This window comes from Dromiciops gliroides, chromosome 5, assembly GCF_019393635.1.
Source record: "Dromiciops gliroides isolate mDroGli1 chromosome 5, mDroGli1.pri, whole genome shotgun sequence".
NCBI lineage: Eukaryota > Metazoa > Chordata > Mammalia > Microbiotheria > Microbiotheriidae > Dromiciops > Dromiciops gliroides.
The window spans coordinates 272,322,423-272,899,138 of NC_057865.1; the positions used below are offsets into that span (position 1 = coordinate 272,322,423).

The 576,716-nt window shown below is 41.6% G+C and overlaps 7 protein-coding genes, 3 non-coding genes and 1 pseudogene across 12 annotated transcripts; 5 read left to right on the top strand and 6 right to left on the bottom strand.

Moving 5' to 3' along the window:
* Window positions 1–43,815: 43,815 nt before the first annotated feature.
* NTN4 (netrin 4) lies at window positions 43,816–287,427 on the bottom strand. 3 transcript variants are annotated; one of them, XM_043968630.1, is made up of 11 exons: window positions 287,211–287,427; window positions 280,942–281,057; window positions 177,545–178,074; window positions 124,240–124,518; window positions 97,467–97,593; window positions 92,603–92,791; window positions 58,601–58,820; window positions 56,739–56,851; window positions 51,841–51,909; window positions 49,445–49,615; window positions 43,816–45,019 (listed from the first exon to the last, which is right to left on the bottom strand). In XM_043968630.1, exons 3-11 carry the CDS (start codon window positions 178,016–178,018, stop codon window positions 44,883–44,885), a joined length of 1,779 nt encoding a protein of 592 aa, XP_043824565.1. In that variant the 5' UTR covers window positions 178,019–178,074; window positions 280,942–281,057; window positions 287,211–287,427; the 3' UTR covers window positions 43,816–44,882. The 3 variants fall into 3 exon arrangements, with proteins under 3 accessions (XP_043824565.1, XP_043824564.1, XP_043824563.1); XM_043968629.1 differs by lacking the exons at window positions 280,942–281,057; window positions 287,211–287,427 and adding an exon at window positions 181,515–181,932; XM_043968628.1 differs by lacking the exons at window positions 280,942–281,057; window positions 287,211–287,427 and adding an exon at window positions 181,515–181,932 and having other exon boundaries at window positions 56,739–56,854.
* Window positions 160,830–160,933, top strand: LOC122730195. Its single transcript, XR_006353406.1, has one exon. It is a non-coding gene; the product is annotated as a U6 spliceosomal RNA (small nuclear RNA).
* On the top strand, window positions 205,606–206,454 carry LOC122729037 (E3 ubiquitin-protein ligase TRIM58-like). Its single transcript, XM_043967704.1, has one exon. It carries the CDS (start codon window positions 205,606–205,608, stop codon window positions 206,452–206,454), a length of 849 nt encoding a protein of 282 aa, XP_043823639.1.
* Window positions 287,349–291,547, top strand: SNRPF (small nuclear ribonucleoprotein polypeptide F). The gene is made up of 4 exons (XM_043968631.1): window positions 287,349–287,477; window positions 288,767–288,892; window positions 290,720–290,784; window positions 291,438–291,547. Exons 1-4 carry the CDS (start codon window positions 287,475–287,477, stop codon window positions 291,502–291,504), a joined length of 261 nt encoding a protein of 86 aa, XP_043824566.1. The 5' UTR covers window positions 287,349–287,474; the 3' UTR covers window positions 291,505–291,547.
* Window positions 291,548–292,403: 856 nt separating this feature from the next.
* CCDC38 (coiled-coil domain containing 38) lies at window positions 292,404–345,712 on the bottom strand. The gene is made up of 15 exons (XM_043967705.1): window positions 345,644–345,712; window positions 343,021–343,121; window positions 341,207–341,363; window positions 335,928–335,995; window positions 332,576–332,739; window positions 332,377–332,457; window positions 326,571–326,728; window positions 320,109–320,333; window positions 317,015–317,066; window positions 312,912–312,975; window positions 309,922–310,073; window positions 308,411–308,546; window positions 303,677–303,882; window positions 293,028–293,121; window positions 292,404–292,517 (listed from the first exon to the last, which is right to left on the bottom strand). The coding sequence occupies exons 1-15, from the start codon at window positions 345,708–345,710 to the stop codon at window positions 292,404–292,406; spliced, it is 1,839 nt and encodes a 612-aa protein (XP_043823640.1). The 5' UTR covers window positions 345,711–345,712.
* On the bottom strand, window positions 292,737–292,842 carry LOC122730243. The gene has a single exon (XR_006353436.1). It is a non-coding gene; the product is annotated as a U6 spliceosomal RNA (small nuclear RNA).
* A 6,263-nt stretch (window positions 345,713–351,975) lies between the features above and the next one.
* On the top strand, window positions 351,976–378,233 carry AMDHD1 (amidohydrolase domain containing 1). The gene is made up of 9 exons (XM_043969105.1): window positions 351,976–352,238; window positions 356,176–356,282; window positions 359,573–359,637; window positions 361,860–362,137; window positions 363,639–363,864; window positions 366,184–366,308; window positions 370,896–370,989; window positions 373,248–373,408; window positions 377,236–378,233. The coding sequence occupies exons 1-9, from the start codon at window positions 352,102–352,104 to the stop codon at window positions 377,357–377,359; spliced, it is 1,317 nt and encodes a 438-aa protein (XP_043825040.1). The 5' UTR covers window positions 351,976–352,101; the 3' UTR covers window positions 377,360–378,233.
* Window positions 378,234–385,967: 7,734 nt separating this feature from the next.
* HAL (histidine ammonia-lyase) lies at window positions 385,968–422,840 on the bottom strand. Its single transcript, XM_043968650.1, has 20 exons — window positions 422,435–422,840; window positions 418,928–418,988; window positions 418,818–418,845; window positions 415,902–415,976; window positions 415,737–415,809; window positions 415,574–415,640; window positions 415,065–415,102; window positions 414,833–414,958; window positions 412,431–412,570; window positions 409,596–409,643; window positions 408,518–408,665; window positions 406,528–406,623; window positions 406,360–406,418; window positions 403,574–403,654; window positions 397,068–397,133; window positions 396,822–396,987; window positions 392,941–393,075; window positions 390,501–390,609; window positions 390,203–390,272; window positions 385,968–387,057 (listed from the first exon to the last, which is right to left on the bottom strand). The coding sequence occupies exons 1-20, from the start codon at window positions 422,679–422,681 to the stop codon at window positions 386,896–386,898; spliced, it is 1,995 nt and encodes a 664-aa protein (XP_043824585.1). The 5' UTR covers window positions 422,682–422,840; the 3' UTR covers window positions 385,968–386,895.
* A 5,916-nt stretch (window positions 422,841–428,756) lies between these two features.
* Window positions 428,757–463,610, bottom strand: LTA4H (leukotriene A4 hydrolase). Its single transcript, XM_043968212.1, has 19 exons — window positions 463,378–463,610; window positions 455,175–455,305; window positions 452,489–452,609; window positions 451,984–452,052; window positions 450,216–450,320; window positions 445,996–446,048; window positions 444,414–444,486; window positions 443,958–444,098; window positions 443,344–443,367; window positions 442,271–442,341; window positions 441,288–441,399; window positions 440,407–440,551; window positions 439,586–439,689; window positions 438,338–438,408; window positions 436,478–436,532; window positions 433,533–433,628; window positions 432,633–432,715; window positions 431,593–431,697; window positions 428,757–429,030 (listed from the first exon to the last, which is right to left on the bottom strand). The coding sequence occupies exons 1-19, from the start codon at window positions 463,534–463,536 to the stop codon at window positions 428,913–428,915; spliced, it is 1,836 nt and encodes a 611-aa protein (XP_043824147.1). The 5' UTR covers window positions 463,537–463,610; the 3' UTR covers window positions 428,757–428,912.
* Window positions 463,611–464,120: 510 nt separating this feature from the next.
* On the top strand, window positions 464,121–464,192 carry TRNAD-GUC. The gene has a single exon. It is a non-coding gene; the product is annotated as a tRNA-Asp (tRNA).
* A 102,662-nt stretch (window positions 464,193–566,854) lies between these two features.
* On the bottom strand, window positions 566,855–566,951 carry LOC122730217 (annotated as a pseudogene).
* Window positions 566,952–576,716: the final 9,765 nt, after the last annotated feature.

Genomic DNA, 576,716 nt, shown 5'->3' on the forward strand with positions numbered 1-576,716 from the left:
CTTGAACTACGTTTGCTTTTTTTTTTCTTTTTTTATCTGGGAAATGCTTTTCAGTTAAGGACACCTTTCAGTATATCAATAACAATCAAGGTTCCTAGACCAGGGGGTTTAAAACTGCAATCAGATCTTCATGGAGTGGTTTTGCACACTTTTTACCTGGAGATGGCATGTTTGGGGAGCCCAGGGGAAAAAACCCCCAACAACAACCAACAGAGAAAGGAGAAAATAATCAAATTATTCTTAAAGGGTGCAAGGCAGTTCATTTGTACCAGTTAACTCACCATCAGAGGTGGTGCTGCCGCCATTGTGAGAAATGAAATACATTTGCAGTGTGTAAATAGTTGACTCAATGCACCAACTCTGTTCGCATGAATAGCTCTTTGAAGCTCCTCTGCCCTTTCTGCCCTGTGGTTGCACAGATAAATGAAGAAAAGCCCTGATTATTATATATTTTTTTTGTGGTGGCTTCATTTAAAGATGCTGGCTAAAGCAACCAGACAATGCTTTCACACTCACATCCTATCACTTTCTTCTCCTTAACTCATTTGGCACTAACTCTATAAATAAGTGGCCAAAGAAACACTATTTTGTGGGCGTGTTAAACTCAACTGGCTGATATGTCCTAACAACAGTGGGCTCTTTCCCAGACAGGAAGGATGGAGAATTAAAGCTGATGGACTATGTCGGTTGTTCCCTGCCCCACCCCCCCACTCAATTCACCTCCCCCCTCCTTCGCCAGTTGGGCAATAATTTAAGACGGATGGAGCTTTTCTTTTGTGATTTATTTGTGTATTCAATGGCATAAATCCTATGAAGAGATACACTGGACAGAATTCCCACAGCCAACATTTTGAAATTACTCTGAACACATTCTAGCTCTTCATGTTTTCTGAGAGATTAACACCCCTAACGCATTCCCTCCAGTGAGTGGAGGCCCTCCTCTGGACCACCAATCAGGACTAGTGATTACTGTACAGTCTGGAGTTAGACACAATGAGACTGTTGAAGATGAGGACTTATAATACGGGAGAGCAGAAATTGTGAGTTGTTTCAATGCACAGCAAAGTTCATTTACAATTCTGATGATGGGAAATCTACATTTTAATCTTCTCAGCAGGACAAAACAGAATATTACTATCTTCAGGTCCCTTTGACCCTTATTTTAATTTAATAGTGTGGGCAGCTAAGTGGCGCCGTGGATAGAGCACCGGCCCTGGAGTCAGGAGGACCTGAGTTCAAATCTGACTTCAGACACTTAACACTTACTAGCTGTGTGACCCTGGGCAAGTCACTTAACCCCAATTGCCTTACTAAAACAAAACAAAAAAACAAAACAAAACAAAATGTAATAGTGTAGTCCATGCTCTAGAACCAAAAGCTCAGAGTCTCTGGGCATAGCTTTACTGGGCTCAGCCTTGGAGGTTTCTCATTAAAATCTTTTTATGGATCATGTACTCACTCAGCATTTCTCCTGGAAACACCAAGCTTTGGCTTATGTTGCTCTTGTGTCTGTAGTCTCCCTTCTAAAAGGGGGGAAATGAAAGGTATTATGTACCCTAGGTATAAGCACTGGCAGTGAGGCAATCACAATCAATCTCAGTGTGATGCCAAAAGGGCAACCCAGGACCAGGCGAGGGAACCAAGACGGAGTGAGAAGGTAAACTGGACAAGGAAATTCACTGCCTCATTTAGGAGCAATTATCTAGGCCAGAACAATGCCTCATCTGTCTATAGAGAGCAAGGGGACTTTTTATACCCAGTAATAGAGAGACATAGGTTTGTGGATTTAGAACTGGATGGGACCAGAGAGGTCATCTGGGCTAATCCCCTCACTTTACAGATGGAGAAACTGAGGCCCCGAGAGGAAACCTCCTTTCCCAAGGCTACACCAGTTGTAAAACACGGAGGACATGAGATTACTTAGAGGCTCAGAAATATTAACTGATGAGCTGGAATAGGTTTACAGGGCGTCTAGTCTAAACTGTGTATTCTTCAATGTTAGTGAAATTAGTCACTGGGAGGTTAAATCATTGTCCTAAGGTCAGACGTGTAGTAAACAGCAGAGCCGGGCTCTGACACCAGGTTCTTTGATTCTTTTTAAAAAAGTTACTGAGGGGCAGCTAGGTGGCGCAGTGGATAGAGCACCAGTCCTGGATTCAGAAGGACCTGAGTTCAAATCCAACCTCAGACACTTGACACTTAACTAGCTGTGTGACCTTGAGCAAGTCACTTAACCCTCACTGCCTTGCCCCCCCAAAATGATTGAACAATGATCCAAGACAATTTCAAGACTCATGATGGAAAATGCTTTCCACATCCAGAGAAAGAACTATGGAGTCTGAAAGCAGATCAAAGCATACTATTTTCACTTCCTTTTTTTTTGGGTAATTTCCCTTTTTGTTCTGTTTCTTCTTCTTTCACAAGATGACCAATATGGAAACAGGGTTTAACATAATTGTCCATATAGAACCTATATCAAATTGCTTACTGTCTTAGGGAGGTGGGAGGGGAGGGAGGGAGAGAGAGTAATTTAGAACTCAAAATCTCATTTAAAAAAGAATGTTAAAAATTTTACATGTGATTGGAAAAAATAAAATACTATTTTAAAAATAGATATTGATACCTTTTGCCTTGGAGTCTCCTTTATTTCTTTCTTAAAAAAATATTTTGGGGGCAGCTAGGTGGCGCAGTGGATAAAACACTGGCCTTGGATTCAGGAGGACCTGAGTTTGAATCCAGCCTAAGATACTTTATATTTACTAGCTGTGTGACCTTGGGCAAGTCACTTCACCCTCATTGCCTGCCCCAAAAGAAAACACAGCTAATAAGTGTCAAGTGGTCTGAGGCCAACTTTGAACTCAGGTCCTCCAGAATCCAGGGCCAGTGTTTAAGTTTCCACGGTGCCACCTAGCTGCCCCCAAAATATTTGTTTTTTTTATAAACAACATATTATTGACTTCTCTTTTCCAATCTGTTCTGCTATTTTTTTTCTGTTTTATGGTTGACCTTTATCCCATTCATATTCATGGTTATGATTATTGTATATTTCCCTTTATCAAATCATCTTGTATCCCCCCCCCTCCTTTCTCCCTCCCCTTTACAAAAGAGAAGATGATGGTGAAGAGGAAGGAATGTGATAAACACTAGTGATCCATAATTGAGGGGTTCTATTTCAATTCCAGTTCTCTCTTCCCCTCAGTCAGATTGTGATAATTGGTTCTTGCCCTTCTTTCTTGCTTTTCATCTCCACTTTATAATTCACTTTCCAGAGCTAGTTTGTTTTGCCTGTTACTATTTCCTCCCCAATTCTACAACTCTCACTAAACCCCCCCTCCCTACCTCTGCCTTTCCCTGTCCTTCCCTATTTCCCTATTTGGTTTGATATGCCATATTTCTACACAAAATGAACATTGCATGTGTGTAACTTTTCTTTATTTGGTCCAGGTACGAGCAAAGTTCATGTCATACCTGCTCTGTCCCACCCCTTTTTCCATGTTTGCATATGGTCCACAGCCCTAATTATGAGTAAGTTGCATACTCATTCCCCATTTCTTCTCTAGTATATTCTTTTTCTCTTCATTTTCTTTGTTTGCTTTAGAACATAAAAAAAAACCATCCCTGGTCTTGGACTTATTTAACTGCCTCTATGACTCTTGAACATATTTGGATTCTGAAGGGACACTTGTCTCTTCTCCTATTAATGTGTAAATCATTGTTTAGCTGTTTCCAACTGATCCATTTTATTTACTTTTCTAGGTTTCTCTTAATACTAGTTTACATTTAAAAGTTTCTGCTCAGCTCTGCCTTGTTCATCAGGAATCCTTAAAAGTCTATTCCACTAAATGCCATTTCTCCCCTCCCCCGCCACTGTTTTCCAGTGCAAAAGTTATAAGCCTTTATTGTTTACCTTTTGGGAATGTTATATTCCAAGATTTTCTTGCCTTTGTAGCAGTTGCAGCATAATCTTGTCATCCCGACTGTAGTTGGATAGTTCTGTGGTACCTTGGCACTTAAATTCTTTCCTTCTGGATTCATGTAATATTTTTTTCTTTGAACTGGAAGCTCTGGATTTTAGTCATGTCATTCCTGGAAGTTTCACTTTGGGGGTTTGTTCAAAGGGTGACAGATGAATTCTTTTTATTTTCACTTTGCCTTCTGGTTCTAATGGATCTTTAAAGTTTTCTTTTATGGTTTACTGGAATATAGTATATAGGTTTTTTGTTTGGTCATGATTTCACACAGAGCCTGATAATTCTTAAATTATCTTTCTATAATTTGTTTCCCAGATAGGGCAGCTAGGTGTTGCAGTGGATAAAGCACCAGGCCTGGAGTCAGGGGTTAGTTCAAATCTGACCTCAGACACTTATCTGTGTGACTCTGGGCAAGTCACTTAAAAACCTGTATGCCTCAGTTTTCTCATTTGTAAAATAAACTGGAGAAGGAAATGCCAAACTAGTCCTGAATCTTTGCCAAGAAAACCTCAAATGAGGTTATTAAGAATCAGACATAATGGAAATGACTGAACAATAATTTGTTTCCCAGGTCACTTTTTTATAGTAAATATCTTATATTTGTTTCTACTTTTCAGTTTTGTTTTAATATTTCTTATTGTTTCATGGAGTTACTGAGTTCTATTTACTCCATTCTAATTTTCAGGAAGACAAGATTACCTGAGTAAGATTTTCTACCTTCCGGTCTCAGCTGTTTTTCCCCAATTTTAAAGCTTTCCTTTTGAGTTCTTATTTCATTTCTATTCCCCCCCCTTTTTTTTTGTAAGGCAATTGAGGTTAAGTGACTTGCCCAGGGTCACACAGCTAATAAGTGTTAAGTGTCTGAGGCCAGATTTGAACTCAGGTACTCCTGAATCCAGGGCCAGTGCTTTATCTACTGCACCACCTAGCTGCCCCTTCCCCCTTCTTTTTAAATTTTTTCCAGATATTCTTATAGTCCTTGTAGGCAAATAGTTTTTTCTCTCTGAAGTTCTGCTTGTAGTTGTGTGAAATTATTCTTTTCTTTTGGATTTATCTCTTAGATATCTATAGATCCATGAGCATTATTCATAGGGTTTAAGCATCTTCTCTTTACTCATATCTCCAACAACAGTTTCTGATTGGGTAGTTTACACTGGGGCTAGTTTCCAAATCCTTTGTACTAACATTTTTTTCAGAGCACTATGGTTTTCTAGGTCCTCTGTAGCATCTCAGATCATATTTCTGAGACTTTCTACCCCATTCCTACTTCTCTTTCCCCTCCAGGGAATCCTAGTCAAAGAACTGCTGGTTCTTGGCCCCCATGTCTGCAGTCAGAGTGGTTGGAGAACTGAAGGTATCTAAGCCATCCTGAAGCTTTCCTATTCTAGCAATGTGGGTTTAATGCCTCCTGGGAACAGAGTGTTCCAGGTTTCAGATATCCAAGGAGTATGTGCGTTCCCACTCTTCCTTATAGATACTGATTGTATTTGTGAAAGAGTGTGACCCAGATTTGTGTGTGGATCGTAATGTACTTATTATTATGACATATACTTAAAAAAAAAGAAAGACATATACTTTAATATGTGAGCACCTATGATATTACTGTTATTTCTTTTGCCTTATTGCTAAGTAAATGATTATATTAAAGATCTAAAAGTATCATCATTATGAGTGGATATTTTGTGTAAATGGAAATACATCAGTAGGAGCTTGCTCCAAAGCTAAAGCTTGAGTAGGGGGACTACATTTTCCCACAACTGGGTTACCCCTTAGAGAATTTGAGTATAACTGTATGGTGGTTATTTTTCTTTGGGAACTTAAACCTGCCATTTTGAAAAGAATTGGAGTGAGGGAGTGTGGAGAATGAGTCAGTATCCACATGCCCATATGAAGTATGAGGTATGAGACCATCCATATATGGGTTACCTGTACATATACCTAAGGTATGTATGTGTGTGTGTGATTATTTGTGTAAATGTCCATCAATCCATATATGCATATACACATATAGTCTTCCCTGATAAACATGAGCTCCTTTTGTCTTTGGTATCCCCCAGCACTTAGCATAATGGCACATAGTAGGTCCTTAATACAGGCTTATTGATTCCAAAAGATTGAAATGTATATAAAATGCCTGCAGAATTGGGGTTTTTGTTTGAAACTGCAATAGTTCAGACTCTGTGATTTAGTACTTATACACTTTTTTGGGGTGTTGATCTTTGTGCATAAATGTCAACATCTGTTATCAACTTTTTTTGATTCTACTGGTTGTTCCCATTCCCTAAGCCACCCTCTATACCAAGATAATAAAATGCAGTCAGAAGAGATTAGCACAATGAAAAGACTTAAAACAAAATAAATTAGAAAAAAATAAACTAAGGAAGTAATCAGCTAGTTCGACATGTGATTCTGGTTATTTTGCATTGTTTAAATGATTGGATGAGCTTTCTTTGCCAACTAAAACCAACATTCCTTCTCCACCATACACTTTTGGTATTTCCTTCACATTGCTAAGAAACCATGGAGATACAGAAAACAAACTAACAAGGTATTATAATAATTTCACACCCTAGGAAAGGTTTGGGGCATGAAGAACAACAGTTGCTTCATGAGACTCAAGTAATAACCATCACAAAAGGTCCCCTGTCACCAAGTGCTGCCCATTTCATGGGATGGGCTAGGAGCAAATATGACGTTTCCCTTTGAAAAATTCTTATCCTGAAGGGAGAGCCAGGAAATGGCTAACTGAATCAGGCCTTACTAGCAGCTAAATGAGCTGGTGACAGTGAAAACAGATGGCGACTGTTTAATAACAAGTTTACAGAATCTTACAGCTACAAGGAACTAGCTCCTTGGCTGTGGCTCAGATTAGGATATGAGAAGCTTTAACTCTCACAGAGAAAGCTTTGCGCTAAATAGTGTGCTAGGTTAATTCCCAAATGTTGCCAAGTATCTCAGTCCATTGCAGTAGTTTTGGGACACTGAGATTTCTCCAAAGAATCCAGGTAGCTATTGAATGTACAAAGCACTTGATCTTTATTATGATGTTTTTGGTTTTGTTTATTTTTGTGGTCGATGAGTGACTTGCCCAAGGTCACACAGCTAGTAATGTATTTTTAACTCATAGGAGAAAAAGCTTGGATTAGGAGACCCTCTTCCCCTAGAGGGAATATACAATCAGGGCAGCTGATGAACCCCCTCCCCATGTCTGGCCTCCCTGAACGTATCCCTTTGCTGTCTTGAAGTTGTCACTTATCCTCATTAAAAATGTTGTCCGTGTTCTTGATGTGGAGATCCTGGTAGCTGCCCCAGCTGGACCCTTCACTTGTTGCCATTGTTTATAAGGAGTGGGGTAGAGTGGGAGAAGGGTCCTGGATCAGATGCACCTGATTGCTTTCCCATTTCTGATGACAAAAGCAGGGAGATGTTGGGGATTGGCTGGCAAGGCCTTAGATGTACAGCCACAGGCCGTGGAAATTTCCAGGTGTGATAAGAGAACTTCTGGCTTAACTTTCTTAGTGCCATTTACTTAAGATGACGATGTTGTGTCACTAGAGCTTGCAAAACCAGGACTGAGATGTCTGCTACAGCTCTGCAGTTAACCAGCTAGTTTCCTTCCCTTTTCTGCCATCTGCTCTTTGATCTCTAAATCATCACCTTTCCTTATTTGCTCTTTGCTTATATAACCCAAACCTACATAATGTAGCTTTAAACCAATGCCTGGGTTTCACTGATTTTATATTCAGTGCAGCCTATGCCCTGAACCTAATGAACTGCAGCCTCTATCTCTGCCTCCTCGCTTGTATGATTGGAAGGAATACCTAATCAAAGGCTCCTCAGATAAGTTTGTTACCACACAGGTATAGAAGATTCCAGAAAAAGGGGAGGGGGGGGGGGGGCCCCGGGGTGGGGGAATTGGTCAATTAGACATTATTAAGTGTCTTACTATTTGCAACACGGTGCTTAAGCACTGGGGAGAGGAACACACAAATAAAAGAATAGTGCCCTGCCGAGAAGGAGCTTACAATCTAATAGGGAAAAGATGATGGGCAGAGGAGAGGCTGGACTGAAAATATCAGAGAGGATTTATGACCATCACATAAACTTAATGATTCCCAGCTTTGAGGGAACTACAACACAGCATTATAATCTACTGGATCTCATGAACCTCCTTCCTCTCAAAGAGTTGCATGAAACCTATAGTAAGAGTCAGACTTGCTGATTTAGTCCTGACTTGTAGAGGCAACAATCCATAGAGACCAAGTCTCAAGGCTGACTGTTGAAAAGAAGAATCCTGACTGCCCATGGACTGTTTCCTTGCCTTGCTCTTGCCGGTGAGCTGCTCCTGTTTTCTGTCTGGCGGTTGGTGGAAATTAGGGGTCATAAACATAGGATCATAGACTTAGAGCTGGAAGGGACCTTAGAGGTCTTCTATTTCAAACGCTCCTCATGGGACAGAGTGAGGAAACTGAGGTACAGAGAGATGAAGTGATATGCCCAAGGTCACGCACAGTCAGTGTCAGCACTGGGATTCAAACCTAGGTCTCTTGACCACGAATCATCAATCAGCTGACGTTTGTTAAATGCCTGTTGTGCCAGGCAGGTTCTGTGCTAAGTGCTAGGGCTACAAAGACAAACATTGAACTGGTCCTGTCCTCAGGGAGCTACGTTGTACTAAGGAAATGTAACATATTCTCATAATAAATACATACAAAGTGAACCCAAGATCGTTTCAGGGCCCGGACTCCAGCACTTGTAGGACTAGGAAACGGCTTCACACAGGTGGTGACATGTGAGTTGAGCCTCGAAGAGTATTAGGGGTTGTGAGAGGCAGAAGTGAGAAGGACGTGTATGAGCTATGGTAGAGGAGACTGAAGCAGGGACTCAGAGATGAGAAGGTCATAGCAAGAACTGCTTGACTGGACCAGATAGTTCATGCAGGGAGGTAAGGTATAATACCGGGAAAGGTCGCTTTGAGTCATTTAGTGGACAGGGGGTACAGCTTGGCTATGGGGAAGAGTGGGGGGGGGGGCATTCTGTGGCCCAACACTTAGAATATGGGGAGCTAGCAGGGGCACGGCCACCAGGGGGCAGCGTGGCTACTTGTAGCAACTACAAAAATAACAGCCTAGGGAGCTAGGAGCCTCGCAAGATTCCAGGAGACTGTCTAGGCAAATCAAGAGTTGGCAAGACTACTAGAACATGCATTATTATGAGACAGATTTTTAAAAATACGCTATAGCAGAAAAGTGTTTCTTTTAATGTAGAAGAATCCCATGGTGTCAATACATTTCCCTTCTTTTCTCTCATCTCCCTCGTGGCAGATCAATTGCATTTTATAGAAATTTGGGGTGGAGGAGTAAATGGGGAGGACCTTGGTGCTATTTTATCCTTCCCAAAGTGGTTGGCAGGTATTCTTTACTTCCGCAGGAGATCTGAGGATATCCTAGGGCTTTTGTGGAGGCCCCTTATCAGTCCTTTATCTCTGAAGCATATTTGTGTGTGTGTGTGTGTGTGTGTGTGTGGTGTGTGTGTGTGTGTTGTGTGTGTGTGTGTAGGCAATGAGGGTTAAGTGACTCGCCCAGGGTCACACAGCTAGTAAGTGTCAAGCATCTGAGGCCAGATTTGAACTCAGGTCCTCCTGAATCAGGGCTGGTGCTTTATCCACTGTGCCACCTAGCTGCCCCCATATCTCTGAAGCATGTTCATAGAAACATGGAATTAAAGTTGGAATCTTGTTCAACCTTATGGGAAACCTGAACCCCTTCTACAATACCTCCAAAGTGCTGCCCAACCTCTATTTGAACATCACCATCACCACTGTCATGTGATGTGCCAATGACCCTAAGAACCCTTGGGCCTTGACATGGGCCTCCTACTGCTCCCTAAGAAGCACCATGTCTTTCCGTCTGTCCTGTATATGTTGTCTCTCCCAATTAGGAGAATCCTAACAGGAGCTTTGAGAGCAGACAGTATAAATTCTCTGTTTCTATCCCTAGCAATTGCCATAGGTGTTTTATATATAGTAACCACTTAATAAAATCCTTCCTTCCTTCCTCTCTTCCTTGTGTCCTTCCCTTTTTCTCCATTCCATCTTTCTTTCCCTCCTTTCTCCTCTTCTCCTCTCTCCCCCTTTCCTCCCTTCTATCCTTCCTTTTCTCTTTCTCTCGCCTCCCTCCTTCTCTTCCTTCTTCCCTCCCTCCCTCCCTCCCTTCCTTCCTCCCCTCCATCTCCAGTGATGCAAGAACTTGATAATCCATGGAGCCCACTCCACTCTGGATGAGCTCTCATGTGAAGGAATTTCTTCCTGAAACTGAGCTGAACCATCATTCTTTCCTTTGCAGGTCACCTCCATATTCTCTGTATAGATCTTGGTATTTCCATAAACCCAGATATTCCCACACTGTGGGCTCCCCCAATGAACTGTACTTGGGAGCAGGGACTATGGTTTAGGGTTTGGGGGTTTGTTTTTGCCTTTCTGTGTATCCTTAGAACTTAGCACAGGGCCTGTGCAAACAGTAAGTGCTTAATAAAGAAAGACTTATTGATTGTCTACTTGGGATCTGTCTCCCTATAACTTCCATGCATGGCTCTCAGTTTGCCCTCTAAGGCCATGTAGGATACTTCTAATCCCTCTTCTTATGACAACACCTTTGGGATTGACAACATAGCCTGCTAGGCAGTGATGGGAGAACACAATTTTGTTATTGTGTCAGTCTGGAGAAAGGCAGCGTTGACCTTTTTGTCCTCCCCAGATTGCCTGCCTGGAGTTAAAATGGTCAGTCATTAATATGAGTGACCTAAAGGCTAATATAGGTCCAGGGGAATGCTTTTCTTGTTCTGTATGTTTATTTCCCTGTGTGAAATTCCTGTGGCCAGAAAACTGCATAGTTCCAGCAGTAAAGTACTAATTGCATGCTTTCAAAGACTGATTTGCGTGGGGCCCATTTGGCTAAACAAGGAGAGAAAACAGAGCAGGGGGTGAGAAAGCATCAAGGTTATACACTTGCATAGAGCTCTCAAACCAATGAGATTGTTTATTAATTCTTTAAAAATGCAATAAGTCCAGCAATGTCTCTACCTTCACACCCCCTGCAGCGTTCCAGGTAGGAAAGTATGACTCACAGAGAAAGACCTTCTCTGCCAGGAAGGCTTCGTTTGTGGGTCTGGCATGTGAGAGGGAAGAAAAAAAAAGAGAGAAAAGCTCACCCTGGGCAGACTCTGAACGTGAATTAAAAACTGCCCCAAAGCTGAGAAATCCGCCGAGGCCTCCCAGTGCAGGAGAGATTTTAGAACAGAAGCACTTCAGCAGGTAGCTTGGCAGCAACAGAGGTCTTAGGGGAAGTGTTAACTATTTGTTCCATTTCCTCTCAAAAGTATGTGATACAATAGAGAAAAAAAAATCTTTTCATTTAGCTGTGCACAGTCCGGGGCCAATTCCTGTCCTGGACTGTCCCTTATGAAACAGGGATCTGCCTGCCCCTCTCACAAAATTTACAGCTCAGAGTTTTATGTGGGGAAACATGGGGGAAAAGGTGGGAAGGAGGAAGGGATCTTTTTTAAAAATCATCTAATCGGCTGCGTTATTTGGGAGCAAAATAATCTCCCCTGTGACATTCGTGCTTCTCTCCACATTAGTGCTGGTTTGGAACATCAGTTGTGTAATTCTTTTTCACACACTGCAGGGGAATATTGCCCATAAGGGCGGTACGGGGGAAACTGTGGCTGCAGGGATCTGGTGTCAGAAGAGGTCTAGACTTGAATGCCTGGCCGTGGTTCTGAGCATGGTGCCGGCACACACTGTAGTGGGAGGGTCATCAATGGCATATTGACCCATGGATTATTAGCCCTGTCACTGAGGGGAGGTCTTTGAACCACTGTGAGCCTCAGTCTTCTCATCTGCAAAATGGGAATATTTGTGTTACTTGCTTCACAGGATTGCTTTGGTTTTTTTTTTCTTTTTTTTTGCGGGACAATGACGGTTAAGTGACTTGCCCAGGGGTCACACAGCTAATAAGTGTCAAGCATCTGAGGGGCCGGAGTTGAGCTCAGGTCCTCCTGAATCCAGGGCTGGTTGCTTTATCCACTGGCCACCTAGCTGGCCCCCCAGGGTTGCTTTGAATAAAGTAGGGAGCCCTGGGGAAACATGAGCCATGCCCATGGCTAATGCTCCCTCTAGTTGCTCCCTCCTTCCTTGTGGCTTCACAAGCTACTTGTATATGACTTGGTCTTCAGAATCCTAGGAGTTACTGGCCAGCTCGTGTAAGAGGACACGGGGGAGGTGGAGCTAGGTGTGCAGTGGATAGAGCACCGGCCCTTGGATTCAGAAGAACTTGAGCTCAACTCTGGCCTCAGACGCTTGACACTTACTAGCTGTGTGACTCTGGGCAAGTCACTTAACCCTCACTGCCGCCGACCCCAAAAAGTAAAAAAAAAGAGAGACAACGGCATCCCCATTGGGACTCTCCCCATTAGAGTGTAATGACCTACATAAGTCAACACCTTTAGCGCTGGATTTTCAAATAGCAGGTGATTATAAATGCCTGTTTCAGGGTTTAATTCATTAAATTGAAATGAATTGAATTTCTCATATTCCCATTGATACTGACTGATCCTGAGGAGGCCAGAACTCCCCCCAATTCCCCTTGGTACCAGCCCAACTTTGTGGAGGTTTTTTTTTTTTATTTTTTTAGTGAGGGCAATTGGGGTTAAGTGACTTGCCCAGGGTCACACAGCTAGTAAGTGTTAAATGTCTAAGGCCGCATGTGAACTCAGGTCTCTCCTGATCCAGGACTGGTGCTCTAGTCCACTGCGCCACCTAGCTGCCCCGAGGTTTTTTTTTTTTATTATTACTAAAGCCCTCGTTGATCAAAGTATCACAGTAATCCCTTTTCTATCACATTCCCTTCTCTTCTAATACCTTGGGTTCTTTTTTTAAAAAAATCTCTTTTTTCCTTTCTTTTCCTTCCTTCACTCCCTTCTTTCCTTCTCCTGCCTGCCAGTCAGCTCTGGCCCTCTTTACCCCACTGGCCTCGGTCTGTGACTTGTTTGCCAACAGTGTGGGCTTTTTCTGATGTTCACTTTTAATTAAGATGGATAAATCAGAGCTACACCAGGCTCTTGGTTTCATGTTTTCATGAAGAATTATTACACCCAGAGCAGAGTGGGCCTGGCGCAAGGTCACATTCTAATGAAGGCCAAAGGAAAGCCAACTGTTGAGTGAGGGGGAGGCACAAAACAGGCGAGATAGAGCAGCTAGTCCATACTTGGCTGCTTCCTGGGTTTCCCTGATTACTGGAGCCAGACTTTTCTAGGAATTGGGGGATGGGCTTTCTTGCCTTCCACTGACTCACCCAGGGCATTTCCAAAGGGTCCCTAGTGAAAAATGATTCACACCTAATAAAACAGTTTTCATTTCTTAGTTAAGAAGATGAATCTTTTCTTGAAAATCAGACTGCAACTATGCTGACATAATTTAAATGAATTATATTATATAAGTGTCTGAGGCTGGATTTGAACTCAGGTTCTTCCTGAATCCAGGGCTGGTGCTCTATCCACTGAGCCACCTAGCTGCCCCTATACATATATTTGCTTGTTGTCTCCCCATTAGACTGTGGGCTCCTTGAGGGCAGAGACCATTTTTTGCCTTCTTTGTCTCCCCAATGTGTGCCTGGCACATGACAAGCTCTTAATAAATGTTTACTGACTGAGGGATTGTTCCAGTCTTCCAAGGTAATAAATTCCCCTCTCAGGTTGGAGTCTGATTCCTCCTTCTTCAACCTCCTAGATGTAGCACTGTAGAGTGAAGAGAACCAACCCAGAAGTCATGTCTTATAATAGACTCGTTTCTCTTCCTTGAGTCCTGCTGCTTAGGGGGAGGATCGAGGCTGCCTGGCCGTCAGTAAGCACAGGGGCTGGATGGAGTTCCTTTCCTTCACTGAGGTCATTGTTACTTTCGCCAGATGACGAAGACAAGGATTGCTACTTCCAGGTCCTCAGCTCTCGCAGTACATCACTCAGGCTAGGCAGCGATAGACAAACTACCTGCTGCCAACTTGAACTGTCCTTGGTCTCACAGTGGCTGGCTCAGAAAGGTAGGGAAAAACCTCAAAGTCTTGTACGTGTCTGGGGCCAGGAGGAACTACAGAAGACAATTTTGGCTTCTCTCGTTTCCCCAATCCCCCCATCTCTCCCTTTCCTGTGTGTTGGTTACCCTCGCAAGCTCTGTGCCCAGCAGTGTAGTTAATGTCAATCCCCCACTGGGCCTCCATCCCTGAAGGAAAAAGGACGGAAAGAAATTCTATCAGAATGTCAGAGGACTGGCAAGGGGCTAAGATGCCTCATCTTCACAGGGAGGAGCTTCTGTATTGTTTTCTGTAACCTACTTCAGTCAAGGGGTTAAATCTAGATCTAATCAATATAGCTGCCCCTGAGTGTTACATTCAAGTTTGCAGACCTGTCTTTGGCCCCCAAATGTGTTGCCAGTGAACCCCCATTTTCCCTCTGAATCTTGCTGAACAGAGCTGATTTGCTCTGATGGTGCTTCTCAGCATCACACGGTGGTTTACACAAGAAAGAACAATTTTATTTAAAAGGGAAAATGTTAAATAACAGGAAAGGAGAAAAACCATTTGTTTTTGGTCTTTATGTTCCACAAAACTTAACACCTGGTAATGGTAGGGGCATAGCATGGTCACAGGGACCCATATCCAAGTTTGAGTACAACCCCTTTCTAATTCCCCTTGTAACTTCTGTACAATGGGCGAAGAGCCCCAGGTGGCTCGTGCTCTCTCCATGGTAGTCACTCATTAAAGGGGAGTAGTAGTAGCAGCGAACCTTGCCACCCACATCGGAGATGGTCATAGGTTTGGGCAGGTCCCTACAATGGGCTCTAATTGTCAATTGCAGTCTCACTCCCTCCTTCTTGCTGTCGTGTCTCTCTGTTGCTTTTACCAGAAGCAACCAGCCCTCGAGTGGGCTGGCAGCTGCTGCTAAATAAATAGCTCATTGTCTGTAAAACCTGTAGGAGGAAAAGCCCCTGGATCCATGAGTAGCCTTCCCTTTCTTTCTTGTAGATCCTTCTTGCCTTCTCTTCAGCTCTGTCTATTCTTTTGTATAGACATTGTTGGAGCTCATATGGGTTGTGTGTGCTCCCTCCTTGCTGGTCCTTGTGGATGACCCTTGTATAGGCTGTCCTTCATGCTTGGGACAGCCCAGGTAGGCTCTCCCTTTCACACATCCACCTTTTAAGACTCCCTAGCTTAGTTCAGAGCTAACCTCTGAATGAAGTCTTTTCTACCTATCCCTGCTCAATGAGGAAGAAGGGGGAGATGCTCTTTCCCCTGATGGCCTCCTGGCCACCCAGATGCCATGGGGCAACCAGGCATGAAGAGCAGCTAGCAGGGGTGCCAACAGGTTATTTGCCAGCACTTGAATAAGCTGGGAATCTACAAATGCAAGTCATCCAGTGAGACGGAGGACCCCCAGTCTTTTTTTTTTTCTTAGCAAGGCAATTGGGGTTAAGTGACTTGCCCAGGGTCACACAGCTAGTAAGTGTTAAGTGTCTGAGGCCGGATTTGAACTCAGGTCCTCCTGAATCCAGGGCCGGTGCTCTATCCATTGCACCACCTAGCTGCCCCAAGGACCCCCAGTCTTTACCAGGTGTCAATGCTTTGTCCTAAAGTCCTCTGGGCTTTGCCGGATGCCCTGTAGGCATTGTGATCTGACCTGCTGGGTCTTGCCATCTGCCCTTCAGTTCAGTTCTTTTATATACATGTATATGAACTGTTTGAGAACAGGGGCAATCTTGTTTTTTGTTCCCCCCCCCCCACCCCGCCCCTGGTTTTTTCATCCCACTTTGATTTGCTTGATATACAGTAAAGGCTTAACAAATGCTTTTCATTTATTCCCTTATTCTGTGTGTATGCTGCTGTTTTCCCCATAAAATGTAAGTTCCTTGAAGGTAGAGGCTATTTTGATTTTGTCTTTATAAGCCTACCACTGGATACAACGTCTGCTGCACAGGAGGGACCTTTATGTCGGCTGATTGGTTGTCTGGGCTTTCATGTGCACATCTGTCTTGTACAAAGAGGTAAGTAGCCTCAAGAGAGTCAACAACCAGTTGCTCTGATTTATTGACTCACCTTTACAGTTCTATTTGTGCTGACGGGCAATTGCTTCTCAACTGGACAAATCACCTTACAATGGAGATTTGATGAGACAAAGTGGCAGAGGTTTGCTGTGATCCCTCACATTCTTTTCCTTTAACCAAAAGCCTCTTGCCTTTGCCAAACTGAGCACAAAACCTTGTTGTTAGGATGGTTTTCCAGGGCTTAATAATAGGTACCATTGAGAGATAACCCAAGGAACAATAGCACTGAAAGATCTTGAGGTTTAAAAAATGCAATTTTTGGGGGTTGTTGTTGAAGAGAAAAAGGTTAAACTCATCAGTTCCCTCCCCAAAACACCCCCCTCAAACCCAAACCCAACAAGAACACTAAGGCTCATGTAGCATTTTTCTAAATCCAAGTGGAAAGTGGTCTAACCACAGGAATGTATATTAACAAAAGCAATAAGCTATTAAATGACACACAAATGTTGTATTGTCTGAGTATTAACGCTGGAAGGTCATGTCTCATTTTATGATTGCCAAGAGAGTTAAGGGAAGGATGAGCCTGACAGGAATCTCTTCTTGTAAATTGTGAGCAGCTCTAAATAATTGACTGATTCCTCACTTTGAGCAGGATTTTTAAAATAGAGAATTCTCTTCAATACGGCATCCTTTTTCTTCTCTTGTTGTAGTTTGGTTTATAGGTTCTTGCAAGGGAGACAGAGATTGGGTCACTGCTGTATTCATCACTAGAGTCCAGTAGATGTAGCTAAGAAGACTCAGGCTTGTCTGCAGTTTCTGGGGTGGGGGGTGGGAGAGACAGACAGACAGACACAGAGACACAGAGACAAAAGCAGAGAGAGAGAGAGAGACAGAGACAGAGAGACACCTAGAACAGAGTAGAGAGAGACAGAGAGGCAAACAGAGAAACAACAGCAACAACAAAAACCCAATGACTGAACAAGCACTGGCCCATGTGATACCTTCATTCTCACTGACACTGTTAAGCAGAAGCCTAATGAAGCACCGTAAAGGTGGGTCTGCTCTGAGGATCCTTGCCTCTGCTTGGAAACTTTGTAGCTCTTTCATGTTTCACAGTCAAAGTGGCAGCCAGGCCATAATGAAGGCGAGGGCGGAGAACAGGAGATAATGATCCAGGTATTGGTGCCATTTGGAGAGGGAGCCAGCTGACAGAGCACGTCTTTGATTGCTCTGGAGGGCTGGCTGGGCTTTCTCTGGATCTCGGTGCATGGGAGTTGTCTTTGAGTTATCCAGAATCACAGCCTCTTTAGTGGAGGGTAATGAGTTGTGGTGAATCGGACGGGCTGCAATAGCTCTTTGGGGGAAGCATGTCAGGGCAGTGGTGATGACCGGGTTCCAGAGACTATCATACTTCTTGGCAAGGAGGAAGTTCTCCAGGAGTTACTTGGTGAATTGTCCTAAATGTACTGGTTGACACATTTTGCTTTGAGACGCCACACAAATAAAAGACCATTAAGTACATCTCCACCCACCCCTGCCCCTCACAGCTGGGTGAAATGGCAGTAAAGAGGGATTGACAACTAACAGTGCCTGCAACCACCCCATTTAACTTACTACCTGCTAAAAGAAAGGAAGGGCATGTGCTTTGGTTGAGCAAGTCAGTACCATCAGAGTCCCTTGTATTTGTTGACATGAATGTCTTTGTTTATGAAGCTGAAGTGAGTGTTCGTTGTTTTCTTGGATCCGAGTTCTTGACTGTGAACCACGTTCCACAGACACTCACCTCCCACCTCTGCAAAGGAGCGGGGTGGGGGTGCGGCGATGCCTTCTCCTCTGGGGCGACGCTTATACTCTGTGATTCTGAACCGGTCACCTTTGTTTTGTAGTGTTGTCCTTTCCCTTCCATGGCAGTGAGCATTGTGCGGGATTGTTCTACTTGTCTGCCTTACTGCACTTTGCATCAGATGTTCATGGCAAGTCTTGCTATGTTTCTCTGTATTCATCGTTTATCTTTTCCTTACAGTGCAGGAATATCCCCATTACATTCATGCCCCACATTTGTTTAGTCATTCGCCAATCAACAGGTGTCTATTTTGTTTCCAGGTCTTTGCTACTACAAAAAGTGCTACCCTTGGTATTTTGGAGGACATGAGAGAGAACCTTCCTTCTTGGGGGTTTGAGAGGCATTAGAGTTAGGGTTATTCTCATGTTTCTCTCAATTCTGCATACTCAATTTTTTATGGCAATTGAAGTGAATCACAGTCACAACTGCATAGTTTTAGCTTCCTTTTTTTTTTACTCAGCTTATCATACATGCTATAATAAATTAGCAAATGCTGGTCAGTTTTGCAGTTTAGGGAAATAGGACCATGCTCTCTTTAGTCAAAGCTTCCAAAGCTGCAGATGTACACCCAGGCAACAACTTAAAACACTTGGTTAGGGCTAACTGGACGAACTTTACTGCCTCTTATCCAGATCAACATTTTTGCTCTTTGCAATTTTTTTGCAGGGTATGAAATGAAAGCACGTGGCAGAACCCCTTCAATGCAGCCGGGGGATAAGAGATGTGCTTGGAACCCAGGAATACCACTAGTCTGTGCAGGCTTGCCCTAAAACCTCAGAGAAAGATTGCCTAGTATGGTTTCAGTACAAATGAAAGTTCCATTCAGTTCAGGGAAACAACATTTCCTATGGGGTAACTTGGTGGCTTGGAAGAGCTACGGTCTGATTTCAACTGCTGTCTAACTTAATCTTTCCTTACCACTCTGAAACCAAAGTAAATACAGCATCTACCACCCTATTTTGCAATGTTTTCCCACATTGTTTTCTATCCTTTTAGCTATGAGATCATATATCCTGCTTTCTGGTTTTTTTGGGTGTGTTTTCTCACCTTCCTATGGAACAAGTCAGCGAAAGAATGTGTTGTGGGCAGACACCGGACGAGCCTCATGTCATGCATTAGCTAGGTATCTGTTTATGGGAAAGTGTCACGATGTGTACTTTATTAGAGGACATTTCCCCCTAAAATCAACACTGATGACATTAGTATGTCTTCAATAATGGGCTTGTTTTTACCCACTTGGGGCCATGGCTTCCTTCAGTTATCCCCATGTGGAGAGGGCATCTTCATGAGAATGTCAGGAAAAAGGGTTGAGGTTGGGTGACTCTGCTGGTAGGTAATACTAATGATAGTTGTCTCTTTATATAGTGCCTGAAGGTTTGCAAAGCGTTTTATAAATATTATCTTCTTTGAGCTTCACAAGTACCCTGCAGGGTAGGTGCTATTATTACCCTCATTTTATGGATGGGGAAACTGAGGCAGACAGTAGTTAAGAGACTTGCCCAGTGTCACATAGGAAGGATCTGAGGCCAGATTCGAACTCAGGTTTTTGTGACTACAGGTTTAGTACTCTTATACACTGAGCACCTAATCTGTTTAGTAATTGCAATAGGTAGTTGTAATAGTGATAATAGCTGACATGAGGTAGTGTGGTGTAAAGGAAAAGACGCCAGACCTGTATATAGTAGAGGATAACGGATTCAAATCCTGTTCTATGATTTTTGGCAAGACCTCAGTTTCCTGAAAAACAAAGGTAAGGCTGGACTAAATCAGTAGCTCTCAATACACACAAACACATATGTGTGTATGTATATATGCATATACACATACATGTGTATATATGTATGTATATATACACACATATACATATACACACATTTATGCTCATTCCATAGTATCCTTTGCCATAAAGAACCCCAGCACACTAAACATTTAAGTTGGCAATGCTAGAGTCAACAGCTCTCCTGAATACCTGCAGTCATCACTGAATTTGTGGAGTTACATGTCGACTGTTTGGAAGTTGGCTTGTATGTTCGAGAAGCAAGTCTGGCTAATTTATGAATCCCATGCTTACCATACGGTTGTCCATGCTGGGTAAGTAACATCTGCATTACCCAGAACCATGTGGAGTCAGTGTGCCACGTGTGGCGTACCCTTTGGGAACCAGTGGACTAGGGGACTGATGAGGTCCTTGCCAATTTAAATGATTTTATAGGATTTCTTTATGGTTATCAATTGCTTCATATGCATGCCCTCACTGGCTGCTCCAAATAGCGGAACCCGAGGCTCCAAGTGGTCCCATTGATCTAGAGCTATGAAGCGGCAGACTCCTGCTTAAGGGCTCTTCATTGTACAAAGGCATTTTTAAAAGCACAGACCATCCTTTTTGCCTGGAGTTTTTAGATAAAAGCAAAGGTCTGGCTGCCCACAGCCTGCAGGTAAGTGGCAGGTGGAGAGCTCTACCCAGGCCCTATTAATTTCCCCTTCCCCTCACTCAGATGTGACTCTGGAAAATCATTTTTAACTCATGTATTTTAAGAGGGCAGGGGCAGCTAGGTGGCGCAGTGGATAAAGCACCGGCCCTGGATTCAGGAGTACCTGAGTTCAAATCTAGGCCTCAGACACTTAACACTTACTAGCTGTGTGACCCTGGGCAAGTCACTTAACCCCAATTGCCTTACCAAAAAAAAAAGAGGGCAGATGCTTTCCAGCAAAGACCCGAAGCCAATGCCACAGAGAGCACACTGCTGCAAACACTTACGCAAGAATGTAAAGGTGATGGAGACATGCACGACCCCTGCAAATACTGCTGAGAGGTAGACTTTCACTTTTCACCCAGTGGTTATCAAATCAGGATGAGGAGTTTGTCCTGGATAAGAGGGGGCTGGCTGATATCCTACACTGGGTGGAGCAGGGGTCAAGTCCGGAGGATTTACAGAGACAGGGAGAAGCAGAAAGAAGAGAGACAGCTGATAATCCCCAAGACTCTGGTCTGTAAGATAACTCTGTCTCAAACAGCAATGCCAGCTGGAGTCAGGGTTGGGACGAGGGAGGAGAAATAGCCAATTCTCTGCAAAAAGATGGCCCCAGATTAGGGAATCAGGCCAGACGAAACGATCTGACCCAATGTCATCTCTGGCACCCTGCTGTATTTTAGCTTTCTGATCTCTGGCATAGACGTCTTATGGGCTCGTCTCAGCCATTGGCTCTCCAACTTTCACCTCCTACCACTGCCCTCCGCGAATCCTCTATTCCAGGATGTACCAGGCACCTTCCCTCCTTTGCTTGTTGGGGATGCCTTTTTATAGTTTTCTGAATCCTCCCCTCCCTCTAAGACCAGCTTGTCCCCTTCTTCCAACCCATCTGTGATTCTGCCTGCTCCGACCTTCTTTCACTCACGTCATCCAGAGCACGCAACATAGTTATGGATCCTTTCTTAGGTCTGGGTGCTGTTCCCCCTCAAGGGTGGAGACTATGTTTTTTCCTCTTCGTATCTCTGGCATCTAGTCCATTGCCTGGTAGTTGATGATACTGATGGGAAGCAGCAGGAATGTAGTCTAAAGAGTCTGAGCCCTGTGTCCGGTAGGGTAGGATGATGGGTACTATAAACCCAATCAGGCCAGGGATGAAGTGTTCTGCCATTCCTCCTGACCTGGGCTTAGACTTGGTCTCATCATACAGGCAAGGCTGAACTCATAGGCAGAGACATAGGGATATACTTGGCTGGAAGGGAGGAGGTTCCCAGCCTCGGTGATGCCTTTTTCTTTTTCTTTTTTTTTTTGGTGGGGCAATGAGGGTTAAGTGACTTACCCAGGGTCACACAGCTAGTGAGTGTCAACTGTCTGAGGCTGGATTTGAACTCATGTCCTCCTGAATCCAGGGTCAGTGCTTTATCCACTGTGCCACCTAGCTGCTCCCTCCCCTTTTCTTTTTGGCCTTTTGTCATCCCCTGGGGGGGGCACAGAATAGGATTTTGGGGAGGCCCCCAGTCTGCTTGTGCTCCAGAACTTCATTTAGAAGCTGGCTGCTTGGATCTCATGTCACATTTTCCCATAAAAACAATGGTGATGAGTCTACTAGGCTGGCCAAAAAAGCCTGTTTAGTTCACATAAGAGTCTATTTCACATGAAATCAATACGAATAGGCCATGATAGGCCTGAAGTCTAGGACCACATGATCTGGCCGCCAGATAAAATGTTTCTAGGACTTCAGTGTCCCAAGCAGGGATGTCCATCCTGAGAAGACCCAGCGGCGTCAGGGAGGATTGCTCGTTTCAGGCTGAGGATGGTGGCTCTTGTGGCCTGGAGGAGGTAGATGGAGGGCAGTACTAGGAGTGGGCTATGGGGTCCCCCCACATATAGGAAGTTCCCATGAAAACCGAATAGGACGGTAACATGAGAGGGAGGAAGAATTTATTCGACGTTGCTTAGGCTTCCGCATTTCATTTGGGTAACCATGGACAACAACAGACATATATTAGACACTGTCTGTAGGACATCAGACGATAAGCTAATTTAGAGTTGGGATCACTTCGTTCTTGTCCTTCTAATTCCAGCTCTTAGCAGTGCCTGGCACCTGGTAGATGCATAAGAATACTTGATTGATTGATTGATCAGATGTGACAACTTCTGGAACAAAGATTGTTCCAGGGTTCCCAAAGTCCTGTCTTCCCTCTACTGTTTGGGTGAGATTTGAATAGATGGCAACCCTTCCCTGATCCTTTTGTGGCTCCTGAGTTTTTATTAGGTCTGGTCTCATCCCTTTAAGGCCCCAGGGTTGGGCTAATCCATATGGCTATCATACAATATTGCTCTTATATAAGTGTAAGCTAACAAAGACAACCAGCATTTAATCCTTAGCGACATAACTTCATTGGAAATAGGACATATGTTTGTAGTTCCAAGTTCACTAAATGCACTGGATTCTAACTTAAACAATTTGTCTGGGGGCCCAAGCGACTACATGAACAGAAAATCACATTACATGAGACTAAGCACATAGATGCTCCACCGATGTCTTGCAGTCCCATCTCTCCTGTATCTCGGCTCTCTGACTCCTGTCCCAGCTGGGGTCTGAGCTCCCCTGGAGCCTTGGTTTCTTCATCTTGAACCCAATGCAATCACTTCCCTGTGCACATCTGTGCATACAGAACTTCCCACTCTTGGTTACTAGGTCCTGCCTCGACAGGAAGGATGAATAGCTTTTTGGTCAGTTTCTGCCTCAGGATGAAGCTCACTTTAAAACAATGATCATTCATGCTGTTATTTTGATCCAACTAACCTAACTTCTTGTTATCTGGAGCCCTGCCTGCTTTTACATGGTTGCGCTGCCTTATCTTGTTTGATTTCCTGGCTTGCTTCTCAAAACAGGTACCTACAAACTTCCTAATTGCTGTTCTGACATTATAGCATATATTGCATTTTAAGGTGTACAAGCATTTTACATAGTATTATCTCATTTGATCCTCACAACAACCCTGGGAAATAATTGCCATCATGATCCCCATTTACAGATGAGGGAAGTGAGGCAGGCAGTGGTTAAGTGACTGTCCAGAGTCACACAGCTAGTAAGTGCCCAAGGCTGGATTTGAAGCTGGGTCTTCGTGGCTCCAGGTCTAGCGTTCTATTCACTGTGCTATCCAGCTTCCTAGCTGGAAAGGCTTCATGTACGGAGTGATCTTTGGCTGAGGCTTGATGGAAACCAGCAATCCCAAGATATAGAAGTGACTAAGGTTTTCTGAATTCAGGTGCCTCATTCCTTCACTACACTCCTAGCTACCCTAATTTTCTTTTTTCTTTCTTTCTTTTTTTTTTTTTTTGCAGGGCATTGAGGGGGTTAAGTGACTTGCACAGGGTCACACAGCTAGTAAGTGTCATGTGTCTGAGGCCAGATTTGAACTCAAGTCCTACTGACTCCAGGTGCCACCTAGTTGCCCCCCCCCTCTAATTTTCATGGCCCTGGTTTACGACTTCAAACTTCCTGATCTTTGCCATGACCTGCTTGTTTCCAGATCCTGGCCCATTTCTGCTACATCATGGCTCCCAGGACTTGATGCCCTTGGTTTGGGGTCTGGGATCCAGATTCTCTGAGTGTTTCTCCCCAAGTCTTGGGTCTTGGCCCGACCGGCTCTCCCGGGCTGCGGCCCAGACCACATGCACATTACCTTGAAGTTGCCTCTAACCCCAGACGTGGTCAGAAGTCCCAGGACCCTGCTGGCTCAGGCACAAACTCACCCACTTACAGAGAGAGTCACCCGAAATCTATGATCTGGTTATGTGATGACCATCTCCTAGCCTGCGACTCTCCTGGAATCATTATCTGCCCTGGAAGGACTCTGGCCTGAGGAGCTTGCTAGGAAGCCAGAGATGTTTGTCTGTTTTTAAATCAGAAAGGGTTCTTTCATACACTGGCTTTGGAGTCTGGGGACCCAGGCTGCATGGAGTCTCAGCTGTGCTTCTCACTCCTTGTGGACACTGGGCAAGTCACCTCGAGTCTCCAGGACTTAGTTTCCTTCTCTGTAAAGTGAAGGTGTTGGTGACTCCTTTCTACTCTAACATCCACGATCCTAACTGAGCCTTTCTCCTTCTTGGAAACCAATGATTCATCCTGACAAGGGTGGATCTGGTCACTGACTCACTAACTCTGACATTTGGAAAGGGAGGAGATAGCATCCACAGTGGCCCTATGGGGCGTTCACTATTCAGGAATTCAATATTGCAACAGACTCTGGCCAAAAAAGACAAATCTTACCAGTTGTCCAAAATGCCATGGAATTACAGTGCTAGACCACAAACAGCTGAAGGAACAGGCCACGGGCTTCTTCTCTGCCACGGGCTTCAACCTGCTACCAAGGGTGAGACTGCTTGGTTTCTTCCTCTCCCCCTACACCCTGCCTACTCCCCCTCCCACCCCAGGTCAGAAGAGTTATCTTCTGTTGTTGATAAAGACTCAGTGGGGTCCATGAAAAATGGAGAGATTCCCCAGCACCTGCCCTTTGTGGTGATCAGCAGGTAGCATGACACAGTGGAAAGGAGAACAGCATCAACAATAAATACCATCTCATCTTATCCTCCCAAGAACCTGGGAAGTAGGTGCTGCTCTTATCTGCGTATTACAGATGAGGACAATGAGGCAGACAGAGATGCCCAGGCACCTAGCTACTAAGTATCTAGGGTGGGATTTGAATTTGTATTCCTGAGTCCAGGTCCAGTGTTATAGCTATTGCACCACCCAGCTGCCGCTATAATAGCAGCGACCATTTAAGGTTTGCAAAGCACTTTACAAATAGCACTTCATTTTATCCTGATGACACGTCTGGGAAGAAGGGGCTATTATCACTCCCAGTTGGCAGATGAGACAGTTGAGGCTCCAAGCCTGGTGCTCTATCCATGGTGCTACCTTGCTGCTTCTAATGGCTGAACACGAAACCAGAAGATCTGATCCAGTTTCTCCTTCTATCGTGACTTACTGGGAACGTTCCTTCATCTCCCTGGTCTTGCTTTTCTCATCTGTTGTAGCACCTGCAGAACCTCCTCAAAAGTTGTGCCTCAGAGAAACTCTTCCAGATTTGAGGGACTTTCTGGGTCAGGAACCAGTCAAAATTATAGTCCATGAGCCCTTTAATCAGGCAACCAATGATCATATTAGTCCTACATCGCAGCAAAAACGGCATGGCTAACATCATTGCAAAAAAAGTGACCACGCACACTTGGGGTATACTCTCTTCTCCACCACAAGTAGTGAAGGACACACATGTAGGAAAGCACGCACAACCAGGGAACATGTATGAAGCAGTACATGCCAAAGATCCATGTGGGCGAGCACATGGGTGGAAGGAACCAATACAGGGTTGGCCAGAGCAAACATGAGGAACCTATGGAGCCCAGACTCATAGGGACACACGTGGCACTGGGCATACCATATGCGATGGGCAGCTCGCCCTTTGGAGGCTGTAGAGCCTCGGCTGTCCTCTCATGGTGTTATTTTGCTTCTGGAAGGCTCATAGACTTAGATCTGGAAGAAGTCCAACCCCCTCATTCCACAGACGAGGAAACAGGTCCAGAGGGATGAAGGGGCTTGCCCAAACTCTTACAGACCGCGAGTCTCTCTGCTGGGCATCACGGCCTTTTCTTCACTGGGTGTTCCCTCTCTGCTCCCCATTGTCTTGTTCCTGCTCCTCAGGTGGGTGAGTTGCCCTCTGCTCCCATCTGCTGGCTTCTGCTCTTCAGGGCCATCTACTGCGCTCTGCTCCCATCTTCTTGTTGTGGTTGTTGATCCTTTGTTTGCCAAGAGAATCAGGGACATCATGGGGTGATGTCTTCACTTGTGTGTGAATTGGATTTCAGCAAGGCCGACTTACACAAAGTCATCAGCCTCACTCTCTCTTCCAGAGTCACAAAAGTCCAGTGGCAGGACAGAAATCAGGATGACTGGGGATGTCCTGGGATGCTGTGGATGACTTTGGTCTTTGACCAGGCTCTAAGCCCTCCACAGTGCCTGCTTCAGCTGCCTTCATGGCCATTGGAACAAATTGTTCTTGTCCATCCACTTGGCTGGGGGAAGTTTCCACATGCTCCCATCTACAATGGCCAAGCCTCTCTAACAAGGGCTGACGGATGCATATGGCCACAATTGTAGGCCACCACAGAGCCAACAAAAGGCCATTAGAATGCCTGAGGCTAAGATTGTGTATTCTCTGCCCCCTCCCTTTGGTGCTGATTTAGGGTCTGTGGTCCCGGACAACTATTTTTAGGGAGTTGGAAATTCCTTGCAATTCCCATTACTTCTGTAGTGAGGCTGTGTCCACACGTAACATTGGGGTGTCTTACTGTGGTTTGAAGGGAGACAGAATAGGCATTTTTAGCCTCTTCTCTCCCAATTCTTCTCCAAAGGAGACTTTAATTCCTGCCAGGAGGGGAAGCAGGAAGTGAAAGGCAGAGATTAACCCCTCAGACAGAGGAGTTACCAAACTCGAATTATATCTATCCACTCCCTTAAATGTTGTTAGTCTAAGAGATACAGTTTTCTAGTTCAAGCTAAACTTCTGATTGCTATTCATTAATGGGAAAAGGGGGGCCCAAGTTTTATATTCAAGGCTTGACTCCCTTCCTACAAAATACCAGTTCTACAATGAACACACAGAGAAAACAGCAAAGAAGCCTATTTGTCCAAGTCAAGAGAAAAAGAGAAATCAGAGAAAATAAATGTAGGAGAATTCATATACCAGACAATACAGAGTTTAGGACCTCTCCTATTGGAAGAGAGATAACACAGCTCAAGAAAGAAGAGAGAATCCCAGATCGCACCCAAGGGGAAGTTCCCCAAAGTCTCTAGTGCAGTGAGCTGGGAATAGTGACATGATGGAGACTGCAAGCTCCTCTCATGTGGGATTCTTCTCAAAGCCTTTTCCTTCAGCAACCTGAGGTGTGATTGGCCTTGTTCATCTTTGCACCTGAAGTTGGAAGCCAGAAACACTCAAAGAGACTGCTGAGCTTGTAACAAATGAAGAGACCCAAAGAGACAAACTTCTCTCTTCCACTGTTGCCCACTCTGTCCAGCCTCTCAAGAAGGCTCAGGACACTGATCTTCACCAGTAAGGAGAGATCCATACCAAGTTGCTTTGGAAATTGGGCTATACTTTTTTTTTTTTTAGTGAGGCAATTGGGGCTAAGTGACTTGCTCAGGGTCACACAGCTAGTAAGTGTTAAGTGTCTGAGGCCAGATTTGAACTCAGGTACCCCTGACTCCAGGGCCGGTGCTCGATCCACTGCACCATCTAGCTGCCCCTGGGTTCTACTTTCTTAACTGTGAGCCTGTCTTTTAAACCTATTTTGAAGTCTGTGTTCCAAAAGACCCCAAGGAAAAAAAAAAAAGACTAGCTTTGTGGCAGTTGGGTTGATGAAAGCCATCTCACTCCCAGGATCCTCTCTGATTTTCAGGCAAATGGAACCAGGGACCAGAACAAGAGCTGGACGAGGCAGGAAGATTCTACATCCCTACCTTTATCGTGCCTATCAGCTGCCTTCTAGCTAGCCCCAGACTTTGCTGATCTCCATAAATATAAGAGGTAAATAATAATATGGGCACCAGTTATTTCATAAGGTTGGAGAAGGAAACGCCAGTCTATAAAACTATATCGCATGCTATCGATGTGAGCTGTTGTTGCCACCTGACATTCCTGAGTCAGTGCATGACAACAGAATCCTTGAATGGTCTTCAGATTCTAAAAGGCACCATTGTCCTAGCCAGGACCTCCACCACTGTAGGCATTAGGGGTGCTACAGGTTTCTGTCCCAGGTAGCTGCCAATTTGCTGTGGACCCAGAAATTTGTCCTAGATCCTGCTGGGGAACAAGTGCATGCACATAGCCCAGGAGCTCCCCCTCTTCCTTAGACTTTGAGACTCTTGAACAGAGAGTTATCCTTGTGTACTAGCAGAGCACCAACATGTTAGGGGATCTGGGCATGTGCAGGGCACAGGGCTAGCCCCCTTACACTTCTATATACTGTGGTCAGCTTCATCTAGGGATTCTGAAATATCTTGGATAATAAGATAAAATTCAACCAAGCCCAGGGTCAAGCTGGGGTTTTTTGGGTGGGGGGCGTGGGGGAGGATGGGGGTTGGACCTGCTATTTCACCAGTATAGGGAGCTCCCATTGAGCAAACGCCCTCTACTAGTGCAGACTGGCAAATTCTTGTGAAATGTATATAGTCTTAGAGAATTGCCTGAGATCCTGAGAGTTTAAGTCATTTGCCCAGTCTCATGTAGCTAGTATGTCTGCAGATCGGTTCTTCCTGACTCCAAGGTCAGTCCTTTCTACACCATTCCAAGGTACCCCACAGCTCTAGTTATAAAAGGAGAAATGGATGTGGTGATGGGGTGCTCTACGCTTTGGGCCTGTCACCTAGGAAACGACTCACCTCTGGGTTATCATACCATCCATCAGAGCACGAAAACTATCTTCAGCTGGAGATGCTGCTCAACAACCCTTCCCTCTGCCCATCTTTGAGACGCCATCCCACCCCATAACTGGAGCCTCATCTGTTCCTTAATTATGCTGAATTTGGGATTTGGGAGTTGGAGGGGGAAGAGGGTACAACTATTATTCTTCTGGATCACACAGGTATACAGATAAACACATACATGATTATCTCCATCCATCTAAAACACTACTGGGGGAAGGGGGGGATGACTGCATTTGCCACGTTGTCTGGCCTCTCAGTTAGGAAGCTAGCTATCTTCTCCCTTCTCATTCTGCCCCATATGGGAAACAAACCTAGAGTCTGAGACAGGTCTAGGAACATTCGTGTATCCCCCCCATTAAATTCTCTCAATTCAGCTCTGGCCTACTTAACCTCTTTCCCCCTTCCCTTCACAGCTCTCAATCAAAGGCCTCTGTGCAGAGCCTTATGATCTTAGTAAAGTCTAATTGGATTAGGCAAAAAGGTAGTAACAACAAAGCCAGCAGACACAGGTATTTCAGAAATGGCAACCATCTCAGTTCTTTTCACTCCACCTCCCTGGAACTGGCTCCCACTTGAGAATTGGAATAAAAAGACTGTCCAGGTGTTTAGAGAAAAATCCCAACTTCTGCTGGTGCGAGAAGTGGGTGGGTTTGAAATACTCACACAGCTCATTGTTGAACAGCAGTGAGAACCTTGGTCCTACCTGAATGTGTCATCTGGATGACACCCCACTTGCTTCAGTGTTCATGTCTGTTGGCTTTTCCATTAATGAGATGGGAACTTTCTTCATTAGGTATGGGGAAAATCCATTCCTACAAGTCCCTATTTCTGACGCCCAGGCACATCCACACATTGCTTATGGTCTTCTGGGAAAAACCTCCAGAACTCTCCTTCCCCAAAACCTTCCTGAAGATGTAGTGTAAGGGAAAAGATGAAACACCCCAGATAATATAGATCTGTTACATAGAAATGCGCCTACAACCTACAGCCAATATCAGGAGGCTGGTGCAGGCAAGATTGCTCACTCTTAGGGCCAGAACTTGAGAGGCCAGGAGCACGTTTCTAAGAGGATGTCCAGGGAGCTGGAAATCATTTATTCTTCTGTTTCTGCAGAAAGAATAACTGAACTCTAATTCAAGATGCTCATTTTCTTTTTTTTCTTTTCTTTTTTTTTTGTGGGGCAATGAGGGTTAAGTGACTTGCCTAGGGTTACACAGCTAGTGTCAAGTGTCTGAGGCTGGATTTGAACTCAGGTCCTCCTGAATCCAGGCCGGTGCTTTGTCCGCTGCTCCACCTAGCTGCCCCCACTCATTTTCTTTTAATGCAATTATTTAACAGGGAGCATTGTTCAACTAGAGCAGAAGGAGAGAACTTGAAATGTAATTGTACACAGCAAAGAATCCTGAGCCCGGACACCTCCTTGGTGCAGCATGAAGTCTGTCTGAATTGGCTGAGAGATTTGGTCACACCCTCTATGGCTGGCAATCATGACGCTTCTTGGAGTGTGCAGGAGCTAGGAAAGCTTATTTCAGCTAGACCTCCTGAGGATAAATCAGTGGGGAAGAAAGAGAACACTTCAGGCTCTTCTCCCTGCTGCCCCTGCTCACCTTGGTCAGAGGTACCTTATAAACTTTGGAGGGTCAGAGGATTTGGACTTTTTACCCACATGATCACAGCACTCCCAAGACAGGGACATAGCAAAAACTGAAGGGAGTTTCTACATTAGCAGCCAAGGACAGACTAGATTCAATGGAGGAAAAACAGATTTAAGGCTTTACAAAGAGCATAGAAGAAAAGCTGCATTATACCCAACAGGAACATCTTGAGCACTCCCGCCCAAGGCCTTACAGGAACTGTGCATTACCGTTTGTTCCATATGCTTTCTAAATTGGAGTCCACTTTCCTCTGGACTCTATGAGAGAATGGGGTGAGAGGGTGTTGTAACAACTGTTTTACTGTAACCCCTTAGGAAAGAAATCTTTCTAAAAGCTATAATTGTGTCTGGCTAATTGATAGGAAATGATAATCATGGAGGAAGCTCACTGATGGGGGCTTGTGAGCTACAGAAAGATATACACCAACACCTTACAACAAAAGCCTGATAGGATATTGCAGCCATGCTCTGGGCACCTGATTCATGAATTGGGATAGTAGCTCCAGAGCATGTGCTACACTGGAATATCAAGACATAAAAATGACACAGCTCCTGTCCTTAAGCAGCTTAAAACAGAATAAGGATGAACTGTAGAAGGATGGTCACAGTGAGATGATAGCTTTCTTCCCCCCCCACCCCTTTTTTTGCAGGGCAATGAGGGTTAAGTGATTTGTCCAGGGTCACACAGCTAGTACATGTCAAGTGTCTGAGGCTGGATTTGAACTCAGGTTCTCCTGAATCTAGGACCAGTGCTTTATGCTCCCTATAGCTATTATTATTGATCAAACACATCAATTTCAGTATCAGAAGAAAGGGCCTGACTGCCATTTAATATTCACTTTGCACCCCTCCATGTAATCACTGAAGACCCTTTATTCAACTATATTTTGACCTTATTGAATACATTAATTAATTGTGCAACTCAACCATTTGGAAGCCCTGGGATCCCTTTTCTGGAAGTAGTGCTGCACAGTTGATATTTTGAGCATGAGAAGTGGTGGATATCTAAACAGAGCTCATATTCAGCTTTGACCCGGCCCACATACAGACCTGTTATGTTTTTGGGTAACAAGCCTTTAACTATACGATATTTCCTAAGCTGAGACACCCTCCCTAACCCTCAACTTCCTTATTTATAAATGGGAGTTTTAGACTCTAAGATTTCTATCAAATCCAAATCACACGAACCATAGCTATGCTCACCCTAAATTTAAATGTATGTACACATTATGGTTTATTGTATTTCTAAATATTTCCAAATAGTCTATTCTGTACAATTCTAAATACTTTATTTCTTCTATTTGAAACTACTTGTGATCTGATTGTACAAATGGTAGACTATAATTTTGATGGATATGTAGACAATAAAAAAGCCACAACAACTATTAAATGTCTGTTGGGTGGTGTAGTGGATAGAGCACTGGGGCTGGAGTTAGGGATACTTATTTTCCTGAAATTCAAATCCAGCCTCAGATACTTACTAGCTCTGTGACCCTGGGCAAGTAAATTTTTGGGGGGAGGGGCGGGGCAATGAGGGTTAAGTGACTTGCCCAGGGTCACTCAGCTAGTAAGTGTCAAGTGTCTGAGGCTGAATTTTGAACTTAGGTCCTCCTGAATCCAGGGCCGGTGCTTTATCCACTTTACCACCTAGCTGCCCCCACATGACCCTATTTTCAAGGAACTCGGTCTGAGGCACCAAGAAGTGTCCATGAAAAGATAACAGCATTTGGCAGGATAGAGAAGAGGAGGGAGTTCTAGCTAGTGGGGCATAAGCTTTAGATGTGGAGCTAAGAGAGTTTGTGACTATGGACAAGTCACAAATGACCCTTTGGACTTCAGTTTCTCTATTTGTGAAATGTTGGGTTTGGACTAGCATGATCTGTGAAGCTCCTTCTACCTCTGCATCTAAAAGTGGAGGTTTTTGAAGGTGAACAAGGTGAATAATTATTCATCAGTCCTGGAGAGAGAACAGATGTAATTTGACTCTCTATTCCCCCCCCCCCCCCCCCCCCCCCCCCCGCTTCCAATGATGATGGATGGGCAGTGTCTGAGGATTTCAGTTGCCAGCCTCTCTAAGAATGTGACTCCATCCACCAGGCTCCACAGGACTTCATGAGGATACAGAACGGTTTTGGTTCCAGTGAAAGTAATGGAACGGAGAACCAAAGGCAAGGCTGGACACACATATGCATTCTGGGCAGGAGGGGATCCTGGAATCGAAGACACCAAAGACCTATCCATCTCCCTCTCACGTAGCACTCAGAAGCTGGGTAGGAGTGGTTTTCTTCTCTTCCCCCTCCTCCCACCCCCACCCATGTTCAATCTAAAAGAATGCATGGGAACAAAGATGCATAAATTGCTGGAGATGAAAGAAATTTGTTCAGGGTCTAGGGCACGCTGAAGATATTATTTATCTTCATATAGTATAAAGCTCACCCCTGTGGGACTGCCAAGGTCAGTGAGTTTGTCTCCTGGTAACAGTTTGATGCATTTGAGCTGAATTAGTTGAGACTGCCCTGGGGCACCATTCACTGGGGTGCAGTTTTCTCTGCATCAAAAAGTAGGAGCCATTTTCTAGGGTCTTATTTTTATGTAATTGTACCACCTTCATTAAGATCTTCTAGCCAACTACTTTTCTGTAGAGAGGAAGGAGGGAGTAGGGCGTGAAAAAGGTCAACCTTCTGATAAAAGAAAAATAAGATCAGAACAAGAGCCAGGTATTTGCTGGAAAAGCTTTTCATCCACATGTGGTTTGATGTAGACAGCTGTCCCTGGTAGGGTAAGGTCTTTTCCCTGTAAGGTGTGATGACTTCTCTTTAGGATAATGCTGATCATTCCTCAGACTGGGACATTTTATAAGAAGATAAAAAATGAAAGCCACCACAGCAATCCCCAGCCTCCCTCCCAGTAAGCAGTCCATGTCTCTGCGCCCAGTCCTGCGGATCTTAGAGACTTGAATTGCGGATGCTGGGCCAGTCTGTCAGTGTTTGGGGACTGAAAATAATTTACAAAACAAAAGTTTGACCTTCCCATAGAAACAGGCCATGGCTCATGGTTAGGGAGGCTGGCAGGGAATTTATGGAGTTAACTCTGAAGCATGGGTTTATTACATGGATAAAGCCCACATGGTTCGAGCGGGGCATTGACACTGAGCTAGGGACTTGAATTCTTTTGTGGTTGGAATGCAGGGGGACTTCCCAAAGGCTTGAAAGAATGACTAGAATGTCTTCTATTATTGTGATTTCTCCTCATAGATCCGAGTGAATCTTCCCAAGGGGCTGTGACGCGATGAGCCCGCAGCAGGCACTGGGGGAGAGCAGCCAGGCACCGCTCTGGCCGTGGCTTATGCAGGCATGTAACAATACCTGTCTAACACATGCGTGTCAGACAAAGCTGTCGTAAATCTTGAAGCCCAACAGGAAAAATAATGAGCGTGGCACAGAGCAGGCCCCTGTCAGCTCCATAATAGGGCTGTGGGAGGAAGAATTCTGTTGCTTCCCTCTGGGCATTAAGGGCACCTCAGAAACTGATGCTTTGTGGTCATTATCCAATTATAACTGCTTTTTGCTCTGAAGAATTTAGTCATTTATTGCTTTCAATTCATCTAGGGGAAACAGTGGCTGCTAGTGCAGCCATGGTGAGGGAGGCCTGCACAGTGCCACTGCCGAGTCTCTTCTTTGGAGACAAATTCTTTGGTCGAGAATGCCACATCTTAACTTGGATTATTTTAGGACATTAAATAGAAAAACAAGACTGAGATAAAACCCAAACACCCAACACATAACAAAACCCAAACCGAAGAAACCACCTCAGCTCATGAAAAAGGATTATCTTTCCTTTATAATATAAAGAGAAACTGAGGTAGGAAACAGAAACCATTTGTTGAAGGCCACTTAACCCATGATGGGGGAAAGGGTCCTGGACTTCTGCCTTCTCCCCTCCCTACTGGGATGGGACCATATGGCTGAAGGACATTTACAGTCAAGTGAGTCTACATAATGGAGTCCCTAGTTACCAAACAGTCGTTGGACTGGAGAGCCATTGAGTTCCTTCTTTTGAGACTTAGTAAAAATGAGTGGATCTAAAAACTCAACGGTTTCTTTTTCTAGGTAACATTTTTAGCAAAAATTTGGTGTGACTGAAAAAAATCAAATGTATACTCTGTATTTTTGCTGCAAGCTATTTCATGTAGTATTTACCAAAGAAAAGAGAAAACACTGATAAAAATATCCACTTGTCTGTCTGTCCTCAAGCCTTCTCAAAGTTTTCCTGGTTGCTGAAGGTCACTAGGGAGGGGAGACATGAAGATAGGGGATGGAGTGTGTGTAAGTGTGAGTGTGTGCATGTGCGTGCAATGGGAGAAGAGGGTTTTTTTTAGGTCAGGAGAGACACCTGACCCTTTGGTCAACAACGCCAGTCAAATGCCCTGTAAATGAATTGCTGATAGCTTTCTGTGGTTTAATGCTGTTTCCTGGCTCCCTCCCCTTCCTTCCACAAGTTCAAAGCTTCTTCCCTTTCTTCTTCCATTCCCTTCTTTCTATGCCTGAGACTTTTGCCAGAGAATACATATGTGTGCGTGCTGTGGGGGTGGGGAAGGCAACTGTCTTTCAGGGTCATTTGTTTGTTAGGCGTTGAAAGGCCCGAATGACGTTAGCTATCTCCTCTCCTGGCTTGCCACCTGCAGGTAAAATCAGTCTTTTAAAAAGGTGGGGAGGTGTGACTTTAATTGGGTCAATAAAGCCCGTGACCTTGAAAGGCTAACACAGCAGAAGAATCTTATCTGATTAATCCATTAGTCCTTTATTAATAATTCACATTTATAAAGCACTTTAAGATTTATAAAGCCCTTTTCTCAGAACAACCCTGTGTGTGTGTGTGGGGGGCAAGTACCCCCTTTTCTGAGGCTAGTTTAGTAAATATAGGATTTCCACCAGGAGCATTCTCACCCCTACTCTCTGTCATACTGACAATGGCAGCCTTGATTTCAGAGGTGGTTAGTAACTGTGGTTCCAGGGTACTTTATGGGTCAGCTCTTTTAAAATTCATGAGTGTTTGCCAAAGAAAAGTGCAAACACTGACTTGTCTGTCCTCAAGCCTCATGAGTATGCTGTAGATACAAGATCAGTAGACACAGTTTGCTCAAAGCAAAGGCATTTACGAAGATGGCATAGTAACAACTGTAGCTAAAAACATTTCCTCAGTAAACCAGAGGCACACTCCCCGAGTACTGCTGGGATGAGTTGGCACAAAGAGTAAGAACAGTGGTAGTAAGGTGTACGCATAGGGAGCACATGTAGGCCAAGGCAATTCTAATGTCAGCTACTATAGGTCCCACGTCCTTTTTCTCCTCGTGGTGTCTTCATGCTCCTCCCCTCTGGACACAAAGTTTCTGCTAGGTGGGCCCACCCCTGGGTTCTCTAGACCTGCTCAACTCCTGATGGCCAGGGCTACTCATCTCTTGAATTCATGCTGGCTCTCTTCTCTGCTGCCAGGGGTCCCATTACTTAGAACTACTTCCACTGACTCATTCTCTCTCTGCTCCCTGTTGGTTGTCATATGTCTGGATAGACAAGTAACTTCACTGCAAGACAACAAAGCCTACGGACAGGAAGAGAAATCCCTAACCTTGTCCTCTGGTAGAGGTGCTGGGATTCACACACCTCAACTGTTTCTCCCCTGTCTCCAAGACTTACAGGTTTATCATTTAACAATGTTCTTCATCCAGTCAATGGCAAGCCGCCTTTCAATTTCACCAAAGAAATGTTTTCACACTTCATAAAGGAATAACAGGGCAAGACAATCTTTGTACTTTTCAACACATTAACACCTTACTACCTCAGTTAACTTGTCTTACTTTTTGTGATTACATCAAGTGGGTTGGGGCAAAGGGTATACTTCATAAGTATGAGACACCAAATTCGAACTCAGGTCTTTTGGTTTCAAGGTCATTGATCTTTCTACAATACCATGGTGCCTTATAGGAAGCACAAAATAAATTTATGATGATGTGGTGGCATATTTAAGGCAAGAGGTATTTCATTAATAGAACTAATGAAAAAATCCAGAGTTTTGTCAACAATAATTATTTTTAAAGTTTCAAGTGAGTTTTGCCCATATAGTAGTAATTAATACTCTTGGGGAGTTTTGATGTTCAATCCATGCAAAAACATTGAGTTTGCTGGTTTTGTATGTCTTTAGGACACATTTAACATTTGATTTCAGAATGTCACTAAACTGACACATTTTTTTTTCACTTGGAGATGTTTTATAGACAAGAAGCTTCTGAAGAGTTATCAAGGAGTCATTCCAGTGACATATCCAAACCCAGAGTCCTGATTCAACAGATTTCTGTACTGTCTTATCTTGAGCACTTTTAAAAACACAGCTATCCAAAGACAGCTAATACAGAATGAGTAAGACAACACTCTGTCCTTGAAATTTTGAAGCCTTTCTCATTTTTCCTCCTTTCCCACCCCCAAGTTTTATCAATGCCCTTAGCTTTTTTGGGGGTGGGGCGGGGCAATGAGGGTTAAGTGACTTGCCCAGGGTCACACAGCTAGTAAGTGTCAAGTGTCTGAGGCTGGATTTGAACTCAGGTCCTCCTGAATCCAGGGCTGGTGCTTTATCTACTGTGCCACCTAGCTGCCCCTAGCTTTTTTTTTTAAAACCTAGACATTTCCTGGTATGGCCACCCACCGAACCTAGCTCTGCAACAATGAACAGTGAAACCAAACTGAAATGAACGTAACTGTGCTGACAGTACATGTGACATTCTGCATCCCTTGTCTTCCAATTTTTTACTGAGGTACAGGAAGTGTGTTTCATCATCTGTTCTCTGGGACCAAGACGGGCTATTGCAATTAATCTGAGTTAGGTTGTCTCTGAGTATTGCTGACATTTCTGTAGCTGTGACTGAAAATATTGCTCTTTGATTTCTGCTCACCTTATTCAGCATTAGTCCACATCTTACCATGCTTTTCTGAATGCTTCCTATTTGTCATTACTTATACCACAACAGTATTCTATCATTTTTAAATGCCACAATTTCATAACTCATTCTCCCAACTGCTGGACATTCATTTATTTTCCAGGCCAAAAAAGTTACTGCTTTGGTTTATATGGGAACTTTTTTTGTGACCTCTCAGGAATATATGCCCAATAGTAGGATTATAGGTGAAAATTAGTCACATTTCTTGATAATTCTAAACTGTTTCCCAGGATTCCTCCAATAGCACTAACACAATTTTCTTTCCAGAGCCTCTTCAGCATTAACAATTTGCAAATTTTATCTTTTTTTTTTTGGGGGGGGTTCAATTTTCTGGGTATGAGATGCTATTTTCATTTTCATTTCTTTTAATCTTAGTGATTTGGGACATTTTTTTTCATGTGATTGAGAAACACATCACACAGACCTTGTCTCAATTTAGAAAGAAATAATCTGGGCAGCTAGGTGGCACGGTGGATAAAGCACCATCCCTGGATTCAGGATGACCTGAGTTCAAATCCGGCCTCAGACACTTGACACTTACTAGCTGTGTGACCCTGGACAAGTCACTTAACCCTCATTGCCCACAAAAAAGAAAAGAAAAGAAATAATCTGTCGATTAACTATTCATAACTTTCACTTTTTTTCTTATTAAGATGAGTTTATGCATACTTACTTGAAAAAAAAAACACCTGCTTTTCTTTTCTGTCTACTGCTCTCTTACATTCTTCTGTGGGTTCACTTCCTCTTCTCTGGTTTCTGTTCTCTCTCTTTTTTTTTTTTTTGGTGAGGCAATTGGGGTTAAGTGACTTACCCAAGGTCACACAGCTAGTAAGTGTTAAGTGTCTGATGCTGGATTTGAACTTAGGTCCTCCTGAATCCAGGGCTGGTGCTCTATCCACTGTTCCACTTAGCTGTCCCCCTGTTCTCTCTCAACTATAAATGCAGACTGCATTTTTGTTCTCTTTCCTTGCTTCTCTAGCTCATGTGTCACAGGGCTGAAAGAATTAAAAATGCCTTTGAAATCCACAGGTTATTGGCTCATGAATATTAGCAATATAGAATAGTAGGCTAATATGCCTGAGACATAACAGGACTCCAGAATCCAGGACAAAGGTAAAAAAAGAAAGAACCCATGCTGGTTCATCTTAAATAGAAATGATAATAAATTTTACCTCTGTGATGGGAATTACAACAGTAAGTAGAACAGTGAGGAGGACAGAAGAAACATCCTGTAATTAAGGATGCCGTGGGACAATGGAATGTATTGTAACTTGAAGTATGGAGGTCTGGGAAGATGGCAGTTAGCCAGTATAATTCATCAAATTATTAACTATATGGGACCATCAATGGAGGACATGGTGCTTCTGTGCTGAATCTCTGACGGAAGAGAGGTTGCATGATGGAGTGCAGACAGAACCAGTCTTGGGGGAAAGAAACCTGTGTTTAAATCCCATTCTTGATACATGTTGGCTGTGCAACACTGGGCAAGTTACATTACCTCTTAGTGACTGAGACAACTCTCTTAGACAGAGATTCTTCTTCTTCTTTTTTTTTTTTAAGGCAATTGGGGTTAAGTGACTTGCCTAGGGTCACACAGCTAGTAAGTGTCAAGTGTCTGAGGCCAGATTTGAACGCAGGTTCTCCTGAATCCAGGGCCGGTGCTTTAACCACTGCACCATCTAGCTGCCCCCTTAGACAGAGATTCTTAACCTTTTTGTGTGTCTTGGACCCCTTTGTCAGTCTGGTGAAGCCTTCGGACCCCTTTTCAGAATAATGTGCACAAAATAAAATACAAGAAAGACAAATCTATTGAAATACAATTATCAATTAAAAAAAAGAATTCATGGATTCTGAGAGCCACTTCTTAAAGATCATGTTATAAATCTGCATTGAGAGGGAATTTCCTCATTAAGAGTTCCCTTTACTAACGAAATCATAGGACAGTACCTCTCCCCTGAAAAATACCTATGGAACTATCCCACATAAGTGTTGTTCTGCCCTATCTATGTATCTATTCATTTATTTAATTTTGCTGGAACCAAATGACAAGATTGGGCAGGATAATAGCTTGTAGAGCTCCTCTCTGTCTTTCCAAACTTATAGCTTGTAATTACCAAATGTCTATCACATCTATTCATTCTAACATAGTTCCTTTTTAGTTATTCAAAAACTATGCCTAGAAATGTGTCACTTTAAATGACACTTAGGCAGTGTCAAATGTGGTCATGGTGTTGCTGTAGAAAAAATGATTTTACTCAACTCCTCTGGGCTCAGTGTGGGTGTGGGTTGGCAGGGACCTCACTTTTCTTTAAACATTTCCTTATTGGTATCCCAAAGGACACCCCTTTGCTTCTCTTTCATTCCCTTGTGCAAATCTCCCATGCAATATTATAGTGATTCAGAAATATTTTCCTTCTGAACTGTGGGAAAGAAGTTGTGAGTAGCTTTGACTCTTTGATAAGGTTAGGTTTGGGGACAGCCTGTCACTGAAACAATGAATACAAAAGCAAATGAACCCTGGGGACTGTGGACAGAGCTTGTCAGCTAAAGTGGTCACAGTTCTTGTTCTTCCTTGCCCTAAGGGAGCAAGGAAGGGATGGAGAATTTTTGAGATTCCTTTCTTCTAACTCTCCATTCTTGATAATCAATTTCTGATCATTGAGGGATGGATTTGCTTTGTAAAAAACTTGAATCTATTTTTCCCCTAAAGAGCTCTGTTTACTTAGCCTGTATCTTTCTGTTGAGTACAGCCAGATATGTACGTGAATTTTAGAATTTAATGGTCACTTCCCCATAGATTTGGCCTCATTGGTGTAACTCTGAAAAGGTTATCCTATTCCTGGGACTTTCCATTGCATCAGATATTAAATATTAGCAACATTCCTCTTCAGGGTGAATGATGTAACGTGAGGGCAAAAACTGTGCTGACCTCAGGCAAAGCATGCCTGATGTATGTGGAAATTACTCATGCAAACTGCTGACTAATAAAGCAGAGAAACAGATGGTGGAGAGTTCTGGAGACAGGGTGGTGGTGGAGTGGAGAAAGGCCATCAGGAAGGAAAAAGTCCTCCCATGCATGAGAAGCTGTGACTGAAAGCTTCATTGGGTTTTCTGTCTTGGTAAAAGATACATGCTCAACAAATGGCCATTCAGCCTCTTTCTGAAGACCTGGAATGATGTAGCACCCTTTAATCTTCAAAGGCTGCCAATTCCATTTCTGGACAACTCTCCCTCACATAGCACCAAAGTCTATTTCTGTAGCTTTTGCCCAATATTCCAATTTCTGTCTTTTGGGGCCAGGCAGAACAAATACGACAGCCCTTCAACTATTTGAAGACAGTTATGATGTTTCTCCTAGGTCTTTTCTTCTGGATAAAATATTCTTAGTTCCTTTAACCAATGGCCATATGACATAGTGGCCAGTTCACTCACCAATATGCCTCTTCTAGGCATGCTCTAGCTCATTAACCTGCTTCCTACAACGAGACGTGCATAACTGGACACAATATTCCAGGTGTGCTCTGACCAGGGCAGAGTACAGTGCAACTGTTACCTCTCCTTTTCAGAAAACATGGGCTCTATTCATGGAGCTGTTTTGGTTGCCATATCTCACTGCTGACTCATATTGAGTTTTCAGTTCCCTGAAAACGTTAGATCACTGGCCATCATTCTTCCATCTTGAACTTAAGTCATTGACTTTTTGAACCCCAATTTGGGACTTTACATTTGTCTCTATTAAACTGCATCTTTATTAAGTTCAGCTCAAAGCTGTAGCCTGGGAAGACCTAAAGTGGAACGGGAATTAGGCCATCAAGAGTGTAGCTCCACTGGGTGCTGTTTTTCTTTTTGTTGACTTGGGAACATTATTATCACTTGACATTTATTTACTTAGAGGATCTTATATAATATGTAATCATATAATTTGATCTGAGAGGAACTTTGGAAGCTGCCCAGTCCATCCCCATTTTATAGATATGGAGCCTGAGGTCCAGGGAGGGAGTTACTTACACAAGTTTACACAATGAGAAAGTGGAAATGTCAGTATTTAAACCTAGGTCCCTTTGACTCCAAAGCTTGCAGGCTTCCCACTCTATCATACTGCTTTCCTGCTACTTTTGGAATTACAAAACTTGTTTAAGAAAGTTAAGACTAGAATGGAAGAGTTTCAAAGGATTTGTGCAACAGCAATGAAGACAACATGAGGTAATTACAATCGAGAACTATTTAAAGACACTGCAAACATGGCTAATATGGAAATATGTTTTGCATGATTTCACATGTATAATTGATATCATATTGCTTGACTTTTTTTTTTTTTTTAGTGAGGCAATTGGGGTTAAGTGACTTGCCCAGGGTCACACAGCTAGTAAGTGTTAAGTGTCTGAGGCCGGATTTGAACCCAGGTACTCCTGACTCCAGAGCAGGTGCTCTATCCACTGCACCACCTAGCTGCCCGCTTGACTTCTTAATGGAAAGAGGCAGGGCAGTTGGGAAGGAAAAAATTTAGAATTCAAACTTTTAAAAAAGAATGTTAAAAATAAATGAACCTGGGGCAGCTAGGTGGCGCAACGGATAGAGCACCGGCCCTGGAGTCAGGAGTACTTGAGTTCAAATCCGGCCTCAGACACTTAACGCTTACTAGCTGTGTGACCCTGGGCAAATCACTTAACCCCCATTGCCTCACTAAAAAAAAAAAAAATGAACTTGGGCAGCTAGGTGGCACAGTAGATAAAGCACCAGTCCTGGATTCAGGAGGACCTGAGTTCAAATCTGGCCTCAGACACTTGACACTAGCTGTGTGACCCTCGTTAAGTCACTTAACCCCCTTTTCCCTGAAAAAAAAAAATAAATGAACTTAAAAAAATAAAGACACTGCAAAAAAGATACTTTGTAGGTGAAAATATTTAGAAATGGTAAGAAAATTAGGATCCAGTACATTTAAAAGTCTAGAGATAAAATTATTTTAATAAGAGCTATAGTTATTTTATAAATTTGAAAATAAATTTTAATTATGTGAAACATAAAAGGCTATAGTTGGGTCATCTAGAAGTTTAAGAATAAGACCTATATGCAATGCATTTAAAATAATTCCTTTAACTTTTTTCCATCCTTACATATATATGTATATGTGCATATATACATACACACACATATATGTGCGTGTATATATATATGTGTATATATATGTGTGTGTATATATATATATATATATATATATATATAGAGAGAGAGAGAGAGAGAGAGAGAGAGAGAGAGAGAGAGAGAGAGAAAAGTAAGTATTAATCAGCACTGTCAAGATGAATGAAATGAAGTCAGAAGAGGACTTTCCCATGCAAGGCTAAGTCAAAAGCTTGGGGGCTATTGAAAGAAAATGCTGTTTGTAGAAACACAACTAATTGAGACCAGCCTCCACTCTAAGCCAAAATTTCAGGAAAGGGGCAGCACAGAAATCTACTCTATGTCTGAGGGTGTGTCAGTCATTTAACCTCTGGGACTAACCTTGGTTTCCCTATCATTAAAACAAAGGGGTTGGGGGCGGCTAGGTGGCGCAGTGGATTAAGCACCGGCCCTGGATTCAGGAGTACCTGAGTTCAAATCCGGCCTCAGACACTTGACACTTACTAGCTGTGTGACCCTGGGCAAGTCACTTAACCCCCATTGCCCCGCAAAAAAAACAAAACAAAAAAAAAACCCCATAAAACAAAGGGGTTGAAGGGGCAGCTAGGTGGTGCAGTGGATAAAGCACCGGCCCTGGATTCAGGAGTACCTGAGTTCAAATCCGGCCTCAGACACTTAACACTTACTAGCTGTGTGACCCCGGGCAAGTCACTTAACCCCAATTGCCCTGCAAAAAAAAAAATACAACCAAAAAAACACAAAGGGGTTGGAACAGGTGGCTTCAAAGGTCCTGTTCAGTTCTAAATCTAAGTAGTGCATGTTTTTGTTTTCTCAATGCAGGAAACTGGGGTTGAGCTAATTTCTTATGAGACTAAAGCATTTTAAAATGATGATCAGCAAATCATATTCTTTTATTACATATATGAAATATAAAAACAAATTAACCACACAATATACATATATATAAATTGCAAAGTCCACAGGACCTCAGAAAAATATTTTCTGTATAGGAAGTGATATAATATGATTCTTACAGCACTGAAGTTCATTTTTGGATACTCAAGTACAGAAGAGGCTGTAGGTAGTGTTTAAAAGGATTACAGAAGATGAATAATGACAAAACTGGCAATTATTTGGTGAACTGTCACATATGTTGGTGAGAGAAATAATGACCATAAATGCTGCAAATAAAGACATGGAGGAAACCAATTTAATGTGGAGACAAACACTAACCACAGAAATAAAATAAATTCCGCATCCACAATTTTTTTTAATTGCTGGCTTGTGCAGTTGAATAAGTGGGTTTCTCTTTAAGGTCTGTTTCATTTTATCCAGGCGGAGTTCTCTATTGATGATCATATCATCTTGTTTTAAAGTCTTTTCTTGTTTAATTTATTTTTTTAAAATTTTCATCACAATGAATATCTGTAGAATCTGAACACTGGTCTGAAGCCGGTACTTCAGTGCAAACATTTATTTATTTAAGATTGCTTCTTCAAAAAGTTTCCCCAAGTGTTCAGTGGACACTTTTTTTTTCACTGTCACGTTTCATTCCACACTTAGATGGTGTGTGTGTGGGGTGCTTCAGTTCCTGTAGATTCCTCCCCCACCCTAACCCCACCCCCATTATCTTCTTTCCCTTCCCTCAGTAAAAACTCCAAACTTCCACATCACAAAGTGGTAGGCAGTAAAGTGCTTTATACAAGGAAAGATTATTTACATGTGGAGAGGATTCATTTAACACCTTACGGACCAAAGTTCATACACAGTGAACAAAATAAGGCTCTTTTAAGAAACACCTTTGCTGACACAAGGTCCTGGGGGTGCTTGGTTGAAGTCCTGCTAAAGACTTTAAATAGTATGAAATGCAAGCAACATCTTGGATGCTGGTAGGTCTTAATCAGACACACTGCTCTTAATGGATAACTGTAAAATAGTATGATGCTATTATAGCGCTTCCCATTATATATGAATTTCAGAATCAGTCCCATAGAGGCCAGTTATCAACCCCTGGTTCAACTTTCCATCCTTTTTTTTTTTTTTTTTGCAAATAATCATCAACTTTTCCCAAAGAAGTTATCGTATATAATTTAAGCATTTGCCAAAGAAAGGATCAGATGAAACCTATGTGTTGCAACACTTCTCTATGCATTTTGGCACTTTGTTACATTCCAGTTTCATTTTTAAGGTCTCCTTTCCATTAAGTTTGCATTTATACATAAAGAAATGCTGTTGGGGACCACACACCTTTGCTGTTACTTGCAATCTCTTTTTAGAATCTCCATGACTCTTCTTCCAAGTGCTGGTTTCCAGTGCTGGACAAAACTTTTCATATTCACAACTAGTCTGCCTGTTCTGACATCTTCGTGTCCTGCAATAAGGTACTCCAAACCTGAAGGTAGATAACAAGATGCAGAAGTATGCAACATGAAACCTTATTTGAAAGAGACAGACCAATGACTCAGTTCCCAGTAGGAGCAAGGCCCATCAACGGGTGCCAGGAAGACCATTTGAGCTGGGCCACATATTTAGCAGGTATAGAATTCACCATTCAATTAACAGACCAGAAAATCTGAATGGTACACAAAAGCTTGATTTTTCTAAATAATTACTGAATTTGCAGAGAAAATAACTTTAAAGTATTTGTTAATTTTTAAAGAAGTATATAATTCTTTTGGTTCCCTAGTTTGTTTTCAAGTATCATTCTATACATTTTTAAAGCAGTGAAGTGTTAAAACGATTATGGCTGGGGACCTAGATACCTCAAAAATAAATTGGCTAGAACATGTCTGGACCTTTGATGGCCTCTGAATGTGGGAATAGCAGATCACTAAAAAGCTCTTTTTCTTTTCTTGTCGCTGTTACATATCTAGTCATTCATTCACTGTTGATCCAGGCAACATTTATTGGGTGCTTAGCATAGCACTGAGTGCTGTGAGGGATACAAAAGGAGCTGAAATGGTTTCTACTGCAAGAAGTTTAAATACATACATGAATCTGCCAGAGAGGAAAAACAAAAACAAGACAAAGCACTTTTGAATAATTCTTTGAATAACTGCTATAATATTTCCAACTGTGATGAACTCAGTTGACTTTGACTTAGCTTGGCAGAAACCTGGTTAGGAAGTTGTCCACTTCCTGGAGGGAAGTCAAAACAAAAGTGAAACAATTTTTTGGGGTATTTACGTTTAAAAAAGACTGATGCTTTTTGTTTTTACATCTTATTCATTTTCAAATATATCCTCTCCTACCCCTCTGCCGCCCAGCAAGCCTTCTAGTTTAATAAAACCAAACAACACATCAAATGCCTCTGACAATATAGGCAACATTCCACACCCAAAATTTCCCTACCTCCATCATGAAAGGAGGGAAAACCTTTTGTTCTTAATGTCTTTTTAAAAGTCAGGGGAAGTCCCCCCCCCACCCCCCCGCAGTGCTCACAGCTTTTATCACCAGATAATAGCATCTTTTAGAGGTGGAAGGGCCCTTGCTACCATCTGCACACTCAAACCCACGTGTGAAAGGGAATCCCCATAAAACACAACCACTTTGTGATCACCCAGACTCCGATTAAAGACGTCAGGTGAGGGGGAGCCACACGAACGACCCAGCCCCGAGAGCTCATGTTAGGAATGACAAGCCAATGCCTGCCTCTTGACAACTTCTATCTGCCTGCTGGCCCTGTGTCTCCCTTCTACAGCTGCTTGATCCCCAAGCCCTTCAGATGTTCCAGGATCTTTTGGCTCTTGGTATTGGGACATTTAGCTTGGGCCATCATGGTTCTGGCAACTCCCTCCAGCCGCCATATTTCTTATCCCTGGAACTAATTACTGATGGAGGTGAAGGATCATAGCTACTTTTTTATATCCACCACTGAAGTCCTACTGAGAGGCCTTAAAACACGGCATGCAGATGACCTAGGGCTCTTTGGGTGATAGTTAGGTCCTTGTTGTTCGGTTGTTCAGCGACTCTCTGTGACCCTGTGGACCAAGCATGCCTATACTGTCCATGTGGTTTTCTTGGCAAAAGGCAGTGGAGTGATTTGCCCTTTCTTTCTCCAGTGGATTGAGGCAAACAGAAGTTAAGCGACTTGCCCAGGATCACACAGCTAGTAAGTGTCTGAGACTGGATTTGAACTCAGGTACTCCTGAATCCAGGCCCAGCACTCTGTTCACTAAGCCCTCTAACTGCCTCCTCTGAGGTCCTACTATGTCGGAAAGTTAGACGTTGGGTCTTCTACCTGAGGCCCAGACTAGCCAAGTCCAGGACAGCCTCTAAAAGCCAGTCAGTCAACATTTATTAGCACTTACTATATGGCAGGTACTGTGCTAAGTATTGGTATACTAAAAAAGAGAAAGAAGAAAGAAGGAAGGAAGGAAGAAAGAAAGAAAGAAAGAAGAAAAAATCACCTTTGCTCTTTAGGAGCTCACAGTCTAACATGCCAACAACTACGTACAAACACGCTGTATACAGGCCCAGCTGGAGATAGTCTCAGAGGGGAGACATTAAGATTAAGGAGAACTGGCAAAGGCCTCTTGCAGAAAACGGGACTGAGACTGAGAAGAAGTCAGGGAAGCCAGGAGGTGAAGGAGAGAGGAGGACAGCTCGGGGCAGGGGGACAAGGAGGTGCTGATTCTTTAAGGCATGAAGGTTCACAGCCCGAGTGGGCAGGATAAGGACCAGCCTGTGATGTCACAGACCTCTAGGTATTCATTAAAATGATGCATGTCATAGCTCCCTGTGCCCCATTAGAGGTGACCATGGAACACTGACTCTCATATGATTTATTAAGAGACATGAGAATGGAGCAGACCCGGGAAGAGCCAAAGCTCTGGACGACACAGAAGGGAAGCTCCAAACCGCTCTATTCTTCTATAAGCCAGGAGGACGCTGGACAGACTGATTTCTCCTGACAGGTAAGAAGGTAAATGACAGGTCCCAGTTCCATTTCCAGGCATCAGGTCGCCCCTCTCTAAGTTTTCTTGAAATCATCTGATGTCTATTTTCCTAGGGTTGCTTGTTTTTATTAGCCAGCAATCAGCACCCATTTCCATCTTTCTGTGTGATAGACACAGCAGACACACACGACGAAGGCTTACTGAAAGAATGTCTAAGTCTGTTCACTTAATGACATCACCTGCTGTTAATGGTGACCAAGGTGACTTCAGGAGAGGTGTAGGCATGGAAGGTTCCAGAATTTTCTTATCGCTCTTTTTTTTGGCCCTAGTTCTTTGAGTTGTGAAAATGGAAAACAGTAAAATAAAAGGCTGTCTGGCTTTGCTTTGGCCAGTTCCAGTCTTTTCTTCAAAGCAAGTAAACATGTTTTCCAGAATTCTTTGAATAACTGCTCTTAGATTTCCAATTGTGATGAATTGGGTTGATTCTTTTGAGTCAGTTTGGCAGAAAACTGATGAGGAAGTGCAGTTTACTTCCTGGAGGGTGGCTCAGATAGTTAGACCTTTTGTTTTTAATGTCTTCCTAAGAATCTGGGCATTTAAAAAAAAATCCTGGCATTGCAACAGAATTATTGCTGGCAGGAATCTCAAAAACCTAAATCATCCAGCAAATTCAATTTTCATTAATAATCTTTGGTTTCCAGAATTAAAAAATTAACATCCTATTTTCTGATCTATTTAAGTTTGTTCCCACTTAAATGCATATAATGTTGAAAAAAGTATAATTTATCCTTTCCATCAGTAGAAATGAATAGAATGCAATACTGAGACAGGGGTAACACCAACAAACTCAAAAGGAATGTTATAAGTTATTGTCCTTATTTTAAGTTCTGGGGGGAGAAAAATTCTTCTAAAATTATTATTATTATAATTTAGTTGTTGGTTAGTTCCTTTGAAATAGGAGTTCAAAGAACACAGAAGAACTCTTATTAAACATAACCTAAAGACCTGACCAGACTGGAACATAAATGAGGCAATTGGTCCCAGCAATGCTATCCAAACAGGTGACATTCACGTGAACGAGGGAATGAAGAGAATTTTCCCGGAATTATTCCATGCCCAGATCTCCCTCATCTTTTAGGTACAATTGATATTTTCTGAGTCATAAGGAAGTTGAAACATCCCCATATTTTCCTCTACCAATATCCTTTCTTTCTTAGTGTCTGCTGTTTTTTGTTTGAAATTGGCATGATTATTTAATTAAAGTCAAGATAAGGAATGAAGGTTGTTTCCCCCCCCAAAAGAAACAGATGTGTCTTACTCAAAAATAAATCAATTCAATATTATATTTTTAGATGGAATTTCACATTTGGATTTCCTTTGAGAAAAGACTTAACCATGGCACTGTCATAAATGATGACCTAGTTTTCAGATAAAGAGCTAAATGTGATGATAAAAATCAAAAGTACTTTCTATCTTCCTTCAAAACCAGCACTAATTTGCTAAATTTGAAAATATCATGTTAGTTTATGGGGCACAAAGATAGAAACAAGAATTTTTTAAAATGTTAATTGAAGGTGATCTGACTGAATTGCTCCCAGAATTTCAAGGGTAAGGTGGCTGCTTATTCAGAGCTGTGGTTTGGAGGATAATAGTCATTATGGCATCTCACCATTACACCAGGGCTTCACTGTTTACAAAAGGCTGTCCTCATCACAACCCTGCAAGTATTACTATTTCTATTTTATAGATGAGGAAACCACTGGTCCAAAGTCATAGCAATTAGCAAGTATCAGCCAGGTCCTGAATCCATTAACTTCAAACCCAGTGGTTTTTTCCACCTATATAACAAGGGGCACATCTGCAGAGACCAAGTATGTATTAAAAATTTTTTTTTTCACTTAATAAAACGAAACACTCACCAGGATTAAGGATCGGGCAAGTGCAGCCTCTGTTGGTCCAGGATTCTGGGTAGAGTGTTCTCTTTCCTCGTAGAATCTTTAATTTGGTGGATTTCAACACTTTTTTGATCTTCACATTGACTTCAGCATGAGAGCCTTTATCGTGAGCTGATAAAATCTTTATTTTTAGCACTGCATTGACATAATTACAAAAGGAGAAATGCAAAAAAATCATCATACACACAGTTCAAGTTTGAAGAGCAATGAAAATATTCATCACAGAGGACAAAGAATAAATGTCAATTTTGAGTGTAGCTTTGATCATCTCTTTAAATACCATTCATCACCCTCCATTTGCCAGGATGACATTACTCTTCTCTTGTGGAGTCCCAATCTTTCTATTACAACTTATACATCACCAGGCTATGGGAACACAAGCATCTAAAGTGTGAGTTCTACCCAACACCCATTGCCCAGAGAAGCCAACAAAAAGCCAATCACGAGGAGGCAGGCATTTCTTTTTAGGATCTGGTCATGTGTTTATTTTCATGACTGACAGTAAGCTCCCTGAGGACAGGGCCTCTCTTTTTGTATTGCCAGTACTTAGCACCGTGCCAGGCACATAGCAGGCACTTCGTCAATGTTTGCTGAATGAATATGCTTTAAATGCTGCATTCAGTCAGTTGACAGGTATGTATTAAGGAATTGTTCTATGTCAGGCGCTGTGCTAAGTTTTGGGCATACAAAGAGACGACCACCTCTGATAGCCCAGGGAAGAGGGCCCGGGACAGAGCTCGGGGAATCCCTCTGATTGTGGGCATAACCTGGAATCAGATGCAGCAAAGGAGACTGAGAAGAAATGTCAGTAGGAGAACCAGGAAAGAGCCATGTCAGGAAACCCTAGAAAGAAGAGAGAGTATCTAGAAGAAGAAGGTAATAACAATGTGACAGGTAGCAGAGATCTAGAGGAATGTGGACTGATAACACGCCATAGCTTTGGTAATCAAGAGATGGCTGGTAACTTGGGGTTGAGCAGTCTTAGCTGAATGCTGAAGTCAGCAGCCACACAGCAGAGGGTTTGCAATCAACCCGGTGAGAAGAAAAGTGGAGGCACCAAGTGTAGATAGAAGGCCTTCTTCAGGAGTCTAGCCACAAGCCGGAGGAAAGATCTGGGACAATAGCAGGAAGGGCTGAATGAGGGTGTTTTTTTTTTTTTAATTCCTTTGGTATCTTCCCCTCTTTCAGAAAGTCTGAGAATCAGTCCTTGGTGGCCTCAAAATTACATTTCTTCAGGGAGCCACCTTTGTCTACACATGGTCTGGTCTAGCTTGTTTTCTCTGCTTTTTCTTCAGTGGTATTTCCACTTCCTCACATGGACTATCTGGGACTGTGATATTAGGAATTCAAGTGTGGTGGCCCTGTTCTTAACGGTAAGAAGAGTATGTTATAAGTCTTTAAATGTCTCTTTCTGGTTTTCATCTGGGCATTATTCTCCTTCCAGTTAAATCCTTAAATGCCCTCAAGATGACTTTTCTTAGTTGGGCCTCTTGACAAGCTTTCTTTAAAATGGTGTTTTCCACTACTACTTCTCATTGTTTTAGGAGTCGTAGCTGCTTATAACCTTCCACCATCTTCCCCCATAAGATTTTACAAAGGAGTTTATGCTCTAAACCCATGTTGCCCTTGGCCACCATATATTTCTACTTAGCAAGGAGAGCAAGGGTTTACTGGCTGAGCTGGTTTCTAGGCTCTCTGGTCTCATAGCAATTGATTTGTATCTGTTAAATGTCTTTGGGGAACAGTTACAGGCAATGTCATATGGATAAAAGCATTGGATGCAGAAAAAAATCTGCTTGGTCACATTTATTGGATGCCCATGGGTTTTGTTTGTTTGTTTGTTTGTTTTTTGCAGGGCAATGAGGGTTAAGTGACTTGCCCAGGGTCACACAGCCAGTAAGTATCAAATGTCTGAGACCGGATTTGAATTCAGGTCCTCCTGAATCCAGGGCCGGTGCTTTATCCACTGCGCCACCTAGCTGCCCCCCAACATAATACGGTTTTAAGCAGCTCCCTACTACCTGTGTTTGAATAATAAAGGGTTTGAATGTCAGAAACATTTATTTTCATTTCACATTTTTCCTATTTATTAGTTTCACCTCATGATCTCATCCTAGTATAGTGCTGCCAGAGACTATCTTTGCCAGCATCATAATACATTTCTCTCCTTGGTGAATGTACCACTCTCTACATTGGTCCAATACTGTCTAGTCTGTGGCAAAGTGTTCCACTGTACTACAACAGACAAATAAATATTTATGAGGGCTTGAGGTAGGCCTAATACTGACTTCCAAAGCCTACCTAGAATTCATAGGCAATGGTTCTCAGGAGCAAAGAAATTAATTTTCTTCTTAACTCACCATATGAATACTTCATTCCACAGAAGATTTTGGGATTTCCTAATGACTGTTCTTTACATTCACATTTGCCTAAAAAATAGTAAAGAAAGATTCGTCTTCATTAGCTCTGTAAAGGTGAGAATAAGTGACAAGTATATTCACATAACATAACCACGTCCTCTTAAGTTATTCTCTCAGTGTGCTCAAGAAATCACTGGCCACAAGGACAAATGGAAATTATTTAGACCCATAGAATGACAATGGAGTTGCAGGACCTCCTGAATAAGCTAAATTTATTTGACCATGGAGAGGTGAGGAGAAAGTAGGTCTAGTTATAGAAGTTCAGAGTCCCCACCTACAGCAGGAATCCATTTTATAATGTTCCCCACATGGTCACCAAGTCTTACAGGCCTCCCTGTTAACTCCTACCCATGGAGAGCCAGCTTAACGCTTCTTTCTCACCCAAGTCCTACAGCTATTAGAAGATAGACAATGCATTCCTCTTTAGTCTTCTCCTCTACAGGCTAAATATGCCAAGTTTCTCTAAGTAGCCCTCCTCTGGAATGGTTTCTAACAGTTTCACTATCCTAGCCGTGCTCCTCAAAGGGTGGTGGGTAGGACCAGTGGACTGAGTCTTTCCCACTTTCCTCTTTCTCCTGCCACCAAAGTCTTTAGGATCCAGGGAAGTTTTGTCTTTAATTTTTAGGACTTGACAGATGTGACCACGTAGTAGGCAGCACAGAGGGCGAGGTAAGAGAATAGGGGTATAGCAAGATCCAGAAAAGTGGGAGCCATAGGATCAAGGAAGGATCCATTGGAGAAGTTCATCTTGGGAAAGAGGGGGATGCTCTCTCCAAGAGAGGAGGGGAGGGCAAGAAGTAGGACAGCAGAGAAAGATAAATGGTGAGATGGAGAAGAGAGAGCCTAAGGGAGCTGGCATCTCTAAGTCTGAGGTTAGGTCATCTACTGAGAATGAGAGGAGTTGGCATTAGGCTGTGGCCTTGAGAAGAGCGACAAAGATAGGGAACAATCACTGTAGAGAATGTGATATGGAGACCATTAAAGATGAGGAGAAGGATTTCCGGCGAGCGCCGGTGTCCTAGTTTGAGGTTAAATAGCATGAATTTGGAGTGCAGCCAATCTGCTTGGGCCCTTTGACTTTCTTTAGTTATTCCAGGAACAGAAGCAAAGGAAGTGGTGGGATTCATCTATTACTGGAGTTGGTAAGGCAGGGACACCACAAGTTCAAGGGGGTAAAGGGAATCTAGGGTCTTAGGTAGAAGATGGTTGGTTGGAATGCTTAACTGTAGGGTCCAGGCTGGAGGGGAGAGGGAGAAGTGAATCCAGAAATGGGCTGAAGGATTGGGAAGGCCTGGGGATTGTAATGGGAAACAAGAATCTTTTATTATGAATGGAATTGGATGGGTATTTACATCCCAATGGGTTATCAGCTTTCTCTGTGCCAAGCTGAAAATTATTTGAGAGCAATTAAGGGCTGAACTTCTTTGTTGTTATTTAACTTCTCACATATTTGCATATTTTGTCCAGCCCTAACCTCCTCCTGGTTCAGGCAGGAAGCCAACTGGATTGTAGAGGAATGAAGGGTATTGATGATAGGAAGAATAATTAAGTGAGAGTTAACTATATTAACAGAAAACTAATTTAGTTTTGGACAGATTTATAAAATCATAAAGGGGAATATAGTAAGCATGGGTTGAATGTGAGGAATTAGAAAATACTAGACATTGAGTCTTATGATTTAAACATTATTTAACTTATATGGTTCTCCTTGCTTTTCTGTGGCACATATGACAAGAGAAAACGTACTAATAATATTTAACCCATGAATGAAAAACCACTGGCCACATTGGCTGAGAAATCCTTTTAAACAATGGTTAATGGGCATGGGTTTTTTTTTTTTTTTTTGGTGAGGCAATTGGGGTTAAGTGACTTGCCCAGGGTCACACAGCTAGTAGGTGTTAAGTGTCTGAGGCCAGATTTGAACTCAGGTCCTCCTGAATCCAAGGCTTGTGCTCTATCCACTACACCACCTACCTGCCCCGGCATGTGGTTTTTTTAGAACAGCAAAGGTCTTACAGAGAGTTCAGAGAATTTGATATAAAGTATAAGCTTACACTAGTCTTCATGCTTAGGACAGGGAGAACTAAGTGTTTCTGTTCAGCTTAAGAGCAACAACTAATAGGCATGACTGTATGACTTTACAGAGAATTGTTCTAGGAAGGGCTGATAGAGCAGAAAAGCCGTGGAAACCCTGGGCAAGTCACAATCTCTCTGTGTCCCAGGCCACAATCTGAGACTATAAATTGCAGACCAGCTGCTAATCTGCCTTGGTTCTCTACACCAATGGAATAACAGGTTTGTTCCTTGTGCATTCCTCCCCCTTCCTCACCAAGAAAGAAAAGCCATGAGATAATAATGGGGTAAGGGGCAGGAGACCTGGCTGCCAGGCTCTGCCATGGACTAGTGTGGGATCTTGGGCAAGCTCCTTTGGGCTTGAGTTTCATTTTTCTATAATAGGAGGAGTTTGGACTCGAAATTCCAGGCCTCCTCAAATTCTACAATTCAAATAATTTTCTGCTTATTAGCCTGATCTGGAGAGGAGTAATAGCATCGTGGAAAGAGCAAGAGAGCCATTGGTTTAGATCCTACATCTGATGCTTCCCAATTGCGGGACCAGTGGCAAATGACTCAACCTCTGTTTGCCTCAGTTTCTTCATCTATAAAATGGGGATAATGGGAGCAACTGCTTCCCAGGGTGGTGAGAATCAAATGACATAATATACACAAAGCCCCCAGTAAACCTTAAATCATGTGGTAACGGTTGGCAATTATGATTAATGCAACTGTAGCTCAGTGTCATCAGGATCCGCGGCAACCCGACTGGGCCATGGCCTCAGGAAATCAACACTGACCACAGTAATAGGACTAAACAGGGAAAGAGAACAGAGGTGCTGACCCCAGGCTCCATTCAGGGGTGCTGCCAGCCATGGAAAGGTGGCTTTGAATGACTAAAGAATACGGCACAAGGTCTTTAGATGACTCACAAAGGCACAGTGTCCATGCCCTGCCAGAAAACCTAACAGCACTTCCCAAGGCCACACAACGCTCCCAGAAGTGATGCTCTTCTCTTCAGCCTCTGGTCTATAAAAATGCTGATACCTCTCTTTGGTTGCTTTCTTACACACTTTTTCCAGAAATACTGAATAACAGCACTTAATGGAATTATTAGAATTTTAGAGTTTGAGGAAGCAAAATAATCTCATTTGATCCTCAAACCAGCGCAGTGAGGTAGGTGCTATACCCTTTGTACAGATAAGAAAACTGAGGCAGACAGTGGTTAAGTGACTTGTTCAGTCACACAGTGATTATGACTGAGGCAGGTCTTCCTGCCCCCAAGCTCAGTGTTCTATCTACTGTACCAGCTAGCTGTCTAAGATCCATGATTTCATCCCTATAGGTAACTTCCCTTATAGATGAAGGTTACAAGCTCCTTTCCCTCGACTCGTTAGATAGCTTCAGAATTGTTCTGTCTAAATGCTTTTGACCCTGTGGTCTACCTGGTAATGACTCTTCTAGGCTGGTCCTCGGATGATAAGACATTTAGTCTGTCATCTAGCTCACAGGCAAGGCCTTTCCAGTTGGGAAGGACCTGCCACAGCTTTCACCCTCTTGGCACAGCCTTTGAGAACCCAGGATCACTTCCTGTGCCATGATGAGGCTTTGGAATAAGAATTTCAGAAATTGTAGTGGTCAAATATTAAAACTGACACTAGGATAAAGCTTTGCAGATTAGGTCTCAACTCAGCTGTGCTTTTTCAAGAACTAAATCTGGAAGGGGGAAAAACCTTTGCTTTGTTATACTGGCTTATTAGAAAGTTAAAGAAATAGGACTGTTTACACTACTGCAGTTTTAGTCAAAGCCAATTTTGTTGTTCAGGAAAGGAAATATTTCAGCTGGTGCTCTCTACCTCACAAGAAGTTGTGGGAATCCAGGCTATCGTGCTGGTATCGGCCCTAAGTTCCTGGTACAGTGACTCCATTAATATAGGTAGGCCTATATACACAGCTGTTTGAATACAGATCTCACTGTGTCCGCAACACTTGCATGCTTGGGACTCAGAGCATTGCTCCTTGCAGAAAGGGGGTGCCCATGGGAGCTATTCTACACCCAGAGGAAGACGGCTGTTTAGCAGGAAACTGAACAATAACTTCTCAATGCTGGAGCTCACCCAGACGAATTCCAGATAGTCTTTGGGGACACCACAGACAGCACAGCTGTTAATGTGGATAGGAGAGTCTGGAGTCGCTCTGGTGCCAGCACTTTGTCACATGCCTAATTGGTTGGATGCCAGCTCCCTAGTAACACGCGGCATAATTGGCTAACTGAATGTCACATCAGCTTAAAAGCCTGATGCTCAGAGGTTTTCCTTAGCATACGATAAAACTATAGCAGAGTCAGACAATTGCAAGTGATATTATGTTAAAATTATGGAAGACTGTTTCAAGCACTTGTTAAATGAATAGAAAATAATTTCAATTAAATGTACAGAAATCTAATTACACAGCATTAGGGGGAAAAGTTTTGGTAATGGCCACTGATATTTTTTCTTTTCTAAACTTTAATTTAAAATTTTTTTTTCGTTCCACTATTTTTCCTTTTGTGAGTTAAAATGAACCATGAGCCCTTGCTACATAGGCTTTTTTGTCCCAACTCATGTCCCCCGAGAGCTATACATTTGTATGATAAGTTCTGTCTCATCACCTCAAGACTAAAGAGTACCATTACGCTGCTTTTTTCATCCACTGCAACCAAAGACTTTACTCTTGGGTATTACAAATTACTATTACTTAGGGCTGGACCAGGAAAGAAGAGAGCTGACTCTTGCCTTCTTTCTCACCTGAATGTCGAAGAGCTGAGAATCCTTGTTCATCCTCCCATTCCCAGGCTGGTTCACTCTGGTTCAACACAGGGTGGAAGTCTGGAAGTTCATGGTACCAGTCAATGTCTGTGCTGCTATAATAAAGTCAAACTATGAATAAGGATATGTCACATTGGTCAAAGGACACGAACTGGCAGTTTTTAGCAGCTGCAGCAGCAGCACAAAGGATCAATGACCATCTGAAGAAGCATTCAGAGTCAGCCATCAGAGAAAACATAAATTAAATATTATACCCACATACACTTGTGAAGATGGGAAAGTTCAAAGTTGGGGGAACTGTGGGGAAGCGTGCTTACCAAGCCAGTCCCGTGGAGCTCGGAGCGATCCAAACATTTTGGAAGGCTGAGTATCAGCCTCTAGCAGGTTACACTCTATATCGCCCCTATCCCCTGAACCAGAAATCCTCTGAGGTTTGATAACCTGAGGAAGTTATGGTACCAGGTGAGTGGGGGCAGCTTCCTTCGGCTGACTGCCTGTGTCTTTAAAACTGCCCAGACCGAGCTTTCTTTTCCGCCATGTACTTTCTGCTAGTGTTTTTTGGGGCGACTTGTAATTGCCGTGTGCAGTTACACCCCAAGTGAGGAGGCCAATGAACTGAACTGGGAAGAGGCGAAGGACTTCCTTACTCCGCTCTCCTTTTACCGTGTCTGAGAAATGAGCCTGGCTTTTTTGTTTCTGTTCTCTGTTGTTTGTCCTCCTCGGTTTCAGGTGCCCGAGGTGACCCCCAGGGGAGCAGGAGTTCAAGCTGTGGAGACCTTGGAACCAGGACCACAGCCAGGCCTCCCTGTATTGATGTCCTGAGAAGCCAGGGTGCCTGGGGCTTGAGCCCCTGAGGGATTTTGGACTTGGACCTGGGATTGTGGTCTCTGGGAACTGAGCTGAGCCATGAAACCTCATCCTCTTCCCTTTCCCAGAGACTGAGGTGGTGCAAAGGGTGGGGGCAGTTATGCCTCCCATGTGGTGGGGGTGAGTACGTTTGTATATTTGTGAATAGACCTTTTGAAGTAAATATTTCTGGGTTAAAGCTAATCTTACTATTAATGGCTGGGTGGAAGTGGGGAGCAGACCGAAAATCTCCTGAAATTGAGGGAACAACATCCACGGGAGCTGAAGTCGTTTGCACAGAGCTGGGACACCCTAAATCTCCTTTAGGGTAATTAGAGAACCTTGGTGGAGGGGAAACAGAAAAATCTAACAAATCTGGCCTTTAGGCTCTGAAGGCCAGGCAGAATTCACACTGTAAGGAACTTTATAGTTTACAAAGCATTTTCTCATTTGGTCCTTCTAACAACTCTGTGATGTAGGCAGTGTGAATAGTGTCACCCCTGTTTTAGAGTTTAGAAAATAGAGGTTCACAGACATAAAAGTCAAAGTCATATGGGGGCAAAGTGTAGCCCAGGTCTCTGGATTCCACTTTTGGTCCTCTCTTCACTCCACCATAATGTCTAAGTGAAATATTTCTTAAAGTACTCCCTCAGCCCTTGGGAGAAAGTATCTCATGTTTCCAGAGACCAAAGCTTACACCATGCCTCCGACTTTTCAGAAACTTAACAGAAAACCTTTTTTTCCCTTGGATTTCAGGGTCTGTTGTTAAGAGGAATCATTCATCTTACAACAAAGCAGGGGAAAATGGGATGCCCAGAGTCTTGGCCTTTCCCGAAGACCCGGGAGAAATCTGTTAGAGGAGGCCCAATTGTGAGGTCTGCCTGCTAAACCCTTCTAAGCCAAGCACCCCTGATCATGGAGCATCTTCTAAATTATTAGGAGCTGTCCAGATAGCCAAAAGAAATAAGAGAAGAGACAGGAGGCTGTTTGCTCACCTGCTGATGCTGATGCAGTCCCCTGTGAGGGGGTCACAGCTTCCTGCACAGTCACACGGTCGGCAGCCATATTCTCCCAAACCCCAGTATCCTACCATGCACTTGTCACAGTGAGGGCCTGCCACACCAGGTTTGCAAGGGCAGTCCCCATTGCTGGGGTCACAGAAGGCTGCTGAGCTGAAGGGAAGGACAGCTGACCCAATGGGGTGACAGGAACACACTGCAAGATAATCAAGATACAAAATACTTTCAACTCTAGACCAGTTACTCGTGGATAATCCGTGGCCCAGGCTGACACCCCTGTTGTCAATCGGCGTACCATAAAAGTCTCATGTCAGTTGGCACATGCCCACTAACTTGCAGGTCTGCTGTTGTTGCTACAAAACCACCACCGCTAAAAACCCACCCTGACTCCGAACCAAAACAAATGTCCAACAACAAAACCACGTGACATTCCAGAATCGAGTAAGAGCAGCTTTGGCACCTTTTCTTTGGATTCTCTTCGTATTGACAGGAAAGAAAAAACTGAATATGGTCATATTTTTAAGTAGAAGAAAGAAAAGAGTCTTGGCAAAACCGCCAGCCTGAGCGTCATCTGCTGTCTATAGTGTGTTCTGTAACCAGGGCATACCAGCCACTGGAGGACTGGGTGCTCATCTGCTTTTGGTCGGTCTCACCATCCGGGCCTGATTTGGGGAAGAGGACTGAGGACGATCTTTAGGTTCGGGCCATTCTAGAGGTCAAAAGTCGTTGGGCTGTCAGTGCTGGGGATTTCTTGGGGCTTCTAGCTCCTAAACGAGTGTCCTGAAGGACAAAGACCTTACTGGTTCCCTCAGAACGTCCTTCCTTACCCAAATATTTTGAATCTTCAGATGAACCTCAGAGCTTACATTCCTGTCCAGGGGGTCACTGGCTTAGGACCTGCCTGAGACTCAAAGTAAGCTACTGAGGGTAGCTACAGGTTCCCTAAATTGGTATTGAGAATCTTAGGTTTCAGCCAGGGCTTCTCCTCACAGTCTTATGCCAAGAGCATTTAAAAAAAAAAATACTGGGTTGTCCCTAATAGTCTGAATCTTTGTATTATAGCAAAACCATAGTATAAAGCAACAAGATGCCTTGAGCCCTTTCTTGCTGAGTTCCTTGGACAGGCTCCCAGACTGAGCAGACTTGTGATCCCTCCATGTATGTCAAAGGGCCCCCTCTGTCTCGCACCCTTCCATGTGAGGGATGGATAATGTCTCTTGTGTTCTTCCTTAGAGAGAAGTTCACTCTGTGGAGAAGACACATGATGACACGGATCAGGAAGGGCTTCAGAACCACGGCTGCACTTCTCCACCCTCTCAGTTTCCATGGAGAGGAAGCAGAGGTGTTTGCCGTGGTGGATTTCTACTGGTAGAGTTAAGGGAACACAAGTCTTGAGACAGTCGAGGGAAGGGGTCATGCTGGGCCACTTTAACTGAGATGCCTAATTCTTCTGTTTGCTCAGATTCACCTCCCTCCTTTAGAATGTGCTCAGAGCTAACTTAAATGGAATCCAGTGACAAAGCCAGCAACGCTTGTAGGCACTAAGGCAAGAAAACACAACGGCTCAGCTGCCAAAGCGCTATTCCTAAAGTGCAGATTGTAACATGCCACTCCACCTAACCTCACTGCCAGACTCCTGTAGTTCCTCCCTATTACCTCCAGGATCAAATAGAAAACTCTATATTTGCCTTTATTTCCATTTTAAACTCAGTTTTTACTGATATAATTTTATACCAGTTTTTCCCAGTATTCTTCCCTTTCCCAGACAGTCATTCCACATAACAAATATTATTATTATTATTTTTTTTTTGGCAGGCAATGAGGATTAAGTGACTTGCCCAGGGTCACACAGCTAGTAAGTGCCAAGTGGCTGAAGCTGAATTTGAACTCAGGTCCTTTTGAATCCAGGGCCGGTGCTTTATCCACTGCACCACCTAGCTGCCCCACAAATATTATTTTTAAAGACAAAAAAAGAAAAAGAAGAGGATAAAAATCGGCATGACTAATCAATACGCTGAAATAGTCTGATATTGAAGCATGCAACACCAGTGGGCTAGATGGATTTACTGGTTGTTGAACTTTGTCTTTGGAATTCTTGGAGCCTCTCAATAGAAAAGTCTTGGAGAAACGCAGATATCTTTCATTTCTACATCACCTACCTTTCCCAAGCATACAATTTTGTTAATTGTCATTTGTGATTTTTAGAACAGATTCCTTACCTGATTTCCTAGAGTTGGGTTTTATTATATGCCACATAGGCACTATCAGTTTCTCCTAACTTTTTTACAATGAAATGAAGAAAGATTGGCCTCTAAAACAGGAATCTATCAATAAATTATCTCATTGTTAAGAAGATGACTTTAAATAAAATACTCTGGTACAAATCATGAAATGGCCATAATTTTGAACACATCAAACAAACAGGGTTCAGGTGATTCACTCATTGGAAACTCTGAAATCTGGGACTATTGTAGAAGAAGGTATAAGTTGAACATAGAACTCCCAAGCTGTCTAACTATTATAGTGAAGCATCTTTTCTATCTTGAGATCTGATTGAATGCTGGGAGCATTTATAGTATTTGACCTTATGTACTGTGTGCCTTTTTTTAAAGGTCTATTCTCATTTTAGGAATAACCACTTAATTCAGGGGGGAATGTGATTCCATCATCTTTGCCAACAGACCTCTCGGTCCTCCAAATCAATATGACTTTTTGCATAATTACAAGATAAAAATACCAGCCAGAAACTATGCAAAACTAGCTTGAGGCGGAAGGCTCCAATACCTTTCATGGCATGCTTTCCCAGCATAGCACACTGAGGCTTGCCTCGCATACCTATCTTCTGAAGTTTTTTGCAAAGCAGTTAACATCTGACACACATACAACCAAATTTCTTATTTTCTTCAAGCTCGTTGTTGGGGTATTATCTGACTCTCAATGACACTTTTATCCAGTCTTTATTTCCCATTGACTATTAACCCTGAGTTGTGGTCTGGGCACTTCGTTTTCTACAGCTAACTGGCCAAAACCACTAAAAAGACAAATACAACCCATGAACTTTACCAGAAAAAGTCCAATTCGAGTAATGTAAATCTCTGACCGTAGCTTTGACTTTCTTTTGTTTGACATTAAAAATCAACAGAGAAGCCAGAATTAGCTTTTAAACGTCATAGCTCCCAATTGTTCATTTCATTTTTTCATTTACACAGCTGTGGAGATGTAGCCTTAAAAGACAGCACGGTGTCTCAAGTGGCAGCCTGACATATTGACAAGAAAACTGTGTGGCCATGTCGACAATGGCAAATTGCTCGTAAAAGGAATGTGCACATTTTCCCTGGGTTGTTGAAACTGCAACCACATTTTAAAAAAAGAAAATGTTTCTGAAAATGTTTATGCCATCTTAACTGTCCAAACATACTTTGAAAGGTTTTTTTTAACTACAGGAAGTTTTCTGATTCTAAGAAAATCTAACACAAAATAGTTCAAACTTATACAATAGTTAAACTTCTTTAATAGTTAAAGACTCTTTTCAAAGGAATTTTTATATTACTAAAGAATTCACAAGAAGTTTCAAATGGTGAATTAAAAATTGCACCTGGGTCAAGTTCTGTGGCTCTGCCCATTCTTGTTTACTTCATCTTTCTTTTTTCTTTTCTTTTTTTTTTTGCAGGGCAATGAGGATTAATTGACTTGGCCAGGGTCACACAACTAGTAAGTGTGACGTGTCTGAGGCCAGATTTGAACTCAGGTCCTCCTGAATCCAGGGCCAGTGCTTTATCCACCTCACCACCTAGCTGAATTCTTGTTTACTTCAAAGTCACTTCTACTTCGTATGGAAGCTCATCCAAAACTAGAATATTGAGAGGCCAAGTATAGCAGTACTGATGGTAAAAGAAGCAATTAAAAAATCTTTCCAGGTTTCCAAATCTTTTCCATTTTTCTTTAGTGTGTTATCCTCCTTCCAATTCATTCTGAAATGCACCTGGGATGAATTGGCTTTTTTATATCTCTTGCCAAGTTCTCCTTAAAGTTTTTCCCCTCTTTGCTTTCTCACTATTTTATGAGATGACATTGTTCATAATTTTCTACCCTCTTCCTCCCTAAGATTTTGCAAATAAGGTTGTATTCTAAATAGGTGTCGTACTTTGCTATCATATGTCTCTACCTAGCAAGGAGATGATGTGTTTGTTGCCCAAAGTGGTTTCTAGGTTGTTGTTTTTTAATCTCTTTGTTGTAGTGATTAATTTATTTTGGTTAAACTTCCTCAGGAAATGATAGTTTGTTTTGACATGTTTTTAAAATTGATTTAGTATTTTTGGCATCAGTATCAACAGGTCAAGTTGTGATTGCCTCAATTAAAGACCACATTTTCTTTTCATTTTTGTCTTTCTTCTAGGATCATAAGATCATAGGTTTATAGCTGGAAGGGACTTTGGAGATTGTCTCATTAGGCCCCTAGATAAGGAAGTTAAATTCTAAAGAGATCAAATGACTAGCTGGCCCAAGGTCACACTGGTAGGAAGTAGTATAACTGGGCAAATCTAAGACTCTTTCTTCTGCATCATGTTGTCTCCTAATTTGGTATTAATTTTGATTTTTGTTCTAAAAACGTGATGGTCTGACTATACTCATAAAGCTGTTTGACTTTCACACTGGTAACCATTTATTGCCAATTTCATTTTTTTGTTATTTTATTTGTTGTTTACCCCATCTAGTACCTCCTTACTCTTTTCTTGGAGAAAGTGTACATCATATATAGCCACAATCTTCTGTATATGCTAACAAGTCTTTAGCCTCTCTCATTTGTTACCCCTGAAGCATGTTTTCCAACGCTATTTTTATATTCTCTCCTACGCATAATTTTTCTTTGAAATTAATGAATACCAAAACATGTTGCTTTAAAGACTCTAAATGAGTTTTTCATAGAATTTCTCTACCTCTTCAGTCTCTGCAACAGATATTGATATATAATCCACATTTAGCTTCACAATAGCCTTTTTACAAATGATTATATTATGAGCACTGAAATATCAGGTGACCGTCTCATGATAAGATCTGTTTTGTTGCCTTTGAACATATAATAAAACCAACTCTTTGATACGCCTCTCCAAAGTGGCTTTGGTTTTAGTGATAATGCCGATTGATATTTTAAATCCCTTCAGTAGGAGGCCCATTCACTGGTCACTGGACAAAGGGTATCACATTTAGATTACTAATACCTAAGCTAATATTTGTAGGTTGGTTAAAGACTGTATGATTCTTAGCACCCTTTGCCCCTCTTCTGCCACCAATCACTGAAGAAGGGCAAGGGAGCCACATAGGACCAAGAGTCTGTTTATATTTTTCTTTGTTTTATGGGTTGCTGCAGCAAAGGACTCATCCCCAAGTGGCCAGTCTACTGTTTAAGACTCTACATTAAGCCAGGCTGGTCCTCAGAAAGCACAGTCTGTGGCTAATACCATGCTCAATGTCTCAATGGTAGAAACTACTCAAGTGAGACTATGCCACCACCATACCCTTTGGGGACCCAGAGTCACTGCTATGCTATACTGAGACTTTAGAGTAAGATTCTGTGAAGATTCAAAGTTACAAGAGGTTCCAAAATGGCAACCCCCCCCACTTTCCCAGTAACACTCTCAAACCCACAATGGAAGAGTTATTGATAACATCATCTCAGTAGGGTTCTAAAGCCCCTTGCTGTAAAGGTCAATAAAGACAACTGTTCTCTCTTCTAGAGAATCTTCACTAAAACTCAGGAGTCTACTTGAGTGCTTTGAGTATAATCTATGACAGATGTAATCTAGGATGTAATTTCAGATAGATGGCCAGCCATATAATGACTTGATGGCCTTGGGATCTTATCCCCTCAAACTGCCCAGGCATCCAGCACTTTGTGGATGGCTTCTTTTTTTTTTTTTTAAATGAGGCAACTGGGGTTAAGTGACTTGCCCAGGGTCACACAGCTAGTAAGTGTTAAGCGTCTGAGGCCGGATTTGAACTCAGGTACTCCTGACTCCAAGGCTGGTGCTCTATCCACTGCGCCACCTAGCTGCCCCTGTGGATGGCTCTTAACATCTGATGTTTTTAGTAAAAGTTAGAAGTGAAAAGAAACCAACAAAACACCCAGCCCCCAAACAGTGAAGCGTGCCTGATTTAGCTTTTCTAAATATGGAACTAAAAGCCCAAGGTCTTCAGCTGGGAAAGAAGCTGCTTTTCAAGTCCTTTCACCACTGCCCAGAAGCTTCTCCTTTAGTGGAGCCACCTCCCAGACTCCCAACATTGTTTTCTTCCAAAAAGGCCAAGGCCGTACAGAATTCCTGTTGGAGCATTTCTAATAGAAAATGCTTTTTCAAAGATACTCAGCTGCCTGCTGAGGTCACCAGAGGGGAAGAGAAGATGAGGGAAAGGGTTTGGGAAATGAAGCTTCTAGCAAAAAGAGGAGAATATGAAATGTTTTGTAAGAGTAGGTGTGAAACTAAACACTTAGAAATGAAAATAAAATTCACTACCTTTTTTGGTTCTGTTGTGTTTTTTTTCTACTATCAACTATTTTCTATAGTGGAAGAACTACAAAGCAAAATAAAGGAAAATGAATTTCATTCCATCAAATAAAGACATTTACAAAGCTTTAACAACATATAAAACCATTTTATGAATACTTTAATAATATTATTTGCATATTATTATTATTATTTAAAAATTCATTCATTTATTTATTTTTTGTAAGGCAATGAGGGTTGTTAAGTGACTTGCCCAGGGTCACACAGCTAGTAAGTGACAAGTGTCTGAGGTCGGATTTGAACTCAGGTCCTTCTGAATCCAGGACCAGTGCTTTATCCACTGCACCACCTAGCTGCCCCCATTTGTATATTATTTTTAAAGATTGTGGATTTCAATAGTACTGGAAGTAAGTGATAAGGAATTATTAAAGTATATTAGATAAAATCTCACAGGCCAATATAATTTCAGTATGTTAGGTTTTTTTTTTTTGTTTTTGTTTTTTTTTTTAGTGAGGCAATTGGGGTTAAGTGACTTGCCCAGGGTCACACAGCTAGTAAGTGTTAAGTGACTGAGGTCAGATTTGAACTCAGGTCCTCCTGAATCCAGGGCCGGTGCTCTATCCACTGCGCCACCTAGCTGCCCAGTATGTTAGGTTTTAACACTTTCACTTGCTGAAAGCTTTGTTAACATCCTTAAAGAGTCAAGGTAATAGAGTCCTAGGTCACAGCTGCCAAACCTCTCCCAAAACCATTCCTATAAAATGACCACAGAAAATACCAAACAGACTCCTGAGCAGGAAAGCCAAGAAAAAGTCACAATGAATAATTTTTCTATCCAAGGGCAGCTTAGGAAGACAGAAAGAGAGGTCTGTGGACCCTGTGGTAGGAGCATAGATAGAGTGTGGGCGGTGGTGGTAGCAGCACTGGCTGTGGGCTGTGGGCTGTGGCTGGTAAGGGGACCACACCTGGTTAGAGGAAGATCCCTAGGAGCCCCTGTACTAGAACTGGGTACAGGAAGAGGTGCCCTTTGACAGTTCTGTTGTTCATTACCCAGGTTGGGTATCAGTGGCAGGGTGGAGAAGAGTGGTTTCTTTCACAAGGGAGCAGGGGTCTAGTTCTGTAAGGACCAGCGAGCAGACCAGGAGGGTGGAGACCAGATCTTTTCACAGATCACACCACACTGGAAACATCAAAAACCTATAGGCCCCTAGATTGAGCTGTGAAAGCAGGACACAAAAGACAGAGGCTTGAGTGAATTTCCCCCCCACCCCACACCTACAGAGGTCAGCAGAACCCAATTCTAATACAAAATCCAAAGTCAAGAAGTAGGCTAGAAAAATGAGCAAACAACAACAACAACAACAAAGAACCTGACCATAAAAAGCTATTATAGTGAAAGGAAAGCTTAAGACATAAACTCAGAAAAAGACAATGACTTGAAAACATCTAAAAGCAAAGCCTTAAAGAAAAAAAATGCATATTGGACACAAGCCCAATAAGACAGAAGAGCTAAAGAAAGAGCTTTTAAAAACCCAAAACAACTACAATAAACAAAAAAGATTTGAAAAAATCAAAAAAGATTAGTAGAGAAAAGTTAGGAAAAAAATGAAAATTGTGCAAGAAAATGATGAAAAGAGAATTAGCAGCTTGGTAAAAGAAGAAAAAAAATTCCACAGAAATTAAATCCTTAAAAATTAGAATTGGTCAAGCGGGAGCTAAACTCTATGAGACATCAGAAACAATAGAAGTCAAAAGACTGAAAAAAGTAGGGGAAAATGTGAAATATCTCATAGGAAAAAAGTCTGATCTGGAAAACAGACCAAACAGAAACAATCTGAGAATTATTAGACTACCTGAAAGCCATGAAAAAAAGAGCCTATATATCATATTTTAAGAAATTATAAAGGAAAACTGCCCAGATATCTTAGAACCACAGGGCAAAGTAGAAACTTTAAGAATCCACAGATAAGGGGGCAGCTAGATGGCGAAGTGGATAGAGCATCGGCCTTGGATTCAGGAGTACCTGAGTTCAAATCCGGCCTCAGACACTTAACACTTACTAGCTGTGTGACCCTGGGCAAGTCACTTAACTCCCATTGCCTTACTAAAAAAAAAAAAAGAATCCACAGATAACCTCCTAAAACAAATCCCCAAATGAAAACTCCCAGGAATATTATAGCCAAAATCCAGAACTCCATGGTCGGGAAGAAAATACTGCAGGTAGCCAGAAAGAAATGTTCAAACACCATGGAACCATGGTAAGGATCACATAAGATTTAGCAGCTACCACTATAAAGCAGCAAAGGGGAATGATTTTCCAGAAGGAAAAGAGGTAGGATTACAACCAAGAATAACCTATCCAGCAAAACTGAATATAATCCTATAGGGGAAAGTAGACACTTAATGAAATTGAGGATTTTCAAGCATTTCTGATGAAAAGATCAGAGCTAAATAGAAAACTTGACATTCAAATTCAAGACCCAAAAGAAACACAAAAAGATAAACGAGTGATAAAGCATAAGGGATCTACATATAAACTATTTACATCGCCATATGGGAGGATGATACATGCATGTAACCCCCAAGGACACTATTACCATCAGGACAGTTAGAAGGAATCCACTTAGATAAAAAAGGGTGTTGCAGTAACAAAAACAACAAAAATCATATGATCATGTCAATAACTGCGGAAAAACTTTTGATAAAATATGATATCCATTCTTATAAAACATTAGGATGCATAGGAATAAATGGAGCTTTTCTTAAAATAAGTAATATCTATTAAAAACCAAGAGCAAGCATTATCTATAATGGTGATAAAACTATAAGCCTTCCCAATAAGATTAAAGGTGAAACAAGGATGTTCATTATAACCAGTATTATTCAATATTGTACTAGAAATGCTAGCAATAGCCATAAGACAAGAAAAAAAGAAATTGAAGGAATAAGTATAGGCAACGAGGAAGCAGGACTGTCACTTTTTGCAGCTGATATTATGGTGTACTTAGAGAACCCTAGGGAATCAACTAAAAAACTAGTTGAAACAGTTAGCAACATTAGCAAAGCTGCAGGATATAAAACAAATCCATACAAATCATCAGCATTACCAATAAAACCCAGCAGGAAGAGCTATAAAGAGAAATTCCATTTAAAATAACTGCAGACAACATAAAATATTTTTAATTCTGCCTGCCAAGATACACAAGAATTAATATGAACACAATAACAAAACACTCTTCACATGCATGGAGCTAAACAATTGGAGAAATATTAATTGCTCATGGGTAGGCCAAGTCAATATAATAAAAATGACAATACTACCCAAATTAATCCATTTATTTGGTGCTACCTAATTACCAAAGAATTATTTAATAGAGCTAGAAAAAATAATAACAAAATTTATTTAAATAAACAAAAGGTTAAGAATATAAAGGGAATCAATGAGAAAAATGTGATGGAAAGGGGCCTAGCAGTAACAGATCCAAAAATAAGTACTACATGGTGTTAATCACCGAAACAATTTGGTACTGGATAAAAAATAGAGTGTTTGCTAAATGAAACAGATTAGATAAACAACATGCAGAAGCAAATAAGTACAGTAACCTAGTGTTTGATAAACCCAAAGATCAAAGCTATTGACAAAACTGCTAGGAAAAAGGGAAAGTAGTCTGGCAGAAACTAGGCACAGACCAATATCTCACACTGTATACTAAGATAATCTCAAAATAGGTACATAGTTTAGACATAAAGTGTGATATAAACAAATTAGGGGAGCATGGAAAAAATTACCTGTGAGATCTATAGAAATGGGAAGAATTCGTGATCAAATAAGAGATAAAGAAGACCATGGGAGGTAAAGTGGATTGATTACATGAAATTAAAAGGGTTTTACACAAATAAAACCAATGCAGATAAAATGAGAAGGAAAGCAGGAAACTGGGGAAAAAATTTACAGCAAGTTTTTCTGATAAAGGTCTTATTTCTCAAATATATTAAAGAATTGAACCAAATTTATAAAACAGCCATTCCCCATCTGATAAATGGTCAAAGCATATGAACAGGCAGTTTTTAGAAGAAATCAAAGTTATCAGAACTCATATTAACAAAATGCTCAAAATCACCAATGATTAGAGAAATGCAAATTAAAACAACTCTGATGTACCACCTCAAACCCAATGGATTGGTTAAGAAGACAGAAAAGAAAGATGACAAATGTGGGAGGGAAAAATTGGGACACTAATGCACGGAGCTGTGAACTAGTCCAACCATCGTGGAGAACAATTTGGACCGAAGCCCAAAGACTATAAAACTGTGCAAAGCTTTTGAAACAGCAATACTGTTAATAGGTTAATATCCTAAAGAGATCAAATAAAAAAGGAAAAGAACCTATATGAAAGAAAATATTTATAGCAGGTCTTTTTTTTGTGATGGCAAAAAACTGGAAATTGAAGGGATGCCTATCAATTGGGAATGGATGAACATGTTGTGGTATATGATTGTGATGGAATACTATTATGCTATAAGAAATGATGAGGGGGATGGTTTCAGAAAAACTTGGGAAGACATAGGAACTGATGCAAAGTGAAGTGAGGAGAATCAGAACAATGTACACAGTAGCAGCAATATTTTTTTTTAATTTATTTTTTTTGTGGGGCAATGGGGATTAAGTGACTTGCCCAGGGTCACACAGCTAGTAAGTGTCAAGTGTCTGAGGCCGGATTTGAACTCAGGAACTCCTGAATCCAGGGCCGGTGCTTTTATCCACTGCGCCACCTAGCTGCCCCAGTAGCAGCAATATTTTAAAGATAATCATCTATATTAACTCAGATCAATACAATGATCCACAACATTTCCAAAAGTCCCATGCTAAAAAATACTATCCACCTGTAGATAGAGAATTGATGGACTTTGAATGTAGACTGAAACACATTTTTTCTTTGTTTTTCTTGCTTTTTTGGACAACATGGCTAACATAGAAATATGTTCAGTATGATTTTTATCTGTATACAGTGGGTATCATATTTCTTTCAATGGGTGAGAGAGGGGTGAAGGGAGAGAATTTGCAACAGAAAACAAAAAAGGTTTTAAAAAGAATTACATACTGCACTTCCCAGAGTGACTAAATTCCACAGAGTTGTTAACTTATTCATCTGCAGGATGTGACTCCTTCTGCCTGAGTTTTAATGCTCTTTTTTACAGATACAAAAGATTTGAACAGGTATCTAGGTGTCTATTTCTGTTGACTTCTATGTAAACAAACACAAAAATTCACATCCTTTATTCGGAAATAAAAATGAAATGAAAACACCGGTTAGACACTCATGTTTCTCTTGCTTATTTATCAATTTGAAGCTGAGCCCTACAGCGCTTTTCTGATGTCATTTGATAGGTTCTCAGGCAGCTTTATGAACACAGTTTGCTACCATAAATGTCCATAAAAACAACTATAGGATGTTGTGTCCATCTTTGGGATAGAGCCCGACCCCTGATATTAGAAAGTTTCTTGACAAAACCTGGGTCCCCCCATTTCATTTTTATGAATGGCTCATTGCAGCTCATGGAAATAGTATGAGAATTTGGGTTTTATTTTATCAGGGCTGAGTCTATAAAAGCATTTCTAGGTCTTCAAACTCTCTTGTGGGATTCTGCTGTTCATGGTTTTGAGGAGGGTTTTAGTGGAGTGGAAAGAGCATTTTCCCTAGAGTCAGGGAAGCTCTGAGACCAAATTCTACCTCTTTCACTTAACCTGAGCAAGTCACTGGAGTTTCAGTTTACTTGTCTATAAGATGGGGTGGCGTGAGGTCCAAAGGAGGCAGCCTACCTAAAACACTTGGCGAACCCTAAAGCATCATATTACGTGTCAGCAGTTATGATGAAACACCAACCCTCATTCCCATATATCTTTGCCTCCAAAGAACTATGCTTCAGCTTTGGTGAGCAGCACCCACAAAGGGTTGTTAAAATAGGCGTTAATCAGCTCACCAGAATTATTCCCTAATAGAGACTCAGCTCCAAGATGTGTAGATGGTTCCCAGACGTCTATATGTGGTCTTGGTCTCTCTTCTGACCTGCAGTCCCACATTGCCAACTGCCTTTGGACATCTCAAAGGGAATGAACCATAGACATCTCAGATTCAAAATGTCCAAAACAGAAATCATTATCTTTCCTCTTTAACCCTCCCCTCTTCCAAACTTTCCTGACTGGTGGAGGGTACCACCATCCTTCCAACCACTCAGGCTCACAACCTCAGCATCAGCCTTTACTTCTCTCATGCCCACCCCCACATACCCATTCTTTTGCCAAACCTTGACATTCCTGCCTTCAAATCATCTCCTATATATGTCCCCATCTCTCTACTCACACAGCCTAATTCAGACCCTTATCATCCTCTGCCTGGACTATTGCAATCACCTTTAAACAAACAAAACTAAATTAAAACAAATTCTTGACTGACAAACACCAAGTAAAACGAGCATTTCCACATACACAGAATAGAAGAAAAGGATTATATGTGAAATTGCAAATCTCTCCTGCACACCGCTTGCATTTCATTGTAAATATATAACAAATTAAACAAGTAACTTTTGAAGGTGTGCTGCTTGTGCTTTTTCTTGCTTTCCTTCTCATCTCTTCTCTGTGTTTAAAAAACTGCTTCAACAACTCTTCTCCTTCTTCCTACCCAATCATCAGCTCCTCTCCTACTCCCCCCTTCCCAATTTGGAAAACATAAATATACATAGATAAGCAAAAATAAAATTCATACATAGGCCACATCAAAATGCATGACTTATTCTGTAATAACTTTCTAATGGCTCTCCCTGCCTCAACTCTCCCGATTTTCAGTTTTCTCAAGTATAGGTCTGACCATATGACTCAATAAACTGCAATGGTTCCCTATTGCCCCTGGATTAAAATGAAATATAAAACCCTCTGTCACTTAAGGCCCTTTACAACCCTGATCTCTTTCCCATCTTTTTTTTTTGGTGAGGCAATTGAGGTTAAGTGACTTGCCCAAGGTCACACAGCTAGTAAGTGTCAAGTGTCTGAGGTCAGATTTGAGCTCGGGTCCTCCTGACTCCAGGGCCAGTGCTCTATCCACTACGCCACCTAGCTGCCCCCTCTTTCCCATCTTTTTATACTTTCCTCTATATGCCTTATGATACAATTAAACTGGCTTATTTACAGTATCTTACTCACCACCTTGGGGCTCTGACTGATATGCTTTGCAATCGCTGGCCCCAAAGCCTGGGAGGTTGTCTCCTCATTGCTTTCTCTTAGTTTCTCTGGTTTCCTTCAAGACTCAGCTCAGATCACACCTTCTGAAGGAGACTTTTCCTAGAACCCTCTGCAGTTATCCTCTATCTATATCTCTCAATCAGCAGTTACTGACAGCTGACATCATTTCCTTGAGGTTAAGGACTGCTTTTGCCTTTCTCTGCATCCCTAGCTTTTAGCACAGTGCCTGGTGCAGAGTAGGGTGCTTGATAAGTGCTCACTGGATGGTTATTAGGTATAGAAAGTGATATGACTCCGAGTCTGAACGTGGCTTTCAGACTTGAGAGTAACGGTGAAATGATAACAACCAACAACAGCTGGCATTCACATAGAACCCATTGCCATATGCTAGGCACTGCCAGCTGACCGTTGCTACCCTCTCCTTGGTCTTCTTGACTCTTGGCTAAAGTTTCTTCAACCAAACCTCTTCTGGCTTGATCTTAAGGCCCTTTCTCCTGCGGCTGCCCTGCTCTGACTGTCCTCCAGGTTATTAGTGTCTGCACGAAAATGCGTCACTCCAAGGAGAAGAGATACAGTGAGACCTGGGAAGGCCTAAGAGACTTTCACCTCCCCCATCACGGACACTCTGCCTCTCTTGACTCCACTTTAGATGATGTTAACTTTCTCCTGTGCCACACAGCTTGTGTGCTGACTCACAGGGAATGTGTATTCTATCAAAATACCCAGAGAGTTTTCAGATAAATGTGTCTTCCCATGCCTTGCTCATTTTCTATTTGTGAAGCTGATTTTTTTAAAACTGAAGCAAAAGACTCTCCATTCACCTCTATTAAATTTCATCTCATTAGATGTGGTCTAATGATCTAGCCTGTCACTATCTTCTTGTGTCCTAGCTCTGTCATCCAATATATTCCACCGAGCTTTGTGCCATCTACAGATTAGATAAGCTTGCCACTCAAGTCTTTGTCCAAGTCACTGACAAAACAAAACAGGACTTTAAACAGGAAAAGGCCAAACACTGGGACACCTCCTTCTAAGATGACATTGAACCATTAATAATTACTCTTTGGGTCCAGTCATTCCTCAGCTGTGAGTCTAAATATATTATTTAGCCCATATCTTTCAAAATTTTTCATAAGAATAGCCTGGAAGACTTTACTGAATACTTTTCTTTAATCTAGACTTTATCTATAGCATTCCCCCAATCTACCAGTCTAGTAATATGTTAAAAAATAATCCCAGGGGCAGCTAGGTGGTGCAGTGGATAAAGCACCAGCCCTGGATTCAGGAGGACCTGAGTTCAAATCTGACCTCAGACACTTGACACTTACTAGCTGTGTGACCCTGGGCAAGTCACTTAACTCTCATTACCCTACAAAAAACCCCTCAAAAAACAAACAAAAAAAACCCCAAACCAAAAAATAATCCCTTAAGTATAGTCAGGTAAGACCCTCTAGTTTACTAAATTTCTAGTACTGTGATTCCTCAAGATAACTGCTTACTTCAGGTTCTAAAGCAGGAGTTCTTAACCTTTTTGTGTGGGTAATAGACTCCTCTCAGAATAATGCTTTTTATTTTTTTTATTTATTTTTTTTTTGAGATATTTTATTTTTTCCGTTACATGTAAAGATAGTTCTCAACTTTTGTTTATACATGCTTTACACTTTCAGATTTTTCTCCCTCCCTCCCTCCCCTCCCTCCCCCCTCCCCTAGACAGCAGGTAATCTGATATAGGTTATATCTATATATATCTAAACATATACATATAGATATATAGAATAATGCTTTTTAAATGCAGAAAATAAAATATGTACAATTACAAAAGAAACCAAATGTTAGAGAAAATGAAGATGGATTTTTTCCTTCCATCCAAGTTCATGGAACCCCTGACTTCAGGTTAAGAAGCTTGATATAAAGAAATGAGTTTTTGAATTTGCGGCCTGAAATATCAAGGGTTTTTAATTTTGTTTTCATTTTCTTGGAAATTAGGTTTCTGTATCTCACCCAGGCTTGAAGTGCAATGGGTCACCAATGGCCCGATCCTACTATTGATGGGCACATGTACTCCCATCTGTTCCATTTCTGACGCGGGTTTGTTTACTCCCGCTTAACTACCCTGAGAATCTGCTCCTGGGGGCTGCAGCTCAGAGCTCCTGGGCTCAAGCACCCACCGGCCGCAGCCTCTCTGAGCGTGGATTACAGGCGAGAAGCACCACATCCTGCCCACGGGCATTTTGAAAATCAGACTGCTTCATTCCACACTTATAATAGGGTTATTGTTCAACGGAGAATATGTGACGCTGCTAACAGGTTTCTTCTTCCCTGACTTCTTTGTGAAACTCCTTGTGCTCCTTAGGTATTCTGATTAGTTTTCATATTAGCTTAATTCTTATCAACTGTGGAACAATCAACAAACATTTATTAAAGGCCTGCCACATGCCAACATTTCTGTGAGGTTCTGAGGATACAAAGACAAAAACAGAGGGGCCGCTAGGGGGCGCAGTGGTTAGAGCACCGGCCCTGGATTCAGGAGGACCTGGGTTCAAATCCAGCCTCAGACACTTGACACTTACTAGCTGTGTGACCCTGGGCAAGTCACTTAACCCTCATTGCTCTGGGAAAAAAAAAGACAAAAATAGAACAGTCCCTGCCCTCAAGGAGCTACATGGATTCAACAAGGAGAGACAGGATGTATACATCTAAGTGTGCACACAACACATACAAAGTCTGTTTGTTTTTTTTTAAATCAGGGAGCACCAGAAGTTGGAGGAAAACTGTAAAGGCTCCCATAGGAGGTGGCACTTAGCTACCCTTTGAAGGAATCAGGGATGCTGAGAAGAGAAGGTGAGGAGGGAGGGCATTCTCCCACTAAAAGGATGAGGCCTGTTCAATGATGAAAAATATAATTTTATTTTGAAATAAGAATTTTCATCATATCTTTATTTTCTTTGCCTTCTGGGTTAATAAAAATGCACTGTGTTGGTCGAGGCGGCTCGGTCCTTCTGATTTCTACAGTCTTTCTGTCCCTTTATTTTTTTCTCTTCCAACCTTGTTTGATTTTCTAGGCTTCTTTTCCCCCAACTTAAGGTCAAACCTCCCTAAGTAAGGCCAAGTCCCTTGTTCTATTTAAAACCTGCCTTTTATAAACAGTTACTTCATGTTGATTCTGTATTGCAATCATTCACTGTTGCTACTAATACATAACAAAGGTTTCTCTGTGCTTTGTATGAAGTGAAACTAACCATTTTGGATTTCACAGAGCTATGATTTGAATTCAATTTGATAAACACTGAACAAATCCCTACTGTGTGCTGGGCACTGTCATAGGTGCTTGGGATGCAAAAAGAGCTCAGAGGCAGCCTCTGCTCATGAGGAACCTTAAAAGACAATGGGCGGGGCAGCTAGGTGGCACAGTGGATAGAGCACCGGCCCTAGAGTCAGGAGGACCTGAGTTCAGATCCGGCCTCAGACACTTAACACTTACTAGCTGTGTGACCCTAGTCAAGTCACTTAACCCCAATTGCCTCACCAAAAAAAAAAAAAAAGGCATGGGGGATGCTCTTCATTTTGTGCCCAAAGGCCTATTTTAATGGGTGAGTCAAGAAGGAGACAAAATGGTTTTTGTGTTTCCTTTAAGTGTTAATTCCTTGACAAAATCAGCTCTTTAATAAGGCATAACCTCAGGAGGCCCTGGGTCCAGTTCCCTTTGGGCCCTGAATGGCACCTAAAGGAGGACTGGCTTGTAGTCAGGTCATACATCTGGGCTATACCATTAGATTTGTATTTGAAGAAAGAGCACAGGGAGAAGGAAGGATGGAACAAGAACTGTCCCCTGGCACTTCTGGGTTATGGGCTACATTTGTGGGAAATGGTTTGTCTGGGATAGTTTTTGGTTGAAGGTATAGGACAGGCGCCCTAGCCTAGGCCCCTCAGAACTGTGCTGCATGAGCTGTTATTTAGGAAGGCTTACTGGGATCACTGATGCTGTAGTGGGCGTGGCTTTCTTCACTAGCAGCGGCCCTGTGGGCAAAGATCCTTGCAAGTGCCAAGGGAAGGGTGAGTCTAGAGGAGCACGGCACAATTGGGCGCTGGGGGTACATGTGGCCTGTGACAATGATGTTATACTGTCATTTGCACAGGGAGAAGGGATAGAAGATGGTGGAGGAAAGGCAGTGAGCTCCTGAACTCATGACATGATTGCTCCAAAAAACATCCAAATAACGCCATAGGACAATGCCCAGGGAGCAGCAAAACCCACAGAAGAATGTGCTGAAATCATCTTCTAACCAAGAATGGCTTGCAAGGTCAGAAGGAGGGAGCTGCTGTGCTGATACGGGAGTCGTGCCCAACCCCACAGTCACCCTGACACAGATCCAGTCCCAGGAAGGCCCCACCAGAGAAGGAGACCCCCAGAGCCTCTGAATCAGCTGAAGCACCAGTGTCCTCTGGAACTAAGCTCACAGTCTGGTGAGTGGGCTGAGCCCTGGGCAGGGGGGAGACTACAGGGGTCTATGCTGGTGCTGAGGCAGAATTTGGGTTTTTCACCCCTGCTGAGAACCAGGCTTGAGTAGAAGTGGCCCAGGTGAGGGAGGGGCACAGGCTCATAGGAGCTAACAACCACAACACACAAAGCTGGTTGATTGGCAAGTTGGTCTGGGGTCATCTAGGACCAGGGAACAGGCCGGGCCAGTGAAGAACCTGATTCTCCTTAAATCATACCACCTGGGACGTCTTAAGCTTGGGATACTGCAGGGTGGAAACAGTGCCCCACTTTAAGGAGCTAAAAGTCTAGTAAAAGAAAGGCAAGATGAGCTGACAGAGAAAGGTGAGAACCATAGAAAGTTTCTTCAGTAATAAGGAAGACCAAGGGGCACCCTCAGAGGAAGATGTCAGCATCAGGGCCCCTATATCTAAAGCTTCCAAGAAAAATATGAATTGGTCTCAGGCCATAGAGGTGCTCAAAAAGGACTTTGAAGATAAAGTTAGAGAGGTAGAGGAAAAAATGGAAAGAGAAATGAGGGTGATGCAGGAAATACATGAGGAAAAAGTCAACAGCTTGAAAAGTCAAATTGGCCAAATGGAAAAGGAGGTACAAAAGCTCTCTGATGAAAATAATTGCCTAAGAATGAGGACTGAACAAATGGAAGCCAGTGACTTTATGAGAAACCAAGACACAATAAAGCAAATCCAAATGAGAAGGTATAGGGTGAGTCTTGTGAGGTCAAACCGATCCCTCCTTCATCCTCTCAAGGATATAGGAGATCCCCTTGTCATGGTTCAAAAGTTTAATGTGGATGAAGCCTTTGCCCTGGCATTGACTATGTCTATTTGATAAAGTGTGAACTTATCTTAACCTGATTCAGGACTAACTGATACATCTGGGCTATATTCTTGGACTTTGCCATTAAAAGGATGAGTAGCAATAGCTGTAGAAAACCAGGTTAAGAGAAACACAGAGAAAGCAGGAATACATATAGAGACTCAGAATCAGTTCCTTGGCAGTGGAAGCCAGTACACCTGTGAGGGTTTTCTTTTTTCCTCTTTTTTTTTGGGGGGGCAATGAGGGTTAAGTGACTTGCCCAGGAACACACAGCCAGTAAGTGTCAAGTGTCTGAGGCTGGATTTGAACTCAGGTCCTCCTGAATCCAGGGTTGGTGCTCTATCTACTGGGCCATCTAGCTGCCCCATGAGGATTTTCTAGGGAACAAAATGGTTCCAGAGATAGTGGATAGAAGCAGTGGTATAGGGGCTAGGAGTTATCAGGCCAACCTCGAAGCTACAGAAATACAAATTGGCAGCAATGGATTGAAGTGAATAGAAAATTGGAGGAACTCCTTAATCAAATTTCCGAGATCCAGTGGGGGTTATTCTAAAACTATTGAGGAGTCTTTGATCTATCAGGTCCTGGGGCAGAGTTATCATGTAGAAGATCAGACCAAGATTTGTCCTTCATTTGGACAGTGAAAGTCTAGGAAATGGAGTTGACTCTAACAACCTCACATACTTTTCTCAATTGAATAAACCTCAACTCTAACATTGGGACCATACAGATCCTTGGAGATATGGGGCTCACCACAGAGGTTTGTTTGATTCTCATGAAACTCTGAGTGCTTTTCTTTGGCAGGAGGAACTCAATCCAAAGATAGTAAAAAAAATTAAGATCAGCAAAGGTTAATCTTGACAAGGTAATCTCACACTAGGCTCTTCCTGGGTATACCCACTACATTATGATATCAGGAAGAATGAAGAATACAAAACCAAAATACCTTGAGAAATTTGATGAAGGTGGGGGGGTGGTGATCACATGACAGCTAACAATTTTAAAGGAATATCACAGGAAAACAATAATTTATGGAAATTTTTTTGTTGATTTCCTCCTTTTTGCCTTTCACTCTTGCTGAATGGTTTATGCCATGTTTAGAATATGCTCCAAATCTCTGACTGTTGAAATCTCTATCTATTCTTCAAAATTCAGCTTGGATGCCACCTCCTTTGGGAAGTTCTTCCTGATCATCCTTAGCCGAAAGTGATCTCGACTTCTCTCTAACTCTCATAGCACCTTGATCACAAATATCTTCTGTTTGCTTAATTCTAGTGCCCTCCCTGTGTTAATTACTTTCTATTTATCCTGCTTATGGCTTGTTTGTACCCAGCTGTTTGCACGCCGTCTCCCTTACTGGACTGTGAGCTCTCTGAGACCAGGGACTGTCTTTATTCTTACTTACACTGTGCCTGGTACAAAACAGGTGCTTAATAAACGTCTATTGACTGACTGACAGTAGAATAACTAGATGGATTCTAGACAGGTTGAATAGCTATCCCCAAAAAGCAGCCAATGATAGTTTCATATCAGTTTGGAAGGAAGTCTCTGCTGCTTGGCTGTATGCAGCTGAACACGTTATCAGTGACTGAAAAGCATAAGCAGAATACTCACCAAATGGGCGTGTGATGTGAAGTAGGAGGGTAGCTAGCATAAAACCTCAAAAGCCTGGAACGTTAGGATAAAAAAAAATAAGATAAAATTGGATGGGAGGGATTTGATTCCAAAAAATCAATTTCACAAGAATAAGATGAAACTGGCAGAGCTAGGCATTAGTTTATCTTTAGAAGATCTAAAAATGTAAATATCACCTCGGGTTGCCTTAAGAGAATAGGGGGGCGGGGGCGGCTAGGTGGCGCAGTGGATAGAGCACTGGCCCTGGATTTAGGAGGACCTGAGTTCAAATCCGGCCTCAGACACTTGACACTTACTAACTGTGTGACCCTGGGCAAGTCACTTAACCCTCATTGCCCAGCAAAAAAAAAGAGAGAGAGAGAGAGAGAGAGAGAGAGAGAGAGAGAGAGAGAGAGAGAGAGAGAGAGAGAGAGAGAATAGGAATGTGGAGGTTCTGCTCTATTCTATCCAGGCTGTACTATATCTAGAATACCATGCTCTGCTTTGGGCTCTGTGTTTTAGGCAAGGAATTATCCAGAGCGGGGCAACCAGAATGATCAAGAGTTTTGAGATCCTGCCATCTGAGGATCTGCTTTCAGAACAAGGAATGCTTCAGCTTGAAGAAGACAAGTCTCGGGAGGACAAGACAACTGCCTTCAAATAACTGAAAGACTGTCACATTTAGGATTAGACTTGTTCTTGTTCCTAGAGAACAGAATGAAGAGCAATGCTTTGAAGATGAAAAAAAGGGAGATGTCAGCTTAATGTAAGGGAAGTATGGCTCAGCCAAGAAGTTAGATCTCTTTTCTGAAGAGCAGTCTGGCTCAGTGGGGAGAGGCTTACTGCCTCTGGCCGTCTGGTCATGAATTCTTTGGCTGGGAAGGAAGTGAAGAGCCTGAAAAATGGTCCTCAGTCCTGTGAGAAGGACTTCCATTTCTGTAGATGGGAGCAGCGTGGCAGAAAAGGGAGGCAGAGGATGCCACGAATCACATGGTTTTTAGATTTTCTCTAAACTATAACTTGGCTGTTGTATTTTAAATATGAGATAAAATGACCAACAATTGGTTGTATCGTCAGAGGAGCTAAATCACTGCAGTCGACGTTCTCACTGTAAACAAGACTAGAAGAAAGAAGTTGTAGCAAAATGACTCCCTGGAGACACAAGTGAAGGAGTTGGTCTGGTTGGTTTTGTGGTATGCCCAAAGGCAACGAGAAACACTATTCTATGGGACATTTAGTCATCTTTTAGTTCTCATGGAAAGTATTTTCAAAAAGACCATTATGACAATAATTGGAGGATATGCACCAAAAAAAGTGAAATACTCTAAATAAAATTAGCAAACACTTTTGATGCTCAGTGACTTCAACGCAAAGGTGGGAAATGGGAAGAATAAGAAATATATTGGAAAGCATGAGTTGGTCAGAAAGAAGTGACGAGAGAGGCTAAGGACTTAAAAACTACACAGAAGCCTCAGAACTTTACATCATGAATACTTTTTTCAAGAAAAGAATTGGTAGAATAATGCCAAAAAATGAAACTGATTATATTTTAAAAGACAGGCTAAAACTTGATATCCATATGGAGTCATCTCATATCAATAAAGGCATAGCAGACAGAACACTGAGCCTGGAATCATGAAGACTTGAGTTTAAATGTGCTTCAGACTCTCACTAGCTGTTTGACCTTGGGTAAGTCACTTAATCTCTATCTGCCTCAGTTTCCCCAACTGAAAAACGGGTATAATAATACTTACTTCTCAGGGTTGTTGTAGGGATCAAATGACATAACATTTATAAAGTGCTTAGTACAGTGATTGGCACATAGTAGGTGCTATATAAATACGAGCCATCATGATCACCCTCATCACCATACCAGATTCAGATCTGTGTACAGTTAGACCACTGACTTGTCGGAGCAAAAATCAGAATTAGCTAAAAGCTTGAACAATGAGAAAAAGCTACAGCATAGAAATGAAATGAATCAATCCTGGGTTAAACAAGTTATTTTATTTTATTTTTTTGGTGGGGCAATGAGGGTCACACAGCTAGTAAGTGTCAAGTGTCTGAGGTCGGATTTGAACTCAGGTCCTCCTGAATCCAGGGTCGGTGCTCTATCCGCTGCACCACCTAGCTGCCCCTTAAATTCTTACTGATAATGAAAAATGGGCAATGGATTGCAAAAATGACACCGATACTGATTATTATATAGATGGTTAACTGACATAAAACAACTCCCACAATCAAGAGGATGAAAGAACCTAAAAAGCACGTTAGTCAACAAATACTTGACCTACTTGCAAAACAGAAATGTGTAGAGCTTACCTATTACTGGGAAATTTAGATTAGATGACCCTGAAGGTCTTTCAAGTTTTAAGATTCTATGAAAAAAATGCTGTTTTCAAAACTGAACTCTGGGAAGCTGCACAGTAAATATTTTCTCATCTAGAGTAGCGCCTATTTATACTCACTTTTTTGTTCTTGATTTTTGTTTTAAACAGTTTCCTACTCATGACAAAATATTTCCCCTAATCTTTTAAACAAATAGCCTTATGGAGTACAACCTTCTTAAAGGTTTTTAAAAAAAAATCCAAATAAATAAAGTACGCTGGTCTGCCTTGTCTGAATGCTTATTTGTTCTCCTCAACAACATTAATAAAGTCGGTTAGAACTTGATGGTGTTGACACTTATCTCTACCATGATGACCCCAGGGCACCATGGGTTCCATCATGCTGTCATCATAGAAATAACATATATGCCTATGTTGGTCTCCCATCAGTGTAGGCTTCTTTATTATGAAAACATAAGGTTCAAATCTTTAAAAAAATGTGTTATTCTAAAACTTTACAGTTTGGAAAATTACGGACATGGTCAAATTCTCTTTAGAGGAATCATATGCTCTGTTATCAAAATCCAATAGCAATGCCAGTTTATAAATCCTTTAAGGCAATGATGCCTTTCCCATGAAGAAAAAAATATAGCTATTTAATATTTTCTCCTTGTTTAATATCAAATTGAGTTTTTTGTTTTTGCGGGGCAATGAGGGTTAAGTGACTTGCCCAGGGTCACACAGCTAGTAAGTGTCAAGTGTCTGAGGCCGGATTTGAGCTGGGGTCCTCCTGAATCCAGGGCCGGTGCTTTATCCACTGTGCCACCTAGCTGCCCAATTAAGTGTTAAATAAACTTCTTCAACCTATCTGAAATGACTATCAGTTAGTCAACAAGTATTTATTAAGTGTCTACGCTGTGCTAGGCACTGTAATAAGTGATGCACATACAAAGAGGCCAAAATCAGTCCATGTTCTTAAGGAGAAGACAACATATAATGATTATGTACAAATGAGACATGGGATCAATGGGAGATAATCGGCAGAAAGAAGGCACTAGGATTAAGGGGGATTAGGAAAGGCTCATTATAGAAGATGGGTTTTAGTGGGGCCTTGAAGGAAACCAGGGAAGGCTGGAGGTGGAGATGAGAAGGAAGAGAATTCCAGGCATGGGGGAAGCCAGTGGAAAGGTGTAGAACCAGGAGATGGGGCCCTTAGTCTGTGGTATAGCAAAGAAGCCAGTGTCACTAGATTGCTGCGCATGTGCAAGTGAGAAAGGGGGAAGCCTGGACAGGTCAAAGGAGGAAGACAACGAGAGGCTATTATCGCCTTGAGGTGACAGGGAGCCCCCGGGAGTTTAACAACCAGAGCAGTGACATGGTCAAACTGTCCTTTAAGAAGATGTGCCGAGGACGGACTGGGGGTTGGGGTGGACAGTACACTGTAAGCTCCTTGAGGCCTCTTTTTGTGACCCCAGGTCTTGGCCCAGGGCCTGGCACACAGGAGGCACTCAATACATCAATACTGATTGATGGAGCAGGGAAACCAAGCAGAGGGTATGTGAGCATTCACCAGACACTCCAGCTTCTTGTCTTCTATTTTTATATAAGACAACAAAAAGGCCGATGTCTTGGGCCAGTATGTCGTCAGGATTTAAAGCCTCTGATCTGCATGTTTTCTGTCTGACTTCCCCAGGGAACTTAAGCTTCTGGAGCGCTGGTAAACTATCAAGAAAAGGGAACCAGATTTCTATAGTGAAGCTTGGCCTTCACAAAGAAAGCTGGAAGGCTAAGGATAGGTAACCAAAATAACCAGTCTGCACACTGGCAGATATTTCATTTGGGTTTCAGTGCAGAAGGACCAAACTCATCTTTAACACCCTGCTGAAGGCTGCTGAATAGATTGATCCTCAACAACTACAGGAAGGTATAACAAGGATATGTTCATTTTCCAGGAGGTTCAATTGCTTTGATAAAGAATGAATACTGGAGATTGGTACCTCAGAGTCATGTGCTTTGTGCCTATCTCCCCATGAGAAGACCAAGGATTTCTTTCATGGTTTCCCTTCCCCCCCTTCCCTTCCCTTGCCCCTAAATAAACTACCATATTATTCTAAAAAAAAAATAGAATGAATACTGCTTTTCCATTTGCTGATCTTTGCTGTGGACAGAATAAAGCTGTGTAATAATAAAAAAAACCCTATTCTTATTTTGATTAAAGAATATGAGAAAGAGCATTGGATTTCAAATTAGAAGATGAGAAACTGAATCCTGACTGCTACTCATTCCTTGCACAGTGTGACCCAGGGCAAATGACCCCTCTGGGCCTCAGTTTCTTCAGCTGTAAATTGAGGGGCTTAGGTTAGAAGATCTCTAGGTTTCTAAAGCCCAAGATCCTACATATTACTAAAACGACATCTCTATCCAAGTCTGTCCAATTTAACAGGGGCTCAGTAAACACTTGTTATGTACAAAGGTTTGTGATGAAGTCACTAGGGCTAGAAGAAGGACTGGAGGCATTTTATTGATATAGGGAACTCTTGGATGGGGAAATTCCATCAACCAATGCAGGTCAGCACCTTTTTTGCAATTTATAATCTTAGAGTTTCCTAGAGCACTAAGGGGTTAAGTGACTTGCTCAGGGTCACATGACCAGTAAGTATTAGTCACAAATGGAACTCAAACCCGGGTGTTTCCTACCTTTCTGTCCACTACCTCATGCTTCCTCTGAGAGAAAAATTAAAGTTGCTCAATCGGCCAGTCAATAAACAACCATCAATCAATAAGAATTTATTAAACACTTGCTATGTGCCAGGTATTGTGGTTGGTATCTGGGATACAGGTAAAAATGAAACAATCTTTACCCACAATGAGCTTACACTCATTTAATAGGAATTTAATTGCAATAAGTGCAATTAAAAATATCTACAGCACAAACACAAAATATTAAATACAAAGAGATACAAAGTAGTTAAATACAAGGTAATCTGGGAGAGAGGGCAACAGTAATTGGAGATGACCAGGAAAGGCTTCCTCCATGCATAAGATGGTGACCCTGCTTGCTGTCTTACAGGAGGAGAGGAGGGGAGAGCTCATTCTGGGCATGGAGAACCCTCAGGTGATTTGGGAACTAAGTAAATGTTGTATAGGTATGTACTACACAGTCGGTTCTGTCCTATAAAACATTTCTTTCAAAATGTTCTGCTTTGCTTAAATGAGGGAACTTTTCTACATAAAAACCATCAAGCATCTTTGTATCAATAGTCTACACCTGGGGTAGGCTGACAGTATATGCGATATTCCACACCCAACTCCCCCACTTTTACATAGAGGGAAGGGAGTTGCTAAATGATTCTTAAGACAATGACACACTGACATCCATACATCAGTTTAATTTTATGTTATGCAAGTAAGTATATGTTGTAACTAGATGGTACTAAAATGACTAATATAGACATTTGTCAAGGCAAGTGGTATTTTATGCTTTATGTGGGTGAGGCAATTATTGTCTCATAACAATTTACATTGTAAGTTATTTCTATGTCACAAATCCACATTGTAAATGGGAGGGAGTTCCCCCACACTGAAGTATTTAGCTATATATTTTGAGACAGTTATATTAGAAACCCGCATTTCAGAATTTCTAGTAAGCACACAATTTTTTTCTTGGAGAAAAACAGGGATTAAGGGTCAGGAATTTTGAAGGAGGAGAAAAGAACTGATAGAACTGCTTAACAGTGTTTATAGCTACCAGAGCGTCAGGAAAAATATACATTAACCATACCAGCATAAATCTTCCTTTTGCCAAGACCATTCAGACGTCCAGCCTGATTTTTAGCAATCCTCTAGGATCTACTGTGACTCTACAGTGAATTCTGGGACAAGACTAAGCTATGGATGATCATTAAAATGTAATCTGTTAAAATGATGTCAATATTTTCTCTGAAAAAAATTCTACCAGCTGTTCAGTGGTTGTTAAGTGGTAACTAATCATCTAGTAGACTTATAAGAAATCAAGAGATGCTAGGGTGTGGACCTGGGAATGAGGTTGGCAAACTAAGCAAGATATAGTCATCATTCAGTCTTGGGCTGTCCATCTTTCGTTTCCTTCACAGCCCCGAATTGATGAATGCTAAGTGTAAGTCTCTGCTTCTTCGCTATGAAGTGAGGCCAGTGGTGGAGAGGTTTACATGTTCATTACATTTTATGACTTCATTTATGAAAGGAATAAGTCTAAAAGGTGACTATTTCCTGTTAGTTCCCAATAGGCTGGTATCCTTTACAGAGAACTCTGTAGGAGTCTAAAAGGGAAGTATCCAACACCCTAATGCTAGTCAGGGCATATGACCTGGGCTAATGGCGAAGATTAATGTTGTTGTTTGTCTCATTGTAGCCGTGTCCAATTTTCTGTGACCCCATTTGGGTTTTCTTGGCAAAGATACTGGAGTGGTCGGCCACTTCATTTTCTAGCTCATCTGATGAGGAAACTGAAGGCTTAAGTGGCTTAAGTGACGTGGCCACACAGGTAGTGAGTGACAGGCCAGATTTGAACTCAGGCCCAGCACTCTATCCACTGTGTCGCCTAGCTGTCCTGAAGATTAGTAGAGGTGTCTAACCCCCCCACCCCCCAAGGGCTAGGAACTTAAAGCTCTTCTCAGCGATGTCAAGGAACATATTAGGGTGATTAGAGAAGTCTGGTGAAGGTGGGGCCAAAACATTCTTGTTTAAAGGGAGCCATCCTACCTTGTTCTAAATATCCTAGCGCCATCTGACTTCTTAATCAACCTGAATTTCTTTAAAATGATTTTGTGGAGCTGTTTAGGCTTTTCAAAACCTTATTAACAGAAGTCCAGGGGTCCAAAAGCAAGTCGCTACTGTAATGCTCATCCTGCCCAGACAGTTTATCTCCCTTCCTCTATTGTTAGATACAGGATTCTTTGTACTACCTTGGTTAAAAGGATGGGTTTTTCTTCTATTTTCATGTATTAATGGGTAGTCTGAGTCCATTTCTCTTCTCAGCCTCACACTGACTTAATGAGGTAGCGTTTCCCCTCATCTCTAGGGCCTAGAAGCGCTGACATTTGTTTCTAAGCTAAAGAAGTAAATTCAGTTTCAATGCTCTTACTAGTCCTAAAAAAACAAACAGTTTCTCTGGAATCCGCAGGAGTGGCTTCTTGGCTATGGAAGCCAGTAGTTGATCGGCTGCTTCCCAACAGTCGACTCAGTGTAAGACTAAATAAAGAGGAAGTGAGAATAAACAGGGATGATTTAATTGCCCACAGGAATAAATCTATTGGTTAGATCCGGTTCAGAACTCTGTTTATTCTGGTCTGCTCTCATTATCAACACAATCTTTGACCAGTAACTGAAAGTACACATTTCTTGATCACAACATAAAGTACTTAGTGGGAGAATAAAATAGAAAAAAAGGGCCCTGGCAAAGTTGGGGGTTCCCTTCTCTATTTGGGAGTAGGTTAGTTAACTCTCCACAGGGTCCCAAACACAGGTTACTACTAATAAACAAGTCAGATTTTACTTCTTTTTCTAACTTAGTTCACTAATGGCTGCATGGTCAGGAAGGAAGACTAGATCTGAATCATTTTAAGTTAATGCTCTCTCTCACTACCTCTAAGGAAAAAAGAAAAAAAGGCACCCCAAACAGTTCTCTGATAGTCTTAATTCTTTGTATACTAACACCATAACTAAGCATGAAGGAGCATGGTTTGATGCCATGCCTCCTCCCCACTGCCCACTGCAACCACATAACTCTAACCAGGTTGCTTGGAAGAATTCCTCTTTCTGGGCCAAGATGTGCTGGCAAGAGAGAACCTTAGAGCTGGGGTAAGGGTGGAGCTCCTCATCTATTTATTTTTCTGGCATTGCAACAGATGGTGGACAGCCCACATCCACTACCTATTATGTATATGATTAATTCCTGTATGTAAACATAGGATTATGCTCATGATTTCTTAGACACAGACTTCTAGAAATTAAAGTGACCTCAGAGATCATCATTTTCGAATGGGTTTTGAGATGTCACGTCATCTACATCTTATTATATTTTTATTTGGTTTGTTAACCATTTCCTAACCATTTGATTCTGGTTCAGGCCCCACTCAGGAGTGTTGGAAGGACTCCCTTACGAGTATTCCCATGTAGATCTGGCCACACTGTCGGTGGGATCTCTCTATGCTCACGCCTATGCAGGGAATTTCAGCATTAACCAGAGAAGCCTGTGACGGGCCAGGAGGCGGGGGGACCTGGACTGTGGTTCTGGCTCTGGCGCTCATGAGCCATGGGAGCTTGGGAAAGTCATCCAAGCTTTTTCTGGGTCTCAGTTTCCTCATCTGACTGCCCCAACAACAGCAAACCAATCAATGAATCAATAAACAAATACAAGTGATCATTATCAGATGCTTCTTATAATAATGATGGGTGAGAGGGGATTAGAAAACCAAAGCAGAAGAAGGGGTGAACAGTGATGGAAGAAGACGAACTTTTCAGACCTAACAATTCTGCCTGAGCTTGGAGCCCTTTGTCTTTCACTGGGCAGAGACAAAGAAATGTTGTGAGGAAGCATTCTCGGCACATATGGCTTCGAAGGCTCATCAAACGAGATCACATGTACAGAATGTGGCGAAGCTTAAAGCATTATGTAAATGCTATTTTTTATAGCTTGGCTTGCATGATTTAGAGAGGTTGTTGTTCACGTGTTTAATCTAATTACAAAGAAACTTCACTCTGAGAGGACTTGTTAATGCTGTCTTTGGGGATTCTGGTTTTATTGCTGCTTTATGTGTACATACTTACACTAATGTGGATATGTGAATTCACACGCATATATAATAGCCAAAGAGGCATACACACTTGATGTAAATGTACACCTACGACACTCTCAGTTTTGCTGTTAGACTCACAGTCAGTCTACCTCCCATTGACGTCTCTTTGGCTGAGCGATGACTCTGTGCCGTGCACGCCCAGCCACCCCCTGGGTCCCGTGAGGATGACATCAGCCTCCTGTCCTTCATTGTTAAAAATGATAACAGCCAACCTTTCTATAGCATTTACTTACTATATGCAGGACACACAGCTGGGCCCCTTCACATGAGCTCCCTGCCAGGATAAGTGAATCTCAAATCCTTTTTTCATCTAGATGGACGTAGAAGTACTAGGGACTCTTCTGCTCCCCAGGGCATGGCTCTTACTTGGTCCACAATAGGGCTCACACACATCTACACATATCACTTTTATCAGGGCAGGGGTTGAGTGTTTACCTTCTTTATCGATTCTTAGAGAGGGCATGGCAACACTTTGCACACAGTGGAAGCTAGATAAATATTTGCTATTTATTTATGCATTATAACTACAGAGATGGCAGTTCTAAATGGAAAACCCGTATCTTCTCCATGTCTTTCATACAGCTCAGAGAGGTGAGTCCCATGTCAATTGATGGTGCTATGGAAATAATAATCTCTTCCAAAATATTACACTGACAGTATTATTATGTACTTCTTTTTTTCTTTTTTTGCAGGGCAATGAGGGTTAAGTGACTTGCCCAGGGTCACACAGCTAGTAAGTGTCAAGTGTCTTAGGCCGGATTTCCGATGCTTTATCCACTGTGCCATCTAGCTGCCCCCATTATTAGGTACTTCTAATAATAATTCACATTTCTTCACTGCTTTAATATTTTCAGGGCACTTTCCTTAAACTTAAAACAACTCCTTGAGGTAGGTTACATAAATATATTATTATCCCTATTTTATAGATTTGGGAACTGAGGGTCAGAGAAAAGGTGATGTGTTTAGGGTCACACAGAGTTAAATATGTACCACAGTGTAATGGAAAGAATGAGGAGTGTGAAGACAAGGGATCTGAGTTCAAATCCTACCTGTAAGACCTTGAGCAAGGCATTTTGCCTTTCTGGGCCTCACTTTCCTAGTTTCATTTATAAAATGAGAGGGTTGGACTAGATAAATGAATGAAAAAGCATTGGTTATACCCATATTATGTATTAAACACTGCTACATATTGTTTTGTTGACCAAAGCCTATAAAGTCTTTTAGGCATAAGTCTTTTTAAAAGAGCTGGCTAGGGGCCGCTAGGTGGTGCAGTGGATAAAGCACCGACCCTGGATTCAGGAGGACATGAGTTCAAATCTGGCCTCAGGCACTTGACATACACTTAACCCCAATTGCCTCACCAAAAAGAAAAAGAAAAAAGAAAAAAAAAGAGCTGGATAAATAAATGTTAATTGACTATGAATAAGACAAAGTAAGTATACTAAAATTAAGAGATCTTTTAATTTGTAGACTTAGAGTTGGCAAGCTTTTTATGTTAACTAGGATTGTGGGAGCATAACTTGGAAATAGAGCTCAAATTTAAAAACGAGAATTCCCCCAAAAGGAGGTATTTCTTTTGGCCCTGATTATTTGGGCAAAATTCCCACGTAAAACATTTTTTATTTTAAGGCTTGGGCATTTTTCCTTTTGTTTTTATAAATTTTGTCCCTGTTGGGTCCTCTGGTTAGTTCTTTATTTTTCCTTACTTTGTGTTTTTACAAATAAACTTTAGAAAAAGAATTATTACTTTCTATGTCTCTTATGAAATAAAACACTTATATCATTGTAGTTATCAATGGATACCATATTATCTTCTTGCTTTTTAGAATGAGGGATATGATAATACTTATTCACCCTCTCCTCCTTTAATAACAAGACCTGGTGGGGGCAGCTAGGTGGTGTAGTGGATAAGGCACCGGCCCTGGATTCAGGAGGACCTGAGTTCAAATTTGGCCTCAGACACTTGACACTTACTAGCTGTGTGACCCTGGGCAAGTCACTTAACCCTCATTGACCCACTCCAAAAAAAAAAAAAAAGACCTGGAAAAGGCACTAGGCAGGGTCCCATGAGAATGAAACCATCTGGTTGTTAATGAAAAGTTCTTTTCAATTTAAAATCAGTTTTTGCCTTAAAAATAAGGCACTCCCAATGGCCACTGGATCTGGCCTAATTTAGAGGAGTGATTTTTGCCCTCTCCCGTCAGAGGGCACTGGGGAGCAGGCCTCAGAGAGCCTAAAATGGGGGATAGTAATTTTCACTGCACCTTAATGTGATTCCAGTCAATTCACCAAACATTTATGAAGTTCCTATAATGTGCGAGGCAGGGCGACTACAGAGCCCAAAGCATCGGTCCTTGTTCTGCAGGAACGGTCTGACAAGACTGGGAGAAATGAGAAGAGCACAGGAGGACACCCTGGGCCGGGCAGCCGGCCATCGGCTGCTCCCTCTCCGGCTGGCTCCCTTTCAGACCTGGTCCTGCAGGTTCTTTGTCCCAACACATGCACACCCACATGGACTTAATTCATCTCTAAGCTTACCCGCCATGACTACCTGTTTTAAGTAATGTCACATAAATTACATGGATCTCTATGGATTCTTCTCTTTTCAAAACTATCTCTTTTTTGGATTTAAGCTAACAACTCGGCAGAAACTATAACTGCTCTTAAAAGACTTTAGCCTTTTTAGGAGAAAAAGTGATGACTGGTAGATCTTGCAGTAGTTACGATCCACAGTGCATTGTTTAGCCAAATCTTTTCTATTCTTTAAATGACACAATGGCAATTTGTAAGTAACCTTTCTTTTTCATTTCACTAACTAAATTCCGTTTATATTTTGGTTCAGTTTGTAGCCTTCTTATTAATTAAAAATTAATCTTCTAAGTCAGGGGCCAGGGCCACATCTGGGGCCTGTTTTTGTGTGGCTAGGTTGTTAAGAACAGTGTTTATGTTTTAAAATACAATTAAGCTTTATTTTGAAATGGGAAAACTACTCCTAGCTCTCTCTCCCTCACTTCGGCCTGGACTTGGCTTGCTCTTGTTCTAAGTGGTCATTTCCGGGATAGTTCTTCCTTCAATATCCTCTCTTAACTCTTTCTTTGTCCTCTTATTTGAGCCTCATTTTCTTGTTCTACTTTTCATACCTATGCTCTCATCTGATAACGTTTTTAAAGAGGCAGAATGGCACAGTGGGTAGAGGGTGAGGCTTGGAGCCAGGAAGACCTGGGTTCAAGCCCTGCCTCTGTGTGATCTGAGGTAAGTTACAGGTAACCTCTCAATGCCTTTGGCAACTCTCCAGGAGGTGAGGTCACCCCCAGAGACAGTACCGACTGTACCGGTAGAGGGAGTTTCCTACAGAAGCAAACTCAGAGGCTCTGATCTCATTCTTATCCTGTCACTCACATTACTCATCACCCAGTCTGCAGCCCAGCCAAGGAGCGCTAAAGGAGCAAGGCCCCGGCGGGGCAGCAGGAGGCAGAACCCCCCTCTCACCACCTTGACCACCACCTCCCTTCAGACCCTGGAGAAAACACATCAAGACTTTGAACCCCAAAGCCTTGAGAACAGCCCTGCTTTCAGCCTCACACCCTCAGCCATCACCTTGGGAAGGAACCCTGTGGAGAGGAAGCCTAGCAGCCACCACCAACTGTGGCTACAGCCACAGCCACTGAAGATCACCAGAGGAAAGTCCTCGGCACTGTCAGGTTAACATCAGAAATGAATAGGATCCTACCAGTGCACATCACATTAAAGAAGAGGCATCAGTCTCTGTTTAACCTCTGAGCCTTAAAGACTACAGGACACTTTCATTTGACATGTATGAAACCTTCCATGGGGACTGTCTGACTTTTATTTGTAGCCCCAGGTTTCCTCCCCTCCCCTCCCTCCCTCCCTCCCTCCCTTCCTTCCTTCCTTCCTTCCTTCCTTCCTTCCTTCCTTCCTTCCTTCCTTCCTTCCTTCCTTCCTTCCTTCCTTCCTTCCTTCCTTCCTTCCTTCCTCCCTCCCTCCCTCCCTCCCTTCCTTCCTTCCTTCCTCATTCTTCTCTCCCTCCCTTCCTTCCTTCCTATAATCTAAGACATTTTAGTTCCCCCTAGACTAAAATAGTGAGCAGTGAAAGGCATCTTCTCTCCCTTCCCCAGGAGTCACTCACATTTGCAGGCATCTGGAGCAGAGAAGGGTCTCCGCAGGTCCCGGTAGAAGCCTGGCTTGCACCTCTGGCAGTGCTGGCCTTCGGTGTTGTGCTGACAGTTGTCACACACTCCTCCGCTCCGATTTCCTGATGCTCGCCATACATCCTTGTCAAAGTGACATGTGTCAGCATGGCCATTGCACTTGCAGGCTGGCAAAGAGGAGAGAAGGAAAGAACCTGGTTACAATTGAGTCAGAAATGTCCCTTGCGATAGGGCTTTTTCGAGACTCGGAGCAGTAAGGGGGAGTCAGGGTAAACTGGGTGCCTGTTTTTAAAACATGGACATTTCAAGACCTTTTTCTGTTCTAGGGAAAATGAGAAAGATAAAGCTTGTTTTTTAAGCAAAGAACTGTGGGATGCCACAAATTCCCAGGGAGGAGAGTTTTATTAGAGAAGTTACTACAGACCCAAACGTCTCACTTTTCTGCAATGAGGGTGAAGCTGCAAAACACCCACAGTGATCCTGGCTTGTTTCTGGGCATCCCTGGCCCCATTCAGATGGTTCTGATTGCTTTAATGAATAACCAGTTTATTCAGCTGATAGCTTGAAAACTAGTGGAACAAGACCATTTATGAAAGAGACACTGACCTACTGATTTCTCCCTCCTCAAATGTTCATTTGGCCCTCTCTCAGGATCTCTCCTTTGTCTACATATTACATGCATGTGTAAGCATGTCCTCTCCCCCAGATTAGACCATAAATTCCATGAGGGCAGGAGCCCTGTTTCATCCAGGTATCCTAGCCCAATGCCCTGAATATAGGGGCTTAATAGGTGCTTGTTGATTTTGGATCAGTCTCACTCAGGAGTTACTCCCAAAACTTCTGGTCAAAGTGCTGATTGTTCTTGGAATTCCAAGAACAGACTGTTCTTGGAATACTGTCTCTGAGGTGTAGCTGAACTAGAGAGTATGAAGTTAGGGTAGAGAAATCAAATTCCTTCAGAAATCACAAGTGCCCATTTTAAGCCAGTTACCATATCTCTCCAGTACTAATCATCCTAGAAATATTTCATAGATTATCCTATAACAGATTCAAGAAGCATGCTCTCTTTTCTTTTTCTTAGTGAACTTAAATGAGCAACTGGTTTCTACAGAAAGGACCAGTATGGAACCCCAGGAAATTGGGAAAAATTCTGTGATTTAGAATAAAAATATAAACTTTCCCCCTAATTGCAATTCTACCTTAAAATATTCTTGTTACTGTTTTTTCAGTGCTTTCTTGAGATATATATGTATATGTGTGTGTGTGTATATATGTATATATGTATGTACACACACACACACACACACTCTTGGCCAGATTCTTAATTTTTAAAACCATTAAAACCATGATAAGGAACATATATAGAGACCATGATGATTTCAGATATATACTTGGGAACCATTAACATTTCTTATAAACAAAAATAAGAGTCATATCCCTAATGGATTCCTGGAAAGGAAGGGCTCACAATACCTAGCTTTAAATCTTATAGACACTAGGAAAATCTAAGTTTCTGTCAATACCAGGACTTGGTGGCCAGTGCCTGGGACTCTGAGAAAAGATGGATCTGCCAAAATAAGGTGAGTGCTCCTGGCAGTGAACACCAGGAGAGAGTCTAAGCAAACGGTAGGGGAATATGACAATAAGAGGCCGTGATGAAAGTAGACAGATGAATGGCATGGGGAGAGAGCAACTCCTGGTAAGAGGAGACTACCTTGCAAGCAGGTTGAATATGGCATTAGCACATCCAGATGGAAGGCAGTGAGTCGTAGGGAGCAGGGAGATCTAGCAGCAGGAAACAAGGAGCTAGCCCAAGGGACTGGGGGGCAGGGCTTTAGTACCTAGTGAGAATAAAGCCTCAGGGTTGTAGGACAAGGCAGAAAAAGAAATACAAGAATAGTGGAACAAGCCAGGACTCTGTTATTAGTACTGGGCTAACAAGGTGGGGGACTTGGTCACAATGAACCATTGTGAGAGCCAGGGTACAGAGTGAGCGAGAGTAGAAGCAGTAGGGACAGTTAGATTTTTGTCTTTGTCCCACATGCCTGCTACAGTGCTCGGCACAGAACAGGCATTTATTAAATGCTTGACGAACGAATCCTGGATTTCTCTCCTACAGGATAAACCCGTGAAGGTCAGGCCGCCTGCACAGGTATCTCTGATTCTGGATGTTAATTCCATTCCCTAGAGAGAAATTAGCAGCGCCTATAGAGGAAGCACTAAGGAATCATGATTGTGGCCATGCAGCTCATAGTCAGGGCCCAGAAGGAAAGCTTTATTAGAGACGTGCGCATCCGCCGCTGGCAAACTGCCTGGGCGCTCTGTAATCATCTTGTTTGGGCTCTGTGGGCTGCTCATCCACGACCTTGATCAGGAGTTCCCTTAACAAAATAACAAAATAAAAATAGAGAGATTTCCCCCGAGGGGAAATGTATAGGATAGTTTTAAAAGAACAGTCGTCTGTTTAGGTCAGAAAAACTGGAGGTGAAGCTGCAGAAGTGCAGCAAGCAAACGGTTGGAGCTATCACGTTCCACCCCCCCTCCCCTCAGCTGGCTTCCTCATCCACCTTCTCAGCTGTCCCTGGGGAGGTGTGCTCTCGCTCCTGGCTGCCTGGGAGACCATAGCACAGGTTATTATTTGGAATTGGGCTATCACCCAAAGTACCCTGGATGAGATCTTTTCTTCTTTTTCTGGGACACTGCAGTCGTTCAGCACTAGTTACTTCATGGATCTAGCCAGCCTGTTTTACAAAGGCAATCGATTAATTCCAGAAGTATTAAATAAGAGGCTTTTAAGTGTCTGCACTGTGCCAGGGCTGAGGATATAAATGCAATGAAACAATCCCTGTTCTTTAGAAGTTTGCTTTCTCATGGGGGGAAACAAGTACAAAAGAACTATAAACAATACATTCAAAAATAACACACACAAATAGAAATTCATGAAAGAGACAATGGACAGAGAACTCTCTTCAAAGCCAGGAATATTCAGGTTCAAGACCTGCCTCTAGAACACAGTTCCCTATACTAGAGAAACTATAGGTTTTATCTCTATATGTATTCTTTTTTGGGGGGGAGCAGCAATGAGGGTTAAGTGACTTGCCTAGGGTCATAAAGTTAGTAAGTGTCAAGTGTCTGAAGCTGGATTTGAACTCAGGTCCTCCTGACTCCAGAGCCAGTGCTCTAACCACTGCGCCACCTAGCTGCCCCTCGATCTGTATTCTTAAGGACAAACTAGGGAGGACAGCAGCAGTCAGGGAGGGGCGAGGAAAATCTTCATTAGTGAACTGGAGGAAACCAGGAGTTCTAGGGGGCAGAAGGGAAAGCACCCAAGTATGGGGGGAGCCAGCAGACAAGGACAGAGATGGGAAATGGAGCAGCTCTTGTGAGGAGCAGAGGGCCCGCTTGGCTGGACTGGGGAGGGATGTGCAGTGGGGCTGGAAACACGGTTTGGGGCCTGGTTCTGAAGGGCCTAAAAACCCAAATAAAGGGGTTTATTCTGTAGCCCTGATGTGATAGGGAACCACTGGGGTTTACTGAATAAGGGGAAAATCACTTTAGCATCAGTGAAGAATGGACTGGGAGGAGAGCAGGGATACCAACAGACACTCAGAGATGAATTAGGATAAATCAGCAGAAATCCATATGACAAGTGACGAGGACCTGTGTGAGCAGAGAGAAGGCTAAGGTGGCAGAGATGTGAAAATAGAAATGGATGAGAGCTGTGGAGTGAGGGGGACAGAGGAGACAGGGATGATGTGGAAGTTCTGAACCTGGGGTGCTGGAAGAATGCTGGGGTCCTTGAAAAAACCAGGGATGTTTGGAAGAGGATTATGTTGGGGCAAGAAAGAGCATCTTTTCTGTCCTGGGAGTCTTGAGTTTGAGATGTTTCCAAGACATCCAGTTTGATTGGTCCTACAGGTAACTGTCGAAGTGGGATTGAAGCTCGGGGAGAGACTGGGACGTAGAGATCTGGGAGTTACCGGCATAGAGAGAGAATTCAACCTAAGGGAACTGAGGAGGTCCCCAAGAGAGGAAGGGTGGAGAGAGAAGAGAGGACCCGGGCCACACCCTTGGGGCAACACCTTGGGCATACTTGGAGACAATGGGGAAGGGATGAGGCTGAAAATGAGAGAAAGAGCATGACTGAAGTTGCAGTTTGCTAGAGAAGAGAGGAGTGGATAAGATCATTGGGGCCTAATTGCTAGAGACGCTGGAGGAGGAGGAGAGAGTGCAGGATGATGTCAAGGGGCTGGAGAGCAGATGTCAATGGAGAGCTGACTTGGTGAATCAGAGGGTTCAGATTTGGAAGGGGGAATGTCAAGTGAAAATAGAGATAATTCCATAAGAAAGTACAGAGGGGTGAAAGGATTGACAACTTTGATGAGAGTGAAAAACAGGTTTAGAAGGGCTGAGGCACAGGGAGAGATGGCAGGATGGGAGGTTATGGTCACATAAAGGAATGTCAGAGTTTTTGACTGAGGGAGTGGAGCGCTTCTGGGCTAATGGAGGTAGAAGCATTCCTCTGGGGGGCTAAGGTAGGGTGGAGGAGCCGGTCATGGATAAGTAGTGGACTCCTGCAGAGGATTCCTGGCAGCTTTGCCAACAGTGCCAGTTTTCAATGGTTGATGCTGGGGCAGGGGTAGTGTGTGTGTGTGTGTGTGTGTGTGTGTGTGTGTGTGTGCGCGCGCGCGCGCACACTCAAGGACGCACGCCATGGACTATGTCCGAATCATCTGTTCTCTCCCACCCTGCTGCCTCTGAAGATTTGGGAGATAAGTGTCCCCAGAAGAGTCTGCAGCACAAAGGAGGCTTTTGCATGTCTGGGATTTGTCACTTACTTACTTCTGCATTCGTTCGGGGCCCCCGTCTTGCCGTTTGCAGCCTGCCAGGGCCGGTCGTTGTAGAGGGGGGCACAGCGCTGGCAGTGGGAGCCTGCGGTGTTGTGCTTACACGTACACTTTCCATGCACCTACAACAAAAATAAACCAGAGCCATGATTGCAGAGGGTGCCGAGGAAGAGAGGGCTGCCCATAATCTAGGCCACGGTGTCTGGCTCTCCCCTCTTGATGTTTATTTGCTTTGAAGGATTAATTGCAATCCCAGCAGATCCTGTGTTCAGTGTATCTGGGGATTTTTGAAGATTGAATAACACTTTTTTTCTTCTGATTGTTGGATGTGCGGTCCTAACTTGCACGTCGCAAACATAGCCATTGTTCAGGGCATACTGAAGGCATCCTGAGGCAAATTAGCCCACGGATCTGTAATCAAACCAACCAAAAATATTTACTGAGCATCGACTATGGGAAAGGTACTAGGCTTGAGTGATACAAAGAAATACTCGTTTTTGTTACTGCTAGAGAAGTACTAGGGGAAGTTTGACGAGGCTGGGATGGCCAAAGATGGTTGGCAGAAGTGGACGTGAAAAGCTAGAATTTCCAAAGGCAGAGAAGCGAGGCGGAGGCATCACAAGGGAGGGGATTGTAGGAACAAAGTAAGAGTATGAGGAAACAGAAATCATCTTTATGGAGAGCAGTCATTTTTTAAGTATGTCTGAAATGCTTTGAATAGACAGGAATAATCTCCTAAGATCAAGCACTGATGAGAGGCAAACAAACAAAACATTAGCATCTATATATTGCTTTAAGATTTGCAAAGCACTTTCCCCATGCTATTCCATATGATCCTCACAACAACCCTAGGAGGTAGGGGCTCTTATTATCCCCATTTTATAGACGAGGAAACTGAGGCTGCAAGAGGGGCAGTGACTTGCCCAGGGTCATCCAGCTAAGTGTCAGCTCTTCCTGACCCTAAGTCTAAGAGCACTCTATATACTGACCCACCTTGCTGTCCTCAAATTCAAAAACAGATGAAAGGGTCTCAAGATGAGAGAGGATCCTAGGGATTCAGTCTGGAAACTGATCTCCCAAAATAATGACATCTCGCTCTCACTGATTCATGATCCAAAAGGATTATTTCTTTTCTTAAGAGTTTCCTTTCTATTGGTTCCTCTTTCATGAAATAAGTGGTCCTTACACTTAAAATGCTAAGTTATATTTGTAATCACTATTAGCCCAAAGAACCATACAGTTATAATATGCTCTCTAGAGTTCGAAAAGATTATAATACAGAAATCTGGGGCCTTACAGATTGTATGTGGAAAAACCTGCTAGGCTCAAGAATGACCCTGATCTGAGGATCACTGACTGAAATGTGTACAGTATGTAGAGCAAAGTTTTTTCCTGGTATTTTTAGAATAAGAGGAAACAGAGTCATCACTCTGAGATGAGAGCATGGTGGGGTGGGATGGGCACTGGATACAGAGATGGAGAGCCTAGTGCTGTCAGTTACTGGCAGCCTGGCCTTGGGCAGCTCACTCTGCTCATCTGACAAATGTGAATGCTATTTGCAATACTTATACCTGCCCAGGTTGGAGTGAAGAAAGTGCTTTGTAAGTATTCATCATATGGCTGGTTAAAGCTAGTTTCTATTGAGCTAATGGTGTTGTGTGATGCAGGGCTGCTCTGGCTGCTTTTCGTTAGAAAAGTGCTCTGTCCGCAGCAAGCACTTAATTTTTTAAAATAAATTTGCGATGAACAGCCCCTTTACCTCTTAAGGGACAGAAAAATGTTTTTCTTTTCTTTTGTTTTGGTAGAATGGGAGAAATGTCGGCTGAGGTTGAACAATAATATAACTCCACACGATCATGATGCTGCAAAAGTCTCAAGTATATTTTGGAGATGCTCCACTACCATCACTGCCGTGTTTGGCCACCAACTGAGCAGCTGGGTAGCACACTGAAAAGAACTAATCAAAAATCTTAGCCTTTTGGACCCGTTCCCTAATGCTGAGCATCCCTCAAGGCTCTGTCCCGGCTCCTCTTCTTTTCTCTCTCTAGCCTATTTCCCTTGGTGACCTCTTGAGCTCCCATGGATTCAATCATTCTCAGATCTCCTTATTCAACCCCAACTTCTCTCCTAAGGCTGCTAGCTGGCATAGTGGGTAGAGCGCTGGGCCTGGAGTCAGGAAGACCTGAGTTCAAATCCAGCCTCAAACATTTACTAGTGGTATGACCTTGGGCAAGTCACTTAACCTCTGTTTCTTAATCCACTGGAAAGGAAATGACAAACCACTCCAGTATCTTTGCCAAGAAAACCTCACAGACAGCATGGTCTATGGGGTCATGAAGAGTCAGATGTGACTTACTGACAACAAATAACCTCTCTCCTAGCCTTCAGTTTTGCACCTCCAACTACCTAGTGCACATCTTGAACTAGATGCCCCATAAGCATCTTAAACCCAACATGTTCAAAACTGAACCTATTATCTTTCCCCTTGACTCTCTTTTTCCTAACATTTGTATTATTACAGAGGGCATCCACAACCTCCCAGTCACGCAGGCTCATGATCTCGGTGTCATCCTCCTGCTCACACCCACTCTGTTGCCAAGGCCTCTTTTTGCAACACCTTTTTCCTATAGTTCCTTTCCTCTGATACTGCAACCATTCTGGGGCAGGCCTCTATTACCTCCCCCTAGGCCCATGACAATAGCCCCAAGTCTCTCCCCACTCCCATCTATTCTCCCATTCGGCTGCCCAAGTGATCTTCCTAAAGCTCAGGTCTGACCACGTCCCGTCTCCTATTCAATAAATCCCTGTGGCTCCCTATCACTTCTGGGATCAGATAGAGAATCTTGTTTAGCTCTTATGACCAGGCCTGCTCCCACCCTTTCAGACTCCTACCATACTCCCCACAATGCACCCTGCCTGTCATTCAGTGACACTGGCCTCCTTGCTGTTGCTGGCAATAGACCCTCCGACTCCCAGCTCCAGACATTGACACTTCTGGATGCCACATGCCTGAAACGCTCTCCCTCCTCATCTCTGCCTTCTGGCTCCCTTGGCTTCTTTCAAGCCCCATCTAAACCCCCACCTTCCAAAAGAAGCCCTTCCTGATCCTCCTTCAGGCTTGTGTCATACTCCTGATCATCTCCTATTTGTCCTGTTTATATCCTGTTTGTACAGGCCTTGGTGCTTAATAAATGCTTGGATGACTTTAACACGAGGCTCTGAGCCTTCTTCTGCTAAGTACTAGCCAGGCCATGAAAGTTAAATGAGACGATCCATGCCAAAGTGCCTCGCTGTATACATGAAAAGCTAAAAGATGGAACAAAGAGAGAGTTGGTTTTGTTGGCAGAAAGACCTGAGTTCAAGTCTACCTCTGACACATGCCGGGGCTATGTGACTTGGAGCCAGTCATCTAAGTCCTCCGTTACTGCCCCAGCTAACCCTCTACAACTAAAACTTGCAGGGCACGTACTGCTTTGGATAGAGGGAATGTTTTCATTGGAAGTTTCCTTGACCAATGTAATCACAGCCTCCCCCCCAAAAAAAGTAAAGGGCTGCATAAATGTCGTTTATCATTAAGGTACAAATTTTCTTCTTTGGTCTCGGGTCCTCCACACCATGGTTACAGGTCTTCCAGTGAGAACCTAACCTCTTCTTAGGTGTGCCCATGGGTTTGGGAACATTATCTGTACAGGTCTGGCCAAGTCCAGTACCACTTGTTTCCATGTTTTTCAGTAACTAGACTGCCCTGCAGAACATGGAGGCAATTTCTAGTCATGCCTAGGTCTTTCCTTCTTCCATTTTTGCAAAGCGGTTTGACCTGTTATTGCTATTAGTTTTGTTTTTACTCAGCCTTTTCTTTTATGAGGAATGAGAAGTTAATTTATCTCACTACACTATTTCTGTACCAGGGATTTGTTCAATAAAGACCGTATGCTTTTACGTTAGGCTTGATTATTCAATTTTTTTTTGAATAGAAGGGAATCTTGGAGAAAGAGACTGAGAGGAAATTCTTCTCTAAGTCTGAAGAACTGGGTATACCGAAGATGTGATTATGTGGCTAGGGAAGAGTGACAGAAAGGGTAGAGGAAGGAGGGATGCTCTAAGAACATAGTTTTGACACCTTGATCTTGTAGACCTTGCACATAGTCAGAGCTCAATAAGTACTTTAAAAATTAGTCTCTGTTGTGTCAAATCTGTTGAAATGGCTGGGTAAAATTATAATAAACCACATCTATTCCATATTGATTAGGTAGGGGCATCAAAGAAGGCATTACCTAGGAAGGGCACTGGAGGACATCTTAGAAGTGGGGAAATCAGGTGAAGAATATATAATGGGGGTAATCCAGGGGAGGAAAACCCCCTCCCCCAAGTGCTCTGGTTTGACCATGCCCTGTGAAGTATGGGTGCAGCTGAGTACTGAGCTCCTCAGCCTTCTTCTGGGGAGCCAGGTATGCTCCATGGGGCGTGCCAGGGAGGAGAAAGGGTTGTGATTACCTAAGTTAAAAATAGAATAAATAAACATTATGTATCTCAAGTATCTTGATTAAGTCCCTCTATCACTAGAGAAATGAGTCAAATCTCAGTGCTTAAAATTCCATTACAACTGCAATATTTATAAAACAAAAAGATTTCCAAGTCACCTACACTATTTCATAGGGTTAGTTACACACAGCTGTTACGTTACTTGATGTAGTCACAGAAGTGTCTGGCAGACTGCATCTGCGAAGGGAATGATCCACAGTGCAGCCAGCTGCCTCTGACAAAAAAGGCTCTGAAGCTTTCCTGCCACCCCTTGCATAGGACCCATTACTGAGGAGCAGCCAAACTCTGGGAAAGGGCGAAAGCCCCATTGCACAGGGATAGTCACTGGTGGAAGTAAGGGGGACATGGATGGTAGGAGCAGCAGCAAAAGCAACACAAGCTGAAACAGGTCTAATTGAGTGGCGATTTCTTCCTCTGCCTATGTCTAAGAACCTAGAAAGGACTTGAGGCCGGCTGGCTGACTTAGAAACTTGTTTCCATGGGGCTCAGCAAGCTTCTTTTTTTAAGCTCAGCAGAGTCCTCAAATAAAAAGGAGAACCAAGGACTCCCATTCCCACGTGTTGGGATTGCTCCCCTTCTTGTGCACTTGAATGCATCCGTGTTATTCCATTTAGGGTCTGGGTCCCAGGAAGAGTGTGTCTCCTCTTTAAATTTCTGGGGAGAGAGACCCTTCTTAATTTAATGGATACTGGTCTTATTCTTGTAGAGTGGGAGGGGGAGTCACTGTCATGGTAAGTGGCCCCAGGCTAGGCTGGTTTGCCTTTCATCTCAAGTAGAGCTCTGAGGGAGCCCACCCCAATCAATATAGCACCTTGACACATTTCAAGAAATCCTTGATACAACAAAATTTTAGTACAAGAAAATAAACTGGGAAGTATCTTGTATTCTGTTGTTATAGAATCTGCCATGGAATCAGGTTGCTTTGGGATACATAACAATGGCTATTTTTTCTATTGAGAAGACTTATTTATGAAGGGAAAGTAATAAGAGTTGACATTTGTATGATTCTTTAAGCTTTAGAGAACTTTATAGATATTACTCATTCCATCTTCACTACAACCCCATGAGGTACTATGTATCTCCTAACTCCACTGTAGACACTGCTTCTACTTTGCACATAGTTAATAAATAGTAATTGAATTTTTGTTATGCTTTTGTATAAGTTTATAGAACTATGGAATAATGCCTCCAACAACTGCTAGTAGCATCTGACCCCCCATATGACCAAAACCAATCAATCAATACTTATTAACAACAAGGGGAATACAAAGAAGTATAAGACACAGACCCTGCCCAAAAAGAACTTATAATCAGTTTGGGGAAATAAGACACATATGCGAGTGAAGTTTATTAATAACACAAGGTAAGAAGTGGTTAAAGTCCAAATAAGTGAAGAAAACAATGGTAGAGCAGTTCGGAAAAGGAAGAACTTGGTAGAGAAGATAGAATTTGAGTTAGACCTTGAAGGATGGGGCAGGGAGAATGCATCCTGCCTGTTATGAAGAAAGCAAAGGCATGAAGGTGAAATTAAAAAGGTGTTTGGCTGGTGCTGAGAGTTCATGTTGAGTCACTGGGAAAGTTGGAAAGTTAGCTTAGAATTAGACAGTGGAGGGCCATGAATATTGAATGAAGGAACGAGACTTTGTTATGAAGAGCCATTGAAAGTTTTTGAACATGGGAGTGACATCCATCTTTCTTTGGTTCTTCCTTGGGTCCTCCTCTATATTTGCTCTTTCTTCTCTCTTTTTGTTTCTTTTCTCCAGTCTAGGCTCAGCAGCGTGAATGGGTTCCAAAGGCATAAAAATGGTAATCACGGTTTAAAAAGTAGCTTACTCTTTTTCCCACCTCCATTTTTTTTCTTTTTACCATTTCTGATCTTGGATTTGTCTAGTCTTTTTTCTACTCAGGGGTTTGTATTAGGCTATGAATTCCTTGGCTTAGGAGGCCAGAGACATCCCAGACATTGAGGGTCACCTCATCAAACATTCACATGTATCACGAGATGCTGAAGACGGGTCATTTCCCTCCCTCTTCCCCCACTCCCACCCCCCAGGGAGGACCTCAGAGCATTCCCTTGCTCCCACATGCTGAGGATTTGGAGAAACCTCCCAGGGTCTGAATAATGTCTGCCCAGCAAATTTTTTTGCATACAGAAAAATTCAGGGAGCTGTCATTTTGACAAGGTACCAAAAATAGCTGTAAATCATTACCTAGAGTATTTTAAACAAGAAACCCTTCCTCAGCGATACAAGTATTGCTGTTCAAGCTTGAGAGATCACCCACTATTTGGTGCTCGTGAAGAATGCGCAAGTAAAACTCGGTCTTCATTGAAAAAAAAGACACTTCAAAAAGAGGAGACCTTGAATATACTAAACTGGTCTGGTTTGGTCCACAAGACTAGGGAAGGACCAGGCAAATGGGGTTAGGTAAATAACGCTTGGGGCTGGCCTTATTAAGCATAACTACTGAAGATGAACTCCTTGCCTATCTGCAAAATTTCAGCCTTATTTGAATGGCCAGATTGCAATTCCCTTTTGTTTCCAACATTCTTTTATATTCTGTGAGTTATTTATTTATTTATTTAATTTTTTTAATTTTTGCAGGGCAATGGGGGTTAAGTGACTTGCCCAGGGTCACACAGCTAGTAAGTGTCTGAGGCCGGATTTGAACTCAGGTACTCCTGAATCCAGGGCCGGTGCTTTATCCACTGCGCCACCTGGCTGCCCCCTCTGTGAGTTATTTAAACCCTGTTAGACTAGGAATTCTTTCTTCTTCTCTGTTGATGTCGAAAGTCTCCCTGCCCAAAGCCAGGAGAGTCCATTCGTTACTGACTGGTGTCCCATGTAAGAGAGGTGAGAGTCCCACAGTAGTCTGCTCTGGCCAGACTACGACTGGGTTGCCAACTCAACAAGCAATGGGGAAGCAACTCTATGTAGGGGAGGGACTGTGATGGGTACTTTGGGGGTACACAAAGATAAGAGGGAGGCCTTGCCCTCAAGAAGTTTGACTTCTACTAGGAGGATGTAACCTGTTCCTGCATAAGTGTAAACGAAGTAATTTCTAGAGGGTGAGGAAGCTAGCCACTGGGGCAATGAGGAAAGGCCTCCTTTAAGAAATGGTAGTGAGGGGGCAGCTAGATGGCGCAGTGGATAGAGCACTGGTCCTGGAGTCAGGAGTACCTGAGTTTAAATCCGGCCTCAAACACTTAACACTTGCTAGCTGTGTGACCCTGGGCAAGTCACTTAACCCCAATTGCCTCACTAAAAACAAAAAACAAAAAACAAACAAAAACAAAAAGAAATGGTAGTGAGGCTATGTTCTGAAGGAAGTTAGGGATTCTCCTAAGGTAGAGGCGAAGAAGGAGGGTTTTCAGCCCCACAGGACTCCTGAGGCAAAGGCATGGAGGTGGGGATGTTATGAACAGCAATTAGCCTAGTCTGACTAGAATAGAAAGCAATGAGAACTCATTGCGAGAGCCAACTATTATAGCCGAATATTGTGTTCAGTTATGGGCTCTCGATTCTGGGAAGGGTATGGGTAAATTGGAATATTCCAAAGGACGGCAACCAGGGGACTAGAAAACATATATGAGGGTGGTTGAAAGAAATGGTTACATTTAGCCTGAAGGAAAAAGAAAGACTGGGGGGGGGGAGTGGGTTTGAGGTTGACAGAGTTGGGGGGGGGGTTGGGAGTTGATAGTTATCTCTAAATTTCTGAAGGGCTGTCAAGTGGAAGAAGGATTAGACTTAAGTCTTGGTGGCTCCAGAGGGCAGAGCTTGGACCAATGGGTAGAAATGCAAAGGAATCAGATTTCTCTACACATCAGCAAGTACCTTTTGAATAAAATAGCTCAAAAATGTAATGATTTGCCTTGTAAAAGAGGAAGCCCTTTGCTAGTGGGAGCGTTCAAGGGAGGCTAGATAATGACCTTTTCTATATATTGTAGGAAGCTACACTCTGAGGGCTCTTAAGGTCCCTTCTAACACGAGGTTCTAGGAATGAGACTCTTTCTTCTCAGACGTTTTTATAACTGTTATGACACAGAGATTCCTACAAGCTTGTGCCCTCTTGTTCAAACAATAGATTTAATAATGCTCAGCTACTGTGCTGAGAGGCCATGTGAAAGAGGCATGCACCTTTCTGATGGATTATTTGGCTTCTCTGGGCCTCACTTTCCTCATTTGGTCTCGATCACCTCAAAGATGCTCCTTCTAGCCTGAAGATTCTGAGCCTGAGTCTGCAGAAGGTCGGAGAACTTTTCTATGAGCGAGCACTGAAGAATGGAGCCACTCTAGAACCATTCCTGAGTAGAGAAGAAGAGCTGAGGCAGGGCAGTCCCATGCAGCTGTTCCTGAAATTAACCCCACACCCAACCAGTTGGGATTTTATTTTTCAGTATCCCATAAAAAGCAGACACGGGGGAATTTGGGTGCATGATTCTCCCTTCTAACCCACTGAGATTTGCCCTACATATGCCAGGAAAAATGGAACCCACCTCCCCAAATGGTATACCATCTTTCCCACACATAATGGATGTCTGAAGAATGTTTAGCTTTTTAAAAGGTTCTACTGTCCATAGTATATCTCCTAAGTAGCACATTTGTTGCGAGGATGCCCTTGTCCACACATCAGGGTAAGGAAGGCTTGAATAATTCTCATCTCGGTTTGTTATTTGAGGTCTATTAGAAGTTCAGGTCAGCCCCCATCCAAATTACTGGTCAGTCTTGTGAGCTTAAAGGTAGATTCCACAATCCACTTAAGGAGTGGGCTTTTTGGTTCTAGGTGACACATTTTAGTGTCTCTTAGGGGCACTTCTGGCCTTCTGAAAGCATTTATAAGCTCCAGTTCAACAGACATGAAATTTATTTAAAAATATTAACAAAAGAAGTGTGAATAGGATCCTAATAAATGAATTTACACTCTGTTCTTCCCTATTGTGGCCATTAACCCACCATATCTTTATAAGCTATTAATATCCTTAACAGATAAGATTGGCAACATTTTAGGAACTTCCTCTCACATAATGGATGATGATGACAAACAATAGTATCATGAATACTCCAATATTTGAAATGAGCCCTTGTCAGATTTAGGTTGCTGGCTTATTTCTATTTGTTCATGTACAAGCATCTGTGTGCCCCAAAGCTTTTATTTGTATGCCCAAATGTCAGTTCATCTGATATGTGAATACTATTGGCATAGGAAACCTGGATCTCTAAGGTTGCTTAGAAATAGTACAATCTTTTCCTCTCCACCAAAACAACAACAACAAAATCCCAAAACAAACAAACCAAAAAACCCCATGCTCTTTATCCACTCCAAATCAAGTGGTACAAATTTAGAGTGCTTGAAATTGTTGTTTGGTTTTACACACACACACACACACACACACACACACACACACACACACACGCGTATATATATTTATATCTAAACCTATATCTATCTATTTATCTCAGCCCACCCCAGGGAGTAATGTAGTTTAGTGCAGAGGTTTTTAAATGGGAGTCTATGAACTCTCTCTTTTTTTTTTTTTTGGTGAGGCAATTGGGGTTAAGTGACTTGCCCAGGGTCACACAGCTAGTAAGTGACAAGTGTTTGAGGCCGGATTTGGACTCAGGTCCTCCTGACTCCAGAGCTGGTGCTCTATCCACTGCGCCACCTAACTGCCCCTGAGTCTAGGAACTCTTAAAAAAATTTTTATTTCTATATTTTTAGCTTCCTTTGTTATCCTATGTATTAAAATTTTGCATTTAAAAACAAGATTCTGGGAGAGTACATAGGTTTTAACCAGACTTCTGAAAGGGTCCATGATACAAAAAAAGGTGAAGAACCCCTGGTTTAGTGAATAAAGGGCTGGATTTGAAGTGAGGAAGACCAGGGTTCAAATCCCATCTGTATTATTAGCACCATGACTGTGCAAAAGTCTCTTAACCTCTTTTACTTTTAGTTTCCTAACCTATAAAATGCCTCTCAGTTTCAGTTTCATCATCTATAAATGGGAAGAATAATTCTTAAAGTATCTACTTCACAGGGATGTTGTGAGACACAAATAATGTATATAAAGAAGTTTGCAATTTTTTTGGGGGGGAGGGCAATGAGGGTTAAGTGACTTGCCCAGGGTCACACAGCTAGGAAGTGTCTTATCCACTACGCCACCTAGCTGCCCCTGGAAGTTTGCAAATTTTAAAGTACTATTATCTGCAGAAAGCAAAAAGAATGAAGACAGTCAAAACTTGCCCAAGGACAGAGAAAACTTTGCTCAATATGTATGATTTAAAAAACAAGTCAATTTAAAGCCAGCACTTTTTTGGACTTAAAAATTAACAAATAGCACCACTTAAAAATAATAGATAAAGAAGGTTTAAAATATTGCATTGACTTTTTTTTTTTTTTTTTGGGTGAGGCAATTGGGGTTAAGTGACTTGCCCAGGGTCACACAGCTAGTAAGTGTCAAGGGTCTGAGGTCGGATTTGAACTCAGGTACTCCTGAATCCAGGGCCAGTGCTCTATCCACTGCGCCACCTAGCTGCCCCTGCATTGACTTTTAATTTACACATACCTCAATAAAACTATTTTTAGAGTAGGGTATAGTTTGAATTCTGTGTTCCTAGGAGAAGACTGTAGAAAGGTATTCTTAACCCTTTGTTCACTTAAAGAGAGCAAAGAAGGGGCCTACCTTTTCTGGGCTGAAGATCTTACTTGAATTTATGGCTAGAGACCCACAAGTAGAAATATTACCTTTTTTGGAAAACACAGTTGTCAGACTGTCTTTTCCACGCATATTTTGTTAATTAACAAATCATATTTCTGCCATGCCCCATCTTACCACATAAAGTGAGCTAATGAGGCTTTCTATCACGTTTACTTGAAGATTTACTTTGAAAAATGCCATTTCAAAGTCCATGATTACAGCTAAGCAGGTTTGAATACCCTGCATTTTCAAGAACTCAATTCTAGTGGCTTCCTCTTTTTCAGGATCATCAAGCACTTTATCTCCCCTCTGGGCACTGTAATAAATATTTCTGCCATAAAAATGCAAATAGCACTGGACTAAAAACTGTAATGCCCAGGAGGGTTATGAAGATTACATTTCGATAAGATCACACTATTGCTTACTTGGGAGATTTTTTTGCTATTACTTCACTGCATAGACCTGTTCCTTATTTGTTCTTTGTGTATTATGTTACTAGGTGAGCGTGTTGCATTTGTTACCTTTGTTGTGGATGAACTCAGGTAGCCAGAGCAGCTGAGCTGTGGGACATAGGGGCAGTAACAGCTGAGAAGAGCCCCAAGGACAGTCCCCCCTCCCCGGGGCTTCCTGCAGGCAGCACAGAGAAACAGACCCTGGGAGCTAGTGTGTTTGCAAGGCTGGCACAACCAACCACTGGGGCAGAGCCGATTATCTCAAGAGGAGGCTGGACAGTGAGCTCAATGAGATCTCTCTGTCATGAGGGAGTGTGGCTTCAGAAATTCACATTCAGTAGCTGCTCTGGATGTCTCTATGATGTCCCTGGGCTAAGACGTGTGCCAGGAATGAACTGTCTCAGGTCTTGGGCACAAAGAATATGGAAACATTTGATAATGACGCGTTTGTTACAATATGAATATCACATGTACCTTTTCTGTCCTACATGCATATATATGTATGATATATATACACACACATACATTATACATATATATACACAAACACCCCACACCTGTATACATACATTTATCATAGACACATAATGCGCATATGTATCTAATAATATGAGCCTAGAGAACAAGCATGCTTCTGTAATATATGTGTGTGATATGTTTGGTAAATTACCAGTGTTAAATCACTAGGCCTGTGACCCACCTGACTCTGAGTTTGACAGATTTCTGGCACCTCCACCCCACTCCCCCATTTTAAAAAAATGCCCTAATTAGCTAGTAGCACTCATGAATTAAGAAGCCAGTAAATGACAGTTGCCAGGCATCATGTATTGTAACTGAGGTACAATGACATTCATTCTGAATTTCAATCACATAGCACACCCATGTAGATTTCAGATGACATGGCATCTATTGAAAATTCTGACTGCCTCTGTGCATAGTACTAAAATCCCAAGATACTCATGATACTGGGTTTTTTCTGACCTAAGGTTAATATTAGTTGATTTTGTTTGTTTTTAAATCATTTTTCAGTTGTGTCTGACTCTTTGTGACCCTATTTGGGGTTTTCTTGGCAAAGGTACTCGAGTGGTTTGCCATTCCTTCTCCAGCTGATTTTAAAAATGAAGAACCTGAGGCATACTGGGTGAAGTGCCTTTCCCAGGGTCACACAGGTAGTAAGTGTCTGAGGCCATATTTGAACTCAGGAGATGAGTCTTCCTGACTCCAAGCCCCACCCTCTATCCACCGGGCCACCCAGCTGCTCCTAATGCCAGTTGACAGTATTGCCTCATTGTCTAATGCTTCTCTACTTTGCGGCTGAATCTCCTGCTCTATGCCTGGAATATTCTCTCACCTCATCTCTGTCTCTTAGGATCCTAGAATTATTTATATGCAAGACTGTATCACCTCAGTAGAATGTAAGCTCCTTGAGGGAAGGCACTATTTAAAAAATCCAGTGCCCAGCACTATTTCTTGCACATTTTAAAATTCAACTGACAAGTGACAATTATGTCCTTGACATCTTGTGGGGCTGCTCTCTTGGGTGTGCAACTGTGTTTTCTAGGACACTGGATCATGTAAGAGGGGGCTGTATTTATGGTCATATTTTGCCATGGAGTTGGGAAGGTCAATGTGCAAAACTTAGGGGGTGGTGAGGCTGAAGGGGTCCTCGACTTGGAATTAGAAGACTCGAGCTTAAATTCTATTTTGCACACTTGCTAGCTGTGTGACTCTGGGCAAATTATTTGATTTCCCTGTGTCTCAGTTTCCTTAACTACAAAATAAGGGGTTGGTCTTGGTTCCTTCTAAGATCCTTTACAGCTTTCAGTCTCTGAACCTATGAATCTGGATTGCTGCATTTGAAAATATGTTGGGAAGTTATATAGTCTCCATCCTCCTCCCCTTGTCTAAATATCAACATTGGTGCAAGGTGGTGAGGCTAAAGTTAGGGGATTAGTAGGTCTCACAATTTTTGTGGCAGCTTTGCTTACCAGCATTCATTGCAATTTTTACAGGCTCACCAGAGTGGCCTATAAACTTGGTTAAGGAGTTTGATTTTTTTCCCCCCTAACTCAAATGCCTCACTCCCTATGACAAGTTACTCAAATAGTTACTACAATGATCATTACAATCCATGTCTCTCTGCTCCTTTTATTTAATCTCAGCTAAGGGTTGTTTTCATGCTCCCCCTTCTGCTTGTCTTTTCATATTCCTTTGACTTTTTCAAGGTCACAAAGCCATTCAGTGGCAAGGCTGGGAATAGAACTCCCAAGAGACTCCCAAAATACCAGAAGCCTCCATCGCAGAGGAGTGATGTCAGCAGGAAGATTTTTGTCTCCCACTACCACCTACAAGACACATTAAGGACCTTTTAGGGTATGCATTCCTAAGTGGGCAAACATGAACCATGACAACTTCTATTTCAATGTAGCCCATTTATACTGAATAAGCTTGTGGAAATGATAAAAAATGACAGCAACAATATATAATCTATTTATAGTCATCAACCTGGAACTTATTAAGAAAGAATTTAGGAAACTGAGAGAAGGAAGAGTCTAGTACAAGTCATTCTGTAAGCAACCACTGAATCTGACAGGTAATATTTGACAAGAGATTGGGGGAAGATTTTGTGGTTTTATTCTCAATGTCTTGAGGAATAAAAGGCATTTTTTAATGATCTGGGAGTAAGGTAGAAGCCATTAAAGTTATTGTGGGGGCATTCCTAAGTATATTTTCTCCATTAACATGGAAACCTTCACTTTTTCACTGTGTTCACATACTTTGGGTTGTCTAAAAGAAAAATTTGTGGTCACACACTATTTTGTATTCCCTCACAATGTTTTTCTTTTCCTTTCTAGCTCACATTTTCCACTCTTTTCCTTTTTTTCTTGACAGCTCTGTTTGGCTGTCACTAAGTATTCTATACTGTGCAAAGGCTGTTACAAAAGTTGACTTGTTTAAGATAAATGAGCCACTGAGTATTATACAAGAAGCCAGTTGCTAGGGCATGTTTTCTTCTGCAGTCTTTGTCTCTGAATTCATTCATTCAAAAGCTTCTTTTCATATCACAAATTTGCTTATTTCTTGGTGAGTCTTGTAAAACACATTCTTGATAACTAAGTATGCTCATGTAGAGAGTAAGAAACAATGTTAGAAATGCTGACTTATAAAAAGGTAATTTTGATAATTGAGATTGGAATGATAGTTTTCATTTCTAGAATGTCTTACAGTTACAAAGTGCTTTCCACATTACATTACCATAAAGACATATGTCAAGATCTGGGAGTGCATGCGTTTCAGATTGTTTTTTTTTAAAAAGTCATTTTCTTATCTTTCATCATCTCCAAACTATTTATTTTTATAAAGTGAATTCAGTTACTGGACTTTGATAATAAGATGCTTATTCTGGAAAATTCTTAGCTGTTTGCCAGCTTTTAGGAAGGCTTTAGATTGACAGACAAATAAGATGCTAGATACTCATCTGTTGCCATATGAGCCACTGTTCTGTTTTACACCAGATTTTTAGGAATATGACTGACTAATCAGCTCAATTTTGTCCTTATTCTCAAGGTTCAGGAGGGCAATTAAGTTTTGGGTTATCTAACAAAGGTTTGTCACAATGAGCACCATGGCAATAACTTCTATGGCTTCTAAAAGTTTTGTGTCATGTAATCTTCTAGTATGGACTTCTAAAGGAATCAAAATTTTTCAGAATTTATGAGAAAAGACAGATTCTTTGAAAATTCCACAAGGTATACTACATATACACATAGATAAATAAAATGTGTGATATATACATATAATTATATGTGTATGTACATACATTCTATATATATACAAATATTTAAGTACTTTCTCATTAAGAAATTTGAAGGTATACTGATTCTTTCCTTCAAACATTCCCAAGTTTCCCTTATCCCTAAAAACATTCACTAGACCTTAATATTCCCTTGAGCTCCAGTCTATATCGCTACTTCCTTTCTCACACAAACTCCTAGAAAAAACTGTCTACATTTACTGCCTTCACTTATTCTGCTCTCATTTACTCTTCAACCTTTTTCAATGTTGTCCAGCTTCATGACTCAACTGAAACTGCTCTTTCCAATGATCTCTTAATTAATTGTGAAAGATAATGATCTTTTCTCCTTGGCATAGCTTCTGCATCTGACACTGTTGGTTATTTTCATTTTATTTTTTAACTTTAATACCAAAAAAGTACATAAAAGAGGCTTGTATATGAAACCATACATCTCCATTTCATTCTTTCCTTTTTTTTTTTAAAAGTATACAATAAATCCCACATTTTACTTTCAAAACTTTTCTACTTGTCTGTGCTTCCTTCTGAATTTCCTCCTGTTCTTTTTTGGTGCATTTAAAAAATGTCTCAGTGGTTTACTTTTTTGGTATTCCCATGGCTAAATTCCCTCCTTCTTCCCTGCCACCATCCTTGAATTAAAAACTGAAAGAAAACAAAAAATAAAATTTGTAACAAATAAGCATAGTCATGCAAAATAAATGCACATAATGACCATTTCCAAAATTGCATGTCTCTTTTTGCATCCTGAGTCCATCAGGTAACATGTTTTATCATAGGTCTTCTGGAGACATGGTTGGTCACTGCTTTGATGAGAGTTCTTAAGTCTTTAAAAGTTGTTTTTCTTTACAATACTGTTGCTCTTGCACAGATTGTTCTCTGGGTTCTGCCCACTTCACACTGCTTGAGTTCACACTACCTAAGAGTCTCTGAAATCGCCTCTTTCATAATTTCTTATGGTACAATAATTTCCCATTACATTGATCCATAACAATTTGTTTAGTCATTCTCCAAGTGAAGGACACTCTCTTAGATTCTATTTCTTTGCCTTTCTCCCCCTGCCTTCCCCGTTTAATTCCTTCTGTAGGATCAGGAGGTTTGCTTTGCTTGTGAACATTCTTTCTCCCATATTATTATACTCCCTCTCAAAACAACTTCACCATATCCCCACTTGTTTATCTGTGTTGAGTTTGATTGTGTGTGTGTGTTTCCCAAAGTCCTTTGTCTGGTTCAGATTAGAGTGAAGTTCATTTAATACTTGCTCCCCATATCTTCCTCCATGTTAGCACATTTTCCTCACACATCCCAGTTAACAACAAGCTCTACCCCTACCCCTTCTTCCTCCTTTTAACATTAGTATATTCTTTTTACTTTTCTTTCTATTCCCCCTATTAAAACCCTCAATCCACCTCTTGGTCCTCTGTTTTTCTTATTTAACTCAATATCCTTTGAAGACACTTGTTTCTTTTTCCCCATTAGAATGTTAGCACTACATCATCATTTAGTTCCTTCCAATTTACCTTTCTGGGTTTCTCTGGATTCTTGTGTTTGTATTTCAAAGTTCCTATTCAGCTCTGATCTTTTCTTGAAAGTCTTCTATTCCGTTAAAGAGCCACTCTTTTTTCCTTCTGGGGATTATATTCATCTTGGCAGGGCAAGTTATAGTTGACTTTTTGGAATACTGTTTTCTAAGATCTATCATTTTGTTTGTTTTTCAGGAGGGAATTGATGATTTCTTCCTATTTTCAATTTGATCTTTGGTTCTAATAGAACTAGGCAGTAGGTATGAGACTGATCCATCATCATCCCCTGAATTCAAGTTATATAGAAAAGCAATCAATAACAGGCTAACAAAGGAAATTCCATTTTCCCATCAGTAATAGGTTTATTTTTGCTTGAATTATCTGATTTGCCTCTACTTTCCATCTGTGATGTTTAAAATGGTTCGTGTTGTACCAACCATTAGTGGGGTACTCAAAGTATCTATAGTGATATGTAATCAATTTAAGCTAGTTTTACTCTTAAACATGAATAAAACATTGCTAACCTAGTTTTTTCTTAAGTTTATTTTCCATGTAAAAGAAAGCTACATTACCCATCACCTTGCTATGGACAATTTCGTTATTGCGTGATTACCTTTGTATTTTAATAGTCATTGGGTCATGTAGTTTTTTTTTTTCCCAGTAAGGCAATTGGGGTTAAGTGACTTGCCCAGGGTCACACAGCCAGTAAGTGTTAAGTGTCTGAGGCCGAATTTGAACTCAGGTACTCCTGACTCCAGGGCCGGTGCTTTATCCACTGCGCCACCTAGCTGCCCCGGTCATGTAGTTTTGATCATGTCATTCATGCAGGAATATCAGTTTGTAAAGTACGTCCATTATTTAAAATTGTTACAAGGCAAATCATAGGATCTTAAAGTTTTAAGAGTCCCTTAAGGTCGTCTAATTCAGCCTTCTACCAAGTGAGAGAATCCATCCCACAAAAAATGGACCATCCAGCTGCTGCCTGAATGCTTTCAGCAATGGGAGTACTCATTATCTAAACAAGGCAGTTTGTCCCATGTTAAAATAATTCTGAGGGTTAGAAAGTTCCTCCTTAAATTGAGTCAGAATTGAGCTCCCTGTAACTACCATCCATTGTTTCACAGTTCTGCCCTCTGGACCCCACGTAGAATATGTCTAATCTCTCTTCCACGCGACAGTCCTTCAAATACTTGAAGAGAGCTATTGTGTCTCATTTATGTCTTTTCTCCTCCAGGCTGATCATCACTACTTCATTCAATTGTTCCTTTCACGACATAGCACAGTTTTGAGTTCCCTTGTAATCCTGGTCACCCTGCTCTGGATGTACTTGAGTTTATTAGTGCCCCTCTTAACTGGTACCCAGAACTGAACACAATGTTACAGATATGGTCTAAACAAGGCAGAGGACAGAGGAACTATTCAATGGTCAGAATGTTACACTTCTACTAATGCAGACAAGTCCTGCACTGGTTCTTTGAGCAGCTACATCATACTAAATTTGCAGTCAGCTAAATCCTACTTCTTTTTTACAATGAACTGCTATTAAGCCACATGCCCCCACCCCCTTTCCTAGACCCCATCCTTTGTTTGTACATTAAGTTTTTAAACCCCTTATTTACAAAGTGCTGCCCTGTACTAGCAGATGTCTCTTTTGAACAAGGAGGTGCATATACCCTTTGCCACATTCCAGTAATGATTCCCAACACAATAAATCTCAGTGACACCCATGCAGCATTAAATTAAAGGAGTTAAATAACTCCTTTAATTAAAGTTTCAAGTTTGTTGTAGTGCCCATACGTGGCACTTTGGCTTATCCAAGGATGTGGGTATTTCTTACCCTCTTCAAAATTATTTCCTCCTGTGTTACTGGGCACTTTCTTCATTGTCAGTCTTCTTTCTTGGTCATACTGACATCCTCTATAATGTTTGGTTTTATAGTTTTATTGGGGTATTGCTTTCCTTTCCTCTTCACTTAACATTTAAAATCCTCTTAATGAGATGACTAAGACTCAGGCCAAACTTATTTTTTCTTCAAGGCTCATACAATATGCTTTGTCTCAGTTAAGAGCTATTTTGTGTCAGACATTTAGAATGTCAGTCCATCATTCTGATATCCTGAGCCATAATCCAGAAAACCAAATCCCGTTCTTTGGCACCTTCTGTATGGCCAACTGTTCATTCTGCTTAGTCTCCCTTCTCTCCAAAAGCCACTCTTTTCCCTTGGAAGTAGAGATGGGCACCTGGGACTAATTGTATGACCTTGAAGGAGTTAATTAACCTCTCTGAGCTTAGGTTTCCTGATCTGTAAATTATCCCCACATTATAAAATGAGAGGGTCAGACTATGTGACCCCTAAGTTCTTTTCCATATCTAGTCCTTTGATATTTTTGGACTGTTATGACTGACCCAATGTTAATTCTTCATCCATGGACTGTTGTTAGTTGGCTAGTCCTGGAACTAGGTACCTTGACCAGCGTCTGAGAAGACTCTCATCAGTTCTAAGTCTTGAGCCTTAACAAAGGCTGGGACCAAGTTAGACAGGACACTGATTCCATGAAAACATTGGGGATCAACCAGGACCTCTAATGCTGTCTGCTTACATTTAAAGCTTGCTCTACTGACTTATCTGAGAAACGACCTCTGTTTCAGTGATATGGAGAGCCCGTCCCCTTAGCTGTGTCAGAGACCTAATTGTTACTCTCTCACAGAACATATGAGATCCAATAAATGCTATTTGATCAATACAATACTATATGCTGCATAAGTAAGTATACATGCATAAGATTTACTTGATAGAAATTTAATAGGATGAGCTACCCTGAAATAATCAACACCACATTATTGTTGTGAAATACAGAGTTTTATCAAACATCTTTGAAATTAATCTTTATCAATGAAACAAACTTACCAATCAAATGGTCACTGATTTGTTCAATTCTAAACCCTATAAAATAAAATGGTTTAAGTGAAAAACATGATTTCCTTTTTTTTGTCCTTGAGACTATATTTTTATTTAGATAAGTACTTTCTTTCACTGAGGAAGCAGGAAAGATTCCCAGACTGCTTTATCTATTACTCTGCCTACATTTTAATAATGTTTCTGTTTATGATTTAACCCAAGACAATCAGTTTCTTCTTATTCTAGCAACAGATACCTTTTTATTTTACTGAAGTATTTACACTGATAAACATACCATTACTAAGAGCCTTAATACCAAAACAGACTTTGAGCTTTCTAATATTGCCAAGACAATTTCACAAAGTTATGAGTTCACTGTGCCAAATATAAGTGGTTGGAGATAGATTTTGTGAACTAATGGAGAAGGCACACATTTAACACTGATCAGCAAAATACAGTAATACTATTATTAAAAAGTGAATGTGGACTTGGAGTATATAAAGAAGAGTTTGGCATGAAGAAACATGAGGTAATGGCTCACTCTACTGTGCACTTGCTGGGAGGAATACGAGACCCAATCACAGCATTCTCTTCTCCTAAATGTTTACTGGCTGTCGTATAATTGGCATCAGAACAAACTGTAGTTGAGACCATAAGCCAGAAGAGCTTCTGTTTGAGCAAACCTGGCAAAAGACAAATGAACTACTCTACCAGGATGGCACCTGGGGTTGTGAATTGCAAATCAGATCTCCAATTCCATTCAAGTTGATTAGCACTAAGTGTCTACTACACACACAAGGCACTGTTCTTGGAACGGGGAATCAAACAGCCCCTGTGCTCAACGAGTTCATATTGTACCAGGGGAAACATATCCTGTGTACATCTAATCTAAGGCAGGGAGGGAAGGATAGGGTCAAAGAAGAGATCGAGACGAAGTGCTCTATTCATATTCGATGAGAGAACTCTTGTAGTGGGAGAGCTGGGGAAGGCTGTCTAAAGAGGTGGTACTTGAACTGAACCAAGAAAAGAGGTGGAACTGAGGAGGGCCTGTGCAAAACACAGAGATGGGAAATGAACTGTTGAAATCCAGAAACAGCTCGTCGTTCGGTTTGTCCAGACTGTAGAGTGCAGGGGGCAGGGGTGGGAGTGTTCCTTCCCAGTTTTTCAAGAATTAGGCATTTTGGGTCTTGGCTACAATAGGCCCAAAGGCCAACTTGGACTGTTGCTTATTAAAGGATTATTCTAGTACTGACTTCCATTAAACCTTGAAAGATACCTCACAATAATTGATCTTCAACTACTGGTACCATTAGCGGTTTGGCTTTCACGTCATTTATTTCTAAGCCTCTTGATTAAACAATGAAAGGCCTATAAACAAACACTTAAATGCACCAAGGTCACTCTTTGAAGAGAACTCTGCTGTGAGATACATGTGTGATGTGCAAAATCACAATTCAGTTTCTATAACCCTATTCTCCAGACCTTAAGTGAAGAGTTATTTTAGGAGATTTCTGTCATGACAAAAACACACTCTATGACTCTACAAAACATAGTAGATCCCTAAGGAAGTGTGGCCATAAAATACTAAATGGAAGGCTATTAATTTATTTTATTAGGCTTCCCTTGTACTGGATGGGCTGTAATGTAGAATCAATATTCTTTGCAATTCGCTGGGCATGGTTAACTCTTCAGTGGTCAAATGGTAGAAGAGCATTCGTAGAGTAAGATCACAATCCTGAACTAGATGGAGAATAAGGCTCGGAGGAGAGGTTGACTCTCCCTAAACAGAATTCTGGATGTTTTCTGTAAAGTCAGAGAACTTCAGAGGATGCTTAAGAATCATCTGCTTCAACCATCCCATTTATAGGTGAAGTGACTTGCTCGAGATCCCACAGGGCAGAAGTGGGACTAGAACACTCGTGTCCTCACTCCCTCTCTGTCCAGTGCTCTCTCCAAAGACACTTCTGCAGTGACACCATGTTGTGAGGCGCTGTCCCATATCATAGAGTAGCAACGGAACTACTGGGGATTATAGATATCTTTCATCCCAAATTAAAATCTTGTTGATGCTAGACCAAAGGATGGTGGCTCTGGAAATCCCATTGGTGCATTTACTATAAAGCACATCAGGGGCATCTATCATGGGTGATAGGCACAGAAAGAGATGTTCAACTTTCAATGATGTATTTTGTGAAGTATTTGAGCCTCTCAATTTTCTTTCTCATTTGTACTCTTTGTACAGTTTTATAAGAGGTTAAGCTGTTGTTGTCTGTCCTTCATTCTCTCTCTCTCTCTTTTTTTGCAGGGCAATGAGGGTTAAGTGACTTTCCCAGGGTCACACAGCTAGTAAGTGTCAAGTGTTTGAGGCCAGATTTGAACTCATGTCCTTCTGAACTAGGGTGAGTGCTTTATCCACTGCTCCACCTAGCCGCCCTCTGTCGTTCATTTTCAAAGAGGATCATTACATCGGGATCATATCATGACTTAGAGTGAATTGGATTGAAGTGAGGCAGGGTTGTGCAAGGTCACTAACCTCACTCTCTCCTCCAGAGCCATCTGGGTCCAGTGGCAGGACACACACACACACACACACACACACACACACACACACACACACACACACACACATAATGACCACCAGAGATGGCCCTGGATGTTTAAGGCAATTGTGGTTAAGTGACTTTCCCAGGGTTATGCAGCTTATAAGTGGCTGAAGTGAGATTTGAACTCAGGTCCTCCCAATTTCAGGGTCAGTGCTCTATCCACTGTGCCACCCAGCTGCCCCTAGAGGTTAAGCTAGGGAACAGAGAAGGGACGAAAAGCATATTCATCAACTTTTGAGTGTTAATTGATTCCAATGCTTGCATGCTTTCCTAGAATACTGGGAGCAAGAAGAATCACTTTTAAAAGATATTTATCTACTGTATAATAATTACAGTATGTGTTTTTTGTGGTGAAAAGAACTGGAAATGATTTGTACATGTTTGTTTCCACATTTACAAGTATATACAATTTAACTACCTTAAAAGGAAAAATTTTAATTCTGACAATATATATTCTGATTCATATACATTTGTAGGCTTTCAAAATTTCTGGCCCTTTCATCAAAGCTTTTCACCAATACTTTAAATATTCTACTACAATTTTTGTACCATATTTTGGTACAATATATAAAACTATCATTTTGATTTATTTACTAAATCATTGATTATTAATTAATGATAATTCATTAGGGAAATGAAAAATGGAACTGACAAATATAAAATTCAAACCTTTTTTCAGTTTATAGAAACATGACATTATTTAGGCAAAAATAGCAGAGAAATTCTGTTTTAGTCAGTGGGCTAGATGGGGCAGACTTTTGTTCTAAATTTGTATGAAAGGTTTTGATACCAATCATCGCACAGCTGGGCAGCTGCAGCATTTCCATTTAGTCCCATGATATAGCTCCCTTATTCTTAGTTTCCTCTTGCAAACCTGGAGCATCAGTCAAAATAGCATTATTCTTTTATTATTCACTTATGGTCACACTGAACTTACTCCATCCTTCTTTAGTGTCTCAGCTCAACACTTTTAAACACTTCTCTGCCACTAGCCAAATGGTGCTTTAATGAAACACTTCACGGTCCTTCTTATTAACCTCCATTATCCAACAGCTGGTATACTTTACAGTTGTTGGAAAAGAGAAAGAAACCAGAATCAATTCACCCAAACAGACTGAACTCGCAGCGTAAGATTTCCTTGCCACAAACCAATTTCTCTTATAAGCATGTCAGTCAACAAGCACTTATTTTTGCTCTGCTGCTTCTTTCACAACATGACTCATGCAGAAATACGTTTAATATGATTGTACATATATGACCTCTATGAGACTGCTGGCTGTCTTGGGGAGGGGGAGGGAAGGGAAGGAGGGAGAAAAATCTGCAACTAGAAATCTTATGAAAACAAACGTTGAAAACTATCTCTATATGTAACTAGAAAATAATAACATATTTTATGATAAAGAAAAACACAAAAAACAAGCACTTAGTAAGTGCTTACTCTGTGCCCCTTTGATTTGAGGGGGTTTAGGAGGGAGGGAATCAGGGAACAGATGAGGTATTAAAGGGCACGGCATAGAGGAAGTATTGGAGCAGACCTGGGGAAATGGCAGGGAGCCAGGGGGAAAATGTGGCTCAGCAGAGATACCCCGGCAATCTCCAAGTGGCTTCTACTGGTCTTCAGGTTCCTCTTAATTATAATTTCTTTTCTGATACCTCTCATCTATTATATGGAGGTTTTCATCACTCATCTAACATATCTGCACAGAGATGAGAAAAGTACTGAGAAATGTCAGCTAGTTTGGGGACCAAACTACGTATAATTTCCTTCCAAAGAAATGATTACATTTAACACCCTCCCATTTCCATAATCAATTACTACAGCCTCTAGTTTAGAAAAAAGTTGTGACAAATCAAGTCAAGGGTTCATTCTAAAACACAATTTCTATTATAGGCAAACTTGCATTTAAAAAAATAAAAATGACCACTTTCCCTTCTAATCTCAAGCTGGACTTTAGAATGATAATGTTTCTTTTTTTTTTTTTTTTTTTTTTTTTAGTGAGGCAATGGGGGTTAAGTGACTTGCCCAGGGTCACACAGCTAGTAAGTGTCAAGTGTCGGAGGCCAGATTTGAACTCAGGTACTCCTGAATCCAGGGCCGGGGCTTTATCCACTGCGCCACCTAGCCGCCCCCGATAATGTTTCTTAAAAGGCCACTTTTCTATTCTCTAGGCACAATTTATAAACCCACTTAATTTGTTGTAGCAAATTACCCATGTACTTGTAATAGGGTTCACAGCTGCAAAAGAATGGGATTTTGGTAATTTATACTTTAAAAATAAGTGGCTTAACTATGCCTTTTCATTACTGGTTGCACCCATATTAAAGCAATTTGACATAATTTTTTTTTCCAGTATGCAGTTTTGCCTATTTAGGCTACCACAGGAAGAAAAACATCTCACACAAAACAAGATGTAACCCTTCCCAAGCTTAATCCTAAACCTTCACAATTCAGAAAAAACAAATGCTATGAGCTCTTGAGATAGGAATCAAAAGTAACCAGAGCAGTTCTCCAACCCCAAACCCAGCCAGTAGGGATCTTTCAAGAGAGACAAAGGCAGCTGCTATCTACAGAGGCCAAACTTTGGCCTCTCGTCCATCTTCTCCCTGCTCTGACTCAGGTGTCCAGCCGGCTTCCCTGAAATTTCCTTTTGTAGCTTTTAGTTCTGTCTTCTGAGTCTAAGCAGAATAAGTCTCCTCCCCTTTTCTCAATCAGGCCCTCAAATCCTTGTAACCATATCTTCTCAAAGTGAACTATCCCAGTTCCTTCCATCAATCCTTCCTCAGACATGATCCCCAAGCTTGAGCCTAACATTCCAAATGTGGTCAGATCCAGGCAGGAAACAGCATAAGTATCTCCTCCCTTGTTTAACAATTTGGGATTTACTGGAGATAGGGAATCAAAGCCATTGGTCTGTACTTGGCAGAACCCATCTTTCACTCCTTTTGGAAAATTTTCAAAATATCTACTCCTGTTGAGTTCTGTGGTACCTCTTCCTTTCTCCCTGTTCCTCAAAGACCAAGGAACCATTTTAGTTTTTGGTATAGAATTCCTCTATCTGCACCTGAAAAATTAAACGGATTTAAACCATCTCAGCATTTTCCTCAAAACATTCTTAATGTCTGCAGATTGTTGCCTTAATAGGAAAAACAGAAAGGATGAAGTAACTAAGTAGATAAATTTCTCTCATTATACCACCAGTACCAAGCAAGGAAAATACCAGGTGGACACTTGATGCACATAATAGGCACTTAATGTTTAATTGAGTTGACCTGTCTAGCCTCCTTGTTCTTAATCTCAACATAACTCAAAAGGACTAATATGGTGTGCTGAAAAGTACAATAGATCGGGATGTGAATCTGGGATATGCCACTTACTAGCTATGTGGCTTTGGGCAAATTATCTTTCAAAGCTACAGTTTTTCTTCGTCAAAATGAGACACTATTTGCTTTATCTATCTCACAAGTTGTTGAGAGGGCCAAATATATTTTAGAAGCTATTGTCATAGATTCTGAGATGGAAGGAACCTCAGGGCTCATTTAAAACAATCCCTTAGTTTTAGAGATGAGGGACTGAGGCCCAGAAAGGTTGGTGACTTCCCCAATGTCACACAAACATTAAGAAGCTAAACTGGAATTTGAACTCAGGTCCCTTGACTCCAAATCCAATATGCTTCTCATTATATCAAGCTGCTTCCTGAAATTAAAGATGATTTCAAAAGGAATAGTATTATTAATAAGCTTATTAGTTCTATTAATCTGCACTGGCAGAGTGCAATGGGTTGAAAATTTAGTTGAAGTTTCATGTCTCATTAATGACTTGTAAGATCTACCTAACAAAGGTACTCCCTCCTTTTCAACAGATAGTGATTTTTAACTGCTAATTAGCTTGTGTTGTTCTTCAAAAGCATGTTATTAGTCATCTTTTTCTTTTTTTATCTGTAGATCATTTCTAAATTTGACATTTCGAGACTCTACTTTTATAGGCATTCTAAAAAGAAAAGAAGAGTCTGGCTGTGAGGTTTAACTGTCCTAAATGTTGAACTGAAGGCATTTTTCTTTTATTTGTTTAATAGCCCTTATTAGTGAAATAGTGGCAGAGGGGTAGGGGGATAGGAATGGGAAATCAACTGATGAGTCAGAAAACAAACAAGAACCACCAGGAGTGCAACATGTCAGAAAAGCACGTGGCCGCTGAGCACGGTAACCTTTTTGATCTTTCTTCAGCAAGGCCCCAGCATACCTACCACTTGGAATGCTCCAGCCACCTTGACAGGTCGGAAGCCATCTACAGGCCCACAGCGGTCAGCGTGGCCATTACAGAAGCAGCTGCCCTTGACGATGAAATCATAAATGGCGTAGTGTGTGAAATGTTGGGGCTTTGTGTTTAGGTCATTGCCTTGGCAGGGACAAGGCTGGCGCTTCAGCAGCTGTACGCGAAGATTGGTGATCTTTAACTGTTCTTGGGCTTTGGCACTGTACGGATCCTCAGCAAAATGTGGTGGGGACAGAGCTCTGTAGATGACCTGTCAAGACAAAGGCACAGCAACTGAGCAAAGAAAGGGAATGAAAAAAGCAGGAGGACAGAAGCCTTTTGAATGGGTAGACCTTGTGTACACACAAAACCTTATTAAAAACATTGCGCTGTTTGGATAGCCTAGTTCTGGTTTGATTTATAGGGTTACCTGGAACATCTGTAAATGGGACATATAGGGGCTGAGAATGCCATCTGGGGAGAGAACCACTACACAGATCTTTGAAGTAGCACATTTATAATAAGATTATAATATTTAGAGCTTGTAGGGACTTGGGGGCTCATCCATCTAGTCCAACACACTCATTGTACAGATGAGGACACTGATGCTTTGTTGTCTCCTCCATTAGAATGTAAACACTTTGTAAATAAGCATTATTTCATTCGTTATATTTGTGTCCCCAGTGTCCAGTAGTGTCAAGAATCTAGCAGGTTAATAATTAATAAATAAACTAATGCTTAATAAATACTTGTCCTTGATTGAAGACCATCAAAGGTAACGGATCTGTCCCAAATCCCTGGACAGTGAGTATCAGAGCTGGAATCCAAACCCAGGTCTACCTTCTCCAAATACCGTTAAGTACCCTTTCCACTGGCAAGCCTGAAGGATGACAGGTAGGCGGGGAGGGGGAGGGGGGATGAAGCACTGGTATCACTTTCTCCTAAAGAGAAAGCACAGAGGCCACTGCAATTGGGGGACCACCTCTCTCCTTCTCATCACCCACATATAAACTTTTGGTAGGACATGGACAAGAGTCTCTCAGAATGGGCCAGCATGGATGATCTAAGACCTGTACTTGAAGGGGACACCAGAACGGATGGGATCCCCAATCCATTTGAGTATTTGAGAGTTCTCCCTGTCATGGCTCTGGTTGTGGATTTGCTTGTTTATTCTGATTCTATATATAAAGTCCATAGAAAGACATTTTCTTTGAAAATTTAAACAAGCCTTGCCAATAAAACTATCTTTTCTTTTCTTTTCTTTTTTTTTTGGTGGGGCAATGAGGGTTAAGTGACTTGCCCAGGGTCACACAGCTAGTAAGTGTTAAGTGTCTGAGGCTGGATTTGAACTCAGGTCCTTCTGAGTCCAGGGCTGGTGCTTTATCCACTGTGCCACCTAGCTGCCCCCAAAACTATCTTTTAATCTCAATATTCACTCATTCATTAAAAGGCATTAATTGACAGAAAGACAACAGTCTTCAGAAGTTATTTGGCAGACTTCCTTTCTCTTCTCTCATAAAAAGTTATGTTTTTGGGAATTCTTCTCAAAGTCATATAGGCACAGAAAGAACTGTGAATTTTGCGGCAAACATTCAAATGTCTCATCACCATAGGGGGCATGTAATAGACTTATCTGGAGTAGCAAATCAGCTAGCCCCCTCCTCAAACACAAAAATTTGAGTTGGTAGAATAAAACACAATTTTAAAGGCATTCCTTCAATAATGAATCTCTCAAACCCTAATCAAAGATTCTTTGATACATACAACCAAAATGCTAACTGTTAATTCTCTGATTGTTACCAATTGAAGCATAAAATTGGAAAATGTATGCTTTCTGATAAAGGTGTTTATCATCATCATGGGGGATGTCTTAGGAATGGCCTAAATGGAAAGGGAGTCTATAAATGGCGGGGTCTTCGGCATGCTCCTATCTTCAGATGATGTAATGCTTTGTTTCTTAAGATTCATCATTTTATTGGACCTCCTCAATGAGATTCAGGATTACTCAAAAGTAATCAATGTAATAATTTATAAAGGAAAAAAATGTGGAGGGAAAATGCCACTGGGTATTTATTTATATCCAGTACAAGTAACTCAGAGGGGCAATGAGTTGGGCTTAGGATGTGTCCTATGAATGGTCATGCCTTGCCAAACCCCAACCGTGGATTACTCTGACCTTCTCTACCTGTTCACATGCTGTTCAACTGAGCTGGGAAAAATTATGAAACCACACTGACTGAGTCCACCACAAATTTATCTTATGTACATAACATATATACTGGGTCCTCACTTTGGCAAGGCAATCCTTTTACACTTGAATTGATTCACTATCCCACCTACCACACATTCAGCACAGCAGCTTTTCTCATTCTCTTCAAACCTCTCAAGCTCCCCATCCTCTGACTCATTTCACTTTATTTTTATTTTTATTTTTTTAGTGAGGCAATTGGGGTAAAGTGACTTGCCCAAGGTCACACAGCTAGTAAGTGTTAAGTGTCTGAGGCCGGATTTGAACTCAGGTCCTCCTGACTCCAGGGCCGGTGCTCTATCCACTGCGCCACCTAGCTGCCCCCTCATTTCACTTTCAATGTGAAGTTCTGCTTAGTCTGAACTCTCGACACCTTCCACCTCCCTTAGCCTCTTCTCCTCTCAGATTAGAGGGCAGAGCTCTAAACTCCACCCCCAAATTTCCTTTATATAAGGCTAGGATCTGAACTTTCCAACTAACTCCACTTTTCACCAGTAGGTTTGCTTGGTTTGAACTCCACAGAACAGGATGCCCCTGGGGCCAGGTACCTTCTGGTGTCCTTCCCCCGTTCCCTTTCCAACTTCTTTATAATCCCATAATTATACTTCCTTATAATTTCATAAACTCGGTGAGGGCAGGTACTATCTTTCTTTTTGTTATTTGTATTCCCAGCTGTTTAACAGTCTCTGGCACATAGTAGGCACTTAATAAATGTTTACTAAATTGAAGTGAATATTTCACTGAAAAAAAAATGAGGACATTCATTGGGAACTTCTCAAACTCATATCACTCAGATTTCTCCTTCCACTCTCTCTTCCTTTACCCTTGTTTCACAAGAAGAGGTGACCCTTCTCCTTACCAGAACAAACCCCTTTACATGCTTCCGTGACCCCATCCCATTCTTTCTTCAGCAGATTGCCCACACTATTACCCTCATTCTCTCATTAATCTATTGGCTGGTTCCTGCAGTCCATAAATACACCTATATTCCTTGAGAAAACTGTCTATACTTGGTGCCTTAACTCCTCTTACTGGATTTATAAATCTAAAATCTGGCTTCTGACCTCATCACTCAATTGGAACTGTTATTTCCAAAGTAGTCCCTGATCTCATAATTGCCTCTAATGAACTTTTTCTCAGTCTTTATCCTTGAGCTGTCTGTAGCCGCTGGTATTGTTTATCATGCCCTCTTCTCCTGGATAGGTATTTACTCCTCTCTCCTTTGTGACGCTGCTTTCTCCTGATTCTCCTCATGTCTGACTGTTCCTTCTCAGGCTCCTTTGCTGGACAGTCAGCCAGGTCATGCTCACTAGACATGAGTGCTGCCCAAGGCTCCGTCCTTGCATGTTATCTCCTTTAGTGACATCATCAACTCACATGGATCAAAGCATCATCTCTATGCAGATGACTCCCATGTTTAGATTCCCAGTCCTAGTCTTGCCTCATTGATGCCTCCTGAACATCTCAAATTGGACATCCTGTAAACACCACAAACTCAAAGTGTCTAAAACAGAACTCAAACCTTCCCCTCTCCCATATTGTGGCCATCCTTCCAGCCATTTAGGCTTGAAACCTTGGTATCATCCTTAACTCCTCACTCTCACTCACCCCAAATGTCTAATCTATTGCCAAGTCTTCTCATTTCTACTGTCCCAAGATCTCCTGTATTGAGTCTCATTAGCTCAAACACAGAGCCTCACCCCGGTGAGGTCTTTATTGCCATGTGCTTGGATGATTCCATTAGCATTTTGGCTGGTCTCCCTGTCTCAAGGCTCTCTCCACCCTGATCCATCTTTCACTGAGCTGCTAAAGCATAGGTCTGACCATGTCACACCGAGAAGAAGGTGGCTACTAGGACTGTCAACAATATGGCCGTACATACATTGCATAATATTTCAAATATACTGCTTAAAATGAAGTGAGAAATATAAAGGTGTGACTAAAAAGAAATGTGGCTGATTTTCAATAAACACTCTGGAATTGACACAGCCAAGTGAGTACTGCTGCCTTCAAAGGGGACAAATTAGACACTCATTCCATTAATGTTGTCATGGATAAGAAATAGCTTTAGGACTGTTCTTATAAAACTGTCTGAAAAACCAAACCAAACCACAACTCCCTGGTGGTATATGCTTGTGAAAATCCTTGATAGCATCATATTTTGGACTTCTGAGGGTGAATTTTATTTATCTGAAACAAAGGTCATGAAAAGCTACATATGATAAGTAAGATGGATGACCAAATGACATAATAGTTTAGCGAATATTTTTAACTAAAAGATGATCATGCATTCTTCAAAACTAGCTACTGAAGGCAATGTTAAGAGCAGAGTTCTGAAAATGTTCTGAGCAATGGTACATCATCAGAGTAAGTTTATAGAGTCTAAAGTTGATAAATTTTAAGAAAATTCTTTCTTTCCAAGCAGAAAACTGGGAAATAATTTTTATAGCAAGTGTCTCTAATAAAGGCCTCATTTCTCAAATATATAGAGAACCAAGTCAAATTTATAAGAATGCAAGTCATTCCCTAGTTGCTAAATGGTCAAAGGATATGAATAGGCAGTTTTCAGACAAAGAAATCAAAGCTATTTATAGTCATATGAAAAAATTCTCTAAATAATCATTGATTAGAGATATGCAAATTAAAACAATTCTGAGGTACCACCTCATACTTATCAAATTGGCTAAAATGATGGAAAAGGAAAATGATAAATATTGGAGAGGATGTGGGAAAATTGGGACAACAATGCATTGTTGGTAGAGTTGTGAACTGATCCAACCATTCTGGAGAGGATCTTGGAACCATGCTCAAAGGGCAATCAAACCACATACTTTTTGGGGGGAGGGGCGGGGCAATGAGGGTTAAGTGACTTGGCCAGGGTCACACAGCTAGTTAGTATAAAGTATCTGAGGCTGAATTTGAACTCAGGTCTTTCTGAATCCAGGGCCAGTGCTCTATCCACTGTGCCACCTAGCTACCCCCTCCCCGCATACCCTTTGATCCAACAACACCACTACTAATATCCCAGGATTTAAAAAAGGAAAAGGACCTATTTGCACATAAATATTTATAGCAGCTTTTTTGTAGTGGCAAAGAACTGGAAATTGAGGGAATGCCTATGAACTGGGGAATGGTCGAACAAGCTGTGGTATATGAATGTAATGGACTACTATTGTGCTATAAGAAATGATGGGGAAAAAAAGAAATGATGATCAGGCATATTACAGAAAAACCTGGACTAACTTACATGAACTGATACAAAATGAAGTGAGCAGAATCAGAAAAACACTGTACACAGTAACAACAACATTGTATGATGATCAATTGTGACAGACTTAGCTCTTCTCAGCAATACAGTGAGTCAAGATAATTCCAAAAGACTCATGATGGGACATTCTATCCACACCCAGAGAAGGAACTGATGGGGTCTGAATGCAGATCGAAGCATACTATTTTTGTTTTATTTTTTTGTGTTTTTCCTTTTGTTCTGTTTATTCTTTTATAACATGACTAATATGGAAAAATATTTTACATGATTGTACATGTATAACCTATTTCAAATTGATTTTCATCTTAGGGAGGGGTGAAGGTCAGAGGGAGAACATTTGGAACTCAAAATTTTATAAAAAATGTTTAAAAGTATCTTTACATGTAATTAAAAAATAAAATACAAAAAAAGAAAAAAAGAAAACTTTCCTTCTATCCCACCATTGGACTTATGAGTTCTAGTACAACTGGCCAAACAAAACAAACTCTCATTAAATCTCTCTTGCATTCAATTCCTTCCCTCTACTCACATATTTGCATTGTGTTTCAGGCCCTCATCACCTCATTCCTTTATTTCCTGTAGTTGACACTAAATTCCTTAATTCCTTCAAGAAGCATGTCATTTAATACCTTGTCCACAAGGCTTTTCTCAAACCCTTCAACTGCTAGAGCCATCCCCGCCCTACATAAATTGCCTTGTATTTCTTTTGTCTCAACTGATAGAACAGAAGTTCCCTGAGCACAGGGACTATTTCATTTTTGTTTATGTAGCTAGCTTCAGTGCCTAGCACAGTGTCTGGCATACAGCAGGTGCTTAATTAATGTGTGCTGAGTCATTACATTATAGTTACTACCAGCATAATTTCATGCTTTGCTTGGTTTCCCCCACTGCAATGCTACCCCTTACCACTTTCATAGAAACACAGGATCTTGGGAGTTTGAAGAGAAACCAATGCACACCTAATTTGACCCATACCTGGAAAAAAAATCCCTCTACGACTTCCCTAACAAGTGGTCATACAGCCTTGTTTGAAGGCCTCCAATGAAGGGAGACTGTTGTATCTCATTAGGCAGCCCCTTCCACTTTTGGAGACCTGTTGGGAAGTTTTCTTGACATCAGACCAAAAACTGCTTGTCTGCAACCTGTCCATTTGCTTATATGGTCATTCTGTCCTAGGTCTCATTTCTTGCTCCTTTTCTTTGGCCTTCTGAGTCAAGAGTCACGATGAAATCAAACTCAGGAGTTTAGAAAGATGTATCTCGTGTACTCCGTTTCAAATCTTCCCCTCAGCTGCTCTGACAGGGAGAGAGAAGGCATCCTCTACACCAGCCTTCCAGGGAACCACAGTCCACTCAGTTGGGAGACTAAGGGCCAGGAGTACCAAAGTAATATGACTCATCCGTAAAGACAGACCCCACAATTCCATCCGAATCTAATTCCTCTCCTCCAGCCACACCCGTCTTCCCGTCTTCCTGTCCGGTGTTCACCCGTCTCACCTTGGCCTCAGGCAGCTATGGGCATTCAGCCTTATTGTCAGAGGAGAAGAGGTGCAGAGTAGGGACCAGACTGTAGCTCCAGCCCTGGCTCTACTCTCCATTCTTTGGTTCTTTCCAATATCCCCTTAGTCAAAGCTTCGTGGCTTTCTGCAAGGCCGGTTACACTTAAAACCAGACCTGGTCAGGAGTGAGGCAGCAGGAGAAAGACTCACTCGAGGCAAGCAAAGAGAACTCCACTGCAAGTTTCCTGGCAAAGGTTCTCCTTTGTGCGGTCCCTGCCGTGTCCTGAGCACTGGTAACTCTCTGCCACTGTCCTGACGTTCACCGTGGTTCTTTCCTAGAATTGGCTCTTCAAAGACTAAGATCAAAGGAAGATCTGTCAATGTTACAAGGAACTTGGGGATTTTTTTTAACTTCCTGAACATAGATTGTGAAGACTGAATGGCAGCTCTGTTTGGGGCCTATGACACTGCAATTGGCACGCTCCTATCAGCAGGGATGAGACATCAAGGGCCCTAAAGCTGCATTCTGGAAAGGAGACAGCAAACGTCTACAGGCACAAAAGTGAACAGGAATTTAAACCTTGAAATCTTTTCTTCAGAAAGGAGACGCCTCTATCCGATACCCTGGGAAATGGATCTACCCTATACCAGGAAACAAAGAGTACGCCGATCCAGATGCTCCAAGCTGCTGGCACACCGCCCTCTGGTTCCCACCCAGTTTCTTCTCAAAATTCCCCTGCAGATGCCAATATGGCACTCACTAAAGAGGAGAACTAGAAAAGGTATAGGGGCCTCCCTGTAATCCTAGCCTTTTTGCCCCTGCTGTAGCCAAAATCAAGGCACATCTGTGGGTATCACTCTTCCTCTGTAAGCACATCTGCAGGCCTGGGACTTGGATGGGGTCCAGCAAAGAGGCCAGAGGGTAAAGACGACTTGACCAAGGCTTAAGCTCCCTTGGTATTCTACTTGTTAGTGATACTGCTACAAAGTGCCTGGAATAGACTAAGAATCTTTGAGGTTTGGATATTTGGGATATGCCCAATCTTTCAAGGCATCTCTGCTACCTGTCTGACATCCTGACTCCAAGTAACACCCCAGTTTGATTAAAGATGCCTGCCCTGCTTCTCTCCACACATGACACAAGGAGATCTTTCACAGCTTCACAGTAGCTTAGATGCTAACTGAAAATTCCAGCTGAGACTGTCATATTGAGAATTTGTGACAATTATGCCCTACATCTTACAATATTTCTGCTATGAATGAGATCAAAGTTGGAGCAGGGTGTGAGTTGGGAGTGAACATAATGTGAAAGGAATAAGATATACTGGTCATGAGTAGCAAGAGAGCCAAGAAATTAAATATCACCTGAGCCTATGCCCTATATATAGAGCCTCCCTGGAATTATAACCCCTGCCCATACTATAGCCATATACTAAAGAAGTCTTTGTCGTGGTTCAAAGTTTTATTTAACTGTCATCTTGATAAATATTTCAACTGCTCCATTCTATGGTCCTCTGGTCCTCTATGAACTGCTGCCCACAATACTCCTTTAATATATCAAAATCAAGAATGAAGTATTGATTGAAAAGAAAAGGACAAGATGTCCTGACTAGAACAGAAAGTCCTGAGCCTGTGATGAAGGTGTGCATGCATGTGTGTGTGTGTGTGTGTGTTTAGCAACACATTTCTAAAGCTTGTTGCGGTTTCCTCTTTTTAGCAGCATGTAAAGTCTTTTGTGTTCTTGGAAAAAAGGATCAGGCAGGTGTGAGCATGAACCCAAACATATCCCAGTACCAAGTTCCCCACATAACCCCAAGGGCTTCTGACTTGCTAAAAATATAAGTTAAGAATCCAGACCACAAGTATAAGTTAAAGGTTTTATAAATTCAGGATACTTTAAGATGTGAAATGAAAAATTATAAACTGAATGTGGAAAAAAAGCTTTTTTTTTTTAACAATAAAGGTGACAATTTACATATTGTAAGTTTCCAAATAAACTAGGAGCTTAGTTGCATTCAGAATGTTAAACACAACTCAACAAATGTTAATTAAACACTTACTGTATGTAAAGATCCTAGCTTTTGGGGCAAGAACTCACTATTTGACAAAAACTGCTAGGAAAACAAGAAAGTAGGCCAGCAAAAATGAGGCATACACCAACATCTCACACCATATATCAAGTTGATTTAGACATAAAGGGTGATATAAGAAAATTAGTGAAACAGAGAAGTAATCCCCTGTCACATCTACAGATAGGGGAAGAGTTCATAACCAAATATGAGATAGAGAGGTTGATGGGAAGTAAAATAGATAATTTTGGTTACATAAAGTTGGTAAGTTTTTTTGCATAAACAGAACCAATGCAGCTAAAATGAGAAGAAAAGCAGGAAGTGGAAAAATATCTTTGCAGCAAGTTTCTCTGATAAAGGTCTTGTTTATCAAATATATAGGGAACTGAGCTGAATTTATAAGATTAAGTGTCCATTCTCCAATTGATGCAAACAAGTAGTTTTCAGAGGAAGAAATCAAAATTATCAACAGTCATATGAAACAGTGCTTTAAGTAATTAATAATTAGAGAAGTGCAAATTTAAAAAACTCTGAGGTACCACTTCACACTCAACATATTGGCTAAGATGACAGAAAAAGAAAATGACAAATGTTGGAGGGGATGTAGGAATATAAATATCCTAACGTATTGCTAGTAGAGTTGTGAATGAGTCTACCCATTCTGGAAAGCAATTTGGAACTATGCAACAAAAGTAATTAAACTATGTATTACTACTTCTATGTCTATATTCCAAAGAGATCAAAGAAAAAGGAAAAGTCCTATATGTACAAACATATTTATCACAGCTCTTTTTGTGGTGGCAAGGAATCAGAAATTGAAGGAATGCCCATGAACTGAGGAATGGCTGAACAATTGGGGTAGAATACAATTATACTGTAAGAAATGATAAAAGTGATGGTTTCACAAAGACCTGGGAAGACTTATATGAACTGATACACACTGAAGTCAACAGAACCAGAAGAACAATTTATAAAATAAGAGCAATATTGTAAAAATAATCAACTAGGAAAGAGTAACTCTGATCCACACAATGAATGGCCACAATTCTAAAATTCACCTCAAGAAAGAGACTCGGAGTGCAGATTGAAGCATATTTTTCCTCTCTTTCTTGATTTTCTTGTGTAGCTTATGCAGAAATCTGGTTTTCATGACTTCATGTTTATAATGGGTTTTGTATTTTGGCCTTCTCAACGGGGAGGGGAGGGAAGAGGAATGAATCTGGAACTGGAACTAAAATGAACTTTAAAAACCGTCTGAAGGTTCTGTGCTGGGTGCTATGGGAGATACTATGCTCAGCTATGACATGGTTTGGAAGGGACATAGATTGGAGGAGGGAACACCTATTCAGAGGCTCCTGCACGAAGTGAGAATAGAGATGGATATAATAGCAAAACCGAACATGGCAAATGATTGACATGACAGGTATAGGAGAAAAGGGGTTTTTAAAATATCTGAGTAGGAATGTGGTTTAAAAAGGTTTTTTTGCATCTTATCTTTGTAGATTAGAGAAACAAAAGAAATAATTCATTATATAAGCATTTATATTTAATGTTTGCTGAGTATTATTTTATAATTTCTATCTTGACATTTTATCAGCTCAAATATAAGTATAATGTTTTTATATATGTAAATACATACATATGTGTATATACATATATATATATATAAACAGAACAAATAGGAAGATCATGATAAAATCTACTTTCTGTTGTAATTTTTTAGAACTATGTTACACCACTAAGATTATAAATCATAGCTGTGATTAGACCACTTAGCACCCCCGCCCTCACCCCCATCCCCTCTTTTCTTCTTCCACCTCTTGATCTGGGAACAGTAACCGAGTCAATGGCACCACTGCTTTTGGAAAGGGCATTGATGTATCTTACACATCAATTCTCGTCTGTCTTTGTGACTCTCCAAGCCAAAACTCCCTTCCCTGGACACCACTTTCCTAAACATGTTGCTTTGTACCATTAGAATGCAAGTTCCTTAAAGGCCATTCTCAATGCTTATGAGCACATGAATTGGTATATTTTTGTTGTTAAGTCGTTTTTCAGTCATAGCTGACTCTCCATGATCCCATTTGGGATTTTCTTGGCAAAGATACTGGAGTGACTTGCCATTTCTTCCTCCACCTCATTTTGCAAATGAGAAAACTGAGGCAGAGTTAAGTGACTTGCCCAGGATTGCATAGCTAGTAAGTGTCTGAAGCCATGCTTGAACTCAGGTCTTCCTTACTCCAGGTTTGGCTCTCTATGCACTGTGCCACCCATCTGCTCTGCTCTGCTCTACTTGATATACAATAAGTACTTAATAAATGCCTTTCCTTTTTTTTTTAATATAGGCATCTAACCATTCATCTGGAAAACATAAACTAGGTATAGCAAATTTGTTATATATGGTAGTTTATAAAATTTTACATAGTTAAGCTTTCTATCAATTTATGGAAATAATTAATTCAGTAATTACTATAAAACGAGAAGCAGGAAAACAGGCTCAAGTCTTCCTTCCCACACACACTCCCTGTATGACTCTGGCCATGACCCTTAACCTTTCTGTGCTCCAGCGTCTAGAGCCTTCCCCTTCACAATCCCCACCTTTCCAAAAGTACTTTTAGCTTCTCAGAAAAGATGCTACTTAAATGCCAACAGGTTTTTAATATATTCTATAAACAGAACAATCGATTTAAACTACCTGGAGAATGGAGTATAAAGATTTTGAAAAGCAAAACAATTTTGTAGCCTTATCTAACTAAAGGACAAAATTGCTTTCACAATACAAACAAAAAGTATTTTCTCTCTCCTGCAAAGGTTGGCTTGGAGAGGCACATTTATCAAGAATAATTCAGTACTCAGTTGAAAATGGTCAGCTCAACTGTAAAGCCATCATCTTTTTTATTCAGCTGTCCACCAGCAAACAGTATCTGTCAAATTCCTACGTCTTATTAATAAACCTTGTGAATGGATTTTGATCAGAGTTAACCTGAAGACATACCCTGAGTTCCAAACACAGAAGCTTGTGTGTTCTTTGGTCTCCAGTTCTGTAAGGTGGATCACAGCTAACTCTGCTATCTCAAAAAGTATTGAAAACTCTAGTATCTTTTTAGCTACCTAAGAATTCACATACTGGCGTTATTGTACGAGTCCAAGCAAAAAGATGTTATGATTTACACTTAACATTAAGAGGAATACTGGCAGAAGAAAGAAGGCTCTCCTTGGCACCATTCAAATCTCCCCCCAGGTAACTGTGGCCAAAACCCTTCAGGGCATGACCTGGCTTCTGTGTGGTCCACAGCACATGTGTACGGATCCCAGGCTGTTTGGTCTGGAGGTTCGTCAGCCCTGTTCTTATGAGTGGGTGGTGCATTGGCGACTGTCTTAAAATTCTGGCTTTTAAGGGGCTGCTGTGTGGGAGTCCTGGGCCCAAGGAAAGGGAAAGCTGGAATAGGAAAAGATAGGCTAATCTACATGTGGGTGTCTACAGCAAAGCAGAACAGCTGGGTAGTTTAATTTTAGCACTTTTGTCCTTGATGGTTCCACTTTAAGTAAAGCACCTACTTGTCTGGGAGAAGTGTGTCTGTCTTTTAGAGGGCACAGAAGGCCTTTTGCTCCCCTCCCGGAGCATAAGGCACCTACTCCATCTGCGTATTTCACCTTTTAAAGACATAGGGGAGCCTTATCTACTGTACTAGTCCTTTTACAGAGAGGACAACAGAACTGGCTGGAGTTTTCAGGAGAGTAAAGCGGAGGAATGCCACGCACTCCAGTAACTTGCTTGTACGATAGTAACCTCAGTTTATAAGTACTTGAAAGCCTCTTTGCATGTTTGAAAGCATACTTACAGTTTTAAAGTGATGAGAAAGCCATCTGAAAGTATCTTCAAGGGGGAAGGGAAGTGACAGAGCAGCAGGAGCTGCAGCATTCTATTCTCTGTCAAAAGCTGTAGACCTATGCACTTCCTGACTTGTTTGAATGATTATTTTGCCCCTCAAAAGGTCAAGGAATCAACCAATCTTATCTAATTTAACAAATATTTATTAAATGCCTACTATGCACAACAGACTGTGCAAGACACTGGGAATACAATAATCAAAGGAAAAATAGTTCCTGCCCTCAGGGAGCTCATATTCTACAGGGCAGGTGAAGTGGTTCTACAGCTGTAAAATGGTTAAGTATATGCATGATGATAATGAGGAGGGGGGACAGAGCAATAACGACTAGGAGTCCCCCAAGAGGTGTGCTTCAAGACCCCCAGGCACAAGCTGATCATTATACATAAATGTAAATTATGTAAACGTAGAAGGAATTCTGGTACGTTTCTTGATGGTTTTCTTGGGTAGGGAAAAATGTATGGCAACCAGGACACCCGACTGCCCAAAACATTACATCAGCCCTAAACCCTGGAGGAAGACTTCCTCTCCTGATTAATGATAGGAAGGAGGGTGTCTATGTGATGGTAGGCATCTCTTTTTAACTTGTTTATGGGAGTTGGGAAAGACACAGAATTAGATGAGATGGAGTCAAGAAAGGGAGCTTATAATAATAGCATGTGATTAAAAAACTATTTTGAACTCAATTTTATACTGGTTGATGTAAATTTTTTTTTTGCTGAGTTTCTTTGCCATTACAAAAATAATGAAGAAGAATTTGAGGCTGATATTTGACTAGATGTAGGAAGGCACTAGAATGTCACCTCCTGTGAGAACCCTTTCTTATGTTCTCAGTTATTAGTGTATTTTTATATATATTCTAAATGTATTGACTGCGAACAAATCTCCTCCCTCCCCCAGCAGAATATAAGCTCCTTGAGGATAGGCACTTGTTTCATTTTTTGGCATTGGTATCTCCAAAATTTAAGCACTGTACCCAACACATAGGAGATGCTTAATAAATGCTTGTAGACTGAGTCACTGAGGTGGCAAAAGGACTGAGCCTTGAAGCATATTAAGTATTCCAAGATCAGAAGTAAGGAGAATATATTCCCAGCATGGGGGAAAGATTGTACAAAGGCACAGAAACTGGGAGATGGGCTGTGGAATTGAGAGAACAGCAAGAAGGCTTAATGAGCTGGAGTACAGAGTATTGGGAAGGGGAGCAATGTCCAGTAAGTTTGCAGAGGTGGGCTGTGGTCAGACTGTAAATGGCTTTAAATGTCATCTTCTCCAGGAGGTATCAGGCAGACACGAAAAGTTCTTGGCTTGGGGGAATGACATGGTTGGACTTGCGATCTAAGATGAGTGTTTTGAAATCTGTGTGGAAGGAGGATAAAGAAAGATGGAGTTGAGAGGGGAAATTCTCATTTGGATCTGATTCTTACCAAAAGGAACTGGCTGCTGGAATGGAAATGATGGGAACTTAGGAAGAAAGTGATCACTCATTCTATCTTAGAATTTGGGATAGAAGAGAAGAAAATCAGGAATAGTTTGATTTGAAAACAACACTTTGAGAGAGAAGATGTCAAAAGGTCTTGAAGAAAGATAGGCAGGGGTTCATAGACTAACAATTCTAAAGGATATATGAGAGCCCACGGAGGGGTGAGAAGCTCTCAAAAATGAAATTCTGGATATACAAAGAAAAACAATTCTGATAAAGGAAAAGGCAAAAGTGTCTAAAGAGAGCAGTATGGAAACAGAGAGAACTCATTAAAGAACTCTGATTTTTAAAAGCCCTGTACTAAAGATGGAAGCAAGGGTAGGTAACAGAATGAAAACAAAAACGTGGCAATAATCTTCTTGTATGAATGGAGTCAGCAGTATTACAACTGATAGGAAGAGAGAGATCACATTCAAGGGAAATGAGGCATCGAGTAAGAAATGTAGAGTGGGACTGAGTTATGGAAAACTTAGAGACAAGCTCAAGAATTTGGATTTCATGTGGTGTCAACAGGGCCTATTATATTGATTCCTCATTAGGGTATAATTTATTGGAGTGGTACTTTAGGAAGATTAACTATCTTACTTTGATGTACAGATAAAGGGAAAGACCGTGGGCAGGAAGCGCAGCTGGCAGACAATTACAGTAATGGATAAAAGAAGAGACAGTATGGACCAGAGTGTTGGCTATTGCTATGGAAAGAAGGCAGGAATGATCCAGAAACATTGTGGAGGAAGAATGCACAGGCTGAAGGTGAGAGACACCGCCCCCCCCCCCAATCACAGCCAATCAGGAGAGAGGACTCTAGGATGACCTGAAAGTTTGCTGACCTGAGGGACTATGAGAATAGTGGTCACATGAAAAGAAGTGGGGAAGCTGGGAAGGGCACCCAATTTGGGGTAGGAGGAAATGAGACTGATTTTTACGAACGCTGAGGAGTCTGATATGGTAATAGGACATAAACTTGCAGACAGCTCAGTACATGAGACTGCAGTTTGACTGTCAGATTTGAGGATCATCTCCATAAAAGTCAGAAGATCACAGGAATAAAGCTGGAAGACCCTTTTAAAGTTCATCTAATCAATTCCTTAATCGTACAGGCGAGACAGCTGAGGCCAGGAGAGAGAAAGTGACTGGTTCAAGGTGACAAGGTTTTTGGTCTGCACTGTGAAATGACAAAGCTGGATTCCTTCTGACTTTAAATCCAGTGGTCTTTTCACATGCTTCCTCCCAAACACCGCATTCCTTCCTCAGAGACAGCTTAAGCCATAATTGAGGATGATCTCTCCAACGCAGTAACTGTCAAGAAGGAAGAGAAAGTAGGTAAGGATGAACACTGACTTACACTAAGTTGGGGGGGGGTAGAGAAGGAAAAAGATCTAGTAAATGAGACAAAAAAAGAATCAGTCATATGTAGAAGAGGAGAAATTCGATAATGTAGTGTTGGGGAAGCCAAGAGAAGGAAGAATTTAAGGAAGGAGGTAGTTAACAATGTCTTCCATGCCAATAAGAGGTAAAAAAGGATGAGGACAAGAAAAGGCCCAAGATTTGGTCAGGAGGTCACTGTTTAACTTTGTGAATCTATAGTTTTATTTGAGTATTTGAACAGAAACCAGAAGTTAGGTAGTGAAGGGAAGGAGAAAGAACATAGTAAGAAGAACTTCCAAGAAGTGTGTTTGTTTGTTTGTAAAGAGGAAAGCATTTGAAAGCAGAAGAGAAGGAATCAATTGGGAGACTAGAGACAATTTTAAGGTGTGGGAGTAAGGTCATTTAGGTGGAGAATGGAATCACAATCACAGATGGAGGGAGGAAAAGGCAGATGTAGAAATAGAGATATGATGAATTGAAGACAGGATTATATGGTGTTCACACGCTATGGCTCCAATCTTCTCAAAACAGAGACAAATTGACTTCACTGAGATAGAGGGTGGAAAAGGTCATGGTATTGGAAATTTGAGAAGGAAGAAAGTCAAAACAGAGCTTGAGAGTTCACGAGACAAACAAATGTGTAAGAATAAAACAACTGATTACAATGCTACCTAAATTAATGTACTTATTTAGTACCATGACAATCTATGAAATGTTATATGGACATAACAGAATAGTGATGGTGCTGTAAGAAATGACAAAATGAATGGTTTCAGAGAAACCTATGAAGACTTGTCTATACTGATGCAGAATGAAGTGAGCAGAACCAGGAGAAGAGAAACAACTTTTAAAGACTTCAGTACACGAATCATTGCAATGAATTTGGACTGAGCCAAGTCTACACACTTCTGCGGGATTCCCCAACAATGCTTTGGGGTAATAGAGAAAACACTGGTCCAGGATTAGGAGTTTTCATTATGGCTTTTAAGGAGCCAGATCAGTTGTCAAAAAAGAAGTTTTAGGTCATGAGGAGGAAAGCACTGAAGCAGCCAAATTAGGGGTCAAGAGAAGCAATTTAATGAAAACAGAAAGGAGGAAAGTGCAAGAGACAGGTTGGACTACTTCAAAGAGAGATGGGACATTTACCTCATGCTTTTTTTTAGGTGACGTATCTGTACTGATATAGATATGGACAGGAACCGAACCTGTGAGTTCATTGGTATAGGGAATTCCCAGATGAGGAGACTCTCTCTACCAATTCAGGCTGTCATTTTCTCTGTAATTTATAGTCTTAATTGTCTAAAGCATGAGAGGTTAAGCATCTCACCAGGGTCAGAGGTGAGCTGTGACCCTGTGTTTTCCTGACTCTGCGACTAGCTCTGTATTCACTATGCCACACCACCTCCTCTACATCTGCACACATATGCATAGGGATGTGTCTATGTATGGGTTTCAGGTGGAGAACATAAGGGGCCACAGTATATGACATCTTTGAAAAGGCCGCTTTTGCTAAACAGGGTACATCTGCCAAGAGCGCGTGGGCAGAAAATATTGCTCAAAGTCCTGGGTCCCAAGTCTACTGTAGGAAGGAGGATAGAGCTGCTGTTTATGCAGCCATGGTAGAGGGGGCACTGGAAGCCTTTGCTATACCATCCCCAGAGGGTGCAGAAGAAAGCTGCTGCACGCAGGCATCGCTTTTGCAAAACATTATGCTTTGTTCCAAATGATCCAGGAATAATAACGAGCTAAGAGTCTTTTCTTCCAGTATCACTAGTGACAAGACTGGCTCTAAACTATTCAGCAATTTGTCAATGGATGTGACCAGAGCCATGGGGCAAAAAGTTCTTGGCAAGAGGCAGCTAGGTGGCACAGTGGATCAAGCACTGGCCCTGGATTCAGGAGGACCTCAGACACTTGACACTAGCTGTGTGACCCTGGGCAAGTCAATTAACCCTTACTGCCTTGCAAAAAAACAAAAAAAAGTTCTCGGCAAATGCCACGGATACTCCAGCAGTGGCTCCCAGAGCACTCAGGAATTAATTAAATTCCCTTCCATACTTGGGATACATCGTTATCCTCATGATGGGCAGTTATTTCTTTAGATTGGGTCACTGGTCCCTGCCTCAAAGTTGTCATCCATTTCACATATGGCATGATATTTTGGAAAAAAGTTGTATGGCTTTAAGGACACCAGGGATAAATCATCTGAGGAGGGATAAAATAAACCAAAGGAAAATAAGGGGAAAGTATATAAGAATGAGCATTATGTTAAAGAAAACTCTAATTTTGCTGTCTTTTGAGAAGATAAACAAAATGAGAATTTCACCTAAGTATGTAATGTTCAGGCTCAGCGGATAAAGTACCAGGCTTGGAGTCTGGAAGACTCCTCTTCATGAGTTCACATCTGGCCTCAGACACTTACTAGCTGTGTGACCCTGGGCAAGTCACTGAACCCTGTTACCCTCAGTTTCCTCATCTGTCAAAGGAGATGGAGAAGGCAATGGCAAACCACTCTAATATCTTTGCCAAGGAAACCCCAAACAAGGTCATGAAGAACCAGATATGACCGAAACAACTAAACAACAACAACAAGAGTAATGTTCATATATAGGTGTGTGTATATAATTTGTCATTTTTGTTGGATTTAAAACCTTAGTTTATTTTCAAACTACATGCCCAGGCCTTGCCATACACATCCTTAAGTTACTATAAACTTTTCTCCTGCCTTACTATTTCTATAATCCCAATATTTGAATCATAACTAATTTTCTTCTGAATAATCTCTAGATTCAAATGGCTTACATGTAGTGCCGGCTATTTTCTATAAGAATTGGGTAAAATAGAACAAGTAAAAACTGGAATCTCTATCTGCTAATTATTTTCATGGATTTTCCTCCATCTATTTTTCAAATATGATGTTAAATCAAAAAATTTCCAGGCATGCGCTTTCTCACCTTTTAGCAGGTGAGCATGCGTTTTGCTTAAAATATTTCAAATTGATAACGAACCTCTGTGACGCGGTTTAACTTCTGGAGTTCTATGAAAGAAATAAAAGGAAAGATAGTATCTCATTTATTAGACATTTGCTTAATTTGCTAAAGTGTTATACTCTCTCTTTCCACATCTTCCTCCCTACTCTATGTCTGCCTATGAAAAACAATACACCAACAGATTCTATTATAGTCTTTTTCCCCTGGGGAATGAGACTCATAGATATTCTAATCTAAATCTTCTCTGTTGTGTTTGAAAGTGAAGTCAGCATTGAAATATAAAAAGCTAGAGTGAATCGAATGCCCATTTCCCCCCCTAAGGTTTTCTACAGGATTATTACAAGTAGTCTAAGTGAATGCAAAAGCCTTGATTTTGACATCTTTGCATTTTGTAGATGGGAAGAAATATGACAATCCTGAGTAATTAGGCAGAAGAACCAAAGCACTTGCACTTGGTGCATTTTGTTTTTAAAGTGAGGCCTTGTTTTTTCAGCTTCACTGCCATTTTATGTAAAGAGTGATGAATCAGTTTTTACCTGTTTTATTAATAAAACCTAATTTGGATATCTTGAGTCGATGGTTTTGTGATTTAGATGGGCAAATGGTTTTTGTAACAGGTAAGTTATTTATAAAAAATTTTTAAAAGTTATATTCTAAAGGTTTCTAGATCTTTGTGTCTCTATCTCTGGAATTTCCTTTCATTAAGCAAAAGTCCTTGGTACCAAATTTTGGCCCTGAAGCTCATTCAATGTGACTTAAGAGAAATTTTAAATTCAATTCCACTATTTATTAAATTCAGAGTGAAGTGGGTAGCCCAAGGTCATGCAAAGGGGGAAGGGAACAAACATTTATCAAGTGTCTGCTCCATGCCAGGCCCTGTGCTAAGCTAATATTCACAAATATGACATCATCTGATTCTCAAAAGAACCCTGGGAGGTGGGTAATATTATTATGGCCATTGTACGGAAGAGTAAATAGAGTAAAACAGAGGTTAAGTGACTTGCCCAGGGTCACAGAGCTAATAGGTGTCTGAGGCTGAATTTGAACTTCTAGAATCTTCTTGACTGCAGGCTTGGCTCTCTATACACTTTGCCATCTAGCTGCCACACCATTTAGTAGAGAATACTACTAATTCTATGTCTTACTCATCCAATTATAAAATCAAGAGAAAGGTGCTACTACATAGACCGAAAAGGGGCATGTACTAGATTCCTGAGTTGAGGAAGTAGATGAACAGGAGTAAAGGAAGAATTCCTCTAAATTAAGTGCATTCTGGAAGGGTCTATTATTTTTATTATAGATTCTTCCATTTAATTACAAGACTGAGTCTTACTGGAAAAAAGATTAACTTCTTATATAGGTATGGAACACAGAAGAATCACATCAAACTCAACTGCATTAACTTTCTTGACTTTATAATCCTAAGACAAATCCTACAAGTTCCAGGGTAACCGTCCATTGTGGGAAACACTTTAATCAATTTGTATTTTTCACATTCAGAGACAGAGCCACTTCAGAAAAAAAAAGTCCTTTTCAGCTCCCTCTAAATAATCTTTCTTTATATAATGCAAAGATGTGTATATATCAGTATGCATATACACATACATGTATATGTGAATTTGCATGTCATATACACACATACACACTCGTGCACATTGTAAATGCATACATACATCTGCACAACTAAAAAGATTATGGTTAAGAAGCCATTTCCACATAGTAGGTACCATAGAAAACCACAGCTGGCAATTAGCTGGACTTTTAAAGCCGTATTTCTTGTTGAACATATGTATGCCTACTAGGGGATTTCCATAATGCCAATCTGTACCAGCATCTGCTTTCAACTTTTCCCTCAAGAGGGTTAAATGGGAGTAACAAAAATGTCCTGGTTAAGCTTTCAAAATATAAAATCAGACTTTAAACAGTGACTAGGTAGGGAGACCCTGGCTACTAGGGGGATATACTTCAAAGGGACCTCCCAGTTTGATTCAAACCACGGCTAACCCTTTGCCATCAGCCTGGCACTAACTAGCACAAAGCTGTGTCATCATTCTCTTAGGGAAGAGCTTGTAGACCAATCTACCTTCCTGATGGAGATCATTTCCACATGTCTTTTCTGAATCCCATTCCTACAATTTGAGAGTTGAGAAATACCATGGAGACCCATCTGATCTAGCCTCTAATTTTTGAGAAGAAGAAACTAAGGGTGACTGGTGGTGTGGTTTTGGGGTTACATCCAGATAGTCAGTAGCAGCTTACCAGGGTCCAGAAGCCAGGGCCCCTGGCTTCTAGTGCAGTGTGAGTCCCACCATGGGCAGTGTGAATACTTAGGACGAGAAGGGAAGAGGAAGCAGAGCTGGGATAGTGAAGGTACAGCAGCCCATGAGGCTTGGAGTTAGAAGAGTTGGGGTAGAGCGTCAGTTCTGCCCCCCTCCCCAGTATCTGTGTTACACAGGTAAGTCATGTAAGCCCTCTGGGCCCATTCAGAGTCCTGAGGAAAATCAGGATGAGTGACTGGCTTAAGAAGGCTCCTCACTGGTCTGAGCTGAATTTAACTGGAGCCGCACACAAGCCACAATGGCAGAATCAGACTACCTATAAACATGAGTATATTTCATTCAAATTCCTTATGAAAACTAGAAATGGGAAAGCCCAGGACCTACAAAGTCCTTGTTGCTTCTGAAGCAGTGTAGGACAATATGTGGTGGTGACTCTGACCCACATAATCTATCAGTTAGGTTGCTCAGGCTACAGTATGAGTAAATGCATTGTCCGCTTTGCAAAGAAAGACAAAGAAAGCACCAGGTTTAGAGAAGCATCATCAGAATGATGACTACTAGACCTCATTTCAACTCTTGGAAATAAGACTTCAATAAGCTGCTGCATGAACTTAGGAGAATCCCCTAATTCCTGGGCTTTAGTATTCCTGTCTACAAAATGAAGGTGGTAGGGTCAGGGTTGGAGCCCAATTTTGGTAAAACTAGCAACATAATAGACTTACATTAATAACCACAGCAACAAAAAGCAGATGCAGAAAAGGCTTTTAACATGATATAAAACCCATTCCTATTTAAAACACTAAAAAAGGTGAATAAAAAGGACCTTTCCTTAATATAAGTAGTATCTGGGGCAGCTAGGTGGCACAGTGGATAGAGCACCGGCCCTGGAGTCAGGAGGACCAGAGTTCAAATCCAGCCTCAGACACTTAACACTTATTAGCTGTGTGACCCTGGGCAAGTCACTTAACCCCAATTACCTCACCAAATATATATATGTATATATATATATAATATCTATGAAAATTCAAGAACCAACATTATGTATAATGGAGATATACTAGAAATCTTTCCAATAAGATTGGGGTAAAGCAAGAATGTCTGTTTATCTCTATCACTTTTTGATATAGAATTGGGAATGCTAGCAATGAAGCAATAAGACTAAAAAAATAAATTGAGGGAATAAGCACAAAGAGAAAACAAAACTGTTACATTTTGTTTACATTTTGTAGATGATAGCAAAACTGTGAAAGACTACTAAAGAGTGAACCTTAAAGAGACAACTAAAATTTACTGAAAGAACAAATAACTTTAGCAAAGCTGCAGGTATAAAACAGATCCACATAAATGTTTTCAGTCTCTCCCTGTCTACGGGTTGATCCCCTACTGCCTACAAACATGTCCATGTATCCTCCATCTCTATTAAAAAACTCACTCGAACTTCCATCTTCACTAGCTCTCATTTCATATTTCTCCTGTCTTCTGTGGATAAACTCCTTGAGAAGGCCATCTAGTATAGCTGGCCTCTCTTTCCTCTCCTTTTACTCTCTCCTTAACTCTCTATAGTCTAGCTTCTGGCCTCATCATTCAATCAGAACTTCTCTCTCCAAGTTACCGATGACCGCCAAATCTAACGGCTTTCTTCCATCCTCATCCTTCTTGACCTCTCTGTAGCTGCTGATGCTGTTCTTCACCCTCTTCGCTCTCTGGTTCATGATCCACGGCTCTGCTGCTTCTCCTCCTACCAAGCTGACTCCTCTTTCTCAGTCTTCTTTGCTGAAGCCCTCTTCTCTTCTCCTTGAATTCACTTGGTGATCCCATCAGCTCCCATGATCATCTCTGTGTCGATGACTCCCAATCTACTTATTCAGCCTAACCTCTCTGCCGACCTCATCTCAAATCTCTGCTTACTGCCCGTCTTGAAGTGGATATCCTGTAGATATCTTAAACTCAACATGTCGAAAACTCTAACCCCCCCAACCCTCTCCTCTTCTTGATTTCCCAGTATTGTTGAGGACACCACCATCCTCCTGGTCACCCAGCTTGCCAGCTGAGGCACCGTCTTCAACTCATTTTCTCTCATTATCTAACTGAAGACCTGTGGATTATACCTTCCTTACATCTCTTGCATATGCTTCCTTCTGTCTTTTGACACTGCCACCATCCTGGTGCAGACTCTCATAACCTTTTGCTTGGATTACTGCAATGGCCTGCTGGGTTGGTCTGCGCGCTATAGGTCTCTCCCCAATGCAGCACATTAAAGTAATCTTCTGACCATGTTGAATGACACAATCACTCAACTTAATGAAGTCCAGTGGCTCCCTATCACCTTCAGGGTAAAATAGAAAAGCCTCTGTTAGATGTGTAAAGCCCTTCACAACCTCCCCCTGCCCTTCTCCAGTCTTTTTACAACTTGCCCAACCTCATATACTCTGTGATCTCTGTGACATGGTCATCTCTGGGATCTAGGAATTTTCACGCCTGGAATGTTCTTCCTCCTCATCTCTGCCTTCTACAGGAAGCCTTTCCTGATCTCCCTTATTTCTGGTGCCTTCTCATGGTTTATTATTTCCAGTTTAATCTGTATATGTCTTGTTTGTACTCAGTTATTTGCATGGTGTCTCCTCGTTAAGACTGTGAGCATCCCTCTACTTAATAAACTTCAGTGGTTCTCCATTATCTCTAGGATCAAACGTAAACCACTCTTGTTGGTATTTAAAGCCCTTTACGACATGGTTCCAATCTACCTGGCCAGTCCAATACTCATTCCTCTACTTCATGCTATTCCACAGGTGGAGGCAAATTAAGCCTCTTGCTGTTCTCTGCTTTTGCACAGGCTATCTCCCATGTTGTGAAGGCTTTGCTTCCTCATTCCCACCTCTTAGAATTCCTAGTTTTCCTTTAAAGTTTGGCCCAAATACTGCCTTCTATTTGAGATCTTTTTTTTTTGTATCATGGATCCCTTCTCTGAAGGTTTTAAATTTTTAAATTTTTATTTTTATTAATAAACATTTTTATTTATAGTTTTTGGGGGGCAGCTAGGTGGTGCAGTGGATAAAGTACCAGCCCTAGATTCTGAGTTCAAATCTGACATCAGATACTCGATAGTTACTAGCTGTGTGACCCTGGGCAAGTCACTTAACCCTCATTGCCCTGCAAAAAAGATAATAATATAGTTTTGGGATCAGTTTTTTATCCCTACTTCTCTCTCTTCCCTTTCCCCTCCCTGAGGCAGTAAACAATGAGATATGGGTTATATATGTAAGACTATTTAAAACATGACCATATTAGTCATTTTGCATAAGAAAACCTGAACAAAAGAAAAAAAAGAAAGTGAAAAATAGCATGCTTCAGTCTATGTTCCATCAATATCAGTTCTTTCTTTGGAGGTGGAGAATATGCTTCATCAATTGTCCTTTGGGACTGTCTTGGACCATTGTATTGTTGAGAATAGTTAAGCCATTCACAGTTCTTCATCCAACAATATTTCTGTCTCTGTGTACAATGTTCTCTTGGTTCTGTTCACTTCACCATACAGCAGTTCATACAAGTCTTTCCAGGCCTTTCTGAAGTCATCCTCCTTGTCATTTCTTATAGCACAACAATATTCCATCACTATCATATACCACAGCTTGTTTAGCCATTCCCCAATTGATAGGTATTCCTTTGATTTCCAATTCTTAGCCATTACAAAAAGAATTGCTATAACTATTTTTGTACAAATAGATCTTTTTTTCTTTTTTGAGATGTCTTTGGGATACAAACCTAGCTGTGGTACTGCTGGATCAAAGGGTATGTACAGTTCTATAACCCTTTGGGCATAGTTCCAAATTGCTCTCCAGAATGGCTGGATCTTTTCACAACTCCACCAACAGTGGATTAGCATCCCAGCTTTCCCACATCCCCTCCAAAATCCAATATTTTCTATTTTTGTTATATTTGCCACTCTGATAGGTGTGAGGTGATAATGAGGTCATTCTTGATCCCCAAGGTTATCCATAACTACCTTGTATTTATTTTATATATCTAACAATGGGTGGTATAAATTTATACATGTACACTTTGTTGTTTCTCTCCATTTAATAGAACATAAACTCCTTGATGACAAGCCTGTTTCATTTTGGTTTTTGTATCTCCAAACACAGTTTCTGGCATATAGTTGGTGCTTAGCGAATGCTTGTTGTTCAGTTGATTGAAGTGTATATGATTGGGCCCTGGAAGTCAGATCTGTAGAATACTTTGTCACTCACTGGTCAGTGCCTTCTTAGATATATTCTGTGACATGGCTCCCAAACAGTATAAAGACTTAGCACCCCAGACCATGTAAGACATCCAGAGGATACCTTATTTTATATACACCATAGGCTCTTTTCATGGCCCAGCCTTACCTCCTAATCCCTGTGTGACGACTGCCAGCACCGCACCTATCAGCACCACTAAGAGAGATGGAATCATCAGTCAACTCTGCACATTTCTCAGAGTCTTACTGACCTCTCCCTCTCCCATTTTCCTCAAAGTGCATTATAAAAAGGAGGGTATGTTTTGAATAGGGCACTCCACTGAAAGTAAACAGCTTAAATACTGATGCCTTTACTACTAGCTATGAGTAGAACCCTGAAGTTCCAGGTAAGTTACTCTCCCCTTGAATTCATTGCTAATAACCCAAAGTTTCCATTCATTGGTTTTGTTTATACTTTTTTGGAGCAATACTGAATAGGCTAATCCTTCTTCTACATGAAAGCCTTTTTAATATTTAAAGACATGTTGCAACCTCATTAAGCTTTCTTTCTTCCAGCTAAAAATCTCAAGTTCCTTTAACCAAATCTTTTGACATGATTTCCAGACCTTTCACTATCTTGGACTTTGCAGAAAATGGCCTCCACTTCATTTGTAGCTCTAGATTGCCACTGTCCACATGGTCCATTCCCATTCTAATTTCTGGTTGCAAATACTTCTTTTCCATTGTTTTCCTTTTTTTAACCCAAAATGCAGTTTAAAGACTTTCCACAAACCAATCAATCTGCAGGCTATGAAATAATTATATATTTCCAACTCGGCTATTTTGGGAGAGGGTAGAGGTGGCTCTGAGTCTGACTGGGGTTTGGGAGTGGAAAATATGTGAGCCCCATGAGTTACACAGCACTAATACACATGTGGAATAAGCAAGGCAGACAAAGTTGCAATCTTGTCATCAGCTTTAAATTTTTCTTGGCTGTTCTCCACTTGAACTACACGTCTACGCATTTATAGAGTTGTCACTAATCCCCAGTTCAGGAGACAGTGGCATTTTTGTGAGGATATACCAGGCAGGCAGAGCTGAATTAAAGAAGAGGGTGGAGTAGTATAAGGCAGAAGCAGGGCAGCTAGCACTGAGAAGACCTTGCCTATAACAGACACCCAATGAATTATAGATTCCTGGGATTCTAAAGCTGAAAAGGGACCAAAAGATCTAGTCCAACCTTTTTATTTAACGGATGGGGGTGGAGGGTTAGGTGATTTGTCCAGTCATCACACTAAGAAGCAGCCAAGTTGAGACTTGATCCCAGAGCTTCGTGACTCTAAGGCCATGACGTATCCACTGCCACCTGCTAGATTCCTTTGTTGCCCATTCAGAAACAATGGTAAAGGCAAGTTCATTGGGAACCATGGACGGGGAGAGCAGTGAAGGGTCTAGAGCAAATGGACAGAAAGTGGTAGTCTAGGGCGAATTCACCAGGAAACCTGTCCTTGTGTCCTCTCTAGGTAGGGTCTAGCTAGAGGCAATTAGGTGGCACAGTGGATAGAGCACTGGGCCTGGAGTCAAGAAGACCTGAGTTCAAATCCAGCCTGATACTCACTAGCTGTGTGACCATAGGCAGGTGGCTTAACTTCTGTTTGCCTTAGTTTCCTCAACTGTAAAATGGGGATAATAATAGCACTTCACAGGCTTGTTTGATGATTGAAAGCAATGAAATTTATAAAGCTCTTAGCACAGTGCCTGAGCATATAGTAGGATATGAAACTTAAAGTCTGGGTTTTTGAAAGACTACCATGTGAAAGAGGCATTAGATTTCCTTTGCTTAGGCCCAGAGGGCAGAATGGGCAGAAGTTATTGAGGTCAGGTAGATCTGGGCAGCCTCAGGAGACAGTGAGGTCCTCCTCACTGCAGGTCTTTACATGGACAGGACAGGAATCTCCAACTCACTGATAACACGAATAGCTAGTCTATGGAGATCTCTTGGGTTTGCTAAGAACTACCTCCAGGACATCCCTGTGAAGGAGTCCCCTTGTCCTCTCACACTCAGTGTGTACCGCCTGAGGCTGCCATCTTCATCCTTCCATCAGCCCCTCTGACTTCACCCCTGCTGTGTCTGCCACCACAGCTCACCAAAGCTCTTTATCTGCATCCTTGGTATCTCTGACTCTCTTCTCTCTTGCTGCTGACATCTACTGGGTTACCAAGCTTGATTCCATCAGCCTAACATTCCTCACATCTGCCCCATGTGACAATAGCCTCATCTGGAAAAGGAATTAGGGTTACTGCTATTGCAAAGGGCTCTTAACATGTCTTCTTACCTCAACTCTTTTCCTCCATTTCAATCTCTCACTGCATACCCAGGCCAGAATAATTTGTTTTATGTAGAGATTTGCTTATGGCATTACTGCTGCAAATCTTCAGTGACTGTTAACGATCAAGGAAAGTCCAAACTCCCTTCAGCTGGTGTTCAAGAACCCCCCCAGCAAATCTGGCATCATCCTAACTTTCCAGGCCACAGCCCTACAGATACTCTAGACAAACCTCATCTTTGGTCCCCTTAAATCCTGTCTGCACTCTCACCTTCACCCTTTGCTCATGCTTATTACCTACATTTAAAATCTCCTCTTTCTTTTCTTCCTCTTGTCATTTTTCTGCCTGTTGAATTCTAAACTTCAATTCCAATGCCACATGCCACATTTCCTTAGCGTGGCTTTCTTTTACGTGACCTCATTCCTTGGACCTTCTGCTGTGTTCTGCGATTCTCTACTATTTAACACTATGTCTATGCCACTCCATAAGGATAGGGACTATGTTGAATCTCACTTTTATACGTCCCACCCAGAGTTCTGCACCTTGTAGGTGCTTAATAAATATTTATGGAATACATCAATGAATGAATGATGAGTGATCACTTGTTCAGAAGCTGTTGATGGGATTCCTGTTCAAGCTTAGATGATCTCTGAAACCCTTTCAAAGTCTGAGATATTCTCTAGCACAGGGCTTCTTAAACCTTTTCCATTCCCCCTTTTTGTCTGAGAAATTTTTATGTGACCCCAGGCATACAGGCATTTAAAATAGGTATACAAAAGCTCTTATTTTGCCCAATGTTTTGCAGTACCCACATTCTGTTATGTGACCTGCTCTAGCATACCACTGGACTTCTGCTCCCAAATTGTTTTTCTTGATTTTTAAAAATAAAATTTGTGAAAAACATGCATAAATTCTCCTCAACACATTGCAAAATAATAAGCAATCTTTTAAACTTATTATAACTATAACAAAACCTCATCTTTCCAAAGAATTTTATTTAAGAATCCATTAATCTTTACAACATTCCTATTATATAAAAAGATAGAAATATTAATGTCCTGAGAACTGAAATAGAGTAAGTGTTACTTCAGATTATGAATCTGGGAAAGAGTCTAGAGTCCAACCCATGCCTGATAAGCTTCACTTCCCTATGAAGTTTCCCCCATGATACAACCAATTCTTTTTTTTTTTTTGCGGGGCAATTGGGGTTAAGCGACTTGCCCAGGGTCACACAGCTAGTAAGTGTCAAGTGTCTGAAGCTGGATTTGAACACAGGTCCTCCTGAATACAGGGCTGGTATTCTATCCACTGTGCCACCTAGCTGCCCCCTAGAACCAATTCTTTTTCACAATTACTTGGCATCTCTTCTCTACATCAGAAATCCCAATATATTGATATAGTTTAAATAAATTACAAATGATAAAAAAATCCTACTTTTACTAAATTAATCCATCTTTAGACTATCTTCTAAAAAGGTAACATCTAATTAATAATAAAGACAGTAGCTATCTGGAGTTAGGAGACAAGAAATGTAGCCCAACCCCTGAATAACACAGTTCTTATCACTGTGACCTCTCTATGTCTACTATCTCCATAAAAAGATGTCAGCGACCCTACTTTAGTAAAAGGCACATCATTATCAACATTTTGATTACTACCATGTAAGGAAACTTGAATGCATCATTTCAGTCACTGTTTAAAACAAGTCTTGCACCATTCCTGATGGTTTGTGTTCTAAAAGTCTAGCTATCAGGGGCAGCTAGGTGGCACAGTGGATAAAGCATGGGCTCTGGATTCAGGAGGACCTGAGTTCAAATCCAGCCTCAGACACCTGACACTTACTAGCTGTGTGACCCTGGGCAAGTCACCTAATCCCAATTGCCTCACCAAAAAGAAAAAAAAGTCTAGCTGTCAGTCAGCTGTCAGTAACTTGAAATTCATTTCCCCCTAAAGCCAGTTACCAATACTACTTAGCAACAGCTTGATTGACTGTAGTTGAAAAGCCCCCAAAGGGTCTTCACTGCTGCTATTTTTTTGCTGTTTGTCCTTCATTCTTTCTCTCTCTTTTTATTTTTTTGGTGAGGCAATTGGGGTTCAGTAACTTGCCCAGGGTCACACAGCTAGTAAGTGTCAAGTGTCTGCGGCCGGATTTGAATTCAGGTCCTCCTGAATCTGGGGCCCGTGCTCTATCCACTGTGCCACCTAGCTGCCCCTTGTCCTTTATTCTCAAAGAGGATCATGACATTAGGGTGATGTCATGATTTGCAATGAATTGGATTTAAGTGAGGAAAGGCTGTACAAAGTCACTAGTCTCATTGTCTACTTCAGAGCTATCTGGGTCCTGTGGCAAGTTATGTATCAGGATGACTAGAAATGGCCCAGGATGTTTAAGGCAATTGGGGTTAAATGACTTGCCCAGGGTCACACAGTTAGCAAGTGTCTGAGGTGAGATTTAAACTCAGGTCCTCCCAACTTCGGGCCAGTACTCTATCCACTGTGCTACTTCATTGTCCCCCCTACCAGCATTACATAAGCAGTGTCTAGAGCAACAGACATCTCTATCACCATTATCATAATTAAGATTTACATAGTGCCTATTACGTTCCAGACTCTGTGCTAAGAGATTTGCAGATTTAATCTCATTTGATCCTTGCAACAACTCGGGGAGGAAGGTGCTATTATTACCACCATTTTAAAGTTAAGGGAACTGGGGCAAATAGAAGTTAAATGAGTTGCCCAAGGTCACACAGCTAGTATGTGTTTGAGGCTGGATCTGAATTTAGGTATTCCTGACTCCAGCGCCAGTGCTCTATCCATTGACCCACCAAGCTGCTAGTTTTGTCATAATCATCAAACATGAACCTGAATATGTTGCAAAAATGGAGTATACTTCAGGCAAGTAGTTTTAGGTAATATTGCAACCCAAATTCAAGGTGCCTTAGCAAATTATTAGGTGTATAATCTGTGTCAATCTTGGTGCATATGCAATTGCTTGGTAATTTTACACAGGTATCAGATGTATAATTAGAATATGAGAATAATGTGTGATATTAATTGATGGTTACGTTGAATGTGATTATTTTTCACCAGGTGATAACTAGGTGTTCATACCAAGTTCAGCACAAATATGGTGAGCCCCCACGAGCAGGAGGACAGTAGGTGCCCTAAAGAGGAATGGACTCATCTAGGTGGGAAAGGGAGTTGGTCAAACTTTTGTGCCAAACAGCAGGAGGCCTGGACTTCCATCCGGGCCTCTTAAGAGAGGGAAACCCAGCTTCTAATAGAGTAACCAATTTTAAAAGCGCTGTATTTTCTATTTTGCAAGATTTTTATGTCGATAGGATCACTGTTCCCTCCTTTTTTGGTCCTGAATAATTAACAGTTGAAGAGGGGATTTCTAAAATCCTTCCTAATCCCAAGATTCTACAAATTGACCCTCCTCTCCATTACTTAGGGGTTGATTTTCAGTTTGTGGCTTATTCATGTACCTCGTTACTCTTTCTTTTTTATCTCTTGGATGTTCATTATCATTCCACAAGACTGGGCCAAGTCAAGGGAAAGAAATGAGATTCCTATCAGTCATTTTGGCTACTGGTTAGTAAGTAGCTCTGGTAAAGATAAAGGAAGAAAGTCGACAATAATGACTCTCTTCACCTCACTTACATGAATAACAGAGCAGGCTGCAAGTAAAAAGGAATTCTGTCCAATTCTAAAAATATTTCAAGTCAGATTTAATACTGAAGTTCATTTCAATTCCTACCACTTGAGTCCATGATTTACAGCCATCTTCCAAATGACCCCTCTGTCCAGAAAGCAGCAGCGTGCAATAAGATGTAGAATAAATAACTTTAGAATTGGAAGGGACTCTGAGGTCATTCTGGTTCAACTCCTTCATTTTCAGATGAAAATGTTGGAGGCTCAGAGGTTTTCCACATGCCCGTGGGCACAGAAATATTGAGGAGAGTCAGAATTTGAACCCAGGTCCTCTGAGTCCAAATCCAGTGCTTTTCCATCATATCATGCTCCATCCAAAGGCAGAGGAAGGGTGGCTCATTCCCCTCCCCTCGCAGACACTCTAGGTTTTTGTAACACTGCTCTCTTCTCCTCCTTTAAGCCGCCTCTCCTCCCTCCATCTCCCATAACACCCTATCGCTCCATCTCTTCCTCTGTCTCTTTCCTTCTACACCTATTCTTGGTGCTCCCCCAGGCTATGACCCTCATTCTGGCTTTACTCATCCCTTCTCCAGTAATTAGTTCTCCTCTGCCCTTGTGTCCTGTCATGACTCACACCCTGGATTACTCAACACCATTGGCCATTCCTGCCCTCCTCCATGCTGCTCTCTGTGACCTCCAGGACCAAAGAGAAGCTAGCTCCTCTTCCCAAGCTCGCCCCTTCCTGCCTCTGCGGTGTTCTTCCACCTTCCACACCCCCGTGTCCTCTGGGAGCCAGTGCCACTGGCCTCCTGGTAGTTTTTCACACACAGCCTTCCCATCTCTGGACTCTGGGCATTTTCACTGGCTGTCCCAAGTCTCGGAATATTGTGCCCCTCACCTCTGCCTCTTGGCTTCCCAGGCTTTCTTTCAAGATTCAGGTCAAATCCCACCTTGTGGAGTAGTGCCCGACTTTCTTTCTCTTTATATCTCTTTCTGAGTGCAGCAAACCACCCAAACTGGACGAGTGGCTCTGCTTCAAGATGCTGCCATGGCCACTGGGATGAGGAAGCGAGAGAAATCTCTCTCCTGTTCCATTACCCTCTGGCACAGGGACGGGAGTCAAACTCCACACAGCTGCTTCCTGCCTCCTATGGGCCTCAATTGTGTTTAAGGCTGGGAGGCACAGCTTTGTAAAGGTCATCTGTAGCCAATCTTTTGCCAGACAATGGCAGTCATCCTTTCAATTTCATCAGGGAAACTTCTTCACACCTCATAAAGGGCTAACCAGACATAGACATGTCTGCAGCTCATTTCACACATCAACCCTGTTATCTGCCCCTCACTATCTATGAGAGTATCCTGAGCTGAGAGGGAAATCAATTGGTCACTCAAACTCCTCTTCCTCCCTTCATATATGTGTGTGTATGTATTTATATATGTATTTTGGGGGAGGGAAAAGTAAAGAGAAAGGGGAGACGTCAGAGAGGGAGGGAGAGGGACAAATAAATGGGGAGGGGAAGAGGTGAGATAACCCCCTGTTTAAGGTCTGCTGAGTGGACCATTCTTCCTCATTTAGTGACCAAAGTAGCCTTGATTGAGCAGGGGGGTTCTCTTTTGACAGAAATAGCATTATGTATTATAAAATAGTCTATATGGGTGAAAGATAGGTCAACCTTTGCTTATTTGGGAGGATGAAGTTTGGAAAACATTTTACCAAAGGACTGTGAAGCACATTCCAACTGTATACAGAGCCAGTGCTTTGGGTGTGCCCTTAGCTGGGACAACCTGAATTCAAAGGCTGGCAGTTTCAATTAGGAAATGTTCCGGTCATGTCTGGAGACCTGTGACTCACTGTCGCTTAGGCCCTTCATTTTGGAATGTTTAGTGAGGGAGATGAGACTGTAGGTTAGCGACTCTGTAGAAGAAGCAAAGAAGATGTTTCTGATCGGGGAGGACAGCACTAAGACGTGGCTCTAGTCATGCATTTCCGGGAGAACTGGGTCAAGGGAGCTCTAGATTAAGGGAAGGAAAGTCAAGAGACGATGTCTTATCAGAAACAGACAGAGATCACGAGAAAATCCTATCTGAGAGTGAGGTCACAAAAGGAAGCCGGATGCGGAGCTGGGCAGGCAAACTAGCCTGTGGCATTTGCTCATGAACCGGGACTGCAGACCATGTGCAGAGAGCTCTGAGAAGAGCCAGCATTTTGGTTAATGTCCCACAGCTGAGCTTGCAGCAAGACCCAGATGCAAACCCAAATCATATGCCCTGAAAACCTATGCCTTTCATCCCTATACTCTCAACTGCTTCTTACAGGGCCTTCCTCTAGTGATCATCCCTTCTCTCTTACCAAGCTTCCATTGCTCCCTCCCTCCTGGCTTCTTTCCATCTGGTGATGAGAATATTCTCAGGCTCCCCCCCCATCTTATAAAAGCAAAACAAAAACCCTTCCCTAAAAAACCCTCCTATAACAATCACCCAGGGGTTGATTCCTTTCTTTCCCTTCACTGTCTTTTTTTGTTTGTTTTTCTGGTGGGGCAATGAGGGTTAAGTGACTTGCCCAGGGTCACACAGCTAGTAAGTGTCAAGTATCTGAGGCCGGATTTGAACTCAGGTCCTCCTGAATCCAGGGCCGGTGCTTTATCCACTGTGCCACCTAGCTGCCCCTGCATATAATGTATTTTAAGTCACCAGCATGTTGTTTCAAATTTTTTGTCATATTGAGGAAAATCTGACGAAGACAGGAAAAGGGTCATTCAACTTTGTGATAAACTAAAATGTAGCTACAATAATAAAGGCACATTACTGTAAATTACACACAAACATACTGAAATATTAGAAACATTAGAAATGGTCTCCATTAAAAAGACTGTCTACTGTTAGCAGTTCTGCAGAAGTGATTAGAAATATAAATTACCGGCCCGATCGCATGATTTGGCAATTTGTGAAAATGTCGTTTTCCCCTTAGGAGTATGTAAGCTCCCTGAGGGAAGGGTTTTGCCTTTCTTTGTGTCCCTGGTGTATGGCCTAATGATGCTTGGTACACAGGAAGTACTTGGTAGCTGTCATAATGGAGAGAGCTCCCTGCTGGAGAACTCGAGCTGAGGTAACTGAGGCTGACCCATTTCTCGTCAACTGGGATCAAAGTTGGTCTTTACTTCTACTGTGGGTGAGGTGGCCATGGTCCTCCAAATATGGGCTGAAATTCACCTATCTCCCTGTGAAGGTACTGTCAGCTGGTCAGCCTACTTATCCAGTATTTCACTTGAGTTATGTATCCCTTAACCTAAGGCCTAGGAGTGAGTTCCACCTTCCAGAAGGGTACGTTCTAAGGAACTTAAGGATGACACACTTGGTCTGAGCAAGGCAGAACAGAGTCAAGCAGAAGCATATCCCAGTCTGGGTCCAGTCTAACCCCATGATATGTGAACAGGAGGTGATATTCACTAGGAGCCAACAAAGGTTCACCAAGAACAAGCCTAATCTCATTTTTTTCCCTCCAGTCACTAGGTCAAGGAAAAGCCATAGATAAAATATACCTGGATTTCAGCAAAGTCTCTCATGATATTCTTTGGGCTGCAAGATAGGACAGTTAGGTGGCTTCAGAACTGGTTGAATGGCTAGATCCCAGTAGTGGTATAACAGTCAATGTAAAATGAGGTCTCTCGTAGAATGTCATTGGACTCCATTTTTATCTTTGGCCTGTTCATTATTTGCACTGATGACAGGGATGAAGATATAGATGATGGACATCCATTGCATATGGATGGTATGAACACGGGAGGGACAACTAACAAACTGGATGACAGAATCAGTACACAAAATCATCCTGACAGGCTGGAATGATGGGCTGAACATAAGATGACATTGCAGAAGGATAAATTAAAGTCTTACACTGGAGACTTCAGCACCAATACCTTGTTAACTCCTTATTTCATTTCCCACAGTGACTGACTATTCCAAACCACTTTTATTTTTCTATCCAACAAGCACTCGACCACTCCCCTTTATCTATGCCCAAGACTTATGGCAGATAAATTAGCCTTCTACTTCATCTGACTTGAATTCCTTTACCACCCCCCCACCTCCTTAAAACTTTTCAGTGGTATCATCTACCCCTCTTTTTCCCCACGGGTTACAGAAGAGGTATGCTGACCTTCAAATAAAACTCATTTTGTGAACCTGTTCCATTGGTTTCATTTCCTCCTGCCTCTGTCAATAACTTGCTTTCTTTCATTAATCTCACTCTCTCCTTCTCCACTGCTTTTCACTATCTGCCTTTAACTAGGAGGAGGTCTTTACTATTCTAAAAAAGCCTTTCCATGACAATTTTATCCCCTTCCAAATACTGTTACATCTTTCTCCTGAGACAGTAAAAGATAAAGTAAAAACTGTGTGTAGGTGTAGGTGTAGGTGTATGTGTGTGTGTATGTGTGTGTATATACATATATATGTATGTATGTATGTATGTATGTATGTATGTATGTATGGACTAGTTAGATTCAGGAGGAAAACCTAAAGAGTATGGTGTCTCTAAAGCCAAGGGAGGAAAGGATATGTAAAAGGAGGCGGTGGTCAATGACAGCTGCTGCAGAACTCAAGGAGGATGAGGACTGATATGAATGACATGGGCGATCACATGTGTGACATATGAAAAAGCAATTTCCATAGAGAAGGGGGGTAAAAACTAGATTTCTAGGGATTGAGGAGAGAATAGGGGGAGAAAAGTGAAGGCATTGGGAGTACACATCTTTATGAAATCTAGCAGTGATCTAGGCATGATAAGAAAGCTATAGCAGTACCAATAGCCTTCCAATGAATAAATAGATAGATGAATGAGAAAGCATCTATTAAATATATGCCATGTTCCAAGTACTGTACTAACTACTGGCATCATAAACAGAAAAGAGAAGACAGTCCATGGACTCAAGGACCGTACAGTCTAATAGGAGAGGCAGCACATGAAAGGAAGTGGTAGCCAGGGAAGGGCATTTTGGTTTGAAATGTTACAAAGATAACGAATGGAGCAACTTCAGTAACAATTGCAGTTGCTAATTTAATTTGATTATGGTTCTAAAAATAGAAAGAGGGGAGAGGATGGCAGAAGATGGTTAGGGAGTAAAGTGAAACATGATGGGCCCCTCAAGATATAGTGGGCCGCAATAGGCACTCACACATGAATAATGACAGTAGGGCCTCAGGATGAGAGTTCCAGAGCTAAAAGTTCGAAGTCCTCCAGGGCATAATCTCTGGTGCAAGACACAAGGTAGGCTGTTAGAAGACAGTCAGTGGTGCTCGCTTTGGCAGCACATATACTAAAATTGGAACGATATAGAGATTAGCATGGCTCCTGTGCAAGGATGACATGAAAATTCATGAAGCGTTCCATATTTAAAAAAAAAAAAAGACAGTGAGTAAAGATGCAAGGACTGTGGGCTTGGACAGACTCCAAATTACAAGGAAATTAAAGGCAATGGAAAGATGTACTGGTGGGCATCAAGTTAGCTGTAGCATATTACCAATGATGATTTGCACTTGAAAAGTGCCACAAAAAGGGGGCAGCTAGGTGGCAAAGTGGATAAAGCACCAGCCCTGGATTCAGGAGGACCTGAGTTCAAATCTGACCTCAGACACTTGACACTTACTAGCTGTGTGACCCTGGGCAAGTAACTTAACCCTCATTGCCTTGCCAAAAAATTAAATTAAACTTTAAAAAAATTTAAAAAATAATAAAAAAAGAAAAGTGGCACAAAAGACAATCAAGAACATGTAAAGAAAGTGGCTCAGACATACAGCAAAAATGAAACACAAAAGTCTAATAACTAAGTCCTTTGGTATTAAAGGTGGCACCCAGGTGGTATCAAAATAGCCACATCTAACATGTTGAGCAGCTTGCTCTGGAGAGGGTTTATGGAAAGACACTGAGGAAAACTGTACCCTTTGCTAGTCTAGAAAAGGGGATTTTTAATTTGAGAGAAACAGAATTCATGGGGCACGATATCTTTGCACAGGGTATACTAATGGGCCCCCATAAAACTATCTTTAGCTAGAAAAGACCTAGCACTTTCTGGGGTGCTGAGTGATCAGCAGTCATGTACCTCATGGTATAGCTCACAGCTTATTTTCTACTGGGCCTTTTTTTCCTTGAACAGAATGACTGTTATTTCACGATACCTTTAATGACAACATAGCATTTTTGGACACTTGAACTGTTGTACAATTAAGTAATAGTTATTGCACAACTGCATTGTGATTACAATTTGGGTTCTCATAGTGCCAACTACAGCTGTGTAGCTGTGCAACTTTGGGATCATCACAGGGAACATCTTTTTAGAGGCACCTTTAACCACTGGATAATTAAAGTGTTTTATGTAATGCTGTTAAAAGTTGGGGGACAGGAATTACTTTCTAAAGATGTAAGGAGGAAGACAAGATATTGGCTTTGTTCTATAAATGATATGAATCAGTGGTATACTCCAGCAAACTTGAAGGGATAAAAAAATTGAAGACGCTGTTTACAAACTAGTTATTAGTCTCAGAAAGAAGAGGATGTGATGGCTAGTCCCAGAGATGGCTAGACTCAGGATGGACTGAGGTACCTGTTAAATGGAAAGACAGAATCTGACCTAGTAGCACTGCCTGGGAGATGCAGGTCAGACTGCAAACCAATCAAAGAATTTCTCAGGGGAGGGTCCACATCCCTACAGGAAGGAATCATTTGAGCTCTGGTAAGGGGCAAGGCACTGATATGGAGCGATGTGGGGAGAGTTACAGAAAATCTCATGGTAGCCACGTAAAATCTTATACGGATGCCAAAGAGGCAAAAGTCTGAGGTAAATGCACACACATGTGAACCAGGGATGCACCTGGCCATACTTGAGAGCCACAAGGGACCCAGATGGGTATAACTGTTTGCAACAGAAAGTGAAGTTTATCTAGTATGAGTCAGAGGACAAAGAGAGCTCTGTAATGAGGAAGTCTTTTTTCAATTAGTTCTGTCTTCTCATGTATGGACCACAGAGGCCAAACAAGTCAGCACTCATGGCCACAAAGACCTCCAAACCACACCAAACCAAAGCCTAAGCCTGACCAACCAACAAGATTTCCTGGGCAGGGTCTACCTGCATTTGTAATGTATTATGCAGCAGGGATAGTGGGGACTGAAGATGGGGAGTGTCCTGATGTGTGGGACAGTGGGTTACATGTAACGATTACATTCCAGTTACTTTATGACTTTCTGCATGTCATCTTCCTGGTGAGAGAGTTTAAAAGTATTTATTCAGTGCCTAGTATTTGCCAAGCACCAGACTATGGGCCAGGATACAAAGATAGGCAAAAGTCAGTCTTTGTTGTAAGGGAGCTCACAGTCTAATAAAGGAGGCAGCATGCAGACAACAACGTACAAACAAAATATATGCAGAATAAACTAAAGATCATTTTGGAGGGAAGGCACTAGGATTAAGTACTAGTAGGGGATTTTTGTAGAAGGTGGGATTTTGGCTAATACTTGAAGAAAGCTAGGGAGGCCAGGAGGTGGAGATGCCGATGGAGACTGTTCTAGGCTTTGGGGGCAACCAGTGAAAATGCTCAGAGTTCAGAAATACAGCGTCTGGTTTGAGGAACAGCAAGGAAGCCAGTGTCAGTGAACAGCAGAGGATGGGGTATAAGAAGACCAGAAAACTAGAAAGGGACGAGGTCGTGAAGGGGTTCAAAAGTCAGAGGAGTGGGGCAGCTAGATGGCACAGTGGATAGAGCACTGGCCTGGATCCAGGAGGACCTGAGTTCAAATCCAGCCTCAGACACTTAACACTTACTAGCTGTGTGACCCTCGGCAAGTCACTTAACCCCAATTGCCTCACAAAAAAAAAGTCAGAGGAATTTATATTTCACTGTGGAGGTTGCTGGGAGCCCCTAGAGGTTACTGAATGGGGGGGAGAGGTGACACGGTCAGTCTTGTGCTTTCACAGCACTTTGGCAGCTAAAGTGATCTTCAGAGAGACCAATTAAAAGGGAGACTGATTAGAAGGCTATTGAAATAATCCAGGTGAGAGGGGATGAGGGACTGAATGATGGTAGTGGCTGTGTGGCTAGAGAGAAGGCGCCACATGCAAAAAGATGATGTTAAGAAAGAAATTACAAGTTTTGGCAACTAATGGATAAGTGAGGTGAGGAAAGGACAGGAGCCAAGGATGATGGTGAGATGGCAGACCTAAGAAATGGAAAGATGGTAGGGCGCTCCACAAAAATACAAACAGTTTGGAAAAGAGGAGGGTTTGGTGAGAAAGACAATGAGTTCTGCTTTGAAAATACTGAGCTTGAGATGCCTATGGGATATTCAGTTCAAAATGTCCAACAGGCGGTTGGTGATAAAGTTGATAATTGAATTCACAGGGGCTAATGACATCACCGAATGAGAAAGTATAGAAGAAAAAGAGAAGGCGGTCCAAGACGGGGCCTAGTGGGACACCAACCTAAGGTGTCATCACCTTGATAAAGATCCATCAAAAGAAACTGAGGAATGGTCATACAGGTAGGAAGAAACAGGAAGACAACAGTGTCACAAAAATCCAGAGGATTTTTCCATGAGCAGAAGATGGTGAGTAGCATTAAATGTAGAGAGGTCAAGAAAGATGAGGACTGAAAATCATTAGCTTTGGCTATACCAATATATCATTGGCTATACCAATATGTCATTAGTAGCTTTGTACAGAGAACTAGTGGGGGACCAATCCAGAGGCATTTGAAATGAGGAGGAGGGAAGAAAAAAGGAATTATCTAGAGGCCAAATGGCCTCAATATTTTCAGTGAAGTATAAGGCAAAGTCCTTGGGAGAATGGGTTAAGGGAGAAAATGGGATGAGAGGCTTGAGGAAAGAAGAAAGGCTGTACAACAGCTGCCATGTTGAATAGGATAGGGAATCAGGAAGGTATGTAAATGTTGCCTTGCCTTGGTAAGGGCCCAGGTGAGATTACCTAACATAAATTGGCACTGTGCCCAATTAGAATGGTTTTGTGATTTCTTCCAGTTCCGTTTAGCAGCATGTGGGTAAAAGTGAAGGAGGGAAATAAGGGAGTTATCTATGGTTGGGATTTGACAAGGCATGATCAGCAACAGGACAAGGGAGCAAAGTATTCAAGAGTGTACTGTAGAGTTGAACCGGCTCAGTCGGGGCCAGAATTTGGAAGGCAAGAGAGTAGAACCAGGGCAAGATGAATGGCTTAGGATGGTAGAGAAGGATGAAGGTTGTGGTGAGAGCAAAGGGTAGGTTTAGATGGAATGAAGCATATACAAAGATGGAAAGATAACAGATCATCATCAGAGAGTTTTCAGAGCCCTTCAACACAGAAGTAGAACCCTAGTGGATAACAGCAAGACCAAGGGTAAGACTACGCCTGGACGTAGCTGAGGTAGAGTAGTGCAGGAGGTCATTGGAGCTGAGTAGACAAAGGAACTGGGAAATTGGGGTATCTGAGCAAATATTAACATGTATGTTAAAGTCTTCCAGAATGAGGGAAGGAGTTGGATGGAAAGGAAGATTGTGAGCCAGGCACTGACTGAACCCACTAAGAAAGGAAGAAGAATGTCTGGGACTTGGTATGGAACAGCTATCAGAATCCAGACTGAGTGACAAATTTGGATTGAATGAGCCTCAAAGAATGAAAGGTTGCTAAGTGACATCACTGAAGGGAAAGTGTGAAAGTGGCAGTGGAGAGCTCTGATTTTACTGTCAAAACCAAGTTAAATCAGTGGGGTAGGAAAGTATAACCCGTACTAGAAAGGGTGAGGAGGGAAGTAATGTCATCGGAGGAGACCAGGTCTCAGTGAATGCCAAAGGGAAAGGTTTAAGATAAAACACGTTTCCTAATTATGGAGTGGGCTTCCAGATGGCACGGTGGGAGGGGTGGGCAGATCTGCAGTGGGACATTAGAGGGGCAGAGTTAAAGGAGGTCAGACAGCTGAGAGTGGGGAGCTGGGCTAGTTCTTTGGCATCCAGGGTTCACGGATTTCTATGACTGCTAAGATGCTGAAGAAGTAGTCCTCTGTGTATTGCTTCCGTGCTAGGATTCATTCAGACCAAGGAAAAGAATTTAAGAGCAAGTTACTCAAGGAGATGTTGGCTTGGACAAGAATCAAAAAGGCCAGAACCATGCCTTACTTCCTTCAAGATCTGTAGTCTGAGCATGTTAATCAAAGGCTGCCGAGCATGCATAGACCCCCGAGGCCAGAATAAAAGGCTCAGGGGTATTAACATGAGAAGCCAAGGTACTTCAGACACATAACCCTTTTGACACTTCTTTGGCAGAGCTCTCTCTGAAATGGGTTTGGGGGCACAGAATCCCCATAAGGGAATTAAACAGTTACTAGGATAAAATTCTCTTTACTTAATGACTGTGATTTCGAGTTAAGCTATTACCAATTATCTCTAAGGGCTTCCCTTGTGAATAACCAATCATGACTCAGCATTGGGCAACATGACTTCTGAAAAGTACCATAAATAATCTTTTTGCAACAAAACCAAACATAGATTAAATAAGTTAAATAATCAGATACTACCAATATAGGTTAGACAAACAGAACTGATTTCTTTATAGCCAGAAAAGAGATTTTTATTGAGGAAAGAAATCCTATTCTCAGGTTTATTTAATCGGTGTTTGTTCTCTGGGATATGTAGTTTCTCTGGACAATTTTCATCAGCAAATGCCAATAGGCTTTCTTTCAACTACAGGGCTTTTAAAAAATGTCCTGCTGTTGTCAGATTGTCATCTTTCTTATAAAGCATTGTTGCCCGTGGCCTGACCCCTAGGAGTGACTGTCATCAATCAGAATCAATGAGAAGGGGGCAGCTAGGTGGCACAGTGGATAAAGCACTGGCCCTGAATTCAGGAAGACCTGAGTTCAAATGTGACCTCAGACACTTGACACTAGCTGTGTGACCCTGGGCAAGTCACTTAACCCTCACTGCCCCACAAAACAAAACAAAGAATCAATCAGAAGTTGCAAAGATGGGTTGTATCTCAACTTTGCCAGGCTAGCCAGTTGTGGGGTTTATCTTCAATATGACTGCCCCATTTCTTTTCCCTTCCAACAATCTTCCATTCTATTTCCTCTGTACACTATCCAAGCTTCTAGTCTTCCCCACTCTGAGTTGGGTATAAGCCCCTCATGGTAGTTATAACCTAGCCTTTAGCTGGGCACCCACAGCAGAGGCTGCACAGATGCCATTAGGAAAATACCCCTCCCCCCAAAAATACCTACTCCCTGCCCCCAGAACACTTCACGGGAGAGGTAGGCATCTATTGAAGGTAAGTTCTGTGACCTGGGGCAGTGACAAGTGAGTAAGAACCTCACCTTGCCTCTTAGGGCAGAGTACATACCACCCTATGAGCAGGATGGGCTGGGATCTGCACAGCAGATCTTGTTTCATTACCTTTTCCCCCAGACCCACTCTTTTTCTAAACTTCTCTCTTACAGCTGAGAGTACCACCATCTTTTCAATCCCCGAGGTTCTCAACATCAATGCATTCTTGGTCTCCACAGATCCAAAAGAGTTGCCAAATCTTATTGTTTCTACCTCCTTATTGCTCTCAAATCTGTCTCCTCTCCTATAGCCATCATCTCAGTTCCAGTCTTCATCACCTGTCACTCGAGCTACAAAAACATCCTAATTGGTCTCTCTGCTTCAAGCTTTTCCCCTCTGCAATCTATGCCCTACACAGATGAGTTTCCTAAAGCACAACCCTAGCCACGTCACTCCCTTAATCGATAAGTTTTAGTGCCTCCCAACTTTCCCAAAGATGAAATATTATTTCATCTTTAAGTCATCTTTTTAAAATGTCTATTTTTGGTGGACATATAACATACTTCATAAATAAATGCATAAATATTTGATGTGTTTTCTCAAAAACTTTTTACTGATGTAGTACATGATCCAAAAAAGCTTGTAGACCATCATTTAAAGGAAGAATGGAGACACTAGACATATTTGAGTCCCTTAAAATATACTGAAGTTATTTTCTTCACAATTCAATTCAACAAATTTATAACTGATAATGCCCTTCAAGATAGGTTTAGGAAGCTATGACTTACTCAGTGGAATAGGATGGCTAAAATTTGTTACTTCTTTCTGATCTAGAAAAGTGTATTAGTAAGCAAGATTTTAAAAAAGTATCTTTTGGGGCAGCTAGGTGGCGCAGTGGATAAAGCACCAGCTCTGGATTCAGGAGGACCTGAATTCAAATCCAGCCTCAGACACTTGACACTTACTAGCTGTGTGACCCTGGGCAAGTCACTTAACCCTCACTGCCCCACAAAAAAAAAGAGTATCTTTTTTTCAAGGCCCGATTCAAATAAAAGGCTCCAATCATTCCTTTATACTAAATGATTCCTGGTAACTGTGAAAACTTCCCAGTTTTGATTGTCATTCAACCTGAAGGTACAGAGTTCAAAATGATGCAAAATCTGTGTAAAAATATGCAACAGAAGTGAAGTAAACTATAAAATGTAGGTAGTATCTTAAAAACAGTGTTCCATGCAGTCTTTGCAAAACAGATTTTATTTTAGATTTTCTTCCATTTCTAAGGGATATAAAAAGATGACATAAACTTCATGATCTTCCAGGTAACCTAATAAATATTAGCAAAATCTATAAATTAGTCACTCAATAGTAGCATACAGAAATGACTAATTGCACGTGTTATCTTATTTAATAAGTTATGACCAAGAAACCAAATGTTACTTAACAGCAATAATAGCTCATCCACAGAACTTTAGTTTACAAAGTACTTCCTTCACAAAATCATAACCTGATCAAATCAGACATGGAGTTAGAAAGGACTACAGAGATCTTCTTAGACTCTAAATAGCTATAAAGAGATGATCATAAATAAAATATTTTTATGGTTTCTGGCCCTCGCACCCTGCTTACACAGGTATTTTCAAACCTTTCACTTTGTTCTGTTTTCTAACAGCTAGCTTCTTTCAAGCTAACCCAGGAGCCCATCTTGGATAGTTGTTAACTCTATCAGAACATGAATCATCAGAGATTGGGAACTATTTTTACTCCTGCTATTCATAAGAAAGGATTAAAGATTGTGTATCTTTATATCTGCCTTGGTAAATATAAATAGTACACCATGCAGCCTTGGTACTAATAGGTTAGTGGGGGAGGGGGAGGAATATCACAGATGTGTTTCAAGAAGAATGATTAAAAAACTGTGAAGGTCTAGAATGAGAATTAGAGGAGAGAGTCTTAAGGAGAAAGTAAGAACAAATTAAAAAAAAAGAATTTGTAAATTGAAATCTACCAGAAGGTTTTCATTCCCATTACCTTAGTAGAGGCCTCTCCTTTCCCCTTATACATCCATTGCTTCTAACCTATGTATCCCCACTAGTAGATTCCATACACTGGTATGTCCTCTAATGTCATATGTAAAGATAGCAGCTCCCTCTCCTTAATTCTCACCAGGATTTACTGGAATATCATCGCAGCTTTGTCTTTTTCTTGAATATACCCATTTGCATCTCTACTCCTGAAAAGAGGAACTTAAAATTTAATCCAAATTATACAACTATTTTTGTAAGATGGTGATATTTCATTCACTGGCTTGATGATGGTGAGTATTCCTGGACCTTGCACATGTGGCCAGTTTTCTGCAAGTTAAAGAGGCTATCAAATTATTAGGCTCTTCAGTTTTTTTTTAAAAGAGTGCAGAGTAAATAACAATCATAAAATAAAGAGGGCTTCTTTAACATACTGGAAATGGACCTGGTAATTTCTAAATATCCTTTCCTATTTTATGATATATGTTCTTTATGTTTAGTCAAATAATACTTTGTAACAATGTTATTTGCCTAAAATGTATATAATGATGATTTTCATACATCTGATTCTTCTCCTTCAAGGTTCCCATTTACAGGATTTAAATTATAGGCCTAGAATAGGAAGGGTCTTATTTTCTCTGTGAAAAACCCTTTCACGGACATGAAGACAAAGACAAATATATCTATGTATACATATGTGTATGTATACGTGTACATTTGTATTTTTAAAGAGACCACATTTATGTATGTATATAAAACTCATATGAGTATGATATAAATCATAAAGGCTAGTTGTTATCTGAGTGTGTGTATGTATATGTGCACATTTGTATTTTTAAAGAGACCACGTTTATGTATATATATTTAAAACTCATATGTGTATGATATAGATCATAAAGGCTAGTTGTTATCTGAGTGTGTGTGTATGTATGTGTGTACATTTGTATTTTTAAAGAGACCACATTTATGTATATATATAAAACTCATATGTGTATGATATAGATCATAAAGGCTAGTTGTTATCTGAGTGTGTGTGTATGTATGCATATACATATATGTATGTGTATGTATATATACTGGGTATACACACACACACACACACACTCAGATAACAACCAGCATTTATAGGCTCTATTATATACTTTTACAATCCCTTGTCTTCTTAACCTATTTGTACCACAGATCCCTTTACAGAATGTTTTTAGATACATTAAATACATAGGATTACAAAAGAAACAAGTTAAAAAACAAGTTTGTAGACTTCAGGTTAAGAAGCACTGTTTTAGACAAACCTTGTATATATCTTGTCTTCTCTATAAGATTTGTTAGTCAATTAGCATTTAGTATGAGTTTACCGCTTGCCAGGCACTGACCTAAGCCAGGCTGTTCATATTCTAAGGAGGGAGATAATAAGCAAATAGCTGAGTATGGATGAAATACTTCCAGTGGAGCCAGAAGGTAGTCTGAGGGCAGAAGGCAGCTGAGGAGCAGGGAGTGACGTGGGAGTCACTAGCAAGAAAGGTTTCCTGGAGAAGGTAGGATTAGATCTGCGCTCTGAAGGGAACCAGGGAACCTAAGAGGCAGAGGTGAGAAGGAAGCCCATTATAAGCATGGAGAATTCATGTGCCATTGAAAAGGCATGAAGACAGGGGTTGCAGTACTACATGTGTGAAGAATAGCAGGCAGCGTCTGTAGCTGGATCCTGGAGTGCATGAAGGAGAGTATACTGGGAAGACCACAGCAAGTTAAAATGAGGCCAGATTGTAAAGGGCCAGAGAAGCCAAACAAAGGACTCTCTCTTTGGTATGGGAGGAAATGGAACCACTGGAGTCTACTGAGTGAGAGGGGTAGTGTGGTCAGACCTGGCAGCTTAGTGGAAGATGGACTGGTGGAATGGAGACCAATCAGAAGGCTACTACAATTATCCAGGTAAGGGATAATGAGGGACTGAACGACAACAGTGGTTGTGTGAACAGAGAGAAGAGGACATATGCAAAAAATGTAGAGAAAGACATTTCTCAAATTTATACAGAACTGAGTTAAATTTATAATAAATACAAGTCATTCCCCAATTAATAAACGGTCAAAGGATATAAACAGGTGATTTTCAAATAAAGAAATCAAAGTTCAAAAACACTATTGATTAGAGAAATGAAAATTAAAACAATTCTGAGGTACCACCTCATACCTATCAGAGTGGCTAATATGACAAAAACGGAAAACTTTGGATTTTTGGAGGGGATGTAGGAAAACTGGGACACTAATCCAATGTTGGTGGAGTTGTGAACTGAGCCAACCGTTCTGGAGAGCAATTTGGAACTATGCCCAAAGGACTATAAAGCTGTGCATACCCTTTGATCCAGCAATACTACTGCCAGGTCTATGTTGCAAAAACATCTAAAAAGGGGAAAATATTACAAATATAAAGGGAAAATATTACAAAAATATTTATAGCAGCTCTTTTTGGACGGCTAGGAATTGGAAATCAAAGGAATGCTGATCAATTGGGGAATGGCTAAATGAGCTGTGCTATAAGATTGTAATGGAATATTATTGTACTGTAAGAAATGACAAGCAGGATCATTTCAGAAAAGCCTGGAAAGACTTACATGAACTGATACATAGTGAAATAAACATAACCAAGAGAACATTGTACACAGTAACAGCAATATTGTTCAAGGAAGAATTGTGAATGACTTAGCTATTCTCAGCAATAAAAGGATCCAAGACAACCCCAAAGGACTAATGATCAAGCATACTATCCACCTCCAGAGGAAGAACTAATATCAACTGCATACAGACCAAACACGCTATTTTCACTTTTTTTTCTTTTGAGTCTTCTTGTACAAAATGACTAATACAGAAACATTTTACACAATTTCACATATATACTCTATATCTGATTGCTTACCATCAGGGCGGGGGGGAGGGGAGAGATAGAATTTGGCAATCAAATTTTTAAATAAAAATGTTTAAAAATTGATAAAAAAAGCAATATAGAGAAAGAAGTTACAAGGTTTTATATATGAGGTAGCAAAAGTAAGCTGAGTATTATGTCAAGATTTATAGCCTGGGTGACTGGGTGGATGGTGATATCCTTGATAGCAATACAGAACTTTGGAAGAGAGGGAAAATTTGGTGGGAAGGGTAATGAGTTATATTTTGGACATGTTGAGTTTGAAATGCCTATAAAGATCCAGTTCAAGATATATAGGAGGAATTGGTGATATGGGGTTGGTGCTCAGAAGAAAGTGAGAAACTAGGGCTAAATATATAGATCTGACAAAAATAATGTGCATAGAGAGAAATGAATCCAGGAGGGCTGATGAGATTATCAAGCAAGATGGTATAGTGGGAAAAGAGAAGAGGGTCTAGGTCCAGAGCCTTTAATAACTCTGATGGTGAGTGAGCAAGACAGGAACAAAGAACCAACAAAAGAAACTAAGAAGGAGCAGTCAGTCAGATAAGAGGAGAACCCAAAGAGCAGAGTCATGAAAACCCAGGGAGCAAAGAGCAACCATAAGGAAGTGATCAATAGCATCAAATGCTATAAAGAGCATTTAGTGGGATCTCTTATCAAATATCATTTGGAAGCAATAAAATCAATAAAATGAACCCTGAATGACAATGATAGAACGAAAAGCTTAAGAACTAAAGTACTTCCATGTGTCCTTAAGTCCTTTTAAAATGTTTTACTGCTCGGTGAAAAACAGAGGCCATTTCAGCAGAGCCACCAGAATAACCATGAAGACCACAGGTATGCTAATTATCATTCTTATTACAAATAGAATCATGAAATGGGGATCTGTAAAAAAAACCCAAAAAACTAAATTTGTTTTATCTGACTGACTCTGTAGGACTTAGCCTTATATCATAGAGAACTAGGGTTGTGGTTTTCCAAATGGCATTGGAAGTCTGATTCTTGCCAGCTCTCGAAATTAGGTACAAGGACATCTTTAGCATTTATAGAGCAATGTATAATGTTTCACAATCATTTAGCAGTTAATCTTATGGAGTAAGTAGTTGAAATGACCATTTTATAAGTGAAGAAACTGAAGCAATGAATGTGGTTATGTCATCTGCTCTAAACCATCACAAAAAAAGTCATCAGCATTACTGAGATTATGATCTGGTCTTCCCAATTCCTAATCCGATGCAAAAAATCAAGAATTTAACTAAAAGAAATCTTATAAACCCTTAAAAATGCTATGTGTGTTTGTATACATGAATAGAGGGAGGTGAATCATCTTTGGATGACCTCATTTTTCCTCTCTAAAGAAAACAACAACAACAACAGTTCAAACTCTGTACAAACAACTGAAGAAAATTATAGTGGTTTCTCTTACGTAAGAGACCGCAATAACAAAGGCCCTTTCAGATGACTAAGAAGTAGTCTTTGGTTAATTATAGCAGGTGATAGGACCTAATTTTCAACACTAGGACGAAATCATTCACTTCACTAAATAGGACTGGCATGGCTTAATATTCATTATCTTTTCGATTTAGACACTTTGGCCCAGACAAGTAGTTAAATCACCCAAAATGGAGTTCTTTGGACATATTGCTGACAGGTATTCTTCTCTCAATGATAATGGCCAACTAAGAATCTATTAAGGTTTTTAAAAAATATCTTCCCTTGGAGATATTTAATTGTTTTGCAACTCAATTGTCTTGAATAATTTAGATGTTTAATAATAGAGGGCTGAACTCCATGAATCTTTAACCTTTAGAATTATGTAATTTACTTAAAAATCGGAAAAAATTCCTTTAAACAATGCACTTGGGAGCAACTAGGTGGTGCAGTGGATAGAGCGCTGGCCCTGGATTCAGGAGGACCTGAGTTCAAATCAGGCTTCAGACACTTGACACTAACTGTGTGACCCTAGGCAAGTCACTTAACCCTCATTGTCCTGCCCCTCTAAAAAAAAACAACACAACAACAACAACCCTTCCCACACACAAAAAAACCCAAACCAAATAGGCAAGCTTAGAAGAGAAGAGGATTTCAGTGGCAATATAATGTTTAGTTTTAACCATGTTGAGTTTAACATGTCTCTGGAGCCTCCAGTTCAAAACATCCAAAAGTTGACTGGAGTTGTGGCATTGGAGCTCAGGGGAGAGGAGCTAGGGATCTGTCTGTCTATCTATCCATTTATCTATCTAACTATGAGTCAACTGCATAGAGATGATAGCTAAACTCATGGAAGCTGATGAGGTTACTAAGAAAAATGATAGAAACAGACAAGAAGGTTCAGGATAGAACTTTGGAGAATAGTTAAGGGCTATGATGTGAAGGATGTATTAGTAAAGGAGACTGAGGAGTTGTCAACCAGGTAGGAAAATCAGGAGGGAAGAGTGTCACAACATATCTCTTTCCTTCACATCTTCCATACAACTAGTTGCCAATAGTCCACGATAACACCTATATCCATCTTTTGCCTCTCATTCTCCACTGCCACCACCCTTGTCCTAGCTCTCATCTCTTCTCATCTGGACTACTATAACATATCCTGTATACCTTCTCTCTCTCTTCATTGATAGATAGATAGATATGTACATATGTATGTGTATACATCATATATATAAATGTCCACATATACCATACATCTTCCAGACTCTAAACTTTTCCAGTTACTCTTCCACATTGCTACCTAAACAACTTTCCTAATATTCTGCTCTGATCATGTCACTCCTCCACTTAAAAAACATCAGTGGCTCCCCATTACCAGAGGACTAGTCCAGTTCTTTCATTTGACAGATAAAAAACACTAAGACTCACAAGGGTGATGTGATATTTCAGGTCACGTAGGTGGTAAGTTTCAGAAGCAAGATTTTAATAATAATAAAATAGCTAACTTTATATATTATATTAATACAACATTTAGAATGCTTACTATGTTCCAAGCTCTGTGCTTTGTGCTTGACAAATATTCTCTCATTTGATCCTCACAAAGACCCTAGGAGGTAGGTTATTATTCCCATTGTGTGGCTTAGGAAGCTGAGGCAAACAGAAGTTAAGTGATTTGACAGCTGATGTCTGAGGCCAGATTTAAACTCAAGCACTCCTGATTTTGAATTCTCAGATTTGAACTCAGGTCCTCTGCCTCCAGAGCCTGCCACTCTCTATTATTCTCTCCTGATTTTTGTTGACATTATATGTAAGTACAGATTATTTTTGTGGATTTATTTTCTTTCTTGTTACTTTACTACTCAATTAGTTCTTCGTTATTTCTCAAGGGCTTTCAAAATAAACCATTGTACTTGGCAAATAGGGGCCCTTTTATCTCCATTTAAAAAGTGGCTATATCTGTCATTCCTATTACTTTTCTTATAGCTGGAGCCAGCACTTCTGGGACTATGTCCAATGACCTTGGGGAGAGAGGACATCATTGCTTTGTTTCTATACCGACTGGGGATGCTTCTTGTCTTTATCTATTCCAATAATGCTAACTATTAGATTTAGCTACATGCTTTCTTTCCCTTGTACTAAAGAAGGGTTTTTCCATGCCTACGGCCTTTAGGGTTTTTAACTTGTCATTTTAATTTGAAGCCAACATTCTATTCTATTAAGATCTTTTTGACTTGTGATTTTAATCTCCCACCATATGTACTATCCCTTTCTCTTTTGTGTCTGCAAATTTGGTCTGTAAGCTTTCCACATCTGTCTTCAAGTTGTATAATTATAATGCCAATGACTAAAATGTGCATTTCCCTCTATAAAGCAAGATTTAAAGTATTGTTCACTTTATATACCCAGGTAGGCAAAAAAAAAAAAGAAAGAAAGAAAAAAGAAAGAAAGGAAAACAATGTTGCAAGGCTCCCCTACAAACCTATTTGCTAGCACAACACAACTTTACATTCCAAAGCCAGAGACAAGAGACAGGGAATAATGAATATTAGCGATGATTCCTGTGATCCTTGTCTATGCTGTTCTGGGCTGCACCTTGGTACAGAGACTTTATAATAGTTTTGTCTATGGTTGGGAATAATGCCCTAGAGAGGACTTAGTGTTTTCAATTCAAATTTAAAGTCTATACTATTGCAATTAAGTTGAAAAAAAGGTTAAACTGTATCCTATAAGGTATCAGTGTGTTAAAACTATGGTTTTAATAAAAATTATGCTCGTGTAGCTGCAATTAAATGTACACATTGGTTAAAATTAGTATTGTTTGACTTAAAATAGTATAGGTTGATTACTCTGATGCCTCCTGGTGGCATGGAGGTGACCTTGCATTCCTGAAGATGTTGCCAGCAGAGCACAAGCTAAGGCAGCTCCTACCAAATTGGAGAGCTTCCAATTCACACTTGGTGATGGACTATGTGTCTGCTGCCTGAGGACCAGTCTTGCAAAATTCTGAAAGGCTCATCGCCAGGTTGGCCACATGATTTTCAACACAGAAATTCTGGAAGATAATTTACTAATCAGTGTCAGTGGAAGGAGCATACACAATAAAAATATCATGGATCCCTGAAGTTTTTTGTTGGGCATGAATATCTATTAACTGGTCCCTAAAAAAATGAACTGCTAATGAAAAGTAACTTCTTATGTCCCAACTAGAATAATTGTCCCTCCCTTTCTTTTGCTTTAAAGAACCAACGTTTAGGTCATCCTGATAATCCATTTCCATTCCCTTTTCTTGGTGTTCTTTTACAGAACACTTTTTAAGGGTTCTCACATATTGCACAGATGGATATGAAGTATTTCCCTGGGACGTCTTGCTTAGTAAAACTGATTCTTATCCACCTTTCAAGATAACAGACCAGGAACAGAGAAATAAAGAAAAAAACCCCAACCCCATAGAGAAATTGAGTCTGTATCTAAGGAAAATAACTAACTGAATGGATGTTAATTGAGTTCCAACACAGTAACAGAGTCCACATTTGAACCCAGACCCTTACTCCAGATCTAACATTCTTTCTTCTGTACTGTGCTTCCTCCCAAACAATTTTTGGCCAAGGCTAAGTCCATGTAATTGACTTGAAATTAAAGTATATGCCTGAAGAGAAAGTTTGTGTCTTAAAAGAAGCTTTGCAAAATGAAAATATTTTTCAACTAATGACTGGGATTTATTTGTTCTGTTCTATCCATTATTTGCAACACAGTCTCTGCAATCTTAACAGTAAAACTCCACTGTCATACAATGTTATTCTTCTGACAAACATGAATCTTCTTTCCCTTGTTAGCTTTGTTTTTATTTACTTCCTATTTATGTTACCGGCATAAAAAAGATGCTTGCAAAAGGTCCAAGAACAGAGTGTCTCAGTAAATTCATACCCCTTTTAGAAACACACTAGGTCATTCTGTTGATGTAATATAATTAGTAACGACTGTCTTAAAAAAACATTTAGATAAAGAGCTGGTGTTATTGTTTTAAAAAAATAAAATACTTTAAAGCTCTCTCTCTGACTGAAAAATCTAACTTAATGGGCCATGAGCATTGGCTATAATCACTCTAATCTAAATATAAGGGAAAACATTTGTGGAAGCTAAATGGGAAAATTAAATACTGGTTTCATTTATACTATTAAAATCCATGGATAGAAATACATTCATATTTTAAATATGGTGACCCTCATTGTGTGTGTGTGTGTGTGTGTGTGTGTGTGTGTGTGTGTGTGTACGCGCACGCGAATGGTCTAACATTTTCCCTTTATTTAGGAGGTAGAATTAATTCAATGTTCTTACCTCTCCACGGGTACAGGGAAAGGGACTGGAGTATCTTGAAGTACAAATGGCTCCTTTCTCAAAAACATCATCTTCTAGGCCAAAGGTAGCAGAGCAGTTGGCGGCAAAATACTTGTAAGGTTTCCAAGTTTTCCCAAAATCTTGTGATCGCTCTAGAACCATGACTGCCGGTCTGGGTGACTTAAACACCATAATCAAGTGAGTGAAATAGAATGCAGTCTCAAGGTCCAGCTGGATCTTCTCCCTGTGAGCATCTTCAGCTGACTGCCACCAAGTACGAGGAAACCGGAAGGATGAGTCGGCCATGGAGGAGGGCGGGTGAGCCAGGTGAGGGTGCGCAGCATTGCACTTGTCACACTTGGGCGGCCTGCAAGTCAGGTCAGTATTCTCACTGTAGGAGCAGTACAGCTCCGTGGAGTTCCGGCCACAGGTAGTATCTGCCCAGAGTCTCCTCCCAAGAGCCAAATTTCCCATCCGAGGGTTACATGCCTTTTCACAGTGGGAACTGACTCCAGTTACACCACTCAGTCCTAGGAAGAGGAATAGGGCACATGTTATTTGAAACCAACCCATCTAGAAAGCTGTTCTACTAACCCAGTAAATTTACAGGGGGCAACATCAGCTGGTCTCATACGTGAGTCAAAGGAAAATACCATCCAACAGGAGCTGGCAGAGTGCCCTGCATTTCCTCTACGTGCTTTGTTTTGATGTTCAGAGGTAAAACTTAGCTCAAGAGAAAAAAAGCCTTGGGTGGGGGTAAGGGTGGAGGGTTGAGAAGGGGAGAGAGAGGAAGGAAGGAGGATGAGAGTTATTGGCCTTAATCCAGTCCCCTGGCCTCCTTTATATTTGACCTATCATTCTTCACCATCAAAGTCCCTTTAAATTGGATATCACAAGAGAGATTATACCATTTCACAAAAGTAATTTAGTCATTCAAATACAGTGATGCATTCACATACATTAGAACAAAGCACTGTCAAGCGAGTCTGGGTGAATGACTCAGAGGAAACATGGAACCTTTCCCGCAATTTTATCCAATGAAAGGATCAATTTCTAAGCAGGAACAATATTTGGATGCTTAGAAATGAAACCGGCAAGGAGACCTCCTTTAGGGATGCAAAGAAAAAGCTACAGACAGCTTGGACTTAAAAGTATCTCTAATCAAGTAAATACACAACTGAGGAAAAAGGTGATAAGCTGCCAAATGGTAGAAAATCTTATTTTACATGCTGCTGTCATGTCCTTCAACCTCTTTAATGCCTGTTTGCTTTATGGGAGAAAGTTTATAGATTGGCAGCCTCTGCCATCATCTCTAAACATTATCTTTAAAATTAAAACACCTTCTTAAAGAAACACAACTATATCTGATCAACTGTTCAATATATTTTAATGTTTGACAATTACTTAGAACTAAAATGAAAATCAATTGCTACAATTCACTTTTTTTGTTTTGTTTTGTTTTTTTGGTGAGGCAATTGGGGTTAAGTGACTTGCCCAGGGTCACACAGCTAGTAAGTGTTAAGTGTCTGAGGCTGGATTTGAACTCAGGTACTCTTGACTCCAGGGCCGGTGCTCTATCCACTGCTCCACCTAGCTGCCCCTATAATTCACTTTTAACTATATCTTTTTTGGGGGGGGGTGGGGGGCTGGGCAATGAGGGTTAAGTGACTTGCCCAGGGTCACATAGCTAGTAAGTGTCAAGTGTCTGAGGCCTCACTGGAACTCAGAGCCAGTGCTTTATCCACTGTGCCACCTAGCTGCCCCCTTTAACTATATTTTATACTCCTTTAAATTAAGTTTGTTATCCTGAATATACTACACTTTAAGCAAATAAACAAAAGGATCTATTTTTTAAATATTAGACTGATTATAAAGAAAAGAAAATAGGAACAGTATGAAATAGAAAAAGGAACTCAGAGCCTAAATTCTAACTAATTCAATGTTTGTGTTTCTGATAGTATCTCTATTCTATTATTATCTCGTCACATAAGGCAGTCAAATGACACTGTACACTAAAGTTGGCAGACTTTTGATTCCCTATGATCACCACAAACTTCTTCAGGCATCTCTGCACCAAAAATAAAGGACTTCCCTGGGCCCATTTGTAATGTAAGTGTCTTATTAAGTTTGGTAGCAGCCCTGCACTCTCTTTGCCAACACTCTGATCCCCAGTGGCTACAGTTAGTTATGGACAGGTATGCACACAAATATACATCATTCTATGACTCACCTGTACATCTCAGGAAAAACCATATACTGCCTGTACAAGTATTCCTGTCTTGAAACACTTGCCTTGTGGTATTTATTTACAACCTTTTGATTGCTTGAATACTTTTGCCATAATATGGCCTGAAAAAAAGAAAGGTTTATTGAAGTTCATTTTGTGGTTGTGTATTGTATATGAAAAGGCTGGTTTTGGAAGTAGAAAAAAGAGCAAAACCATGAAATGCTCCGTGGAAAAATACAGAATTGCAATGCCCCTGAACTAACAGCCCATATAAACAAGGGACATCACATTATGTTAGCCAGTTGACCCAGAGGGCATTTAGGTGGTGCAGTGGTTAGAACACCGTCCCTGGAGTCAGGAGGACCTGAGTTCAAATGTGACCTCACACACTCAGTAGCTGTGTGACCCTGTGCAAGTCACTTGACCCTGTGTGCCTCAGGGTCCTCATTTGTCAAATGAGCTGGAGAAGGAAAGGGCAAACCACTACAGTATCTTTGCCAAGAAAACCCCAAATGGGGTAGAAAGAGTCAAACACAACTGAAAGGACTGAACAACAATAAAACGGACAGAGTACTTAGAGATCTTTGATAAATAGGTAATCCAAGTATTTGGATTATGAAGTGGACTGGATCAAGACTGGGGGTGGGGAGGGGAAGAGAAGTCTGCTAAAACTAGTTTCCTGGAGTACAAGCCATTCTTATCTATGCAGCATGATAAAAGTCAAAACACAACCCTAGAAATGATGGTAGGGGAAGTGACCTGTCCCTCTACTTAAAATCCTCTCCCCCTACCCTTGCTAAGGAGTTATGCATACAAGCAATGGGGATGTGGCTCTTAAATGCCAAGGACTGAAACTTTCATTTCTCCCTAGTCCTCCGAATTGTACCGACGCCTTTTTGGAAGGCAGGTACCCAAGAAGGACGCGGCGAAAGAGAACTTGCAAAGAAGGCTCCCTAGGAACGGTTAACAGCAAGCTGGGCGCAGGTGGCCAAGGAACAGCTTGGGCAGGGGTGAGGAGGCTAACGATGGGGGCGGGGGAGGGGGCATCTGACGCCGCGTCGGCCTGCTGTCCAGTCTCCGGGGCAGGTAGCTGCTACCGCCTCCGCCCTCCCGCAGAGCCTCCTCGGGGTACCAATTCTCTGGGCACGGCCAGCCCACTCAGCTTCCCTAAGAAGCTCTGTGCAAACATACGGAGAGAGCTCCATCACATCCCCAGCGCAGGGGGCGCACGGAACACGGGCCCCTCCCGAGCAGGAGGGGGCCTCCCCGAGGCCCCCGGGGGAGGGAGGCTCCCCACCTGGCTCCGAAGTGTCCGGCTGTCTGTAGTGAGCTGTCCGGGGAGCTAACGATCCGCTGACCCTGACCTAGCCCAACCCGCAGAAGCTCGGTGGCCACCTCTCCTTCTGCACCGCCGGCCGGGGATGGCGACCTTGGCTCCTTTGTTCCCTCCCCAAGTGGCTGGGCAATTTAAAAAGCCCGAGCCGGGAGGGAGAAGCGAGGCTGCAGAGCGGGCTGGCCGCCCCAGGAATACCCGGGGGGGGGGGGTCATGTTGAACCCGCCCGTCTCTACGGGAAGAACCGACCCCATTCTAAGCCGCCGCGGAGAAAGGAGCCCGGGGCTGGAGCAAGGCCACTGTTTTATCCTGGGCAGCGGGGCTCCTCCGCTCCCCGGGGCCCCGGGAGAGCCAGGGGCGGAGGGGAGCGGGGAGCGGGGAGCGGGGAGCGGGCGCCGACGCCACCCACCTGCGGCCACGGCCGAGCAGCCCCAGAAGAGCAGGAGGCGGGCGCAGCTGCCCATGGCCGGGCGCAGGCGGCGGGCGCGGGGCTCGTCTCCGTCTAGGGCGCCGGGATGCTGCGGCTCCCTCGGGCACGCCGCGGCAGCGGCTGGCGGGGCCCGGGCAGAGCGGGCGCTGCCCGGAGCATAGCCGAGCCGCCTCCCGCCCAGCGCCGGCCGTTCGCTCGCTCCTCGCTCCCTGGCCGCCGCCGCCGCCGCGGCCGCTGAACTTTCCGAGACCTTTCACTTCCCGGCCGCCGCCGCCGCCTGGGCGTCCCGCTCGCGTCCCGCCGCCTCCGCTTGCTGCTGCTCCCCAGGCTCCGTCTCGTCTTTCTCCATGGGCAGTTTCACGGGATGCATTTTTATTGCACCGACACCGCGGCGGCGCTCCGGTGCCAGCCCTCCTCCCCCTCCCGCCCGCCGTACCCCCACCCCTTCCTCCTGCCCGCCCCCCGGGCTTGACAGCCGGCCGTGCAGACGGTGCGGCCGAGCTCAGTACTGCAACCCAGAGAACCCCAGGCCGCGGCGGGGACGCTGGGGAGGGGGCTGCGGGGAGCCCGGGGCCACACGGCTCGCCAGCTCCTCCTCGCCTTCGTCCCTTCTGCCCCTCGGCCCCAGCACACCTACTCCCCAGCTTCGTCCGCTTCTCCGGCTTCCTACGCCCATCTTCCGACGTGGTCCCCCTCCCCCGTGACCCCCACCCTTGCCCTTCGGGACCCACGGGCCGCCCCCGGGAAGCTACCTGCCTTCCACCTTCTCCTGGTACATTCCTGAGAATCAGTTGACTCCCTCTCTGTCAGGTCAGGGCATGCTAAAGGGGCTTTAAAAAAAAGAAAGAACGAACGAAAAGCGAAACAAGAAACAGGCTAGAGCCACCTCATCACTTCCCCACAGCCTCTCCTTGGGTCAGGGACCCCGAACTCCTAAAAGTCTAATGGGCCCAGGCCACCTGGCAAGAAGAGTATCAAAGACAACGATGGAGACGGCCGAGCTTCACCGTACCCAGCCCAAGCCGGTTACACTCTAAGTGTGGACTGCTTAGGGGCACCTTAGCTCCACAACCACTCCCTGCATTAGCTTTGGGCTAACAAATAAAACAAATCCCGGGGCCAGGTGAAAGTCTGAAGGAATTGATCATTGTCAGAGGCAGGGGATGATCACTCCACGACCCTTCTAACCCCGGGATTCTACTCATCAGTAACACACTGTGTGCTCATGTGCAGCCACAGACCGCCAAAACACATCCAGAAATTCTGTACACTCAAGTACATAGCTTAGTATAGAATTCAGGACCAAAGCACAAAGGAGCTGGGACAGTAGCTGTATTGGGGGCATTATTTCTATGAACAAGTTTCTGGAAAATGACAAGAGGAATGTGGAAAGTAGCAACAGACTACAGATTTCAATAACGAATTATTGATTTAGTGCCTCTGAATATGTTCTGGAAAATTAAACAATTCACAAAAAACACCGTTTGGTTGTGTCTATTTGAATGTTTTTTTTTGGCACATTTAGGTAATTTACTATGACTCAGCTGGTGACATAGCAGGAATTTTATATCACCCAAGGGAATTGAGGGTGAGGTCAGGGCAATCCATTTGGGAAACGGTTACTTTATTCTATTGGCCAGCAGTGGCAAGAGAGTGGTGGGGAATGTGGGGCAGCAATACAATATGACAAGCTTTAAAACACAGAGCCATTTGGGATTTAAGGTACAAGCAAAATTTGGACATAAAACAAAATCTCACAGATACTTGACAGAGATGATCTCTCCCTTTAACAAGGAAACATCCTCCCCCTTCTAAAATTATTTATTACGCATGTTTGATTTGTAAAACCACTAAAGGCCTTAATACCAAAGTGAGGAGGCACAGAAAAGACAGGGAAATTCACTTCCACACTGTTCTAGACCCAATTCCACTATGCTTAGGCATAAGAATACCGTTTTTTTAAACTATGAATTTCTATAGCATTTATAATTTGTACCACACAATCATAAACATTTATTAAGCACCTACTATATGCTAGGCAATGTGCTAAAGCACTGGGGATACAAAATGAGGCGAAATATGGCCTCGGTCCTCAGGGAGCTCATGATCTAATGTGAGAGATGTTTGAAAAGGAGAAATAAGATCTATGGAGTGAATGTGGGTAAGAAATCAAGGATGATACAGAGAAGTCAAGGTTTCAAGACCAAGGAATTCTTCACATTCTATATCTTGTTGGCTTGACTTGAAAAGACTTAGGAATTTTAGACAGCCAATAAGCATTTATTAAGCAACCTACTATATGTCAGGCACTGCACTAAATGCTCAGGATACAAAGAAACACAAAAGTCCCTGCTCTGGAGGAGTTCAGAAGACTGTAAGCTTAATTGCAGTCACTGGTTTGAATCAAAGTTTTCCTTCCATTCTCTCACACCCCAAGTTGATGTAACCCATAGCCAGCTCCTGGATGAGACCTTTTCTGACCTTCCCACTCCTAATTTCTTTCTTTCTTTCTTTCTTTCTTTCTTTCTTTCTTTCTTTCTTTCTTTCTTTCTTTCTTTCTTTCTTTCTTTCTTTCTTTCTTTCTTTCTTTTTTTTTACAGGGCAATGAGTGTTAAAAGTGACTTGCCCAGGGTCACACAGCTAGTAAGTGTCAAGTGTCTGAGGCCAGATTTGAACTCAGGTCCTCCTAAATCCACTGCACCACCTAGCTGCCTCCAAAACCCACTCCTAATCTCTAATACCTCTTTGATCTCTCCTATGCATATTCTCATGCTCACTTCTCCAACTGTTATTTGCATACATGTCTCTTCTTCCTACAAAACTGAGGGTAAGAGACAATATCATTTTTCATAGAATCAAATGATTAGAGTTGGAAGGGACCATAGAAACCAACCAAACCATACCTCTCATTTAATAAATGAGTAAACCGAGGCCCACAGAGGTTAAGTCATCTGATCAAGCGCTGGTAGACCCAGTGCCTTATTTGACTATTAATAACTATTGAATAATCAACGAAACACTCATAAAAATTATTTGGCTGTATGATTGAGTTTCACATTGAAGAAATCACTCAGTGAAAGTTTAGCTAGGTTAACATTAGGAAAGAACGAGGGTCTCTGACTCCTAGAACTCTTTGAAGTCATGGATTCATATCAATGATGGACTCAGAAAGCTTCTCTTTGATGTGGTGAAAAGAATCATGGCTCTGCTACTTCTCCTGTGTGACGTCACTAATCTATTTTGCTTCTCTGTAAAATGGGGGATATTCTCTAGAGGAACGGTAAATATTAAATGAGATAATGTTTGTTAGGGCACTTTGTGACCACTCAAACCATTAAAAATGTAAATTATGAATCAATGGGAGAGCCCTGAAAAGTATACTTAACATTCAGGTATGGTAATATCTCATCACTTAACCGGAGTTCATTTATTCTCAATCAGGAACATGGCCAAGACCTAAAAGGAAGCAAAAGTAGCCTCCAAGTCAAGATCCGTAGAACACAGGCACTGTGCTAAAATAGTGCACTTCAATTGTAGGAGAGCCTCTAATTATAGTATCAACTCCCCTGTTTGTTCTTATTTTAGACACAATTCTAACAAACTTGCCTATCTTGTTATCCAGCCCACAGGAGAAGAGAAGCAATCAATTTAGAATAAATGAGAAGGAGCCTGCAAATGTGGACCCACTGAGAGCATTAAGAAATGACAGCAAAGAAGAAGATGGAAAACCTATAAAAAGACACAAGAACTCAGAAAGCATAGATAGCACCCTGAAGAATATATATGTCAATAACTCCTTGAGTATCACTGTGTCACTTTTATTGATCTACATAATGGATCACAGAAAGAACTAGAAAGCATCTTGGTCATGATCACCTCCCATCTCCTCCCCATGCTTGAGTACACTTCACAATATCTCTAAGAGATGGGCGCCCAGCCTCTGAACAAATCCAATTAGAGGGAAAGCAGTAGCTCATAATAACATTGGACATTTACAGCTGTGCTTTATGTCATACAAAGGGCTTTACATGCAATATCTCATTTGAACCTTCTAACAATAAGACAACTGGTGCAGTCCCTTACACTTCTGGACAAAATGCCTCCCCAAACTTCAATTGGTTGGTAATACTCTGTTCCTTGAGGCTATAAAGAATAAATCTACTCATTTTTCTATATGTTAGCTCTTCAAATATTATACAAAAGCTATTGAAGAATATAAGCTACTGAAGGCACTGACTTTTTTGTCTTTCGATGGATAAATAAATGGGATGAATCAATCAATAGACATTTAGGTACTTATTAAGTATTTACCATTTAGAGTGGGCACTTAATAAATACTTGTTGAATTGAATTGTGACTGGAGAAGTCTTCTCATCTTTCTGAACCTTTTAGCACATGACACAGTTTTCAATCAGTTTATCAGCCTATTCACAGTTCCACATTTGCACTCATATTAAGCAATGTTTCCCTTAAACTGTAGCAACCAGACTTGAACACGATACCCCAGAAGTGATCTGACTATTGGCTATTATCTCTAGTTTGGAACACATCTGTTAAGGCTGTATAGGATTACATTTGCTGAGGTGTGGGGGTGGGGCAGAGAAGAAGGGAGGAAAGTCATGTCTTACACCTTACACCAATAACTTAAGTAGCTTACAATCTGTGAGCTTTTTGAGATCCAGGGTTCTCTTTTGCTTTACTTTGTACCCCAAAGTGTTAGTCCCAGTGCCTGACAAATAGAGAGTTCTTAATCAATGTTTGCTGACCCAGTAAAATCCATATTCTTTACAAGTCAATAAATCTAAAAGCATTTAACAAATCTAAAAGTTCCTACTATGGGCCAGGCTGACACCAAGAAAGGCAAAGTACTATACTTGCTCTCAAGGAGCTCGACGATATGCAAACAACTATTTATAAGCAATATACATGCAGGATAATTTGGAAATAATCAACAGAGCATTGAGGAGGAATCACATGAATGATGTGATTTTGAGTCATCAAGAAATTGTTAAATTATGTTCAATATATGTTGTTTAATAAATATATATATAGGGGCAGCTAGGTGGTACAGTGGATAAAGCGCCAGCCCTGGTTTCAGGAGGACCTGAGTTCAAATCCGAACTCAGAACACTTGACACTAGCTGTGTGACTCTGGGCAAGTCACTTAACCCTCACTGCCCCGCAAAACAAAACAAAAACAATATATATAGTAGAGAGCATATAACATATTTAAGAAATATCCCTATCCCAAATGGTAAAATACTAACATTTCAAAGTATTAACACTTTAATAAAGTAACCATAAGTTATCTGAAAAATTCACTTATTTGGAAAACAATGCTGAATGAATGGGGTGTTCCAGGGAAAATAAGAAGACCAATAGTGCTGATATTTTAAGGATATATAGTATTCTTCTTTAGAAACACTGTTTTACCCTCACAATGTCCATCTGTGGGAAATGACAGGCACAGCTTTTATTTTACAGTCAGAGAAACTGATGTGCCAAACTATAATAACTAACAAAAACAAAACCAACCCATCATCAAGACCAAGGTTTCCAGACCTTCAATTCATTGTAGTGTTAATTTCCCCTGACCACTATTCTATAATTCTCTTGAGATGATATCTAGAGAGTCCAAAGCAGAGACTTTTCCCTTCTAATAATTCTATAGGCTTTCTTCTGTCTGGCCCATGCCCTTCACGGACTCTTTGGGAATACCATCTTGGGAATGTCCTTGAACTTCTGCCTAAGCCTCTTGCCACTGGCACTGTTTCTTATTCATAGTAGTGCTTTCTGGCTACAGCTGCTCATTCCTAGGAAGGGAGTGAGAGCCTTTGAAAAGACACGTGATTTGTCTGGTACAGTAACCAATACTTTTCTTATTTAAGGGGGAAAAAAGAAGCAGTACACACTCTTTCTTATTTAAATTAATTATATGGGGCATAGAACAGTTCAACAAATGAAAGGTGTTCTCTTGTATTACAGAGAGAGCTACTCTGAGAGGACTACGCTGAAACCATTTTAAACACTTCCTTTTTAAATACAGAACTGAGCTGAAACGGCTTCTGTAGGGGGTAGTTTCTTAGAATATTAATATTAGAAGAAGCCTCAGAGTTCATCTGTGCTAGGACCTCCATAAGCTGTTATCTCCCTCTTCAGCATTTTCTACGCATCATTATCCAGAATCTGCTCAAGCTGACATCTATAAAGTGCTTAAATTTGCAGAGGGTTTCACACGGCCATGCTTAAGGATCCCTGAAGCCAGCATTTAGCTACAAACTCAACGGACCACAAACTTCATCAAAAGCTATTCCCTGGGAAGTATTAAAAATGTACTTAAATTTTTTAATTTAATTTTTTGAACTAACAAAATCTGTTTTCTCTCCCTTCTAGCTCATTTTCACTGAAAAAAAGAAAAGCAAAACTCTGGTAAGAAATATGTATAGTCAAGCAAAACAAATTCCTTCATTGGCCATGTCCAAAAATATGTATATGCCTTATTCTGCACTGAGTCAATCACCTCTCTATTAGGAGGTGGGTAGGATGCTTCATCATTGGAATCTTGGTGAGTCATTGCATTGATCAGAGTTCTAAAGTCTTTCAAATTTGTCTTTACAGTGTTATTATTGTAGAAATTGTTTTCTGGTTCTGCTCACTTTACTGTGCATTAGATCATATGAGTTTTCCCAGGTTCCTCTGAAAATGCCCTATTTGTAATCTTTTAGCACAACAATATTTCATTATATCCATATGCCATAATTTGTTTAACCACACCCCAAGAAAATGAACATCCCCTTAGTTCCAGTTCTTTGCCACTACAAAAAGATTTACCATATATGTTTTTGTACAAATGGGTCCATTTCCTTTTTCTTTGATCTCTTTGGGGAGTCCTGGTGGTGGTATTGCTAGGTCCAAGGGTATGTACAGTTTAGTTTTAGTAACTTTTGGAGCATAGTTCCAAATTTCTTTCCAGAAAGGATGGACCAATTTGCCACTTCACCAACAGTGCATTAATGTGGCTTTTTTTTTGTAGTCCCTTCAACATTTTTCATTTTTTTTGGAAACTCTGTAAATCTTATGGATGAGTTGGAACCTCAGTGTTGTTTCTATTTACATTTTTCTATTAGTGATTTGGAACATTTTTCATTTAGTTGTTGATATCTTTATGCCACTGTGAAAAAATTATTTAAACATAAAGCCTATTAGGAAGACTAATACAATGGGCCACCAACTGTAGCTATCCCTTCTTCATCATTTAAAAGAGTCTGAATTTTATTGCAAATATTGGGTGGTCTATAAATATTGTAAATATTGAGAGTCTGTTAAAAAAAGCATAATTGTTTATTGCTACCACTTGTTAGCTTCCTATGGGTTAAAGAGATCAGCTGGCACTAAGACAAAAAAAATGTAAGACATGGTCCTTATTTTCTGCAACATTAAATAGCATGTATGTGTATGTGTGCCATGTGTATGTATTCATGTGTATGTGTTTGATCTTGGGACATGACCCCCCAAATGCACTCTTTTTGGCTCATATTGCCCCCCACCAGAGTTTATACTGGGAAAGCACTTGACATAACTCATGTCTAAATTTCAACAGATATGGGTAAAAAGGGTCCCCAGTTCCTGTACCATGGACTCAAGATAACAAATATATTTTTAGGATACTTAATAGGCTTTATTTTAACCTGACAGAAACTACACAAAATGCAAAAGACTCACAGGAGTCCAAAGCAAACAGAAAACATATAAAGGGATAAAAAATAGCCCATAAATAATCAACACAGTTTTTTTTTTTCTGACATGCTAGTGAGTCCTTTCCCACAATTACCCCTAGGCTTAGAGTGCCACCCTGTGGTTTGAACACCCCCGAAAAGTAAAATCCATTTGGGGCTACTGGATAATCAACCACCTTCCCATCAGGCCAGCACTGTCCAAATAACTCATTGTAAGAGCAGAGTACAAAGACCAGGTCCCTTACTCCTCTGTGTTGGCTTTTAATCCATTGCTGTTGCTCTGGGGGCCAGATACCAGAACACTTGAACTTGGAGTCACTTGTGAGTGAATTGCCAAGGTTAGTGGTGGCCATAACATTTCCCTTCACAGAGTCAAAGGCTAGATTACAGATTAATGGCCTCTTGGAAATCCATTCTTCTCTAAATAGGAGGCATGGGGATGTCACTGCCTAGGAATTCCTCAGGACATAGAAGCAAACTTAGGTTTATCTTTGTCATGTGCCCCTCTGAAGCAACCACTCAACCACTCATGGCTACACTCTCAGGATTTCGTTGGCAGACAAGTAGAAGAAAAAAAAAGCAAGAATTCCCCCAATCCGAAACGAGGATTCATTTTTACAAGCCACTAACGGTGACCAGAATTCTTTGATAAAAATCCATTCTCCCAAGGGTCTAAGCCAGGCAGAAGGAGGCAGTTGCTGTGAGTGAAATCAATACTCCAGGATGCATCCCAGAGGAGCTCCGACCAAGCAAAGTGCCTTGGAGGCAGTCCTACCCACCAGAACCTCATGAAGAGATGTCTTTTCCTCTTCACCACTAACAAAGGACATGTCCACCTTCTATAGGGAGACCCAATTTATAAAGTCTTAAACAAAGGCTCATTGCTTTCCAAGTTCATCTAGCTTACTGGGGACGCCCTTGCTACTCTTTCTTTTTTATACTCTATGTGGTTCTATACACACACATACACATAAAGACAAATACATATATGTAGCATGGAGGTGACTGAGGTTTCTCAAAGGTGATGCTAGCTGAGTGCAAGGTCTGGCAGTTTCTACCAAGGTGGGAAGACTTTATTTAGTACTCACCTGATGATGGACTGGGGGCTAGTTTGGTTCAATCTGGAGAGGTTCATCACCAAGTGGGTTACAGATAGACGGATTTGGTATCTAACAATACTCAAATATTGTCTAATAAATCATGAAGCGCTTCCTATTTGCATTAGTGGAGACTGCCTACAGCACTGAAATTATAGATTTTTTACTTCAAGGATTAAAGTACTAGAATATTGACACACATTCTCTCTCTCTCTCTCTCTCATACACACACACACACACACACACACACACACACACACACGATTTCTGCTCATGAGGGGGCCTACTGTGCAGTAGGGTTGTCACAGTCTCCCCTACCATATCACGTAAGTTTGATTTCAGGGAAAGAGAAGGAGGCAAACATCCCTATATGACCTCTTCCTCCAAATAGTTTGTATTGTTGGGAACTACAGTCATACATTAATAAGTGAATAAAGTCAGTAAGTAAGTAAAGCCAGAGATTTAATAGACTCTTGTCTCATTCTCCTTACGTTGATAAGGGCTGTGATATCTAGTGAGACAACATGTTTTGGACTGACAAATGTATTGGCAATGATGATTTTGGTCTGGTGGTTACACAGAAACAGTCCGTTGTGGTGTAATAATAGGATGTTCTTAGACCACAGATGAAAATCCTGGTTCTAGAAAATGGTGACCATTTAAGTGGCAACAAGAAGACAGGTAGGGCAAACAGCTATACTATGTAAATCTGCCCACATCTGTTACTTACTAGTAATTAGAGAGAAAGAAATACACTGAAGGAAAAGTATAGGAAAAAGCATCACTACATTTGGGATGTGCGCCATGGGAACATGGCTCAAAATCTATGCCTCCTGGGAAGGTTGTTGGTTTTGGTCTACCACTTTTCTGTAACAATGGCAATGAAGGGGATGGGTGGGAAGGAAAGTAGGGTGACAGGGAGAGGCAGGCGAGACAAGGACATAGAAATAAAGGTTGAAAGGAAACACTGGTCACATCACATGTCTAAGATTTTCCCACCTTCTAACTTAATGCTTCTATGCCTGGTTGTGTTTGAATGTAAACTCCTGGACCAAGTACTCTAGCCATCTCTGTATTCCTGAGATTATATAGTACTAAATAAATGAGTCTAAAGAATGACAATCTTCTGCTATGAAGTGATAACATTTTCATAGGAAAATGACAAACACATGTTAAGAGAGTCACAAAGTTAACCAGAGTGTAACTAGATCTGTCCAGGACTTACTTAGTATTATATTTTCAAGAACTACTTCAAAAGCAATTAGGTTGGGAGCAGCTAGATGGCACAGTGGATAGAGCACCGGCCTTGGAGTCAGGAGTACCTGAGTTCAGATCCGGCCTCAGACACTTGACACTTACTAGCTGTGTGACCCTGGGCAAGTCACTTAACCCCAACTGCCCCACTAAAAAAAAAAGAAAAAAATCAACTAGGTAGTTTGGAAAAACTTGTTCATCACAAATTTGTTCTTCCTTTAAAGTGTGAAGACTGGGCCAACCTTAGAAGCAAACACTGACTACATTCTCTCATCAAGTTGGTTGTTATGAGTATTTTGGTTATAACAATGCAAAAACTGTGAAGGATCTGGCTTACTTTTTAACTCCAAGCCTGTTCCAGGATCACTTACTGGCCCTTGGAGATGCACGGGGCATGCCAGTACTATTTTCACATATTGCCTCTGGGAGTGGTATAGTCACCCAGATGCTCTGAGTGCTTTGTATGCTCTATGTGCAGCAAGGTGAACTTGCTATATTCTACTCTTTAGATATGAAAATAGAGAGTCTATGTCCATATGAGAAATCAAGCAAGGATTCAAGGTTTTACCCTGACCAATTGAAAGAACAAAAAGGCCACTTTGCAACTGAGATTGAAAATCCTTTGCTAAAGTTTCACATCCCTTGCTCATTATTATTTTGTTTGTTTGTTTTTAGTGAGGCAATGGGGGTTAAGTGACTTGCCCAGGGTTACACAGCTAGTAAGTGTTAAGTGTCTGAGACTGGATTTGAACTCAGGTCCTCCTGACTCCAGGGCCGGTGCTCTATCCACTGCATCACCTAGCTGCCCCCCCTTGCTCGTTATTGTTATAATAAATGCCCCAGTTCTCATGCAAAGGAGATGCCTACTAGAGCTATGATTGTTTTCTTGTCATGGAGAGAGTTACAGCCTGTCTTAGAACATTTTCCCCTTTTTATCAGAAGTACAATACATTGCATTCAGCTCCCCCTCAACTTCCCAAAGAATCACAAATTCATAACAAGCAACTGTACCCAAATGCTTTCCTCCTGATTCACCTCATCTTTTGTCTCCTCTGCTCTCTGCCTGCTATTTATTCCCCAATGCACATTTCCCACATGTACCATCCCTCCCAGTAAGGTGGCTCTTTCTAAATATTCCCAAATATCTGACTGTACCTTTTACAGCTCTGATGAGGAAAAAAAGGGTTGGGACACAACGATTAAAAAACCAAGTTTCTATATCAGAAACAGGACAATCTTTCCCACTTTCCAGGTGAAACCATCTCCATCTTTTATTTGATAATAGTGCAAAAAGAAGGTGAAAACAATGGTGATTTGTGGGGGGAAGTAAGAAACTCCCAGGAAAAAAAAGATGCAATGTAGTAGTAAATCACTTACCACTCTCTCATTAGTAGTAATAACAAAAGCTTAAAGGATAATAATAGCAAACTATTAGTAATAATAATGACATATAGCCACGAATACCAGTATTTTGGCTCAATTCCTAATGAGCTCACTATAGTATTGTTCAGCCTCAACTGTAAAAATTTTTTTCTAAGCTAAATAAGTAAATGACTTGTGCAGCATTGCTCCTGCCTTCTGGTTAAAAGGCCTAGAAATGGCATCTGTGCTCAGTAAAGTGTGCCTGGGCCTAGTTCAATTATGTTGAAATTATGGTGAGCTAATTTCATTCCTATGCCTTCAATTATCACCTATATACATATGGCTTCCAAATCCTATAACCTAGAGCTGCAGTCTTAGATTTCCTGTTGGTACCTCAAACTCTAAATGGCCCACACTGGACTCTTCATTTTCCTCAAAAACTGGAGAACTTGTTATTTTTGCTCATGACACAAACCCAGGAATCTGCATTCAAACTGGAGGATCATCTTTGACTCTTCCCTCTTCCTCTCTCCCTGTATGCAGTTATAGCCATAAGATCTTGTTGATCTTATCTCTGTGATATTTCCCCTATTGTTCACTCACTCTGACTCACATAGCCTGGACTATTACAGGAACATCCTAAGCAGTCCCTTTTGTCTCTCCCCTCCTGAATTCATCTTTCTTACATGGGGAAAGAGTCTTCTTCATGCCCAGGACTGGCGATGCTGCTCTTCAGTGCCTCCCTATTGCTTAGAGCCTGAAATACAAACACCTTAAATGGACACTTACGGCCCTTCACAATCTGGCTCCAACCGACCTTTCCAGTCTGATTTTACTCTATTTATTTCACCTTTTAACTTCAGGTGTCAGCCAAATCTGGACTACTCACTGTTCCTTAATCTTATTGTGCCCTCCAACATCTCCATGCATGTCCCCTGTAATCCACTCCTTTAACATTTCTGCCTGTGGAGAGTCTTCTCTGACTTTCTGGGCACAGTTCAGGGACCACATCCTTTCCAAGTCGTTCCTTAATCCCCTCCCAGGTGAAAGTGGTCTCTCCTTCCCCAAGTTAGTTTCTCACATTACATGGTCTAAACCTTTCCTTTGATCTATTCACACACTATCATATTTATTATGTACATGTCTTATCCGTTCGATTAAATTCCTTGAGGGTAGGGACTTGTCTTTCATCTTTGTATTTGTTCCCAGCACCTGGTAGAGTGCCCAGTACAGTGCAGTTAATAAATGTTTATCGAATTGTATTGAATTAGCTCACTTTCCATTTTGCTCCCATTCCAAGTTCAATGTGAATTATTCCTACTAAATACTCATTGTAGAATCAGAATCAAATTCAATAATAATAGAGTTGGAAAGGCCCAAAGAACCTACAGAGTGCAACTTTAAATAAAATTTTTAAAAGAGTGCCCTCTACTGCAGACATCCTTAGCCTTTTTCAGGTCCTGGACCCCTTCGTCAGGCAGTCTGGTGAAGCCTACAGCTCCCTTCTCAGAATCATGCTTTCAAATGCATAACACAAAATACATGGGATGACAAAGGAAAAAAAATGCTGAAACACAATTGCCAAAGTCTTTTTTTTAAACACATAGATCCCAGGCTAAGAACCCTGCTAAAAACATGCCTGGCTAGTAGCCATCCAATGAGGAAGACACTTCCACCTGCCAAACCAGTCCAATCTATCTCTGAATAACATAAGTGACAGAAAGCGTTTGCGGACACTGAGCCTAAATTTGCTTTAGACTTCCAGCCAGTGCTCTTACTTCTGCCTTCTGGGGGTAAATCAAATTCTCCTTCTATAGGACAGTCCTTCAGATGCTTGAAGGTAGCTATCATGTCTTCCCAAGTCTTATATTCCTAGTTCTTTCTACCAATATTGACATAGCATGAATTCAGACCATTCTGGTCACCATGCCCTGATAGGCCCTGGGGAATTCTTCATTATAATCCAACCTATTACTTGGTTTTTGGGGTTTTTTTTGCAGGGCAATGGGGTTAAGTGACTTGCCCAGGGTCACACAGCTAGTAAGTGTCAAGTGTCTGAGGCCGGATTTGAACTCAGGTACTCCTGAATCCAGGGCCAGTGCTTTATCCACTGCACCACCTAGCCGCTCCCCAACCTATTACTTGGAAAGGAAATCTTTTAGGACTTCTCCCTGTTTGTAGTAAACCAGCTGAGGGCAGGACCTTTTCTATTTTCATCTTCATAAAGGAAGTGCTTAGCACAGTCCCTGATACATAGGAGATTTTTGATAAAGAAAATCCATATGAATTTCTTATGCTATATAGAATCATAACAGACTTCAAGATCAGTAGGGTGGGGTTTGAGTTCCAGCCATGCAACTGACTTATAAGTTTGTGACTTTGGTTTTACCTTCTCTGAGCATCAGTTGTATCATCTGTAAAATAGCTGGATAAAGTATTATCTATGCAGATAACAATATTTGCAGTACACACCTCAAAAGGTTTTTGTAAAGATCAAATGAAATCCTATTATGTAAGGCACTTTGTAACCATAACAACCATATAAATACAAGCTTCATCATCATTATTAGTAATGTTGTTGTTGTTTAGTCATTTCAGTCATGTCCAACTCTTTGTGACCTCATTTGGGATTTTATTGGCAAAGGTACTAGAGCGATTCGACATTTCCTTCTCCAGATTATTTGACAGATGAGGAAATTGAAGCAAACAGGGGCAAGTGACTTACCCCAGCGTCACACAGCTATTAAGTGCCCGAGGACAGATTTGAACTCAGGTCTTCCTCACTCCAGGCCTGGTACTCTATCCAGCTGACCCACTATTAGTAATAGCTGACATTTATATAGTACTTTAAGGTTTACATGCACCTTGAACAATTCTCTCACTTGATCCATACAACAACTGTGTGGAGTAAGTTCAATGAACACCTTCATTTTACTAATGAGGAAACCTTATGGAGGTTAAATGGCAGCTATTAAGTGAGGGGCAGGATTTAAATCCAAGTCTCTCCCTGCTCCATAATCAGCACTCTTTCTACTATAGCATACTGTCTCTCTAATTATTTAGCTATTCAAAACAAATCCTGACTTTTTCAATTCATAATATTTTACACCAATGATTTCTGAATTCCCAATGAAAATGTCAACTTAATGACCTTTTCTTCTTTCTTGACTGTTCTTTGTTCTTTGACGTTGAATATTATTTTTCTCTCTTTTGGTCTTCTTCCTACTTGTCTGACAGCTTCTTGGTCTCCTTTACTGGACTGAATCCTCTAACCATGGGTGTCCCCCAAAGTTCTGTCCTGAGATCTCTTTTTCACTTATTTCACTTAATAATTTTCACTCTATTTCACTTAATAATCTCATCATTAATCCATGGATTAAATTGTCATCTCTCTGCAGATGATTCTCAGGCCTATTTATTCGATCCTAACCTCTTTCCTCACCTCTAGCATCTTAAACTCAATATGTCCCAAACTTAACTTGTTATCTTTCCCCCCAAATAACTCCCCGAGTCTGAAATTCCCTGTGACTACTGAGGGCATCCCAATCTTCCCAGTCACCCAAGGACACAATCTAGGTTTCATCCTTGACCCCTGATTCTCTCTCTCCTGCCACCCCCCAACCAATCTGTTGCCAGACTCCAACAATTCTATTTCTGTAATATCTCTTGCTTATGCTCCATCTTGGTGAAGGCCCTCAACCCCTGGTACCTGGATATCTGCAGTAGACTGCTGGCTGGTCTTTAATTTAAGTCTTACCCCAATCCAATACATCTTCTACTCAGATATCAAGTTAGGTCCATGAGCATTTGTTAAAAAGCGACTCTGTGCCAGCCGCAAGACCATGTACTCAAGATACAAAGGCAAAAACAGCGTCTGCTCTCAAGGAGCTCAAGTTCTAATTGGGAGACAACATCCACACAAAATATGTAAAGGGATTTTTTTTTACCCTGGAGATAATCATCTTAGAAGGAAAGCACCAGTATTAAGAGAGATTGGGGCAGGGCAGCTAGGTGGCTCAGTGGATAAAGCACCGACCCTGGAGTCAGGAGGACCTGAGTTCAAATCCAGTCTCTGATGCTTGACACTTACTAGCTGTGTGACCCTGGGCAAGTCACTTAACCCTCACTGTCCCATAAAAAAAGAAAAGAAAAAGAGAGATTGGGAAAAGTCTCTTGCAAAAGGTAGGATTTTATCTGGGACCTGAAGGAATTAAAGAGGCAGAGACAATGGAGGAGAGAATTCAAGGCCTGAGAGACAGAGTGAAAATGCACTTTTGGAAGATGGGGTGTAATATGTAAGGAATAGCAAGGAGGCCAATGCAATGAGATTCAGAGTACTTGGAGGATGGTAAGGTGTGAGAAGACTAGGAATTTAGGAAGTGTCCATGATATAAAGTCAAATAAAGGATTTTATTTTTGATCCTGGAATTTATTGAATAAGGAAGTGACTTGGCCAAAGCTGTGTTTAGGGAGATTAATTTGACAGCTGAGTAGAGAGGGTGGATGACAGTTTTATATTTTTATAAAAATATAAAACATAGAAATAATTATCAACACAAAGCAGTGTATGACAAGTACCCAACTACTGCTTTGGACAATAGATATAAAAGGACTTGACAGGAAAGAAAACTTGTGGACTGAGGAGGTCAGAGAAGGCTTTGTGGAGGTAGGTCTTGAGATGGGTCTTGAAGGTTTTGTTTTAGGGGGAAGGTTTTGTATTAGGCAGATAAGCTAGAAGGAATAGCATAAGCAGCCTGAAGACAAGCATATGTAAAAGGTATGTTTGGTGGACAATAAGTAGTTTATTTTAGCTGCAATGTAAGAATTAGAGCTAGCAGGTACAGCAAAGAGCATCCAAATCCCACCTCTTACAGATGAGAAAAGGGGGGCCCCATGAGGCTCCCTAGTGAACAACAAAGCTGAGATTTACACCCAGACCCTCTTTCTACTCTGTATTTCTTGATTGCTGTTTCCCCCATTAATCTGTAAGCTTCTTGAGAGCAGGCACTGTCTTTTTTTTGTATCCACAGAGCTTAATGAAGTGTCTGGCACATAGTAGGTGTTTAAAAACTGTTTATTGACTGAGAGAATGAAATTTCATAGTCTCTCAAGGTCAATGGTTTTAATATACATTCAATAAAATAACCTGGGTATTGAAAATTTTTTATTGTGATTTGAACCCTTTCTTAACCTTCCCTTTAGTAGCATAGTAGAATTAGTAAAAGAACAAAAGAAAGACCTCCAGCACATCAGGTAGATCATGTACATAGCATATATGGGAAAACATAGATGGCTTACATAGAATGGGAAAATGTGGAGGGGTTATGATCTTAGGGAATATCTACCTGGATTAATCAACGATCCAGTCAAGTACCAGAGTACTATGATGTTTGTTTATGAGCATTTTGAATTTGCCCACAAGTCATGATTTCTAGATATAACTAGAGGAAAATAAAACAAGTGGCACAATGTATGTAGTTTGCAAAATGACTTCATATCTGAACAATTGTAGAGAGTCACTACATAGAACAGCCATGACTTTTAATTTGCATGAAAAATTTTAGTTATAAAAGCTGTCACATTTGAAGTTTACACTACTTAGTAACATGCCTCACCTCTGTTTCCATTAATCACATTAATTACTGTTGGGAAAATAGGTTCTAAGAAGTCGAATAATATGAATTAGGATAAGAGACCATAAGTTCTTAATAATATGAGCACATGCCTTCATTAACAAAGCTGAAAATTTTGGCTCTGTGTTTGGGTGACAGGTGAAAAACATATCGGGCTGTGTGAGGTGGGGCAACAAGAATGATTAAATCATCAACTAGTCAATTTCATGGTCTTCCCAAAGTATACTAGTGCACTGAATACACGTGGTTGTGGAAAAGATGTTTCCAAGTTATTTCAATGGGTGTGTACAACATTGACACATCTGGGAAGATAGCAAAAGAGCATGAGATCAAGTGATCTCAGATTCACAGATTGGGTGGGTGAGTTGCTCCTAAGAGTTGTCTTATTAACAGATCCCATTTCATTTCACAATGATTTTGTTTGAGGAGGAAGGCTCACGGAATTCGAAAAAGATTCTAAAATAAAGACAAATACAAAAATATCAAATAAATAAAGGTGAAATTTGAGGTTAGGACAGGAGTGGGGCATTGTAAGACAACTTCTATACCCCCTCAAAACGACAACAACAATGACAGCAGCAACAACAGCTAGCTAGCACCACAGGGATCCATTCAAAAGTACTGATTCATTAATTTGTTTGTCAACAAATGAACAATAATCAAGTTAATGACACCTATTCGAGCTTTCTAAAATTCACCAGGTATTCTGGATTCACACAAGGGATCAATACAAAGTAGAGTAAATCTGTATTAATTAATTACTTATAATATGTATAATTTAAATTTGCCCATTGGCCACGAGGAATGTATAAGAATATAATGCCAGGGACTTCTCTTCTCTCAGGCAGGAGAACTATTCTAGGACCTTTTTGCTTACCTCAGTCTCTCCTTCCCCCTAACTCCCAAGCTCCAGACATTTAATGATGAAGTGAATAAAAATAAAACTAGGAATTTGTTTTCTGACTTCCTAGTCTTTCATCTTAATACCAAAATAACCCTCCTTGCAACTTTACCCCGCAACATACAATGTTGGGAAGATTTTTAATATAACTTGGGGTCTATGAACTGCCTGCCAACATGGCTAACTAAATGAAAGCAGACCCCCCAGCTCTCACATTCCTATTTCAGGAAAACCATGAAGTTTGTACCACAGCGAATAATGATTAATAACTACAATGAGAAACTACAACAACTTGTTCTATCCTAGAACTGCATGGAAAGTCAGCCAGAAGCCCAGTGACAATAGGAACTCCACCCTTCCCCTTACATCCCCGGCAAAGTGTGTGGAACACCAGCATGAGGAGAGGCAGAATACATGAAGCCTGCAAGGTTAGCTGTGTCCAGAGACAGCTAGAGTGGAGAGTTCCCCTGAGAAAGCCCCAAGGAAGGGGACCTTGGAAGTCCTGGTATAGACTAGGCTAAGAGAATACTGAAGTTCTAAGTACAACCCAGACAGCCAGGCTGAAGGGCTCTGTTCTGAGGTGTCATATAGGGCCCAGAAGATGCAGCATTGTGAAGCTTAAATATTCAGGAGGTAGAAGTCAGCATAGGAATTCAGTGGACCCAGAGTAAGAACAAGCTCTGCTAACCACTCTACCCAGCTTAAGTCTAGCACAAAGCCCCATTTCAGGAACTAAAGCTGGAGCAATGAGTAAATAAAAGTATCAAAAATTGTTGCAAATATAATTTCATAACAACTGCAAGCAGAGATTCAAAGGAAAAAGAAAAGGGTTTTTTAAAAACAAGGACTGCATGAACCTAGAAGAAATAAAGCAAGAGATAAAAAAAATAGGGGCAGCTAGATGGCCCAGTGGATAAAGCACCGGCCCTGGATTCAAGAGGATCTGAGTTCAAATCTGACCTCAGACACTTGACACTTACTAGCTGTGTGACCCTGGGCAAGTCACTTAACCCTCATTGCCCCACCAAAAAAAAAAGATTTTAAAAAAGAGATAAAAAATAAAAGATTTTGAGGAAGGAATTGGAGAGAAAATAGTAAACATTGTCAAAGAAACGGATTCCATAAAAGACTAGAAAAGACCAAAGAAACCAATGAGTCCACAAGAGAACAAGAAAAATTAGAACAAAGTAAATGGAAAGAAATGGAAGAAAATGTAGCATATGTGAAATAAAAAACAACTGACCTTGGAGAAGTTGTGGAAAAATTGGAACTCTAATGCATTTTTGGTGGAGCTGTGAACTGATCCAACCATTCTGGAGAGCAATTTGGGACTATGCCCAAAGGGCTATAAAGCTGTGCATACTCTTTGACCCAGCAGTAGCACTATTAGGTCTTTTCCCCAAAGAAATCATAAAAAAGGGAAAAGGACCCACATGTACAAAAATATTTATAGCTGCTCTTTTTGTGGTGGCAAGGAATTGGAAATTGAGGGGTTGCCCATCAATTGGGGAATGGCTGAACAAGTTGTGATATATAAATGTAATGGAATTCTATTGTGCTGTAAGAAACAATGAGCAGGAGGAGTTCAGAGAAACCTGGAAGGACTTGCATGAACTGATGATGAGTGAGATGAGCAGAACCAGAAGAACATTGTACACAGCATCATCAACATTGTGTGTTGATCAACTGTGATGGACTAGATTCTTCTCACCAATACAATGGTACAAGAAAGTTCCAAAGGACACATGATGGAAAAGGCTCTCCAAATCCAGAAAAAAAAAGAACTGTGGAATCTAGATGCCGATCAAACCATACTATTTCTATTGTGGTTTTTTGTTGTTGTTTTTCTTTTTTGAAGTTTTTCCTTTGTGCTCTGATTCTTCTCTTATAACATGACTAATGCAGAAATATGTTTAATGTGATTGTACATATATAACCTATATCAGATTATTTGCTGTCTTGGGGAGGGGGCAGGGAGGGGAGAGAGAGAGAAAAATTTGAAACTAGAAATCTTATAAAAACAAATGTTGAAAACTATCTCTAAATGTAACTGGAAAATAATAAAATATTTATATGGAAAACAACAAGAACAACAACAATAACAAAAACAACTGACCTGGAAGACAGGTCAAAGAGAAATAATTCGAGAACCCCGGTGTTAAGAGACAATCACATGACATGCAAAACCCAGGTTTATTACAAGATAAATAAACATGCATGTGTAACCCAAAGGGTTCACAGTCTGTAGAGAAGTTTACATATTTATGACAGTACAACAAAAGGAGGAGGAAAAAACAGGAAGGGGCATGACAAGGGAGGGGAAAGGTACAGTAACTCCTCCCAAAGAAGAAGAGCAAAGTGATGGCAAAAGTTTCATTCTTTTCCTTGGGGAGCCATTAGACTATAGAGATAAGAGTGTCTGCTTATCTGCAAAGGACCCTAGCTGCACAAGCATTTTTCTCAGCCAAGCAAAGACTGGCTAGCGTTTGTCTTGACTCCCAAGGACAAAAATGGAATTCAGCTTGGGATGCAAACAACAAATTATGTCAGCTGGCGGCTCATCCATGACACATTTAGGGCCTCCTGCATGCTCTGAGGTCCAGGGTTTCTGGAAAATTTGGCAACTCAAAAAGACAAGTTCAGGGGATCCCTTAACAGCCCTTAGCAAGTGGATCCTTTAAAAAACATTTTTAAAGTATGGTTATTATGTTTAAAGAAATCATACATGAAAACTTCCCAAATCTAATAGAATCATGGGGCAAAGTAAATACAGAAAGAACCCACAAATTACCTCATGAAAGAAAACCCCAAAGGAAATGCCTCAAGGATGTCAGCTAAAATCCAGAGCTCTCACATTAAAGAAAAAATCCTGCAAGCATCCAGAAAGAAACAGTATGAGTACTAAAAAACTACAATCAGGATAACATAAACCCAGGAAGCTTCTATTAAAAATGAGAAAGGATCATAGCATACAATATTCTAAAAGGCAAAAGATAAAGGTTTACAATCATACATGACTTACTCTGAAAACAGAATATCCTTTTTAATTTATTTTAATTTTAAATTTTTTTGTGGGGCAATGAGGGTTAAGTGACTTGCCGAGGGTTAAGTGACTTGCCCAGGGTCACACATAGCTAGTAAGTGTCAAGTATCTGAGGCTGGATTTGAACTTAGCTCCTCCTAAATCCAGGGCTGGTGCTTTATCCACTGTGCCTCCTAGCTGCCCTAGTATAATCTTTTAAGTAAAAAAAAAAAATAGATCTTTAATGGAATAGAGACCTCTCAAGCATTTCTGACAACATACGGAGATACCTCCTGACACCTCTCCCTTGTCAACAAAGATAAACTTTCTGAAGATTTCCCCAGATATATACAGCTACCATTTCTGTAAAGTAAGGTAAATTCTGGTCCAGGTTCTTATGATCAAGGGGTTTCATAACTGTCTCCTCCATATAGTCTTTCATGTCTGTGTCAGATTCACAATCATTCCTGTAACAGGGTGTGTTGTTTAAAATCTAAATGTGGGTCCTAATCTGCGCCCCCCCCCCAGTCTTGGGGGGGTGGGGGAGACACCTGGATAAAATCTCTGATAAATTCAGCAAGAGTTTAGGCTTTTGAAGATTTGTTAAAGCTTGGATCTATTCAGTATAGCCAAAGAGACAGAAACATTTCCTTTCCTAGCAGCCCATGTGAAATTCTGCCACCAAGTTAATGTCCTGAACCAAAAGAGGAAGATCCAGTCAGCCAGCCTCAGCTTTCTACTTCCTGTCTTCCTCCCTGAAATGGGAGGTTCTTCAAGTTGATTGGTTTAGAGTGGTCTCCTGTTGATGTCTCAGTCCACAGCCTCTAAGAACACACTCTACTCAGAGTTGGCCACGTGTGGTCTCAATTGAATCAACCTTAACTAGGTTCAACTTCTGAGAACACCCTACTCAGGGCCAGCCAGGTGTGGTCCCGATTTAATCATCCTTAAGTAGGTTCTCAGTCTCTCAGTCTCACCCAATTCAATCAATTCCAAACCAATCTTCAGGTGGGGCTCCTGGGTGTCTGCCAAGTCCCATTATTTTATCACACAGGGCCAATCTTTATAGTTATGGCTATGGCCATCTGGATTTACATATTAATTCATTTGTTTGTTTATAAGCATTGGTTTAAAAATGTTTTAAATTTCAAATTCTTTCCTTCTCTTCCATACCTCCCGTGCCCTTTGAGAAGGCAAGCAACTTATCAATTATACATGTAAAGTCATGCAAAACATATTTCCATATTAGCCATGCAGCAAAACAAAAACACAAATAATAAAAAGGAATAAAGGAATGAACAAATAAAGAATTTAATTAATGAATATGTGGATGGACAGATAAATGAATGAATAGATAAATAAATAGCAAGATATCTAAAGAAAGTTTTTTTTTTGGTGAGGCAATTGGGGTTAAGTGACTTGCCCAGGGTCACACAGCTAGTAAGTGTTAAGTGCCTGAGGCCGGATTTGAATTCAGGTCCTCCTGACTCCAGGGCCAGTTCTCTATCCACTGCGCCACCTAGCTGCCCCAGAAAGTTTTAAAAAGTATATTTCAGGGGGCAGCTAGGTGGCGCAGTGGATAAAGCACCAGCCCTGGATTCAGGAGGACCTGAGTTCAAATATGGCCTCAGACATTTGACACTAGCTGTGTGACCTTGGGCAAGTCACTTAACCCTCATTGCCCAGCCCCCCCCCCAAAGTATATTTCAATCTGTGCTCAGAGTTCATCAGTTCTCTCTCTGGAGGTGGAGAGCATTTTTTATCATGCGTCTTTTGGAATTGTCTTGGGTCATTGTCTTGATCAAAGTAGCTAAGTCATTTACAGTTGATCATCATACAATATTGCTGTTATTGTGTTCAATGTTCTAGTTCTGTTCACTTCACTTTGCACCACTTCATATAAGTCTTCTCAGGTTTTTCTAAAATCATCCTGCTTGTTATTTCTTATAGCGCAATAGTATTCCATCACAATTACATACCACAACTTGTTCAACCATTCCCCAGTTGATGGACGTCCTTTTGAGTTCCAATTCTTTGCCACCACAAAAAGAACTGCTTATAAATATTTTTGTACAAATAGGTCCTTTTCTTTGATCTACTTGTTATCTATGGATTAGAATATTAAGTCCCTGGGGACAGGGACAGTGTTTTTGCCTCTCTTTGTATCAATAGTTCTCAGCACAGTGCTTGGCACATAGTAAGAAATGACCAACATTGTCAAAGAATCAGATGATGGGAAAATAAGATCTGTTAGACAGTGAGAATGTTCCACTGGAACCCTTGTGTTATCTTAAGCTCTTTCTGGAGGACCTCAGGGGAGAGAGGGGCTGGAGACATTGGCTCCATGAGATAGACAGCTGAATCTGGGCAGTCTAAACTCTTGCTAAAGCTTCTAATTGATTGGCGACCACTCATTAGATATTTTAGACAGACTAGCTAGAGTTTTAGCCCCTTACAATAGGGTGGGGGGAGGGGCCCAATATGAAAGTGACCACTTAGTCCTTGATCTCAGGGAGCTTAAACCTGAAACTCACACTCACAGGAAATAGTCCCTGAGATCAAGGACTAAGAGGTCACTTTCATATTGTTCCCCACCCTGTACTTAGCGCAGTGCTTAGCAGTAAAAAGTGCTTAATAAATATTTTTTCAAATCTTTCAATAATAAGGCCTCAGGTAGGAGTTCACACCTGAAATGGGACTGGGAAAAAACAACTTGTTATTGTCCATTTTATATGTCCCCAGGGGATGTAAGCTTCCCCTGGGGTAAAGGACTTGGACTTTTCTCTTCAGCATACTCAGTGCCAAACACCATTCTTGTATGCAATAGGTTTCACTGTCTCAAAGGAACCTGTGAAGCCCACTAAGCAGCTTAGAGATGTAATCAAGAAGGATGAAAAGGGGCAATCTATTCTTTTGAGTGTGTTAGCAGATAATTAAGATGGGGATGAGTAGGGAGGAGCTTACTCCAGGTCTTGTATAAAAGCCAGGGCAGAATCTGTCTTCTTGGTAACTGACCTAAAGCTCCAAATGACGGAGAAGGCTTAAAACCAGAGACACCTGAAGTTATGGCCTCATATCTCGTTTCAAATGTTTTGGAAGAGCTGAAATGCTCCATCTGCCTAAATCTCATCACATCTGCTGTATATATAAAGTGTGGTCACAGTTTCTGCACAAGATGTATTCGTGAACTTATGACCAAGACCACAAACTCCAGATTTCAATGCCCTAAGTGTAATAAGAAGTGTATGAAGGATCTCCGGCCTAATCGAAACCTGGGGACAGTGGCACAATACTCTGAATTGCTCAAACTTCACATGATGAGGAACTGGAAGCTCAGAGATGTGATCAAGAGAACATTCCACGAGGACATCAGTCTGGATCCTGAAACAGCCTATGCTGGAATCAGCTTGTCCACAGATAGGAAAACAATGAGAGGAAGAAATTCTCGGAGCAATCCCCATCATACTGGGGAGACACCTGAAGTGTGTGGTACTGTTCTAGCAACTCAGAGCTTCATGTCTGGGAGACATTATTGGGAGGTGACAGTGGGAAAGAGTTGTGCTTGGGATGTTGGTCTTTGTAAGAACTCTGCAAGTAGAGGTGGAGAGGTTTCACTGTCTTCTTCTACTGGACATTGGCTTTTGAGTCTAAGACAAAATAAGTACTCTGTCTGCACCATGCCTAGAACGCGCACTGCCTTAACAGGGAAGCTTCTCAAAGTGGGGATCTTTTTGGATTATGAGGCAGGAGACATAGTGTTTTATGATGTGGAGAATAGCTGCCAGATCTATACACTCACCAGCTCCTTTTCAGAGCCTCTCTGGCCTATATTTTCCATTGGCCTTTTCTCCAAGAATAAAAATATTCTGACTATTGAGCCAGTATCAAATGAGGCTGAAGAAATCCCAGAATAAGCAGAACCATTATCATGACACTTTCTTGGAGATTTCTTCCAGAAGGGAACTCAGTCCTTGACCCCAATGTAAGATCTTTTCCCCTTGTATTATGTTTAACCACACTTTGGGAGCAGAAAGAAATTTGTCTTATTTTGAAATATTCAGGCAATCTACTGTATACTAGTGGGAGGTCAGCATATATATTGATCCACTTATGACTTAATAAACTATATGATGGAATCACATTTTGATGTACCATAACAACAATATTATAATATGAACAAATCTGCAGATTTGTAATAAAATTATTAAAATCTCATGAGTAGAACCCAGAGGAAAAATTTGTACAATAACAGTAACTCTAAAAAAACGACTTTAAAAGCTGTAGGAACAGCAGCTAGGTGGCGCAGTGAATAGAGCACCGGCCCTGGAGTCAGGAGGACCTGAGTTTAAATGCGGCCTCAGAAACTTAACACTTACTAGCTGCGTGACCCTGGGCAAGTCACTTAACCCCAATTGCCTCACTTAAAAAAAAGTAAAAATAAACAGTAGGCACTTAAAAATGATGGGAAAATGAATGCATGAATTTTCTCTTTTATTAGGAATGCCTAAGATGTTTTTTTTCCTGTATGACTGACACAAGTCTTTGTAGATACCCGTCTGATCCTACTACATTTTATTCATTGTTTTAATTCATTTCTAATTTTCATTCCATAGCTACAGAATCTTTAGCTGTTCCCGAAACAGTCTCATTCCCCACCAATCCATGTGCGAGACTTATTCTAAAGTATTTTAAAGATCTCATGAGTAATTCCTTGAAAAACAACCAGGAACATAAACTGTTCAAAAATATGTTGATTCCTCAAAGCAAGATTCCATCTTGCTTTATAGCCACTACTACACACTGGGAGTTTACAAACAGAAATAAAGCTTAGTAACTAAACAGAAATATGCATGTTTATTTTTAATCTTTATGGCTAACTAGAGATATCTAGGCAGTACTGTTTACAAACTACTGAAATATTTTTTTAAAACAGTCCTAAATAAAAAACAGAACTATTTCAGTGACTCACTACATTTTAATGTCGCCTGATTTTTAGGCTTCCTGTGTGAATTAGCTAAGAAATATTGCAATGTAAAGAATACTGACTAAAACCTTTTCTATTTCCTGCTCCATTTCCTTTTAAAGAAAAATATTAGTTTTTATATTACTCAGACATTCTATAAATAAAGAAAACTAGGGAACTGGAATCTTCTTGTAACTAAACATGACCTTCTAGAGCTACATTTGCCAGAACAATGTATGACTAGCAAAAAAGTGCTTTCCTGTCTATGTAATGCCTAACATTCAGATAAAAATGGAAAAATAGGTAAAATTTGGTAAAATATTCTGATGTTTTAAAAACTTGGTAGTTTTTATTTTTAAAAAATCTTTTTTTATAAATCTTTTTTTCTTCTTACCCTTTTGCTGTATAGATACAGCCCAAGTATCTTTGGAAATCAGGCCACAGCAGCATTCTGATAATTATGGCACTAATGCCATGGGAGTTAGAAGGAAGATGGAGAATATTCTCCAGTTTGCCTGATTTCAGAGAAAATTTCAAAAGCATAACTGAGGAAAGAATTAAAGTACCAAGATGAAAGGTCTAAAAGCATTTAGGAGAATGCTAACATGAAAATAGCAACAGGTGATCATCTTTCTCTTACAAATATGGAAAACACGATGCTCACCCCCTACTGAGAGTGAAGCTAAGAACATACAACCATACTCCCTTTCTGCACTCCTCAGTGCCCTGAACGCTTACTATTCTTGTTTACAAACGATCACCAGTCATTTTAAAGATGCTCTGTTTTTCTCTTTGACTGACAACATGTATCAGAATGTAGGCCTCATTTTTTTTAGAACAAAGGCTGATGAGGCATTTTATTTTCCACCTAACAGTAATTTTAAAACCACATCAATTATTTTTTTCAAATGCAGCTGTTTCTGATCCACAAACTATTGCTGTAGGCATTTTTCTCTTTACCACACATTTCAGAGGAAAAGGAATGAGGGGGAACCAGCTAATCTACAAATGTTCATATACTGTAAATTAGACAAAAATGAGATGGGGGGCTTCTTAGAAATTGTTTACTGATAGTCTAATAATTGTGTAGCTAATTCACTTCTGCTTGCTTTATCCAGTTAGCAAAATAGGCTGATTCCCATTTGGTCTTTATCTGCTATCCATTTATTCAACAAATATTCATTGAGTACCAATCATCACAGCTTTTGGTGTACACAGCACTGGGCTCCACTCTGAGAGTTATTTCTTCAGCATATCAATGGGCTAAAAAGCTTGTCAACATAGGTAGGTATAGTCTCCCCTGGAGCACGTCACAGCCTGCCCATGCCTTCTCATCTTCTATGATTGCTGTCTATGTCTTCCCATAAATCCTCCCAAGAAGATCTAGCCAACGTGTTTAAGGTCTTTTACTTCTTTTAATATTCCATGGCTATCAGTGCAGAACTTGAGCTTTCTATTAGGCTCAGGCAATTTTCTTTTATGGTCCCGCATGTTCCTGAGTATGTCTGCTATACCATTTCTTACATAAAAATTTCTACTGGTAAAATACTCCTTATTCATCTTTTCTTCACTCTTTGGGTCACCTACAATTTAAATTTTCCTGAAATCATGTGTTTTTCAATTCATAGCTTCATATTACCACTGGAATAAAAATGGAGTTAAATAGATGGACTATAAAGGCAGAGAGTAGCCAGTGAAGCTATTGTTTCCTAAATGCAATGGAGAGTGATAGGAAGGAGGGAGACAAATATTTATTAAGGGCTTACTATGTGACAGGTGCTGTGCTTCTTCCTATTAAATTCTGTGCCCAGATCATATCTAAAGAAGGACTAACTCAACAGACTACCATCCAACCACACGTCATGATCTGGACAATATACATTTCTAATCCGTTTTATTTTTCTGGTGTGGAAGGCTAGGCTGATGTCTTTTGAGTCATTATGACTCACTGAGGAGGTCCCATGCCATTCCAGAGATTGATGTAAACATCACAATGTCACTCAGGAATAGGAAGAGCTAGACAACCTTATTCCTAAGGGGCCTGCCCCAAGCAACTTGGAATTCAACGCAATTCACCAAAAATGTATTAAGTACTTGCTATGACAAAAGTGAAAATCCTTGCCTCTTTCAACATGTATACAGAGAAATACATATAAGGGAATTCAAAGAGAAAGAATGTAAGAGAGCTGATATCTGTGGGGATCAAGGGTTGTAGAAGAAGTAGCACCAAAGCTGAGCCTTAAAGAAAGAAGGGATTCATAAGGGAAGAGATGAGGACATCATGCATTCTAGACATGATGGAGGTGAGAGATGGAATGTTGTGAGTCTACCAGTACACAAACTGGGCTGCTAAGGAAGGGCAGGACATCAATTTATGGAGATGTACGGGGGATCTGTTTCAGGCATGGGAGATGGCATCCGCAAAGGCCTGGAGCCAGGAGAAGAGAGGAAAAGAGTGGGGAATAGAGTGTCTTAGTACAGTTTGGCACCACTGTACTTTATTTCTTATCACTTCCCTGCCTCTGCTCTATGTGTACTAAGCTAAGGAACATAGTATCTATAAAGGAGAGTCATTTGAAATGAGGTCAGAGAGAAAGGTCTTGAACACCAGGCTGAAAAGTTGGTATTTTATGCCAGAAGTAATAGCCAGCTACGGTCTAGTTGGAGAATCTGAGCTAGCACATAGAAAATAATGGGGGTAAAAATAAGGCAATAGGTGACTGGATGTCAAATGAGACAGACAGTAAGCAACACAGGAAAGCAAATGACAGAGAAATAACTGTTAACTATGGCAATCTGTAAAGACTTCATGGAACTTAAATTTGGCTTTAAAGGATTAGCAAGATTTAAATAGGCAGGAGGGCATGTCATTCATCCACTCACCAAATATTTCTTAGGGGTAAGGTGCTGCATATATTAAGGTGCCAGGAGAAATAGAAATAGGAATAAAGCACAGTCCCTGATTTTATAAATCTTATAATCAAGGGGGCAGCTAAGTGGTAAAGTGGATAAAGCACTGGCCTTGGATTTAGGAGTACCTGAGTTCAAATCCGGCCTCAGACACTTGACACTTACTAGCTGTGTGACCCTGGGCAAGTCACTTAACCCTCATTGCCCTGTAAAAAAAAAGAAAAAGAAAAATAAATAAATCTTATAATCAGACCAAGAAAAGATTTATATAGATATGATACAAATTAGATTTACTAAGGACCTATGCATGATATAAAAGAAAGTGCTATGATATTTTCTAAGAGGGAGAGTTGTCTTCTGCCTCTGGAGATGAATAAAGTTAGCCCTTGAAGTATAGGTCCTTATTTCAACAAAAGAAGAGGAACGGCAGGAATATAATTCAGGTATGGGGAAGTGTGTAAAAAAAAACCCAAGGAAACTGCTGATACTTAAATGGATAGATATAGAAGGACTTCAAAACCAGATTATAGGGCTTAGAGGACTTCAGTCAAGAGGTAATCATGGTTTACTGAAAAGAATATCTGACTTGTCCTCAGAATACCTGGGTTCAAGTCCCAACTCTGACACCAACTGTGGGACCACTAGAAAGTCACTTGTCTCTTCAAACCTCAAATCTAACCTCTAGAAAAAGAGCCCAATAATACTTGCACTGACAATCTTACGGGGTTGTTGTGAGGAAAGTCTTTTGTAAGCTTTAAAGCTTTTGTAAGAAGTTAAATAATTTAGGGTCATAGAGTTTACCTTAGAAGGGACGTTGGAGGCCATGTAGTCCAACCTCCTCATTTCACAGATGAAGAAAGGGGAGAGATTTGCCTAAGATCAAAAGGATATTCAGTCTTAGAGAAAGAAAGCAGTGAGCTCTTAGTAAGTGCTTACTGACAGGCTTCAATCCCATCAATGAGTTAGAGGGATGTCTACTCCAAGCCTGTGAAGACTTCCCCAGGCAGAATGGGTGAATGAGAGCAATTGGTTCCAATGGGCATGAAGGTGGCTGAAGCGGCACTGTGGAGTGCTTTGAGCTTGGTCAGATATCAAAGTCACTAAGGTCATCTACTACAACCCTGGCCATCACCAGTCATTCTGACTTTTATCAATGACTCTGGAGGAGAGAGTGGGGCTGATTGCTGTGTAACAATGCCTCACTTAAATCCTATGTCACTGGACTTCTTTGAAAATGAAGGACAGACAGCCAGTAACTAAGTGATATACACTGGGCTAAGTGCTGGGGAGAGAAATACAAACAAAAAAGATAGTCTCTGTCCTGAAAGAACTTACATTCTAATGGGGAAGTCATCCTCCAAAAGGGAGCTGGAAAAGTATGGTGAGAAAAGAGAAAATTAAGGTAGGAAGCTCCAGGGCAAGGATTTGAAATCCAGACAAAAAAAGGAAAAGGGCTGGCAGGGGAAAGAAGGCAGGCCTGCCTGGGACCTTCCACATAATCAAGGCTCCAAGAGGAACTCACCAATGGGAGAAGGTGGGGGTGAAACCTTCTGGAGGAATATACCAGGGTGAGTAGGTCTCAGGGTAGTGCTCCTACTGTGAAGAGGCCCTAAGCACAGAGAGAAGTTCCAGGATGAGCCAGCAGGATGATTGTATGTGGTTTTGAAGTCCAGACAAGTCAGAAAAGGGACTGGCAAGGGAAAGAAGGAAGAATTTGTCCAGGGTCTTATACCTAGTAACCAGGATTTGAATTCGGGTTTTTTTGACTCCAAATCTAAAAGGTTAGTCTTGGTAAATTCATTTTGTTCTTAATCAATGATAATAATCTACGGAAGTGATGTAATATTGAGATTTGATTGCTATTTCTAAATACTAGATATGTTTTACATTTAATTGGGAGGAAAGTGAAAAAACATTTTGTGTATTGTTATTTTTGTGTCAAGGCTATATCTTGTCAGCCTAAAAATTTCAAGATACCTGCTACCCAAGAAGAGACTTCAAAAACCCTGAAATATGCTTATAGCTGTCAAAGAAAACTTGGCTCAACAAGAAAGCTATATCTACTTTCCCAAAGAACAGCATAGAAGTAAAATCAGCTTTCAGTAATATCCATGCCTAATGGTATCCAACAGGCAGTAATTTACTGAACCTTTCCTCAAGCTAAGAAATTCTTAATCTAAAAATATGTGAGTAATGTAAAAAAAAAAGGCTAACTACACTTGGAACAAAACTAGCATTTCAAGAATGACTGTGTGAACCCTCTTTCATTTGACATGTAACATTAATATAATACAGGACAGTATCTTAACACACCAACACAAATTGCCAAAACTACCAAATGTTACTAAAATATTTTGTAGAGTATTATAAATACCAACCTGATTACAACATGGAATTAATATTAATAGTACTAATACTAATAATGATAATAGTTAACATTTCTATAGTGCTTACTATGTGCCAAGCATTGTGCTAAGCACTTGACAATTATTATCTCATTTGATTTTATTCTCACAACAACCTTGGGAGGTAGGTGCTATTATTATCTTCATTTTACAGATGAGGAAACTGAGACACAGGTTAATATACAAGCCCAGGGTCACAAGCTAATAAGGGCCTTAGGCCAAAGCTTCTTAAACTGAATGTGGGATTTGCTAAAATTTGGCAACAGTCAGAGGTTATGTATACCTATTGTATATCCCTATATACCTGGAGTCACATAAAAATTTCCCTGGGGAAAAGGGGTTGTGAGTGGAAAAAGTTTAAGAGGCCCTGGTTTGGGCCACATTTGAACTCATCTCCCGGGGTTCAGGTCTGACACTGGGCTACCTACTGGCCTAAGTAGAAGACTGATTGAACTGGATTTAATGAGACTGGCTAGATGATTAAACAGTTAAGGGGGATTTGGAACTGGTTCAATGACTGGACCAAGAGTAATCAGAAATGGATTTATGTGAATTTGGAAACAGATATTGACTATGGTGCCCCGGAAACATAACCTTAGTACTGTGCTATTTAATATTTCTAGCAAATACCTAGGAGGCAGTTAGGTAGCTCAGTAGATAGAGCACTGGACTTGGTGTCTGGAAGACCTAAATTCAAATCCAACCTCAGACACTTACCCATGTGACCCTGGAAAAGTCACTTCACCTCTTTTTGTCTTAATCCAGTGGAGAAGGAAATGGCAAACCACTCTAGTATCTTTGCCAAGAAAACCTTATAAACAGTATAATCTTTGGGGTCACAAAGAGTTGTATGTAACTGGATAACTAAACAACAACAATCAAATACTTGGATAAAGATATATGGATCAATCAATCAATAATCAAATAATTATTAAATGCTGTTGGGGATACAAATACAAAGAATGAAACATAGAAGCAATGAGCTTGCATCCTAATGGGAAAGACAACAATTGCACATAAAAATGTATGGCATAAATGTAAAGTTGATAAATAAAAATATACAAAGCAGTTAAATATAAGATAGGTTGGTAGGGAAGGCACTAGCATTTAGGGAGATTAGAAAAAGCTTCACATAGAAGACGGTACTTGGAGTTTGTCTTAAAGGAAGAGAGGTAGAAAAATGAGCCTTCTAGTCATGGGGGGTGGTTAGTACAAAGGCACAATGGGAAAAAGTGTCATGATCAAGAAGGGTAGTGTGAGATCATAGAATATGTGGAGGGGAATAAAGTGTTTGAAGACTGAAAATGTAGGAAGTGGCCAGATTTAGAGGGTATTTAAAAGTCAAAGCGATTTTATAGACAATCCTAGAGGTGAAAGGGAGCCGCTGGAATTTACAGAGGAGGGAGGCAGAATAGAAGGGTGAAGAATGAGATGGTTAGACATGTGCTTCAGGAAAATCATTTTGGTAGCTAAGTGGAAGATGGATTGGAGTGGGGGAAGACTTGATGCAGAGAAACCAAATAGGAGTCTCCTACAATAGTCCAGTCATGTACTAGGGTGATGACTATGTGAATGGACAGAAGGGGACACAGAAAAGAGATGTTGTGAAGGAAGAAACAAGACTTGGTAACACTTTGGATATTGGGCTGAGAGTGAGGAGTTAGGAATGACACTAAAGTTGAGACCCAGGGTGACTGGGAGGATGGTGGTACCTTCAACGGTAATAAAGAAATTCAGAAGTCAGCTATTTCATTGAATGTCCATCGTTACTCCCTGAAAGATTAAGCTTAATTTTGCTGGGTAGTACATTATTGGTTGTAATCCCAGTTCCTTTGCCCTTGGGAATATCATATTGCAAGCCTTCCATTCCTTTAATGTTGAAGTTGCCAGGTTCTGTGTAAGTCTGATTGTTGTTCCTTGATATTTAAATTCTTTCTTTCTGGTTGCATACAGTATTTTCTCTTTTACTTGAAAATTCTGGAATTTGGCTACAATATTCCTTGGAGTTTTCTTTTGGGGGTCTCTTTCAGTGAGATGATCAGTGGATTCTTTCAATGACATTTTTTCCTCTGGTTGGGGCAGTTCTCCTTGATAATGTCACAGAATATGCTATCTAGCCTCTTTTTTTTTTTTTTTTTAAATCATGGTCCTCAGGTAGTCCAATTATTCTTTAGGTTGTCCCTCCTGGATCTATTTTCCAGGTCTATTGTTTTTCTGAAGAGATATTTTAAATTTTCTTCTACTTTTTAATTTTGATTCTGCTTTACTTCTTCCTGTTGTCTCATTGAGTCATTAGTTTCCATCTGCCCAATTCTGATTCTTAAGGAATTATCCTCCCCAGTCAGTTTTTGCACCTCCCTTTCCATTTGGCCAAATGAATTTTTTAATGAGTTGTTTTCCTTAGTCAATTATTGTCCTTTCCCTAAGCTATTCTCTCTTGCATAACTTTCATTTCTTTTCCCAATTATTCTTCTACCTTTCTTATTTGGTTTATAAAATCCCTTTTGAATTCTTCCTAGAGGGTTTTTTGGTCTTGGGACCATTCCTCTTCCCATTTAAAGCTTCACATAAAGGCTTTTTGACATTGTTGATCTCCTCTGAGTTTATGTTTTGATCCTCCAAGCAAAAAAAAAAAAAAAAGACAGTCCCTGCCCCCCCCAGAAACTTATATTCTAATGGGGAAGATAAAACACAAAAGGGAGCTGAAAAGTAAGCAGTTGTTGTTGGTGGAGAGCTATCCCAAAGTAGGTGGCCTCAGGATGTGGTGTTTTTTCCTTACTAGAGATCTTCATGCAAAGGCAAAATGAACACTTGTTGGCTTGTTGAGGATGTTCCTCTTTCAAGTACAAATTGAATTGTTTGACCATAACAGTTCTAGCACCCCTTTGGCTAACGGCATGGACCCACACTGTCTTCCCATTACTGAGGCCCACTACTTAAGATGTGATATTTTCTTTGCAAGAATTTTAAACTTTTGCTCCACATACGTTTTAACATCGGAAAGAAATGTACTTATTGATTCTATTTTTCACATTTCAGAGACTTATGGGATTTTTATTTTGTGGTTAACAGAATTTCTGGTGAATTTTATCTTCTTGTGGTCTTTAAAGAAAAAAAATTTGCAATGGAGATATTTTTTCTACCTTATAATGCTGCTACAGAATGCGGTTGAGGTAGATAGAAACTAAATAAACAGTCATATGGAATTGTAAATCTAATGTAGAGTTCTAAAATTATTCTATCAGGAAGGCAAACTCAGGCTGATTCATGAGAAAAAGTGACATCTAGTGTTAGCATAAAGAAAATGAGATGTCATATCTAAAAGTAACATTCCTTAACCTAATGAACAACGAATGTCTAAGTTGGCTTGGGTTATATAGCCAATCTCCATTTTTTTGAAGATGATAATGTGACTGGATAAGTTGTTTGGTTTATTTTCAAATTAGTGAACCCACACTGACCAAACTAATAATATTAGATATTATGCAAAGAGCAGTAACATGTCAGGGTGTGAGAAAAATGCCATTCTCCTCATAATAAAAGGCAAGATATCAGTGGAACAAGGCAGTATCATTTACTTGCTTTCCTGATCTCTTACCAAGATAATGAAAGGAATTCTATCTAGATCTTTAGGTTAAGATTAAAGTTGTAATTTCACTTTAAAACTGTTTCACTACTTATTTTTGTCTGATGACTGATCACTTTCTTAATTTGATGGACACTTATTAAGGTACCTACCTATGCCAGGTGGTCTGAGAGATAGAATGATGGAAAAAACTCAGTCTTTGTTCTCTGAGTTTACATCTACTTGTTTTACAAATAAACAAAGTCATATACATGACTTGAAAAAAGACAATCTGCATAGAATAGGATATTCTTTGTCAACTTTAAGCATCACTTGGCCTGAAATGAGAAAGGGAAAAGGTCTGTCCTGGAAAAGATTAATCAGTGTTTATGTCAAGGTATATTTCCTACTCCAAGGCCTCATCACAGTGTGGAAGGAGGTGATCCAAGGTTCTCAAAAGCTGGGTACGTCAGTGAACCACAAACTCTAACGTGTCCCACTACCCTCCAAGTATAGGCCTGGTGATAGACTGTGTGTTTCTCCTTTAAGAAAAGACTAATGAAATGTAGAGATGCTGATCAGCAAAAGCCTGACCACCAGGTTGACAGTTTCCCCTTTTTAAGAAACTTACTGAATCTCTGTCCCTGTTGTCTTCTGTTTCCCTTTTTTCTTTTTCTTTTCCTTTTTTTTTTTTTTTGGTCACGATAACTCACGAAAACCATTCAATAAGGTATGAAGGAGTTGTAATCTCAGAGTCTGAAAGTAGTATCCAAATCACTGAAATCACTCATCTACTGCATTTGGAGTTCATTCCTAATAGTAACTCTATATATCATACTCATAGGTTTCTCCTCATTCATTCATCCAAGCCCTATGTGTTATTGAATATCTATTGTTTACACAGCACTGTATTAAGTGCTTGGGGAGAAGGGCAGCAGACATAAAACAAGTAAAACCATCCTTCCTCTCAGAAGCTGATGATACAATTTTGGAGACAAAGCAAAAACACCTGCAACAACAGGAGAACACTTACAAAGAAACAAAAAAGAAAGTAAAAGATAATATAATCTAACTTGTATTTGTAAAACAAACAGTTAGCAAGGATTGAAGTGTCCTGGTTAAAAAATATTCTGGTTACTTGTCAATATAGAAAATTAGAAAATAATATAATCAACATGAAAATATACCAAATGCAATGCTATTTTTCTTTAGAGATTCGAATGGCAGTCTAGGATGCTGCAATGCTCATGGTTATCATTATGAACATCAATTATCATGTAACTGACAGAGGTTAAACATTAAAATCAATAGAATATATTGGTTTTAAAGTGTCGAACATCAAAATGAGAGGCAGAAGAGGACAGTGAATAGAGAGCTGGCTTTGGAGTGAGCAGATCTCCATTCAGGTCTTTCATATGACACACACAAGCTATGTGATCAGAGACAAGTTACAGGCAAACCTCCTTTGCATAAGCAAGGCTATCAGCACCATTTTTCCAATAGCATGTGATCACATTGTGTCTCTAAGTCACATGGTGCTAATTCTTACAATATTTCAAACTTTTTCATTATTATTCCGTTTATTATGGTGATTTGTGATCAGTGATCTTTGATGTTACTATTGTAATTGTTTTGGGGGGCCATGGACTGCTCGAATATAAGACAGTGAACTTAGCTGATAAATGTTATATGTGCTCTGACTGCTCCACCAACCAGCCATCTCTCTCCCTCTCCTCAGGCCTCCCTATTCCACACAACAATATTGTAAAAAGACCAATTAATAACCCTACAATGGCCTCTAAGTATTCAAGTGAAAGGAAGAGTCAATTGATGTAGCAATCTTCACTGCTGTCTAATTTTAAGAAATTGCCATAGCCACCCCAACCTTCAACAACCACCACCCTGATCAGTTAGTAGCCCACAAAAAGATTATGACTCACTGAAGGCTCTGATGATAGCATTTTTTAAAGTAATAAACATTTTTATTTATAGTTTTGGGTTCCATTTTTATCCCTCCTTCCCTCTCTCCCCTTTCCCCTCTCTGAGGTGGTCAGAAATCAGATATAAGTTATACATGTACAGTTATGTAAAACATGACCATATTAATCATTTTGTATAAGAAAACTTGAATAAAAGAAAAAATGAAAGAGTAAAAAATAGCATGTTTTAGTCTGTGTTCCATCAATATCAGTTCTTTCTTTGGAGGTGGGTAGTATGCTTCATCATTAGTCCTTTGGAATTGTCTTAGATCATTGTACCATTGAGAATAGTTAAGTCATTCACAGCTCTTCATCAAACAATATTGTTGTCACAGTGCACAACATTCTCCTGGTTCTGCTCACTTCACTATACATCAATTCATACAAGTCTTCCCAGGCCTTTCTGAAATCATCCTGCTTATCATTTGTTACAGCACAATAATATTCCATCACCATCATATTATACCACAACTTGTTTAGCCATTCCCTCAATTGATGGGCATTCCTTTGATTTTCAATTCTTATCTACCACAAAAAGAGCTGCTATAAATATTTTTGTACAAATAGGTCTTTTTCTCTTTTGGGGGATGTCTTTGGAATATAAATGTAGCAATGGTATTGCTGGATCAAAGGGTATGCACAGTTCTATAGCCCTCTGGGCATAGTTTCAAATTACTCTCCAGAATGGTTGGAAGATGATAGCATTTTTTAATCAAGAAAGTATTTTTAAATGAAGACATGTACATTTTTTAGACATAATACTATCTCACACACTTAACAGGCTACAGAATAGTAGAAACATTTTATATACACCGGAAAATCAAAAGATTCATGTGACTTGCTTGATGGTGATATTCACTTTATTGCAGTGGCTTGGAACTGAATCTACTATATCTCCAAGGTATGCCTATACTTAACTTCTAAGTTCTCCAGTCACTACCTCAGACTATAAGTTACAAAAAATAGCAAATTTGACCATTGGAGGCAGTTTCACACCACAAATTACTTACACTGATAAAACGGCAAGTTTAGGTCAAAACAACAGGAGTAGAATAGAAGGTTAGATAACAGATAAAGCTTATGGTACAAATTTTCTTTGGGACATAGAGTAAGAGCCATCAGAAAAGGATATTACCAGGGACCATGATTAATTTAATGTATACTATTTTTTCTTAAACTGTTTCTTGCTATAGTAATGTAATGGAACATTTCTGCTCTGTAAGAAACATCAAAACGGATGTCATTCTTCACCCTGCTAGTCTGCTTCCTTCCTCAGTAAACTCCGAAGATTTGTCTCCCTATTTTATGCCTCACTTGATATTGATAATCAGATAATTATTGAAAACAGTGACATCAGTGGTTATATCTTTTAAGAAAACATATGATTTTAACATATTCATGGGAGACATCCTGTTGGAAAATGGACTTTACAGTCAAATTTTTTTTAAAATCAACAAATAAACAGAGTGGGCTCTTGTTTCCTCTCTGCCTCCAAGTCAACTATCTGCTTGTCAAGATGTGGTATGCTGTAGAAAATAATCTGCAGAAACATTCTTGTTACCTTCTCATGATTTCATTAAGGATGCCCTAGATATACTTAGATAATGACGAGAAATTAGGCATATGGTTTGATGATTGCTAATGTATTCTCTGTCCCCCCTTTTCCTTGTTTGGGAATACTGTCTGTTATTTTCATTCATTTCGCATCTTCTTCTCTTTCAGGTATCTTGAATGTTAATCTTTAAGTGCCTTTAAAATTTATGCTTCTACAATCAATTTCTTTTTTATCAGTAGTTGTTAAAACGGGCCTGTGAACTTATTTTATACACACATATGTATATCTATACATACACACACATATACATGTGTAATAACAACTGTATTTCAATATAATTTGTTTCCTTTGCAATTCTACATATTTTGTTTTATGCATCTAAAAACATTATTCTAAGAAGGGGCCACAGGCTTTGCCAGACTGCCGAGAGGTCCATGACACAAAAAGGGTTAAGACCCTTTGTTCTATGTGCATTTGGGCCATGTACGGCTGTTCTTTCTCATGTTATTTTTCTTAAGTGCCATTTCACTGTTTTCTCATTTATCCAACTGGGGGTTGATGTGGAAGAATCCAAACGTGGTAGTTTCATTGTCACATATGATGAGAACAGATCACTAAGAAATGCTACGTTTCTGTTTCATTTCAGATCTATTTATTGTTTTCCTTCTACTTTTATCTCTAAATGCTCTTGGGATGAATTCTCTTAATTAGGTCTCAGAAGAAGCTTTCGGCATGCTTGCTTTCTCCTCTAATGTTTTCTGATATTTAATGTGGAAATAGTGTCCATTATTGGATAGTCATTTCCTATTAAACTATATTCAGTTTCACTTCTGCTTAAGCTGGCATTATGAAAGATCATAGAGGAGCCCAGCTCTAGCCTGTATACTTCAGCCAAGGTCTAAAAGGAACATCAGACCAAGAAATCCAAAGACAAATAGTAAACTCCTATATCTAAACCCAGGACTACACAAAAAGAAAGATGAATCCCACCAGGGAAGTCAGTGCAAACTAATGTAGATAGGACAGAAACCAGTTCATTTCTATATGCAGAAGAGATGCAAAACAATTTTTCAGAGAAGGCACTAGAAGCTAGGGGGATCTGATGGTGACAACAGAGAGAACCAACAAAGAGCAACAGCACAGAAAAATGAAGGTTTAGGGGCAGCTAGATGGCACAGTAGATAAAGCACTGGCCCTGGATTCAGGAGGACCTGAGTTCAAATCTGGCCTCAGACACTTGACACTTACTAGCTGTGTGACCCTGGGCAAGTCACTTAACCCTCACTGCCCCGGAAAAAATGAAGGTTGGGGGCAGCTAGGTGGCGCAGTGGATAAAGCACCGGCCCTGGATTCAGAAGTTCCTAAGTTCAAATACGGCCTCAGACACTTAACACTTACTAGCTGTGTGACCCTGGGCAAGTCACTTAACCCCATTGCCCGTAAAAAAAAAAAAAAATTAAGGTTGGAAGGGTATCTGTAAGGAGAAGGTAGTCTGCAGAGTCAGGAGGTACAAAGAGGTCAAGAATGAGTGCTGAGAAAAAGCCCATTAGATTTAGCAAACAAGAAATAATTGGGAGTTCAGGCTAGATTTCTGCTAGATTTCAGGCAGAAGCTTCTACATACCTATTTTAGAAGATACCAAAAAATAGTATCAGACAAAATAATGATAAAGAAATCCAACGAGAAGCTACAGTGACTTCATCTATCCAAGAAGGGCATGAAAAGTAAGCCAGGAGTCTACAAGGCAATAGCAAAGGAGGAGCACAGGCAAAGAAGAGGGCTTCATTCAGAACAGATCACGCTGGGCTACCTTAATTTCTTTTTCTGACAGTATCAGTACATGAGAGGTTCTGCTGTGAATATAGTTTATCAAGATTTTAGCAAAGCTTTTGATAGATTATCCCATCCTATTCTTGTGGAGAGACATAGAACAAATGATAATATAATCAAATGGATTCAGAACTCATTAGATAGCCAGACTCAAAGAGTAGGTGTTAATGATTCACTGTCAAAGGGGCAAAAGGACTCCAGGAGGTCTGTGCTTGGCTCTAAGTTGTTTAATAGCTTTATCTCAATGACTTGGATAAAGGCAGAGATGGTATGCTCATTGAATGTGCAAATGACACAAAGATGGGAGGGGCAGCTAACACAGTGGAAAAATCAAAATCCAAAAGGACTAAATACTAATCAAGGTTAGAGTACTGAGCTGAATCTAATAAGTTGAAATTCAATAGGCATAAAAGTAATATCTTGCACTTGGGCAGACACACCCCAAAAATAACCTCACAGGTAAAAGAGGTCACGGATTGATGGCACTAATCTAGCATTCAAGGTCCCCCACAGCTTTTCGAGCCTTATCTCATGTTACTTCTTTCAATATAGTATATGTCTCAGCTAAAACAGAATTATTCGCTGTCCCCCACCACATGGCTCATCTTTTATTTTTCCATCTCCATACATTTGTTCATGCTTTTCCCTAAGTCTGAATCCCTTCTGCATCTGTTGAATTCCTATATATTTTTCAGATATACATTTAAATTTATTTTATTAAATATTTCCTAATTACTTCTTGTAAAAACAAGTTTTAATAAAGATTTCTTAAAAATATTGAATTCCAAATTCTCTCTCTCTTCTATCTCCCCCCAACCCCCAGAGACAGCAAGCAATTTGATGTTGATTATACATGTGAAGTTATGCAAAACATATTTCCTTATTAGCCACGTTGCAAAAGAAAACACACAAAATAAAACAAGAACAATTTTTTAAAAGTTTAAAAAGGTATGCTTCAATCTTCATTCAGAGTTCATCAGTTCTCTCCCTGGAAGTGGATAGCATTTTTCATCATGAGTCCTTGTGAACTGTTTTGGATCATGGTTTTCATCAGAGGAGCTGTCTTTCACAGTTAATCATCCTCACACTATTGCTATTACTGTGCACAAGGCTTTTTTTGGTTCTACTCACTTCTCTCTGCATCAGTTCATATAAATCTCAGGTTTTTCTAAAGCCATCCTCCCTTGTTATTTCATATGGCACATTACAATTATATACCACAATTTGTTCAGCCATTCCCCAACTGATGGACATCTCCTCAACTTCTAATTTTTTGCCACCACAAAAAGAGCTGTTATGAATATTTTTGTACATATAGACCCCTTTTCCTTTTCTTCTATCTCTTTGGGATACAGATCTAGTAGTGCTTTTGCTGGATCAAAGGGTATGCAAAGTTTTATAGCTCTTTGGGCAGAGTTCCAAACTGTTCTCCAGAATTGTTGAACTAGTTCACAACTCCACCAACAATGCGTCAGTATTTCAATTTTTCCACATCCCTTCCAACACCTGTCATTTTCCTCTTCTGCTATGTCAGTCAATCTGATAGGTGTGAGGTGGTATCTCAGAGTTGTTTTAATTTGCACTTTGCTAATCAGTAGTGATTTAGAGCATTTTTTCATGTGACTATTGATAGCTTTGATTTCTTCTTCTGAAAATTGCCCTTTTGTATTCTTTGATCATTTATTAACTGGGGAATGGCTCCTTTTTAAAAAAATAAATTTGGCTCAGTTCCCTATATATTTGATCAATGAGGCCTTTATCAGAGAAACTTGCTATAAAATTTTCCCCCAGCTTCCTTCTAATTTTAGTTACATTAGTTTTGTTTGTACATAATTTCCATGAAATCAAAACTAACTATTTTACTTCCCATGATCCTCACTATCTCTTGTTTAGTCATAAAATCTTCCTTTATCTGTAGATCTGACAGGTTCATTTTGCCATGCTCCCAAATATACTTATGTACACCCTTTATGTCTGAATCATTTATCCATTTTGACCTTTTCTTGGAATATGGTATGAGATGTTGGCCTGTCTAGTTTCTGCCAAACTGCTTTCCAGTTTTCCCAGCAATTTTTATTAAATAGTGAGTTCTTATCCCAAGAATTTGGATCTTTGGAGTTATCAAACACTAGATTAGTATGGTAATTTATCACGGTGTATTATGTAATTAATCTATTTCTGTGATCCACCACTCTAATTTTTAGCCAGTACCAGGTTGTCTTAATGATTATTGCTTTGTAATATAGTTTCAAATCCCAAACTTCTAGGATGCCTTTCTTCAAATTTTTTTTCATTGATTCTCTTGATATTTTTGGCTTTTTGTTCTTCTAGATGAATTGTTATTTTTCTAGTGCTATAAAATAATTTTTTGGCAGTTTGATTGGTATGGCACTGAATAAGTTAACTTAGTCGGAATTTACATTTTATTATACTGGCTCAGCCTATGCATGTTCAAATAATATTTCTTCAATTGTTTAGATCTGTCTTTATTTGTATGAAAAGCATTTTGTAATTGTGTTCATATAATCCCTGGGTTTGTCTTAGCAGGGAGACTCCCAAGTATCTTATATTGTCTGCAGTTATTTTAAATGGAATTTCTCTTTCTATCTCTTGCTCCTGGGTTTTGTTGGTAGTACATAGAAATGCTGATATTTCTGTGGGTTTATTTTATATCCTGAAACTTTACTGAAGTTATTAATTGTTTCCGCTAGTTTTTTAGTTGATTCTCTAGGGTCCTCTAAGTATGCCATCATGTCATCTGAAAAGAATGATAGTTTTGTTTCCTCATTGCCTATTTTTATTCCTTCTATTTCCTTTTCTTGTCTTACTGCTATAACTAGTATTTCTGATACAATATTGAACAATAATAGTGATAATAGCCTTGTTTCACCCCTGATATTAATGGAAAGAAAGTTTATCCCCATTACAGATAATGGTCACTGATGGTTTTAGATAAATGCTACTTATTTTTTTAAAGGCTCCATTTATTCCTATGTTTTCTAGTGTTTTAAAATAGGAATTGGTGCTGTATTTTGTCAAAAGCTTTTTCTGCATCTATTGATAAAATAATGATTTTTGTTGTTGTTGTTTTTAATTAATGTGGTCAATTATGCTGATAGTTTTCCTAATATTGAAGCAGCTCTGAATTTCTGGTATAAATCCAACCTGGTCACAGTGTATGATCTTTATGATATAGTGTTGTAATCTCCTTGCTAGTATTTTATTTAAAATTTTTTTGTGATATTCATTAAGGAAATGGGTCTATAGCTTTCTCTCTGTGTTTTTGTTCTCCCTGGTTTAGGTATCAAGACCATATTTGTGTAAAAGGAATTTGATAGGACTCCTTCTTTTCATTTTTTCAAATAGTTTATATAATATTGGGATTAACTATTTCTTAAATGTTAGGTAGAATTCATTTGTAAGTCTATCTCATCCTGGGGATTTTTTCTTTAGGGAGATCATTTACGGCTTGTTCAATGTCTTTTTCTAAGATATGGTTAATTTATTTCCTCTTCTGTTAATCTGAACAGTTTATATTTTTATAAATATTCATCCATTTCCCTTAGATTATCATTTTATTGGCATATAATTGGACAAAATGACTCCTAATAATTGCTTTAATTTCATTTTCATTTGTGCTACATTTACCCTTTTTATTTTTCATACAAGCAATTGGGTTTTATTCTTTCTTTTTAAAAAAATCAAATTAACCAATGCTTAATCTACTTTATTTTTTCATAAAACCAACTTCTAGTTTTATTTATTAGTTCAACTGGTTTTTTTACTTTCAGTTTTATTAATCTCTCCTTTTATTTTCAAGATTTCGATTTTGATCTTTAATTGGGTATTTTTAATTTGTTCTTTTTCTAGGTTTGTTTTTTTTTTTTGGTTGCATGCCCAATTCACTGATCTTCTCTTCTTCTCTTTTACTGATGCATATGTTTAGAGATAAACAATTTCTCCTAAGGATTGCTTTGATTGCATCCCACAAATTTTGGGATGTTGTCTTACCTTTTTCATACTTTTATGAAATTATCGATAATTTCTATGATTTGTTCTTTGATCCACTCATTCTTTGTTTTTGTTTTTTTAGTGAGGCAATTGGGGTTTAGTGACTTGCCAAGGGTCACACAGCTTGTAAGTGTCAAGTGTCTGAGGCCAGATTTGAACTCAGGTACTCCTGAATCCAGGGACAGGGCTTTAACCACTGAGCCATCTAGCTGCCCCCTATAAATACCTTTTAATAAACAAGATAGAAATAGTTCCAGGTCCTTTTATCTCTCTTCAATGGAACAATCATTTTGCACAGTAAGAAATGTGAGCAATTGTATCTTAGAAAGATATCTTGATGTCATGCAATGGTTCAAGCTTCTACTAAAATAATTTTGTCAGAAGACTGATAGAAATAGAGGAGCAGATTAACTGAATTCCACATGTAGTTTGGTAGTGAATGACAGCTCCTAAGGGCATTTTTTCTCCCATAAAAATCTATGTACTCAGTTGAATAATTTCATTGGAATGGTATGATATGTGGTCAAACTACTGATGTGTAATCCATATGCTAATGTCAAACAAATCACTTTCTGGTAAAAAGAACAAGAAAAACATGTTGACTCAGAGGTAACAGTGTTTCTTAGAATTTCAGCAATATACTTGAACTGCCCCACAGAAATACACTAAAAACATGAACAAGGATTGCCTAATAATGAAGAGAAACCAATAATACCTACACATCTATTGATTTTAGTATCTTAAGACATCTTTGCACATTACATTTAATGACCAGTATCAGGTCAGTGTCACATAGTGAGCAGGTTTGCTTGTAGGAAATTAGTGTCTGAATAGGTGGACAAATGGCAATAAGGCATTCCAGGTCTGTGGAATAGCAAGACAAGAGGCAGGCAAGTGGGAATGAGTATTGTTTCTGAAAAATTATTTGCTTAAATTTGACATAATTTAGTCTTGGAAAGAGTTGAGGTCCCTATGTTGGAGTTAAGACAATGATAATGACCTGTCTCTGTGGTTAGGAAAGTGTACACACAAAGCGGGAGGAGTTATATCTTTTATACTTGGTGGCTCTTTCTTTTTTTGCATGTCAATCAATAGCTTGTCAACTTCATTAGTGAATTTATGCTTCCTGATTTAGCTCTGACACAGGCCAACGTATCTGGAGCTACAGAACAAAGCATGAATCTGTAGTGTAATTCAGTTCATCTTTGTTTGGGGAACATGTTAATCTTCTCTCTACAATTCCAGTTTTAATTCAATGTGCTGCTTAAGTGAGAACTGTGGTAATTCAATTCAATTCAACCAACACTTATGAACCTACAGTGGGTTAGTCACTAGGGTTACAATGCTAAAAATGTCTCCATCTCTGCCCTCAAGGAATTTATATTCTCTTTCAAGGAATATGACATGTGTACAGGTAAGTAAAATACAAGTAAAGAAATAGTGAAAACAAATGGGAAAGACAAAGAGCTCTAGGAAAATCTGAGGAAGAGAAGACTTTCACCTAGGAAATCAGGAAGGGCGTCACAGAGGAGGTGGCACCTGGGCTGAGCCTTGAAGGAAGAGAAAGATTCTGAAAGGCAGAGATTAGAAGGCGGTGCTCATGGGAAGAAGACCTACCTGAATGCACAGAGACAGGAGATGCTATGTTAAAAGTGGGGATCATTTAGTTGCCCATTTTAAGTGGAATGTAGACTATGTTAAGGGATGTTATATGAAAAAGGGGTTGGAAAGATAGATGAGAGTAAGATTTTCAAAGGCTTTAAATGCCAGGCTAAGGAGACTATACTTTACAAAGTATGAAGAAAAGGGGGGGGGGGGTCTGGGCAAGGTAGTGTTCTCTGTCCCTCCTACTCGGACTTTCTTATCCATCTTTTCTTCATAAGGTCACATTTCATGCCCGAAGTTCGCTTTTAGGGAAAAGTAGCATATTATAATTTATTGGATAGACAGAAGGTCCAAAAAAAGTGCAAATTCTCCAAATAGGGCAGCCCCCCCACAGGAAGTCTAGGCAAAAAGCCACAGAGTCAGCCCACCAACAGTTTTCTCTGGCAGGTACAAGCATAACTCAGGAATGCTCACAATCATGATGTTGATGTCTGAATTCTAAAAATATGTGTGGTCACGTTCCATTTGTCACAAGATCTAAGAATCTGTGCTGAAAAGATGACCACACTATCAAACCAACTTGAGAGAGACGTCACGAGAAAACCGCCACTCCCCCAAAATGCTTTTTCTTAAGGGTTAGGGATGGAACTGGGGGCAAAGAAGAAAAGGTAGAGACTTGTGATGTTCCTGGTATAGAAAACACCAACGGAAGAAACTCCTTCTTAAGGCAGACTGGTACATGTTCTGCAAGTCATAATTTTAGCGTTACCTGGAGCAGCTCAGAGGTTGTCAAGCGTCACACAGCCACTGTGTGCTGAAGTTAGGACATGAACCTAGGTCTTCCCGACTTCAAAGCCAATTCTCTATCCATTAGGTTATTCTGCTTTTCTAAAGGTTCTTTATGTAGTACAATGGTCTTAATTACTAGGGTTAAATACTAGGGTAAATCAATTCTACTAAGTTGGATGGGAAAAAGGAAAACTATGAGTTACTATAAGCAGGTTTGCCCTGCTTCGATTAAATTAATTTAATATTTATTAAATACCTATCATGTGCAAGGCATTATACCTGGTTTTATACAAAGATTAAAGATAAGTCACTGGCTTTAAGAAGTTTACAATCTAGGGCAGCTAGGTGGTGCAGTGGATAAAGTACCGGCCCTGGAGTCAGGAGGACCTGAGTTCAAATCCAGCCTCAGGCACTTGACACTTACTAGCTGTGTGACCCTGGGCAAGTCACTTAACCCTCATTGACCCCCCAAACCCCCAAAACCACAAAACAAAACAAAACAAAGTTTACAATCTAATGGTAAGAAAGAAAAGTACAAATATAATACAAAGTAAAATGTGGTAAGAGGAAAAGTTTAACTTTATTCATTCTTTATGATTTCCTTTTCCTGTTTGCCTTTTCATGCTTCTCTTGAGCCTTGTATCTTAAAGTAAAAATTTCTATTCAGCTCTGGTCTTTTCATCAAGAATACCTGAAAGTCCTTTCTTTCACTGAATGTCCATTTCCCCCCTGAAGGATTATACTGAGTTTTTCTGGGTAGGTTATAATCCCAATTCTTTTGCCTTCCAGAATATCATATTCCGAGCCCTCTGATCCTTTAATGCAGAAGCTGCTAAATCTTGTGTTATCCTTACTGTGGCTCTATGATACTTGAATTGTTTCTTTCTGGCTAATTGCAATATTTTCTCCTTAACCTGGAAGCTCTGGAATTTGGCTACAACATTCTTGGGAGTTTTCATTTTGGGGTCTCTTTCAGGAGATGATCAGGGGTTCTTTCCATTTTTATTTTACTCTCTGGTTTTAGAATATCAGGGTAATTGTCCTTGACAATTTCCTGAAAGATGATCTGTAGGCTCCTTTTTGTTGATCAAGGCTTTCAGGCAATCTAATAATTTTTAAATCACGTCTCCTGGATCCGTTTTCTAGGGAAGTTGTTTTTCCAATGAGATATTTCACACTGTCTTCTATTTTTTCATTCTTTTGGTTTTGTCTTATTGTTTCTTGATTTCTCATGACGTCATTAGCTTCCACCTGCTCAATTCTAATTTTAAGGAGTTTTTTTCTTTAGGGAGTTTTTGTGCCTCTTTTTCGATTCGGCCAATTCTGCTTTTCAAGGCATTCTTCTCCTCATTGCTTTTTTGCATCTCTTTTTACCATTTGGCTTAGTCTGTTTTTTAAGGTGTTATTTTCTTCAGTATTTGTAGTGTCTATTTTACCAAGCTGTTGATTTTTTTTCATGATTTTCTTGCATCTCTCTCATTTCTCTTCCCAATTTTTCCTCTACCCAGATTTGATTGGTTATCGTCTTGAGTGTGTTTTTTTAATCTTCCTTGTCACCATGGTAACTTTTTATGGTCAGATTTTTTTTTCTGTTTGCTCATTTCCCCAGCCTATTTCTTGAGTTTTAACTCTTTGTTAGAGTAGGGCTCTGCTTCCAAGCTTCAGGGGTCTTGTGGAGCTGTTTTCAGAGATATATACTTCTAGGGACCTATAAGTGTTCAGTTCTTCCAACGTGGTATGACCTTAGGAGAAATGCATTTACTACTCTCCTGGCCTGTGTTCTGGTCTGTGAGCAACCACAAGCACTCTTTTCTGCCCTGGAACTGTGAAGAGGGTGCCTGTTCCACTGTGGCCACAAGCTCAGGTGTGCTAGCACTCCTTGCCCTTGGACTACTATCCAGGACTTCAACCTGGATCCGAGTATGGGCAAAGCAACAGAGTCCTGCCTCAGTGCTAGCAAAGAGACCCCTGTAATCTCCTTCTGACCAGTTGTTTGACCCCCTTACTCTCTATGGACTGAGAGCTCTGAAAACAACCATTGCTGCTGCTGCTTCAGTGGCTCCAAAGATCTGCTCCTGGTTTTCTGGGGCCAGGTCTTTGCTGGCTTGGTCTGTGCTCCAATCTCACCCAGGGATGACAGATATTTCCTGCTGACCTTCTAAGTTGTCTTTGGCTGAAAAATTATTTCACCCTGTCCTTTTGTGGGTTCTGCAGCTCCATGAGTTTTATTATGGCACTGTTTAAAGGTACTTGGAGAGGTTTGGGGGAGAATTTAAGCAAGCTGCTGCCTTTCCTCTCCCATCTTGGCTTTGTCCCCCCAATCTATGACTTCTAACCACATCACGTAGCCTTCTACTTTTGGTCAAGAGCCAACCATTGTTCATTATTTATGAAAAAAAGTAGCGGACTTTACACATGATATGGTAGAAAATATGTTTTATAATAAACACATGAGCATTAAATAAATACATCAAATATGGACATGAACTGAATGAAATGTTGGTTTTGACAACATATTTATATTCTGGTTGTTCTTTTCTCTCCGCTTGACAATTGTAAAAAAGATATGTTTTATTTTTTAAACATTATGGGGGCACAGGGAATGGTTTTGTAGGCTCGATTTGTTTAAATTTTCCCGGAGCAGCAAATTCAAATGCTTCCTAACCGCTACTGATTTATAATTTGATTTATTTCAAGTACTTGGATTTGCACATGTACTAGGAGCATATCCTGAACAGTTAAGGTGAGCAGAAATAAAATACGTTCTAAACACACCAAAGAAAGAGTACTGCCATGGAAGAACATCATAGTTTCAGGTTTGGGGGTTATGTGTACAAAAACTGTATTCAGGAAAGCAGTCCTGGGAGAGGAATGAGGAGTCCAAACAGTAAAGAACTGAGGCCTAGAGCAGGAGAAACAGAAGGTGAGATGAGGATTCAGTGTCCAGCAGTTAAGCTGTTGGGGGTGGGGGGAATGGTTAATGCCTCAAGGAAGGTCACCTAATAGTGTATGTAGCAGTAAGAGCAGTATAATAGTTGTTACACAAGGATCAAGGATGACTCATTAGAGTAACAGCTGTTGAAGGTGAAGTCCCACTCTAAGCACAGTCATTTGACAATAATACTCAAATGGCACCGAAGCAAAATCAGTTATGATGGACACATTAGTACTTACATTAGGCAATCATCAAAAGCAAGAAGTAAGATAACAAAAATGATATAAACAGAATTAGATTTTACTTGGGGAAAAAACTTGAATTTTTTACTTTTTGGTCTTTGGAAAATATAATTAGCGGCTTTTGTTGACTTGGTGCAAATGGAGAGTAGCCAGAAAGTCAACACTGAGATTTATGTTCTTGAAAAACAAATGGATTAGTAAGGTGTTTTTTATGAAAAGATTTAAAAGTACCCTTAATCAATTCCACTATTTAAGATATTGTCCTATACGGTCCCTTATACATCTCAAATGCTGTGATATATCAGCTTTTAATTGTCTTTTGACCCGTATTAAAATGACGGACCACAGTGGGTTTTACATGGTTTTTTCCTCTATTATTCTCGTCTTTAACCACACCAATCTCATCTTATGCCCTCTCATTTAACTACTATGCTGCCCCACTTTTTGTGGCCTACATTCACTGTGTTCTTTCAACTTTGTTAATTTTTTCTTTGAACAAGAACTTGTGATTTCGTCTAAATAGAGAGCTCCTGGTGAGGAGATTCCACAAATGTAATCAGCATCTGCTCTGCAACTCAGATTTGGATTTGGGGAAGCCAATGTGGAAGAAGGAAAATGAAAGACAGTGACTAAAAGCAGATGGGAATTAGTCTGGGAAAGCCTAAGAAAGAAGGGGCAGATGGAGCATGGTTGTGAGAGAAGGAAGGGTAGTGAGAGGTTAAGTGCACTGCCCAGGGTCATACAACCAATATGTATCACAAGGAGGACTTGAACCCAGGTCTTGCTGACTATGAGCTTGGTTCTCTCTCTGCTTCACCAGGGTACTTCTCTGAATTATTATTCAAGCTATTTTTCTGGTTTAGGATACCCTACCTCTCCTCTCTATTAAACTCTTCCATTTCTTCCCTCAGAACCATGCTAAATATGACCCTTCTTCCTTAGACTTCCCCCTAACTTCCATCTGCTTTTAGTCATTGACTTTCATTTTCCTTCTTCCACCTTGCCTCCCAAAATCCAGAGCATGAATCTGTTTCTCTTCCTAGGAGTGATTTTGAGCTAGAGTTAACATAATCAGAAGAATGCTTTAGCTGGAAGAAATCACAGAGAACATATAATCCCAACCACTCATTTTAGATATGGAGAAACTGAGGCCCAGAAATAGGAAGTGCTTTTCCTGTTATTCAAATGTTAAGCGTCCAACCAGTCATTATTACCTTTGTCTGCTCACTCCCAGTCTGCTTTCCCCTCCCCATTCACCCTCATTTACTAATTGGAGTGTCTTTGTGTCCTTCCTCTCCCAATTCCTAGGTCTTCTACTACTACTACTACTACTACCACCACTAATGACCAGTATTTATACGGCACTTTAAGGTTTTCAAAGTACTTTACATATGTTATCTCATTTGATCCTTATAACTACCCTGTGAGGTAGTCGCTATTCTTATTCCCGATTTACAGATGAGGAAACCTAGGCAGGGAAATATGAAATGACTTGCCTAGGGTAACACAACTAGAAAGTGTCTGAGAACAAATTTGAACTTGGGTCCTCCTGACTCCCAGAACTCTATGCATTCCACCACCTAGCTGTCTTTATATACATACATAAATGTATATATGTATGGGGGGGTGTGCGTGCATGTATATGAATACTTGTGTGTGTGGGGGGGGAGCTGAGGGGGAGAATTCACTGGTTTGTGGTAGTAGAACAATCCAGATACAGTGGAGGCTATATATTTGTAAATGCAGTCCGAGACATCCATCAACCCAGACATGACATTGACTGTCCTAAGTCAGTTCCTTGACAAATTAATATTCTCGCTAGAAAGGGAGGATCCATGCTCCGTCAATCAATCAACAAGTAATAAGGACCTTCTATGTGCCAGGCACAGTACTAGGTGCTGGAGACTGAGTGAAATAATCCCCAGTTGCAAGGAGAAGAAACATCCATTCCTCTTGTGACAGTGCCAGATTGCATGAGTTTTCTACATAGCTGAGGCTGCACCCTTCCCAAAGGCTTCCTTGGATCTGTTCCTTTATCTGCTGCTAAACCAGTTCTGCCTAAAAGTAACCGAGTTGCAACCCATCTTACATCTACTAGCAATAGTTTCTCTTCCTTAAAATAGCCCAGTTAATTTCCCCCCATTTACACTTCAAAATGGCAGCACGGTTATTTAGCTGTGCATTTCATCTGCTTCTTGTGCTTCGGCAATTCCCCTAAGTTCCTCTAGTTATTATTCTGCGAGTCAAGTTGGAATAAAGAGACACTAGATGATGATTTAGGCTAAGCTAACATCCAGCTCTGAGGTAACCCTTCTCTCCTTCCTAACAAGGCATATCCGAGAACAAGTAGCTGCTAAGATGTCTAGTCTACCTGATCCTTGATTTGTCTACTTTAACACTGCCGCTGGAGGTCGAACTCATTACCAATCCAAGCTCTGTAACTGGATTCAAACCTTGCTTAGCAGCCATTCTAGTGTCACAAACCAGTTTCTTTCCCTTTTATCAGAAAGTAAGCAGTGGCCCTATAGCACCATCTGTGGGTCAATCTCCACTTGGCTGGTGAGCGTCCAAGGCTCAGAGGAGGATAATCTCCTCCATTAAATTCACTTCAAATGTGTAAGCACCTTCTCTGAACACACTGTAGTGTGCTGGGTACTAGGAATAAAAAGAAAACAAAGCAGTTCCTGTTCTCCAAGGGTTTATAATTGATTAGGGTGTGTACAAAATAGAGACAAAGATGACATGAGATGGCTGTAATAAAAGCAATGGCCAAACCAAGACGAGGCACTCTAAGGTTCTCTACTGAGAACCTTGGCTAGAAGTATCTGGAAAGGCTTTATGGAAGAGGTGGCAGCAAAGCTAAGCCTCGGAAGAAGAAAAGACCATGTGGACTGAGTCCAGCTCAGACACAGGACTGCACGGCAGCAGGAAAGAATGGGATGGGATCGCAAAACTGTGACTAGTCCGGTCTGGCTACAATGTGAAAGATCGGACGGAAATCTGGAAAAGCAGTCTGTGGGATTGTGGAGTACCTTAAATGCCAGACTGAACAACAGGTAACCCCTATCGTTTGAGAACCATGGAGTAATATAGTCCGATTATTCTGTCAACTGTGTTTTCCACCTTTCCCCTCTCCAATCTGTATGTTCTACTGCAAAATTTTGTTGTTGTTGCTATTCAGTTATTTCAGCCATGTCCAACTCTTTGCAACCCTATTTGGGGTTTTCTTGGCAAAGATCCTGGTATGGTTTGCCGTTTCTTTTTCCAGCTCATTTGGAGAATGGGGCAAACAGGATAAATGACTTGTCCAGGGTCACGCAGCTAATAAGTGTCCAAGGCCAGATTTGAATTCATGAAAATGAGTCTTCCTGATTCCAGGCTCAGCCCTCTATCCACTGCACCACCCAGTTGCCTCCACTGTAAAATAAATCTTCCTAAAAACCACTTTTCAAAATGTTAGCCCCTTGCTCAAAAACCTTCAAGGGGTAGAGGATTGAGGTTCAAAGTCCTCAGTCTTCAATTTGGTCTCACCTACCTTCCCAAGATTATCTCCTATTCTCCAAACTCTGCTTTAGGCAGACATATCATGTCTTAAACTACCTTCTCTCACACTATTTCCTAACTGGACTGCCCTCTTCTTCCTTCTTTCTGCCAATTCAATACTATCTATCCTTCAAAGTCCAGCTCAACTCCAATTTCCATGGAGAAACTGTCCTGGATCTTAGGGTCCCAGTCCATGGTGATCTCACCTTCCTTGGATCTGTAACAGTGTTTATGATCTGTGACATTCTGGTGCAACTTCTCATATACTATCTTGAACTGGCTATCTTTTATATGTCCATATTTCATTTTCTTAACCAGGCAGGGACTGTCTGGCATTTATACACCTTTAGCACTTAGAACAGCATTTGGCACATAGTAACCATTTAATAAATGCTTTTCATTCACTCATTCATTTATTTAACTATGGTGATGCCAGAATGTTTTGGCCCTTTGGATCACAGATTCAGAGTTGGAAGGGACCTTATAAGCCATCTAATCCAAACCCTGACTTTATAGATAGATGCAGATCTGAGGTCTGGAAAGCTTATAATTTGTCATGGTCGCACAGGATCACAAGTTTTTTTAAATTATTTTTTTAGAGACGTTAGGAAAATAACCCTTTATCAGGTGAACAAAATAAAAAAGTAAAATTTAGTTAATTTTTTTGATCCTCTCAATAATTAATAGATAAATTATATCACGAAGATAATATATCAACATTTTGAATTGTTCTGTTCTAGTAAATCGTCATAAATGTCTGAAAAGTTGAGACTTCAAAATACACGAAACACTAAGAGGTTTGTTGTTGTTTCTGAAGAGATGTAAAAGGAAAGTTCTACAAATTTCTAAAGTGATTTTTCATTTCTTACTGCAGACAAATTAACAATGAAATATCTTGAGCTTTTCAACCTTAAGGCATATTAAAAATGACAATGAAAGCTCGAGCTAATTACAATTTTAAAAATTCTTTAAGGAGTATTTAACTGTCTTTTTGGAACCAAGTGCAAAAACCCTCCTGAATAATTTAACCCCCAAAACTTTTCTCCAAAAGTGCTTCCCCAAGAATAAACTCCAGTGGTTGCCTTTTCTTCTTTTTCATCAAGAATTTTTTGAAAGGAGGTTTAAGATTATGTAGCATGACTTTTTCTCCTTGTTCTTTCCTAGTAGTAAGCACTGTTTTACTAAGAATGTGTTACAGTTCCTAAGTGTAGTTTCATATGAATGGAGAAAAAACATTTCAGAGACCTAGATGGCAAAAAGACATAATTTTGTGTCTTCCAAACCCTAAGCACCCCTGTTGAATGAATTTTTTATAGTTCACCTTAGTTAATATGCAGGCTGGCACATTCCAAATTGATTCACTGGGTCTATAAGCCTGATCTGACACACTGAATTCCAGCAGACTTGCTAATCTTCTGCCTGAATGGAGCTGAGTGGCCTATTAGTATAAAGAGATTTAGACCACTGGAGGAAAAAAACATCTTTAGGAAAGAAAATAAAAAGTCTATGACAAAGGAGTGATTTTAGAAATGGGACTAATTTCCCACGAAAATAATATCTCTCAATAGCAAAAGGGTTGAAAGACAAGCATCTGTTACACCTTTGTAATTAGCGATACACTTATACTAAACATGGAATTGTTTTGGTTTTTATACCTGCATAATAATAAATAACATATCAAAAAATTAAAGACATGATTTTGTTCTCATTAGCAGGATGATCTCACCACCAACATAACAGATCCGCATTTGATTACTTAATAAATACTACGCAAATTAATTTGATAATGCCTAACATTTCTATAGGATTTTACTATTTATGAAATACTTTCACGTATGTTATCTAATTTGATCTACATAACCCTAAGAGGTAGCTGGGGCAGGTGTTATCATTTTGCAGAAGGGGAAGCTGAGGGTTAAAGGATAAGTGATAAGGACACCATGGAAGCAGAGCTGAGTTTTATTAAAACCCAGATTTTTGAACTGCTAATCCAATACTTTTCCAACTATACCTCAATGACAATATGGAAGAGGAAAATTCATTCAGATATTAAATTAAGCTCTGTGAACACCTAAATACAGAAATCAATATGGCCCAAATCTACATAGAAGGTGGCATATTCAAGAAGGCTGATCACTTCAAGAAAAGACTTTAGAAACCAAAATAAAAAATAACTAGCTAGGCCCACTGAAGTTTTCTTTGTAAAGTCCAGAAACCAATTTCACAATGAGTTTTAGTAGTCATGGTGGGCGGGAGGTAAAGCATAGAATTCTGAATAGAATTCTCTACATGCCAACCCATGGTACATTCCCCAAATACAACTTCTCTGCCTGTGAGATTAGAAAACTTCAGCCTTGATTTTAAGTAGAATTAAGAAAATCTTGATTTGCAAGGGTGAAACAGAAAATCTAGGTAAAAGAGGAAAGACTTTCAGAGCTAAAATTAATACAAATTAGTGGGCTAATCATATTAAAAGTTCTACATCTGCTAGAGAAAAGAAATGTTACATTACCTTAATATTTCAAGAGAAGAAACAACACAAACACATTACCTCAGTCTGAAAGGAATAATAGCGATGCTTCTGAATCTAAATGTTATTATAAATTCAGATACAAAGAATAAAAGTTACATAAATTCAAATATATCATTACAGGGGTTACTTAATCAGTAATGATGAATATTTGAAACAAAGTCACAGAAATAAGTGCTGTCACCATCACCAAAGGACTCATTATTCAAAACAGATTTTTAAAAAATCGATGTATTGGGGGCAGCTATGTGGCGCAGTGGATAAAGTGCTGGCCCTGGATTCAGGAGGACCAGAGTTCAAATCCAGCTTCAGACACTTGACACTTACTAGCTGTGTGACCCTGGGCAAGTCACTAAATCCTCACTGCCCCTCAAAAAAAAAAAAAAAGTAAAAATCCATGTATTAAGATGAATACTTTTTAAGCACAGGAAAGCAAATTATGAGAAGGAAAAGCTGTTAGAGTCAAGTAAAGTAAAAGCAGCAAGAAGTAACAGCTGTTAGCCTATCAAAGGCCAAAGAGGCAGAAAACCCCAAAAACTATTTTTAAAAAGGCACTAGAATGGGGGCAGCTAGATGGCACAGTGGATAGAGCACCAGCCCTGGAGTCAGGAGTACCTGAGTTCAAAGCCAGCCTCAGACACTTAACACTTACTAGCTGTGTGACCCTGGGCAAGTCACTTAACCCCAATTGCCTCACTAAAAAAACAAACAAAAAAAAGGCACAAGAATTAAAAAACCAAACAAACCATAGTCCACTCAGTACAGACATATACAGCCCGAAGACCTCAACAGGCCTTGCAGGCTTCACTGTAATACCATGTGGCACAAAGGCAATGAAATTTCCAAGTCCTAAACTTTATCCAGTATAACCAACTTAAAAAAGAAGGAAGGTATGTGATACATCTTTTAAAATTTCCATCAAAAAAGCCCAAATCAAAAATAGTTTAATGCTTAAAAAGGAAATTTTAGTCATCAGGAAAATTCATTTAGGTGGAACACCTCAATCCCCTCTGATGCCAGTTAAGTCAAGCATCACTGCATTGTAGCTCTGCAAAGAGGTTCAGAAAAGCTAATCCTGTCCATGCTGTCTTTACCCCTTTGGGTTGCTTCATATATTCTCAATGATTCAGTCATTCCCTGCTCATCTCTAGCTCACTCTCTCCCTTCAAGAAGCAGTTCAAGTACCATCTGCTACAGGAAGCCTTTTCTGAACCCCAAAGGCCAGAGTGTTCCCTCCATAAATGCCTTGTATTTAATCAACTACCTTTTTGCTTATTTATTTTTTATTAAATATATGCCTATCTGTACAGACTACTCATAAGAGAGGTGGTATGGTGAGGGGAAAAGAAAGCTGGCATTCAAGGCCTGGGTTCAAATCCCACTTCTGACACATCCTGGCTGTGTAAATCTGGGAAAGTCACTGAACCTCTCAGGCAAATCTCTAGGACCGTAAGGTGCAGAAAAGGGACTGACCTTCATTGGGAGAGGCAGTTTCCTCACAGGAGAGTACCCTATGCCAAAGAAATCACATGCCCAGTCCCTATATGTGTACATACATGTTGTCTTCCCCCAACAGAGGATAGAAGAGAGGTTCCTTGAGAGAAGTGATCATTTCATTTTCAACATTAGTATCCTTGGCACTTAACACAGGTGCTAAATTAATGCTTGTGGGTGGACTGACCAGTTGGTGTTTATTTTATGTGCATTGCAGCAGATGGGCATAAAAAAGTAGAGGACCTAGTCCTTGCTCTTAAGGAGCTTACACCCTAAATTTTGAGAGCAGAAAAAGTAAAAAACAACACAAGGCAGTCAGTACACGAGTTCAAAGAAGCAAATCACTACAGGTGAGAGTTATCTGAGTTTCATGCAGATCGTGGGACATGAAATGGGATTTAAATGTAGGGTCTGAATAGCTAGAGTGGTGAACAAAGGCTCGGTGCAGGGGAGTGGAGTGGATGAGCAAAGCTATGGAAGAAAAAATGGACAACTTGAGGGGAAACAGTGAATAATGGGCCAATTTGACTTGAGTGGAAAGCTCATATAAGGGAGGGGTATAAAGATGTTATGAAGGAAATTCGGAGCCTACCAGGTGAGGGCCTTGAATATCTGGTTCGGGAAATTTAGACTATCTTTTAGGAGGCAGGAAACCAATTAAGATTCTTGAGCAGGGAAACTACATGTTGAAAAGTTTTTAGGAAAATTAATTTGGAAATAGTGTCAAGAATGTATGTTAGGAGGGACGGAGTATAGCCAGAGACCAGCAAATGGGCTATTACAACAGTCCAGGCACAATGTAGAATGTTGGCAGCACCATCAGAAAGGAAGGGGCAGATCTGAACAATACTAAAAAGGCATGGACAGATCAGACTTGGGGATTCCTTCACTGTGGCAGAACTCTAAGTTCTGGTGCTGTGGCAGCTGGAGGCACTTATCTAAGAGTGTGCAGATTTAAGGGAGTGTAAGTGGGTTTCACAGGATGCCACGATCATGGGTATAGGAGTCATTTTCTTTAACTGTACGCCTGCAAATAGGAAGTTGGTGCCAACATTATGAGCTGTCCAATATGGAAATTTTCCCCTGGTTTCCAGGCACAGGCTCAAGTTATGTAAAATGAAAAACAGAACAGAAGAAACCTCAGTTCTTTGTGCCACTAGTCCCACAGCCATACAGGTTAGAATAAGTTGAACTTAAAGCTGTAGTCATAAAATTGCTTTCAAGTTCTAAAGGGAACAAACAAGATATGATGTGATGGAGAGTATTGGGCTTGGAGTCAAGGCTCAAACCCTGTCTTTGATAGCAAATAGTTATGTGTATCTGAGTGAGTTACTTGACCTCAAAGGAGCTGGATTCAAATCGTGGCTCCACCCTTTGCTATTTTTCTGATTTCAAGCGAGTCACTTCACTCTGGGCTCAGCTCCCTTATACATAAAATCAGGGAGGGAGAGTGGAGCAGGGGTTGGACTCTAGTTCTCTATGACATTATGATCCTATGATGTAGTCATTATTAAGATCACACACATTACCTGTAGAACCACTTCTCATTGAATTTACTATTAAGTATATTTTCAAACTTTAGATTTCAAATGTGTAGACTTGGGGGCAGCTAGGTGGCGCAGTGGATAAAGCACCAGCCCTATTCAGGAGTACTTGAGTTCAAATCCAGCCTCAGACACTTACTTACTAGCTGTGTGACCCTGGGCAAGTCACTTAACCCCCATTGCCCTGCCCCCCCCAAAACAAATCAAACGTGTAGACTCACAAATAAGAACATCTGTTCTCAGATGCACACATCTTACAATTTTTTTCTTTTTTCCCAAAATGTTTTTGTTGACACGTTTTGTCTTTACATAAATCATTCTAGGCCCCCTCCCCCTCCAAATCCAACCCTCCCTTATAAAGAAAAACAATTAACCAAAAACAGCCAATATAAAATCATATGGTATTGGGCAATGTCAACAGTATCATGCCCCAACAACCCACTGCCTGTCTTAGAGAAAGGAGGAGAGCTGTTTCATACCCTCTACTTTTAGAGCCTTCATTTGTCCAGTTACTTAAAGATTCATTTCATTTTAGCGATCTTATTGCTTACATCATTCTTGCGCTCATTGTTGCATATTGCTTCTCTTTGTATCAGTTCATGCAAATTTTTCCATGCATCCTTGAATTCTTCATATTTGTCACTTCACATCTGTTATTTATTTACATTTAAATGCCATATTTTTGCTATTCCCCAACTGATGGGCACCCAACTTTAGTTTTCAGTTATTTGCTCCTGCAAAGAGTACTGCTATAAATATTGTGATATCTACTGAACCTCTGTTTCTACTTTGATATCCTTGTAGTATATGTCTAGTCTCTACTAATAGGAACTGTTGAGTTAAATGATATGTTCAATTTAGTCACTTTGTTGCATTACATCAAACTGATATCCCAGATGGATGGCCCATTTCACAATTCCACCAACAGTGGATTATTGTGCCCATCTTTGACTATCCCCTTTTTTGACAAACAATAAAACAACAAGCATCACTTAGTACTTACTCTGTGCCAGATACTTGCTAGGTGCCAAAGATACTAAAGAAAAAAGTCCGCACACTTACGAAGCTAACATTCTGGGGAAGTAACATAGAAATGTCTAGGTATATAGGGAATACATACACGATAAATACAAAGTAGCTTTTTAGGGGTGGCCACTGGCAGGGGAGGAGATCCAGAAAGGTTTCTTGTAGAAGGTAGCCCTTGAACTGAGCTTTGAAGGACAGAGGCAAAGGCAAGAAAGGAACACCTTTCAGGAATGGGCCAACAGCCAAAGCAAAGGCAGTGAGATGGGAGACAGAGTGTTGTGTACAATGGACAGTAGTAGAAAGGTCAGTTTGGCTGGACTACAGCATGTACAAAGTGTCTAATGTGTATTAATGCCAGAAAAGCAGGTTGGGGTCAGATTGAGAAGGGCTTTAAATACCAAACAGGGGAACTAGAGAATTTACAGAGAGTCACTGGAGTCTACTGGGGAGGGAAAGGGTATGATTAGACCCTGCCTTTAGGAAAATCACTTTGGCAGCTGTATGGAAAAAAGACGAGTGGGGAGAGGGTTAAGTAAGGAAGCCAATTAGGAGGCTACTGCAATAGTTTAGACAAGAGGTAATGAGGGCCAGAACTAGGGTGGGGAGTGTGTGTATGTGTGTGAACAGAGAGAAGGGGGTAAATGTGGAAGATGTTTTAGAAATAGATTTGGCAACTGATTGGATATATGGCATCAGGGGCATGATACGGATGACAAAACTGGAAAAGAAAGTAACCAGTGGTTGAACCAATTGGAAAAGAACCAAGAAGGATCAGTGTCACTAAAACCCAGAGAAGAGAGAATATACAAGAGGAGAGAGGGGTCAACAATGTCAAATACTGCCAAGAAGTCAGTTATTATGTTGAGCAATTAAGAAAACAATGGTAACTTTGGAGAGGGCAGTTTCAGTTGAATGATAAGGCTGGAAACCAGACTGCAAAGGGTTGAGAATGGACAGAGGAGGCAACAAAGAGTAGACAGCTTTTTATAGGACCATAGGATCATAGACTTAAAGCTGGAAGGAATCATATAAGCCACTGAGTCCAACAATCTCTTTTTATAGAGGAGGACACTAAGCCCATAGAAATTAAATTATTTACCAAAAATCACATAAATAACAAGTAAGTGGCAGGGGTGAGATTTGAAGTCATATTCTCTGACCCCAAATCTATTGATCTTTCTATTGTGTAAGGCATGGCTGGAAATCGGAGGAGACGCATGAGATGATAACTTGAAAAGACAGTAGTAATACTTATTAAGGATTTATTTTTAAGGTTGGGGGAGATGGGCACAGTTGTAGGAAGAAGGGAAGGAAACATTAGATATGAAGAGATTTACAATTAGAGTAGGAGAGTGTATGGTTGTGAGCACAAGGTTCTGGAGATGAAAGACAGGAATAAGACCAAGGTACTAGTAGATAGGTTGGTCTTGGCGAGGAGAAGAATCACCTTTTTTCATCAGAGATTGGAGTAAAGGTAGAGCAAATAGACAATGATATTAAAAAGTTATCTTTTGTCAGATATTATATTTGTCAGTGTGTATAGTGTGAGGTACAAGCTCAGAGTTGTTTTAATTTGTATCTACCTAATTATTGGTCATTTGGAGCATGTTTCCCTATACTCATTTATAATTTGCAATTTTTCTTTCAAAAACTTCATATTCTTTGACCTTTAATAGCTTGGTGAATCACTCTTGATAGACATATATGTCAACTGTCTATATATTTTGGATATCAGACTTTTATTGGTGATGTTTGATACAAATATTTCCCCAGCTCTATCCCCTACTTATCTCTCTTTTCAGGTCTATTCTTACTATTGCTTTGTCTAAAATCATAATTGTTACACCTCTTTTTGTGAGTTTGCCTGAAACATAATAATTTTGCACCAGTCTTTTAACTCTGTGTGTATCTGTTTCAAGTCTTTCCTGTAAATAATATATTGTCAGATTTTGCTTTCTAATCCATTCTGCTATCCTCTTCCTTTTAATGGGTGATTCTACATCATTCCAATTTATAGATATGTTAATTCCCTTGATGCTGCCCTCTATTTCCCCTGCTCCCCTCTTTGCAAAGAAAGTGGTGAAAGGGTTGTTTACTTAACATTTGCGGTCTGTAACTGAACAATCTGTTTCTACTTATTGGATCTCCTTGTCCCATTTTTGATCACAGATTTTTACTCTTTCTTTCCTTTTTATCTCCCTTCTTGCTCTACCCAATAACTTTGGAGGGTTTTGTTTTATTGCTTATGACTCCTCTCTCACCTATCTTGCCCTCTTTTTTTCCAGGGCAATGAGGGTTAAATGACTTGCCCAGAGTCACACAGCTAGTGTCAAGTGTCTGGCCCTGGATTTGAACTCAGGTCCTTCTGAATCCAAGGCCAGTGCTTTATCCACTGTGACACCTAGCTGCCCCCTTGGCCTTTCTTTTAAACTTTCTTCTCTTTTCCTGTCCCCACCTAATTCTTGGTTGAGCTTAATGTCTTTCTACAGCACACTTTTTTTTGTTTGTTCAACCTTCTTTGGTCCAATACAAATAAAAGTGAGGCTCATGGGATGCCCATCCACCCACCTCTTCATCCATACTATATACTCTTCATCTCATGTACTTCTATTGTATGGAAAACTTAAGATCCCTCCCTCTCCATCTCCTCCCTTCCCCAGTATATTTCCCTTTTCCCTCCCACTTCATTCTTTTTCTAAGATGATCAAAACGGAAGAAATCCACACCAAGGTCCTCTGCCTAGCTTATTTAATTTTCTTTATGACCCTTGAAATGAGTAGGATTCTGAGAGGACACATCTTTCTTCTCTCCCTATTATAATGTAAACAACTAATTATCTTATAGTGCCTTCCAAAAGATCAGATATATTTAGCTTTCTGTGTTTCTCTTGATTCTGGTGTAAACTTTTCTAAGTTTCTAGTCATTTCTGGCCTTTTTATCAGAATTGCTTGGTAGTCCTCTATTCTATTAAAGATCCATTTTTCCATACTAAGATTATGTTCAGTTATGCAAAATAAGTTATTCTTGGTTGTATGCCTCTATCTTTTGCCTTCTGGAATAAAATATTCCAAGCTCTCCTCTCCTTCATGTTGGCAGCTACCAAGTCTTTGGTGATCCTGACAGCGAACCCTTAGTACTAGAGCTCTTTCTTTTCAATTGCTTTCTTATAGACTAATAAGTTTCAGTTTAGTTTGCATCATCAACCTATCAATCTAACCACCAAATTGTATAAAAATTTTCTCTGACTGTAAAGTATGTCTCCGGTTACTGAGGGGCTGTTGTATTATTTACCACTGCTGGCCTTGCTAATAAAGATATTATGCTTGGATCTTTGTGCCTCAGTTTCTCTTTACTACAGGTTTTTGCCACAATTTTCTCTGGAAATAGTGTTCAGGTTTTCCTATGGTCATGATTTTCTGGTAGAATGATAATTCTTAGATTATCCCTCAACCTGTTTTCCAGTTCAGCTGTCTTTAACAACATATAATTCATATTTTCTTGTATTGTCCCCAATCGTTTTATATCTATATCTATATCTATATCTATATCTATATCTATATCTATATCTATCTATCTATCTATCTATCTATCTATCTATCTATCTATCTATCTATCTATCTATCTATCTATCTATGTTGTCTCAATTCCAAAGAACTCATGATGAAAAATGCCATCTACCTCCAGAAAGAGAACTGATGACTTCTGAGTGCAGACTGAAGTATACTTTTTTCCACTTTATTTTTCTTATTTGTTTCATTTTTTACAATATGTTTTGCATGACTTCACATGTATAATTGATATATTACTTACCTTCTTAAAATATTTTGAATCATACTCTGTTTCCCTCAAACTCTTGGATGGTGTGGGCAAGTCCTGTTTGGTCTTGAATGTGGTGGCTAAAACTAGGCTTCACCTTCCACAGGAATTTCTGGGTTTTGGTTCAATCTCCTGGTGCCTCAGTTTAGGTTTTGCCTTGGTTCTTCCTCTGCCTTTTTTCATGCATCATTCCAAACCCAGAGGTGGTTCTCTCCCTTGCTCTGTGGCTGAAATACCCCACAGAGGTGTCATTAATTGTGCTGGCAGTAGGCCTTCTACAAGACCCCAGGTGCTTTGCTTTCCTGGCCCTTTCTTTTGCCATGGCACTTGCTATAGCTTTGCATGGATTAACCAAGCAATGAGTTAACTAGGTGCTATATTACTTGGGCCTGGGCCCTGCAATAGTTGAATGTTGGTCTGGTTCAGTCTTTCATCATGGGCAGAGATGCTTGGATGCTGGTATGCCATTGTCTCCTGTGATAAAATAATGGGATTTGGCAGATGCCCATGGGCCCCACCTGAAGACCATCAAAATCGAAACCACACCTGGTTGGCCCTGAGTGGGGTGTTGTTCACAGAGGCCGTGTACTACTGATATCAGCAAGAGACCACTCTCAACCAATCAGCCTGAAGGACCTCCCCTTTTGGGGAGGGAGACAGATAGTAGGAAGGTGAGGCTGGCTTGCTGGTTCTTCCTCTTTTCCTCCGGGATTTTGGCAGGGTGGCAGAATTTCACATGGGCTGCTAGGAAAGGAGGGTCCCTCTTTTTGTTGGGGACTTTGGTTTGGTAGGAGACAGAGAAAAGAGAGGAAAGTAGAAAGTAGATAGACTTTTCTGGCATTACAGCATCCCATGTGTTGTTTTACTCTTTAATAAGTCCTTAAAAGCCTAAACTCTTGCTGAATTTATCAGTGATTTTAGCCAACTTCCCCCCCAAAACTGGAGGGGCAGCTTAGGATCCACATTAGATTTTAAACATCACACTCCTATTGTATTATAGGTAAGGATGCCTGGGCACATAGCTGCCTGCCAGATATTCTGTGGGCACAGCTCTGGCTCAGTTTCCTGATGTGCCTGGGGCAGGGCTGCCTGGTGCTGCTTTGCCTATATACAAGTCTGGCCCTGTCTCCTCCTCTGATTCCATACATTTTACCTTCCACCTAGCCTGGCTTGTTTAGTCAAAGTGCTTCTACAGAATTATAGCATTCTTTTTGCACAGACCTGGACTGAATGAAGGAAATTATACTATATTTCTTTGGTTTTATTAATTATTTTTATAGTACATTTTTAGAGATTACTGGGGTGTTTATGGAGATTCTTTGCTCTTTGAGGGCCTAACATCTTTTTCACAATTATCCATTTTGAGATTACTGCGGCATGTGATATAGGATATTGGTCTCTTGCAATTTATTTTCATAATTAGAAAAACTCAAATTTTCTTGATTATCCAAATACTGAAATAAATGCATTTTTCTATTTTACTCTAATGTTAGGGAATCTGGCTTTAAAAGAGTTCACTGTATAACTATTATAGTTGAAGAAATACTAATGGCACAAAGAACTTTAAAATGCAGTATCTAGTTTAGAACTAGTGATGAAATAATATACTATCCTCAAGTCACTTAAGAGAAAACCCAATATTGTGCATATTAGCTTCATCATCAAGTTTGTATTTGTCAGTAAGGGAACAGAAAGGGAAATTAAGCAGATTTTGTCAGGTAGCATTAGTTCCCTACGGCATGCTTTCTTTCTTTCACCATGACAAACACAGCTGTCCTTTAGGTCACATTAAAATGATGATGGTGGCACTTGGCAGAAATCAACTGTATCTTTGCTTAATGAGTTGTCAGAAATGCTGCTGTGCCATTTGTCTTCTAAACAGGTTATTATGAAGAATGTCAGCGCAGGGTAAAGATGAGGTAAGCAATATATTCTCCAGGCAGCAGGGAGCTGAGAATCTGTTCACAAGAGATCAGCAGGAAGCTGTGGGAACATGTCTATTATCCACGCATAAACCAAGAGACTGTCATTCAAAAGACTGATGTGGGTTTGTAGAGAGCGAAGTAAGTGTCTGCCTACTTACAGATGAAATAAAGGAGAGCAGACATTACAGTATGAGAGGTACTTTAAATATGACTTCTCACCAAAGCCTAATTCCTGGACTGAATGAAAAATCAATCTGATATTAGAGCATTTCAGGATTACAAGTAATTGGAGCTGATGATCACAAATCTCATTATTTGAGTTCATTTACATTATCTAAAATATAGGAATCTCAAAATCTTACTCCAGGTAATAACTATGTAATATATAGAACTATGAATTTTTGAAGTTACCTGAATTTCTCAAAGAATACAATAATAAAGTACTTAATAATACAAATAACATCTAATAATGTTCAAAGACTAGACTAATAAAGTATCTAATAAAACAAAGTAAAAACATACTAGAACCCATAACAATGAAAGCATCTATCCAGTTTTAAATAAGAATGGATAAATCAAGTCTAGGGGTTTTTTGGTGGTTTTTTTGCTAGCTGTTTTTTTTGGGGGGGTGTTGCTTTTATTGCAATTTTGTGCTTTAGGTGAATTTTATATTCTGTAATGTAACTGGATCTTATCTCTCATCAGGTATGTCGTATAAAGCAGATACTGCTTGAGACCTTCATGATAACATTTTTAGTTTATTATATTCCCTGAGTGGTTATACCTTGAAGCCTCAAGACAGAAGTGTCAACAGCAGCTTTACCTAATTTTATTTTTGAAAACCTTATACTTAATAATGCTATCCTGAATGTATCAAAGAACAAATGACATCCTGAATGGGTTAAAAAACAAATTATAGAAACAATAAATAGTTATGTGAAATTATAATAATGAGACAATATATTAAAATTTCAGGATGTTGCTAAAGCAGTCCTAAGAAGAAAGATTATATCTCTAAGAACATTTTACCAAAATAGAAAAAAAGGATTAATGAACTAAATATTCAAGGAAAAAATGAATGAATATAAAATAAGTGAAAGGTGGGCCAAAAGTCATGAAGGAACTTCAATATTTAATAACTCCTTTATTTTTTGTTTTGAATTTACAATACTATAGCATCATATGCTGTATATAGGAAATGAATTTACATTATGTGTGAAAAATCAAATCTTATAAATGGCAAAAAACCAAGAAAAACTAATTTTCAAAAAGTTATTAAAACAAAGAAATAGAGTAGTGGATCAGTAGAATAGAATAGTTATCAATTGCACTATAACAACTGACTATAGTAATCTAGTATATGATAAATCCAAAGATCCAAGGTTTTGGAACAAAAACTCATTATTTGACAAAAACATCTAGGAAAATAGCATGGCAGAAACTAGGTAAAGACCAACATCTCACAAAATGGGTACATGATTTACACATAAAGGGTGATACCATGAGCTAATTAAGAGAGCATGGGATAGTTTATCTGTCAGATTTATGGACAGGGGAAGAATTTAGGACCAGAGAAGATTTAGAGAGCATTACAAAACTGCAAAATAGATAATTAAGATTATATAAAATTAAAAAGCTTTTGCACAAACAAAACCAATGCAACCAAGATTATAAGGAAAGCAGAAAACTGGAAGAGAATTTTTATAAAAAGTATCTCTGATAAAGGTCTCACTTCTCAAATATGTAGAGAAATGAGTCAAATTCATAATCATACAAGTCATTCCCCATTGAGAAATGGTCAAAGGATATGAAAAGACTGTTTTCAGACAAAGAAATCAAAACTATCTATAATCATATGAAAATATGCTCTAAATCATTATTGATCAGAGAAATGCAAATTTAAGTAACTCTGAGGCATCATCTAATACCTATCAGAGTAGCTATTATGACATAAAAGGAAAATGTTGGATGTTGGAAGGCATGTGGGAAATCAGATGCTAATCTACCGTTTGTGGAGTTGTGAACTGATCCAACCATTCTGGAATGCAATTTGGAACTATGCCCAAAGAGCTATAAAACTATGCATACCTTTTGATCTAGCAATACCAGTGCTAGGTTTATATCCAAAAGACATCCAAAATAGGAGAAAAGGACCTATTTGTACAAAAATATTTATAACAGCTCTTTTTGTGGTGGCTAAGAATTGGAAATGAAAGGGATGCCCATCAATTGGGGAATGGCTAAACAAGCTGTGGTATATGATTATAATGGAATATTATTGTGCTGTAAGAAATGACAAGCAGAATGATTTTAGAAAAATCTGGAAATACATGAACTGATGTATAGTGAAATAAGCAGAAACAGAAGAACGTTGTGGATAACAACAATAGTACTGTTCGGTGAAGAACTGTGAATGATTTAGTTATTCTCAGCAATACAATGATCCAAGATAATCCCAAAAGAGTAATGATAAAGCATACTATCAGAGAAAACTGATATCGACTGAATATAGACTGAAGTATGCTGTTTTTCACTTTCTTTTTTTCTTTTATTCAAGTTTTCTCATACAAAATGACAAATATGAAAATGTTTTACATAATTGTACATATATAACCTATATCTGATTGTTTGCCATCTCAGGGAGAGAGAAGAAGAGGGAAGGAAAGAGGGAGGGATAGAGTTTGAAACCTAAAACTTTAAATAAAAATGTTAATTTAAAAAAAGTTATTAACATAGTGTGACTTTTGGCCCACCATATAAAAAAAATGAAATCTTGGTTAATTGAAAAGGACCAAGACTATGGAAGTGATAAAAAAAAAATTGGCCCTTTGAAAAGGCTAACAAAAAAACCACCATTAATCCAACATGATTAAAAAGAAGAGGTAGGAAAATAAAATTACCAAAACAAAAGACTGACAAGGCACAATCACAACAAAGGAAAAATAAAAAGAATTATTACATACTATACACAATTATATGCCAGCAATATTGAGTATTTAAAAGTAATGGAACATTAGCTGCAAAAATCTAAAATACCCAAATTAACAAAATATGAAAGAGATCTTTAACAACACAATTTCTGAAAGTGAAATTTAACTACGTATAAAGGAACAACCCTGGTCCAAACATATTTACAGTTGAATTCTATCAAATATATTTTTTAAAAGTAGTATTTATATTACACAATATTTTTTTCTTTTTTTTCTTTTTCTTTCTTTCTTTTTTTTTTTTTTTGCGGGGCAATGAGGGTTAAGTGACTTGCCCAGGGTCACACAGCTAATAGGTGTCAAGTGTCTGAGGCCGAATTTGAACTCAGGTACTCCTGAATCCAGGGCTGGTGCTTTATCCACTGCGCTACCTAGCTGCCCCATAATTTTTTAAAATTGAAAAATATTATACCAACTCCTACGAAATAAATATAGTTCCAATGCTTAAAACAGGGAAGGATAAGGCAAAGAAAGAAAATAATAGGTAAATATTGATGAATTAATTAAAAATATTAACTATTTAGTATGTGCTAATTTCTGAGAATAAAAAATAGAAAAGCAAGATAGTCCCTGTCTCCACAAGCTCACATTTTAATTGGGAGAAATAAACAAATATGGGGGGGGGAGGGTTCTTCTACATGATGGATGTACGAAGCAGTCAGATATCTGTTTTGACTCAAGAATTTAAGTTAAAACATAAAAATATTGTTGCCAAGTAATCGTTTTATGGTTTACAAAATCTTAATCTTGTATAAAAGCAAAATCATATAAGGTATTCTGACCTATTACAACTAAGTACAAAGTCACAACAAGTATCTAAGTGCTTTATAAAAGTAATCAGCAAATTTACATAGTCTCTTTTCATTGGCACTGATCCACAAAAATAAAGACTACAGGCTGATGCAACATAAATCATTTTATAATTCACAAAGTTCCCAGAACTCTGTCTATTGTAGGAAGTGACTGATCTGATAGTATTGCAGAGATAAGAGACCAACACTAACAAGAATTTTTTTAAAATGAGTAACAAAATTAATTGCCAATAGCAATCAACTATGTCAAACAACTTCTACAAAAGCTAAAACAATCTTGGGCTATGTTAATGGAAGTATAATGTTCAAAAGGTATGATGCAGGGGATAGAGCATTGGGCCTGAAGTCAGGAAGACCAATTCAAATCCAACTTCAGATACTAGTTGTGTGACCATGGGCAAGTCATTTAACTTATCTGCCTCAGTTTCCTCAACTGTAAAATGGGGATAATAAATTTGACTCAGGCCTTTATCAGAGATATTTGTTATAAAAATTCTTTTCTAGTTTTCTATTTTCCTTATAATCTTGGTTGCATTAGTTTTGTTTATATAAAAGCTTTTTAATTTTATATAATCAAAATTATGTATTTTATATTTTTTGTAATGCTCTCTATATCTTTTCTGGTCCTCATTTCTTTCCCTGTCCATAAATCTGACAGATAAACTATTCCATGCCATCTTAATTTTCTTATGGTATCACCTTTTATGTTTAAATCATGTAACCCATTTTGACCTTATTTTAGTATACATTGTGAGATGTTGATCTATGCCTCATTTCTACCATACTGTTTTCCAGTTTTCGCAGATGTATTTGTCAAATAATATGTTTTTGTTCCAAAAGCTTGGATCTTTAGGTTTATCATATATTAGATTACTATAGTCATTTACTATAATGTAATTTGTATTTATTCTATTCCACTGATCTACCTCTCTATTTCTTAGCCAGTACCAGATTGTTTTAATAATTACTGCTTTATAATACAGTTTGAGATCTGGTACTGCTAGACCACCTTCTTTTACATTGTTTTTCATTGTTCCCTTGATATCCTTGAGCTTTTGTTCTTCCATATGAATTGTTATTATTTTTTCTAGATCTGCAAAATAATTATTGATAGTTTGATTGGCATGACACTAAATAAATTGATTAATTTAGGTAGGACTGTTATTTTTATTATATTGGCTTGGCCTACCCATGAACAATTATCATTTTTTCAGTTGTTTAGATCTGACTTTATTTGTGTGAGAAGTGTTTTATAGTTGTGTTCATATAATTCTTGGGTTTATCTTGCCAGGAAGACTCCCAAGCAGGATGGTGATTCTTACACTGCATCTATGGAATTGGAGAGATATATGGGTTTGGTTTGTGTCACTTAAATTGGCAGTTACTAGTTCTAGATTCTTCCTATTTCCCCCATACCAACCATAAAACTCAGGATGGCTACTGTAAGAATTTGGCGATGAGAATTCTCTAGATGAAAAAAGTTAAAAGGGGAAAAATTCTGAGCCAAAATGACATTCACTGATATACAAGCCTCTTCTACAAACAACTTCACCTGATTTAAAATACAAGTTATATATAATTAAAAATAACAGTGTCATGGAACATCCTCAATTTGTTCTTTCTAGTAGGTTGCACAGAGTATACACAGATATCCCTTATCTGCTTGCAGTACACTATGTAAAAACGTGTGTGTGTGTGTGTGTGTAGGTGCACGCACATGTGTGTGTTGGGGATGGGGCATGTTGTTTAACTTCTGGCCACATGCAAGGTCTTATACTAACTGCCCATTGAGCTAGAACGCAGTGGACATACAAAAGGTAAAAGCCGTTCTTCTGCCTTTCTCTCTTCCTTTTGGCTTCAAGGCATAAGGACTGCTTTGAGCTGCTTCCACAGAGCCTGGTGGAGAAGGGGTAGCTGGCTCTCTTCCTCTGCCTGGTCTCCACAAGCCCTTGTCTTAGCTAGAAATGCCAGAACCTAGATTTCGGCCGCCACTATTGTTCTCCTTCTGAGGAGATGACCTAGAAACAACCTCAAAAGGCAAGTGTCTGGCTGTCAACTTTATGAGTTCCAGAAAATCCTAGGAGGCCTGCAAGACAGTAGCTGTGGCATCCGCAGAGCAGCAGTGGCTGATGGGAGTGGAAGCATATGGCTCAGGAGCACAGCAGCAAGAGAGTCTCCTGAGGGAGGATGACCTTTCATGAACAGAAATGTTGGCTACAGACTCAAGAACAGACTTCCAACTGCAAAGTGCCAAGAGTTGTGAGTTGCCTTTGGTCACAGGTGCATCACGCTCACTGTCGCTGTAATCTAAGTTTGAGCTTACCCTTTCCAGATACTGTGTGTGTGTTTGTGGGAGAGTGAACTCCCAGGTTTGGGAGGACACTTTGTAACTGTTTTTATCGCTGTCCCTCTCAAGTAAATGCCACTGTTGTTGTCTAGCTGTTTTTCAGTTGTGTCCAACTCTTCATGACCCCTTTTGGGGGTTTTCTGGGCAAAGATATTGAAGTGGTTTGCCATTTTCTTCTCCAGTTCATTTTATAGGTGAGGAAACTGAGGCAAATAGGGTTAAGTGATTTGCTCAGATCTGAACTTAGCAAGTTGAGTCTTCCTGACTCCAGCCCAACACTCTATCCACTGCACCACAATTAAGTCTACTGATTTATTAATAGGAAGCACACTGTAGGGGTGGAGGGTAGGGAAATGCTTCAGGAATTTGCAATGTTAGAAGTATAACCCCATTGGTTACTCCTAAAAACATGAGAGTAGTAACTGTTCCTCTGGGAAGAAGCCCAATAAGTGTGTATGCAAGTTCAGGGAGTAAATCTCTAACAATGCAGAAAACAGAAATCTTACAAAACAGCCTCCCTGAGGTTCCATCTCCCCTGAAAGATACGGCTATTTCTTATTACATATACAAACTGTTGAATGATTTGATAGAATATACTGTTCTCATCGTTCCCATACTGAGTGCAAATCTGCTTCTCCATAATCTCTACCCATTGCTCCTAGTTCTGCCCCTGGGACCAAACAAAACAAGTTTTATCCTTCTTCCAAAATCCAGATTTTCAAATACTTGAAAGCAGCTATCGCATCCTTACCTCTTCTTATCTCACACCCCTTAAATCTTCTCTTCTCCAAGCCTCATGACTTTAGATCCTTCAACTAATCCTTATACGACACAGACCTAAGGCCCGGCACCATCCTGGCTGCATTCCTCAGGCCATTCCCTATCTTACCAATGCCCTTTGAAAATGGTGGTGCTGCCAGCCAGATGTGGTCTCATTAGTGCATCATACAGCTACGTGATCACCTGCTCACTCCTATGAATGAAGCCAAGATCACATTAGTATTTTTTACCTCCTCTTTATACTGCTAACTCATATTGAGTCTACTCAAACAAACATCTAGATAACTTTCAAACCATCTGCTGTCTAACCACACCTAACCCATCCTGAACTTATGAAGATGATCTTTTAACTCATATGTAAGACTATACTACAGATCTACATCTAGCTCTATCTACTACAGTTTTAAAAAAAAGATATAAACAAGAATCATACACAATAGGAAGGAAAGAATGGGCTGTGATCTCTACTGGTGGTGGGGGTATCCATATGGATGAACTCATGGATCCACCAAAATAATGAGCAAGAACAAGATGCAAATTTCTATTGATAATGTATATCTTAAATAGCTTTCCATTCTTTCTGCACAATGCTTGAGCTGTCTTCTGTGATGAGAACAATGTGTATAGGAGTTTTTGTTTATTATTTATAACATGCTACTAATTGCATACCATTTTTGTTGAACACAAACATTCTAGAAAATACAATGTACACAAGAAGCAAGAAAAAACTGGTAACAATATAAACCCCATAATATTACATGTCATGTCCATAGTATTTAGTGTTTTAGCTATTTTTTTAAGAAGTGTGACAATTTTAACATGTAACAAAAGAGTTTTTGTTGTTGTGATGTGGTGGTGGTTTTTAGAAAGAACCACAGAATAAATGTATTATAAGTAAAAAATCTGAGTAAACATCAGCAAATTAAGGTTGGGTTTTTTCTAAAATGGTATTTAGGAACTCCAAAATGCTTTGCACATAATAGTTATTTAAATAATGGTTGCTGAATGGAATTGTTGAATTGTTTTAAAAGCATTAATGTCTGGCATAGATTCGTATTATTGTAACAAAATCCCATTAGGGATAAAGAATAGACTACTAACAGTAGACTATTCTTTGTACATAGTAGGCACTTAATAAATGTTCATAGACTGAATGACAGAATATTATATACAGTCAGACAAAAGATCGCCATTTCAATCAATTATCATTAGCTATTTTTCTTTATTACAAAGGATAGTTACATGAGGAGGGGAATATCAAGGGGAAAATATGGCCTAAAAACAAAAGACAATAATAAATCTTATTTTAAAATCCCATTATAGAAATGATTCCCAAAATTCCATACTGACTTACTCTGTAGTCTTGAATTAGACTCACATTAGAATCATAAAGCTTAAAAAATAATGAAAACACAAAGCATTATAGTACTAACATGAAAATAAGATTTTCTTTATTAGTGGTTGCTTCTTGTTTCTTGGATACATAATGGTTGCCAATATGTCTGTGTTTGAAATAAGGAGTGTGAAATTAGTAGCATATGTTATAAATAACACAAAAATCCTGCACACACTGTAATTATTGTTCCAGTCAAAGCAAAAAAGTTAAACATTGCCCAGGAAGAGTAGAACAGAAAGCTGTGCCTTAACACAAATGTGTTATCAATGGCCCCCCTTCAACACTCTAAAGGGTCTATGACCTCATCCAGCTTTTTAATGGATGGAATATTCACACATACAGAAAGGCAGCACAGAGAGCTAAACTTGCAGTCAAGAGAACCTGGGTTCAAGTCCTACCCCTGACATACTCACTTTGAGATCTGGGGCAAGTCGCTTAAACTTCAAATTCTCCAAGAAGTTTCTGTCTGCAGTGAAAGATGGAGTTCCAGTTTCTTTACCAGAAATTCTATATACCAATGAAATCACAAGGCCAATCCAACATGAACACATCCATAATTTAAGATTATACTTCTATTTTTCTTCTATTTACTAATGAACTCAGCAAAAGGAAAACACCTTTTGAATAGATACACATATTTCATGAAAGCTGTTATGTGGGGTTTAAGTTTTCTATTGTTCAGTCACGTCCAAAAGCCTAATTTGGACAGTGAAATTGTGTGGAATTGTGAACTGATCCAAGCATTCTGGACAGCACTGCCACAAGTTATGAGAGCAAAGAACAAGATTATCTCTTGACATACTCCACTAAGGCTAATAACGATAGAAGTTAATCACTTAAGATATGAACCCAAAGGATCACTACTATCCTAAATTTCTCTTTGTTTCCATGTCTCTAACTCTCTTAGCCACCTGCTATCCTAAGATTCTTTAGGATATACCTAACTTTCTGAGGTACCACCTCACCTCCATAAGATTGGCTAATATGACAGAAAAGGAGAATGACAAATGTCACAGGGGATGTCAAGAAATTGGGACACTAATGCACTGTTTGTGGAATTGTGAACTGATCCAAGCATTCTGGCAAGCAATTTGGAACTATGCCCAATACTGCATACCCTTTGACCCTATAATACCACGACTAGGTCTGTATCCCAGAGAGATCAAAGAAAAAGGAAAAGGACCTAAGTGTACAAAAATATTTAGAGCAGCTCTTTTTGTGGGGAAAAAGAATTAGAATTTGAGGGAATGCCCATTAGATAAGAAATGGCTGAACAACTTGTGGTATATGATTGTGATAGAATACTACTGTGTGACAAAGGGGATGTTTTCAAAAAAATGATGCAAAGTGAACTGATGTAAAGTGAAGTGAGAAGAACCAGGAGAACACTATACACAGTAATAGCAATATTGTACAATGATCAATTGTGAATGACTAAGTTATTCTCAGCAATACCCTAATCCAAGATGATTCTGAAGGATTTGTGATGAAAAATGCTATCCATCACCAAAAAAAAAAACTGATGGAGTCTAAATGCAGATCAAAGCATAATTTTTTTACTGTCTTTATTCTTCTTGTGCATTTTTGTCTGTGTTTTCTTTTGCAAGATGGCTAATAAGGAAATATATTTTGCATCACTGCACATGTAAAATCTATATCAAATTGATAGCCTTCTCAGGGAGGGGGAGAGAATTTGGACCTGAAAGTTTTCAAAAATGAATGTTAAAAATTGTTTTTACATGTAATTGGGAAAAAAAAATTTAAAGGATACACTTAAGTTAATTCTATTTGTTCCTTTGTCTTCTAGAAAGACCTATTGAATTTCTATGTCTTCTAGAAAGAATTTGGGGCTTCAGGGGTTAAAGTTTAGATAAAAACATTCTTGGGGGGGGCCCAATGGGGGTTGTGACTTGTCCACTGCGCCACCTAGCTGCCTCCTAGATAAAAACATTCTTAATAAGGAAAACTATTCTTTAGATATCTATAAATTCACTAAATACCACTTTAACAATCTCTTAAGCCCTTTTCTCATTATTAATACATTCATAATACATTTTGGAAAGTATGTTAACAGTCCTGTGGAAGCAGGGAATTAAGAATTACCTGGTACTACAGAAATCCTGTGGCCAAAGGGTATAATAAATTAGCCTCCTTCCACAAGGGGTGAAAAACCCAAGTTCTGCCTCAGCACCAGCATAGACCCCTGTAGTCTCTCCCCTGCCCAGGGCTCAGCCCACTCACCAGACTGTGAGCTTAGTTCTAGACGACACTGGTGTTTCAGCTGATTCAGAGGCTCTGGGGGTCTCCTTCTCTGGTGAGGCCTTCCTGGGACTGGATCTGTGTCAGGGTGACTGTGGGGTTGGGCTCCACTCCTGTATTAGCACAGCAGCTCCCTCCTTCTGACCTTCCAAGGCGTCCTTGGTTGGAAAATGATCTCAGTACATTCTTCTGTGGATTTTGCTGCTCCAGGCATTGTCCTATGGCATTATTTGGATGTTTTTTGGAGCGATTGTGTCGTGAGTTTGAGAGCTCACTGCCTTTCCTCCAACGATCCAACCATTCTGGAGAGCAGTTTGGAACCATGCCCAAAAGGCAATAAAAATGTGCATACCCTTTGACCCAGCAATACCACTACCAATGGTCTCTCTCTCTCTCTCTCTCTCTCTCTCTCTCTCTCTATATATATATATATATATATATATATGTGCAATTTATGTGTTTGGATGTGCCCATGTAAGTTTTATATATATATACACATACATACATACACACACACATATATATGTATTATATATGTATATATGTGTGTGCATGCATATATAGATGTGTATATATACATATATACATATACATACATACACACACACACACATCTCCACAGAATTTATCTGACCACCAATAAAACTTGATGAATCCAGGTCATGAGGCTGAGAACACAGCCAGAATAAACTACATACTTGGCCAGAGTCTTCTCACACCCTATGTACCTTTCCTGCTCTCCTCTCCCCAGATACACTGGAGACACTCACTCTGGCCTTCTTGCTGCTTCTTGAACAAGACACTCCATTTACTGATTCTGGACGTTTCACGGGCCGTCCCCCATGCCTAGAATGTTCTCCCTCCTCATTTCCATCTTCTGGCTTTCCAGAACTTTTCCCAGGTTCCCTTAACTCTGGTGTCTTCTCTCTGAAATTATGTCTAGAACATCCTGTCTTGATTATCCTTATCTTGCTTGTACATAGTTATTTGTTTGCTCCATGAGACTGGGAGCTCCTTGAGAGAAGAAACTGTCTTTTGCCTTTCTTTGTATCCCCCAGTGGTGAGTGAGCACAGTGCCTGGCACATGAGATGTGCTTAATAAGTGTTTATTGACTAACTACCAAATGAACTGGCACAACACTCTCAGTAGTACCTAAAAGGTTATGGAAAACAGATGTACCACAGGACAGGAAAAGGGCACATGTCCTGATTCCCCACCCACCGCTCATCAAAAAAAAAAAAAAAAAAGCATGGAATCTGACAAACTATAGGAGATTCTTGGCAAAATTCTAAAAGGCTTTATGAAATATCCAGTAAACATCTAGAAAAGCAAACTATGATCACAAAGAGCCACTGTTTCTTCAAGAAGAACAACTAACTATTCCATTTAAAAAAAAAAAAGGTTATGAAGCTAACAAAGCAGAAGAATGATAGATAGATAGATAGATAGATAGATAGATAGATAGATATAGTTTACCTAAATTTTAGTAAAGCATTTGATAAAATATCTCATACTTTTGGAATAACTAGAGAGATAGGACTGGATGGATTCAGAATTACTTGAATGGTTGAGCAAAAAAAAAGCCATCATTAATGATTTGATTCCAATTTTGAAGGAGGTCTCCAATGGACTGTTATAAGGACCCATCCTTGGTCCTGTGGTATTTCACATTTTTATCCGACCTGGATAAGGGCGTGGATGACACCAAACCGAAAGGTGTATCTAAAACCCTAGATGATGAAGTCATGATCCAAAAAAGACACTGACATGCCATAAATGTAAAGTCTCACTCTTGGGTTTAAAAACCCAGCTTCACGTGTACAAAATGTCAGGGGTATGGGTTGGTAGCAGTTCGAAAAAAGATCTGAGGGTTTTAGTGGATAGCAAGCTCAACGTCTGTCAGCAGGACGCTACTGTAGGTAAGAAAGCTGGTGTGATACTGGATCGCTTAGGAGAGGCACGACTTGGGGAAATAGGAAAGTGATAATCTAATTTATTCTGCCCTAAACACACCATATGTGGAATACACTGAAAAGCTGGATGATGTTCAGATGAAAGTAACCAAGATGTGTGTAAACAGCCTTCAGTCCATGTCATAGGAGAACTGATTGAAGGATGAAAAGGATGTTTAGCCTCAAGAAGGGAAGACAACATGAGAAGAAATATGCCAGCTGTTTTCAAGCATTTGAAGGGCTGTCAAGTGGAAGAAGGATAAGACATCTTCTGTTTGGCCTCAGAGAACAGAACAAAGAGCAATGGGCGGAAGCCACAAAGAGGAAAATTCAGGCTTCGTGTCAGGAAAAAAGCCTGTAACTGGAGCAGTATACACACAAGTGGAATGTGCTGCTTCAGGAGAGAACAGAGGTCTTCAGGCAAAGCCCGGAGGAGGTACCTTCCAGCTCTGAACATATGAGGATATGATCGGATTCTCTGAGGGTCTGAAGGCCCTTCAACATTTTGTTCTCTTCCTCTAGACTTGCTCCTGCTTGGCAATGTCCTTTCTCAAATGTGATTCCTACCATAGAAGAGTTTTCCAGTTTGTCTCACCAGTTCTGTAGGACTATTTCCTTCTCAGTCCTATCTGGACATTCTTTACCTCTTTTAATATGGCCTAAGGTTCCACTTGTTTCTTTGCTGCCATGTCACACACTTGATCCATACAGTATTTACAGTCTCCTAAAACTCCAATATCTTTTTTAAAGGTTTATTGATGCCTTTTGTTTATATATACCATAGTTATTTTTCCTTAAAGCCCCATAGCCCCTTTTTTGTGGAGCAATGAGGGTTAAGTGACTTGCCCAGTCAAGTGTCTGAGGCTGGATTTGAACTCAGGTCCTCCTGAATCCAGGGCTGGTGTTTTATCCACTGCACCACCTAGCTTCCCCCAAAGCCCCATACCTTTTTAAGACAAACCATGGTGCTCTTAACTCAGGAATAAGACAATATTTCTGTCTACTAAATTTTATCTCATCAGATTTGTCCCATATCTAGCTGTTGAGATCTGTTTGGATCCTAATTCATTCAGTGGGTTAGCTATCCCTCCTAGTTTTATGTGAACTGAAAATCTGATAAGCATGCTATCTTTTTCTTCTTTCAAGCCATTGATTAAAAAATGTTTAACAGCAAAGACCCTAAAATATTCCCTGTGTTATCATCAACCTATTAATGACTACTCTTTAGTTCAATCATTGAAATGGTTCTGAATCCACTATCATCTCATACATGTTCTCTCTCCTTCCCTACCATTTCCCCTCCCCACTGGACATGTAATTCTGAAGTAAGGGACACTGCTTCCAGCAGAGAGCAAAGACTCACACTCCACAGAGGCATGGATAAAGAGGGGCAGTTACTTGAGGGAGGAAACCGTTTCCAGGAAAGAGACCTCTCAGGCAGCAGAAAAGGGAGTCAACTGTGGACCCAAAAGAAGTTATCCTTGGCAATTGAGAGTCAAGTGTAAAAGGGAAGAGACCCTTGGGGGCCCAGCTCAGCAGAGACAATATGCCCAGAGGGGAGCTTCATGAAAACTTTATGAAGTGAGGAAGTATACCAGGACCTTTCAGGATTACAGTTTATATAACACAAAGGATCACAGGAACACTGATCTAGAACTAGAGGGATCTTAGAGCCATCAAGTCCAATCCCCTCATTTTACAAATGAGGAAACTGAGGCTTATATATTATATATATTAGAGGATGTATCATTATATGGGGAGAGGTTGTTTGTACCTGCTGCTTTTACTAAAAGCTAATTACCTCCGTTCTCTTACTGCTTAATGGGAAACAAGCTGGCAGTGAACTATAGATTGAGGAGTTCACACCTACAGGGTAACTGTTGAATATGGAATAGCTCTTTCAAGCCCCCTAAGGACTTTACCCACAAGATCAAGTACAAGTTGGGGGAGTGTCCAGAAGGAATGTTACACTATGGGGGCTTCAGACAGGATATATTTGTATGTCCTTTGCATTGCAGAGAGCCTTTAGAGAGATTCTCCATTCGAGAAGCTCCTTCTCAGATGTCCTAGTAAGACAGGAGTCTCTTGGAGAAAAATCAGCATATTTTCCCTCAAATTAAGTAAAATTATGTAAATGGCTACTGCTCCATATGTTTCCTTTCTCATTTTAAAATCTTTATGTAAATTATCTATATACTATTGAATGTATCCTTGATGAAAAATAACAAGAAAACAGAAGGCTTTTGCAAATGTTTTTCTACAGCATCTTTACAGTCATACAGTTGATTAAAAAATACAGGAGATATTCCTTCCAGAGCATAGCAAAATCCACACTTAGCACCAGTATTCAAGGCCCTTATCTTCCTCAACTCTCCTTCACATGCCAGATGCTCTAAAGAATGTCACTCTCCATTTCCTGAATTCCCCTCACCCTTTCAATACCTCTGCTCTTGGGGTTCTTTCATGAAGTGCCTTTCCTTCCTTTATTAACTTGTTTAAATCCTACCCATCCTTTGATATACTTAAACGCTAACTTTTTTTGTACCTCTGGTAGCACTTACCACATTCTGCCTCATATTACACTATTTGTGTAGATCTTTTATCTGCTAATATATTGGAAGTCCCTCAAAGGAAGAGACAGTGTCATTTATTTGACAAAACAGATGTAATAGGCTTTTACCGAATGCTGATTGATTGAACTTCTGATACTCCAGCAAGTGATTAGGGGAAATACTTTGAGGCAGAGGAACCTTTCTGGCATCCCTAAAAGATATCTCTAGGAGATTCACTTGCAGAGAGAGATGATAAAGCAATAATCAAAACAAAAAACACACTATAACAATAAATCATTTAACATAGAAGACTTAGATAACTGAACAAAAAGCATCCAAACACTCGCTTAGCAAAACAAGAGTTCTTCTTCTTCTTCTTCTTCTTTTTTTTTTTTGTGCGGGGCAATGGGGGTTAAGTGACTTGCCCAGGGTCACACAGCTAGTAAGTGTCAAGTGTCTGAGGCCAGATTTGAACTCAGGTCCTCCTGAATCCAGGGCTGGCGCTCTATCCACTGTGCCACCTAGCTGCCCCCAAGAGTTCTTCTATTGACACTTCTTACTTTTCCCCAAGTCTCAGAAACGTTAGTAAAACAGAAATGAGCAGGTTTTAATACTTTATACCTGCCTTGCTCCTTGGATCTTCTCCCCTTTATTGACTCCATCATGATTTTGGTGACTTGGGCCCTGTTACTTAGATGCATTCCAGTGAATTGTCTTCCATGCTAGATTACAGTCATCATGGAAAAACTTAATAGAACTGAATCAACCCCCAACAATTAGTGTTAGGGTACATAGGTTCAAGAATAAGCTACAGGGGGCAGCTAGATGGCGCAGTGGATAGAGCACCGGCCCTGGAGTCAGGAGGACCTGAGTTCAAATCCGGCCTCAGACACTTAACACTTACTAGCTGCGTGACCCTAGGCAAGTCACTTAACCCCAATTGCCTCACTAAAAAAAAAAACAAAAACAAAAACAAGAATAAGCTACAGGGGAGGCTAGGTGGTGCAGTGGATAAAGCACTGGCCCTGGATTCAGGAGTACCTGAGTTCAAATCCGGCCTCAGACACTTAACACTTACTAGCTGCGTGACCCTAGGCAAGTCACTTAACCCCAATTGCCTCACTAAAAAAAAAAAAAAACAAACAAAAACAAGAATAAGCTACAGGGGAGGCTAGGTGGCGCAGTGGATAAAGCACTGGCCCTGGATTCAGGAGTACCTGAGTTCAAATCCGGCCTCAGACACTTAACACTTACTAGCTGCGTGACCCTAGGCAAGTCACTTAACCCCAATTGCCTCACTAAAAAAACAAAAACAAAAACAAAAACAAGAATAAGCTACAGGGGAGGCTAGGTGGCGCAGTGGATAAAGCACTGGCCCTGGATTCAGGAGTACCTGAGTTCAAATCCGGCCTCAGACACTTAACACTTACTAGCTGCGTGACCCTAGGCAAGTCACTTAACCCCAATTGCCTCACTAAAAAAAAAAACAAAAACAAAAACAAGAATAAGCTACAGGGGAGGCTAGGTGGCGCAGTGGATAAAGCACTGGCCCTGGATTCAGGAGTACCTGAGTTCAAATCCGGCCTCAGACACTTGACACGTACTAGCTGTGTGACCCTGGGCAAGTCACTTAACCCCCATTGCCCCTCAAAAACAAAAAACAAAAAACAAAAACAAAGAATAAGCTACAGACATTAGCAGCTGCTAAGGACCACAGTTAATAAGAAAAGATGCTTTACTTTTTTCCCTACAAAAGTACTACTCTTATAAGGATAGTTTTTATTCTGAATAATTTCTCTTTTTCTTTCTTTCTTTTTTTTTGCAGGGCAATGAGTGTTAAGTGACTTGCCTAAGGTCACACTGCTGATGTCAAGTGTCTGAGGCCAGATTTGAAATCATGTCCTCTTGAATCCATGGCCAGTGTTTTATCCATTATGCCACCTAGCTATCCCCTGAATAATTTCAAAAAAACATTTTGTCCCCAAACAAAACAAAGTAGAAATAAAAATCATAGCCTTCTCCCATCATGATGTAGATTTTAGTTGTGTTAAAGTGTGGCCCATTCTTCTGTTGCACAAATTAAAAAGGTGGTTCTAGAAAATTCTAAAACCTATTAAGCCCCCCCCCCAAGCATTTTGTAGCTAGTAACAATTGCACCAAGTGCTTCAGTTAATTTCTCCTTAATGGAAAAAGAATAAAACTGTTCCCTTTTGAGCGTGAGAATGAGATAAAGGCTAAAGGAAGGTAAAGGGAGGGTTTTCTGGGTTGAAAGATAAGACTTGAGGCACAAAGTCTAGAAATTTTCTTCTCACCCATATCCTTACAAAGAGCTTTGTCACAAACAAGTTTCCTATGGAAGGGAAAAAAAGAGACGAAGTCTCTCCCCACCCTGGAAGCTCTGTTCTCATAGACTCTAGCAGCTTCTGACACAAAGAAAGAGGAATTAGGGCTTCCGAATTTCCTTTTTGGAACCATGCCAAAATAAAAATTTCAGAAAGTCTCTCCCCTGCTCATAGAACTCATTTCCCCTCCTATTTCCTGTCACTTTCCAGGAATAGGAGACCTGACAACATATTCTATACAATTTTATGATATGAACTATGTGAGTCTTCCTGACTCTAGGTCTGGCATTCTATCGACTCTGCCATCTAGCTGTGTCTGCCTGTCTCTCTTCTATTACCATATTTTTAGAGGCAGTATGGTATAGTGGAACAAAGTCTGGATTTGGAGTGAGAGGAGCGGGGTTCAAATTCCTGATCTGCCACTTAATACCTACTGACATTTATCAAATGATTTAAGCTCTTTGGGTCTCAGTTTCCTCATCTGCAAAATGAGGAGGCTGGAATAGATGGCATCTGCATCTATTCTACTTCTAAAACTATGTTCTTAACTCACAGGGTTATTGTGTGGAAAAATGATTCAAAAGTCATAGATCTCTATAAACGGGAACGATTAGCACTATTAGGGAACATTCATGTGCATTACAGTTCATATAAAACAGGTTAACCAGCACGATCCAAATTAGATGGTCAGTCAACAAACATAAATTAAGAGTTTACTATGTGCCAGCACTGTGCTAAGGCCTGAGAATACAAAATGCAAGCAAAAAGATTCTTGCCTTCAAAGAGTTTACATTTTAATGGGAAGACAAAACATAAAAGGAAGCTGAAAAGGCAGGGAAAGTGGGAAGAAGGTCCCCAACACGGAGACATGTTGGAGAATAGCCTGGTAGGAAATGAAGAGATGTCTGGCCTGGGCCCCCTCTTTAAATGGAGGTTTGGGGAGGAGCCTTCCAGCCTCTGATCAGAGAAGGGGCAAAAGGTATCTTGAGGTGTGAGTTCCAGGACTGGTGATCGAAGATAAAAAGGCTCCAGGGATATGATGGAGAAGTCCAGAAGATCCTTGATATAACAGGGAGCCAGTGGAATTGGAATAGGGGGAGAAGAGTGAACATGGTCAGAGCTCTGCTTTAGAAAAATCACTTTGATAGTTGCTTGGATAGAATGGGACAGGGAGAAATGTGAGGCATGGAGACCTATAGCAGGATACAGTAATAATCTAGGCCTAACCTAGGGTCATGGCAGAGGAGCAGGGAGACCAGAGTATACAAGAAGAGATTACGGTATTTGGCAGATGGATGTGTATGTAGGGTGACTGAGCGACAACACTAGGGCACTTTTGACAGTGACAGGGATGTACAGAAGAGGGGTGGGTTTATCTAAAGTGCTCAGGTTTGGGACCTTCCTGTATGGTTTGGCTTCAGGGAAAGGTTAAATCTATCTAAGAAAGTGGCTTTTCCTCTGTCTTTCTAGCCAGTCATTCTGCAACCCTTCTTTTTCTAGTGAGGGTCCTGGTTCTGCTGTTCCCATGAAAGCCCTACCCTGGCTTGGCTTAGGTGCTACTCTCTGGCCAACCCACTCACAGTCTCTGGTTTAACTTTCAGATGAAGCAGCCCATCTTAGTTTTGATGGGGGAAAAACCTCCCCTTGGCAGAAAAGGGAGAAACAAAGTAGCTACACACAGTCTGGCCTTTTAGGTGCTGCTAAAGAGGCTGTAAAAGTGCTATTAATGAAGAAAAGTAGTTAAAAGCATGAATTTTATGTGAAGTGTTGCTATTTTGTGATTTATGTAAAAACATTTAGTTTGGCCTAATTATCCACATAGGAAAGACCAAGTGGATGAACAATATCTAGTCAGATTATGATATGAATTTGGACATTCATAAGTACATGCATTCTAATTTTTGTAAAAAAAAGTATGCAGAAAAGGCAATGAAAATCCATATTAGTTTTCTGTTCTCATCTCCTTATACCGCCATCTTCTACCCACAGTACAGGAAACAACTCATCAAAGAAATACTGAAGGATTTTTACAGATACGGGTGCTAAGGATACTTCTTGTTCATTCTTCATTCCTGAACAGGACCAGTGACATCATGGGATGATGTATTTTTTCATATAAATATTTTATTATTTTCCAGTTACATGTAGAAATAGTTTTCAACATTTGTTTTTATAAGATTTCTAGTTTCAAATTTTTCTCCCTTCCTCCCCCGTGGGACGATGCATTGACTCATGTGTGAACTGGATCTGAGTGAGGCAGAAGTGCACAAAATCATCAGCCTCACTCTCTCTTCCTGAGTCACGGGAGTTCAAGAAGTGGCAAAACAGAAGTGAGGACCCCTCAACAACCTACAAAGCCACTGAATGAGGATTTGCAACTATTCGTTATAACTCAGATTCCCATGGTGGTGTATAAAAGACTAGTTCTTCTAATATCATCATCACTTGGGGGAAAATGCAGACCTTTATCTCCTTTCTTTCCTTTTTCTCCCATCTCCCAAAAGACAGGCTGAGTTTCAAAAATTCCAGGACAAATTCTGACTAACATCTAAATTTTGGTTAGCAGTTCAACTGAAATTAGATGTACGTGAAGTTACGCAGTTGAATTTAGGAGTTAGGTAGTTTTGTTCTTTTGTTATTCACTTTATGAACCATTTTACAAACTGCATAAGCATGAAAATGATAGCATCTCACAAACACAGGGTTTAAGACCCTTCATTTCACAGATGAGGAAACTGAGTCTCAGAGAAATGATTTATTCATGATCATACAACTAGTAAATGGCAAAGCCCTAACTCAAACTCAGGTCCTTTGACTCCAAATTCATTATCCTTTTCACTATACCATGTGGCTTTTCTTATGACATACTTTCTCTATTAAAGGAGTTTTAAATGCTTTGCAAAATATACAAATTTTAAAGACTGCAAAAAAACAAGGCACAGAGAAGTAACACTTTTAAAATCACATAAATGACAATGCTATTATTAGTTCCCTGACAACTTGAGACAGTGTGATAGAGGGTGCATATAGGGTGGTGGGGCTGGGTGGGGGATATAAATGGCCATGGGATCAGAAGATCTGGACTTAAACCTGGGTCTCCATTAAATCACTTACCCTCTCACAGGCTGCTTTCTTATCTGCTCACAACCCCTATACTTACTAGAATTATGATGGTTAAATGAGAAAATATATACATATATATATAAAGTATTCCATAAATAATAACGCATCATATAAATACCAGCTATTACTCAAATTTTACTTCAGTTTTTTTAAAAGAAGCACATGTATAATTTCACCAGCTTAAACATTCATTAAACATTTACTTTCACCCTCATCTGTCTCATGTTCTCAATCTTCAAAATGTAATTTATTTGCAAGATTTTTATGAAATATTTTACATTTGAAAGCACAACATGGCTTAATTATATTTGAAGCAAAACATGGGTGGATCCAAATGTTCTCAAACTATCTATTTATGGCTTACATAATTAAGTTTATTACTAGCAGTTCCTCTTTTAAAAACATAGCTGCAATCAGGAAATTTATTTGACAGTTCAGTGGTACAAACTGTAATCTCCAAGAAGTTCTCACATAGAACAGGAACCAGACATTTTTCTGACTTTGTGAATAATGTAACTTTTTTTTTCAATTATGTTGTTAAAATGTCTTATTATACTGGCATTGTAAAAGACCTTGGCTAGTCTACCTTTTAATCTGTTCTCATAGAAGATGACAAAATGTTAACATTTTGTGAGCCATTACCCAAGAAAGGTGGGAAAGGATTTGAAATCTACTATAGTTAGACTATGTCTTGAGTACCAACAACTGTTTAATAGCACCCACCTTCCACAGTTGTTAATTGTGAGGATCAAATGCGATAATATTTGTAAAGTTCTTGGCACAGTGTCCAGCACACAATAGGTTTCACATAAACATTAGCTATCAATCTTCTTCTTCTTCTTCTTCTTCTTCTTCATCATCAACTATTGCATGCTCTTATAATAAAGACATATATCCATAACAGTTTCATACACTACTATATATAAGTGGGATTTTGTTAGATGTGAGATTTGAGCTAGAAATGTCTCCTCTGATTATTCTACTCCAACTACTTTTATTAGATCAGGTTTCTGTTTTATTTGCTTTCTCCAATTCTGAACAAAAAGCAAGAGTTAGTAAAGTAGGATGTAAATAAAGAGGGAGCTAAAAGAAAGTAGTAAAACCCCCTCCAATAAGCCTCATAAAAACACATCACAGATCCAAAGCATATTTCAGAAAGCCTGATTGTTTAAATATCAGGTATAGTCCACCTTCATTGAGCCATTTGGGCTTTCCAACAGAATTCTTGAATTCTCTTATTTGATATTTTTTCCTGAAAATTAAAAACAAAAATACAAAATGATCCCCAGTCATGTTTTGCCCCTTTCATTTTTGCACTCATAGTGGTGGAGTGAAGGTAACTGCTGCTTATGATTTGATAAAATCTGTTACAGAGAATGAAGAGGTAAAATATTTCTATGAAGAACTCTATTAGACCCCCAAAATTAAATCAACATATATTTCGACAGTCAATAACTTCAATGCAAAGAAAGGTAAAGGATAGGGAGGTGAATGACATTTTAGATGTCATGAATACTTTCTTCAGTAACTGAACAACAATATAACCCAGTCCTACATCACCCATTGAACATTTCAAACTGAATGTCCAAAATAGAACTCATTATCTTCCTTTTAAAAAAACTTAATCTTGGGCTTTTCAATTAGCAAAGATCTATTTTCTCTTCCTACTATTGAAGAAAGAAGGAAAAACACAGCCTTTGTAACAACTATGTAGAGTCAAGCAAAACAAATCCCTGCCCAGATCATGTCCAAAAAGATCCCTGTCTCCATCTGCATTTCTCTGCCAGGAAGTAAGTAACAGAGCTCATCATCTCTCTGCACCCCACCCAAGCCCACCTCTTTTCTAAATTCTCTACTTCTACTGAGGGCGCCCCCATGCTTGCAGTCACTCATGCTGGCAACCTCATTCACTCTCCACTCCTCACTTCCCATCACTCCGTGTAACTAACCAAGTACCACATGTTATCCTTCTCGATCCACAAAATATCTTCCATCCTTCCCTGCTCTTTATACAGCCACTGCCCTAGTTCTGACCCTCATCACCTCTTGTCTGAACTATTTCAATAGCCTAATTTCCCTCTGACTCATCCTTCCCCAATCAATTCCGTCTTCAACAGAGCAAAAAATGGATATTTCTAAAACAAAGATCTGACCATGTAACCATTGCCTTTAGGGTAAAATACAAACTCTTCTTGTTTGTGAAGGCTATACCTTCATAATCTGATGCCTGCCTACAGTTTCAGGTAATTATACATTACTTTCCTTCCCTCACTCTTCTTCCAATGTATCTGAAAAAGGGTATTTGCTAATTGTCATGAAAAACATCTACTGCATAATACAAACAGAAGAGGTATTTCCTATAAATAGTGAGGTCCTCCAGATTTGCAGAAAACACTGCACTAATTGCATTAAGTCCCAGAACTTTGCAGAGCCTCCGAAATTTATGTATATGTATATGTATTTGTGTGTGTATGATAAAAAACAAGTGAATAAAAAAAAATCTATCATCTAGGCTAGGCTAATACAAAGCTAGATGAATACTCCATACTGGACAGACAATACAACTGAACAATGAACCGAGTCTAGAACTAAATAAGAGACTATTCTGGACATACTAGGTATGACTGCTTGTGAAAAACTGCATAATATTCTCAATGTCTCCAACATTTTCTATGAAACAAAATACATTCTTTTTGAAAGATGAACGTGTATTCTATATAGCTGTGAATCACGGCATACTGAAGAATCAAACTTATGGGTCATCCAAAGGGTAATGGAGAAAGGAATGCTGAGTATGAATAGGCCAAGTTGACCAATGATGAACTTCACATACAAAGTGGCAAAAAAAGGACATCACCAAAAACCTATATGACAAGCAAAGGGAATAAGCTATGGATATAGCAAGAGCATGAAATAACTGATAATGAATATGAGGAATTCAGGGAAACATGGGAAGAATTATAACTGATAAAGTAAAATTTATACTATATTTCCCATATGCTGTACTTGTACCCACAAAATGTATAGAGATCAAGAGGAAGGCTCTTAGGTTGGGTGAATCACCTGTGGCAGATATACAGAAGTTATAAACAAGAGTTGCACAGGATATAAAGAGCTGGATGGGCTGAAATTTATAATGCTGTAGGGAAGAGCCATATTACTAAGATCACAGATCCTCTAAAATATTAATTATAAATATTAAAAATACATTAATGCATATAATATCTTTCTTTTGAGTAAATGAAATACATCTGACATTTATTTTCACAGATCCCTGTAAGACAGAAAAAAGGTCTGGCAGGGATTTTAGAAATAAAATAAGAATCTTGTTTATTACCAGCTCATCACCAATACGTCAATTTTCAGCCTGGTTTAGCATCCTTCCTCCATTTTAAAAACTTGATGCCTTGTGCCTTAAAAAAAAACCCATCATAGTCATTTACCAATATTTTCCTTCCTCCTGTCTCCATCACTGAATCTTCCTTTGTAACAACAACAAAAAAGCAGTTAAGCATAACTGATATAGCAATCAAATCTGGCCACGTATACTATATTCTATGCCCACAGTTCCCCTTCTCTGTACCAAAAGAAAGAATAGATGTTCTGTTCTCTGTTCTCCAAAACCAAAATCAGTTACTGCAAATAATCTGAATTCTGCTGACTTTCAGTGATGTTCTCATTTACATAATTGTATTCATTATGTAGACTGTTCCCTTGGTTCTACTGTCTTTGCACTCCTTTAGTTAATATAATTCCTCCCATGTTTCTCATTTTTTCCCTCTTTTGATAAAATACATTTTTGTTTAAAGTTTTGAGTTTCAAATTCTATCCCTCTTCTCCCTTCCTCCCCTCTCCCTAAGGCAGTAAACAATTACCTCCCATGTTTCTCTTAATTCCTCCCATTGATTCCTCCTCTTAGGGCACAACAATATTCCATTAACTATCATAATTGTTCAGCCAATCAATGGGTGTTGACTGTTTTCAGGTTTTTGCTATCACAAAAAGTACTGCTATGGGGGCAGCTAAGTGGCGCAGTGGATAGAGCACTGGCCCTAGGGTCAGGAAGACCTGAGCTCAAATTCGGCCTCAGATTCTTGACATGTACTAGCTGTGTGACCCTAGACAAGCCACTTAATCCCAACTGCCTCACCCCCCCCCCAAAAAAAAGTATTGCTATGATTATTTTGTTATATATGAGACCTTTCTGTCATTTACTTCCTTGAAGTATATGTCTAGTAATGGGATCACTAGGTCAAAGGGCAGGAACAATTTAGTAACTTTTTTGAATTGTTTCAAATTGTTTTCCAGAATGATTGGACCAATTCCCATCTCCATCACCCACATATTAGTGTGTCTCTCTTCCCACAATAGCCAACAATGCCTATTTCAATTTGATGGGTGTAAGGTGAAACTTCAGAATTGTTTTAATTTGCATTTCTTTCTATATTGGTAATTTGGTGCAATTTTTTATACAGTTGCTAATTATTTGCATTTCTTCTTTTGAAAGCTGTTCACATCCTTTGATCACTTATTTAGACATTGGGGAACAGTTTTGTGGTCTTACATATTTGTGTTAATTCACTGTATATCTTGAATATATCGGGCTTTTAACAGAAGTATTTGGTACAAAGTTGTTTGTTTTTAAAGCCAAGTGACAGTTTTCCTTCTTATCCTAGCCACATTGATTTTGTTTGTGTAAAAACTTTAAAATTTTATGTATATTTTCTCTGTTGTGGTCACTAGATTTGTCTTTTGAACAACCAAAAGAAAATCAGCCTAATAGCTATAGTGACACCTTGTGCCCACAAGAAAGTATTGTTTAGCTAGTCAGTTCTCCCTTTTGATAGCGCTGCCTGTTTGAAGAAACACATTCATAAATTCATAGAATTTTGGAGCTGCAAGGGACTTTAGACCACCTTTAATAACCCCCAAACTTTACAAATAAGAAAACTGAGGCCTATAGAGGTAAAGTGACTTGCCCAAGGTCCCTAGGGTAATCAGTGGCAGGGCTAGGACAAGAATCCAACCCAGAACTGATACAAGTATAGGTCCTGATATCATTCCAAAGTCTCATTTTTGTTCTTCATTGAGGTGATGGAATCTCTTGGACCTTTTTCATTCTTCTTTTAGCTACACAAAGATCTACATCTGATCACCAATATTCATTCAATAAAAGCCTGTTAGATAGCTATTACGATATTGTGAGAAAATGGGTACTTGTCTCCTCTGAATGAGGATATAACAGTCAATCATACTCCTCCTGACCTGTTTGTAGGACAAAGGTCTCAGATTCCCTTCTCCCCTTCAGGCTAGCAAGGTCACATGGTTCAAGGAGCCCTGGTCTCAATAAGGTCTGCCAGAGTTGTGTCCATATAAGGAAGAATAAGGTCCACTCCTGAGTTATGCCCATATAAGGAAGAGGGGTGGGAATACTGCATTCAATTAGCTAGTCTTTGCATGTAGATTGTAACCCTTGAGTAATCAGACCAGTGATGAAAAAGGGGAGGGTCATTCGAGTTAGGGACAAGGGCATAAAACAGGGCCTTAGGCCTCCTTTCTTTGTACCCACTAGCTGAACACTAGGGTGCCTCCTCACGAGAAGGAAATAAAAGCCTTTGTCACATCACTGCTGAGTTCCCCAGAATTATTGAGAAGAGGATGGTTTTTCCCTCACACTGTTATGCTATTATGTGGGCTAGAGAAGAGTGGGATACAAAGACATACAATTGTCCCTATAGATAGACAGACAGTGAAATGGTACATACACAATTACAAATCAAAGCAGTATGTGACGGATGCCATGTGAGCGATACAAAACAATAGGATTTGTCATAAAAGAAATACAAAGAGGATGGGATTACGGTAAAATCTAATGAAATTACATTCCATTAACGTTTCTAACAATGAAAATACAACAAAGATGCTTTTTTCTTTCTAAAACGAAATCTCATGTCAAGAGCATATCAAGAGATAATAGGAAACACAAACTATAAAAGTTTGTTATGTATGAGTTTAATTATTAGAGACAGGTTAATGTTCTACTTATTTTACTTGTGAATTCTCTATTTTTGCATATTCTTCCTTGTTCTCCATTCTTTTCCATTCACACCTTCCACATCTACTATCTTCTTTTCTGTACAGCCAAGGATTTTTTCAACGTTTCCTCCTCATTACCTACACTGTCAATCAATTGACAACCAATTATTAAGTACCTAATTTGTGTCAGGTGGTGCAGTGGAGAAAGCGCCAAGCCTGGAGTCAGGAAGACTCATTTTCATGAGTTCAAATCCAGCCTCAAACACTTACTAGCTGTGTTTGCCTGGCAAGTCACTTAACCCTGTTTGCCTCGGTTTCTTCATCTGTAAAATGAGCTGGAGAATGAAATGGCAAACCATTTCAATATCTTTGCCAAGAAAACCCCAAATGGGGTCACGAAAAGTCGAACACAAATGAAATAAGTGAACAACAACAAATGTGCCAGTAACTGTGATAGGCTCTGGGGGTAAAAATACACTAACCTGTGAGTACAGTATTACCCTAATCTATGAAAGGATGGTTCCCTGAACCCCTTTTATTTCTAATATCTTATGATTTTTCTCTCATCTCCCAAACTTCTAAATCCATTAATTTTATCGCTAGTTAATTCTTTTAAATAATAATAACCATGCAAACATTATCTTAATGAATCTCTGAATTGTAGGTCCTCATTTAGAGCTACTCAATTTCCATACTCAAACACTAAATTGAAACCTCATGCTCCAGCCTTTTCACTCTGATTAAAAACTTTTTTCTGAATATTACATTTCTTATGTTACTAATGTAGAGAAGAAAATTTATACTGTATTTTCCAGAACTTACATCCATTTTTTATAAAAGCTCGACAAGCTTCTCTATTGTTTATTGTGTCAATGAGATTTTACAGAGACTTCTTGACACTTATCAACTACCGTATCGGATATACAAGAATTAACTTTATTTTTTCAAGGCTGAGTCTCCCCCATCTTGCCCAAGCCAGATGTCCAGAGACTACTCATGGGCCTTATCCCATTACCAATTCACACAGGAGGTTGATCTGCTCCATTTTACAATTGGGCTGGTATCCTTCCTCTCCCACAAGGTTCACCATATTGATGCTTGGCCCATTACATCTCAGTACTCTTTGGGGGGGGGGGGGCAATGAGGGTTAAGTGACTTGCCCAGGGTCACACGGCTGGTAAGTTGTCAAATGTCTGAAGTCATATTTGAACTCAGGTCCTCCTGACTCCAGGGCCAGTGTTTTATCCACTGCAGCACCTAGCTGCTCAGAACTCTTAAAATTAAGGGATCCTCTGACTGCAACTTCCCTTGTACCTGGGATCAAAGATGCAGGCCATCACACCTTGTGAGAATTAATTTTAGAAAGTGTTCTTAGTCTCTCATCCTTGGGTTGTTCTTTAGTGGTATAAATCAATCAATCAGTCAACAAACACTTGTTAAACAGCTGCTATGTGGCAGGCACTGTACTAGGCAGTGGATATAAAAATACAAAAATAAAAGAGCCCCGGCTCTCAAGGAGTATGTATTCTACTGGGGTACATAGAATATATGTTTATAAATATACACAATAGAAATTTAATTTGGGGAGGGAAAGCACTAACAATTGAGGGGAATCAGGAAACCCCCCATTTAGAAAGAGTTGGGTTTTGTCCTTCATTCTTTTTTTTTTTAAATTATTTATTTATTTAATTTTTTTTTGGTTGAGGCAATTGGGGTTAAGTGACTTGCCCAGGGTCACACAGCTAGTAAGTGTTAAGTATCTGAGGCCGGATTTGAACTCAGGTCCTCCTGACTCCAGGGCCGGTGCTTTATCCACTGTGCCACCTAGCTGCCCCTGTCCTTCATTCTTGAAGAGGACCAATCACATTAGGCGGGTGATGTCTTGACTTGCAAGCAAATTGGATTTAAGGGAGGCAGGGCTGATTTAACCAGTGGTACTTGAGCCACGCTCTAAAGTAGGAATTCCAAGAAGTGAAGATGAGGAGGGAGGGCATTTCAGGCATGAGGGACAGCCAGTGCAAAAGGCAAAGAGATAAGAGTTGGGAATTTTGGTGGGAGGAACAACAAAAAGACCAGTTTGGTTGGACCATAGAGTTAAGTAGTAAAGGAAAGTAATGTAATAAAAACTGCAAAGGTGCCTAAGAGTTGTAGACTCAGAACCCTAGGCCTGTCTTGATTCTCTTCTAAAAAGCTTGACATTATTGCAAAAACTTATGATCAGATCAAGTATCACTAACTAAACAAACAAAGAAACAAACAAAAAACCAAGGGAAATCTCAGTGCTTCTAGGAAGGGCAATGAAAGGCTTCAAGCCAACTTCAAAGCCTTGTCTTCCCTGTACATGCTGCCTCTTGTCTTTTGATTCTGTTCCCCAGGGGTTATAAAAGGTCCTTCTTTGCCCACCCTGTATAAATGATTCTTGTGAACCAGATCAGACATGGAAGCTGCTGTGGGTCTCTTCCACGTTTCTGTTGTTCAGTCACTGCAGTCATTCACTTTTTGTGATCCCATTTGGGGTTTTCTTGGTAAAGACACTGGTTCGCTATGTTCTTCTCCAACTCATTTTACAGATGGGAAACTGAGGCAAACAGGGTAAAGTGACTTGCCCAGGGTCACATGGCAAGGAGTGTATGAGGCCAGATTTGAACTGATGAAGAGAAGTCTTCCTGATTCCAGGCCCAGTGCTCTATCCACTGTGCCACCTCATTTCTATATAGGCACACATTAATCTATAAAGGAAATATGCTTTTGCTATGCAGTAGCCGAAAACTGGTGGTCATTTCTTTGAGAGAGTCCTACTGTAAAGGACCTTAAATGTTAAACATGACCCTAGAGATAATAGGGAGCCACTAGAGTTTACTAGGTAGGGGAGTAACATGAAAAGACCTGTTATCTCGAACACCATTTTGGCAATTGTATAGATAACAGAATAGAAAGGAGAGAGATATGAGGCAGGAAGATGAATTAAGAAATTATTGCAACAGTCCAGATAAGAAGTGATAAGGGTCTGAACCAGGAAGGTGGCCCTATGAGTAGAAAACTGACAGATATAAAAGAAGTTGTAGAGACAAAATAAACCTGAATTGGCAACTGACTAGATCTGTCGAGTGAGGGACTGAGAAGTCAGTTGGAAACCTGAGTAAATGGAAAGATGGTGATGTCCTTGAAGAATTTCCCTACAACAATCTAAGGGCAGAGACCTTATATAAGGTATGTGTAAGCAGCACCTTCAGCACATGGGTTTGTCTTTAGGGTAACTGAAGGAAGGACTGGAATAATTTGCCCCTTAGGAGGGTTCTACTGCTTACTTAAGTGCACAATGACCAAATTATGAAATAATTCTAAAATAGTCAATCCTCAACATTTCTGGGTTTAACTTTCATGACTTCAAGCGTTCATGTGATTTTATTTGTAAACTCATTTTCATTTTCTCATTGGCAACCCTGCATATTCGTGGCTATGCACAGTAGAGAAAAAATGAGAAGGTCAATGCCAGCAAGTTTATAGAATGGCTAGTATCCTACTAGGTACTTCACTGGTCCTGTTCGATCCTATCATTTTAAAGAGCTTCACATACATTCATTGCATATTTTAATTGTTTGGCTTTAAAGTTCAAGATTTGTGTTGCAATTATGCCTCCAATGCATAGAGCAAGTCCGTTGGGCTCCAAGCCCAACTGTGCAAAGTTAGTGGTGCAGCTTAGTGATAAAATAAAGGTAATTATTAAATTACTACTAATTGTTAAAATAAGGGTAAAGATAAACTTCATGCCAGGATACCTGCAGCGGCTGTCAACTTGTGTGTCCTTTGTGATCTCCAATGCCATCTCAGCATCATCTGACAGCAGAGACTAAAGTTCCAACAACGTCTCCCTTGGTGTTCAGGGGGCAGCCATGCTAAAGGTTTGCAGGAGTTGAGAGTACAACACCCTCTCACCACCATCTGACACAGTGGAGGCTAAGATTTAGATTTTTAAAAAATGCTTTAGTTTTAAGAATTTTATTTGCTGTATTTATGATCCTATAGATTTCATTTGTTAGAAGTTAATATTGTCTGCAATCAATGTTTGTTGTTTTTTCAGTTGAGATGTTAGGAGAAAAGGTCACAGAATTCTACAGAATTATGAGCAAGAATGTAGTTTTTGCATGTTACCAATTTTATATTGTGTACTACATCTTATGGGTTATTTCATGGTTACTGTATTAGAAAAAGTACACATTATCAAAATTAATGTTTTATTATAAAGAATTGTATGCAGAAAAGTGTATTTTTAGTAATCTCTAGAGAAAGATTACAGTTTTTGGCGGTTGAGGAAACCTAATTTTCTATTTCCCATAAGTAATGTAGCAATATTTACATTTTTGAATTTCACATCATTTTCTAGGAATGTTACCCCCACAAAAGTTGAGTATTATTATTGCTTTGATACTCCAAAATTTCAGACGTGACCCTGAGCTCTCAAAGGCTATTCCAGTAGCACATAAGCTCTAATAACTGCCACCAAGCTAGAAAGGCCCAAACCTAGCTCAGTTAGTGGAAACTCATTGCCAGAAAGCTGCATGTCAAGTGATGATTCTTTTTATCTACCAAAGCATTTGATGAAAACCATCTGGAGACATCATTATCTTTATACAAAGTGAAGAAAAATAGATCTTTTCACAAACAACTTTGAAAGACTTAAGAATTCTGATCAAAACAATAACCATCCATGATTCCAGAGGAGCCATGAGGAAGAGAGTCTCCTGACAAATTGGGAGTGGACTCAAGACACAGAAAGAGATATACATTTTCCAGACAGCCAGTAGGAGGATTTGTTTTGCTTAACTATGCATATTTGGTGTTTTTATCATAAAAGTATTTTATTATTTTCCAGTTACATGTAAAAATAGTTTTCAGCATTTGTTTTTTTATAACATTTTGAGTTCCAAATTTTTCTCCCTCCCTCCCTTCCCTCCCTCCTCCCCAAGACAGAAAGCAAGCGATATAGGTTATACATGTACAATCACATTAAATATATTTCTGCATTAGTCGTATATGAAAGAATAATCAGAAAAGGGAAAAACCTCAAAAAAGAAAAAAACAACAACAAAAAAGTAGAAACAGTATGGTTCAATCTGCATTCAGAATCCACAGTTCTTTTTTCTGGATGTGGAGAACATTTTCCATCAAGAATCCTTTGGAATTGTCTTGGATCATTATATTGCTGGGAAGAGCCAAGTCTATCACAGTTGATCATCACACAATGTTGCTGTTACTGTGTACAATGTTCTCCTGGTTCTGTTCACTTCACTCAGCATCAGTCCACTTAAGTCTTTCCAGGTTTTTCTGAAATCTGCCTGTTCATCATTTCTTACAGCACAATAGTATTCCATTAGATTCATATGCCATAACTTGTTCAGCTAGGGGTAGAACCAAGATGGCGGAGGAAAGGCAGTGAGCTCCCGAACTCAAGACACGATCGCTCCAAAAAACATCCAAATAATGCCACAGGAAAATGCCCAGAGCAGCAAAACCCACAGAAGAATGTGCTGAAATCATCTTCTAACCAAGAACAGCTTGGAAGGTCAGAAGGAGGGAGCTGCTGTGCTAATACAGGAGTGGAGCCCAACCCCACAGTCACCCTGACACAGATCCAGTCCCAGGAAGGACACCCCCAGAGCCTCTGAATCAGCCGAGAAGCGTCAGTGTCATCTGGAACTAAGCTCACAGTCTGGTGAGAAGGCTGAGCCCTTGGCAGGGGGGAGACTACAGGGGTCTATGCTGGTACTGAGGCAGAACTTGGGTTTTTCACCCCTACTGGGAACCAGGAGGTAGGTTTGAATAGCAGTGGCCCAGGTAGGGGATGGGCACAGGCTCATCTGAGCTGACAACCACAACACATAAAGCTGGTTGATTAGCAAGTTGGTCTGGGGTCATCTAAGGACCAGGGAACAGGCCGGGCCAGGGAAGAACCTGATCCTCCTTAAATCATACCACTGGGACTTCTGAAGCTTGGGATACTGCAGCCTGGAAACAATGCCCCACTTTAAGGAACTAAAAGTCTAGTAAAAGAAAGGCAAGATGAGCAGACAGAGAAAGGTGAGGACCATAGAACGTTTCTTCAGTGACAAGGAAGATCGAGGTGCACCCTCAGAGGAAGATGTCAACGTCAGGGCCCCTATACCTAAAGCTTCCAAGAAAAATATGATTTGGTCTCAGGCCATAGAGGTGCTCAAAAGGGACTTTGAAGATAAAGTTAGAGAGGTAGAGGAAAAAATGGAAAGAGAAATGAAGGTGATGCAGGAAAGACATGAGAAAAAAGTCAACAGCTTGAAAAGTCAAATTGGCCAAATGGAAAAGAAGGTACAAAAGCTCTCTGATGAAAATCATTGCCTAAGAATTAGGATTGAACAAATGGAAGCCAGTGACTTTATGAGAAACCAAGACACAATAAAGTATAACTTGTTCAGCCATTCCCCAATTGATGGGCATTCTCTTGATTTCCAACTCTTTGCTACCACAAAAAGAGCTGCTATATGGGGCAGCTAGGTGGCACAGTGGATAGAGCACCGGCCCTGGAGTCAGGAGTACCTGAGTTCAAATCTGGTCTCAGACACTTAACACTTACTAGCTGTGTGACCCTGGGCAAGTCACTTAACCCCAATTGCCTCACTTAAAAAAAAAAAGAGCTGCTATAAATATTTTTGTACATGTGGGTCTTTTTTCCCTTCCTTGTGATCTCTTTGGGATACAGACCTAGTGGTGATATTACTGGGTCAAAGGGTAAACTATGCATATTTGTTTTCTTTTTGCTTTTTTTCAAGGGTCACAGAAGAGGGAAGGAGGTGAGAGGAAGAGAAAGAAAATAAGTGTTTTGTTAATTGAAAAATTAAATAACTGTCTTTAAAAATAGATTTTTGGGGTACTGAAGTATTATGACAGACCATATCCTAATTAATATATGCCACATTATACATACTTCCTATTAGCAGTATCTTCCCAAAGATTCCTTAAAACTTTAACTGTGTGACCCTGGGCAAGTCACTTAACCCCAATTGCCTCACTTAAAAAAAAAAAAAGAGCTGCTATAAATATTTTTGTACATTTTTACTTTTACTTTTACTGCCTTTTACTGCATGAATTTCCTTATAAAACAAATAGGACATACCTGCTTTTTCAGCTTTTCTTCCTTTACTGCCTCAGTAAGCACACAGTCAATGATGCTGAATGGAAATATTTGTGGAATTCGGTCTTTTTAGCTGGTTTTGGTCCCCCTTCAGTCCACTTGAAAAGGAAAAAAAAACTTTCAATAAACAGAATCCCATCCCATAGTTGACTGTCAATTGTGGAGGTAAAACAGTAAAATGCAGCTGGGTTTTTAACATGGGTTGTTGTTTTGCTCTTGCTTGGTTTTATTTAGTGTTAAGAACATGTTGTAAACACAGAAATTAAATATGTACCTACAACCGTGGAAAAGGCATTTAGGTAGGATTAGGAAAGGGGCGGGAGTAGCTTTGCAATTAAAGTTTCAGTATCCCCCAAATTTGCAAGCCCTTGGGTTGTGCTCGTCTGCATTTGTACTCATCTACTGGGGCTCTCCTTGAAAAGCCCAATTCGAAATTCAAATTCTTTCCAGTTTTGAGGAAGGGACTATAATTTAGTATTATTATTCATTTCATAAAACAGAGAATGCAGAGTGATAACTGAACTCAAATCAATTCAATAAACACATGTTAAGCATCGTTTATGTACAAGGCATTGTGCTAGGTGCTAGGGATATAAGGGAGAAATTAGATGTGCACAATTATTAATAATACAAGACTGGGGCAGCTAGGTGGTGCAGTGGATGGAGCACTGGCCCTGGAGTCAGGACTACCTGAGTACAAATCTGGCCTCAGACACTTAACACTTGCTGTGTGAACCTGGGCAAGTCACTTAACCCCAATTGCCTCACTAAAAAAAAAAAAAATAATAATAATAATAATACAAGACTAGGGGCAGCTAGGTGGCGCAGTGGATAGAGCACCAGCCCCGGAGTCAGGAGGACCTGAGTTCAAATCCAGCCTCAGACACTTAACACTTACTAGCTGTGTGACCCTAGGCAAGTCACTTAACCCCAATTGCCTCACTAAAAATAAAAACAACAACAAAAAATAATACAAGACTAATGTATTAAATACAAGAGAGATTTTTAAAGGGTATGAACATAGCATAGAGGAGGTAATAATACTATAATATTCCCCTAGAATAATGGCAGAATTCACAGCAATGCTAGAATCACAGGATTTCAGACATGTAAAGGATATTAGAGGACATATGGTCCAACCATGCTTGAGCAGAACTCCCCTGTGAAATATCCCTAAGGAGCAATCATTTGGCTCTCACTTAAAGACCTCCAGTGAATGGAAACTCACTATTTTTCAAGGCAGCCAATTCTACTTTGGAAGCTATAATTTTCAGAGCTTTTTCCTCATATTGAGCTGAAGTCTGCCTCTCTGTAATTTCTATCCACTGCATCTGGTTCTGGCCTGAGGCCGAGCAAATGTCTAATCTTTCTTCCGTATGACAACCCTTCGATATTTTTGTTTGCTAGATCATCATCCATCTTCTCTCCCTAAGCATAGGAATCACCTAAGGTTCTGCACCAGGCTTTCTCTTTTCTCTCTACCCTTTCTCCTTTGGTAATCTCCTTAGTTTCCATGAGTTCAATTATTAAACCGATGCTGGTGGCTCCCACACCTATACATTCAGCTCTAATTTCTAGTCTTAGCTTAAGTCCCATATCACCAAACACCGACCAGACCTCTTCATTGCAATGTCCCTTTGACATTTCAACTGCAGTGTGCCCCAAAATGGGACTGAAATCATTGTTCTCCATAAATGTAGGCTTTTTACAAACCTTCCTATTCCTATCAAGGTCACCACCATCCTGTTATCCCCCTAAGTTTATAAATTCAGGATCATCCTTGTTTCTCTCCTTTACCTTCTGTATCCAGTGGCAATGGAGATAAAGAGCTAGACTCAGAGCCAGAAAGACTTGGGATCAATTCTGCTATGTATTGGCTATGTGACCCTGGGTAACCACTTAACCTCTTAGTTCTCTAGGGAACTAAGAGTATAGGTGGCCAACCTCCAGTGGCAAAAGGAGTTTCCTTATGAAAGATTCCATATACCAATGAAATTGCAGGTCCTGTTCTTTTCCCTAATTAATTAGTTGCCAAGTCTTTCTACAACATATGTCCTCTTCACTCACATGATCACCACATCAGCAATTCCCTATGGGACTATTGTAATAGCCTTATTAACTGGTCTCCCTGATTCTAGTCTTCCCCCTCTCTAATCCACCTTCCGTACAGCTGACAAAATAATCTTCCTAAAGCACCCATCGGGCCATGAATGACTGAATTATTGAATGAAAAATGTATTTATTAAGTGCTTACTCAGTGCACTGTGCTAAGCACTCAGGAATCAAATAGAAAAGAGGGACAATCCTTGTCCCGAAGGAGCTTACATCCTGTATGGATGGGGGAAGGTAACACATATAGGGAGTGGCGGTTAGGGAAGGGTATCTTGGTCTGCGAGAGCACAGACTTGGTGAGTGGAGCAGTGAGGCAGTCAACTGACAGACTGTCTCCAGAAGCAATGTTAGTGTTCATTTGATGACTATTCCCAAAGCAACAGGTGGAAAAGTGGTAGGAGTAGGGGCGGTAAGGACACTCGGCATGACAGGAACATGGTCAGGGTAAAGCCTGGTCAAGGGTCTGGAGCCTACTAGATGTAATTAGGTCAACACAGCCCCAGAATAGGAGTTTCCAAGCCGAGTGGCTTAGCTCCTCCAGGGAATGGCTTTTGGAGGTCCTCTTCAAAGGACCTAGCACTGGCAGGGGAGGAATGGGAAGACAGCTGGAGTGACGCATGGTTAGGGTCTGAAACCAGCCAGATATAATGGACTCCCACCAGTTAGGACAGCATGGCCCCAGACAGCAAACGTTTGCTTTCCTTGCCAAACAGATACAGAAGCCAAAATACAAACTTATTTGAAACCTTCCCAAAGAATATTGTGGAAGACTGTGAGTAGTATATTGCCTCATGAAATATCTAAAAGTTTGGAAACGTGAGTTTTCAGAAAGCTTGGTATGACACCTGAACAAGTCAGATCATCCCCCAAACATTTAAAGATGAAACTGAAAGAATCTGTTAAGATTTCTATTTAAAATAACCACAACGCCTTTTCTCTATGAATGACCTATAGGACAGTACTACCTGCCCATAAAATATCCCATGAGAAAGTGGAAAAAGCACTAAAGAAAACAAAAAGAGTGAAGCTGGACCAGAACAAGTATAAGGAGAGAAAGTTCGTGCTAGTGGTGACAGAATTTTGCCAGTACCGAGGGATTATTTTTCAACTTATTTGAAGAGAGCAAACTAAAACATGGGAAAAAATGAAGGAGAGTATTCTTTAAAAAGGGAGGGAAGGATTGAGGACAATAAATACTGACTGACATGGATACTTTTTCACCTCTCTGGGGTAGCATGGCTTGGCAAACAAAAATTCTCAACATGCACTTAGGAAACCTAATTTGAAACCAGTCTCAGGCACTTGCTAGCTTTGTGACCATGGGCAAGTCTATTAACTTCTCTTGTTCATTCATCTGTAAAATGGGGATAATATGTAAGAAAAGTTACTTACTTATTCATATTGAGATTTTTCTAGAGACTATATTCCAAGATATACTGCTAACAAGACCCATATTTACACAAGAAAAAATCAATATTCTTTAAGGTAAATTTTATTGATGTCATGTCTTTTTACACTATAATGTTTAGATATGCCCACCTCCCTCTAATGATCCCTCCTTTATAATAAAAAATTAAAACCAAGCAAATAAGAACCATATATGATGGTATACAACATTTGTTGCCCATGATCCCTACATCTCTTCTTTGGGCAAAGATTAGTCATTACAATTACTCTGACTTCATTAGCTATTTTTTCATTCCCCAATCAATGGAGACCTACTTGGTTTCCTTCAAACTGTTCAAGTGTCACCTTCCACATGAGGCTTTTTTTCCTAATCCACTCTTCCCCCACTCCAAAAAAAATTTACCCTTTTTTGTTTATATTCAGGCTCTACTGATAGGATGAAGACTTTTTGAGGGAAGGGAACTTTCATTTTCGTTTCTGTTTCCTCAGTACCTAGCACAATCTCTAGCATGTAACAGGTACTTAATAAATGCTTGTTGATTGATGGGTAGACTCTAGAAGAAAATCCTTATAGGGAAGAATCTCCTCTTCATCTTCTCTTCCTCAGAGAAAACATCCCCACCTTCCTTCAACTGAAAAATGTCATTGTTTCCAGTCCCCTTCTTTGGTTACCTTTCTTTGGACAAGTTCCAGCTTGTCAATGTCCTATATAAAATGTGGCATCAGTAACTATGCACAACACTTCAGATATGCTCTGACCAAGGGAGAGTATAGAAGGAATGTCAGTTCTGTTCCTCTGGACAGGCTTCCTCACAAATATTACCTGATACCAATCCTAAGGGTCTGAATACATGTCAAGGGACTGGAGATGATACCTTTGGAGTCAAAAAACCTGATCTACTCTTTATATTTTATAATCTAGAATGTCCTGTCACTTCACTGGACATCAGGTTCCTCCTCTATAAATATAGTGATGAAATCCATGCTCCCTCCAGCTCTAGGGTTGATACTATGTTATTACTAAGACTGTCTGGCTTGAATGATGGGGCTGAGCAAGTCTCAGGACCATGCTCCTAGCTCCTAGGGCCCACCCTAGACTACCTCCAACAGCCCAGCTTCCCCGATTCCCCTGTTAATATGTTTTCTCTCCCTAATTAAACGGTCAAGCACTCAGCAGTCAGCTTTGGTGTTTTACTTTGTTTTTGTATTCCCAATACCTAACAGTCCCTGGCAAAGAGATTGTTAAATTAACTGAATATGGTGGAATGAAAAGGTTCCTGGATTTGTAACCAGAATATCTAAAGTGCAAATCTTGGCTCTGCTGTTTACTGTATGAACCTGGGCAATTCAATTCCTCTCCCTGGGCTTGTTTTCTCAACTGCAACATGAACAAAGAATTCAATTGTTTACTGTGAGTCAAACACTGGGGACACAAACTACGGCAAAAAGAAAAAAAAATACCTCTGTATTCAAGCAGCTTCTATTTGAATGGTTGGGGAGGAACCACATCCATATAAAATATACAAGCTATAAAACAGATGGAGGATAATCTTAAGTTTGGGGGAAAGATGGTGAAAGGTCTCCTAAAAAAGAAGTCAGGGATTCTAAGAGATGGGATTGGAGACAGAGCATTCAAGGCATGAAGGATAGTTAGTGGATCACATATAAAATCCTGTTTTGCTTTTGAAGCTCTGAATCTGGCCTCTTCCTACCTTTCCCGTCTTCTAAGACCCTACTCCTCTCTACAAACTGGAGCCACATAATACTCCACCTCCCAGAGATTCCCTGACTCCCAACCTTTTTCACTGGCTGTCTCCCCCACCCCTTCCTGGAATTCCCCTGCTCCTCACTTCCAGCTATTAGCTTCCCTGACTTCCTTCAATTCCCTGCTAAAATCCTACCTTTTCCCTATCTTCCTTAATGCTAGTGCCTTCACTCTGTTGATAAATCTCCTATTTATTCTGTATGTATCTTTGTACAGTTATTTTTCTGTTGTCTCCTCTACTGGGCTGTCGGCTTCTTGGTTTTTTGCCTTTCTTTACAACTGCCTGACATACTGATCTACAGTTTAATAAATTCTATTTTAACATAATCCAGTCAAATAATATTTCATCATAGAACGCGAGCCTGGATTTACATTTGGATCGGGTCCTCAGAGGTACAACCTTTTTTTTTTTTTTTGAGATAAGGAAACTGAAGCCCAGAGACGTGAAGCGACTTGCCCGCGGTCACACAGAAAAGGGGCAGCCGAGATTTGAACTCGTGTCCTCGGCAAAAGGAACGCCCTCCCAGCCACGTGTCCCAGACTGCTTCCCCCGCCCTCCCGGGGCGGGGGGGCCGATAGGTAGGAGAGAACCAAGGCTCCCGGGGGAATTCCAATAACGAAGCCCCGGGGACTCGATACCTACAGCCGCCCCCCTCCTCCAGGAAGGCCGCTTCTGGAGCACTGTCTCGCTCGCCGAGGCAGCGTCCGGTCTGGAAGAGCCGTTTCCAGGACTAGGGCATAGGAAGCTACTCAAGTCACTTTAGGGGGTAAAGTTTTTTAAAATCTCCGCCGGGGGCATGAGGGGGGCGTGAGATGTCGGTAGCACGGAGGTTCTAACGGGCCAAGGCGACTGTTAGATGCGTTCGGCGCAGGCGCGCGAGGCCGCACGCGCCTGCGCACTCACTAGGCTCCGCACGAGCCTCGGCCGCTCGGCTCCACCCCCGCCCCGCACCCAATCACCACCCACCTGCTTCCATCCAATCCGAGAGGCCCGGGAGGTGGAGAGCGGGGGAGGAGAGCGGTGACAAGGAAGCCGGGGTGAGAGGTGAAAGTTCACGCTCCCGGCTGTCGGCCATTTCTCTGCCTTCCGTATAGTTGCCGGCAAGTGGGAGGTGGAGGCAGGGGCGGCGGCGGCGGCAGCGGCGGCAGCGGCGGCAGCGGCGGCTCGCTTCACGTGGGAGCAGGAGACTCGGCGGCGGCAGGCGGCCCGTGGCGTTCTTCGGTGATCACGATGGTAAGGGGGCTGCGGCGGCCGTGGTAGCGGCGTGAGGAGCGTCCGCATGGGTTCTCGCTTCCCGCCTTGCCCATTCATTTGCTCGGGAAAGGGGGGGGCGGGGGCTGCTTCGCTCGGCCCTTTCTTCCCTGTGTCCTTCCCCCCCCCCCCCCGGTCTCGCGAGAGGAGCGGCTCGCGAGTCTGGTCTTGTGCCCCGCTCTCCCCGCCCACTCTCCCCCTGGACCCCAGTTGGTCTCGCCCAAGTCCTCGTCTTTAGAGCCTCCTGGAAGCGGCCATTTGAGAAGATGGGGGGGCGGGGCCAAAGGAAATTGTGTGGATTCGTGGAACTTAACCCGGGTGGAGGGAGCGGGGCGCTGCGGGGCTGCGAGGGAGAAGGCCGGCCCTCCCTTTACAGCCCGGGAAACCGAGGCCCGGCGGCCGTCTGGGCCAAGCCCTTTACAAACGGGGAAACTGAGGCCCAGGAAAGGCAGCCCTGAGCGTAGATTGAGAGCAGGAAGGGACTCGTGGTTGCCAGGGTCGCTCGATGATACTGTTTTACTGCTATTTGTAACAAAACATCTAAGATGAGGTAATTCTCATGTCACCAGTCAGCATCCGCTGCCCAGTTTATAGTCCCTGAGCCTTAGTTTGCAAAATAAAAAAAAAAAGACTCCCTTTTCCTCTTTTTCCTTAGTTTGGCCATTGTGTTCTTATAGTCCTTTCTCCCAAAAAAGGGAATACATTTATGCGAGTTTTCCTTCACTGACGTCCTTTTACAAGGCCTTGTGGTGCGGAGGTGACCGTAAGCTGGTCAAACTTAGCGAGGCACAAGAGCTTTGGCCTTAGAGACCCCGGGCTCGGGTTCCTACCGGGCCCCCTGTTAGCTGGGGGACGATGGGCGAGTGAGTCACTGAACACTGATTCACAAAGGGAGGCAAAAGAGGGTCCCTGCCCTGAAGCAGGAGGCCATCTCCGCAAAATGATGGGGCGCTTTGTTCTTGTAGGGCCCCCGGCTGCCCTGCTAGCGGGAATTAACTCATGTTAACGCATCCATTTCACCCTCGTTCTGTTTCAGCGCGTCAGAAATTAAAGGGTGAAATGGAGCAAGGACTTGGTGCAGTTTGGGTACTAGGAAATACTGGCTATGACCTTGGGTAATGGAGGAAAGAATGGACTTCTGGGCTTATCTGTCCCGTGGGGATATTCGATTAAGTGAACTTGAGATGCTACCAAAGCTATCTTAATGACTTCTCTCTCGTGACTGATGTGTTGCTTCCAATACTTCATCCAAACTGTTGTCCTTTGTACAGAGTTTACCCCTGAACCCCAAACCGTTCCTGAACGGACTGACAGGGAAACCAGTGATGGTGAAGCTTAAGTGGGGAATGGAGTACAAAGGTTACCTGGTGTCTGTGGATGGCTACATGAACATGCAAGTAAGCAAAACTGCAGAGGGTGTGCGGGCCCTCTCTGGGTGACCTAGGCTTGGGCCTGGTCCCCAATTGCTGCGGAGCCTGTCTTTTGATGAATGAAGTCTTAGTTCCTCTCATTGTAGAGTTCAGGCTTTAAAGTTATAATCTACTTGAAGAGGGCAGCTAGATGGTTCACTACCTAGAGCGGAGGCTGGAAGACCTAATTTCAAATTCAGCCTCAGACATTTACCGGCTATGTGACCCCGGCAAGTCATTTCACCCTCATCTGTGTCCTCACCTGTCAAATGAGCTGAAGCAGGAAATGGCAAACCACTCAGGATCTTTGGTCAGAAAACCCCAAATGGGATCATAAAGAGTGGGCGCAACTCAAAGGACAGAACACCACCACCAAAAAGGAGGCAACTTGTAGTATACCATTTGCTGGGCCTGTTGGTAGTAAAGCTGTAATCTACCTAGTCACTCTGTGCCCTCCCACTGCCCTTTGGATTACTTAATACTTTGACTTTTCTGTGATCTAAGTGTTCCTTGATTCACAGTCAAGAGGAAAATGAAAAATTGTCAGGAAAACAAATTCAAAAATTGAATGTGTTTAATTTAAATAAATGTGTTGGCACAATATTGAAGGATGTAACTGGAGAAAGATTTATCAAAGCTTTTTCTGCAGAGTATTGTGTTAGTAAAACAATTGAAATTTATTAGCTCTTGAATAAAGAGTATGTTTGTCTTAAATGAGTTAGAAGCATGTGATTAAATTTTCTTTAAGGAAAAATTTTTCTGCATTTAAATTTTTTTTCCCTTTTTTCTTTTTTTGGGGTGGGGCAATGAAGGTTAAGTGACTTGCCCAGGGTCACACAGCTAGTGTCAAATGTCTGAGGCCAGATTTGAACTCAGGTCCTCCTGAATCCAGGGCCAGTGCTTTATCTATTGTGCCACCTAGCTGCCCCCCAAACCTCTTCTGACAACTTTTCTCTTTTCCCTCTTCACTGAGTTTTTTTTCCATTTGATAGAACATTTTTTTCCCATTGGCTCTTTGTTCCATTTGTGAGCCAAAGAAAAATTATAGGAATCACAGCCAGAGAATAATAGGTGTCATACATTTGAATTCAAGAAAAGGAAAGCCAAGCATTTTTTGAAATTAAATTAGACTCTTAAGAGCCAGGGTCATCAACTTAAAAAGCACTTGAAATCCTGGTCTTCATGTCCTCCTTAGTATCTCCATAAAAATCTCCTTCTAACTGCTTTTCTTATGTATGTTTAGAACATTGTCTCTATGGAATTATAAACTATTAGCTTTACAACAAATGATTTACAAATGAACTTTTGGATCACAAGCTGTTGTAAGTCTGCTTTTTATGCTTGAGTTTTCAAGTCTACCAGAATGGAAAATTATGCAAAATTCCTCTAGGGATTTTTTTAAAAATTGTATCAAAGACAAACATTTTGAAGCAGACTTTATTATGTAACAGTTTTACATATCAATCAGTTGCTTGGCTAAAGAGAATGGTTGTTTTTTGTTTTTTTTTTTTTTTGGCAGGGCAATGGGGGTCAAGTGACTTGCCCAGGGTCACACAGCTAGTAAGTGTCAAGTGTCTGAGGTCAGATTTGAACTCAGGTTCTCCTGAATCCAGGGCTTTATCCACTGCACTATCTAGCTGCCCCGAGAATAGTTTTTAATGTAAAACTTTTTGTTGTTCATTATTTGTGGATAAATAGATTTGTGTTGTTACTATAGAATGGTCTTGGTATGTTAGTTAACCCTCCAGATGTTGTTGATTTATGCAATTTTCCCCTCATTCAGTTTTGCTGATTCATTTTCTTTTTATTTAAAAGCTTGCAAATACAGAAGAATACATAGATGGGGCATTGTCTGGACACCTTGGTGAAGTTTTAATAAGGTAATTCTCTCGGAGCAACAGTGTGTATAGATTATCACAAACATAGAAATGCCTATTTATACAAACTAATTGATACTTCGGTTTCAAAATCCCCCCTCCCCCTTTTTTTGTTTGTTTTTTTGCTCTTAACATCACTATTTAACAGTGTTCTACAAATAGGAAGTTCTTACAATTGTTAGATTGTAGAAAATATTTAAATATTTAAAAATAAATCTTTTTTCAAGATTTTCCTTTTGTTGAAATTAAACTGTCTGGGCCTTAGCTGGATACCTATTTCAACATTCATAAATTAGAGGAGCTTTGGTTAGCATAAAGAAGTTGAGAAAATTAAGTTGTACCACATAATTTGTTTTTAATAGACTGTGGCTTGTATCTTCTCCAAATTCCATTCCCCTCAATATTAGCAAGTGTGTCTGCTTTCTTAACAGCATAGTAGAGTTGCTGTATTATACAATGAAAATGAGGGCCATGTTTCCTACAGCTAGTAGCCTCAATCTGAAAACAGTTTAGAAGTCATAAAAAGGTACTCCTTATTTACCATTCTGGATTGTATATCTAAAAGTACAGTACAGAAGTGATTTACAGCCACCACAGTAAATGCCACGACTTTTTCCTACTTGGAACAACAAAATTAATTCTAGTTCTATTTACAGGTGCAATAATGTCCTTTATATCAGAGGTGTTGAAGAAGAAGAAGAAGATGGTGAAATGAGAGAATAGCATCTTTTCTGGGGTGGGGGTTGGGTGGGGATTTCTTTTGTATATTTCTAGAAATAAAAATTTGTTTTTTCAGTTTGTTTTGGTCTTTAGGTCCATAACTTGTTCTCCATGAACTTTTGTGAATTGAAGGTATTTGTATTTGTTCAAAACGAAAACTTGAAGCTTAGGAAACTGCCTTCTCTTCAAGATGTATCTATATATTTTCCATGTTCTAAGGGGAGAGATCGACTTATCCCCTTTGGGGGGAATTTTCGTAAAGGTAAAGTAAAATTTATGATTTCAGGAAGGGAGGTTGTAATTATGCAGCCGCTTCTCTGCTAATTCTGACTTTGGAAGTGTTTCTTTTGATTTCATGTTTAAAAGTCTACCCATTTCTCAACATTTTTGCTTATAAAACTGCTTAGTTGTATAATCAACATAACCTAAAATATATACGTATATTTTAATAGCTTATGGCCAAAATGAGTGTGGGGTCAGGCTATATTCAGAAAACAGGATGCTTCTGTTTAGACTCCTGTTCTCAAGGCCTTTGGTTTACTTAGCTGGGGGAATTAAATGCACCCTAAGGCTTGTTCCTTCAGAACCATGCACTTGTGCACATTTTATATTTGTAGTTATAATCAGAAGACCTCAGTGAAGCAAACCACTAGACCTTTTAGAAATACTTTTTTCTGTTTTTTTTTCAGTCCCCATCGTCTAATGAAAATGGATAAAAATAATTAAAAGGTTGTGGAAAGATTTGGTTTACTGGAATTTGGAGATATAAATCTGAATGACATTCATTCTTTAAAACAAAAATTCTGTTACTCTTAAAAAAAACAAACTTAAAACTCAACAAAAAATAAAAAAATTTTCAGGCTTTTACCTGAAAATTAAGGTATGTGTCTGACTGATTTTGTTCAAGTAAAAAAATACTGCTCCTCCAGTAATTTTGACTTTGTGTCATCCACAAAGAGGATTTCTTGTTTGATATCCGTGAGAGGCTGTGAACGATAGACAAGTTTCCTTCCCATCTGCAACAAAGGAAAAAAAATTTAATGTTTCTGTCCTTAATTCTCTTCTGTTTAATAATCAAATGATTTTAGTAACACCTGCCATTCCAAAAAGAAACTTAAAATATTAAATACCAAAATTATAAAGTGTATTTAGCTACTTGACCATAACCATATGAGGTTGCAAACATTTTTTTTAACATTAATTTTTTTTTTCATTTTGAGTTGCAAATTCTCTCCCCAAATATGGAATTCTTCGGAAATTTGCATGTCATCCTTTCATGGGGGGGGCCATGCTAATCTCTATCCTTTCCATTTTACTATATGTGCTGCCAAAAGTGAGCACAATTATGTAAGTATTACATCTATTTTGCAGATGACCTCTCTAAGCTTCAATTGTCCTCAATATTTGCCAAAGGTCATAAAGCTAGGGCACAAATCCTGAGGTATTTTTCTCCTGATTGGTAAAAAACAAAAACAAAAAAATCACCACACACACAACCCAATAATAAGAGTTGACAAAACACACACCTTTCTCTTTGGTTCTGATACTGCTCTTTCTAGGGCAATTCTTATTTTTTCTTCCTGGGATTTCTGCCTTTCTTTCATTTTCTCTTCACGCATTCTGTTGTAAGAGGGAAAAAAATTTCTCATAACTATGAATTGCTGTAAGAACACTCAGGGGACTGCTAAGAATAAATTCTGTTTTTGTTAATATAGGGAGACGTTGCTTTTCACCATTTGGAAAAGCATCAGACTTATCTTTGACCAGGCTATAAAAATCTTCCCAGAGAATGAAAACAAAGAAACAGAAACCCCACATATTTATAGGAGTGTGGCTAAGCAAGATGTGGCATTTGTCTAATGAAACCTTGTACCATAAGAAATGACAAAGATAATAGCTTACCCCACCCCCAAAAAAGGGGGAAGACCTGAAGTAATGCAGAGTGAAGAAATAACTAGGACATAAGATACTGGCTACAAATCTAATTAGAGGCAACAATTTCCCTGAATCAATCAACAAGCTTTTAGTGTTAGGAACACAAGTGACAGCAACACCCTGCCCCAAGGGAGTTTGCATTTGGCCTACCTGGATATAACATTCACATACGTAAATGTGTGTGCGTACCTATATGAAATTTGGCAGCTGGAAACATTTCAGGAGTTGTTTAGTCATTTTCGGTTGTGTCTGACCCTTTTTCAGGTTTGCTTGGCAAACATGCTGGAGTGGTTTGCCATTTCCTTCTCCAGCTCATTTTACAGGTGAGGAAACTGAGGCAAACGAGGTGAAGTGACTTGCTCAGGATCACACAGCTAGTGAGTCTGGATTTGAACTTGGGTCTGCCTGACTCCTGGTCTGGCACTCTATCCACAGCACCACCTAATTGCCCCCTTCCAAAGGAACCCTAGTTACAAATAGCATATTTTGATCATGTTAATGGGTGGGTTTGTGGTTACTTTTATCTTGTCTGCCTGGCTTTGTCAGGTTTGTTGGGATTGGTGCTGCTGACGCTCCTATGAAATCTCTCAGCAACAGGGAGGTGAAGTTATCTGCTGTCTGGTGGGGTACAGGTACAGGCAGAAATCACTGTGAGGACTAAGACAGCAAAGAACAGCAGAAGGATTATAAAGCAGCTTTGGGTGCCCAGTTGGGGACATCACATTAATCCAGAATGGAATGATCTACCAACAAAAGTCTTAAGCTGTACCATCACAAAGCAAGACACAGTATAAAGAAAAATTGATGGCCAACAGAGGTAGAAAGTATTGAGGAAGAGAAGGGTTAAGATGGGGAGAGGTGAAGAGGTGTATATAGCTTTATCATTAGAAAGAGTGGGGACAGCTAGGTGGCTCAGTGGATAGAGCACTGGCCCTGGATTCAGGAGGACCTGAGTTCAAATCTGGACTCAGACACTTGACATTTACTAGCTGTGTGACCCTGGGCAAGTCACTTAACTCTCATTGCCCTGCAAAAAAAGAAAGAAGGTGAGGAATAGTTGGAAATAGATTTCTACTTGAGATCATTCCTATCTTCTTACACTTCACTCCCCTGATCCAGTGATAATAATCCCCTGCCTGTGCCACAAACAAGACACTGTCACGGTGTTCTGGCCATTTCCCCTTGTTATCCCCCATTTCTGGAATGCTCTCCCTGGCTTCCTTTAAATCTAAACTTAAATCCCACCTTCCAGAAGTCTTCAACCTCTTCATTCCAGTGGCTTCATTCTACTACTTTCCTATTTAACCTGTATATGGCTTGCTTTGCATAGATCTACATCTTGTATCCTCCATTACATCATAAGTTACTTGAGGACAGAGAATGGTTTTTTGTCTCTTTTTTGTATCCCTAGCACTTAGCACAGTGCCTGGCACATAGCAGGTGCTTAATAAATGCCCGTAGATTGATCTTCCAAAGACAACACTTCAGGGCAGCTTCTGACAGCATTAAAACTTTGGTAGAAATCTGCAAATTATGCATCAAAGAGAGCTTCTTGAGTTAATATCGACAAGGGCAGCTCTTAAACATCATTTAGGGGCCTCAGTGATGAGCCGCCTGTTGTGGCCAAAAGTTTGTCATGGATGTTAAGTTATAAGAAAACTATAAAAATCTCAGAGAACAGAGTAACTCACTTCCAGCAAACATGAAGGGTTGAGGGAAATTTCATGGTGACCTGCCAAGACTGTGTTATGTTTGTGCCTCTGCTGCTGACAAGTAACCATGTGAGACAAAATCCAGGTTTCTCCTATAAAAGGGGAAAGGGCACAAGGAATACCTCTCTACTCTCCAGGGCTAAAGAGTAGCTTGAAAGAATGGAAGAAGTTACTCCAAGGAAAACCAAGGTATAAAGAGAGGGATCAGCCCCAGCTGATACCAGGAGGTGTATGGATGAAAGAAGAAAAGTCAACCTCAGCACCTCCCAAAATGCCTTTCTTGTGAATGTTAGATGGCTGGACAACGGAAGAGGGAGCTCTGTAAGGGTGACTGGACCCCTGGTCCTGAGTGGTAAAAACCAATAGGCAAAAATTATAAACCCATATTAAAGAAGAATCTACTAGCACTGATTCAACTTCCACCCTTCACCTTGTAAAGAGAGAAGGGCAGACAAAAACAAATGACTTTGATTACAAACTGACCTCTATCTTTGTACATTCTGTGTTGGAGAAGAAGACGTGTAACCTGTACAAGACCAAGTCTAGTCCTGTGTTTAATCTGAAGAAAAACAATAAGAATAATTGCTAGCGGGGCAGCTAGGTGGTGCAGTGGATAGAGCACTGGCCCTGGAGTCAGGAGGACCTGAGTTCAAATCTGGCCTCAGACACTTAACACTTACTAGCTGTGTGACCCTGGGTAAATCACTTAACCCCAATTGCCTCACTTAAAAAAAAAAAAAGAATAATTGCTAGCATTTACAAAGCACTTTAAGGTCTGTGAAGAGCATTACAAATATTCTCATTTGATTGAATAAATACATTGAACTATGTAAGGATGGACTAATTTGTAATGGGAAAAAAATTATTTTAAAAAATATGCTCTTCAGGGGCAGCTAGGTGATACAGTGGATAAAGCACCGGCCCTGGATTCAGGAGTACCTGAGTTCGAATGCGGCCTCAGACACTTGACACTTACTAGCTGTGTGACTCTGGGCAACTCACTTCACCCCCATTGCCCTGCAAAGAAAACCCAAAAAACAAAAAAATTTGCTCTTCAATCTGGCTGCCACAGCTACATAAGACCCAGAGAAGAAACTTCTAGCCCATAAAGTCCCTGGAACTATCAAATGGCTTAATATCAGAAATAGATGTGATTTTATTAATGGAAATGACACTGAAGAGGATTCATTACTCTCTGCCTTGCTTCTGCACCCTATGTGCCAATGGGCCTTGCCTGAAACCACCTGCATGTGTTGTCTCCCCTAACGTGACATTCTTGAGAGCGGGTGCTATCTTTTTTCTTTGAATATATAGAGCTTTGTGTATAGTCCCTGCTTAATAAATACTTTCATTCATTCAGTGCCATGCATAATATACTGTTAGATGAATTTCTGAAGCTTGCTAAAGGAAGCCACACTGGGGCATTATTCTACTTTCTAGTCTTGAGGACACAATTTGAGAATCTGTGGGTTCCATGATGAAAGGTAAAATGAATATTAAAAGATCATCCAGGCATAGGCCTAGCTCACAAACCTGTGTTTGCCCCCTTTATGAACTCCCAGATGTTTTTTGCTAACTCTAGCTATAGCTTAACATGGGAAATTGCCCCTGTTTTGACCGAGAGTGGGAATGTGAAGGAGGATACCCTGCTGGGATCTTGGCCAGGTCCTTTCTAGGCATATCTCACTGATTAACTGCCTAAGGTTCCCAGGAACTAGTCATTCCTGGGGACTATAAACAATTCCAAGAGTAGTCCTGGGGGGTTGGCTCCCCCTCAGGAGTATGCCCTGAGAAACTAATGTTTATTCCAACTTCTCTGGCAGTGATCCTGCACGAACTCACTTGGTGTCAGTCATAAAATTGTATGCCCATCATACAAGCCGCTATTGGTGGCTTCAAGCCACTTTTGTTTAAAGTCCTATATAGGTCAAAGTAAACCCCCAGCCTCTTTGGAGTCTCACCTGTGGAGAGGACGCTCTGCCCAGGATATTCCCAATCGGGACTCTGGGAGGCTGTACCAGGACTCCCAGCCAATGGACCTAGGAGTTGGTGCTTCCCCAATTTGGTGATGTATTTTACCTTTAAATATTTACATAGTGGTCACTTTTGCTTTTATAGTTAACACTGTTAGGCTGCTTACTTTATTGCTGCTGCAAAACTAATATCTCTTTTCCTGTACTATAATATTCATTAAATCAATTTTTTTTCACCTGGTGTTGGAGTGTCATTTTTTTTTTGTAGGAGCGAATCAGAACATTATTCTTAATGATACACATGATTAAACCAGAGAAATGACAAGAGCTGCAGAAGAATGCTAACATCCAACATTCTATGAACCACGGTAAGCTAGATGTGGCCAAACAGGAGATAGAAAGCTTAAACATTGACATCTTGGGTGTCAGTGAACTTAAATGGGTAGGAATGGGTGAATTTAATTCATTGGTCACTACACCTACTACTGTGGGCAAAAATCCCTTAGAAGAAATAGAGCGGCCCTCATAGTAAGGGGGTGAGGAAAGCAGTACTGGGGCATAATCTCAAAAATGACCAAATGATAGCTGTTTGAACCCAAGACAAACTGGTCAACATCACAGTAATACAAGTCTCTGCACCAAGAATGTTGCCAGAGGCCAAAGTTGATTAGTTCTATGAAGACTTACAACATCTAGAAATAAAACACACACACACACACACACACAATGTCACAAAGGGGATTGGAACGCTGAAATAGGAAATAGATAAGTGGAATAACAGGCAAGTTTGGTCTTGTAAAACAAAATGAAGCAGAACAGACACTAATAGAGTTTTGTCAAGATAACTCACTGGCCATAACAAACACTTTTTTATATTTTCTTTTTTCTAATTACATGTAAAAACAGTTTTTAACATTTGTTTTTGAAAATTTTAAGGTCCAAATTATCTCCCTCCCTGCCCCCTCCTCCCTTCTCCTTGAGATGAATAGCAATTTGATACAGATTAGACATTTGCAGTCATGCAAAACATATTTCCATTTAGTCATGTTGTGAAAGAAAACAGGCGCGCGTACACATACACACACACACACAAAACCCATGAAATAAATAAAGAAACATCATAAGTCCTTCAGAATTATCTTGGATCTTTGTGTTACTGAGAAAAGCTAAGTCATTCACAGTTGATCATTGTTACATTAGTGTTACTGTGTACAATGTTCTGGTTCTGCTCACTTTACTTTGTATCAGTTCATGCAAGTTTTTCTGAAAGGAACCTACTTATCATTTTTATAGCAAAATAGTATTCTATCACAATCATATGCCACAACTTGTTTAGCCATTCCCCAATTGATGGGCATCCCCTCAGTTTCCAATTTTTTGCCACCACAAAAAGAGCTGCTAAAAATTTTTTTGTACAAATAGGTCCTTTTCCTTTTTAAAAAAAATTCTTTAGGATACAGACCTAGTAATGACATTGCTGTGGGTCAAAGTGTATGCACAATTTTATGGCCCTTTGGGCATAGTTTCAAATTGCTCTCCAGAATGATTAGGTAGTTCATAACTCCACCAACAGTGCATTAATATCCCAATTTTTCCACATCCCCTCCAGCATTTGTCATTTTCCTTTTCTGCCATGTTGGCTAATCTGACAGGTGGGAGGTGGTACCTGAAAGTTGTTTTTAATTTTTCACTTCTCTAATGAATAGTGATTTAGAGCAGTTTTTCATGTGACTATAACTTCAATTTCTTCATCTGAGAACTGCCTGCTCATATCCTTTAACCATTTGTCAATTGAGGAATGACTTGTATTCTTATAAATTTGACTCAGTTCTCTATAAATTTGGGAAATGAGGCCTTTATTAGAGAAACTTGCTGTAAAAATTTCTCCCCAGTTTTCTGCTTTCCTTCTAAACATGGATGTATTGATTTTATTTGTGCAAAACCTTTTTAATATCATGTAATAAGAATTATCCATTTTACATCCCATTAATGCTATTTCTTGTTTAATCATAAATTCTTCCCTTATCTATAGATATGAAAGGTAAACTATTCTATGATCTCCTAATGTGCTTATGACATCATCCTTTTTCTTGAAATCTTGTATCCATTTTGACCTTATTTTGGTATATGGTGTGAGTTGTTGGTCTATACCTAGTTTCTGGCAACTGCTTTCCAATTTTCCCAGCAATTTTTGTCAAATAGTGAATTCTGGTCCCCAAAGCTGGAATCTTTGCATCAAGCATTCTTTTTCAGCAACTCAAAAGGCTATTCTACACAAGAATATCACCAGGTGGTCGATATCAAAATCAGATTGATTATATACTTTGCAGACAGAGGTGAGAAAAATCTATATGGTCAGTTGAAACAACACCTGGAGCTGACTGTGACTCAGATCATAAGCAAAATTTAAACTTAAATTGTAGAAAGTAGAAAAAAATCAGAACATATAGGTATGGTCTAAATATCATCCCTTATGAATATGAAGTAGAGGTGATAAATAGATTTAAGAGATTTGATCCGGTAGAAAAAGAGCCTGAAGAACTGTGAACAGAGCTTTGAAATATTGTGTAGGAGCACCACAAAAAAAAAATGTCAAAGAAGAAGAGCAAGAAAGTAAAATGGTGGTCTGATGAGGCTTTACAAATAGTTGAAGAAAGAAGGAAAGGGAAAGGAGAAAGGGAAAGATATACACAACTGAATGCAGAATTCCAGAGAATAATGAGAGATAAGGTTTTCTTTTTTTTCCATAAAAGTATTTTATTATTTTCCAGTTACAGATAAGGTTTTCTTAAATGAGCATTACAAAGAAACAAGAAAACAATAGAATGAGAAAGACAAGAGATTGCTTCAAGAAAATTAGATATATCAAGGGAATGTTTCATGAAAAAAATGGGTATGATAAAAGACAAAAATCGTAGGAACATAATAGAAGTAGAAGATAAGAAGAGGTGGCAGGAATACGCAGAAGAACTATACAAGAAAGATCTTAACATCGCCAATAACCACGGTGATGTGGTTACTGATCTAAAGCCATACATTTTGGAAAATAAAGTGGGCCTTAGGAAGTCTTGCTAACAAGGCTAATGGAGGTAATGGAATTCCAGCTGAACTATTTAAAATCCTAAAAGATGATGCAGTTAAAGTGTTGCACTCAATATGTCAGCAAAATTGGAAAACTAAATAGTGGCCATTGGATTGGAAAAAAATCGGTTTATGTGCCAATCCTAAAGAAGGGCAATGCCAAAGAATGTTCAAATTACTGAAAAATTGTGCTCATTCCACATACCAAAAAGGTTTTGCTTAAGATTCTGCAAGCTAGACTTTGGCAAAATGTGAACTAAGAATTACCAGAGCAGGCTGGTTTTTGAAGAGACAAAGGAACTAGAGACCAAATTGCCAACATTTGCTGGATGATCGAGAAAGCAAGGGAGTTCCAGAAAAACATCTACTTCTGCTTCATTGACTACACCGAAGCCTTTCACTGTGTGGATCACAATAAAATGTGGCAAACATGGGAGTACCACATCATTTTGCCTGTCTCCCAAGGAACCTGTTTGCAGGCCAAGAAGCAACAGTTAGAACCAAACACAAAACAACTAATTGCTTTAAGATTGGGAAAGGAGTACGACAAGGCTATATATTGACACCTTATTTATTTAACTTTTATTCAGAATACATCATGTAAAAGGCCAGGTTAGATGTTTCAAAGGTCAGAATTAAGGTTGCAGGTAGAGATATCGACAATCTCAGATATGAAGATGATACCACTCTAATGCAGAAAGTAAAGAAGAATTATTAGGAATCCTCTTGATGAGGGTAAAAGAGGAGAGTATAAAAGCTGGCTGGAAGCTTAACATAAAAAACCCTAAAATCTTGGCAACTGATCTCATCACTTTCTGACAAATAGATGGAGAAGAAATGGAAGCAGTGTCATTTTATATTCTTGGGTTCAAAGATCACTGAAGATAGTCACTGCAGCCATGAAATTAAAAGACATTTGCTCCATGGAAGGAAAACTATGGCAAATATAGACAACATACTAAAAAGCAAAGATATTACCTTGCCAACAGAGGTCCATACATTCAAAGCTAAAGCTTTTTCCAGTAGCATTGTATAGCTGTTAAAGTTGGACTATAAGGAAAGCTGAGTACTGCAGAATCAACACTTTAAAATTATACTTCTGGAGAAGACTTTTAGAGAGATCCTTGGACAGTAGGGAGATCAAATCAATCAGTACTTAAAGAAATTAATTAAAGCTCTTCAATGAAAGATCAAATACTGATTCTACACAAACATTTATAGCAGCTCTTTTTGTGGTGGCTAAGAATTGGAAACCAAAGGAATGCCCATCCACTGGGGAATGGCTAAACAAGCTGTGGTATATGATAGTGATGGAATATTATTGTCCTATAAGAAATGACAAGCAGGATGATTTCAGAAAGGCCTGGAAAGACTTGTATGAACTGATGTATAGTGAAGTGAGCAGAACCAAAAGAACATTGTGTACAGAGACAGCAATATTGTTTGATGAAGAACTGTGAATGACTCAACTATTTTCAACAACACAATGATCCAAGACAATTCCAAAGGACTAATGATGAAACATACTATCCACCTCCAAAGAAAGAACTGATATTGGTGGAACACAGACTGAAGCATGCTATTTTTCACTTTCTTTCATTTTTTTCTTTTATTCAAGTTTTCTTGTACAAAATATGGTCACTAATATGGTCATGTTTTACATAATCGTACACGTATAACCCATATCTCATAGCTTACTGCTTAGGGAAAGGGGTGGGGGGTAAGGAAGGATAAAAATTGGAACTCAAAATAGAAATGTTTATTACTTTAAAAATAAAAGATTAGGGGCAGCTAGGTGGTACATTAGATAGAGCACCGGCCCTGGAGTCAGGAGGACCTGAATTCAAATCTGGACTCAGACACTTGACACTTATTAGCTGTGTGACCCTGGGCAAGTCACTTAACCCCAATTGCCTCACCAAAAAAACAAACAAAAAAAACCCTTAAAATAAAATAAAAGATCAAATACTCAAGCTGAAGCTTAACTACTTAAGAAGACTCATTGGGAAAAGCCCTGATGTTGAGAAAGATTGAAGGCAAAAGGAAAAGAGGACAGCAGAGGATGAGATGGATAGATAGATGGATAGCGTCATGGAAACAACAAACAGACTTTGGAAGATAGCCAAGAATAGAAGGTCCTGGCCAGCTATGGTCCATGGGGTCATGAAGAATTGGACATGACGGAACAACTTGCTGATAACAGCAACATTCTGAAGGTCAGATGCAACAACCAGGTGAGATTGTCTATGCTACCCCTGATCTAAAATAATTTGTAACACTACAGCGCACTAGTAAAAAGTGGTGGTCAAGGAAGGCCGTTAATTATATAGGAAGTGAAGACTTTTGTCAGCCACCTATCCAGATCTGAACTTGGAGGGAAAACATGTTAGCAAGGACTTGCCTGAGCACAAAGAACCACACTCAAATATTGATCCTTTCCAATGGTTTGAGCTGGACAAGCAAAGACTCTCTTCTATCTCCTTAAAAATCTGGTACTGTATAATGGGTGTTTGACATAGTACTAATTTTTCACTCCCACCTTGAATTTTTATAGTTCATAGGATCATAGACTTAGACCTGGAAGGGACCTTCGAAGTCATTTAGGCCAACCTCCTCATTTTACAAATGAGAAAACTGAGGCCCAGAAAGATCGAATGTCTTGCCCATGGTCAAACAGCTGGTAAATATCAGAGACTGGGTTTGGACCCAGGTTTTCCTTCCTTCAAGGCCAATATCCTATCCACTCTTCCAGTTACGATCTCAGAAATCCAAAGAATATTTTACTAATAAGTTCTTAGGGGGGCAGCTAGGTGGCGCAGTGGATAAAGCACCGGCCCTGGATACAGGAGGATCTGAGTTCAAATCCGGCCTCAGACACTTGACACTTACTAGCTGTGTGACCCTGGGCAAGTCACTTAACCCTCATTGCCCCGCAAAAAAGCAAAACAAAACAAAACAAAAAAACCCAAACGAATAAGTTCTTAGATGCATCAGTATTTGAGTATCTATTATTTCATCACCATATTCCCTTCACTGACACAGTTTGCAACCCCTCAACGACTTAGTTTTGGGAGCTGTCAAGGCCCCCAAATTCCCTATTTCATTGCCAACTTGATGAAGAATATCTCCAAACTTATCTAGACCAGCCCTTGTTCACAAGGAGGGTCATACTCCAAAACTTTCTAGCTTGGCACATAGTAAATGCTTATTAAGTGCTGATTGATTAATTAGGACCTTCCAGAGTATACAGTCTCCAAAACACAGAGTCATGTCTAAGTGATAATAAGACATTGGAACAAAATCTTTGGTGGAAGAGTGAATTCATAAGCAATGGCTGGATATACATTCTCCCTCATTTGGAATTCAAACCTGATAGCTCTAGCCATCTGTGTCCAAACCCTATCCCCACCCCCATGCAGAATTGAACTCAAGAATAAGGCTACTTGTTTTGAATGCAAAAGACATAGACTGTACTTTTGTCTTCTTTCCCTCTGCTTCGCCTTTTCAATGGCTTCGATGTTTTCTTTAGGAACAGAATCAATCAGATCGCTCAGCTCCACCAGTCGGGACTCTACTTTGACCAGCTTTTGAACGGGGTTGAGGTTGGTCACATCCACTTCTCCAATGCAGACCTTATACACTTGATTGACTTTTCTACTTAGGGATTCTATCAGTCTTTCCTAAGTTTGAAAAAGAAAGGGGTGACAGAAATCATAAGGATCCATCGTCCTTGTAACATCATGTTACTAATTAGTAAATACATATCGAATGGCCTAAGCCATTTGGCAGCTGAAACCTTCTACATGTGTTGCCTTTGGGTTGTGTCCTTTTGTCTTTGTATCTAGCATAGTGCCTGGCACATAGTAGGTAATTAATCAATGCTCGTGGAATTCAGTTGAATCTGTTGAATTCAATACAATGGAATTTCAGCACACAAAACAATCTGAGGACCTCCTTAATGTCTGTAGAAATGGAGTTTAATCAGCTTCATAATTAAAGACATGTGATTTCTATGGTTACAAGTTGGGTTATGCTCAATCATGGCTTGAAAAGTAGAAAAAGATGACAATAATTGAATATTTTGAATGAAAATATTGAATCAAGATGCTTTGATTCTGGAGTTTGAACTTCACTTGATAAAGTTGTTTTGGTAAAGTGGAAAACTTTACTCAGATTTTGGAAAATCTCTGATTCCAAAACAAGTCCTCCTTCCAATACATCATGAGAGCCTCCAACTGAAAAATCTGGAACCATAAGGATTTTTTAAAACGGGGCTTTGGTAGGAAGGTTGGGGACTGGGAAATTTTGAGTTTATAACCAAAATTAAAAGGACTTTTAAAAAGTAATTTTCAGGTCAGCTGGGTGGCACAGTGGATAAAGTATCAGCCCTGAATTCAGGAGGACCTGAGTTCAAATCCGGCCTCAGACACTTGACACTTACTAGCTGTGTGACCCTGGGCGAGTCACTTAACCCTCACTGCTCCCCCCAAAAAAAGTAATTTTCAGCTCCATCTTACCCCATATGATTGAGGAATCTGCACTTTCTTCTCTTCTCTCTTCATACCCTCTCACCTCATTCTATGGGTTCAACTCAATTATCATCTCTATGCAGGTGACTCCCAAGACTATCTACCTAACCTCAATCATTCCTTTGAACTCCAGTCCCATTCCTCCAACAGCTTGCCGGACAAGCACTTGCCTGACAACACCTCAAACCAAATATGTCCAAAATTCAACTAATCTTCCTCTAAACAGGACCCTTTGACACCTTCCACATCTCTACTGATGTCACTAAGATCCTTCAGGTTTGAAGCCTTAGAATCATCTTTGACTTTTTCCTCTCCCCATCTAATCAGTTGCCGGTCCCGTCTCTCCAATTAAACTGCCCCCAACCTATTCCTTCTTCCCTGGACTGTCATAATAAATTTCTAATTCATGTTCCTGACTCCAGTCCTCCCTTTCTCCATTCCATCATTCACACAGAAGTGGAATTTTCTTAATGAGTTAGGCCTAATTGGGTCATTATTCTGCTAGTGCCCTATTGTTAATTGTATAAAGTTCGGTCTTAGTCTGGCCTTAAATGACTTAAATGTCACAATATAGTACCATTCTAGTCTTATTTCATTTTACTTCCTTTTGGGGGGGGGGGCAATGAGGGTTAAATGGCCCAGGGCCACACAGCTATTAAGTGTCAAGTGTCTGAGGCCACATTTGAACTCAGGTCTTTCTGAATCCTGGGCCGGTACTTTATCCACTGTGCCACCTAGCTGCCCCTTACTTCCCTTTTTATACACTCTCTATGGGCAGAATACATACTCTTCTCATTTTCACTTTTCAGCATCCTTATCACCTTACTTCAAGGCCAGGCTCAGGAAGCACCTTTTCTGTAACATCCCCACTGACCTCCCCAGTGGAATGTAAGTTCTGTGGGGTCAGGGAATACTTCGTTTTTGTTTTAATCTTTGTATTCCCAGTAGGTAGGGCAGTATTCTACACATAGTTGCCACTTAATATGTGTTTGTTAAAATTAATGAAGGGAGGGGCAGCTAGGTGGCACAGTGGATAGAGCACTGGCCCTGGAGTCAGGAGGACCTGAGTTCAAATCCAGCCTCAGACACTTAACACTTACTAGCTGTATGACCTTAGGCAAGTCACTTAGCCCCAACTGCCTCACCAAAAAAAAATGCCAATGAAAAGTTGAGCAGCAATACCAATGCACTTCTGGAAGTCAATCTAATTAGCAGTATCTATGGCGATCATCTACCTTCTCTAACCTAGTCCACACTTCCATGAGTTGTATGAAGGCTACAGTGATATATAGCTTTGCTCTGGTGGTATCTTTCACGGAGGGTGGGATGGGGTGAATCACTTTCTTTCCGCTCTATGTAAATCCTCATAAAGTTCTCCCCAGTGATTTTACAAATGCTTTCCTCCAACTACCCCCATAAGATTGTAAGTGAGCAGAGTTTGTGCGCGTAAGTTAAAATTTATTAAAAACCTTCCACGGGGCAGCTAAGTGGCGCAGTGGATAAAGCACCTGCTCTGGATTCAGGAGGACCTGAGTTCAAAGCCGGCCTCAGACACTTAACAATTACTACTGTGTGACCCTGGGCAAGTCACTTAACCCTCACTGCCCTGCAAAAAAAACCCAAACAAACCAAAAAACCCCAAACAAAACAGGGGGCGGCTAGGTGGCGCAGTGGATAAAGCACCAGCCCTGGATTCAGGAGGACCTGAGTTCAAATCCGACCTCAGACTCTTGACACTTACTAGCTGTGTGACCCTGGGCAAGTCATTTAACCCTCATTGCCCCACCAAAAACCCAAAAACCTTCCACATACCAGGCACTGTGCTAAGTACTGTGCCCTCTTTAACTTTAGATAACCAGCACCTAATGCAGTGCCCGAAGAGGATTAGAGGATCTTAGAATTGCAAGGAACCTCAGGGCTCATCTAGTTCAACTTCCTCATACAGCAAATGAGGAAACCAAGTCCCAGAGAAGTGACGGGATTTGCCCCAAGTCATGCAGAGAGTGAGTGACTGAGCTAGGGTAGGAATCCCAGGTCCTCTGCCTTCAAATCCGCCCTTGCCAGTGTGTCATGGGCGCCTCTTATGTATGTATATATGTGTGTGTGTATGTATGTGTGTGTCTGTATGTGTGTACGTGTGTACGTGTGTGAATGTAGGCACAAACGTGAGTGTGTGAACACACATGCATGCATGGATGTGCGTTGTGCTCCTATAGGTGTGTGTACAGGTGTGAATGCGTGCACATATGTGTGCATGCATGTTTGTGTGCATGTGTTTGTATATGTGTGTACATGCACATTTATACACACGCACATGTATGTATATGTGTGTATATTATATATATATATATATGTTTTAAATGCATACTGATTTGAACTGGATGGAAATAAGCCAATCTGTTCAAAAGTATGCTTGTTGAGTTAAACGTGATTAGTCCTATGAGGGATAAAAATCACTTTCCCTTGGATGGCTTTATCAAGGAAAGTAACATTACCTATAATGAGAAGTCTAAAAACCAAAGTGTCTGTCTCACAGGTGTCAGATACCATCTCATTAAATGCAGAGCCTTTGGACTCCTTTGACAGAATCTGGTGAAGCCTATGAACCCCTTCTCAGAACAATGTTTTTAAGTGCATAAAGTAAAATTAATAAGGAATAGAAGGGAAACTAATTATACTGAAATACAAAGTTCATGGACACCATTCATGGACCCTGCTTTAAGAAGTCCTGGATTAAAGAAATATTCAGTTCCATAGAAGAAAAATCAACCAAAAATATTTTTTACTGTTAGATATTTGAAGAACACCAATCCCCAGGCTTGCATATTTCATACTCTCAAACATGTTACCACCATATGTGTGTGTATTTATATATTTATATATGTATGTATACATGTCTACACATACCCATATAAATATATATCTATATATACACATGTATCATTATAATCAACTATCTTGTGGCTGTATAGATCATCCATGGAAAACTTTAAAACCCAAGATAGTTTCCTTTCTCTTTTATCGAAGGTAGATTTGGGGGTTTCTTAAACCCCAATCTCATCATGGGATCACAGACCTATGGTTTCATTCCCATAAGGAACTCTCAGAAGATAAGGAAGCCACCTCAAAGGTAATTTGGTTCAACCCCCTCATTTTACAGTTGAGGAAACTGAGGCTCAGATATCTTTAGTTTTTACATAACCTAGATTTGCCCCCCTGTATCCATCCCGCTCTCCCTGCCAGAGATCCATCTCCTATAACAAAGGGAAGTTGCTCATGGTAACATAGGTTGTAGGTGGTAAGCGTTGGATTTGAAACCAAGTCTTTTGGTTCCAAGCTATTGTACCGAGCTCTCCCCAGATTGCATGTACAGTTATCCCTTCCACATTATGACTTTCCCCATCTCAGTTTTGCTATATTGGGGGTTGGCATGATAAATGAAATGGGGAGTTTTGCGGAAGCTGCAGATGACAGCCTGTGACCAAATACTTAGCCCAAATATTATAAGGTTCTGTAAACAGCCCATTAAAAGAAAAAGAAAAAAAAAATCAGACTTCTTCTCTGGAACAAAGGGAGGGCCAAAAAATTTTACAAGGGTTTTGCCTAACCACTGTGATGTGGAAGGGACAACCGTATGCAGGAATTTGAAGCTAGGCTCTTTATTAACTTAAGCCATTACCTGAATTTCGGAATTAAACTCTCCAAAATTAAATAGCCGCGACCTTAGTTCCAATTCTGCTGCTTTTTCTTCTTCTCGAGCACAGCTAGTCTTAAGCATTTCTTTTTGATCCATTAGAGCCTCTATGCTACTATTCCTGTTACAAAAGAAGAAAAAGATAGTTTACTTAGAGTGAATACAGAGCTTTAATAGGGCAAATTCCCAGAAATGGGCGAAAAGATTGGAAACTTTCACCCTCAACCTAATTAGAACCAAAGAGAACAGAATTAGCTAGACATAGAAATGGTTGCACCCTAATATATAGGGGTTTTTTGTTGTTGTTTTTGTGGGGCAATGAGGGTTAAGTGACTTGCCCAGGGTCACATAGCTAGAAAGTGTCAAGTGTCTGAGGTCAAATTTGAACTCAGGTCCTCCTGAATCCAGGGCCAGTGCTCTATCCACTGTGCCACCTAGCTGCCCCCCATGTACCCTAATATATAATTTATGAATGAACTATGGAGTTGAGTAAGGTTTCCCAAACTCAGTCAATTAGAACAGGGTGTCTCCTGTATCTCTGAGGTTGTCGTCGGTAAAAAAAAAAAGTGTTGTTGGGTGCCATCTATACAGCCATTCATTCACTTTCCATGGTAAGTTCCCAATTTTTAATAGGAGGAAAAGATGAAAATAGAAGCACCTGGACCCCAGCTTCCTGCCTAGGACTTCTGGTGACATCATTGTTTCCTACACAAATCAGAAGATGTTGGTAACAATTGGTGGGTTTGTCTGAAGTATTGGCATGCTGTCTGTCACCACACCTGAAGAAGACACACCTCCCAAGAAGTTACACCAGGTCTTCATACCGTCTTACCCTTCATTAGGGAAATTCTGACTACTCTTTTCCTCCTAAGATCTTTACTAACCATTTTAATTTCTTTTCCCCCCTAAAAATACATTTTTATTGATATCTTTAGTTTTTACATACCCTAGATTTGCCCCCTGTATCCATTCCCCTCTCCCTGCCAGAGATTCATCTCTCATAACAAAGAATTTTATTTTCAAAAAAGAAGGAAAACATTCAAGAATATCTATCAATACATTGAAAAAAAAAGCAGACATTATGCATAACGTCTGGAGAGTTCCACCATCCCCAATCTCTACAAGTAACATTATAATTATTATATACAGTTTAGGCACAACACATAGAGGCAGTGTGGTGTGGTGGTTAGAGGTGGGCTTCCAAGCCAAGATCATGAAGGCTCAAGTCCTGTGGCCCCGGCTAAGTCACATAACCTCCCAGTGCCCCAGGTAACTATATATCAATTCAAGTTGTAGAGAAGGTACCAACAACCTGTGTCAATAGAGGGAGGTTTCTCTTTTGGGGAGTCCCCTATAGGAATGAAATCATAGGTCCAGTTTCTATCACTATTAGATTAAAAAATAAACAAACCAAAAACCCCGACTCCCAATAGAAAAACAACATGAGGAATATGAGATCAAAGTTGGAAGTCCTTTCCTTGTCTTGGGTGGCTTACACTTTATCTTGTATAGCCTTTTCTCTTTTTGATACGTCATCTAGAGTTTCGTCGACATCTTGGGAATATTGTACCAAAGTAAGATTCTGCTCTTCCAGCTCGGTGAGGACCTGCAGTAACTCTTCTGGTTCTTTGAAGTAAAGCTCTGGTTCCTAATTAATTTGGAAAAGACATGGTGGTATGCCTAGAGAGAAAACCTAGGCAGCTCCTTTTTAAAGACACACCCCATAAAGCACACACTTAACTTCCGGCTGTTTTTTTTTTTAAGTTTAAAATGATGTCACAGGGTAAAGTGATGAGGTCCTGGTGATGGGGTGATAAAGAACATGGAGGAGGAAACCAGGGTGAAGGGGCAATGCTAAAGGGGTGCAAGGGAGATGTGTTGGGCAGGGATAGGGAGTCCTGTAAAAAAGAGGCTAGATTCTGAAAGGGGAGTCCAGCGGTTATTTGGTCAGGCAAGAACCTTTCTCAAAGTGGGGGAGTGGGAAAAGTTGAGGAGAAGCAGAGAAAACAACAGGGAGAAGGAAAAAAAGAAGGCAGATGTGAAGAGCATCAATCAATCAACAAGCATTGATTTTGTCGTTCAGTTATTTTCCAGTCATGTCTGACTCTTCATGACCCAATTTGGGGTTTTCTTGGCAAAGATACTGGAGCAGTTTACCATTTCCTTCTCCAACTCATATTACAGATGAGGGAACTGAGGCAAACAGGGATAAATGACTTGCCCAGGGACACACAGCTAGTAAGTGTCTGAGGCCAGATTTGAACTCGGGAACATGAGTCTCCTGATTCCAGGCCCTGCACTCTATCTCCTGTGTCATTTAACTGCCCCTAAGCATTGATTAAGCACCTGCCATATGCCTAGCACTGTGCTAGACCCTGAGAATACAAAACCAAAAATGAAAGTCTCTGACCTCAAATAATAATTTTTTAAAAAAATAGTTAGCATTTAAGCCATTCACATAGCTTATCTCATTTAACCCTCACAACAACTCTGAAGGGTACCTGCTATAATCTCTACTTTACAAATGATAAAAACTGAGGCTCAGAGTTGTGCAGCTACTAAGTATCTAAAACAGGATTTGAGTAAGGCTTTCCTTACTCTAGGTTCAAAGTGCTATTCACTGTGCCACCTAGTTGTTCTAGCTTATGTTTTATTGGGGGTGTATTTGTAATTTTACATACGTATATGTATAGTTATAGGTATAGGTATAGTATATACATAAAATACATACATAACACATATAAGGGAAAATGAAAGAAAGGGAAATGCAGGTATGAAAGAATAAAGGAAAGATAGATACATAAAATAAAGGAAAAATAAAGGAATGAATATAGGAATAAATGAAGAACAAAAAAGTGAATAAGGAAAGGGATAGAGGGGAAATGGATGAAGGAAGAATTTAAGCTTCTTGAGGGCAAGGACTGTTTGGGATTATGTCCCTGTATTTGGAGTGTATCCACAATCTCTATTGGTGAAGATCATTGCCCTGCATCTGTGTCAGGAGTGTAGTGGAACTGGTGAGAATGGGAGAGAAGAGAACTCTGCAGACTCTTTGGGGTTCTGCAGTGACTTCAGGTGTTTCCTGCCTTCCAAAGAGAAGATAGATAAATGCCAACCCCATTGGCAAAGGATGCCAAAGGAAAATGTTCTGGGAAGAAATTGACATGAGGGGAGCTGGCAGTGTCTATCATGTCCTGACCTCATCTCAGTTATACTCTCAAGAAACTTCTCCTTGGATGAAATCTAGGACTCTTTCTCTTGGTTGAGTTGATTTACCTAGCTCCCAGTGGGAGAGCTCCTTCTCTCTGTATTGTCTAACATATATTCTTCTATGTGTACTTTCTCTGATTTCTGTTTTGATAAAACTTAGATAAATGAACTTCTTTGATAATTGCTATGTGTGTTCATTATGGAATTAGTATTTGGTAGGAAAGGGGTCTTGGAGATAAAGTTTGGGGTCCTCCTTCCCCCAATAATGAAAGCATCACCAGAATTTAGATTGAGCCTGAAAACTACATCCCCCAGACTAACAATATTTCAGGGAGCAGATAGATAGAATTCTAGCTCTCTCCCTCTGAGGAGAAGAGATTGGCCACCTCCAACCCCAACCTTCTGCTCTTCCTCCTGGCAAGAATAAAATTATCCCTTGGAGAAGGGAGGGGGAGAAAAGAGGCTAAAGACGTATATTCTACCTCTCTTTAAACAACACTCCCATGCTCCATGTGGGAACAGTTTTCACATAGTGGGTGCTCAATAGATATCTTTTCATCAAATAAGGGTATCACATGAGAGGGAAAGGAACAAAGGAAAGGGGAAAAGGAGACCTTGGTTTGAATTCTAGTGGTGCCACTTAGCATGTGTATGACCTTGAGTAAGTCAATTTATTTTTCTTGGCCTCAGTTTCCCCATCTTTAAAATAAAGGGACTGGGGCAGCTAGGTGACACAGTAGATAGAGCATCGGCCTTGGATTCAGGAAGACCTGAGTTCAAATCCGACCTCAGACACTTAACACTTACTAGCTGTGTGACCCTGGGCAAGTCACTTAACCCCAATTGCCTCACCCCCCCCCAAAAAAAATAAAGGGACTGGACTAGATGACATCTATGGACCTTTTAATCTGCTGAGTTTAAGATATAAGGAAAAGAGGGAAAATAAGAGACAGATAATAGGGATGGATGAAAAGTAAGGGAAGAGGGGAGTAAAGGGGAAGAGGAAACTGGGAAATATGTTTCCTAGGCCCTCATATTTTATGGAAAGATCATTCCTCAGTAACCTGAGGTCCTACTAAAAAAACTCATTTCATCTAGGTGCACCCTGATAAAAATTGTGTGATTATATGTAAATAGAGAATGTTTATATAACCTTAAGCAAAGTTTGAGAAATGTTTGAAATTCCCAAAAGGTAAGATTGTAAAAGAAGCTTTTGTGTTCATGATTTTTCCACAGAACAATTATTTAAATAAATCAAGAATTATTATTTGGTTACCAAATCGTAGTCTATTTCATCAATACTGAAATCAAAACTGTCTTCTGAACTAATACTTGCAGCCCTGTCCAGAAAAAGAAAAAGAAAAAATCAGTTTCTGCCTCTTGAATCTCATTCCTCCCCCCCCCCCCCCGCCAACTTATTCTCTGTTATTATTTTTTCCCCAACAGTTTTTTGGTAGGAAAAAAAAAGTCATTGAACAGAATTTGATTTAGTAGTGCCTTGGGAATTGGATTCTAAGAAGCAACATCATTTCAGCAGTTTGCCTAGTCTTTTAGGGACACAATGATTCAATGTGTCCTCAATTCCATCATTCTATCAATCAACCAAATATCGGTCATATCACATCAACGCCAGGCATTGGCTTCTTTTTACTTGCCCATATCTGTGTAAAATACCAGTGGCTATAAAATATGAAAAAGTTATCAATAGCCAAATGGGAAAATGCTCTAAATCACTAAAAACTATATAATGCAAACTAAAGTGACTTGAAGTTCTATCTCACACCCAGCATTATGGCAAAGTTGACCCAAAAAAGAAAAATGGTGAATGTTGGAGGGGTTTCAGGAATACTAGCCTATTAGTGCTATATTGATGACAGCTGTGAATTGGTCCAGCCATTCTGGAAAGTAATTTAGAACTATGCCCCAAAGTCAGTAAATTTTGCATAGCCTTTGACCCAGTAATTCTGCTATTAGGTCTATACCCTATAGAGATCAAAGAAAGAGGAGGGAAAGACTGATATTTTAAAATAATTCTAGCAGCTCTTTTTTGTCTTGGCAAAGAAATTAGAAACAAAGGGGGTTCTCACTGATTAGAGAAAGGCTCAATGAATTATGGTTTATGTACTAGTATTGTGCTGTAAGAAATGATGAAAAGGACAGTTTCAGGGAAAACTTGTATGGATTAATGCAGAGTGAAGTGAGCAGAACATAGAGAACAATTTGTACAGTAACAAAATCATTGTAAAGACAAGCAAGTTTGATACACTTAAGAACTCTGATCACAAAGCATGATTCAAAGAGGACCACAGATAAAGCATGCTACCCACCTCCAGACAGAAAGGTAACGGACATGTGTTTTTTAAAGATGACCAATGTAAGAATTAGCTTTGCTTGCCTATGTATATTTATTACAAGGGTTTAATTTTAATTTTTCTTCTCAAGGTGGGGTAGGGATGGAAGAGAAGGAAATGAAACTTTTGTTAATTGAAAAAATAAAGTTTAATTTTAAAAATAAGCATAATTAAATAAGTCTAATTAAAGAACCTTACAGTCTACTTGAAAGGACCAAATCAGATCATGGCTATAGAGCTGTAAGGGACCTCAGAGGCCTGCTGGTCCTCTCCCCTCATTTGATAGTAAGGTAAGTGACCTGCTCAAGATCACACAATCGGTAGCTATTAAAACCTAAACCTCTGACTCTGGAGCAATAAGAACTGTCCAAAAGTGGAATGCACTGCTTCAAGAGGTTATGGGTTCCCTCTCAGTGGAGGTCTCCACACATAAGCAGATGACCACTTGTTGGGGATGCCATGGAAAAGATTTGTATTTAGCTATGGGTTAGACTAGATGGCTACTGGGGAATGCATATGTTGTCAATGAAGAAGTGTCACAGACTTTTAAAATGATAATACTTTAAAATAATCATTTAAAAAATTTTGTACCCACTAAATGTCAGCATCCTGAGGCTAAGCACTGATTGGCACACCCTAGTTATGGCCCTGACTCCTCCAGTCCATAGTGATCTCTGCAATTTCAGAATGCATTCTGCAGTGTTTCTCAATCTGTAAGCACCTTTATGGGCGCAAGGGAGTTACTGCAAGGAGTTCTGAGAAGCCAAATGTAAATCCATAAATATGCAAACATACATTCTGTTATGTAAGTCCCTCGAGGACAGAAATTGTTTCATTTTTCTTTGCATTCCCAGAACCTAGCAGAATTCCTGGAACATTGGTTGCTGTTCAGTAGTTTTTCAATTGATTCCAACTCTTTGTGACCCCATTTGGGGTCTTTTTGGCAAAGATACTGGAATGGTTCATCATTTCCTTCTCCAGCTCATTTTACAGATGAGGAAACTGAGGCAAACAAGGTTAAGTGACTTGCCCAGGTTCACACACTCGGTAAGTGTCTGAGGCCAGATTCAAACTCATGAAGAGGAGTCTTCCTGATTCTAGCCCTGGCACTCTATCCAGTGTACCACCTAGCTGCCCTCCGAGCACATAGTAGGTGCTTAATAAATGCTTAGTGATTGACTACAGATTGAATAAGCAATATATCTTATCATATATGTATTATACATATTGGCATACTTATATCCCTATTTCCCTTTCTCTAGGTCCATTATTTTTGTTCACCAAACTTGGACAATGCAGAGGTATAGGGGCACTGGGTCTTGGAGTTAGTGAACCTGGGGTCAGAGGGAATTTGTTCACGACCCCACCTCTAAAGCTTACTACTTGTGTGACTGAGGAAGTCTCTTGAACGCTCCTGGGCTCAGTTTACTCCTCTGTAAAAGGAGAGGGTTGGACTAAATGACTTCTGAAGCCCCTTCCAACTCTAGATCCATGACCCTGGAATTTGTCATGGGAACATTCATAGCTCCGACAGCAGATCCTGATTTGGTCAAAGTCCTTGGGTAATGAAAGAAGGATGGAAGCAGAGGAAAAATAAGCAGTACCCTCAGCAAGAAGGCATCGCTGAGGGGCAGCTAGATGGTGCAGTGGTTAAAGCACTGGCCCTGGATTCAGGAGTACCTGAGTTCAAATCTGTCCTCAGACACTTTATGCTTACTAGCTGTGTGACCCTGGGCAAGTCACTTAACCCCCATTGCCTGCAAAAAAAAAAACCCAAAATAAAAACAAAAACAAAAAAGAAGGCATTGCTGATTTGGACTGGCAGAACCCAGAGATGCAAGAGGCAGGGGAGGAAGGGATACCTTCTTCAGGGTAAGTTAAAGTTAAAGGAGAGAGATAGTTACATTTTTCAATAGGGTGGGGGCAATGACAAGGACTGTCCACTAGAGGGAAATAGAGAGTAGCAGAGAACAACACCTAGAGCCCATAGGCAACAGAAGAGAACTTCAGAGATACTTTAGCATAAAGTTGCCTGATGTTTCTACATTACCCTCCTCTCCCCCGTCGCCCCCATTTTCTCCTCTCCTAGACGCAGCCAGGTGGTGCAAAAGAGTCTTGGACCTGGACTCGAATTCAAATCCAGCTTCAGACTCTACACAACTCACTTCACCTCTGTCTGCCTCAGTTTCCTCACCTGTAAAATGAGGATGTGAGTATGTTGTGAGTATAAAATGAATTCTTTTTTTATGAATGATTTGAATGAATTATTTTGAAAAGTGATTAGTCATAGTAGGTACTTAATAAATTCTTCCAATCTATTCCAGCATGAGGAATGAGATCGCTAGGAAAAAAATTGATTAAAAAAAATCTATAAAAAGAATGATATGATATCATGGATAAGAGATGATGAAAGACTGAAGCTGATATCATGGGACCATAAAGTCACTGATCAAGAGCTGGGAAAGTACTTATCAGAGGTCATCTACGGCAACCCAATTATTTTACAGATAAGGAAACTGAGCACCCAAGGAACTGAAGTGACTTGCCCAAGGTCATAGCAGTAAGTGGTTACAGTAGTTAACTAAGAGAGATGGGATTTAAGCCTGAGATTTCTTACTCCCAATACAGAATGTATTCTGTTGCATGATCTTGCCTCCTTCCCATAACATCACTGGGCCAAAGCTTCTTCACTTCCCACCCTAGCCCCTTGAATTCACCATATGACCTTTCCTCCTAATGACAGAGCTCAAGGCCACATAGCCTGAATTCCCTCAATTTTACCCAGTGCCACCTCAAAGTTGTGTCTTCACCCATTCCCTTCTTCCAATACTGCTTGCACTGAATTATGTTTTAATGCCTCATGGTGGCACAGAGATGACCAGGAGCTCCCAAAGATTTTGCCGGGGGCCCTGGCAGATCCTGCCATTCTGGATTTTTATATCTGACTACACGCCTCACAGTCTTTTGGTATGGACTTCTGCTAACAGCTATAACTATTTCAAGAGAGGTAATTAATTTCATACTTTACTTTGGTGATGGGGGTTTCTTTTTTTCAAATGAGCCTTTCTTTGGTTTTTTCCCTTCTTCACGGAGGTTGGTTTGGGAGGTTTTTTTAAAAAGGAAAAAAAATAACACAATTAAAATAATTTAAAATAGTCAATAGACCCCTGATATGCATTCTCTGTGTAGATATATTCATGGCATTTGGTTACCCTATAGAATGTAAATTAAAGCTTAACTTCCCCATAAGCTAAAACCTCATTAACTCATAGGATCAGGGTTGACTTAAAGCTAGAAGCATCCTGGGAGGTCATGGAGGCCAAACCTCTCATTTTACAAATGAGAAAACTGAGACCCAGAAAGGTCTTACTAGAGTACCATAGGTCTTGCTGAAAATCATATAGCTAGTATCTGAAGATTCGCTACTGCCTCTCCCTCTCTGTTAACTCTCCTACTCACATCTTGTCAATTCTATCTCCTTGACCCCTCCTTTCTCTCTCTCTCTCTCTCTCTCTCTCTCTCTCTCTCTCTCTCTCTCTCTCTCTCTCTCTCTCTCTCTCTCTCTCGGTGAGGCAATTGGGGTTAAGTGACTTGTCCAGGATCACACAGCTAGTAAGTGTCAAGTTTCTGAGTCCAGATTTGAACTCAGGTCCTCCTGAATCCAGGGCTGGTGCTCTATCCACTGTGCCACCTAGCTGCCCCAACCCTTCCTTTCTCTCCCTGTTGTCATCCCCCAAGACCCTATCCCCTAGTTCAGACTTTGATTATCGCTCACATGGACTACTGCAAGAGTTCCTGACTAATCTCCCTGCTTCTACATTCTCTTTTCTTAATATATAGGTCTGATCATGTCACCCTTCCCCTCTGCTACCCTTATCCAACTGAAAAACCTTCTGTGGCTCCCTATTAACTATCAAATAAATTCCAAACTCCTGGCATTCAAGGTCCTCCCAACTTATCTCATGCTGTTACCCTCCATTTGTACTTTTCGTGAGGTACAAATGTGGAAAGGACCTTAGAGGTCAGAGAATCACAGACCTAGAGCTGGGACAGTCCAACCCTTTCATTTTTACAAATGGGGAAACTGAGGCCCAGAGGGAAAAAAGACTTGTCCAAAGTCATACGGGTACTAAATGGCAAAGCCAAGACTAGAATTCCAAATCCAGCATTCCTTCCATTATGCCACAGTTTTCCTATGAGCTTATAGTTTAAGTGAATTATAGTTTTGTATAACTATTTTACTACCTCCATCCGAACTGTAAGCTCCTCAATTAGGGGCAGAAACTGTTATTTTATTCATTTTTGTGTTTGTCCTAGTGCCAGCACACACATATTCATAACAGTTTAATCAACAAGTAGTTGTTAAATGCCTACTGTGTGCTAGCTGCTACGGGTACAAGTACAGAAGTGAGACACTTCCTGCCCTCAAAAGAACTTGTATTCTTAATATAAGATTGCTGAATAAGACCAAGGGGCAGCTAGATGGCACAGTGGTCTGAAGTCAGGAAGATTTGAATTTAAATCCGGCCTCAGACACTTGCTAGATGTATGACCCTGGGCAAATCACTTTACCCTGTTTGCCTGTTTCCTTATCTGGAAATGGTAAACCACTGGCCCTGGATTCAGGAGGACCTGAGTTCAAATCTGGCATCAGACACTTGACACTTACTAGCTGTGTGACCCTGGGCAAGTCACTTAACCCCCACTGTCCCCCCAACATATATATATATATAAATTCTCTCCATTAAACCATGATGCGTGACACAGAGGACACAGCAGAAGCATGCTATTGTCATAAAATTAGATGCTAATTATCTATCTTTGTGTGTGTGTGTGTGTGTGTGTGTGTGTGTGTGGCAATTGGGGTTAAGTGACTTGCCCAGGGTCACACAGCTAGTAAGTGTTTAGTGTCTGAGGTCGGATTTGAACTCAGGTCCTCCTGACTCCAGGGCCCGTGCTCAATCCACTGCGCCATCTAGCTGCCCCTCTGTCTTTTTTTTTTTTAAATACTGACTCCTGAGTATGATTTATCAACAACACAGAGAAAATATGTAGTTTCTATAGTGGGCTCACCTTATCAATGAGCTAGCTATGTGCTTGCAATTGATCTCCTAAATGAGAGTCAGACTTTTTGAGCCAAGATTAGAGCTATCATGCTTTATGGACCTAGACGGCTTCCTTCCTGCCTCCTCCCCAGTAATTATTACAGGTGAAATCAGGTTGAAAAGGAAAGGAATTATATAAGGAACATTTGGGAAGGGGGAGAAAGCAGAACAAGTGGCTGCCAGAATATATCTGAAATGTAGGCTTTTATTTTTTCTAGTCTCATGGATACTAAGCGCTTCATAAATGCTTGCTGAATTATAGTAGTAATACTAATAACTAACATTTACTAAACTCCTAATATATGTCAAGTACCGTGTTAAGTGCTTTACAAATATTGTCTCTCAATCCTCCCAACAACCCTGGGAAGTAGGTGCTATTGTTATTCCCATTTAACAGATGGGGAAACTGAGGCAGACAGAGATGAAGGGATTTGCCTGAGGTCACACCACCAGTAAGTATCTGAGGCTAGCTAGATTTGAACTGTTGGGTCTTCCCGTGTCACCTAGCTTCAGAATGAATACATGATAAGAGATGTAGAAGACATTTAAGTTCTCACCCACCAACTGCCTCACTGAATCAAGGCCAATAGGCCTTGATAAATATATATATATATATGTATAAAAGATATAAATATATCTTGATAAATATATCAAGATGCTCTCTCTCCCTTTTCTCCCCCCTCACTGAAAACGGTAACAAAAGATGAGTCCTGGGGACCTGACTTACCAAGGGACATCTTTACCTACAATTAAATTCAGGTCTGAAACTGGGGAGTAAGAAACTGTACATATCCTTGGTCTTAGAAGGCATGGCAGGGACCCAGGAGTCCACAGCTTTTTGCCCCCTTCTCTTCTTCCTGCACAGCCCTATGGTACTTCTGGAGACCTTTGGGCACAGAGTGGCCCCCATGATTCAAGATTCAAAAGCCTCCTTCCCCCCTCTTTACCCCCTCACCCCCTTTCACGTATAAGCAGAGCATTTCATCTGGCTAGAGTAGACATGATCCATATGCTGACAATCATTATTGATCTTGATCCTCTGGTGAAAGTACAGGTCCCTTTCCCAGGCTTTGTGATGGCCACCTTCTAAGTTTTTCTTTCTTCGGGAGGGAATCCCCGCTTCGATCCCTCCAGAATCCTGATGAAAACCTCTTAAACGGCTAGAGTCTTCCATATTCCCCGTCTTCTTGGTCATCTCAATGTTTTCCTTGGATGTTCGACCCTTTGGAGGAAGTGGTGCCCCTAAGAGACAAGAGAGAGAAAGAAAGAGAGGGGAAAGGGAGAGGGAGAGGGGAGGAGGAAGGGAAGAGGGTAGGGGATAGAGGAAGGAGAGAGAGAAGGAAAGGAAGAGGGAGAGGGAAGGAGGGAGGGAGAAAGGGAGAGAAAGAGAAAGAGACAGAGAGACAGAGAAAGAGGCAGAGAGAGACAAAGACAGAGAGAGAGGAAGAGGGGAAGGGAAAGGGGGACAAAGGGGGAGAGAGACAGAGAGAGAGAATGAGAGACAGAGAGAGGTGTTATAACTTTTAGTTACTAGATATAAGATAATAGATACCAAGCCTTCTCTTATCTCTACTTGCTCCTTACTGGCCTTCCTTAATGGGGGTGTTCCATATGGGTGTTTCCTTAGTATTCTTCCCTTCTTTTTTAACTGCCTCTACTCTGTATGGCAAGCTCATACACTCCCATGCCTTCAACCAGTTCTATACTGATGACTCCAAAATCTAGACCTCCAAGACTGACCTCTCAGCTCTACACCTGCAATTCCAACTTGGATATCCCATTGGCAGCTCAGAACCCACCTGCTAAAAATAAAGTTCATGATCATTACAATGATCATGACTGTAACTCCTTAACAACCTTGTATTTAATCACCTTGTATTGATTGACTGATTAATATATTATCTGCCTGTCCATCAATTTATTCTCTTCATATTTGTTCTGTATAGAGGCAGCAGGGCAGCTAGGTGGCGCCATAGTGCACAGAGTGCAGGGCCTGGTGTCAGGAAGACCCAGCTTCCTGAGTTCAAATCCGACCTCAGACACTTACTAGCTGTGTGACCCTGGTCAAGTCACTTAACCCTGTTTGCCTCAGTTTCCTCATCTGCCAAATGAGCTGGACAAGGAAATGGCAAGCCAATCTAGTATCTTTGTCAAGAAAACTCCAAATGGGGTCATGAAGAGTAGGCCATGACTGAAATGATTCAACAACAACAACAACTTGCTAGTCAAGTCAAACTCCCTTTCCTGGCATTCAAAGGACTTTACATTCCGGAATAGAGACCTTTCCAAGTCTCATGTCATGGGACTAACCCACAAACAACAACAACAACAACAACAAAAACACCACAAACAAAACAAGAGCAAAACCCACCTTATCACTACTGCTATTGTCTCTCCTTCCACACTTCCTCCACGTTTCCCTTGCATGGCCACCCCTTCAACAAACGCTGCCTTCTTTATAAAGCCCTCCCTGGTCACTAAGGACCCTAATTCAAACGACACTTTGTTTTATGCCTTGTGAATATACTTACCCTAGAGGAGGCCTAGCCCAGTTTCTCCATGTGCTAGTGCCCTCCTCAATCAATCAACAAGCATTTATTGATATCTAATAAGTTCCTACTATGCGTTTTGTGAAAACCCAATAAATTAGACAAACAATTCAATTAAAAAGAAGAAGAAAATCAAATTACCAAAATTATCAAAAATGAAAGGGTGAGTGTACCTCCAATGAAGATGAAATTAAAGCAATTATCAGCAATTAAAGTAATTTTGCCCAATCACATGCCAGTAAAACTGACAAGGGAAATGGATGAAAATGTACAAAAATATGAATTTCCAAGATTAACAGGAGAGGAAATAGAATAATAAAATAATTCTATTTTAGGAAAGGAAGTTGAACAAACCATCAATGAGCTATCTGAAAAAAAAATCCTCAGGACTAGTTGGATTCACCAAACATTTAAGGAGCAATAAATCCCAACACTATATAAACTATTTTTGAAAATAGGTAAAGAAGGGGGCAGCTAGGTGGCACAGTGGATAGAGCACCGGCCTTGGAGTCAGGAGGACCTGGGTTCAAATCTGGCCTCAGACACTTAACATTTAACTAGCTGTGTGACCCTAGGCAAGTCACTTAACCCCAATTGCCTCACAAAAAAAAAAAAAAAAGAAAATAGGTTGAGAAGGAGTCTGACCAAATACCTTTTATTACACAAATATGGCCTTGATACCTAAAGAAGGGAGAGGAAAAACAGAGGAAGAAAACTATAGACCAATTTCCCTAGTGACTATCAATGCAAAAATTTTCAATAAAATACTAGCAAGGAGATTACAGCAATATATCACAAAGATCATATATTATGACTAGGGGGTATTTATACTAGGAATGCAGGGCTGGTTGAATTATTAGCAAGTTATCCGCATAATTGACCATTATCAATAACAAAAACAACAAAAATACAATAGCAATAGATACAGAAAAAGCTTTTGACAAAATACCTGTTCCTATTTGAAAAAACAACACACACACACACATTAGAATGCATAGGAATAAATCAAAGCTTTCTTAAAATGAAAAGTAGTATTTATCTTTTCTTTCTTTTTGGTGAGGCAATTGGGGTTAAGTGACTTGCTCAGGGGCACACAGCTAGTAAGTGTTAAGTGTCTCAGGCTGGATTTGAACTCAGGTCCTCTTGACTCCAGGGCCAGTGTTCTATCCACTGTGCCACCTAGCTGCCCCCAAAGTAGTATTTATCTAAAGTAACACTATCAAAACAGGAAATAAGGTTAACCTGGCATGACCTGTTCCTCCTGCTGATTCTCTGTGATGACTGTTTCCTTTCCTAGAGGTTCACTAACCAACCTTTTAAGAATACGTTCTAGGGGCAGCTAGGTGGCACAGTGGATAAAGCACTGGCCCTGGATTCGGGAGTACCTGAGTTCAAATCCATCCTCAGACACTTGACACTTACTAGCTGTGTGACCCTGGGCAAGTCACTTAACCCCCATTGCCCCGCCGAAGAAGAAGAAGATGTTTTAGAAATTTGCCAGAAATCGAAGTCAAGTTCATTGGCTTATAGTTGGAAGACTCCATTCTCTTTCAGTTTCTGAAAATCAGGAATTTGTCCTTTTCCAGTACTATAGTACATAATAATTGATAAATCTTAAATGGGAATAGCAGATTGAGAAAGATAAAGGGAGGGCACTTTAGGAGTTGGAGAAGGAAAGGAAAGGCTGCCCAAAGCAAATACACAAGCTTTCCTTTCTTCTTATCTCTGATTAGTCATGGCAAGACAAATTAATGTAGATGAGGAATTAAAGAACTCAGTCAGAAGTGCTTAAGCACTTATAGGTTACTATCTATTAACATGGCTGCCTTCAAGGTCATTTAGAGTTGAAGGGTTACCATCTTCCGCAGCTGTGGAAAATCCTGAAAGTCTCCTTGTACTGTCTTTATCTAATTTTGACTTCACAGATGACAGTTCTGGCATTGAAGACAAAAAACCCCAAACAAACCAACCTCAATTTATTCAGCTATAAACAATGGCAAAGCTACTGGTATGACATAATGAAGGCACTCAAATAATAGAAATAGGACACAATGGGGGCAGCTAGGTGGTGCAGGAGATAAAGCACCAGACTTGGATTCAGGAGGACCTGAGTTCAAATTTGATTTCAGACACTTGACATTTATTAGCTGTGTGACCCTGGGCAAGTCACTTAACAAAAAAGAAAAGAAAAAGAAATAGGACATTAAAAACACAGCAAAAGATTTAATAACATAGATGAGAAAAGTCTGATATAAGACAAATCATGGAGCCAATTTATCTAAATATTTCCAATGATTTCAAAGATTGCAAACAGCTAAGTAGTTCAGTGGGTAAAGTGCTAGTCTTGGAATTAGGAGAATCTGGGTTCAAATCCAGCTTTAGATATTTACTAGCTGTGTGACCCATGGAAAGTCACTTAACCTCACTCAGCCTCAGTTTCCTCATATGAAAATGAAGGGGATTGTACTTGATGGTCCCTAAGATTCCTTCCACCTCTAAATCTATGATCCTAAGCAAAACAAAACAAAACCAAAACCAAAAACCAATAACCATCATAACCAAAATTAAAATCTCAGGCAGGCAGCATATTACTATATTGCCTTTAGGTGGGTCTAACAACTCCAATCCCTTCTAGGCATTTAGAAGAGGCAATTGTTCTTACACACTAATTACCTGAGGGAGGAGTCTTTCCTGGGCTGATCTGAGAGAGGGGTGCAAGACCTTGTTTCATAGTTGTTGGAGAAAGACTAATGAGAGTTTCCCTTTCAGGTGAATTCTCAGGCTCTCTCTGATTACTGTGGGCCACCTGTGACCAAGTTGGGGTGGTGGTGAAGGAGCAGACAGACCTTAAGGGGAATAGTTCTCAATTTTTTAATGTGTCATGAATCCCATAGCTGTCTGATGAAGACTATGGACCCTTTCTTGGAATAATGTTCTTAAATGCAGAAAATAAAATACATAGGATTACCAAGGAAGCCAATTATACTGGAATGTAGTTATCGAAATATTTTAAAAACAAGTTCAGGGGGCAGCTAGGTGGTGTAGTAAATAAAGCACCGGCCCTGGATTCAGGAGTACCTGAGTTCAAATCCGGCCTCAGACACTTGACACTCACTAGCTGTGTGACCCTGGGCAAGTCACTTAACCCCCATAGCCCCGAAACCACCCCCCCAAAAACAAACAAAAAAAATCCCCAAGTTCAAAGAGCCTACATTAAACCCTGTAGGGGGATTGACCAGTTTTAGGAAGAGGAATCTAAGGATTGAAGAACTATTTTTTTGTTTGCTGAAGCAACATGTTCACTTTTATTTTACTCTGAGCTGTTTTATGTTTTATCATGTTGTGAAATTTCCTTGTTCAAGACTCCTATGTCTATAACTTTAAAAATGTCTTATGTGGGGGGCAGCTAGGTGGTACAGTGGATAGAGCACTGGCCCTGGATTCAGGAGGACCTGAGTTCAAATCCAGCCTCAGACACTTGAAACTTACTAGCTGTGTGACCCTGGGCAAGTCACTTAACCCCCATTGCCCCGCAAAAAAAAAAAAGTCTTATGTTAGATATTCAAGGAATGAGGGGACTCTACCATTTTTCTCTTAAGCAGAACATTGCTTGAATTTAGAATAATGATGAATTAACACAAGTAGTATCTGGAAAAAAAATTTAAAAAAATTTTAAACCTCAAAACCCCTCCATAGTATCTGGAAGATTTGTGCCTGCCATATAGTAGAGTATTAATATTTTTCTTCAACAATATGCATATGTACATTTACACACATACTCACACACATATTCATCAATTGATCAACAAGAATTTACTGACCACCATGTACCAGGTACTGCACTGGGCACTGGAGATAGAAAGATAGAAATGAAACTTTTCAAGCCCTCAAGGAGATTAATGGGGGAGACAATACAGAAGTATCTACAAAATAGACGCAATGTAATTTTGGGGGAGTAAAAAAGCCAACCTAGCTGGTAGAATATGTGAAGGGGAGTGTGGTAAAGCTGGAAAGATAGTCTAAAGCCAAATGGTTAAGGGTCTTGAATGCCAGAGAACTTTACGTTTTATTCCAGAGATAATAGGTATCCACTAGTGTTTACTGAGCAGGGCAATGACTTAGGAAAATTTCTTTGGCAGCTGCAGCAGTGTGGAGGATGGAATGGAGAGAAAAGAGATTTGAGGCAGGGAGACCAATTAAGAGTATATTGCAGGGGCAGCTAGGTGGCTCAGTGGGTAGAGCACTGGCCCTGGATTCAGGAGGACCTGAGTTCAAATCCGGCCTCAGACACCTAACACTTACTAGCTGTGTGACTCTGGGCAAGTCACTTAACCCCAATTGCCTCACCAAAAAAAAAAAAAAATAAGAGTATATTTCAGGGGGTAGCTATCCGGGCCTCAGACACTAAACACTTAACTAGCTGTGTGACCTGGGCAAGTCACTTAACCCCAATTGCCTCACACACACACACAAAAGAGTATATTGCAGGCAGCTAGGTGGTGCAGTGGATAGAGCACCGGCCCTGGATTCAGGAGGACACGAGTTCGAATTTGACCTCAGACACTTAACACTTACTAGCTGTGTGACCCTGGGCAAGTCACTTAACCCCAATTCACACACACACACACACAGAAAAGAAAAAGAAGAAAAGAGAATATATTGCAGGCAGCTAGTTGGTGCTGTGGATAGAGCACTGGCCCTGGATTCAGGAGGACCTGAGTTCAAATCTAACCTCAGACACTTGACACTTATTAGCTGTGTGATCCTGGGAAAGTCACTTAACCCTCGTTGCCCCACCAAAAAACAAAAAAAAGATAGTATATGTCACTTTAAAAATACTGAAACAGTTCTGATATTTATACTTTACTCAAATGAATATAACTCATATAATGAATATAATTTATACTTTACTCAAATGAATATAACTCACTTGACACCAGTTTTGGAAGACTAGGGACTGCAGAAGTATCTTTAGATTTCATTTTTTTTAATGCTTGCTGGACTTGCCAGGTCTTGGGAGATAATTTCAGTAAAAAACATCCATATTTCATGTACTCTTTAAGGAGGAATTCAGTTTTCATAATTTCACTACTCAAAAGAAACATAGTAAAGATAACATTAACCATGAGATAGTATATAAACACGATAAATTAAAGAGAAATCTACTTTGCAAAGTTACATTTTCTTAGCTATATGTTGGCATAGACGAGTTATGTGAGTCTGCTTACTTAACAAAAATTACTAATTCATTTAAATATAATCCAACAAGGAGTTACTACATGACTGCTATGTGTGGGGTGAGAGGCTATCAGCACAGAGGAGAAAGAGTTGACCTTCAAATGAGGAAGACCTGAATTCAAGTCCCAACTCTGAAGTACTCTATATAATCTTGGGCAAATGGCTTAATTTCTCACTGCTCCAGGCAACTCTGAGACTATAAGTTAAAGAGAAGGGGTCAACTTGTATTGGTAGAGGAAGTTCCTATAGAAGTGTCCCTATATTGATAAAAATACTTGTGTGAGGAGCCATGTTAGGAATTAGCTTTATATAGACAGAAACAAACAAAACCCATCACTACACCATGCAGTTTAGGGAAACTAGGTGGCTACAGTGAATAAAGTGCTAGTCCTGGAATAAAGAAGACCTAAAGTGAAATCTGGCCTCAGACTACTAGCTGTGTGACCTTGGTCAAATCACTTGCCTCATTTTCCTCATCTGTAATAATAGTACCTAACTCCCTTTATGAAAGTCTAAAGCTTTTTCCTCTGGGCGTGGTACAGGTGAGAGGAAAAAGTTTATCTCTCTTTGTTTTCAATATTTAATGTGTGTTTCTAAAGGATAGTAAACACCAGCCTTCACTTGTTCAGGTATACTTACTAGAAATACAGTTGGAGGAAGCAACCAAGAGGGAACATTCCCAGAGGTAAGAAAGAAATAGATCTAACACAGGTATTTTGCCAGAAGTGCTATACCTAGCTGGGAGCTCAGAGTTAACAAAAGTTAACAAAAACATAAGTAGAATTACAGATTCTTATATGCTACTTCCCAGAGTAAAGTAATGTTTATACCTGAAAAAACAACAACTGGGCAATGAGTTAGTTATTAGTAGGGTGAGGAGAAAAATTGATTGAACAATCCTGATCACCCCATGATCCCTTTAATATTGCTGTAAGAGGCACTACATCTGAGGATAGCTCTTTTTTTTTTTGCTTTTCTTATTTTTTAAAGTATATTTTACTTAATTAAAAAAACTTTTCCCAATTACATTTTAAAATGTTAAAATTCATTTTAATAATATTTTATTTCCCCCAATTACATGTAAAATATTTTAAACAATTGTTTTAAAATTTTTTGAGTTCCAAATTTTTTCCTTCCCTCCTTCCTCCCCTCTCAGAGACAGTAAGTAATCTTATATAGGTAATACATATGTAACCATAACATTCATTTAAAAAAAATTTTGAGTTTCAATTCTTTCTTTTCCTTCTGCCTCTTCCCCACCCCTTGAGGAGGCAGACTTCACATTATACATGTGAAGTCAGGAGCATAGCTTTTTTTTTTTTTTTTTTGCAGGACAATGAGGATTAAGTGACTTGCCCAGGGTCACAAAGCTAGCGTCTCAGGCCGAATTTGAATTCAGATCCTCCTGAATCCAGGGCCGGTGCTTTATCCACTGTGCCACCTAGCTGCCCCAGGGGCATAGCTTTTAAAGTTTTTTTTTAGAAGTTTGAATACCCTTATAAAATCTCTATATTCCTGTTTCTTTTAGGTCATGTCCAGTCTTAGATTCCTTTGATCCCTTAAAAGTAGAGTTAAGATGTCACCTCCTTCATTCATCCTTTCCTGATCCCCACCCCAACCTTCCCCAGTTATTAAGTATTCCCTCCCTCCCAAAATTACTTTGAGTAATTTGTGCGTACTTTGTATCTGTACATATGCCCAGGAGAATACAAGCTCTTTGAAGGCAAAGACTGTCTTGCTTTTATTTCTGTATTGTACAAATGGTAACTCACACTTAGAAATATTTTTGGCTTTAAACTAGGGAGCTCAGGAAATGCACCTTGTAAGAGGCAGAACCTGAGTTACTAAGAGTGTGGATTCCAGCAAGATGAGGAATGAGGAGTGAGGAACATTCTGGAGGTGAGACTTGAGATAAACACCCAGGGATGTTGGTTCTTAGAGCAACATAATAACAGCACTTCACTTATTCATATCTTCAACATCACATTCAGTTTAAAAAGCCAGAAAAAAACCCTCACTAAAGAATCAAGTCAGGGGTCTACACAAATCAACCAATCAATTGATAAACTTTTGTTAAGCACCTACTGTGTGGCAGGAACCGTGCTGAGTACTTTGGATGTAAAAAGAGGCAAAAGACACTTCTTGTGCTCAAGGGAGATCACAAACTAATAGGGGTAAGTGTTTCCAAATATATCCTGTGACTTGGCCCCAGACATTTATCCTGTTCCATATTCCTTTACTGGGGCAGCAATGGATAGAGTGCTGGGCGTAGAGGGAGGAAGACTTGAGTTCAAATCTGCCCTCGGACACTTCCTAGCTGGAGACCCTGGGGAATTCACTTAACCCCGTTTGCCTCAGTTTCCTCATCTTTAAAATAAGTCAGAGAAGGAAATGGCAAAGCACTCTGCCATGGAAACCCCAAATGGGGTCACAGAGAGTTGAACATGGTTAAAACAACTCATCATCATCAACAACAACATTTCTTTTCTACAAATATACAACAACACAGATTGAAAGAGTTTCCATAAATAGCAGAAACAACAGAAACCATCCAAGTGATTATGCCATTCTTTTTTTTGGGGGGGGGGGCAGGGCAATGAGGGTTAAGTGACTTGCCCAAGGTCACACAGTTAGTTAAGTGTCAAGTGAGGCCAAATTTGAACTCAGGTCCTCCTGAATCCAGGGCCAGTGCTTTATCCACTACGCCTCCTAGCTACCCCGATCATGCTATTCTTAAAATGTGGTCAACATCTGCAACTTTTATAGAGGCAGCCAGGTGATGCATGGATAGAGTGTTGGACCTAGAGTCAGGAAGACCTGAGGTTTTTTGTTTGTTTTGTGTAATTTAAGATTCTAAATGTGGATTCTAATCTGTTCCCCCAGTTTGGGGGAAACTGACTAAAAATCACTGATAAAACGAGTTTAGGTTTTTAAGGGTTTATTGGAAAATAGAAAGAAAAAGATTGAGAACAGAATTCTAACAGCCTGGCATTCCTATCTTTCCTCAAATTTCCTGTGAAGTCCTCTGCCGCCACCACCATCAAGTCAGGAAGCCCAAAAAGCCCCGCGCTCTCTGTGCAGGCTCCCTTTCCTCCTTCCTGTCTCCTCCCAGACCATAGGAGGCTTCTCAAGTTGATTGGCTGGTAGCCTTGATAGACAGCACCCATGAGCAAATGTCATTTCCTGCCACCAAGGAAAAGCCACAATGCCTCTGAGGCATTTTCCTCATGGTGGAGCTTTCCACAGCAAGTCTCCAGTAGGTGGCGTCATTCCAATCATTACAGTCCCCCCCTTTTGTTAAGGGCTAAAATTCTAGCTAAACTGTCTAAAATATCTAATGAGTGGTCGCCAATAAATTATAAGCTTTAGCAAGAGTTAGACTTTTAAGCATTTATTAAGGAGAATAAGAATTTGATAAAGAGAGAGAAAGGCCTAGATTCCTATCTATTAAAGGGAGAGCACATTTCTAGCTCCGCTCTCCACCAGAGTCCAAAGGAAAGAGCATGAGACTGAGCGCCAGTCTCTTCCTTCCTCCTCCCACTAGCCCGTGTCACTTCCTGACTCCTGGTCTTGCCCTCAAAGACCTTCGCTTCATGGGCAGAACTCTTCTACATAAGTCTCCAGCAGGTGGCGTCATTCCAATCGTTACAGTTTGTTTTTCATATTTAATTGATATTTACTTCAGGGCATGCCATGTCAAAAAAACCAGAACAAAACTTTAACAACAATATTGCGTCATTAAATCACTTTCCATCCTAAATTGCTTTTTAAACTTGTTATTGGTATGTAGACTAATGCTAGTGCCGAAACCCTGGTTGATGGACTCTTCCATTTAATTTCATAACCCAAGCACTTGGGGTGTAATTCCTGGTGACAAAGAGGGGCTGGGGACGAAAGGAAGAAAAGCCTCGCTCTGTTCCACCAAGTTTATTTGTTCTGATTTCTTTGCCATACATTCTTCAACATGGCAGACCCAGAAGATCTTGGGGATTGAGAGAAGTCTTGGTGCTTCCAGTTCACACAGTTCTTTGGAGTTTGTTTGGAATGTGGTGACGTAATATGGTTTGAAGGGGAAGGGATACAGGTTGTTGTGAGAAATGAACTGCAGTTAAAGGGGACTTTCTACTCTTAAATCATAAAGAGGCTTGGGACAAGCACTTGTTATTGCTAGCAAGAAGAAATGGAATTCAAACGACATTTAGATCTGCTAGTATTTTATAGAAAATTTTTGTATCAATATTCATAAGGGAAATTGGTCTATAATTTTCTTCCTCTGTTTTGACTCTTCCTGGTTTAGTCAGCACCGTATTTGTGTCATAGAAGGAATTTGGTAGGACACCTTCTTCACCTATTTTTCAAATAGTTTATATAGTATTGGGATTAATTGTTAAAAGATATTTATAGGGGGCAGCTAGATGGTGCAGTGGATAAAGCACTGGCCCTGGATTCAGGAGGACCTGAGTTCAAATCCGACCTCAGACACTTAACACTTACTAGCTGTGTGACCCTGGGCAAGTCACTTAACCCCAATTGCCTCACCAAAAAAAAAAAAAGATATTTATATCTGAAACATGCTACACTGAGTTTTGAGGATACAGAAAAATTCTGCCTCTGTAACAAGATAATGCCTCTTGCAAAAAAATAAATAAACTCAGTGAAATACTTCAGGGAGAAGCATCTCAATTGTGCTAGAGGTGGGAGTGGACTGTGACAATAATGGGTAAGCCCAACTGATCTTCCCACAATTTTGTCACTGTAAAGCCTAGTTGGATTTCCAGACATTCCCAAATATTAAATCACTTTTAGAAGCAACTAGGTGGTGCAGTGGATAAAACACCGGACCTGGATTCAGGAGGACCTGAGTTCAAATCCTGCCTCAGACACTTGACTTTTGCTAGCTGTGTGACCCTGGGCAAGTCACTTAACCCTCATTGCCCCATAGAAAAAAGTCACTTTTAGATGACATTAAAATCATAAGAAGCAGCCTAAGCTCATGACTATGTTTATTATCACCACAGCAATAACAAACATCTCATGGTGTGCAGATGCAAGACAATACTCTGCAGGTTAGGAGAGATGCAACATTTGGAGAAGACAAGGTCCCTCCCCTCAGAAAGCTTACAGTCTAGTGAGAGAACCATCTCAATCCAACAAGATTTTATTCAGATCCTCCTATGTGTAGGACAGTGGGCTAAGCATTGGAGATTTAAAGGCAAAGTGAAAAATCATTATCGCCCTCAAGGATGTTATATCTTGGGTTTTTAAAAATAATTAATTAATTAATTAATTAATTTTTTGCGGGACAATGAGGGTTAAGTGACTTGTCCAGGGTCACACAGCTAGCTAGTCAGTGTCGAATATCTGAGGCCAGTTTTGAACTCAGGTACTCCTGAATCCAGGGCCAGTGCTTTATCTACTACACCACCTAGCTACCCCAAGGATGTTGTATTTTACTGGAACTAGAAAACGATCAGACAGAGGCTACAGGACACTCTCACCTTTTCACAAACTGGATTTCCAAGTTGGCCTTCTTTAGCTCTGACGTCATTTGGAGTTTGCCAATGGTTTCTTGTGCTGCCCTAAAAGACAATTAAAAAAAATTGTTTCGCTTTGATATTTAAATAAATAAGATACCAAAACATGCTTTGCAATACAACTTTTTTAAAGAGGTAATTTAATGATAGAAAGGATGCTAACATTTTCACAGCATCTACTGATTTCTGGTCATTTTCTCGGAGAAATTCTTCAAAAGCAAAGGCATCTTCTTGAAGTCTTTTTTCTGCATTAAGGAATTGCTGCTCTTTCATCTCCATACATCTCTGAAGCTTCATCATTGTTTTCCTTTTGGTCGCTAATGTGTACTAAGAAGACAAAGATAGAAGAGATATTGATGACATTCCAGGTAAATGTTAAATATATTTATTTCATGAATATATTTCATCCTTCTACTGCCAGACACTAAAACAAACAAATAAACAAAAAAGAACTTCCAGAAGCTCAGAACATTGGGAAGTGTGATCTTTGGGCAAATCCTTTAATTTGAGTCTTGGTATCTTCATCTGTAAAGGGCAAGAAGAAGAACTGACAATCTCTTAGGTAGCATCTAATCCTAATCCTAATGATAATAATAATAATAATTATTATTATTAAACATATTTACATAGCACTTCAAGGTTTACTTTCTTCAAGACTACAATGTGATTTTAGGATTCTGTGAAATAAGTAAATTTCAACCCTTTCAATTTTGTTCTCTCATATTTGAATGTATAATCAGCTTTACAAATACACAGAAAAATAGGAAGTTTAAGTGAAGTATGTATGAATAGAAGTCAATTAGTCTTTTTTTTTAAAGCTCATTTACAGAGCAAAGGTCATCATGCCAGGCAGGGGAAGCAAGACAATATCCTTCTCTCCTACAGGGTTTGTTCCCAAACAATAAAGTGCCATATTGTTGTTGTTGTTGTTGTTTTTGGTGAGGCAATTGGGGTTAAGTGACTTGCCCAGGGTCACACAGCTAGTGAGTGTCAAGTGTCTAAGGCCAAATTTGAACTCAGGACCTCCTGAATCCAGGGTCAGTGCTCTATCTACTATGCCACCTAGCTGCCCCCTGCCATATTGTTTTTGTTGTTGTTGAATTGTTTCAGTCATGTCTGACCCCATTTGGGGTTTTCTTGGCAGAGATACCAGAATGTTTGCCATTTACTTCTCCAGCTCATTTTACACATGAGAAAACTGAGGCAAATAGAGTTAAGTGACTTGCCCAGGGTCACACAGCTAATAAGTGTATGAGGTTAGATTTGAATTCAGGAAGATTAGTCCACTCTATCCACTGTGCCACCTAGCTGCCCCATAATGCACCACAATATATGTTAATGTCAACTGTATCTGCTAAAGTTCATGTTCCTGTGTGTTTGATAGTCCAATTATTATCAGCATCTCTGACACCAACATTTTTTCTTTTCTTTTCATTTCTTTCTTTCCTTCCTTCCTTCCTTCCTTCCTTTCTCTCTCTTTCTCTCTTTCTCTTTCTTTCTTTCTTTTTTTCTTTCTTTCTTCCTTTCTTTCTCAAGTGCCTCAGGAATTCTCACTAAGAGATTTCACTCTACTTCAGCTTTAGAAGAGACATCTTCTAACACTTCAACATTTATAGAGCATCATCATCAAAGGTGAAGGATATTGATAATGGACGTGGGCAAACAGGTAGACAGAGAGACAGGTATGCAGGTTAAAGACCTTACAATATACAAGGAATAACAATTACCAAATTCGATGTCCCATTTATATTTCCATTGTGAAGGTTTATTTTATATAAAATCTTGTATATTGATTATAGCTGGCATGAAAAGTGTTGACTGAGACTAGTTCCCTGTTGTGAAATGTATGTTAAACGAAATTTGAACATATTTATGAAAATCAAGCATATTTTCATTTGCTTGTAGGCACTAATGGCTCTAATCAAGACAGAACATCTTACTTAAATCCAACAAATGATTATAAATAAGATCACAGAAATCTATACATGATATACTTGCTGAATTTACTAATTATTCCTCCCTGTTAACACATTAGCCACTATTTTTGGTCTTCAATTGTGTTATATCTATAATTATATAAATATATTCGCTATCTATTTACATACATGTAGACATACACAAAATACATATATACACATAGGTAGATATGAAACAATCATGCCTTTTCTTTGCATGGTCTTGCCACAAATGTAAGTTCTAGGTTCAGGACAAAAACCACGGCTATTACTATTAGTGATCTAAAATGTAATAATTGGAGGACCTACAATTATAGGGCATCTAGGTAGTGCAATGGATAGAATCCCAGACCTGGAGTGAGGAAGACTTGAGTTCAAAACCAGCCTCAGACACTTACTGTGAGACCCTGGGCAAATCACTTATCTTTGTTTGCCTCAGTTTCTTCATCTATAAAATAAGCCCGAGAAGGAAATGGTAAACCACTCCAGGATCTTTGCCAAGAAAACCCCAAATGGGGTCAGGAAGAGTCAGACATGACAGAAACAACTGAACAACAATAAAAATGCAATTATGGTGCATGCAGTGGTTCCTCTGATTCATATCTGGAGGAATGAGGATGCAGAAACGAATTCTAGTCTGGAGGCTTTCCATATTAGGGGCAATTTAGTATTGTATACCTATACAGTATGGTTCCTTTCTGGCCTGCTGGGTCCCGCAAATAGTTCTCAATATTTTCCAGTATCTTTTAATTTCAAAAAATTCTTCATGATTCTTCATGCTACACAATAGTAGCTGTATTGCTAGCATACACTGATTGAAAAAATAAACTATGATAAAAAGCTATAAATCCAGTGACCTTTTAAATGATTTTGTATTTATAACAATAGTATTGATACACATTCAAGTCAATATAAGTTATATTTGCTACATAAATTCTATTTGAGTCATTTGAAAAATGGCTGGTGCTTTTTCGCAGCTAAGCTTCCTCAGACTCCTTGTAATAACTCTATGGGTCAGGGGGCAGCTAGGTGGCACAGTGGCTAAAGCATTGGCCCTGGATTCAGGAGGACCTGAGTTCAAATCTGGCCTCACTTGACACTTACTAGCTGTGTGACCCTGGGCAAGTCACTTAATCCCCATTGCCCCACCAAAAAAAAAAAAAAGCGTGTTATACATAACTCTATGGATCAATAGCCCATAAATTGGGAACTGTTACACTACAATATGGAAGAACTAATATAAGTCAATTACAGAGAACAGTACCTGGTACATAGTAAAAACTATATAAAGTTGTTATTATTATTATTATTATTACTATTATTAAATTATTTTGAGCAAAATGGCAAACTACTCCTGTATCTTTACTAGGAAAACCTCATGGTCAGTATGGTGCAGGGAATCACAAAGTGTCAGACATGACTGAACGACTGAACAATAATTTTGAGTAAAGTAACTAAAAATTCATTAGATGAAATTAAAATGCTTTGAAAACATCCATTAGCAATGCTATTAAATAGATTGACTCTAAGCTTATAGGAAAAATGCATTTCATTTATTACCTCCAGCAAAAACCGTTCTCTTTGATCACGAATAAAATCTTGTATGGATTTTTTTCCATCAGCAGTTCCTTTTAAGAGAATAGAAATATATTTAGCTTGAGGTCAGCATCAGTCCAAGTTAATCAGCACTAATTTTTTTTTTCTTTCTTTTTTTCTTTCTTTCTTTTTTTTTTTTGGTAAGGCAATTGGGGTTAAGTGACTTGCCCAGGGTCACACAGCTAGTTAGTGTTAAGTGTCTGAGGCCGGATTTGAACTCAGGTACTCCTGACCCCAGGGCTGGTGCTCTATCCACTGTGCCACCTAGTTGCCCCAATCAGCACTAATTTTATATTAAATAGTAACATGACTGTAATTAATATACATTCAGTACACCTAGTGTGCCATACCTTCCTGCATCCAAGTGTTTACTAAATTTATTACCGTCTTTAAATGAACTTGCACGGCTTTCCCCCCCTCTTAGACTCTCAAAAACTTGATAATGATGAGGAGGAAGCTAACGAAGTTACAAGCCAATGAGACTGACTTTAATGTTGGAATGTTTTTTTGTTTTTGTTTTTGTTTTTTGACAAGGCAATGAGGGTTAAGTAACTTGCCCAGCGTCACACATCTAGTAAGTGTCAAGTGTCTGAGGCCAGATTTGAACTCAGGTCCTCAATGAATCCAAGGCCAGTGCTTTATCCACTGCACCACCTAGCTACCCCCTGGACTGTTTTTTGTTTTGTTTTGTTTTTGCAGGATAATGAGGGTTAAGTGACTTGCCCAGGGTCACACAGCTAGTATCAAGTGTCTGAGGCTGGATTTGAATGCAGTTCCTCCTGAATTCAAGGCCAGTGCTTTATCCACTGTGCCACCTAGCTGCCCCTGGACTGTTTTTTTAAAGACATATTTATCACAGATTTAGAGCTGGAACTTCAAAAACTATCTAGTTCCACCCCTTCACTTTTCAAATGACCCAAGTATCAGTAAGTATCTGGAATTAAAACCTGCCTCTAACTATGAGCTAAGACTCTCTCCATTTTAGCATGCTGATGTCAATGGTCCTCTTCAAGAATGAAGGATGGGGGGCAGCTAGGTGGCACAGTGGATAAAGCACCAGCCCTGGATTCAGGAGGACCTGAGTTCAAATCCGGCCTCAGACACTTGACGCTTACTAGCTGTGTGACCCTGGGCAAGTCACTTAACCCTCATTGCTTCCCACCCCCGCAAAAAGAATGAGCAACAACAACAAAAAAAGGATGAACAACAACAGCTGATGTCTGACTTAAAAGTTCAGCAATGAGGGGAAAAAAGTTCATTTCACAGTCATTGATTTACTGAAAAATGAATCATTGGCAGCTTTTTCAAGGCTTGTGTCCTTCCTGAATTAACTACAAAATGGTAGCCCCCCCCCCAAAAAAGGCATAGAATCTCAGAGATCATTGCCTAGTACAAACAGCTCCCCAAAATCTGGGACATACTAAGGAGATGAAGGTAAAATGGTGTGGAAAAATGATCATTGTAATTCTCTTTAGGACCACTCTGAGCTTCCCCCCAAAAGAGAAGACTTAGGGGATGTGTGGTTGCTGTCACCAAGTACTTTAGGAGTCATTACATAAAATTCTTGTGTTAAAGCTTGAAGAGCAGTTTAGATTTAGTCTCTTGTCTGAGGAAGCTAGGTGATGTGGTAGATAGATTGCCAGAGTTGGAGTCAGGAAGACCTGAGTTCAAATCTTGCCTCAAACACTTAATTTCGTTTCCCTATATGTAAAATGAGGATAACAATAGAATCTCCTTCCCAAGACGGTTGTAAGGATCAATAAAGAAACACAAAGTGATTTAAAGACCTTGTAAAGTGTCATATAAATGCTAGCTATTATTATCACCAACACCCTATGAGGAAGATGCTATTATTTCCCCCATTTTACAAAAGAATGAACAGGCATTCAAAAAAGTTAAGTGGTTTCGGCCCAGGTCACACAGCTACTAAATGTCTAAGACAGGATTTGAACCCAGGTCTGCCTTAACATCCAGTACGTGATCAGTGATGCTATCTATATACAGCTCCTCTGACAAAGGATTAGATTTGTTTTGCTTGACCCCAGTAGGTAAACCTAGGATCAAACAGTGGAAATTGTAAGCAGGAAGATTTGTGTTCTGTATAAGGAAAAACTTCCTAACAATTAAAGCAATTGAAAGAGGAAGTGATGTTTGGCAGCTGTCAGGGAGAGCCTCAACACTGGTAGGCTTGAAGCAGATACTGGTGGAGGGATTCAAATGACCATTAGCAATCTCAATTTGTCTACAACTTTAGTAGACAGTCTTCGAGGGCAGCTATGTCTAACAAGACCCCATCTGTGAATTCCCTCTCTTTCTCTGTCTTTCTCTGACTCTGCTTCTGTCTATCTGTCTCTGTCTTGGTATCTCTTGTCTCTCTGCCTCTGCCTCTGTCTCCTTTGTCTCTGTCTCTCTGTCTCTGTTTTCTTTGTCTCTTTCTCTTTCTGCCTCGGCCTCTGTCTTTTCTGTCTCTCTGTTTCTGCTTGTCTCTGTCTCTGCTTCTGTCTCTCCATCTGTCTTTCTGTCTTTTCTGTCTGTCTCTGTCTCTCTATTTCTGTCTTTTCTATGTCTCTCTTTGTCTCTCTCTGTCTCTGTATGCCTCTGTCTTGGTCTTCTCTGCCTCTCTCTCTCTGTGTTTCTGTCTGTTTCTCTTTGTGTCTTTGTATCTTTGTCTCTCTGCCTCTGTCTTCCCTATCTCTTTGCCTTTGTCTCTACAACCTACCTTTCCTACTTTATTACACAGGAATCTCTAGGGTCCAGACAGACCTACTCTTTAGTTCTCATACAACTTCCTGCTTGCTCTTGTCCCCTGACTTTGCCTGCCTGGAATATTCTTCTTCCTCCCCTCTGCCTCTGAGAATTTTTAATGTCCATGAAGATTCAGCTCTAGTGCAAATACATGAAGCCCGTCCATGCCTTCTCCTCCAGCTGCTGGTGCCTCCCCCTTGAAATTACCTTGGATTTATTTTGTCCATATCACTGTATGTATATATACACACATACATATGTGTTCTCTGGGGCACATCAAAGAACCTTCTCCCAGAGAAACTAAACCAGAGGACAGACACGCCTAGAGAGATAGATGGAACCGGATCTGACTGAGCTAGCTCTGGGACCCCCACCCTTCATTCTAGTCTCCACCCTGGGGCAATAAGATTAAGTGTGGCTGCTTTCTTTGTGTCCTGAGATGGCTTGAGAGATCTGCAGCCATCCCTCACCCAACTCCTCCAGCCACCACCAGTGGGGGATGGTCCTCCCTCACTAAGGGAACTTTCCACAGTCAGATGATCACCCCCATCAGTCCTCTATAAAAGTATCTGCCTGTCTCCTGCTCAAGGAGATTGGTATCTCAGAGCCACGCTCTCTGCCATGCCTTTCTCCCCATGAGAAGAAGTCTGATGATTTTTCTCTTGGTTTCCCTTCCCAAACTACTATCTTATTCTAACTACTTTTGTGTGCAAGAGGGTATAATTCTTTAAGGAGTAATTCCTAAGGACCCCAAACCCCTAACCCCTACCCGTATCTCAAACTCCTAACCCCTTCCCAAACTCCTTATCCCATTTCCCCCATGACATATATATATATATATATATATATATATATACATATAAATAAATTTAAAACATAGTGCTATTGTATTAAATGTATTGTGTATATATGTATTATAAGAAGCAGCATGGCTTAGGGGATGGAGGCTGGCCTTGGGTTCAGTGCAAGTCTCACTTCTGATACACTTCAGGTTCTACATCCATGATCCAGGTATCCTATGATCTCTTAAATGAAGATACTGCCATCTACTCAACTAAGATTATTTATAGATATTACATATACATGATATATATATATATCCCTATAGCTATCATTTAGATAGTACTTTAAGGTTTATAAAACACTATGTGTGTATATATATATATATATATATATACACATACATATGTTTATGTACATACATATACATAGAGAGAAAGGGAGGGAGAGGGGGAAGAGAGAGAAGAAAGAAAAGAGAAGAGAAAAGCGAGAGGTACTTAGGTGGCACCATAGTGCACAGAGCATTGGGCCTAAAGTCAGGAAGACTCATCTTTCTGAGTTCAAATCTAGCCTCAGACACTTACTAGCTAGCTGAATGACCCTGGGCAAGTCAATGAACCCTGTCTGACTCAGTTTCCTTATCTATCAAATGAGCTGGAGAAGGAAATGGTAAACCACTGAAGTATCTTTGCCAAGAAAACCCCAAATGGGGTCATGGAGAATCAGACACAACTGAACAACAACATCTCTGAATAGTTTCATTTTTCTAAGGGGATAATATAATAGATAGCATTTATTTAGTATTTCAAACCATTAGATTGTAAGATCTTTGAGGGTATGACCTGGCTTTTTTCTTCTTTTTGTTTGTATCCCTATAGCTCAGCATGGTGCCTTGTATATAGTAGGTGCTTAAATAAATGTTTCTTGAATTGAAAATGTTTGCAGAGCACTTTACAAATATTATCTCATTTGCTCCTCATAATAGCCCTGGGAGGTAGGTGCTGCTATCCCTATTTCACAGTTGAGGAGACTGAGAAAGTAAATGACTTGTCTAGGGTCCCACCATTAGTAAATATCTAAGACTGGATTTGAATTTGGGTCTTCCTGACACCAAGTCTATCCCTCTATACACAGCACCACCTAACAGCCATTATCAGTGTGAGACAACATCCCAGAGACATCCTGAGATATACTGGAACAAGCTATATAAATGACTCATGAGAGCACTTGTCAAATTTTCAGTGTGAGCATTTACATCTCAGGAGCCACTAGGTGGCGCCAAGGTGGATAGAGTACCAGGCCTGGAGTCAAGAAGACTCATCTTCCTGAGTTCAAATCTGGCCTCAGACACTTTCTAGTTGTATGACACTGCACAAGTCACTTCACCCTGTTTGCCTTGGTATCCTCATCTACAAAATGAGTTGGAGAAGGAAATGGCAAATCATTCCAGTATCTTTGCCAAGAAAACCCCAAATGGAGTCATGAAGTGTAGGAAACAACTGGAAAACTGACTGAAAATTTACACCTCAGAAGTCATCAGGGTTTGATTGATTGTTTTGCTGATTGTCAAACCAGACGTCAGCAAACTATTGCCAACAGCCAAAAGTGGTTGTATATTGATCCCCGGTCCAGACTTAAGAAAGTGATAGAGAAAATGTAAATAATACAACTTAAATTTAAAAGGCATATCACACAAAGACAGGGCAATTTGTACTCACTTTCTACAAAGCTGAGGATAAGGGCAGAATCCAGACCAAGATCACAAGAAGCTGATTCAGCGGGAATATTTATTTCTCCCAGATGTGATCGATTCTTCATTCTGGATGAAAAAGTAGTTTTTTCATGTACTTTCCTACCACGGTTCATAATTTTTTCCTGCACATATAGAAGATTAAGTAAGATTTTCTAGCATACTGTGTTACTGTTTGGTCCAACAGCAAAGGGGCATACATTGCTGGGTTGTATTCTTTGCTGCCAGTTCAGGAAACACACGTCTTGGATTTTTTGCAAACAAAATAAATTATAGGCTGTGGTGCCAGGGAAAGAATTGGATTTGGCATCTGAAAACCTGACTATGACACTTAAAAAGCTGGGTGGTCTTGGGCAAGTCACTGGGTCTCAGTTTCTTCATTTGTAAAGTGAGGGTTTGGGGCTGGAAGAATTGTAATGTACCTTCTAAGTCTAAGATTCTTTGAGATCTTCATAACTGGCATTGTAGCCTTTGCTTCCAATTAAAAGCTGAGTAAAGTTGTAAATGAAAACCTTAATTTTTATAAAGACTGGATTTATATCTAGTCTTAAGATGTGTGTGTGTGTGTGTGTGTGTGTGTGTGTGAGAGAGAGAGAGAGAGAAAATGGGGCAGCTAGGTGGCACAGTGGATAGAGTGCCGTCCCTCGAGTCAGGAAGAGAGAGAGAGAAAGAGAGAGAGAGAGAGAGAGAGAGAGGAAGGAGGTGAGAGAGAAGGAAGAAAATGGGAGGAAAGAGGAGATGACTAAGAGAAAGGGGAGGAGAAGAACAGGAGGGAAGGATGCATGAGGCACTGTTATGATTTTATTCTCCAATGTCTTGCACTGCCCAAAAAAGCTGTATTAGGAAGCTCTGGAATTGCAAGGGAGAGGAAAGAATAAAAGGAAATAGGCCTTTGAGTTACAGGATTTAGAGCAAGACTTATTAAACTTTTTCCATTCGCAACCCCTCTTTGAGAAATTTTTATGCAACTATGGATGTCTCAGCCTGCCCTCAACTGTTGATCACCCTACCTCTTTTTCTGATCATACATAACAAAATTCAGATGATTACACATGAAATAGAGGAGCTTTAATATTGGATAACACCCCCCAATTTCAATGTAAGCTCCCTGAGGGCAGGGACTCTCTCCTTTTTTGTATTGATTTTCAGGGCTTACCTCAGTGTTTAACCCATAATAAGCCCTTAAGAGCAGTTAGGTGGCACAGAGCACTGGCCCTGGTGTCAGGAGGACCTGAGTTCAAATTTCACCTCAGACACTTACTAGCTGTGTGACCCTGGGCAAGTTACTTAACCCCAATTGCCTTAAATACATCCGGTGCCATCTCTAGTAGTCCTGATGTATATATTGCCACTGGACCCAGATGGTGACCTTGCACAGCCCTGCCTCACTTAAATCCAATTCAGTGGAAGTCATGACATCACCCCAATGCCATGATCAAGAATGAAGGACAAGGGACAGCTAGGTGGCACAGTGGATAAAGCACCAGCCCTGGATTCAGGAGGACCTGAGTTCAAATCTTGCTTCAGACACTTGACACTTACTAGCTGTTTGACCCTGGGCAAGTCACTTAACCCTCCTTGCCCTGAGGGGGTGGGTGGTGGGTGGGAGAATGAAAGACAAACAACAATAGCAGCAAGCCCTTAATAAATGCTGCTTTTTTTTTTGCATTCCTTCATTCATAATACAACACATAAGAAATAATAAATGCATAAAAAGCCTTAACGTGAGATAATCTTTTGGTGTTGACTTGATTAAACATGGTCATAGTTGGAAACACTTACCCTTTCCTTTTCTGCTAATTCTTTTTCTTTGAAAAGAAACATATCTTCAAAATAGTACGTATATGGCATGTTTTTTTCACAGCCAGATATCGTTGACTTTTCTGTCAGAGGAAAAGAAAAAAAAAATTCAGGGTCACTTTTATAAAAATATGCACCATACTTTAGTGGTTATTCAATCTGGGGGGGGGTGGTAATATGAAGGGTAATTCTACTCAGAGTGAAAAGTCTGTGAAGTTTGTCTTCTCTGCCTGTTTCCTTCCCTGCTGTCCTTGGTTCTTAAGTGGAAAAGAATTGAATAAGTATTTCTTAAGCATCTACTATATGCCAGGTACTGAGATAAGCACTTTAGAAATATTATCTTGGGGCACAGCTAGGTGGCGCAGTGGATAAAGCACTGGCCCTGGATTCAGGAGTATCTGAGTTCAAATCTGGCCTCAGACACTTAACACTTACTAGCTGTGTGACCCTGGACAAGTCACTTAACCCTAATTGCCTCACCAAAAAAAAAAAAAAGAAGAAGAAGAAGAAGAAAAGAAAGAAATATTATTTTATTTGATTGTCACAACAAACCTGGGTGCTGTTACTACCCCCATTTTATAGTTAAGGAAACTAAGGCAGAGAGAAGTTAAATGATTTGCCTAGGGTCACACAGCAAATAAGTGTCTGAGGCTGGATTTGAACTCAGGTCTTCCTGACTCCATATCCGGAACTCTATGCACTATACCACCAGCTGCTTTTGTGACTGCCTGTGTCCTTGTCTCAGAGGTCCTGGGCAATATTGATGCTCTACCCCTTTCCCAACTTTTTTTCCTCCAACCCAAATTTAAAGTCCAACCACCAACCAGAGGGCAGTGTGGACTAACAGAAAGAGCAGGATAGAGGTCAGGAGACCAGTGGGGCAGTTTTCACATGCTTCCACCAGGATTCGCTATTTTCCTGATGAATAAAATATGGAGGAAAAAAATTATATTTTTAAAGGGCTCTTCAGTTTTAACCCTAGATAAAAGACCACGACTATAATACAACAATAAGATTGTAGGTTTAGAGGTGGAGAACCATAGTCCAATTCCTTTTTCAGATGAGGAAACTGAGGCTGATCAAGATGAAGTGACTTGCTCAAGGTCATACAGTCAGTAAGTGTCTAAGGCAGGTTTTGATCCTAAGTGTTCCTGATTCCAAGGCCAGTACCCTTTCCGCCATACCAAGCTTCCTCTTAAAAACATAAAACATTGTTGATTTTTTCAGTATTTGTCTAAGGTAACAATAACACTGAAAAACCAGAGCTTGCAATGTATCATTAATTTGGAGTCATGATTTCCTTAGGTTAACCAGGTATCCAGATTTTCAATTGTTCCCTGGCACTTTACTTTTTGGAGGCAATTGGGGTTAAGTGAGTTGCCCAGGGTCACACAAGCTAATAAGTGTCTGAGGTTAGATTTGAATTCGGTTCCTCCTGACCCCAGGGTGTGTGCTCTATCCACTGTGCCACCTAGCTGTCCTGTTACCCAACGCTTTAAAAAATATTATTCTTGGTCTCTTCTACCAGACCAGAGGTGGCACTTTCTGGAAAATAAGTATATCTAGCAGGGTTAATTCCAGCCCTAAGTTTGCTTTCTCTCCCCAGTCTTGAGGGAACACAGTAAATTCTCAGACTTCAGTTTACCTCCCCAGTGAGGAAGATAGAGAAAGAATTCTCAACCCCTTGATCTCAAGAAAGGTAGGATAAGGACTAGATTTTACTGAGAATGGGAACTCTCAGATGGGGAAACACCCTCTATCAACACAGGTTGGCACCATCTCTGCAATATAAAGTCTTAAGAGAGAGAGATACCTACAGCACCTAGGACTTTGATGGCTTGCCCAGAGTCCTGTAGGCAGGATGTATCACAGACCAAATTGTTGTTTAGGCAGAGGCAGCTAGGTGCCTCAATGGAATCAGGAAGACTTGAGTTCAAATCCAGCCTCAGACACTTACTAACTGTGTGACCCTGGTCAAGTCACTTTACTTTGCTCTGCCTCGGTTTCCCCATCTGTAAAATGGGGATAATAATATCACCCATTTCCCAGGGTTGCTATGAGGATCAAATGAGACAATATTTGTAAAGCTCTTAGTGCAGTGCCTGGCACATAGTAGGTGCTTAATGAATGCTTATTTCTTTCCCTGTTTACTCCAAGGCAAATCCTACACCAAGTGGACTCCCATTTCCTCATTATCACAAATCACTAAGTAACTCGAGCATGAAAACAGAAAGAATATGAAATTCATTTTGCCCCTTGATTTTCAGGTTGGTTTGCTTGCTTTTAATGTAGGTGAGATATATTCTGCCTAACTACCTAAATTCTAAACTATGTGTTGGTAAAACCATGTCTTAATTTAGTGTAGTGAGAGGAACAAAATATTAACTCAACAGAATGCAAGCTCCCTGAGGCCTGGCTCTGTTTCGATTTTGTCTTTCTGCCTGGCACAGTCTAGGTGCTCAGAGCTTTTCATCAACCAATTAATTCATTAACTCCTTCATTTCTGGTTTCATCTCCTGGCACCTTAGAACTGTGCCTGGCCCAGAGTAGGCAGCCATGCTTGGGGAAAAGCTTTCTGGGGCTGAATGTAGAATGAATAAAATACCTCCTGGTCTGTTTTCTCTCTCCGCTCTAGAGGTGGTCGATCTTACGGGTATTAAGTGTGTTGACATGATGACTTCTTCTCACCCTGTCAAGAGAATAATGATGATTAATAATAATAGTAATAGCAGCTAATACTTATATAGCATCTACTATGTGCCGGGCATTGTACTAAGCACTTTACAATTATTATCTCATTGGATCCTCACAATGACCCTTTGAGGTAAGTGCTATTATTATCACAGATGAGGAAACTGAGGCAAACAGGTTTAGTGACTTGCCCAGGGTCAGGCAGAGAACAAAAGACACTGACATTTATCACTGAAATATAAAGAAGCCCAAGAGATAGTCTGATATAATAGAGAGCCAACTCCAGAGCAAAAAGACCCAAGTTCAAGTGTCAGCCCTGACACCTCCTGGCTGGGTGATCCTGGGCAATTTATTTCTCTGGGCTCTAGTCATCCTCTGAGGATGCCAACTTGCACTGATAAGTTATTTCATGTGGGAGTTTACTATGTGGGTAAAATAACAGGACTGGGTTCGATTCATAAAGAAATTCCATTTCAAGCATCAGCTTATCATGGTTTCGAAGGACCCAAAGGGTAGCATGAGTGGCAGAAGAGTCCCACAGGTGGCTGCACCATCCAGCTGTTACCTGACCAGGTGGGCAAGATTCTTGATGCTTGATTCCCAGGATGTGTGATCTGGGGTGGTGACTGTCTCTGCCTGTGCAGGATGCAACCCTCTCTACTTCTTAATGTTTAATGAATTGTTGAGGCCAAAGAAACCCATCAGTCGCTAACTAACTCTCAGGTGATTAATATGAAAATCTTGCAGGGGGTCTACACCTGTCCTTTCATAAGTATAAGGATCTCCCAGCGAGGAAACTTCCTTTAACAGAAGAATGTCCCTACTAGATTGTAAGCTCCCGGAGGGCAGGGGCTGTCTTTTGCCTTGCTTTGTACCCCCAGCACTTAGCATAGTGCCTGGAACATAGTAGGCATTTAATAAATGCTTACTGATCGGCTCAATCACTGCAGACTGGCATCTCTCCTTCTACTTGGAGTCTTTACAAAGCTGTTTGGGGGTGCTGAGAGCTTAAGGATCCCATAGCCAGGATTTGTCAGAGAAAATATTTGAACCCAGGTCTTTTACTAAGAAGCTAGCTTCTTTATATACTACAAGGCACTGTTACTTAAGCAAATCTATGGAGCCTCAGTTACAGGTAGGTAAGACGTTTAGTACCAACCCATAGCACTGATTTGGAAGTGATTCGAATCAATTCATTTCAAGTTAGGGCCACCCTAAGGAGCTTGTGTTTAGTCCCATATGCAAGAGAAATCCAGGGGGGGAAATGGTGGACGTAGCTAGAACTGTGCATTAGGAAGACCATTTTGGCAGTTGAGTGATAGACTATAGAAATGAGAGAATGGAGACAAAATAGCAAATCAGGACACTGGCTCTGAATGAAGATGATGGCAGGTGAATACAATGCAATCTGATCCAGCCAGTATTTATTAATCACATTCCACATGTGTGTTACATACAGTAGGGCCACCAAGATACAAAGGGCTCCTATCCTCAGTGATCTTTCCTTCTACTGGGGATATAACAGATAAGTAAACACAACAATTCAGGAGCACATTGAGAGCAATAAACAAAAGGAGAATTAGGAAAGACCTCCTTTAGGAGGCAGTGCCTAAGCTACACCTTGAAATGGAGCTGGGGGGTGCGAAGAGGTGAAGGTAAGGAGGGAGTTTATTCCAGGCAAAGGACAGAGGTGGATGGAATGCTGTGTCTAGGGGACATTGAATTGACCAGTTGGCTGAATGGGTAAGAGGGAATAAAGTAAAATAACTCTGGAAAGGTAGACAGAAGCTAGATTAGGAAGGGCTTTAAAGACCAAACAAATAACTGTTTTTCTCTATTACAAAGGAAGACTCACTGAGTAGTGGGGCAGGGCTGAGAAGCATTTAGTCCAACCCCTTCATTTTAGAGAGGGGGAAACTGAAACCTAGGAAAGTTAAGTGATTTGTCCAAGGTCACACAGGCAGCACGAGTCTGAGGCAGAATTTGAACCAAGGGCCTCTTGAATTAAAATGAATCTATCAGGCACACCTTGGACATGATTCTGCTACCAGAGGAGAAGAATGATTGATGACCATTTGTCAGGCCAGTAAAACTCTAGGATCTGTATTGCCTTGACTTAGGTTTAAAGATAAGGCTTCTGAAAACTTTATGACTCGCTTCTCCTTTAACAACCTTATTTTTCTTCCTTCCTCCTTTATTGGGTCTTACTGTTTCCTTCTCCCATCCTCCCTGACAACCTCCCCTTCCTTCTTAAAGAATCCTCTTGCCTTAAACAGCTATACAATCTGCCTGTTCCCTGTCATCCCCAAAGACTAACACTGCAGGGGCAGCTAGGTGGCACAGTGGACAGACCATCGGTCCTGAAGTCAGGAGGACCTGAGTTCAGATTCAGCCTCAGACACTTGACACTTACTAGCTGTGTGACCCTAGGCAAGTCACTTAACCCCAATTGCCTCACCAAAACAAAAAAAGAAAAAGAAAAAAAAAGATAAACACTGCAGCCTTTTAAACTCAATTGAAATCCAAAGCAGAGACCTGTTCCCACTAACTCTCCAATATTTTCTAAGTCTTGCCAGTGGAATTTGAGACAAATGTCCCCTTGAAGCAACACTTTGCTGACAGTGAAAAGGATGGGGAAGAAGGTGAAGAGAGGTAGGTGAAGAGAGGAAGAAGAAAAGGCAATGTTAGCAGAGACTACCTGGGCAGGGCCAATTCGATGTACCTCACAGGAGAAGGGTAAATCCAGGAAGTGCTTTTGGTGAGTGGAATAAAAACCAGGTGCCTTTCACACACTGCCTCTGATCACACACTGCCTCTGTAACAATAATTTTTTTAAAAAGAGAAATAAATCACCATCAGGTGGAGATTCCTATCAGTCATAGCTAACAATACCAGTTAGTTGACCTTTAGGAGCATAAATCTAGAGTTGGAAGGAACTTCAGAGGCCAGACCACTCATTTTACAGACAAGTAAATTGAGGCCTGGAGGAGTTCAATGCCTTCCTCCAGGTCTTGCAGTTAGTTTGTGACAGAACTGGGATTTGAACACAGAATCAAGACTTTGCCCTTCAAATTCCAGTTTAAGAATTTCACAACTGTTTGAGCCTTAATAAGCAACAGACTGGGGGAGATTTTTCAGTGGCCTGTATCATTTCATCAAATAGGGATCAAAGTGATGAGAAATATATTGTCTAGGATAAGGGAGCTTTGAGATAATGTTCATCTTGAAGTCGGGAGAAGACCTGGGCTCCAATCCTGCCTCCAATAAGCCATGGACAAATCAGACAATTTCTGGAGGTCTGCACTTACTTATCTGTAAAATGGGAGAGGGAAGAGGAATCCTATCTGTCGAATACATTGAAATAGCAGTACAGTACTCTGTAAATTGTAGAGCATTCTATTAATACCGCGAATTATGAAACATTACTAAATTGGGCTCTTTTAAGGCGTTTATGGGCCTGAATTTCTCCGTCTGTGTGAACTTTTGACATTTTAGTGGGTTAGTCTCAAACAGGAAAGAAAAACCCCCAGGTCAGGAGAAGGGGAGAGGGAGAGGTGGAGAGTGTCCCCCAGCTCTCCGGGCATTGGAAACCTGGATTTCAACCACGGGAGGGAAAGGTTGGCCCCAGAAAAAGGGATGGGGGGAGGTTATTTTCTGAACAGGATTTTCTCCAGCCTCGACTTTCAGCTGAATCTACTCTGTAGCGGACCCCAACAGGGGGGTGGGCGTCCGCGATCCCTAACAGCAGAAGCGGGGCAGGAGAAGAGGGCCAACGGTTTTCCCAGCTGCAGGAATGCGCGGGGGAGCAGCCGGGCGAAAGCCTTCCTGGGGGAGTCCGTGAGACCCTGGCCAGTTTCAGTCCAAAGCACCCCGGAGGCACATTCCCTTCCCCTCCGCACCTGCACCTGCACCTGCCCTGGGAGTCCTGGGTGAGGGCTGGAAGCCGAGCGGCTCAACAGCTGGAGGCGTTGTGCGGCCCCTCCCTTACTCGCGAACCCGCGAGCTCCTCCCCCACGCGCCAGCCCCGGCCCTCCCCCATGGTTGGCAGCACTTAGAGCCCTAAGCAACATCAAGGATCACCTAGGGATGCTGGGGGCAGCTAGATGGTGCAGTGGAGAGAGCATCGGGCGTGGATCTGAGTTCAAAAGCGACCTCAGACACTTACTAGCTGTTAATCCAGTTTGCCTCATTTGTAAAATGGGAACACACTGGAGAAGGAAATGGCAAACCGTTTGTCTCTGCCATGGTTTGTCCATGGGGACACGAATGAACAAGGGCGATAGTGGAACCTCATCTGCTTGGGAGATGAGGAACCAGAGGCCCGGAGACGTTAGGATTCGCCCGATGTCAAACGGGCACTAAGTGGCAAGGGGTAGGATGCGAACCCAGGTCCTTTAATTAAGTTCTAACCCATGGCTTGTTGCATTTTATTTGTTTTTGTTTTTTTGTTTTGTTTTGTTCTGGTGAGGCAATTGGGGTTAAGTGACTTGCCTAGGGTCACACAGCTAGTAAGTGTAAAGTGTCTGAGGCCGGATTTGAACTCAGGTTCTCCTGAATCCAGGGCCGGTGCTCTATCCACTGTACCACCTAGCTGCCCCTTGGTTTTTTGTTGCATTTTAGCCAGCTATCCTGGAGCATTTCATTACACTCCTAGATGCCTCTCCTCCCCTCCCTGCTCTGCTCTGCCACGCCCCACGGCACTCCCCCCACCCTTCATCCCATCCCTATTCTACATAGGGACATTGTCTGATTTGAACTCAGGTACTCCTGAATCCAGGGCTGGTGCTCTATCCAGTTCGCCAATGTCTGAGACATTGAGTGACTCTGCCCATGGCAGAGTCAGGATTGGAACTACCAGAGGACCTGGGTTCAAATCCCACTTCCAATACGCATTACCTGTGTGACTTTGGGCAAATCACTTAACCCTCCCTGGGCCTCAGCCCCCTCACCTTTAAAAAAAAAAAAGGGAGAGGACTAATGGCTTCTGAGGTCCCTTCTAGCATTCTAGAGGCAACTGAGTGTCTCATTGGCTAGAGGACTGGGCTTGAAATCAGCAAACCCAGAGGTTAAATCTAGCCTCAAACACTTAACCACCATGGAACCCCAGCAAGTTCCATAATGTCTGTCTGCGTCAGTTTCCTCATCTGCAAAATGGGGATAATAATAGCACCTACCTTCCAGAGTTGTGAGGATCAAAAGAGAAAATAACTGTAAAGCAACTGGCACATAATAAATGCTACAGAAATGTTAGCTAGTATCCTTATTATTTCTGGAATCCTTTTTTCTGTTCTCTTTCTCCCCCATCTCCCCAGATCTCCCCATTCTCCCCCTTGTTCTTTCACCCTGACTCCCCACTGCCCACTCTCTGTCCCTACTGTCTAGACTTGCCTAGAGCCTCCCAGATCTTCTTATACTTCCCTTTCTTTCCTCTCTTCCTCAGACCATAATGGTGTCTGCTCACCCAATATTTAAAACTTCTCACCACTTCTTCCTCTGATTCTTTTTTTGTGTGTGTGTGAGGCAATTGGGGTTAAGTGACTTGCCCAGGGTCACACAGCTAGTGTCAAGTGTCTGAGACCGGATTTGAACTCAGGTACTCCTGAATCCAGGGCTGGTGCTCTATCCACTGTGCCACCTAGCTGCCCCTTCTTCCTCTGATTCTTCAATGAAATAAATGCCTTCCCAGGAATCTCCTCCTCTCTGCTCAACAGAGGATAGGAATACTGGATGATATACTGTATCTGTACAATATAACATACCCACTAGTAGGCAAAAATGGGTTAGAAAGAGCTGAGTTCAAGTCAATCTCTGATGCTTAATTGCTGTGAGACCTTGGACAAGTAATGGAATGAAAATTTGTTTGAGCCTCAGTCAATTTTAATACTAAAAGTCAGAATGTGGTTTTATTCAAATGTTAAGCACCTACTGAGTGAAGAATGACAGTTATGTGGCTAAGGTGATGGAGCACAGAGTTCTAATGTGGCCTTTAGCACTTATTAGCTGTGCTACCCTGGGCAAGTCACTTAATCTGTTTGCCTTAATCCTCCAGTATATTTACCAAGAAAATCCCATGGAACATTTGTACACAACTGAAAACTCTTGAACAATAAAATCCACTGCAAGTTGAATCAGATCATAAGTTCCTTAAACTAGCTTTTAAAAGGTAAATTGAAAGCTCTTTCCTGAGCCACACATGGTGAAAACTGACCCTTTGGACTCTGGAATGGAAACACCCCCACCGCTGGTCCCGGGACCAGCAAGGTCCTGCAGACCTCTGCTCCTCCCCGGCCTGCCGCCACTGACCTCCCTCCTCACTGCCTCCAGCTCCCACTTCCCCAGGCCCGAGCCTCTGAAGTCTCCAGTCACAGGAAAATGAGCGAAGGGCAGAGGCTCCTGTTGGAGAATGCCCAGCAGGTAGTGCTGGTCTGTGCCCAGGGTGAGCCCTACCTGACTGGGGAGGCAATGCGGAGTCTGGCCATCTTGGAGAATGCCAGCCTGGTGGTGGGCAGGTAGGTCCGCCCTTGCTGGCAGCCCCTCCTTTCCGACTGGGGGAGACTGGTCTTAGGTGGGGGTTAGGGGAAAGCCCTAGAGAGGAGGCTGGACTTGGGGTCAGAGGACCTGGGTTCAAATTCTGCCTCTGACGCTTACTGCCTGGGTAATATTAGACAAGTCATTTAATCTCTGATCTTCTAAAATGAGGTGCTTGGACTAGGTGACCATTACGATTCTTAAATGCTCATTGACAGACGGACTGAGCGACTTCTTGCCCTAAGTTACTAATGCCCTTTGAACTCAAAATCCTATGGAGTGACATGTGCCTGTATGTTGTCATCTGCAGCGAATGGGGCAGCCCACGACCTTCCCTTTGGTATTTGCCAGCTTTTACTTTTTCTTACTGCAGCTATTCTGAGGAGGGTCTGAGGAGGGAAATCAAAGGAAGGCCCATCCACTGGGGAATAGCTGAGCAAGCTGTGGTACATGATTGTGATGGAATATTATGCTGCTATAAGAAATGACAAGCAGAATGATTTCAGAAAGGCCTGGAAAGACTTGTATGAACAGATTATAGTGAAGTGAGCAGAACCAAGAGAATGTTGTGCACAGAGACAGCAATGTTGTTCAATGAGGAACTGTGAATAACTTGACTATTCTCAACAACACAATGATCCAAGACAATCCCAGTGGACTAATGATGAATTATACTATCTGCCGCCAAAGAAAGAACTGATATTGACTGAATGTAGACTGAAGTGTGCCATTTTTCACTTTCTTTCATTTGTTTCTTTCTTATACAAAATGACTAATATGGTAATATTTTACATAATTGCATATTTACATAATTGATATAGAAATTGGTGCTTGAGGGGGCAGCTAGGTGGCTCAGTGGATAAAGCACTGGCCCTGGATTCAGGAGGACCTGAGTTCAAATTCAGCCTCAGACACGATGTTTACTAGCTGTGTGACCCTGGGCAAGTCACTTAACCCTCATTGCCCTGCAAAAAAACCCCAAAATTAAAAAATAAAGTGGTTATTGGGATTGCCCAAGGTGGTACAATAATAATTCTCATCTTTGCTTAAAGGATTATGAAATGCTTTCCTTACTGCAGCCTCATAGATAGACACTGTAAGAATCATTACCCTCATTTAACAGGTGGAGAGGAGCAGAAGGACTTGGCTGGAATTACATACTGGATATTTGTCTATGGCAAGGCTCTAATGAGAGGTGGCTAAATGGGTACAGTGGATAGAGCCTTGGTCTTAAAGTCAGGATGACCCTGAGTTCAAATCCAGATGCACTTATTATCTATGTGAGCCTGGGCAAATCATTTAACTTTTCAGCCTCAGTTTCCTCAACTTTGAAAACACAACTTCTATTCATATGTTGTTTTAATGGTTTTCAGAGCATTTTCTTCACCACAAGATTGGGTGGTGGGTGATGCCAGTATTATTTCCATTTTACAGATAGAGTAAAAAGACTCAGAGGAGTCAAGTGACTTCCTCATGGCTACAGACAGTTGGCTTAAGTATAATATTATTAGTAGTAGCAAGCATATTTCTACCGTACTATAAGGTTTATAAAGCATTTTCTTTACAACAACCTAAGGAGGGAAAGGATATAAACATTTCTAGCTCTATTTTACAGAGGAGGAAACTGAGGATCAGAAACTATAAAACCATATAATTCATGTATTATTATGGGGGGGGTGAGGGAACCAGAGCTGTGATTGCTCACTGAGAAACTCCCTCCATTGACACAAATCTGACAGCTCTTTACTAACTTAAACTCTTAGGGAACGGGGTGGGAGCTCAGAAACATTTTATAATTGGACCATAGTCACCCAGCTGGCAGGTGTCGGGGGTAGAACTTGAATCCAGGTCTTTGTGATTATGAGTCTCTCTGTCTGTCTCTCTTATACACACACACACACACACACACACACACACACACACACACACTCACTGCATTGCCACTCAAAGCATATTGTCTCCATTTTACAGATAAGAAAACTGAGGCTCTGGGAGGGTAAGGGATGTATCTGTGGTCATAGAGCCAGTAAAGCATCCAATCTGAAATCTAAGCCTCCTTTCTGTTCTTCTCATCTGTTTAAACCTCCATTATGGGCTGTTCCAATAGTCTTAGTACAGTTTTAAGCTTTAATAGTTTATTAAACTTAATAATGGTTTGAATAGTTTAAAGTAATTACATTTAACAATAGCTTTAATAGCTTAATAAGCTATTACATTTATTAATATTGTTAATAACCAGTTCTCTAAGAGTTGAAGTTACTAAGGACTTCTAAGATTTGTCAAGGGAGGGAGTTTCTACATATGAAATCACAGATCTGGACCAGCCCTCCCCACCTCCCTACCCCAGATCATACTTGCACTAGTTGCATGGTTAGATAGCCATGAGAAAGTTAAAGCCTCACCTCTCCTATCCTCAGTTTCCTCATCTCTAAAATGGACCTACTAATACCTCCCTGGCTTGAGCTATTAAAACTTAAAACTGTGCTAAGACTTTTGGGACACCCTGAATTAGTAGCAATGAGCCTTCGAGGAGTCACAAAGAAAAGGGAAGCTGTTCCAATGATGGATCATGAGCAATGTGATTCCACTAAGATGGGTCAAAGACCAATGTGCATTTCTGTTCTTTCTCAAGAGCAGAGAGTTTGGGGGAGCTGTTTCCCATAAAGTGTGTTTGTCTCTGGGACTGGAAAGTATGTTCCAAATTTGGCAGTTTTAAAAAACTCAGCAACTGGATGGTGCAGTGGTTAGAGCACAGGACCTGCAGTCAGGAAACCTGAGGTCAAATGTGACCTCAGGCACTGGAAGATCCCAGATTGTTGTTGTTGCTTGTCTTTTGTTCTAAAAGAGGACCATGACCGATGTCATGACTTGGAGTGGATTTAAGTGAGGCGGGGCTGTGCAAAGTCATCAGCCTCACTCTCTCCTCCAGAGCCATCTGGGTCCAGTGGCAAGATACATTATCAGGACAACCGGAGATGGCCCCGGATGTTTAAAGCAATTGGGGTTAAATGACTTGCCCAGGGTCACACAGCTAGTAAGCGTCTGAGGTGAGATTTGAACTCAAGTCCTCCTGACTCCAGGGCCAGTACTCTATCATTGTGCCACCTAGCTGCTGTGGGAGAACCCAGGGAAATCATTTAATCTCTGCCTACCTCTGTTTCCTCATCCATAAAATGGAAATAATAATAGCACCTAACTCCCAGGGTTATTGTGAGAATAAAAATGAGATATTTTGGTTTTTTCCAATTACATGTAAAGACAATTTTTAACATTTGTTTTTTAAATAAAAATTTAAGTTCCAAATTTCCTTCTTCTCTCCCTTCCCTCCCTAAGAAGCCAAGCAATTTGATATGGGTTATATATGTGCAATTATGTAAAACATATTTCCATATTAGTCATGTTGTGAAAAAAGAAATGGAACAAAAGGGAAAAAACTACAAAAAAACAACAAAAAAAGTGAAAATAGTATGCTTTGATCTGCATTCAGACTCAGTCAGTTCTCTCTCTGGATGTGGAGAGCATTTTCCATCATGAGTCCTTTGGAGTTGTCTCGGATCATTGTCTTGCTGAGGAGAGCTAAGTCAGTCACAACTGAGCATCACACAATGTTGCTGTTACTGTGTACAATGTTCTGCTGGTTCTTCACTTCACTTTCAATGTGCATGCAGATGGAGAGTAAATTTTGACAGGTTCCAGCATGCCATCTGTCATCTTCAAACTAGTCTTTGTAAGTGAGAAAACCCTCAATGCCAGAAGGTGGTACATCGAATGCTGGATGCTTTGGGTCATGGCAACCCACAAATGTACCCATTATGGCCCAGATGTGTTGCCAACTACGCTGGTGATGGGAGTGATGGAGCCACAGATCTTTTGACATATGGAAGTAACTACATTATCCTATCCTATTTCTCTCCCCAGAGATGGTCGCATAAAGGCCATTGGGCCTGCTGATGTCATCAGAAAAGAATTTTCGAAAGTATTGTTTGAGGAAAAGATTAACTGCTCTGGAAAATGCATTCTACCAGGTACTTCTCTTCGGATTTAGCCATTTCAAAAGGTTTCTAGCACCCTGCTAGAGTGGTGAGGGTGAGCTGTTTCTCATATCTAGCATTTTGAGTCACCTCACAGATTGACTGGTCCTACCCTACCCCTCTCCCATTTTACAGATGGAAAGACTGAGACCCAGAATTCACACCAGATCACATGGGCAGGATGTAGCAGTGCTAGGATTTGAACTCAGATCCTTGCCAGCTTCTTTTTTCCCCCCAAAGATGAATCTTACAGAATATTTCAAGAGCAATAGATTTTTGTTGTTATAGTTGTTGTAAGGATTAAATGAGATAATATTTGTAAAGTGCTTTACAAACCTTAAAGCGCTTTGTAAACACTACCTATTATTATATCTACCACAAAACAACTGTGGCTGGAATACGGGCATCTACTGGTCAGGAGCCCCTTTGTGCTGGACAACGCTTTGAGACAAACCAACACACAGGCTCCAAGTTGGAGCCTAGAACCCTTCAGTTTATATCTGTCATTATGCTCTTATTCAAATATATTTTCATTTAAGGAAATTGCCCTTCTCTCATCCCACCTCTTCTGAGTACTGCTCAGTAATCAGTGAGTGCTAGTAAATGTGCACACATATATATGAATATCTATATATACACATATATATTGATCACTATATTTCAGTGTAATTGTTTCCTTTGTAATGCTGTGTTTTCAGAGCACTTGACATCTGGTATGTTACTTGATCCTCACAATTACTTTTTGTACCATAGGCTATTAGCTCCATTTTATAGATATAGAAACAAAGTGAGTATGTTAGGGTCACAAAGTATGTGTTTTATTTTATGAATTCAAAATATGATTCTGAGAAATTGCCCAGAGCCTTCTCCAGGCTCCCAAAAGAGGCTGGTCAAGCCAAAAAGGGTTGAGAACCTTGGACTGGGTGTTTTTAAGGTTTCTTCCATCTCTGAAATTCTATGATTCTGATTATTTCCTCTCACTCACTTTCTTCTTCTTCTTCTTCTTCTTCTTCTTCTTCTTCTTCTTCTTCTTCTTCTTCTTCTTCTTCTTTTTTTGAAGGGCAATGAGGGTTAAGTAACTTGCCCAGGGTGACACAGCTACACAGCTAGTAAGTGTCAAGTGGCTGAGGTCACATTTGAACTCAGGTCCTCCTGAATCCAAGTCCAGTGCTTTATCCACTGCACTACCTAGCTGCCCCCTTGACACTGTGTTCTTGAACAAGATGGCCCCCTTGTCTCTCCCTCACTTTTAATCAACCTGTTGATGCCACCTTCTTGATATTTTTTTATTTGTCTGTGCAAAATTCATTTCCCAATTTCTGTTGAGGGTGCCAAGTTAAGTCAATAAATACTTATTAAATGTCTACCATGTGCCAGGCACTGAGCTAAGCATATGGGATACAAATAAGAAAAAAAAAAAAAAACACAGTCCCTCCTCTCAAGATGTTTACAATCTAATGGAGGAGTTTACAATATAGTTCTGGTCAGCTAGGTGACACAGTCAAATATGGCGTGAGATACTAGCTGTGCGACCCTGGGCAAGTCATTTAACTCTGCTTCAGTTTCTCCATCTGTTAAATTAGCTGGAAAAGGAAAGGGCAAACAACTCCAGTATCTTTGTCAAGAAAACTCCAAATGGAGTCACGAAGTTGGACACAACTGAGCAACTACCACCACCACCACCTCATCTACCACCTTTCCTTTTAACCAAGTGTTGTGACCTCAGAATCATACATAACACTTCTCTCTGCCACATTCCAATAATATCCAATAAGTTGTCAGGTCTGCTCTATTCTACTTTGAAAAGATCTCTCAGATCTATCCCTTCCCTCTACCCATACGACCACCACCCTACCCTAGTTCAGGCCCTTAGAATTATTTTGTACTTAGAACTATTGAAGCACTAATTGACTGACAACTCCATTTTCCAGTCCCTCCCCACAATTGATTCACTCTCCACACAACTTCCAAAATCATCTTCCTAAAAGTATAGGAATGACTATGTCATTCCCCTGCTCTATATTTTTCAATAAGTCCCTATTGCCTCTAAGATGAAGTACAGATTCCTCCGTTTGTCTCTTCACAGGCTCCAGGCTACCTTTCTAGGCTTTTTACGCACTCCCTTCACACAATCTACATTCCATCCAAACTGCCCTTTCTTGTTGCTCCACAAATTTGGTATTCAATCTCTTGACACTGTGTTCTTTTTGTTTTGTTTTTGTTTTTGTTTCTTGCAGGGCAATGAGGGTTAAGTGACTTACCCAGGGTCACACAGCTAATAAGTGTCAATTGTCTGAGGCTGGATTTGAACTCAGGTCCTCCTGAATCCAGGGCCAGTTTTTTATCCACCACGCCACCTAGCTGCCCCCTTGACACTGTGTTCTTGAACAAGATGGCCCCCATGTCTAGGACTCTCTCATTCATCATAATGTCTCTTGGGGTCCCTAACTTCCTTCAAGGCTCAGCCTATTTCATCTCCTATGGGAAGTCTTTGTTGATGTCCCTATCTGTTAAGTTTTCTCCCTCCTTAAATTGCTTTTTATACTTATCTGTATCTGTTAAATGCCCCCAATAGAATTTAAGCTTCTTGGGCAGAGGTATCAAACAAGAGGCAACAAGCCAAACAGAACCAGAATAAAATATAAATGGGAAATGTTTAACAAAAAAATACAGTAGAACATAGATAATGTTAATATGTGGATTTCTAAGTCAATTTGCTGCAGGGAAAGGATCTTTAGGTATGGTTTAATGACCCCCGTTTCTATTTGAGTTTGACACAACTGTTCATGAAGACAGGAACTATTTTCTTTTTACATCCTTAATGCCTTTCATAGTGCTTGATGCATAGCAGGTTGTGTCAATATTGATTGATTTTTATACATGAGAGAATTGAGGCTTCCTCTAGAGGAGAAGAATAACTTGGCCAAGTTCTTACATTTAGGAAGGGACAGAAGCAGATTTGATCCCAGGTCTTCTTGATTCTAAGTTGAGAGCTCTGTCCATAGTTCTGTTCTCCCTCACTTAGGGTCATAGTAACTCGCCCCATAGGAGATTTAAAAAGAAAAAGCACAATAAAGAATTGCAGTCAAATTAAGGGAGTGCTCCTTGTCTATTTTACCAAGAGCAAATCAATGTGGAATCTGGTTTATATCCAAGTTTTTGGAATCACTCAAGTAAAATCATTAAAAAAAATATTCATGCATTAAGAAAACTTGCATTAAAATGACACATTCAAAATGTACATGTTCTATCAGGTCTTAATGTGTGTTGCTGGTTTCATTTAGGTTTGGTGGATGCCCACACTCATCCTGTGTGGGCTGGAGATAGAGTCCATGAATTTGCAATGAAGGTAATGTCTGTGGATGGTGACATTAAAACAAAGAAAGGTGGCAGATGGGTCTTTCCCTAGAATGTTCATCTCCTGTGTTTGCCCCCATTTTTTTAATGTGATCCATATTCCACGCAGCTCCCCAAAATGCACATTCTTACTTCTGTATCATTTTGCTTGCTTGGACCATTAGAAAAATCACAGGATGGCAGAATCTCAGAGCTCAAAGGGACTTCAGAGGTGGTCGACAAGTCCAACACACACCTGAATAAGAAGACCCTCTGCAACAAACGCAACAAGAGGTCATCCAGTCTCTACTTGAAGACTTTTAGTGAGGGAGGAACTTACCACTTCCCATAGAAGCCCCTTTTCGTAGCTGACAGTTCCAACTGTAAAGTTTTCCCTTATATCTAGCCTAAATTTGTTGCTCCAACTTGCATCCATTGCTCCTCATTCTGCCCTCTAGGGCAAAGCAGATCCAAGCTAAACTCTCTTCCAGGTGACGGCCTTTCAGATATGATTTTCAGGTGACCACATGTCATGTCCCTTCTAAGTCTTCTTTCCTCAATACTTTTATGTCTTTATTGTTCTGTCTGTGTGAACCACTCGGAAATCACCTTGTAATAACATCAAATTTAGTCATGGTAGCCACAAGCTGTCTCCAGAGAGGATGTGCCTGCCCACAAGGCCACTCCAGATATGTATATATGTATGCATCTACCTATACCTATATGTATATTTATTTGCATCTATCTCTATCGACATCTATCTATACCCATATATTTAGATATGGATATAGATTTGAATATGCATATATAGAAAACTATAAATGTGGATATCAATAGATATGACTATGAATATAGATAGATATGGATATAGTTATGGATAAGTATCAACATAGACATGGACATTAGTAGATATGGATATATATATTGTGAGATTTAAAATTGGATATTAGATCATAAATCTCCCCTACTTAACCTTTCCCTTAATTTATCTCCCAGACTAGTAAATGAAAGAAGCTTTTGGTTTTCTAGATAGACCTTTTATTGTTATGGTAGTCACAAGGTGATGTTGATTAGAAGGATAGGAAAGTAGAAACACAATACAAATCGTCTTAAGTCTAAGCTTAGTCTATGTTCCTTATAAAAACTCACCTAAACCAAAGGCCACCTTTGGGGAGAGAGAGAGAGACTGTCTATGCAGCGCAGTCAGGAGACCAGCAGAGCAGGAAAAAGCCCCACTTCCGTTCTCTCCTTGCCTTTTCAGCTCGCACCCCGGAAGTCAAGTGCATAGCAGGCAGTCTGACATGCGCAGCAGGTGCACTGGCGTGCGTAGCTCATGCCATTGGTCTCCTCCCCGAAAGGGTGGTCCTTCAAAAAAACTGGCATCTTTCAGTTATCCTAACGGACTGTTAAAAAACTTTCATATTTTTACCACAATATAGATGTTGATCTATATAGATTTGGATACAGATCTAGATAGATATGAGACAGTTAGGTGGGACAATAGATAGTGCCTGCTCATAAGGCAGGAAAACTCATCTTCCTGAGCTCAAATCTGACCTCAGACCTTTACTAGCTGTGTGACCCTGGGCAAGTCACTTTGCCTGTTTGCCCCAGTTTCCTCATGAGCTGGAGAAGCAAATGGCAAACCACCAAGAAAACCCCAAATAGGATGACAAAGAATCAGACATGACTGAAAAACAACAAAACAATGACAACATGCTCATTGATTGATTGGTTGATTTATCAACTGCCATGGTAGTTCAGCTTAAGATGTCCTGATTCTAAATCCTGCCTCAGACACTTATTAGCTATGTGACTCAAAGCAAATCACTAGATCTTTTGTCCTCAGTTACCTTATCTATGAAATGGGCATAATAATTGTACCTAAAGGTTATTGTGAAGGTCAAATGAGATTACACCTATCTATGTATTCATAAAGTGATCTGGAATTCCCAAAGCACTGTAGGTCTCAGCGATGGATGTTATCATCATTATTATTTTTTTTAAAATAATTAATTATTTTTAAAGTTACCATTATTCTTTTCCCCTCCTTTTTTTCTTTTTGGTGGGGCAATGAAGGTTAAGTGACTTGCCCAGGGTCACACAACTAGTAAGTGTGAAGTATCTGAGGCCAGATTTGAACTCAGGTTCTCCTGAATCCAGGGCCGGTCCTTTATCCACTGCACCACCTAGCTGCCCCCATCACCGTTATTCTTAAGAGAAATCTCTGTCCAGCTGGCAGGTGCTACATACATGGAAATACACCAGGCTGGAGGAGGGATAAACTTCACTGTGGAGCGCACCCGGAAGGCTTCTGAAGAGGAGCTCTTCAACACTTTCCAGTACCGCCTGAGTTGTATGATGAGGGCGGGGAGCACCTTGGTCGAATGCAAGAGTGGGTATGGCTTGAACCTGGAGACAGAGCTGAAGATGCTGAGAGTCATCGAACGGGCTCGGAATGAACTGGACATCAGCATCTCCTCCACCTACTGCGGAGCTCACTCGGTGCCCAAGTAATGGAAATGCCTTTGCTGGAGCTAATGGTGCCCTCTCTGAGAGTCTGTAACCCTCTGATATTCCTCCATAGCTTTAAGGAAATAGGAAGGGGGGCTGTAGGACTAGGGCAGGGGGAGAATCATTGTTTTGATCTAGTAGGTTTTGGGATCATCCACATCCTCTGAAAGAGGAGGTTGGGTAGATAACTTTTTGAAAGATGCTCCACTCTCCTGCTCTGATAAAGCACCAAAGGATCATGGGAGGGACCTTAGAGGCCATGCAATCCAACCTCATCATTTTATAAATGAGGAAACTGAGGCCCAGGAAGGATATAGGATGACAGGGTCATAGATTTAGATCTGGAAGGTACCATAGAAACCACCACATCTTTTTGGTTGTTGAGGTAGGGTCTGTTTGTTTTTTTATAGTTATGTCTGACTCTCCCTGACCCCATTTGGGGTTTTCTTGGCAAAGATACTGGAGTAGTTTGCCATTTCCTTCTCCAGCTCATTTTACAGATGGGAAAACTGAAGCAAACCAGGTTAAGTGATTTTCCCAGGGTCAGACAGCTAGTAAGTGTTTGAGGCTGAATTTGAACTCAGGTCTTCCTCCCTCCGGGCCTGGCACTCTATCCATTGCACCACCTAGATGCCCACCAAATCTAATTCTCTCATTTTACATATGAAGAAACTGAGGTTGAGAGAGACTTTCCCAAGGTCATACAAGTAATATTTAGCATAGATGGAATTTGAACTAAGGTCCTTAGACTCCTGGTCCAACAAATTTACCACAGCACCATGCTGCCTCTCGTATGCAGGGATTCTTTCCCCTTCCCCAATGAGGGTCTTACCACATGGCTTCTGGAACCCAATCAACCTGACCAAGGTCAATCCAATAAATATTTATTAAGCTCCTACTATGTGTCAGGCACTGTGCTAAACACCGGGGATATAATTAATAAAAAGAAAGATGGCCTCTGCCCTCAAGGAGCTTACAATCGAAACAAGCAAAAAGAGTCAGGAAGATGTTGGGGATTAGGTTCAAACAGAGGGACAGAGAATAAAGGGAAGGGTCATTGACAGGGCACTTGGGTTAGTGACAGACAGTTATCTTTTGGGGTAGACAGATAAGATGCTAACAGCAGAACTCCCAAGTAGATGTTGTATCTCAGCCAGGCAGACCTGCTGGGATCATTCATTCTATTCAACATTTATTTAGTGCCTTATAGTTGATGCCAACTTTGGAGTCAGAGGCACTGAGTTTTGATCCCAGTGCCCTGGTGGTCAATGCCCGTGTAACCTAGAATAAGTCACTGACTTCCTAGGGCCTCAGTTTCCTCATTAGTAAAGTGAGGTCATAGGGTGGAGTTATCTCTACAGTCCCTTCCAGCTTTATATCTAGGCTCCTTCTCATCCATGTGGATGTACCTTAAATACTCTGATCCTTGTTCTCCCTAAGGGGCCCCATCTACCAAATACTAACAACTTTCCAAAACCTTTCCATGTTTTCTTCCATCAGAGGGAAAACCCCGAGTGAAGCTGCTGATGACATTGTCCACAACCATCTCCCTAAACTGAAAGAACTTTGCCAACGTGGTGAAATCCATGTCGACAATATAGATGTTTTCTGTGAGAAGGGGGTCTTTGACCTCCATTCTACCAGAAGAATTCTTCAGGGGGGCAAAGATATAGGGCTACAAATTAACTTTCATGGGGATGAACTCCACCCAATGAAGGCTGCTGAGGTATACCTTTTTCTTTTTCCTTCCTTCCTTCCTTCCTTCCTTCCTTCCTTCCTTCCTTCCTTCCTTCCTTCCTTCCTTCCTTCCTTCCTTCCTTCCTTCCTTCCTTCCTTCCTTCCTTCCTTCCTTCCTTCTTTCCTTCCTCCCTCCTTCCTTCCTTCCTTCCTTCCTTCCTTCCTTCCTTCCTTCCTTCCTTCCTTCCTTCCTTCCTTCCTTCCTTTCTTTCTTTCTTTCTTTCTTTCTTTCTTTCTTTCTTTCTTTCTTTCTTTCGGGCAATGGGGGTTAAGTGACTTGCCAAGGGTCACACAGCTAGTAAGTGTCAAGTGTCTGAGGCCGGATTTGAATTCAGGTCCTCCTGAATCCAGGGCTGGTGCTTTATCCACTGCACCCCCTAGCTTGCCGCCTGAGATATACCTTTTTCAAATGTGTTTCTGATGATTGTGACTTAACCCATATCTTTAATTTAAAAAAAATGTTTATTGAAGGCCTATTATTTTCTTTTTTAAGGCCTATTATTTTCCAGAGATATAATGATAATTTATTATAATAATAACAGTAACACATTTTAAAATCACTTTATATATAAAATCAATAATGTGGCAGATCCTTACAACAAACCTTCAAGGGAGATGCTGTTATTATCCCCATTTTATAGTTGAGGAAACAGATAAAGAGGGTTAAGTGACTTGCTCAAGCAAGTGCCTGAGGCCAGATTTGAACTCGGGTACTCCTGACTCCAGACCCAGCACTGTCTCTACTGCCCCACTCAGCTGCCATTTAGATGAAACCAACAACAGGTGAAATATGAACTAAGGCTAGAAAGGTTGCCTGGAGCCAGAATAGGGCTGTGAGTACTTAGAGGCAGACATCAGAATGAGCCTGTTTGACTAGGTGGGCCCTAATGTTGCCCAAAGCCAACCAGACCTAGCTTGGGCTTTCCCATGCGCAGGGCTATTCCCTGCTTTCTAGGGCAGCTCATTGGATCACTCCATGAAAGCCCAAGAAATTCTTTTGGAAGGAGGAATAAACTGAACAAGGTGGACCAAGGGGATGACAGATTTAGAGCTAAAAGGGCCCATAAAGATCACTTAGTCCGACCCCATTTTACAGAGGAGAAAACGGAGGCCCAGATAAAGGAAGTGACTTGCCTAAAGTCACACAGCTAGAAAGAGGCAGGATTTGAACTCTGAGTCCAACATCAGTGCCTTTTTCCATTGAGCCATTCTATTTCACGTGATAGGTTTCCCAATTCTACAGTCATCTGCTACTCTCTTATTTTAGCCCCAAAGGAAACTGAGGGAAAATGAGTCAGGCTATATATCAGCTATTGGTAACAACTGATGAAACTCCATGCTTGTTCAGACTGTACAAAGCTCTCTTTTTTTCCCACTAATATGCAGTTGTTTATTTATTTATTTATTTTTAAAATTTATGCATTAATCATGTTATACAAGAAGAATCAGAGCACAAAGGAAAAACCTCAAATCAGAAAACCAACAGCACCAAAAACAAAAGAAATAGTATGGTCCAATCAGCATCAAGTGTCAAGTGACTGAAGCCGCATTTGAACTCAGGCCCTCCTCAATCCAGGGCTGGTACTTTATCCACTGCACCCCAATAGCTCTAATTCTTAACAAAACTTTTCTGACATCAAAACTAAATGCAACAGTTATTAGTTAAAAGAGGACACTACCAAAAGATGAGCTAGGGTGAACTTTGCCTCTGCCCTTCTCTACCATACCCCATTTGACAGTTTTCTCGACAGTCTTTGTACATTCCTTCCATGTGGTGGTGGCTTGACCCATATGCAATATTTTGTTTTATTTTTCTAAGGTGCAATCTGTGGTACTTGCCCCAAGACTAAATAATCCCCAGTTATAATTCTACACAAAATTATTCGGGGTATTTTTTTCAGACTGGTCTTTGAAACAGTAAATTAGCTAATGATAATTTTCAAATGAATTTCCTATTACAAATGAGTCACCCAGGTGCAGCTAGGTGGCACAGTGCATAAAGCACCAGCCCCGGATTCAGGAGGACCTGAGTTCAAATCCGGCCTCAGATACTTGACACTTACTAGCTGTGTGACCCTGGGCAAGTCACTTAACCCTCATTGCCCTGAAAAAAAAAGCCCCAAAACCCCAAAACAAAACCAACCAACTAACAAACAAAAACTAAATAAGTCACTAAAAAGCATGATTGCAAAAGAGTAACAGTTATTTTTTGGAGGGGAGAGGGGATGGAACATAGATTTTTTAACATCTCATTACAGATCTGCCATTAATATCTGTCAATCTTTCCTTCTCTGTACATTTTACATAGCTTGGAGCTGAACTAGGAGCCCGGGCAATTAGCCACCTGGAAGAAGTTAGCGATGCAGGTATTGCTGCCATGGCAACCGGAAAATGTTCAGCTGTCCTTCTACCCACCACTGCCTACATGCTGAGGTAATGCCACTAAACACATTGCTAAGAATAAAGACACACTTATAAGCCATAGGTCTAACCACATTTGAAGACCCCTTAAGAAACCAGCTCCATCCAGATCAGTTACTGGAGGTCTCTGCCATGGCCTCACTAGGGCTAGCCGGGGGAGCTTGAAATCTTCAGGTACAACAGTGAAGGGAAGGAGGATGGGTGAGGACTGCCAAGCCAGGTACCAACTCAGAATAAAACAACGGGTCCAGTTAAAGGTCCAAGCAATGTAGGACTTTGACAGGGCTTTAGAATGGTAGGTCTAGGGGGCAGCTAGGTGATGCAGTAGATAAAGCACCGACCCTGGATTCAGGAGGACCTGAGTTCAAATCTGACCTCAGATACTTGATACTTGCTAGCTGTGTGACCATGGGCAAGTCACTTAACCCTCATTGTCCCACAAAAAAAAAAAGAATGATAGGTCTAGAGATGAAAGGGACCTCAGATGCCATTGAAGCTAATACTCTCATTCTAAAGCTGAAGAAACGGAGACCCACAGACATTAAATGATGTGTCTAAGGTCACACAGGTAGTGAGCAGCAAAGGCAGGATTTGAAACCAGGTATACTGATGAATTCTGCAAACTTGTCCATCAACCCATCAGCCAACATTTATTAAAAATATTAAATATCTACTATGCGCCAGGCAGGTAGGTGGCACAGTGGATAGAGCACAGGTCTGGAGTCAGGAAGGCTCATCTTCCTGAGTTCAAATCTGTCCTCAGTCATTTCTTAGCTGTGTGACCCTGGGGTAAGTCACTTTACCCTGCTTGCCTCAGTTTCCTCATCCAAAAATGAGCTGGAGAAGGAAATGGCAAACTGTTCCAGTATCTTTGCCAAGAAAACCCTTAAATGGGGTCACAAAGAGTAAGACATGATTAAAAAACAACTGAACAACAGCACTATGTGCTTGGCGTTGTGCCAAGCAATGGAGATACAAAGAATGAAGTACCCCCTCCCCTCAAAGAGATTACACTGCTGATAGGATGGCAGCCAGGGAGTGGGGCTTGAATGCCCACAAAATACCACAGACAGCCAACTTTTCAACGGCATTACTCCTATGGGAAGAGTTTACTTGTTTTTGTTGTTTTTGATGTTGTGGAACTTTCTGGCAATTGGGTGAAGCCTATGGGTCCCATCTTAGAATAATGTCTGTAAACACCTAAAATAGAATGCATAGGAAACAAGTACATACAAAGAAAACCAGCTATATTGAAATACAGGTATATAGATATCTATAAATAGATACAGGAATCTAAGTGATGCAGTGGATTGAGTGACAGGTTTGGAATAGTTCAAATCTGGCCTCGGACACTTCCTGGCTGTGTGACCCTGGGTAAGTCACTTAACCCTGTTTGCCTCAGTTTCCTGATCTGTCAAATGAGCTGGAGAAGGAAATGGTAAACTACTCCAATGTCTTTGCCAAGAAAACCCCAAGTGGGGTCATGAAGAGTTGGACACAACTGAAAAATGACTCAACAGCAATAGATTGATATAGATATATGAAAAAAGTTCTTTTGAACTTTTATATATATGTACACACTTATGTGTGTATATATACCTAGACATATATATGGATAGATAGATCTATAAAAATAGTTCAGCAAAGACTGATTTGCTAGCTACTATCAGATAATGCTAACAGTCCCAACCCTAGAAAGGCACTGATATACAAATTACCTTGGAAAGAGTATGAAATTATCTTTGAGAAGTCTCTTTTTCTACCATAGCTACTTATTTAACATACTTCTTTCAATCAAGTCATCTAAAACTATTGGTTTATTAGGCAGCCTGGCATGGTGGATATGGAGTCACCTGGCCTCAGAGTCAGGAAGACCTGGGTTCAAAACCTGACTCTGACACAGGCCATTCTCTGATACAAGTTTCAGGCCAGGGACTGGTGCCCATTTGTAGTGGAAGTTCCTTACCTAGAACTCCTTATACTGATGGTATAATAACAGCTTGTGTATGTATGTATATATGTATATACACACACACACAAAGGGTAGTAGATTCAAAAATATTGGGGAGTTCTGGGAAGGAACTCTACCCATATAACTTATAGGATTGCCTACAATGCAAGACCAAGTTGTGTCTTACTTGTCAGGCGTCACACAGAGTATGTGTCAGAGCAGGATGTGAACGCAGGTCTTCCTGGCTCCAGGACCAGCTTTCTTTCCACTATGCCTCCATTTACAAAAATATGAAGTCTTTCTTGAAGTGATGACGGCCAACTCATTTAACCTGCCAGTGCTCCAGGGTAAATTTCTAAGACCATAAGTTGCAAAACAGGTGCCACTCTGCATTGGTAAAGGGAATTTCTTCATTGGGAATTTCTAACAGTAATGAAATTGCATATTCAGTCTCCTCATAACTCTTTATTATATGAGTTAAATATAATTTTCTTTGTGTTATTAGTCACCATATTTAAAGAGGTGATATACAATTTAGAGCAAAATTTAAAGACATACATATACCTAATTAAGTACTTTTGCACTAATCACAGCTGTTCTTAATCACTGCATGATCCAACTTCCCCCTAGGACCGAACCTTCAGGTAATCATTAATCTCTTACTCTAAAGCAGGGATTTCTAACTTGGGATCCATGTACTTGTTTTTAAAAATTTGATAACTGTATTTTAATACGATTGGTTTCCTTTGTGATCTTATGTATTTTATTTTATGAATTAAAAACATTATCCTGAGAAGGGGTCCATAATCTTCACCAAACTGCCAAAAAAGACCATGGCCCAAAACAGGTTAAGAACCTCTGACCCAGAGTAAAAATCTTGCATGGCTATATAAAACTTCAAGCCAACTTGTCATAAAAAAAACCCTTGTAAATGACTTTTCCTGTCTTCCAATAATTTCTTTTTATCATCACCTTTTTTTTGGGGGGGTGGGGAATGGTGAAGTCAATTAAAGGAGGAACATCCTTACCATTCCTTCTGGCTCCTCTGAACCTAGTTCCCCACCATCCCCCACCCCTACCCCAGCCCTTTTCCTTCTACATTCACAGCAAAAGCAAAACAAAACTAGAAAAAGAAAAGTCACTGTCATGCATATGATGTGCGTGTTTGCTAGGTGCCTGAATATTGTAATTGTTTTCTATCCAGAGGGTTCTTTGTTTAACTCATCGCAAGACTGCCTTCCAACAGTTATTTGTTTGAAACTTAAACATAATGTTTAAGTATACTCACAATTACTTCATCTGGTAGGGACCTAGCTTTCTGAAATTTTGTAGTCTGACCTTTTACAAAGGCCATATCCCACTTATTTATTGGATAACTACTGTGTACAAATACTCTGTCAGGCCCTCAGGAAAACACAGGATGCTATTTCAGAAATTTCATACCAATGGCACCAATGATACAATTATACAGATTATACAGAATGCAAATATTCAGTGTGGGAAAATGGGTAGATTTTCATTTCCTTCATAAGTATCCTCAAATGATTCTTTGTGGTTACAGCTTGAAGACATGAATCCTGTCTCCTATGAAGTTTCAAGTTAATAAGTCAACAAGCATTTATTATGTCCTTACTATGTGCCAGATATTGTGCTAAGTGTGGGGAAAGCAAAGAAAAGCAAAAGATAGTTCCTTCCCCAGAGGAGCTCACAATCTAATGAGGAAGACATGGAGAACATTTGAGAACCTATTAGGTGGGACAGTTTGATGGTCTAGTGAAAGAGTGTACCCAGCCTGGAGTGAGGAAGATTCATCTTCCTGAGTTCAAATCCAACCTCAGACACTTACTAGCTGTGTGACCCTGGATGAGTCACTTAATCCTGTTTGCCTGAGTTTCCTCATTTGTAAAATAAACTAGAGAAGGAAATGGCAAACCACTCTAAGATCTTTGCCAAGAAAACCCCAAATGAAGTCACAGAGAGGCAGACAAGACTGAAAAGATCACATGCCAGGCACTGTGTTTTACAATAATGATCTCATTTGATCTGATTAATTTAATGGGGGAGACAACATACAAACAACTATGTACAAACAGGATATAAACAAGATAAATGGGGTGTAATCAACAGAGGGAAGGCACAAGAATGAATTAAGATTGGGAAAGGCTTGCTGTAGAAAGCTGGGACTTGAAGGAAGTCAGAAAGGCCAAGAGGTAGAGATGAATAAGGAGAAGGGTCAGCCAGTGAAAAAGCACAAAAGGGTTTGGGACAATGACATGTGGGGGAAATCCCTAAGTAATCAGCAAATGACAAGTGGTGTGGACAGACAATAAATATTGTTGGGTTAAGAGAAAGGGTAGGAGGGGCAGCTAGGTGGCGCAGTGGATAGAGCACTGGCCCTGGAGTCAGGAGGACCTGAGTTCAAATCCGACCTCAGACACTTAACACTTACTAGCTGTGTGACCCTGGGCAAGTCTCTTAACCCTCATTGCCCTGTGGGGGACGGGGGGGAAGAGAGAAAGGGTAAGAAAAAACCAACCCACTTCCTTCTGGGGGTGACCAGGAAAGCAACACGGAACAGGTATAATTTAAACTAGGCTTTGAAGGATAAAAATCTAAAAGATAAAGACTGACTTTCTTTTTCCTCCTAGATTAACACAACCTCGGGCAAGGAAGATGTTAGATGAAGGAGTAATAGTTGCTCTTGGCAGTGATTTCAATCCTAATGCATATTGCTTTTCCATGGTAAATTGTGATTGTGTGTGTGTGTGTGCTGCTCAGTATATGGAGAATCAAAACCTCTTGTATATTCTTTTGTATAATTCTTTCCCTATAGAGACAGTGTAGTCCATTGCATAGAGATCTGGCCATAAATACTTGAGTTCAAGTCCGATCTCTGACATATACTGATAGTGTGACCCTGGGTAAGTCATTTAACTTCTTGGTGAGCCCAGGTAACTCTCTAAGGTTAAAAGACACACGCGCGCGTGCGCGCGCGCACACACACACACACTGATGTCCATTGGTAGAGGAGGTTTTTACTGAGAACTCTTTACACCAGTAAAGTAACAGATCTGATTAAATTAATTCTCTAAGTATTAAAAAAACCCAAATTATTTGGCAAAAGGTAATGAAAAATGTCCAGAGATTGGGCAAGAAAATGCCATGGACAATAACATCGTCACTCTGATGCTATTTGAACCCTCTCAGGCAAAGAGAGTGTAGGAGCTTCCTTTCTGACAGAGCTGTTAAAAAAAACAAAACAACCCCAAAAGGAATGGACTCAAACAAAGATTCTCAGAATTTCAAGGCTAGAGGTCAGATGCCATCTAGAGTCTAATTCATTGCCAAACACATATTCCTTCTGATATTCCCGGGAAGGGATCATACAGCTTCCAATTGAAGAGCTACAAGAATGTGGAACCCACCACTCCTAAACTGGTTATACTTTGGGATAAGCCTGTAAGGAAGCTGGTTCTTAGAACCTTCCTCTCTGCAGCCAGGGTACAGAAAGACCAATAGCTTTTGTGTCAGAGGACCTGGCTTCTGATACTTCCCTGTGATCTTACAACCATCTCCCTGTGAAATGGGTTCTGTCCCATGAAGCCAAGCATGACTCATCTCATTTTCCTTTCATGTGATCCAGTCTTTCAAATATCTGAAGGCAGGGGCACCTAGGTGGCACAGTGGATGGAGCACTGGCCCTGGATTCAGGAGGACCTGAGTTCAAATCCAGCCTCAGACACTTGACACTTACTAGCTGTGTGACCCTCTCAAGTCACTTAACCCCAATTGCCTCACAAAACCCCCCAAAACCCAAATATCTGAAGGCTCCCCTAATTCAGGCTAAATATCCCTTAGTTCCTTCAACCAAGCCTCTATACACATGATCTTCTCTGGACACTTTCCAGTTTATTGGTGGTATCCAGAATTGAAGACAGTATAACAGATGTAGTCATTGCTCAGCTAGGTGGCGCCATAGTGCACAGAGTGCTTGGCCTCAATCAAGTCAGGAAGATCTGAGATCAAATCCTACCACAGCAACTTACTAGCTGTGTGACCCTGGTGAGTCATTTAAACTCTCAGAGCCTCAGTTTCCTCATCTACAAAATGGTATTAATAATAGCACTTACCTCACAGGGTTGTTGTGAAATTTAAATGACATAATAATTATAAAGTGTTTTGCATAGTACCTGGCACATAACAAGTGCTATATAAATATTATTGTTTACTTTCTCCATCATCAATCACCTTTCTCTGTGAATTTCTGTGTTCTGGACACTTTCCTAATGCAGCCTGTCGTGGCAATGGCATCTTTGAGTGTCATGTCCCATTGTTTATAGAATTATCCAACTGGAATTCACAGGAATGTAAGTCTAGGGATCTCAGAGGCCATCAGTTTAACCCTCCCATTATACAGATGAGAAAAGTGAGATTCAAAGAGGTTAAATTCTTTGATTTGTCTTATTCCCTACGGGTTTATCAAAAGAGCCCCGGTTTCCCTCCCTGTAATAGGAATCACACATAATAAATAGACTTTTTAAAAAATGGCAGTAATTTGATTTGAAATGTGCACAGTGGGGATGGTCCAGAAAAGGTGAAAGTAAACAGAGTTTCAGTAAATTGAATCATAATTTAAATGGTACTAGGTAGGTCTCTATACATTAGCTCATTTGATCCTCACAACAACCCTATGAGATAAGGTTCTATAGTTTTATTAATCCCATTTTATAGCTGGGCATACTGAAACTCAAAGAATGTAAGTGTCTTGCCTTGTATCAAACAGTTAGTAAGTATCAGAAGTGGGATTTGAACCCAGGACTTTATGATTTCAAGTGAAACTTTCTATCCATTATACCACATTGCCCCAAGAACACATTCAAATTTAACACATCATAACCACTTTATTTGACAAGAATAATAGTGATTTGGGGAGAGACTTTAGGTAGTCATTGTCACAAATTCTTTGGTGACTCTTCTCTGACCTGACATTTCTGTCCCAGCCAACAGTCATGCACTTGGCCTGCGTAAACATGAAAATGTCGATGCCTGAAGCTTTAGCTGCTGCCACCATTAATGCTGCTTATGCCCTGGGACGCTCTCACACCCATGGATCCCTGGAGGTTGGCAAGCAGGGAGATCTCATTATCATCAGCTCACCCAGGTGGGGATTCTTCTCATCTTACTGTTCAATGCCTATCTTCACACCAAGTCGTGTTTTAAATCTTGTTGCTAGATATTAGCAGCATCAGGATTTACCTGGCTCAGGATCGGCCTTTCTTTCTTCCTTCCTCTTCCTCTCTGGGCCTTCCCACTTCCCTCTACCTTTAGGCCCTAAGCAAGCCATGCTTTGGAATTGGCTTAAGCCAGAACAAGAAGTATAAAAACTGCCGACCTGAGGCTGCCTTAGTTTTATCCTGTAATTGTGTTCCCAGAGCTTTGCTCAGAGACTGGCACCTACCTTCTAAATAAATGCGTGCTCTCTCCCTCTCCCTTTTTCTATCTCCCTGTCCCTCCCTTTCATTCTCTCCCCCACCCTCTCTCCTATCTATGCCTATCATCTCTCTATCATCTATCAATTTATGTCTATCTATATCTCTATCAATCAATACATCTATCATTTCTCCTCTTCCTATCATCTATCTGTATCTATCTACTTCTATTATCTATCATCCCTTTATCATCTATCAATCTATGTCTATCTTCTATCTTCCCTCTCTCTATCATCTCTGTTTCTATCTAGTTCTATCAATCACTAGTCTATCATTGATTGATCTATCATCTATCAATCTATACCTCTATCTTTCTATAATTTACAAATACCTATCTCCTCTCTCTATCATCTATCTGCTTCTATCTGTCTGTCATCTATCAATCTAATCATCTATCTATACCTCTATCACCTATCTTTCTATCTACCTATCTCCTCTCTATCTATCCATCTATCATCCCTTTATTATCTGTCAATCTATACCTCTATCTTTCTGTCTACCTATTTTTCCTCTGTTAATCATCTTCTATCAATCATCTGTCAATCATCTATTGATCTATTTATCATCAATCAATATATACCACTGTCTTCTATCATCTTTCTAAATACTTATTTCTTCTCTCTCTTTGAACTATCTGCCATCCATCCATCCATTCATTTATCTATCTATCTATCTATCTATCTATCTATCTATCTATCTATCTATCTATCTATCTATCTACCTACCTACCTACCTACCTACCTACCTACCTACCTACCTGTCTACCTGTCTACCTATCTACCTACCTTCTACATTAAGGTGTACCCTTGTTAGTGACATAACTCTCAAGTCAGAGTTGTCCATGGCCCATGGTGACTTACCTGGTTATTTTTATCAAATGAGATAATATACAAAAGTAATTTGCAAATCTTACAATGCTATGTAAATGTTAGTCATTATTTTGGGGGGTTGTCAATAAATCAATCAAACTTATCAAATGCCTACTCTGTGCTACGTTTTGTTATATTTCTCTTGGATTAAGTTCCCACCCTAAAACCATGGGAAAACTTTTCCACTGTACAATCTTCTGACCCAACTCCCTCTTCACAGGGGGGAAGAGATATAGGGAAAGTGAGGGAGGGTAAGGGAAAGAGAGAGAAACAGTGACAGGGAGGGATATGGAAGGAGAGACAAAGGGACTGAAGGAGGGACAGAGACAGAGACAGAGAAAGAGATGGAGAGACAGTGAGGCACAGAGAGAGAGAGAGAGAGAGAGAGAGAGAGAGAGAGAGAGAGAGAGAGAGAGAGAGAGAGAGAGAGAGATTCAGATCCAGATGCTGCCAGACTAGGGGCTTGTGGGTAGCCCCCACAGGTAACATATCTTGGATGAAGAAACTCCCTCTGTTAATGTGTTGGCACTATCTCTGAAACGCATAGTTTTAGAGAGTTGCCCAGAGCCTGAAAGCTAAGTGTCTTGCCCAGATCCACATCACTAGTATGCATCAGGGGTCTTCCGGGATCTAAGCCTGCCTCTCTATCCACTGCGCCACTATTGCCTTTGGCACTTAATAATTGCACATTGATTGAATATATCTCAGTGTGTCCTTGTGAAGAGTGAGAAGCAGGATATAATGGAGCATACTAGATTTGGAATCAGAAAGTTCTGGGTTCAAATCCTGCTTCAAATATTTAGCAGTTCTGTGACCTTGGGCAAGCCGCTTAACCTCTCTTCGACTCAGTTTCTTTATCTATACAATAATAATAATAATAATAATAATACAGCTCACAGAGGTATAATGAGGATCAAATTACATGGCATGAGCTAATTAATTTATGTAAAAGTGTTTTGTAAATTTTAAAGTGCTGTATACATCTTAGTTATTGTCGTTAACATTTGATCCTTCTGAAAACTCTGTGGACTGGGTGCTGTTGTTATCTTAGTTCATAGAATCATACATTTAAAGCTGGAAATGACCTGAGAGGCCACCTAGTCCAATGCCCTTATTTTACAGATAAGGAAACTGAGGTCCTCAGAGTTTAAGTGACCAGCCCCAGGTCTCACCGCTAGTAAGCATCTGAAGGAAGATTTAAACCTAGGTCTCCCTGACTGTGGTACAACTAGGTGGCTCTGTGAAGTCAGGAAGTCTCATCTTCCTGAGTTTAAATCCAGCCTCAGACACTTACTAGTTATGTGACCCTGGGCAAGTCACTTAACCCCGTGCCTCAGTTTCTTCATCTGTAAAGTGAGCTGGAGAAGGAAATGGCAAATCACTCCAATCTTTTTGCCAAGAAAACCCCAAAAGAGGTCACAAAGAGTCAGATATGACTGAAAACGACTGAACAGCAACAAGGATTTCCTGACTCTAAGCCTTGCCTTCTACTCTTTGAACCATATGACTTGTTATCTCTCCATTTGTAACCTCCCTTTCTTTTCTTTTCTTTTCTTTTTTTTTTTTGGTGAGGCAATTAGGGTTAAGTGACTTGTCCAGGGTCACACAGCTAGTAAGTGTCAAGTGTCTGAGGCTGAACTTGAACTCAGGTCCTTCTGCCTCCAGGACCAGTGCTCTAACCACTGTGCCACCTAGCTGTCCAACAATGTCCCATTTTTACCATCTGACCAGCTCACCTCTTCCTTGTCTGGTCATGCATCTCCTCATGATGTCTCTTATACACTCCACTTATTGGGTCATTATAAGATTAGTAAATACTATAAAAATGGCAAATGCTAATAATTTGAAGTTTCAAAAGATGCTATTCAAGAATGTGCATTTGCATTTTTGGAGTCCTTGGACTCCTGCTTCAATGTTTCATCATGGTGTGGAGGGGGCCCAGGGTTATTAGAGGCTATACCAATGGAAGATAAATCCCAGTAGGTCCTACCAAGCTGGAAAAGTTTTGAGGATGGGCCAAGCTACATACTATGAGCTTGTTATTGGAAAACCAACCTACTTAAGTCTGGAAAGCCTTGTCTTACCAGATGATGGGGTTTTGTTGTTGTTGTTGTTTCTGGCAAGAAGTTAAAAAAATTGAATATGTGTAAGGGTTGTGGATATAGATCCTTAGATGACCTTCAAGGACCTTGAGTCCAACTCTCTCATTTTACAGATGAAGAAACTGAGGAATAGAGAAGTTAAGTGACTTGCCCAGAGTCACTCAGCTAATAAGTCACCAATGTGGGATTTGAACCCAGATCTTCCTGCCTCTGTCTGCTATCCTACATAATTAGGTACTGACATGGTAGGGGCATCATCCACACTGATAAAATCCAAGATCTTTTAAATAACTTTATACACACACAATATATGTGTATATAATGTTTATACAGTACTTTAAAGTTTACAAAATACTTTTACATACATTAGCTCATTCCATATTATTTGCTCTTCACTATAACTCTGTGACCTAAGTGCTATTATTACTATTATTTTTATTCTCATTTTATAGATAAATAATGAACTAGGGTTTATCAAAGAGAGATTTGTGTCTTGTAGATATTGAAAATGCTTTAATTTCTTCCTAGATGGGAGCACTTGATTTACCAGTTCGGAGGATACCAAGAATTAATCCAGTATGTTGTAGCTAAAGGAAAAGTCGTTTATAAAAAGGACAGCACCAACCTCCAAGGCCATGGAGAAAAAAGATGAGAAGAAAACTGTATATACTAATGGAGTTCAGTTCTAGCCAATGTTGATTTGTCATTTCCTCAAAGCAGAGAAATTACATTGAAATCAATCTATTTTGATTTCTCAAGTAATTGAATAAATTTGTAATCATTAGCCTGGGGCATTGAAATGATCACTGGTTTTAGAGTCAGGGAACCAAGATTAAGATCCTAGCTCAGTTAATTATTGCACATGTGACCTTAGTCAAAGTAATTTACCTCCATGAGGCTGTTTCCTTATTTATAAAATGGCAGGATCTAAGGTCCCTTCTGACTCTTAATGATTCCCATTAATGCTTCCATTTAGTAATACACATTTAATTGTGATTCCCATCCATGATTCTGTGTGTATATATATACAGACACACATATATGTACACAGACACACATTTTACATATGTGTGTTATGTGTTTATATCTATATCTAACTTTCTCTTTGGGGAATTTTACATCTCTGCTTGTTTAATGCAATGTTGCTTATTGTAATGACAAATGGCTTTGAAAGACAAGATCTATAATCAGTGAAACGTCCAACCTCAATTCCAGAGGACCAATGATAAAGCAGCTCCTCAGCTCTTGACCCAGAGGTGATTCAAGATACAGAAGGAGAAAGACATTTTGGGACTTGACCAATATGGAAATTTGATTTGCTTGATTATGTGTATTTGTTACAAGAATTTTGAAAAATAAATTGGAAGTAGGGGAGAGGAGAAGGAAGAAAATAAATGCTTGTTAATTGAAAAATAAGATAAAAATGGAGGGGACAGTAATGTAATGGTGTACGATGATATGAAGACCTTCAAACTATGATTGTCTTTTTAAAAAACAATCCTGATAAAATGATTTGTGTGAAATGATTTTTAAGTTTCACTCTATGAAATTACAAATGAATAACATTTTATCTCAACCTGCTCTGTGCTATAGATAATTTCCTAAGACGGTTACAAACAGATTCCTGACATGGATTTATAGAAAGAGTTTGCACACCAGGAATTCCCTACCTTGATGAAATCATTATTCTGGACCAAAAGTTATAATAATTTAAAAACTCCACTTTATGGTAAAAGCTACAATGGAAGCCACACTCATCTGTTGAGTTACACTGGATGACTAAATGAGATTAATGGAAGCAACAGCCAGCCTATAGTCACAAAACCTGAGAGGCCACAGGACATAGTAGAAAGATTTTTGGCTCTGTGATCACATGACATGGGTTTAAAGCCCACTTGTTTATTTTTAAAAATTTTTTGCGGGACAATGAGGGTTAAGTGACTTGCCTAGGATTACACAGCTAGTAAGTGTCAAGTGTCTGAGGCCGAATTTGAACTCAGGTCCTCCTGAATCCAAGGCTGGTGCTCTATCCACTATGCCACCTAGCTGTCCCCCTAAAGCCCACTTTTAATGCTTATTACCTTTGTAAGCTTTGTTAAGTCATTTGACTTCATTGGGCCTCAATTTACTTTTCTGTAAAATGAGGGGGTTGGACCAGATGACCCCTGAAATCCCTGTTATTACTAGGTCCATGATCCTATGGATATTTTCAAAGAAAGCAGTTTAATTTTCAATACCATGCAGTAATAGAAACTGGATTAACAAAGTCCTTAGGGGGCCTGATTTAATAAAAAGATAAGAATTTTTTTGGAATTAGTATATTAATTTGCATTTAAATGAGTGTTTTATACGTCTCTAATACACTCATTATGAGGATGTTTTATAATAGTTTTCTAGACTTGCATCTTATCCTTTTCAGTTGTAAACTCTGTGATGCCAAGAACCATGTCTTAGGAAAAATTTGTAGGTGGTACAGCAGGTAGGGCTCTGGACCTGGAGTCAGGTTGATCTGAGTTCAAATCTGACCTTAGACACTTCCTAGCTGTGTGACCTTGGGCAAGTAATTTAACCTGGTTTGCCTTCATTTCCTCATCTGTAAAATGAGCGAGAAGAAAACAGCAAACTACTTCAGTATCTTTGCAAAGCAAACCCTGAAAGAGGTCACAAAGAGTCAGAAATGACTGAAACAACTGAATGACAACAACAAAGTGAGCAATATGAGGAATTTGGAGGAAATTGACAAAATGTATATGAAAGGATGCAGAAGGAAATAATTAAAAACCAAAAGAATATTCTAGAAATTGATTATAACAATGTGAATAAAAAGATTGCAGGGAAGGGGGACAGAAGGGAGGGAGGGAGAAAAATCTGGAATCTAAAATCTTACAAAAATGAATGTTGAAAACTATCTTTAAATGTAATTGGAAAAAAATACAATACTATTTAAAAAAAGAAGCAGCACCCTTTATATGCATACACAGACAAAAAATAAAAAGATTGCAAAACGGAACCTGAACCTTGGGTAACAACTGGTAACTTGGGTAACTTCTGGTTACAGAAAAACAGCTCATGAAACACACCCTCTCTTATCATGGGAGAGAGGTGAGGGGCTATCAGGGCAGAATGGTGCATATGTTGTTAGATGCAGTCAGTGCTGCTCATTTTAGTTTATTTTACTTTGTCATAACGGATGACTCATTGTGGAGTGTGGATATTTCCAGAAAAAAAGTGTGATATAAAAAAGAAGGCACAAATGAAATTGATTGATTTGTAAAAAACAGGTTTAAAAAAAATCAAATCTGGGTCACCACCACCCCCCGCCCCCACTATATATTCCTTATTAGAGACAGAACCTGCTTTGCCAAGAATTAAGTTTCTATATCAATGGCAATGGCCAAAACTAATCAGTTGGCTCCTAGGTCATGGTTGGGCTTATTAAATGGTACATGGATTCCTGTTACTAACAGAAATTAAAAAAAAAATAGTAATGAGCAGTGCTAGCATTAATTCCTGAGAGATTCAGCTCTTTTATCTTTTACTTTCAGTATATACAATAGGTCAAAAAGTAAAATCTATTTTAAAGTGGACACAATCTTATTGTTTTCCCTCCAGAGAAGTCTCTATTTATTCCAATATTTCCTCAAATGTTCTCAGTTACTTGAATTTTATGTAACCTATAACTATTGGGGGGGTTGACATATGCAAAATGTTCTTCTTTCCTAACCTCAGGGAGTTTATAATCTAGGGAGGATGTCAAGATTAGCATAATAAACACTGACTTTAATGCTTCTAAAATGTATGATTTGCTCAATGTGAGATTTTCTCTCTACCAATTCCGATTACAATCTCTTTATGACTTAGTAAATGGTCTTAGCAATCATTAAGGGACCAAAAAAACTTATCGCCTTGTGGCCAATCTGGTGACAAACCTCTCCCAAATGATCTGGGCTATTCCTAGACAATAGATACAAAGTCTCAATCACTGGATCCATACTCAAACCTTCCCTGGCTTGTCAGGTCCTACCAGAGCTGGTTGGTATTCAGTTGGCGTAGCCTCTGAGAACCCAGGCTCACTTCCATGCCAACATAAGACAACCCATAATAAGTGAAAGAACAATGGAAGAGGGTATATATTTAAGGGCTAACTTAGGTGTTGACCATTACCTTCTATTTATTGTCCAGTCGTTTCCAACTCTTCATGACCCCATTTGAGGTTTTCTTGACAAAGATACTGAAGTGCTTTTCCATTTCCTTCTCCAGCTCATTTTATGGATGACAAAACTGAGGCAAATAGGGCTAAATGACTTGCCCAGGGTCACACTGCTAGTAAGTATCTGAGGCCGGATTTGAACTCAACAAGATGAGTCTTCCTATATGTTTAACATGATTGTAATGTATATCCTATATCAGAATGTTAGCTGGCCTTGGGAGGGGGGAGGGAAGGGAGGGGGTGAGAAAAATTTGGAAGTTAAAATAGGGAATGTTGAAAAATATCTCTACATGTAATTTGAAAAAAAAATAAAGATCTGGTAAAATGGGAAAAAAAAGATGAGTCTTCCTGACTCCACTCTTGGCACTCTGTGCACCATGGCACTGCCAAGCTGCCCTACCTTTTGTCAATGGTTGTCTTTTTAAAGGCATCATAAGGGGCAGCTAGGTGGCGCTATAGTGGATAAAGCACCAGCCCTGGATTCAGGAGGACCTGAATTCAAATTCAGCCACAGACACTTGACACTTACTAGCTGTGTGACCCTGGGCAAGTCACTTAACCCTCATTGCCCTGAAAAAAAAAATAAAAGGCATGATAGATTTAGACCAAAAGGATCCTTTGAGGTCATCTAGTATAACCCCTCATTTTCCAGGCAGGAAACTGAAGACCATAGAGATTTAGTACGCAAATCATCTTAGAAGGGAAACCATCAGAACAATTATCAACAACCATTTATTAAGCACCTACTATGTGCCAGCCACTGGGGATATAAAGACAAAGTATGAAACATTCCCTGCCTTTGGAGGACCCACAGTCCACCAAGGGAAAGGACACATATCTAATAAACCTGCCTCTCTCTGTCTCTATCTCTGTCTCTCTTTCATTCTGGAAAAATACAATTTAATGATACTAAGTTATCAACAGCTTAGCATGAATGAATTTTATTGGTGCTTTTTTCCATGATGAAAACCTGATATCTGGTGGAGTACAGACTGAACGAGCACAGAAGGGGAGGAAATGAGTTTCTAAGACAAAATTCTCCTATTTTACAATTTCTGCTTAAAGTTAGCCCTGCAAATGTGATTATTCTGAAAGGCAATGATCTTAAAAAAAAAAAAGTCAGGGAAGTTCTGAAACTGTTTAGCTGAAGGGATGACTGGAATGGTCTGATGTGGGTGTAAGACATGTACCCTGGGGATAAAGATACACCCTGACTGTCAGCTGACATCTAGATCCTGCCAGTTGCCACAGGTGAGCATACCATTGGGCAACCCTTTCAAAGGGACCTCGATCACTTGCCAATTCTTTTTGATAATACCTACTTCTCTCTTTATAACATCTCTCATATATTTCCCCTTCTCTCCTGACACTGCCCATACCCCCTCATCACCTCAGACCTGGATTACTGCAGCAGCCTGCTGGTTGGTCACCCTGACTCAGGTCTGTCCCCATTTCAGTCCATCCTTCACTCAGCTTTTCCTAAAGCATGGGACTGATCACATCACTCCCCTCTCCCCCCATTAAATAAACCACAGAGGCTTCCTATTGCTTCTGGGATCAAATATAAAATCATTGATTTGGCTTTTAAAGTCTGTCAGAACCTTCTTCTACTTTTCCAGTCTCTTTATACCTTACTCCTTATGGCTTACCCATACTCTTAGATCCAGTGACAATGTGCTGCTTGCTGCTCCTTGTCCATGATACTCCATTACCAGACTCTTGGCATTCTCACTGGCTGTCTCCCTGGTTTGGAATTCTCTCCTTCCTCATGTCTGCTTCCTGGCATGCCTGGTTTCCTTCTGGTCTCAGGTAAAACTCCAGCTTCTCCAATAAGCTTTTCCCAATCACCCTTAATGTTAGTTCCTTCCATCTGAGATGATCTCCAATCAAATCTCTTTCTCTCTCTCTCTCTCTCTCTCTCTCTCTCTCTCTCTCTCTCTCTCTCCATCTAACCATCCATCTAACCATCCATCTGCCCATGCATGCATGCATGCATCCATCCAACCACCCAATCCATCCATCCAACCACCCAATCCATCCATCCATCCATCCATCCATCCATCCATCCATCCATCCATCCATCCATCCATCCATCCATCCATCTTTCTACCTACCTACCTACCTACCATCTATCTATCTTTCTGACTGAAATGACTTAACAACAAAAAGTAGGAAATGAGGCTAAAAGTGTGGGGTGGGGCCAGATCATGGAGGACTCTTGAATATAATACTGAGTTTCACTTATATTTGGCAGTCTGTAGAAGTCACTGAAAGATTCTGATCTGTGGAGTAGCATTTAGAACTGTTCCTTGGGAAGATTGCTGTTCAGTTGTATCTGACTTTTCATGACCCGAACTGGCAATGATACTGAAGTAATTTCTTTCTCATTTTACAGATGAGGAAACTGAGACAAACAGGAATAAGTGACTCTCCCAAGGTCACACAGCTAGCAAGTGTCTGAGGCCAGATTTGAACTCATGAGGATGAGTCTTCCTGATTCCAAGCCCAGTGCTCTATTCACTGTGCCACTGAGCTATCTTAGGATGTTTACCACTGATGGTAAAATTAGGGTTGAGTAGAAGGGGAAGACTGGGGCCTGAGAGACCATTAGAAAGTTATGGAGTGGGGCAGCTAGGTGGCGCAGTGGATAAAGTACTGGCCCTGGATTCAGGAGGACCTGAGTTCAAATCTGGCCTCAGACACTTGACACTAGCTGTGTGACCCTGTGCAAGTCACTTGACCCCAATTGCCTTACCAAAAAAACAAACAAACAAACAAAAAAACATCAACCCAAAGTTATGGAGATAATCTAATTAAGCAGAATAGTTGCAGTGAAAATGGAGAGAAAAGGATAAATGGGAGAGCCACTTTGTCAGGCTAGGGAGATGGGGATTGAGAGATGAAGATGGGAGGATCATTGGCTATAGAATTATCCATGATGACTTGGGTCCTCTGAATTAGAATATGACCATAAACTTTGACATCTCCACAAGAAGGGAACATTTTGAACAATAAGAGGTTTCGTTCCTTTGCTAGGTTTTGTGGGAGGGACGCTGTTTGTAACTGGATAAAGTTCATATCTACCCTGTGTTTGTTTATCTTGGCAAATAAAGAGATGAAAAAAGTCATACTTAGAGAGAACTGTGTCTCCTCTGTGCAAACAATCCTTCTCCCAGCACATTTTTTGTTGACTGAATTGCTTTAATCTCTTTGGACAGTGTTTCCCCAGGTCTGCCTTTACCTTCCCTGTAAACATTTTCTGACCTAAAGGGTGAAAATTTGCCTCAATTATGCAATGTCCCAACGGACCAACATTTGGCTGCTAACAACCGTTGTGCAATCTGGGGGTTGTTTTTGTCTTGGAATGAAAGTATCAGTAAGCTTAAAGTTGGAAAGGCCTCTATAGGTAATGGGGTGGAACTCCTTTATTTTACAGATGAAGAAAAGTGTGATTCCATAGCAGTTGGGGTTGGTGTCAGAGGCGATGGGGAGGGGGAGGGCGTCTGACTCCAATATCATGGCTCCTGACTCGACCAATTATAGCAGCATTATTTTCTTTGGTTGAAAATCATTCCATTTATGCATCAATGGAAGAGGGGAAATGTATCTATTTGGATTAGACCACTTCAAAGACTCCTTCTGAGCCATAGATTTTGTGACTCTATAATTGGATTCTGTGACCCTCACCCTTGCACTTCTGGTCAGGCAGGGCTACCCTTATAATTTTTCAGGGAGTCTTTGATCCTTTTTTTGACCTGGTCCCTGCCCACCAAAGCTTAAACAACCTTCTTGAGTAACACATTCCATTGTCTACAGGGATATCCAACTTTTTCTCAGGAAGAAAAAGTTATCTTTGATTTCTCTATATCCTCAAGATTATTCTGGAGTGGAGAGTGAGGTTAGGCAGGAGAAGGAGCAAGATGGACTGGAAATTAATGACCAGAAAATGCCATATTGACAGTGTAAGCCATTGACAGTGAGTGGCTCAGTTAGCTCCCCTCCCTATTGAAAATCACAGTCGGGGAGGGGGAGAGAATTCAAGATGGTGGCAAATAGCTTGGAAACTAAGTTATTAAATTTTCATGATAGACCGGTAGAAGTTAACCAACTTATTTGGGACTCTGCCTCTGTCATAAAGATCTCACCAAAATCTAACCTAAATCTTTTTTTCTTTCAATTTAAAAATATTTTTTTCTTATTGGTAGTGGTTGTGATCAGAAGGGGAGGGTGTCTTATATATATGTATATATATATATATATATATTTACATTTAGATATAGATATAGTTGAGTCTCTGTCAATGACTCAATTGCTCTGTGATCTTTAAGATGTATATGCCAAGACTCAACTTTATGAGTTCAAATCTGGCCTCAGGCACTTACTAGCTGTGTGACCCTGTGTAAGCCACTTCACCTGTTTACGTGTTTGCCTCAGTTTTCTGATCTGTAAAATGAGCTGGAGAAGAAAATGGCAAACCACTCTAGTATCTCTGCCAAGAAAATCCCAAATAGGGTCAGAAAATGTCAGACACACCTGAAATGACTGAACACCAATATATGCGAATTTCTTTCCTTCCTTCCTTCCTTCCTTCCTTCCTTCCTTCCTTCCTTCCTTCCTTCCTTCCTTCTTTCTTTCTTTCTCTTTCTTTCTTTCTTCTTCCTTCCTTTCTTTCTCTTTCTTTCTTCTTCCTTCCTTTCTTCCTTTCTTTTCCTTTCTTTTCCTTCCTTCCTTCCTTTCTATCTATCATCCCCCTCTAGCTATCTACACACATATATGTATACAGTCAGTTCTGCTATATCCAACCTTTACATATGCATTCCTAAAAATCACTGTACTCTGTAAACTAGAGTAATAAAAACCACAGAGCTTATGGAGAAAATGGGGTTAGGGCACAAGACTCAAAAGTCTCTCTCTCTCTCTCACTCTCTCACTCTCTCTCTCTCTTTCTATCATATACATACACACACACACACACACACACACACACACACAATTCCAACCAGTTGGATAAGTTGGCTTTGCTATTGGTCAAAAAAACATATTTCTGTCCTTTTGGGGGAAAGATAGTGTTATTTATTTTGTATGTTTCTTGTATTTATTTATTAGTACATATATTGCATCCCTTCAGTAGAATGTAAGCTTCTTGAAGACAGGGACTGGTTTTGTATTTCTCATGCCTAACACTGGAATATAGTTGGTGCTTATTAAATGTTAAGTGGTTGATAAAGCTTAGTTATTTCAGACTTGAACTCACTGTATATTTGCTAAGAACAGAAGAGCTCTCTAACCTTAGTTATTCCTTAAGTTTTTGGTAGTAAACTTTTCCCCAGTGTCAAGAATTAATTACTGAATATTTTTCATAAGAACAGAATGTATTTGTGAAATTTACATCAAATCTATGAGACATGAAGTTAAGAAAAAACTGACCAAATATCCTAGTAGGGTGAGCAATGTAGACAGACCAACCATATTTCCAAATCCTTTACCCATCTCAACTCTTTTTCAAGACTGATTTTTTTTTTCTGAGCTTAGTTTTTGGCCTGGTCTTCAAAACCACATGTCAACTTGTAGATGGGTTGTGATTTTTAGGTAGCTAGGTGACTAAAATGATGGGCTTGGAGTTAAGAAGACCTGAATTCAAATTATGCCTCAGACACCAGCTGTGTGACCCTGGGTAAGTCTCTTAACTTCTCTATGCCTCAGTTTCCTCATCTGTAAAATGAGGGGGTTAGACTAAAGGGAACTTCCAGGTTTAAATCTATGATCCTGAGATTTACATCTTTTATCTATAAGTAACAAACCACATATCCTTGAAGGACAGTATCTATCTACAGTGATCAATCTAATTAGAAATTTCTGTGACTACCATGTGTCTCTGAACCACATAGCTAGTCTGACAGCAAATAAATCAGATAGTATTGAGAGAGAATAGTGTTGGTCTGTAATCCGTTTGATCTATGGTGAGAATGAGTGACCCATTACAGATCTTCAGTTTCAGGGTGTTCATCTATAGCATCTGTTTTCTTGCGCAGTGAGTCCAGTGAAAATGCAGTGGGAGACACGGGCCTGGATTCTTGGAAGAGTTCTTGCTCCTGCTCCATTCTGTACTTTTCAATATAAGGTGCAGCAACTTCCCAAACCTGGGAGGGACAGGAAAGACAAAGACAAAATCACAACACTGAAATGCACTTCATTTTGTAAACCTTGTTGAAAGCCAACTACCTCTAGAGTTAGAACAACAAGTGACTGGAAATTTAACAAGTAATGGCTTATGGTTATCTTGAGGTTTTTAATCCCCCCATTTCACTCATAGCATTCATTAATATTCACTATATTAATGTCTCTTAAAACACAAGTCCAAAAGAATTTTAACATAAAAAATAAATGTGAAAATATTTAAATGTGTTTAAGATGTCATTTACTCATTCATTGAGCATTTATTAAATATCTACCATGGATAAGATGCTAGGGAGGAAAAGATAAAATTTTTTAAAATAGTCCCTACCTTCACAGAACTTACATTCTATTGTGAGGAGTCAAAAATCACACAGATAGGCAAATACAAGGGAGCGAGTACAAGCAATAAAAGGAGTTCAGAAAAGATTTCTTGAGGGGAGGTAGTTAAATTGAACCTTGAAGGAAGCTAAAGATGCTAAGGAGTGTAGGTGAGGAGAAACATGAAATCTGGGGAACAGCCAGCAGGCCAGTTTGGGTAGAGTATAGGGAAGTAACATGTAAAAAGACAGGAAAAGGAGACTGAAGCCAGACTGAAATGTCAGTCTGATGAAGCAGTTCCTGGTGTCATAATGCATAGTGTACTGGGCTGGAGTTAGGAAGACTTGGGTTCAAATCTGTGTGACCCTGGGCAAGTAATTTAACTTCTGCTTGCCTCAGTTTCCTCACCTGTAAAACAGGGATAATATTAGCATCTACCTTATAGGGTTGTTATGAGGAGAAAAAGGAGACAGTATTTATAAAGTGCTTAGCATGGTGCTTGGTGCACAGTAGGCGCTGTGGAATGTTTATTCCTTTCCCTTCCCTGGTCTGAAAACCTGAGTTTGAATCTTACCTCAGACACTCCCAAGTTATGTGACCCTGGCCAAGTCACCTAACCACTCTGGGCCTCAGTTTCCTCCTAAGTAAAAGGAGGAGGTTGGACTTGCTGGCCTATGTGATTGCTTTCAGTTCCAAATCTATAATTCTATGATTTCAGTTAAATTCAAGAAACAGTCATTAAGTGTACAGCATCATGCTAGGTGGGCAGGTAGATGGTGTTGGGCCTGCTGTCAGAAGGACCTGAATTCAAACCTGACCTTAGACACATACTAGCTGTGTGACCCTAGACAAGTCACTCAATCCTGTTTGCCTCCGTTTCTTCATTTGTAAAATGAGCTGGAGAAGGGAATGACAAATCACTCCAGTTTCTCACCAAGAAAACCCCAAATGGGGTCACGGAGAGTTGGACACAATTAAAACAACTCAACAACAAACATATATTTATCTCATTGGTGTCTCACCACAATCCTCTGAGACAAATATTGTTTTTAATCCCCGTTTTGCAGAGGAGGAAAATGAAGGGGAGTGAAGTTAAGTCTTACCCAGATGCACACAGCGAGTAAGTATCTGAGGAAGTTTTTGAACCCAGATCTTTTTGACTCCAAGTCCAATGCCTTATCTGCTGTGCCACTATGTATGGTTCATATGGATACGGGAAAAGTCCAAAATACTCATTCTTGTTCATCCCCTTTCTTGACTACAATAAAGGAGCATCCTTGGAATCAGGAAGTGTGGGGTTCAAGTTCTATCTCTAGCATAACATAGCCCAACCATAGACAAGTCATTTGACCTCTTGAGTACCTAAGTTGACTCTCTAAGACTATAAATTACAAAGGTGCTACATTGGTGCGGTAAACCTCAAACAGAAATTGATCCTTCTGGGCCACATACTGGGCCACTTAGAAAATTACAAATTAACATTATCTATGTTGTATTGTATTTTTGTTTATTTTGTGAAGCATTTCCCAATTACATTTTAGTCTGGTTCAACCAGAGTTTGACACGTCTTTCCTACACCAATGAAATTACTGGTTCAGACCAAAAAACCCTAAAAGTACTAAAAGGACAACTCTAGGCAACTCTCAAGTTGGTTTGTTGCTCTACTTTTTTTTTTAATTTATTTTTGTGAGGCAATTGGGGTTAAGTGACTTGCCCAGGGTCACACAGCTAGTGTTAAGTGTCTGAGGCCGGATTCGAACTCAGGTACTCCTGACTCCAGGGCCGGTGCTCTATCCACTGAGCCACCTAGCTGCCCCTTGTTGCTCTACTTTAAAGAAAAACAGGCTGAGTGAGGGAATGCTGGACCCTCTCTCCATTTCATCTTCTCCCCATGGAGATTTGTTCTTTGCCTTGACTGAAAACATATAGAGTTGATGAGGCACTTTCTTCATAGTTAGCCCTGGGAAATTGTTAGTTTAAGTACTGCTACCACCCCCTAACTTCCTCCATCTTATAGATGAGACACCTATGCTTAAGGGACTTACCCAAGGTCACACAGCTAAGTAATTGAGCTGGTACTCATGCCTAGGTCTCCTGACTTCAAGTCTGGGGCTATTCCCACTATATACAATGGTACTTTTCATGATTAATCCACATTGAATGCACCAAACCAGTAACTTGCCAAATGGTTCCTCAGTGACCAAGGAACATTCATGCAGTGTCCAAATATCACTTAATCCCTTCCAGCGAGGAGTCAACGCTTAGGAAGAATGTGGCAATGTTATCGACAGTGGTGCCATTTTGCTTTCTCGTAATGACTGAGACCAATGCTGTGTAGTAGAAGGTCTCTGGATGTGATGTCAGATGTACTGGGATCAAGTCACACTTACTACATGTGTGACCTTGGGAAGTCACTTTCCATCCCTAGGTCTCAGTCTCCTCATCTGTAAAAACGAGGGAGGGGGATAGAGTAACATGACCTCCAAGGTCCCTTCTGGTTCTAAAGCTATGATCTAAGTCACTTCTTGGCTAACCTGGGCTTCCAGGTCCTTCCTCATCTGTAGAACAAAGGAGTTGGCCCAGATGAGCCAGCTCTATGACCAATCGGTGAGGCCAAACTGGAGACCTTACTTTTTTTTTTTTTAGTGAGACAATTGGGGTTAAGTGACTTGCCCAGGGTCACACAGCTAGTAAGTGTTAAGTGTCTGCGGCCGGATTTGAACTCAGGTCCTCCTGACTCCAGGGCCGGTGCTCTATCCACTGCGCCACCTAGCTACCCCGAGACCTTACCTTTTGATCCACAAGCAGCCGATGAGTTGCTTCAATGTCTGGGGCCATGAAACGATCTTTTATCCAAGGCCTAGAGAGAAGAAAGACCATGGCACGTTAATTGCGATAACAACAACAACAACAACAATAATAATAATAGGATCTTAATAGTACTCGAAGGTCGGCAAAGCACCGTACACATGTTATCTCATTTGGTCCTCTCAATAGCCTTGGGAGGAAGGTGAAACATTGGCCAAACATTAACTGTTGCCATAGTTGGTGGTTTTTAACCTCTGGGAAAGTGTTTGTTTGACTTTACCTTACAACAGAGCGCACAAGGTCGTAGACCTTCTCCAATGGAGTGGTTGTTTTGAGGGGGCGTAGAAACTCAATGCCCTGACAGGCAGCAAGGAGCTCAATGGCCAACACTAGAAGATAGAATTTTGGAGAGTGGGAGAGTGGTCTTCACAAAGCTTAACACCAAGGATATGCTGTTACATTTTTATAAAGACTGCAGTGGAGGTTCATCATTAGTCAAGTCAAGAAGTATTTATTAAGCATCTCCTATGTGCTTAAACCCTGTTTGCCTCAATCTCCTCATCTGTCAAATGAGCCAGAGAAGAAAATGGCAAAACGCTCCCAGTATCTCTGCCAAGAAAGCCCCAAATGGGACCACGAAGAGTCAGACACAACTGAAAATGACTGAACAACAGCAACGTCAACAACAATAACAACAACCATGTGCTGGGTACCGTGCTGAGTATTGCGGGTTCCAAGAAAAGCAAAAGCAGATGAATGCGGGGAGACAACATGCCAACAACTATATACAAACTAGACATATGCAGAATAAATTGGAGATAATCCCAGAGGGAGGGCACTAGCTTTAGAGAGGATCAGAAAGGCTTCTTTAGCTGAAACTTGAAGGCAGCCAGACATTTGACATTTCATACACTTCATTAGCCCAGTCTCTAGTAGCTGTGTGACCTTGAACAAGTTATCCCTCTCTGGGCTCCATCTGGAAAATGAGATACCCTTTATCTTTAATGTGTGTTGTCTCCATTTCCTCTTCCTTCATTAGATTGTGAGCTCTTTGAGGGCTGGGACTGTCTTTTTACTCATTGTATCCCCAGGGCTTAGCACAGTGCTCAGCATTCAGCAGGCACTTAATAAATGTTGATTAGATTGGATGTTCTACATAGGATAATGGGAGTCAGAGGTGAAGGGAACCTTAGAGAGCATAACTGTGGTTTAACCCTTTAAGTTTACAGATGATGAAGCTGAGAGCCAGAGAAAAGGATTTGGGATCATAGAGTCATAGATCTGGAGTTGGAGAAGGGCCTCCCGAACCGCCCCCCCCCCTTTTCACAGCTGAACAAAGTGCTGCCCAGAGAGGGTGAGGGATTTGCTCACAGACACCCAGCTAGTAAAGATATCTCAGAACAAAGTGGACCATGCTTCTTATTGTTTTAACCTACATTTCCCCACCCACATCTAAACAGTCTGAAAGGTAGTAGACAGAGAGTTATTTGGCCCTGAAGACCTGGGTTCCAGTCCTGTCTCTGACCCATGCTGGCTGTGTGACCCTAGGTCCTCTGGACATCTTTCTGAGACTATAAGATGCAGAGAAGGAGCCAATTTGCCCTAGTAGAGGGGGTTTCTTCCCCTGGGAGTTCCTGGTACCAATGAAATCACTGGTTCAGTCCTTAATATTCCTGACTATACAGTCAGATAAAGTAAAAGAATTGGGATAGTTACCTAGAAAGACCAAGCAGACCCCCCAGTCCCACCCCTCAGAGCTCACAGCTTTGCTCCTCTGCATTTATCCAATTTATTCAGTTGGAATTTGGAATCACCAATCAAGTCTAACTAGGAAGCACTTGATTCTTTCATAGCTGGTTGAGATGGAAGGAACATTGTATTAGGAGACAGGATGTCTACCCCTACCTAAGTCTATGACTTTCAACAAGACACAGGTACTCTCTGAGCTGCCCTCTCTTTGTCCACAAAATGAGGGTGTGGGATTGACTGATCTCCAGGGACCGTGACAACTTTACAATGATCTTGGGGTCTAGTCCCCTCACCTGAGCTATTCCATTTTATTTGACAGAGGAAAGAGGGAGAGGTAAAGGTGAGAATCCCTCTGGTCTGCATAGCTCAGGGTCACTGAGGGCTAGAGTTTAAGTGCCTTGTGGCACTTTCCCTTAGAAAATCAATTTGGGAGGGGCTGGAAAACTGGGGGATGATACTAAAAATAGGACCATATCCCAGATATTTCAAGAAAGCCAGTTATTCTGTCTGTATACGGCAAGAGGCTTTTTGGCATCCTGAAATCAAAGTTCAGTGAAAAGAATACATGTAAATTAATTCACATCTGCAATGATACCAGTCTTAATACACCTTTGGAAGAGTTAAAATATCTGACAATGGATTTGTAGAGCATCCAAACAAGAATCAACTGAATAGTAGATGCTTGCTCCTGGAAGGAAAGCTACGGCCAACCTGGACAGCGTACCAAACAGCAGAGACATCACCTTGCCAACAAAGGGCTGGTAGTCAAAGCTATGGTTTTTCTAGTTGTGACGTGTGGCTGTGAAAGGTGGAGTATAAGAAAAGCTGAGTGCCCCAGAATCGAGGCTTTTGAATTGTGGTCATGGAGAAGACTTTTGAGGGTCCCTTGACAACAATAATAGTAGCGAAATTACTGGGAATAACAGTCTGTTGAATGATTACTACAAAATCAGCAGCCTCGCTTGCATTACCTTGTTCCACATGTTCAATAACTCTGAGGGCTTTTCTCGCAGCCCACCCTCCCATGGACACATGATCTTCTGTAGCGGCACTGGTTGAGAGAGAATCCACAGAGGAGGGATGACACAGGGCTTTACTCTCTGAAACTGCAAAAGTCCAAGGTGAATAAATTAGACATCACTCACCCTGGGTGCCAGGTCAGGAGTCAGGTAGATCTGACTGTCAGACACTTCCTAGCTGTGTGACCCTGGGCAAGTCACTTAACTCTGTTTGCCTCAGTTTCCTTAAAATGAGCTGGAGGAGGAAATTGCAAACCCTAAAAAGGGGGTCACAACGAGTTGGACACGACTGAAATGACTGGACAACAACAGCAATATTCAATGAATGGCTCCTCCAGGAAGACTTCCCTGAGATCCCTGACCAGTAAGGATTTTTGCACTTCTCTGATACATTTATTGGAGCATCTGGGTGGCTCAGGAGATAGAACGCTGGGTCTGGAGTCAAGAAGACCTGATTTCAAATCCAGCCTCAGACATTTAGCTGCTGTATGACCCTGGGCAAGTCACTTAACCTCTCTTTGCCTTAATCCACTGGAGAAGGAAATGGCAAATCACTGCAGTATCTTTGCTATAAAAAACAAAACACAAACCAAACCAAAAAATCCCCCATGGATAGCACTGGTGTGGTATGGTTTATAGGATCACAAAGAGTTGGACAGGACTGAACAACAATGCATTTATAAGATAATGCTGCGTATTAGAGTTGTCATGGTACCTTATCCTCCTATGAGACTCCAAACTCCATGAGTACAGGGACTGAGTGTTTATCTAAACTTTGCATCTCCCCCAACACCTGGCCCAGTGCTCTTAAGTAAGAGCTTAATGAATGAAGGCTTATTAACCCTTATCCAATATTTTTGATAGCCTCTTTTTAAACACTCAATTGGTGATGAGAAAGTTGATGTGAAGAGAACTGAGTAGGCCATTCTGCTCAAAAATGTCTATTCCACTCTTTTTTTTTTTTTTGCAGGGCAATGAGGGTTAAGTGACTTGCCCAGGGTCACACAGCTAGTAAGTATCAAGTGTCTGAGGCTGGCTTTGAACTCAGGTCCTCCTGAATCCAGGGTCAGTGCTTTATCTACTGCACCACCTAGCTGCCCCCTTCCTCCACTCTTTATTGAAGTGCCTAATATTGAACAGTTAGGGATTCACTCCTTTGGGTCATCAAAGTTTTTCATCCCCAAGAAGTTCATAAAAATGCAGACATAAGATCAGAATAGATCTGGGGATTAAAGGGACGTCAGAAACCATCCCATCCAACCCCTTCGTTTAATAGAGAGAGGAACTGAGGCCCCAGTTGATGCAGTGGCCTATGGGCAGTGTCATAAATGGGATTTGGACTCAGGCTCAATGACTGCAGAGTCTGTGTTCTCTCTACACACTAGTAGAAATGAAACCAGGGCATTTCATAAGTGAGCAGGTATGTGGTTGATGTTGGGGTGTAAGATTATCAATTTTTCCTGAGTCTTTACAACTCATATATGGCCTTGTAACCAAAGCACAGGAGGAAAGCTTCAGTGACAGAAAACATGAAGCACGGGACAGGGCCTGAAGAATGGAAGAGAAGGGAATTTCCAGGATTGCCCCCAGAGGTAGGGCAGAAATTGGAATTAAGACTGGTGACTGTCAGCCCTAACAGTTGTCAGGAGGAATTCTCATTAACAACCTATCATGGGGGTAGGGGCAGCTAGGTGGCGCAGTGGATAAAGCACTGGCCTTGAATTCAGGAGGTCCTGAGTTCAGATTCGGCCTCAGACACTTGACACTTACTAGCTGTGTGACCCTGGGCAAGTCACTTAACCCTCATTGCCCCACAAAAAAACCAAAAAACCCAACCCATTGGAACATGCATTTTCTTGAGAACTCTACTATTTTTTGTTGACTCATTTGCAGGCATGACCAACTTTTCGTGACCCCATTCAGCAAAGATACAGAAATGGTTTGCCATTTCCTTTTCCAGTTCATTTTACAGATGAGGAAACCGAGGCAAACAGGGTGAAGTGGCTTGCCCAGGGTCACAAGCTAGAAAGTGACTAAGGTTGGATTTGAACTCAGGAAGATGAGACCTCCTGACTCCAAGCCCAGTGCTCTATCCACTGTACCACCTGGCTTCTAGGTAGGTCCACATAGCTTCTAGAGTTTCCAGATCAAGAAACTGAGACCTACAGGGCAGCGAGGTGGCGCAGTGGATAGAGCACTGGCCCTGGATTCAGGAGGGACCTGAGTTCAAATCCAGCCTCAGACACCTGACACTTACTAGCTGTGTGATCCTGGGCAAGTCACTTAACCCTCATTGCCCCGAGGGGGGAAAAAAAGCTCATCTGTCGCTTGATTTTCCATCAGCTGCTCTGCTTGGCTTTGACTGTACAAACAGCATGCCCCCACTTCAGGTACCTGCTGGTGTCCCATGCTCCTTTTCAGTTTCCTCTCTTGAACTGCCTTCCCTCATTAGATTATGAAATCCCTGAGGGCAGGAACTGTCTTGTTTTTCCTTATTTGTATCTCCGTTTCTTAGTGCTAAAGTGCTTAATAAATGTTTATTGAATTTAAGCAATTGTCTCCTCTTTTTGGATGCCATGAATAAAAAGAGGATGAATGTTTATAGGGCTGGGCTGAAAATGGAGGTAGGGATGGGTTTTGAGAGAGCTTGGTATTACATTCTCAGACAAAGCCTTGTAGAATCCCACCCATAAAATCCTGGAGTGGGAGAGAAGTCTTGGTAGACTAGGGCTATCCCACACCCCAAATAGGAACCAATCTGCTTTACAAAACTCATGAAAAGTGGTGGTTTAGACTCTAGTGCGTGCAACATCTTTAGTAAGAGGGATTCACTGTCTCATGAGGCAGTTCATTCCACTGATGGAATCTTTAGCAAGTTCTTGGACAATTAAAAAAAAAAACATTTATTAGGCACCTCCTGTGTTCAAAGGACTGTGCAAAACTCTGGGGACACAAAGATAGACACAAGGCAGTGAAAATAACTTGGAGCTGGAGGACATGGGTTCAAATGCTGCCCGACTCCCTGTGTGACTTTGGGCAAGTATCTTCATGTCCCTTGTGCTCAGTCTCCTATCTGTAACATGAGGTCCTCTGAGGTCCTGTCAAACTCTAGATCTATGGTGCTGTGACTCTGGGAAGGTAGTGAGAGATGCATAGTTTGAGGGAAGGATGAGCTGAGTTCTTGACATACTGTGTTGAACATTCCAACAGGACATCGACTAATTGCCAAGCATTTGTTAAGCACCTATTACAAGCCCGACCCTGTGCTCGGTGGTAGGGGTACGAAGACAGAGAGAAGATGATTTCTATTCTTGAGGGCTTTTCATTCTGCTTGGATGGAGTTCCCATCCAGCCTCAGACACTTTACTAGCTCTGTGACCCTGGGCAAGTCACTGCACCCTGTTTGCCCCATTTTCCTCATCTGAAAAATGAGCTGAAGAAGGGATTGGCAAATCACTCCAGGATCTTTGCCAAGAAAACTCCAAATGGGGTCATGGAGACCCAGTCATGACTGAAAATGACTCAACAATAACAGCAGGTGTAAAAATTCAGTAATAAAAAGAATAATAATAATAGTACCTTCCTCACAGGGTTGTTATGAGGATCAAATGAGATTTAATATTTGTCAGGTGCTTAGCACAGTGTCAAGCACATAGTAGGTGCTTAATTAATGCTTCTTCCCTTCCCTTTACCATCTTGTCCCTCCCTCCACCTCCAGACACACACATGGGCTTGTCCAGGTCCCTCTTTCTCCAGTGTGGTCCGTCCAGGGCAGAGACCTGGGGAAACACCTCCTTTCCCATGTGCTGCTCCCAGAGAAGCGGGGTTCTTACCCAGAGCCGCCGCTGTGCAGTGGGCAATCATGAACCCAGAGTTCAGGCCTCCTTCGGCCACCAGGAATGCAGGCAGCTCACTGAGTGACGGGTTACACAGCCTTTCGATCCTCCGCTCGCTGATGGCTGCAAGTTCATGGACACCTATGGCCAAGTAGTCCAGAGCCTAAGAAAATACCTGTGCTAAGTCATTTCGTCTACTCTCGATGACACTCCCAGAGGGAGAAAAGAATGCTTAGGACTTACCTTTGCTGGGTATTCTCCATGGAAATTCCCCCCAGAAATGGTCTCTCCTCTATTGGCAAACACCATCTTTTTCAGGCAGGTCAAGGCTTAGAAGGGACAGTGGATTATAGACTTTGAAGTCTCCAGGCTCATTTGTGGGGGACGAGGGAGGAATGCCCTTGGCCGGGTCCATTTACAATTCTCTGTCCATAAGAGGCCAAGGATGCAGGTAGGCGGCACATGGGGACTGGAGTCAGGAAGACCAGGTTCAAATATGGCCTTAGACTCTTATTAGCTGAGTGACCCTGAGCAAGTCACTTTTTGCCTCAGTTGCCTCATCTGTAAAATGGGGATAATAATAGACCCTACCTCCCAGGGTTGTTGTGAAATGCTAGTGTTATACACAGTATGTATATACACGTATACATATATGTATACACAACACATAAATGTGTATGTATGTGTGCATATATAGTGTGTATATAGAGGCACATATATAGTTATATATTTATAGTTTTATATATAATTATATTTTAGTTATTATTATTAGGGCAAAGAAAGACATTGGTATTAAATTTGGACTGGCTAGCTATGTGACCCTGGGCAAGTCACTTAAACCCTCATTGACCTGCCCCCCCCAAAAAAGAATTTGGACTGGTCCTGAGATTTATATGCTCATTAAGAGTGTAGAGAGTTCCCCATGAAGACCTTTTACCAAGACAAGTCAACTGCTCTTCCACAAACTACAACCTTATGGGGCACCAAGAAAAGAAATGACTTGTGGGGGTCACAAACAGTGGACGCTGGACACAAAGATTGAACCCAGGTCCTTTAGACTCTGAGATTGGCTCTCTCTCCATTATACCACAGTGGCTTCTCTAGCCAATAATAAGAGCTGCTGCCTAAGTAGTGCTTCATGACTTACAAAGCATGGTATAATGGAAAGAACATTGAGGTTGTTATCAGAGGATCTGGGTTTAAATCCTGTCTCTCATTTACTAGCTGTATGACCTTGGGCAAGTCACTCCTCCTTGGGCTTTTGTTTCCTCTGCTGCAAAATTATATGTTTGGGTTAAACAGCCTCTGAGGTTCTTTTCAGTTCTAAATCTGTGACCCAGAGTGTTTTACATGCATTCTTTCATTAGGTGCTATTACACCCATATTAGAAATGAGGAATTTGAGGGTCAGAGAGATAAAGCATATTGAATTGCCCATGGTCACATGGCTAACAAGCATCAGAGATGGGATTTGCACCCAGGTCTCTCTGACTCCAAGTCCAGCCCTCTACCCACCAGACTACATTGCTTCTCAAAAACCTGGATGCTACTTTGTGCCAGGCACTGTGCAAATATTACCTTATTTGACAAAAATAAAAAAACCCAAAATTATCATTATTAAAGCTAATAGTTATAAGTTGATACTATTTGCCAAGTCCTCCATGCCTAATTTTTTTTTTTGGTGAGGTAATTGGGATTAAGTGACTTGCCCAGGGTCACACAGCTAGTAAATGTCAAGTGTCTGAGGCTGGATTTGAACTCAGGTCCTCCTGACTCCAGAGCCAGTACTCTATCCACTGCGCCACCTAGCTGCCCCGTCCATGCCTAATTTCATAATAAATGTAGGAATGGTTATTCCATTTCATATTATTTCTCCAGTGGGAGCTGGGAAGAGAGACAATTAAACACCAAGCAAGAGTATTTGGAATAATTGGCAGTGCTGCCCTGCTCTCCAGAGTGCCCCAGTTGGCTAGCCCATATTCATTTCCTAGGCACATGTCGGAGCTAAGGTCTCACACATCAACTTTCCTTCCAGTCCTGAGAAAGAATTTTTCTCTACCAGACAGAGCTTGGCTGCTTTTGTGATCTAACTGCCAGACCACCCACCTTTCACTTAAGCCTGAAAATACCAAGTCAAAGAGCATTAGATTTTTTTTTTTAATCCCAGGTCTCTTACGCAAAGAATCTATTGTGCAAAAGAGTGTTCACTGAATATTTAACAGCCTCTAAAAAGCCAGATTGAATAACCAGTTGTTCCTGGGACTCAGCATCAAGTCCTTGGCAGCATCAAAATGTTTGACATCAGGACGGGGTATGGTTTTATCGATGGCAATGACAAGAAACGTGAGGCATCACCATTGGCTGTGCCACTGTACCCTAAGTACAACATGCCTATGCCTTCTGACTAGCAGCTGCAGCCTCCCCTCTATGTGTGGTCTGCCCCCACTAGAATGAGAGATCCTTGGGAAGAATTGTTCTTCTTTTTTTCTTCTAAATTTCTAACCCCAGTACTAAGAATAATGCTTTGTATATAGTAAGGGCATAATAAATAGATGTTTTTTCATTCATTCATTCATTCGTTTGTTCCTTCACTCATCCATCCATCCATCCATTCGTTCATTTGTTTGTTCCTTCACTCACTCATCCATCCATCCATCCATCCATCCGTTCATTCATGCATGCATGCATGCATGCTTACATACATTTGTACAGCTTGTGGGTTCCCCCTCACTTGCCCCCCCTCCCTATTTGCATCTTTTTCATCTTAGTTTTTTTGGGTTGGTAATCTTCTTCTATGGCTTAGTTCAGGGGTCACCTCCTTCTTGAGACCTCCCTTATCTTACTCCCTGCCCTCCAATCATGACAGCTTACTTCCTCATCAAGTTATTCCATATTTACTAGTCTGTGCATATGGTATATATAGATACAAGCTATGGATAAACCAGATCCCTAGATTCTCCCCAGAGGAAGCTCCTGGAGGGAAGGAATAATAAGCCAAAGAAATATGGATTTTAGGGGGGATCAGCATGAAAGATCAGGGGAACCTCAAGCTTGCCCTGTCATAAACTGAGGAAGGGGAGAGCAGTAAGGACTGGTGAGAATCAGAGGCCCCTCAGCTGAGCCTTGAAGGAAGACAAGGGGTTCAGAGACAAAGATGTGCAGGGAGCTTTGCACAGGTTTTGTGTTTACTCATGTTTACACGCTATCTCCCCCTAGCAGAATGTAAGATCCCTGAGGGCAGGGTCTGTTTTGTTTTGGTCTTAACAACTTAACATGTCTCTTGGCACACAGGCCACCCTTAATAGGATCATAGACCTAAAGCTTGTAAGGAAGCTCAGAGATTATCTCATCTGATCCTTGAATTAGTGAATCAACATTTATTAAGCTCCTGCCATGTGGAGCCACAGAGCCCTGGGCATGGAATCAGGAAGACCAGAGTTCAAATGTGGCCTCATACACTAGCTGTGTGACCCTGGGCAAGTCACTTCACCTCTGTCTGCCTCAGTTTCCTTAACTGTAAAATGGGAGTGATAAAAGCACCTATGCCCCAGGATTGCTGTGAGGATCAAATGAGGTAATGATTATAAAGTTCTTAGCACAATTCCTGGCACAGAGTAGATGCTATATAAATGCTTGTTCCCTTCTCCTCTTCCTCTCACACGTGTGGGACACAGAGACAAAGGCTCAATTGTCCCTGCTCCCAAGAAGACTCTATTCTAAAGGGAGAGATGGTTTGAACCCCTATATGTGCCAAGCAAATACAAGGTAAGGCTGGGTTGACCACAGGGGGAGGCTTCCTGCAGGAAGGTATGTTTGAGCTGAGTCTTGAAGGGAATCAGGGATTTGAAAAGGGGAGGGGTTGAGGAGGGAGAACATTTTAGATGGGAGGGATGGCATGCAAAGGAGATGGAGGGTTGTATGTGAGGAGAATTGAGAAGGCCATTTTGGCTGGATGGGAGAACGGTTGGAGGGGAGCCATTGGTAATAAGTTTGGAAAGGTAGATGGGGCCAGGCGAAACCAGAAGGTAAACACCTTAAGGGTGGGGTCTGCTCCCCAGGGCCTTGCCTAATGCCTGGCACATAGTAGGTACTTAATAGATGATTGTGATGATTGTTGATTGACTGGTAGATGTAGAGCTGAAAGTGAGTTATTAGGGCATAGAAAGAGAGTTGGGGGTTCCAGTCTAGCTTAATGACACGTGGAGGTCTCCAATGGGAATAATTTGTGCCAGTCACCATTGGTATAAGTTTGCAATTGCAGCTGCACAACCAAACAGGACATTAAACATTCTCCCTCTTCCCTCTGGGGGAGACCCTGGAAACCCCAGGGAATGGACATGATGGCAGAGTCTTTCAGGAGAACTCAGACAGGAGTTGTCTGGCCCTTTGCTAACCTGGGCTAAGGGATAAACAGGGGATTTCAGCTCTTGGGGTGGCCTGGTCTGCACTTTTTTATGAATACTAAATGGAGAACAAGAGGGAGAGGCAGTGAGAGACAGAGACAGAGAGGGAGGGAGGGAAGAAAGGAGAGTGGGGGAGAGAGACAAAAAGAGAGAGAGGAGAGAAAGAAGGGTAGAGGGAGACAGAGAGAGGAGGGGAAGGAGTAGAAAGAGAGAGAGACACAGACAGAGAGAGACACAGACAGAGAGATACGGGAAGAGAGGGAGGGAAGGAGAGAGAGGGAAAGAAGGAAAGAGAGAAGAGAGAGAGACAGAGGAAGGGAAGGAGGGAGTGGAGAGAGAAAGAGAGAAGACAACAGAGACAGGGAAATAGAGGGAGAGAGAGAACTAGAGAGAGGAAGAGGGAGTAGAGAAAGAGAGAGGAGACAGACAGAGAGAGAAGAGACACAGAGAGAGTAAAAAGAGAAAAAGAGGAATGAAGAGACAGAAAGGGTACGAGAGGGAGGGAAGGAGGGTGGGCGAGAGAAAGAGAGACAGAGAGAGACAGAGGCAGAGACAGAGACACAGAGACATGGAGAGACAAAGACAGGGAGACAAAGAGACAGAGAGAGAATATGGATAAATGAATGAATGAATGAATGAATGAATATGGAGACTGGGCTCCTCAGGGACTGGCACTTTCACAAAGCCTGCACTGTTTCCAGAAGAGATTTATACCAGTCTGACTCCAGACCGACAGTGCTAACTCCTGGGAACCCAAGCTACCACAGGACATTTTGCAGTTTCTCTCACCGTCCCTTTGTGTGTCCAAGATGAAAAATGGACCACAGAGCAGAAACTCTACCCCACCAAGGCAAGAAGAGTGCCCTTTTTGTGTGAGAATGGAAACTTCTTTGCCATTTTCCACACAAGCTGAAAACCACCTCTGCTCTGAATCAACTGAAGTCTGTTTCAGAAATCAAGCCTCAGGATAAAACATTAAGTGATTAAAAAAAAAAATTCTAGCCAGAGAAATCATGTTCAAAACGAGAATTAATGGCCTTTTGTTAAGTGCATCAGAGCATCCCTTAAAAAAAAAAGCAGCATTAAATTAATTTGTTCCCTGACCAGGAGGCTGCAGACAGGCGCTAGCCACTGTGCTTTTTCTTGCTCCAGTCTCTATTCTCATGACCTGCAGATCTTACTTCAGTGAGTGTTGGGACCATCAATCAAGACCCTCAGAAAATAAGTAGGGAAGTGATAAAGATGGGGGGGTGGCCCCACCATGGTGCTCCTTGACCCCACAGGGCTGAATTAGGAGCAGTAGGTGAAAATTGGAGGGACGCAGATTTTGGATTGTTGCAAAGAATCTTCCTAACAATTAGAGCCTTCCCAAAGGAAGCTGACTGACCTTGGAAAGTAGTAGGTTTCAGGGGCAGCTAGGTAATGCAGTAGATAGAGCACCAGTCCTGAGTTCAAATCCAGCCTCAGATACTTACTAGCTGTGTGATCCCTGGGCAAGTCACAACCCTGATTGCCTCCCCCGCAAAAAGTAGTAGGTTTCCTGTCTTTGGAGATCTTCCAGAAGAGGATGGATGAACACTTGTCATGTCAGGAGATATTGTTGGAGGGGAGTAGACCACTATACTAGACAGTCTCTGAGGTATGGTAGATAGAAAGCTTGTCTCAGAGACCCAAAGACCTGGGTTCAAATCCTGCTTCTGACACATGCCGACTATGGGATCGTGCTCCCGTCCTATTCCCTAAGATGAATTTTCAGAGAAGATGCCCCAGCTACATGAGTACAGGGAGCTTCCTCACCTGGGAGTTTCCATTATGGATGAAATCCCCATCCTCCATACAGAGAGGAACTGTGTTATAGGAGGCACCACCACCACCACTATTACTACTACCACTACTACCACCACCACCACCACTACTACTACTACTACCACCACCACCACTACTACTACTACCACTACTACTACCACCACTACCACCACCACCACTACTACTACTACTACCACTACAGCAGCTAACATTTATATAGCACGTAATACATGCACTGTGCTAAGCCCTTTACAAAAACTATCTCATCTGAGCCTCACAACAACCCCATAAAGTAGGTCATGTTATGATGCCCATTTTACAATTGAAGAAACTGAGGCAGACAGCTTTATGTCACTTGCCCAGGGTCATATAGTCAGCATGCATCAAAGATAAAACCTGAAGCTAGGTCCTCATGGCTCCCAGGCTGCCCCTCTATCCATGGGCTGTAATGCCTTTTTTCTTTTAATTTACACATCTAAACTACTCATTTCCCCCAGAGCCCAGATGCCCTAGGGCTGGCAAGCCAGCTATGGAAGGATACAGGGTTGTCCGTTGCACTGTTAATTTCTGTCCGGATGATGTCCTTCACAAAGGCTATTGTGTCATTTGCTATACCATGGACCTAGAAGAAACAAAACATGGAATTAGGACCAACTGGCTGAAACAGAATCCCCCCCCCCATCCACACACACACCCCCAAGAACTCCTGAGCCTATTTCAGAGCTCTTCCCCTCAGAAACCTTTCAGTCATTGAGTACTATTCTGGGCAAGGCTCTGGGCTGGGCACTGGAAATACAGAACCAGGAAAGGATATAGCCCTTAGACTCAAGAGGCTTACAGTTGAAGAAGGGGGCGATGTATGGCATGCATACCAACATGGCTGTAATGAGGGAGACAGCAGAACCAGGCAAAGTGCTCTGGGAAAATTTGACCCTCTGCAATGAAAGCTAGCCAGCAGAAATCATGACATAATTGCTATTTGGAAATAATTTCATTTGCTTTATAAATTCATGAGGACCTTGCCAGAATACTACAGTGTAAACTATTGTTTAAGGCGGGGTCATCTTCAATCCCATGCTTAATGCAAAGAGTATCTCATTGTAAATGTGATCTCGCCTTCAAAAAAGTCCTCTTGACTCCACTCTTACGACCTGTCATTCCCATGCTCAAGAACTGACAGTGGCTCCCTATTGCCTCTAGAATGAATCCTTCACAAAGGCACTGGAAATTCCTCACAATCTGATCCCAGCCTGAATTTCCAGGCTTATCACATGTTCTTCTTCTCCATGCACTCCATGGTTTGGCCAAAATGGCTACTGGGTATTCCCTAAACTTAGTACTCCATCTTCTCCCTCCATACATTCCCCGTGCCTGAAATACTCTTCATTTCCATTTTTAGAAATCTTGGCTTTCTTCAAGGTTCAATTGATGTGCCCACTCAAGGGGAAAACTTCTGTTGATTCCCTCTAGCCTTCTCCTTAGATGCTCCCTCCCTCCTCAAATCATCACACGGTTATCTGTTTATGTGCCCTTTCTTCTCTCTTCTCAGAAGTGCTTAATAAATGTTTGTTCATTGACTGACTCAATGGAATGTAAGCTCCTTTCTCTCTCTCTCTCTCTCTCTCTCTCTCCATCCCTTCCTCCCTCCCTCCCCTTCTCTCTCCCTCCTTCCCTCTCTCCCACTCCCCTCTCTCTCTCTCCCTCTTTTCGTCAAATCCAAGTCCCCTGGAGTTTGAGCCCATCTCTACATTCACTGTACCACATTGCCTCTCTTCCTGGCATTAAGCCAAGATACATTCCTTACTAACATGCATATGCAAGACAATTGATTTCTGTAACAATCCAATTCCTCTACTTAATGGTGGGGTAGAGGTGACCTGGTCCCATTTTCTCAAGCTACCAAGGAGTTTCTTACTTAAACTGAATTTTGCTGGATTGCACGAATTACCTTTGCAAAAGAAGATACCATCCCTGACTGTTTCCCCTTTAATATACTCTGTGATTTTATTTTGAAGAATCACAATACCAAACAGATGGCTTTAATATGGAAATGATCCATTTGAATTTCCAAATGGAAAAGGTCAGTCACTCTCTTCCAGACATTAAAAGGTTCCATTTTCTCACTGGGAGGATCAGTCACTTTCTCAATTAGATGGGCAAGGCTGTCTTTTAATTAGCCTTGGTGGAGGTGTGAAAAACAAGGATGCCAAACCAGTAGAGCAAGCCAACCAATGGCCTGACTTGCAGAGGTGTTGAGCAAAGAAAATAAAATATACCTTTGCTGTAGAAAATGAGAAATATGAACAGGATAAGTATTTAGGTCAAAAAAACAATGTTACTAAAGTCAGAGGACGGCATCATTTCCTTTTGAAGGGATTCAGAAGCATGCCCATGCAAAGACTGATTGAAGGGACATGGGATTTATAGCCTGGGGCTGGGGTTGAGGGTGGGTGTGGTGGACAAAGGCAGTCACTAAATATCTGAAGGGTTGTCATTTGCAGATGGCATTAAACTTGTTCTATGCCCCAGAGAGCAGAACTAGAACCAGTGGCAATTGGAACAATGAAAAAAAATAGTGTTGGATTTGACATTATAGCATCTGGGTTCAAATCCTGACTCTGACACCATCCCTGTGTGATTTTGGCAAGTCACTCCCCCTCAATGGGACTCAGTTTCTTTGCTGTTAAAAGAGGAAGTTGGACTAGATGACCTCTGAGGCCCCTTCCAAGTCTAAATCTATTCTCTTTTTTTTTTGGCAGGGCAATGAGGGTTAAGTGACTTGCCCAGGGTCACACAGCTAGTAAGTGTCAAGTGTCTGAGGCTGGATTTGAACTCAGGTCCTCCTGAATATAGGGCTGGTGCTCTATCCACTGCTCTACCTAGCTGCCCCCAAGTCTAAATCTAAGTTCCCATGACTTGAAGGCATCAAAAACTCCTCCCAGGGCTAAATCCATAATGCTTTGATTTCTAAGCTTATATCAAGACCCTTTGGAGTTACAAGGCAGTAGGTTTCAACTGAACCTAAGTGAACTGTTCCTAATTATTAGAGTTAGCCACATGCTATCACAAAATAAGGAGAAGGAAGGACCCCCTACACAGCATTTTTCTCGCTTTTTCTTCCAATCATTCTCTTTTTCAAGTTTCCAGAATTTTTTCTGGTGGGGTTGGGCAGGGCAATGAAGGTTAAGTGACTTGTCCAGGGTCACACAGCTAGTAAGTGTCAAGTGTCTGAGGCCGGATTTGAACTCAGGACCTCCTGAATCCAGGGCTGGTGCTTTATCCACTGTGCCACCCAGCTGTCCCCTCCAGAAAATATTTTAGGTGTACCTGCGGACAGCAGCGCAACGTGTAGGCATCCTGCACTCGATCACAAAATCTGTGGCTTTCTGCAAGAGGGAATATGAGCGTGAGACGGAGGAAGGCATAACCCGATAGGCCAATATTCTCCAACATGTATGTCACCAGACACACGTTTCCCCCCAGAGAATCCTGCACCTGCTATTTCTGATGGGTGGTGGTCAGAATCCAAGAGGGACCGAAACCGGAAGGCCACTTCAATCTGCCCACGATGAGGACGAAGAGCGTGGATGTCTGGAATTAAGAAGGAAGTACTTCAGAGTAGGCAGACGGCTGTCCTGGGTCAGACTCATGGCTCTGCCATGACATAAAGAGCTCAGACTGTGTACTGGGATGAGTCCGAGACCTGATGCTCCATAGCCCAGTGACTGTGGGCAAAGCGTTGGATCTCTCTAAGCCTCAGCTGCCAAACAGGGATATGATCATAATACTTATTGTAAAGAAAGTGCTCTGGTAACTACATAGTGCCATATAAATGTGAGATGCTATTATTTTTATTTATTTATTTATTTTTGATGAGGCAATTGGGGTTAAGTGACTTGCCTAGGGTCACACAGCTAGTAAGTGTTAAGTGTCTGAGGCCACATTTGAACTCAGGTCCTCCTGATTCCACAGCCGGTGCTCTATCCACTGCACCACCTAGCTTCCCCGTGAGATGCTATTATTGATGATATTTGTATTAATGTAAATGATGCTCTCTGCCTGACATCTGCCAAGGGATGCTCTATGGACAGGTGTGATTATTTCCCCTGAGGTGCCAGAGGTTTCCTTACCCAGGGGTTCTCTATACCAGTGAAATCACAGGTCTCTGGCTGTCCTCCATGCCTGTAATCCTCCTCTTCTTCATCTCCCTCTCATGGCCTCCCTGGCCTCCTTTAGGGTCTGGCTAAAATTCCATCTTCTACTGGAAGCCTCTCTCAACCTCTCTTAATTGTAGTACTTCCCCTCTGTTCGTCATTTCTTGTTTATCCTGTATATACTTTGGGGGGGGGGCGGGGAACGAGGCAATGAGGGTTAAGTGACTTGCCCAGGGTCACACAGCTAGGAAGTGTCAAGTGTCTGAGCCCTGATTTGAACTGAGGGCTGATGCTTTATCCACTGTGCCACCTAGCTGCCCCCCGCAGCTTTCTTCATAACTAGGCATGAGATCCTTCTCTTAAATGTAGCCTTCCTGACTTCTCCAGTTGCCCCTTACACACAAAAAATTTACTTTGTATTTACTTCAAAAACACTTTATATAACGATAATAATGTATGTCTTGTTTCTCTTCAGACTAAAAACTCTTTGAGGGCAGGAACTTTTTTCCACATTTGTCTTTGTCTCCTCGGCATCCCACACAATGCCTAGCACACAGTAGGTGTTTACTAAATACTTGTTCATTAATCACTTGACTGATGTTTGATCCTTCCAGAAGAATATCAGCTCCTTGAGGGAAGGCACAATTTTGGGTTTTGCCTCCGTACCCTCTGCCCCTTAGCATGATACCTGACACATAGCACATGCTATGGAATAAATGCTAGGAAGGACAAAAGGAGAGGAGAGCCTTTTACTAATGTGTCAATCGTCCAGGGTGAGCAAATTCCAGCCTCCTCTGAATACATCCATCATGGGCAGGCCAGCTAAGGAGAAATGCTGGGGAAGGTGGAGTTCCTCAAGGGAATCATTGGTCATTCCACCTGTTCTGTGCTCTTCTCAAACAAACAGACAAACGTCTACCTCCTCAGGATACTAACAAGATCACCCTGTTATTATACTGACTAATGCTTCCTTTCATTTTTCTTAAATTCATCAAGTGGAAGCATTGTAAGCTCATAGCTCTAGGGCTACAAGGGACCTAAAAGTAGTCTAGTCCCTTCCTCTCATTTTACAGATGAGGAAACTGAAATCTGAGGAGGTTAAGTGACTTGCCCAAGGTCACACAGGTACTAAGGTGGCAGCGCGAGATCCCCTGGCTCCAGTTTGGGGATTTGGTGACAAAAATGAAAAAAACAAAATCCCAAATTACCCAAAACATCCCCTAAATGATTTAAGAGACTTTGGTCCCAAAGCTTTCTCTACCAACAATCCCACAATCTTCCATTTACTATTGTTTGGCCTAACCACAAGAGAAGGCAGCACTGACACCGACCTGTATCAAAGGCTTTGGTGGTGCCCTTCAGCACTTCCAAGGTCAAAGCGGCCACAATGTCAGCTTGTCTTGCGATGGCGCTTGCTCTTTCAACTGCTTCGCAGCCCAGGGATGTGATCATTTGGGTCCCGTTGATGAGAGCCAGACCCTTGGGAGAGAGATACATGGATCCAATTGCTGTAAGCGGTGTGATATGTAGTGGAAAGCACCGAAATGTGGAGTTGGAGAGTCCTGGGTTCGAATCCTGACTCTCCCACTTCCTGCTTGTGTACCTTGGGCAAGTTAAATAACCTCCCTGGATTTTAGTTTTTTTTCATCTAAAATAATGAAGGGGTTGGACTGAATGACTTTCAAGATCCTTTCCAATTTTGAGTCAATGCTCATTTAATTTCATCTATTTTTTTTTCTACTAGATTCTTTATCTTGGACTGAGCATAGAACCATCAACTATTATTATATATATTTTGGGAGTTGACCCCATTTGTGGTTTTCTAGGCAAAGATACTGGAGTGGCTGGCCATTTTCTTCTCTAGATCATTTGGCAGATGAGGAAACAGTGGCCAACAGGGTTAAGTGACTTGTCCAGGGTCACACAGCTAATAAGTGTCTGAGGATGGATTTGAGCCCTGGTTGACATTACTCCACGGCTGGGCACTCTATCCACCGCACTTCCCCGATGTTAGAATACCAGCACTGAAATCCCAATGCTAACTTTTCCTAATTGGGTCACCTTGGTCACATCATTTAACACCTTGGGTCTCAGTTTACTTATCTATAAAGTGAGGGGATTAGATTACATTTTCTCCGAGGTCCTTCCCAGTTCTAGATCAATGACTCATAAGACTTTATCTGGGCCCAGCTCTAATACTTAATAGATGGGTGACTATGGTAATAGCTAGCTAGCACCAATAGAGTGCATCAAGGTTTGCAAAGTGCTTTATAGATATTATTTCATCTTATCCTCACAACCACTGAGGAAGTCATTGTTATTCCCATTTCAGAAATGAGCTGGACAGGGGTATGAGGTGGGCTTATAAATGGATGATGTTCTCCAAATGGACTCTTTAAAATACATTACCTCTTTTGGCTTCAATGTGACTGGTTTCAATCCATGGGCTTCCAGGACCTGCAGGGTGATTGACAACATGTGAGAAGATTTCAGAAATAAATACCAACCTGATTACATATCCATTTTTATGCTGCTAAAGGGATCTTCAAATGTCAGGGCAGCTGCCGGAGTTGGCATCTCTGGCTCCAGCCTTACTTACCCCTTCTCCAACCCATCCTGCATTTGAGTTTTGGTATGTCTGACTCTCTGTGACCCCATTTGGGGTTTTCTTGGCAGAGATACTTCGAGTGGTTTGGCTATTTCTTTCTCCAGCTCATTTGACAGAGGAGGAAACTGAGGCAAACAAGGTGAAGTGACTTGTTCAGGGTTATACAGCTACTAAATGTCTAGGTCAGAATTGAACTCATGAAGAAGTCTTCCTGCTCCGTCCACTGCACTACCTATAAATGCTTATTGATTGGCACCTTACAGTATAAAACACCAAAGCCATAACTAATATGTTTTCTGCCGCCATGCATAAGCATCACAAAATACACCCACATATCAACTTTTTTTGAGGGGGGCAGGGCAATGAGGGTTAAGTGACTTGCCCAGGGTTAGACAGCTAGTAAGTGTCAAGTGTCTGAAGCTGAATTTGAACTCAGGTCCTCCTGAATCCAGGGCTGGTGCTTTATCTACCACCTAGCTGCACCCCCCACATCAACGTTTAAATATAAATCAAGTTGAAGAAAACAGAGACAAAAACTCTGGAATACAATGAGGCTGATTGACTGGGGGTGGGGGTGGGTGGGAGATGCTGACGGGGTGTGGAAGATCACAAGGAAACTTATCTCATAGCTCCCTGTTTTATCTAATTATTGTTTCACTTTTAAGTTCGAAGTTCAGTTGTTTCTGTGAGGCACTATCAGCACCCTCTAATTTTCAGCACCTTGGACCAAAGCTCTGATCACCTTGCCCTAGTTATGGTTCTGTCAAGCACAGTGCCTAGCTTATAGCAGGTGTCCAGAGAATATTTGCTGACTGTTGAACATAGGACTGTGGCCGCCATATGAAAAAAGAGGATCCAGGCCAAGAAGGGGCCCCAGACCCTTCCCCTTAAGTGGGGAACACGAGCAGGAATTGCCCAAGGCTACAAAATAAGCTGTTGCCTGAAGGAATGAAATGAGTTTATCTGGGGAACATGACAGCTAACTTCACATATCTGAAAACTGTCATATGGAAAAGGGATTAGGGATTCATTCATTCATTCATTCATTCATTTTGCTTAGCCCCAGAAGCCAGACCTAGGAGCAATGGAGAGGGGCAGGGAGGCTGACTTCAATCCAAAGTAAGAAAAATCCATCCTAACAATTACAGCTGTCCAGAGATGGTTGTTCCATCCTCTGTCTAGAGAGCTGCCTTGTGCATTGCTGGATTCCCCTTCACTACAGGTCTTTAAAAAAAAGAGAGATAACCATTTGTTGGTGATTTTGTAAAGGGACTTTTTTTTTTTGGTGGGGCAATGAGGGTTAAGTGACTTACCCAGGGTCACACAGCTAGTAAGTGTCAAGTGTCTGAGGCTGGATTTGAACTCAGGTCCTCCTGAATCCAGGGCCGGTGCTTTATCCACTGTGCCACCTAGCGGCCCCCATAAAGGGGCTTTCCATCAGGTGTGGGTTAGACTAAATGGCCTTGAAGACGACTTCCTGATTTAAAAGTCTGACCTTTTAGAATTGTTCAGGGAACAATTATCCACAGGGAGACTAAACTAAATTCAAGCAGCAATTATTAAGCACCTACCTTGTTCAGTGATGACAGGTACTCTCTGAGGTCCCTTCTTGTTCTAAAATTCTTGGTGTTATAAGTGTTTGGGGATCAACTATCTGCCCCGTAGGCTGATCCTACCTTTAGTTTCTCTTCTTTCTAAGCTAATTTTCAGCTAGTGGTTATTAAGCACCTACTCTGTTCTATTCAGTGATTATGAGTAGACTTCGGTTTTGAGATTTTGAAAAGTCCCAGGGGCAGCTAGATGGTGCAGTGGATAAAGCACTGGCCCTGGATTCAGGAGGACCTGAGTTCAAATCCGGCCTCAGACACTTGACACTTACTAGCTATGTGACCCTAGGCAAGTCACTTATCCCTCATTGCCCTGCCAAAAAAAAACAAAAAACAGAAAAGTCCTTCTTCCTGCCCAACACATGCACACACACACACACACACACACACACACACACACACACACTGCATCTTGGTAACGTCAAACATAGGGCAGCTAGGTGATACAGTGGATAGAGTGCTGGGCCTGAAGTCTAGAAGACGCATCTTCATGAGTTCAAATGTGGCCTCAGATCATTATTAGCTGTGTGACCCTAGGCAAGTCACTTAGCCCTGTTTGCCTCAGTTTCCTCATCTGTAAAATGAGCTGGAGAAAGAAATGGCAAACTCCTCCAGGATCTTTGCCAAGAGAACCCCAGATGGGAACATGACTGAACACTAACCTCAAACAGGAAGTTCATGAGTTCATAGATTTAAAGCCAAAAGGAAGCTTAGAAGCCAGCTAGTTCAACCTCGTCATTTTACAATGCAGAAACTGAGACCCAGGATGAATTGATATGTGTCTGTGGTGGGATTAGAACCCAGGACCTCCTTCCTCTGTCTGGGGCCTGAGCCTAGGCTGTCTCCCTCACAGGGCAGTATAGTTCTACAGGAGATGGTACCACAGGAATCACTGCTAAAACAACTTAAATTTCCCAACAGGATCCAATCCTGTGCCTTGGAGGGGCATCCTGAGCCAAATCAGATTCAGCTTCACAGATGGGCATTGGCAATCAGAAATCCACGTGGGCAACCCTAGAGATCCCTTACATATTTGGCATCAGCCCAGCCACTCTTTGGGGACCACATCTTCCCTTCTCCTATAAGGCCCAGTGCAAGGTGAGAAAGTGGGGCCAGATCTCCACTGGCTCCAACAGTTCCTTTCTCAGGAACGTAGGGCAGGCAGGATGCTGAGAGAGAGAGAGAAAAAAAATCAGTCCACCATTAGCGCATATGGAATGGGCTTCTAGGCACACAATTCCTGATGGAGAGAGACCCTCCCTTTCCCCCTTCCCCTTAGCCCCCCCCTCCTTCCTCACCTCAGCCCAAACCTGGTATTATTTGCTATCGAAAAAAATAGCTACTGTGTCCCAGAAAAATCTAGAGCAGGAGATCACAGACTTAGAGCTTGGGGCACACTCAATTTAACTCCCTTATTTTACAGAACAGGAAACTGAGGCTCATGGAGATTAAGGGGCTTGTTCAGGGTCATCCTTTTGTTGTTGTTGTTGTTGTTGAGCTATTTTTCAGTCATGCCTGACTTTCTGTGACCCCATTTGGGGTTTTCTTGACAGAGATATTGGAATCTTCCAGCTTATTTTATAGATGAGGTAACTGAGACAAACAGGATTAAGTGACTTGCCCAGGGTCATACAACTAGTACGTATCTGAGATCAGATTTGAACTCAGGTCTTCCTCACTCCCTGGACCTCCCTTCTAGCTCAAGATCTGGGAACCTCTGGGTGTCCTCAAACACCCCATTTTAGAAGGAGCATTGACAACTTGGAATATATCTGATGGAGAGCAATCAGAATGGTGAAAGAATTTGAAATGATGTTCTTCGTGGATTGGTTGGAAGTGTTTGGAATGTTTAGCCTGGAGAAGAGAAGACTGGAGTGAGAGGGCGTCATGATCACATTTCAAGTCTCAGAAGGCCCTTGTGTAGAAGAAAGCTTAGTCTTATTAATACGTTTAGGCTGGATGTTAGGGAACATCTTCCCAACAATTACATCTATCTCATAAGGTAGGAGGCCATCCCAGGAGGTACAGAGTGTCTCCACATCAGTGGTCTTTATATGGGGGTTGAACTTGTCAGGTCATTCCTAACTCTAGACCTGTGAGGCCATGGTGAAGGGGACTAAAGTTTTAATACTTTAAGCTTATGTTGCTTGCAGAAGGAATCCATGTTTTGGGTAAGGATTTGGGTGAGATGATCTTACAAGCATAGCTTTAGAGATGGGAGGGACCTTAGAGGGCATCCAGGCCCACCCCCTTATCTTACAGATGAGAAAACTGAGGCCCCAGAGAAGTGACTTCCTCAATAATGGATCAATAATAAGTGGCATGAGGGGGCAGCTAGGTGGTGAAGTGGATAGAGCACTGACCCTGGATTCAGGAAGACCTGAGTTCAAATCCGGCCTCAGACACTTGACACTTACTAGCTGTGTGACCCTGGGCAAGTCACTTAAACCCCGTTGCCCCGCCAAAAAACAAAACAAAAATAATAAGTGGCATGGTCAAAATGTGCACCCTGCTCTTTTGATTGTGAATCTAGTATTTTCCCCATGACACCACTGCCTCTCTTGGAGCTCCCTCCCAGTTCTGAGAGTCCATGATCCTATGATTTGTTCGAGTATACAGAGGAACATTGACTGATGTCACAAGTGCCGATTGTTGAATCAGGCCAGCAGAACAGAGATGACACAGCTGAAATTCTAGAAAATGGGGTGCCCTAGTGGCCTGGTCCTGCAGCATCATTATGTGGGAGTGTCCAGTGTTGCTTCATACTGGAATTTCCTCAATGCAAGTACAAAGTATTTTCCACCCAAAGGAATTTAACAGCATTACAATCAGTTCCCTAACTGGCTCCGTCACTTTGCGAAAGCCAGTAATTCCCTCCCTGGCCTTTGGTTTCCCCACCCGTAAAAACGAGGGGGTTGGTCTAGACAATTTCTAAGGTACCTTTCAGTTTTAATCTGTGATGCTAGGACTAGGGGGACTAAAGTTCTAATATTTAAAGCTTATGTAACTTGTCCTTATCTTTGTAAGACCAGTAATAATGATAATCGCTCACTTAAGATTTGCAAGGCATTTTGCACACATTGTATCGTTTGGTTCTCTCAACAATTCCTGTTGAAGGTAGATGCTATTATTACCCCCATTTTATAGATGTGGAAACTGAGGCATTGTCCAGGATCACTGAGCTTAGTGGTTATCTGTGGCCTTCCAAACTCCATCTTCAACAGAAAACAAAGTTTCTTCATAGACTGCATCTTGACATAAAAAAATAAAACCCTATCTCTGGTAACATTCCTCTTCCTTGCTTCCTCTCGTCTCAATCATTTCCATTCCCCTTCTTCCTGTCCCTTCCTGCATCATTCCATTGACGAGCTTGATAACATTCTTGTTTCATATTAACCTCCCAGCCAACATTATTAATTCCAGGTTATTACCGTTAAACATTTCGATAACTTGTTTGAGAGTTTCCAGGGAAATTCCACTGTATCCTTTGGCTAAGACATTGATTCTCAAAGCCATGAGCATCCGGCACCTTTCTGGGATCAGTGGTTTCCCAACACCTGGGAGGACAGCAACAGAGCAAACATTTTGTTTTCCCCAGTCAACCGCAACCCTTCTGCCACTCAAAGAAAAACCAAGCAGAAGTTTCAAGTAACTTTTCATTACCTGAGGAATGGGAACGCACTAAATTAACCTGGAGTTCTCTAAGAGAGGAAAGAAAAAAAAAGAAAGAAAAACTCTTTGTAAACTTCAATATGGGTCTCATCGTTTAACAATTTTCACCAAAATGATGGAGGTCAGTCAAGAGGCATTTGTTAATATTATGTGCCAGGCACTGTGCTAAGTCTTTTTCAAATATTATCTCATTTTATCCTCCTACCAACTCTGGGAGGTAGCTTCTATTATTATCACCCCTATTTTAAAAATGGAGAAACTGAGGCAGGTGGTGGCTTTTACCCCAATTTTAAAGATGGGGAAAGTGAGGCAGAAGGTAGCTAAACTACTTGCCTAGGGTGACATAGCTAGTAAGTATCTGTGGCAAGATTTGAACTCATCTCCTCTTAACTCCAAATACAGTACTCAATTCAACATGCCACCAAGCTGTCTAGGTCCATAGTGAAATGAATTCACAAAGAATCTGAATGAATTACTCAGACAAAATGTCCCCCACCCACCTTAGCTTATTGATGGGGATGAGGGTCCTGGCAAATTTTCCAAATCCAGTAGTGATTCCATAAACAACTGAAAAGGAAAATATAGGGCAGATTAGTCATAGATAATCGTTTCACTAAAAATCAATAATATAAGGCATCTCAAACCCTGAAGGAGAATGGATACCAGTTTTCTCTCTTATGATGCTCTCAATGACCTCTCTGGAGGCTTGCACTCGCTTCTCAGCTTCTGGAGTAAGCTAGGAGACAAGAGATCAGGAGCTTGGTTGGGATGCCTTCCCAGGGTGGGACAATGGTGATCTTGGGTTGTTTTCCTCCCCAATATATTTACCTTGATTTTGTAGAGTCCTTTTCCTAAACAGAGCAAATCCTCAGTTGTCAGACTATCTCCATCTAAGCCGATGTACTAGTCAAAAGAAGTGGATTTTAATGAGAGAAGAACACAAGGGGGTATAATGACACACTACCAGGTAGCTCTCCTTCCCTCCCCCAAAAAAGTGATCTTGGGCTTAATTGAGAAGCAATAATCCCTGGAATAAGGAGGTGATAAGTTCCACTGTGTTCTGCCCTAGTCAGATCACACCTAGAAAGTTGTGTTAGTTTCTGACAACCATAGTTTAAGGTGGTCATTGATAAGGGTATAAAGAAGGGCAAACAGAATGGAGAACGACCTTTGCAATATAAGCAGGGTGGGGGAGTGTTGGAGCTAGTTAAATTTTAGTGTGATAACTAATATGATGATATGTTTTACATGATAGAACATGTATAAGCTATATCAAAATGCTTACTGTCTCAGGGAAGGGAGGAGGTGAGAGAGGGAGAGAGAGAATAAGGAACTTACATTAAAAAAAATTAATATTAAAAATGGTCTTAGGGGCAGCTAGGTGGCACAGTGGATAGAGCACTGGCTCTGGAGTCAGGAGGACCTGAGTTCAAATCCGGCCTCAGATACATAACACTTACTGTCTGTTTGACCCTGGGCAAGTCACTTAAACCCAATTGCCTCACCAAAAAAAAAAAAAAAAAAAAGGGAAAAATGGTCTTTACATATAATTGGGCGAAAATAAAAATAAAGACTAAAAATAAACAAATAAATAAATACATCTCAGGGTGAGCATTTACACCCAATAAACTATAAATCAAAACTTGATTCCTTATCTTGTTAATTTTCTAGACTTTATAAAGTGACGGAGAAAATGCTACCAATACAGATGAAACTTAAAAGTGTGTCCCGGGGCAGCTAGGTGGTGCAATGGATAAAGCACTGGCCCTGGATTCAGGAGGACCTGAATTAAAATCCAGACTCAGACACACTTACTAGCTGCATGACCCTGGGCAAGTCACTTAACCCTCATTGCCCCCCCACACACACACACAAAATTTTTAAAGTGTGTCCTGCATGCATTTTGCTTCCAGAGAGACGATAGTTAAATATTTACCAGCACACCCCTGCATTTAAGTGTGGCAGAATTAAGGCTGTTTAGCCTGAAGAAGGGAAAAGAGGACATAATAACCATCTCCAAGTGTTCCAAGAGTTGTCCCGTGGCAAGAAGGATTAGATTTATTATATTTGGCCCCAAGTGACAGAACTAGGAGCTATAGGTAGATGTTGGTCAATACCTTAATTTAGGATTAACAAATTTCCCTGCAATTAAAGCGCTGCTTTCCTTCTCACTGAAATTCCGTCAGTAGAGAGGCTGGAAAACTACTTGTACTAAATAGTCACCAAGGTTCCTTCCAATGCTAAAATTCTAATCATTCTACAGAATTGAACATGGGCACTTCAGAGATTTCACCACTGTTAGTGAAATGGAAATACAGTCACTACACAGTTAAAAAAAATAGTAGGGAAGCTAGGTGGTGCTACAGTGGATAGAGCACTGGCCCTGGAGTCAGGAGGACCTGAGTTCAAGTTCAACCTCAGACGCTTAACACTTACTAGCTATGTGACCCTGGGCAAGTCACTTAACCCTCAATGCCCCGCAAAAATAAATAAATGAATGAATGGATAGATAGATAAATAAATAAATAGATTAATTAATTAAAAAATAAATTTAAATAATTAAATTAAAATAGTACATTCCAAAATAGGGGGTGGGAATGGCAACTAAACTGTGATCAAGACAGCAAAAGTTGGCATAGTTTCTCACAATCTCTCCTGTGGCTACCAGGGCCTTCTGTGTATTCATTCGGTTCCATGAATATTTCATGGGTGTCTTATCATTTACAAGGTATCATACTATACAGTGTAAGTTCCATGAGGGCAGGAATGATTGCAGTTTGTTCTTTGTATCTCCTGTGCCTAATATAGCTTCTGAAACATAGAAAGTGCTTACTAACTTTAAGGCTTGCAGCAACATTCATATTATATGTGTGTGTGTGCGTGTGCATGTGTATGTCACATGTGTGTATGTATGTGTATACAGACATCTGTCTACATGTATGTGTGTTTATATACACATATAAATATATGCCTATATCCAAAAAAGAAAGAAAGAAAGAAAGAAAGAAAGAAAGAAAGAAAGAAAGAAAGAAAGAAAGAAAGAAAGAAAGAAAGAAAGAAAGAAAGAAAGAAAGAAAGAAAGAAAGAAAGGAAGGAAGGAAGGAAGAAAGAAAGAAAGAAAGAAAGAAAGAAAGAAAGAAAGAAAGAAAGAAAGAAAGAAAGGAAGGAAGGAAGGAAGGAAGGAAGGAAGGAAGGAAGGAAGGAAGGAAGGAAGGAAGAAAGAAAGAAAGAAAGAAAGAAAGAAAGAAAGAAAGAAAGAAAGAAAGAAAGAAAGAAAGAAAGAAAGAAAGAAAGAAAGAAAGTGCTTACTAAATGCTTGCCAAATTGGGTCATACTGATGTCCTGAAAATGAGCCTAATTCTCTTACTCTTTGTCATCAGTAAGAAAGGGTTCAGGACACTTTCCTTAATACAATGGAAACTTGCTGTTGGCCTGTATTTTCCTACCAGAAAATTGTTGTTGAGTCATTTCAGTCATGCCTGACTCTATGTGACCCCTTTTGGGGTTTTCTTGGCAAAGATCCTGGAATGGTTTGCCATTTCCTTGTCCAGCTCATTTGACAGATGAGGAAATTGAGGCAAACAGGGTACAGTGACTTGCCCAGGGTCACACAGCTAGTAAGTGTCTGAGGCTAGGTTTGAACTCAGGAAGACGACTCTTCCCGACTCCAGGGCCAGCACTCTGTGCACTATGGCGCCACCTAGCGGCCCCTTCCTACCAGAAAGACCCTTGGTTAAATCCTACCTTCTCAGGTTCGCGGTATTTGCTGTATCTGAGAAAAGCCTGTTAAAGGAAACACGTCCACAACGGAGAGGATTTCAGAGAAAGCTAAGATGATTCTCAGAAAAGGATACAGGTAAACTCCTTCCGGCTGAGATGGAATGAAGTCTGGAGACATCACATCGCCTTCTATCACTAAAATGAGAAGGCCAATGAGTCTTACAGGCGCACAGGTCAAAACTCCGCTCAAAAACCTTACAGTTAAAATAAGGCGAGGCCACGACACCGCCCATTCCTCATCAATAAACAAACCAATGCGACAGAAACTGTAGCTGTATCTCCCTCCGCCCCCCCCCCCCAAGCAAAAGGACAAACATTTCCCTCCCCCGAATAAACCTGGGGTTCCCTCTCCCACAAATAAGTACAGTAACTGCGGGAAGACTAGTGGAAAGGTATCTATTTAGAGATGCACACGCTGATGCTACAGGGCCCCAATGGCTAATCAAGTGACATAATGTGAACAGGGTCTTTCTTCCTTCCTTTCTTTCTTTCGCTGGGCAATGAGGGTTAAGTGACTTGCCCAGGGTCACACAGCTAGTAAATGTCAAGTATCTAAGGCCAGATTTGAACTCAGGTGCTCCCGAATCCAGGGCGGGTGCATTATCCACTGCACCACCTGGCTGCCCTCCCGAACAGGGTTTTTCAAACCTTAAAACACTATATAAATGGTGGCGGGTTTTGTTGCTGCTGTTATTTATTTTTTCTTCTCATGGTGTCCTCATGCCACTCCTCCCCCCTCCCCCCCACCCCCACCCCCAACCCTGCCTGGCCAGGTTGCTCAGCTTCCCTTACTGGTCTGGCTCCTCTCTCAGCCTCCCCACCTTTCCAGCCTTCTTTGGCCTTATGCCCAAACATATTCTTTGTGATCCAGTAATGAAACGACACTGGCCTCCTTGCTGCTCCTCCCACTGGATGCTCCAGCTCCCGACTATGTTCCTTGTGTGCCCCACAAGCCTGGAATACTCTCACTCCTTGTCTCTGCCTTCTGGCTTTCCTGACTTCGTTCAAGTCTCAGCTAAGTTCCACCTTCTTCAGGAAGTTTTTCTGGATGCCCTTCATCATTCTAGTGCATTTGCCAAGGGTCTGTCTGTCTGTCTGTCTGTCTGCCCCTTTCTTTCTTCCTCTCCCCCTCTTTCTCTCTTCCTTTCTGTAGCTATATCTGGATCTGTATCTCTATTTGTCCATCAATCATCTACCTATCTGTCTGTCTAGCTATCTTTCTATTGTCTATCTATCATATATTTGTCTGTCTATCTATCATCTATCTGTCTGTTATCTATCATCTATCTATCACCTGTCTGTCTATCTATCATATATTTGTCTATCATCTGTCTATCTGTCTATTATCTATCATCTGTCTGTCTATATATCTGTCTATGTATCATCTATCATCATCTACCTTGTTTGTACATTGTTTTCTCATTAAACTGTGAGCCCCTGAGAGCAGGGACTGTCCTTTGCCTCTTTTGCATCCTCAGGGCTTAACACCATCCCTGGCACCTAGTAAGCACTTGACAAATGTTTACTGATGGACTGCAGCTAAACTCTCAGGTACATCTGAATAATGGTCTGGATGTCTAGATAAATGGAAGGAAGATGGGTGAGAGAGAGAAAGAGAGAAATCAATAATAATCCTGGGGGACAAGAGATCAAAGGATCACAGACTTAGAAGGGAATTTAGAGGTCATCTCCTCCAATGCCCTTATTCTAAAGATGAGGAAACTGAGGCAAAGAGCAGTTAAGCAACTGACCAAAGTCCTCAAGGTAATATTTGGGGCAGGATTTGACTCCAAGACCCTTGACTCTGTTGCCAGCATCCTTTCTACCATACTGTGATACCTCTCAATGAATGAAATCTACTTTCCCTCCAAGCTCTGTCACTCACTACCTGTGTGGCCCTGGGCAAGTCTCTCTTCATTTCTTTTTGTTTTTTTAAATTTTTTTGGTGAGGCAATTGGGGTTAAGTGACTTGCCCAGGGTCACACAGCTAGTAAGTGTTAAGTGTCCGAGGCCAGATTTGAACTCAGGTCCTCCTGACTCCAGGGCCAGTGCTCTATCCATTACACCACCCAGCTGCCCCTCTCTCTTCATTTCTTTTTGTTTTTGTTTTTTAAATTTTTTTTGGTGAGGCAATGGGGGTTAAGTGACTTGCCCAGGGTCACACAGCTAGTAAGTGTTAAGTGTCCGAGGCCGGATTTGAACTCAGGTCCTCCTGACTCCAGGGCCGGTGCTCTATCCATTACACCACCCAGCTGCCCCTCTCTCTTCATTTCTTTTTGTTTTTGTTTTTTAAAATTTTTTTGGTGAGGCAATGGGGGTTAAGTGACTTGCCCAGGGTCACACAGTTAGTAAGTGTTAAGTGTCCGAGGCCGGATTTGAACTCAGGTCCTCCTGACTCCAGGGCCGGTGCTCTATCCATTACACCACCCAGCTGCCCCTCTCTCTTCATTTCTTGAGGCCTCAGCTTCTCATATTTAAAATGTACTAGACGGCTTTCAAAGTCCCTTCCAGAACCAAATCTATGATCCTCATTCAGAGATGGGAGTAAACCAGAAAGCTATATTATGTTATTTACATAATCAATCAATCAATCAACATTTGTCAAGGCATGATGGTGTTAAGCACGTATTGCTCAGTGTGTACTTAACACTGTGCCTGGCACATAGTAGGGTTTAATAAATTTTGATTGATTGACTATATATATTGTTAGATGTGATCACCCATATGGGCATTTTTCTTTACTATAAAGGAAAGGCTGAGTCTGAAGTGGGTAGGACAAGGGGACTATGCCAGAAATGACCATGAGGTACCAACAGAAGACATTAATAATACATGATTTAAAAGAAAGCGAAAGTGGAGGGCAAAAGAGAACAGGTGTTAAGGTTTAGTGAGTGGGACTTAAAATAATTCCTTAAATAAAAAAATAAAATAAATTCCTTCCCTTTGGTCTGCTCCTTTCCCAAGAACCACCAATGAAACAACAACAACTGGGGGCAGCTAAATAGTGCAGTGGATAGAGCACCGGCCCTGGATTGAGGAGTACCTGAGTTCAAATCCAGCCTCAGACACTTAACACTTACTAGCTGTGTGGCTCTGGTCAAGTCACTTAACCCCAATTGCCCAGCAAAAAAAAGAAAAAGAAAAGAAACACCAACAACTGACCTTCAAAAGCTTCTCTTCTAGAGTTCTGAGGGAGCTTGGGCAAATGACTTTTTTCCTTTCTAGGACTCATTTTCCTCACTCCCTTTCCTTACTCATCTGTAAAATGAGGACTTTGGACCAGGTAGCCTTTCATGGCCCATCTTCCCTCTGAGACTCAGTTTCTTTATCTATAAAATGGGGAGGTTGGAACAGATAACCAACCTCTGAGGGCCCTTCCCTTCTCTAGGCCTGTTTTCTCATCTGTAAAAGGATGAGGTTGGACCAGAAGACCTATCAGGTCACTTCTAGCTCTCAGCCAATGATCCCATTCTCATCCTGTGTCCAGGGATGACTTTGAAGGGTGTGTTGAGAGATGCCACCTCCTTTGTCCATTCGTGGTTTGTTTCTGCTCAATCTGTAAGACGGCTGACTCTACTTACCAACTTCCACAAATTCGTTGTCCTCCAAGGCAACTTCTAGCAGATCATCGTTGTCCAGTAGACCTAACCCCTTACACCTCCGCATGTAGAACTTCACATCATCCAGTGAGGCAAACCCCCCATTGTCAGGCTTGTTTTTCATGTACCTCCTCACGGCTTCCCGGCCCAGCCACATGACTGTGAGGCCGCCATCCTGACACGGCACGGCCAGCCACTCCCCCCGGACGTGGACTGTATATCTGGGCATCTTTTCTCTCTCAAAGGTCTGTTTTCTCTGAGTATTTCTGCCTGGGATGACACCTCTGTCAAAGAGGACTGAGGCAGGAAATAACTTTTACTCCAGAGGCTATGAACTAAAAAGTCAGCCCACGGAGAAGGTGGGAGGCCAATGAGAGAGATCTTTTTCCTCTTGTCTATTAAAGTTGATTAGGTCACTGTTTGGAAAGAGCTCTATCCACTCCTAAACTGGGTCAGCAGACACACCTCCTTATCTAGCTTGGGAGTGAAAGAACTAGTGGTTCAGGTGTTATCTTCCCCCTAGAAATGTTTTAACCCAGGACTGACTATAATGATGGGGGTGGGGTAATATTTGAAGGTAAGGAATTGATTTTTTTTAAACTAAGCCCTCTCTCACTTTGCCCTTTGGTCTATGCATTGCAACCAAATGCCTTCCTGATCTAAGCAAGAGAGGGGACCTGAGGCTTCAGATGTAATTCAGTGAACCAGCTACTGTTGGAAATAAATAAATTGGAGGCAGCTAGGTGGTGCAGTGGATAAAGCATCAGCCTTGGATTCAGGAGGACCTGAGTTCAAGTCCTGACTCAGACACTTGACACTTACTAGCTGTGTGACCCTGGGAAAGTCACTTAACCCTCATTGCCCTGCCCAAAAAAAAAAGAAAAAAAAAGGAAATAAATAAATCCAGTAAACTTTTCATAGGGATATATTGTATAATATTTTGTACCATAAGAAATGAGGGGGGCAGCTAGATGGCGCAGTGGATAGAGCACTGGCCCTGGAGTCAGGAGTACCTGAGTTCAAATCCGGTCACAGACACTTAACACTTACTAGCTGTGTGACCCTGGGCAAGTCACTTAACCCCAATTGCCTCACTTAAAAAAAAAAAAGAAAGAAATGAGGAGCAGGATGATTTCAGAAAAACCTGGGAAGATTTATATGAACTGATACAGAGTGAAGTGAGCAGACCCAGAACAACGTATACACAGTAACATCAACATTGTACGATGAACAGCTGTGAATGACTTAGCTCTTCACAGCAATACAATGATCCAAGACAATCCCAAAGGACTCCTGATGAAAAATGCTTATCTACCTCTAGAGAAAGAACTGATGGCATCTGGATACAGACTGAAATGTTCTTTCTTCCTTCCTTTCTTTTTCTTTCTTTGTTGTTTAAATTTTCTTCTACAAAATTACTAATAGAAATGTTTTGCATGATTGTACATGTATATCAGATTGCTTACCACCTCAGGGAGGCAGGGAGGGAAGGGGCAGAATTTTGAACTCAAAACTTTTTTTAAAAAATGAATGTTAAAAATTGTTTTTACATTAATTGGGGAAAAAGAAAATATTATAAAAAAACACAGACTGAAAACATATATGCAGAATATATTATATGCTAGGCACTGTGCTAAGCACTGGGTTATAAAGGCAAAATTGATATTGTTCTGACACCAAGGATCTTACGTTCTTTGTGAGATAAATGGCAAGTTTTACATATAAGTTTTATAACAAGCATCCCCTTCAGCACTCTTTGAACTTAAGGCAAAAATGAAACTGTTCCTCCTGTGAAATTATAGTACTGTGTGGTCCTCATTTTATAGATGAAGAAACTGATTCCCAGAATCAGCTGGTCAAGGTCATACCAGTGATAAATGGCAGAACTAGGATTTGAACCCACATCTTCTGATTATGGGCAGGTTTGTGGCATAGAGAGAAAGGCCTGGAGTAAGGAAGACTCATCTTCCTGAGTATAAATCCAGCTTCAGACACTTACTAGCTGTGTGACGCTGGACAAGTCACTTCACCCTGTTTGCCTCAGTTTCCTCATCTATATCTATCATACTAACTACAATGGGCAGGTGGGTGGCATAGTGGATAGAATGCTGGCCCTGGAGTCAAGGGGACTTGAGTTCAAATCTCACCTCAGACACTTACTAGCTATGTGACCTTGGGCAAATCACTTAACCCCAATTGCCTTAAACATCCAGGGCCATCTCCAGTTGTCCTGATATATATCTTGCCACTCGTCCCAGATGGCTCTGGAGTAGGGAGAGTGAGTTTGGTGACCTTGTACAGCCCTCCCTCACTTAAATCCAATTCAGTGCAAATCATGACATCACCCCCATGTCATGGTCCTCTTTGAGAACAAGGGACAAACAACAATTGACTCCAGTGTCTCTACCAAGAAAACCCCAAAATGGGGTCACAAAAAGTCAGACACAACTGAAAAATGACTGAAACTTCTGATTATAAAGTTCCAAAAATATGTATCTCCATAAGCACTCCTTGTGCATAAGACAACTTTGAAATAATTAAGAAGTCTTACCAACCTATTGACCAGCCAAAATTCCAGAGGACTGATGATTTTACATGTTACCCAACTCCCGTCCGACAGGTGATAGACTCTTGCCACAGAATGAGACATATAGAAGGTGTCCCCAAAGTCTTTTTAGCGAGTAAAGCTGCACCAAGACTTATGGGATGCCCTATATTTTTAGTTCATAGCCAATTTGGGAATTTGACTGGGCAGATTTGCTACAAGATGAAGGAAGGGTCAGGGCGGGGGGAGATTTTTGTTAATGGAAAAAATATTTTAAATTGATCAAATTTTAATTAATTTTAATTTAATATTGAAGGATAATGGATCACAGTTTACCAGCATAGATCAGTACACGCTCTGCAATTTATTTATTTATTATTATTATTATTTTTTTTAGTGAGGCAATTGGGGTTAAGTGACTTGCCCAGGGTCACACAGCTAGTAAGTGTTAAGTGTCTGAGGTCACATTTGAACTCAGGTACTCCTGACTCCAGGGCTGTTGCTCTATCCACTGCGCCACCTGCTGCCCAAGCTCTGTAATTTATAATCCTTCAGAGAGTCACTTAGAGGCACTGAGTGAGTGACTTGCCCGGAATCACACAGCAATTCATTGTTAGAGGTGGGTTGTCCCGATTCTGAGGCAGGTTCTCTACTCCTTAGAATCTTGGGTTGAGGGAGTTTCTTCAGTAGGAGTTCCCTACTTTAATTAAATAACACCGCCCCACACCCCTAACAACAACATTGCTCCATAAATGTTATCTGATCTGCTGAGTTTATCCCTAATCCAATTAAATTTCTAGAGGAGAAAAATCAGGTTCCCTGCAGCATGGAGTGTTATTCTGTTGTTTCAGTCCTGTCTGTCTGAGTCTTCGTAACTCCTTTTGGGGCTTTTTTGGCAAAGATCCTGGAGTAGTTTGCCACTTCTTTCCCCAGATCATTTAACAGATGGAGGCAAACAGGGTGAAGTGACTCGCTCAGGGTCACACAACTAGTTAGCTCTGTTGGAAGCAAGGTTTGAACTCAGGAAGATAAGTCTTCCTGACGCCAGGTTTGGAGTTCTATCCACTGAGCCACCTAGCTGGCTATACCTATAGCTCACTTCATTGAGGGTCCAAATTATATATACCTGCCTATTTTTCCTTCCTTCCCTTCCTCCTTTCTTTCCATCCTTTTCCTTCCTTCCCTTTTCTTCCTTTCCTCCCTCCCTCTCCTCTCCTCCCTTCCTCCTTTCTTTCTCCCTCAGTCTTCCTTTCTTTTTTCCTGTCTTCCTCTTTTTCTCTTTCTTTCTTTCTCTCTCTTTCTTTCCTTCCTTCCTTCTTTCCCTCCCTCCCTTTGACTTGCCCCATTTCTGAACTGATTTTCCCTCCTTGGGTAGCCTGAAGTCCCTCCCCACTTCCCTCACTGGTGCTGGAACTACTTCAGACACCTAATTTTCTTTAGTTCTACTACAACCCAGAACTCTGCAAAGCTCAGGGGATCCATCTGACTCAGCCCTCCCCATTAGCAGAGATTACAGGTGTACACGCCTGACCACACAATTGCTTTTACCTAAACTGAATAAAAACACTGCAGGCATTAAAAAAAAAAGGGGGGGGGGGAGCGGTGTCACCTGCTTAGAAGGGGTCAGTAAACAACAAATGAAATATATATATATATATATATTTTTTTTGCTGGGCAAAGAGGGTTAAGTGACTTGCCCAGGGTCACACAGCTAGTAAGTGTCAAGTGTCTGAGTCCAGATTTGAACTCAGGTATGCCTGAATCCAGGGCCAATACTTTATCCACTGTGCCACCTAGCTGCCCTCCAAATGAAATATTTTTGATGGAGAAGTCATGTGACTGGTGAATTAAATGACAAAAACCTCCCATCAAATCTCCTAAATACAAAACTTCCGTTTGGATGGTTTGGGTCTAAATGACCTTTGGCACTTCCTTCCAATCTCTACAAAGCTTCAGCAAACAACTCTCTCTGACTGAGTAGCCCCAGATGAGAGAGAAAACCAAGGGCAAGTGTTCTTCGTGCACTTAAGGATGGTCATGATTCTCTAATTCCTTAGTGAGGTCCAACAACATTGACAGAGCTCCTATGGGTGGGTACTCAGGAAAGGAGGAGAGTTTCAGGGTACATAGGTAGTATCAGCTTCCTGCCCTCCGGGAATTCACAACCTAACCGACAAGAAGAGAGAAGGCTTACTTACCTACATGAAATTCACAGTTGAGAAGAGGAAAAATAGAATCAAATGCTCAATCGTGCAGTCCAGACTGGGACCATTATTATAAGAGATCAGAGAAAGGAAAAGAACAATTTAAGCTGCTGGAGTCAGGGAAATGTTTTGCATGATGGCCTATGTATCAAATTAACTGCTTTCATAAGGAAGGTGGGAAAGAGAGAGTTTGGAACTCAAAATTTTTAAAAAAATGTAAAAAAATTATTTGCACATAATTAAGAAAAATGAAATGAGAAAAAAAAAAAGACAATGCTCTGGCCCATTCCTAGTGAGGTGACCCTGGGAGAGTCAATGTTCCTGGGTCTCAGTCTTATTTACAAAATGAACAGTTTAGGGGGCCGCTAGGTGGCACAGTGGATAAAGCACTGGCCCTGGATTCAGGAGTACCTGAGTTCAAATCTGGCCTCAGACACTTGACACTTACTAGCTGTGTGACCCTGGGCAAGTCACTTAACCCTCACTGCCCCGCAAAAAACCAAAACAAAACAGTTTGGACTCACTGACCTCTAAAGTACCTTATAGCCTTAAATACAGAGTGGGCTAAAAGTCATGAATATTTAATAACGCCTTTAATTTTTGTGTTTAATTTACAATACCATAGCATCATATACAGTATATATGGAAAATGAATTTACATTATGTATGAAAAATCAAATCTCGTAAATGGCAAAAAACAAAGAAAAAATAATTTTCAAAAAATTATAACACCAGACCCCTTCTTGACTTTTGGCCCACCCTATAGATGATCCTATCATTCAGATATTTTAACATTTTCCATACAAAATGGTTTTCCAAATATGTTAGCCATAGCTCAGTGTCATTTTAATAGCTACGAAAATGACTTAATGGAAACTGTGGGGGCTAAAGTGAAAGAATGATGGTTGAGTTGGATTAAAAGGAATGGTGGGGGCAGCTAGGTGGCACAGTGGATAAAGCACCAGTCCTGGATTCAGGAGGACCTGAGTTCAAATCTGGCCTCAGACACTTGACACTTACTAGCTGTGTGACCTTGAGCAAGTCACTTAACCTCACTGCCGCTGCCCCTCCCCACCCCAAAAAAGAAGTTGAAGGTGGTCAGGACCTTGTGATCCTGAGACAAATGTGGAAACCAACCAAGGAGGTGCGACACAGATGGAGGAACACATCAGAGATGGATCACTAGTTACAGGGTCGGCTCTAGGCAAAGTGAGGGGCTCTGTCCTGTTTTTGTTCACAGGTGGTTAATTTCGTTCCAGTGTTAGATTATTCCTAAGAGGTGACACAGATTAAGAACAAAAGTGCTCTTGCCTGCGCTGTCAAGTTGATCTCAAAACCAGACATTAGATTGTGGTGAGCTTTTGGACGGATGGTAGCAATTTCCAACTAAAGCACCAAAGTCAAGCATTAGGCATAACAGGAGAGCAGCGTGGTTGTGGACAGCGGATCAGGGCTGCGTGTCCTTCTTTCTTTTGTGGGTCTGATGTCTTAAGAACCACTACATGTGGTGAGTTTCCCAGTGCTGCCAAATTCTTTTTGAAAAATGAAAGGTAGCTTTAAAAATCTCAGCTCAGTTTTATTTTGGCAAAAAGCACTGATACAACAGAATACAAATCTGAGAGTAAGGGGAATGTGTGATTACAGAGCGATTCACAGAAGACGTTTCTGTCATTCACTATGAAACTGGATGGTGGGTGGGCGGCTGAGGTCCTCAGTCCACTTTCAGATCCTTCCCCACCAGCATGGCAGTCACAGGATGCATACTAGCTTTGTGTTGCTGGTAGGTAGTGAGAGTCAGACCCCGGGATTTATCAAAGGCAGCAAGATCCCTGCAAAAGATTTTTGCATAATTGACACATCACAACATTTTTACAGAATTTAATACAAGGCAAAGTGCTGCAGTTTAGGCTAAGGGAGGGTGTATACCTCCCTGTGTCGACTCAAAAACAAGAGCCTTCTCCAGGCAACTTTCAACTGCTTTTCAAGTATGAAAGTAGACTGTAAACTCCATGAAACCAGGACCTGCTTTATGTCTCTATATCTCTGGTGACTACAATAGTGCCTAGAAAATAGTTGGTGTTTCATCAATGTTTCATTTCAATTTGAAAAGCATTTAATTGGAAAACCATAGTTGGTGTTTAATAAATGCTTCATTTAATTTGAAAAAAAAAATCATTAAAAAAACTTAAGGTGGGGGCAGCTAGGTGGCACAGTGGACAAAGCATGGGCCCTGGATTCAGGAGGACCTGAGTTCAAATGTGACCTCAGACACTTAACAATTACTAGCTGTGTGACCCTGGGCAAGTCACTTAACCCCAATTGCCTCACTGACCCCCCCCAAAAAATAATAATAATAATAATAAAGTACAAAAGGAGAAATCACAGAAGCTTAACTGCTGAAGACAAATGGGAACCCTTAAACAAGGGTATGACCAGCTACTGCTTATTTGTAAACAAATATTAAAATACAGTCTTTAATATCCTCTATCAAACTGGACTTGAATCAATTTAAATCACAAGATAAGAAAGGTAGGAATCATCATGTTTTAGCCAGCAAAAAAACCACATTCTTGTGGTTTTCTGTCACCTTTTGCACATTCCTTCCCCCCTCCAGAAGGGGAGGCAGGTGTCTGGGCGACAGAGTGCTTCCACTTGCAAAGAATAACTTCTCTGAAATATCTCAGTGACAGAGCTGGGCTGGGTCTTCTCTTTCCTAACAGAGAAATGTGGGCCTCCCACAATTTCTCAGATGATCTCAGAGTGCTGCCGGGACAGAAAAAGCCATTGGCCTCCTGCCTGCCAAGCTGGTGAGGAATCTGTATAGGAACCTAGGGTCCTCAGCCATGTCCAGGCTCACCCCCAAAGCCTCCTCAGCTCAATGTACAACTGGCCAAGCTCCAAAGAGTCCCAGACTGTAGGCAGGAGGAGGTATCGGGGCACTATTCTAGTCACCAGAGATAAAGAGACAGACATAAAGCAGGTCCTGGCCTCATGGAGTGTACAGTCTACTTGCATACTTGAAAAGCAGTGGAGAGTGGCCAGGAGAAGGCCACTGTTTTCAAGTTGACACAGGCAGAATTTAAAAGCAAGACTTGTGTTCTTTATTTCCTGATGTTGTAGAAAAACTGACTTTATAAATCAAATTTGGCTTAATTAATTTACCAAACCAGAAACTGAATGATTTGTTTTTCATTGACTAAACTGATTAAAGCCAGCTGGGAGTTGAGCCACCCAGCAAGTTAGCTATGGATATCTGCAGACTCGGGCTGCCCTGTCTTGTGTAAAATACAATGTCTGGAGCAAAGGGCGTCACAGAAGAAGTCCCTGGTGGTTTCTTTTCCAGCTTACTGCTAATGGCTGACTTTCCTTTCTACAGCTCACTCATCAAGCCATCAGGCATTGATTAGGTGCCTGTTCTGAGCCCCAGGCCTGTCGCTCCCTGCCCGTGAGTGGCAGAGGCAATGCTCACAACTGTACCCTGCCCTTGGAATATTCAGATTTTAAAGGGGTGACTGGCTTTTGTTCCTTTCCCTCTGGCACATCATTCCAGACTTCTCTTCCTCACTCCCCCAAATCTGCTGGGAACCCTGGTTCATCCTCTTCCTTTGCCTTTTTGAAATGTTCTAGCATCCATACAAATGCCGAGGGAATAATGGGGTTGATCACATCTGCCACCTTGAATCCCAAATACAAAGCTTGTCTCCTCCGTCATGTGAAATGAGTTTGGTGGAGACAGAGCCAGCCTTGGAGCCGGGAAGCTCCGAGTTCAAGTTCCACACTTGACGTGTAAATATGACACAACCCTCCCCTCACAGGGAGGGCTCTCGGGCAGGCTCCAGTGCCCATCTTTGTGGGCTCCTCGGCCTTCAGCCCTCAAAAGCGGCTCCACCCGTCTGTGCATCCTCATCACTTAGTGCTGAACCCTGACCCAGGGAAGGCTTAATAAACTGTTGTCGGTCCTTCCTTCTTGGAGAGGAGCAGTGACACCAGGAGGTGACGTCATGACTCGCAGTGACCTGGATTTGAGCGAGGCAGGGCTGTGCAGTCATCAACCCCGCTCTCTCCTCCAGAGCCATTGGGGTCCAGCGGCAAGACCCAGGTCAGGATGACTGGCGATGGAGACCTGGGATTTTTAAGCTAAGGTCTTTCCAGGTCTCAGTGTGTCTGAGGTAACACCCATTCAGTAGTTACGTGGTACGGGAGAACTGAGGCGGAAGACGGCCTGGTTTACCTTCACAAAAGCATCAGTCTGGGAGGGGAAGACACCAACTTGGGGCTTCATAGATGCTGGGACTGAACTGAGTCAACAGACCCATCCCGCCATCCCCCGCCCCCCACCTCCCCCTGTGCGTTAGTGCTCCAAAGAGATTCCAGACACACTGGGGACTTACTTGAACAGGGGGCGGGTAAACTTCAGTCTTCCTTGTCCTGTGGCCATTTCTAGAGCCAGGGGTATGGCGTCTTCCCACTTGGACTGGATGCAAAGGCGCAGCCATCTGAAAAGAGAAGCAGGGTCAGGGGAGGGAGGGGACCAAGGTCCCGGGGCTGAGAAGGGGAAAGGGCCAGAGCCGATCGCTGAATCCAACCCTCTTTGTGTAGAGGAGGAAATTGAGGCCTAGGAAGTGAAGTGGCAGCCCAAGGTGACCTTGTGGTCCTCTCGACTCTAGCGCCACTGATATTCTCGAAGGGCCTGACACAATGGCCGTCTCAGTTCTTTTCTTAGGAAAACCAAAGTACCAAGAAGTGAAGTCCTTGAACAAGGTCACACTGAAAACAAGACTCAAAACTTGGTGTACCTGACTTTAATCCTACCCTAATCCTCTTAAGCAAAATCACCACCAAGCACTAACAAGTCATTCTCAGAACGGATTTATTTGTAGCAACATCTCAGGCAGAAAACAATTTCTAAATCTGGTCAAAAACTCAGAGTTCCAGCACAGTTAAACGCCATCTATGACGCTGTTCTCCCCCGTGAAGGCTCCTTGGGATTCGAGGAGGGTGCCCGGCATAGGCGCTAATGAAATATCTAATTCTAATTTCTGAATCAGCTGTGGTCTGACACGGTGGCCACAGTGCCACGGAGGCCACAGTGCCACGGTGAATTCTAATTAGGAACAGACGGGTGCTCTGTGAGTCAGATAATGACAGGCTGGGCCCAGCTAGCTTTGGAAGAAGCCTGTTTACGGGGGTGGGAGTTGGGGGTGAGGGTGTGTTCTTCTTTCCCAATGTTGTTAAAGTAATGGAAGCTTGCATGTACCACAAACGGGAGGAGCAGGACCCTCTCAAGGGAGCTTGGGACAGGTGGGATGAACCTGCCAGTTAGGTTTCTCTGGATTCGGATTGTTTATTTTTCTGCCCCCCCCCCCTTCCCCAGGTGCTGAGCGATGTCAATGTGGACCACTCCTTCCTTCTGGGAGGAAGTGATAGATACCTGAACCGTATCTCAGAGTTCTTAATAGCATTGAAGTTGTAGACCTCCTGCATTCGCTGTATGTGTGACACTGGAATCGGTGCCTAAAAGAAAACAAAGTGTCACCGACCACTTCCGCTCTATTCTTGGGAAGAAAGAAGTTGGAGAGAGAGAGAGGAGTGATCTTAGTTGAAATCCCAAGCATTTTGCCAGTTGAATGGACTGTACTGGATATGACCTAATGAAATGATTTATTCAGGTTGAAGTAAGCTTCAGATGAGTTTATCATCACTGAGAAAGTTGTGTGGTACAGCAAGGAGTCGGCCATGAGGCCACGGGACGTGGGTTCAGGTTCTGCCTCTGACACAGCCTGGATGTGTGGATGTACGGGCCCATTTTTCAGGGCCCCAGGCATCTCTATAGAATAGGTGCCCATCTGAATTGGTAGAGGGGCTTTCCTCACTGGGAGTCCCCCATAATGGATGACATCACAGGTCCAATCAAAAGAGAGGGAAAGTTCTTGGAAGTCTGGGGACAAATAAATTATAGGGGGGGGGAAGAGGTCCCTTACAAAAGGTTTTAGGGCACAAAATAATTTTATGCATTTAAAAACATCCTCTTGAGCAGGGTCCTTAGGCTTCACCAGCCACTGCCAGAGGGGCCCAGCACACAGAAGAAGGTAAAAGGCCTATTCTGTGGCATCTCTGGCCAATGGGCATCTGGCCTGGACCTGGAGAGCCTCCATGTCAGGGAGAGGTCAGCTGGGCAGCCACATCATGTGTTCAAACGCTCTTTGAGTAAATGACTTTGACCAATAATTTCTTCCCCATTTCTTTCCTCCTTTTCCCATGACAGACTGGAATACTGTTCTTTGCTCTTCCCTCCATCTGAATTTCCAAAACTTTAACACAGAACACTTACCGCTGCTAGCATCAATGCTAGAAACTCAATCAGTTGATGAGAAGACATATCCTTTATGTCTGTGGAACAGAATGTGCCCAAATCATCTTCTTTGGCCTAAAAAACAAAAACAAAGACCCCCAATGGCACCTTTGTTATCCACGTTTATAAGTAAAAGACAGGCGTATGTGTTCAGGACTTGAACTGAATCCAGGTTCCAATCGCTTTAAGAGGGAACAGAATTTCAAGTGGATTATTTCTTCCACAGCCTCGTAAAGATGGAGGAGTAGTAGTACCCACGGTCTCTTGGGGAGAAGCTATGAAAACTAAGCTTACACAAACAAACAGAAAACTAAAGAAATGGGGTAAAGTATTTATTTGGCTCCTGGAAATCACAATATATATAATATATAATGCGCCAAGAAGCAGTAAAATAAATCATGCCTTTCCTTCCAGACACCAGTACAGGTTTTTTTTTAAAGGTACATTAAAAGCATGAAAAGATCATTTACAAGTTATTCCACCAAAAAGACTTGGGCCAAGGACCAAACTGTATTTTTCTGAATACCATACAGGTTAAAGGTCACAATCCAGTGTTTCCCCTTCTCCCAGACATGCTGTGTACTATTAGTCTATTTTATACTATTTGTCATAAAATGAATTCTCATATTTGGGTTTGCTGGGAAAACGCTTCCTGAGAAAACTGCATGATTAATAGCTGTTCAACACAATTTGCCAAGAAGAGGGCAGGAGAGGGGACTGGTCCTGTTCTCTTCTCCTTCTTTCTGCTGATTAGTTATTTAGCACAAGAAAAGCAGGAAACAACCTGTGGCTACTCTAGTTTTCTTCTGAGCTTAGCATGGTGCTTGGCACACAGTAAGGGCCTAATAAGTGCCCACTGATTCATTAACTTGGCAGCTGGTTTCCTGCACTGCTTTTGAGAGGAAAAAACCCAAATTCAATGTGTACCCTCCTCCCAACTCTTAGGACAACCAAAGGCGGATGTGTGGAGTGGCCTCAGGAAGAGAGGAGCCCATACAAGCTCACTTTACAAGTCTGAAAGGTATGTCTGTAATAACAACTCACATCTGCATAGCAATTTAAGGTTTGCAAAGCACTTTACATATGTTATCTCATTCGGTTCTCACAGCAAACCTGAGGATAAGGTACTATTATTAATCCTATTTTTCAGATGAGGAAACTGAGGCTGAGAGGGTTCAGTGACTTGGCCAGGGTCACTCAGCTAGGAAGCGTCTGTGGTAGGACTTGACCTCAGGTCTTCCGGTTTCCAAGTTCAGTCCTCTGACCAGCACACATTGCTGCTTCTCTGCTCATGGACACTTTCATGCCAAATTTGTCCGAGTCTATGGTGGCTGTTTTTTTAAGTCAAACTAGGGACCCAATCCAAACCTCTGATCAATGAATTCACACGTGTGACCAATATGCTGCCCTGAAAATGTGCCCTAGGAGCCCCAGGGCTTGTACTATGGGTAGCACGGCAGCAGAGACTCGTGTGTACCTGATAGGTCTGCTTCCCTACAAGGCAGCGGCTTGAGAGATCTGAGGTTGCAGCAGCCATCTTTCCAGAGAAGGTGGCTAGGTGGCGTTGTGGCTAGAGTCCTGGCTAAGCCCCTTATCTGCTATTAGCCTTGGGTTTCCTTAACAGTAAAACGGGGGATACAATGGCACCTCTCTACCTTCCAGAGTTAGTGGGAAATCCAAATGATCTCATACGTGTAAAGTGCCCTTGAAACTTCTTCAAGCACCAAGCAAACACCATCTAGTAGTAGTAGTCATAATGGTAATAGTAATGGTAATGGTAATAGTAATAGTGGTGGTAATAGTAATAGTAATAGTAATGGTAATGGTAATGGTAATGGTAATGGTAATGGTAATGGTAATGGTAATGGTAATGGTAATGGTAATGGTAATAGTAATAGTGGTGGTAATAGTAATAGTAATAGTAATGGTAATGGTAATGGTAATAGTAGTAGTAATAGTAATAATAAAATAGTAATAGTAATAGTAATGATAATGGTAATAGTAGTAGTAATAGTAATAATGAAATAGTAATAGTAATGGTAATAGTAGTTGTGGTGGTGGTGGGTGCAGTAACTTAATTCAAAGAGTTAACAATGTGAATTTATTATGATCACTCTAAAGGGTCAGATAAAGTTATGCTACTTGCTTTAGGGCAGAAATGATAGACAAAATCTTTAATTATCTTTTTTATACTCTAAACAATGTAACATGGTAATTAAGCTAGTTAAAGCTTTGTACACAGACCAAAATAAGTACTGTGCTTAGATTTCAAAAGTATGTTTGAATTACATATTACGTTATATACTAGAAAACTGAATCACTTAAATCTGTGAAATAAGATGATACTTATATCCTTTCCTTTCCTCCCAAGGTTACTATGAGGTAATCATTACTTTGTAAGCCTTAAAATGATGCCAAATGTGAGCTTTTTATTACGAGCATTATTATATTTTTCATGGAAATATCTATGATTGCAACATGAATTATCATTTAAATGTTGAATTTATGGAAGAGAAGAAACAAGGAAATGCAATTCACTGCTGAATATCCTTGCTAGTGTGTGGAGGGACACAGGCTGGACAGTGATTTCACCAGCACAAGGAACTTCCAGGAAAGGAAAGCCCTCCCACCAATGCAGGCTGGCAGCTTCTCAGCCACTTTCCGCCTCAAGAGACTTGCCTAGGGTCAAACAGTCAGCATGGGTCAGAGGCTGCTCTTGAAGCCAGGTCTTCCTAGAGCCACTCCACCACGATGCCTCTCACTAGCAAGCATGGCTAGTAAATCATTTCGTTCTACAACAATCCCAACAATAGTGCCTTGCACAGAGTAGGTGCTTCATGAACTTTTTTCATGGAAGAAAACAGTGTTTTGCCCATAGAGTCTTGCCCTTCTGCAAGAGCCCAGAATCCCACAGGTCTACTCACTGTGATCCACCGTTGACTCAAGTGAAGACAAGCCTCTGTTAGAGTCATATCATACCTGAAAAGATGGGAAAACAAGAGTTTATGAAGACACAGATATCCATCTCTTTTTTCCCCATCAATAACCTTGAGTTCAAACCCAGGTGAAGAGCCAGGAAACGCTGGAAACGTGGACTTTTCTGCCTGATGTATCACAGGGAGAATCTGGATACAATCCAAGAACTGAGAGATCATGCAGAGTGAAGCGCTGAATCCAACATGCTGTGTACTGTTACACATTGGCACTTCTAAAGGAGGCCAGAAATTCTCAGCAAATGGCGGTCAAATACAAAAAGAGCCGGCGGTTCCCTGAGTCTTGGCTGCCATGACATGTGTGGGAGGCTGCCCTGGAATCCTAGGGCAGACTTGGAAGAGCAGGGCTACAGGTTTACATGGGAATGTGCCCTGGGGACCCTGCCTGGCCCCGAGCTTTCCCAGGGCATGTCTCTAGGGGCAGAGCATGGGGGTGGCTTCAGAGCTCATATGAGTGCTCAAAAACCACTCAAGGGACAGTGGGAAGAACCCAGGATGGCTCAGAAATCCCAGGGAGCCTCAGGATTGCTCTGATCTCCTTGGGGACTAAGCTAGGAGAGAATGTGAACTGATGAGGCCGGGTTCCCCTTCACCAGAGGCTGTCAAGCCAAGGCAGGATGACCAGCCAGGGGGGGGGTGGTGGTGGCAGTTTTAGGGGGGCAGGGTAGAGTAGGCGGCCTCTGAGCAGCCTTTCAACTTTGAGACTCTGATTCCAAAGGATCCAAAAATAGTTTGGCAGGTGAAAAAGTTGGGACAAATCTGAAAACAATTCAATTTACTAGAGGTCAATACTCTTAGATCCACAAGATTGACTTCACAAGTACAAGAGGAACAGTTTGGGAATTCTAGTGCACCACAAGTTTCCTATGAGACAACAGTGGGTAGGGTAGCCAAAGAAGCTCCTGCAGCCAAGGGAAGAGCCTCAGCCTGTCCTGCTCAGGCCACATCTGGAGTCCTCGCTAACGTTCAGGCACCACATCTTAAAGGCAGTGGTAGCATGGAAGACATTCCAAGGAGGGTGACCAGGATGGGGAAAGGTCTATGAATTACACCTGGGCAGGATCAGCTGAAGGAACGGGTTGGGACAACTTGGGGGGCCCCAGAGAGCTGTCCTCCAGAGTCTAAGGGCTCTCAAGTGAAAGCGGGATCAGGCCTGCTGAGCCTGGGCGGGGTGAGGAGCAAACTGCAGAATGGCAAAGAGAGGAGCGGATGCGAGGAGACGCTATCTAAGACGAGAGCTGCCCCAGAGTGGGCTGGGAGGGTTTCTTCTCACTAAAGCTTATGAAAGCAGCCTGGCTGGCCACTCGTCAGACGTGCTATGGGGGACAGCGTTGGGGAAGGGCGGGGGCGGATCTGCTACTTAGTCCCTTCCAGTTCTGGGACTCTCTGGCATTTCTTTGTTAGGAACCAGTGGCCAAAGGCAATGCCTAATCTCACTGCCCCTCCAACGTCCTCCTCTGTGGCTTCACTGGGGCATGGAGGTGGTCTGGAGGGAGGGAGCGAGCACTCACAGATCCTGACAAAGCAGGAAAGTCTGGCTGGGCTGACACCTCATGAAGGTGCGGGAGGGCTTTGAGATAAGCACCCCCCCCCCAAGGTGGGGGTGCCACTTTGGAAGTGATGAAGGGAGGCCAGTCCCACCGGGCTCCAAGGGGGAGTGACCAGCATGACTCACACTTTGTGGGACGCAGTGGGCCTAGGCAGTGCCCAGTGACTTTAGGAAGAGGACACAGCTGGAGACAGGGGGCAGATCTGGGATGGGGGCACACTGACGCTGAAGGAAACACTTACTTTGGTTTTACCGGTGGCAGGCCGGGAGAGAAGAACCAGGCGTTCCAGTCAACTTGGTTAAGAACATCCACCTGTGAGCAATTGAGAAAATGACCTGGTCTGTCACATGATAACGTTTCTCTGCCCAAAACAGGACCCCACACTATGTCTTCAAGATAAGATTATAATGTACACCATAACTGTATTAACAGAATTAAGAGACAGTGTGGGATAGCACGTAGAGTGCTAGATCTATTCAGAAAGAGCTAGGTTCAAATCCTGTCTCCTGCCACTTACCTACTGTATGATCCTAGATAAGTCACTTAACCCCATGTGCCTCAGGCAACTCCCTAGTACTTGTTTCCTAAGACATACAAGGGTTGCTATCTGTACCAGTGAAGGAAATCCTGACACAAGGAGTTGCCCAAATGGAAAAAGTCATTTATGTGTATTATAAAAACGACAATAACAGCATGTATAGAGTACTTTAATGTTTGCAAAGCACTACCCAAATATGACCTCATTTGATTCTCACGACAATGATGGGAGGCAGATGCTAGTGTCACCTTCATTGTACAGAATACAATATTAATGATAACACTGAGCCTTGTGGCAAGATCATCTCTGGGTAGTTTTAAAAAACAAAGGAGGAGCAGCTAGATGGCGCAGTGCATAGAGCACTGGCCCTGAATTCAGGAGGACCTGAGTTCAAATCCAGCCTCAGACACTTGATACTAGCTGTGTGACCCTGGGCAAGTCACTTAACCCTCATTGCCCCGCAAAAACCAAACCAAACCAAACCAAACAACTAACCAAACAAACAGAGGAAGGCCTATGGCTTGTACAGGACTCTGCTGAATAAGTGCTCAGATGGTGTAGAGAGGGGCTCTTAAATGGGAACATCAAACTGAGTCTCAGAGGAAAATTCTACAAATCATTTTTGTTGTTTTGATCACATATTTTAAAATTAAAATAAAATGAGTGCACTTGATGAGTTCATTCTTTTTTTCTTTTTTTGGCAGGACAATGAGGGTTAAGTGACTTGCCCATGGCCACACAGCTAGTAATTGTCAAGTGTCTAAGGCTGGATTTGAATTCAGGTCCTTCTGAATCCAGGGCTGATGCTATTTCCACTGTACCACCTAGCTGCCCCCATGAGTTCATTCTTGAAGCAATTCTAGCCTACTCGAGTACCACCACGGGCAGAGGAACTCAGAACAGCCTTCACAAAACGTGTGACAAGAACAAGAAATGCTGTCTCCACCTCACCTTGTCTTTGAAGTGGGAATACAGGAAGGCCTTCCAGTCATCAGTGGTTATGCTCTTGTAGGAGAATTCCTTAATATAGGCTTTTAAGAACGCCAGGAAAACCTCTAGGAGAAAAAAGGTCAAACAAGTTCTCATCAAATGGCTATGAACTGCTCAGTGCCAGGCCAGGCACCATGGAGAGTTCAGAAGAAATATCCAGTCTGATCCCTGCTCTCAAGGGGCTTACGATCTACTTGTGAATACTAGACCAAGACATTCTAAGTAGGGGGATGTGAGCAAAAGTAGTGAGCAAGGGGGGGCATGGGGAAAAGAAGAGGCTTGCCTGGAGTACAAAATCCACACTAGAAATGGTGGAGATGAATTTGAACGCACAGGGTGGATCCAGCCCCAGAGATCTGAGGTCTGATGAGCTCTCCCTGCATCGTGGGATAGTGGGAAATGACTGGCTGTGGAGTCGGGAGCCGCCTCTGTGTTCAAATCCCACCTCTGATGCTTACCAATCACTTAACCTCTTTGAAATTCAACTTCCTCACCTGCAAAATAGGGCAATGATAGAAACAGGGAACAGAAGACCAGCTTTAGGGAGAGGAAGACCTGGATCTTATCTGACAGACCGGTCGCTGAACCTCTCTGTGGCCCAGGGGACCAAGACTGTGTTACTCCCTAAATGTTTAAAGCTGTGCAGTTACACGTAAGTGGTCAGGTCTCTGAGCCAAGGCACAATTACAGAAATGAAGAATGAAGCAGAGGCGCTTTAAGGGAGGCAAGTTTCCTTCTCTTCTTCCCCCAAGGAGAAAAATGAAGACAGCGTCAAGTGTTACCTGGTCCCCCCAGAAGCTGCTCAAGATAAAAGAGCAGAGCAAAGCCCTTCTCGTAGGGGACAGAGGAATACACCTCGTCAGGGTCCACATCCTTCAGGCTCACCACCAGTTTGGTGAAGGCATGGGTGTCTCCAAAAGTCTTGATCTACAAGAGAAAACAAATCCAGTGAACACGAACCTAGCTAGGGCACTCGGGGGTCAGGAGTGGGTAGGTGAGCATCGAAGGGACCAACTTTATTTATTCTGAAATACAATTAAATACAGTCATAGTAGCTGACATTTAAATCGAGCCCCAAGGGCTCCCCAAACACCTTCTCTCCACGGATCCTCACATGACCCTGTGAAGGAGAGGCTGGTATTGGCCCTACTTCACAGGTGAGGAAGGTGAGGCTGAGAAGGGTGCCCCAGCTCAGAGGGGTGGGAGCCAGGACCACGTGCTCCGGGGCCAGGCTCCTTCTTGAGACAGTATCACTCGCTCGGACACTGATGAGAAGCGATACCTGAGGGCTTCCTTTTTTGGATCTAATAACGTCCCTGTCAGTCTTGCACACTCGGTGACACCGACACACCGAGTGACACCAATGTGATGTCCTTGATTTCTCTCTCTTATGACAATGACCCTCCTGTTCCCACATAAAAAAGGCACTTTAAGAATTAGCTACTGGGGGTAGCTAGGTGGCACAGTGGATAAAGCTCCAGCCCTGGATTCAGGAGGACCTGAGTTCAAATTTGGCCTCAGACACTTGACACTTACTAGCTGTGTGACCCCGGGCAAGTCACTTAACCCTCTGCCCCACACACACACAAAAAAATTAGCTACTAAGCCTCTGCAAAGTTCTTCCAGGTCTTTGGAGAACAGTTTTGAAGGGTGATCGACTTACCGAGTTCTTTAATTCTCCCCATCCTCCCAAAGCGTGGAAATGCCTAAACTTTTCGCCAAATAACCGGCCACAAATATGGCGCTCCAGGTACACGGTATGGCCTTCATTTAACCTGGAAAAGGAAAAGATCAATTTCCAACAGCAGAGGTGAGAAGATGTTCCATTCAAATAAGTTTCTTGGTATTTTTTGAGTCACAGTCAACAAGCATTTATTAAGTACCCACTGTGTGTGCCAGGCACTCTGCTAAGCACCGAGGCAAAGAGAGGCAACAGAATGTCCCTGTCCTCAGGGAGCTCACCGTGTAAAGGGGAAGACAACACGTCTAGAACCACAAAGAGGATACAGAGAAGATGAACTGGGGCAGTCTTAGGAGGCAGGCTCTGTGATTAAGGACTGTGAAAGGCTTCTTGAAGAAGGTGGGCATGCGTTTAGGTGGGGCTGAAGAAGGTGGGCATGCAGGAAGCCAGCGGATGGGGAAGAGGGGGCGCCAGGCAAGTGTGCAGAGCGCCAGCGCAAATGCTTGGGATCCAGAGATGTGGCGCCCTGGGTGGGGACACCCTGGAGGCTGGGGCCTGCTGGATTAAGGAGAACACGGTGGGGTGTGAGGTACGAGAAGACTGGAGCGGTAGGAAGGCTGCCAGCTTATGGAGGGGTTTAAGAGCCAGACAACGGTGATAACGAGGAGCCACAGATGTTTGCTGAGTAGGGGATGAGATGGTCCGACCCACACTTGAGGGAGCTGGGTTTGATGGTCAAGGGGAGGGAGGCTACAAAAATAATGATTCACCCTGTGGCCAGCTGCACAGCCCAGCCCCATACAGGGCGAGGCCCCACGTGGATCCCAGCACCCGCTGGTCGGGCACCCGTGCCTAGCACCGAGTCCACCCAAGAGAGCTTGAGACATAACTGGGAAAACAACGCGTCCACGGCAGCGCGTGCACAAAGCAATGAGGTTAAAGATCAGCAAGAAAGAAAATCCTACCAAAAGTGGTCCCAGGTTTTGTTCGTCACCAGGTTTCCTGTCCAGCTGTGAGAGATCTCGTGGGCAATCACCTGAGAGAAGGGGGAGAAACAGTCAGGCCTTGAAGGCGACCCATCTTCTCTTCTTTCAAGTGCACGTAATCCAATTTTCTGGAGCTCAGCCTCTAGCTAAAATACTCAAAGCCTCATTAAATATACTGGGCAATAAAAACCCTAAAATATCACGTGGGGTAAAGAATGGTTTACATGTATATAAACGAGAGAAGAAAATTATAGGGATGTTTCCTCTTTGTCAAAATCTGCTGGTAGTAGAGATATGGTAAGGGGGAGGGGGGGGGAGAGGAATCCCACAAGTATGGAAAAGGATGGACCCCATCCCTTAACTGGAGGCTGTCCAGAGGTAATGGCCGCTGGGTTGGGACTCTAGCCTCTTCCAGCCATAAGGAATTTTCCTATTTTTTCTTCCTTTTATTTTGACTGTAAAGAAAACATGATTTTATTTGTTTTGGGTTTTTTTTGTTTGTTTGTTTTTGCGGGGCAATGAGGGTTATGTGACTTGCCCAGGGTCACACGGCTAGTAAGTGTCAAGTGTCTGAGGTCGGATTTGAACTCCCGTCCTCCTGAATCCAGGCCCAGTGCTTTATCCACTGCGCCACCTAGCTGCCCCTGAAAACATGATTTTAGAGATGAACAGCACCTAGAAGCCCACCTGGTTCAAACCCGGAGGGAACATAGGCCTAAACAAGTCAAGTGACTTGTCCAAAGTCACACAGTTACTAGCAAGCAGCAGAACTGGGGCCTGAAACAGGGAGAATTCTCCCTGTTTAGGGCTTTTTGTACTGTAACATGCTGACCCTTCCTATTTTTGCCTACTACATGCAAAACATGCCACTACATAAACCATGGGGGAGAAAAACCAAATATTAAAGCAGACAGTCAATTGTAGTCCAAACTAAACACTGATCATAATCTTCATTTAATGTATCTCTATCCTAATAACGCAATGAAGGAGCACAAAGTTTGGCCAATGAAGCATTTCTTACACTGAGAGCCCGGTAAGAAACATGGACTTACGTTGGAGAGTGACTTGTCACCTGCCTGAAACACAAAAAGAGAAAGTTACCTTTAGGCTAGAAATTCAATTTCCAAAGGGAGCTAAAGATAAGTTGTATTTATATCTCATGCTGAGGAAATAAGGACCATGGGAATTCTCTGACTGGGGACCTAACATGATAAAGGAACCCCACAAAGAGACAAAAAACTGGATGCAGGAGAGGGTACTGAGAAGTCTCTAACATCAATCCACAGTACAGAGTCCCTTCTTGCAGGTCTTTTCTTTTATTGGTTATTTTCCCTCTGTTTTCATTCCTCTACAACAAATAGGATGAAAAGTGAACAAATGCACCTGTTGAGTAAAGCCGGCTAAGCGGCCTATTGCCCAGTTCTCCTTCTGTGTGCTTCTCACACATCACTACCGTGACTGTGGACTTCGGACACACCACATGTGATTGGTGCGGTTGCACAGTAATAAATAGCTAAAGTAATCTATAGTGAAGTGTTAGCAAAATTAGGTAGCTAAGTGAAAATATCCATTTTGATAACACAAAGACTCCAAGGTTCCTTTTGTTGTGGTGCGGTTCTGAGAACAACCTAGTAACAGCCTGAAGTTGCACGATATTGGCGCTTACCAACAGAGTGGGTGTCACAAAAGTCAGGCAAGGATTTTCCATGCCACCGTAAGGGAAGGAAGGTGGTAAGACCAGCAGGTCATACTGTCCCCACACGTAAGGTCCTCCCAGATCTTCGGCAATTTTCAACATCCGTTCAGTCTGGAGAAAGTAAATCAGATTGCTGTGTGTAAAGGCTCCTGTTTAATCTCACACTTAGCAGCTGCATATTACTTAGTAAGATACCATATTCACTTCCCCCAGCTTCTCTGCAGAGGCGAGGGACTACGGTTGTGGAAAACTATCTATAATGTCAGATGTTTCCAACATGTTGGCTCATCTGGCTCAATTCCTCCCCCCGCCTTTTTATGTGACATAAAAACAAAAGATGAGAATAACATTTTATTTAAGAAAATGAGTTATGTTTACACAATCCCACTGACCACAAAAATAACTTGTAAGAAATCAATTACCAACCTCAGAAAACTCCAAAGCCGACTTTTCCACCTGTTCTTTCTCAGACCACACCAAGGTTCTCGGGCCAATCTTTCTGTAAAATCACACTTCAGTAAGTTTTTAAAAATCCAAGCCCATCTTTTGATATTGTATTAACACCTTTCCTGCAATGGGGAAGAGGGATTGACTGGGAAAGTGATGGAGATGGGTCCTGCACACAGTGTTCTTCACATGGCTATTGGGAAACTGTTCTAAAGGGAGGCATGACCTGGCACAGAAGAATGAGGCAACAAGTGCCCTCCTAGGATTATGTGGTGGGCTCAGGCTGAGGGTCTCCAGGAGAGTGTGTGTGTGTGTGTGTGTGTATGTGGGGGGGGCAGTGGAGCTTAAGTGACATGTCCAGGATGACACAGCTAGTAAGTGTCTGGGGCCAGATTTGAACTCAGATCCTCTTGATTCCAGGACCAATGCTCTATCCACTGCTCCATCTAGTTGCCCCTAGAAGCAAGATTCTTAACCCTGGGTCTGTGAACATTTAGAAAATCCAGTAACTGTATTCCACTCTAATTGGTTTTCTTTGTAATCCTATGTATTTTATTTTATGCATTTAAAAATATAATTCTAAGGAGGGATCATCCACAGGTTTCCCTAGACTTTGCCAAAAGAATCCAGGACACAAGAGAGGTTAAGAACCCCTGTTCTAGAAAAAGAGAATTATAGCTGAGTAACTAATAGGAACAGAATTCAGGAAAATGAATCCTCCACACCTCTGGAAAGACACACCCACCGAGACAAGATGGGGCAAATGGGCCCAGCCACTCGGCAAACTTTAAAGGGCGAGTGTCATGGATAATGTCTCTCCTTGAGTAGCATAATAAGTACCCTCTTCACGTGAGCTCTCATTGAAATAGATTACTCACAAGAACAAAACAATTTTTCAGATTTATTAAGTCTCTGAGCCCCTACAAAAACTCCAGTATCTCTGAGCTTAAGAAGATGAGTTTGTTACGGACATTATTCGCTGAGACAGATTCACAAATGAGACTATACCCAAAGAAGAGATAAGAAAAGAGGCCCCCATCCTACCCTTGGGTAGAAGTGGCAGCCCCACTGGTGTGGTACATTGCATATATTTTCAGACTTTTTCAATGAACTGATTCATCCTGTTGATTTTTTTTTTCCTCTTCTCCCTCTCTAGTTTAAGAAATATTTGTTATATGAGATGGCTCTCTGTGAGGTGGGAGAAGGATGCCGGGAGAAATTCTGGTGAGGCAGAAAACAAAACCTACAAGAATTTATCCTTAAAAATGAGACTATGGGAAAACAGTGAAAGAAGAGACTCCCTAGCTATCTGTGCAAATAAAGAATGCTGTAGAGGCAGGGATAGTCACTCTGCAGTACCCGATCAATCTAAAGGACTTTTCATATTTGATATTCAAGCTGCTTTGGAAGATCTTCCCCAAAGGGTAGCTTACACGTCTTAGGGAATAAATGAATAAGCTGCTGATTAACTAACATCCATGAAAAGCTCAGGGGCTAATTCGTCTGGCTGTCCCAAGCCTGACCTTCCCACTGATCTCAAGCCACGTACAGAAGTGCTCACCTGCTTTCTAAGGCCCCGACGACGAGAGCGATCAGATAGCACGGTATTGGGACCTGGGGGTGCAAAAGAGCCAAACAACCGTGAGCAGTACAGTCCAAAACCGCGTGGGAGACAGCAGACGCCTGAGAATGAAACAAATCCCCTCTCTAGGAGAACACGAAGCGCGGCCTTTCACGCGTCCGTCACGAGTTCACCTTCTGAGGGACCCATTTGCTCGCGCCTTTGACACAACCCACTCATGGCAGAACCTCTCGTTCCCCTTCAGTCCCAAGAGGAAGGAAGACCCGTGACCCGGGCTCGGGGACTTGCTGGGCGTTATTTGCAATCTATGCCATTGGGGGGACAGCACGGTTTAAACATCTCTTAAAGACAGAAGGAGCAGGTGCTTCATCTGCTGTTTTGTCACTGATTGGCTCTTGAGGGGGCGGACCCGCTGCTTCTTCTTCTAGGGTAGAGCGTGTAGTCCATTTAAAACCACATTCCCCCAAGGCCTCAGTGTGAACCACTGAACTTCAGAGTTGGGAGAGGCCAGAGGTCATTGTTGAGTCCAAGCTCCAGGCTTCACCCCAGCTCCACAAGAGGACCTCCAGGGACAGGGAGTCCCGTCTCCCGGGGGAGCACGTTCTGCTTGGGACAGCTCTCATTATTTGTAACTTTCTGCCTTCAGATGAAATCTGAAGCTTCCAACCAGCACTTGTTCTTCCCAGCAGAACTGGTCTAACCCTTCTTCCAGGGCTTGAAGACAACGAGGGTGCCCCCTTAAGCCTCCCTCCTCTAGGCCAAGGTCCTCTTTTCCCTCCACTAAGCCTTAGGTGAGATGGTCTCCGGGGCTGTGACCCCTCCAGCTGCCCCTGCCACCTCCGGAAGGACTCTGGTTTGATGACATCCTTCCTGCCACGTGGAGCCTGGAGCAAAATCCAGATATGGGAGGCACTGGGGCTATGGCAGTAACCAAGTCCTTTGGTTCAAGGTAAGGAGGACCCCCCTAACAACAGGAGCAATCTGAGAGCAATGGCCGCCCGGAAGAGTGAAGAAATGGCCACCCTTGAGGACAAGTGTTCATTGTTCAGTTTTCAGTCACGTCCGATTCTCTGACCCTACTGGGGGTTTTGTTGGCAAAGACACTGGAGGGGTCTGCCATTTCCTTCTGCAGCTCATTTGACAGATGAGGAAACTGAGGCAAGCAGGGTACAGTGACTTGCCCAGGGTCACACAGCTAGAAGTTGTCTGAAATCAGGTTTGAACTCAGGAATAGGAGTCTTCCTGACTCTAGGCCTAGTGCTGTGTGCCCTCTGGCGCCCCCTGGCTGCCCTATGGAGAGCTTGGGTACCACTTTGAGAGGTGCATGTTATTTATACAGGAGATGCACGCTTCAGGAAGGGTCTGGGCTAACTGGCTCGTGAGGCCCCTCCCTTCCCATGCCGAGATTCTGGGATCCCTTTCCTGGTCAAAGTAGAAGAGGCTGGAGAAAGGACTTAAGAAAACTCACAGTCCCAGAACCGTGGCTCACAAGGAAAGCGTATGCTAAAGCCAAATATTAAGGCGGCACCTGTTCACAAACAGGCCCACACTCCCACCCATTCAGTGACAAAAGGCCTTGAGGAAGGTCCCCAGCACATTGGGTGGGCAGCCTCCTGCATTTGCTCTCTAGGAGGAGATGGACAAAAGTCTCGAAGCAGGAGCAGGAAAGGATAAGTTGCTATCTGCACATGTGAAGGGAGTCCACACACCGAGATCAGAGATCCAAGGGAGTATGGGTCACAACAAATACAAAGACTTCAAAGAAAGGAAGCAAGAGTCAGCGTACCACACCGAGCGAGGAAAGCTGGATCAGAAGAACATCACACAGACTAATGGCAATCAGGTGAGCAAAGGGAAAGGACCTACAGCTGGGCCTGGGATTGCACCAGCACAGAGAACTCCCGGATGAGGAGATGCCCTCTGCCAATGCAGGTCATCTCCTTCTCCAACATGAAGGGAAATAATAGCTCACAATGCTGCAAGGTCCTTTGTGTATATGACAGCTCAGTTCAGGTTGGTGCAAAGGATGAATACACTGAAGTGGGTACCTGCAGCGTGAAGTTATAGTTATGTGAAATACAGTGATCAGTTTCTAATGGAAATATGTAGTGAAATAATATGACTCCCTGAGGGAATTCATCATCACCCTAATTAGGAACTACCTAAATCTCATCTAATCCTCACAACAGCCCTGGAATGTGGAGGCTTTGTTAGCCTCCTTTTATACATCAGGAAGCCGAGACTGACAGAGGCTAAGTGACTTGCCCAGGGTCACATGTCTGAAACAGGATTTGAATACAGGTCTTCCTGACTCCAAGTTTAGCACTCTATCTATCCACTCTGCCACCCAGCTGCTCATTACTTTATAAGAGTTGTCCGGCACACTGAAATGACCTGCCCAAGGTCACACGGTCAGGCTGTATCAGCAGCAAGACATAAATACAGGTTTCTCTGGAGTGGATAGAGAAGCTGGTGCCCTCTCTACTATACCACGATGCCTCTAAGTGAATCAAGACAACATGAAATAGCAACAAATCTCCAGCCAAATCTGTTGTCCAGCACTGGTGCGGCTACTGTGGTAAGGTTAGCCTACACAGCCTTCCTGGCTTTGAACAGAGAAATGACCAAAGCATGTGGGGGCTCGTGCTGACTGTGATGAGTCACTTTCACTGCACCCTTGGGGGCCCCTGGGACTCTGAGGAGCCTTCTTCTGCCTGCCTGGGAGAGCGCTCCCCTTCTCATGCTCAGAACCAGGTCACTAGACCAACCCCTGACCTCTTCCACACCACGGGCCTGCTTGCTAGGCTTCCTTCCTCTTCAGCCCCATCCTGCTCCCCACCACGTTCTTCAACTGTAGCTTTATTCATGCCTTGTCTTCCCCTTTCAGAAGGAAGCAACTTGAGGGCAGGCACCATCTTTCCAGTTTGTTTTTGTAGCCCCAGCACTTAGTATAGTTCCTGGGGCATAGAGAAAGTATCTAATACTTTTTGTTCATTCATTCATTCATTCACCCACGCATCCACCCATCCATCCATCCATTTATATATGTGTCATCTTCCCCTTCAGAATGTGAGCTCTTGAAGAGCAGAGAATGCTTTGCTTTTATACTTGGATCCTCAGAGCTTAACATAGAGTAAGCACATGGTAAGTGCTTAATGAATCCTCATTCATTCTTTTGTGCCAATTTACTTAATCATCATTAAACTGTACACTTTGCTTTAGCTTTGTTTACAAGTTTACATTGGTCTTCAATGTTAAAACAAATTAACGAACACACACACACACAGACGTACATCCCAGAAGTCTTGGTGCCGTCTGGAACGATGAAAGCTTAAAGCCACACCAAGACTATACTGCTCACTTGATGACCCTTCCCCTCCAGAGTTCACTTCGCCCACCAGTAAATACTACTAGAGTCAGAATTTTACAGCTGAAAATGGAAGTTCTTCCCAGGCCCCTCCCCAGATCACTTAGTCCAGTCTCTTCTGAGGAAGCAGAGACCCAAAACAAAGGCAGAGGTCACGGGGTCATCCATTCCCAACTGCCCAAGCTCTCAGGGCAAGTGAGCAGAAGAGCTGGGGCTGGGATCCAAGTCAGCTGAGGTTAGGTGAGGTGAGCTCGGCTACCACATAAGAATTAGAGCGCGGAAGGACAGAAAGGAGTAGGGGAAGAGAGCTGTAATTTTAATACATACTCACAGACTGTAACTTTCCAACTTTTCCCTTCTCTTATATGAAAAAAAGGGACTGTTGCTGAAGCACAAAATCTAAGCATTCTACTAATGGTAAAACATATTTACTATTACAGATATTTAGTGGTGGAGAAATTTACATTCTAATGCATTGATTGTAAAAATGGCCAAAGGAAGCTCCTCTGGCTTTCGGTTAAATCTGTTAAAAGGAAAATCACTTTCACTGGTTTAGTGTTTCCATGTCCCCAATGAGCACCGAACAGCTGATGCTATCAGATAATTGCGACATGATGCCCACAACCACCACCGCTAAGATCTTGGTAATCTAAGCTTCTCTCTGAAGATTAAAAATAGAATTTTTTTTTTCAAAAGCAAATAAGATAAGGACAACATCCTTATTTTAGATTTGAATATTGCACTATAAACAAAGTAAGACAGAAAAGCAGAAAAAAAGGGCGGGGGGAGAGGGAAATTCCTTGCAAGCACATAGTCTGGCCTAGGATCTTACTTTTTGTATGAATTTATAGATTTTCCTACTGGAGTCTGCAGGATCAGGGTCTTCTCCATCACGGACAGCACTCATAAGAGCCACCAGTTCATTGGGGACTGACACCTGATCAAAAAGAAACATGAGCTCCTGGTTAGAAACAAAACTCACCCCACAGCTATTTAACATGCATATATTAGTTTCCCTCCCCCTCCCCCTGCTTCCCCACCTTCTTCTTTAGCTACTCAGTATATGAAATGGGCAGCACCCAGCAATGGGCACTAATGTGGATGTGAGCACCTAAGCCTGGCCTGTGCTTTTTTTGTTTTTTTGTTTTTTTGTTTTTTGTTTTTTGTTTTTTTGTGAGGCAATTGGGGTTGTGACTTGCCCAGGGTCACACAGCTAGTAAGTGTTAAGTGTCTGAGGCCAGATTTGAACTCAGGTACTCCTGACTCCAGGGCCGGTGCTCTATCCACTGTGCCACCTAGCCGCCCCCTGGCCTGTGCTTTGACAAAGACCATCCCCCAATAGGCTTCTGCGCCCCCAAATGACCAGCTGCTCTTTATAAACAAAAGGGAAACAGACAATGTGCCCTTAACCCTAAAACTATTTCATAGGAGCATGTGTGAGGAAAAGGCATGGATCACTGAATGACTACATGTTAATACACACACACACACACACACACACACACACACCCACCTGTTAATACCAAATTGAAATTCTGGACACCAGCCAGAACTTTCGAACAGTAAAAATTATCAAGCGTTAACATAGTCTGCAAATAGCTGAGACCTCATCTCTGGCCACACGCATGAAAAGGACAGCAACGGAAAGGGATATTCTGAATGCAATGTTCTCCAGAGGCAAAGCTGGGGGTCACAAGGCCATCTGGGGTGCTCTAGCTATTATAATTCTTGGGGCCAACTTTTCTGCAAACACCAGAATTTAGTTCTTAGTTCTAAAGGTTCACTCCGTGCCCAAGCAAGTGAATGACTCAAATCCATATTAGGCCTCTAGGATCTCTCAGCTGGAGATCACGGGCCTTAACTTGGTTTAAACCAACAGCATGGAATCTACCCAAAGTACAGAGCGAGACCTAGCACCGACCTTTACTTATGTAAAACACTAGCTCTGTTCTTGAAATGAGGCAACTGAGGCCCAGGAAAGTGGCCAACAGCCAGGAAGTCTGCTCTCCCCACTCTACTGCTTATTGTGTTCAGGTCCCGAGGTGATCAGATCGCCAGGAGGGTCCTCACAAGACCCCACTTACTTGACAAAGCTAGCTGGGTTCTGGATTCTGGGCCTGGCCTAAGTCAGAAAAGCTTGTACTTTCTGTGAGGCAATTATCTGCGATCTTGCAATGCTGTAACCTCCACCACTGAAGACTTCCGCAGAGATTTTGACATCCCTAAACCTCCACAGATGTGTCAACTGAACCTAAAACCACATTAAACCTTCAAGAGGTCGCTGCTTTAAGTTTTAGCTATTCTAAAAAACCTTCCCCCACTTGGACGTCTTTAACAGACACAAGGTATAACCCCTGCCTGTCCCTAATTCGGATCGGTCCTTTCCTTTTTGTATTCAGAGAATTGGATGCTGACCTCACTGGGATGACGCCAGGCGAAGGCCAAAGCCTCTATTCACAGCCCTTGGCCCAGATTTAATTTGGCAATCCCTTCTCTAGCTATCAAATCTTCAGGTAATGATCTAGTCTCAACCATGACATCATTCCTTCTTTCCCCTCGAGAACAGCTCATGACATTCCCAGGAAGGTGAGATCCCCTACCTCCGCACTGTAGGTCAGCTTCACCGAGGGAGTGTCCTGGCAGGGAAGAATGGCTCGGCAGTGGATGGCCTAGGCAGAGGAAGGGAAAGGAGACACTATCAGCTACCGGCATTTTCCAAAGGACCTTCTGGCCACTTCCAAGCTGGACTGTTTAAACCAAAGACATGTTTCACAAAGACTTGAGATTCCGAAGAATGACCACGATGAGGTCTGTCCACAAATGGAAATGGAACCTTTATTTCCTATTTTAATACAGTGCCAGACTTTCACAATTCTGCTGAAGCAACAACAGCCTCCCCTCCATTATCAGTCCCATTTTTCTTGCATGTATTTGGTTTGTCTGCAGTCATCTGCACGCTGTCAGCCCCACAGGATGTGAGCTCCCTGAGGGCAGGGACCGTCTTGTGCCTTTCTTTGTATCTTTTGTGCCTGGCACACAGTAGGCACCTGATAGATAGTGACTGACTGACAAGCTGGCAATGAATCATGCTGAGATCCCTCTTACCTGGCACTGGCTGAAAAGATAGGGGTGTTTCTTCCCAGACGTCTGCTCAGGAGTGAGCCACTGCAGAGCTGAAGACTGGGGGGACGTCTCGTAGGAAATCTCCACTATCACTTCTTGCTTCCTGCAGGAAACACACACACACACACACACACACACACACACACACACACACACACGTGAGGAGACTAGAGCTGGGCTGTCGGCACAGCTCCTTAGGTGCTGGGGAAGAACTATAGGATTGACAGCATCAATGCTGAGCTAACATGGTAGCTTCTGGAACATTCCACTTCATTAAAAAAACAAACAATCACAAAGGACTCATCGAAACTCTGCTCTCCAAGGGCCAAGTGGCTTCCAGGCGGTGTCTCTTTTAGGAGAGCCCCTCCCCCATCAGGAATTCCTTTACTTTTCAGTTGCATCTTTATGTGCAAAGGATCAAGCCACAGAGCAGGGAGTCTTAGCCCCGACTGGGCGCCTAAACTTGATTTTCAAATTATCTGGATAACTGTGTTCCACTATAAAGGCCATTCTAGGCAATCCCGAACACTTAAAAACCCGACTCAGAGAAGGACTGCACAGGCTTCTCCGGATGGCCACAGGGCCGTGACCCAAGAAAGGAGGAATCCCTGCTGCACAGGAAATAAGCTGGAATAATACCCGTGTTTGGTCACGCTCTCCCACCCACGAGTAAGAAAGAAAACCAAACTTCCTTGTGACCCAAAGCAAACACAAAGGGGTCCCCTCTCCGTGTAGCTCAATGCTACGTGCAGAGGGAGAGAAAGGAGAAATCATTCTGGGCTAAGCCTGGCGAATCAGCCCTCAGCGAGTGCCAGCAAACGAGTGAAAAGCTTTGCTGTTATCCAATCACAGTGAGCATCCCCTAGACCAGGGCTTCTTAAACTTTTCCCACTCAGGACCCCTTTTCACCAGAGGAATTTTTACACGGCCCTGGGTATATAGGTAGACATAACCTTTTACTGTTGCCAATTTTTTTCTCGGCCCCCACATTCAGTTACGTGACTCCACATGGGACCCACAGGTTAAGAAGCTTTGATCTAGACTCGGGGCTTTAGGCCTGAATTCTTGCCTTAGCACCGCCACTGAAACCACTGTGTGACTTCAGGGATCAGAGGAAAAGGAGCCAACACAGTGAAATTTGTGTTTGTCTCCAGGAGAGGAGGAAATCTTCACAAAGAGGATGTGGTCACCAGTATTGGACAAGGGAGTGAGGCCTTTAAGGGCAGCCCCTGCAGTGGGCCTTCAGTGACATCTGAGAGAGGGAAGTTTGGGTTGAGTGGTGGGAACAGAAGCCAGGCTGCAAGAAGCTGATAACAGGATGGGTGTAGATGAAGTTCAGGGTTAGGGTTAGGGTTAGGGCTGGGCACAGACTGCTTTCTCAAGAAGTCTAGCTGTGAAAGGGAACAAAGAGACAGAACCTAGCACAAGAATGGGGAAGAAGGGTCAAACAAAGCACTTCCTTGAGAGTGGATAAGCCTGAGCATGCCTGTGGGCAGACAGGAGTTAGAAAGGAAGAGATTCAAGGGCCATAAAAGTGAGAATTATTTATAGCTGCTTTTTTTTCTTTGGTGGCAAAGGAAACTAAGGGAATACTCATCAATTGGGGAATGACTGAACAAATTATGGTATATATGAATGGGACTGAATGCCATTGTACTATAAGAAAAGACGAAGGGCGCAGTTTCAAAGAAACCCAGGAAGACTTATATGAACTGATGCAGAGGGAGGTGAGTGAAATCAGGAGAAAAAAAACCTATACAATATCATAAGGACAGGAAATTTTGAAAGACCTAAGAACTCTGCTCAATGCAATGGCCAACCTTAAGTCTAGAGGATCCATGATGAAGGAGGCTACCCAGCTCCGGACAAAAAGGTGACGAACCCAAAGTGCAGACTGAGACACACAGAGTGTCCCACAAGGCATGATGCAATTTAAAATATTAATAGTTCTAATAACTTAAAACTGCACCATGACTTTTGGGACACCTTGTATATATTTTTTGGATACAGCCAATGTAGGAATTGGTTTTGTTTGACTATTCACATTTGTTATAAGGGTTTGGTTTTTCTTTTTTTTTTTTTAAAGGGGTGGGGGAAGTGGGAAAGAAAATTGATTTTTGTTCATGTTTTAAAAATTAACCGGGGCGGCTAGGTGGCACAGTGGATAAACCACTGGCCCTGGATTCAGGAGTACCTGAGTTCAAAATCCGGCCTCAGACACTTGACACTTACTAGCTGTGTGACCCTGGGCAAGTCACTTAACCCCAATTGCCTCACCAAAAAAAAAAAAAAACCCAAAACAAATAAACTCAATGATCTCTGAGGTTCCTTCTAGTTTGTTTATTTATTTTAAACAACAAACTCCCCTCTGACTTTACTTTAAAATTTGAGCATAGGTTTAAGTGTTCCTAAAGTTCTTTCTACTACTGCTAAGCTATGGTTAGATAAAGAGCTATCTTTATCTATCAGGTGTGATTTAGCTATCTCAAATCCTTAAATTCAAGGATTTTTCCTTCATTCGGCTCATCATAAGATCTTTGACCCAAAAAACAACAACTGAGAAAGGCCAGAGTAACAAAGTTACCATGCAAAGAGAAACAACAATCTCCCCTAAAACTACTTTGAGACTCTACTGTCTATGAACTACAAGGGAAAGTGAGAACCATACGTGCTCAGTGCCACGGGAAGAGAGATTTCCAGCGGGGATCCTCTGAAGCTCTGTCTTTCACCAAGAGTGAATGGAACTTCTTGCCCATTAATCACGACTTTTTCTATTTTAAGATCCTTTGTATCCAAAATCTGGAAGAAAAATCAATTCTTTTAGAATTGAGTTCTGTAAGAAACACAAGCAACAAAAGCAACAAAGTCAAGTTTCTGGAAAAGGTTTGGTTATAGCTTGGATACAGACAGACATGGCTACAGAGTTGACCTGTAATTTCACTAGAATAGGGAACTCCCAGGCTAGGAAACTCCATTTAACAGTACCTTCTCTCGTACTTGATCATCTTAGAGAGTTACCCAGAGCACTTAGAGGTTAAGTGACTTGTCCAGGGTCACACAGTCAGTATGCATCAAGGGAGGGACACATATATGGGCTTAGTGTAGTTTTAGGCTATGAAAGCCTAAATAGTTTAAAAATGCAAGGAGATTTTCGGGATGCCCTGTATAGATAACCATTGGCAATTCTGAAATATCCAGGCAAATGCTGGGCTTAGGGACTAGACCTATAATTCCACTGGAACAGAGAACTCTCACGGGAGGAATTTCTCGCAATGCCTTCTCTTCAAGGCAGTCATAGAGAGCTGCTTTGCTTAGGCTCACACAGCCAGAGTGTGTTCAGAGGCAGGTCTTCCTAGCTTTGAGGCTGGCTCACAATGTTGAAATATTGAAAGATAACAGTGCTGAGTGCAAAAACAGTGCGAACGTAACTGTCCCTGTGGTTGTGGAGGGGGTTGTGTCACAGTAAGAGCTTAATAAATGCTTTCTTGCAAGATCACAGATCTAGAACTGGCCATCTATCTAGCCCAGTGCCCACATTTTACAGATAAGGAAACTAAAACCCAGTGATGGTGACTGATTTCCCCAAAGTCAGGCTGGCAGTAAGCATTGGAGACTCCAACACGGGCCCCCTTTCCCCTGGACCACAGTGGTATTCTGGCTACTTGTGCCTCCTACCACACATCCTAATGACCTCTCTGCTTTGTTTGATTTCTCCCTCTTTACAGGCTCCTTTCTCTCTGCCTTCAAAGTCTTCCTCATTTGATGCTGCTGCCCTCTTTAGTTAGTGCTGTATTCTTTTTGTTTTCATAGTCAAATCTTTTTGAATGAACTGTCTACATCTGCTATCTCAATGTCCTTATCATCTACTCTCTACTTAACTCCTTGCAACCTTGGCTCCTATCTGACCTCCCATCCCAGCCATTGGAAAGGTATCCTGGAAGGCTACCAATGACATCATCCCCAAATCCAAGGCCTTTTCTAAGTCCTCATTCTAAACTCCCAACATCTGACACCACACCCTCCTTGAAACCTTCGACCTACTTCCCTTCTTCTGCTCTGGCTCCTCCTCTCTCCCCTCAAACAAGTACCCCTGAAGGTTGGGTCCTTAGCCTTTTCTCAATTCTTCCCTCCAACAGCATGCCATCAATACCCCAACCCCACCCCCACACACTACCCCTAATCTGCACATACTGCAAAGGAATCTTGGGAGGACCAAAGGAGATAATAAATGTTGGCACCTTGCAAACCTTAGAATGCTATAGAAAATTGGCTATCATCATCTCCCTCCCCACTCCTGACATTTAAGTTTCATCAATCAATGAACATTTATTAAAAGCCTGTCCTGTGCCAGACACTCTGTTAAGTGCCCCCTAAATACTTGTAACCTAGTAAAAGTAGAGTTCCTTTCTGCACTGACCTATTTCTTGGACCAGAAGTGTGATTATATTGAGGGATCATTCTCTCCACCAGTGCAGATCACCTCCTGCTCTTCAACTTCTAGTCAAAGAACTAACTGGGGGCATTAACCTGTGAAATGACTTGTCCAGGGTCACTCAACCAGTAGTTGTCAGAGCAGGAACTTGATCCCAAGTCTTCCCAGTTTAGAAGGAAGCTCCCTGGCCATTCTACTGTTTCTCTTTCTATGTATGGGGGAATCTAGATGACACATTTTAGAACTTGACTTGAATGCTTTTTTCCTAGGCCTGTGTTTTGCTCTGTGTGGGGAATTCCCCCAACTCCAATCTCCCTCCAGCAATTTGTAGTCAGAGAAATGGTTCTCAAATTGTCTAGTCTCAGAACCCCTTTAAACTCTTAAAATTAATGACACCCCCCTCCAAATACCTTTGGTTTGTGTGGGTTATATCTAAAGATATCTTCCACAATAGAAATTAAGCCATCTTAGTATTATGAAAAGAATTCTGATGTCCCAGGCCCCCTAGAAGCGTTGTAGATACCTCGAGGTGTCCCTGTACCACACTTTGAGAACTGTTGTCTTAGGAAGTTGCTGGGGCAATGAAAAGTTAAGTAACTTGCTCGCTGTCACTAGCCAATGTATGTCAGAGGCACGATACAAAAGCAACTCTTCCTGACACCTCACTGCTTCTTGGCATAAATTCTCAGTTTGCACTCCAGACTTGACAGGAAATTTCCAAATAAGCTGTTGTTGGCACACTGCTCAGTTAACATTACAGGAAGCAGTGCACAGCCAAAAAATAATGCTAATATGAAGGATGAGAAATAAAGGAGTCTAGACAAAGTAGATAATCTGATGCTTTATAATTAGCTTTGTTACATTATCTCAAGACAGAAAGAGGAAGATCTGAGTGCAAATCCTGCCTTCAACATTTAGTAGTAGAGTGACCCTGGATGGGTTAAAAAAAAACCAACAAAATTAAGCAAACAACCCCCAGTGCTTTAGTTCCCCCATCTGTAAAATGAGGGGTTGGACTTGATCTGGCCTCTAAGTTTCCTTCTAGCTCTAAAGGCATGATCTGTGTATTTCTCATACACAACTTAAGGTCTGGTCTTCCATATGATTCTGTGACGGTTGTTCCTCATTTACCTAGCTGCCTCGGAAATTGCTCAAGGCTGGGAACCTCCCTCGTCTTCTCCTCTTCTATTTCCCTTATCACTTAACCCACCATCTAGGACCACAGTGGGAGCACAGGAAAGAGTTACTGAATGAAGAAGTATGTGGCTAGAAAGATGTGTATAAAATCTAACCAGACAGGAGCCTCTGGGCTGAAATAGTCTGTGAATAGGAGACTGACTCCTCAGAAGACCGAGGGCAAGTGCTGGGCCTCGCAGGAGGCCGACGGTGGGATTCAGTTTGGCCAACTGCCTGCCTTTGAAGAACTCTGAGGGGGGCAGCTAGGTGGCGCAGTGGATAGAGCACCGGCCCTGGAGTCAGGAGTAACTGAGTTCAAATCCGGCCTCAGACACTTAACACACACTTACTAGCTGTGTGACCCTGGGCAAGTCACTTAACCCCAATTGCCTCACTAAAAAAAAAAACAAAACCCTCTGAGGAGGAAACAACAGGACTTAACTAATTAAGGCAGTGGTTCCCCAGACCTTCCCTAGTACCTCGTACATTCCATGGCCGGTCTTTTGTTGTTCAATCGTTTCAGTCCTGGCTGACTCTTTGAAAGCTCACCTGGGGTTTTCCTGGCAGATACTGGAGTGGTTTACCATTTCCTTCTCCAGCTCATTTGACAGTTCAGGAAACTAAGGTAAATAGGGTTAAGTGACTTGCCCAGGTCACACAGATACTAAGCATCTGAGGCCAGATTTGAACTCGGGAACTGGAGCCTTCCAGATTTCATGCCCTGCACTCTATCCACTGTACCACCTAGCTGCCCACGTCTGTTTTACCTCCTAATGATGTGTGCACGTGTTCCTCTATTATAATTAACATCCAGTGGCTTATCATGGCATGTGAGGGATCCTGGAGTCTCAAGAGTGACACCGAACACAGGCACTGGCAGCTCCTATTGGGATGGGAAAGCTTGGACTGGGGGGATCAGATGGCATATTTAGGGGACCAGCCCAAGTCCCAAAACTCTCAGGACCAGGATGGATGCAGGGGCCAATGAGTCTTTGTCCACTGCACCTCTCAAAGACCATACACTAAACTGTAAAGAGGACTCGCATCTGCATGTCATCCCAACAAAATGGTGGACTGCTGAAGGGCCAGAGCAAATCAAAGTGGCTCATTATTTCCCTTCCACCATGCTGGACACTCCAGGGGCACCACTTGATTGCTTTGGCTTTCTCCCCCAGGGTCTATCTAGCACAAGGTTCTCTGTACAGGGGAGATAGTTAATAAATGTTCATATATACACACACATATGTAAATATAAACATAATAAACTGGAAGAACCCCTTAAAAAGTGGGAAGTCCTAAGAAATGATTAAATAAATGCTATCTTTAGACCATCTACACAAAGCTTTTAGTCCCTAATATTTTTTGGCAGAGCAATGAGGGTTAAGTGACTTGCCCAAGGTCACACAGCTAGTGTCAAGTGTCTGAGGCTGGATTTGAACTCAGGTCCTCCTGAATCCAGGGTGGGTGCTTTATCTACTCTGCCGCCTAGCTGCCCCTTTAGTCCCTAAATTTACACGTTTTACATATTAATTTTTAGAAATCTAATGAGCTAGAATTAGTCTTCATTAAGTATTCTTCAAAGCCAAGATAAAGATGACATGGCTGGAGAAGGTAGGGCAATGCCTGATTGAGGAGGGCCTTGAATACCAAGTTAGAACTTGAATGGTGATTGTGGGACAATGAAGATGAACTATTAACCATTATAATTTATAAAGCTTTTTTTAAAAACAATAAATAAAGATGTGACCTTTTAAAGAAACAATCTTTGAACTCTGCTCTTCTAAATTCTTCATTTGAGACCCTGCCTCTTGGGGTCTTCCCTAGATCTCTTCATTCATTCATTCATTCAACAATGTTTCAGTAAATTACTTGTCTTTAGAGGGCACCGTCATGTGGTAGGGGAGATACAAAGTTGAACTAAGTCATCCTCTGTGGCCCCACAGAGCTTACAGGAGGATGGGGGGATATGGAATTACCAATAGAACCACATTGCCCAATACTGCATGAGTGAATTGGAGGGTTGTCCCTCACCCCAAATGCAAAATCTGTAGCTGTTTGCTATCTACTGCAGGGTTTGGGAAGGCTTCAAGGAAAAGTTAACGTTTTCACTGAACTTTGAGGATAAAGAGAGTGCCCCATGAGCTTCAAGGGGGAGAGAGGGCAAGCTAGGCAAAGAGGGACCAAGGTATCACCACACCACAACACAGGAACCCAGGGAGTGTAAGGAAGCAAGATGGCGGACCCCTCCAGCCTGTGTGGAGTAGTCATGGAGATAAGGCTTGAGGAAGAGATAGTCTAGTACCCGACTGAGGACAACCTTGAAAGCCAAGTTGGAACTTTCTTGAAAGGTGATAAAGGAACAATTAAGATTAATCATTAAACAGAATTTATAAGATTTTAAAATAGTATGTTCTCAACTAAAGATTTCAACTTTTTAGAAGCAATCTTGGAACTCTGCCATTAGTAACAGGAATAACCAGAAATTGAGACTTAAAAATTAAAAAGAGAAACAAAAACCGATTTAAATTTACTGCCAACATCTTTGATTATGTGACGCTAAGCAACCATCAGTGTAAGTCCCAGGTTCTGGCTGATGGTAGACCACCACTGTCAGAACAGACAAAACATTATTATTCACTTGATCTAGACCTCAGGCATTGCTAACCACATTCCCACTGGCTGGGTACTTTGTCCACTTTTGGTTGAGTAACAGGACTGTCTTCTAAAGCCAGATAACGAGAAAAGACAGTCGTAAAACATTTAGCTAACATGTTTATTCTTTGTTTCTGGTGTGCAAGCTCAAATTATAAAAGTGCTATAAATCAAAGAGCAGTTGTTTGCTTTCTTTTTAATGAGTGAAATACCCTATCAAAACAAATTTGCTTTAGCCCGGGAATGTTGCCGTCTTAGCAAAAGATACTTTAGTCAAAGTGTCCCAAAGTATATAACACAGAAACAAAGTGTACTTGGATAGAATTACAGGCACCAGCATGAAAGCTGGGCCAGAGGAGAAAGACCATGGCTGAGGCATGAAGATCTTCATTGCTGACAACATACAAAAAGGGCAAACGTGGGTTAATGGTCCTAGAGCGGGCTGGGAGCCCAGGGGCCATCCTCAATGGTCTTTCCAGTATACCAAGTTCTAGGACCTGGGTGCAAACCTGGCCTCTTATACTTAACACCTGGGCCTCCCTGGGCCTCAGTTTCTCCATCTCTAAAATGAGGATGGACCCAGTGATTCTTCCAGCTAGATTCCCACGATCATAAGAAAATGATTTGTTCTACAGTAAACCTAGGGAAAAGGAGGCTGACTCGGGGGACCAACTCTTAACCTGTTTACGTCTCTCTGCCCAATCTGTTTTAACCTCACACACTGATCTTGCCCTCATCTAGAGAACAGGAATATTCTGCTTATTACTGTGATTTAGGGGGCTCATGTTACAAAGTGCCAAAAATCAGTTGTGAGGAAGGTCCTTTCATCTGCTTTTAGTTTCTTTTTTTTTTTTAGTGAGGCGATTGGGGTTAAGTGACTTGCACAGGGTCACACAGCTAGTAAAGTGTTAAGTGTCTGAGGCCAGATTTGAACTCAGGTAGTCCTGACTCCAGGGCCGGTGCTCTATCCACTGCGCCATCTAGCTGCCCCTGCCTTTAGTTTCTAAAATTTTCCTTCTTTGAGATCTTCAGATGAAAAGTGCTGCCTAATTATGAATGAGCAGAAACTCAGAACATTTAAAAATCTGCTACTTTTTCAACAACAGGCGGCTACATGGCCCAGTGGATAAAGCGCTGGCCTGGAGTCAGGAAGACCTGCATTCAAACGTGGCTTCAGACGAATGCTAGCTGTCACTGACCTCAATAATTTGCCTTAATTTTCTGGATAAGGAAATGGCAAAAACCACTCTAGTATCTTGATCAAGAAAACCCCACTGTCAGTATGGTCCCCAGGGTTCATAAAGAGTTAGACACGACTGAACAAAAACATTATTTTCTGGTAAGAGTGTGATTCAAAGTCTTGCTAGTCTCAACTAGAAAGTGCTTAATTACAAGCACAAAAACTGGAGCGAGTACCACCAGATTGAGCAAATGCGGACTAATCCACACATACCTGGAGCCCATAAATTGTTAGAGGGACAGGCGTGGGAAGGAGTGGATTAGGAACTAGAGATTTGGGTTACAAAAGTTGGTTTACAGAAATTGAGAAAGACCAAGAAAAGGAAGAGGCCATGGACACAGGTGAAGGCAGGGCTGGGTGACGAGGGAATAATAGAGACAGCCAGAGAAAAGAGGAGAGGCTTTGAATTGGAGGGAGGAAGAAAGGACTGATGGCAGAGAACTGAAGCAGACGGTGTTGGTTTGGCTCTCCTTCCCAGTCTCTCCCATGGATCTCAGGGGATATAAAGTGGGAATGAGGTGATGGGAAGGGGAACAAAATATTTGATGTTAAAGGAGCAAGTGTTAAACTTCATTTAATTGAAATGGATGCTGAAGAGGTAGGGAGAGGGTCTGAGCCTGGAGAAGGACTGGGCAGTCATTATGGGGGGGGGGGTGAGGCTGAGCAGGAAGGAGCTGGAATTTGGGAAGGGCTGGGGAAAAGGAAACTGGGGGGGTGGAAAGTATGGGATCAAGGGTGGGTTGGGGATGGAAGTGGGAGGCTGTTTCAGATATGAACTAGGATGGGTTGGGATGGGCAAAAGAGAGGAAACTGAGAGGAGGAGAAGTACGGTAGCCTGGGTGGGGGGGCTGAGGAAGCTGAGGGGTGAGAGCTGAAAGTGGGAGAGGATATGATGGGAGGGGGGTGCAAAGTTCCAGTGCCTGCATGGGGGCGGGGTTGCCCTGGGCTGAGCAGTGGAGAAAGTGAATGCAAGTTAACAAGAGGGTGGGCATCTGAGCAGAGTGGGGGCAGGAAGGGGCCCCTCAGAGGCTCTTCTTTTTACAGATGGGGAAACTGAGGCACAGGGAAGGGCAATGACTTGTAAAGGGGGTCACAGGATCATAGATCTAGGGATCTTGGAGGCCATCTAGTCCACCGTTTTCACTTTACAGATGGGGAAACTGAGGCCCAGAAAAGAAAGTGATTTGTAAAGGGAGGGGGAGTCTTAAGGACCTCTGAAGCCATCCGGTCCTCCCCTCCCACTTTACAGATGGGGAAACCGAGGCGCGGGGCGGTCACTGCCCCAGGTCTCGGGGTCCCGGCGTCGGAGGCGGGGTTCTCGGGGCTGGGGGAGAGGCGAGTGGGGGTGGGGGGGTCGGGGCCCCGCCGTACCAGGCTGCGCAGGTTGTCCTCCTGGGAGCGCACGGTGAGCTGGGCCGTGGCCCGCAGCGCCCGCCGGGTGAAGTCGACGGCGCAGCGTAGGTGCAGGTGCGTGATGTGGCAGACGGAAGCCGGCGAGGCCAGGGAGCACCAGTCGGGAGCCTCCGCCATGGCTCGTCCGCTCGGTGGCCGAGAGCTGCACTAAGTCGCGAGGGCGGCCCGCATCCCCTCGGCGCCGGGGGAGGGCGGGGAAAGGCGGGGGAGGGGCGAGGAGAGGGAGAGCGGGGCAGGCCGGGAAAGGAAGTCCGGGAGGGCCTCCGAGAGAGCCGGACCGCCGGGAGGCGGACTACAAGTCCCATGAAACCGTGCGGAAGGGCGGGTCCGTGACTTCCCGGCGGTGGCGAGAGGAGGGCTTCTGTTTTAGGAGAAGGAGGCGGTGTGTGGAGATGTCTGCCTGGGGCAGCCGCTTACAGATACCCCCCAGAAAAAGATGCCCGCCTTGGGCAACGAGCGGAGGAAGGCGACCCTCGGTATGAGGCCGCGGTTTGGAGGCGGCTGAGAACATAGCAATTCATGATATCCTCATTGGGGCCCGCCTTCCCGTTTACCCAATCCCACGTGTCACATTGGGCCTCCGTTGAATTGAATTGGTGACCAGGAACTGAACCTTCTCTCTCATTGGTCCATTTTAGTCAACATGGGCGGGGCGAGAATGGCCAGGTTATGAAATCAATTGGCGCTCCTTTCCTGTGTACTCCTCGTTAGTATAGTGGTGAGTATCCCCGCCTGTCACGCGGGAGACCGGGGTTCGATTCCCCGACGGGGAGACGGAGCTGACTTTTTTTCATTTCCTTTATTTTGATTTAATTGTTAAGAAATTGAACGCAAATAAAACAGCGAATTAAAAAAACAATTCATTGAAAGGTGGCTATAAAACCCCAGTCTAGTCCTCTTCATTGTTGTCTTGCCCGGACCGCAACGAGGTAGAGGCATCAGTAAAGAACTAGCCTCACTACTGGTTAGAGTTGATTGTTAGAGAAGCTGGATATTATCAAGCAACTAGTTGGCTCCAAAGACAGAGAGAGAGATTCTGTACAGTTAAGTGCCTTGCACACAATAGGCATTCAATGGATTTCTGTCGATTGAAAGAATTCAATGTAATAAACAGTTATGAAGCACCTACTGTGTGCAGTGAAATGTGCAAGACCCTAGGTAGAAAACAGTGGAGGTAATGCACGTTGCTCTCAAATATTCTATGCACATACAGAGATTCAGGCAATACAAAATAATACCTAATAGATGCATTAAGGAGGTGCAGCGAACTTTAGGAGGTTTAACAAGGGGGAAAAATCAAATCACGCTATTTGGATCAGTTGTGTTTTAAAGATACATAGGGGTTCAGCAGGCCAAGAAGAAGAAGGAGGGCATTCAGGGATAGGAAGTGTCCTGAGCCAAGACACTTGGAAATCAGACTCAGGCATGTCTAGGGCTGGAGGGTAATTCAATTGATCTAAGGCACCAGGGAAATCATATAAGCACACACTACAAGGGCAGAGTAGGGTTAAATGTTGGGAAGATTTGAATGGCAGCTTAATGAGTCTGAACTTTAGTCATGAAGCAATAGGGACCCCCTCATGGTTTTTTAGCAGAGGGGTGGCATGACCAGATTTATGTGGGTTACTCTGAAGGACGGATTAGAGAAGACAATGGATGCAGAAAGATGTCTTAGGACATCAGTACTATGTTGTTTACCCTTCCTTTTGGAAGAGGACCATGACTTTGGGAGGTGATGTCATGACTTGCAGTGAAGTGGATCTCTTGATTTGTTGACTGATTGATTGAGGTGAGGCAATTGGGGTTAAGTGATTTCCCTCTTTCCCTCCCTCTCCTCCCCCTTCCCTGAGGCAGCAACTAATCAGATATGGGTTATCCATGTATGATTATGAAAAACATTAACATAAGTGAATTGGATTTAAGTGAGGGAGGGCTGTGCAAAGTCACTAGCCTCACTCTCTCCTCCAGAGCCATCTGGGTCCGGTGGCAAGATAAACATCAGGACAGCTGGAGATAGAAGTGACTTGTCAGGGTCACAAAGATAATAATTGTCCAGTGTTTAAGGCTAGATTTGAACTCAGATTCTCCTGATTCTAGGGCCAGGGTTCTATCTATTACACCACCCAAGCTGCCCCTCCAATGCCATAGTCCAGGCAGACCTGTATTTGGGTAATCCTGATATGAAAAATCTTGCTGATATCATATTACTTACCTTTTCGATGGGTGGGGGAGAGATTAGAGCTAGGAAGAGAATTTTGAACTCAAAATTTTAAAAAAAAGAATGTTAAAATTAGTAATAAAAAAGAGAAAGAAAAATATTGCAAAGATAAAATCCACAGGACTTGGTAACCAGTTGACTCTAAGCAGTAACACTCAACTTCAAATATGGTAGACTGAGTAAATGGTGGTCATGAAGTCAGAAGGAACAAATATAGATGAAAAGGTAATGAATCTACTAAGTTTGATGTGCCCCTGGAACATGGGGGTGACCGTAGATGCCATCTGAAGTTCAGGAGAGAAATTCGGCCTAGAGAAATATATGTAGGGATAATTGCTTAGACGTGCTGCCTGAAGCTATGGGAGTGCCAAGGGAGAAAGCAGAGAGAGAAAAAGAAGGCCACGGAGAAAGCCTTGGGTCACATCCACCTTTGTTCCCCTCTCTCTAATCCCTATAACTTTTTCCCTGGGTAATTCTACACACTAGAAACAAGCTAACAAGCAGTACTAGTTCAATAGGTAGCTTCTTCCTTGGGCACACTTAAGGCCACCCTTCCCAAGTACCGCCCTATCTGAGCCATCTGGGGGGGATCTGGTGGAGCGGACCTTTGGGGTGCTATCTCAGGTGTGGGAGCCCTGGCCACTGCATCCTCTCTCAGAGCCGCTTCCTGGTTGCTGCTGGTCCCATGTAACCAGGAAATCAGCCCTGTAACATACAGAAAGCCATACGGAATTCCACTCAAGGCCTTCAGAAGGCCCAGTAAAGGACATTTCCTATAGGATCTTGACTTTCAGCTCTATATATCCTACTTGAAATTGGATTCTCTTTCTTCTCTTGCACACATTAAAAAAAAAAATTGGATTCTCTTTCTTCTCTTGCACACATTAAAAAAAAAAATTGGATTCTCTTTCTTCTCTTGCACACATTAAAAAAAAAAATTAGCCTGACTTCTGAATCGACCAAGCAGATATTGTGTGTCAAGTCAAATCAGCGCACGTTTATTAAGTGCCTACTATGTGCCAGGCATCCTGCTAAGCTTGAAGGACACAAAGAAAGGCAAAACCAGCCCCTCCCCTCCAGGAGCTCACAGTCTAAGGGGGGAGACAACATGCAAAAAACTAATTTAGAGATAATCACAGAAAGACTTTTGAAAGGCTTTTGGCTGGAGTTTGAAGGAAGCAAGAGTATCTAAGTTGAGGAATAAGTGAAAAAGAAAGGGGTGGGGTGGGGTGGGGGTTGGGGTGGGGACAGCCAGTGAAAAGCAGATTCGGGAACCAGACTTTCTTGCATGAGCAATAGTCTGTCGTGGCATCCAGGAAAACAAGGAAAGGGGTAAAATGTAAGAATATTAGAAACATACGAAGGGACCAGGTCATGAAGGGATTTCAGTGTCAAATAGAATGTTTTATGCTTGTTCTTGAAGGTAGGAGGGAGTCATGGGAGTTTATTGAATAGGGAAGAGGAGAGTAACCTGGTTAGTTCTGCCCTTTAGGAAGATCAGTTTGAGAGCTGAATGGAAGGAAGGTGTGGTATGAACAGAGAAAACATTATTGAGCAATGGAGATAAAAGAAGTAGCAACAGCAGCAAATAACATGTTATCAATCTCTCCTCCTGGCCCCGAGTCAATGTGAGAGAGAGGAGTGGCTTCTAGACTTTACCCCGTACCTTTCTCATCTCACTTTCTTGGAAGCCCAAGCTCTCTTCAAGGCTGATCTCAAGTATCATGTCCTGCACAAGGCCTTTCTTAATGTCATTAGGGGTTGTGATCACAGTCTCCCAGTGGTGGAACATCCTTACATGACAACCAGTCCTCAAATCCAATGCTTTCCCCCATCATATATTGCCTTACAAACAGTCCAAATAAGTAGTCAGGAACCAAGAGATTCTATTCAACAAGCATAGTACTACCCTCCTCCTTCTGCCAATTTATACTTACAAATTGGATCAGGCAACTGTCCAAGTTCAATATTATCAGAAGGGCTGAATTCCTAAAACATAGCTCATGAGCCCCTATCAGTGTATTTACCTTTACTAGTCAGCCACTAGATATAATTAACCTAAAACAAAGACATTAAGATCTGGTATCATATGTCTGGCCTTAGACCCTATTTGTGTGATCCTGGGCAAATCACTTAACTTCTGTCTGCCTCAGTTTCCTTCTCTATAAAACAGAGATGATAGCACCTATCTCCTAAGGTTATTTTGAGAATAAATGAGATGATATTTATAAACCTTAAGGTACTATATAAATGCCAGCTAATATATTATAAAGCATTATATAAATGCTAGGTATAACCAACCTGTGACTAGGTTGGCTGTGGGAATACAAATTCTGAGACCATAGTGACTCTCTTGGACCATCTCCTAAATCATAGAAGGGCTGTAATCCATGGGATAGGTCTGCATATCTCAATCAATAAGCACCTATGGTGTGCCAGTCATTGCATTAGCACGAGTACATTGTATAAATGTTATTGAACAATCCCTGACCTCAAGGAGCTTACCTTCTAACAAGGAAGAGAAGGATATTCTTGCACTCTAATGGGGGACATAACAAGTATGTATGTATATGCTGTAGGCCTTAAAAGTAGCCTCAGGCTCCCTGAGTGGAGCTGCCCCTCCCCCTCTGTTTCAGCTGCAGGGGCCTCTGAGCTAAGCAGTGGGGACAAAAACCCCCGGGCCCCAGGAGTGACTCGGCACAGCTAGTGTGGAGGCCCCTGCACAGCGGGGAGGCACACGGGAGACCTGAGGGACGCTGGAGCTTCCTTCGCCCAGCCTCCAGCTCCTGGAGCGCCAGGCATGGGGTTCTGTGGCGGCCCTAGGGCAGCTAACCAATTAGCTTGATATGTGTGGGGGCTTGGCCCCGGGGTTCCCAAGAAGAGAGGCCTTTTATATACCAGGGTAGTTATACAGTTGGGACACTAGAAGAAGGGGGGTTTTCAGTCAGAAGAAGCAGTGAGATAGAGAGGGGGATGCGGACCAGTCCAAGCAAGGCATGGCTGCAGGCCACCAGCATACCCGGGTGGAAGCACAAAGGCAGGAAAGAAAGGGCTTATTTTACTGTTGTTGTCTTTATCCCTAAGTTGATTCACCTAAATAAATCCTTTGCTGTTAAATGGAAAGAGGCTGTTGGCTTATCAATTTGGGAGAAGCAGTTGTGGGAATTTATAAACGGCCCATACTAAATTAAAAGCAGTCAAATGGCCAGCCAAAAGTCCACAGATTAGGACCCACCGGTTAATAACATATTTTTACGTTGAATGGTGACCACGAAGGGACTTAACGGACAATTATAAATTTTTAGCCAGCTATAATTTTCCCTATAGCCCACAGTTATAATTTTGTAGATTAGGATATAGCTAAGTTAAATATTTTTTATAACACACATACACATATACTTCTATGCATATACATATACATACACGTACATGTACATGTATACTTATACACATACATATACTTATACATATACACTTATACATACATATACTTATACACATATACTTATATACATGCACATATACTCATACACATACATACACATATATATATATAATGATTTTATAAGTAGCATAAACAAGGTAGAAAAATAGCTTGGGAGAGAGAGTATTAGCAGTATGGGGGGAATTGAGAAAGACTTCATAGAAGGTGCTTTAGCCGTGTCTAGAGAGAAGTGAGGGATTCTTTGAGGCAGAATGAAGAGGGAATGTGTTCCAGATATGTGGGATGTTTAATGCGAAGGCATTGAGATGGGAGATGAGTTTTGTGTGTGAGGAGAGAGGCCACTCTGATGTAAAAGAGAGTGTGGGAAAGAGTAATGTAGAACGGGGTTGGAAAGATGGTTTGAAGCCAGGTTGTGAAGAGCTTTAAACACCAAACCAAGGAGTTTATACTTGATCCTAGAGGAAATAGTTAGGGAAAATGATTTTGACAGCTGTGGGGAGAATGGATGGGAGAAGGAAAAGACATGAGACAGGGAGACAGGAAAAAATCCTAATAGTCTAGATAAGGGGCAATAAGGGCCTGAAATAATACGAGGCCTGTTATTTAGGGGTTTTCTAACTGGTTTGCACAGGAAATATGGATGATAGCAGTACTGGATGAAAGGGGGCAGTGGGAAGGAGGGTAAACTGGATTTGGAGTCGAAGGATCTAGATTTGAATCCCTGGCACAATCCACCTGTGTGACCTTGGGTAAGTCACAACCTCACTGGGCTTTGGTTTCCTCATCTGTGTGTAAAGCAATGGACTTGAATTAAATAATTTTCTAGGTTGTTTCTAGCTCTTAAATTTGTGATCCCACAATTCAGTAAAGAACCTAGGCTAATGTAGGCTTTAATAACAGTGGTATATTAGGAAATGTCTTTAAGGTTTGGAAATGTAGGAAATTGCAGGTGCGGTATTAACATCTTCTTGACGGGGATCCAGCAACTTCCTTTTTGGGTTATTTTTGTTCTCAAGCAGGATATTTCATTGGAAACAGAATCCACTTTTTCCCAAATGAACGCTGGCATGTTGACTAAAGTAAGCATAAGGCTGTGCATCTGTCAGCCAGGGGGCATGTACAAAACAGCACAGACCCAGTACATATGTGATAGTTTACATTTGTTGCTTGTAAATAAAATTGAGGGGGGCAGGGCAACTAGGTGGTGCAGTGGATAAAACACTGGTCCAGGATTCAGGAGGATCTGAGTTCAAATCCGGCCTCAGACACTTGACACTAGGTGTGTGACCCTGGGCAAGTCACTTAACCCTCGGTGTCCCACAAAAAAAAAAAAATCAGTGAGAGGTAAATAAAATTGAGGTTTAACAAAGTAAGTGATTGGGGGAAAAGAAGTGATGACTCAGAGAAAAATGGGGTGAAGTGTTCACCATAGTCTCCTACCCCAGCATTCAATGTCATTCAATTCTATGTGTCAGGCCTATACTAAGCACTAGGTATATTAAAATGAATGGTGTTTGTCTGCCAGGAGCTTACTTACATTCACCTGAGGGTGGGAGGAGACAACACCAAGCAAGTGTCAGACAAGGACCAGGGGAGAACCCAAACCTTTTATGTTTCTTAGGCAATCTAAACATGGCTGAAAACTGATATCTTTGCCATATTGGGCTTATTCAGAAGCATGGATTTCTGTTTTCTTCTAGGCCTTCTATCTAAAATGTGCTTTTCTTCCTGGGGCCATCGCCGGTCATCATGATCTTTGTCTTGCCACTGGATGCCAATGACTCTAGAGGACAGAGTGAGGCTGATGACTTTGCCCAGCCTTGCCTCCCTTAAATCCAATTCATTTGCAAGTCAAGACATCACCCTTCTGATGTCCCGATCCTCTTCAGGAATGAAGGATCAACCACCACCCACCACCACCACAATCTTTTCCTCCATGGATTTTCCTAGAGTACTTTCTTTTTTTTCTTTTTTTTTCTTCAACAAACATTTATTTTATTTTTCCAGTGACATATAAGGGTAGTTTTCAAACATTCATTTTCATAAGATTTAGAGTTCCGAATTTTTCTCCCTCCCTTTCCTCCCCCCTCCACGAGACAGCAACCAGGTTATATATATATATATATATATATGTACAATCCACAAGTGCTCTTTTTATCAGTTCTTTCTATGGGGGTGGATATCCTAGAGTACTTTCTCTGGATCTCTCCTTCTCACCCTCCTCACCCCACAAGTCTTGACTACCCAAGGTAGGCCCTTCCCTGTCTTGTATCAGATTTGTGTTTTGGGCGTCTCTACTCCAGTAGAGTGTGAGATCCCTGAGGATAGGATTGAGCATCTCCAGTGTCTTGCACATAACAGCCCAATTATACATGTTTGTAGCATGGAAGAGTTGCTTTCCTCCCCATTTGTATTTTTGGACCAGACTCGTGATTTCATAGAGTGAAGTCCCTTTATGTGGTCTAGCCAGAGTAGTCACTGTTAAGCTTTGATATCCCCAAATCCCCTTATTTTGATGGTGCATCTACCCTATTAGAAAAGAAGGATGAACAACAACAACCCCCTCCACCAATAAATCAGTAATCATTCAGTCAGTGAACAGTTATTGAAGAAGTGAGGTGCTAAGCTACCAAGCAGATACTTAGTTATTACAGAACCAGGGACCCAGGTCCTAGAAAATGAGTGTGTGGGGTTCAGCAAAGAGCCAGCAGCATGGTAAACCCGATGCTGGGCCCCCAAATGACTGATCTAAGATGCCCTTTCAGAAGGACAAGATTCATCTCAGAATCTAGTGACAGAGGTGGGCTAGGGGTTCAACAGCGCCCCCCCCCCCAAGGTTAAAGGAACCCAGGAAAGAGATCATTTGGTCCTTAAGTCCTCAAATGATGGGACAGATAACAACAATTGCTTCTTTTAAATGTACTTTAAGGTTTGCCGGCAGCATCGTATTCATTATCTTATTTGATCTTTACAGCCATTTAGCAAAGTAAATGCTAGGATTAGTCTCTTTTTACAGATAAGCAAAGAGTTTAAGGAACTTGACTGTGGTCAAGTTAAGGGATGGGGTGAGATTCGAACCTAAGACCACCCCTCTCTCTACCGTTTCAGCCTAACCCACCTTATCCAAGGGACAGTTTCTAATACCTTTCCAGGAGACTGTGAACTCCTTGAGGGTAGGGATTGTCTTTTGCCTTTGTTCATATTCCCAGACGCCACTTTTGGACATCTCCTAGGGCATCTAGGTGGTGCAGTGGCTGGAGTGCTAGACCTTGCTTCTGACTCTCCAGCCTCTTACACCTTGCCCTAACTATACTTCCCTTGCTGGGGTTTTTGTTGTTATTGCTGACTCAGCTGACCCCACTTGAGGTTTTCTTGCCAGTTACTGGAGGGGTTCGCCATTTCCTTCTCTGGCTCATTTTACAGATGAGGAAACAAGGGAAACAGGATGAAGTAACTTGCCCAAGGTCGCAGAGCTAGTAAGCATCTGAGACTGGATTTGAACTCAGGTCCTCCTGACTCCAGACCTAGCACTCTATCCATTACACCAAAGCTGCTGCTGCTTCTTCTTCTTCTTCTTCTTCTTCTTCTTCTTCTTCTTCTTCTTCTTCTTCTTCTACAATTAGGGTTAAGTGACTTGCCCAGGGTCACACAGCTAGTAAGTGTTAAGTGTCTGAGGTCAGATTTGAACTCAGGTCCTCCTGAATCCAGGGCCGGTGCCTTATCCATTGTGCCACCTAGCTGCCCCCTACACCAAAGCTTCTTAAACTGTGGGTTACAGCCCCATTTGTGGGGGTCACATAACTTAATGTGGGGGTCATGAAAAAATTGGCAACAGTAAAAGATTCTGTCTACTTATTTTATATACCTATATGCTCAGAGTCACATAAAAATTTTTTGGGTGAAAAGGGGTTGCCAGTGGAAAAAGTTTAAGAATCCCTGCATTACATCACCTAGTTGCCCTCCCACTTTATAGCTTTCTTTTATGCGTTTTCTTCCTATTAGAATGGAAGCTCCTTGAGGGTAGGAATTGTTCTTTTTGCCTTTATTTGTATCTATCTATCTATTTATCATCTATCTATCATCTATCTATAATCTGTCTGTCATCTATCTATCATATATCACCTGTCTGATCTATCTCTTTGTCATCTACATCTATCCATCTACCCATCTACCCATCAAGCCATCCATCTCTCTCTCTCTGTCTCTGTCTCTCTCCCTCTCCCTCCCTCTCTCTCTCTGAATAAGACTGTCCTAAAACAGGGCAAACTGATATTTCCAGTTGAACGGTTATTGCTCTTGTCGTTTTTACCACGTCTAACAGCCAGTTCAAGTTTAAAATGTGTTTTACTTGATGCCTATTTCCTCTGTGGGAATTGCCCAGACTCTGCCAGGTTCTCATAAGTGGAAAACTATATGCCATGGAGCTAGTATATTTTGTGGGGGCAAGAATTTTTCTCATCCTTATTATAGCATTTTGTGCACAGTGACAGAGTAAGTGTGCCCACGCTCCCATCCTTCAAGCTTTAGTTAGTGGATAAAAAAGATAAGACTGATTTATTTCTGGGCCAGTTTGAAGACCTTGAGAGTCCAGCTGCAGGGGAGAGGAGAGAGCCCAGAGAAGAAGGTAACATTGGTGTGCCACAGCCCGCTGCATCCTGGAACCCCCTGGGCTTGGGTTCAGTTCCGTTGGGACTGCATGGATGAGACAGAGCCCTGGAAAACAGTCCCTGGGCCCTGCTGTTTGTCTTGGCAACCTCAGCTCCCAAATGGGTGGAGTTCTGAGGGCCAGGAGCTGTGGAAAACAAATGGCTGCTGTGGGAACCTTTTCCTAGCTTTCCTAGGGGCAAAGAAATAAGATTTCCAGTTGGCCTGGACAGCTGGGAGGGGGGGGGGAGGGTAGTGGGGAGGGGGGAGGGGAGGAAGAGGCAGACAAAATAAAAAACAAATGACAAGGAAATATGGATTAGGGATAGGGCTGGAGGAAGTAGTGGGGCCACTGATAGGGACTGGGACAGGACTCATTTCATTAGTCCAGGGAACTCGCAGGTGAGAAAATTCTCTCTGCCAGTGCAGGTTGGCTCCTTGTCTTTAAGAGTATTAGAAATGGGGACAGCTAGGTGGTGCAGTGGATAAAGCACTGGCCCTGGATTCAGGAGTACCTGAGTTCAAATCTGGCCTCAGACACTTGACACTTACTAGCTGTGTGACCCTGGGCAAGTCACTTAACTCCTGCCAAAAAAAAGAAGAAGAAAAAGAGTATTAGAAAGGTGCTTAGAACAGTGAAAGGTTAAATGATTTGTTCAGGATCCCCCCAGCAGTATCTGTCAGAATCAGGATTTGAACCCAGATCTCCCTAGCCTCCATGAGGCCTCTATCAAATTTACCATATATAGTGTGTGTCAGAAGTCATGAAGGGGTCTGATGTTTTAATATCTTTTTGAAATTTTTTTCATTCTTTCCTATATGTGTGTGTATGTATATTTCCTATATACACTGTATATGATGCTATGGTATTATCAATTAAAAACAAAAAATAAAGGAAATATTAAATATTGAAACCCCTTTGTGACTTTGTGACTTTTGGCTCACCCTGTACTTTAAAAAAAGAAATAATCCATGTTTAATAGAGATTCCCAGTTTCATATGCAGTCCTTTTTTCTTTTAATTGAACATGGAACATTCATGTTTGTTTATATTTATCAAATTCATAATAAAAATATAGAAAAGGTCAAAAGGAGACAAAAGCCATCACTCCAGTAGGAACTGGGGCAGTTGAACCACTATGCAGAGTAAATACGTTGAACTCTGCATTTGTAGAATACCGATAAATAAAACAACCTGCATTGCGTAGTCCAGTTCTCACAACCTGATAGAGCAGGGATTATCACCCCCATTTTACAGAGGAAGAAACTGAGGTCCTGGGAGTTTCAGTGACATCTTAAGCAAGTGGTCTCTGAGTTGTTGTGCGTCCCCAACAACCCCATTTTATCCCTCAGGCAGTGTGGTATAGTGGGAAGAGCAATGGATATAGAGTCCCAGGAACTGTGTTCAAATCCTTCCTCTGACATTGGGATTTACCATGTGGCCTTGGGGCAAATCATTTAGGCCCCTGTGGCTTTAGTTTCTTCATATGTAAAATGAGGTCCCTTCAAGGGATAAAGTATCCTAGAACCTGGTTCAGAACCTAACTCTCCTATTTCCTAGCTCCCTAATCTTGAACAAATCACTTCATCTCCCTGAGCCTCAGTTTCCTCATTTGTAAAATGAAGGGGTTGGACTAGATTGATCTCTAGAGTCCCTTCCACTCCTAAATCCTATGACAGATCCTAGGGGTCACGGCTGAGATCCCCAAGGCAAGGCAAACAGCTTCAAGGGGGAGATTAGGAATGATGGTTCAGACTAAGCAGGAGATGCTCTTCTCTGTCTCCTCTTCTGCAACTTTTCTCTGTCTCCATCCATCCTTCCATCCATCCATCCTTCCTTCCATCCATCCATCCATCCATCCATCCATCCATCCATCCATCCATCCATCCATCCATCCATCCATCCATCCATCCATCCATCCTTCCATCCATCCATCCATCCATCCATCCATCCATCCATCCATCCATCCATCCATCCATCCATCCATCCATCCATCCATCCTTCCTTCCATCCATCCATCCATCCATCCATCCATCCATCCATCCATCCATCCATCCATCCATCCATCCATCCATCCATCCATCCTTCCATCCATCCATCCATCCATCCATCCATCCATCCATCCATCCATCCATCCATCCATCCATCCATCCATCCATCCATCCTCTCCTTACTTTTCTTTTTCTCCAAATACATTTCTCTTCTTCTTCTCCCTTTTCCTCTCCCTCTTCCTTCCCTTTGACCTTTCTCTTCTAATCCAAAGAATCCAGATAGCCACTCCTGTCAAATGGTTGCTTCCTCCAGGTTTTCCCCGCTCTGGGAGGGAAGACCCTTCCATCTCGGCAGCTGGTTCTCAAACCCAAATGAGGCAGCTGCTTCTGTGGCTGCTTTGCAAACCCAAACCACTCCCATTAGTTAACTCAGAACGGATGCTACAGAAACATGAAGGGAAGGGCTACTTAAGGCCTGGTGGACTTAAACCCTGAAGAATCAGAGACAATTAGAGGCCTCTTTTTCCTCCCAGTCCCCGACCCCCCCCCCCCACTGATCTAACCTCTTCATTGCCCAGTTACTTATAATCCCTAATTTCATTGCTCACTGCCAATAACAAGAATAACACATTTTTATAGCTCTTTGAAACTTGAGAATTCCTCATAAGTCATCATTTTTGGCACCCCTCCCTCTACTTCCCTTTTTTCTTTCCTGCTACCTCCCCTGCCCTTGATCTTTATCTCTTCCCTACCCTTCCTTTCATTCATGGCCCCACAAAGCTTATTCTAGACTTAAAACAGAAGAAGCTCTCTACAGTATGATTTGAGGGCCAGTGAAAATCTCATAGCATTCATACTTCTAGCTGTGCAGCTGCCCCAGGGCTCTGCCTATGTGACCTTCCTCCCAACCATCAATCCTCGAGATTATTCTAACCTAGCAAGAACTCTTGGAATCCTGACTCACCACCATTCACCTATTATTTGTTAATGCATGTGTTGAAAATAAATATGTAGTTTTTATCTGTTTGTCTCCTACAAAAAATTACTTAATAAACAGATCAGAGAAATTAATTTTAAAATATCTCCTACAAACCCCCCCCCCACAAAATCAAAACAAAGAACATGTCTCCTACGGGACAAAACCAGATCAAATCAGAGAAATTATTTTCCATAATTTCTCCTACAGGAAAAAACAGATCAGAGACAGACAGAAAAAAACATAATACCAATTTATTTTGTCCCAAGAAGAAAGAAACATGATCATGTGGAGACCCCCTCCTAAGAAGGGAGCTCAGGGACTCCCTCTTTCTTTTTTTTTTGGTGGGGCAATGGGGGGTTAAGTGACTTGCCCTGGGTCACACAGCTAGTGAGTGTCAAGTGTCTGAGGTCGGATTTGAACTCAGGTACTCTTGCATCCAGGGCCAGTGCTCTATCCACTGCGCCACCTAGCTGCCCCCAGACTCCCTCTTTCTGAGAGTATATAAAGGTGTTTTTTTGTTCACTGGTTACAGAGTATTATCAGTTTCAATAGTATGAATCAACTCAGAAACAAAAGCAGTTTAACAATTTCAGTTATAACAAGTATGGAGGAAATACCGAAGCATCATGATAACATTACAGGATTCCAAAAAGGAGTTTGGCAAGGATGAGGACGCCCCGATGTTCCCATAAGATAGGGACTTAACTATCCTGAGGAAAGAAGTCACCAGGTAGGGACTTTTATCTGCCAGCTGTCTGGGTTCAGTTTGGAGTTCAATTGAAGGGCAATTTGCTCCTATTAACCCAGGGTTTCATAAAAAAATACTTTTGGATAATAAGGCACCTCCATCAAATCCAGGTGATCCATACATTCATATTAACACGTGTTTATAAGTCTTTTGTGTTTTAAGCATTTCTTTGGTGGTGGAGATAAATAGAGAGGGTATTTATCAATCGGGAGTGAAGCATGGCTTGAGCTCCTCCTAAAAGCAGACTTCTTGTTTCTAGCAGGGCCCTAGGTTTCTCCAGAGTGGGGCGGGGGGCAGGGTGATGATGAAGAAGAGAAGATTAGAATTGTCAGTATAACGAGGTAGAAAAAATAAATTGCTGTCTTATATCTGATATCCACTACATTTTTGGGGGGGAGGCTGGGCAATGAGGGTTAAGTGACTTGCCCAAGGTCACACAGCTAGTAAGTGTCAAGTGTCTTAGGCCGGATTTGAACTCAGGTCGTCCTGAATCCAGGGCCAGTGCTTTATCCACTGTACCATCTACCTGCCCCTCTACTACTTTTTATAATGAGTACCTTTCTAGAAGAAACCCTGTTAATTTTCCTTTTGAGAAATCCAAGACATGATCCATACCTAAGCTTTGTTTAAGAGATTTCCCAGGATGCTGTGAATCAAGCAACTCTGCCCCACTTAAATCCAATTCACTCATGAGTCAAGACATCACCCGTGATGCCATTGGTCCTCTTCAAAAGTGAAAGATGAACAACAACAACAACAATGAATTAGAGAGCATAAGAGAAAGCCTGACCTTCTCTCTTTGGGATTATGCTCTCCCAGGAATGAACCCTGTTGGTTTGAGTCTAGAGCCAGAGTCCTTTTATGTGAAGGAGCCCCCGGGCCACAGTTGACATTCAGTTAATAAATACAAGGCGATTTAGGGAGAGGAGGGTAGATACTAACAGCTAGAAAAAATTAAGAAGGGCCTCATGTAGGAAATGAGCTGAGTTTTGATGGAAACCAGAGATTCTAAAAGGTGGAAATAAGGAGTGAGTGCATTCTAGGCTTGGGGGGATGCAAAGATAGAGATCATAGAATCATAGACAGAGCCAGAAGGGACCTTAAAAGCCATCAAGTCCACCCCTTCCTCATTTTATTAGAAACTGAGGCACAAAGAGTTTAAGTGACTTAAACTCAGGGACACATAGGTGTGCAAGGCAGGATTTGAACCTGGGTCTTACTGAATCCAAGTACAGCAGTTTTTCTACAACCCCCTCCCAGGGTTGTTCTACAACTCAAATGAGATCATACAAAGAGGTTGTTGTCCAGAGGACCCTTGTTCAGGATCACATAGCTAATATGTCCAAGGCAGGATTTGAACCTGGGTCTTTCTGACTCCAAAGGCACTATTCCATGCCCCTTCCATGGGATCTGGAATGTTATGTGTGAGAGCATATATCATCCTGCACCTCTGAGCCCATCACTTTTCCTGCTAGAAAGATCTACAATCATTACACTGATCAGAGTTCTTAAGTTTTTCATTTTTACAATCTATTTTTTTTTTTAGTGAGGCAATTGGGGTTAAGTGACTTGCCCAGGGTCACACAGCTAGTAAGTGTTAAGTGTCTGAGGCTGGATTTGAACTCAGGTACTCCTGACTCCAGGGCCGGTGCTCTATCCACTGTGCCACCTAGCTGCCCCCTACAATCGATTTTTAAAAAACCATAACTTTAAGCAATCAAGCTTAAAATTATCTGCCACTATTTAAAAGAATTCAGTGTTCATTCAATAGAAATGTTTTTAAAATAAGTGACTAAGATCCAAGACAATTCTGAAAAATTCTGTCCACCTCCAAAGAAAGAACTGATAGAGTCTGAATGCAGATTGAAGCATATTTTTTTAAACTTTCATTATTATTCCTCTTTTTGGTCTGCATTTTTTTGCAACATGGCTAATATGGAAATATTTTGCATGATTGCACGTTTATAATCTAAATCAAATCACTTGCCTTCTCAAGGAGAGAGGAGGGGAGGAAGGGAGGGAGAGGATTTGGAACTCAGAATTTTAAAAAACGCATGTTAAAATTTTTTGTTTACATATAATTGAGAAAAATAAAATAAAAACATTAGAAAGCATAGGAAAAATAAACAACTATGATGCATTGCATTTTGGTCCCTTTTCCACTAATCCTTAACATTTTTTTAAGTCAACTTCACTTTAATATCTGATTATAGACAAAGGAACATCCCAGTGTTTGTTTTCCGACTTCAAATAACTTAGGATCGAATCTTCGTTGGCTACTTACCTCTCAATAGCCTGTAGTTGGGAGTTTAGGGTCAGGAATTATTCCTGTTAACTATCCCCATGGATTTTAGCTGCTTTTTCTCAGAGCTCTTTCCCCCTTTATACACCACACAAACAGGGAGAGAAAATGAAGACAAAATATAAACCCGTCTGGGAGTCGATTCTCTATTGCTGGCTTAAGAAAGTTAACATTTCTATATACCTACACTCCCCACTTATGAGAGGCAGTGTGTTATAGTCGGAAAGAGCCCTGCATCTGAAGACAAAAGATCTGCTTTTCAACCTCCCTTCCCTCTTTTTTTTTTTTTGGCAGGACAGTAGGGCTTAAGTGACTTGCCCAGGGTCACTCAGCTAGTAAGTGTCAAATGTCTGAGGCCAGATTTGAACTGAGGTACTCCTGAATTCAGGGCCAGTGCTTTATCCACTGCGCCACCTAGCTGCCCCCCCCCCCCCTTCCCTCTTACTGTATCACCCTATGCAAGTCACTTGAGGCCTCGGGGCCTTAGTTTTATTTTCTGTAAAATGAAGAGTCTGGATGAGATAGTGCTCTGAGGTTTTCTCTAGCTCTAAATGGATGATTCTATGGTCCTCTGAGCATCCCTTTCGCTAGACTTTTAGGACTCTGGAGATATGCACAGGTCTGAGAAGCTCCAAGCGTGTCTCTCCTATCTGATATGGAGACAGAAAGATCTTAGGTGGATGCAGCTGATCCCTTGATCCCTAGGAACTGTTTGACAACCAAAGGCTTCACTTTTTTTCACATCCAAAGGGTTCATAGGATAAAGGACTTTAAATGTGCCAGAGCAACCTTTATTTTGGGGAGCTATCCAGGGTACTGGCTTGCATCTTCCTGGACCTCTGATTCAGTGGACATAGTAGGTCTGTGGATGATACCACTGGCTTAACCCTTGCTCTGATCTCAGGATTTCCTCACCCTAGTCCCAGCCTGCGTCCCTTGACTCTGTCTGACCTCTATTGGAAGCTGTCTTCACTGGTCCCTCGCCTGACCTGATTATTGCCTAGCTAGAACCAGGCTATCCCTTCTTCTCTCCATTTGTCTGGGTTTTGTCTCCACATCTGTAGTCTGCATCCCCAGCTGAGTTCTTGACATTTGAAGCAATATACCCACCCCATTTGTCCACATGGCTGGCTTGGACTCCTGAACACACACACGATCTTGTGAAATGCCTCAATCAAGTCAGAAGATCTTGTGGCCCTCTTTTCCGAAGGAGACCCCAAAGCTTGAGGGGGCGGTGAGGATTATAGAACTATGGCTGGAAGAGACCTCAGAAACCATCCAGTCCATCCTCACCCATTTTATAGTTAAGGAAACTGAGGCCCGGGGAAGTTAAATGACTTGTCCAGAATCACTCAGGAAGCATCCGGGTGGGATTGGAATCAGGTCCTGCGACTGGAGCCAGAGCACTTTGTACTCTAGGATGCTGTCTCCTCTGAGTTCTCCAGCTCGAGGAAGGCTCTCTGCTACTTTGCATTTTTGATATTTTGTAAACTCCCTCACTCTTGTTGCTGGCATTTTCTCTCTAAAAACTTTTCCTGGGAGGGCAGCTAGGTGGCGCAGTGGATAGAGCACCTGCCCTGGATTCAGGAGACCTGAGTTCAAATCCAACCTCAGAAACTTGACACTTACTAGCTGTGTGACCCTGGGAAAGTCACTTAACCCTCATTGCCCGGCCAAAAAACAAAACAAAAAACAGAAAACCTTTTCCTGGAAAAAAAGAGAAAGGAAGGAAGGAAGAGAAAGAGAGAATGGAGGAAGGAAAGGAGGGGGGAAAGGAGGGAAAAGAAAGCAAGCAAGCAAGAACAGAGGGAGGGAAGGAAGGCAAGAAGTTAGGGAAAATCCCCGGTCTCTTTTTGAATTACTGTAGGAGCTAAGAAAATCATGTTCATTTTTCATTCATCATGGTCAGCTCCTCTACCGTACCTTGCTTCCATACATAGGAATGGAGCATCAGATCTCAGAGGAACACAAGTTCTCAAGTCAGAGAATTCTCACTGTACAGGTGACCCTGACCAAGTTGTTTAACCTTTCCAGCCTCAGTTTGCTGAGTGTAGAATGGGAGGGTTGGATTAGATGACCTTCGAGGTCCCTGCCAACTCTGGCTCTAGGGCCCTCAGGAGGCCCAGAGATCATGTGATCTTCCTCCTTTATCTTGTCCATGCGGGCTCTGGGGCCCAACCCTGTGATTCAGGTGGTAAGTGGCAGAAGTGTGATTCAAACTCGGGTCTTCTCTTTACTACACAGACCCTCTCCTGCTTGCCTTGGCTCTCTCAAACCCTACTGTGGGGGCAGCAGAGACAGGCAGGTTCGGTCTAGCTGGAAGGCTTCAATGACAGAACAGGCAGGGACAGCAAGGTTCAGGGAAGATGAGGAGACTGAGGCCTTGAGACACAATCCTATAGAGAGTCATAGATCAAGATCATAGAGCTAGTGAGCAGCAGAGCCGTGATTTCAAACTTGGGTCCTATAATTCTAAATCCTGTGCTCTTTCTATTTTATTTATTTATTTATTTATTTTTTTTGGTGAGGCAATGGGGGTTAAGTGACTTGCCCAGGGTCACACAGCTAGTAAGTGTCAAGCGTCTGAGGCCGGATTTGAACTCAGGTCCTCCTGAATCCAGGGCCAGCACTCTATCATGGTGCCACCTAGCTGCTGCCCTATTTATTTCCTTTTGACAAGGTAAAAAGGGCCCTTCTTTGCATAGCCTTAATCATGAGTGGGTATTGCCTCAGGCAGTCTGAGACCTGTGAAAGGCCTTAGTTTAAAAGACCAAGGTCTCCCACTGTATTGGGGCCATCTCCAATCGTCCTGATGTATATTTTGCCACCGAACCCGGATGGCTTTGGAGGAGAGAGTGAGGCTGATGACTCTGCACAGCCCTCCCTCACTTCAATCCAATTCACTTGCAAGTCATGACATCACTTTGATGTCATGACCCTCCTCAAGAATAAAGGACAAACAACAACTGTCTCATAACATACCAGTTCGTTGTTGGTGTGTTTGCTGGTGTATCCTGCTGCATACAATTACATACTATGTGTCCCAGTGGATACTGATACATACTAGTGTATGTTGGTAAGCACTGTGCATGCTGGGGCAGCTAGGTGGCACAGTAGATTGAGAGCTGGGCCTGGAGTCAGGAAGACCTGAGTTCAAATCTGACCCAAGACACTTACTAGCTGTGTGACCCAGGGTAAATCACTTAACCCTGTCTGCCTCAGTTTTCTCCTTTGTAAAATGAGCTGGAGAAGGAAATGGTGAACCAGCCTACTATATTTGTCAAGAAAGCCCTAAATGGGTCATGAAGAGTCAGACACCACCGAAACAACTGAAGAACTGTGCATACTAGTGGATAATGGTGGGTACTAATGGATTCTGGTAGAGAATGACACACATTGATTGGTCCTACTTAGTACTGGTGTACACTGGTCAGTCCTGGGGAATGTTGGTGCATAGAACACTGGGCATACTCATAGATAATAGTAGGTTCTAGAGGATACTAGAGCACATTGTGTGCCTACTGGTCAATACCGATGGATACTGGTGCCTTCAGGTGGTGTAGAGCAGCCAAGAAAAGGGACCTCGCTGTGTTATTAATTTCTTTGCCTAAGGCTAGGTATGACTTCATTGACAATATTTCTTTGTCTAGCCACCTGAGGCTAATGGAAACAGCCTGAGTTCACAAATGGCCTCAGATCCAGAGTTCCTAGAATTCTTTCCCCCTAAAGGTCCTTACCCAGAACAAAGCATAAGAACATAGAAACTAGCAGTAGAAGAGACTTTGTACATTACGTGGTGCAACCTGCTCACCCCCAGCTTGCCCATTTCATAGATGAGGAGGCCCACAGGGTTTAAATGATTTGTTCAAGGTCACACAGGCAATTTTGAATTCAAACCCAGGTCCTAAATTCTGTGTTGTTGCTCTTTAGATTTTCCAAACACTGGGCTGACTTTTTATTTTCTTTTTTTAAAGATGCTGCCATTTTAAAAATTGTTTTTACCTAGTTCCAATTCAGGGATCTTTCCCAAATTGTTGTTGTTTGTCCTTTGTTCTTTTTTTTTTCTTTTTATTTAGAATTTTATTCCCCCCCACCCCAGTTAAAAGTAAAAACAATTTTAACATCCATTTTTAAAACTTTGTGTTCCAAATTCTCTTCCTCCCTCCTCCTCCCCCCCCTTAAGAATCCAAGCAATTAAATATATGTTATACATGTATAGTCATGTAAAACATTTCCACATTAGTCAGGTTGTGAAAGAAAACAGTTTGTCTTTTGTTCTTGAAGAAGGCCACAACATCAGGGTGATGTCATAACTTGCAGTGAATTGGATTTAAGTAAGGGAGGGCTGTGCAGAGTTATCGATCTCACTCTCTCCTCCAGAGTCATGATATATATCAGGACAACTGGAGATGGCCTCAGATGTTTTAAGGCAATTGGGGTTAAGTGACTTGCCTAGGGTCACATAGCTAGTAAATATCTGAGGCCAGATTTGAACTCAGGTCCTCCCAAATTCAGGGCCAGTGCTCTATCCACTTTGATACCTCCCTGCCCTTTCCCAATTTAGGGGAATTTGATGAAAACCAAACACTGGTTTGGATTAAGTTGTAATGAGATTGGATAGAAGCTGCTTTCCTTCCCAAAAATGTGAGGATTTGTGATTTTATCAGCTTAGGGAATTCCTGGTATGGAAACTTGTTCCACTCTCACCAGGGCAAAGGCAAGGAGATCCCAAAGCAGCCACTTTGACCTGAAAGAGAATTGTATAGAGGGGGCTAATAGAAAATAAGGCAGCTTAGAGCCAGGTATGACAAATTTTACATGGCAAACAAAGGAGGTTTTGGTTAATCCTGGAGGCAATAGGGAGCCACTGGGATTTATTGAACACAGGAATAACATGGTCAGGCCTGTGCTTCAGGAATATTGTTTTTGTGACTCTCACAAGTCCAAACCCTTACTAGTGACAGTGGAACCAGAATCAATTTATGGGAAGAGGTTCCTGGGAGAATGTGCAATCTTGGTTTCTGGGTAATTTTCCGTCTTGTTCTGCAATTTCCTGCCAAGTTTCTTTAGACATCAACACGGTGTTGGAAATAGCTCCCTCATGCAATAATCTTACGACTCGGACAAAACTTCTTTCTCCAGATTTTAAAGAAAACCTACTTTAAGATAATAAGATTTGCTGTGATAACTGTCCCCACTTTTCTTTGCCTGTGGCTTTCCATAACCCTGGGCCTTTTCTCAGATTTTTCCCCCCAACTGTCAACTGTTTCCTTCTGGGTATGCATTTGATTTCTTATCCTCCAAGATCAAAGGTTATCCCCCAAGGTTAATCCCCCAAGATAAAAGCTGTCAGTATCTGTCATTCACCACAGGCTGTCCAGGACATGTCAGATTTGTGAGTAAAAATTCTGAAGAACATATTTCTTCTTAGGGAAAAAGAAATGAAGTGATTCTGAAAGAGACTTGAACCTACAATTTATACTCTTTAGCCAAACTTAAGGTGTTCTGAACTAAACAAATGTGAACTTCTTTTTAGATAGATTAATAGAATGATTTATGAAATCATTCAGTTTTAAGCTTAAATAAATTACATAGTAGAGTCTCATTACTTTGGGCCTCACTGAATGTGTGATTGATTTGAGCATGGGCTGGTTAATTTTACCTTGAAACTGTTTGGGGAAAAAGGACTTGCTAAAGGAGCCATGTTTAACTGAATTAAGAAACAACCCACTAGAGGGAGAGGTGCATTCTAGCCCTAAATCTACCAATCTGTCACCCTCTCATTCTATACAGGAGGACGCTGAGACCTAGAAAGAGGAACTGACTTGTTCAAGGGCAATATAGGTAGAGCTGGGATTCCAACTCTAGGTGTTGCCACTAGGGCATCCACCAAGTTGATCAACCACTCAGCCAATAAGCATTTGTTAAGTGCCTGCTGTGTACCAAACACTGGTTCACAGGAGTTCTAGAATAGAAATTCTTTTTTTTTTTGCAGGGCAATGAGGGTTAAGTGACTTGCCCAGGGTCACACAGCTAAGTGTCAAGTGTCTGAGGCCAGATTTGAACTCAGGTCCTCCTGACTCCAGGGCCAGTGCTTTATCCACGTAGCTGCCCTAGGATATAAATTATTTCTTTTTTTTTTTTTTAGGATATAAATTCTTAATCGAGAGTCCTTGAACTTATTCTGATGACCATATTTCTTTCTTTCTTTTTCTTTCTGATTATCATATTTCAATTTAACCGATTTCCTTTGTAACCTTATGGATTTTATCTTATACATTTAAAAACATGATTCTGAGAAGGAGTCCATAGGCTTCACTATATTACCCAAGGGGTCCATGACACAAAAATGGTTAAGAACCCCCATTCTAGGGTACAAGAGCCTCACAAATTGAATCTATTTCATTTATAGTTCCACCCCACCCCCAGCCCTGTTCTGTTACATACCAGCTACTGGGAGCCAACCCTCTCAATCTTCTGGCCAAGGCTCTCCCAGCCACTATTGGGTCAAAAATGCTTAGCTGATTTTTAAGTGAAAGCAAAAGCAAGATCAAAATAGCAACAAAAATCCCTAAAGGTGAAAAAGAAAATTCTCTTTTGTTATCCTGCCAGCCAGATAATTTAGATAAAGCAAATAGCTTTATCTCTACTCTGGATTCCTCATTCTTCCCACTACTTACATCTCCAAGGGACATCTAAGAGGAATTTCCACTGGCTTCCAGCCCACACTTTTCTCCTCCCCTTAGCTTCAGGCCTAATTATACACATGACCAGGCAGCTCACTAGTCTCCCTTCTCTTCTGAAAGCTGCCCTGGAACTTTTCTGGGGATCCCTTTGCTCTTAGACCTAGTTCTTTCAAATGGTTGGCCTTGGAGAGAAGTGACTTTCTTCACGGTGTTTTAACCCTTTCTTGGTATCATCTCTAGAGAGAAGTGAAGGACTTGGGATACAAAATGAGACATATTTTTGGACCTGGGCCAATGTGGGAATTTGTTTTGCTTGATTATGGATATTTGTTACAGGTTTTTTTTCTTCTTTTTTGTCAGGATAGCAGGAAAATGAAATTGATTTTTGTTCCTTGAAAAAATGTAATTAAAAAATTTTCTTGATAGACTTACCCATAGAATATTTAGGACAGGAAAAGAAAAGGAAACAGGAAAAAGTGACCACAACCAATGACCAATTCATCAATCAAACAATCAGCAAGTTAATTAAGTTATTTTTAAGAAGTTATTAAGGGGGCAGCTAGGTGGCACAGTGGATAAAGCACTGGCCTTGGATTCAGGAGGACCTGAGTTCAAATCCAGCCTCAACACCTGACACTTACTAGCTGTGTGACCTTGGGTAAGTCACTTAACCCTCATTACCCTGCCAAAAAAAAAAGAAGTTATTAAGGGGCAGCTTCTCTTTCTACAATAAACATTTGTGGACCACTGAAATCAGTTGGAGGGAGGCCAGCCTTGGAATTAGGTGTGTGGTTCTTGGATTTACCTCAGCCCCAAGGGCAGTGACTGCCAACTATGGTGGTACCATATCCACCACTCCAGTGTGGATCATAGGAGTCAGGCCCAGTCAATGAAAATGTCCAGAGTCGAGTGATAGAGTTCATTGGAAGAATAGCAAAGGGACCAGTGTCATTGGATTGCAGAATACATGTGGAAGTGTCAGATATAAGAAGACTGGAAAGGTAGGGGGAGGACCAGGTTATGAAAGGCTTTGAATGTCTAACAAGAGATTTTATGTGATCTTAGAGATTATAGGGAGTCACTGGAGTTTATTGAGTGAGGGGTGAGGGGGTGGGAGTAGTGACACAGACAGACTTGTGCTTTAGGAAGATCACTTTGGCAGCTGAATGGAAGGTAGACTGGAGTGGGGAGAGATCTTAGATAGGGGGACCAACCAGCAGGCTACTGCAATAATCTAGGTGTGAGGTAATAAGAGCCTAGATCAGGGTGGTGCAGTATTTTGCAAAGTTAATATTGACATGTCTTGGCAACAGACTATATATGGAAGAAAAAGAATATGAAGAGTGTGAAAGAATGTAAGAGAGTTAAATGTCAAGGATAAATGTAAGAGAGTCAAGAGTTCCAGATCACTGGGAGGATGGTAGTATCCTTGACCATAACAGGAAAGTCAAGAAAGAGGAGAGAGTTAGGGAAAATGATAACAAGTTCAGTTTTGGACATGTTGAGTTTAAGATGTCGACTGGACATGCAGTTCAAAATGTCAAAAGGGAGTTGGAGGTGCAAGATTGGAGATCAGTAGAGAAGTTAGGGTTTATAAGTAGATTTGAGACTACAATATAAAGATAATAATCAAATTCATGGGAGCTGATGAGATCACCAAGTGGGGTAGTATAGAGAATAGAAAAGGCGCCAGTACAGAGATCTGGAGTCATCCCCAGTTATCAGACATGACCTGGACAAAGATCCAGCAAAGGAGACTGAAAAGGCCAAGGAGAATGAGAACCGAGAAAAGGTAACTGGATTTGGCAATTAAGAGAATCCTAATAATTATGTTGGAAGAGCACAAATATAGCAGTTGCTATTGAGATGGGAAGGCTTTGGCTACCAGCTCAAGGAACAGCCTGCATGTCTGTCAACTGAGGACCACCCTGGCTAGGTTTAGAAAAGTTTCTTTGCCAAACATTTGGCAACATGTTAACTTTTTTTTTTTGGTTACCTTGGTTCCCAAGACTAAGGCACAGAGCATGGCAGTCTGCATCAATGGCGGGAGTACTTGGATTCTGGAAATAATAATTATTTCATATTTTGTCATTTTAAAACTTCTCACTATTCTGAATTGGGTGTTTACCTCCCCCCTTTTTTCCTACAATGTCCTACTCTGTGAGCTAGCCCCCCAACTTATACTCACAAATTGCAGGTTGGGTCCCTGGGGTCAAATATCTCTGGTTCTAGGGTTCATTGTGGGTTCAAGTGCCCACATTAGTAAGCTTACCTTTAATGATGAGTCAGTAGACACAAATGGTTCAAAGTAATGGAATTTACTAAGATGACATAGTAACAGTAGTTAGACAACTTTGCCCCCATAGATGCACTCTACCATCAGAGTCCATGTGTACAACAGGAAGCTTGAGATTTTAATTGTCTGTCAAGATAAATGTTCTGAGTCAAAAAGTAATTGTGGTTGATTTCATTTGATTCCTTGATCACCTTAATGAAATGTTGAGGTCTTGGAAATATGTTTTTGTAGATTCTGTTTTGTGAAGGAATGGTTTAGTAACTAAGAACTAGGTTTTACTTAGTTATTTGACCTCATCTTAAATCACTTTGTATTTTTGGTGGTTTCATCAGCTTCCATGGATTCAATTTTCATGTCCGTGCTGATTATTTCCAAATCTATTTATCCAAATATAACCTCTCTCCTGATCTCCAGTCTTGCATCACCAACTGCCTGTTGGGCATATCAAACAAGATGTCCCTTAAACATCTTAAGCTCAGTGGATCCAAAACAGAACTTCATTATCTTTCCCCCAACCCCTCTGTTTTCCTAATTTCCCTGTTACTGTTGAGGGTACTACTAATCTCCCAGACTCACAATCTAGATGGCAACCTTGACTCTTCACTCTTACCACTGCTCCATGCAATCTGTTGTTAAGTGCTGTCAATTCTACCTTTGAGACATCTCTCCTATATAATCCCCTTGACTCTGCCACCCAAATGGTGCAGGTCCTCATCACCTTACATGTAGACTATTGCAGTAGCCTTCTCATTGGTCTGCCTGCCTGAAGTCTCTTCCCACTCCAGTCCATCCTTCATTCAGCTGTCAAAGTGATCTTTCTAAAATACAGGTCTGGTCATATTATACTTCCCTCATTCAATAAACTTTAGTGGCTCCCTATTATCTCTAGGATAAAAAATTTTAAATCCTCTATTTTGCTTTCTTCACAACATAGCCTCATCCCACCTTTCTAATCTTCTTGTTCCTTAGTCCTCACCACATACTCTGTAATCCAGTGACATTAGCCTTCCACCTTAAACTCTTATCTCCACATGCTGCGCATTTCCACTGGCCATCCCTAATAAATGGAGTTCTTTCTCTTCATCTCTGTCTCCTGACTTCCCTGGCTTCCTTCTCTGTCCCAGATTAAATCCCACTTTCTACAAGAAGTCTTTCCTGATCTGCCTTAATACTGACATCTTCCCTCTGTTATTTACCTCCAATTTATCCTGTATGTAACTTATTTATACATATTTATTTACATGTTGTCTCCTCAAGAAAACCATGGCAGGATTAGCCCAGAAACTCCCTCCAGAAATACACAGAGCCTACCCCTAGAATAAGGTACAGAGTCAGGAAGTAAGCTGGAAAAAATGAGCCAAACAAAATACCACCATGAATAACTGTTATAGTGACAAGGTTGCCCAAGTCACAAATGAAAAAAGAAAGAGAATGACTGCAAAACATCTCCAAACTCCAAAACAAGTAAAGACTTAAAGAAAAACACAACTTGGGCACAAATTCACCTAGAATTACTGGAAGAGATGAAGCAAAAGATTTTTTTTTTTTTTGGTGAGGCAATTGGGATTAAGTGACTTGCCCAGGGTCACACAGCTAGTGTCAAGTGTCTGAGGCCAGGTTTGAATTCAGGTCCTCCTGAATCCAGGGTTGGTAAGAGATATTTTTTGTTCGTTTTGTTTTGTTTTGTTTTTTGTTTTTGCAGGGCAATGGGGGTTAAGTGACTTGCCCTGGGTCACACAGTGACAGTCTGAGGCGGGATTTGAACTCAGGTCCTCCTGACTCCAGGGCCAGTGCTCTATCCACTGTGCCACCCAGCCGCCCCCAGAGATTTTTTAAAAAAGGAATTTAACATATTTTTTATAAATGAAATGAAAATACTAGAGAAAAAAACGAAAAAAAAAACATCAAGGCTATGGAAGAAAGAATTAGAAAGGAAAGGAACAACTTGGCACAAGAGTTACAAACTTTTTCCCGAGTAACAAATTCCCTGAAACGTAGAATGGATCAAATAAAGGACAACAAGAAATATTAAAAGAAAGTAAAAAAAAAAAAAAACAACCTGAAAAGATAGGAGAAAATTTAAGGTATGTCATAACAGAAACAACTGACCTAGAAAGCAGATGAAAGAGCAATAATTTAATAATCACTGGACAACCTAAAAGTCTTGACCAGAACCAGAAATTAGACATGATATTTCAAGGAACCATGAAAGAAAACTGCCCCATACCTCTGAGAATCAGAGAGCAAAGTGGAAAAGGAAAAATCTGCAGATCACCTCCCCCCCAAAAAACCCAAATGAAAACTCCCAGGAAAATTATAACTAAAAATCCTGAGTTTCCAGGTTAAAGAAAAATACTATAAGCAGTTAGGAAGAAGGAATTCAGGTACCAGGAAGCACAATCAGGATCAAGCAGAATTTAATAACAACCACTCTAAAGGAGCAGAAAACTTGTAATACACTATACAACCAAGAATGACTTACCTTGCAAAACTCCGTATAATCCTGGGGAGGTGGAAGTGGGTGGGGAGAGAATGGGCCTTTAATGAAATAGGGGACTTCCAAGCATTCTTGATGAAAAGATCAGAGCTGCGGAAAAAACTTTGAAGTGCAAATACAGGAGGAGTCAAGAGAAACATTAAAAGAGATGAACATGAGGAAACAATCCTAAGGAGCTAAAAAAGAATAAATTGTTTACATTCTAATGTGGGGGGATGATACATGTGTTCCCTTAGAATCCTATTGTCATCAGAGGTCATAGGAGAGAGTCTAATTGGGCAGAAGACATGGAAGTGATTCTGTTGTGCTTTGATGATCTTAAAAAGAAGAGTGGAAAGGTAGAGGAAATAGAAATACACTAGCAGGGAGAAAGGAAGATGAGGGATGAGAGAAATGATCTCACATAACTGGGCTGAATCAAAGTCTATACAAACAAATAGGAAGTGTTGGTGGGAGCAGATGACATCTGAACCTCGCTCTCATTTGAACTGCTCAAAGGAGGGAGGGATAGTTGGGTACAGAAATACAATTCACTAAATAGGGAAATGGGAAGAAAAAGGGAGAAGGAGGTAGAAATAAGAAGGAAGGTGAAGAAAGGGATTCATCCTAAGCAAAGTAAACTTTAACTAAAGTTATACAAGAATATTTGTAGCAACTGGTTTTTTTTTGCAAGGCAATGGGGGTTAAGTGACTTGCCCAGGGTCACACAGCTAGTAAGTGTCAAGTGTCTGAGGCTGGATTTGAACTCAGGTACTCCTGACTCCAGGGCCAGTGCTTTATCCACTGTGCCACCTAGCCGCCCCTGCAACTGTTTTCGCAATGGCAAAGAATTGAAATACAGAGGCTAACCACCAATAGGGGAATGGCTGAATGAATCATGGCATATAAATATGAATGAATACAATTGTGCTGTAAGAAATGATGGAGATGGTTTTAGAGAATATGAACTGATGTAGAGTGAGGTGAACAGAACCAGGGAAAGAGTTGATATGATAACAATATTGTAAAGACAAATAACTTAAAAAAATTCAGGATCTCTGATCGTCAAATTTTGTTTCCGTACCTGTCCTCCTATGGGAAACAAAACAAAACAAAACAAAACAGATCAGACAACGGGTAGGGATAAACACAATACCAGTTTATTTGTCCCAAGATCAAGCAGGCATGAATCATGCGAAGACCCCTTCCAAAGAAGGAGCTGGAAGACTCCCTCTTTTCTTTGGGTTTATAAGATTTCTTGGCTCACTGGTTACAGGGTGTTATCAGTTTCATCAGCATGATACAAATCAACCTAAAAGCAAATACTATATAACAAGAATGAACATAATGCAAATCAGTTGAACAATAACAAGTATGTAGGAAATACCAATGAGTTGGGTAGTTTGGCTTAACAGAAACACTATGATAAGATTATATGATTCTAAAAAAGGGGTTTGGCAAGGAGGAGGATAACCAGATGGTTTTTTTTACAAGATAGGGACTTACTGTCCTGGGGAAAGAAGTCAGCAGATAGGGACTTATCTACTAGCTATCTGGGTTTAATTTGGAGTTCAGTCAAAGGGCATTTTGCTCCTATGAATCCAGGGTTTTATAAAATCCTTTTGGATAATAAAGCAACTCCATCAAATCCAGGTGGTCGATACATTCATCATAGCAGATCTATACAATGGCCAGTCATGATTCCAGAGAACTTTATAATGAAACAGGTTGCCCACCTTCTACAGAGGTGATGGACTTAGAGTGCAGATTAAGACATATTTCTGTGGGCAGCTAGGTGGTGCAGTGGATACAGCACCGGCCCTGGATTCAGGAGGACCTGAGTTCAAATCTGGCCTCAGACACTTGACACTTACTAGCTGTGTGACCCTGGGTAAGTCACTGAACCCTAATTGCCTCAAATCCCCCCCCCCCCAAAAGACATATTTCTGGACATGGCCAATAGAGGAATTTATTTTGCTTTAGTATTCATGTTTATAACAATGGTTTTGTTTTTCTTTTGATCTCAATTGGCAGGGGAAATGGGAGGGAGAGGGCATAGATGTTGATTTAAAAAGTAATAAAATTTAATTTAAAAAGAGAAAAGGGCAGAGTAAGGCCTTCTAGTACCTTTTGTCCTACTAGCCAATTAATGTACTAGGTGAAGGATGAAGGACTTACCTGGAATACGTTGCCTCTTTATCTTTGCCTCTCAGTAGCCTTATTTGAAGGCCCTCCTGAGAGCCCAAGCCCTCTGCCACATAGGGAGTGAGCGCAGTACAGCAGAATGAGGACTGGCTTTGAAGCCAAAGGACCTGAGTTCAAATCCCCCCTATTAATATTTACTGCCTATGTAAGCCCAAGTCATGTAACTTCCCAGAGAATCAGGTTACTCACCTGTAAAATGAGGGTGTTAGCTTGGATGATTTCTAAGGTCACTTCTAGGTCTCTGATCTCATAATACCATGGGAGCAGTCAATGGAAGTAATGGGAAAAAGGTCATGAACTTGATATCTGAATACAAATCCTGTCTCTGACACTAGCTGATCCTCAGCTTGAACAAATGAGGCTGATGGTATTGTTAACCTGGAAATTAAGGAAACAATCAATATAGGAGAAATAAGATCTTTAATCAGGGCAGAGGAACTATAGCTCGTGGTATCGCAAAGCTTGGAAGCTAGGAATACCCAAAGATGGGAACAGAGGACAGGGTTTTTATGGGGCAACAGAACAGAAAGGGAACCAAAAGAATGCTCCAGAGTGACATATAGCTACTTAATGTAAATGAACCTTTAACAAAAGAAATAATAGAACTGCTCCTAAGTTACTGACTCGGAATAGAAGCTACTTAATGTAGGAGGACTCTTTTATATAATAACCTAAAGTCCAGGGAGTAAGGTGGGGAACTTTGGGAGGGGATAAGTTACTTGGGGGAAAGTCCATAAGTCCATCAAGAGTCTGGAAAGGACAAAGACAGTCAGCCCCAGGCAATTCATTCGTCTGGGAAAGAGGGGACTGGGTCTGGAATCAGTTCTCAGTGTCTACTCTGAAAGATTTGTGTCATGAACATCAGCTGAAGGGAATGGGAATGGTTAACCTCAAAAGAGAATACTCAGGAGGGACACTATAACTGTCTTCAAGTATTTGAATGATTACCATATTGGGGGCAGCTAGGTGGTGCAGTGGATAAAGCTCTGGCCCTGGATTCAGGAGGACCCGAGTTCAAATCCGGTCTCAGGCACTTGACACTTAGTAGTTGTGTGATCCTGGGCAAGTCACTTAACCCTCATTGCCCCGTAAATAAACAAAAATAATAATTAAAGGAGGCCAGAAGTGGAGTGTGCTGCCTTGAGAAGTCATGAGTTCTTCCTCCTTGGAGGACTTCAAACAGAGCTGGATGATCACTTGTCAGGGATGTTATAGTGGGCATTCTGTTTGTGTATAGGTTGGATTAATAATAATAATTTGTTATAGGTGTTCAGTCATGTATGACTTCTTTTAGACCTACTGTCCATGGGGCTTTCTTGGCAAAGACACTGGAGTAATTCGCCATTTCCTTCTCCAGCTCATTTTACAGATGGGGAAACTGAGGCAAACAGAGGTTGAGTGATTTGCCGAAGGTCACACAGCTAGTAAATATCTGAAGCTGGATTTGAACTCAGGTCGTCCTGACTCCGGGACAAGCACTCTATCCACTGAGCCACCCAACTGCTAATGACAACAGCAGCAGCAGCAACAATAGTAAACTACCATTTACATAGCACTTCAGGGTTTGCAAAGAGCTTTATATATGTTATTTCACTTGACCTTCACAACAACCCTGTGAGGTGTTCTTATTTTATCCCCATTTTACAGATGAGTAAACTGAGGCTGACAAAGGTGTCTCTCACAGGATTTGCGTATAAGTCCAACTTTGTCACCTCTCTAGGCCGCTGAGGTCTCCTTCCAGCTCTCAAATGCTATGGTTCTGGCTTAGAGCGTGAAGGGACCTCAGAAATCTTATGGTTCAACCCCCTCATTTTACAAATGAGGAAACTGAGGTCCAAAAGGTTAAGTGACTTGCCCAAGCTTGCACCGATGGTTAATTATTAGAACCAGGACTTTTGAATCCAGGTCTCCTGCTTTATCTTCCTCTATATCATGAGGTAATGGATCTCAAGGGCTCTGCCAACCCTAAACCGCCAAGGAAACGTCAGCTACAGTAGTTATTCCAAATCTTGGAGAGGAAGAAAATGAGAGAAATCCCAATTCTGCAGCCCACTATGTGCTCCCATGTAACTTGGTGGGGAGCTGGTGACCCCTAACGGCTACCAGAGGAGAAAAGGAAGCCAGACAGCAGGGGTGATCCTTGCTAGCTGCCAGCTACAGAGGGCAGCCAGGTCCTGCTCCTGAGAATCACTCAGATGGGTGGCTCTGGGCATGTCTTTTAGCCTTTCTGTGCCTCAGTTTCCTCAGCTGTAAAGTGAATGGAAGCCAGCAAGTCTTTTAGCCTTTCTGCGCCTCAATTTCTTCAGCTGTAAAATTAGAGGAAGTCAGCAAGTCTTTCTGTTCCTCAGCTTCACCATCTTCAAAATGAACTGGAGAAGGACATGTCCAGTATCCTTGCCAAGAAAACCCCAAATGGGGTCACGAAGATTGGAAATGACTGAAATAACTGAACCACAACAAAGGCTCATTCATTATGTGTCAGACCCTTGAAGAGAAGGAGGTTAAGTGACATACCCAAGATTACACAAATAGTAAGTGACAGAGCTGGAATCTTAATTCAGGTCCTTGCTCTGGGAGACCAGACTTCTTTCCAGTAGACTACATTGGCACTCAAAGAAATGGAGGTTGGGGGCAGCTAGGTGGCGTAGTGGATAAAGCACCAGCTCTGGATTCAGGAGGACCTGAGTTCAAATCCGATCTCAGACACTTGACACTTACTAGCTGTGTGACCCTGGGCAAGTCACTTAACCCCCATTGCCCGCCAAAAAAAAAAAAAAAGAAAAGAAATGGAGGCTCTGATCAATTGCTAGCTGTGTGATCTCAGGCAAATCATTGCACATTTCTCCATCTGTAAACTGAAGGGGCCGGATTCAGTGGCTTCTAAAGATCCTTCTAATTCTCAATCTATGATCCAATGAATATAGGCTTAGACCCTTCCTAGCCATGTGACTCTGAGTGAATCACTTTCCCTTTTTGGCCCTCAGTTTTCTTATCCGTAACAGTACTTGTCATAACCATCCGTGGTATGGTTGAGATGAACAAATAATATTATTTTTATAAGTACTGACCACTCACATCGGCCTGTCCTGAGCCAAAACAAATTAGTCTCCTAAGTGAGGCACAGAAAGGCCAAACCCAACTCTGTGCCTTCTTGTGGTCCCCCCCCACCACCTCATGCATTCTCAGAAACTATTTCCCACCCATTCCTAAGAGACCCAATGATGCCCTGTCCTATTACGTTCCCAGCCCACAGGTTCCTGGACCTCCTCGGCTCACACCTGCATTGAGCTCATTTTCCTTGGAGAGTTTCCACATCAAAGCCCATTCAATCCCCTGGCCTTTGTTGGGGGCCAGTTCCGTTTGCACACCTGCTTTTCCCGAGCTGTTCCCATTGCAAAAGCCTCCAGTTGGTGCATTAAACAACACCCTGCCATTATGTGGATCTGCCCCCTGCCTCTTATATGAGCTCTTTCTATTTCTCATTTTCTTATGGGAAAAGCCAAGGTCATTCTTAAAGCTTCTTTGTTTCTTTGTTTCTTTTTTCTTTCTTTCTTGTGGGGCAATGAGGGTTAAGTCACTTGCCCATGGTCACACAGCTAGTAAATGTCGAGTCAGATTTGAACTCAGGTCCTCCTGAATCCAGGGCCATTGCTCTATCCACTGCGCCCCCTAGCTGCCCTCATTCTTAAGAGAAAAGCAGTGTGGTTCAGTGGAAAGAGCACCAGACTCTGGGTTTAGATTCTACCCCCACACACTTTGTGGCTGTGTAACTTCAACTCTCTGATCCCCAGTTTCCTTACCTGTGAAATAGGGCTAATGATAAAATCTATATTATCTACTGAACCTTTCATCTATTTTGTAGGTACCTAGTTATTCACATGTTTCAGTAATTTTTCAGTTGCGTCCAACTCTTTGTGACCCCATTTGGAGTTTTCTTGGCAAAGATAATGAAGTGGTTTGCCAATTCCTTCTCCACCTCATTTTACATATGAGAAAACTGAGGCAAACAGGGTTAAGTGACTTGTTCGGGGTCTCACAGCTAGTAAGTTTCAAAGGTCAGATTTGAACTCAAGAAAATGAGTCTTTTTGACTCTAGGACCTGCACTTTATGCACTCTGGTGCCACCTGGCTGCCTAATCCCTTCATAGAAATGTTAACTAGCATAAGCCAAGCACAGAAGCCTGGGTCGCTGTACTTTCGCACTGTGGCGCCACCTAGCTGCCTATTCATCCAGATGTAGTCCAATGCTGGGTTGTTCTAAGAGGCAGTTCTAAATGGGAAGAATACTGCATCTAGACTTGGGGAGTTCTGTGTTCGAATCCTGCCTCTGTCACTTACTTAGGGAATTAACTATGGGCAAGTAACTGAAACTTTTCAAGCCTCAATGTCCTTATCTGTATAATAGAGGAGCAATGATTCTCGTCCTATTAACATCACAGAGCTGCTGTAAACAAACACTTTAGAATGCTATATAGATGTGAGTTTTATTTAATACATTTAATGCCCTTTGAAAACCCTCAAGTGCTAAATAACAACAACAATAGCATCAGCAATGATAATTATGATGATGAACAAGCATGGATTGAGAGGCGCTGTGGGGTCATGGGTAGGAGCTGGCCTCAAAGCCAAGAAGAGCTGGGGTTAACTTCGACTTTGACGTATTCTGGCTTTGTTACCCCCGGACAAATCCTCTAACCTCCAAGCACTCTCTCAGTTGCAAGAGAAGCAATCTTCACTGGTAAAGGATCTTTCCTCACCTGGGAGTGCCCTATAGCAATGAAATCCCAATTCTAGTCCCTGTCTCTCCATGTGGTAGGCATCCACAATATAAAGACAAAAAGAAAATGGTTTCCCCCCTCAAAGAGTTTCTATTCTATTGGAAGAGACAGGAAGTACACACATAAGTATATACAATGTAAATTGTGGGGAGGGCACTGGGAGGAGATGGGAAGCCTTCACATAGCAGGTGACATTTGAGCTGGACTTTGAAGGAAATTGTGGGCAGCTAGGTGGAGCAGTGGATAGAATGCTGTGCTTGGAGTCAGGAAGACCTAAGTTCAAGTCTAACCTTAGACATCTACTAACTGTGTGGCCTCAGACAAGTCACTTAGCCCTGTTTGTCTCAGTTTCCTCATCTGTGAAATGAACAAGAGAAGGAAATGGCAAACTATTCCAGTATCTTTGCCAAGAAAACCCCAAATGGGGTCACAGAGTTGGACATGACTGAAAAACAACAAAAATATTAAATAAGTCTGGGAAGGTAGATCGGAGCCAGATTATTTAAGGCTTTAAATACCAAATAGAGGAGCTATTCTATTTGTATTTGATCCTAGAGGTAATAGGGAGCCATTGGAGGTTGATGAGCAGGGGAATAAGATGATCAGAGCTATGTTTTAGCTATATTATCTGGCAGCTACGTTGAATATGGATTGGAGAAGAGAGAGCCTGGAAAGGAGAAGAGCAATTAAGAGGCTATTGCAGGGGCAGTCAGGTGGTGCAGTGGATAGAGCACTGGCCCTGGAGTCAGGAGGACCTGGGTTCAAATCTGGCCTCAGACACTTGACACTTACTAGCTGTGTGACCCTGGGCAAGTCACTTAACCCCAATTGCCTCACCAAAAAAAAAAAAAAGAAAAGAAAAGAAAAGAAAAGAAAAAAAGAGGCTATTGCAATAATCCAAGCAAGAGGTGATGAGGGTCTGCATTAGGGTGGTTATGGTGTGAGTGTAAAGAAGAGAGTAGACTCTAAGACTGTTATGTACTTTGCAGTTGATTAAATATGGGGGGTGCAGGAGAGTAAAGGAGCTTCCTGGGTTGTGAACAAGAGTGATTGAAAAAATGAGGGTGCTCTTGCCCAACCTAAACAGCTTTCGTAAAGGCTGTTTACTAATGTGTTGCAGTAAGAATGTTTGATACAGAACATTGAAGACAGTGTGGCATAATGGTGAGATCCCTGGGCTGGAATCTTGGCTCTGGCATTTTGTGGCTGTGGATGTGAGAGGGAACAAGTGGTTTCTGCACTCAGAGCTTCAGCAAAGGATAACAATCCTTCTTGGTCCACCATAGGAAGTTATAAAATCCAATTTTTGGAATGTAAAGTCCTCTCTAAGCTGGTCCCTTCCTACCTTTCTAGTCTTCTTAGACTTGACTCCCTTCCATGCATTCCTTTATCCATCATCCACATTGGCCTATCTGTTGTTCCTTGCACACACATGATCTCCCTCCTCCATACCTTTGCATTGGCTGTGCCCCATGCATGAAGTGCTCTGCCTTTTCGTCTCTATTTCTTGGTTTTTCTGGTTTCCTTTAATACTTAGCTCAAGCTCTGCCTTGTGAAGGAATACTTTCCTGGTGCCCTCTGCTGCTAATAGTACCCTCCTGCTTCATATTATTTTCCACCTACTCTGTATATATCTGGACTCCACCTAGATGTTTACATGTTCCTTCTCCCACTAGAATGTATACCCCTGGAGGGCAGGGACTGATTTTTTTCCTATTGTTGCATCAATGCTTAGCACAATTTCAAGCATATGATAGGATTTTAATAATTGCTTGTTGACTGACTGATTGTGCTTGATGAGAGGCAAATATGACCTAGATAACAAATAAATCAAAACACCAGATTTGGATTCTGTGTGGTGAAAAGAGCACTGGATATGGAGTCAGAAACATCTGAGTTCGAATTTCAGCTCTGCCCTTTTACTACCTGTGTGACCTTGGGTTAATTATTTCACCTTTCTAGCCTCAATTTCCTCATCAATAAAGTGAGACTTTTAGACCAATTCCGGCCAATTCCAGACCAATTATAAGCTGTTGAATGGTGACCTGGAGGCCCCGGGGTTGCAGATATGTCGAGGAGCCAGCTCCTCTCATGTCCCTTGACTTCCAGTACCTGAAGCCCCAGAGACTATTGGCAGGCAACTACCCTCCATGAGGTCACTTCCTCTCTCTGCAGTTGAGTTGAGATGTTGTGTCTTGTTTCTAGCTGAAGAGCTCCTTTGCTATGGTACATTCCAATCTAGGTAACTTCTCCAGAGTCTGTTTGCTGCTCTCTTTGATAAAGAGGCTTGTTAGCTATTTGAGATGGTCTTTTGGGTAACCAGCATTTGCTGGGAAGGGGCTAAGATGGCAAAGGCAAGGGCTGGCTTCCCCTTTGAGAATGAGTTAGAGCCCAGACTCCGAACCCTGGATTAGAGATATGTAAGAGGTGGTACATATAGATTTGTCCAGCCCAATCAGTGCTCTTTTTGGAGATAGGAGGAATCTCCCAGCCTTGGAAAGACTGGATTCTTCCCCTCCATTCTAGTCAGGCTACTGGCTATGCTTGCATGGTCTTCCTCCTAACCTTCTGCAAAGCTGAGCTAGATTCCAGATAATGCCACCCACAAGATTCATCCAGATACTTAGAGAGCCCATCACATCTCACATAAGCATCTGTCTATCTATCTATCATCTCTCTCTCTATTTATTCATTTATCTATCTGTCTTTTCATTTATTCATCTATCTGTCTGTCTGTCTGTCTATTTATTCATTTATCTATATATCTATCTGTTTGTCTATCTATCTATCAATGTGTTATGGGCCCAGAGCATCCCAGAAGTTCTCTGGGGCATATTAAAGAATCTTCTCCTTGAGAAACTAAACCAAAGGACAGACACACCTAAAGAGATAAGTAGAACCAGATTGGACCGAGCTAGCTCTGGGACCCCCACCCTTCATTTCAGTCTCCCTCACCCCTGGGGAGATAAGTTTGGGTGTGACTGATGCTTTTGTGCCAGGAGGAGAGAGAGATGGCTTGAGAGATTCACAGCCACCCCTCACCCAATTCCCCCAGCCACCACCAGTGGGGGATGTTCCTCCCTCAATAAGGGAACTTTCCACAGTCAGACGATCACCTCATCGGACCACCATCGGACCTCTTTAAAAGTATCTGCCTGTCTCCTGCTTGAGTAGATTGGTATCTCAGAGCCACATTCTGTGTCATGCCTTTCTCCCCATGAGAAGAAGTCCAAGGATTTTTCTCTTGGTTTCCCTTCCCCAACCCCTAAATAAACTACTATCTTATTCTATTGGTTTTGTGTTCAAGAGGGTGTAATTCTTATTTATTTATTTATTTGTTTTTGGTGAGGCAATTGGGGTTAAGTGACTTGCCCAGGGTCACACAGCTAGTGTCAAGTGTCTGAGGCCAAATTTGAACTCAGGTCCTCCTGACTCCAGGGCCAGTGCTCTATCCACTGCGCCACCTAGCTGCCCCGAGGGTGTAATTCTTTAAAGAGGAATTCCTATGGACCCCAAACCCCTACCCCTACCTAAACCCCCTACCCTATTTCCCCCACATCAAATGTATCTATGTATCTATCCATTTATTCATTTATCTATCTGTCTCTTCATCTCTCTCTCTATCTGTCCATCTATCTATCTCTATCTATCTATCTATCTATCTATCTATCTATCTATCTATCTATCTATCTATCTATCTATCTATCTATCTATCTATCTATCTATCTACCTACCTACCTACCTATCTGGGTAGCAATCAGGGGTTTTCCTAGGGTCACACAGCTGGTAAGTGTCTGAGGCCAGATTTAAACTCAGGTCCTCCTGAATCCAGGGCTGGTGTTCTATCCACTGTTCCCCCTAACTGCCTCTCATACAAATATTTAAAAGTTAAATACACAATTAGGTAAATACAAAGTAGGACAAGCTGGAAAGACAGCACTAATATCTGGGGGGAATCAGGAAAAGCCCCCTGTAGGAGGTGACAACCTGAGCTGGGTCTGGAGGAAGGTAGGGATTCTAAGAATTGGAGGCGAGGGGGAAATGCGGGCCAGATGTGCCAGATGTGGGGGACCCCCCAATAGGAGATGAAATGCCTCGTATGGGGAATAGTGAAACAACTGAAAACAGAGGGAACAAATATATCATGAAATGGGACTGGAAAGGGAGGTGGGAGCCAGCACGGGAAGGGCTTTGAATGCTGTCAGCAGTGCCCTGTTGGTGGCAGCAGCCGCGCTTTCAATGAGATTTACACCATGCGGAAGTGGAACTGTAGCCATGAGAACAACCCATGACTCGGGCTCCATCCAGGCAGAGACAGTGATTCACCTGCATCCCGGCAACCTGCCTAACCAACCCAAGGTGTTGGCCGCCAGCCTCAGCTTGGGCAAATCCTCCCAGATCTCTGGGCTCAGGCAGTGGCCAGACCGAGCCTTGGAGATGGGAAGACCAACTACTGACACCTGGGTTGTCTCTGAGATGAGGGCTGAGTGGGATGATACGATCTGAGCCGCAGTTGGGAGGGCTCTGTAAAAGACAAGCACCTCAGAGCGCTGCTGTGGATTGTACTTGGTACACTCCACCCTGGCGAAGCGTTGAGTGATGCCTGCTTCTCTTCTCTGGAGTGTTGATGGAAAGAGGGAAGCAGCCAGAGGACGGAGGGCAGGGACCGGTTATGGGGAGGGCGCAGGCTTTGGAGGACCTGGATTCAAATCCCGGCAGGGCAACAGTCAGGACTTTCTTCTAACTCTACTCTTGGGCAAGTGCCCTGGGTTGAGGAAGCGGGGCATTGTGGGGAAGGAGCCAAACTAGCCCACAACCTGGTAGCTTCTTATTTTAACGAATTATTCTTTCTGATTTGACGTAGTGAGAGGCAGTTATGCTGTGGTGCCTAGAGACCCTGCCTCCAAGCCAGGCTGACCTGGGTTCAAGTGTCCTATCTGATAACCCCCTGCCTCATGACCACAGGCACTTCCGAATGATTATACATCGCTGGATCTTTGTCTGCACCAAGGCTGGGGAACTCTCCTATGCCGATGAAATCCCTCCCCAAAAGCAGGCTGTTGTTTCTACACTGTTGGAAGGCTTCAGGGGCTATTAACTCTCTCTAAATTGGGTATCCTTTAAACGTGGAACCTTGAGGCAAATCCTAGTTGCCCTGCCCTAATTCTGAGTCTGATCCTAGCCCGGAGACTGACAAGCCATGTCAGCTGGAGCCATTTATTTTGCTTGCCTGTGCCTCGGTTTCCTCATCTGTAAAATGGACTAGTTGATGTCTAAGATTCCTTCTAGCTCTCTATCTGTGTTCTGTGCTTCGTGCCGAAGCTAGAGGTTCCAAGAAGCAGAGGTGAGGAAGAAGTTCATATCAGACATGGGTCCCACCTCTGTGATCATGGCAGGAAGGTGGTATAACAGAGTACTGGACTTGGAAAGAAGACTTAAGTTTGTTTTTGGTTTTTGTTTGTTTGTTTTGTGAGGCGACGAGGGTTAAGTGACTTGCCCAGGGTCACACAGCTAGTGTCAAGTGTCTGAGGCCAGATTTGAACTCAGGTCCTCCTGAATCCAGGGCTGGTGCTTTGTCCACTGTGGCACCTAACTGCCCCTGAAGACCCAAGTTTGAATCCTGCTTCATACACTCACTACCTGGGCAGCCCTTGGTAAATCATTTAAACTCTTTTAGCCTCAGTTTCCTTATCTATAATAGGTATAATAATAGTAACTAGCTCCCAAGTTTGGATCAAATGAAATGACAAATGGGAAGATATTGTCAATGGCAGTTATCATCATCATTATGATTTTCCAACTCATAACTCTCCATCTATACCCATTCCTTCAGGAAAAATGGCCGGCCATATCAGAGTCCATGTCTGGAAATGACCCACATGAAAGCACAGCGGTCTTTGGCCATTCCCACCAACCTTCACCTCAGTCCCTTTGTCCTGTAAGATATAAGGAAAGACCAAAAAAAAAAAAAAATTAAAAAAAAAAAGGGTCAGCTAGGTAGTGCAGTGGATAGAGCACTGGTCCTGAATGATTCAGGAGGACCTGAGTTCAAATCCAGCCTCAGACACTTGACACTAGTTGTGTGACCCTGGGCAAGTCACTTAACCCCAATTGCCTCACCAAAAAAAAAAAGAAAAGAAAAGAAATTTTTAAAAGATATAAGGAAAGACACAGTCCCCCATGATGGGAACCAAAGCACATGTCCATCCACCCAGCAGAGTTCAAACAAACCTGTTACTGGCAGGGACAATTGTCCTTATTGTTATATGTGTCTCTCTTAGACAAGGCAACTTGCCAGCCCCCAGAACCACACAATGATCTGGCCCCCACTCAAAAAAAAATCCAACATTAAATGACCGACAAGGTCCCTGGATACTGCCAGGTCCCTGACCACCCCTTCCTGGAAAAAGTGATTGAGGAGGTCCTAATCAGCCAATCTCAGCAGCACCTGGCCTTAAGCAGCAGACCGGGAAATGGCCCGGAAACGGCACTGACCCTGCTCACCAAGGGCCTCCTCAGGGCCTCGGACAGAGGGTCTGAATCCTTGCTTCCACTCCTGCTGGTTTCCTGTGACGGCGTGTTTCAGAGGATGCTGCTGAGGCTTCTTGCCCCCTGGGGACTCAGCTGGGAAGCCAGGTGTCACTGGAAAGTGACCTTCCCACTGTGGCCTTGTCAGCTCTGGACTCCAGCGCCATTTGGAACTCCTGGAGTGGGTGGGGTGTGGGAAACGGAGGACCGTGGACAAAAGGGAGAGAGGCCAAGCTACGGAATGCCAATACCACACTGATGATTTGCTGAAGCAGATGTAGCTTTCACCTCCAGAGAAGGCCAGGCGACTTCCTATAACATGAGGCCACTACTCAGGAGAGTTTCGAGGGACAACAGGTCCTTGAGGGAGAGGGAGGAAGCAACTGGCAAGAGGCATATTTAGGCCAGAGGGAATGACTTTCTCATTTTTTTTGGGGGGGTGGTGGTGAGGCAATTGGGGTTAAGTGACTTGCCCAGGGTCATACAGCTAGTACATGTTAAATGTCTGAAGCCGGATTTGAACTCAGGTCCTCCTGAATCCAGGGCTGGTGCTCTATCCACTGCGCCACCTAGCTGCCCCAACACCTTTGTTTTTGAATATATTCCTCCCCATCCCGCACCCATAAAGCGATCCCTTGCAACAAAAAGAAAAAAGGAAAGAAGATTAACAAAGGAGGAGGGATTCTGATGGAAGAGATGGATATAGAAGGGAGTGGGCGACTCCCCTGGAGGCCCCGCCTCCTCCAAAATACATTTTAATAAATGAGCCTTCCTGTCCACCATCCCCATCCCCTCCTTGTAAAGATTCAAAGAGGGGGGTGAGCAGAGTGGATGAGGGAGGGATAGAAAACAGGTGAACACAGGTAGCCACAGAGTGTAAGAACAAAAACTGTTTAAAAACCAGACAGACAAGGGGGCAGCTAGGTGGCGCAGTGGATAGAGCACTGGCCCTGGAGTCAGGAGTACCTGAGTTCAAATCCGGCCTCAGACACTTAACACTTACTAGCTGTGTGACCCTGGGCAAGTCACTTAACCCCAATTGCCTCACTAAAAAAACAAAAAAAAAAAACAAAAAAAAACCCAGACAGACAAAATGTGTCCAGAGGTAGATTGTGAACGGAGGAAAGAGGAAAACAACCTAAGGGGAGGGTCTTTTAATTGGCTAAGGAGCCATAAGAGGTTGTGTGTCAAAGGTTGAAGGGGAGAACTTCCTGTCCCTGGCAGTTTATTTATTCATTCATTTATCTATCTATCTATTTATTTTTTTATATTTTGAGGTGGGCAGGTCAATGAGGGTTAAGTAACTTACCCAGGGTCACACAGCTAGTAAGTGTCAAGTGTCTGAGGTCGAATTTGAACTCAGGTCCTCATGAATCCAGGGCCAGTGCCCTATCCACTGCGCCACCTAGCTGCTCCTCTGGCAGCTTTCAACTGAGGAGGATTGCTGTGGGCCACCAGGGGCTGGGGCTGGGATGGGGGTGGGGCGTGGGGAGGGATGACTTGCATTAGGCCATTCTCCTTATCTTCTGTAGGTGAATCAGTATCTGGAGATAGAATTTGACAGGTTTATGACCTGTTGAAAGCACCATCAGAGGTCCCTTCAGCAACTGGAGTCAGGGACAGAGACCAGTGGAGGAAAGAGTGAGAGGAACTGAGTTTGACCCAGTTTAGTGGTGGAATGACCGCTGGGTGGATTGATCCAAAAGGAACTAGCCCTTCTGGATTCAGGAGGATCTGAGTTCAAATCCAGCCTCAGGCACTTGACACTTACTAGCTGTGTGACCCTGGGCAAGTCACTTAACCCCCCCATTGCCCTGTAAAAAACCAAAAGGAACTAGCCCAGCTGCGCAAGGAAATCATTTGGACGTTGGCTGTGCCCCATCCAGAAGTAGACTTGGTGGGGATTCCTTAGAGGGAGTAAAGGACCTCTAGGGTCAGGAAATTGCCTAGTTCTTTTCACAGGAGCCTCACTACCTTTGGGATCTAACACTATCTCCAGGGACGGATTGTGTGTGGAAAGGACAGTGTGCCCTCAGTTGGGGCAGGGGGAATGTTTTTTTATAACCTCTGTCCTTTTTGTACCTTTTCAGTAAATATCTATAATGGGGGAACACGGTGATTGGGAGCTCTTGAGGACAGTACCAGAATTTAGGGTTGTGCCTAGAATTGTGGGAGAGGAGTGGTGAGCTGCCCTCTGGGGAGCCAGTGGGCATTGGGAGAGTGAGCCCAGAGCTCTCTCTATAAAGTCAATACAAATAACCCGACGAGAACACCCAACAGAAGGAATTAGGAAGCTTCCTCTTGTAGGATGTCACTTGAGCTAAAACACTTTGGCTCTATGATCCACGAGGCTTCATTGCAGGTCTGTAGGTTGGTTAGCCTCAAGGGAAGTTTACACTTGCTTAAGGAAGACGATGTTTTTGACAGGACAGGATACTTTTTGCTTACCACAAAGGGGGCCTTCCTGAAAGCCCTATATTTAACGGGAGCAACGCCCCCTTCCCCTCCCATCTAGCTTACCCCCATGAGACATCTTGTAAATACGAATGGCAAGTGATTCTGTCAGGGTGTTTGTCCGGCACTAGTATAGCGCTAGACCCAAATGCCAAGAGGATAACCATGTGGACGAAATGTGACTAAATCAGCTTGGTCCTTGACAAGCCTTGTGTAATAATATGGCTCAAAATATCAGAAAGCCTGCTGCTGCTGGGAGCTCTTTCTTTTTTCTTTCTTTCTTTTTTTTTTTGTGAGGCAATTGGGGTTAAGTGACTTGCCCAGGGTCACACAGCTAGTAAGTGTTAAGTGTCTGAGGCCGGATTTGAACTCAGGTCCTCCTGAGTCCAGGGCCAGTGCTCTATCCACTGTGCCACCTGGCTGCTCCTGGGAGCTCTTTCTAGATCAGAAGTCTATCTTTAGGGCTAAAGGGCAGCTCAGCTTTGGGCTGGGTGCATTCCTGCTCTAGGATCCTTGGGTTTCTGGGATGACCAAAGAAACATCCAACTTCATCCTTGCCTGGCCATACCACTAAGTTCTTCCTCCAGAGACAAAAATCTAGCCTCTCTGATGCAGTTCGTCACCCGCCACCTTCTAGTTACTGAAATCTCCTGACTTTTATATATAGGTAGACATGGAATTCCAGAGTTGTAGAGGGGTCTTAGACTCCCTGAAGTTCATAGATTTTAGAGCTGGTGGGGACTGGTCAATGTTTAACAACCTGCTCTCTGAAGAATCAGTTTAACTTGCATTATTGACATCCCTTTCTTAAATCTAAATGACCAATGAAACAATGAGTTAAGGCCTAATTGGGCATCTGCCAGTTTCTGAAATGTAAATGCTCACTAGAAATGTAATGATCCATTGCCTCCCTGAACTCTTGCTCTAGTATATTCCTACCTAGAGAGGGTGGCAGAGATTATCTCGTTCACCCTACCCTATGCCCGCCATATTTTACAAAGAAGGTATTGAGGGCTCAGAAAGTGAAGTGATTTGCTCAAGGTCATACAGATAGAAAGTGGTAGAGTCAAGATTTGACCCAGTGATCTTTCTACCATGCCATGCTGCCTTCGGTCATTCTCAAACCACGGAGAAATCCCTCTATAATATTCCTGGCCCAGGGGGCAGCTAAGTGGAGCAGTGGATAAAGCCCTGGATTCAAAAGGACTTGAGTTCAAATCCAACCTCAAACACTTGACACTTGCTAGCTGTGTGGCCCTGGGCAAGTCACTTAACCCTCATTGCCCTGCAAAAATAAATAAAATAAAATATTCTAGATCTATCTGATTCTTGTGACCCCATTTGGGGTTTTCTTGGCAAAGATACTGGAGTAGTTTGCCATTTCCTTCTCCAGCTCATTTTACAAATGAGGAAACAGAGGCAAACAGGGTTAAGTGTCTTACCCGGGGTCTGTAAGTGTCTGAGGTCATTGTTGTTGTTTGTCATTCATTCTAGAAGAGGACTGTGACATTGGGGAGGTGACGTCATGACTTGCAGTGAATTGGATTTAAGTGAGAGAGGACATTTCAGGCACAGAGAACAGTCTGAGCAAAAGTACGATAGTCCAAGACCACTCAGGTCTTAGTTTCAGGAAGCAGAGATTAGTCTAGTTTGATGAAAATAACAAGGGTATAGAGGTTAATATGACATAAGATTGGAAAGGTAGGGTGTTCCAGGCAAAGGAATCTAAGCTTTAGACTGGAGGGCATGGGAGCCACCAAAGATGTTTGAGCACAGGAGTGGCTATTTAAATTTATGCAAAGGAAAGGTTGTTCTGTCAGTAGTCAAAAAGGTTGTATTGAAGGAGGGATTGGAAGTGGAGGCAGGAAGACCCATAAAGAAGCTGTTGCAGTAGTTCATGTGGATGGTAATTAGGACCTTGATAAGTGTGGTAGCAATGAGAATAGAGAGTAGGAGACAGACGCAAAGGATTTTTGCAGAGATGGAGTCCTTGTATTCCTACCACTAAGCACAGTTCCCAGCATCTAGTAAGTGCTTAATAAATGATGATAATAATGGCCAGCAGTTAGCATTAATGCAACACTTTAAAGTTTATAAAACACTTTGCAAATACTGTCTCATCAGCCCTGGGAGGCAGGTGCTATTATTATCACTGTTTTACAAACGAGGAAACTGAGGGAGACAAAGGTCAACTGACTTGCCCAGGTCCACATGGCTAATAAGTGTCTGATGCTGGATTTGACCTCAGGTCCTCCTGACTCCAGGTCCAATGTTGTCTCCACCTGCACCAACTAAATGCCTGTTGACTGACTGACTGATTAAACGGATTTGGTAACTGATCAGGTACAAAACATGACGGGGTGGGGAGAGGGAAAACTGATTCCAAAGTTGAAGACATGGGAAACTCAGGGAATCAGTGTTGCAGACAGAAACAGTGAAGTCAGAAGGAAGAGCAGGGAACAATTTGGAACTCTGTCCAAAGGGTCATAGAACTGTGCATGCCCTTTGATCCAGCAATACCACTGCTAGGTATCCCAAAGGCATCCCTCAAAAGAGAAAAAGACTTATTTGTACAAAACGTTTATATCAGCTCTTTTTGTGGTGGTTAAGAATTGGAAATCAAAGGAATGCCCATGAATTGGGGAATGGCTAAACAAGCTGTGGTATATGATGGGGATGGAATATAATTGTGCTATAAGAAATGACAAGCAGAGTGATTTCAGAAAGGCCTGGAAAGACTTGTATGAACTGATGTTTAGTGAAGTGAGCAGAACCTAGAGAACATTGTGCACAGCAATACTGTTTGATGAAGAACTGTGAATGACAGCTACTTTCAGCAATACAAGGATCCAAGACAATCCCAAAGGGCTAATGATGACGCATACTATCCACCTCCAAAGAAAGACCAGATATTGATTGAACATAGACTGAAGCATGATATTTTCACTTTCTTTCATTTTTTTCTTGTATTCAAGTTTTCTTATGCAAAATGACTAATATGGTCATGTTTTACAAAATTGCACATGTATAACCTATATCTGATTGCTTACTGCCTCAGGGAGTGGGGGAGGGAAGGGAGGGAACAAGGAATAACATTTGGAACTCAAAACTTTTTAAAAAATGTTTATTATTTTAAAAAATTTACATTAAAGAAAGAGTAGGATTAGAGAGGAAGAGAATGAACCCAGTTTGGGACAAACTGGAATATCCAGGAATAGAGATAGGGCTGGAGTTCTGAAAGGAAGTCGGGACAGGCGAGAGATTTGGACTACATAGAGGTGCTAGTCAAAGCCATCGGAGTGAATGGGGTTGCCAAGGGAGAGAAGGGAGAGGGTCAAGGAGAGGTCCTTGGGAAACTTGTGCAAGGACAAGATGAGGGTGGGAAGCCATGTAAGGAAAGAGAAGTAATGGTAAGACTGGTAAGAGGAAAACGTAGTGTCAGGTTAAAGCTAAGAGGGGGGGAAGTCGATGTCCCCCAAAGCTACAAGGAAGAAATGCATTAGGAAACAGACCATCAGAGATGGTGGGTTCAGTTTCAGTAGAGATGTCATGGCCGGTGGGGGCAGCTAGTTGGCACAGTGGATAGAGCACCAGCCCTGGATTCAGGAGGACCTGAGTTCAAATCCAGCTTCAGACACTTGACACTTACTAGCTGTGTGACCCTGGGCAAATCACTTAACCCCCATTGCCCCACCAAAAAAAAAAAAAAAAAAAAAGAAAGGTGTCATGGCCAGAGGTGATTGCTGGGATGAAGGAAGAAGTAGATGCTAAGGCAGTGAAACCTAAATTGTTAAGAATTTCTATCTTTTAATAAAGTCAAAGTCAGCCTCCTGGTAATAATGATCACCCTTTGGACTTCCACCCACTGGAGATACCCACATTTGCCTAACCCCACCTTTTTTTTGGTAGAGCAATAGGGGTTAAGTGACTTGCCCATGGTCACACAGCTAGTAAGTGTCAAGTGTCTTGAGGTCAAATTTGAACTCAGATCCTCCTGAATCCAGGGCCAGTGCTTTATCCACTGGGCCACCTAGCTTCCCCCTGCCTAATCCCCTTTTCCACACTATGGCCCTTCAAATATTGGAAGATGTCTGTGATGTCCCCTTAAGTTTGCTCTTCTCTAAATTAAACTAGCTTAAATTAACTTACTAAATGATTACTTCTCAGGTCTTCCTATGCCATGGTTCTCAAACCCTTTACAACCCTACTCTCTCTCCTTTGGATATGAATGAATGAATGAATGAATGAATGAATGAATGAATGAATGAATGAATGAATGAAAAAACATCTACTAAGTGGTTACTATGCACAAAGTACTGTGATAAGCACTGGAAATAGAAACAGAAAAACAATATAGTCCCTGCTCTCAAGTTGCGCGCGCGCGCGCACACACACACACACACACACACACACACACACACACACACACACACACACACACGAGGTTTCAGCCAAGCACAGCATAGCATGTCCCAAAAGTCTCAGTGTACTTTTTAGCTTTGTTGTCTTCAGAAATATAAACGCTATTAACATGCAAAATAACATTTGAAAGGCTAATTATTTGCCATTTTAAACTATTGATACGTTTCCCTTTAATTCCATAATTTTAATCACAATCACCATCTTTTGTCATACATTGCTCTAGTCAACTTTTGAATTTTTAAAAAATTCTTCAGCTGCTGCTCATTGACCAAGCAGCTAATCCTGGAGTCAGGAAGACTCATCTTCCTGAGTTCAAATCTGGTCTCAGACACTTATTAACTGTATGACCCTGCGCAGGTCACTTCACTCTGTCTTCCTCAGTTTCCTCATCTGTAAAATGAGCTGGAGAAGGAAACCACTCTGGTATCTTTGCCAAGAAAACCCCAAATGGTGTCATGAAAAGTCAGCCACAACTGAAAAATGACTGAACAACAAGAACTAGCATTTATATGGTTTCATGTTTAGCAAAGTGCTTTACATGTGTTAACTCAGTTGATCCTCAGACAATCCTGTGAGGTAGTTATTATCCCAATTTTACAGAAGAAGAAACTGAGTCACAGATCAGTTAAGTGACTTGAAGCAGAATTCAAACTCAGGTCCTTTTTTTTTTTTTTTTTTTTTGGTGAGGCAATTGGGGTTAAGTGACTTGCCCAGGGTCACACAGCTAGTAAGTATCAAGTGTATGAGGCCAGATTTGAACTCAGGTCCTCCTGAATCCAAGGTTGGTGCTCTATCCACTGTGCCCCCTAGCTGCCCCCAAACTCAGGTCCTTTTGATTCATTTTAATGCTCACAACAAACCTGGGATGTAGGGGCTTTTGTTGTTATTATTATTATTATTATTCCTGTCTTGCAGGTGAAGAAACTGATGCATAAGAAGTTTGATTTGCCAATTTCATGTTGATGGAGCAGGGCAAAGGACACTGGTTCTAGAACCAAAGGAACCGGGTTCAAATCTTGACTCTGCCATTTATTAATATGACCTTGGGCAAAAAAATCACTTAATGCCTTAGTTTCCTCAACTGTTGAATTGGGGGAAGGGGGAGAGTTGGACCAGGTGACCTCAACCCCTTCATCTGTAACTCTGTGATGGTAGGTTTCGAAGGCAGAATTTGAATCTTGATCTTCTCGTTCTAGAATTGGCAACTTTTCCATCATATTATGCTTTCTCTGCCTGATATAGGCACGTGCCCTGCGTGTGAGGATGAGAATCATCTGTATCATTGTACTGGTGGTCTGTGGACCGGGGCGGTTATTGGGCAGAATTGTTCAGATGCAGTTAGTTATCTGCCAGCCTGGCCTGATGATGGGAGCCAGGCCTGGGAAACAGCTGCAGGGTGTGGGTAAGGCCGAGCTGATTTGGGTCAGTCTGTGAGCCTCTCCCTTTCTGCTTCCTTCCCCTGTGAGAGGGCCGTGCTCAGAGATGGGCCTCTTCCCAGGTGAGCTATGCACCTTTCACCTCAGAAGGGCAGAGATCACCGATTACCCAGCCATGTGTTCCCTATTCACCAGTGCAAGGGGCAGGTGACCCTGACCTCTAGCAGGAGCTAACAGGAACGCCCAAGAAGCAAACAGCCTTGTGCTCACTTACTATTAATAGGGCTAGCTGACATTTCAGAGGCACTTTTAAGGTTTACAAAGGGCTTTAAATATTTGATCACATTTGATTCTTATGACAACCGTGTGTGGTAAGTTCTACAGGTGTTTTGTTTTACAAACAAGGAGACTAAGACTCAGAGAGAGGAAAAGGCTTGTAGGTAAAGGGAATGTGGAAGAACTGGAAGAATGATTGATGGCTTTGGATTCAGAGAATCTGTGAGGCTCTTGAACCCTGTATGGCTTTGGGCAAGTCACTTTATCGCTCTTATCTACCATCTACCTGGCACATAGTAGGCACTTAATAAATGCTTATTGACTGACCCACTTCACCTCTCTTGGCCTAAGTTTCTTCATCTGTAAATTAAAATAGAAGGCCCAGAATCCACTTGCAGCTCTAAATCTATGATCCTTTGGTCACATAGTAAATGTCTGAGGTAGGATTTGAATCTGAGTCTCTACTCTTAGCAGGGGTCAAGAAACAAGGTGGGGGAAAAGCATCAGGGAAGGAACAACATTCAATCTGACAAGCATTTAGTGAGTACCTACTATGTACCCACTACACTGTGCTGGGCATCAGGAGATAGGAAGAAGACAAAAATGAAAAAATATTCTGTTTTCAAGGCCTCATTCTATGAGGAGGAAACAGCATGTACATGTTGTATCTCCTCTTCAAACATTCCCCCCAGCTCTTACTGAAATTGATAGATTGGATCACTAGAGGGGAGACTGCTACCTTGCGTCCCAGGAGCAACCCTGTGGAGAGCTGCGTGAGCCCCTACCTTTGTGCTTCCCCTTAACAATCAGCCAGTAGATCAGTTAACTTTAAGAAAAAAACACATTTATTCAAATGGCATGGTAAAAACAGTAGTTACAGAGCATTCCTCCCAAAACTAGGACACATTTTCCCATCAATATACAGTCACTGGTGGGAAGAGTAGACATGAATTTAATATATAATGGTAGTGATGCTTATATGTAGAAAACTTATGTGACCAAGGCAATTCACAACTCCAGCATAGCAAGACCTCCTTTCTTTCTTTGGAGAGTACGCATGAAGTTCACTGTGCTATAAGGTATCTGTGATGGATGAGTTGTTTCACTGCTGGAATGGTCTGACCACTTGCAAGGAATTGATTCTCCACTGGCTAGAAGGCACAGCTGGGCTTTTATCACAAGGAATGTGGGTCTCAGTTGGACACACTGATTAGTTGCTGGACTGATAGAGCAGATCTCATGACTGCTAGGCATGATTGCTGCCAGACTGAGATAGGAAGGTCACTTGGCCATAGCTGCTGCTGGACTTGGCCGGTCAGGTCTCTTCATACAACTCAGCTTCTCTGATGATTGAGTTGATTTTTGTTGGACTCTCTGGGCTCACTCTTTGATGGCCAGCTGAAGTCTCTGCCGTCTCCAGCCTCTGCCTTGGCTGGATGTTAATGGTCCTTTCTTCAGATATGCTTTTTTTCAAATAGATTTTCAAAAATACTGTGCTTTTTCATCAAGGGCAGTGAGTGTAGGTAGGATTGGCAGAAGTCTGTCTTCTTGGACTCCCCTGATGCCTTGGCTCTGGGGTTTAGCACCTCTAGTTGGGAGATAGGAGAGACCTGTCCTCTGTTTGACACATTGTTCTGGTTAAGAGTAGGTTCCCTTAGAGAGGGACTTCACTTGGTTATCAGCCATGTAGTTTCCAGGATACCTGTGAGGGTCTTATGCACATGAGTGGCCAGGTACAGGGGTGTGGAAGCAGTCTCCCTAGAGTCAAGTTCATTGTCATTGTTGGCCTTTTTCTGGTGATGCCTTAGACCCCTTCTAAGGTGTAGAATGTTTCCCTTACATCTGAAGTCTTCCCTTTTACATTCCAATGTCTCTGTCTTTCCTTCTTTTGACCTTCTGCTGTGCTGAAATCTAAAGGTGGATAGAGCACTGAACTTGGAGTCAGGAAGATCTGAGTTCAAATCCAGCCTCACATGCTTACTAGCTTTGTGACCATGGACAAATACATCATTTAACTTCTCTGTTCTTTGGTTTCCTCACCTGAAAAATAGGGATAGCAATAGCACCTACCTCCCAGGGTTGTTGTGAGAATCAAATGAAATATGTGTAAAGTGCTTTCGTTCGTTTGTGGTTTTTTTTGGTGGGGCAATGGGGGTTAAGTGACTTGCCCAGGGTCACACAGCTAGTAAGTGTCAAGTGTCTGAGGCTGGATTTGAACTCAGGTACTCCTGAATCCAGGGCTGGTGCTTTATCCACTGCACCACCTAGCTGCCCCCGTAAAGTGCTTTCAAAACCTTAAAGCGCTTACTTGACATTAAAATGCTTTTTTGCACAAACAATGCAGCCAAAATCAGAAGGAAAACTAGAAACTGGGGGAAAGAATGACAGTAAGGTTCTCTGATAAAGGTCACATTTCTCAAATATATACAGAACTGAACCAAATTTATAAAAATAAGAGCCATTTCCCAGTTGGTAAATGGTTAGAGAATATGAACAGGCAGCTTCAGAAGAAAGAAAGCAAATCAAAGATATCAATAGTTTCATGAAAAATTGCTTTAAATTATTACTGGTTAGAGAAATGCATATTAAAACAATCCTGAGATATCATCTCACACCTGTCAGATTGGCTAACATGACAGAAAAGGAAAAGAATAAATGCCAGAGGAGATGTGGAAAAATTGGGACACTAATGCCCTATTGATAGAGTTGCAAACTAGTTCAACCATTCTGAAGAACACTTTGGAACTGTACCCAAAGGGCTATCACACTGTGCATACCCTTTGACCCAGCCACACCATTACTAGGTCTGTATCCCAAAGAGATCAAAGAAAAGAGAAAAGGATCTATATGTATAAAAATATTTATAGCATCTCTCTTTGTGATGGTAAAGAATTAGAAATGAAGGTATGCCCATCAATTTGGGAATGGTTAAACAAGTCATTGGTATATGATTGTGATGGAATGCTATTGAGCAGTAGGAAATGATGAGCCCATTGGTTTCAGAAAAACTCATGCAAAGTAGAGTGGGTAGAACCAGGAGAATGTAGTATTCAGTAACAGCTATATAACAATGCTCTACTGTGAAAGGCTTAGCTACTCTGATTAAGACAATGATCCAAGACCATTCCAAAGGACCCATGATGAAAAATGCTATCCATGCTCTGGAGAGAGAACTGATGAACTCTGAATGCAGATTGAAGCATACTTTTTAAAACTTTCTTTTTCTTTTTTTGGTCTGTTTTCTTTTGCAACATGGAAATAAGTTTTGCATGATTTCACATGTATAATAAATATAAAATTGCTTGCTTTCCCAATGTGGAGGGAGGGAAGGGAAAGAATTTAGAACTCAAAACTTAAAAAAAAGATTGTTAAATTTTCTAAAAATGTAATTGGGAAATATTTAAAGATATAAAAATATTTTTAAAAAGAAAACCTTAAAGTACCATATGTGCTAGCTATTATTGTCATCCACATATAAGTAAATGCAAAATATATGCCAAATATCTATCTTCTATCTATCTTTCTATCTTTCTATCTATCTATCTATCTATCTATCTATCTATCTATCTATCTATCTATCTATCTACCTCTATCTATCTATCTATCTATCTATCTATCTATCTATCTATCTATCTATCTATCTATCTATCTATCTATCATCTATCAATCATCTATCTACCTCAATCATCTATCTACTATCTATCTATCTATCTATCATCTATCATCTATCAATCATCTATCTACCTCAATCATCTACCTACTATCTATCTATCTATCTATCTATCTATCTATCTATCTATCTATCTATCTATCTATCTATCATCTATCTACCTCAATCATCTACCTACCATCTATCTATCTTTCTATCTATCTATCTATCAATCATCTATCATCTCTATCTATCATCTACCTATCTATCTACCTATCATCTATCATCTCTATCTATCTATCGATCTATTTATCTATCATCTATCTATCAATCATCTATCTACCGCAATCATCTACCTACTATCTATCTATCTATCGATCTATCTATTTATCTATCATCTACCTATCTATCTACCAATCATCTATCTATCATCTCTATCTATCTATCTATCTATCTAGGAATTTTCATGCTGAGGGAGCTAGTAGCTGGAGGAAAGGAGGGTAATCAGAAAAGGCTTAATGAAAAAGGAAGTTGGGATTCTTCGAAGTGAAGGTAAGGAGTAAGAGCATTCTAATCATGTCCTTGAAGCCAAAAAAACATGACCTCTTATCAGATCTGCCGCACATTTGTAGGGGGATGGGGTTTGTGAGGAAGAGCATCATTTGCAACATGGTGGTTCCTACCAAACGACATTTAAAATAGTAAACATCTATTATCATTTGCAGTGACCTTTAATCGTAGACCGACAGCCAATAGGGACCTCAGAGGCCATTTGGTCCAAACCCTCATTCGATAGAGAAGGAAACTAATGGCTAGGAAGGTTAAGTGATTTGCCAGCACATAGCTAGTAGAATCAGAGGCAAAATTTGAATCCAGAGCCTCTGACTTCGGAGATAGTTCTTATTCCATGGTACCACATTCTAGCTACAGGTCTCTGAGTAAGGAAGATCTAAGTTTAAATACCGCCTCACTTACTAGTTGTGTGATGCCGAGTCTTAGTTTCCTCATCTATAAAATGGAGATAATAGACCCCAACTCACATAGTTGTTGTGAATATGAAATAACTTATTTAAAGTGCTTTGCAAACCTTAAAGCATCGTATGAATGTTAGTTATTATTCTTACATAGACAAGACAGAAAATCTTGAGGGGGGATGACCAAAGTCATCTGTTAGGACCTATGAGGACCTTCAGTAGGTACAATGGGTGGAGGAAGCTCCTGCACCTGTGGGGAAGTCTGCCTTGGTCATGACTGCAAGTGATTTAATCCATCTAGGCTCCCAGGGAAGGACTACTCATTGGCAAGTCAATATTTTTCAAGATTTTGGATAATAGACGAGTGTGGCATACAGTGCCTGGCACATAGTAGATGCTTAATAAATGTTTATTGATTGATTGATTAATAGAGGAAAAAGTGTTAGACAAGGAGTCAGATGTGTTGGGTTGAAATTCTGCCTAAGACACTTAACACTTAACAGTTTCCTCATCTACAAAATTTGACCAAGTACTGGACCAATGACTCCCTCAGGAAGAGAGGGTGAGACTGACAACGAGCCACATCTCTGCCTCATTTATGTATTTATTTGTTTATTTATTTTTTTTGAGGGGCAATGGGGGTTAAGTGACTTGCCCAGGGTCACACAGCTAGTGTCAAGTGTCTGAAGCTGGATTAGAACTCAGGTACTCCTGAATTCAGGGCTGGTGCTTTATCCACTGCGCCACCTAGCTGCCCCAACTCTGCCTCACTTAAATCCGATTCAGGTGCAAGTCAACACATCACCCATAATGTCCTTTTTGAGAATAAAGGGCGAACAACGATTATATTTGCAGGGTTCCTGTGAGGAAAACATTTTGCAAATCTCAGCGTGATGTATAGATGTAAATGATTGTTTATATAAACTTGTTTTATATAAATTCAATTTTTCAAATTACATTTTTAAAAAACTGAGCCTTGTGAACAAGAAAGGAAGGGAAGGGAAGGGAAGGAGAGGGGAGGGGCCAGTACAGTGACAATACAGTGGCTGGGGCTATAAAGTAACATTTCCAGATTTCCTGGGTGAGACCAATTAGCCTCCCCTTTCCCCACATACAGTGGACCCGGTCTCCTTACATCACATAAGAGACTCTGATACAAAGGCCATACTGGTCAAAGGATTAGGGTCAGCTGGCAAATGTACTGAGTTGCTAGCTGTAATGACTCCCCTCCCTCTTCCCCCCCCCCCATTGAGTGGACCCTCAGGATCTCCATTTGGTGGCCTTGGGAGTTTGCCATGTGCTGGGTTCTCTCCGTCCAACTCTCACTCTGTTTTGCTTGCTGTTGTTTTGTTTTCAACTAGCAAATGACGGCTTTGGCACCTAAAGCCCAAAGTCAATGCCAGCAATTAGCTTGAACAGAAGAAAGTGCAAAGCAAAAGCAGACCGAATGAAAGCATCCTAATGACAGTGAGAAATGGGTGAGAGAGCCTGAGTCATGGTCGGGGAGGGGGAATGATAATGGCATAATAGGGGTAATGGAGTTAGGGGCGGGGAAGGGAAAGTGATGGAAGGGGAAGGGGTGATGGAGTTGGGGCGGGTAGGTGGAGAAAAACTTATTTCAGGTTGTCCTGGCTTTGGGGTTTCAGGGAACAAGGAGACATTGAGAACATCAAATGGACCACTTGTGAGCATTTTGGTATAATCAGCACAATCTATTTTTTCTGTTGTTTTTATGACTTTTTTTCAATTACCAGATATTTCTCCCACTTCATTGTTCTTCCCCCCCAAAAAAAAACTTGGTAAAAAATATTCATATTCAACTAAAATAAATTCTCATATTGGCTAAGTCTAAAAGTATCTCACAAATTTCTTTGAAAAATTATTTCAAACTTTAAAAAGTTTATTATTTTAAAAAGGAAACAGAAACATTGTTTTATTGTTTTATTGATGTTCTTTTTTAACATCATTGTAGAGTAACTTTTCAATGACTCTCTCAATAAAATTCTTCCTTATAACAAAAAAAAAAAAAGCACAGTAATTGAAACCAAATCAATGCATTGTCATTGCCTGGAAATGTATGCCTTATTCTTTAACTGTAGACCACCACCTCTTTTCTTCCAAGTCAGTCTTCTGAAATCAACTCATTAATCAACGATTTGGAGTTTTCCTCTGTCATTTTCTTTTATATTGTTTTAGTCGTTGTGTGAATTGTTTTCCGGTTCTTTTCATTACATCGGTTCAGACAAGTTTCTCCAAGTTTCTCCTAATTATTTTGTAACGATTGGAATAACGCCACCTGCTGGATACTTACTGTAGAAGAGTTCTGCCCATGAAGGGAAGGTCTTTGAGGGCAAGACCAGGAGTCAGGAAGTGACGCGGGCTATTGGGAGGAGGAAGGAAGAGACTGGCGCTCGGTCTCACGCTCTTTCCTCTGGACTCTGGCAGAGAAGGGAGCTAGAAATGTGCTCTCCCTTTAATAGATAGGAATCTAGGCCTTTTTCTCTCTCTTTACCAAATTCTTATTCTCCTTAATAAATGCTTAAAAGTCTAACTCTTGCTAAAGCTTATAATTTATTGGTGACCACTCATTAAATATTTTAGACAGTTTAGCTAGAATTTTAGCCCTTAACAATTTATATTTGTCATTATTTACTCACAGTAATGATAATTCATTATATTCAAAGATCACTATTCTTTTAGCTATATTCCCCAATCAATAGGGACCTCCTTTCCTTCTATTTCTTCAATAGGATCTTACAATACTTTAAGTTCATTATCATGTACATTTATATGTCCCACATATACACACACACGTACACTCACAAATATGGACAGCTAGGTGGCACAGTGGATGGAGTATCAGGACTTCAATCAGGAAGTCTTGAATTCAAATCCAGCCTCAGACATTTACTAGTGGTGTGACCCTGAGCAAGTTACTTAGCAACTGTTTACCTCAAATGCAAAGTGGGGGCAATAACAGTACCCTTTGCAGACTTCTTGTAAGCATCAAATGAGATAAAATTTGTAAAGCACTTAGCACAGTGCCTGTCAAATAGTAGGCACGATATTTGTTGTTGTTATTCAGCTGTTTTTAATTCTTTGTGACCTTTTGGGGGGTTTTCTTGGCAAAGATACTCAAGTGATCTGCCATTTCCTTCTCCAGCTGATTTTACAGATAATAAAACTGAGGCAAACAGGGTGAGGTGACTCGCCCAGGGTCACACAGCTAAGAAGTGTCTGAGGCCAGATTTGAACTCAGGAATATGACTATTCCTCACTCCAGGCCCAGCCCTCTATCCACCGTGCCATCGAGCTGCTCCTAGACCCTGTGTAAATGTTAGCTATTGTTTATTGTGGCTAGAGAACTGGTCAGGGAGCTATGAAGACTTCATTCAATGTCCCACCTCTAACACTCCTGCCTGTGAGATCTGGGATGTCATTAAACTTTCCAGGCTTTTGGCAACTTTCTCAGACTCTAAGCTGCTGATAAAATGTCAATCTGCATTGGTAGGGAGAGGAAATCCCCTTGTCTGGGAGTTTCCTATGTTAATGAAACCACACATTCAGTTCCCATCCCTATAAAAATGAGCAGAGACAGTGCGGGGTATTGATAAGAGGGCCAGCCTCAGAGCCAGGAAAAAGCTGGGTTCAAGCAACACCATGCTGGTTCTGTGACTCTGGGCAACCCATTTAACTTCTTAGTGCCTCCAGACAATTCTCTGAGAGGATGGATTGCAGAAAAGATGTTAGCCTTCATCAGTAGATCACATTCCTCACAAGGAATTCCCTACACTGATGAAATCACAGTTCTTGGTTGAAAAAAATTATTAATATTTAATGATCCCAAACATATCCTTGGAACAGACTCTTCTTTTAAGCATCAATATCCTACCAGTGTTTTTGTATGGCTGAAAGATTCTGAGCACTATGAACGCCAAGGAACTGACATTGACAATCACCCAGGGGGCAATGGAAAAGCACATGGAGGGTGTGAACAGTCTACCACCCATACAGATGAGGGATTGCACAAGACAATGCAATGTCACGAGTGGAAAGTATGAGCCAAAGGGGAGATAGACTGATCCAGGAGCAATGGCGAGGGACAGAACAATGGACTACCCAGGTCTTTTATGGTATTGCCAAGATGTCAAGAGAAAACGAGAAAGGCACTTGGTGCATTGTGGTGAACTTATGAGAAAACATGGTCAAGAGACACATAGGATGATGAGTGGGCATGGATGGGCTGTAATATGCATAGATAGGTGGATAGAGAGATAGGCAGACAGACAGACAGAGATAGAGACAGGTTAGTAGATAGATGTATAGATAGGTAGTTGGATAGACAAACAGATCAAGAGACTGTTAGGGAGATAGACAGTCGGTAGACAGGCAGACAGACTGGTAGGAAGATAGATGATAGATAGATAGATAGATAGATAGATAGATAGATAGATAGATAGATAGATAGATAGATAGATGGATGGATGGATGGATGGATGGATGGATGGATGGATGGATGGACGGAGAGAGACAGAGACAGAGAGACTGGTAGGGGAACAGATAGGCTGGTAGGGAGATAGACAGGGAGATAGATAGGTAGATAGATAGATAGATAGATAGATAGATAGATAGATAGATAGATAGATAGATAGATAGATAGATGGGTAAGGTAAACATTTATTAAGCACTTACTATGTTCCAGGCACTGTGATAAATGCTGGGGATGTAAGTACAAGCAAATAAGACACTCTTTACCCTCAAAGACCTTACATTTTAATGGGGAATGACAACACATATAGGCAGCTATATACTGGTAAATATTTAACAAGTGGCTCAGAACTGCATTGTCTATTTTCTCTATCACCTTCTTAAGTCCAGATAACTGCCAAGACAATAAATCAAGTTTTAGAGTGTTTGCTGATTTCCTAAATGTAAAGGTTCACACTGAAAATTTAACATATAGCTCTTTTGAGCTTTCCCATCCTATTGAACTGGCTCCAGAACACTGCTGCATATAGGGGTCCTGGAAAGTGAGGCAGAAGAAAATGAGGAAGGGCATATAAGGGTGATGCAGGGGCCAAGGAAGGGGAGGATTCCAGAGAGTACAGGCATGAGTGTGGTGAAGCATGATTGAAGCCCTTCCTAAATGTTGTTGATATTGTCCACATTCATGATATCACAGAACCATTGGAGTGTTTTAGGTATATAACTAGAGCTGTTTATTATTATTATTATTATTAACAGAATAGCAATAATGGTGTCTTTTTTCTTTTTTTTTGCAGGGCAACGAGGGTTAAGTGACTTGCCCAGGGTCACACAGTTAGTGTCAAGTGTCTGAGATTGGATTTGAACTCAGGTCCTCCTGAATCCAGGGCCTTTGCTTTATCCACTGCACCAGCTAGCTGCCCCAATAATGGTGTCTTCATGTTGGACCTGTTAGGGTTTCAGCACCAGTAACTCCATCTGTGGATAGCTTTAGTGATTTGGCAATTGGAGTTTGCTAAATTACTGCTCTGCCCAAGTCCTTCTAGGTACCTCATATTGTTGTTGTTCAGTCATTTCAGTTGTGTCTGACTCTTTGTGACCCCATTTGGGGTTTTCTTGGCAGAGATACTGGAGTGATTTACCATCTCCAACTCATTTGACAGATGAGGAAACTGAGGCACTTTCTGTTAAGTGACTTGCCCAGGGTCACACAGCTAGTAAGTGTCTGAGGCCATATTTGAATTCGGGTCCTCTTAACTCCAGGGCCAATGCTCTATCCACTGATCCACCCAACTGCTCATAGGGACCTCATATACAGTAGACCTAATCTGGTCAAAGGGAAAGAACACTGACTTTAGAGTTAGAGAAGCTGGGTTCAAATGCTGACTCTGATGCCTACCCCCTGTTATTTAAAATGCCTGGGCCTCAGTTTCCTCATTTGTGAAATTAAAGAATTGAATCAGATAGCCTTTAAGGTCCCTTCTAGCTTTTGATCTGGGATCTGGTGAGTTCTGTGATGGTCTGAAGAGTCTGGCTAAGAGAGCCATTTGCCCAGAGTCATTGAGAACTGACAGCATCGACCCCACGTTCCTGGCCATTCCACTAGGGGCCTCACTGACACCAAATGGTAGTTCAAAGAACAGGCTTGTTCGATTTTGTGTCCTTCTTCCCCCACAAAGAAAGGAACATATTGGCTGAGCAATGGAATTTGAGGACACCTTGACCCAGACAATGAGGCGAGAGTCATAGATACCTGGAAGGGAACAAGGAGCTCAGTCTGAAGGTGCCCAACAACCAAGACTCCAGAAGCTGGGACTGGGAGGGGAGATCAACTATGGGGAAAGGAAGGAGCAAATCAGTCAGTCAAGCCTACCACGTTGCAAGCACTGTGCTAGATTCTGAAGATGACGAAGACCAAGTGAAATGGCCCCTGCTCTCCGGGAAATGACATTCTCCCATAGATCTAGACCTAGGAGGGACCACAGGTGCCATCATAGATGGTAGAAATGGAGGCCCAGACATGTAAAGGGTCTTGTCCAGTGTGAAACAGGTAGGAAATGAATAAGATTATAGGACCACAGATCTAGTAATGGAAGGGAGGCCTTCTAAGTCCAACCTTCCTGTTTTACAGATGAGGAAACTGAGGCCCAGAAACCAGAGCAGAAGAAGGTCAGGAAGGGTGCATAAGGGCAATGCAGAAGCTGAGGAAGAAGAAGATTCCAGATAGAGTCCAAGCATCAGTAAGGTGAAGCTTGGCTAGGGTCCTACCTAAAAGGTGGAGGTACTGCCCACCTTAATGATGTCACGGATATCACAAAGAGACTTGCCCAAGGTGAAACAGAGTTCCTGCCATCTTGGAGCCTGCATTCTGTTGTTGGAGACAAACATATACATATACAGGTATGGAATACAAATATATATATATATATGTGTGTGTGTGTGTACATATATTCATGTATATACATACATGCACATGCAAATGAACTTATATATGTATATAAATGTATGTGTATAGAGGTGCATGTTTATATACACACATATTTGTATTACATACCTGTATGTACATGCATGTGTGTGTGTACATATACATACAAGGTTATGAGGAGAAGGAAGCACTAGCAGCTGGGGGCAGTTAGGAAGGGCTTGCAGTAAAAGAAGGTACTTTAGCTAAATCTAGAAGGAAACTAGGGGTCTGACAGGTAAAGGTAAGGAAAGGGCATTCTAGGATTGGGAGATAGCCAGGGCAAAGGTGCTGACACAGGCGATGGAGGGCTGTGTGTGAGAAACAGGGAGGTCAGCTTTGCTTCACTGTAGAGGCAGGGGTAGGGATCATGATTTCAGACAAAAAGCAAAAGCAAAGATAGACCCAACTAAACGAGACAATCAGGGAAACAACTTTTTGCTAAAAGGTGCCAAGGGAAATGGAGGAACATCAAGAATTTTTACAGGAAGTTTCTTTCAGAAAGGCCTTATTTCTCAACTATCTAGGGAAATGAGTCAAATTGATAAAAAGAAGAGCCATTACCTATTGATAAATGGCCAAAAGATATGAAGAAGTAGTTTTCAGAACAAGAAATTTAAGCTATTTATAATCATGTGAAAAAAATGCTCTAAAACACTATTGATTAGAAAAATGCAAATTAAAACAACTCTGAGGTACCACCTCACACCTATCAGAAATGATAAATGCTAGAGGGGGGATGAGGAAAAATATGTACAAAAATATTTATAGCAACTTATTGTGGTGGCAAAGAATTGGAAATTGAAGTGATGTCTATCAGTTGAGGAATGGATGAACAAGTTGCATATGATTGTGATGGAGTACTATTGTGCTGTAGGACAACAGTAAAAAGTAGCAAAACTCTGGTTAATTGTGATGTCCAAGGGGCAGCTAGGTGGCACAGTGGATAAAGCACTGGCCCTGGATTCAGGAGGACCTGAGTTCAAGTCTGGCCTCAGACACTTGACACTTACTAGCTGTGTGACCCTGGGCAAGTCACTTAACCCTCATTGCCCCCCCCCCCCCAAAATTGTGATGCCCAATTTCTGTGCCAATGGAGAGATGATGAAACACATTTCCGTCCTCTCAGTAGAGTGGTGGGAACCTATTGGGTACAGAACGTTATATATCACGTCAATTGCTGTTGCTATGCCTGTTGGGTTTGCTTAACTTTTCTTTGTGACAAAAGAGGGGTCAGTTGGTGGGGTTGGTGTCTGGTTTAAAAAATAAAAAGTACCAAATAAATCTTTTTTTAATGTTAAAAGAAATATGGGAGAATTTTCATGAATTTCTCTGAAGCTTGGGTTCTAAGGTTTTTCAGTTATGACCTCTGACCTAGCTGGGCTTTAGTTTCCTCAGCTATAAAATGAAGGGATAGGTCTAGGTGGCCTCTAACACCAGGCCCTAATCTAGGGTCCAAGATCTTGGGCAAACCTTGCACCCCCGATAATGAGAAGAGTTCATTGTGTCCTCAATACAGCTTTCCAACGATTGGTTCAGGCTTCACTCTAAGAATGAGTCTTCCTTCACTAACAAAAGCTTCAGGCCTCACATTTTTCCCAGCTTTGTGTGTGTACCCTTGGATCTTGGTGACCATATGTTTATTTGGGTGGGTTTATCTGTCTCTGGATGTCTGTGGGTCTATGTACAGAGTCTACCGGGCAGCAGAGATACTATTTCCGAAAAAATAGAAAGCCCCACCTTCAGGAAGCTGACAGAGAATTCAGTTTAAAAAAAAAAAAAAAGGGCTTCCTCTTCCTCTCCTGCTCCAACCTTGAGGTCACCGTGGCTTAGATGAGCCCATCCCCACCCCAGGACTCGACTTGAGAGTAATAACACCAGAAATTCCACCCCTTTCCTTCCTTCTCTTCTCCCTCCCTCCCTCCTGCCTCAACCTGGACCAGACAGGCAGCCCTTTATATTCGTTTCTTTCTTGGCCCCTGTTTTGAATCTCTACACATTTACTTGAGGAGCAAGAGGGACCCAAATACCAGCCTGCATATGGCTGGTATTGGTTCCAGGAAATCAGTTCTTTTTTTTTTTTTTAATCAGAGAGCCTGGGATCTGGTACTTGGTCCAATGGGTCTTCCTTAAATTGCTTAACTGTAGAAGCTGTCCAGGAAAGCAGATGGACCCACAGAAATGGAAGGGAGTTCTTCAGACACTTACACAACCTACAGGAACTTCCCCATGACTTTGAGTCAGAGCTGACGTTTTATTACTGGTAACAACCTACCTCAAACTCGAAGCCCCTTTTTTTCATAGTTTCACTTTCTTAGATCTAGCTCAGAAGGCATTTGGTCCCATCCTCCCTCGGCCCTCCATTGCGCAGATGAGAAAACTGAGGCCAGAGCTGCAAAGTGCTACCAAAAAGTGGGAGCTATTGCAAATAACAAACCCGGACAATCTGGTTTTTCCTCCTCCCTTCATTTAGCAAGGAGCTTAAGAGAAACCATACGTGGTGAGTCACTAGCCTTTGCTAGCATTTGGGATGGGATCATGGAATTGGGGACACCATATGGTAGGATTTAGGGTTCAACAAGGCCAACTTCATCATTTTTCAGGAAGAAAACTGAGGCTCAAGGAGGTTAAGTATTTGCCCAATATCACAAAGGTAGGATTTGAAACCGGGTCTTACTTAGCTTCATACAATCAAAGAATTATAGATTTAGAGCCAGAGGGGACCTTAGAGGCTGTCTAGTTCAATCCCCCCTCCCCCATTTTTACAGATGGGGAAACCGAGGCCCTGAGATGTTATTTCACTTGGGTCTTAGGTTCCTTATATCTAGAAAATAGGGTAAAATATCCCTTGTACCTAAATCTTCAGGATCATGGGTCCAGAACCAGAAAAGCCTCAGAGGCGATCTAGTTCCACATTTACATATAGGGACAGGAAGACGTGACTGCTCAACCAGATCTCTTTCCACGATACAATGATTGTTATAAGAGAAACTGTGCAGATTTCAGCACACTGTACAATCTTCAGTTAATATAAAAATAGTCTATGTTATAGTAATAGGTTCATAATTCATATTAATGCAATAATAGTTCATATGAAGTAGCAGAACCCGAGCTTGAAACTCTTTCCTTTGTCTCCAAACCCAGCTCTCTCTCCAACGGAGCCAGACCATGATTCCTATGTGAAAAGAACCATAGGACCATGGATTCAGACCTGGAAGGAAGTTCAGGGGACATGAAGTTCACCTATTTTGCAGATGAGCAAACTAAGGTCCAGAGTCATGTCTAAGGTTACGCCAGTAGGGCAGGGCTAGGACTTGAACTCAGGGCCTCTGACTCAAAATCCAGCATTTTCTGCTTAGGACAAAATGGTCAAAAATGGCTGGATCCCAAAGGAAGCCACGTGACCCACAAGGTATCCCCTTTCGATAGAAGGGTCTGCTCTTCTAAGTGATTGCCTTTGGTTCCCTTGCTAACTCTAGGGTCAATACTAGGTCAACCATCAGTTTATGGTCCCTGCTGTCTAGCTAATCAAGGTAGGTATGATGAAGACTACTTGGGTTTGTGTAAAGGGTCAGTGGGATTGGTGAGAGAGCCACTTGTGCTCCAGTAAGCTTCTTCTTCTTTTTTTTTTTTTGTGTGTGAGACAACTGGGGTTAAGTGACTTGCCCAGGGTCACACAGCTAGTAAGTGTCAAGTATCTGAGGCTGGACTCGAACTCAGGTCCTCCTGAATCCAGGGCCGGTGCTCTATCCACTGTACCACCTAGCTGCCCCTCCAGTAAGCTTCTTAAGGGCATGGGTTGCTTCCCTATGTGCCTTTCCAAATGAGATTTGCATCTTGTTGGCGCTTAACAAGTGTTTGTTGAGTTGGGATGAATTGGGGATTGACTAGAGAACAGCTTAACAAATTTCAGGTTTGTGAATATAATGGAATATGACTATGCTATAAGAATTGATAAATATGAAGAAGTCATAGACTTGTGGAAAGATTTACATGGACTGATTCATAGTGAAGTAAGCAGAACCAGGAAAACAATACACATAGTAAACTGAATTAGGGAGCTAGTTCACTTATTCCTCCATGAAATCATGCATGGGGTACATACTTATTTTTATTAACAACAAATACATACATAATAAATACATATTTGTGTATATTAGACAGATTGACACAGAGCAGCAGCTGACTGCATGCATAGCCTCATGCTCAGCACACAACAAAGAAGGAAATGGTGCCACAGAATGTTATGACCAGTGGCCTCAGGGAGTTTGCAGTCCCTTTAAAGGAATAAGGTATAGATGTGAAAAGTTGAATAATAGCAGAAGAGGGAACTTGTAATTTTAGACAAGGGTGTAAGAGATGTCAACAGGCAAGCAGAAAATTATTATAACGATTGGAATGACGCCACCTGCTGGAGACTTACTGTAGAAGAGTTCCGCCCATGAAGTGAAAGTCTTTGAGGGCAAGACCAGGAGTCTTTTCTTTGGCGTCAGGAAGTGACGCGGGCTAGTGAGAGGAGGAAGGAAGAGACTGGCGCTCGGTCTCACTCTCTTTTCCTTTGGACTCTGGTGGAGAGCAGAGCTAGAAATGTGCTCTCCCTTTAATAGATAGGAATCTAGGCCTTTCTCTCTCTTTACCAAATTCTTATTCTCCTTAATAAATGCTTAAAAGTCTAACTCTTGCTAAAGCTTATAATTTATTGGCGACCACTCATTAGATATTTTAAACAGACTAGCTAGAATTTTAGCCCTTAACATTATTAAAAGGATGCAATGAGAGAGGCAGCTAGGTGGTGCAGTGGATAAAGCACTCAGGAAGACCTGAGTTCAAATCCAGCCTCAGACACTTAACATTTACTAGCTGTGTGACTCTGGGCAATTCACTTAACCTTCGTTGCCCTACAAAAACAAACAAAAAAAAGATGTAATGAGAACAATGAGTTCTTAGGCAATGGAGGGCTTGGGAAGAGCCCAGTTGGTTCCAACTGAAGGCTAATTGACAGTTTGATGACTTAAAGGAGAGTGGTTTCTTTTGTGCACTGATTTTTACAAGAGCAAAAGGAGGTTTGTCTGCTGAAAAAAACAAAAAATGAATGCCCAAGACATTAATAGCTCACACTAGGACAATTTAAATTTTCCATACTCACAACAGCCCCGTAAGGTAGGTAGCGTAAGCATTATTATTCTCATTTTACTGAGGGGAAAACTGAGGTGAAGGTATTTGCTGATGACTAAAGGGTATAATAAGTATATATAATAAGTATCAAGGCCAAATCTCCAGACTCTAACACTGAAGTCTACCATGGAAAGAAAGAACTGGTTCTGAAATCAGATGATCTGGGCTGGAATCCCACCTCTGACCCTTGCCCCCCATGTGACCCTGGGGAAATCATTTCACTTGCATGGGCCTCAGTTTTCTTTTCTGTAAAATGAGGGTTTGGACAGACAGGAGGGTCTCTGAGGTTCCTCCCAATTCCGGATTTATAGCACTGTGATTCTCTGTGTAGCCACTGTTTGTGTGGTCAACAAAAAAATGTATCAGTTAGAGGCTACCTTTTCTCCAATTCTGGATGAAGGCCAATGTTTTAATGTCTTCTAGAAAAATCAATAGTGAATGAATGAGGGGGCAGCTAGGTGGTGCCGTGGATAAAGCACAGACCCTGGATTCAGGAGGTCCTGAGTTCAAATCCAACCTCAGACACTCGATACTTACTAGCTGTGTGACCTTGGGCAAGTCACTTAACCCTCATTGCCCCACACAAAAAAAAAATCGATAGTGAATGAATGAATGAAACAAAAACACATTTATTAAGTGTTTACTGTGGGCCAACCCCTGAGCGAGGTACAGGGGTCATGAATAGAAAGATAAACCTGTCTCTCTTCTCAAGGAGCCCCGTTCTAACTAGGAGAGACAACACACATAAGGGTTCAGCCACAGGACACATGGTTAGGCCTGGGGGGGGTCCATCTTCCCCAAAAGCTTTGTAAGCAATCAAGCATCCAGGATGAGTTAGAGGAGGAAGATGGTGAGGGGAGAAAGGAGAGAAGGCATAGAAATGGGGGAAGGTGCTGGTGATGACAGTTCTTCTCACCTGACTGGGCACCCAGAGGTCAGCGATCCTTACAGAGATGGATGAGTGCCTTTCTCTGATTGTTAGTAAATGAGCAGAATCCCTGTGGTTGCTGATAGACTAGATTTTTATTTATTGGGCAGCTAGGTGGTGCCATAGTACATAGGGTATCAGGCCTGGAGTCAGGATGATTCATCTTCCAGAGTTCAAATCTAGCCGCAGACACATGCTGGCTGTGTGACCCTGGGCATGCCACTTTACCCTGTTTGCCTCAGTTTCCTCATCTGTCAAATGAGCTGGAAAAAGAAATGGCAAAGCACTGCAGTGTCTTTGCCAAGAAAACCCTAAATGGGGTCACGGAGAGTCAGACATGACTCAACAACAACAACAACGACTCTTTTCAAAGGAATTTAAAACACCACTGTAGAAAAATCTAGAAAGCACATCAAGAGAATGAGAGAGGAAAATGTCCAAAGGCAGTCATGAAAGACAGCTCCATGTCAACCGAAAAAACGGTAGTATAGGAAATGGTGTAGACATTTCAGGGTATGGGCAGGCCAAATTCAGTGTTTAAAACACAGACTTGCCACTATCCATCTAATCTTTGGGATCTTGTTGGGGCTCCTTTAACCTTTAAATGAGCAAGGACCTACTTCCACCCTATCTGGGCCCATGGCCTTTCCAGCCTATGTAATACCGTAGCAAAGGCCTACTCTTCTAAAATCTGCAACAGAATTTTAATTTCTTTCTGGAAGACAAGGAGTATAAAATCTTGTTGTTGTTGGGGTTTGTCCTTCCTTCCTGAAGAAGACCATGACATTGGGGTGATGTCACGACTTGCATTGAATTGGATTTAAGGGAGGGAGGGTTGTGCAAAGGCACCAGCCTTACTCTCTCCTCCAGAGCCATCTGGGTCCAGTGGCAAGATATATATATATATATGAAATTGATAGATATAGATATATATCTCCAGTTATTATCCTGATATGTATCTATCTATCCATCCATCCATCTATCTATCTATCTATTCATCATCTATCTATCTATCTATCTATCTATCTATCTATCTATCTAATCTATCTATCTATCTATCTATCTATCATCATCATCTATCAGGATGACTGGAGATGGCCCCAGATGTTTAAGGAAATTGGGGTTAAGTGACTTGCCCAGGGTCACACAGCTACTAAGTGTCTGAGATGAGATTTGAACTCAGGTCCTCTTGACTTCAGGGCTAGTGCTCTATCTACTGCACCAGAGTAGAAAAAAGTACTAGACTTGGAACCTGAACAAAGCAGATATCAGAGTCTACTTTCAGTCCTTCTGCACATGAGCAGAGTGGCCTTAGCTAGGTCTCATAACTCCTACCTAGATAAGGTGCAGTCTGGCCTAAGGGTATGACTATCTTCCCAACTATGATCCTTAACTAGGTGGTACAGTGGGCAGAGCACTGGAATCAGGGAGACCTCGAGTTCAAATCCACCCTCAGACGCTTACTAGCTGTGTGACCCTAAGCAAGTCACTTAACCTAGTCTGCCTCAGTTTCCTGTAGAATGGGAATAATAGTAGTACCTACTTCCCAGAGTTGTTGCAAGAATTAAATGAGATAGTATTTTTTGTGTGAATTTAAACGTAAACGTGAGCTATTATTATTACAGCCTAGCAGATATTAGGAGTATGATATGGATTTGATGCCAGACTCATACTCAGAATCTTAAATTCATTGTCATCTCCTTCCAGAAGGAATATCATAAAATCAAGAACTCAAAACTGAACAGGAAATCTCTCTTTAAAATATGTGTGTGTATAACCCATATCAAGTTGCTTTCTTTCTCAGTGTGGGGGGGAGAGGGGACAGAGGGGGGGAAAGAATTTGGAACCCAAAAAAACCTTTTTTAATGAATGTTAAAAATTATTTTACATATAATTGGGTGGAAAGAAAATATTAATCTTTAATGTTGATAAAATAAAATGTGTATTATGTATATGGTTTATTTAAGATTAAAATTTTTTTGAATTCCAAATTCTCTCCCCCTCCCTCCAGCCCCTCCACCACCCACTGAGAAGGCAAGCAATATATTGTCAATTATACATGTGAAATCAGGCAATGAACTGTTTATTTCTTCCTGTTAAAGTAAGAGCTATGCACAGGGAGTTAGCTCCAAAGGGTGTTTATCACACCTGTCTTGTGAAAACATGCGTCTCCCCCTCAACTACACATCTAGATTTACAGGGTCACGGGTCTTAGAGGTAGAAGGAACCTTAGAGCTTATCTAGTGCCTGGGTTCTTCACCTGGGGCCTGTGAATTTTTTAAAAATGCTGACATCTGGATTTCAATATAATTAGTTTCCTTTGTAATCCCTGGTATTTTATTTATGCATTTGAAAACATTATTCTGAGAAAGGATTTGAAAGCCCAACAAAAGTGAGCCCCTGGTCTAGGTCAACTGTGCTCAACATAGGTGGAGTGGCCTAACATGGGTCACAGAGCAGTCTAAGATAAGAAGCAGCAACCATTGCCCCCCACCCCCAGTCTCCCCTCACTTCCCTCCCCAACCCAGGTGCAGCAAAATCAACAGGAATTCACAACTTCCTGAAAAGAAAGAACCCCTGTCACTGGAGATCTGAGACAGAGCAAATGGTCAGTGTTGCTGGGGGAGGGGATGTCAGGTCTTCCTTTGATAAAAAGAAAGGCTGGGGTCTAAAGTGGAGCTGAATGATGTTGGATCAGGGCAGAGAGCTCTAGGGGGTATCCAGGGCACCTGTACGGAAGAGCTTTCTGTAATGTTTCAGGATTAATGTGCTGAAACATACTACAAATGCAATCATTCTTTCAAGAAGCATTTATTAAGTACTTCTTGTTTGCAAAGCTCAGTGCTAGGCCACAGAGGAGGTACAAAATTTAGATAATATATAGCTCCTGCCCTTTTATACCTTACAATCTAATCATGAGAGAAGAAATAAGAAACTATACTTTTTTTGGGGGGGGGAAATTAGGGTTAAGTGACTTGCCCAAGGTCACACAGCTAGTACATATCAAGTGTCTGAGGCTGGATTTGAACTCGGATCCTCCTGAATCTAGGGTTGGTGCTTTATCTACTGCACCACCTAGCTACCCAAAACTACACAGTTTCAATGCCACATAATACAGAGCAAAGCAGTTTGGTCCAATGGTATAAACCCTGGCTCTGGAGTCAGAAAGACCTGAGTTCAAATTTGGTCTCAGATACTTAGTGGCTGAGTGAACCTGGGCAAGTCACTTAACCTCTGTCTGCCTCAGCTCCCCCATCTGTAAAACAGGGACAATAGAGCACCTACCTCCCAGGGCTATTGTGATGATCAAATGAGACAAAATTTGCAAAGTGTTTAGCACAGTGTCTGGCACATAGTAGGTATTAGCTATTATTATTATTATTATTATCATTATTATTTTTTTTGTTGAGGTAATTGGGGTTAAGTAACTTGCCCAGGGTTACACAGCTAGTAAGTGTCTGTCTGAGGCTGGATTTGAACTCTGGTCCCCCTGACTTCAGGGCCAGTGCTTTATCCACTGTGCCAACTAGCTGCCCCTGGAAGTCCTTTCTTTTTTGGAGTGTACCCTTAGAGGCAGCACTTCTGCTGGTTGGGTTGCTTAGCTGAATTCCCAGGACCTCTTCTAAATAGCCTGACTCTCTTCTCTGCTTCCAAGGGGTCACTCTCCTCAGAGTTGCTTCCTCTATCCAGTCTCTCTGTTTCTTCTCTATCTGGAATGTGTATCTCTACTCCCCACCGGATCCAGTGTCTCCTGATACTCAAATAGCATCCCTTTACAACTCCATGGACCATGTGGGGAGGTGGAAGATGAGATCAATTCCCTTCTCTTTTCCTGTAGGGTTCTCCTCCACAGCCAGCCCCTAGCTTCTCTCAAACTGCCAGAGCTTAGTGCTTTTAAAGACCATAGTGGCTGGTTAATTTGTTTGCTTGACCAAATAAGTTCCTTCTTAATTCAGTTAGATTCATAGAAGGATCACAGAATATTAGACCTTGTTAACACATTAAATCCTCATCTTCTGTGACTATATTTTCATTTCACCACTTTGGGGAGAGGATCACATCCTTCCTCCCTTAACCTTGTTAACACATTGACATTTTATATTGTGTGACTATTCTGTGACTACACCAACTTGGGGGGTGGGGAGAATCATATTTCTTTCTCCTTATGCTTTTTTCAGTCTAATTTGGGGGTTCATCTTTCTTGTGGCCTGGACCCCTTTGGCCATCTACTAAAGCCTAGGGACCCCGTCTCTGAATAGTGTCTTTTATTTCACAAAATAAAATACATGAGATTGTCAAGGAAATCAGTTACATTAAAATGCAGTTGTCAACATTTTTGTTGTTTGTTGTGTGTGTGTGTGTGTGTGTGTGTGTGTGTGTGTGTGTGTGGCAATCGGGGTTAAATTAGTTGCCTAGGGTCACACATCTAATAAGTGTTAAGTGTCTGAGGCTGGATTTGAACTCAGGTCCTCCTCCTGACTCCAGGGCCCATGCTCTATCCACTGCACCACCTAGCTGCCCCACTTGTCAACAGGTTTAAGAAAGACATTCATAGAGGGCAGCTAGGTAGCACAGTGGATGATAAAGCACCAGCCCTGGATTCAGGAGGACCTGAGTTCAAATGTGACCTCAGACACTTGACATTTACTTAGCTGTGTGACCCCAGGCAAGTCACTTAACCCTCATTACCCTGCAAAAAAAGGGAAAAAAAAGAAAGAGAAAGACATTCACAGCCCCCAGGTTGAGAACCTCTACCCTAATTCACTCATTTGACCATTCAATAGGTATTACCTGGACTAGACCACGTTTGTGAATCTTCCTCATTGTCTACCATGTTTTTCTTCCTGTTACTTTTTATCTATTTTACCTTAGACCCAGACAGTTTCTACTCTGTATTTTCTGAGCCTCAGAGTAAATGTATATCAACCATTGTGTGTAAAGCAATATTATTCTCCTTGTGTAGTTTTCCAGACTTTTACAACCCTTGGCCAAAGATCATCAGCACCTCAAATGACCCAGACTACTCTAGCCCAGGTTTCTTGGTGTATGCCACACCACAATGTCTCACTCCTTCTGATGATGTCATCATGGCTCAAGCGGAGACTTCTAATTCTTCCTGTGTGTCTAAACAGAAGAATTTCAGTCAGTCGGTCAACACAGGCTTCCCTCTTGCTTTCCCTTCTATCCTCCCCACCCTTTTGGCCCCATCAGAATTTTCCAATCTCTCCTGGAGTTCCCCAATGCTGCTAGCCAGCTGACACCATTCCCTTTCTGGGTAAGACACAGATCCTGCCTTGGCCTACGCTGCTGCTGGGAAAGTAGAGACCTTCCCTTTGGGACCTCAGGAACAATGAGAGGCCCCTATCCTGAGAGCTCCTCACCTAAGGGCGCCAACTTGAAGTCCTTCTTTAGGCTCAGAGCTCCTGTTAGGAGCCTTACTTTGTAGGTGTGGAGGACTCTGGGTCCTGCAGACTCAAAAATGGGTTTGTTTGTGTGGATTAACATTTTTTCCTCCTTTTTTAGTCTTTGTAGATGAGTAGGAAAGGGGAAGAGATACTTTTAGGCAAATAAGGTGATGCAAAAACTAAGAGATTCAATAAATTAAAAAAAAATTTGAAAGAAAAAAAGAAGGAAACCTTATGATCATATATAATAGGGTAGGACCCCAAAGATGAGAGTATCGTAGAGTTTAAGTAACTTGCCTGGAGTCACACAGCCAGTGTGATAAGGAAGACCTAGGTCCTAGCTCTGAAGCCCCCTTCATCTCTCCAGTACACTGCAGTGCCTCTCTTTGCCACTCTGCCTCGGTAGAGGAGTTTTCTTACCAGGGTATTCGCTACACTGGTAAGTCCCTAATGAATTTGATGCAAGAATACAACAAAGATAGGAACTGGACTTGTGATTTCATTGGTATAGAGAACTCCCAGATGTAGAATTTCCCTCTACCATAGTAGATTGTTGGGGGCAGCTAGGTGGCGCAGTGGATAAAGCACCAGCCCTGGTTTCAGGAGGACCTAAGTTCAAATGTGGTCTCGGACATTTGACATTTACCTGCTGTGTGACCCTGGGCAAGTCACTTAACCTTCATTGCCCTGAAAAAAAAAAGAGAGATACCATAGTAGGTTATTGTTGTTGTTGTTGTTGTGTTGTGTCTGCCTCTCTGTGATCCCATTTGGGGATTTATTGGTGAAGACAATGGAGTGATTTGCCATTTCCTTCTCCAGCTCATTTTACAAATGAGGAAACTGAGGCCAATAGGATTGTAACTTGCCCATGGTCATATAGCTAGTAAGAGTCTGAGGCAAGATTTGAATTCAGGAAGATGAGTCTTCCTCACTCCAGGCCCAGCCCTCTATCCACCCGTTGTGCCACAAGCTGCCCTGCCTAGCAGGCTGGTACTTTTCTGAAAATTAGTCTTAGAGAGCTACCTAGAGCATGGAGATCCTCCCAGATTTTCCCCAGGGAGGATGTGTCACAAGCACATCTTGGACCTATTTCTTCTTCAGGTTGGGGCAGCTAAGTGGCCCGGTGGATAGAATACTAGGTTTGGAACCAGGAGGACCTGAGTTCGAATCTGGACTCAGATGTATACTAGCATGGGCAAGGCATTTAACTTCTATCTGCCTCAATTTCCTTAACTGGGAAATGGGGCTCATACTAGCACTTACCTCCCAAGGTTGTTGTGAGGATCAAATGAAATCATATCTGTAACGTGCTCAGCATTTGTGTATGGATAGCGGGTGGGTGATGTTCAGAGAGGACCAGCACCTCTGGTGTGAGGGCTTGCTAAGCCACTCAGGTCTGCTCATCCACGTTTGGTGTCTACCTGGCATTCAACTCTCCTCTGCAGCTCTGAGAAGCTGTAGCTTGCACAGTAGCCACCCCCTGGCAAATCGTCTTGGCAGACATGCTAAACCAGGTTGAGGGGAACTAACAGGCCACAAACCCTTCAGTGAGTTAGGGGAGGTATCTACCCCCAAGCGTGAGAAGACTTTCCTCAGTAAAATGGGTGAATGAGAATAACCGGTTCCAGTGGCCATGAAGACGGCTGGAGCGGGTGCTTGTGAAATGCTTAGAACATGGTCAGTCATCAAAGATGCCAAGCTCATCCACTCTATCCTGGGCTATCGCCGGTCATCCTGGCTTTTGTCCTGCCACTGGGCCCAGGTGGCTCTGGAAGAGAGAGCGAAGCTGACGACTTGGTGCAACTCTGCCTCACTTCAATCCAATTCAGTGCAAGTCATGATATCATTCTCATGCCATGGCCTTCTTCAGGAAGGAAGGACAAACAACAATATCATTCTGACCTCTGTGTCCCACACCCAGGAGCCATTCCCTCTCAATTCCTCAATTTTTCTTCTAAGAATCTTCTTCTGGGGGCAGCTAGGTACCGCAGTAGATAAGGCACCAATCCTGGGTTCAGGAGGACCTGAGTTCAAATCTGGCCTCAGACACTTGACACTAGCCGCATGACCTTGGGCAAGTCATTTAACCCTCATTGCCCCACCCAAAACAAAAAAAAATATTCTTCTGCTTTCTTCAAGGCTCATATCAGGTACCTTCTCTTACTTAAATCCTTTCCTTATCCTCCATTTGTTAGTTTTCTGCTAAAATTTTCTTGTATTCATCCATCTATCCATCTCTCTCTCTCTCTCTTTCTTCCTCCCTCCCTTCCTGCCTGTCTACCTACCTTTCTGTTTGTCTCTCTTTCTCTCTCTCACCATCCATCCATCCTTCTCTCTCACTCTCTCCCTCCCTCCCTTCCTACCTGTCTACCTACCTCTCTGTTTCTCTCCCTCCCTCCCTCTCCCTCTCTCTCTCACAATCCATCCATCCATCCATCCCCTTGTCTGATCTATCTATCTATCTATCTATCTATCTATCTATCTATCTATCTATCTATCTATCTACTTATCTATAATCTATCTATCTATCTATCTATCTATCTATCTATCTATCTATCTATCTACCTACCAACCAATCTGTCTGTGTTTATCAATCCATCTATCAGTCTATCTCTGTCTGCTTGTCTCTATATATCTATCCATTCATCCATCTATCCATTTGTCCCTCTATCTCACTCTGTCCATTTCTCTGTCTCTCATTTTATATATCTATCTATCATGTATCTATTTTTCTGTCTATATCCACATTTCTTTCTCTATCCATCCATCTATATGGCTATTTGTTGTATTCTCCTAGTAGAATGGGAGCTCTTGAAGGCAGAAGTTGTTTTTCTTTTTCCCTCTGAATCCTTAGTCCTTAGTACACCACCTTACATATAGTTCATAGTTAATAAATAAACCTTTGTGGATTTGATCTGAATTAAATTGGCCTCAGAGTTCAAAGCAAAACTGTGCTTTCTCCTTCTCTGTTCCTGTTAAACTTAGTCACTTTGATTTCTAATACTTAGTGTTTATTTAAAACACTTTATACTTTTCAAAGTGCTTTTGTGTATATCATCTCATTTGATCCTGTTTGAACTTCGTAAGAAATAGGATGGAAAAAGAAATCTTATATTTCTCAGGAGATGATGCTATGGCTAATGGGTGTGGCAGAATCGGTCAGGTTCAAAAGATCTCGCTGACCTGGTTTGCTATAATAGCTAACATTTACGCTGAACCTACTATGTGCCAGGTGGGCTGTACTAACCACTTTACAGTTATCATCTCATTTGATCCTCACAACAACCCTGGAGGTAGGTACTATTGTTATCCCCATTTTGACAGATGAGGAAACTGAGGTAGATGAGGTGCTTAGGGATCACACAACAAGTAAGTGTCTGGGGCTGAATATGAACTCAGGTCTTCCTGATTCCATGCCTGCTGCTCTATGCACTCTACCCCCTAGTTAAGGACTATAGTTGAGAAGGTAGTCGTACCCTTAGACCAGATTGCACCTTATCTAGGTAGGAGATCTAGCTGAGGTCTCTGAGTCTTGTACTTTTTCTATGATGCCACACCAGCTCTTATACTACTTGTCTTCCAGAAAGAAATTCAAATTCTGTTGCAGATTTTAGAAGAGTAGGCCTTTGCCAAGGCATTATATGGGCTAAAAAAGCATTGGGCCCAGATAGCACAGTATCCCAATATTTGTCAAAATATTAGGTTATGTTTCTATGAATAGTCGGTGTATTTGCAAGTAGGTTTTTTTTTTAAACTACTGCTCCCTCCTACAAGAGGCAGCAGCTAAGCTGCCAGGTCTGTCTACAACCAAAACTATGCAAATTCTCTGACATTTGGGATGATTACACAGTGAGGAAATAACTAGGAAGGGCTTTGGGGCAAATGGAAGAAGCAAACACAGTTTCCCTGCCCAGGCTGTGCCCTGCTCCCCTCTTCCCCTTCCCTCCACAGCCTGTTCAGTTTAAAACCCAGCGAATGCCTACAGAATGCTAATATCTCCAGCAAGACAGAGGAAATGAAAGAGCATTGGACTCAAGTGGGGCTTATCATGAACAGGGCCATATGAAATATGGGGGGGGGGGGGGAGGAAAAACCCAAGGAATTTGGGTTAAGTGAAAACACACATCTTTATTATGTAAAGTGAGTTTATGTTTTATTCATAGGCCAGATAACAAGAAACAAATGTGTAAAAAGGAAGTCCCTGGGTGAGCTCCTATGAAGTGGCCCCTGGTGGGTTTCCTCCAACCTGTCAGTCACCGGTGACTGTCTCAGACTTGAACTACGACAGCCTACCTGAAGACACTGGATAGCTGGGGTTTCCCGCTAGTACTAAGCCGGGTGTTCTTGTTCATTCTCACTCCACAAGCAGCCTCGGGAATGTCGAGAGTGCAATGATGGACTTCACGTAGGATGGGCGGCCATGGATGGAAAAAAGACCCAGAACTAGATGGAACTTTGGAGGTCATCTGGTCCAACACCTTCATTTTACAGATGAACAAATTGAGGCAGATAGGGTGAAGCGACTTGCCCAGGGCCATACAGATAGTGTCTGAGGTCAGATTTGAACTCAGGTCTTCCTGACTCCAGTCCTCATGCTCTATTTACTGCACCGCCAAGCTTCATTAAAAAGTTCAATGTGGGGGCAGCAGCTAGGTGGCGCAGTGGATAGAGCACTGGCCCTGGAGTCAGGAGGACCTGAGTTCAAATCCAGCCTCAGACCCTTGACACTTACTAGCTGTGCGACCCTGGGCAAGTCACTTAACCCCAATTGCCTCATTCCCCCCCCCCAAAAAAAAAAGTTTAATGGACCATAAATCCTAGCGACAAGGTCAAGCAAACACTGTGACATTCAGCAGAACCTAAGCTCTTTAAGGCCAGGGACTAGTTTGTTTTTGTCTCCGTAACACCAGCACCTGGAACTTACTTATTGGTGCTTAATAAATGCTTGTTTAGTTGAATTAAACTGACCCTTCATGGTGATGGGTGGCAGTCACCATCAATAGTGAGTGTAGGGGGCAGCTAGGTGGCACAGTGGATAAAGCACCGGCCCTGGATTCAGGACTCCCTGAGTTCAAATCCGACCTCAGACACTTGACCCTTACTAGCTGTGTGACCCTGGGCAAGTCACTTAACCCTCATTGCCCTGCAAAAAAAAAAAAAATAGTGAGTGTATTCTCAAAAGATTTTGTCTGATGTTTTCCCTCTTACAACCATAAGAGGCAGCACTGAGCAGGAAGGCAGGTTAAGGTACTCAGAATAAACCCATCCCACCCTAAAAAGACCATGAGATTAAGGGACCAACTGTCAGCTATTCAGGAATGAGTCAGACTAAAATGACCTCTCAAACTAACAATCCGTGTGTGTGTGTGTGTGTGTGTGTGTGTGTGGTAACAGAAGGTTTCAAAAGACCAGGGCAAATGTCATAGGAGCAGCATCTACTTTTTCCTTAAAAGTTACTCAAGAGTTAATAGGCCCAGGGGAATTGGGCTCAAGCTGTTGACTTGGCTTCCTAGCTTCCCATATACAAAAGCACGTGGCAGGAGGAATCAATTTGCTTCTGCCACATGCTTCTGACCTGAGGGCCACCATGGAAAAGTCATTGGCAGGGAAGTTGAACCCCACTGAATTAATGCTGTATTCTTTTTTTTTTTTTTTTTTTTTTTTGCTGGCAATGGGGGTTAAGTGACTTGCCCAGGGTCACACAGCTAATAAGTGTCAAGTGTCTGAGGCCGGATTTGAACTCAGGTCCTCCTGACTCCAGGGCCGGTGCTTCATCCACTACGCCACCCAGCTGCCCCCTCATGCTGTATTCTTGCTGAATATCCTTTCCCTGATGTTTTGTCCGATGTTTGTTGGACTGCCAGTGTGTCATGTCATCATTCCAACCCTAAAACTGAATCCCAAGACCTAACTCATAATATCAAGTGTTATTATCTCCACTTGAAAGATGGTAGAGACAGATTAAGTGACTTTCCCAAGGTCACACAGTCAGGATGAGAACTAGGGTCCTGTGAATTTCTACTATATGATGTCACCTTCTGAATAATAACAGACATCTATATAGCATACTAATGTTTACAATGTGTTTTATTTATATTATCTCACTGGAGCTTAACAACAACTATTTGAATTAGATTCGACAGGCGCTAATCAGCAGCTAGGAACTGGTGGATGGAATGTTGGACCTAGAATCAGGAAGACCTGAGTTCAAATCTAGCCTCAGCCACTTAGATGTATGACCCTAGGCAAGTCACTTAACCTCAGCTTCTTCATCTATAAAATTGGGATAATATCTCTCAGGGCTGTTGTGAGGCTCAGATGAGATATTTACAAAGTGCTTCTTAATCCCCCAAACACTAAATGTATAAGTGATATTATTATTATTAATTTATTAATTTCCTGGTTTTCCCAGGAAGTCTATATACTAACCAAGCCCAAACCTACTTAGCTTCTGATGAGACAAGATCAGACTCACTAAGGCATGGTGTAGTGGATGGAGGGAGATGTGGACTTTGAACCAAGAGGACCTAGGTTCAAGGGGTATCTCTGATACCTACTGACTGTATGACCCTGGGCAAGTCTTAACCTCTCTGTCCCAGTCCACCCTTGGAGACAAGTTACAGAAAAAGTGCTGCTCTGCTTTGGTGGAGGGAATTTCCTCACCTGAAAATTCTTTTTTTTTTTTTTTTTTGGTGAGGCAATTGAGGTTAAGTGACTCGCCCAGGGTCACACAGCTAGTAAGTGTTAAGTGTCTAAGGCCGGATTTGAACTCAGGTCCTCCTGACTCCAGGGCCGGTGCTCTATCCACTGCGCCACCTAGCTTCCCCACCTGAAAATTCTCAATAGCAAATGAAAGCTGGCCCAGTCTGTCATTTCTAGAGGAAGAATGTAAGATTCTTGAGGGAAGGGACTGAGGTTTTTGTTTTTTGTTTGTTTTTGTCTGTGTTAACAGCACCAGCACACTGGATGGCGGTGCTTGGTAAATGCTTCCTGCCTTGATTGGTTTAAGGAACCTAAGGTCCCCTTCTGAAATACTGGGATGCACTTGCTGGGCGGGATGCGGCCATACATCCGTCGGCCCCTCCGTGCTCTCAGGAGAACCAAAGGGCCCTGCAATGGGGGCACATCTGTTTCTATTACTGTCATCAAAGCATCAAGTTTAAGCCATGGTATCTGTTTCCTGTACATTTAAAATCTGCACCAGTGAGGATGTTTTAAGACGCTCCTTCTCTCTAATCCAAAGAGATGGTGAGGTCAATCCCAATTGCCTCTGTCATGGCTAGTCTCCTGCCTCTATACCCTATACCTGTACCCTATACCTTTTCCCCTTCTGCTTAGCCTCAGGAAAGGTGTTCCACCATTCTGTAAAGTGCTTAGCACAATTCCTGGCACATATATGCTTGTTTCCTTCCTCCCTCCCTTCCTCTCTGCCTTCTGGATCTACATTCATATTCTATAGACAGGAGGTGCTGTTTCTAAAGAATCTTCCTCCAAGGGTATAAAATAACCCACAGAAGATATCGGGGCAGAGAGACGGAGGTCAAAGTGCATGAGAGAGGGAGAGAGACAGAGACAGACAGACAGAGACAGAAAGACAGAGAAGAAGAAGAAGAAGAAGAAGAAGAAGAAGAAGAAGAAGAAGAAGAAGAAAGAGCTAACTTTCTATACTGCATTAAGATTTGCAAAACACTTTCCTTATATTATTTCATTTGATAATCCAGGACAATCCTGTGAAGGAGGTGCTATTATTGCGATCCCATTTTAAAATGAGGAAACAGAGCAGAGGCAGCTAAATGGAGCAGTGGTTAGAGTATTAGACCTGGAGTTAGGAAGACCCGAATTCAAATTCTGATTTAGACTATTATCTGTGACTCTGGGCAAGTCACTTAATCTCTCTCAGCCTCAGTTTCCTCATCTGGAAAATGGAGATAATAATGGTACCCACCTTCCAGGGTTGCTGTTGGGATCAAATTTATGTAATATCTGTAAAGCACTTCGCAAAACCATAATACTTTAAGTAAGCTATTTATTGTTGTTGTCAAATGACTTGCCCAAGGTCACATAGCTGGTAATGTGTCTGATTTGAGTTTCAAACCCAGATCTTCCTGAATCAGATTCTAATATTCTAGCTTCTCTACCAGGAGGAAGGGGGTCAACAATGAAACTGAAATGGCCTGGTGTCCTTGTATCCCATGACCCAACACTGTACCTTGTACGTTTGCAAGGGAGATTGGGGTGTGGCCCATAGACCTGTATTGTTGTCAGCACGTAGGGGGATTCCTAGTATGGGAACTTCCTTCACTAATGCTGGCCAGAAATTTCCCTGTAATTTAGGACAAGACCAGAGATTTTGAACAGAAGCTATCTCCTCGACCCCTTTATTTCCCTAAGAAGGAAAGTGGGGCCCAGATAATTTAATAGACTTTTCTGTGATGACAGAGGCAAGTAAACATCAGAGGCAAGATTTGAACCCAGATTCTCTGAGTCCAGTTGTTGTTGTTCAGTCATTTTCATTCGCATTTGACTTTTCGTGACCCCATTTGAGGTATACTTGACAGAGATGCTGGAGCGGTTTGCCATTTTCTTCTCCAGCTTATTTGACAGATGAGGAAACTGAGGCAAACAGGGTTAAGTGACTTGGAGGCTCACACAGCTAGTAAGTGTCTGAGACAGATTTGAATTCAGAAAGATGAGGACTTCCTGACTGTATCACCTTGCTGCCAGAGTCATTGATTTTTTCCAGTGGTATACCATATTGTCTAAGAGAGTAACCATGGGCAGGAGAGGTTAAGTGACTTGCCTGAGGTCACACAGCTAGTATATGTCAGGGACAGGACCGATGTTTCCCTTGTAAATAGTAGGCACTTAATTAATACTTGCCAAATGAATGAATAAATGAAAGCTGTGAGGGGAACAAAAGGGCAGGGAAGGCAAGTACAAAACTGAAAGGTAGAAGAGTAGATGGGCATAATCCTTCCCCAAAGGAAGGGTTAGGCCTGGGAAAGTATGACTCTATCCAACCAATGATAGACCCCAGGTTTCTTTGTTTGTTTGTTTTTGTGGGGCAATGAGGATTAAGTGACTTGCCCAGGGTCACACAGCTAGTAAGTGTCAAATGTCTGAAGCCAGATTTGAACTCAGGTCCTCCTGACTCCAGGGCCAGGTGCTCTATCCACTGCGCCACCTAGCTGCCCCTAGGCCTCAGGTTTTGATGAGGTCTTCCTTTCCAATCTATACCTGAGAAGCTCTGAAATAAAGATGAGATCTATTATCTTATTGATGGAGGGAATGCCAGGGGAGGAAACTCCCTCTGCTAATGCAAGTTGGTACCCTCTCTGCAAATTTCAGCCTTAGAGAGTTGTCTAGAGACAAACAAGTGAAATTATTGATGCAGGTCACCAGCCAGGATGTGTCAGAACTTGAACCCAGATCTTCCTGATTCCCAGGCTGGCCCTTTAACCATTATGCTGCACTGCCTCTCGTGGCTTACACAGTAGTGTGTCCTGACATCTGCCTCCAAGTTCTGGTGGTGGAGAGGGGAGGGTCCTGAAGTTTAGAAATAGCCCTTAAATTCCTGTTTTCACCTCCTGCCAGACTTTGGGAAAACTTGGGAGGGCCATGAGAGGTACACATATCAAGCCTCCTCCTTGCAATTCTTTATCGTCTTCCTCCCCACCTTCCTCTCGGTTTTCCAGGTCAAAGGGGCAGAACTTCCTGTCTGGATTTTAAAAGTCGCTGTCGCCTTTGTACCTGGGGCTTGCCAGTTCTGATCTGCTTCAGCTATATGGCAGGGGACAGGGGGAGGGAAGACACCATGATGAAGGCAAACAATCGGATCTTGTTGTTATCCACTGCATGGGAAGGCAGGGGCAGGGCCTCGGGAATTTTCCAATGGGGAAACATTGATGCTAGAGCATCGTAGTCCCTGCTCGCCTAAGAAGGACTTTTCTTGAACATGCCCAAAGTAGATGCTCTATCAAAATCAGGCTGTATTAGAATTGAATCCTAGTTTGACTGAAATCAGTTCATAAAGGATGGAAATATTTCCTAGGGAAAAAAAAAGGAAGATGGATTACACATAAGACAGAAGGAGTGGTAGAAATCCTCGAACAGATGCTTCCAAACCCAAGAGAAAACACACATGGCCAACTTGCATAAGAAACCAAATGCAAGGAAGGACCCAGTATGGAAACTTGGGGCCTTGAAGGCCAAATAGAAGTGCTGGATGTCCCTAGCACAAGAGGGCAAGTTTGACCCCCACTGGGGAAATGAAACCCATGACTAGATTAGGGCTCTGGTGGGTACAATTTATTCAAAAGAATCAGGAGAAGTAGGAGATTGGAGATTGAATAGAATTACATTTTTTTCTTTTTTCTTTTTTTTGGTGAGGCAATTGGGGTTAAGTGACTTGTCCAGGGTCACACAGCTAGTAAGTGTCAAGTGTCTGAGGCTGGATTTGAACTCAGGTACTCCTGACTCCAGGGCCGGTGCTCTATCCACTGCGCCACCTAGCTGCCCCCCAGAATTACATTTTTAAGAAGAATTTCGCCAATCATGATGGTTCATGAATGTAGTTCCTGCTATTGGAGGAGGTGGAGGTTGATGGATCTGTTGAATTGAGTCATGATAGGGCTTACGTCAACCAGGTGTCCACACTAGATGAAGTACCAATACAGGGAGCCATCCCTGCCCTCTACCTCCTCCCCTACAATGGAAGGCCACCTAGATTTCTAAGGAGGAGCAAACCAACCCAGGTCAGAAAAAGAGAAAAGGTTAAAAGCCTTCATGATGATCAGTATTGGAACTGGGCTCAGGAGTGGCCACTGAAACAGGAGACCCGACCTTAAAAAAAAGAATATACATGCCAGGAAATCAGGAACCAGAGGGAAGAAACGTGGCTGAGAGTGTTTGGACAAAAGACAAAGGAGAAGGAAACAAGTGATTTTGTCATCACCTTAACAGAAAAGAGACAATAGATGAGAAAGAAACAGACAACAAGATGGACATAGAAGTAGAGGAGTATATTATGAGGAAGTTCATTTATCCAGACAGCTGTCTCTCTTCTTTCTCTCTCCTCTCCTCTCCTCTCCTCTCCTCTCCTCTCCTCTCCTCTCCTCTCCTCTCCTCTCCTCTCCTCTCCTTCCTCTCCTCTCCTCTCCTCTCCTCTCCTCTCTCTCCTCTCCTCTCCTCTCCTCTCCTCTCCCTCTCCTCTCCCTCCTCTCCTCTCCTCTCCTCTCCTCTCCTCTCCTCTCCTCTCTCTCCTCTCCTCTTTCTCTCCTCTCTCTCTCCTTCATCTTTCTGTGTGTCTGTCTGTCTCTTTCTCTGTCCCTCTATCTCTGTCTCTCCCTTTTCCTCTTCCTCTCACCCTCTTTCTTTCTATCTTTCAAAAGCAAAGTAGCAAAAACCTTCCTGATTTTTCTCAATAATAATTTCATCCTTCATAAGATTGAGAAACCAAAAGATTCTTTTCTGGATCTGATAATTACTACTATTTCTGGAGGTAGAAATGATAAAAACCTTAGAAGGAAGTTACCCCACCCCCATTGCATCTTATAGTTTATAACCAGGAAAAAGAAGAAATCTGGGCACAGTCTGACATGCACCCTAACTTTTGGGAAAAGAGATTTCAAAAGACAGGGAGGATTCCATGGACTTAAAAGAAGTCAGTGCCAGGAGGGATGGAAATGTCCACGAATCAAATCAAATCAATGAGGAGGAAAAATAGGATTTCTCTAAGAAGACCAAGAAAGAACTAATGCCAGACTAATCTCATTTTCTTTTTTTTATAGGATTATTAAACTAGCAAATGAGGGGACTTGGTTTATCTAGCTTTTAGCAAGCTTTTGATAAAGTATCTCATTATGATTCTCGGTGGAAGAGAAGATGGAGCGATCTTGATTAGACAATAATATATTATATGGATTCGCAACTGCTTAGATGTTAATGGTTCTGTGGTCAACAGTGGCAGGAAGTTTTCAATCAAGGCCCCCATGGATTTGTGCTTGGCTCTGTGCTATTTAACATATTTATCAAAGACTTGGATAAAGGTTATAGATGGCACACTCATCAAATTTTGCAAATGAATCAAAGCTGAGATGTATAGCTAACACACGGATAATAGTTCCAAAAGTTACTTGACAGGCTGGACCATTGGCAAGAATCTAAGAACGTGAAATTCAATAGACATTATTTCAGACAATCACCCGGAAGACTTGTATGAATGGATACAAAATGAAATGAACAGAACCAGGTCAGCATTTTATGCTATAATAGTGATAATGTGAAAATTAAGTACTTAGTTGGAAAGGAACCTAGAAGCCATCTATCACAATCCTCTCATTTTATAGATGAGGGAACAGAAACAAAATGACTTGCCAGGGTCACATAGGTGGGTAAGCCTCAGAGATGGATTTGTTTGTTTGTTTGTTTGTTTTGGTGAGGCAATTGGGGTTAAGTGACTTGCCCAGGGTCACACAGCTAGTAAGTGTCAAGTGTCTGAGGCCAGATTTGAACTCAGGTCCTCCTGACTCTAGGGCCAGTGCTTTATCCACTGTGCCACCTAGCTGCCCCCTAGAGATGGGATTTGAAACCCAGATCTCTGGAATCAGAGCCTGGGCTCTTTTTATCACATTATTCTGCAGTTTGGCTGAAAAGTGCCAAGAATTGGGTTGTCCAGAAGCAGCATCAAAAAAAGCAGCAGCATCTACTGCTGAGGTTGAGAGTCTTCTCTTCAGAATGTCCCTTCATCCATGTCCTGTTTCTCACCCTCACCATGTAGGCTTTTGACCTAATTTCTTCACTCACTCTAACATGATCAAGACCAGAGCTGTAGCAATAAGGATTCTCAAGCCAACCAACTCCACCCGAGCAATCATTCCAAGTCCATGGAGGATTTTTTCCAAGACAGAAGCCTCTCTTTCCCAGTTTGCACAATATTTGCTGTGAAGGTTGTCAACAGCTCAGAGGTTTTGCAGCTGTGAGCTGACTGCATCCCTCAGACTGTGAGGCATCCGACTAATGCCACCGTGAAAGTTTATAAACATCCTCCCACATATTGAAGTTCCATTCCCAGATGAGTCTCTCTGCTCCTGCCCGGAAAGAATGGAACAACCCCTACTTATTGTCCTATAAGGGATTCCCTGCTGGTGGTACAGTGGAGAGTATTTGACCTGAGTGCGAATTCTGATCAGACGCTTAGTGGCCTTGGGATCCCAAGCAAATCATTTAATCTTTCTCACCCTCATTTCCTCTTTCAGTAAAATGAGGATAATAACGGCAACCACAAAACTCCTCCAAACAGACCTAGAAAGTAGCCTAGACTAAACCTTCATGGGGAAAGGCAGATGTCACAAGGTGCTCATGAAGACGAAATGAGAGTAACGAATGTAAAATGCTTTGTAAACTTTAATGCGCTTTGTAAATGCTTGTTAGTACTATTATTATTGGTGTGATCTCTTTCTGACCTGGCTTTCCCCAGCTTTTGCTAGGAAGGATTCTACACTGCTGTCTCTGTGCTTGGAGAGGAGGGAGGTAGCCCACCCCTGGAGGGTCCAATGGTCATCTCAGTCCTGGCCTCCATGTTCAAAATCTGTGTATATCCATCTGAGTGGGTGCCTCATACCACTAGCCCAGTGGGGCTTGTGTCTCATATCATGTGTGTCCCTAGAAGAGTGTGGTGCCCTGACTAGTTCTACTGATCCGTGTGTGCTCTCAAGTCTCAGGGAGAAGCCAGTATGCTGATCCAAGCTGGCAAATAATGAGGATACTGACAGGAACTAGCCCCAGGCTGGTCTGGGTAGATTATCAACCCAAGAGTGTCGTGGTCCCATCTATAGCTGATCAAAAGTAAGAACCACTGGGGAATCTACATCACACAGCCACCATTTTCTCCCAGCAGGAACCTTGGACCCCCATCCTGGGAATCTCTATGAATCCGAAAGGAGAGTGTCCCCCTGTCCTCAGCAGGTTTCTGAGTCACTCCTGCCATTGCAGTCCTCTTCGTGTATTGTCTTACCACAACTGGAATGTAAAAGTCCCCTGAAAGCAGGGTCTATCTCATTCATTTGTATTTGTGTCCCAGATCTTAGGATAGCATCACCCAGAGTAAGCACTGAATAAATGAATGCTGTGTATGTATGTATGTATGTATTTTCATACCTACCTACCTAGCTCTTTTCTATCTCTCCTATCTTCTTTCAGTATCAATTCTGCTGAACATACTTTCATCTGTGTTGATTTCTCATCTACCTGCACATCCCTCCATCTATCATCCATCCCTCCATCTCTCCATCTATCATCCATCCCTCCATCCCTCCATCTACCATCCATCCCTCCATCTATCCATCCATCTACCATCCATCCCTTTATCCATCACCCACCCACCCTCCATCCATCCATCCATCCATCTGTCCCTCTGTCCGTTCCGTCCATCTGCCTGTCATTCCCCTCCACACAATCTGTGGTTCAATCATATTGGCTTCCTTGTTGTTCCTCACTCAGGGCACTACAGTCTCCATCACTGTGCTTTCATCTGGCTGTCCCACTCTCCCTGGAATATTCTCCCCCCTCACCTCCACTTCTTTATTATTATTATTTAATTATTATTTTTCAGGGCAATGAGGGCTAAGTGACTTGCCCAGGGTCACACAGCTAGTAAGTGTCATGTGTCCTGAGAACAGATTTGAACTTAGGTCCTCCTGACTCCAGGGCCGGTGCTTATTCCACTGTACCACCTAGCTGCCCCACCTCACCTCCACTTCTGAGGAGCCCCGACTTCTTTCCAGAATCAATTCAAATACCACCTTCTGCATGAAGCTTTTCCTGTTCCTCCAGTTTCCTTCTTCTGTGACATTACCTTGTTTTAGCTTTTTTGATATCTTGTATATACATATATGTGCATATATGGACATATGAACGTGTACATGAGAGTCCAGAACACCTGGGTTTGCATCCCAGGTCCGACACTCACAGGCTGGGTGGCCATGGATGTGGGACATGACCTCTCTGAGCTTCCATCTCCTTATCAGCAAATGGAGATAGCCACATTCTGTACAATTTACCTCATGTGGTTGGGGAGGAAAACCATTCATATGCCTTAAGGAGAAATAGTTGTGGCTTAGTGGATAGAGTGCAAATCTTTGAATCAGGAAGGTATGGCTTCACATTCTGCCTTTTCCCCATGCTGGCTGTGTTGCCCTGGGCACATCCCTTAACTTTCCAGTGTCCTAGGCAACTCTCCTTGGTGAAATCCCGACATCAACAAAGTCACAGGTCCAGTCCGAGGAAAACAAAAATCAAACCAAAAATGTATGTGAAGCTGAGCTTGATGAAAGTTTCCTAGATGTCTACTTTCTTCCACTTGGCTGTGATCTCTTCTTTGTTGAACCTCATATATTCTTTTTTTTAATGCACTGACTAGTACTCTTTTGAATGACATTTCTTGGTATTCTGGCCTTATTCTCTCAGACAGGCAGCATGGGAAATTGGAAGAAGATTGGTGTTAGAGCTGAAGATCTGGGTTCAAACTATGCCTTGGTTACTTGCTACTTGTTTGGCCTGGAGGAGTCCCCTCATCTCTGAGCCTCAGTTTCCTTATCTGCAAAATGATATAGTTGGGCTAGATGGCTTCTAAGGTACCTTTACACTTTAACTATATGATCCTATGAACTCCTTGAGGCTAGAGATTGAGTTGTTCAGTTTTATCTGCCAGTGCCCTGCCCTCACCTATCCCTCCCAGGGCCAGGTCTTGTACAAATAATAAAAATTTGTCAAATTATATTGAGTGTTACCGTTGGAAAGGAGTCAGAGGTCATGGAGGCCAACCCCCTCATTTGACAGATGAGGAACCGGGCCCAGAGACATGAAGTGACTTCCGAGGTCACAGCTAGCTAGAGCTGAGATTGAGGTCTCTGGACTCCCAGTCCAGTGTAAACTCTTTACAAATGAAGACACTGGGAACTGACTCTTTCCAAAAAGTGAGGAGTCGTCAATGATTTCCACAACTTCTAAACTCTGGTTATAATCACAAGGGGGTCGGGGGAGGTTTCATTCATCGCCAGTTCCTTTGAAGTGGCAGTGAGTCATAAGTTGTGACTGCCTACCGAGTCCACAGCAAAGACCTTATTGATGACTGTGAATGTGCACAAAAAAGAATGACTTCAAGGAAGTGAAAGATAAGAAGTGTGGGGCTGGCGGTTTGACCACTGTCCTGGGACTCGGGATACCCAGATTTCTCACTTCTGCTTCTGCATTCTCAATTGATGAAGGAATTCTCTACCCTGATAGAAGTCTCGGTCTAGAGCCTGGTCCACAGGGACAAAGACACTGTGGTGGAGGGGGGGGGGGAGGTACAAAGCTACGGCTTTTCTCAGGGAAGTCAGTCTAATTGGAGAAGAAAGACATCTATACATGAAAAGTCAAAAAGAATTCAAGGCAATTTGCGATTAAGAAACAGGGACTGTTGTTCAGTTGTTTTCAGTTGCGTCTGACTCTGCATTGACCCCATTTTGGGTTTTCTTGGCAAAGACACTGGAATGGTTTGTCAATTCCTTCTCCAGCTCATTTATGGATGAGGAAACTGAGGCAAATAGGGTTAAGTGACTTGCCCAGGGTCACACAGCTAATAAGTGTCTGAGGTCAGATTTGAACTCAGGAAGATGAATGTTCCTAACTCCATGCCCTGTACTCTGTGCACTATGGTGCCACCTAGCTGCCAACAAGGAATAGACCTAAGATTTCATTGGTAGAGGAAAAGTCCCTCTACCCCTGCAGGGCAACAGTTTTTCTACAATTTATAGTCTTAGAGTTACCCAGGGCATGGAAAGGGTAAGTCACTTACCCAGAGTGACACAGACATTCTGTGCCAGAGGTAGGATTTGAACTCAGTTCTTTCTGACTTTGAGGCCAGCCCTCTTAGGCCAAAAGTTCAGACTTTATCCTATAGAAGATGGAGAATCATTGAAAGATTTTGAGCAAGCGACTTGTTTCTTCTCCTAGATTTAGAACTGCAGAGATCTGAGAGATAGTTTGGTCTAACCCCTTCAATTTTACAGATGAGGAAACTGAGGCACAAAGAGTTTCAGTGGCTTGTCCATTCTCATAAAGAATAGTTCTTATCATTTGAGCCCTGGTCCTTGGACTCCAAATCCAGTGCTCTTCTCACTATGCCAGCCTACTTTTTTTGGAGGCAATTGGGGTTAAGTGACTTGCCCAGGGTCACACAGCTAGTAATTGTCAAGTGTCTGAGGCAGATTTGAACTCAGGCCCTCCTGACTCCACTGCGCCACCTAACTGCCCCCATCACATTGTTTCTCTTCTTCTCTTCTTCTTCTCTTCTTCTTCTTCTTCTTCTTCTTCTTCTTTTGGTGAGGCAATTGGGGTTAAGTGACTTGCCCAGGGTCACACAGCTAGTTAAGTGTCAAGTGTCTGAGGCTGGATTTGAACTCAGGTCCTCCTGAATCCAAGGCCTGTGCTTTATCCACTGCGCCACCTAGCTGCTCCTGCCATACTACTTTTTAACAAGAATGGTGTTTTAAATAGCTTAATCTAACGGTGTCAGCATGTAAGATTGAGACATCTCTACTACATAACTGCTTTATTACCTTGAAGCATTTTACATCTCAGTCTTCCTTAGACTCGTAGCGGGGTAATATAGAAGAATGAAAACACTGGCTTTAGACTCAAAGGACTCTGTCATTTCACACCTTATGATCTTGGGCATCAGACCTTTCTGGGGCTCTGTCTCCTAATCTCTAATAAAAAGGGGGTTGGGCTGGAGGGCCTCTGAGACCTGTGCTTTAGAAAGATCACTTTGTTGTTGTTGTTCGTCCCTTCGTTTTTGAAGAGGACCAATGACATCGCAGGTGATGTCTTGACTTGTGCGTCACTTGGATTTAAGGGAGGCAGAGCTGCCCCAGAATTGTCAGCCTCGCTCTCTTTTCCACAGCCATCTGAGGATGGACCAGAGTGGGGAGAGACTAGAGGCAGAGACACCAGCCAGCAGAGGAGCTGTCCATCTGAATCAGTGGAGCTCCAGAAGTTCCCTGCATCAAAGAAATGAAGGTCTGGACCTCTTCCTACCTTTCACAAACACCACCCTCCCTCCCCCAAAAACAACACTTGGTTCAGCAAAATTACAGCGCTAAGTATGTGGAAACCCCTTTAATGATATTTGACCCATAAGACATTTTATTAAAAGCAATCCCAGCACCATCTTGCTTGTGTGTGCTTTTTGTCTCCATGATAAATTAGGTCTTTTTAGTGGTCACTTCCAATCCCACAGTGGTTGTTTTCATCCTTGCAATTTTATGACTTGAAACCTTCTTTCACGAGGGGCTTTCCCAATCAAGAATCCTTGTAATACATTATAAACATATTAGCATCTTCATTCATCCAAATCCAGGGTAATACTCACTTGACTCCAGGTTTATGAGAATTCTTGGTAATTTACAGACAACTATAAAAATAACTGTCCTTTAATGGGAGGATCTCAAAGCAATTTATAAACGTCAATTAAACCTTATCACAGTGCTGTGAGGCAGGGAAGGGTAAGAAGTAGGAGGAAAGGGAAAAGGAACATGATCTCTCTCAGCCTCAGTTTCTTCTTTATAAGATGGGGATAAAATAGCACCTACTCACAGGATTGCAGTGAGGACACACTGAGGGGAGGGGACAAGAGGGAATTGTCTCTGCTATAAAGGGGCATAGGCATTCTCTTTCTGTCCTTTGGAAGGCTGAATAGTAGAAATTTCTTTTCTTTTTTTTCTTTTCTTTCTTTCTTTTTTTTTTTTGTTTTAGTGAGGCATTAGGGTTAAGTGACTTGCCCAGGGTCACACAGCTAATAAGTGTTAAGTGTCTGAGGCCGGATTGAACTCAGGTCCCTCTGACTCCAGGGCCAGTGCTTCTATCCACTGTACCACCTAGCTGCCCCAGAAAATTTACTTTCAGTAAGTGGCTTGTCACAAGGCCATCTTCCCCAGTGTCAGCCTATTTGAAGAAGAGAAAGACCTATGTAGCGGATCTCAGTGCTCCCACATCCCCCCTAACCCCATGCCTTACTGTAAATCCAGAGGGATGATGCTTCTCGCTTCTCCATTGCCAACAAGACCTGTCCATTCTTGGCATAAATTAAACTTTCCTGGTACTAATTCCTTTTTTATATCCATCCAATCAGTAGGTACCTTGTGTTTTTCTGCCGTGGTTGTGAATTGATTGTTGGATAATTAACCTTCAATCTCCTCCCAAGAATCAAGTTAAACTGAAGTATTTTGTAATCAGTGTTCTGTGGCACATGTTTCTCTCCCCTAGAATGGAAAGTTCTTGAAATAGGGATGGTTTCATTTGTATACCTCCCCGGGTGCCTAAAGTGGTGCTTAATGTATATTGCTGTTTAGTAGTGTCTTACTCTTTGTGACCCCATAGACCCCACTGTTTCATGGGGTTTTTCTTGGCAAAGATCCTGTGAGTGGTTTGCCATTTCCTTCTCCAGCCATTTGACAGATGAGGAAACTGAGGCAAACACAGTTAAGTGACTTACCCCAGGGTCATGCAGCTAGTAAGGGTCTGAGTCAGATTTGAACTCAGGTCTTCCTGACTCCAAGCCTGGTGCTCTATCCATCGTACACCTAGCTGCTCCTGACTTTTTTTTTTTTGGTTTTGGGTGGGGCAGTGAGGGTTAAGTGACTTGCCCAGGGTCATACAGCTAGTAAGTGTCAAGCATCTGAGTCTGGATTTGAACTCAGGTCCTTCTGAATCCAGGGCTGGTGCTTTATCCACTGCGCCACATAGCGGGCCCCCCCCCGACTTCTTTAATACCAGTTCAAACTCCAACAAAAGGCCCTTCCTTGTTCCTCCCCACTGCCTAGTGCCTTCATCTGAAATTAATTCCCCCCTTTGCCGCATGTACATAGTTGTTGGCATGTTGCCATCCCCATTGGATTATTCTAAATCTTATGCCATTATACAGCTTATTTCAGAGGCATAAAAAAGGCCCCGCCAATGGGTGCCTAAAATTCCACCATTAAGTCATTTAGTCAGAAGCATTTATTAAACACCTACTCTGTGTCCCAGGCACTGTGCAAAGTGCCAAAGGACACAAAGAAAGGCCAAAGAGAACCCTTGTCCTTAAGGAGCTCAGAGGTCTAACGGGGGAGACAGCATGTGTACAAACAAGACATCAACGGACTAAGTCAGAAATCCTAAACCAAGGGAAGGCATTAGAATTAAGGGGGATACAGACACTTGACACTTACTAGCTGTGTGACCCTGAGCAAGTCACTCAACCCCCCATTGCCCTGTAAAAAAAAAGAATTTAGGGGGATTGGGAAAGGCTTCCTAAGTGAGCTTTTAGTTGGGACTTGAAGAAAGCCAAGGACAACCAAGAGGCCGAGGAGGAGAGAGAGCAAGCCAGGCATGGGGGATGGCCCCATACAGATGCCCAGAGTTGGGGTGTCTCGTGTGAGGAACATCAAAGAGGCCTGTTTTACTGGATGGCAATTTCCTCCTTTTCTTCAATGAAACTTCCCAGACTCCTGGCTGGCATGGGGGTGGGGCTGCCAATAAATGGCTGGGCTATGGAGATGACTTGCAGCCTATGCCCTCAAGGCAAGTTCCCCTGTCTTTGTTGACCTCTTCATAGGCCTTCAAGCTTTTTGGACCAGAATTGTTTCCTTTATCACTGAAAGGGCAGATTCCCTTTCACTTTTTTTTTTTTGGGGGGGGGTGAGGTAATTGGGGTTAAGTGACTTGCCCAGGTCACACAACTAGTAAGTGTTAAGTGTCTGAGGCCGGATTTGAACTCAGGTCCTCCTGACTCCAGGGCTGGTGCTCTGTCTACTGCACCACGTAGCTGCACCCCCCCCTTTCACTTTTAGTGTCTTCCACTTTTCTGAGTCTCGACTGGGCAGAGTATTACACAGAAAATCGCTTTCTCTAGATTCCTGGACTGAGAAGAAATTAATGTTTAGGCTTTGTCTCTGCTTTATGAGTTCACTTCAAATTCAGTTATTGACGTTTAATTTCCATGATGCCAAACATCTACATAAGGCGTTCTAGCCTATTGGGTCATGGACCCAGGAAATGTTTAACAACTGGCTCTTTTAAAAAAATGTCCCCACAACATACTTTTAAGTTTAATCTGTATTAATAAAACTTTGCTCTTCCACTTTCTTAAGTCTAGTCACTCAACAAAATAATAAATAAAGCCCTGAGTTGTAGAGTTTTGCTGATTTCCAAGATATAAATGCTCACAGCAAGGTGGGGCAGTGGATAAGAGTACAGGTCCTGGAGTCAGAAAGACCTGAGTTCAAATCCAGACCTCAGACACTTCCTAGCCTGTGTGACCCTGGGCAAGTCAATTAGCCTCATTTGCCTTAGTTTCCTCATCTGTCAAATGAACTGGAGAAGGAAATGGCAAACCCCACTCCAGTGTCTTTGCCAAGAAACCCCAAATGGGGTCATGCAGAGTCAGACACAACTGAAAACAACTGAACAACAACAAACCAAAGAAAACAAAGGTTAGTGAAAAAAAGATGTATTTTTTTTTCCTATGTCCAAGTTCATGGACTTTCTAAAAAGGGTCCAGGGACTCCAGGTTAAGAAACCATGATCTAGGGCAGCTAGGTGGTACAGTGGATAGAGCACCAGCCCTGGCGATTCAGGCGGACACCTGAGTCAAATCCGGCCTCAGACACTTAACACTTCACTAGCTGTGTGACCCTGGGCAAGTCACTTAACCCCCAATTGCCTCACCAAAAAGGAAAGAAAGAAACAAACACAACAAACAAACAAACCAAGGTCTAGAATTAGGGCTTCTAAATTTTTTCTACTACTCATGACCCCTTTTTGCCCAAGATATTTTATGTACCCCTGGGTATATAAGTATATAGAATAAATATACATAAACTTTTACTGTTGCCAAATTTTTCACAACCCCCCACATTCAGTTATGTGACCCCATATGGGTTGTGACCCACAGTTTAAGAAGTTGGGGTCTAGATTTGCTGCTTCTGAAACTAAATGGATTGTTAGAGAGGTATGGTGGATATGGCAGAAATAATAATTATAACAACATGAAGAAGAAATAATTGGCTTTTATGTAAACTTTTAGATTTGTAAAGAGTTTTATATTCACTATCTATTTGAGTTTTGCTGCACCTCCTTGAAGCATTTATTTATTTATTTTTGTTTAAATAGTTGTGTCTGACTCTTTGTAATTAGTGCCAAATTTCATTATCCTCATTTAACAGACGGGGAAACTGAGGGTCAGAGATGTTTAAGAGACTTACCCTCAGTTAATTAAATATTAGAGATGAGATCAAACCTAGCATTCCCCATCTAGCCTCATACCCACTATACCCTGCTGCCCTCTCAGAAAGATTATTGGGTTTGGAGTTAAAGAAAAATGTGGGTAGGAACCTAGTACTTCTGACCACTAGTTTAGGTGAACTCTCGGTTTCCATTTGTAAAATATTTGTTGTAGCATCTGAAAGCATATTCTAAAGAAACTAATGGAGGCCGGGTGTATTACAGGCACCTGGGCTGAATTAGAATTCAGAAAGCCCAATTCCTGAAAGAGGCACACATGGCTAGTAATTGACCCAGAAATAGAGTAACTTTGCTGATAAGAAGGGGGTTTTTGAAGCTGAGCTGAGTCATAAAAGCACCATAACCTATTCATAGCCCTAGGCAAGTGACCCAAACTCAATGTGGGATGCGCCAGGACACCTGTCTCTTGAAAAGCAGGAAGTGAAAGCTTGGGGCTGCCCAGCCTATATCTTTTCCCTAATCTACTGTACAAGTGCCTGTGAAGGATACTTGAGCCATCAAGTCATGAGAAGGGTGGAGACTGAGCTAAATGACAAATGAAGTACCTTCCAACTGTGGAATTCTAACAATTTGGGGATCTGATGATACATTTCCAGCTTCATTTCTCATTACACACCATTCACATTAGCTACGGCTGAGTCAGACCTGGACCACCTGCCATTTTTCTGAACTCTGTTGTCAAAGCCTGGGCTTTTACTCATGCTGTTCCCTTGGCAGGAATGACCTTCTCGACCTTGTCCATTGGGACAACGCATACCTTCTATACCTCTAACATCCGAACTGCCAAACAGAGCTCGATTTCTTGTTTTGTTGATTGTCTAGACTTAAGAAGGTGCTGGAGAAAATGTTAAGTAACATAGATTAAACTTTGAAGTGTATCCTGAACAGGTTTCTTCTCCCCCCAACCCAGCTGGTGGTTAAATGTTTGCCATCACACGCCTGCTTAAGCTCAATCATGGAAGGCGTTGAGTGCCACACGAAGGAATTTGGACTTCATTATTAAATGTATTATTAGATTATAATTATTATAGTTCATATGTATATGCTGCATTTCATTTTATAATGAACCACACATATATGTATACTATATTTTATGTGCATGTATTATATATGTGTACACACATGTGTATATGATGTGTTGTATGTGTACATATATATGGGGCAGCTAGGTGGCACAGTGGATAGAGCACTGGCACTGAAGTTGGGAGGACCTGAGTTCGAATGTGACCTCAGACATTTACTAGCTGTGTAACCTTGGGCAAGCCACCTATGCATCAGGCCTGAAGGGTTTGCCATCAAGTCTAACCCCATGATTTCATAGATGAGAAAACCCCAAAGAGCCAGGGGAGCCAAGAACATAGCCTGGGTTTCCAGTGAGGTCCTTAGATGGAGATGGGCAGACTCCATTATGGCTCCCCTGGCCCAGTTGGGTAAGACCAACATGCCTTGGCTAATTCCTTTAGTCTCCTCACCATGTTCCTGAATGGGTGCTTCCACCTCATTCCCTTTCTAACATCCCTATTTATGCTGTCTTCCTCTCTTAGTATGTAAGCTTCTTGAGACTGTTTTGTTTAGTTTCATGTACATCTCAATTCTTAGCACATAGAAAGTATGTGATAAGCACTATATCTATCATCTGTCTGTCTTTCTATCATCTATCTCTCTATCATGTCTCTACTTATCTATCATCTCTATCACCATGTATCTATCCATCCATCCATCTGTCTGTCTCCCTAGTGCTTAACATGTTTAACAATACTGCCTGGGATATAATCAGTGCTTAACAAACTCTCCTCTCCTCCTCTCCTCCTCTCCTTCTCCTCCTCCTTCTCCTCCTCCCTCTCCTCCTCCCTCTCCTCCTCCCTCTCCTCCTCCCTCTCCTCCTCCTCTCCTCCTCCTCTCCTCTCCTCCCCTCTTCAGTGGTATTGAACACAAACAGAAATGGGGACCACTAAACCATATAGAAATGTCTCAGTAACCTAGAAAAGCATATATTAATATCATCTCTACTTTATTGTATTTTTTAAAGTATTTCCCAGTTCTATTTCCATCTCCTTTGGACCCACACAGGAATATCATGGGCCATGTGGTGGTACTATGCCATGTTGCTTCTCGTTTAATATTTACTTTATTATTCATTTCCAAAAATCTAAGACGTAGCTTATGCCAATGCTCGATGCTGAATGTCTGACTCAGGTGGTGGATGGAGATGAAGAAAAAGTCCCACACCTCTGATTGCGATAGGGGCACATTTGAAAAATGGAATCTCATCCATTTTGCTCCAGAGTGGGACAGGTAGAGGACTCCTGTTTCCTGTTCATTCAGTTAGAAACAATGAGGAGAAAAAAAATGGAATCCACCCTTCTCTTTCTGGCCTTCGACGTGAACCCTCGATAAGATCCAGAAAAACAATCAGCGCCTTCCCCACAGACGTTTGCCCTCTTCAGCTGAGAAAACAGCATGTGCCAAAGAAGTGACTCTGGCCACCTCTAATTGTGAGTCTGGCGGCCTGGTTCATTGTGGCCAGGCAGCAAATCACCAAATGACTGAGATAAGGAACATAATCACATTCTCACATGAGCGCTCCATTCTCCGCTCTTCTCTATGGAAAGGATATCCCTGCAGGAAGGAGCAAGGTGGGGCCGGCTGGGGATTCTGGGCCTGCATTGTACAAACCTTTGTAAGGACACAGGAAGAGGATACGGAAGCTGTGACAGGAAAACAGAGAAAAGTTCAAACGTAAACAGTGTCCAACAACATTTACCAACACTGGAGTCCGTTTCCTTTTTCTGCCCGGTTCCCTTTCATGGTCCTTGGGGCTGGTCGATTTTAATCTAAGCCTCTGTTCACCTCTGTAACTCCCACTGTGTGGGCTCGCGTTGCTTCCCTGATTTGTAAATCCAGAGGATGTGTTTTCGAGGGCACTGCAGACAAAAACAATCTCTTTCTAGAGACTTGATCCTGGCTCCCCAGGGAAGGGTCTGGTCTGTCTTTTCCACTTGTCACTCTTGGGGGAGGCCTAGGTTTCCCTTGGGTCCGTGGAGGACAGGGTGGATCTCACTGACCCAGCATTTAACAAAAGCAGAAACGACTCAAACGCACCACTCGGGAAGTAGGCTAAAGATTGTGTTTCACCTCCTCAGCTTTGACTGGACGAGTATTGCCCGAAGCTGATGAGGAAATGGTTTGGAATGAGGGCCATTGCTAGGGAATGCTGTTGGATGATGGGCTGGTAGCTCTAAGAGCTACAAGGGACCTCATTAGGCTTAAAGCTAAATGGGAGCTCAGAGATCATCTGGTTCCGCTTCGTTTGGTTTTTTGTTTTGTTTTGTTTTTTCGGTGGGGTTAAGTGACTTGCCCAGGGTCACACGGCTAGTAAATGTCAAGTGTCTGAGGCCAGATTTGAACTCAGGTCCTCCTGAATCCAGGGCCAGTGCTTTCTTTATCCATTGTGCTACCTAGTTGCCCCCCTCAGCTTTGTTTTATAAAGGAGCACACCGAGGTACCGAGGCCAAGCACATAGTAGGCGATCAATAAATGCTTCTCGTGGATCAGTGCTTTCTTGAGAGGCAGCATGGTGTCATGAATAGGACTTGAAGGGCTGTAACTCTTGCCCAGTGTTACACATAGGATCACAGAGCTGGAAGGGGCTTCAGAGACCATCCAATCCAACCCCTTTGTTTCATAGATGAGGAAACTGAGGTCCAGAGAGAGATGAAGTAACTTAGAGCTGGATGGGAGCTCAGATATCATCATTCTAGTACATTCATGGAGTAGAAAACTGAAGCACAGAGAGACTAAATCACCTGCGTTTGTCATATAGGTCGTAAACATCAGAGGTAGAATTTGAACTCAGGTTCTCTGAACAAGTGCTGGTTTATACAGTCAGAAGACCCAGGTTTGGCTCCTAGATACTCATGACCTGTGTAGATTTGGGCAGGTCACTCTGTCATGAGCCCGTTGAGTTAGATGATCTCTGATGTTCTCAGCACCTCTCAAATCCTATGATTTCTAAGGTCCTTTCCAGCTTTAAAATTCTGCCACTTTGGGAGCCCTCCTAACCCAAAGCAGGCTCAGTAATGACTCTCGGTAGGAAATGACCACAGCTAAGTGTTTAGAGAAAGAGAATTCTTCCAGTTGCTGCCACTTTGGGGAATTAGTGGTCCCACAAAAATGATTAAGCCCCAAACTTACTCATGGCAGACCCAAATATAGATCCCTGACTCCATTCTTGTGGCGTTTTAGGTCATGGCTTCTTTTATATGTTTTGCCCTCCTCTGATGATATAAACTACTTATATTGTATCCCAGCAACTAGTGCAATGCCTGGCATGTAGTAGGTGATGCATAAATGCTTATTGATTGACTGCTCAGTCATGGATCAGTGAGTGCCTTCTTGAGAGGCAGGATGGTGTCATGAATAAGACTTGGCATTAGGAAGACCCGAGTTCAAATTCCAACTTAGATACTTACTAGTTGTGTGACCCCAGCCAGGCCTCTTAGCCCCCTGTGCTCCATTTTCCTCTCCTGTAAAATGAAGTTGGCCCAGATATTTAGCTCTTATTAGACCATATAATGGATATAACTCTGGAATTGGAGTCAGTTTGAATCCTACCTCAGGAACTGATTAACTGTGTGATTCGGGGCAAGTCACTTTCCATAAGTAGATTCCATGCCCCTCTACTTTTCTACCTCCTGCTCAGGGATTAATAATCAAATAAAAATTACCAGGGGGCAACTAGGTAGAGCAGTGGATAAAGCACCGGCCCTGGATTCAGGAGGACCTGGGTTCAAATCCAGTCTCAGACACTTGATACTCAACTAGCTGTGTGACCCTGGGCAAGTCACTTAACCCCCATTGCCCCCCCCCCAAATTACCCTGACTACTCTGGAAAGTGCTTGTGATTCTGACTAATAGAAGAAGCTCCCTTCCCTGGAAACCACTCCCCAGTCTCTCATATCCATTTATCAATCAACAAGCATTTATTAATGTACCTGGGAATACAAAGACAAAGAATGAAATAATCTCTACTTGGAAGGAGCTTACCTGTCAATTCCCTTTTTTTTTTTTTGCGGGTTAATGGGGGTTAAGTGACTTGCCCAGGGTCACACAGCTAGTAAGTATCAAGTGTCTGAAGCCAGATTTTAACTCAGGTCCTCCTGACTCCAGGGCCGGTGCTCTATCCACTGTGCCACCTAGCTGCCCCCATGTCAATTCCATTTTACCTGGGCACCTATCCTGCTCCCCTCTGTTCTACAGTTGTGTCCTCAGCAACCTTCATTTCATTCTTAACATATTGTTCTTCATGTTAGAACTGCGCCTCCCTTCCCAGAAGTTACATTATACTTTATATTTCCTATCTCTCTCTCTCTCTGTTTTCTATGTATAGCTTGTTTCCCTTCAAACATAATGTAAATTCCATGAGAACAGTCAAGAAGCATTTCTTAAGAGAGCCAAGATGGGGGAGTAGCAGGAAGAAGTACAACTGAGCTCCACAACTTCTCCAAACAGATCTAGAAAAAAAGACCAGACTGAGTCTTGATTGGGAAATCCAAGAAAATGTCACCATGAGTCATTTTTCCAGGCCAGGTCAACATAGGGAGAAAGAGAGAAAAGTCTGTGGACATGAGTGATGAAATCTAGCCAGGAATGGCTGTTCTGAGCATTCCAGAGGAGGGAGAGGCTATGTACCAGGACAAGAAGATGTTCCAAATCCAAAGAATCTAAATTTGTGCAGGCTATAGGAAGAAGTGCACGTTGGTAGCTCTGTTGCTCACTACCCAGTTCTGGGTCACAGAACCAGGGCTGAATCTAGAGAGAGCCTGAACCTGAACCTAGCAGTGGCATCTCGAAGGAGAGGAGTGGATACAGGCCCTCTGCTGTATAGTGAGCAGGGAGAAAGTTCCAAAGAAGCAGTATCTGTCTGGCTTTGACTTTGGGAGAAAAACCTGGAAGGGGGCCATGATGGGAAAGGGTCCCACTTCTAACCTCCCATCCAAGCTGAACCTTGAAGTGGAATAATCAGGGGAGGAATCCCAGACCAGTTCTATCACTCTGAACTAGCAGAACTTCCCAGCCAGCTAATGGATAGTACCTGAGTCCAACAGCAGTCTACTGGAAATCCAACCAGGAAAAGTACACAGGAGTGTTGCTCAGACCCAAATGCAGGTCAAGAACTCACAGAGCTCAGATCCATAGCGCAGAAATCAGATTTTACCCTTTCATTTTAAGAACATGAAAGCTTGCAGTCCTCAGCCCAAGCAGTCCCTGAGGTCCTAGAGTAACAGAATACTGAATACTCCCAAGAAAATAGCATCAGGAACATCCCAGAAATTCCCTAGAGATGTACACGGAGCTCAGCTTTAATAGAAAATCTGAAGTCAGGAAGTAAGCTGGAAGAATGCTATGACAACAACAACAACAACAACAACAATAATAATAATAATAAATTTGTGATTTAAGAGCTATTACAGTGATAGGGACTCAAGACACACACCCAGAGGAAGAGAATTACTTCAAAACATCTACAAACAAAGCCTCAAAGCAAAACACCGTTTGGGAATAAGTTCACAAGTTCAACTAAAAGTCCTAGAAGAGTTTTTTAAAAGTGCTAAAAATGTTTTTTACAAGTTGAATCAAATCTCCTATGACTTTCATTTCCTTCATAGTTGTTCTCCTCTAGTTTGACTATATATGTCTATAATAGGAATTTTGTTTTTCTTTCTTTTCCATTTGGGGTAGGGTAGAGGTGAAGGTGGAGGGCAAGAGGGAGGTTTTATGTAATTTTATGCTGATTTAAAAATTTTTAATGAATAAAACCCCAAGCATTTATTAAATGCTTACTATATGCCGATCACTGTGCTAATGGAAATAGAAAAAAAGTCAGAAACACGCTCCTGCTGAAAATGAGATCATATTTTAATGGGGAAGGCAACATACAAATAACACAGATATATAAATTGTTGTTGTCCTTCATTTTTTTGTTTGTTTGTTTGTTTTTTGTTTTTTTGGCCAGGCAATTGGGGTTAAGTGACTTGCCCAGGGTCACACAGCTAGTAAGTGTTAAGTGTCTGAGGCTGGATTTGAACTCAGGTCCTCCTGACTCCAGGCTGGAGCTCTATTTCACTGCACCACCTAGCTGCCCCTTGTCCTTCATTTTTGAAGAGAACCAGTAAATGTCCTGGGGAGTGTTTTTAACTCTTGTGTGAATTGGATTAAAGTGAGGCAGAATTTTACAAAGCTGTCAGCCTTACCCTCACTTCCAGAGTCGTCAGAGTCCAGTGACAAGACAAGAGTCAGCCTGGGAGGCAATGGATGATCTTGGCATCTTCCATGTCTGACCAAGTGCTAAGTGCTCACGATGGGCCGATGAGACAATTTGTTCCAATGGCCATGAAGGCAACTGAAGCAGGGCACTGTGGATCACTCAGAGCTTGGTCAGACATAAGACATATACAAGTAAATGGGAGGTCCTCTCAGAGGGAAGGTACTAGTAGTGGAGTGGGGAGAGAGAGAGAGACTGGGAAGGCCTTTTGCATACACTGGGATTTGAATTGAGTTTTGAAGGAAGCTAGGAAAGCCAGTCTCTGTATCCTAGCACCTATAACAGAGGCATAGGTAAGAAAACCCAAAATCATATATGTGAGATTTAAAACTGGATTTAGATCATAAATCTCCCCTCTTTAACCTTTCCCTTACCCAGACAGTAAATGGAAGAAGCTTCTGGTTTTCTAGTATTTATTGTATGGTAGTCACAAGGTGATGTTGATTAGAGGGATAGGAAGTAGAAACACAATACAAATCGTCTAAGTCTAAGCTTAGTCTATATTCCGTATAAAACTCACCAAAAGCCGAAGGCCACCTTTGGGGAGAGAGAGAGACCGTGTCAAGCGCGTGCTGCTGCTAACCGCGAGTCGAACTCTCATCAGCATCAGCCTGTGCAGCACAGTCAGGAGACCAGTAGAGCAGGAAAAAAACTCCCACTTCTGTCTCTCCTTGCCTTTTAAGCTCGAAGTGGAGTGCTAGCAGGTAGACTGGCGTGCGTAGCTCATGCCATTGGTCTCCTCCCCGAAAGGGTGGTCCATAAAAAAAAAAAAACTGGCGTCTTTCAGTTATCCTAACTGACTGTTAAAAAAACTTTCATATTTTTTTTACCACATATATAATGTTTCTGAGTGGTCAACAAGTTTTGGGACACTTTCATCTCTTTTTAAAAATCTTAAATGCTTCACAAATTTGAGCATTATCCTTGGGCAGGGCACATGCTAATCTTTTCTATATTGTTCCAGTTTTAGTGCATGTACTAAACATTTCTCAATTCTGAAGTATATTCCCAACATAGTTTTCACTATTGTCTCTTGTACCCAACTCGTCACTAAAGTCACTTAATATCAAGATAGATGTGGATTTAGTCTTAGTAGATATAGCAAAATTCGTTCCCAAAATTTCTCTATTGAGGGTAGAGCCAAGATGCAGAGGAAAAGACATTAAACGCACAGAGCTCCTGAAACAATTACCCCCAAAACCAGCCATAAAACAACCCCCTGGAGCAGCAAAACCCACAAAAAGATGGGCTGAGATTATTTTCCAGCCAAAGACAGTTTAGAGGGGTCTGTGCTGTGCTGCAAGCAGAATCCAACCCCATGATCACACTGACACCATCCCCAGGCAGACTGTGCTAGAGAAACTTACCCCCGAGTCTCCGAATGAGCTGCAGCACCAGTGTCTTCTGGAACTAAGCTTATGGTCCGGTGAGAGGGCTGAACGGCTGGCCAGGGTGGGACATACAGGAGTCTCTGCAGGACCTAAGGAGGAATTTGGCTATCCCACCCTAGTGGGGAACCAGGAAGAAATCTTGAGTGGTGGGAGGCCTAGGTGGGGGAAGGGGTGCCAGGCTTGTCAGAGTTAAGAACCACAGCACAAAAAGTTTTGCTGGGGGGCAGCTAGGTGGCACAGTGGATGGAGCAACTGGCCCTGGATTCAGAAGGACCTGAGTTCAAATCTGGCCTCAGACACTTAACACTTACTAGCTGTGTGACCCTGAGCAAGTCACTTAACCCCAATTGCCTCACCAAAAAAAAAAAAAAAAAGTTTTGCTGGCTGGTTAATTAGCAAGTTGACTTGAGGTTATCTTTGGACCAGAGAACAGGCCAGGCGAAAGAAAAACCTGCCCTTCCTCAAACTGAAACACCTGGGACCCTCTGAAGCTTGGGACCAGTGTATGCCTGGAAGTAGGGCCCTACTGTAAGAGGGAGTTAAAAGTCAAATAAAAAATGGCAAGATGAGCAAGCAAAGAAAGTTGAGAATTATAGAAAGTTTCTTTAGTGACAAGGAAGATCGAGGTGCACCCTCAGAAGAGGATGACAACTCAGGGGCCCCTACCTCCAAAGCTTCCAAGAAAAATATTGAATTCATCTCAGGCCATGGAAGCACCCAAAATTTCTCTATTAGTCCTTTCCCTCTGCCTTACAACTCATATCCCTCTTTGTCCTCATTATTGGGCCTTTCAGTCTCTTCACTCCTTAGTTCTTTCCCAGGCCATCACACCTGAAATGGCTATATTTTCTTCCTTCTCAATCTTGACTCGATCTTTCTGAACCAGTCCAACCCTATGTTATCCTTAGATTATTGCATATCATGCTTTTCCCAAGTCTCAGTTTTTTTCATTACTCCCACCATCCATTTGCCGTTGGCTCCTATTCACATGCTTTTTAAACAGAGCTGAAAAAAACACAAAACCATGTTGGTTGGGTCCCTGAATATTTGTTACACTAATCTTCATAGGCACTCACGTTGGTAAGGAAATCCTTCTAGGTCTCCCTAATTGATTCATTCTCCCCATGAACACAGATGTTTGTTCCATATATTTTCATCCCTCCTTGAACTTCCCATAGCTTCACCTCCCTCCACCAAAAACTTTGCCCCCTACTTCACTAAAAAAATGGAAGAATGGAAGGCATCCCTCTTTATCCCATATCTCGCAAATGTCTTCCCCACTATCTCTTCACCCCTATGTCACCTGAGGGCCTTCTCCTTGCCAAGGCAAACCTTTTTTTTTTTTTTGGCGGGGCAATGAGGGTTAAGTGACTTGCCCAGGTCACACAGCTAGTGTCAAGTGTCTGAGGCCGAATTTGAACTCAGGTCATTCTGAATCCAGGGCCAGTGCTCTATCCACTGCGCCATCTAGCTGCCCCTGACATAACCTATTCTCTTTCTATTCTGTCTTCTCTAACAGATTGCCCCTTCTGTCATTCCCACTCTCTCACGAATCTTCAATTTCTCCTTGTCTCCTGACTGCTTCTCTGCTGCCTACAAACACTATCCTTCATCCTTCAAAATCCCTCACCTGATCCAACCATCCCCACCAGCTTCCATGCTATTTTTCTCCTCTATTTTGTGGCTATTCTTCTTGAGAAAGTTGTCCACAACCGATGGGTTCACTTCCTTTCCGTTTACCCTCTTCTAAACTCCTCTGTCTGGCTTCTGATCTTGTCATTCAATGAAGATGCTCCCTCCAAAGTTACCAATGTTCTCTTAATTATGAAATCTAATGGCCTTTTCTCACTCTTCATCTTTCTGGACCTCTCCATAATCTTTGTCACTGGCAATCACCCTCTTCTCCCAATAGTCTCTTCTCTAAATTTTCATGACACTTCTCTCTCCTGGTTCTCTCCCAAGTCTCTGTCCTGATCCCCTCTTTTTGTATTCTCTCGGTCAGTGATCTCATCAGCTCTCATGGATTCAGTTTTAGTATCTATGGGGATGATTCTCACATCTATTTATCTGGCCTTAACCTCTCTCCTGACCTCCAGTCTTGAAATCTCCAACTGCTTATTAGCCATCTTAGACTCAACATATCCAAAAGTAAAACCCTTATATTTCCCCACAAGCCCTCCTCTCTTTCTACCTTCTTTATTATTGCTGAGGGAACCACCATCCTCCTAGTCACCTGGGTTCAAAATTGAGGCATCATCCTCAGCTCCTCACTCTTACTAAAGGGTGAAGGAATAGAAGAGAAGAAGGTGCTCTGGCCTTATAATAACACTACCAATTGTGATGTTTAAAATCTAGATCGTGGTCGCCTTAAATTAGAAGCTTTAGCACCAGTCCTTGGGCATTAAACATTTATTAAAGCGTATGCTTTAATATTCCATGGAGTTCAGAAAGTAAGAAAAAAAGCTATTTAGCCTAGAGTTCCAGTCTGGTCTGGTTCTTCCTCAAGTCCTCTGCCACAAGCCTGCTTCAATCACGAACTCTCTCCACCAAACTTATTGTGGAAGCTTTTTATAGGTCTGAAACAGAGGCGGTCCTTACACACTGCTTCAAGCTGATTGGTTGGTGTCATCCAAATCCATTGGTTCTGAAAGTGTTCTCAAGGTGTGATTACAATCCAGTTAACCTGAAGTAGGCTAATCAGCAGTTAATCACTCTCACTTGATTCAATCAGTCTAGATTAATCTCCAGGTGGGTCTTTGAGTATCTGCTAAATCTCATGATTTCATCACACAATGATGATAATAACTCACATTTATATAGTACCTACTATGTGCCAGGCACTGTGTTAAGTACTTTACTCATTTGATCCCCGCAACAACCCTGGGAGGGAGGTGCTATTATTATCCCCATTTTACAGATGGGGGAACTGAGGCAGACAGTACTGAAGTGACTTGCTCAGAGTCACATAGCTAGTAAGTGAGACTGGATTTGAACTCAGATCTTTCTCATTCCAGGCTCTATAGCACCTAGCTGCCTTGGCACTGTGACACCAACCACTTCTTACCAGGAAGGTATCAAATATCAATTTCGATATTTTGGCTGAGGATTGCTCTGGCTTCATCCTAGAAATTTTGCCATGCCCCTTTCTAATCTGGCTCAGCTCCTGACTCAATGTACTTTTCTACCTTGCTGGTTTCCTTCCCTTCCCCACCCTTTTTAGGTCTCTTTTATGTATTGTCTTCCCTCCTTAGAATATAAGCTGCTTGGGGACAGGGATTGTCTTTCTTTTTACGTGTATGTATATTCCCAGTACTTATTACAGTGGCACATAGCAAGAGCTTAATAAATGCTTTGTCTGTTCCATGTATAGATATTACATATAGATGTATAAATATTTGTAGATATTATATATAATATACACATATCATACATAAATACAAATATGTTAAACATATGCACATAGGGGTCTGTGTATATTTATGTATATAAGATGCATGTTTATATATACATACAAGTATATTACATATGTATATTTATATGTTCTATGTATACTCAATCTGTGGCCAAATCCTATCATTTCTACCTTTGCAACATCCCATTCTTTCTTCTGACCACAGTGTCATCACCGCTCACCTAGACTATTACAATAGCCTACTGGTGCTTCTGCCTGCCGTAAGCCTCTGCCCATTCTAATCCATCTTTCTTTCAGTTGCCAAAGGCTTCTTTCTAAAATGCAAGTCTGATATAATTGGGGAAAAACATTTAAAAACTAAATTTAGGGGGGCAGCTAGGTGGCGCAGTGGATAAAGCACTGGCCCTGGATTCAGGAGGACCTGAGTTCAGGTCTGGCCTCAGATACTTGACACTAGCTGTGTGACCCTGGGCAAGTCCCTTAACCCTCATTGCCCTGCAAAAACAAACAAACAAAAAACTAAATTTAAACAACAACAACAACAACAACAACAAAACCCAAAAATTAAAATGCAAGTCTTATCATGTCATTTCCCAATTCCACAAACTTCATTGGCTTCCTTTTATCTTCAGAACCAAATAAAAACCCCTCTGTCTGGCTCTTAAAGCCCATCACAACTTGCCCCTTCTACTTTTCCAGTCTTCTTAGACTTTACTCCTCCACTGACTCTACCATCCAGTAACATCGGCCGCCATGTTCCTCTCACATGACATTCTGTCTCCCACTGGCTGTTCTCCATGTCTGGAACTTTCTTCCTCCTTAACTTAGCCTTCTTGTTTCCTTGGTTTCCTTCAAAACTCAGCTCAAATGGTACCTTCTGCCAGAGACCTTTCCCAGTCTCCCTACCCACCTACCTATTATTACTGCCCTCCTTCTGGAGGTATATAAATGTCTTGGGTATATACTTATTCATTTACAAGTTGTTTTACGCCTTAAAATGAGAGTTCCTTGAGGACACGGACTTTGTTTTTGCCTTTCTTCGTATCCCAGTTCTTGGCATATGATCAGTGCTTAATTGCTTGTTGACTTGACATTTTCATAGTCTCAGATAGATGTTAATGGATGAGTTGCAATTGTCTTTGTGAAGTGAGGAGAATGGTTTCTACAATAAGAGCAACAAGGTAAAGAAAAAGAACTTTGAAAGACTTAAGAACACTAATCAATACAATAACTATTCCCACCTCCAGAGGACCTGTGATAAGGCATGTTCCCCATCTCCTGAGAGAGCAGTGATGGACTCAAGGTTCAGAAAGAGATATGCATTTGGGGGCATGGCCAATGTAGGGATTTTGTTTTGCTTGACTATGCATATCTGTTTCAAGGGGTTTTCTTTGCTTTTTTTTTCTATTTCCTGGTCTTTCCAAGGAGGGGGAAGGTAGGAGAAAAAGGAGAGTAAGGATTGAGGAGAGAATATAAGGAAGATTCTAATGAATCATATACAAGCTGGATGGGTTTGCCAGTTATGAGATGAACTTCTTAGTTTACATTACTTTAGTCATATCATATTGGATGAGTTTATTATTTTTTCTCTTTCTTTTTTCTTCCTTCCTCCCTCCCTCCCTCTTTCTTTCTTTCCTTCCTTCCTTCCTTTCTTTCTGGCAGGACAATGAGGGTTAAGTGACTTTCCCAGGGTCACACTGTTAGTAAGTGTTGTGTCTAAGACTGGATTTGAACTCAGGTCCTCCTGAATCCAGGGCCAGTGCTTTATCTACTGCACCACCTAGCTGCCTCCTAGGTGAGTTTATTATTAATAAAATCACCTCTTATCCTATAATATATATAGAAACGATTTTTTATTTGGTATTTGTTAAGGATAAAAAATTTATAATTGTCCATAATGGTCTTTTGTTCTAGAATGTAAACCTCTTGGGGGCAGGGACTGGTTTTTTTTTTCTTTGTTTCCTCAAGCTTAGTACAGTTCCTGGCACGAAGTAAGCACTTAATAAATTGGATTGATTTAAATTGAATTAATAAAACACAGCAGACTCCTTTGATTCTTCAGAAACAGTAAAGAGTGGTAGAAAAGGGTTCAGAAGTTGCTGAGAATTAAACCACCGACAAATATGAATTTAGCTTTTGGCGCTCATCATGCATGACCTTGGTTCAGGGACCAGCAAGTTAACCTATTACTGAAAGAAGTGGACCGTATCTCTAGTGACATTCTTTCTATAAGTGAAATGTAAAAGCAAAAGAAAGTTATGACCAAAGAGAAAGGCAGCTCAAAGTTTATTCTGAGAGAAAGGAGCTAGGGAGTGGACTTGTGATTTTATTGATCTAAGAAACTCCCAAGGAGGGAAGCTCCCTCTACAACAATGCAGGTCAGCCTCTGCTCTGCAATCTATACTTTTAAAGAGCTGCCAAGAACACTGAAATTTAATCGGCTTGTTCAGTCAGGATCACGCCGCCAGTGTGTATCAGGACTTGAATTCAAGCCCTTCTGATCTTGAAGCTAACTCGAGCCACTCCACACCTGATGTCATGTCATGTTCCGTAAAGCAACAAGAAATACATTATTTTAGGGGACACTTGGTCATTTTGCTTTACAATGCTTTTGATGATCAATCAATAAACAAGTACTTAGCAACTACTATGTGCCTGGCACAGTGCTAAGATGAGGATACAAAGAAAAAGTTTAAAAAAAAATCCCCTGCCCTCAAGGAACTTACGTTATGATGAACAAAGGTCACCATGAAAATAAATTCAACTTCTAGGTGGCACAGGGAATAAAGCACTGGACTTGACATCAGGAAACCTAGGGTTCAAATCTTGCCTCAACTACTTACTAGCTGTGTGACCATGGGCAAGTCACTTAAATTCTCCCAGCCTCAGTTTCCTATTTGTAAATCACTTTCTGGGTGAGGAGAAAGAAGTAAAAAAAAATGGGGATAGGGAGAGAGGATCTGCTTGACATAAAAAGGCTACCTCTTTCCTCTCTATGCCCTGATCCTTGTCCATGTTCATCTCAAAATGGGGCATTTAAAGAAAAATGAAGTCATAGCTTACTATCTAATGGGAGAGACAGCACACAAATAAAGGCAGGAAAGAGGGTGGGACTGGGGTACCTGGCAGAAAGGAAAACATCTTGTTCCATGAAGTTGAAATCAACCAGAGCAGCAGATGCAGAGTGGAGAGCAGATATAGTTATAATGTAGTGGACAGAGAGTTGGGCTTGGCATCAGATAGACCTGAGTTCAAATACTATCGCATACATGCAGTGGCTCTGTGATGCTGGGCAGCACATTTAAACTCTCAAAGGCTGAAGTTAAAGAGGTAACCAACCATCTGCATCCTCGGGAGGGAGTTTCATTGGTAATTATCTACAGAGATGAAATAATACACTCAATCATTAAACATTATTAAGCACTTGCTATGTGATAGGTGGGATAAGAAAAAGAAAGATAGTCCTTGTTCTCAAGGAGCTTAAAATCTAATAGGGGAAGACAACACACAAAGGGAAATTGAAAAGGGGCCAGAGATGGGGGATTGATGTTCTTGGGGTGGAAACCACACAAATGGGAAATGGAGCTGGGTGGAACATTCTAAGCCCTCCACCAAGGGAGTCTTGGGGAAGAGTTTGTTGTTCTGTCCTCCATAATGGGTTGGGGAGGGGAGGTAGCTGAAGGTGCTAGGGAGGGGATGAATATCAAAGCTATCAGTCTCCCTGACTTTGAAATTTGGGGCAATGAGCTTATCTTGGGGGAAACACGATGAAGCATAGTGTTGAAACCAAGCAGAGACCAGTGGGAAAAGTAATGATACCAACACATTTCTGGAATGCTGTAAGATTATATTATAGAGTGCCTCCTCAACCCTACCAGGTGAATAGTGCTACTGTTATTCTCCCTGTTTTTTTCAAACCTGAGGCTCAGAGAGGCTGGTCACTCAGGGAGTAAGCATCAGAGCTGAGACGCTACTCTATCATCTGACTCTAATGCCAGAAATCCCTCTATCCACTGCACTATGATGCCTCCACTTTGTTCAATGAGAAAAGGACCCTAAATTTAGATGGTCTTTAAGGGCAAATAAAAAGTGAGGACTGGCCGGAGGAGATGACCAGTAGAGGAAGAAAGAAATATTTCCAAAACTCATAAAGGAGCATTTTATTTTTAAAAAATCCAACAACCTTCGGTAGGAGATCTTCTGTCTTGTCTGGGAATAACACAGCCTTAAAGACAAGATGTATTTATGATCAAGGTCAGAAGGGGTAAAAACCTGAACCAAGTTACCTGCAGCATCTCAGTCTTCCCTAGATGAGAAAGGTCAACAACCTTGCCAAACACATATTTGCAGGCTCACCCGTAAGTGAGATTCTCCCCTGCAGGGTTGCTAGGGAGTCATGAAATAAGGATGGGAAGAGGTGGATGGAGTAAAGAAACTGAGGAGAAGAGAACAAATTGACACAGAAAATATTAAACTACTCCTAATTAGAAAGACCATTTGGAAATAATTTAGAATCCTCTGATTGGGTCCTTGAGTGTCCAAACAACTTATTCTTATTTGTAGGAATCTGTACAAGGAGCGACTTCAATGGGACCGATTTTTCCCCGTATCCCGAACATCCATATCTACAAGAATGTTGACCTTTTCAAAGCAGCCACTCTAAGTAGAAGCATACTTATTGCAGTGATGCTCAGAGCATCTCTCAACATAGAATAAGAGATTTAGAAATGGAAGGGACCTCACAGTTTCTCTAGTCCGGGGGGTTCTTAACCTGGGGTCTGTCTGTAAGCTTTTTTGAAAAAATATTTGATGTGTTGCATGACTTCATAGGCATTATTGGTATCATATTTCTTGCCTTCTCAATGGGTGGGGGGATGGTGGAGGGAAGGAGAGAATTTGGAACTGAAAGTAAAAATTTTTTTAAATTAACAAAAAAAATTTGGATAGCGATTTCAATATGATTGGAAACTCTTAAATATAATTGGAAACTTACAATATAATCGGAACTCTGTGTGGTTTTTGTTTTGTTTTGTTTTTGGCAGGGCAATGGGGGTTAAGTGACTTGCCCAGGGTCACACAACTAGTGTCAAGTGTCTGAGGCCAGATCTGAACTCAGGTCCTCCTGAATCCAAGGCTGGTGCTTTATCCACTGCACCACCTAGCTGCCCCCTGGGGCTGCTTTTTACAATGACTTTTATTTTAATGTCAGAATATTCTTTTCTTTATGATACTAGGAGTAATAATGATTCCTTCATATATATATATATATAAATTATTGTTTTATGTACATAGATAAATTTATATTTACATTGAGCTTCACAAAACATTTCCTCACAGTTACCCTGTGGGGGCTGTTACTATTACTTTAATTTTGGTCCAAACTTGGGATTTCATCAGAGCACTCTTGGTAGAACGTCCATCCACCATTGCAGATCAACACCTCCTCTGGAATTTATGGTCTGGGGGATTTGGTTTGGGGCACTGAGAAGTTAAGTGACTTACTTGTCCAGGGTCTCATTGCCTATATGTATCCAGGGAAGGACTTGAACCCAGGTCTACCCTATGTCAAGCTGTCATTTTGAAGCATTAACTGCTATTTCCCCCATTTTAACAGATGAGGAAACCGAGGCTTTGTTAAATCACAAATTAAAAGTGGAAGGGATCTCAGAGGCCATGTGGCACACACACACACACACACACACACACACACACACACACACACACACCCCAATTGACAGATGAGGAAACTGAGGTCCAGAGAGATGAAGGCACTTGCTCATGGACAAAAAAGTCAGCAAGTATCACCATTTGAACCCAGGTCTTCTGGCTCCAGAGCCAGGGCTCCCTAGTACCCACCTTTGTCTTATTCAAATAAGACAATGTACATAATGTTTTATAATAATTGAAGAACAATGTGAATTTGATGATTATTAGGGAAGACTGGAG

What these genes read in the sequence shown, in the direction of transcription:
- LOC122729037 (XM_043967704.1), top strand. Translation starts at nt 205,606, where the DNA reads ATGGCCTCATATCTCGTTTCAAATGTTTTGGAAGAGCTGAAATGCTCC.
- AMDHD1 (XM_043969105.1), top strand. Translation starts at nt 352,102, where the DNA reads ATGAGCGAAGGGCAGAGGCTCCTGTTGGAGAATGCCCAGCAGGTAGTG. An exon ending in TGGAAAATGCATTCTACCAG is followed by an intron (nt 356,283 to 359,572) that starts GTACTTCTCTTC and finishes GGTTTCATTTAG; the next exon opens with GTTTGGTGGATGCCCACACT. An exon ending in ACCACTGCCTACATGCTGAG is followed by an intron (nt 366,309 to 370,895) that starts GTAATGCCACTA and finishes TTTTCCTCCTAG; the next exon opens with ATTAACACAACCTCGGGCAA.
- SNRPF (XM_043968631.1), top strand. An exon ending in ATGGCTACATGAACATGCAA is followed by an intron (nt 288,893 to 290,719) that starts GTAAGCAAAACT and finishes TTTATTTAAAAG; the next exon opens with CTTGCAAATACAGAAGAATA. An exon ending in CTTGGTGAAGTTTTAATAAG is followed by an intron (nt 290,785 to 291,437) that starts GTAATTCTCTCG and finishes TTCTATTTACAG; the next exon opens with GTGCAATAATGTCCTTTATA.
- LTA4H (XM_043968212.1), bottom strand. Translation starts at nt 463,536, where the DNA reads ATGGCGGAGGCTCCCGACTGGTGCTCCCTGGCCTCGCCGGCTTCCGTC. An exon ending in TTGTGACACCCACTCTGTTG is followed by an intron (nt 443,368 to 443,957) that starts GTAAGCGCCAAT and finishes TTTGTGTTTCAG; the next exon opens with GCAGGTGACAAGTCACTCTC. An exon ending in GTGACAAGTCACTCTCCAAC is followed by an intron (nt 442,342 to 443,343) that starts GTAAGTCCATGT and finishes CCCTTCTCTCAG; the next exon opens with GTGATTGCCCACGAGATCTC.
- CCDC38 (XM_043967705.1), bottom strand. Translation starts at nt 345,710, where the DNA reads ATGTCAACACACTTAATACCCGTAAGATCGACCACCTCTAGAGCGGAG. An exon ending in TATCCTCAGCTTTGTAGAAA is followed by an intron (nt 335,996 to 341,206) that starts GTGAGTACAAAT and finishes TTCTCTTAAAAG; the next exon opens with GAACTGCTGATGGAAAAAAA. An exon ending in GATCAAGATCAATAATGATT is followed by an intron (nt 317,067 to 320,108) that starts GTCAGCATATGG and finishes TCCGTGAAGAAG; the next exon opens with GGAAAAAACCAAAGAAAGGC.
- NTN4 (XM_043968628.1), bottom strand. Translation starts at nt 181,569, where the DNA reads ATGGGCAGCTGCGCCCGCCTCCTGCTCTTCTGGGGCTGCTCGGCCGTG. An exon ending in CTCAGCTCTTCGACATTCAG is followed by an intron (nt 51,910 to 56,738) that starts GTGAGAAAGAAG and finishes ACTATTTTTTAG; the next exon opens with GCAAATGTGAATGTAAAGAA. An exon ending in TGGAATGAAGTATTCATATG is followed by an intron (nt 49,616 to 51,840) that starts GTGAGTTAAGAA and finishes ATGTCAATGCAG; the next exon opens with TGCTAAAAATAAAGATTTTA.
- HAL (XM_043968650.1), bottom strand. Translation starts at nt 422,681, where the DNA reads ATGCCCAGATATACAGTCCACGTCCGGGGGGAGTGGCTGGCCGTGCCG. An exon ending in ATCCCCATCAATAAGCTAAG is followed by an intron (nt 415,103 to 415,573) that starts GTGGGTGGGGGA and finishes TTCCTCTCTTAG; the next exon opens with AGAACTCCAGGTTAATTTAG. An exon ending in AGTTATCGAAATGTTTAACG is followed by an intron (nt 412,571 to 414,832) that starts GTAATAACCTGG and finishes TCTCTCTCTCAG; the next exon opens with CATCCTGCCTGCCCTACGTT.